General features: G+C 38.4%; 38 protein-coding genes across 63 annotated transcripts; 20 read left to right on the top strand and 18 right to left on the bottom strand.

The window, feature by feature from the left end:
• Nucleotides 1–238: 238 nt before the first annotated feature.
• On the bottom strand, nucleotides 239–5951 carry LOC123316526 (trifunctional purine biosynthetic protein adenosine-3). Its single transcript, XM_044902641.1, has 14 exons — nucleotides 5597–5951; nucleotides 4343–4590; nucleotides 3848–4028; nucleotides 3527–3740; nucleotides 3191–3445; nucleotides 2748–2967; nucleotides 2350–2572; nucleotides 2094–2292; nucleotides 1790–2041; nucleotides 1533–1736; nucleotides 1251–1400; nucleotides 911–1176; nucleotides 553–810; nucleotides 239–494 (listed from the first exon to the last, which is right to left on the bottom strand). The coding sequence occupies exons 1-14, from the start codon at nucleotides 5762–5764 to the stop codon at nucleotides 309–311; spliced, it is 3024 nt and encodes a 1007-aa protein (XP_044758576.1). The 5' UTR covers nucleotides 5765–5951; the 3' UTR covers nucleotides 239–308.
• A 628-nt stretch (nucleotides 5952–6579) lies between these two features.
• On the top strand, nucleotides 6580–9876 carry LOC123316527 (ovarian-specific serine/threonine-protein kinase Lok). The gene is made up of 8 exons (XM_044902642.1): nucleotides 6580–7071; nucleotides 7215–7478; nucleotides 7533–7663; nucleotides 7730–7855; nucleotides 7923–8126; nucleotides 8336–8568; nucleotides 8649–8826; nucleotides 8935–9876. Exons 1-8 carry the CDS (start codon nucleotides 6936–6938, stop codon nucleotides 9064–9066), a joined length of 1404 nt encoding a protein of 467 aa, XP_044758577.1. The 5' UTR covers nucleotides 6580–6935; the 3' UTR covers nucleotides 9067–9876.
• Nucleotides 9877–10072: 196 nt separating this feature from the next.
• LOC123316505 (protein spinster) lies at nucleotides 10073–52758 on the bottom strand. Of its 3 annotated transcripts, none has more exons than XM_044902608.1 (10): nucleotides 52161–52758; nucleotides 20003–20199; nucleotides 19800–19951; nucleotides 19350–19553; nucleotides 19009–19140; nucleotides 17554–17815; nucleotides 12723–12821; nucleotides 12404–12620; nucleotides 11937–12003; nucleotides 10073–11421 (listed from the first exon to the last, which is right to left on the bottom strand). In XM_044902608.1, coding segments are annotated over exons 1-10 (1584 nt in total). In that variant the 5' UTR covers nucleotides 52414–52758; the 3' UTR covers nucleotides 10073–11420. The 3 variants fall into 3 exon arrangements, with proteins under 3 accessions (XP_044758543.1, XP_044758544.1, XP_044758545.1); XM_044902609.1 differs by lacking the exon at nucleotides 17554–17815 and adding an exon at nucleotides 14402–14663; XM_044902610.1 differs by lacking the exon at nucleotides 11937–12003.
• Nucleotides 52759–53357: 599 nt separating this feature from the next.
• On the bottom strand, nucleotides 53358–59142 carry LOC123317153 (gamma-tubulin complex component 6). The gene is made up of 12 exons (XM_044903542.1): nucleotides 58748–59142; nucleotides 58450–58673; nucleotides 58107–58371; nucleotides 57677–57916; nucleotides 57354–57562; nucleotides 56987–57276; nucleotides 56704–56926; nucleotides 56242–56476; nucleotides 56002–56194; nucleotides 54291–55944; nucleotides 53795–54039; nucleotides 53358–53705 (listed from the first exon to the last, which is right to left on the bottom strand). Exons 1-12 carry the CDS (start codon nucleotides 58887–58889, stop codon nucleotides 53405–53407), a joined length of 4221 nt encoding a protein of 1406 aa, XP_044759477.1. The 5' UTR covers nucleotides 58890–59142; the 3' UTR covers nucleotides 53358–53404.
• A 454-nt stretch (nucleotides 59143–59596) lies between these two features.
• On the top strand, nucleotides 59597–60328 carry LOC123317172. Its single transcript, XM_044903562.1, has 2 exons — nucleotides 59597–59733; nucleotides 60049–60328. Exons 1-2 carry the CDS (start codon nucleotides 59597–59599, stop codon nucleotides 60326–60328), a joined length of 417 nt encoding a protein of 138 aa, XP_044759497.1.
• On the top strand, nucleotides 60198–63133 carry LOC123317173. Its single transcript, XM_044903563.1, has 3 exons — nucleotides 60198–60338; nucleotides 62388–62604; nucleotides 62711–63133. The coding sequence occupies exons 2-3, from the start codon at nucleotides 62388–62390 to the stop codon at nucleotides 62869–62871; spliced, it is 378 nt and encodes a 125-aa protein (XP_044759498.1). The 5' UTR covers nucleotides 60198–60338; the 3' UTR covers nucleotides 62872–63133.
• On the top strand, nucleotides 60356–61736 carry LOC123317171 (sepiapterin reductase). The gene has a single exon (XM_044903561.1). It carries the CDS (start codon nucleotides 60356–60358, stop codon nucleotides 61148–61150), a length of 795 nt encoding a protein of 264 aa, XP_044759496.1. The 3' UTR covers nucleotides 61151–61736.
• Nucleotides 63134–63309: 176 nt separating the features above from the next.
• Nucleotides 63310–74883, bottom strand: LOC123316383 (tubulin polyglutamylase TTLL4-like). Of its 6 annotated transcripts, XM_044902432.1 has the most exons (15): nucleotides 74566–74882; nucleotides 73573–74375; nucleotides 73132–73506; nucleotides 72919–73046; nucleotides 72622–72837; nucleotides 72238–72406; nucleotides 72077–72182; nucleotides 71721–71928; nucleotides 71163–71289; nucleotides 70890–71106; nucleotides 70577–70835; nucleotides 66699–66872; nucleotides 66516–66589; nucleotides 64857–65000; nucleotides 63310–63579 (listed from the first exon to the last, which is right to left on the bottom strand). In XM_044902432.1, the coding sequence occupies exons 2-14, from the start codon at nucleotides 74373–74375 to the stop codon at nucleotides 64857–64859; spliced, it is 3000 nt and encodes a 999-aa protein (XP_044758367.1). In that variant the 5' UTR covers nucleotides 74566–74882; the 3' UTR covers nucleotides 63310–63579. The 6 variants fall into 6 exon arrangements, with proteins under 6 accessions (XP_044758367.1, XP_044758365.1, XP_044758366.1 ...); XM_044902430.1 differs by having other exon boundaries at nucleotides 73132–74375; XM_044902431.1 differs by having other exon boundaries at nucleotides 72637–72837; nucleotides 73132–74375; nucleotides 74566–74880.
• On the top strand, nucleotides 67333–70137 carry LOC123316386 (L-xylulose reductase-like). Its single transcript, XM_044902437.1, has 3 exons — nucleotides 67333–67581; nucleotides 67917–68255; nucleotides 69644–70137. Exons 1-3 carry the CDS (start codon nucleotides 67470–67472, stop codon nucleotides 70048–70050), a joined length of 858 nt encoding a protein of 285 aa, XP_044758372.1. The 5' UTR covers nucleotides 67333–67469; the 3' UTR covers nucleotides 70051–70137.
• On the top strand, nucleotides 74204–78381 carry LOC123316384 (activating signal cointegrator 1 complex subunit 2). Its single transcript, XM_044902436.1, has 12 exons — nucleotides 74204–74304; nucleotides 75135–75284; nucleotides 75340–75420; nucleotides 75497–75565; nucleotides 75726–76055; nucleotides 76124–76330; nucleotides 76422–76636; nucleotides 76799–76984; nucleotides 77060–77206; nucleotides 77278–77522; nucleotides 77576–77825; nucleotides 77884–78381. The coding sequence occupies exons 2-12, from the start codon at nucleotides 75195–75197 to the stop codon at nucleotides 78308–78310; spliced, it is 2247 nt and encodes a 748-aa protein (XP_044758371.1). The 5' UTR covers nucleotides 74204–74304; nucleotides 75135–75194; the 3' UTR covers nucleotides 78311–78381.
• A 515-nt stretch (nucleotides 78382–78896) lies between these two features.
• On the top strand, nucleotides 78897–84676 carry LOC123317072 (macoilin-2). 2 transcript variants are annotated; one of them, XM_044903434.1, is made up of 9 exons: nucleotides 78897–79114; nucleotides 80073–80347; nucleotides 80456–80646; nucleotides 80725–80941; nucleotides 81065–81201; nucleotides 81274–81507; nucleotides 81620–81859; nucleotides 82737–83040; nucleotides 83163–84676. In XM_044903434.1, exons 1-9 carry the CDS (start codon nucleotides 79035–79037, stop codon nucleotides 83375–83377), a joined length of 1893 nt encoding a protein of 630 aa, XP_044759369.1. In that variant the 5' UTR covers nucleotides 78897–79034; the 3' UTR covers nucleotides 83378–84676. The 2 variants fall into 2 exon arrangements, with proteins under 2 accessions (XP_044759369.1, XP_044759368.1); XM_044903433.1 differs by lacking the exon at nucleotides 78897–79114 and adding an exon at nucleotides 79215–79342.
• Nucleotides 84677–85452: 776 nt separating this feature from the next.
• Nucleotides 85453–97820, bottom strand: LOC123317434 (ubiquitin carboxyl-terminal hydrolase 16). Of its 2 annotated transcripts, XM_044903967.1 has the most exons (11): nucleotides 97687–97820; nucleotides 96981–97475; nucleotides 96631–96892; nucleotides 95994–96071; nucleotides 95368–95604; nucleotides 95122–95305; nucleotides 94825–95059; nucleotides 93197–93501; nucleotides 92946–93147; nucleotides 86209–86484; nucleotides 85453–86136 (listed from the first exon to the last, which is right to left on the bottom strand). In XM_044903967.1, the coding sequence occupies exons 2-11, from the start codon at nucleotides 97461–97463 to the stop codon at nucleotides 85729–85731; spliced, it is 2670 nt and encodes an 889-aa protein (XP_044759902.1). In that variant the 5' UTR covers nucleotides 97464–97475; nucleotides 97687–97820; the 3' UTR covers nucleotides 85453–85728. The 2 variants fall into 2 exon arrangements, with proteins under 2 accessions (XP_044759902.1, XP_044759903.1); XM_044903968.1 differs by lacking the exons at nucleotides 95994–96071; nucleotides 97687–97820 and having other exon boundaries at nucleotides 96981–97680.
• A 108-nt stretch (nucleotides 97821–97928) lies between these two features.
• LOC123317437 (DNA repair protein RAD51 homolog 3-like) lies at nucleotides 97929–99564 on the top strand. Of its 3 annotated transcripts, none has more exons than XM_044903971.1 (5): nucleotides 97929–98417; nucleotides 98492–98574; nucleotides 98634–98788; nucleotides 98877–99002; nucleotides 99115–99564. In XM_044903971.1, exons 1-5 carry the CDS (start codon nucleotides 98113–98115, stop codon nucleotides 99316–99318), a joined length of 873 nt encoding a protein of 290 aa, XP_044759906.1. In that variant the 5' UTR covers nucleotides 97929–98112; the 3' UTR covers nucleotides 99319–99564. The 3 variants fall into 3 exon arrangements, with proteins under 3 accessions (XP_044759906.1, XP_044759905.1, XP_044759907.1); XM_044903970.1 differs by having other exon boundaries at nucleotides 98474–98574; XM_044903972.1 differs by lacking the exon at nucleotides 98877–99002 and having other exon boundaries at nucleotides 98474–98574.
• Nucleotides 99565–99771: 207 nt separating this feature from the next.
• On the bottom strand, nucleotides 99772–102146 carry LOC123317435 (zinc finger protein 58-like). Its single transcript, XM_044903969.1, has 3 exons — nucleotides 101459–102146; nucleotides 101155–101381; nucleotides 99772–101021 (listed from the first exon to the last, which is right to left on the bottom strand). Exons 1-3 carry the CDS (start codon nucleotides 101844–101846, stop codon nucleotides 99930–99932), a joined length of 1707 nt encoding a protein of 568 aa, XP_044759904.1. The 5' UTR covers nucleotides 101847–102146; the 3' UTR covers nucleotides 99772–99929.
• Nucleotides 102147–102358: 212 nt separating this feature from the next.
• LOC123317433 (coiled-coil domain-containing protein 137) lies at nucleotides 102359–105059 on the top strand. The gene is made up of 5 exons (XM_044903966.1): nucleotides 102359–102570; nucleotides 102665–103004; nucleotides 103113–103403; nucleotides 103518–103767; nucleotides 104782–105059. Exons 1-4 carry the CDS (start codon nucleotides 102500–102502, stop codon nucleotides 103755–103757), a joined length of 942 nt encoding a protein of 313 aa, XP_044759901.1. The 5' UTR covers nucleotides 102359–102499; the 3' UTR covers nucleotides 103758–103767; nucleotides 104782–105059.
• Nucleotides 103827–106515, bottom strand: LOC123317432 (innexin inx2-like). The gene is made up of 4 exons (XM_044903965.1): nucleotides 105495–106515; nucleotides 105204–105440; nucleotides 104533–104669; nucleotides 103827–104443 (listed from the first exon to the last, which is right to left on the bottom strand). The coding sequence occupies exons 1-4, from the start codon at nucleotides 105739–105741 to the stop codon at nucleotides 103931–103933; spliced, it is 1134 nt and encodes a 377-aa protein (XP_044759900.1). The 5' UTR covers nucleotides 105742–106515; the 3' UTR covers nucleotides 103827–103930.
• A 154-nt stretch (nucleotides 106516–106669) lies between these two features.
• On the top strand, nucleotides 106670–108507 carry LOC123317431 (innexin inx2-like). The gene is made up of 4 exons (XM_044903964.1): nucleotides 106670–106969; nucleotides 107044–107277; nucleotides 107343–107479; nucleotides 107545–108507. The coding sequence occupies exons 1-4, from the start codon at nucleotides 106717–106719 to the stop codon at nucleotides 108061–108063; spliced, it is 1143 nt and encodes a 380-aa protein (XP_044759899.1). The 5' UTR covers nucleotides 106670–106716; the 3' UTR covers nucleotides 108064–108507.
• Nucleotides 108503–110999, bottom strand: LOC123317430 (protein penguin). Its single transcript, XM_044903963.1, has 6 exons — nucleotides 110304–110999; nucleotides 109702–110241; nucleotides 109463–109639; nucleotides 109154–109385; nucleotides 108884–109101; nucleotides 108503–108767 (listed from the first exon to the last, which is right to left on the bottom strand). The coding sequence occupies exons 1-6, from the start codon at nucleotides 110913–110915 to the stop codon at nucleotides 108597–108599; spliced, it is 1950 nt and encodes a 649-aa protein (XP_044759898.1). The 5' UTR covers nucleotides 110916–110999; the 3' UTR covers nucleotides 108503–108596.
• Nucleotides 111000–111190: 191 nt separating this feature from the next.
• LOC123317509 (putative inorganic phosphate cotransporter) lies at nucleotides 111191–113793 on the bottom strand. Its single transcript, XM_044904079.1, has 9 exons — nucleotides 113502–113793; nucleotides 113047–113252; nucleotides 112756–112992; nucleotides 112600–112687; nucleotides 112285–112499; nucleotides 112062–112223; nucleotides 111878–112010; nucleotides 111575–111816; nucleotides 111191–111513 (listed from the first exon to the last, which is right to left on the bottom strand). The coding sequence occupies exons 1-9, from the start codon at nucleotides 113602–113604 to the stop codon at nucleotides 111376–111378; spliced, it is 1524 nt and encodes a 507-aa protein (XP_044760014.1). The 5' UTR covers nucleotides 113605–113793; the 3' UTR covers nucleotides 111191–111375.
• Nucleotides 113794–114033: 240 nt separating this feature from the next.
• On the top strand, nucleotides 114034–130239 carry LOC123316634 (uncharacterized protein CG7065-like). 2 transcript variants are annotated; one of them, XM_044902812.1, is made up of 14 exons: nucleotides 114034–114207; nucleotides 114539–114657; nucleotides 115847–116173; nucleotides 116264–116434; nucleotides 116491–116767; nucleotides 116823–117036; nucleotides 117095–117364; nucleotides 117574–117826; nucleotides 119638–120164; nucleotides 122352–122719; nucleotides 122774–123033; nucleotides 124825–125647; nucleotides 127709–128056; nucleotides 129338–130239. In XM_044902812.1, exons 2-14 carry the CDS (start codon nucleotides 114589–114591, stop codon nucleotides 130000–130002), a joined length of 4572 nt encoding a protein of 1523 aa, XP_044758747.1. In that variant the 5' UTR covers nucleotides 114034–114207; nucleotides 114539–114588; the 3' UTR covers nucleotides 130003–130239. The 2 variants fall into 2 exon arrangements, with proteins under 2 accessions (XP_044758747.1, XP_044758748.1); XM_044902813.1 differs by lacking the exon at nucleotides 114539–114657.
• A 427-nt stretch (nucleotides 130240–130666) lies between these two features.
• On the top strand, nucleotides 130667–131160 carry LOC123316521. The gene is made up of 2 exons (XM_044902635.1): nucleotides 130667–130785; nucleotides 130842–131160. Exon 2 carries the CDS (start codon nucleotides 130868–130870, stop codon nucleotides 131078–131080), a length of 213 nt encoding a protein of 70 aa, XP_044758570.1. The 5' UTR covers nucleotides 130667–130785; nucleotides 130842–130867; the 3' UTR covers nucleotides 131081–131160.
• Nucleotides 131161–131375: 215 nt separating this feature from the next.
• Nucleotides 131376–134556, bottom strand: LOC123316512 (DNA ligase 3). The gene has a single exon (XM_044902621.1). The coding sequence runs from the start codon at nucleotides 134461–134463 to the stop codon at nucleotides 131701–131703; it is 2763 nt and encodes a 920-aa protein (XP_044758556.1). The 5' UTR covers nucleotides 134464–134556; the 3' UTR covers nucleotides 131376–131700.
• A 95-nt stretch (nucleotides 134557–134651) lies between these two features.
• LOC123316520 (nucleoside diphosphate kinase 6) lies at nucleotides 134652–135413 on the top strand. Of its 2 annotated transcripts, none has more exons than XM_044902634.1 (3): nucleotides 134652–134927; nucleotides 134980–135140; nucleotides 135189–135413. In XM_044902634.1, the coding sequence occupies exons 1-3, from the start codon at nucleotides 134713–134715 to the stop codon at nucleotides 135245–135247; spliced, it is 435 nt and encodes a 144-aa protein (XP_044758569.1). In that variant the 5' UTR covers nucleotides 134652–134712; the 3' UTR covers nucleotides 135248–135413. The 2 variants fall into 2 exon arrangements, with proteins under 2 accessions (XP_044758569.1, XP_044758568.1); XM_044902633.1 differs by having other exon boundaries at nucleotides 134653–134927; nucleotides 135202–135413.
• Nucleotides 135405–136835, bottom strand: LOC123316518. Of its 2 annotated transcripts, none has more exons than XM_044902630.1 (4): nucleotides 136673–136835; nucleotides 136159–136613; nucleotides 135770–136021; nucleotides 135405–135711 (listed from the first exon to the last, which is right to left on the bottom strand). In XM_044902630.1, the coding sequence occupies exons 1-4, from the start codon at nucleotides 136723–136725 to the stop codon at nucleotides 135551–135553; spliced, it is 921 nt and encodes a 306-aa protein (XP_044758565.1). In that variant the 5' UTR covers nucleotides 136726–136835; the 3' UTR covers nucleotides 135405–135550. The 2 variants fall into 2 exon arrangements, with proteins under 2 accessions (XP_044758565.1, XP_044758564.1); XM_044902629.1 differs by having other exon boundaries at nucleotides 136159–136626; nucleotides 136673–136834.
• Nucleotides 136836–136936: 101 nt separating this feature from the next.
• Nucleotides 136937–140140, top strand: LOC123316514 (general transcription factor 3C polypeptide 3). Its single transcript, XM_044902624.1, has 5 exons — nucleotides 136937–137153; nucleotides 137298–137467; nucleotides 137560–137827; nucleotides 138201–139331; nucleotides 139408–140140. The coding sequence occupies exons 1-5, from the start codon at nucleotides 137066–137068 to the stop codon at nucleotides 140073–140075; spliced, it is 2325 nt and encodes a 774-aa protein (XP_044758559.1). The 5' UTR covers nucleotides 136937–137065; the 3' UTR covers nucleotides 140076–140140.
• A 453-nt stretch (nucleotides 140141–140593) lies between these two features.
• Nucleotides 140594–143937, top strand: LOC123316519 (nuclear distribution protein nudE-like 1). Of its 2 annotated transcripts, XR_006538089.1 has the most exons (9): nucleotides 140594–140732; nucleotides 140975–141078; nucleotides 141133–141286; nucleotides 141343–141616; nucleotides 141675–141806; nucleotides 142394–142485; nucleotides 142619–142707; nucleotides 143095–143147; nucleotides 143203–143334. XR_006538089.1 is itself a non-coding variant. In XM_044902632.1 (8 exons), the coding sequence occupies exons 2-8, from the start codon at nucleotides 140993–140995 to the stop codon at nucleotides 143264–143266; spliced, it is 855 nt and encodes a 284-aa protein (XP_044758567.1). In that variant the 5' UTR covers nucleotides 140594–140732; nucleotides 140975–140992; the 3' UTR covers nucleotides 143267–143937. The 2 variants fall into 2 exon arrangements, 1 of the variants encoding a protein (XP_044758567.1); XM_044902632.1 differs by lacking the exon at nucleotides 142619–142707 and having other exon boundaries at nucleotides 143203–143937.
• A 416-nt stretch (nucleotides 143938–144353) lies between these two features.
• Nucleotides 144354–146336, bottom strand: LOC123316516 (phosphatidylinositol N-acetylglucosaminyltransferase subunit Q). Its single transcript, XM_044902627.1, has 6 exons — nucleotides 145821–146336; nucleotides 145539–145769; nucleotides 145201–145481; nucleotides 144957–145149; nucleotides 144792–144906; nucleotides 144354–144740 (listed from the first exon to the last, which is right to left on the bottom strand). The coding sequence occupies exons 1-6, from the start codon at nucleotides 146289–146291 to the stop codon at nucleotides 144559–144561; spliced, it is 1473 nt and encodes a 490-aa protein (XP_044758562.1). The 5' UTR covers nucleotides 146292–146336; the 3' UTR covers nucleotides 144354–144558.
• Nucleotides 146337–146438: 102 nt separating this feature from the next.
• LOC123316513 (H(+)/Cl(-) exchange transporter 7) lies at nucleotides 146439–151197 on the top strand. The gene is made up of 14 exons (XM_044902622.1): nucleotides 146439–146662; nucleotides 146716–146868; nucleotides 146918–147116; nucleotides 147195–147448; nucleotides 147579–147756; nucleotides 147827–148118; nucleotides 148389–148527; nucleotides 148640–148903; nucleotides 149150–149329; nucleotides 149383–149592; nucleotides 150451–150609; nucleotides 150691–150774; nucleotides 150885–150965; nucleotides 151014–151197. The coding sequence occupies exons 1-14, from the start codon at nucleotides 146591–146593 to the stop codon at nucleotides 151113–151115; spliced, it is 2367 nt and encodes a 788-aa protein (XP_044758557.1). The 5' UTR covers nucleotides 146439–146590; the 3' UTR covers nucleotides 151116–151197.
• A 40-nt stretch (nucleotides 151198–151237) lies between these two features.
• Nucleotides 151238–165638, bottom strand: LOC123316515 (GATA-binding factor 6-B). 2 transcript variants are annotated; one of them, XM_044902625.1, is made up of 7 exons: nucleotides 165112–165638; nucleotides 160678–160830; nucleotides 155180–155584; nucleotides 154333–154779; nucleotides 154041–154272; nucleotides 153510–153649; nucleotides 151238–152983 (listed from the first exon to the last, which is right to left on the bottom strand). In XM_044902625.1, the coding sequence occupies exons 1-7, from the start codon at nucleotides 165247–165249 to the stop codon at nucleotides 152840–152842; spliced, it is 1659 nt and encodes a 552-aa protein (XP_044758560.1). In that variant the 5' UTR covers nucleotides 165250–165638; the 3' UTR covers nucleotides 151238–152839. The 2 variants fall into 2 exon arrangements, with proteins under 2 accessions (XP_044758560.1, XP_044758561.1); XM_044902626.1 differs by having other exon boundaries at nucleotides 165300–165637.
• On the top strand, nucleotides 156984–160643 carry LOC123316517 (leucine-rich repeat-containing protein 70-like). The gene is made up of 7 exons (XM_044902628.1): nucleotides 156984–157230; nucleotides 157812–158178; nucleotides 158807–159030; nucleotides 159078–159273; nucleotides 159418–159593; nucleotides 159785–160018; nucleotides 160244–160643. The coding sequence occupies exons 1-7, from the start codon at nucleotides 157201–157203 to the stop codon at nucleotides 160460–160462; spliced, it is 1446 nt and encodes a 481-aa protein (XP_044758563.1). The 5' UTR covers nucleotides 156984–157200; the 3' UTR covers nucleotides 160463–160643.
• A 997-nt stretch (nucleotides 165639–166635) lies between the features above and the next one.
• On the top strand, nucleotides 166636–168031 carry LOC123316336 (transcription factor AP-1). Of its 2 annotated transcripts, none has more exons than XM_044902366.1 (2): nucleotides 166636–166820; nucleotides 167109–168031. In XM_044902366.1, the coding sequence occupies exon 2, from the start codon at nucleotides 167230–167232 to the stop codon at nucleotides 167881–167883; it is 654 nt and encodes a 217-aa protein (XP_044758301.1). In that variant the 5' UTR covers nucleotides 166636–166820; nucleotides 167109–167229; the 3' UTR covers nucleotides 167884–168031. The 2 variants fall into 2 exon arrangements, with proteins under 2 accessions (XP_044758301.1, XP_044758302.1); XM_044902367.1 differs by lacking the exon at nucleotides 166636–166820 and adding an exon at nucleotides 166866–167010.
• A 150-nt stretch (nucleotides 168032–168181) lies between these two features.
• LOC123316335 (GATOR complex protein NPRL2) lies at nucleotides 168182–169775 on the bottom strand. 2 transcript variants are annotated; one of them, XM_044902363.1, is made up of 5 exons: nucleotides 169575–169775; nucleotides 169428–169519; nucleotides 169123–169373; nucleotides 168730–169073; nucleotides 168182–168678 (listed from the first exon to the last, which is right to left on the bottom strand). In XM_044902363.1, exons 1-5 carry the CDS (start codon nucleotides 169689–169691, stop codon nucleotides 168325–168327), a joined length of 1158 nt encoding a protein of 385 aa, XP_044758298.1. In that variant the 5' UTR covers nucleotides 169692–169775; the 3' UTR covers nucleotides 168182–168324. The 2 variants fall into 2 exon arrangements, with proteins under 2 accessions (XP_044758298.1, XP_044758299.1); XM_044902364.1 differs by lacking the exon at nucleotides 169428–169519 and having other exon boundaries at nucleotides 169575–169740.
• Nucleotides 169776–170412: 637 nt separating this feature from the next.
• On the top strand, nucleotides 170413–171085 carry LOC123316337 (putative ATP synthase subunit f, mitochondrial). Its single transcript, XM_044902368.1, has 4 exons — nucleotides 170413–170589; nucleotides 170654–170752; nucleotides 170805–170921; nucleotides 170980–171085. Exons 1-4 carry the CDS (start codon nucleotides 170511–170513, stop codon nucleotides 171006–171008), a joined length of 324 nt encoding a protein of 107 aa, XP_044758303.1. The 5' UTR covers nucleotides 170413–170510; the 3' UTR covers nucleotides 171009–171085.
• Nucleotides 171086–171184: 99 nt separating this feature from the next.
• Nucleotides 171185–172931, bottom strand: LOC123316334 (apyrase). The gene is made up of 5 exons (XM_044902362.1): nucleotides 172477–172931; nucleotides 172114–172417; nucleotides 171818–171965; nucleotides 171517–171750; nucleotides 171185–171459 (listed from the first exon to the last, which is right to left on the bottom strand). The coding sequence occupies exons 1-5, from the start codon at nucleotides 172766–172768 to the stop codon at nucleotides 171256–171258; spliced, it is 1182 nt and encodes a 393-aa protein (XP_044758297.1). The 5' UTR covers nucleotides 172769–172931; the 3' UTR covers nucleotides 171185–171255.
• Nucleotides 172932–173832: 901 nt separating this feature from the next.
• LOC123316331 (tetratricopeptide repeat protein 39C-like) lies at nucleotides 173833–178773 on the top strand. The gene is made up of 8 exons (XM_044902355.1): nucleotides 173833–174258; nucleotides 174476–174815; nucleotides 174968–175064; nucleotides 175764–175979; nucleotides 176029–176197; nucleotides 177835–178282; nucleotides 178379–178602; nucleotides 178658–178773. Exons 1-8 carry the CDS (start codon nucleotides 174094–174096, stop codon nucleotides 178760–178762), a joined length of 1764 nt encoding a protein of 587 aa, XP_044758290.1. The 5' UTR covers nucleotides 173833–174093; the 3' UTR covers nucleotides 178763–178773.
• A 410-nt stretch (nucleotides 178774–179183) lies between these two features.
• Nucleotides 179184–183344, bottom strand: LOC123316332 (SUN domain-containing protein 3-like). Of its 6 annotated transcripts, XM_044902357.1 has the most exons (10): nucleotides 183247–183344; nucleotides 183153–183191; nucleotides 182846–183097; nucleotides 182624–182788; nucleotides 182274–182368; nucleotides 180429–180471; nucleotides 180151–180368; nucleotides 179733–179900; nucleotides 179339–179511; nucleotides 179184–179280 (listed from the first exon to the last, which is right to left on the bottom strand). In XM_044902357.1, exons 1-10 carry the CDS (start codon nucleotides 183284–183286, stop codon nucleotides 179247–179249), a joined length of 1227 nt encoding a protein of 408 aa, XP_044758292.1. In that variant the 5' UTR covers nucleotides 183287–183344; the 3' UTR covers nucleotides 179184–179246. The 6 variants fall into 6 exon arrangements, with proteins under 6 accessions (XP_044758292.1, XP_044758291.1, XP_044758294.1 ...); XM_044902356.1 differs by having other exon boundaries at nucleotides 182624–183097; nucleotides 183247–183343; XM_044902359.1 differs by having other exon boundaries at nucleotides 182624–183097; nucleotides 183153–183206; nucleotides 183247–183309.
• A 2731-nt stretch (nucleotides 183345–186075) lies between these two features.
• Nucleotides 186076–197619, bottom strand: LOC123317885 (cyclin-dependent kinase 5 activator 1). Its single transcript, XM_044904495.1, has 2 exons — nucleotides 196799–197619; nucleotides 186076–186865 (listed from the first exon to the last, which is right to left on the bottom strand). The coding sequence occupies exons 1-2, from the start codon at nucleotides 197552–197554 to the stop codon at nucleotides 186467–186469; spliced, it is 1155 nt and encodes a 384-aa protein (XP_044760430.1). The 5' UTR covers nucleotides 197555–197619; the 3' UTR covers nucleotides 186076–186466.
• Nucleotides 197620–202372: 4753 nt separating this feature from the next.
• Nucleotides 202373–399217, bottom strand: LOC123316356 (protein gustavus). Of its 3 annotated transcripts, XM_044902396.1 has the most exons (7): nucleotides 398982–399217; nucleotides 384681–384712; nucleotides 354276–354324; nucleotides 208450–208729; nucleotides 205490–205835; nucleotides 205055–205315; nucleotides 202373–204801 (listed from the first exon to the last, which is right to left on the bottom strand). In XM_044902396.1, exons 4-7 carry the CDS (start codon nucleotides 208543–208545, stop codon nucleotides 204662–204664), a joined length of 843 nt encoding a protein of 280 aa, XP_044758331.1. In that variant the 5' UTR covers nucleotides 208546–208729; nucleotides 354276–354324; nucleotides 384681–384712; nucleotides 398982–399217; the 3' UTR covers nucleotides 202373–204661. The 3 variants fall into 3 exon arrangements, with proteins under 3 accessions (XP_044758331.1, XP_044758329.1, XP_044758330.1); XM_044902394.1 differs by lacking the exons at nucleotides 354276–354324; nucleotides 384681–384712; nucleotides 398982–399217 and adding an exon at nucleotides 324186–324473; XM_044902395.1 differs by lacking the exons at nucleotides 354276–354324; nucleotides 384681–384712; nucleotides 398982–399217 and adding an exon at nucleotides 224536–224905.
• Nucleotides 399218–435781: the final 36564 nt, after the last annotated feature.

The raw sequence follows: 435781 nt of genomic DNA, 5'->3' as shown, positions 1-435781 counted from the left end.
CGACCGTCAGTAAAACTCCCTCTACACTTTACGACCATCAATTAGGCCATCTTTACACTTTACGACCGTCAGTAAAGCTCCCTCTACACTTTACGACTATCAATTAAGCCATCTTTACACTCTACGACCTTCAATCAAGCTCCCTCCACACTTTACGACCGTCGTTCAAGATCCCTCTACACTTTACGACCCTCAATCAACCTCCCTTTACACTTTACTGCAGAAAATAAGATTACTGTTTATGTAATTTCCAATTTAATCAAAGATTCATACAAAAATAAGTTGAATATGTATTACTCATATATTTATCAAACTAACCAAACGACTTTATTATCATCACCAAGCCTAACTTTACCGGTTGCGACCAATTGAAGGGCACGAGGAAACACCTTATGTTCAGCAACTTTAATTTTCTCGGTGAGGCTTTCTTCGGTATCGTCAACTTCAACAGGCACAGCCTCTTGGGCTATTATGGCGCCGGTATCCACATCAGCCTAAAAATATCATTCATTAATGTCCTGAAAGTATGACTTTCAGTATGTATTAACTTACATCGACGAAGTGAGCAGTACACCCACTTATTTTGACTTTAGCCTCGATGGCTTGCCTTTGAGCGTGGGTGCCTCTGAAGGACGGAAGAAGGGCGGGGTGTATGTTGATCAGCCTCCCTCGCCATTTGTTGGTGAATTCAGCACTTAAAATTCTCATAAATCCCGCTAAACAGACCAATTCAACACCGGCCAGTTTGAGTTCTTCATCCAATTTCCTGTCGTAGTCTTCTCTGGATGCATGGTTTTTATGACTTATGACCTGAAAGTAAACTAATATGCAGTCTTTTTTCATCAAAAACCGCGTATATCAAACAACAACAACAACAGACAACGGATTAAAAAATGGCAACAATTCTTACTTTTGTTTGTATGCCTGCTCTACTAGCTCTTTTCAGACCTTCCACGTTGTCCTTGTTGGATATCACCAACACTATCTCGGCGCCGATGTTTTGTGAAGTGTCTGAAGTCGCATCTATGAGCGCTTGAAGATTGGTGCCGCTGCCCGATATCAAAACGCCAACCCTTTTTTTGTTGACGATCTGTCGCTGAATCAAATCCGGTACGAATAGCCTCATATCCTTCTCCATTACTTCCGCAAAATTTTCGACGATAACCTGTTTCTCTGCTACAAAAAAGGAATAAGGAATTATAAAGGGTGTCAAAATAGTTCAAGAAAATTAAAAAAGCAACCTGACTAACCATCTTTACACGCTATAACTTCTCCGATTATCATGCCACCATCAGGTTTGAGTGAACTAAGAACTGTTTCAACATCTTCCTGTTTCACGACCAAAACGCCACCAATTCCACAATTCAACGTTCTCAAAAGTTCGAATTCATTGACACCCCCTGAAATAAAAAAGCGTGCTAATCCTATACGTAATGTGTAAGTGTGTGTATATTTTTTTATAAAAATCATTTGCAATCTGTCGTTGTAAGAATACAAGTATTTGTTAATGTTTTGACGTCGTTAATACTTACCCATGGCAGCCAGCCATGCGAACACCTTAGGTACAGTCCATTTCTTAGCGTTCAATTTTACTGCAAGATGTGCTGGTAGAATTCTTGGTATATTCTCGAGTAGACCTCCTCCAGTGATGTGTGCGAAGGCCTTGATTTTTTCAGTTTTTATCAGTGGAACAACAGATTTGACGTATATCTTGGTTGGGGTTAACAGTTCTTCACCTATAAGAAAACCTTCGGTAAAAGCCATTCAAAATTGACGTGCGATGTCCTACCGAATGTCTTATTCGATTCGCTGAACGTGCATAAGCTGTGATACGTTACACCTGCAAGTTTCATGACTCTCCTAACCAAACTGAACCCATTGCTGTGTACTCCGGAGGAAGGAAGGCCTATTAAAACATCCCCTACTTCGATATCTTGCACTCGGGGTAGTAAATGGGTTCTTTCGACTGCCCCAACTGCGAACCCAGCCACATCGTATTCTCCATCTGGATAAATATCTGGCATTTCCGCTGTCTCACCACCTGAAGACTTGTTGATTAAAACAAATTTTGAGGTAACACTAGTTTATCTCACCAATAAGGGAACATCCAGCTTGAAGACAACCTTCGGCCACACCAGAAACAACATCCTTAGCCACATCGACCTCCAAATGGCCACAAGCGAAGTAATCCAAGAAGAAGAGAGGCTCAGCTCCATGCGCCAACACATCGTTCACGCACATAGCCACAAGGTCTATGCCGATAGTATCGTGAATTCCTACCTCTTGGGCGATCTGAAAGAATGACTTGGTGATAATTTTTGTCCTCCTTCAGAAAAGGTGTTGGTTCACCTTCAACTTTGTGCCAACGCCATCGGTTCCGGAAACTAGTAAAGGGTCCTTGTAACCAGCGGCTTTGGCATCGAATAAGCCTCCAAAACCGCCGATGCTACCCATGACACCTGGTCGGTTTGTTGCTTTGGCCTTGGGTTTGATGTGGGAGACCAAATCATTACCTGCTGTTATGTCAACACCGCACTGTTTGTACGAAAGTTTTCCTGAAGTTAAAATGGATCTACAAAATTAATGGGACTTGTATTTCAGAGTTGGAGCATCCTAAACTGGAGCTAAATCAGTAAGCATAAAAAGCCCATTTGTATATCTTGTCTATAGACGTTTGTTTCCTCGTGTCATCTTGTTTTGATAGTGAAATCTTCCGTTTTAGAAAGATTCAAAAGACTCTTACTCACCTAGCTATTCCTTTGACAGCAATATCTTTTCTAAATTGGCATCCATCAAACTTTATAATCTTACAAGCTTGTGTAGCTTCCGCAGCAGCTTTGGCTAGTTGTTCTGCCAGAGAAACCACTATCAATACTCTACCTCCATTCGTTACCAAATGACCATCCTTGAAACTTGTACCACAATGAAAAACAACGTAGTTTGATTTCTTTTCTATTTCCTCGATTCCTACAAATATACCTTTTGCAACATTTTGAACGCTCTTGCTTGAAACGAATTGAATATGCTGATTTAAGTGTTCTGACTTATTTGTCTGCAATTTCTACCACTCATCGTTTCGTTTCATTCTCTGTATTTGTAGTTTTCCAGTAAAAAAATTCCTTCTATTTCTATTCCAACAGTGTTGTTTGAAGTAACGATTTCTGGTAACAAAATTCAATCATTTACTTACCTGTTATTTCTTGGCCCTTTTTAGGGGTGCCCGGATACCCACAGGAAGCCATCACCACGCCGACTGCTGTCAAGCCCTCTTTCCATCTTATTTCAGATTTGTCCAGTGTTCCATCACAACAACTCGAAATTATGGAGTACAAGTCTGATTCCAGAAGCGGAAGAATGACTTCTGTTTCTGGATCCCCGAATCTGCAATTGTACTCAAGAATTTTGATGCCGTCACTTGTGATCATAAGTCCGGCATATAGAACCCCTGCAAGTTATAAACTCAAATTTTCTTCATTTTCTCTGATGTATACAATCAAGTGTACAAAAAATTGTAATAAATCCATACCGACATATGGAATCCTGTCCTTTTTGAAGCCTTCAACAGTCCTTTCAAGAATGTTCTTTTGAACAAACTTGATTTGATCGTCGTTCAACAAATGGCATGGGCAGTATGCACCCATACCTCCTGTGTTTGGACCTTGATCGTTGTCGTATATCCGTTTATGATCCTGCGCTGGTAACATCGCCTTCACTGTTTTTCCATCAGTAAACGCTAAAACCTGTACGAAACGAAATTTAAAAAAAAAAATTCAGCTCAGGCCAACACCTGCTTAGCCTGCTCAAAGATAGTTTAAATTTATTTATATTTTTTGTGCGTGAAACTCACCGAAACTTCTTCTCCATCTAATAACTCCTCAACAACTACAGTTTCTCCAGCTGATCCAAATTTTTTGTCTCCTAAAATTGCATCGACAGCACCACACGCTTCTTGTCTGGTAGAAGATACAATAACCCCCTTGCCTGCTGCCAATCCACTAGCCTTGACCACTAGGGCAGGAAACGGGGCCCTAAAGTTAAAAAAAATTCCTCTATTTGGAAAAACAACTCAATCAATCCTCTTTGACAATTTTTTGGCTTAACTTGGTATTCAATACAGCTTTGGTAAAAATACAAGAGAACTTCTTTAATTATCAAATAACATTTCATGAGAAAACATAAAAACATAAATAACTAACAGTTTATATCATATTCTTAGGCCCTAAGTACGGCCCTGTTGCTTCTTGCAAATCCCAGACCTCACGAAAACCATCGAAAAGCCAAAAACGTGCCCTTTTTCTCCCGTTTTCGATTGGAATATTCAGTAAACACCCTTTATACCCACCCCATTATGAATCTTTTCGCTTCTTCTGCATTATCGAAAGATTTCCACCTGGCGGTAGGTATATCGTGTCTGTCAAAAAACGCTTTGGCCCAACTTTTGTCAGATTCCAATAAAGCCGCATCTTTGCTAGGTCCGAATACTTTTATATTCGACTTCCCTAGAAAATCAGCTATGCCCTTGGCCAGGGGATCCTCCGGACCAACAACCACTACATCAACACTGTTTTCTTCGCAGAATTTTTTTATATCCTGAAAATAAATAATGATCAAAATGATCCCAATTAGTCAAATCATTCAAATAACGCAGACTATTTAGACCTCTAACATTGAGTTTCATTTCAAAAAGGCAATTTTTTCCTGAAATAAACGAAAGGCGTAGAAGGGTCACATACACTTTGGTGCCAGAATTTGATTCAATAGTTTAGTCAATTTCAAAAACTAGGTATTTTTTTGTAATTGCGTAAATATGAATTTTGAGCTTCACGTTTTACCCACTTCTGAAGCTTTTATTCAATTTTTTTTCAAGAGTTTTGGGACGGCACACAGACTATAGGTAGCAAAATTTTACTATTCATTAGGTTTCTAAAGGAGTGGGACATCTTTCTTAAGTTCTCGAGCAAGTTTATGTATAAAGAAGGCAGGTATGCATCATCAAAATAAAACCAATATTGAATGAACAATAGTTGTAGTTTGCAATTATAGAAAAACTGCTTATGCATTGTTCGATTTTTTTGAATACCCTCCATAGTTTAAATTCTGTTGTACTAGTATCCTTAGGTAGGTACCTGGTACCTTTTAGAAAGTGTCTATTCATTACCTACTACCTACAAGGCTAGGGTGTAATTTCAACAATTTCATGAAGCAATAAGCAATGCAACATGAAATTTTTTGTGGTTCATATCGCTTTCGTCTTTGAAATCTTTGTAAAAATAATAAAATTTTCATAAATTTCATTTCTAGTTTTGAGGATTTCAAAAAGCAAATGAAAAACTATCAGTTTATTCAGGATAAATTTAGGACATTTGGGACTAGTGCCATCTGGTCATAGGCGTAACCACGGGAAGGGCAGAGTGCATATACTGCACGCACCGAAAGGCATATCTTCAAAACTAATGCACAGCCTGTATAAATTGATCCACGGTATAAGCGATCATAGAATGTGATGCGGGATTGCTTTTTATTCCTTTTGTAAGTTATTTTTCATCTAATTCGATGGTTCAAGGTCAAGGTCGAGAAAGATGTCAACAATACTAACCTCAAATTTATTAACATCGATGGCTACATTTTCTGCTTTTTCTACTTTTGCGATCGCATAACTTCCTGGTATTACGAAAATTTGCTTAACTAGATCACTCTGTGAAATTTTCCAAACGATTGCATGTTCCCTTCCTCCACTACCGATTACTACCACTTTGGCGGACATATTCACAAAAAAAGACAATTATTCACTCAAAATCAAGATGTACCAATAAAAGTTTAATTTTTACTGAGCTTAGGACTTTATTCTATGGAAACAATATGATTTGAAATTGATGAAAACCACTTGTTGATATGCAACACGTTATTTTCCACCAATCACAACGAAGCTGTGGACAGTGTGAACGTCAATGAGAAGACCCTACACCAATTAAATTTGAATTTGATAACCCCCAACAGAGAGTTTCAAAAAACAAGATATAAAATAGCAGTCAAAGTTCATTGATAAGTCTCTGGTATCGCGGACAAATAAGTATTGCAGAAGGGAAGAAAATAATATTCTTTTGATTACCCAACTTGAATCTGGGGTTATCCGCTGATATAAAAGCAGAATTTCGCCATTTTCTGTGGCAATGATAGTTCACGTTTCGTGTTAATAGGACGGACCTTGCAACTGCATTTTGCACTTGCATAATTGTAAGGGACAAAAACTTTTTTGTGCCTCTTTACCTGCTCGACCTCCTACTCCTGAACCAGATACTTTAAACACCTGTCTGTAAGGACAGGTCCGTATTAAGGAAATCATGCATGGTGTGCCAAATTACCAATTTCAATTTGAGGGCATTCAAACATTTCATCAAAAAAACTCTTTCAATATGTATTTGTTAGTTTCTACATTGAGTGAGGTGCAAAATATGATGTATATATCGATTTCAAAAACAATAAATTATTCATGATTTTAAGCCTCGGTTGATTAATTAACTATATACTAATCGTAACATCTACACTTCATTCAAAATGATCCACACAAAGAATGTGTCCACATCAGAGTCGACCCGAATCGGTTCAAAAGTTTGAAACATGTTTTCCAAATTCATAAAGGGCTAGTGAGGTCCTGTCAAATCCTTCAACGAATAGCATCTTTCCCTTACTTATCCCTTCCAAAAATCTCAACACAACAAAGCTTAAGCTAGTAAATATGAAATCAGAACTCCCTATTTTCCTTCTTCATAAAATCTTCGGGACTTCCTCTAATAGTTTTACAGGCTATGAAAAAGAAAGATCATCTAGTACGATTGACAATATTTTCCCGCTATTTTAAGTTGTGTGTACATTCGCCCACAAGTTTCATCATAAATTAAGATCTGATATTTTGAACACTATCGACTCTATTTCAAATGAAAACAATGGGAAATCGAACCAGTGAGAAGTTGCCGGATACGTTGACACCCTTGAGTGTTCCTCAAGAACAAAATAATATAAAATTGCCATGGGGGCGACTTTACTCTTGTATGGAAAAGTTCAAATCAGTTGGTAAGTGTGTATTTATTGTTTATTTGATTTGAATGAATTGAAATGAAAACAATCCATAATTTCCTATAGCCAAAGTAAAAGAGATACGATCAAAACTTTACCCTGATATGTTCAAAATTCCTATCAAACAGTATTGTTTACAGATCTCACTTTGGACACAATAACTTTAGGACGAGCTGAGCAATGCACAATAGTTGTAAATAAAAATAATTTTCCCGAATCCACTATGTTGAATATTAGCAAAATTCATTTTACTATAATACGAGATGAGTACACCGATTTAATATACCTAAAAGATGAGAGTAAAAATGGAACTTTCATAAATGGTGCACTTGTTGGAAGAGGCAATAGAAACATTTTACAGCATGACGATGTTTTATCTGTTGGATTTAGAGGTTCTCAAAAATGTAAATATAGGGATAATTTCAAAGGTGCAACTTGATAACTATTGTTCTTTCCAGTGTTTGTGTTCAAACTCTTGGAAATGGATGAATCAAGCAAATTACTTCCACCTGAATTAAGGAAGAAGTATAAACTGTCAAGATTCCTAGGGAAAGGTGCATGTGGTGAAGTTCATCTTGTTTTTGAAAAAGTATGTTTTACGTTTATTGCTTGGATCCAATGTTGTGAGTTCAAAATTTCAATGATTGATTTTTAGACCACTACCAAAGCATATGCCATGAAGAAAATAAAGAAGGGTGTTTATTCCAGTGGAAATATCTACCACCTTGATCACCCTAATAAAATTATGAATGAAGTGAAAATTCTTAAGTCGCTTTCACATGTAAGTTTTGTCTATTACTTCTATCAGGTGGTTGTACCTCTCCAACTGTATTTTTGGTTTTCCTCAGCCTTGCGTTATAAAAATGAAGGAAATAGTGGAAACCGATAGTGATGTGTGTATGATCTTGGAATATATGGACGGAGGGGACCTTACATCGAGGATTTTATCTATAAGGCCAATGACGGAACAGAATGTGAAATGTTTATTTTACCAAATAACTTTAGCAGTGCAATATCTTCACAGTGAAGGAATAACCCACAGAGATCTTAAGGTAGGATTGAAATATCACATAAAATTGTGAGACAAGTGACATTTGGGATGGAAGGTGTTAACTTGATTGTCAAACGAACAAAAATGACACTGATATTGGGTTGACGGACACAAAATATCCAGCCTACTTGTTGACAACATTTTTTAAACTCTTGCCTTTTAACTTATTCACAGCATTATAATGTAATTCATCTGATACATTTGTTCCAGCCTGACAATATACTTTTAGCCAACGACGAGACTGAAACAGTAGTTAAACTGACGGATTTTGGCTTGAGCAAATTTTTACATGAGTACACTGTGATGAAAACCATTTGTGGTACACCTCAATATGTAGCCCCCGAAATTATAGATGGATCTTACACTGAATATTCCTATCAAGTAGACGTTTGGAGCTTGGGAGTCATATTATTTTATATGTTGTCGAAACAGTTGCCATTTAGGTGAGTGCCTTTTTGAGATTATTCATTTGTGTGAAAAGTGAAAGTTTATCTTATTTTGATTCGATTAATAATATTCAAAGGTCAACGGAACGAGCAGTATTGAATAAATTGATACTAACGGGACAATACACCTTCAATCCCATTGTTTGGTCGGGTGTTTCCTCTGACGCCAAAGATTTAATCAAGAATATGTTGATAGTCGATCCAAACGAAAGGATCTCAATCAATGAAGTATTGGCACATAGATGGATAGCAGATGTGAGTAGTTTTGCCTAAATGAATGATGATAATGCTAAAAAATTTATTTAAGCCTGATTTTAATCATTGAAATATCCTTTGTACTATTATATTTCATCTATTTCTTAGGATGTGAGCATGCAGCATCGTGTGGCCCAGATCGTGCAGAATGAAGGATCGAACAGTGAGTATTACTTTGACGATAGTGAAAATCTACAACCTCCTCCGAAAAAATTCAAATTGATGGAAACCACAGTATGAATTCAGGATTTCTATATTAATTGCATCAATTAAATAGTAAATCCTTCTGTGTGAATTTGATCTTGATTCGGGTCGATTTTTTATGTCAGTAAAAAAGATCTGAAATGTTTTCATTTGAAATGAAAGTGGCTAGTACAATCTCGAGTGAAAAGAAAGAAATTTGAAGTTGTTCAAAATAATTTGTGATTTATTTACTTAACGGTCGATTTTTTCTCAATTCATCTATTAGACGTAAGGATTATTGTTTTGATACAGGGAGATGTTCAGTCTGTGTCCAAATATTCACTGAATACTATTTTGTTGCAAATAATTTTGCATACCAAAAATCATTCAGTTATTTAGTTAACGGTTGAATATTTCTTTCGAGTCTCATTTTGGAAATTAATTAATATTCTAATGAACATAGTTGTTCAATTTGAGGATAATTATTCACTTCCTTTTCATTATATTGCCATATGATTGTGATATGTTTGTTATATACGAAGGCTCTCTACTTTTATTTTTATATACTATTGTAAATGTTCTTGATGTACGAGAGTGGTATATATTTTGTATAAAGTTGTTAAATTTGATTAACTGTAATATTTTTTGTTTCCAGTAGAACTTATTTCTGCAAGTGTTTGTTGTTTGAGATAGATCGTATTTCAAACAAATTTATTGTTTACAGTAAACTGTTGACTTTGTATTTTGTTCTATATTTTTTATGAATATATTATATCACAAGCCATTAGCGACCTAGTAGTAATTACAGTTCCAAAGTATTATTCCATTTTTACAAATGTGTCTTCATAATAAATTGATTAATTCACATATGGACTATCACTTTCTTTTTTTGCAGGGCTACTTAGATGATGAATTTGTATAATTTTTTTTTAATTTGCAAAATTGAATTCAGTGAAATTGATTGAATTAAAATTCATCGTATTCCTTTCATCAATCTAATTTTTTCTAAACCTCGAAGATTTTCTGTTGAAAATTTTGATATGCCTGAAAATAATGAAACGAATATATCGAAGCTATTTATTTCCACAATTACAAAACAATAATAAATACAATAATATACATTATATTACACATATCTCAATAATCGAAGGAATTACATACTCTCAGGAAAATCAGTCTTGGGGGAAAAATTCAAAATATGCCTCAACATTGAAATCATACCTTTCACTTTGGCGAATGAAATGAAGATTTCGAATGTTACGAACGCTGAAACATATTCCAATAAAACTGATGTATAGGATAAATGGACATATCGGTGAATCAACCCGTACACAAGGTCCGAGGCAATCAATGTCTCGACAGCTTTATTTTATCACAGTTCTTAGTGTTTGTAGCTGAAGGTAGTGAGCTTCTCGAGCGTTTAACAAGTGGATGAACCTCGAAAAAACGATGGGAGAAAATTAAAGTTACCTCTACTCAATTTCAAGTAAAGAATATTTATACCGGCAGAAAATTTAAAAAAATTTAAGCCTTTTCAACCTGATAGCAGAGTTGTTACTTTTCGCTTAACGACTAGGATGAAAACAAATGTCATGAATCTAATAGAAAATAGATTAATAAGAGTCTAGACTCTACTCTTTCTTAATGTCAAGAGGAATTTGCAATCATAGTCTGGGATATTACGAATATTTGTAATCGAAATAAGACTGAAACTGTTTCATTACCATGAATATTTCAGTAGTTAACTTCAAAGATATATTATTCAATTGAATAATTATTATTAATAATAATTATTTCGAACATGAAATATCTTAGCCAACTCTCAGAAGAACATAATTCAGCGAACCTCGAGGTATCTTCAATTTTCGTTTTTGTAATGATACATAACATGTGTTACATAAATTATGTAAAATATTGGTCATAACAAAATATCCGTGAATAAAATCCTGATTCATCTCAATATTCTGTACATTGCAATATGAATAAAACACGATAAAAAACCTAACTAGTGCACTCAGACGTTTTTCACCATGCACCATACTCTTTGTTAAGTACACAATCATTCAAAATTCGCTAGAAAATACCAATCAACGTGAAATTAATCTGGATATTCCAAACACTTTATACACACGCATAATAAATAGTTCCAGGATCTACCTTTTTCGAAAGTCTACCTTAAATTACGAATTCACTACTTCTTCAATAAACGTAATATCACTTTATACACCGTAAAACTAGTTAAACCACTCGCCTATAAATATTTTGTATAAAAATGAAACAGTACATACATAAAACTCTCTCGGAAAAATCTTCAGCTACGTTACAAGTGTTTTTTTATTGTCCGTAATTCGTTTTACTAGTAAATTAAGTTAGGCTCTTCTGTGGGGTTAACCAGTAGCCTTTCTGAGGTACCTGCAATTGGGAGAAATGATTTTAGTAATTGTAGCGGTTCAAAATTCTTCAAACAACAAATTGTATGTGAGAAGCTGTGCTTTTTAGCCATTTTGAAGACCCCTTTCCTACTTAATAATGCTTACTGAGGTTTTGAAAGGATTTTATGAATATGTGATTGAAAAAAGTGAAAAAACACTAAAATGAGGGACATAGGAAGGTGTTTCGCGTAGGAAATGCAGACGATGTGAAAGGAGAGCATTAATGTGTTGCCATTGATTTAATCTTTAGTTAAATTTTTGGGAGAATCCAAAAATGTGATAAAATATATTGAAACAACAAATCTAGTGGAAACTTTGAGTGAAACACCCCGTATATTAGTACAAAGTAGTATCGGAGATGTTTTGTTAGTTAAAAACAATTACTGGAATATGAGATGGACTTTCAAATGTGGACAAACGAAAACAACAAGAACATAAATGCAGATAGACCTTCACCACCATCACCACATGTATTTTTGAAAAAATCAAACATACTAATCTATCTGATTCGTTGTCGTTTCTATGTAATCCATAACCTCGTTTTGGTGGGTGTGCTGATCGGCTGTACCATTTAAAAGAAAAATTATGAAATATTTTGTTAAACCAAAAAATGGGCGTGCATGATGTTTGATTTAAAGGTTGATAATTTTTTTCCCACAAATAACTGACTGACTGATTGTAGAATCAAACATCATGCACTCATTGAAAAAAATTAATAGAAAAGAATATTATAACATATGAATACAACTTTTTTCTATTGAGGTCCGTAATTAGCAATGAGAATTTATTTTCAATGAAATTAACCCATTCAATAATTTCCCCCAAACTTATTGCAGTGATGTATCGACTTAAAAATAACTTTAAAGGCAAATTAATTGGTTAAAGTTAAACTGAAGCTTGTTGCAATCAATTTCGTTTAAAAATTAAAGAATATACCGAATGTATTTTATATGTTTGCTCACCGTGTATTGCTTTTTCGACTTTCCTCTTGTCCTCGACAATGTAGAACGCCGTGATGAGGAAGAAGAACCCGCCGAGAACCTCGACGAAGCAAGTCGAGAATAGAGCGTATTGTAACGATTTAAAATCGTTATAATTACTGCTACTCCTTAAAATCGTTGTGTTCGACGATGATAGGGTTGAAGAACCGGACATGGAAATATTGAAGGCGTCCGCCAACTAAAACAAAACGATCTTCTAGAAGAAATTGTAAAAAAAAGTACTCGAGTACTTAACGCTCATTAAAAGAACCTTTCATTTACAATTACCAGGCACACTTACCACTCCTATTAAATAGGGACTTCCAGCGTCCCCTAAAGCATGAGAAAAGAGCAATTGGAAGCCTTCAGCCGCTGAACGTCTCGTCGGTATAACCACATACTGAAAAATTCGTCATAATTTTTATTTTATCTTTGCTTACATCCTTTTCCAGTTGTGATGTAAGAAGAATACTGGCTTTCTAGAGATTTAAAACATCAGCACAAGCATTTCAGACACACTTTCAGATAAATGAGCCACATAAACACTTCAAGCAATTAGATCAGAGATTTTGATTATTAATAAAGAAAAGTTATATCATTATAGAAAGAGAATAAGTTCAATAACTTCTGCAACTTTGGATATTTATTTGAGAACGTTAACAATCTTCTTCAAATTGAGTTAGAATAACATTATTCTTATTGTTGTTTTATTTTTCAATGCTGTGGTTCCAAAGCAAGCAGAGATATGTATGAAAATGCGACCAAAGGTCGAAATGTTAGTTTTGTAGTGCAAAAAATTTCGAAGCAAGTGGCAATTTACAAAAGGAATAATTTAACCAGATTCATCACCCATTCAAACTATATACACTCATTGAAAAAATGCGGCATAACCACACTTAAAAAAAACTGCCTATTGCTACAGTATCTCGTCACAAGTCTTGCATTTTCCAAAGATTGGGCAATAGAAGTGATACTCTGGTTGGAGAAAGTGCAAATTTTTCTAGATATTCGTTAGTTTCATTCATAATATGATGATGAACATTATTCTGATAAGGGTGTTTATACATAAATTGATTAGAATTGTCTTAGCCTTAATAATATACAATAGACTTAGTGAAGGTTGTGATTTGTGTTTCAAATTTGTCAGACGAAGCAGTAATAAAGTGAAAGTTATTTGCTGGAATGCAATTTCTCAGCTTATCTTCCATGGCTTAACATTTAAGCGAAAAAAGCAGAAAAAATATCCGATACTGTTGAAGTTCCTTCATTGAAAATCAAAACTACACACTGTACATCAATGTTCAAAAACATATTCAATTTATGTGTCCGATACTTGATGAAAATCCATAATTGAACTGAAGAAACTGAATTGTGTACATGATTCTCACTAAGAAGAGTTTTTGCCACTGTCACAATAGCTTCTTCAGGTTCAGGACAAAGGTAAGTATTACCATTGAGTATTAAATACTTATCCATTATTTACTCAATGGTATCAACTTAAAATTTTCAATTGATAGGGGTAGGGTGTAGGTGTTTCGAAAACTTAAAATTAATTAATGAATGACAGTGACATTGACAATGACATTGACAATGACAGTGACATTGACAAAGACAATGACGTTGACAATGAGGGCACCTTAATAGATACCATTTATGTGAAAGATGAAAACTCACCCTGTATTTTGTGAATTCCACTGTAATATAATTTGTTTTTTACCCTTCAATTCTTGACCTGTCTTGCAGATTTTTATGTGTGAAGGGGTGAACAAATTATCATTATTATGTCCGGCATGGAATGAAAATGGATGAACCGAATCGGGCGAGAAGCGGACAGAAAAACGTGGCAACAATGCGAAACTTCAACAGATATCGTAACCACCAAAAGAACGTGTAACAACGCCACCAGCCGGTGCTCGAACTAAGCGCCGTATAATACACAAGTAACAGGAAAATTTGCGACATTTTCTTTGTCTTCCTTACCAGCAGTATGTCACCGACTATTGCCCAATTGAGGTTGAGGGTGACCTGGCCCAAGAACAACAGCACGTAACACAGGGCCGTGTTACTGGTGGCCGCGTAAGTGCAGCCCAAGAGCAGGGGCGCTGATACCACAAGACCGACCCCGCATATCAGGGGATCGGCCTTCTGGTACACCACCCGCAGGTTTTGGCTCAGGTAACCGCCCATCGTCAGACCGACCACGCCGGCTGCGATCGTTATACCGCCGAATATGAACGAGTTACTGAAACAACGAGGAAGAAAGATTGAGCTGATTGACACATTTCATGTTGAGCAAAGTTTTCATGCGTAGAGTCGCGATTAGGTGATGTCGCTATCTATTCTTTATCAAGTTAATCGCCTTGCGGAGTTGGCTATGAAGAAAGGTCTTAGAGGGGATGATAGGGTGATAGTGGACTGTTTAGGAAACATCCCTTATCTATGAAGGGGACCACACGGGTACCAACTTTTGCTTTGACGAACCCTACAGGGTAACTGTTCCTGATAGAGGCCTATGGTCTACACCAAACAGGCTTCTGGTGCCTGAAGGTCCTACTAGGCTTACTGATGGCTATGTGCTGCTTACAGAGAGCACTGTTTCGTAGTAAGGCTGTTCTTGTATGCACACTGGAGAACACCCGAAGAAGATACTCCAGAAAACACATCTATATATGATGTGACAGATAGGGAAGACTGAAATCCTTTTCAGAGGAGAAGGTTAATTCATACTTCATCATTGAGAGAGAGAGAGAGAGAGGGGGGGGGAGGGAGAATGGGTAGATCTGCATTGAAGAACCTTCGCCGAGTTCCATTCAGCAGCTGACAAAGATCTAATGGCACCTTTACCATCTTTCGGGAATGTTTGAAGCATAGGACACTGACGAAAACCTCCAGCGACTTCAAAACCGTGCCAAACTACTGGTGGTATAAGGCCCACTAGCCCTACAACCGACCATTTCTCAACCAACTCTGGAATAAAACAATGTGACGTGTTAGCGCCTTTACTGTTCAAAGATCTAATGGCACCTATACCATCTGTTGTTTGAAGCATACATAGGACAGTGAAGAAAACCTACAGCGACTTCAAAATCGTACCAAAAAAATTACAGACCACAAATTCCTATTCCTCCAAAGACTGGTGGTTTGAGGCCCACTAGCCCTACAACCGACCATTTCTTAACCAACTCTGGAATAAAACAAGGCTGCGTGTTAGCGCCTTTACTGTTCAATATTTTCGCCATAGCTGTCTCGATAGTTGCTGACATGAGTACGCCAGTAAGAGGTGTTGGATTAAGATTAATATTTGATGGAGGCCTGTTTGACCTAAAGCGCCTCAGAGCAAAAACCCGTACAAAGTTTATCACGGAACTTCAATATGCAGACGACTGCGCACTTATCGCTAGCAGCTCATAGGATCTACAGATAATGTTGGACGCCTATAGACCATATTAGTGAGGTTAGAATCACTCAATTGGCGGGAGATCCATATTCAAATTTTTTTACACTGGAATCGACTTTAAGATGGAATATCGCTAGCTAGAAGTAAATGTTAATATAAAGACATGCAAAATTGGGTGCCGCCATTATTAGAGGTTGTTTCCAAGTACATTTTACATCACAAAATACTTTTATATGTCCTAAAATCAAAATTGAAAACATTATTATACGGAATATATCCGTATGTCGTAGATCATTTCTGCTATACGTCAATGATGAACCGTAACAAGGAAAATGACATGCTACGCTTGCGCGTTAGAATGATATCAGCTTCAGAGGTTAGAAACGAAATGAAGCTACGACAAACTTCCATGGATCTTGCTGACCAATTTTATATTAACCCATTATTAAAAAAATATACCATTTTATTACGAAATTTTGTTTTCAACCTGTTAAGAAAGAATCATAGAACACATTCCAACAGAAATAAATCTTAAGAAATTCGCTAAAATATCCGAAAACAGGCGAGAAGTACGCGGCATTTTTAGTCCCATAAGAAATGCATAGGGAATTCAGGGACCAGATCCACGGATGGATCGCGATTCAAAATTCCCGCCTAACCTCACTAATATGGTCTATAAACATGTATACGAAGCTTTAGGCCTTAGATTCAATATTGACAAAACCAAAATCCTGGTAAGTCCGCCAGAAAGCCTTCGAACAGATATCAGCCTGCAGTATGAAACTCTGGAACAGGTCGAGCAGTTCAAATACTCGAGAAGCTTCATAAATACTAGGGTTAAACTAGACACGGAAATACACAACCGTATCAATTCGGCATCACGGGCATTCTGGAAGCGCTGAAGGACAGAGTATTTCAAAATCACGATCTCAATCTGAAGACCAAGACAGCTGTTTACAAAGCAGTGGTCCTCCCAACGCCTCTTTACTCAAGAGAAAGCTGGACGCCGTACAGTAGACATATTGAACAGCTTGAACAAACGCAACAACGTCATCTAAGAGAAATAATGCACATCAGATGGTTCCACAAAGTTTCAAATGCAGAAGTCTTGCAACGCGGGAGTTGTATAACAATCGAGACTCAAGTAACGAGGGCCCGACTCAGATGGAGCGGCCACTTTCTGTGGCCAGTATAAGCGGTTTAAGGATACACTGTATCAAATCCTAAAATCAGTTAATGCCAATCAAAACTGGTAACAACTAGCGTTAGACAGAACACAGTGGAGGTCTCTGGTCCACAGCTATAATGGAGACTCGAGAAGAATACAGCATCGGCTAGATCTGGTTGGTGACTATCCATGCCTGGAGTGTGGAAGAATCTGTAGGTCACGGTTGGGTCTCTTCAGTCACAAGAGGGCACACACTCGCAATTAGCCCTTAGAAATTATAAGTTTGCTCGCACCGATAGTTTTGTTTTTGATTCTTTTTGTAGATTTATTCTCGGTAACGGGATACAGCAAGGAATGAGCCCTATGTTTTTGCAGTTAAAATATATTCCTTCGTAAATATGCGTGTACAATCCAGTCATTCAGATACTACTTCAGTTAAATCGTCTCGTGGTTACTTTAGACGTCAAAGAAAACCGACTCTTCATCGCCGAATGAAACTTCAACATGTTGGACACAGTCAATCAGCCCAACCTCGCATCGATTATTAATGGTCCACTCCTATCTTACCAGCAGTATATCAGCGACGATAGACCACGTCAAATTGAGGAAAAACTCGGCGAAAAACACGAAAGTGTAGCAGAGCGTCGAACTGTAAGAGGCGGTTAGCAACACCGCGAACACCAGTGGGCTAGAGATAAGAAGGGCCACGCCGCAAATGTGGGCGTCGATCCGACTGTAGTGAGGCCTCAGCCTCTGGGCTAGGTAACTGCCGGCCGGCACTCCGAGCAGGCCGGAGACCATCGCAACAACTCCGAACGTCAAGGCAACGCTAAAAAATCAATTAAAGGTATGAGACGGTTCACCTGAAACGGAAGGTTATGACGAGATTCCTAAAGTTTGCTGCCATACGCTTGACGCATCTAAAAAAAATCACTCTCACTGAGCTACTCAGCAATAGATAACCTATAGATGCGCAACTCTCTGTCCTAAATTGTTTCCTTGAAAGCGACATCTATTGGCTTTCGCCTGCATGTTTTTGGCAGCATTACTACCAGAATTACAGATGCCTACCGAACTGTCAACGCATTTGGTTTAAATTTGAACACTTCAAGATTGAAAACCCCAACCATACATAACCTAACCCCAACATGCAAATTTGCAGCACAAATTTATGATTAATTCCTTATAAACGTTTAGTAGGCCACCCAACATGCAAATTTGCAGCACAAATTTATGATTAATCCCTTATAAACGTCTAGTAGGCCACACAACGTGGGACGCCCAGTGTATAAAAAGATCTACTTTATCATTAAAAATTGTCCAAAAAAAAAGGACAACACGTATTGGAAAAAATTCATTTATAGGGAAAGGTTATTATGTCATTGACACTTCTGGGAGTTTATGATGGACATGAAATTCCTCTTGCAATTCCGAATCGAAATTGTACGATACAAAATGGGACTTACAACAATTATTTCGTTAATCGCGACGATAATGAATGACGAAATCGTCTGATACGAAAGTCCTTTCCTACTCATTCATAAACATTTCACAATTAGCGATAATTATCGTTCGTTACAATAACACCTTGTGATGTTGAATTAATCCAACGAGATATTTTTACATATTTGGCAATGATAGCCCCCATCAATTTATCAACAAACGGCTACTATCTTATGTACACAATAAAATAAATGAAAATTCATCGAATACTTGGATTTGAGAGCTTTTCGTATCGGTGTAGTGAGAGGAAAAAAATCAGGGAAACCCTGATAGGGAATTTTCCGTGACATTCTCGATAGAATAGGATTTAATTGAAAATAAACCGACTGAAATACTTTTTCATTTCAGGAAAGAATTGTTTCTCCTATTATTCCAGAAGACTAAGTGAACTTTGTTCTGTTACTGGCGAAAAATCTTCATAAATAACCGTGCGATCAGCGTATGGCGAGCAAAGAGGAGTAAAATAACGATTAGAAATTATTGGTATATCAAATTAATGCAAAAAGAGCGAATCATTACCTATCCTTATCAACAGGACCTCCCTGTTGCAACTCAAGACCCATTTGGATGAACTTGGGTCCCCACCAAGCTAGTGCGCCAGCTACAAAGGCCACGCATGTAAATCCGGCAGTTGAAAACATAAAACTACGACTGTAAAACAAAAAGAAAATTGATTAAATCATCCAAGTGCACTTGCTACAACTAGGGTGAGTCAGGGACTCACCCTGTATAGCTCTTGAACGGAAACTAATTAATTTCATGAGATTAACAATACGGAAATAATTTATTAATTGTTTTCATCCGTTCTACAGCTGGAATAAAAGAAAAACATATTGCAAATTGCGCTTTGGAATACTCACTTTCTAACAATATCTTTGATGTCTTCTTTGAAGGTCGTGGCTTCCAAATGGCCACTTCCTTCGCTCTCTCCCCTAACAGGATCCTTCAACACGAAGTAAACAAGAAGAACGGCAACTATTCCTAGGACAGGTGTGACTCTCAGTGCCCATGCCCATGAGTTCATCAATTTGGCAGTTTCTGATCCTACTATATAACCCAAACCGCTGAAAAGCCAAACGAATGAATTCTACGAAAATCCAACTTATGACTGCTCGAAAGTATGCAGTAGTGTGACAACCAGAAGGAATGATAAATTCTTGATCACTTGTCATTCTTACAAGAAGAATCTAACTGCAGGGCGTTTTCGAAGGAGAGTTCAAGATGGCGGAGTAAACATCCCCTCAAGTCCAATGCGAAAAAATTATTCCTTCTGGATCGTCACTCAACATCTTGTGAGTTCTCCAACTTACCTTCCTACTGGTATCGCAAAATAAAAGAGCGCCAGCATCTTGGACCTCATGTCTCCAGAAAACAGATCACTGATTATCGTTGGAGCTATGGTGGAGTAGCTAGCCTCTCCGATGCCAACGAGGCCTCTGAACAGGAGGAACCACCAATAATTCTGGAAAGAAAAGTTCTCAACGAACATCCTAACCTATTTTCGTAGACTTACCGTCATAAATGAACCTGCAAGGGTGGTTAAACTCCATAGGAACACCCCTGCTGTCATTATCAATTTCCGACTGTACCTGTCGCCCAAGTATCCGAAAATTGGCGCGAAAATCATGTAGGTGATGACGAAGACGGTCTGCAAGAGGCCTCCCTTATCATTTTGTATATTGAAGTACGTCTGTATCTGGTCTAGGATCCCTGCAAAAAAATGGAACTAATGAAGAGAGACATCATCGACATTTTATTTCAGATACAAGATACAAGACCCAATCGGCAACCGAAATACATTTATGTTTACAATATTTGAATAGTTATCATTTCGACAAGAACAAAATACGAGGAAACCTTGACTTTTATGGACTTTAGGGTACCATTGATAAGTAATAATCTTGTTTGTCATTGTTACTGTCAAATCCCGAATCATATGTAAGCTCATTAGCAAAAGAAAATATGGAATACTTCAGATCAACATAAATAATACAATATATTTTCACTGCTCAATTTTCCACCCTCAAAATGAGAAGATGGGAACGAAAAGCTTTATATTGTATTTATATTTCTACCTAACTAGAGACCTAACCTAACCTAACCTAACTTAACCTAACCAAAGAAGAAAGATAAGGAACGCCCTCATAGGGTACTCTAACGATTTGTCAAAATCAGCTGACCCTTCATTGGCGTGGGGTACACAAAGCTTTTTATTATCAGTATGAAGAGGCATTTCTTAGAAAGTTATAGTCTAATCACTCTAATCTAACGTAGGGAAGAACATTTTTTCCACAAAACACAATACTCGACCAAAACAGCATGGATGGAAAAGCTTGTGTGCCCCACGACAGTGAATGCTTCCCTATATCCCTAGTACTAAAAACCGACTACATTTTGGTCTGTTTCACACATTTGACAATGAGATGGCGCTGAATACGTACAGTTTTTATGACGATGCATTAACGTCCAGTTTCATAATAAAACCTATTCACTTTAAGCTTCCTTCACAGTCATTTTTAGTAGGGTTAAAGGAAGCTTTGAAATTAAAGGGACTTCAGGTTTGATTATAAAACCGGCCGTAAATTTTCCCCTTTTCTGAAATTATACAGGGTGAACCAATAGATGAAGGAACTGGACTGGGATGAACTCCAGTCAAAACTGAGTTGAGGCGCTCTGTAATGAGTTGCAAAAGTTGGGCGGATAAAAAAATTCACACGTAGCATAAGGGTTAACCACTTATTGTTTAGCGGCTTGCGTGGTGAGATATCTGACATACAGATCTGCGTGGGTAGGGTTTTCCATTTGTCTGAGAGATATCGCATTATCATCATGTTCCACATCATCAACATAATTTAATAATGCATAAAGTTTAACGACGGAAGGGTTCAAGACTAATTGGCGGAAAGATTGACCTTTTCGAGACGTTTCTTGGAAACGGAACACCTCTTAGATAGAAGTTTTCTTCGATATATATGTGGAAAGAGAGTCGTAGATCTGCGATAATTTTCCTGGGAGAAAAAACTACTCTCAAGTTGACTTTCCAAAAATTCCCAGAAATATGGGGTATGGGGTCAGTTGAAACTTCCTTAGTTCCTATTTTAGGATATAGAGTAGATGGAATTTGTTTTGAAGATCCTATAAAACCTAACAGTTGATGATTCAATAGAGAATTGCACTCCAGAGAGCTCTTCGAAGTCAACTCGAAAGTGAAAAGTGGACAAACAAACAAAAATTTTCTCCTAAACAGGGCCAGATATTTGAAATTTTGGTATGAAAATATAGGTTTTCAAACATGATGAATCCATTGCTAGTAATTTCGAAAGCCTATCTCCGTTCGTTTAGATTTTCATCCTGGAAATGGCATTTTTCAAAAATTGCAATCTTCAATCTGTGATATCTTCTGTTATATTCGTCTGATCCAATTGGGATTTCCGGTTAATTAATCAGCGTTGCCTAGGCTTCCATCCTAGCACAAAAACTCGATTTCGAAAATCTCAATTTTTCGAGACAAAAATGAGCAAGGGGTTAGACTCCCCTAAAATGACCTATTTGCTACTCTGCTGGAAAATCAGGATGTTCTATTACTATCTTAGGGTATGGAGTGCATAGAGTTTGTTTTGAAGATTCTAGAAAACCAAACAGTTGATGATTCGATAGAGAATTGCACTCCAGAGAGCTCTTCGAAGTCAACTCGAGAATGAAAAGTGGAAGAACAAAAAAAATTATTTTCCCCTAAACAGGACCAGATATTTGAAATTTTGGTATGAAAATATAGGTTTTCGAACACGCCGAATCTATTGCGAGCAATTTCGAAAGCCTATTTCCCTTCGTTTAGAATTTCATCTCGGATATGGCATTTTTCAAAAATTGCAATTTTCAATCTGCGATATCTCCTGTTATATTTGTCTGATCGAATTGGGATTTCCGATTATATAATCAGCGTTGCCTAGGCTTCCACCATAGCACAAAAACTCGATTTCGAAAATCTCGATTTTTTGGGTCAAATATGAGCAAGGGGTTAGACCCCCCTAAAATGACATATTTGCTCATCTGTCTGAATATCAGGTTGTCCTGCTACTGTCTTAGGATATGGAGTGCATAGAATATGTTTTGAAGATTCTAAAAAACCAAACAGTTGAAGATTCAATAGAGAATTGTACTCCAGAGAGCTCTTCGAAGTCAACTCGAAAATGAAAAGTGGAAAAACAAAAAAAATTATTTTTTCCTAAACAGGGCTAGATATTTAAAATTTTGGTATGAAAATATAGGTTTTCAAACACGCTGAATCGATTGCGAGCAATTTCGAAAGCCTATCTCCCTTCGTTTAGATTTTCATCTCGGAAATGGCATTTTTCAAAAAGTGCAAATTTCACTTGAGAATTCGTCAAGACCTAACGGTTCTGTCGAAATGGATGAAATTCTCAGATTTTTTACTAGAAGAGTTGCTCTTTCAGAATATGTATCACATTTAGATCTACGATAATTTTCCTGGAAGAAAAACGACTCGAAACTTGACCTTCGAAAAATTCCCAAAAAGATGAAAACTGTCATCACCCTGCTAACTTCAAGGTGTTTTCATTATTCCATTCTCATTCCAGGATGAATCGCTCCCCAGCAAAACCACCGCGAGGCAATTATTTCCGGAGTGTCTTGCACCCCACAAATTTTCCGGATGGATGGTGTCCCAGAAGTACATTCATCATTCCTTATTATCAAGCGTCAAGCTTTAAAGTGATTTATGCCTCCGGCAGAGAGAAGACGTCAACCTGATAAAAATACTGCACCCACTCCTACACAAAGCGTCGGTTGTGTAATGAAAAATTCCAAGTGCGCATCTTATTTTATCTTGATATTGGGGCTTCTCGACTGGAGTGGATGATTAGGTGGATACCATACAATTTATATGTTTTTCAAGCAAAGATTCCTCGGAAAACGATTTTGCAATTCATCTCAGATATACCAGAATGTGAAAATTTATCCTGTAGGTTAATTCAGCCCTATCATGAATGTATGTATACTGCATTCACATTTATTTTAGCAGTCGGTTGGCCATGAAATAATTTTCTCAAGTTTTTGTAACTAGAACGAAGTTAGGTTGGCACTCATAAAATGTCGTTAATGTCATAACGCCGTTGCCACAACTAATATCAATTTTTATTGCGAAAATGCCGAAATTGATTGAGAAAAGAGACAGGGTTTCAGGAAGTGCTATTTAGAATTCAGGTCCGCTCATTCAAATAGTTATACCCTGATATTCTAAAATTCACAATACGTCAGACGGTAGCGAACATATTCAATGTAAGAGAATTTATATAATGTTTCATCTGAATCAAAACGACTTATATTTCAGCTGAATATCTCCACAATTAGAAAGATTGTGAATGAAGAGGATGACAAAGAATTTCCTTCTCTTGGAAGACCCAAAAATGTGGTGGCATTTGAGAATTTTATGTTTGGGTGAATTAAAGCGAAAAGTTTACTACAGGATTTTCGATGAATGTCATCGTAGAATAAGTTCCCGAAAATTGATTTTTCTATTTTTCATTTGACTTGTCCTATACATTGTAAATGTCTTAAGGTACCAATAAATACCTAATTATTATTATTATATCAATGCATTAAGATGAACAGCCACAAATACGCGCCAGTTGTCCTGGTAATTGTTTATTCATGTGAAATTTTTGTTCAAAGATGAAGTTCATCTTGATTGAAATTCCTTTAATTCCTTTTATTTATATTGATGCAAGATGATTTTTGTTGAAGAATTTAACATCCTTGTAATTATTTGTTAATTCCTTCGGGAGATACTCATTCCCAACCACGCTTTATATGCATTTCATCTTCGGGTTTATAATTTTGAAATCTACAACTGATGTAACGTATTCAAACTTTAGCCAAAGAAAATAATGAACATTAACTCTCCTCAAGCCAGTGCATATTATGATGTTATACTGATCTCTTGTATTTCCCATGCAAATAACTGGATTTGGTATGCCTTCAATCAGTTTGTATAAACTTCAATTATGTTCGTCACATATTTTCCGAAGAGATTCGACATTGTGATAAAATACGTAAAAACAGAAACTTTCACGTAGAACGGGCAACATAGCGTTGATTTAAAACCCAAAAATGTTTTGACAAGCGTCATAACCCCACATTTTCGTACTATACAGAGTGAAATGTGTCAAATTTCCATGGCTAACCGACTGCTAAAATAAAAGTGAATGGAGTATACAGTATGTGACTCATTCAATAATTCCTTCATCAATTACAGCCCCACATCGACGAAAACGGTCCAGATGAAGGCGACAATTGAATCAATTTAATGCCACCATACTCAAAATTCGAGAACACGTCGTGCATCCATTAAGTATTTACACACGTGCCTCTTTATCAATCATTCCATTGGGGTACTGTGTTGAAAGGGGAGCTGTTATTGCGGCATCTGTTCTAACATCTTCGAGACAAACATCCGAGCTCTTGAGTGCTCCTTCAGATATTTTGACACCGCTTCTTTTCGAGGGCCCCTAAAACAGGATGGTTCGCATCAAACGGAGTGTGAATGACGTGTGGGGCCCTCAAGACTTCCTGCTCGTTTCATGTGAGATCACGATCCTGAAGCTGGCCGATTGATCTCGTGTTTTGATCTTGGGAATTCACACGTTTTAAATTTCATAAAACGTGAATTTCTTAAATAGAGAAAGAATGACTGAATATCGGTGGCTTCTGCGCGATCACTGTAACGGTGAACATATAATTGAATTCTCTCCAACTGTACCTTCCATGGCAAAGTCTGACAGTCCATGGAAATGAACTCATTATGCACCAGGTTAATAATGGATATGTCATAATGCTTGTGGAACACGTGCATCATGAATATTTTATAGGAAAGCCGTGGACAAAATTAATTCTAGACGAACCTGCATGAAGAAGCAAGTCTGTTATTTATTCCTCGACTTAATCGTTCGAAGTTTTCTGAGGATGATTGAGCTTACAAAGCAAGGAGGGATGGGTGGATTTTTCAAATGGAAAAAACTCTCATAAAAAACTGTTTTTACAAATGATCGAGCGAGTGATGGATCACATAAATGGATAGTCACCAACCAGATCTGGCCGCCGCTGTATCCTTCTCGAGTCTCCATTATAACAGTGTACCAAAGACCTCCACTGTGACCTGTCTAACGCTAGTTGTTCCCAGTAATGATTGGCATTAACTGATTTTAAGTATTGACGCAGTAAATCCTTAAGTAGCCTTGTGTCTTGCATCCTTAGAATGTGGCCGCTCCATCTGAGTCGGGCTCTCGATACTACAGTCTCAATTGTTGTACAACTCGCGCGCTGCAAAACTTCCGCATTTGAAACTTTGTGGAACCATCTGATGTGCATTATTTGTCTTAGATGACGTTGCGTTTGTTCAAGCTGTTTAATATGTCGTCTGTAGGGCGTCCAGCTTTCGCTTCCATAAAGAAGCGTTGGGAGGACCACAGCTTTGTAAACAGCTGTCTTGGTCTTCAGATTGAGGTCGTGATTTTGGAACACTCTGTCCTTTAGCTTCCAGAATGCCCGTGATGCCGAATTGTACGGTTGTGTATTTCCGTGTCCAGGTAAGCCCTAGTATTTATGAAGCTTCCCAAGTATTTGAACTGCTCGACCTGTTCTAGAGTTTCATTCTCCAGGCTGATATCTGTTTGAAGGCTTTCTGGCGGACTTAACAGGATTTTGGTTTTGTCGATATTGAGTCTAAGGCCCAAAGCTTCGTTTATATGTTTATAGGTGTCCAACATTATCTGTAGATCCTCTGAGCTGCTAGCGATAAGCGCGCAGTCGTCTGCATATTGAACTTCCTTTATAAACTTTGTACGGGTTTTGATCTGAGTCGTTTCAGGTTAAATAGGCCTCCATCAAATCTGAATCTTAATCCAACACCTCTTACAGGCATACTCATGTCAGCAATTATCGAGACAGCTATGGCGAAAATATTGAACAGTAAAGGCGCTAACACACAGCCTTATTTCATTCCTGAGTTGGTTAAGAAATGGTCGGTTGTAGAGCCATTATGCTGTATTCTAGCTATGTTGTTGGTATGGAGGCTCTTGCACACTGCTAAGAAGAAATACATATGTACAAATCAAGGGGAGTATATTCAATATTCATCCCCAATGAAATTGCGGTAACTCATTTATTGTGTTACAAATGCCACTTCCAGCAGTGAGTTTATCTTTGTTTTTCTAATATTCAATAGCTTATTTTGAAATAGTATATTTAATAATAAGGATAAATTCAGATGCATACCACCAGCTGATATGAATATCAACAAGTGTTACGATCTGAATTGAACTAGCCAATTTGCCATCGTCAAGACCATGGTTTTAGTCTCATTTGACCTCATCAGAGCAACATAGCATTTTTCTCCGATGGAGAACGTTTGGAATTGATGGAACTCCATTCATTATTGGCACGTGCTACTGGGTACTATACATTTACCCAAAGCGCCACCCAATATGAAACGGTGCCCGATTCAATCCCCATCTGAATTTATCCTTATTATTGTATTCATTGCCTCCCTGTTTGGGCGTGATCATTCTATTATTAGTACATATATTTAATGTTCGGAAAAACAGTGTTAGGTTCACAGGGGTGGCATAGCTCATTGTAAAATGGCAATAAATGAATTAAAATCCATATTTCTTCAACCATTCACCAAAACGAAACGCTGAAACCCGTCGATTTGTTTTTAATCACCCTCATTAACTTGAAATAAAATTGAGTGTTTTTCTTCAACCCCTTAGCGGCAACCCCATTCGAATTCCGTTTTTCAAATGGCAACATATGTGTGAGCTCGTTGGAAAGCTCATGGAAAATAGAATTCCAACAAAATCTTTGTTGTTTTTTTGACTCTATAGTTATCAGAAGAAACACAAGTCTCTCGAAAAAATTTTGGTAGAATTCTATTTGCATGGTACTATACAGCCATTGCTGACGAAGCGAGTGGCAAATTGGCGGGTTTTCATTCGATAAACTGGGCAAGTTTGAAAACGATGATGTAATCCTCCTTCCTATCCGGATTCATTATCGAAAATAATGAACCAGATGGAAATGAACGAAGGTTTAATTGCCATCGGCAAATCCGTCCGCAACAGGTCCATTAATTCCACCGTCAGCGTCCCGGCACTTCCTTATCAGTCCGGTGCAGATATTCAAATTTCCAAACTCGCAAACAACCCCAGATTATAACCCCTCGCCGAGGTATTATTATTCGACGACTTATAAAACGAAACCTCGCTGACGGCGATACGATTGACTGCCCAATTCGCTAATCTGCAAGAGACATCTGCACTACACGACGTATTACATCGGCTGATGATTGAGGGGGGTGGGACAACTTTCCCCTACGGAGTGAGCAGCGTTGCCGGAGCTCACTGGCTTGAAAAGGGATGATGAACGAAATTTCTCGCCTGTTATATAAGGGAAATATGAGGCTTTTTTGACAGAAGGAGAAGTCATCAAAATATCAAAAATTGTCTTAATAAAATATTCAAGATGAGCTACAACCCCTAAAATTTCGACGAAGTTTCATTAAATTTCAAGTAAGGGACTGTGTCTGTACAATTAATCGTTCAGTACATCCGATTTTTGGTGTCCAGTTTTACCTGCTGTTGAAAAAGAGCTTCACCTTTAAATACACCCTATATACTGCTTCACAAGAGTTGAGGAAGTTCAGCAACCTTGAGACTGCTTAGAAAGATCCAATTTTTTCCACCAATTTTTCATGTTTACTCACTAATCTCATCATTTTGCCTATTTAATCCTTAGTTTGTCAGTTTCAGGCAATTTTAAGTATCTGACCTGCAAAACCATTTCACTCAAAAAATGTCTGAACCTCCTCAACTTTTGTGGAGCAGTATATAACGAATCATCCAATCAGAGCTGGTCATTTTGGCAGCTGTCATTTTTGACAGATAAACGGCGGAACACACCAGGCCACCTATCGAGAATTATGCGACAATTCCAGCTGCTGGGATGAGTCAAGACTCGTAAAGACTCGTTCTGTCACTCGTGCAAGGACACTACCAAATAAGCGTGCTAGTCATGAAGGAGCGTAGGAAATCCAAGAGAAGTTGAAACATCTCAACGCAACTGTAGACCATTTTCGGGATCATTGTCCTTCATTAGTACAGTGTAGCGTTAAATATTCCAACCGGAGGATGGGATCTCCAGCCCATTTTTGATATTGCCACATTGGGCTCAAAGGGTGAAGATTTTTGGTACTTTGGAGCGGGTCACTTTATTTTGTGACCTATTCACTGAACGAAATTGAAAGGTGAACCATTAATATCGTAGTATTCTTCACTTGGTTTCCAAATATGTTACCGGAAAACTATTGAACGTAAGCTCAACAATTTCTGGTGATTAAAAGATGAAAATTCGGGCAGAAAAGTACCTAAATTCATGGTTTTCACTTATAGAATGGTTTTGTTGTGTAATTTGGCGACCATATTACCATGACTCCCCCTTAGCCCACTTTCTGGGTTGGTCTTTCGCCTGATATTCCACAGGGAACCAAATTTCCTTCATTTCCCGAAAACGTGAAGCCCTCTTGAAACGTCGCGTCCCCATCCGCCGCTATCACCGCCCACGCACGTTTCGCAGCCGAATTCGCTCGTGCCACCCTCAGGGGAGCGCGTGCCTAGCGTCCGACCCCTTGTTTCCGTCGCAACCACTTGCGAGGGCAAAAACTGGCAATTATATTCCGAGATTGCCTCTCCTTTATATCACTATTGGGAAATTCTGCTCTTCTGTCGTGGCAATATCTGACTAAATTGGAAAATTCTGAAGGCAAAATTGCCGACAGGGGGTGCGAAATTCAGTTAGTTATCGCAAAAGCTAGGAGGTGCAGGTGGTAGGTTTCAGATGGCGTCAAAATATCAATTGTGTGGGGATCTTTTTAGATTTTTTTATTTCTGTGTCAACGTCTCTTGATATGTTGTTGAACGCACTGGAGCTTCGTTACTTTTTCGTACCTCCTTAAGGCTGCGATTGAGTTCATCATTTTCATGGTCTTACCTGCAACAGAAAAAATAATATTATATATTTATCAAGATAGGTCTCAGCAAGTAACTATTTTTTTCTTGTTTCAAAATTTTTCATTGTTTAATCTTAGGTTGAAATGTTTATCACTACACTCTACTGATGAGGGACAGCCTCTGTTATCTCTGCTAGCATTAATGGAACGACAATTCTTTGATATGTCATTTTTTTAACAATGCTACTCGAATTTTCAGGTCAATTACTTGACTTCTGTATGCTTTGAGGACAAACTAGTAGTTTTAGATTCCGATGAAAAGAGCTAGGGGCTTGTAATATAAAATTTTTAAAGTTTTCATTCTGTTTCTTGGAATGGGAAACAAGATTCGTATCTGTTCAGGTTTTTATTAGTTTCCCTTGTCCAATGGTTGAATAGATCAGATCGTATCTCGCTATTCCTCCTGGTTATCAATTCAATCGCTTTATCTTCGTCCGGTGTACGTTTATGAAATACAAACAATCGTCCAGGACGACAGCGATACCAAGAAAATATTCCGGCACTCTTCGAACCTACTCGCATCTGAATAAATGAAAGACCACACGGTCAACGTACTTCGTTAACCTGCGCCAAGACATGCAAAATTGTCCGAATGATACGGTCCGAATTGAAGGTCAAAATGTAATCTTCATAATTTAGCTCATCCATGGTAGTATACTCGATGAATATATGGACGATTGATCGCTTAAGTCGATCGAAACGTGAAACGCTGAAATTTTCACAAAAAAAATCATTATTTTCCTTTAAAAACAGTCGACTATTATTGCAGCAAGTATTTTTCGTCCGCATACACTTTTCGTCCGCTGGCGTCACTATTATAATACAAAAATCTTACAGGTTTTATTCGGCGTCATCGTTGATTGAGTTATGCGATACTCCTAACCCAGTTTTCGCATTTCCCTTGTTCTATATTATTCTACACTCCCCCCATACACCTCCACACGGAACAATTTAGTTTCACCCTTCAACCCCCTCAATTAGATTCTCGATAGCGGCCTACCCCAAAACATCCGCGATTCGCGAAATTCGGGGTAGCAGATTCAGCGTTTGTTTTATTGCCGTGCCAGGACCCGCGCTCATTTTCCGCCCTATAAACGGGGGCGGTTTCGCGGGCGCTCCTAATCCAATTTCGGAGAGATCGTGTTCCTTCACGTCTCTGGGGACGAATTAGCGGGGGGTAGAGGGTGGAAATGGACCAGAACGCTGCTCTGGCGAAAATGAGGTTGCAAATGGAGATGCCTTCGAACCTTATCTGGCGATGGGAGAGTTTGCAGCATTGGGAGAATGTTGGAACTGTTGGAATCCTCAGGGATGTTTACTAAACCATCATCTGTCGTTCATCGTTCGTTGGGACGCCCATATAGTACAATCGGATGGGTTCCAACGAGACCTATATAGGCGAGTGTGCCACCTGTTGTCTGATGGCGGAAACTACGTTGGCCTTTGGTAGATCCCTGTTATTTTGATAAAAGTACCACGTATGGAGTATCGCAACGTAGAGAGACACATGCGTCAGAGCTATGTACACCACTGTCACAATAAATCGCAAAATACCCTTTGGATCATGCAGTTCTTTCTGGAGTGATCCAACCTTGGAAGATTCCGCCCAAGTTTTTCTGTCTGCTGCTTCCCCTACACCTATTTCATATGGGTGCATCTTTCTAATCATCAACCCTTGCAGGTAGTGACTTAGAATTGAGGTATTTTCACAAACTATGGAATTAAAAAAAATTGATTCTGAAAAAATATAAGGACATACGTTTTAATTCTCCACGATCTTTCTGATCCTGAGAAAGTGAAAATGGTTGCGTCAGTGGCTTTTTTTATGAGAGTTTCTCAAACAACTTAATCATGGTTACGAACCATACTACTGGGAAGTTATATAACGATGGAAACTATAATAGGGGAGAAACCAGAAGATTAACACACAATTTGGGTGATGTAAATCATGAGCTACCATAATTGTATGTTATTTCTAAATGATGATAAAGTACCCATACATTTTTAAGTATGAGAAGATAGATTTCGAGGTGCTTTCTGTATTCTCTTCCTGTTGACCTGAACCTGTTTTATTTTTTCAATCGACAACAATGCTCGTGCATAGATAGACCCCATAGAACTGCATGGAATGAGAAATTCTATAAAATTTTATGACCTTCCACGTTCGTCGCAGACTTCATAGACAACAATCTTTGTCTATCTCATCAAGATAGTGTATTTGTTGTCCTTTATTATCAACGCATATTTCAGTCGATGTTGCCAACTTGTGCAATAGAAACGAAACGCTTTGAATTGTAAATAACCATTTTCATTTTTCATCTTCAACTAAATCTGTGAGAAAACCCAAATGTATAGCTAGCTGTTTCTTCTGATTCTGAAAGGACAAACGAACGAACGCGGAAATATTTCCTGACAGATGATCCATGATGACAAAAGACACGGGGTGAATCCCCCCCTCTTCGATAGACAAATATTTGTTGCATATGTCGATCCTCACCGTGACAGACGTTAGATGAGTCAAAGCCAGACATGCTATTTTGGTCGGAGTTCCCCCCTCTTAAAACTACAATCTATCAAAGGGGCATACTTCACTCAGAGGACGGTAAATAGTCAATCAACCTATTCCAGACCGCGTAAATGGATTTTTTCGCCGTTAAGGACTTAACTTGAGACGGCAATACGGTTACTTTCATCTCAAATCCAGAAATCTCATGAGAAAGTATCGTTTTACCTCCTCGAGGTATCAGTTTCTATTTCGGAAGTTAAACTACGAAACTTGAGCGGACTGTTAAATAGTTCCGCTCAAGGAGAAGGTCAATGAACGCGAAGAGTTTACTGAAGATAAGCATTTATCTATTTAAAGAGATGTAGTAATGCTCAATAACCCGATATCTATCTCACTTTAGTGGCTTCGTCATAGAACGTCTCAACTACTAATGTATTACCTCTATGCGACTGCGCCAAGAGGTGATAAAACTTCGACACTATCACAGAACACATTAGTAGTGGAGGGGGTCTGTGACGAAACCATAAATATAATACACGAAAAAACGCCAGAGAAATGCCAAAACGTCCATTGATCCATTAGGCCACAGAAATATGGAAAAGTCAGTAGTGTGCGATGACAGATGACACATGAATTACATAACATGCGTTCAAAAAAATTCGTCGTCAAGTAGGCTATGGAATTTTGAACGTCGATATTTCGTGTCTAAACGTAATTCTTAGCTCGTGCTTTACTATTTCCCAGGTGAACTGTCATTTTAGCATTTTGGGTTGTTGTTGAATTAAAATTATCGGCAAATTATAAAGATGGTTTTTACGGACGTGTGAAAGACTTTTACTATTGAATTCTACTTCAAAATTGGAAAGAAAATTGAAGGAAAATGGAAATATTCTGTTCCGGCGACTTCATTGAAGCCTATGTTGCTGTTGATTATTAAGAATGAATTTTTCCATTGTACTGTTTTGCGATGTGTTGATGAAACAGGTATGTTCAAACAAAAAAGGAGTGGTATACCAAATAAGAAAACTCTAGAGTTCAGTTATAATGAAAACATGGTGACAGAAGCTCGACAAACCTCTCTTCATATTTTATCTCAAGTGGATGGAGTATCCGTTGGCTTTTCCCCCCCTTTTAAAAAAAAAGATATCCATTTGTTTCCATAAAGATTGACATGTTATCAGAAAACTGAAAAGGTTGTGATTACCTAACCTTGTAGCATCCGAGAAAAATTGGAGTTCAGTATCATACTGAACTGATGCATACTGACAGTATGCTTCAGTCAAAGACAAAATGTGGACCTACTTTCTTTTATGGAACTTCAATAGCAGAACGTTATGAAGGAGAAAGCATCATGCCTTTTTATAGCTGAATTGAATTTTAATAAATTGTCCAATAGCTATTTTCATGTAATTCAGTTCTTTTAGTTTAGTCATGGATTTTCAGTAATGACTGAATCAATTCGATATTTATAGAGAATTAATAAACATATTATTGAGAATCTTACTGTGATTTATTCATATGACTGAAGTAACTAGAACCTTCTTACAAAAAAACATACTACCACGATCAATTCAAGATTCATGTCTCTTACGTATGAAAATAGTGGACGGTTAAAATTTTTACGAAGAACTTTTCTAACCGCCTCAGATTGTTTGGATTCTTGTCATCTTACTCAATGAAAGAAATGCTTTTCGAACGTTGGGTGAAATTTACAGGTAACCTTTTCTGAAAAGTGCCTTTCCATACAAAATTACGATATATAGGTTAATGTCATCATTGTTTACATTTTGGGAAGATGAAGTAATTCAAGGAAAGACATACGTTCAGCCACCGAACATCAGCCTTCAAAATTTCATAGCCTACTTGACGACGATTTTTTTTGAACGCACGTTAGATAACCTATGAATTATCAGTATGCACCTTCGACATACATGGAATGTCAATAAAAGCATTATTCAACGCTAGTGAATCAGACCAACAGGGCGAGAGGGCTGGTTGTTGGGGGTTAAAACAAATAAACGCGGACCGTAGAGTGGCCGATAAGGCAGAACGCTGTAAATCACATCATCCGTTGACGGGCGGAAATTACACGTAATTTAAATTTTATTCGGTCTCGAACTACAATTCCGATGAGTTACTGCCGCACCCCGAGGGGGTGATTTGTGGTTATTGGTAACGCCGGTATACGAGGATGAACTGTGACCGTACGGTTTATCTACAGGGAATGTTTGACAAATTGCCCTTTCTAGAATTCTAACTGGAGGCGCAGCATGGTTAAAATGCATTAAGATAATAATGTGATACACGGAGAACTGATCGTTATTCTTCACCCTGCGGTCATATACCTCTGATTCGCAGTATTTTTCTTCCAACCCTCCAACAATCTCACCATAAATGGCGTAAAAAAGGTAGCAATTAGCAATCGTAGCACTCTGTCAACATAAGCACCTTCTATAAAGTGTCTCAATTTTGTACACTGTTCTCTTCACTTCAAAATTCGTCTAAAACGCAAGATTGGCTTCGGGATCATTGTCCCTCATCAGTATAGTGCAGCGTTAAATATTCCAACCGGAGGTTGGGGTTCTATACGAAATCGGAGGAGCGTTTTGAGGAATTCTCATCACGCAGCGCCACCTGTCCCACAAATACTGAAACTAAACCTCACTTTCTCTGCAGACTACTACACCAATTCATAATGAATGAATGAAGCACTAAGTAGATGTTACTCACTCAATTTTTTTAGATCTTATGACTTTATTATTAGGGGTTGAAAATAAAAACATGCATTTTAGCGGGAGGTATTCATTCTATGGAAAACTTATGCGATGAACAGTGATCAGAACTGCTTGTAAGTTTTTATTTATTCCGAGAAAAGTATCGACTGTATCGAAATTTTGCAAGAGACTTTTTTTCTCCAGAATTGAATGGGAAACCATAGGAGAATTTTATTTTTCGTAAATCCATCCCACGAAAACAATTTTTGAAGGAAAATCATGAGAGGTTTGTTATTTTCAACCCCTAATAATAAAGTTAGGAGATCTTAAAAAATTGTGTGAGTAACATCTACTTCTTAATGCTTCATATAATGTATAGTTTTAGGACTCAGTGTCTCAGAACCCGTAAAAAAATAAAAAACTGGAGCTCGTCATCGCCTTCCAAAGGCTGTATCTTGAAAACACGAAAAAAATTCATAGGAACTACCCCTGCTTATTTTCATCGGGGAATCATCACATTAAGTCCTTCGTATTTGTTTACAGACAACCTGTATAGGCAATTTTTGGTGAAATGACTTATTTTGACGACTTCTACCTTCTGTCAAAAAAAAAGCCAGACCATTAGAAATACCCTCTATTTACAGTGTGTTCCCCGTGATAGATTCTCAAATTTAATCGAATAATAAACCAATAACGTTCAATACAGTGTTTTTTTGACGGGTGACGACCTAGACCCCACGCTGGATATGCGATAAGATCTCAGCAGCCGTTGAATTGGCCTCATGAAAGAACGATTTATATCGTCGTTCGCCACCCTATGAGAGGTCGTTACTGTCTATTCATCGCGCTAGACAATACGCGCAATATGATAGTAAATCTGGGGGGTGCGGTTTTGGAGTGTCGCACCACTCTCATCTTCCCCGTTTATTTGTTTTCAAACAGATGCCAACCGGAGATGAGACACGCGACTATTTTGTTTTTTCCTCGCTTTATCGTTTGAAGTCATCCCCTAAAGGGGGATCAGATCACGCTGTTGAATCGAAGAAAAAAATTTAAACTCCCCTCGAAAATCCCACAATACCTTTATTTGCAGTAAACCGTTCTTTGAACTATTCTCTCCCTTCTTACACCAATTTCTGTCAAGCTCGTCGATATCGAGAGACTGGAAATTTGATCGAAAGACTTAGAAGTGGACGCCCAAGATCTACCAATCTTGCACAAGATCGGTTTATGATTGCGTCGAGTGGTACAGGGTATCCCAAACGTCTGTTGTTTTGGTTTTGATCGAAACGACGTTAATCTACATTCTGGAAGACGTAGAAGGATTTCACCGACCCAAAATCATATATGCGGTTTCGACGAACCGCCAGATGATTCAGATCCCCAGAAATACCCAGTTTTCATTCAAACCATGCCCGAATACGATTCGTAGACCCAACAATTTACATAATTTCCATGCAAAGGTCGACGAACTCCCATATTAGACGTTTCCCTCTAGAACAATAAATATTTAGCGTGGATAAATTGTAGGTGCGCACCGTGTATACAATTAATATTCGGCCGTCCTCTCGGGCATATTTGCGTAGAGTTTACTCGCTTCGGATGAACGAAAACTTAGGACAACACGGATTGTTTGATGAAACCAAACAATAGGTCAGGTCATCTGCATACAGGGTACTGTTTGCCAATGTTATCACAGGATTTATTACTGCAGGGTGTTCCAAGGCGGAATAAATAAGGTGAAGCGTACCCATAATTAATTGGAAAGTGAAGAATTTCACTAAACAACTTTAGAACGTCGAGAATTTACTCGAAGGAGACAGGGGCATATTAGGTCGCTCGCTTGGTGTCGCTATCAGCAAAAATTCTTTTTTTGGCTGAATATACTGCCGAATGGAAGAACCTTTCAATGCCAAAATATTTTATTACTCAACATATTCTCTTCCTAATTGGATACGTTTATTACAGCGAACCTGCAATGTCTCTAGACCTTTCAAAAAAAAATGTTTCTTCTTTCTCTGCAAACCAGACCTCCACAGCTTTTATTAACTCCTCGTTGGAAGAAAATTTACGTCCTTTTAACCTTTTTTCAGTTGAGGAAAGAGATGATAGTCGGATGGAGCTAAATCTGGTGAATAAGGGGGGTGTTCTAGTAATGCAAACCCTAAATCACGAATTATTTGCATGGCAACATGAGATCTGTGTGCAGGGGCGTTGTCCTGCAAAAACAAAACACCTTTGGATAGCTTTCCGCGTCTTTTCTCTTTGATTTTTTTTCCGTTGAGTGGTCAGTAATGTCGAATAGTAATCTCCGGTTATTGTTCTACCCTTATCCAAAAAATCAATCATGATTACTCCATGGCAATCCCAAAAAACTGAAGCAAGAACTTTTCCAGCAGATTTTTGGATACGAAACTTCTTAGGTCTTGGAGAACCAGAGTGTCGCCATTCCATCGATTGTTGCTTTGTTTCTGGATCGTAGAAATGTACCCGAGACTAATGCAACAATTCGGTTTATAAATTCTACATCTTTTAAATGGTGAACTTTTCATTATAAACATATGTTCTCGAAATTCCAGCCTCAAACTCTCATTTCTAATGAGTTATTGTTCGTTACTATGGTAACGTAATATTTTTTTTATGCATGGAACTGATCTAGACTAACTAGATATCAAAAGTTTCATCCATAGTGACAATTCGGTTTAAGAAGTCTACATGGTTTTCAAATCGAGCACAGATCGAACTCGATGCTTCTACCCTTGCACGCTTTTGGTCAACATTCAAACATTTGGGGATCCATTTTGCAGCAATTATTCTCATGTCCAAATCGACGTGAACTATATGATGAACGCGTTCGTATGAAATATTCAGTGCTTCAGATATCCGTTTTAACCCAATTCGACGGTCTGATGAAATCATGTCATGAACTGCATCGATATTTTCGGGGACTGACACATAAACTGGCCTTCCCGATCGGTCATCATCTTCAATGGAGAATTTACCTCTTTTTAAGCTTGCAGTCCAATTTTTCACGGTCGCATAAGAAGGACATTGATAACTAAGGGTATTGAGCATATCTTCGTAAATCTGCTTACCTCTTAACCATTTTAAATACATATGTTCTCGAGATTCCAGCCTCAAACTCTCACTTCTAATGAGTTATTGTTTGTTGCTATGGTAACGCAATATTTTTTTATACATGGAACTGGTCTAGGCTAACTAGATATCAACAAATCCTCGTATATCGTTTATATCCCTAGGTGGTACACTTTTTAAGTCTCTGAGTATATGGCATTAGAATTCTGGTAGGACAAAATGATGAAATGGGCGTTCATACTGAGGCAACCTTAATTGCCATTAGGATAGACTCATTAAAGACTGTTAAAAGGACTCCATTGAATACTGATCACCAGGTATCGTGTGAAACCTCCAGATAAAAAGTCACAAGGAACGCCTATTCAGAATCAATCGGTGAAAAAACGTGCGTAATTGAGTGCCCCATAGCACACTTGACTTGATATCCAGTTCGTCGTTTCATTGAACCTTCTTAAGTGGTTCCTACACACACACACATACCTCACGTATACCTACGTATGGTGAACGTATTTCAATATCTACTAATTATCAGAATCGTTTGGGTAGTTGACTGAATTAACGGAGGAATAATGCAAGTTTACATGTTGATGACCTTTCTAGTGGCTATTTGAGACGGGGCTCTATCATGCGAAAAGCAGGGTGAGAAAGAGCGAAAATAGAGCTTACACCGTCTGAAGCGCATCTTGAATAGATTATGTATATCGTTCGGAGTTTTGTGGGCGTGAAAGAGGTTGTTGGTGCAGTACGGATTTTGTATCGCTGGCCTGGCAGTCCTGTTACCGATACGCTTTTAATAGTTCATGAATCACATTATTCGGTTGGAACAGCATGGCAATCGTTACTTTCGGTCGCACATACTTCCTTTTCAAACTTAACAGAAGATTTTCAATTTTGAAATGACATTTTTCGAAAATTGCAAATTTCAATCTGCGATATCTCCTGTTATATTCCCCTGATCCAATTGACATTTCCGGTTCTGTAATCAGCATTGCCAAGGCTTCAATCCTAGCACAAAAACTAGATTTCGAAAATCTCGATTTTTTGGGTCAAAAATGAGCAAGGGGTTAGACCCCCCTAAAATCACCTATTTGCTACTCTGTCTGAAAATCAGGATGTTCTATTACTGTCTTAGGATATAGAGTGCATAGAATTTGTTTTGAAGATTCTAGAAAACCAAACAGTTGATGATTCAATAGAGAATTGCACTCCAGAGAGCTCTTCGAAGTCAACTCGAAAATGAAAAGTGGAAAAACAAAAAAAATTATTTTCTCCTAAACAGTGTCAGATATTGGGAAGTTTGGTATGAATATATAGGTTTTCGAACACGCTGAATCTATTGCGAGCAATTTCGAAAGCCTATCTCCGTTCGTTTAAATTTTCATCTTGGAAATGACATTTTTCAAAAATTGCAATTTTCAATCTGCGATATCTCCTGTTATATTCGTCTGATCCAATTGGGATTTCCGGTAATATAATCAGCGTTGCCTAGGCTTCCACCCTAGCACAAAAACTCGATTTCGAAAATCTCGATTTTTTGGGTCAAAAATGAGCAAGGGGTTAGACCCCCCTAAAATCACCTATTTGCTACTCTGTCTGAAAATCAGGATGTTCTATTACTGTCTTAGGATATAGAGTGCATAGAATTTGTTTTGAAGATTCTAGAAAACCAAACAGTTGATGATTCAATAGAGAATTGCACTCCAGAGAGCTCTTCGAAGTCAACTCGAAAATGAAAAGTGGAAAAACAAAAAAAATTATTTTCTACTAAACAGTGTCAGATAATCAGAATTTTGGTATGGAAGTATAGGTTTTCGAACACGCTGAATCTATTGCAAGCAATTTCGAAAGCCTTTCTCCTTTCGTTTAGATTTTCATCTCAGAAATGGCATTTTTCAAAAATTGCAATTTTCAATCTGCGATATCTCCTGTTATATTCGTCTGATCCAATTGGGATTTCCGGTAATATAATCAGTGTGCCTAGGCTTCCACCCTAGCACAAAAACTCGATTTCGAAAATCTCGATTTTTTGGGTCAAAAATGAGCAAGGGGTTAGACCCCCCTAAAATCACCTATTTGCTACTCTGTCTGAAAATCAGGATGTTCTATTACTGTCTTAGGATATAGAGTGCATAGAATTTGTTTTGAAGATTCTAGAAAACCAAACAGTTGATGATTCAATAGAGAATTGCACTCCAGAGAGCTCTTCGAAGTCAACTCGAAAATGAAAAGTGGAAAAACAAAAAAAATTATTTTCTCCTAAACAGTGTCAGATATTGGGAAGTTTGGTATGAATATATAGGTTTTCGAACACGCTGAATCTATTGCGAGCAATTTCGAAAGCCTATCTCCGTTCGTTTAAATTTTCATCTTGGAAATGGCATTTTTCAAAAATTGCAATTTTCAATCTGCGATATCTCCTGTTATATTCGTCTGATCCAATTGGGATTTCCGGTAATATAATCAGCGTTGCCTAGGCTTCCACCCTAGCACAAAAACTCGATTTCGAAAATCTCGATTTTTTGGGTCAAAAATGAGCAAGGGGTTAGACCCCCCTAAAATCACCTATTTGCTACTCTGTCTGAAAATCAGGATGTTCTATTACTGTCTTAGGATATAGAGTGCATAGAATTTGTTTTGAAGATTCCAGAAAACCAAACAGTTGATGATTCAATAGAGAATTGCACTCCAGAGAGCTCTTCGAAGTCAACTCGAAAATGAAAAGTGGAAAAACAAAAAAAATTATTTTCTCCTAAACAGTGTCAGATATTGAGAAGTTTGGTATGAATATATAGGTTTTCGAACACGCTGAATCTATTGCGAGCAATTTCGAAAGCCTATCTCCGTTCGTTTAAATTTTCATCTTGGAAATGGCATTTTTCAAAAATTGCAATTTTCAATCTGCGATATCTCCTGTTATATTCGTCTGATCCAATTGGGATTTCCGGTAATATAATCAGCGTTGCCTAGGCTTCCACCCTAGCACAAAAACTCGATTTCGAAAATCTCGATTTTTTGGGTCAAAAATGAGCAAGGGGTTAGACCCCCCTAAAATCACCTATTTGCTACTCTGTCTAAAAATCAAGATGTTCTATTACTGTCCTCGGTTATGGAGTGTATAGAATTAGTTGTGAAGATCCTAGAAAACCAAACAGTTGATGATTCGATAGAGAATTGCACTCCAGAGAGCTCTTCGAAGTCAACTCGAAAATGAAAAGTGGAAAAACAAAAAAAATTATTTTCTCCTAAACAGGGCCAGATATTTGAAATTTTGGTATGGAAATATAGGTTTTCGAACACGTTGAATCTATTGCGAGCAATTTCGAAAGCCTATCTGCCTTCGTTCAGATTTTCATCTTGGAAATGGCATTTTTCAAAAATTGCAAATTTCAATCTGCGATATCTCCTGATATATTCCTCCGATCCAATTGAGATTTCCGGTTCTGTAATCAACGTTGCCAAGGCTTCAATGCTAGCTTAAAAACTCGATTTCGAAAATTTCGATTTTTTGGGTCAAAAATGAGCAAGGGGTAAGACCCCCCTAAAATGACCTATTTGCTGCTCTGTCTGAAAATCAGGATGTTCTATTACTGTCTTAGGATATGGATTGCATAGAATTAGTTGTGAAGATCCTAGAAAACCAAACAGTTGATGATTCGATAGAGAGTTGCACTCCAGAGAGTTCTTCGAAGTCAACTCGAAAATGAAAAGTGGAAAAACAAAAAAAATTATTTTCTCCTAAACAGGGCCAGATATTTGAAATTTTGGTATGAAAATATAGGTTATCGAACAAGCTTAATCTATTGCGAGCGATTTCGAAAGCTTATCTCCCTTCGTTTAGATTTTCATCTTGGAAATGGCATTTTTCCAAAAGTGCAAATTTCACTTGAGAATTCGTCAAGACCTAACGGTTGTGTCGAAATGGATGAAATTCTCAGATTTATTACTACAAGAGTTGCTCCTTCAGATTATGTATAATATTTAGCCCTACTATTATTTTCCTGGAAGAAAAACTACTCGAAAGTTGACCATCGAAAAATTCCCAAAAAGATGGGTTCAGTTGAAACGCCCTCAAGACCGAACGGTTGTGCCGAAATGGATGAAATTCTCAGATTTATCACTAGGAGAGTTGCTCCTTCAGAATATGTATCACATTTAGATCTGCTATACTTTTCCTGGAAGAAAAATCACTCGAAAGTTGGCTTTCGAAAAATTCCCAAAAAGTTGGGTTCAGTTGAAACTCCCTCAAGATCGAACGGTTGCACTGGGGTGGATGAAATGACGAGATTCATCCCTAAAATGTTGCTCTTTTAGAGTATGTTGAAGTTGAAGCAGTTCCCGTTTTCGTGCACCTCTTTTGTATATCCCGGAAAAAAACGGTCCCTCAGCCATGTAGCATATTTCAAGTGACTGGAGCGAGGTTGTGTATGAAAATAGGAAGCTATAGGGAAAGAGCCCAGGGGACGACGTTCAAATTATGGCCCGGCTTTACGAGGACAGCATCCGTCAAAGTCACTCACTAATGGCGCGTTTTAATTGAAACTTTTGTCGGTCTGACTTTTATATTATTTCGGCCAGGTATGATGCTGAGGAAGAATGGTCAGTTTAGTTTCGTAGGCAACATCCGGGTTGTCCAACGAGTCGTTTATAGTTATAGAATCTGACAAGAATTTAATGCCTTCTTAGATGGAAGTGTATGAAAAACACTTATTTTTCAAATAATTTCAATTTATACCAAAACCTTTGAAGCCGTTGCTGATAGGAAACTTTTTATCAGATATAGAACAATTACACACACAAACAAATCAATCAAAAATGAATTATGCGTTTTGTTGCATCCGATCAATCAAATTTTTCGAATTTTCGAAATTTCCTCATGAATATAACAATGACTGAATTTCCATCGAGACAATGAGTTGCAACGGTAGCTCGAGGTTGAATATCGTTGTAAAAATCGTTGCAATCAGAGTAAAAGTCTGGTTGCAATTTCTCCCATAGCTTCCTTTCCACGAATAAGATACATTCACAAGGCATCTTCTTGAATCGAGTTCACGTCTCTAAATATAGAAAGTTGGAGAGTTCGTCCGTTTAATTTTAGGAGTAGTACCTTTTACCGAACATTGAATAACAGGAATGAAGGCCAAACTCTCATTGTGAGAGCCGTTTGGCCAGCAGCAATTTTGCAGAGGATTCAAACTCGACTGAAAACTGGAAAAAACTGCTTGGCGCAGTTGACCAACTTACTCGTCTTCGACTTGTACTAATACACTGCGCAAAAAATTTAACGCACATTCTGAAAATCTCAATTTTAATGAAAGTTAACTCTATATTGACTTTATAACTTATTTTTTATGTTCTCTCGGGAAGGTTTTGAACGAAACAAGACACATTAAATGGAAGAAAAATTCAGGATTTCACCGAATCTTATGTGAGAGAAGAGGAATGAACAATTTTCAAAATACTGAAATGCTGATAAGTGATTTAATACTTGGTATTTCCACCCCTTGCGTTAATTAAAGCTCGGCAACGACGGTTCATACTCAAAATGAGTGATCTTAAAATGTTCTGATCTAATCCTTCCCAGATTTCTCCGAGTTGGATTCCTAAGTCATTAAGAGTAGCTGGATGATTTTCTGAACTTCTCAGCCTTCTATTGAGGTTGTCCCAAATCTGCTCAATCGGATTGAGATCTGGACTTCTTGCTGGCCATTCCATTCGAGAGACTTCAACCTCTTCAAGGTACTCCTGAACGATGCGCGCACGATGGGGTCTGGCATTATCGTCCATAAAAATGAAATTTTCACCAATGTATGGGGCAAATGGCACTACATGCTCTTCAAGAATGTTCCTTATATACTTATCAGCATTCATAGCTCCATTATCAACAACCATTAGGTCTGTGCGAGCAGTCAAAGATATTCCACCCCATACCATAATCGATCCTCCCCCGAAACCAGTAGTATTCAGGAAATTGCACTGAGCATATCTTTCATGTGGACGTCTGTATACAAGGGAACGTCGATCACAATGGTAGAGGCAGAATCTAGACTCATCTGTGAAGAGAACTCTTTCCCAATCGGCCTCTTCCCAATGGATATGCTCTCTCGCAAAATCCAAACGCGCCCTTCGATTCTTGAGGTCAAAAGAAACACATTTTTCCTTCACTATTTTTTTCGAATCGGCTCGGTTTAAAAGATACAGGCTCTTGAAAAACCATAAAAAAATGTTATTTTTAGTTCTATCTCACCAACGGTTTTATCGATTGAAATGAATTTCGGAATATAGTTTTTAATTTATTTGATGAATCTTTTTCAAACACAAGATATCACCCACGTCTTCCAGTTTTCTCATTATGACCATTACGTACCATAAAAATACCGAAAATTCATAGAACCCAAGTCTTGAAATTAATTTGGACGCTATCTAATGAATATTTGAACGTTTTGTAAAATAAAAGTATTCTTCATATTTCCTCGTATAATGCAACATTTTCGAGTAATTTGATATTCAAAAATCAAAAAGTATCTGTTAAATTTGAAAAATTGGGTACTTTGGCTGAATACAACTCTGTTTAAATGATCCACAGATGTGTAGTGTCACAAATTTATCTAGTTATTCTGAAGGTAATTTTGTTTTTCCAGGGGTGGCACAGCTCATTATGAAAACCTAAAATAGCCATATCTCTTTATCAGGACCAAACGGAAAAAATGGTAAAGAAAAAAGGTGTTTCTTTTAACCACAAGAATCTGCTGTTAAAATATTTGTACGAGTCAAAGGCTCCATCCTGTATTTCAGAATATGAAATAACTAGGTACAAACCAAAAAAAAAATCGAAAATCAGTGAGTGAATAACAAAGAGTCAAGAGTACTAAGCTAAAATAGTACTTTATAATGAAGATCTCTGTAATCCTAAATTATTGAGTATTAATATTCATTGCCTCGACTGAAAACAATGCTCAAAGTTGAATTGGTATTCGAAAGAAATGGAAAAAAATTTGTGAATGATTTAGACGAATTTTATTGGTAATTTTTGAAGTCATATATCAGTGCATCTAAATTCACAGGAGGTCGTTCAACTTTACCGTTTTTACGGTAAAACGTCAAGCCACCAAGAAACTGAAGATAAGAAGTACCGAAGTTAGTAATTTTCACAATCAAGGCAGTAAAAGCCATCGGACTTCTTCAATTCTTGCAATTTCGCTCGCTTCAGATCTGAACACGTGACAGTAACAGGTTTAAATCTAAAATAAGGTATCGAAGAGATGGCAACACACTCTACTGTTAATTAGTGGTGGATAAATTAAACAAACGTTCGTTTTTAAGCTGCGCGAGCAGCTCGTACGATAGTTACACCTTGACCTAACTGGCGTTGATCTTTACCAACCCAACCGAACGCATGCCAAAGTATTTGGGTCTTTAACCAGCTAACTATGTAAGTAAGGTGGAAAAATGGCAGTGAAAAAATTCTAAATCGACGTGGTCAGTATAAATTTGGAACGATTTATTGTCTATAACTTAAGCAGCGTCGGTCTATTTCAGTACATGGATGGGAGACCGCCCTGACTACGAGTTCGAACATTCTTGTTTCGTCATTCTTTTTTTTTTCTGATTACGAGCGCAATGTGATTATGATGTATAAAGGTGACCTTCCTGGATTTGTAATGATGACTAGATAAATTATCCTTGACGATATCATTCGAGAAGGATAATTCCTGACGATATTTATGCATCTCTGAATGGGTAGGAATGGTAATTAGAAAGTTTTTATGGATTTCTAAGTTTTTGCTACCCATGTAATGTGTGTAATTTGTTTACGACAGGATATTAAGCAATGAATCTGTCCATTAAGTCCAATATTTCTGGTACCATTTTCCAGTTTCAAATTGCAATTTTCAATTTGCGATATCTCCTGTTGAATTCATCCGATCCAATTGAGATTTCCGGTTCTGTAATTTCTGTAATCAGCGTTGCCGAGGCTTCCACCCTAGCACAAAAACTCGATTTCGAAAATCTCGATTTTGTGGGTCAAAAATGAGCAAGGGGTTAGACCCCCCTAAAATGACCTATTTGCACCTCTGTCTGAAAAGCAGGGGGTTCTATTCGTATCCCAGGATATGGAGTGCATAGAATTTGTTGTGAAGATTCTAGAAAACCAAACAGTTGATGATCCAATAGAGAATTGCACTCCAGAGAGCTCTTCGAAGTCAACTCGAAAATGAAAAGTGGAAAAACAAAAAAAATTATTTTCTCCTAAACAGTGTCAGATATTGGGAATTTTGGTATGGAAATATAGGTTTTCGAACGCTCTGGATCTATTGCGAGTATTTTCGAAAGCCTATCTCCCTTCGTTTAAATTTTCATCTTGGAAATGGCATTTTTCAAAAATTGCAAATTTCAATCTGCGATATCTCCTGTTATATTCGTCTGATCCAATTGGGATTTCCGGTTCTGTAATAAGCGTTGCCAAGGCTTCAACCTTAGCACAAAAACTCCATTTCGAAAATCTCGATTTTTTTGGGCCAAAAATGAGCAAGGGGTTAGACCCCCCTAAAATGACCTATTTGCACCTCTGTTTGAAAAGCATGGGGTTCTATTCGTATCCCAGGATAATGAGGGAAAAGAAGTTGTTTTGTAGATTGTATAAAATCAAACAGTTGATGATTCGATAGAAAATTGCACTCCAGAGAACCCTTCAAAGTCAACTGGAAAATGAAAAATGGAAAAACAATAATTCAGATTTTTTCCTAAACCGTGTCGAATATCTGAAAGTTTGGTATGAAAATATAGATTTTCGAATACGCTGAATGTATTGCAAGCATTTGCAAAGGCTTATGTCCCTTCGTTTAGATTTTCATCTTCGAAATGGCATTTTTCAAAAAATTTCAAATTTCAATCTGCGATATCTCCTGTTATATTCGTCTGATCCAATTAGGATTTCCGGTTCTGTAATGAGCGTTGCCAAGGCTTCAACCCTAGCACAAAAACTCGATTTCGAAAATCTCGATTTTTTGGGCCAAAAATGAGCAAGGGGTTAGACCCCCCTAAAATGGCATATTTGCTGCTCTGTCTGAAAATCAGGATGTTCTAGTACTTTCTTAGGATATGGAGTGTATAGAATTAGTTGTGAAGATCCTAGAAAACCAAACATTTGATGATTCGATAGAGAGTTGCACTCCAGAGAGCTCTTCGAAGTCAACTCGAAAATGAAAAGTGGAAAAACAAAAAAAATTATTCTCTCCTAAACAGGGACAGATATTTGAAATTTTGATATGAAAATATAGGTTTTCGAACACGCTGAATCTATTGCGAGCAATTTCGAAAGCCTATCTCCCTTCGTTTAGATTTTCATCTCGGAAATGGCATTTTTCAAAAAGTACAAATTTCACTTGAGAATTCGTCCAGACCGAACGGTTGTGTCGAAATGGATGAATTTCTCAGATTTATTACTACAAGAGTTGCTCTTTCAGATTATGTATAATATTTAGATCTACGATAATTTTCCTGGAAGAAAAACTACTCGCAAGTTGACCATCGCAAAATTTCCAAAAATATGGTGTCAGTTGAAACTTCCTCAAGACCGAACGGTTTGGCCGAAATGCATGAAATTCTCAGATTTACCACTACCAGAGTTGGTCTTTTAGAATATGCATCATATTTAGATCTGCGATAATTTTCCTAAGACCTATCTCCCTTCGTTTAGATTTTCATCGTTGAAATGGCATTTTTCAAGACACCAAATTTCAATCTGCGATATTAGCATCTGTGCAAACCCGACATGAACCAGCTTTCGGTCAGATTCACAACACCTAGCCGACAACCTACATCTCATCCTTGCCAAAACGACAACTCCAACAGCAGAAAATCTACCGAATCGACACGAGTACGAAAACAAAATCTGAACGCAACAAACCACAAACATCGAATTCCCGAAATACCTGAACGCATCAAGCCCAGCAAGCCGGCCTAGGTCGGAAATGCAGCGTAGTCCGTCCACGCAAGGTCGACCCAAGCCGAATTGTGGGCCAACGTGGCGGCGTGTACCGCCGATCTCCAATCCGGATCGAGGGACCAGAAATCCGGAGGACTTTGGCCCGACAAACAAAACGCGACTTACGTTCGTGTGTGTTTTTCATCTGCCTCTCCATTGGCCGCCGTCGATCAGGAGACTTTCGAACGGTTCCACGGCTGGAGTGCGCGTGGGGAAAAGTAGACAAGATAAAGCGGACGCTTATCTAATCCACCTTAGCGTCACCGTTCGCGGAGCTGCCTAAATTATAGGGTACGGGAACGATTATTATGAATGGAGCGTGGAATAAACTTATGCCGACGAGGAACCTGCTCGGTTGATTCCCAACGAAATATAAATCGAGTTGCCTTCCAGAACTTTGACCACTTTGCCACTTTGATCCTTTATTCTAATACCCTACTCAGTCACTTATCAAAAGATCGATTTTGACAAATCTGATGATATCCTAAGAAGCCTTAACTGTCAAATTGTGAGGATTTAGAACAGACTCGACAAGATCTGTGCTTAGACTTGCCAGTCCTAGTCACTTTCAGCTTCTCCATTCTCCAGCCTACAAAAGTCATTTGCTGACAGGCTAATGCATTGGATATGATGGTTACAAGGTTATATACCGATAATATCCCGCTTGTAGTGTCACATGATGACCTAATGAGAACCCAAGGCAGCTACAGGAGCTTATTGGTGTCTTCTTCTTTGTCTTATTATCTCAGAGGTTTTTCCTATTGCGCTTATCTCTCCTGTGGAGTGTTCTTAGTCATTTGCTCTGTTTTCCCAACCAAACTCCACAGCTTCTTCATTCACTGCAATATTGAAAGTCCCTCACACCCATAGGAGAATCACGATTTGAACTGCTAAGTTCTTAGATGGACCTATATAAATTGTGGTCCTTTGTGAGCCCTAAGGTTTGTACTCGCTGCTCTCGTAGTTCTGTCTGTTCTATTTGCATTCTTGGAGTTCATCTAAGCCATCTCACAGTTGGCACTGAACTACTACTGGCTTTTTTTTCCTTTTTCTACATTCTGTCCAGCGTCTTATTCGTAGGTTTCTTGTTCTTTTACTTAAGGCGTTCATCACGATCCGTCAAAACCAAATCACCGTGTGAACAGACCATCTAGGGCCAGTGTGGGAAACGCCCCATCCTACAGCCTCAATTCAGCATCAATTCGTGGTAATAATAGCTAATTGAGCATCATGCGATGGGCCCGCAGGTGACATGAATAGCAGCAATTAAAAACATTGTAAGGATCGTGAATAAATCGTTATCTTGTTACGTAATGGAGATCATACGATACAGCGGAGTGGTGGGATTAATTATTGTGATATTGATAAAGTGCCAGGCTTAAAACGTTTGTCGCCAAGCCCGACGTACGAAACCGCTTCCCCTTATCTGTATTTTTATCTTTCTAGGTTACCTATTATCCGATTTATACATGTTTTTCAACACTTCAGAATTCGTACATACTTATTAATGATTCGACTAAAAAAATATAACTTCATGATGATTTCAGCCAGTTAGGAGTGCATTTATGGGATTTTTTCAAGTTGGGTTCTGTTAGATTATATAGAAAACGACAGAGTTCTTCATATATGACTTGCTGCCTGTATAATTTCGCTAGCAGAACACCTAACTTGAAAATCGTATTTCCCCTGTTTGGTTCTAAAGGGAAACAATGCTGTCGTTTCAAACAGAAGCCTAAAATTCTGTTGTAATCGAGGTGAGGATTGATCACGTTGGTTCGCAGCCTCAACTGGAGAACAGAAGACGAATTAAGACAGTATAAAGGCCTAAGCGGGAACCTTAATAAGGCCGTATTATGCCCGTTGTGAATGAAACCATTTCCGTATAGATCAGAGAGACATAAGCCGTCTTAAATGGATGAAATATGAGTCTGTTTCCATTCATGACTTTGATTGCTGGCATCGTGTTCCTCTATTCTATGCGGTATTCATTTTTGAATGTTTCAACTGTTTCCGGTTCGAAAGGAAGATTTATGTCCCGTTGAATGCGCCTACACAAGTTCTCCGTTATTACTTATTCAGCTTTTTTTATTAGTCCATCAATTTGGACCTCCCCGTCATGCATAAATATCAATTTGAATTTTGACGTCTTCGCGGAAGTAGGGTTAGATCGCAAGAGCACAGAAGCGGATTAAATCAACCGGGAATTCCAGGGGTGTCCAACCGATCGATCGATCGATGTTTTCTGTGACGGGTCACAGAAATTAATAAATAATCATAGACATAGAAACATGTCTATGTAAATAATATTATTAAGTCTATGGTGGATGGCGACAGTGATTGTAATACGAAATATAGCCAGATGAATTAGATTACTGATATTACAACTATCACTGTAGCTTCTTCAGGTTATTATAAAAACAATATTCCTTAGACATCAACCTTCAAATATATAGACAGATAGGACGGTACAAAAGGATAAAATACTGAATTGGGGTAGGACCATAGAAATTATAACTTACAGTTGGGTTAGTTATATCTATGGGTAAGACGCTGGAATTTCCAAAATAACATGAAGATATTCAAGATAGGAAAGCTATCTATGTGATTTGTTCGTCCAAAAAGATTTGCCTAGAATTGAATCTGTTGATCTAATTGTCCGTTTCCCGTTTCCCTCTGCCTATTCTTAATTCATAATAGATAATACTGAATCAATAATTGTATTCCGTATTCGAAATTTCAAGGCTTTTTATACTTGAATATACCGTTTCTATTCCCTTCTAGACAATTGTTGGGAGTTTAGACGATATACTCTTACACACTGAATAATTCCACGTCTTCTTAAACGTTTTACCTTATAAGCAGTTCTTATTACTATTTATTATCGTAAAGAGCACTCAGATAAAGAATAGTGAACATTTGGCATCAATTTACAGACACTGTATCAGATAAATAACTGAATTAAACAGCTCCCCCTGAACGAAACACTGTCTGTCGTAAATGTACAATGGAATAGTTCCCACGGAACCTGCATGTGTATACAATGGATCACGAAATCCATTTACACTCGATTTACACCCTGCGGTGAAATGATAATATCCTTCACCATATACAAGCCATGAAATTTAATTTAAGTGTTTCTATGCCATCAATCCTTGCAGCTTCTACAAGCGTCTATTTTTGTTCGTTTCATTAGAAGGTAATAGCTTCAAAGCGATAAAATACGCTGGAAATTAAAAAAAATTCATTGTTTCCAGAAGTCTTTGAAGTTTGCGCTTGCTGTAAAATAACATTTTGTATATTGAAAGAGTTGGGCGCCATATGGGAGACAGTTTGCTGAATTTAGTTTGTTATTTCCGATAAAATGAGTCAAAAAATTGCAAACTTTCGATTTTCTACAACGAAAATGCCGAATCCACTGGGCCAACTTGATGAGTGCATAAAACAAGGCGAGATATAAATTTGTACAACGTAATACGAAGATAAATCTTGAAAAGAAATCGCCTTGTAATACAAATCTTGAACTCGCAACCTAGATTCCGATAACGAAGCAAATCCACCTAATTCCGATAACAAGCGCACACGCTGTATTATTGTATAATTTCAATGTTTTTGGAGGAAATTCCTGTTAATTATCGAATCACACTAATGCAAAGATATGCGTATTTTTGCAACAGCTATGGAAATATTTGTTTTATCGAATAACATCACCTAAATAATGTTTATAGTTATGTCTCCTTGAGATTATCTTTTATTCGAAAATAATGTGCATTTACGCGTATTCCCTAGTTAGTGAATTAAATGAAATTGCATGAAATATAACAAGACTTGTTCAAAATGAAGAGATCGTATTTTTGCCCTTGTTTGATTTCAAAGGTTCATGACCTGTAAGATGTTTAATCCTTTCTCAAAAAAATTTCCCACCTCAGTATAGATAATAATCTTAGGGCATACTGATCCAGGTGAAAACTGTAGTCTTTTAGGATATCTGCTAGTTTATTGACAATTGAATATTAAGAAAATATTTCCAGAGCAGAACCTGTCTGGTGCAACCACAAAAGTTTGAATTTATGAAACATGATGTTCTGTATATCCCACACATGCAAAACTATTTTAAATACTTTCTTTGCTCCATAAACCAACATGGTTAATAAATCACAAACTTTTCATAACGGTATTTATTCATATATAAGTCATTTCAAGAATTAATTTCCATTTGTTTACATTTTTTGGAACCAGTTTCTTGAATGAATTATCTACTAAAAGGCCCATTCTTAATGAGACACTAACCTGCAATGGTGAATCTATCCATATAATTGATCAAGTTCACGAAACACAAAATGAAAATAGCGATCCATTCACGTGTAGTAACATCTCTGAAAGTTTTTACTTCAACTTCGACTGATTCGCCGGTATTTCGCGTATTATCACCACCGGAATGCAGTAATTCCGCTTGGGAATGGTTCTGAGGAATGTCCACATCCATGGTTTTGAACTGTTTTAGCATAAGATTCGAACTTCTTTCTATTTTCTCAGAAGGCATGATTCCAAACCCAATAACCTAACCACCCGGTAAACATAAACTGAGTGAGTACATGACACACAAACTTCAATTTTCATCTTGGCGGGTTATGAGACGCGCAGACGTAAACGAAGATCACCTGATGATGAGAATTAATGTAGGTTATGTTCCTGTCCAATCTTATTATTTGTTTGTAAACACCCGTCAGACTGATAGATTCTGTTGATTCATACGTGTAGTCACTAGTTTTTTGGGGAGTCACTACGCACAAGAAACCTGAGATAAGGACGCTCCACAATTAGCAAAAAAATTGCACTGCAGCAACAGATGCTTTGTCTACAAAACTGAAGACGTCGTTCACGTATGTCAAAATGTCAAAAGTTTGAGTCATTTGACGCTTGCGTTTTGCAGAGAGGAAATAGGGATGGGAAATTTCAGGATTTGGTCGACATCGATAAACGTATAAATGTTCATTGAAGCCTCTATGCTCTAAGGTAGTTCTTAGTTTGTTCGTTAGGGAAAGCTTTTCACTGTATGCTTTCGGGCATCACTGCCGTAAAGAAAAATTTGCGTTCCAGTCGCTGCAAGGTCTCGTTAGAACGTACTATCCTATCCTGGAAGTGGTTATATTAGTGTTCTGTGGTGGTAAACAAAACCAATCGTCGTAACGATGTTTTTCGTATATCGATGTATCGGTGCCATCCCTATTTCATTCCTTGCATTTGATCGGGAAATGTAAATCTTCCATGAAACTATGAATTTCGATTGAATTAAACTATTTAGCTTTTTGGAAACATTCCAAAACATTAATATCATTGAATAGATTCATTGCGAGCATGCGCTCTTTAAGTGCGTTCAGGGGATTCCCCAAAAAATCAGCGAATAACGTAACTTCGCGAATCCACCAAATTTTTATACAAGAAAAAGAATTGACACTGACGTAGACGATTAAACAAAAGAAAAAATTAAATTTGTTAATGTTTATTAATGCTTAAAAAAAAAATCAAATAAATTATACACTATCACATGAGATTTTAGAATAAATCCCATTTGTATCCAACGAATCCAAAAAGTGTTTGAACTGTGGTTGATATCCATTTTTAACAACTTTCTTTCCAACTTTGAATAAATAGAGAACCAGTTCGTTGAAATTCTCATACATGGTCTCCAACTTCTTGAAACTGGGATGCATGAAAGTACCTTCTGTGCACTCCCATTTTTTCGAACGCAAGATGTCGTAAAACTTAAGAATAACTGTGAAAATTTTATCTAGAACTCTCTTCAGTGGGGCAGAACGTTGGGTTAGTAAACACCTGAAAAAAATCAATCCTCCATCAAGCTTTGTGAAATATGAGTATGGACCAAATAACTGTAATTTATTCTTGAAGAAACGCATACTTACATGAACAAGATATTTTTTAAATAATTAGTGTGAGCATCATAGAGTTCATCTAAATTCGTTACACCCTCTAAATTCTCCTCTAAGATAGCCCATTGCGTTTGAAATATTTCACCTGTGATATAATTCTCCAGAGACTGCACAAAGTGCATCATAACATAACGGAACAGATGAATCCTTCTATAATGTATTGAAATCATGAGAAATTGTTCTTTTGTTCCCGTTTCTTTGGCCAACATTCTGAGATTCTGAAACAAATTTCAACATAATATTGAGAATCGACTCGGAATCATTCAACAGAATTGAAAGATTTAAATTGATAGTTGACATGAAACAAGGGAAATTAATTTAATCATAACGATTTTTTTATATATTGAGTTGTATGAGAGTATAACCTCAAAATTTGACAGGAATAAAATTTATTTTGTGGTTATTTTTGACAGTCTGGTAAAGATGTTGGTAACACTGTAGTACACTCACCACTGAGGTTTCAACTCACCTTAAACATTTTTTTCAGAATCCAGTTCATCCTTTTTATCTTCAATAAAAATTTGAACACATCATTATATTTAGCAACGGCGTCTTTCGGTAATAAGATGTTTAATGGCCATTCAACCTTGTACGTAAGAGACAAACAGTTCAAAACGTCAACATCGCAAAGGTTGAAACAATCCGGTAGACTATTAATCTTGAAGGACAAATTGTCGATTCCCTCAGTTTTGTTAGAATCATCCAGGGATCCATGTATGATATAGCTCAGAACCCTGCAGTTGATCAGCTCTATCGGAAACTTTACACTGTATAACTTTTGAAAAAGGATATCGGTGATTGTTTTCCCAAACTCGCCGTCTTGGAGGAAGAAATAATTCCTTAAATTCCTCAAATGTTGCAAATACCTCAAATCTTCAACGAAATAATTCAGAAGTTCGCTGCTGACCAGTTTCGATTGAACGACCAAAGAATACGATAGGCTCTGGCCGAGGAACATTTTCAGGCACATCGGTTTGATGTTTTCGACGTCTTCAACTGAGACAACCTTAGAAAAATGCGCCTTATCCAGGTGGATGTTAGGGGAATCGGGGATATTGTAATTTTTGGTGAAATTGAAAGCGCCATCGTCCGTCATTTCTGTCCCTGCAGTAGTGGGGAAACTACCGGTTGTTCTATCTTCCGGAAATATTCTACTTGTCGCTGATATCGTTGAAACACTCGCTATATCACTGAACGGTGTTGAATCAACCGACATGGGGAGGCATTTATCCATTTCCGAATTGCCTCCTCTTTTAAAATTCAAATCTAAACTGAGGGATGTAGATTTTTTTATTTTAGTCTCTGCCTCGTTTTTCTCGTTGATCTGTTTATTTTGTTCCATTTGGTTGCTTATCTGAGTATCTTTCGTGACTATTTCTTTATCTTTAGTATTGTTCCTATTTATAGTATTTTCGTTATCAACTTTTTTTTCCGTGTAATTCTCATAGCTAAACACCGTACTAGTCATCATTTTGAACTTGTTAATATCGGTTATGGTTAATTCTTTCTCGATTCTCTCCCTCGGCTTGATTTCTATATCGAACTCTGAAGACATAACTCTCATCCTATTCTTTTGGGCATCCGTTAAATTATCCGATTTCCATTCGACTTTAGATTTCGGTTGATCGGTATTCGAATCTCCCAATCGTAATCCCAACTCTTCATTCATAACTTTCCTCTTGTTCCTTTTGGCGGTCTCGAAGTTTTCCAAAGTCTGTTTGAAGTTGTCGTTTTTCGGTTCCTCCAGCAAATCGTTATTATTTACCTTCTCACTTTGCGGTTGTTCGATTTCAACGATTTCTTCTTCTTCTTCTTCTAGATTAGCGTTCAGTTCATCCAGAGATTTCGCAGAGTGAATCTGAGGTGTTTCGTTATTTTGTATGGTGTCGCCTATGTTGATTTCCGGTATCAGGGAATTAGGGTTTTCTTCAGTTTGTAGGTCTTTCTGTTGTTCTTCCCCATTGTGGGTTTTTTCCTCGTCTTTTCTGTTATCTTGTTGCTGGTTTGTTTTGTAAGTGGGATCAAGTTGGTATTTTTTTAAGGCTTCGATATGCTTTTCGATTCTTTCCCTTTTTGCGTCGGATATTTGAAACAAGTGTTCGTAATATTCGATCAAATCTTTACTGAAAAATAGACAGAATTGATTCAGATTGGAACAAATTTTTATGGCATTTACTCACGCTTCTTGCTGAATCATATATTCCCTCTTTTTGGCTATTTGAATACTAGTTTCGATTGATTTAATCTCCCTCTCTATATCCTGCAATATATTGAATTGTTTCTGGTGCAGGGCAATGTCATATTGTTCCTTCAACGTTGCCCTCTCTTCCAGTTTCTTGTCATATTCCTCTTGGGCGAATTTTTGTCGTTCCACTGAAAAAAATTTATCACCGAAATCCTACATTCCTCGTGTTACTCACATTCGATTCTCTTCAATGTGGCCGCCCTTTTCTGAGAGATGAACTCAAGTAGATCCTCGTTGATTTCCTTCTCTTTTCGGATCAAAAAAGCGATAGAATGTTTGCGACCGCAAAATTCCAACGCTTCCAAGTAATAGGTCTGAGCGCTCTGTTCCAGAAGAATCAGTTGATCTCTGGTGATGCAACAAGATATCAGGTGAGGTTTCTTCCCCATCAGAAACAGGCAGAGCTTGTTCTGAAAATGAAGAGTATTTAGCGAGCTGATTATCCTTAAAACATTCATTAATCACTTGTGATTTATGGGCCATCAGTCACAATCACAGACAGAGGCCCTGAACACAGAAATATTCAAATATCAAAAGTTATTGTGTGATAGTTTAGGAATGGTATTTTTCACTTGGATAAAGTATAAAACTCACATATTATGGCCAATATTCACTCGATTTTTCGAAGAATACTCACAAAAGGATTGCAAAACTTCAAAAGGTTCATCATTTTCCCACAAAGCAGTATCGTTTCCTTCAAATCGTTGAGGAATTCCGGAATTATGTCAGGACGAATTACGAAACTTCTGGTCCAATAGGTACGCCCCCTTGTTGTTAGATACTTATAGTTTGTCTTGATGAAGAACTCGTCGTACGGATCATTCACTGATCCGTACAGTATCCACTGGAGAATAAAACGACTGAAATATTCACGTTTAAAATAAAAAAAAAACTAGATTCCGGAAACTTTCCCTACTCACCCAAAATAAATCTGACAGCATGGAAAAAGTATCGAGTATAAGACGAGTATTATATTCTTATCTATAATTTCGATAACTTTCTGATATAAATAATTCAAGAGAGCAACGCCATGCGGTATTTCCTCGCTTTCTTTATAAGGGCCAACTTTACATATCGATGCTACCGTATTAATTTGTATTCTCAAAGGACTAGTTTTCTCGCTAAACTCCAAGAGATTCATGCTATTCGGTATACTCATAATGGCCGTCCTATAAAACTGTAGGTATTTACTAATACTCTCACACAATTCCTGAAAGAATAGATGATAAAAAAATTCGAATTTTGCAGTGAAAATCAAATAGGGAGAGGGAAACTTAGATTACTTACAGCATATATATAACCGTTACATTTGTATTTACTGGTTTGTGGATCAGGTAAGCTCATTTCATACAAAGCTTTATAGCAAGTACCACTCAAAGTGAAATTTTTACTGTATTCTTCCAACGTCTCTTCCGTTAATCCTTCCAAAGTTATATCAGGTATCATTATTAATTCTCCGAAATCATTATAAGTAAAAGACTCGGAGGCCATACCAACTGGAAAATACAATAATGGAATACCAGTTCAGTACCTCAAATTAGAATATAAACGACAATCAGGTATAAGAAAAATTCACATTGAACTATTTTTTGTCTCAAGTGTTTACTTACCGAGCAGATATTTCAAATCTCCGATGAATTTCTTTTTCGATTTGATTTCCGACCTGAATACAACGCCGTCCCTGAAGTATTTATTGAATCGTGTGGAATGTAAATTGTCGACCCACAGTGAAGATAAATCGCCCAATTCTGAGAGAAATATGGGCTCCTTATCGGGCTCTGGTTGACCGTAGGTCTCCCAGGTTTTCCTCTTGCAAAATGGCTCCCTAGCAGCAATTTCCCAGACACTTTCTGGTCAAAAAAGTTGAAATGAAGATGTTTTAAAGTCAACCAACACATCAACCACTTATCTGACCACTCAATAATCGGAATATTAATTCATTGAAATTATCAAGTATCAAGGTCTATTGTTGATCTACTAGGGTAATTGAGGTGGTTAAATAGCTTCAAATTGCATCGAAATAAAAGAAAAAGGTTTTACCTTCATTGTCTTCTTCATGAAATACTTCATCATCTTCATTGTGTGCTGTCCCTGATACTGTTTTGTAGCTTGACTTACAAGACACCTCTGAACAGGTACAGGAATCTACTCTCTGAAGTTCATTGCAGTTTGATTGTTTCTTTTTAAAATCCAAGTAAAAAGTACTATTCGAATATTGAGGCACTTGAGATAGAATTGAAACAGGTAATTTGAAAAGGCTGTTGAAATCAGGATTTGGCCCAAATTCGGGAAGAATTGATAAATCCTAGAAGAGAGATTGATAGAAATATTTGATGATAGATTCAGAAAACTGTGCAAATTGATTTTAGTGAGAAAGACTCACCATTTGATCATGTTGTATAGAGGGAATATTCCTCAAACTAAGTAGAAATGTTAAAATATTATTGTAAGTATCTAACTGTCCCTCGACTTTGTAAGTGTCTGAAAGTAACTTGTGAAGGTCTGCAATTTGTTCTGCACATCTTCTTGAGTTGTATTGATGGGACAAAACATACTGCCACGCTATGAGATTACAGAAAGGGTCTTTTGTACTAAGATCTCGAAATTCTGTAAAAAATTATTGACAGTTTTTGGATAAAGTGTAAGTGCATTAATTATATTGAAACAAAATGAGAGCTCACTTTTTTCAATCCTTATTGTCCTCTTTCCCAATAGTACTTCATAGCATTTAGAACGAACATTTTTTATTTTAGAAGGATTTTTTTCGAATTTTTCACAAAGTTCTGTAATTAAATCAAATATTCCTGAATTATTGTTATTCATTGTTGACAGCAAAGATTAGAGATATTATATATCTAAAACACTGGTGTGTTATTTTTTGTCATAGTTTTCTACTATGTTATCCATGTTTTTCGCAAGCATCAACATTGGACCTCTACCCTCCATAGTTCAGATATTACTCGCTCAATACCTGTAAAGATTCCTCTTTGATACTCTTTGAATAAAGAATTATTCAAAAATTATAGTATATCTAGTCTATAATCTTTTAAATTATTTAACTTTGACATCTGTTTACATTTTTATAACCTATTAAAAATTGAATCCTCAGTTTCTATGCTGAAAACATAAAATGTTTTTCTTTTTCTTATTTCAAAATGTACTTGATTGCCAACAGTTCGCATTTTTCTATGGTCGAACCAGAGATTCGCTAGAATCAGAGACCTTTCTCTATGGCTAGAATTCTATTCTGTGTTCTGCGCTAGAAACCTACTTTATCATTATAATTTGCGGGAAATTTGAACTTCAGCTCAATTCGCAAAAATTTACGAAATGCCTGTTCCAAAATCTGGATGGATTTTCAACACGAGCGTAATTAGTTTTTGAATTCGGACTAGAACTATCTCTATCATCAACGAGATTTGAGATCAAACTGGTTGTGGCAACTCTAAATTCCAGAAAATAGAGGTCAGCACTTCTCTTTATATCACATGTCAACCGCGAACTAGTTTTCGATCATCGATTAATTGAATATGAAAAATATGGATCCCTGGAGTACTTGTCAACAAGAAGACGTCATAAATTTTGAATCATTATCTTTAAAATTCGAAGACGATTTTTCACTATCGATTAATCAATCTTTACCAGATTCCGATCAGTATTTGGCAACGCTAGGTAAGCGAAATATGTTCCATTCACCAAGTCCTTTTTGATACGTGTTACTTTTATCAAAATGGAAATTATTTTCTAGAAATATTTTAAATTTTACCTATTCAACTTATTTTTGTGTCGTTATTGTTTCTATATGTTGCCGGAATTCACATATTCATCATGTTATTCATCTTTGAAATTATGAGATTAATGGTTCAGCCAACCTACAAAATGTTGAATAATAATTATCATATTTTATCAAATTAGTAAATCTCCTGTTTGATTTCAATCGGTCCAGATTCTCTTATACAAGGGGAATAATACTATGTTTGGTTTTAGAATCAAAATTGAAGCAACTGAAAAAAGACTCCAACATCGTTGAACAACTTATAGCGAAACGTGAAGCTTGCATGCAACAGCTTCTGGAAGGAGATAACCTAGTCGAGGAAGAGCCAGAATTGAACGAACCAGTGAATAATTTGAAAAATTTACTATCTTCCAGGCAAGCTCTCAATCAAGGAGAAATTGTAGATTTTATAAAGCACGACCAGTTAGAAAACACCGAAGACATTCCAGAAACGAGAAGAGATTCTCAAGAAATCCGTTCGCCTTAAACACATAATTGTAGGTAAAATTTTGAAATGTCTTCTGTAGATTTCTCTGAAAAAAATCTCGTGTTTATAACGGGATCATCCAGAGGTATTGGAAGAGCAATAGCAATAGAATTAGCTAAAGTTGTCCATCCCCAATCTGCTCTTGTTTTGATTGCCTCATCAGCATCTGGTTTAGAAGAAACCAAATCCCTTGTTTTGAAAGTGCAGAATACATTGAATGTTGTTACTTACCCTATGAATTTGTCTGAACCAGCACAAGACACTTATGAAAAATTGTTCGACTCTGTTATTTCAAAAGTGGATGTCTCGAACCTCAAATACTCTATTTTTATTCATAATGCTGGAACTATAGGTTCTTTACTGAAGACCTTAGATTTGAATGATGTGGAATTGTGGAGAAAACATTTTGATTTGAATCTTTTATCAGCGATTTCCCTAAACTCCAAATTCGTGACCAAGACTAAAACTCTGGCGGAAAAATTGGTAGTGGTTAACATAACCTCTCTGTGTGGTCGGGTGCCCTTCGTCAATATGTCCATGTATGGCTCTTGCAAGGCAGCCAGAGAACTGTTCTTCAGAGTTTTCGCTTTAGAAGAGCAGGATATACTCGTTTTGAACTACTCTCCTGGGCCTGTCGCAACTGATATGTTCGATACCATAATTGAAACGGCCCAAGATGACAACGTGAAAAAGACGTTCAAGGAAACTAAAGAGACATGTATATTGACACCCCAGAAAACTGTTGAGATGTTATTAGACATCCTCAAGAAGGGAGATTACACGAGTGGAGAAACGATTGATTATTTCGATAGGGCCGCTTAATAAGGATATCTGTTTTCATAACAGAAGTTTAATTATTATTAAAATGGGGGGTTTTGGAGTAGAAATGTATTTTCATAGATATTAAGTGGTTATCGGTTGAAATATAATTGGTTGAGGCAGCTCTCCTTTTAAAAGTAAAATATTATAATACATGGATTAATGTGAGGTTAAGTCCTATCTTTTTTGGCTTTATTTCAAAGTGATTTGAAGTTATCTGGATTATGAAAAAGTTAAACAGTCCCTCTTTACTAAAATGAAATGGTATGCAGGATGTTTCATATCCACTAGAACCGAATGATATTTTTTCATGAAAATTGCTGATGATGACAAATGGCCTAGATTTATTCAACAAAAAACAGAGTCATTTTGGTGATACTTTGTCATTTTAATTGGGACACCTACATTTTGGACCAAATTTTAACTACGGTTCAGAGAAATTATTTTATAATAATATAGGTATAAAATGTAAAATTAATATTTCAAATATGCATTTATATAGTATATAAAATTTTTGCATGAATATTGTTTACCTTTTGTTGAGCATGATAAGTTATCTAATCTTAAATAAATTAACCTATGTTAGAAATTGTTTTTTTTTTCCTATCGTATAATGAAGTTAACTTGAAAGAAAGGGATTTTCATCCACCTCTCATAAATAATTCATGAATTATTGCCCTAGTAGCTAGGCAAAATAGAAATAGGTCGAAAATAGTTAAAATTATTGAAAAATTTTACTGAATTATTCGATGTTGTTGAAATTTGCCAGAGTTTTGCCTGAACTCTCATAAATTGCAGACACAGAAATAGAATGTAATTTTTGCATGTTCTTCAAGTGAAATGTAGTCAGATAAAATAGTAATGTCCGCAAAAAGATGAATTCCTTTGATTTTTAGATCAAATTTCCTAAAATTCAAGGCTTTTTAGATTCAGCATTTCGACTTAATTCATTTCTGTGTAAAATCAACTCACTTTTGTATTCTTGTTTTTCAATTAATCCTAGAATGGCTGTTACTGTTCTATAATTATTCATTTGGTCTTTTTTAAATCTGTGTGGCATGTACAAAACAGTTAATACAACTACTAGAGTGGTTTGATTATTTTTATATACTCCCTCTTGTTTAAACAAGGTTCCACATCTTTCAAGAATAACTCGTCCACTAGAATGTCCCTCTTTTTCGTTATAAGTATAAGTTTCAGAAAAATCGAAGGATTTTCATAAAAAAAGTGTCTTTTTCAGATGGAGGAAGCTTTAACGACGTCTCCCCTGATGTTCCTCCTCAAACTGGCCTGGGATTGCAGATACCGCATACCTCTGATCATCACCATCGGTTTCATGGCATTGGACATCAGAATGCAGTTCGAGTTGAATGTACAAACGAGAAGGATCAGGAGGGTGAGTTTACCCTCTAGCGGATCTTCCAATCAGGACGATACGTCAGAGAATCAAGAAGGCGGTGAGTATTAAAATTGTTCTTACAATTCAAATTAAAGCAGCTTTAACTGACGGAGATATACCCTGCTTGCCTAAAAAAGTTCATTTGCGTAAATCTTCCTTTACAGAACTAGATTATACGTGGACAAGTGCGGACGATGCACTCTCTAATTCCACCGAATCAGAAAGAGCTGTTACGCCGGATTTTGCTGCTAGTGGGCCCCCAGACGCAGGAACATCGGGAAACCAATACATCTCCGCCACGATCGAGAGCTTTCCAAATATTTAGATCTGATCAGAACCGTTTATTTATTGAATAAATTCGACTATAACAACTTATACGATATTTATTTTAAAAAATCATGTATTCCGATATGAATGATGCCATTTTCTTAGGTTACGATAACTTCGAGGGATTTAGAACTCTCTAAGTTCAAAATGAATTATACAAAAGACCGTTTAATATTGTTTTTGTTGATTATCTTAGGATTGTCTATTTAAATTGTACTTTGGAATTAAGAATCTGTGAATATATAGAGATGGTTAAGTAACGATTAAATTTTTAATTTGACCAACCCTATCAATCGAAGGTAGCTATGAAAACAGCTCTCATGGGGGGTTTACGCAACTCTCCACTTTCCCTCTCACTGAAGATCAAAATTTTGGAAATTCCGAATGTATTAACGAATTAAAGGCAGACTCTGATCGCGTCTTAACAAAAAACACATTTCTTAATAGTTTATATTAAAAATACTTCAAAAACATCTTGATAATCGAAAAAAAAAACGTTACAATAAATAAATGCAGAAGTGTACATGTTATTTCATCAAATAAAATATCCTGCTATTTCAAAACGATAAGCTACAAAGAATAAATGTAAAAGTATATGGTTAATTTTCAACATCGGATAAGGTTTATCCTCTGACAGAGTGAAATTACATCTAGGCTATACTAATGGCAGTACACTTGTAGTATTCACCCGATCGCCCTCAGGGTTCTGAAAATGATCGACAAAATGAATCAAATCCAACAATTCCACGAGGAAAATCTACAAGTAACAGTTTAGTTACGGTCGTCAAAGATCAGCAAGAATAGGTGAAAAAGATGCCCAACCTCGGTTAAATGTGAACGTTTTACGAATGTAAATAGCTACTAAACGACCTTTGCGAAACCTATACAGGGCGAGTATTTGACTCATACAAATATTTTAACAGTGGATTCTTGAGGTCAAAAGAAACACTTTTTCCCATACCATTTTTTTCCGATTCGGCCCTGATAAACAGATATAGCCATTTAAAATTTTCATAATGATCTGTGCCACCTTTTGATCTCAAGAATCTACTGTTGAAAAATTTGTATGAGTCAAAGACTCAACCTGTATATAAAATTTCCTAAAACTTTTTAGGGTTTTCACTCCCAATCTCTGGAACAAAATCAATTAAAAAAGTGCACTCATTTGTCAGGAGGACAATTTTTTCTAGTTGATTTGCTCCTGACAAATTAGTGCAAGAATTTACGCAGGAGCAAATCGTTTATTTCGCTTTTTTAATTGATTTTGTTCCAGAGATTGAAAGTGGAAATCCTAAAAAGTTTCAGGAGATGCATAATCCTCCCAGAATAAATTTCAATCGATATCTGTATATAAAGCCATATCAAAGGTCAAGAACAATATGATATCGATACTGCAACTGCGATAATCTCAAAATCGATAATAAACTGCTCGTCAAAAGTTAAATATCATCATTATATCGAATTAATTTGTATTTTTTATTAAGAAAACCCAATTTTCTAGACAATCCATATTACTCATCCAATTGATGCATGAGAAGCTAGATAACACTAAATTTATAAATATTTCCACATATAATGTGAAGCACCATATGAATAAATTACTTTTTTACTCCCTTCAACATTTTGAATGAGATAGGAACAAGCTGAGACAACGTCACTACCTCACAGCCAATTCCGGGATGAAATACACGAATAACTAAGAGCGTCAATTGACCATGGCACCAAATTGCGAAGTTCTGATTTTAAATGCCACCGGAACTGTATTTTTGGAGATTTTTCGATTTTTTCAGGAAGCCGAGCAGCTTTCACCGAGTTCAGTACCTGGATGGGCGACCAAATTGTATTCAAACAACCGCTCGAAAGCTAAGCTCAGTGCTTTTCTAATTTTAGAGAAAAAGTTGCGCAACATCAAACCAAAATACAATCGAGTAAGTGCAGGGCGTTATTATTTCTGTATGTACAGGCTGATACAAGAATAACTACCTATTGAGTCGATGGTACCAAAGGGAGTTCTTGATGTATGCCCGTCGCGTCGGAGAACATTTTATTTATTGAAAAAGTATCCCTCGGAGGAGATGGCTCCTTCGTTGCAGGCGTTTTCACTCCATGGTTCGTAGTTTGACCATTCTGCGAAACAACATTCAGTTTACTCAATTATCCGATCAATTCCTCGAGTAATCGAATGTTAAATCATTGTGTTAATTATTTCAACGTTAAAATTTTTTTATATCGTTGATTTAAAGGTATGATGGTACAGTCATACCTGACTTACGGACACTTTTCTGTTGGAATTCTCCCAAAACAGCTTTTTGAGTGAATCACAAAGATTATTCTTCATTTCCATGTATGTATATTATGGCGTAAACTGTTTAGTTTGAATTACACTGTTATAAGAATACATGGAATACGAAGAAAACATAGAAAACATACATGTTTTCATATTTTTTCAGTAAAAATCAAATCTATGACATGCCTCTCTCCTTCCTCTATTGATCAAAAGTTGGACCGAAAGCTCTAAACAAAATTAGGCAAAAACTAGAGCAAACATTAAATTTTAATCTAAACTAGACCGTGTTTTTTTGGATATTCTATATCCCTAATATTGTGATGAAACATCTCTACTCAACTAACATATAGGGTGTCTCACGAGAAGAGTCCACTAAAAGTATCTGGAGAACCCAATGAGATTTGTGGATCATAATGAATCTTGAATTTTAACTATAGTTAGGTGAAGGTCGATGAAATTTCGAGATTTATCACAAGAATAGTTGCTCTTTTAGACTATGTATCACTTCTTGCCCTACGATGATTTTTCTGGCAGATACGCGGGGTCAAAGGTTGACCTACGAAAATCCACTTCTAGTGGACACCCTGTATATGTCCCTATATTTTCATCGATAACAACAGCAATAAAATTATGCTCTTACGTTATGCTAAATTCAAAAACATGCAAGCTAGTGAGCAAGATTAATACCGAAACAATTAGAATGTCTTCACAAGGACAATTTTATGCTGGATCTACTAGATTGACGAATTCAATGGCTAATTCGAGATTCATATTTACCTAAACTATATCTTCCCCTATGGACTATATTTAAACATCGACTTTCATCTTGAATAATTTTTATTAGTCTGGTCACGACACACAAAAAATGCTTTTGCATCTTCAACTTACTGCGGATTTGAGAGCAAAGGCTTTGAAATAGGTCCAGTATGAAAGATCTTGCCTTTGTGAACATGAATATTACCATGATGAGGAACAATGAAAAGAAAACGACTGTACAGATGGATTAACACGAAAAAAATTATAATGTTGGATGGTACTGTCGCTATAAACGCTTGAAGCATACATAAAATTGGACACAGTTCTCAGATTATGAAAAATAATTTTTTTTTTAATCTCCATAAATTTTCCTATAAGAATACGAAGTATGTATGTCCAATCTTATGGGTGTTATTAGAGATAACGTTCAAATTCTCGAAAAAGTTGATAATTAGTCATTTGACGAAATATATACAACAGAAATAATGAATTCAAGAGATCAGGGGAAAAATCTACGATACTGAGAAAAAAATTCAATTCAAATTTACATGTAAAAAGTATGGAAAAAATATAGAAATAATCATAAGGATTTACTCTACCTTTTGCATGTTCGAAATAGTGGCTCCTTTCATGTGAACCCTCTGCGCGCATAAGACCTGAAGCCTCTGTATACCTGAAAAAATAATGATAATTTTTCACCTGGGGTACTGAAATTCAACCCAACTAGGACAAATTCAGAAATATTCTCGCCAAATTGTGAAGATCAAATAACCTGCACTTACCCTTTTCTCGGTTGTTATGATACTTCGTCTCCCACGCATCGAACAGACGGTTGTAATATCTAGGAGGCATGAAATCCAATAACTTGTGCGACGAGGAAGTGGGGAAAATCCTAACGAATTTTTCCTTCACTGTCAATTCGTCTTCCGCTTGAATCAGATGTCTAACGTCATCGCCTATTGAAGAATTTAACGAAATGAGAACATGCTGACATATCTCCTCAGTATATATTGAAATTTTTAGGTTAATTGATCTATATATCTATTGAGGATGTTTTATACAATTAATATGAATGATTTTCAAGAAAATTTAGGAATACTGGTTGGTTTAGAAAGGCTAGGTAGTACGTAAATCATTATAGACAAAAATGTAGCCCTGTTTTGAGTTGTCATAGCATCACGTAAAAACTGCTGAACCGATTTCAATCAAATTTTGTTCGAAACCTTCCTCGTACTTCGAAGAAGGTTATAACGAAAGAAAAATTAGGAAAAGTTGCCTAGGAAACTTGGAAAATCCAGAAAACTAAACGAAATGTCAGCGCGAGTGTATGTTTTGTAGTCTACCCTCCACAGTCAAGTGATTGAAACTTTCTGGCAGCTGACAGAATTGATTTAACGTTTTGAAAGATCAGCATTTTGGTTATCAATTGATTAATAATTGTCTGTTTCATTGCTCCGAAGAGAAGATATCGATTTCGCTCTATGTCCTAACGAACATGTCAAATTTGAAGTAGTGCCTCATTTTTTTCGCATTTCAAAATTTAATCAGTAGATATGGAGTCCGACGATGACAACTGTGGTTGCTTGACAAAAAGGAGAAAATCAAGCGAAAAAAATTTGAGATCAAGCACTGTGAATTTCACATTAGCTATGACTTTACCATTAGGTGCGTATACTTTTCAACCAATTTCTTCATTCCCCTACTGATTCGAACATAAATATCGTACGGGGTGTCTTTGTGTACTCGGTCTTGATAGACACTCTGACCCTTAACAATATCATTGACTTTACTTAAAAGTACAAGGAGAAGAACCACATAGAACGTGACGTCCTTGAGCGAGGGAATCGTCGACCAGTTTGGGTTGTGCTGCTCTGAAGAGCCCAAAAAAGGTCGAAACCGGTAAAACGCTACTCTCCTCGGATACCAGCCCGTTATTAGTGGTCCACTCTTAACCTAGACCCTTGCCAGATCTTCCGGTTGACACTAGATACATTTTTTAGGTCCAGTTGCGCACCCAGAGTATTTCCTCGGGAAACGGGTGCTGGTAACTGGCGCGACGCGAGGAATAGGCAAGAACCTTGTGAAAAACCTGCATTATCTCGGCGCCCAAGTGATAGCCTGCGGTAGAACAGACGCCGACTTGGATACTTTATGCGCGGAAGTTTCCGGAATACAGCCGCTGATCTTTGACGTTACCAAGTGGTCGACCATAGAGAGGAAACTTCATTCCATAGGAGACGTGGATTTTCTGGTGAACTGCGCCGGGATATCGTACTTGGGTTCGATCCTGAACGCTACCGAGGAACAGTTCGACGAAATTTTCAACACCAACATCAAAGGTTCGATCTAGTGTAACGGAGATGATAAGAAATCGACTCTTGAATGTTGAAATAGAGGACTTAGATCCGGTGAAAATGATAGCGCGTCTGAAGGTTTTCAAAGATGTAAAAAAAAAGCGTCAAGTGTACAGGGTGGGCCAAATTCGTTGTCCACTGAGGGGATCTCGAGAACTATAGGAGCTAGAAGAAAACGGACGACACATTTCCTAGCTCTTTTTCAGAGAAACCAAAGATGGTGGAAACCGTAGCCTACTACGATTCTTCGTTTTTTAATTATTGGCAGAAAATTAGATTTTTGACAATTTCGAAAAGTTCCCATAACTTTTTTGTCTTTGAAGTTACAGATCTGAAACTTGAACCCTCTATAGGCACTTTTAACGTAGAATCCACTGACGATCCCAAAAAAAAAATTTAATTTCGAATCATTATGCGAATTTTGAATGAATCCGCCATTTCTGAATTAAAAAAAATCTTTTTTCAGTAGATTCTATGTATAAAAGTGCCTAAGAAGGTTCAAGTTTCAGATCTGTACCTTCGAAGAAAAAAAAATAAAGAGAACTTTTCGAAATCGTCTTAATCTCCATTTTTGCTGATAACACAAAAACGAAGGATCGATTTTCACCATACTTTGTTTCTCTGAAGAAGAGGTCGGTCACGTGTCATCGGTTTTGCTCTAGCTCTCAGAATACGAATAGAAGTTGACTTGTTCCGGCATTCTCTCTGAAATCATCCTTGTCGTGACATAATTGGCCTAGCAAGTTTTTAAATCGTCACCCTGTATAAAATATTCAAGATGGCTGAGCTACAACCCCTAGAAAACGGTCAAGAGTATGTAAAATTGCTTCAGACAAAAGTTGTATACAATTTTATTACCTACAACTTTCATAATGAATACAAAAACGATTATAGGTGGAGGAAAGGAGATATTTAAAAAAAAATCATTGTTATCGTTTCCAAACTGTCAAATAGAAAGAAAAACCCTGATTAGTGTCAGATCAATGGGTCAACACGTATGCAACACCGAGATTAAACGTCTGTATGAAAATCTGATACGCTGGAGTATGTACAAGATGTCCAGTGAGGGAATCTCGAAAACTATAAGAGCTAGAGCAAAATCGATGAGAGGTGACCGAGCTCTTTTTCAGAGAAACAAGGTCACCCTGTATAGAAAATGACTTATTTCGATTACTTCTGCCAGAAAAGCCCCACCTTCAAAAACACCGCGTATAATAGGCCTGTTCGTAGTGTGGTTCACAACGGTTGTGAACCGTACAGAGCAAGCGCAAATGGATTTTCGCTACCCTAAAATGGAATTGCGCCTGCTCTGTACAGTTCACAACCGTTGCGAACCACACTACGAACAAACCTTATAATTATCATTTTCGCAGGCCTGTTCGTCATAACAAAGGTGTTCGCCGAACAGCTCATAAAGCGCAAGGCCAAAGGATCCATCGTTTCCGTCAGTTCCCAATCCAGCACGTCGGGAATCAGACGCCACGGCCTGTTCGGCGCCTCCAAGGCCGCCGTGGAAGCCTTCACCAGGTGCGCAGCAGTGGAATTCGCACCACACGACATTAGGATAAACTGCGTCAGCCCTTCGGTCATACTGTCCAAGACCGCGCGACACATATGGAACAAGGCAAAGGACTCCAAGGGTTTCGTGTCCAAGATACCGATGAAGAGATTCGGCGAGGTTCACGAGGCGGTCCAAGGGATACTGTTCTTGCTGAGCGACAAATCGTCTATGATCACCGGCTGTACGATGCCCGTGGATGGCGGGTTTTCCGCGTGCTGACATCCATCTTTGTCCCAATCATGAATTAATACACGTGGTGAGAGTCGATGTATTTGTTGCGATGAAAATTAAACGCCCAATAACTGACAAACCGTTGAGTTTTTATCCTAGGTATGGCGCACTGTTGAAATTGTCATCAAATCAGGTGTCTTAACTTGGTGTGTCGTTTTAAATAGGAAAATAGTGGCTGTCCCGTTACAACTGGAAGTTGCAGTGATTTGAAAATATTCCAGGGAGAAATTTCATTGTCGAAAACCCCAAAGTGCAAATTTTCAGCGCAAAATAGTTATTAGTTTTCCATAAACGTCTTAAATGGGCTATCGCGGTGAATCACCCTGTATATGGCGTTGAAGTAAAGAATTTTCAAGAAAAAATGCAACGTCTGCCTACACTAGTCAAAATCTGAATCAAAATAATGTTATTTGTCCGTTTCATAAAACACCCTGTAATCGTAGGAGTAGCAGCTATTGAAGTGGGTAGTTAGTATTGAAAATGAGTTATTCGAATAGTAAAACTCAAAAAGTACCTGTGAGGTTCTCAAGGATGGCTTCCAAATACTCCTCCCTCTTCAACATATTCGTGAACTTGCTATGCTTGTTGGTCTCCCTTTGAGTTAAATTCGCCGTATACATCTTAGACTCGAAACACTTCAGATGGGGTTTAACAAAGGGGGCCAGTTTCGAAGGGAAGTGAAACTGTACCATGTTGAATAGGGCTTGTACTAAAGGTCCCTTGACGTGTTCATCCAAGGGCGACGAGCTATGAAGACTTGGCGATATATTAACCTGTAAATAGTTATTAGTCGATAGATAGGACCAAAATGATAAAACAGTGCATACCTCTAACAACCAGGGTTTCAATTTATCGTCCAAAAGAACATCGATACCGAACAGCTCGTAACAGTTGTACCTGGTGTTCATATTTTCTGAGCACAACTCAGATATCGGTTGCTCGCAGGCTATCATTGTTTTCACGACCAGCATTTCTAAATTTTTCCATAGGAGATTCGTATCCACCCCTTCGTGACTCAGATATTCCAACAACTTGGTTATCGTCCTGAAAAAAAAGCCTCTGTTCCAACCGCTCAACACAAGAAAGTGATGAATACTTACCACTTGTGGCCTTGCGTGGAGTGAGCATCATCGTTGGCAGTGTAATTACTGGATAATTTATTTATACTATAATTGGTGAGGTGCATATATTTCTCTTTTATATCCTTTGGATTATTACTATATTTTACTGAAAATAAATCGGAAATATCACAAGCGATCCATCGAATCGAAAAACATTCGATTTAACTCGGGATTCGTTTTCTACGTAATCTGAAGCCAATGTTGCCAAATTGTGGAATAAAATTTGAATCTCCCCAATCATTTTTCCAGTATTTTAAATAAGTTTTTCACAGAAAACGTTGGAATGATGTGCTTAAAATGCGAAATTTCGAAGATTTTTCATATAAAATACTTCATTTTCATCCGGGGGAGAATTCCCCAGTCGAGAGATTCAAAAGTTAAAAATCAAGACATCAAAGATGACCAAGTAAGGTCTTTGATACCCAGAAGAAGGAAAAATTCAGTTCTAAGCCTCCCTTCCATAGCGCTCAACAGGGGACATTTGAACTACTAGCATATCCACAATTTCCAAATACGGCAAAATTTTCACGAACTTACCACTGGCAAATCTAACGAGACCTTCGGAATATAAATACACTCGTAGAGGATTGAAGCTAGTAACAAGAACGTACAATCTCAAGTCGAATTTACTCCCATTTATCAAGTACGGATTAGCTATGTATTTTTGTACCACCAAACTGGTCTTTTTAGGTAGCTGAGCCCACTTATTGATAACTTTTATTCCAACACCTCTCGCAGAAGCCGGCTGAAACAAGAAATTAAATCAGTAAACCAAAGGTTGCTTTATACAGGGTGTTTTCAAAGGTGAGGCTTTTTTTGAGAGATCATTAAACCGAAAACTGGCCACAACTTTAAATACACCCTGTATTTGTTATTCATGCACCGAAACTTACAGGTTTGATTATGAACCATTCGCCTCCCGTATTTTTGTTCTCCCAATTGTACTTTAGCAACTTCAACTCCTGAGGAAGGACGTACGTGTAGGGAAGAAAACCAAATCTGAAAAAATTCCGTAGTGAAAGTCGAAGAAGCGAATCCGACCGAAAAATCTCACTCCTTAAGACCGTAGTTGTTTATCATTCGCTGGAAATTTCGCCACAACCTATCCTTTCGCCCCAACTGGAAGGTGCCGGGAAAATGGTTGAGTTTCTGATGAATTTTCAGGGTTTTGAACATCGGCGACTTTATGTGCTTGCCCCACGTACCTAGCCACTGGTTCGATTCTAAAAACGGATCACGGAATTAGGAATTTCATGCTGAAAAAAATTTACGTGGGTAAGATCGAGAAAGGTCAAGGGAGGATTGTTTTTCAAGAATGAGGACCCTCCTTGTGTGCCTTTAAGACCTGCAGGAGCTGACAATTTTGATTCTTGAATAATTTAGAGGACTATTAGTGGGTTTAAGGAAGGAATTAACCAAGGAAAGGGATGGGACAAACCTCTTGTGAACTCACTTCGGACCAACGCGAAACCCGAGTTTGATAAAACTTTCCTCACTACGATTGGTGTTATAGTACTAAGTTTCCATTTGAAAAACTTCCTTCCTATGGGCATTCTCCTTGGTACCTCGGCATTGAAAGAATTGAAACTAATATAAGGCGGAACGTTCGGAAATAGACTTTCCCTGAGTGGCCAGACCGCGGAATCTCCTGAACCTAAAATGAAAATTTACATGCAGTTTTTAACTATTATACCACTTCCAATGCAAAATGCTTTATTTTTTCTCAACAACTCACCTATATTTTCCACCACATTGACGGATTCTCTAGCTGTTCCATTTTTTGTGCTCTCAGTAGGTACATTATCAGACACTTGAGAATCTTCATCCATTTCTTTCAAACTCTCATCAGAACCACTATAATCGCTGAAATGAAAAAGGGATAACAACACTACAGAATAAACTGCAAAAAATATCGAGATATATCCATACAGTTTTTCACTTGGTTTACCTATGAGAGTCCTCCAGTTCGATAGAAGAGGTCCTGGAAGACAGAGTACTCTTAGTATTTGTTCTCCGAACTTTAATAGTATTAGCAACTCTGCCCCTTGTTTTAACTCGGATCAATCTTGTTTTCGTCCGTCTTATAACTTTAGGGGACTCTTTGTTCATTATTCTACAAGCTTTTTCTTCACTTTCTTTATCTTTAGCCACAAGGGACTCTGCCACCATCTCGGCAGATGTGCTATTTTTATATGCGGAATTTCTTAATTCTTTCAATTTCTCCTTCAAATTTTCCATTTCTTGAGCATAAATAGATGAAATATTTGGTTTCCTGCTATCTTGACTATTCTTATCGAAGTATGTTTGAGTTTCATAGTGTATACTACAATTATAAAAATGATTAGATCCACTATCATCTGTACAGAAACAGGGTTCAGTTTGGCAATACTTGTCTTTATCATTTACATTTCTGAAGTCACTGAATTGATTGTCAGATATATTGCGAGGATTTGACTTCACTTCCAAAGAATAAGAATGTCCAATATTATTCTTTGTTTGTTTAAGTTCATCTGAACGCTCACTTGAAATGATGGGATTAAAATGTGAATGTATCCCTGCTAACTTCTCACATGTTTTTTGCAATCTACCATCATACGCATCCCTAATTTTTTCATGATCTACTTGCAAAACAGATGCATTCTCCGAGTATTCAACATATTTAATTGCTTTTTCATAAGATTTGACCCTGTTTTCAAGACACTCAACATATTCCTTACCATCATCTGACATTTTTGAACATGACAAAGCTTGATTTGGTTGACAATTATTTGTATTCCTAATGTAAGAAGTAGGCAATTCACATAAGTTTGGTCTGAATCTACAACAATCATAGTACTGCTGCTCATCTGCTCCATTCAAGGATGAAAATCTACAACACTCATAGGGCTTGCTGAATTGCTTTTTTGTATCATACCATCCTTCTTTTAATTGATAGTCAAGTTCCATGTTTTCAAATTGTTCATTATCTAGATATTTTTTCACACATGTTTTTGTTTCTTTAGATTTTTTCTTGCAAGGTTCAACACATTCATTTGGAACCTGTTTGTAAGAAGATTTCCCACAAGTGTTACACCAACTTTGAAACTGTTGATACTTTGTGATATTCTCTTCTCTTGAAAGGGTATGATATTCCAATGGATATTCTTCAAGTTTCAAAAAATTTCTACTGGAAGGCAAACCATGACCAGGCATCTGAAATTTAACAAAAAAACTTTGAAAAAATCTTGTATAACTTCAGTTAGGTTTCCAGAATCAGATAATTTGTAGAATTCACTCATTCTATTATCAAATTTACACCTCTTTCATTTTCTGTCTAGTGCATACCAAAAAAAGACTAAAAAGGTGAAAGAGATAGAGAACTCATATTGATGAAACAATTTACCTTGATATTTATAAAACGAATTCATAAAGCACTTCTTAAAATTTCAAGAGAATGAATTAAACGATCGGTGATCCAATAAAATAAATCAATTCATTCTCTATTTTTACCGCGTGTTTTCACAGAGCGGGAAATTTAGGAAAATTCTGCAGGTAAAAAATAATAATTTGGACAGATAAATGTTCAAAAATTATGAAATAATTATTACTCCCTATAATATTTTCAGATAGAACTGAATATGAATAAAAAACCCAATTACAAATATTAATTTTTGGGAAATCAAAAAATGGACCCCCAAAATTATCAAGGTCGAATAGTGTACAAATTAACTACAACCTGTCAGTCGACAAATTTGATCGAACTCTGCAGTTTTGAGAGAAGAAAATTTAATACTGATAATTAATTATTTGTAGTTCCTTATTTGTTCACAGTCGATCGAGAATTTTTTTTTATCAAATTTTTTATTATTTGAAAATTCAAATACTAAACTACCATAGAACGTTTTGACATCTTATCATAGACATCCCAATGTTTATGTTTCGAATTTCTATGATATCCTGTACTTTTCGCAGGTTAAAAAATATTGTTCAATATTTTTTAATTTTTCGAGAACTACCAAGAACCGGAAAAGAATGAACAAACTAGCAGATATTTTTGGAGAATTTTCTTTGAACACAGTGGAAAATGATTCAATCAATTATAGTTATTTTGATTTCTTCAAGGTAAACATTGGAAGTGAACTCATTTCCAAACCAATTACAATAATTTTCTTCACAGAATCCACATAAACTTCCAATAAACGAAGTATATATTGAAAGGAAACGATATGAACTAGATAAGAGCTCATTGAATAAGCAGGTAAGTATTTCTGAGAATAGTCCTCATTTATACAGCTGCTAAGTTACATTTGGTCACTTGATTTTTAAAATTTTAGGAAGAGGCTAAAAGTGATAAAAACAAAAAAAAATGTGTGACTATGAAGAAAGAAGTGATACCTGCTCTGGTAAGCTATAGCTCATTAGAGTAACAGTTTATTCACTGTATACCCATATGCCATATATGTTTTACATACTTCAACTGCTCCAGACCATGATATTATTTGTGTCATAATTAATTTGAATATAAACATTTTTTGAATCTCAAAAGTCCTTTTATGTTTTCAGCACGAGTCATGGCTACCAAGGTTCATACCAGCCTTTGAATTCCAAGAGTATAATTTCAGTATTCCCGAAGAAGATAATATCTTTTTCAATGAAAATAACAAGAATTACTTATTCTTTCTAGAATATTTAATAAGAAGTTCCTATCATCAGTTTTGGTGTAGTGTATTATTTAAAGAAAATGTACAGGACAATTTAAGAGAATTTATGCTGCATCCTATTCCTGTTTATCTATACAATGACCTAGGAAAAGAATGTCAGAAAGTTTATAAAGAAGTGTTCAATAAATTTTATCTGGTGGTTCGAAGACTCATTGTGTTCAGGGAATCAGAGGTATTGTCTCTACTTTATATTAATAAATATTCAGCTTGAATTTATAACAACACAGGGCTTCCTTTCAGACAGAGTACATGCCTGCAAATGTTGGAGCTAAATATTTAGTGGAAAAAAAATTACTAAATTTATCCATAGCTTTAACAATCACTCTGTTGTACGTGGATTTTGATAATGAATTAATTAATGAATTGAGTGATATTTATTTTTCCCTCCAAGGACAACAAAAATTCATAGAAAAAGAAGTAGAGCACTATTTGAAAGAGTTCATTTTGGTAAGCATTTATCTCCGTTTCCAGTTTTGGGCATGTTTATTTATGCTACTTTGCAAAAGAATTCAAAATTCGAACACTCCTTCATTTTCAGATCTCTGATACAATCAGGGGGCGCATAACAGGGAAATTCGATCCAGGTATAGTTCCAGTTCCAATATCTTTGGAAGATAGGCCAAAGATATTCAGTCTACCATGGGTGAATTCTGTAGTGAATTATTGTTTGAATATGATAAGTACGCTCAGTTCCCTTTTCCGCCTCAGGAGTTCAACAGTTGAAGTTGCTTATCAACTAAACGTTCCAGAAAAGTAAGATCTTCGTGTAGTATCATTGTGTGTGAATTTTTCTTACATATGTTCAATGGAGGTTGCAACTATCTTATGATGGTTATGGAAACAGGCTTTCCTGGTCTTAAATTCATTATTATAGGTGCCTTTAGTTATTTTTTAAACAATTCATTGGTTTTTCAGTTTAGCAAAAAATTATGATGGCATTTTCAATGATATCTATGAAATGCTTGAAAGCAGAAGAGAGTCGATACAAGATGATGGCTTATATAAGAGAATAATGGAAAAAATTGGTTATGCACGAATTAAATTTGTGGATAATTTTCATAATTTTATATCTTTCATATTGGAAAAGACCATCTCCTTACAGTAAGTATTTTTCAGATATTTATGAATGTTTTCTTACAGCTTATTACAAAATATGTAAGATTGTTTTCATTTCAGGGGGAAAAGCAAAGAGCAAGAAGAATACCTAGAAATGTTCATAGACACAATGTCTGCCGCATTAGAATATGAAATTTTCATCTGTGATTATAATCATAAATACCCAGTGTCACAAACCGTAGAAATGTTTGAAGACTTTTCCCAAATGTATCCTTTTTTGTGTTTCCCATTCTGTCTTACAAGAAATGTTCGTTTTAAATTCCTCAACAAATATATAGAGATAAAACACGGACTGATTATATAATAACATCTCTGAATAGTTTAGAAAGGAATGATTTCATTAAGGACAAATTCAGTATTGAATCGGCGTTTGTTAATCTTTTACCAAAGTCAGCAGCTGTCAAAGAACCACAACCAAGTTGTTCTTCCACTTATGAACCCGTACCTGGAACAAGTAAGGAATGGAACGATGTTGACGAAAAAATTCAGTCGATTACATCGATATTCCCTCATCTGGGTGAAGGTAAGTCTTGTCTAGCATTGCATATTTTTATTATGATGGCCATTTTTTTACAGGCTTTGTGGAGATGTGTCTGAAGCACTTTGATTTCAACACAAATCAGGTGGTACAGGCAATTTTGGAGGAAAATATTCCACCCCATTTGCTCGAAGTGGCTTTCGACACTCCAAGAATACCTCCAGAACCGGAACCACCAAAGCCTACCTTAGCTTATCGGGGCAAGAAACCAGGATTTGACGATGCTCTTTCAATGTTAAACGACAAGAAGGAGAAGGAAAAAATGAAGACTTTAGTTATGGATGGAATGTGAGTCATCATAATCATTCCTCGATGTTTTTTCTTTATCACTGTGATTTTTTTTCAGAAAGTACAATAATCGTTATGACAATACGGATGATGAATACGATGATCGAGATAGTCTCCTAGAACCAGATTTCGTCGTTGAGCATGAAGTTGAGAAATACGAGAAACGGAATGAGGAGGAACTTGTGAGTGATACTAGCTATAGCGATAACGAATTTGATGAAGAGGGTAAACCTGTGGATAAAGGGGATAAAACAGGATTCAAAGCGTTCTGTGAAGACCCAGCTGTTGTTAGAGCTAGATACGAGGCAAAAATGAGAATCCGTAGGGGAAAAACAGACGTTGTCGGAAAGCCCAAGGGACAGGGTCAGGAGAAGAAAGTAGTGAATGCCAGACAGAAGAAAAACGTCCAAAAGTCTACTCGCGCCAATCATAACAGGAAAGGCGGGGCATCTTTCAAAAGGAATAAAGGAATGATTCCTTCCTGAAAAATTAATTGGAATATTCAAGGAATTCGTTTTTATTTTGTTTGTTTATAGAATAAATTTTTAATTTGTTATCAAGAGTTTTTTCTATACTAGTCCTATTTTGTCAGCACATATTTGATAAATCGAAATTCTGGGAGAAACTATAATAATTGCCTGTTTAAAATGGTATAATTGTCATTTCAAACTAGCAATTTCTTTCTGCCTATGAGTTATGTATTTCCTCTCGAAGTAGTGGGTTCGAAACTCGCTCAGGTCATACGTTTTTTTATAAAGCTGGTGAGTATTGGAAAGTGAAAAATAATCATATCAGAAGAAGACTTCGGAAATTATAAAGCTGCTGCTGAATGAAAAAATTGTCGCTTCTTTCTATAGATTTTATCTATCCCTCGATCGTGATCCAAATCTGGCTGATCAAATATGCACATTTATCTTCATAATTGTGAATTAAAATTACAGTGCTATTCCCTGATAAACGTAAAAATATTATAGCGTAAATTATTTCAAATCAGGAATCGCGTACGAATTTTTTGGCGGAATTTTTGACGTCTGTGTTATGCGAGCTGCGCCATCTGGATGCGCGGAGGGTAGTTTCAGTTGACAACAAAAGACGTTTACCGCATAAGCGAGATTTTTAGAACGAAAATCCATGAGGTATCGTTGAAGTGTATATTATTGACTTGGCGTGAATTAAACAGTTAATTAGTGTAGAGGTCCTATGTGAATTATGAAGAGACGAAATGTTGAGATCGGTAAGATGAGACGACCCATAAAAAGGAACAAAATTACTGAAGGGATTTACGGAAGGTACGTTTGTGCATTCATAATGTAATCTCTCATCTGTTATTTGTCAAATGTATCTTCACAGTCTAAACAATTTCAACCCATATGTGTTTCAAAATGGCTGGTTTATCCAAATAAAATGAAAAATTTCGCACGAAAAAAGTTCAGTATTCAAACGGCTAATAACTATTTTTCCTTTGTATTTGTTCGAAGGGAACAAGTATCTGTTGGATATCTTCAGGTGTATTCTAGGTTAGATGACGACCAGCTGTCAAGTCAGATACATTTTTAATTTTTTTTAGTTATTTTGAATGTTGATCAGATTGATTTATATATCTGATACAGTTATCTAATGTTTATGGTTTACGAAGAGCAAACAGTATTGTTGAAAGGGATCACAAGACATCAGAGGGGTCATTTCAGTTGCATTCCAACTGGGTCCTTGATCTTGTTTTGATTTTTGTCAATAAGAGAATTGAATTTATTTCAATAATATTCATTTTTAATTGATTCAATTGTTCGTTTATATAATACTTTTCCGTTGAATTTATTTCAATCTCGACTAACTTTATCATTAATTTTTTTTCTAAGATATAATAAAAATATCAAATTTGATTTGATTGTTTTGATGAATCTGAGTATATCTACTATCAGTAAACAACTTATTGATTTGATGTTTTGGAAAGCTAGCTAGAACTGAAAGTCTTGAAATGAAGAATGAAGGAACCAAGTAAAAAATTCATTCATTGTATGAATGTCTTTCAAATGCTAAAATTGTAATGCGTACCTAGTATGTTCTGACTTTCACACTACATACCTACCTCTTTTGTGGAAGAAATCAAAAAGCTTTGATTATTTACACTTTGGTAATATAGCGCATCCACCATATTTATATATTTCTTAAGATGAGGTTTGTGAATGAAGAAGCAGAACGTAGTTTTTAATGCAGGGAGATAAAACTCGATTTTCTTTCGAATTGCAGCACTCTCCTATACCTGAAGTTTTTGTCCCTTTGGGCTTTGGTAATACTGGCCGATTTCATCTTGGAGTTTCGTTTCGAGTTCCTATGGCCCTTCTACCTGTTGCTGCGTAGCGTTTACGACAGCTTCAAATACCAGGGGCTGGCATTTTCAATTTTCTTCGTCTGCATAGCCCTGACGTCGGACATGTTGTGTTTTTTCTTCATACCTGTACATTGGTTGTTTTTCGCAGCTAGCACCTACGTCTGGGTACAATATGTCTGGCATACTGATAAGGGTGAGTGCGCACGATCCACAGCGTTAGTCTTGTGAACAAGTTCAATTTGATGAACTTAAAATGTAGAATATGGTGAATTTCCTTAGATTTATTGCGTTTTACTTTTAGGTATCTGTGCCCCCACCATAGTACTGTGGATGCTTTTCGTTTATTTGGAAACCGCAGTGCGTCTGCGCGATATAAAACATATGCCGGGCCATCTGGATCTGTGTAGACCTTTCGCAGCACATTGCATAGGTTACCCAGTTGTAACTCTTGGCTTCGGCTTCAAATCGTATATTGGCTTCCGTATGAGGCAGGTTTTTTTGTAGTACTTCCTGATAAACCCATAGTTTGCTTTTAAGGAACACTGTGATACGATTTTTTTTTTCAGGCAGCGAAAACAGCGTGATGTCGCTAAAGAGAATGAATTTTACATGCAGCTCATACAGCAAGCGCTGCCACATGACACAATGACTCAGAATGTCGAGTCTGTTGAAAATGCAATTGTACCTGTTGCCCCTCCTGTACAAAATATTACTAAGAATAGTCATAATAATCGTCTGTCGCACCACGACAAAAACAGCCATATTCCTAATGGACATATAGCCAATGGTGAGTATTACTCCAAAATTCATCAACTTGGTAGAGGCCTCTGCATGAATTTATTCGTTGTATTTGATGTTATATTACTTTATTGGTAAATCTTGGTTTCCATTTGTATCATTTCATTTACAGGTATTCATAATAACAGCCATGGGAAGTCACACAGAAAATCCTTGGATAAGAGCAAAAACGATCAGAACGATCATGAACAAAGTAACAAACTTAGCGATAAGCATGACAAACATATAGATAGACAGCAGAAGCAACATGTGAGTCTTCCACCCTCTGATCTAAGTTCCTATAACGATTTCCGTTTTGTATAACGTAAATTCTGATGGTAGGTCAATCATTCGCACACTAATGGTTCGGCTGTTGGAGCAGGAGCCGACGATAACTCCCACCATCATAATAACGTGGAAACGGAGTCCAAACCTGCGCCGAGGAAGAGGGATAAGCGCGAGGCTGAGAAGGATCGCGAAGCAGCTGAATATCTGCAGAGGATCGAGACAGAGTCAAGGAGGTTGAGGAGCGATTTGCAAAATAGCAGAGCCAGCGAGCAAGAACTCAGGTTACAGGTGAATAAGTGATAGAATTTTTTCCATTGGCTCTATACACTACTGTTTCCTTGAAATTTTTCATCGAACAGTTTGAATTTTAGGTGAACGAATTAAAGTGGACTCGTTTCAGGTCGCTGCTCTGACTACGAGCGAGAAAGTATTGAAGGGCGAAATATCCGCCCTGCAAAGGGAGGTGGAGGAGCTACAGCAGAGGTTGCAGAATGTACAGAGTAGTAGAACGACGGAGAAACAGAATTTGGCCAGCATGGAGAGGCGGCTGGCCGAAGAAAGGAGGCTGAGGTCGAATCTCGAGTCACAGCTTAATCAGGAGAGGAAGAGTCGAAAGCAGGAAGAAGCCAGGGCGGCGCAGGTAAAAAATTCGATCGGGATCATTTTTCAGTCGGGGTATTGTCCTTTAACATTGCTTATTACTCTTACCACTGGATATTATCCTGGATTTCAGCGTTAACGAATGAAATTCGAAATTGAAGTGAATTTAGAGATGAATATGGGTTTTTATTCGAAGGTAAAACAATTTGAAATATTCCAGTTTTTCCTGAAAGAACACATCAATAACAGGTGCTTCAGATAACTTACGGAATGCCAAACGAAAGACGAATAACCGTAGCGCGTCTAGGAAATTCTCTCTACCATGGAGCCAGATCGGTAAAGCCAAAAAAAGCCTGGAAAAATAGTGATTTTTGTACGTTTTTCAAACGAAAACCTAAACAAATATGTAAATTTGACAATGCTGACAGAAGTGAGGTTGTCTATGGTGAGGTTAGCACCGATCGTTACAGGGGTTGGTAGTACCGATTCAACCCATCGATAGGGAAGAGTGACGTTTGTGGCCTCGGAATTTATGAAATTCATTTTATTAGGGTTGGTCGAGAGATCCGCCATCCCTGACGGATTTTCCTGAAAAAATCTTAATGAAATGAATTTCACAAATACTAAGGCGAAAAATACTACTCTTGGCTTTCGATGAGTTGAATCGGTACTACCCATCCTTGACGTATTGTGATCCGTCTGTGACAGCCATAGAGAGCCTCTATGTCTATGGTCTGTATGTCTGTGGAGTAGGAGTGGGTAGTACCGATTCAACTTATCGATAGCGAAGCCCACTTATTTTTCCGTATCCCTCAGAGATCACAGAAATGAGTATAACTAAAATTCTTTGGTGCAATCGGGCCTCGAGGTTGTTTTCTGTTGGGCAAACGGTACGAACAAACGGTTTTTATTTTCAGGTGGCCGCTCAGACTTCCAGAGAATGCACGGAGCAGTGTAAATCGAGACGGCGCGAGCTGGAAAACGAACTGACCGACTGTCGTTCGGCGCTCCACTGGGCCGAGGACAAGTACAAACAGATCGACAGGGAGAACGTGATCCTGGTCGAGCAGCTTCGCGACACCGACATACTGATGTCGGCTCTGTCCGCGATGCAGGAGAAAAACACGCATCTGGAAAATTCCCTTTCCGCCGAGACCAGGATAAAGCTGGATCTGTTCAGCGCGCTCGGCGAGGCGAAACGACAGGTGGAAATCAGGGACAGTAAGTACAAATGACAGTTTATCGAGTCTTCTATTTTTTCATTAGTGTGCCTGGCTGTATCGCGAAATGTATGGTGAAATGTCGTGCAGTATATGTGTTCTGGATCGGAATTTTCTTTGCAGGCGCCAATCGAGCGCAAGAGAAAGAGATCGAAGAGCTTAAGAGCAAGATCGCCCAGGTTTTGGCCGTGATGCCAAACGACACGTTCGGCGGTCCAGCCTCGACCACAAACCACTCGAGGGTGCGTCTGGCCGAGAGCCCCCCGGGTTCAACGCTGGACCCGAACGCCACGGCCTACACACCGAAGGGGTCGTTGGTGACCTCGACGGAAGCATGAAAACGCCCCCTGTACGTCGTCCCTCGTTGCTATTTGACACACACACAATCACTTGTACTGATACGATGATGATTCGGATTATTGTCATTGACACGAGTTGTTTGATAGGCAGTCAGTGTTTCTCATTTATCTTGTTAGCTGTTACTTTGTTCCTGACTTCTTTGTTTACAGTATTATTATAGAGCCTCGCTTCTTTTAAATTTTATCTAAAACATTAGGTTTTTCAATATAGATTCTATGCAGTTCACCGTTTTTTATTGTTGACCTGAGTGAATGAACTGAAAATATTTGTCATTCTATTCGAACAAGGAAAAAATCAACGTTTTCAGCGTTAAATCTAAAAAATTTTGGTTTAAAACAGATTCAAAATCAAAATGATAAAGTAGTGAATGTAAAAATAAATAAATTCGCATTGAAAGCAATTATTCGTTGACGTTTTGATCCAAGAATATTTTACTCTATGACCTTTTTCGAGAATTGTCTGAATTTCCGAGAACACAGAAACACTGGCTGTCGGATGTTTGATTTTGTATTAGCTTCTTTTATGATAGCTTATTTAATGTGATATAATTTATGACCTTTTTGGTACCTTATCTGTGAGAATTATCCCTCTAATTGGATTTTGTTCTTATATATATTAAGCACAAAGGTACTGAGTTTTCTTTTTAACATAATGGCTCACTATATTTGCTGAACAATGATCTCTTGAAATTTTTTGTTTGTTACATCTCGATATGCCTTGTAGGTATTAGGTTTGTGCTCGTGGACCTTGCTTACGTAGGGGTCTTACGGGTATCCAACATCCGAGTGTTGATTTCTTGTTATATTTAACAAAAGGTATGATGGATGCTAGTCCACCTAAAATTTCTCTGATTAACAAAGTCTTCTCTAGATTTGGGACAGTAATTTTGGAAGAGTCTCTGAAAATTTTATTATTATACAAATTTGAGAAATTGTAGGTGGCCTATTGGGGATTGACATTGTGGAAATTATTTTTTTTTATCAAATCAAGAAAAAAATATTTGTTTTTGAGACAGATCTGGGATTGTTTATTTATCGACATAATAACGATATTATTATGAACTAACTATGTTGATGTACGAATTCACCAAAATTGCGACATTGATAATGGCAAAGATTGGGGTAATCTCGATGAATGTTAAAATTTAGAACATGATTTTGTTCGAAAATTGTTGAAAAATTCTTCATTTTAATTTCTTGAAAAGGAATATATTTTTTTTATGTACTTAATATGTATTGGATGCTTCGAGTTATTCGAATAGATTTCCTTGGTCGAAATTTTTTTATTTTTCCTCGAATTTTCTGTTACACAGGGCCGTTCCTAGGGTATAGGCCGCTCTTGTTAGCTTGAAAGTTTGCCTACACATATATATAACTGCATACTGATTTATTTCCCAAAATACTGCTCCTTATTTTTGTTTTTTTTTTGCAAATAGAAAAAACCAATTTTCATTCATCTACTGCGAACAGTTTAGATTTTATGATTTTTTCCGCGAAGGTCCAAAATTTCGAATTTTCCATCGACCATAATTTAAAAACTAATCCTTTCAGCAAAATTCTGTTTGCATATTCGTGATCTACGCCCTTTTTCGTTCTTGGTCACGTGACTCTCTTGAAAATTCCTGTATTTAGAATAACTCGCTGTAGGACTTTGAGTAATATTCAAATTTTGTGGCGCCACCTACAAGAAATTTACTCAACTAATTAGTGAGATTACCCAAAACTGAACAGAAATCCGCGCTATGGATATAGAATTTCAACTATGAAAACCTAGATGGCGCATATGTCGACATTTCGTTACAGCCACCCACGAATCCAAATTGTTGAAGTCTCTGTACATTTCACCTTTACACTAGAATTTTGATTTGGAAGAGCTACTATAGAGTAGCTTTCCAAATTGGATGAAATATGGCAAAATAAGACATTTCAAGTTTCCTTGAAGCCTTCATTTTTTGTGTGTGAATTACACCCACAAGTTAAATGACAATTGTTGACTGAATACTTACCGAGTACTGAATCGGTGAAAGACTGCAGAACTATAATGAATTAAACGCTGGCATTATAGAATTTATTGTTAAAAATACCAGAATCGGAGCAATTTATTACATGCACAAATAAAAATTGTAAAATTCAAAAAGAGCAATTTCGAATAATCCATTACGGAGATTATTCCACGATATACTTAATTATATGAAAATAATCTGGGACCCCCTTTGACATTTTCACAATATCAAACTTCGAGGTTAAATTCATGATTTAAAAGTGTAATTAAAATATTCTAGAGAAGTATAAATAAATTATGTAAATCGAAAACGAATCAGGTATGAGATCTATAATATACGTTCATAGAATAGGAGGTATGCTTGCGAAGCTAGGACTTTTTCTTCGGTCACTTCCGTGACAAACGAATCACTTATGTAGTACCACTTTCCACTTGGAACTTCGGGGTCGCTCGGCGGTGGTATTTTATCGACTTTAGCTGCCTGATTCCTCGGCAAAAAATTCCATCTGTAGCTGTTCTTGTCCAGTTGGGGCCTCACTTTAACATACGCCACATAATGACCGCCGTTGATGGAGCCTGAATGTTCTACAACTCCATAGAGAGAATAGAGAATTTTGGTTTGGTCCTCTTGGAAGGTTGGCAAACTTCTGGACCGCTTGCTAACGAATGGGGCTATGTCTAGGACAGCGGGGAAATTCACATTTTTGCATACTTTCACCGATCGAAACCTGAAAACCTGAAAGAGGCCCCCAAAAAAATTATCATCTTCTCCAGAGACTTAGCCGATTAAATGCCAAAAAATGCATACCTGGAACCGTTTCAGATGTAATATCAAGACAGCCGGTGGATTGTAGATGAGCAACTGTTTAGTGGCGTTGTTGTATTGAACTTTCTTTTCTGGCCCCCCTAGTCGTTCAGTGCAAGCATCACAAGTAACCTTATTGCACCCGTTGAGATACTCCCAGGTGGTGAATTGGTTCAAGCAAGATTGAATAGAACACTCCAACTCTTTGCACTGATACCTTGGAGAAAACGTGGTGGTCCACATGTTGGGATCCTCCTGAGGTTCATCGTCCTCTTCCATCTGAAAAAAAAATCAATTTGCTGAGTACACCACTTCCCGTTTTGGAAGCATTAGCTCCAATGAAAATTATATCGGTTCAATATCACGTTGAATATAGGAAATGGCCTTGGTGCTAGCTACTTTTTGAGCCACAATCCAAGATATCGTGTTTTTCTCCGTTAATTTGGACACCACTGAAAATATTAACGTTAAGACAGCAAATCCTGAAGCGTTAATGAATTTTTTAAAGAAATATGGCCTTGGTGCTATGTTAATAGCTAATTTTTGCGCCACACTCCAAGATATCGTGTTTTTCTCCGTTAATTTGGACACCACTGAAAATATTAACGTTATGACAGCAAATCCTGAAGCGTTAATGAATTTTATAAAGAAATATGGCCTTGGTGCTATGTTAATAGCTAATTTTTGCGCCACACTCCATTATATCGTGTTTTTCTCCGTTAATTTGGACACCACTGAAAATATTAACGTTATGACAGCAAATCCTGAAGCGTAAATGAATTTTATAAAGAAATATGGCCTTGGTGCTATGTTAATAGCTAATTTTTGCGCCACAATCCAAGATATCGTGTTTTTCTCCGTTAATTTGGACACCAATGAAAATATTAACGTTATGACAGCAAATCCTGAAACGTTAATGAATTTTATAAAGAAATATGGCCTTGGTGCTATGTTAATAGCTAATTTTTGCGCCACACTCCAAGATATCGTGTTTTTCTCCGTTAATTTGGACACCAATGAAAATATTAACGTTATGACAGCAAATCCTGAAACGTTAATGAATTTTATAAAGAAATATGGCCTTGGTGCTATGTTAATAGCTAATTTTTGCGCCACACTCCAAGATATCGTGTTTTTCTCCGTTAATTTGGACACCACTGAAAATATTAACGTTATGACAGCAAATCCTGAAGCGTTAATGAATTTTAAAAAGAAATATACCACAGGCCTTTCCGATAAACTCGAAAAATAATGAAAATCTATGTACACAAGCTTTATTAGAATTTTATCACCTAGATTGCTGATAAATATAATAAAAAAACACAAATAGTATATAAGTATAATTAAACAGACCCCAAAGTGCTTCATGTTACACCCAAGGTAAAAACCATCATACACAGTATAAAACCTAAAATATTTTGAGGCTTCAATATCTAAAATAGTCCATCTTCTGACGAATCGTCAGACACTCGACCTCGTCCACTTGAATCGACACAGTTTTAACATTGATCTGTTCCTCCAAGCTCAGCTGAGACCTCAGCAACTGCCTCAAAGACGCCTTAGACTCCACCAAGAGCTGTTGCATCCTGGCCAGGGATAGACGCAACTGCAGCACCTCGTCGGCCAGTTGAGTTTCCGACCTGTCTCTCACCAGTTCAACGTTCCTGCGATGGGCCCTGTTGCCCAGACGCGTGTGGGAAAGAGCCATGAAGGGTTCCTGGTCCAGTATAGCCTGTTGAATCTTTCGTATGTTCTCCATCATCTCCTGGCACTTTCTGGCGATGTCGGAGTGTCTTTCCTCGAGGAAAGTCTTCATTTCTTTGACCTCCGATAGTTTTTGATAGAGAGCTTCGTTGACTAGGGTCCTTTGGGCAACTAGGTCTTCCGTGGCTTGTCTCATGAGTTGCTCCATCAGCACCCTCAACTGCCTCGAAGAAGCCAGTTTATTCAAGCTGCTTTCGATGATGTCCCTTGTGTGATCTGTCCACTCTTCTACCGTTATATTCGCTCGCGTAAGTGAACCCGTCCCATGATAAGTGAATAAATTGATGCTTTTAGTGTCGAGTGAGGCGTTCCTTTCCTCGATTCTCAAAGCGTGTATCTTATCCTCGAGGTTACGGTCCAATGAGTACAGGAGCGCCCTCAAATATCTCAACTGTTCCCTCATCTGCCCGTCCAGATGTTTGAACATCTCTTGGACACCGCGTATAACTTGCAGTTCTTGCAGTAAGGTTTTTTGGGGATCGTCGTGGACCAAATCTATGCCGGTTCTTCTGTCGCGAAGCACCAGACACTTCTTGCAGATGTCCAGGGCATCTTCGATCGACGACCTGGCGTCCGCTAGTCTATCCATGTACGTCACCAAACATTCCATCTCGGTAATCAATTCTTTCCTGATTTTTTCGATTTCTCCCCTGTGAAAATCCAAATCTTCCACTCTGACTTTCAACTGGTGGTCGCTTTCCGCTTTCAGCAGTTTCGTCTTCTCCGAGACCGTACTGGCAAGTAGGTCAGACTCCCGGAGGATCAGATCAGAGTTCGTTTGCGTGGCGAAGCAAGTCTTGATCAACAGGTCGTGCGTGAGACGCCACTCGTTAGGGGTGAATTTTTTTAGAGGTGGGCTTACGCCGAATACCGTTTCTCGGCTCATGTTTCCTCGTGTGCAATACATTTTATCGGTAGTGGTTTTATTGATTGACTGACGTTTACGATTTACCGATTTATCATTTGATCACAGTAAGCCAGAGGCGTATCTTCTGTGACTTTACTATCGAAAAATTCCCAAATAGATGGGATCAGGATGTTCTATTGCTGTCCTCGGATATGGAGTGCATAGACTTTGTTTTGAAGATTCTAGAAAACCAAAAAGTTGATGATTCAATAGAGAATTGCACTCCAGAGAGCTCTTCGAAGTCAACTCGAAAATGAAAAGTGGAAACACAAAAAAAATTATTTTCTCCTAAACAAGGCCAGATATTTGAAATTTTGGTATGAAAATATAGGTTTTCGAACACGATGAATCTATTGCGAGTATTTTCGAAAGCTTATCTCCCTTCGTTTAGATTTTCATCTTGGAAATGGCATTTTTTCAAAAATTGCAATTTTCAATCTGCGATATCTCCTGTTATATTCGTCTGATCCAATTGCAAGGGGTTGGACCCCCCTAAAATGACCTATTTGCTACTCTCACTAAAAATCAGGATGTTCTATTACTGCCTTAGGATATGGAGTGCATAGAATTTGTTTTGGAGATTCTAGAAAACCAAACAGTTGATGATTCAATAGAGAATTGCACTCCAGAGAGCTCTTCGAAGTCAACTCGAAAATGAAAAGTGGAAAAACAAAAAAAATTATTTTCTCCTAAACAGGGCCAGATATTCGAAATTTTGGTATGAAAATATAGGTTTTCGAACACGCTGAATCTATTGCGAGTATTTTCGAAAGCCTATCTCCATTCCTTTAAATTTTCATCTTGGAAATGGCATTTTTTCAAAAATTGCAATTTTCAATCTGCGATATCTCCTGTTATATTCGTCTGATCCAATTGGGATTTCCGGTTATATAATCAGCGTTGCCTAGGCTTCCACCCTAGCACAAAAACTCGATTTCGAAAATCTCGATTTTTTGGGTCAAAAATGAGCAAGGGGTTGGACCCCCCTAAAATGACCTATTTGCTACTCTCACTAAAAATCAGGATGTTCTATTACTGCCTTAGGATATGGAGTGCATAGAATTTGTTTTGGAGATTCTAGAAAACCAAACAGTTGATGATTCAATAGAGAATTGCACTCCAGAGAGCTCTTCAAAGTCAACTCGAAAATGAAAAGTGGAAAAACAAAAAAAATTATTTTCTCCTAAACAGTGTCAGATATTTGAAATTTTGGTATGAAAATATAGGTTTTCAAACACGCTGAATCTATTGCGAGTATTTTCGAAAGCCTATCTCCCTTCGTTTAGATTTTCATCTTGGAAATGGCATTTTTTCGAAAATTGCAATTTTCAATCTGCGATATCTCCTGTTATATTCGTCTGATCCAATTGGGATTTCCGGTTATATAATCAGCCTTGCCAAGGCTTCCACCCTAGCACAAAAACTCGATTTCGAAAATCTCGATTTTTTGGGTCAAAAATGAGCAAGGGGTTAGACCCCCCTAAAATGACCTATTTGCTACTCTCACTAAAAATCAGGATGTTCTATTACTGCCTTAGGATATGGAGTGCATAGAATTTGTTTTGAAGATTCTAGAAAACCAAACAGTTGATGATTCAATAGAGAATTGCACTCCAGAGAGCTCTTCAAAGTCAACTCGAAAATGAAAAGTGGAAAAACAAAAAAAAATATTTTCTCCTAAACAGTGTCAGATATTTGAAATTTTGGTATGAAAATATAGGTTTTCAAACACGCTGAATCTATTGCGAGTATTTTCGAAAGCCTATCTCCCTTCGTTTAGATTTTCATCTTGGAAATGGCATTTTTTCGAAAATTGCAATTTTCAATCTGCGATATCTCCTGTTATATTCGTCTGATCCAATTGGGATTTCCGGTTATATAATCAGCGTTGCCTAGGCTTCCACCCTAGCACAAAAACTCGATTTCGAAAATCTCGATTTTTTGGGTCAAAAATGAGCAAGGGGTTGGACCCCCCTAAAATGACCTATTTGCTACTCTCACTAAAAATCAGGATGTTCTATTACTGCCTTAGGATATGGAGTGCATAGAATTTGTTTTGAAGATTCTAGAAAACCAAACAGTTGATGATTCAATAGAGAATTGCACTCCAGAGAGCTCTTCGAAGTCAACTCGAAAATGAAAAGTGGAAAAACAAAAAAAATTATTTTCTCCTAAACAGGGCCAGATATTCGAAATTTTGGTATGAAAATATAGGTTTTCGAACACGCTGAATCTATTGCGAGTATTTTCGAAAGCCTATCTCCATTCCTTTAAATTTTCATCTTGGAAATGGCATTTTTTCAAAAATTGCAATTTTCAATCTGCGATATCTCCTGTTATATTCGTCTGATCCAATTGGGATTTCCGGTTATATAATCAGCGTTGCCTAGGCTTCCACCCTAGCACAAAAACTCGATTTCGAAAATCTCGATTTTTTGGGTCAAAAATGAGCAAGGGGTTAGACCCCCCTAAAATGACCTATTTGCTACTCTCACTAAAAATCAGGATGTTCTATTACTGCCTTAGGATATGGAGTGCATAGAATTTGTTTTGAAGATTCTAGAAAACCAAACAGTTGATGATTCAATAGAGAATTGCACTCCAGAGAGCTCTTCAAAGTCAACTCGGAAATGAAAAGTGGAAAAACAAAAAAAATTATTTTCTCCTAAACAGTGTCAGATATTTGAAATTTTGGTATGAAAATATAGGTTTTCAAACACGCTGAATCTATTGCGAGTATTTTCGAAAGCCTATCTCCCTTCGTTTAGATTTTCATCTTGGAAATGGCATTTTTTCGAAAATTGCAATTTTCAATCTGCGATATCTCCTGTTATATTCGTCTGATCCAATTGGGATTTCCGGTTATATAATCAGCGTTGCCTAGGCTTCCACCCTAGCACAAAAACTCGATTTCGAAAATCTCGATTTTTTGGGTCAAAAATGAGCAAGGGGTTGGACCCCCCTAAAATGACCTATTTGCTACTCTCACTAAAAATCAGGATGTTCTATTACTGCCTTAGGATATGGAGTGCATAGAATTTGTTTTGAAGATTCTAGAAAACCAAACAGTTGATGATTCAATAGAGAATTGCACTCCAGAGAGCTCTTCGAAGTCAACTCGCAAATGAAAAGTGGAAAAACAAAAAAAATTATTTTCTCCTAAACAGGGCCAGATATTCGAAATTTTGGTATGAAAATATAGGTTTTCGAACACGCTGAATCTATTGCGAGTATTTTCGAAAGCCTATCTCCATTCCTTTAAATTTTCATCTTGGAAATGGCATTTTTTCAAAAATTGCAATTTTCAATCTGCGATATCTCCTGTTATATTCGTCTGATCCAATTGGGATTTCCGGTTATATAATCAGCGTTGCCTAGGCTTCCACCCTAGCACAAAAACTCGATTTCGAAAATCTCGATTTTTTGGGTCAAAAATGAGCAAGGGGTTAGACCCCCCTAAAATGACCTATTTGCTACTCTCACTAAAAATCAGGATGTTCTATTACTGCCTTAGGATATGGAGTGCATAGAATTTGTTTTGAAGATTCTAGAAAACCAAACAGTTGATGATTCAATAGAGAATTGCACTCCAGAGAGCTCTTCAAAGTCAACTCGAAAATGAAAAGTGGAAAAACAAAAAAAAATATTTTCTCCTAAACAGTGTCAGATATTTGAAATTTTGGTATGAAAATATAAGTTTTCAAACACGCTGAATCTATTGCGAGCAATCTCGAAAGCCTATCTCCCTTCGTTTAGATTTTCATCTTGGAAATGGCATTTTTTCAAAAATTGCAAATGTCACTTGAGAATTCGTCAAGACCGAACGGTTTCATGGAGCTTGATAAAATTTTCAGATTTTCAACTAGAAGAGTTGCTCTTTCAGAATATGCATCACATTTCCATATACGGTTACTTTTATGGAGAGAAAAACGACTCTAACGGCGACTATCGAAAAATTCCCAAAAAGATGGAATCACTTAAATAATCGTCAAGATCGAACGGCTGCATCGAGATCCATAAAATTTTCAGATTTATCACTAGAAGAAAGAAAAGGAAGAAACCAACTCACCTTTTCATCCTCGTTACTCAGACTCCTCTCGTAGTTCGACGTCGTCGCGTTATTATCATTGCACAAGAAATTAACTTTGGCGGAATCTCCATCGTTGAGGATCAGTTTTTCCAGGCCAACTTTCAAATCGCTACTCCTATTGTTGTTATTGTTGTTGTTGAACGACAGCCTAGACTCCGGCCTCTCCATATCCTCCGGTTTGCTGTCGAAAACGACGTTAAAAACGGACAAAGCCCAAAGATTCAACTTACTCTTCCTCGATGGGACTGTTGTGTCCGCAGATCGGACTCCCCATATCGGCGTAATTGGTTCCGATGGAAGACGGGCTGGAGGGTAGGCTGTTGGAGAACATCTTGGTCACGCCGGATGGGGATAGGTTCATGACGCCGGTGGAAGTGGGGCTGGGGATGCCGCTATCGTCCACGTGCGTGACGGGAGACATGCCCCTATCGTTGGAATCGGGGCTGCTGTTGTTGTACACCTTGTCGGAATTATAACCGGACTCTGTGCCTTTGATCGGCGCGTCGTCTGCTTGATTACCCATGGACGTCGAATCCTGGATCAAAAATCAACGGTTAAAGCTCGAAGAACCGGGAAAACCTCATCCTTCGACAAAAATAGGTACTGGCAATTTTAATAACCTCGCTTATATCCTGAATGCGTTAGTATTTTAGCACTCGGTTGGCCATGAAATGATTTTCTCAAGTTTTTGTAACTAGAACGGAGTAAGGTTGGCACTCATGAAATGTCGTTAATGTCATAACGCCGTTGCCACAACTAATATCAATTTTTATTACGAAAATGCCGAAAGTGATTGAAAGAAGAGACAGGGTTTCAGGAAGTGCTATTTGGAATTCTGGTCCGCTCATTCAAATAGTTATACCCTGATATTCTAAAATCCACAATACGTCAGATGGTAGCGAACATATTCAATGTAAGAGAATTTATAGAATGTTTCATCTGAATCTAAACGACTTATATTTCAGCTGAATATTTCCACGATCAGAAAGATTGTGAATGAAGAGGATGACAAAGAATTTCCTTCTATTGGGAGACCCAAAAAAGTGGTGGCATTTGAGGATTTTATGTTTGGGTGAATTAATGCAAAAAGTTACTACAGGATTTTCGATGAATGCCATCGTACAATAAGTTCCCGAAAATTGATTTTTCTATTTTTCATTTGACTTGTCCTATACATTGTAAATATCTTAAGGTACCAATAAACACCTAATTTATTTTATTATATCAAAGTATTAAGATGAACAGCCACAAATACGCGCCAGTTGTCCTGCTAATTGTTTATTCATGTTAAATTTTTGTTCAAAGGTGAAGTTCATCCCGATTTGAAACTTCCTTTAATTCCTTTCACTTATATTGATGCAAGATGATTTTTGTTGAAGAATTTAACATTCTTGTAATTATCTGTTAATTTTTTCGGGAGATACCCATTCCCAACCACTGCATCATATGCATTTCATCTTCGGGTTAATATTTTTTAAATTTATAACGGATGTAACGTATTCAAACTTTAGCCAGAGAAGATAACGAACATTAACTCTCCTCAAGCTAGTGCATATTATTATATTATACTGATCTCTTGTATTTTCCATGCAAATAACTGGATTTGGTATGCCTTCAATCAGTTTGTATAAACTTCAATTATGTTCATCACCTATTTTCCGAAGAGATTCGACATTGTGATAAAATACGTAAAAACAGAAACTTTCACGTAGAACGGGCAACATAGCATTGATTCAAAACCCAAAAATGTTTTGACAAGCGTCATAACCCCACATTTTCGTACTATACTGAGTGAAATGTGTCAAATTTCCATGGCCAACCGAGTGCTAAAATAAAAATGAATGGGTATAGTTTTTACCTCAGCGTTATCCTCGACATCGGCATCAGATTCGCTGTCAGACTTTTCGATTTTACCATTGTTCTGCAACGAGTTGGTACCGTCGGATCCGTTGAACTGGAATTTTTGGTATTTTTGCTGCTTGTTCTTCTTCCTTTCGGCTCGCTTCTCCTTTTTGATCTGGTGCTTCGAAGGCTTCTCCTCTATTTCCTCCGCCTTCCTCCTCGGCGGCAATTGTTTCTCTACGACGGGTAAACTGAAAAAAAAATTTATCATATGAAAAAAAAAAAAATTTAAAAACCTCGTATCGACATTCACCTTAAATCCAAGAAGTTCTCGTCCCTGTGCGACGTATGTCTGCACTCCTGACACTGAAGGGTGCTCACCAGCACCCCTCTGAAGATTTGATCGATGGGCAACAACGCTTCGGCTTGGTGAGCGTAAAACTTGACCATTTTTTTATCTTCGTCGCTTACGGTGGCCGGATTCACATCTTTAAAGCCTAAAAAACAAACTCAATGTGACCCCTAGTCGAGACTAAAGGATAACCCGATAAAATCTCACCTTTATTCTCCAAAATGAGCGCTTGATACCTCTTGATGTCCTCCTCCCTTGTCGCGTCCAGAAGGTGCCGCAGTAGCTCGTGGGAATCGTGCTGATCCCCCCCTGCGAACTGGGGTAAACGATTGGTGACCCTCGAATGCAACAATCTCGGAGTGTACACTTCTGCCCTTCCGCTTCTCAACTCCCTAAGAGTATCGGCTAACACATTCGTCAGAGGTTTCCATTTCCCCAGTTCTCCTGCATCACAAATCGAAAAAAAATGTACCAAATGACCCAACATGATAATTAGTTCAGCCTTCAAAAACCCCCACTACAAATGAAACTTTTAAAACGATAAATCCGATTTTTTTCGTGTAATCGACAGGGCTTGACAATGTTGGAACTAATATTAAAGCGCATATTTTCATAATTCCTACATGTTGAGGCGTCTGTCAAAATTTTACCGCCCTAGTCTTCAATCAATCTAATCAGGAATAACCTGGGGTGGGGATTACCATTTTGTTTGTTCTTCATTTTCAATAATTCATTATTGGATCGAAATTAATTGAACTATTATTGGCTTTTTGATTATATGATTTTTTCAGATGAACTTTTCCAAGTTTAGTCTGCCTCTAATAGGTACTTACGTGGGAATTTCTTGAAGCGAACTGCGGTTCCTGGGGCTCGGTTTTCGTTTGAAATATTTTCGAACATTTTGAAAAGTTCTATAAAACATCAATTTTCTGTGAGAAATATTTATTATCAGGAATTAGTTACTAAAAATCAATTCTATCCAAGTATTTTGTGCTATGAAATATATTAGTGTCTCTACAGAAAAATTTAGGAAGTTCTGACAAAATTATTTATAAATTCTACTGTTCAACAAATGTTAATCTACAATAATTTAAATCAATCAAGGGTAACCTCAGAAATTTGGCAGCTCTTAATGCCTAATATGTTGTTTTAGAATGAATACACTGGTAGGAAAAGAATTTAGTACGTTTTATAGAATTCAAAATGATCAATAAATTTATTATTAACACGATAAATCCGCCTAAAACGTTCATCAAACTAGGAAATTTCCATAGCTTGTCTCAAAATTGTCTACACCCCAGTAATAACATTATAATACAACAATTTGAATAATATGATTACGATAAGTATCAAGAGATTCTACCCTACCTATCAACATAACCTAATCTGCAACTGTCATTATTGTTCTGAAACCCTCGTGACGAAAATACGATTTTAAGAAAATACTTCACTACAGCTACGTATTCTCACCGGCTATTGGCTGCAACTCGGGGGAATCCTTGTTGGAAGGATCCAACTTGCCTCCAGGTAAAACTATATGTTGCCCCGGGTTTTCCGCTTCGCACAGAAGTTCCAGCAGATAGGGAGTTTGGCCCAGGCATTGTATCACAGAGTTGAAAAAGCATGTGTTACCTAGGTTCGTTAATCCGCGTGCACGCGGTAAATATGTAGATTTCGCAGTGGCGTTGTTTAGCAGATTTTGGGGTTCTGGAAGCGGTATGATTTCTAGACCCTGAAAATTGCGTTTAAGACAGGTACAGCCTTGGTATAAAAGGGAAAATCGGAATTGTTCAAGTTCTGTTTCTTAAAATATCACTTACATTTTGGGGAATTGGATTATTAACTGGCAGCTTATGAAAAGATTCACTATGTTTTCTTAAGTACTCAACAGCCTCAAGCAACTTCCTTTTACAAGAGATGTTCACCTCATCGTCACATTTATAACACCATACGTTCCAGATTGTCGTATTAACACAGAGACAATGTTCATCCGAATGAGGAGTTTCAAAATGTTTGATGGCATGCTGATTCTTTCCCCTACCACAAGCTTGATTCCCACACCTCAAACACATCCAAAGGCTTAAATCATACTCTAATTCCATCTCGTCATCTTGAGTAACTTGGGGTACTTTCTTGCATTCTTCACAATCTTTTAGGAAACCTGATTTCACTAATGACTTTTTGATTTTTTGAAGATCTACGGACTTGTTGATGTGGGGACACTCAACCACACTGTTCTGATTTTCATCACAACTATCGGTTGAGTGCTCATTAGGGTCTCCTTGGTGCTTCTTTTTCATCATTTTTCCTGATCTCTGAACAAATAATTGATTTCTCAAAAGGTTTCGAATAACCTTTTCATGAAAATATAATTATTGAGATTGTAAGGACCAACACCGAATTTTTCCTCAATTAATGATAATGGATTTAAAAATATACTGAATTCATGCAAGTATGGAGATAGGGTGATTTAATTAATGAAATTGAATTATTGGATAAATTCGGGATGACAGGTTGAATACCTACTTGACAAATAACCCTGAAACTTTTTGCACAGAAAATCAAATGCACAGAAGAAATAAAAAAATTTCAACAAAAGAAAAGAATTATGACATGAATCACAAAACAGATAAAAGTGTTTTTTGCCTTTTAGACTTTTGCTTTTTTAGATACTGACTTTCAAAAAAAGTTGAGAATTTTCTTCAAGATAGAGGTGTAACTTGATGCTTGTTGGTATTATCACAGTACCATACAGTGACACTATCAATAATGTCCAAAAAATTAGAAATAACTCAAAGCTAAAAATTTTGACAACTTGCAAAGTCACAGATTTGCCATAACATCCATCTGTGGCATGTAAAATGTAGACAAATTCAAAAACAGTGTGATGTTTTCTGATATTATTATTATTAATTATTATTATTAATTGACTCTGGAGTTAAAGCCAGAGAGATGCCGTTACCACGAGAAATATCCTCCCTACCTTTAACAAATTCACAACAAAAATCCTTAACTGAAAAAGGTATCCAGATAGTAAGTGAAATTAGCAACAGCTCTCCTGATGTAGAATTTAACATTGAAGAACTTACTAAAGCCCCAGAAACAAAAATTGCCTCTCAACTCTTAATGGAAGAAAAAAGCATGAGAGACATTAACAGCTTTCTAGATAATTTAGATGTTCTTTTAAAAGGCGTTCTCAGGCCTGGTTTAGTTACTGAATTTGTTGGACTTCCTGGGTCTGGAAGAACTCAACTCTGGTAAGTGTAAAATAAATATAAATCAATGATTCAGGAACTAATATATTTTATCTCAGTTTACATTTATCTGTTAGTGCTCAGATAATAGATGATTCCCTATATGGAGTGACGATTTATATTTGTTCCAACTTGGATTTTTCTATTACAAGACTTAGAGGTAAATTGTAGGCCGATTTCGTTACTTAGAAACTTGAAGAATGAATATTTCATTTGCAGAAATAATTGGTAATTATAAGAAAAGCGTAAAGTGCTTTAAGGATTATGATGAAACGGTTATTCTGAAGAATATACAGTTTATCGATATAATGTCATCTGATCAGTTGTTAGAATGTTTGGAATTCCTAAATGAATTTGGAAAGGAGCATAAAAATGTGAGTGGAGCTAATGTTTATTAATTGTTTTTGTTTAGAAATAGTATCTTCAACATCAGATGTGTACTTATAACTTTCATGTTTGTAGATAACATTGGTGATTATAGATAGTATTACTTATCCCCTTCGTTTGTGTGAAAGTAACGAGAAAACTTCCTTGATATGCTTCATAATAACTGAACTACGGAATCTTGCTAAAAAATATAATTTCAGTGTAAGTAGGTACTTCACCTTGCTTGAATTGATCAAAATGTAGTTCAAATCAACTTTACCTAATCCGAAAATTTCATAATAGTTTGTCTTTATTGGAATTGTGATTTTTTCAGGTTGTTATGACTAATGATATGACAACAATTGTTGGATCATCGGGAAACGAAGTTGTTCCTTCTTTGAGGGATACTTTTTACCATATGATAAACAATAGAATCCTACTTTCTCAAAAAGATAATATATTTGAAGCGGAGATACTGAAAGCTTCAACAAAATTCCCGGTTAAATGCAATTACAAGTTCTTAGATGATGTTACTTGAATTCGATTTGTGGATACTTGGAGATGGAGAAAGTCGGTGTGGAGGAAATGTGGAGTCTAATATGTTTTAACGTGTCTATGTAGAGGATTTCAACTCACCTCGTATTTTCAATCTCAGAATTTTGGATTGAGAAGAGAAAAAGCAAAATGTATGTAAGAATCCACATATATTTCTTTCAATAATAAATTTATAGTGTTCCTTATGTATAAGGTCATTATAAATTGAATAAAACTTTCATGAAAATTATCATAGTCAGACTTTAATTTTCCCACAAAATATTATGAATTTGACCTCTTTACCCAGTTACAATGGAAATAACGCATAGGACAACAAATTTGATGAAGTGGATGGTTGCAAATAGCTCCGTTGCAGACACCTCAAGGTTGTAGAGCACTCTAACACCTTTATAACCATCAACTTTTATTATGAATCGAATTTAATGAAAAAATTTCATTACTCTAATGATATATTATTCATTCCTTACAATGTAACTCGAATTTTGGCAATTAATCTCAACAATACATATCCAGAACTCATATAAAAAAATCTACACCATTTTCGTCATACCTTGTGTGCTGGCTATTCCACAAAAAAACCTTTACTAAAACACTTCAATCTACATTTTTGGGTTCTACTTTAACTTCAAGTTTCACTTCCTCAAAACCCATCTGATTCGATTCCGTGCTAGATGTCCAATCATTTGTTGTTTCGTCCTGTCCGTTTTCCGAGCAATCCATCATCGAGGAATTTTTCTCCGAATCGTCAGAATCCCCCTCTCTGACCCAAGTCCTGACCGCGTTTTTGTGTCTTTGAAGGAGGCAGTGCTTCTCGAATGATCTCTTATGTTTAAACTTCCTCTGACATGGTTTGCACTCGAACGGTTTCTCTTTAGAATGTTTTTTCATGTGGAAATTCAAATATTGTTTGATTGTGAACTTTGCGTGACATATCTCACATTCATGTTTCTTTTCAGCTTCGTGCAACGATTTATGAGCATACAGCCTATGGTTGCTCTTGAATTTCTTGTTGCAAATATCACACGTGAAGTTTTTCACCTCTAAGTGGGTGAACTTATGGTTTTTCAGGGCGGTCTTGGTTCCGTAATAGTTACCGCATTCATCGCATTGAAATTTTCTCTCTTTAGTGTGAACCACCAGATGAATCTGCAAATTGTACCTCGAACCGAATATCTTATCACAATATTCACATTTGAAACTCTTAACATGAATTTTCACATGGTTCCTCAACAAGGAAGCATTAATGAATTCCTTTTCACATATTTTACACTTATTAACTTTCCCATTAGCCCTATGCTGAAGTCTGATGTGTTCAGTCAAGTTCTTCGGTTTATCGAAGTTTTTATTGCAATACTGACAATGTGTTGGCTCCTCTGTTTTATGGAATTCTTTGTTGTGCTTGGTAAACTCAGATCGGTCATAAAATACTTGTTTACACTCGCAAACATTGGGAATGTGTGCTCGTCCGACGTGTTTCTTCAACCTATACAATGTTGGATAGATTCTTTGACAAAACTCGCAAGGAAATTTCAATTCTGTATGGACCTTTAAATGACAAGATAGTAACTGTTCACTTTTGAAAGTCTTTTGACATAGTTGGCAGTTAATTGATTTCTTTTCTTTTGGATGTACCGTTCTCATGTGTTCCTTGAGATCTTCTTGAGTTTCACAATATCTTGAACACACCTAGAAAATGACTGGATTAAAATCCATTATAGGAATAGAAAAGCTCAAGAAGTAATAGTGGTAAGATATGTTACCTTTGAATCTTTACAAAATGAATCAACTTGAGTGGATTTTTCAATGCTTAGCAACTTACTTTACAAGTGGTCAATAAAATTTTTGTGTGAGTCATTCTTATGTGACTCCTCAATGTACCATTATATCGGAATGCTTCATCACATTGATTACATTTATATCTCTTCTCATCAGTATGAATCCTTTTATGAATTTTCAGCTGTGTTGAAGAACTGTAAGACTTTCCACATTGATCACAAACACACGGTTTGATCCCAAAATGTGCATTTTGGTGCACCTCTAATTTACCTAAAAATCATATTCCATTTGAAGGATCTAATATATTTGACAGTTCTTCAATCAGGGCCTTTCAAAGAAGTTCTTACCTATACTCTGGCATACCATTCCACACATAGCACAAGTTCTCTTTTCAATATTATGCAACTTCTTATGTTCCCTCATTTCATAAAAAGTATCGCTGATAAACTCGCATATGCCACATCGATATTGTGTTGTATTTCCTTCTAACTTAATGATCTTTGAGTCATTTGCTTGGGGTCCTTCACTAGAAAGTGTACTTTCAAGTTCTGGCCATTCTTTTTCAATTTTAACTTTTGTGTTGGTGTTTTCATATTCACTTGAACTTTCTGTGCCTAGCTTTGATTCATCATCTTCAGTATCAGGAGGTTCTGTTTTAAAACAAGTAGTCATTTCCTTGGCGCTTGTTAATAAATCTCCTGTGTTGAAAACATTCATACTACTTGAATCATTCATTCTAGACAAAATCAATACTGTTTTCCTTTAGAGGCTCAAATACATATATGTCATACATTGAACCAATCTGTTACCATTTGATGAAAAACAATGTGCATTGTTGATGTATTCTGGAATTTCTTTTTTCCTTAATCAATTTGAATCGCAATCAATGAAAATTAATTAAAAAGGCAAATTTTCCATGTAATTTGTGTTGTTGCCACTGAGAAATGGTCACAGAAGAACAGAAAAGGGGCTGTGTTCTATTATATTCTCATTTTTTGTATATACGCGTATATATTTGTTTTTTCACTTTATATTATATAAAATTATAATTAGTGTGCGATAATCGACGATCTGCGAAATAGTCTTTCCCGATTTACTGACTCCCAAATCTTTGCTGACTCCTTCCTGCCAGACTTTACGCGATATTAGTGTTCTGTGCTTCACAACTGACACGTGGTATCGTATATTCTATGCATGCTATATAACCTCCTGACAAAAATATTAGGAAAATATCAGAGACAAGGAAAATATTTAGATTCTCATCCTTGATTTTCTGCTACAAGTTATTTAATTTGTTTTATGTGGAGCATACGGTATATCCTGTTGGAAACAAGAGAATTTTAATCTTTTATTTCAAATATCTGTATATCTCTATACTACATATTAATATGGGAAGAAAAATACCTGGACGAAAACATCATGGTGTGAGAGATCCTGAAAAACAGAGAGCACTCCGTTTGTAAGTAAACTTGTGTTGAAGATCTCCTTATGCAAAAATAATGAATTATCGATATCAACTTTGGCACTCTTTCACTATATGCTCATAATTTTAGGGAGCTTCAGAAAGTCAACGCACCTCCATCTAATATAGACGATCAGCCAATTCCTAAAAGTGTGCAGAGGATTGCGGAATTGATAAATAAAACCAAAAATCCTCCAAAAATTCAGAGGGACGCCAAAAAAAAGAAAAAAACGAAGGGAAAGAAACTCATTGTTGTACAAACAAAAGTGGGAATTAATGAAAAAAGCGTCCCCAAATTCGAGCAGAAAAAGGGGGAATCTGATAAGGCATTCTTGTATAGGTGCCAGAAGATGTGCGAAAATGTGATACATGAAGTCGATTTTGAGAAAAAGTTTGGTGTGGCAGTTGAAAGAAATGCAGAAACTGGAAAGGTGAGAAGTTACCGGTTGTTCCAAAAACTGTTTCCAACACCAGTTTTTATCAAATTTGTTCCATATAAACCATTGCTGTTCAACCTCATATTTTTTTTAATTTTGCAGATTGAGAATACTTTAAAACAGAAAGAGGAAGACCCGATAAAAAAGATGATGAAAGAGGCGAGAAAAGAAGCGAAAAAAAAACCAAAGAAAAAGAAAAAAGATGGTGATGTGATAAAACTGAGTAAATCAGAAAAGAGGAAACTGAAGCTGAAAATGAAGAAAGAAAAGAAAAAGGAGAAATTATTGGATGAATTCCAACCTGCAGAGAGAGTGAAATTTGGGGAGGTTTATCATGAGCCACCAGTATTGACTCCACCGAAACTTGTTGAAAAGAGAAGTGAAAAAACTGCGGTACGTACATATTTCTTATCGTCTGATCATTATAGGTTTACTTATTTTGTTATCAGAATATTTTTTTAATTATTTTAATTTAACAATAACCATTTTTTCACCTATTTGTATCAGCCTGGGCAAAGAAATTTACTGCTCAAAGCAATAATCAATGGCGAAACACCCAAGAAACAAGTCAAAGAGCCATTTTCGAAAAGTCTGGGTGTTCTGAATAAAATTAAAAAAACAGGAATTGATAAAAAAGGAAAACGCAAGGACCTTCCCATTACAGTAAGGAAACAACTGGAGCGACATCAAAAGGAAATAATCGAGGGATACAAGGCGATGAAAGCGAAAAACAGGAAGAAAATATGAATGAAATAAGGTATGAAATTATTAGTGACCACTTCAAAGGTGAATCTAGGTTGTAATGATTATAAAATAATTATCAAAAAAACTTTATTACTCAACATAAATGGGAATATTCTACAAATACTAATCTCTATTCTTTATGAATATCTGAAGAAACGATTCATAAAAAGTTATAACTAAATGATATCTTCCACCAGGTTTTTACACTTTTCCTTAGCTTGTAGGTTATGGTGGATATCATTAATGATATCGCAGAATATAACAGGGTTCAAATTCTTTCCCAAATGATCCAAAACGAAGAAATCGCCATAGTTAATTTTCATTATCATCAATTTAACTTTGAAGCACCAAACATGTCGACTGTGACTAATCAGAATGTACGAACGCAAACTGGGAATACATATAACTAAACATCTGTACACCATGAACATGGCCGTTATGAAGGCCAGAACGTGAAACCATATCCAAATGATCAGAAATAATTTCTCGTTGAGAATGTTCAAGGGCAAAACGCAGAGGGCGTCCCTATTCTCGATAGTACTCGAAGGTCCAAATCTGTAATACATGCATTTGGCTAATTTCGGGAACACCCTATCCATCGGACTCAGGTTATTAACGCTGGCGAACGTTAAGCCGTACAAGGAGAATTGACCTGCCAAAAACCAGTCCATCAGTTTTATTTGCAGTACCTGAAATTCACGATTCAAATTCATTTTATTCGTAATTAAGTGCTGAAAGAAAAGGTATTTTTACTCATTGTTTTTTCAATGGTACCCACCACATTAACGAGGTTCAGCCCTTCACAAAAACTGTAATGAAGGGCATATAGTGTATGGCCATTGTTGTTGTTCATCAAGTAATCCAACAGTTTTTCCCTCGTTGCTTGGTTCCATTCTGGAGGCACTAAAGGGCCACCTAAAATAGGGAGAAACTATCCGTTGTGACTAAACAACACATTACATTGCCTTTATGCCCCCTTTGGATACTTTTTTATATGCATTTGAAATTTGAACGAATTGTTTTTTAGGTTTTGGAGAAAACAGGAATTTATTGATTTGGTTTGTCTATTTTCAAACTGAAACCATTAATGCAACAAAAATAAGGATATTACAAGTGGAGTCAATGCCCAAAATAAACCATTATCAAGAATTATATAAAACCTGTTATGATAATCAAGAATCAAAGATCTATACATCCATAGTTATATCAAAAAAAGAAATGTTCTGAAGAATATTATAATTTTATCATTTTCAAAAGCATTCATGTTGAAATGTATGCAAGCTGAAATAAATTTTATTTTCGAAATTTTATTTTTTTTATGAATTAGAATCAGGGACTCCGCTATTTGACTTTTTTGAACTTTAACGGAGGAAATTCATTTAATGACAGAAAGCCTATAATGAGAACAGAAGTTAAGGTTCTCCTTCTTCAACAATACAATAGACTTACATAAATCTTGCACCAACAATTCCATCCTACCACCTTCCCAGTGCTTCCAAATATATCTCGGTAAATAAAATAGTAAAGCTTGAAGTCCAAATATGATGCACACCCACTGATAATACTTCTGCCATATTATTTGGTCATTTTTCTCTAGAGTCAGTTCGCCCATAATCTTTTTCGTATGATTTTTTAAATCGTTGAAGGTTGAGTCATATATGTTGAATATTCCTGGGAGAATATCACCTACAAGTTTCAGTTAGATCAACTACGATAAAGATCACATTTGTCTTCACTAACTTTTCCGTCCTTTATTGATGATATATGTTCCATGTATCCAGCAAAACATATCAATCAACTGCTTTCTATCTTGATCATCTGTATCGCAACTTATAGGCTCGCCAAAGTATTCCTTGCTTGTTAGTAATGCAGAAAATATGACGAGTAACACAACAGTGAATCTATAGTGTAATTTGAATACATTATTGTCGATATTGACCTGTTCATATTTGATTAAAGACTTGAAAGAGTTTAAAAGATCTATCATTTTGAGAATAATGTTTCAAAATGTGAAATTGGGAATACGATTCGCTAGTTGCACTTGTTAACTACTGGTTAAATTTTAATTTGAGCGTGGTTTCATTTGTTCGTTTCAACAATTTTTCAAAATAAACATAGAAATTTTCAGATTTCACTCTATGATATGAATGTTTGTTGTAAATAAACTACTACAATTTTCTTTTTGATATCAGTGGCGTCCCCGAATTTACCTGTTGCTTCTTCATACATAATCGCAAAGAGACAAAAAATATCTGACCATCCATATCACATAATACTGTCCCCCATTATCAAATCAAAAAAATTGTTTACATAATATTGAATTTAAGATTTCAGAAATACCTATAGGTATATTAGAGATAACGTTAATTCTCAAGACAGCTTCGGATCAACAAGCAATAACTATTGATAAATCTCTCTCAGCAAACAATTATTAGTACAATTATCTTGAAAAGCAATTCAATTTCTAAGATTTCATATAGGCTTTTGTGATACTTGTAGCTTGTAGAATAAATTCTTGTATATATGAGTCAGTATAAGTTATCAAGAAACTAAGAAAAAAGCGTATATTACTCGACATCTTTTTAATAGTCATGTTCTTTCAGTCGAATTTTATATAGGAAAAAATCTTGTAGTATCATTCTTCTCTTTCAATGAATCATATTAATATATTTATCATTATTCGTCCATTTTCCTTGTCTACATTCACTTATTTCAATATAGTTATCGTGATCAACGCACGCCTATGGAAAATTTGTATGTTCCGAAACTTTGATTTTTGATCTACTTCCCTTGATCGACATGCGTATATCATAACGTTCGAACAAGAAAGTGCAGTCGTTAACATTTTTAACTTTTTTTATCTTCCATTCATTTTTTGTTTCTTGCTTTGTTTAGCACTTCCAGTCGTCGTTAGTGCCTAGTGCGTTCGGAACTTTTGTGTTTTTTCGGAAGCTCAATCAACATGATTGATTTCATATATTCAGTGAAATCTTTGATAAAGATAGATCAAATTCACACCGACAATAATGTGTTTAAATTACACTATAAATTCACTGTTATAATGTTGATAATATTCTCGATACTTCTTACCAGTAAGCAATATTTTGGTGAACCTATAAGCTGTAATGTGGGATCCAGTGAATCGGGAATGAAAGAAATTATAGAACTATTTTGTTGGATACATGGAACTTATATTGTGAGCACCAGTTTAAATGGTTAGTTTCTTTATCTTCATATCTTTCTTGATTAATGGAAGTGAGTGTCATTATAATGAAACCTATTTCTCTAGATACTCTTATGCCAGGGCTCTCAAATGAATACGACTACACACATTGGGATAGGCACATAACTCATTATGTTAAGAATAGTCTTCATATAAATAGTTCCTCCCACATTATTTGGCAAAAATACTACCAATGGGTTTGTATAATCTTTTGTTTTCAAGCCCTTTTGTTCTACATCCCACGGTACATTTGGAAAACTTGGGAAGGTGGTAGAATCAAATTGCTGGTAGATGACTTACGTAAGTTACCCTTTTTATAAGGCAAATATTCGAATATTAGTGTATAATCGAATGTTTTTACTTAGGAGGCCCTCTGGTTACTCCTACATGGAATGTTGAGGCCAAGAACAAACTAGTGAGATACCTGTTGAATGGAAGAAACTCGCACACTTTATATGCATGTCGTTTTACCGTTTGTGAAATAATCAATCTAGCAAATGTGGTAAGACTGCTTTTATATTCTATTATGCTGGGTAGAGGGAAAATTTATTGATTTTCTTTCTCTAGATATTTCAAATTTATTTTATGGATTGGTTCCTGAACGGTAGGTTTTCCATTTACGGCATAGCGATGAGCAGTTTTCACAACTTCAGTCCAATGGACCAAGTTTTTCCAAAGATCACGAAATGCAAATATTTCAACTACGGTCCTAGCGGAACCACTCAAAACATCGACTCTTTATGCATCCTACCCCTGAACGTGCTCAATGAAAAACTCTTCCTCATCCTGTGGTTCTGGCTGTACATTCTAACAGCCCTCACCGTTATTGGTTTGATATACAGGATGTGCATTATTTGCTCTCCCGGCATACGGGCTTTTCTGTTGGTCGGACACAGCCGTTATGTTGGACGAAAACAAGCAATGATCATCATCAGGGAATTGTCCTATGGCGATTTTTTTGTTCTGCATAATATCGGAAGCAACGTTAACCCCATTATATTTCAGGAATTGATCGAAGGTATTTTCGAGTACATGAAAAATAACAAACGGATTTATAAAGCTCATGGCGGTTTAATAGATATGTAAAAGATCACTTTCAATTAGAGTTTCTCATTTTCATTTTTTCTTGAGAGTTGATGACTGTTTTTCGTTTATTTGCTTCCTCTTACAAATCAAATATATATGTTTATTTTTAGAATTATTTATTGATAAGTATTGTTGTTAAAAAGTGGATGTTTTTTTTCAGTTAGTTCTTCTCCATGTGTTGATTTGTTATTCTTTCAGTAACTTTTACTGATAGTTGAATCTCTTTTATGTTTTCCAATTTTTATCACTATTTGTAGTGATCAAATTTACTCATTTCTTCCATAAATGTAAGACTGTTGATCATCAAGCACTGTGATGTTAGAATATAAGAATAATTTCTATTTTTGTAAGTTATATAAGAATTTTGTACCTTTATATACTTCCAATTTTTCTTATGTTTATTTACACTGATAATATAGTGTTAAAAAAAACTAACTGCTGAAATTTCTGGATTTTATTAAACAATTTTCGAGCTCACAATATATACAGCCATGTGATTAAAATTATTCTTTTCGTTACATTGAAATGGCCGATCATTTCAATTTCTTCAACAAAATTTTCGCCCCTGTGCTATTTAATTTACTGAGTTTTTCCTTGAAGGACAATAATTTATTTTTGAGGATTTCCTGCGTATCTTCTGAATTGTTCTCGAAAACTGACACCAAGAGGAAACATCCTCTGTTGAGCTGAATCCAGGATTCGATCTGGAAAATGAAAAATATTGAATATCTCTCTGCTCGCAGTTGAATAAACTTATAAATCTTTATGAGGATCTGTTACTGCCTAAAAATTTGAAGAGGAAGAATTCTATCATACTTACAACTTCATCGGTGAGAGATTTTGAAAGTGAAGCTCCAAAAGTAGGTAAGTCCTTCTCGATATTATTTTTATCGTGTTGGGCAATTTTTTTCAACACCAAATGCAAACCCGGATGTTCAATTCCTCTAATTTCTTTATCATTTTCTTTGATTTTCCAATCGATATCCGTGATTACTTTTACCAAGTTTTCGAAGGTATGCTCAACCTCCTTTCCACAAGCTAAATGAAAAAAATTAGGTTCACGAATAAACTTGCTTGAAATTATTCTTACCGGTCTTGATGATGCCTAACATTTCATAGGCAAGTTTGGAATCGGATAACCAGACTTCGGGCTCCGTTGTGATCAAGTTCAGCAAGGTTGAACTAGAATGCGTCAACACTTCTTTCCTTCTTATATCTACGGGTTTTTTGCTGGTTGAACTTTCCCTTCCAGCTGTTAATTCTTTGATGAACTGTGGATGGAAATATGAGGGATCCTCTGGAACTACAAGCCATAACAATACCTAAAATTGAAGAAAATAAACATTTTGAACTGATCACGTATTAAGCTATGTCTGAACTTTCAGGTCATTTCACTCACCTTCCTACCCCATTCGTTCACGGATAGATCTTTAGCATTTTTGAGAATCTCACTAATGATAATTTTATTCAAGAGAACAGTGTCATCAGCAGCATCTAAAATTGTTATTATAGTGCAATGTCCATATTCGTGCTTGCATAATTCGACCAAATGCTCTTTGAGTGTCTTCATAATAACCTATCAAATAACAAACAGAAAAATTAAATCAAATAGATTAATTACTATAAAAATTACTCTACCTTTCTATCCTTGTTGGTACCATGCCATATACACTGCATAGCAGCCCTAGATCCATCTTTACTATTGCTTATTACCACAATATGTTGTGATAACTGCGATATCATCTCAGATCTATCCTCTTCACTACACTCAATGAGAAATTGATAGAGAACAGTCTGAACCAAGCCTGAATCTAACAGACTTTTATTCAAAATTCTTGATAAGTTTGATTTTGTGGCGCTTAACGCTGCATTTTTGATAGAAGGACTTGATTCAAAAACATCTTTCAAACACTTAATTTTATCATCCTTTGAGTTTTTGTACATGTCACCGTAGAATTCTTGAGCTAGGTGATATTTTTGTTGGGGAGTAGCCCATGTCGTGTAGGCATATTCTAAATATGAAGCACTAATAGCATGACTGGCCAATTTTACTGCATGTCCATAAAAAGAATTTATTATTTGGGCTCTAATTTCAGATGTTCCATATTTTAACAACCTTTTTACACAAAAAACACCGTATTTCGATTGCATCATTGCGGGAATTGATCCAACTAATTCCTGTAATATCAAATCATGACCAATTTCAGAATAGATTTAATATTAAAACCAAAATTACTCACCTTGGCGATTTCTTGTCTTATCAATACAGAAGAATATTTTAAGAGCCACTGCACAATTCTGGCTGTATCATGGGCCAGTACAAATTTGGGATAATTGCCGTCTTTTTTGAGTAAACCGTGTAGTTCATTGACCAATTTATTCCTCTCAAATTCTCCATCTTTAAGCGTTTTCCTCCTTAGAATTTCACCCAGTTTTTTAGCTTGTGTTACAACATCGAAATTAGTCTTGGCTTGTTTCCTCTTCAATTTCAATTCCTTTTTCTGCTTCTTGAATAAACCCCAATCTTCTGGTTTCTCGTCAATTTTTGCTTTCTTATTATTATCGCCTTTAGAACCATTCACTTTTTTCTCTTTGGTACTATCTGGTTGTTTGGTATTTCCCTTGGCAGTTTTCAAGGGGATTTTGTTCTCAGTTTTTTCAGTAGCTTCAGTTCCTTTCTTCTTTATATTTGCCTTTCCGGTCTTTTTAGCGACCACTTTTGTCGTAACGTGTTTCTTTAGCTTTTTCTCCACATGTTCTTTCTTCTGTTCAGTGGATTTTGTTTTCGAAACGACTTTCTGCTTTTTAGGTTTCGAATCTTCCGAATCATCGAAGGATCGTTTTACACCCATTTTTTTTTAGTAATCTTCAGTATTTATTATAAAATTCTCAACATACTATTTTCACTCCACCACACTTCAAAACAGTTTCATAACCTATGATTTTATAACCTATATCAGACCATAGAAAACTCACAGAATACATTTTCCCAAGTTTTTCTTTTCTCGATAGACCTAATGTGAGACACAGAATGCAAAGAATCTGTGGTGTGAGATCAAGATCACATTGAAAATGATTGGTTCCTTTTGATAAAAAGGTGATTCGAAAACAATAAATTGTATTTCAATTTTGTTTGAGAAAATTATCATATATTTCATACAAAAAATACTGGAGAATCATTTCTCTCCCATACATATAATATAGTTGAGATATCACATAAAACTTAATCCAACAAATAATATCTACAATAGTATAAAGATCTTCCGTTAAATTGATTTAAAAATCAACAAGCACAGCTGAATAGAGTGCATGTCAGTTAACATTACTTAATCTTCGTGATCTTGACCATGGTTGTTCTCTGGCACTGGCAAAGGCAATATAAAATAAGTTCGCACCAATATTGATGCCAGCGGCTAAATAAAAGACAATCTGCCATTGTCCCAAAGTATCCTGAAAAAATACAATTTGGATGTCATGAAAAAATCCACGATTTGAAACTCTTGTTTCTTACCCGATCCTCTATTATCAACCCTATAACGTAAGGAGCCAAAAATCCACACATATTCGCTGCCGCATTGGTAATCCCATACATGGTTCCTGCGTACTTCGGACTGAGTGCGATGTGATTCATTTGATTTCCTGCATAATTAGCGCCAGCGAAGGCTCCCGGAATAGCTAACAGGAGCTGTGTATACAGTCTGTCACAGCCAACATATGCTACTCCTAATAGTCCTAGTGAGGGAATTATACTGCCTGAAAAACCCCACAATGATATTAGGTTTGCTTCAGACCTAACCAAAAATGAAAAACTCACCTATCGAATTAAATATTTTGTAGGACATCGACAGTGATAAGTATCCTTTCCTCAATAACCAGTCAGCGAATATACTGGCCAGAATACCAAACCACCAACTTGTTAGGTATGGTATTGCTGACAAGATGGAATTCTAGAATGTATCGATTATCAGAATATTTCACGAGATCACAGCAAGACTCACCTGTTGTATGTTGAAATGTAAAATTTGGCTCATGTACTTGGGGAGCTCTGTGAGTTGGGTGTAAAAGGCCCAAGAGTTTCCGCACATCGTAACCAAAATTGCCCATAAGGGGAGAGAGGTCATCATACTGCACCATGGTATGGGCGAATTGTCATCTTCATCCTATACAAAAACATTAGTTGCTTACAATCTGGCATGGTTTACTATGGAGATAATTAGTCACCTGAGGTCCTAAACTAGCTAAAATAAATGTTTTTTCTTTACTATCTATCCTAGGGTGTGTGCTTGGTGTGTCATAAATGAAATACATCCAGAAAATGAACCAGAACATCCCCAATATACCGAAGAGGTAAAAGGATAGGGGCCATCCACCCATATAATCTAACGAACATAACCATCCTGACAGAGGGAGCGATATTATAGTACCAAAGTTTGAACCTAAAAAAAAACAAGACATTTCGAAAAAATTTATAAGTCATAGAGTATAAAGACCACAAAAATGGTCTTGATAGACCATTTTAACCCAAGTAAATTATACCTGCATACACATAGGCAGCGAATCTACTTCTTTCCAAAGGTGGTATCCACCGAGCCAACATTGCATGCATTGAAGGGAACGTCACTCCCTAAAAAGATAGAACAATCCCAATAACAACTGTCTACAATATCTGTGAATTCTCTCATAAATTCTCACCTCCCCCATTCCCTCAAGAATCCTTACAAGTATGAAAAGTGTAAAATTTGTTCGCGCAGCAATTGGACTTAAAATTGTGAACAGTGAAGTGACCAACACTCCAACACCATAGACTAATTTTCCACCAAATACTTCTGCTAATCTTCCCCCAGGTATTTGTGTGCAAACGTATCCATAAAAAAAGGAACCTAATACTAATCCTTGGGTTTGCTCATTCCACACGAATTCTCCAGGTTTCTAGAAACCATATTGGAAGTAACAATATGTTGACAGGTGATTCATTTTACTCACATCTGGTATGGTAGAATTTGTGGTATTAGGTAACGGGCAATGTTCAAAAGTATTATTACTAATTGGTTCAGGAAAGGCTGTTTGATTAACCATAGCGACAATAGCTACAGATAAATTAACTCTCATAGCATAAACATTTGCAAAACCTAAAAATCCCAGTATGCCTAGGACATATCTTGCTTTGAAGACTTCATTTGTATCCTCAACTGAAATATTTAAGCAAACAAAATAAATATATGGAGAATAGTGGAGAAGTGACTCAGATAAATAACAGACTATGTTACCTTTTATCAAATTATGTTTTCGAATGAATAACTAATATCAATAAAAGATTTTACCAAAAGAACATTCTTTATCTGAGCCTCTTAGTTAAAAAAAAGTTGTTCGCAATAGCTGTCTGTCCACAGTAGTTTCATTTTCAATAGATACGAAATTTCCTTTGTATTATCATATACCTTGGGGTGGTATTATTTTAGTAAGCTCATCCTCATCCTCTTCTTCAGAGGTGTTATCACTATCACAGTCATAGTCGATTAAATCATCTACTGTAGTAGACATTTTAAGGAATTGTAGTTAACTAATTAAGAAGTTGGTTTAATGTCTGTGAATAATTATTAATCATCTAGTGGTGTAGGTTTTTCAAAAACAGAGCCAAGACTGTTAAGAGCCAATTTAAATGGAAAACAGTATTGTTTTTTTTATCTTTGATTGTTGATTGTTGTCATTCGTCATCCCACCATTTCCTCCTCCAATTACAATGAAGATCATAGACTTTTCATAATTTTACTCATAGACAAAGGAATTCTCTAGGATTTTACGTTTTTATTAATTTTTACTCGTTGCTTAACAATCGAAATTTATCCCAGCAAAAGATTGTGTTTAATTCAATGAAAACAACCAAAAAAAGTTCAAAGTCGTGCAAATTAACGCAATCGTCACCTCACTCATGCCTGTGGTTTTCTCTTTAACCTGAAAAGTTCTGTGGATTAGATCTGTCAGGTAGAAATAGAAAAGTGCCATTTCTGCTACTACTCGGAAAAATTATTGAACTAGTTTTCTCAATTGATTTTCCAGTTTTTCCACTGTTGATGTTGATGCGGAATACATATATTTATCGTTCTACTGAATAATGGTTTGCTACTCCTCAAATTTTTCTATGAGGTAAGTTGAAATTGTAGCCACCCTCTGATGTTGAGGACTGTTCTTCGGTCTATATAAGTCCTTTGAGTAAATACGCTATTTGTTTTCTAAATTCGTTTTTCTTTCTCAATGAAAAAACAAACCTCTTATATTGTGAGGAAGAATAAAGGAATAACTTTTCGTAGTATTAAGTTTGTATTATTCGGCGAAGTGTGATTATGGCGTTAAAAGCGAATTATTGAAACGAATCTAAAGGTAAGTTTGGTCACCGTAAGTTTCTGGTATCTAAGCAGAATCTTTGCAAGGGTCGTTTTCGATACATTTATCTAATTGTCTAATTGTGATTTCACAGGAATTAAAGATACCTACGATTTGTGTAAAGTGATAGTGATACAGTGAAAGATGGAACCTGCAGCACCAGGAACAGAGGACGATCCAGTTTGTAGTCAAGAATTCAGGCCGATTAAAAAGGTAAACGACATGTTTCATTTTACTGTTGTTGCTTTCATGATTTTACTTCATGTGAGTTTAAAAAGGTAAGTAATACTTGAGGAAGAACATTCGTTTTAAGTTTGCTACATTCAAATTTGACTGATTCTCTTGTATGGTATTCATTTCGATGTGTTTGATTCAAGAACTTACTTTATTTAGTGCTAGTTTATAGGGTAGGTAAGTTCAACGTCAAAGGTTCATGTATGTACCATTACTACCAACATTAAAACAAGATTTGATTGAAGATCTTCGATGAGCCAGCCTTTGGCAGCCAATAATGGTTCAAATATCTTGGCTGCCCATTGAGTGGTTAGCCTTATGCTTCCCTTTAGTTTTATTATATTGGTATCAAGATAATTTGATGGTACAGAGATGATTACGAATAAAAAATTCATTAAATTCGAATCTCTGAAGCCTAGTATGCGACAGCCATAACATAACATTTTCACGTTTACGTCTTGATAAATTTCGGACAGTGAATCTTCTAATTTTGAAGTTTCTATTCTGTATGTGGTTACAAACATTGATTATGAATAGTTTCCTCCAATTTGTCATCAGGAGTAGTGTTGGTGAAAAGTATTGTGAAAACAGGAAGGCTATTGACATAGGAATTTGCACAATATCATAATTTTGATATTGTCATACATTTTAAAGTTCCATGTACATGTTGGAATCAGATTATTACACGATTTGAGCCAAATTTGGTTCAACTCGATATTGAGAAACTTTTTTGGTGGTACAGTTATTCTTTTTGAGAAAAATGCAAAAGAAGGGTTGAAGGAAAACGTATTTTCACTCAGAAAAAACGGTCGTATAAGAGGATTCGTTGAATTCCTGAGGTAATAATGTATGTAGTTGTCTAGTGATACAACTTTAAATCCCGTTGAACTACTTACAATAGAGTAACTGAAAGAAGAGACAGTGTGTTTATTGCATCATTGTCATAATCTTAGATTATTTCTGTTGGTTATGTCAACTCCTTGATTTACGACTCGCAATCTGTTTTTGGACAGTTCAATTTATTTTTGTGTTATTTTCGTTTCTTTTCTGCAGCCGGACAGAAACATAAGCCTGGATTTGAGCCAAATTGATACTTTATTACGTAATAATTACAACTGCCTCATTTCATAATCATAATTATTTTCACTGATGGTTTTTGTTGACGCAGGACACTCCAGAGGAACAAGCTCTGTCGAAAAAAGCCATTTTACCTAACGGACAATATGGTAACATTTTCCTACTGGAATATATACAGGGAGCGCAACATTGGTACTGTAAGGTCTGCGACCGACCAGTCTTGGGTAGGGTTTTCAATCATGAAATCGGCAAGAGACATTTGGCTAGACTGAAGCTGGGCAACAACGATATTCATGACGACGACGATGACGAGGACAGGAACGACTCAGGCTCGGCCATTGGGATGGTTGTGGCTCCCGGTGAACCTTTACCTCCGGGTTTCGAAGGGGAAGTGGAAGAAACCAAGACTCTCATTCAGGTAGGGGAGCTGAGGACCAATATTTAAGAAGATTGGCTGTACTCAATAAACAAGGAAAGTTCGTTGCTAGTCTAGTTTGTATATTTGCAGGATCGTTTGGATAAGTTCAACGTGGGCCCTTTGGTAGGTCTCGAATACCTCTTGGAGCTTCTGGATTACGATCCCTCGAAAGAACCCACCTACATGTGTATTTTATGCCATAAGAAGGGAGATCCCCGGACGATTCTGACACATTTGGCCAGTTACAATCATCAAGTGGCGGTAAAAATAGGAATTTTCGTAAATCTTGGGCTCGTTTTTATTTCTTCGGATTTCAGTACTTGCAGAAGCACTTTCCGACCGCCTATCGTCACATAGCGCCCTACATGATCAAGGTTTACAAGAGAAACTGGCAGGCGGGACTGCAGAAGATTGCCGACGCCATAGAATCCACCTTTGGACGTTTGAAACCCATCCAAGTGGAGGCAGGGAAGTTTAACAAAGATTCGATGTACTACGTGGAGTTGGTGGCCAAGGGGAAACATTTCAGCGAGTTGTCAGGGCAGACCTTTGAGAACGTAGTCACCAAGGAAGAATTGACCAAAGTATACGAAGGTGAGTGTATATATCGACTATTTTTCATTATTTGAATTGGTGTTCTTTTCGTCAGAGCCAAAAAAACCTGCACAACAGGCCCTAAACAAACCGGCTAAGCGAAAAAGCCCCTCACCGCCTGTTGTGGCCAAACCGATGAAGCGACCGAAGGCCCAAGTTGAGAACGTACCGAAGAGGAGGTCTCTTTCTCCCGTTTCCGACGTTTCCAGCAGTGATTTGGAGGATTTTGATGTAAAGAGCCCAGTTAAACCCTCCAGAACCAACGAGAGGTGAGGATAGATTGTGCCATTTTCTCCCACTTGAAATATATCGTGAAATGTTTTTTAGTTTTAGGAAAGGTAGACCGGGAGTCAACAGCAACAGTTCCTTCTCGAGAAAAGAGGGTGCGATGCCCTGGCAGAAGTCGAGTTATAGGAGGGATAGGCCGATATCGGTTAGTGAGAGGAGCAGGGATGAAAAAGCGGAGAAAATGGAAGAGTTCAAGAGGTTGGCTAAAGCTATCGACAATCAGATGGAGCTGGTTCTGAAGAAGCACAAGGAGAATCCGGAGAAACATCCTAAATACAATGATGAATGGAAAAAATTCTGGAATGCAAGGTAGGGTAGATCTCAGAACTCTGGAAATGCTTAAAAAGACAGGCTTTCATCTGGCACTTGGTCAAATAAGAGCGAAATCTGTTTATCGTGACACTTTCTCTAGGTTATTCACTCTGACTGTTGATTTTTGCCAGTATGAGTCCTTTTATTTTATTGTCATATCTAACTTTTACCATATTATCAAATGTTATGATCTCTGCATCGCTAAGGTACAAGGAATTGCAAGCGGAAGGTAAGAACGCAGCCACCCACGATTTCAAGCCGGAGTGGATAGAATACTGGAACAAGCGCATATTGGAGTTGCATCAGGAGGAGGTGATATCCAGCAAGGCTGCGCTGAGGAAGAGGTTGGGCTTGGAGGAACCCGCCCCCATCTCCTTCAAGATCGGTGAAAGGAGAAAACCGGTTAGTTCTGGTAGCAAACCGGTTCCCACCGCTGCTCAACCCGACAATGATCCAGAGGTGAGTCTGATTTCTCGTTTTTTTTAAATAAGAGACTGCGAAGGATGAATTCATCGAAATAGGTTATTTCACCAACAATTATTGTCTATACAGGGTGAATTATGTCGCGACAGGGATGTTTTCAGAGAAAATGCCGGAACAGGTCAATTTTCATTCGGAGGGGGGCATGTTTTGAGCAGAATTGTAAGCCGAAATCTCCTCAACCTTAGGTGTAGGGGCTATCACCCCTAAATTCTTAATGGGGAATAGGGGGTGAGATTTACCTCAATTGAAAGATCACTTGTCCCTCTACACGAATACTATGGTTTGCAAATTTTTATTGATTCCTTGAAGTAGTTACAGGAGGTGACAATTTGAAAACTTGCCAGGCCTGTTATGTCTCGACAGGGATATTTTTAGAGAGAAAGCCGGAACAGGTCAATTTTTGAAGGGTGGGAACAAATTTTGAGCAAAATTGTAAGCCGAAATCTCCTCAACCCTAGGTATAGGGGCTATCACCCCTAAATTCTTAATAGGGAATAATTGTTGAGCTAAACCTCAATTGGAAGACAATATGTCCCTCAACATAATACTATTGTCTTCCAATTGAGGTATAGCTCACCCTCTATTCCCTATTGAGAATTTAGGGGTGACAACTCCTACACCTAAGATTGAGGAGATTTTGGCTAACAATTCTGCTAGAAACCTGTCCCCCTCCAAATAAAAATTGACCTGTTCCGGCATTTTCCCTGAAAACATCCTTGTTGAGACATAATTGGCCTTGCAAGTTTTCAAATGTCAGCCCCTGTAAGTATTTCAAGGACTCAATAAAAATTTGCAAACCATAGTATTCATGTGGAGGGACAAGTGATCTTCCAATTGAGGTATAGGCTCACCCCCTATTCCCTATTGAGAATTTAGGGGTGATAGCTCCTACATGTAGGGTTGAGGTGATTTCAGCTCAAAATTATGCTCAAAATATGTCCCCCTAAATTGATCTGTTGGCATTTTCCCTGAAGTCATCCTTGTCGTGACATAATTGGACTGGCAAGTGTATGAAATATTCAAGATGGCTGAGCTTCAACCCCTAGAATTTCGACAAAATTTCGTTAAATTTAAGTACGGGACTGTGGAAGGTGGCTTAGGCATCGAAAAATCAAAATATAACTTAAGTATATGGCTTGACCATGAACGGTTTAGGACAACCGAGTCTATTAGATTAGTTGCATCAGGTCACTTGAAAAAATTGTTGCGTCGTGCGATTTGGGGCAAAAACATTTTAGAGAATTGAGACGGTTCATTGAAAGTGCTTATGTTGGCAAAGTGCTCTTATTGTATTTCATGTATCGGATTGCATCTAGCAGTGTGGTCAAAGTTATCAATATTAACAACTGGTTTTATAAGTTTTCCTTCATAAAACGGCCCCTTATTATCACGTTCACCCTCAGATTAGTTCAATAACGAAGCTATCATGAATTTCGAGCCTGATTCGATAAAATTTGGGCTTCTTTTCTTAAGAAACGGAACGAAACATTTCAATATGAAAATTTGATAGTTCTGAAAAGAACTGATCATAAAAAACCAATGAAATAAGTATATAATATATAAAAAGAGTATAACCGACGAGAATCTATCGAAAACAGCCAAAACCAAAGTTCATCGAGTTAACCTAACTCTTCGACCGAAACAAAAGGATTTAAATAAATCGCTAGCGCGCCGGCAACGTGGCACAGTGTTGCTAACATAAACCGTCAGAAATCGCTCGTTTTTTGACGAATTCCAAGGCGATCACTGTCGGCATGACTGATCCGCTTTTTCCGATGCCTTTTCAGGTGATAGTCATCGACGATAACGATGACGACAACGTCGGCAGGGGTAGAAAACGCCCCGGATCCCCGTTCAGAAGGAAAGACAGGTCCCCGCAGTTCCGCAGACGCTCCCCGCCCAACATCAAGGACTCCCCGCCCTCCCGCCGCAGGGGCTCCCCCTCCCCCATCCCCTCCTACCGTCGCAAGGACTCCCCGCCCCCGCGACGCAGGGAATCTCCCCCGCCCCGTCGCAAGGAGTCACCGCTGTCGCGTCGTAGGGACTCCCCGATCTCCCGCAGACCCTCGCCCCCATCCCTGAGGATCAGGGACTCGCCCAAGAGGCAGATGTCGCCGCTGTCGCGCAGGAAGAGCTCCCCCTCCTTCCACAGGGCGCCGTCGCCGCCCCTGAAGATCAAGGAGGACAAGATACCGCCGTCCCCGATGAGGGACAGGTCGCCGAGACGTGACAAGTTCGAGAGGTTGAGGGATAGGTCGGAGGAGAGGTCCAGGTCGAGGGGCAAGTCGCGCGAGATCAGCTGGGAGAGAGAGAGGTAAGTGAGGATCGTGAAATCCACGAGATTATCTTCAAACGCACCCAATACTTGCAAAGATTATAGAGTAGAAAGATAGGAAACGCCCTCATATCGCTAGTACTAAAAACCGACTACATTTTGGCCAGTGAAAACACATTTGACAATGAGATGGCGCTGAAAACGTATTATCAATACAGAAAAACTGTTTCATAACAGTTTTCTGTTTTATAATTGAGGGTCGCGAAATTCGAATTCTATTCCTTGTATTGAATTTCAATATTGACCTTGTTGAGACCAGAAAACAAACGTCCTGAGCGACAAAACAAAAGGATGGTTTTGTTTTGCGACCAGGATGTCTGAACATTGTTTGGAATCGATTGGTTTCAATGAAATATGCTGTGTTGGATGTGATGAATTTTTATTTGCAATCTATAAAAAATTTACAAAAATTTTAAATTATGGACAACGAATAGAGCTTTGACTAGGATAGAAGAGTACATGGTTATCTGCTATAGGTACGTCAAAGGTGTTTTTTCTGTCGAAACGTTTTGAATTAATAAACTGAGTTGAATTTGTACAATTTATATCAGAAATTGATATGAACCAATATTCAATTTACCGTCAAAGGATATACATTTCCGTTACTTACATATTATTTACAAAATTTTCAGAACCACAATTGAAAAAACCTTACAGAGGTATATAAGACCTGTATTCAAGGCCGTCAGTATAATTTCTTCATGCTTTTTTATGATTTCTTCATGGTATGGTCTCTATGACACAATATACGAATTGATTGATGAATGAACAAAACACTCACAGAAGATTTCACATAAAACTTTGACTTTCCAAACGACAATTTGACAGTCACCCGATTCTCAAATCGAAATCCATGAAACTTTCGCATTTCTGAATATATTGAAGGGAATTGAGAATCTTTGAATGGTCGTATAAAAGTCATAATTTCCTCTAAATGAGCCCTTCATGTAAGGGATGCTTCCTGCATACAACAATTTACGTGGATGAACAGTTTTCAATCGACTTGCAGTAAAATGTTCATTGCACATGGTGTAGTCAGTAGTGTTTGCAGGCCTTTACGCCCTGAAAATTTTATCCACTTCGTAGCACTGAAAATGAAAATCAATGAATGACCGAGTCACATGTTACCAGTTTTAATTTAATACTCACATTCCCATTTTTCTTAGTAAAATTCGTTTTATTTTATCCACAGTTCTTCACCATACAATAATTTTCGAACGATATTCTGAGGTTTTCGCCAAGAAATTAGACAAAAATTTCAATAATCAGCAACTAGAACGGGCCTGAAAAACAAAAGGCGATACGAGGTTGTCCATGGATACGAGAACCAAAACATTCAAAACCCGTTTGATAAAAATGGCCATATGACTCTGACATCTCGCAAAATTTCATATGTCCCTCGAATTAAAATTTTAACCAGTCTTAGACCCGTTTGCACCAAACGCACTTAGTGTTAAGTGTCCCTTAAAATGAACCCTTAACTTAAATTACGTTGCACCAACTGTTAAGTGACATTTAAATGGCTAAAGCTAGCCTTAAATTTAAGCGCTCCTGTAATGACCACTTAGGTATTTAAGGGCGGGATTCTAACCTAAAATAATTTGTTGAACTCATAAACTGGCTGCAGAACTGCTGTGGTTTTTCTAATAACGTCAAGTACCTTTTATTCGACAATCCATTTCATTATCCATAATAATGCTAATTCAGCAACAAAAAGTTGTCACTCTTTGATAATAATATAATAGTTTACTTGACACTGACTGACAGGACAATAAAGTTAGGTTAATGAAATGACAAGGATCATCGGCAACCGGCCAACCAATGAAAAGGCTTTGTTAGACTAGAATGAAGTTGCACCGAAATAAAAAACTGAAATATCACTACATATAAAAACTTAAGGGCCCCTTACTTAAGATTCTGTTAAGCCACAGTCGTGCAACTGACAATAAAATTAAACGTCCATTAACTTTAAACTACGCTTAGTTAAGTACTCATTTTAGGGGGGATTGATGCAAACGGGCCTTAGGGCCTTAAAAACACATTTGAAACACAGATGGCGCTCACATCACTTCAGTCGCTTCGTTTCCTATCTTTCTACTCTATAATCTTTGCTACGTTGTCCACGAGCCAGTGTCTCCTTGTCGAAGAAAACCGTCTGATTTTCAGGGAAAGACGAAGGGACTACGACGAGAAACATTGGGACAGGGCGTACAGGCCCAGAGACCCTTGGGAGCTGGAGCATCACTATCCCATCGATCCGTACGCCCCTCCCAAGGTACTCAGGGACGTGACTAGGAAGCCCGTCACCGTTCCCCACATGGACGAGCCCGAAGACGACGGCGAAGTGAACATAGTCGCCGTATTGAGACTGCTGACCGCCCTCGAGGAGAAGTTGGGTTCTTTGGGGCCCAAGGTGATCGACCTGTTGGGCCAGGCCCTGGCGATGGAGAAGAAGGTGGCCAACAGCTCGGAGGAGCTCCTGGATAGCGAGATGAACTGCGTGCTGTTCGAGACCGTCAAGGAAAAACTCAAAGGTGATAGAAATCTGTTACAAGAGGTATTCTTTGTAACTCGTTGAGTTTTTACAGGTCAACTTCAGGCTGGTTTGGTGGATTGGATCCAGGAGAAGGCCTTTAAGAACGCCATCAAGAAAACCGCCAGTCTTATCCACATAGCCAGCGAACGGAAGAAGCAAAAGGAACAAGAACTACCGAAAAAACCGGTGGTGGTACCGGGGATCGGAAAAGTGGACAAGGGTAAAATCGCCAGGCAGATCGCAAACGCCCTTATAGCTCAGGGTAAAACGGACGTCACTCAGGATGAGCTGGAAGAACTCATAAACGCGGTGGTGAGTTGAACGGATTAAAAACAATTAATATCCACTCGAATCAACGGGATTTTAACAGTTGGCCATGGAAATTTGACACATTTCACTCTGTATAGTACGAAAATGTGAGGTTATGACGCTTGTCAAAACATTTTTGGGTTTTAAATCAACGCGATGTTGCCCGTTCTACGTAAAAGTTTCTGTAATTACGTATTTTATCACAATGTCGAATCTCTTCGGAAAATATGTGACGAACATAATTGAAGTGTATACAAACTGATTGAAGGCATACCAAATCCAGTTATTTGTATGGAAAATACAAGAGATCGGTATAATATCATAATATGCACTAGCTTGAGAAGAGTTAATGTTCGTTATCTTCTTTGGCTAAAGTTTGAATACGTTACATCAGTTGTAGATTTCAAAAATATTAACCTGAAGATGAAATGCATATGATGGAGGGGTTGGGAATGGGTATCTCCCAAAGAAATTAACAGATAATTACAAGAATGTTAAATTCTTCAACAAAAATCATCTTGCATCAATGTAAGTAAAAGGAATTAAAGGAAGTTTCAAATTGGGATGAACTTTACCTTTGAACAAAAATTTCACATGAATAAACAATTAACAGGACAACTGGCGCGTATTTGTGGCTGTTCATCTTAATACATTGATATAATAATAATAATTAGGTATTTATTGGTACCTTAAGGCATTTACAATGTACAGGACAAGTCAAATGAAAAATAGAAAAATCTATTTTTGGGAACTTATTCTACGATGACATTCATCGAAAATCCTGTAGTAAACTTTTCGCATTAATTCACTCGAACATAAAATTCTCAAATGCCACCACTTTTTTGGGTCTCTCAATAGGAGGAAATTCTTTGTCATCCTCTTCATTCACAATCTTTCTGCTTGTGGAAATATTCAGCTGAAATATAAGTCGTTTAGATTCAGATTAAACATTATATAAATTATCTTACATTGAATATGTTCGCTACACTCTGACGTATTTGGATTTTAGAATATCAGGGTATAACTATTTGAATGAGCGGACCAGAATTCCAAATAGCACTCTTTTTTTCAATCACTTTCGGTATTTTCGTAATAAAAATTGATATTAGTTGTGGCAACGGCGCTATGACATTAACGACATTTCATGAGTGCCTACCTTATTCCGTTCTAGTTACAAAAACTTGAGAAAGCTGCTAATTGTTTATTTATGTGGAATTTTGGTTTTAAGGTGAAGTTCTTCTTGACTTGAAACTTCCTTTAATTCCTTTTACTCTATTGATGCAAGATAATTTTTGTTGAAGAATTTAACATTCTTGTAATTATCTGTTAATTCCTTTGGGAGATACCCATTCCCAACCACTGCATCATATGCATTTCATCTTCGGGTTAATATTTTTTAAATTTACAACTGATGTAACGTATCCAAACTTTAGCCAGAGAAGATAACGAACATTAACTCTCCTCAAGCTAGTGCATATTATGATATCATACTGATCTCTTGTATTTTCCATGCAAATAACTGGATTTGGTATGCCTTCAATCAGTTTGTATAAAATTCAATTATGTTCGTCACATATTTTCCGAAGAGATTCGACATTGTGATAAAATACGTAATAACAGAAACTTTTACGTAGAACGGGCAACATAGCGTTGATTCAAAACCCAAAAATGTTTTGACAAGCGTCATAACCCCACATTTTCGTACTATACAGAGTGAAATGTGTAAAATTTCCATGGCCAACCGACTGCTAAAATAAAAGTGAATGGAGTATATAGAATGATGTTAAATTTCAGGTTGGTATCGCCGAAGCTCAGAAAAACAGCACCGAAACTTTAACAACCGCGAGTTTCCTAGAGAAGCTGGCCAATTCTCATTCGACGACCGTGGAAAAGACAGAGCCTAAAGTCGAAACCAAACCGGTTGAAAGAGAAGAGAACGAACAGCCCGTCGAAAAGTTGGACGAGGACCACGAGGCCTCCAGCAGTTCCCAGGATAAAACCGTGATAAACATGGAGGGGCTGTCGGATTCGGACCTGGAAACGTTGCTGCAGAACTTCAAGGACCTCTCCAACGACGAACAATTGGGGTTGATAAATTACCTGAAGAAGCTGGAGGCGAAAGAGCCTGAGAGGGTGGAGAAACTGAGGAAATTCGTGAACCTGACCGAGAATCTCGAGGAAAAAACCGATAACGAAAGGTACAGTCCGTTCCTGGCCAAGATCGAAGAATCCTCTGGGAAAACCGAGGAACCGGAAAGTATCGTTGAGAAGAGCAAGGAGGAAGATAATTCGGGTTTCGTCGATATAGACTCGGAGGACGAATATTCGTTCGAGGACGTTGCCAAAGCTGTGTCGCAGAAGGTGAAGGAGAGCGAAAAAGAGCAGAAGAGGAAAGAGGATAAGAATCTGGACGATGCTAAGGCGTTCATTACTTCGTTGATGAGTTCGTTGAACAAGAACATTACGAATTCTACGGCTAGTACTACCAGTTCGCCCAGCATTACGACACCCAACAAGAACATGTCGGATAAGATTAACGTTATTTCCAATCTGCCTGTCAGTTCGGCAGATATTGCCAAATCTCTCAGTGGGATCACGATGAGCGTGTCGAGTCTAGGTGAGTAAAAGTTCCTGTAATTGCGGTTGACAAAGAACTATTTATTACATACGTACATTTTGACCTTAAGAATCTACCGTTGAAATGTCTGTACGAGTCAAGAACTCACCCTGTATACACTTTTCACTATATCACGTCTTTCGTAAACTGAAAGATAGGCAACTCTGTATCCTTGTGGTTTCAACACACTCTCTACTGACACCGCCTTGACCTGGGAATCATCAAACCTCAACCTGGTATCATAACCAAAGTGGGACATTTTTTTTATGGTTTTTCAACAGCCTGTATCTTTTGAACCTTGCCGATTCGAAAAAAATGGTAAAGAAAAGTGTTTCTTTTGCCCTCAAGAATCTACTGTTAAAATACACTGGGCAAAAAAATTAACGCACATTATGGAAATCTCAAATTTATTCTACAACCAAAGGTGTTCTCAATGATAATTATTTTTATCAGAATTATGCATGCATATGTTATCCACTTTCGACGGTTGTCTTCAATACAGATGTTTTTTCCCAGCAGGAATAAAAAAAGATGATATTATCAGATTTTGAATGTATTGGCTCCATTCTAAAATCAGTTGTTCTCGATCAATTCTAGTGATCAATAGTTTTTCTTTCGTTTGATTTTCAACACTCGATCGCTATGCGAAACACGCAATTTGACCCAAGAGGAATGTGCCCAAGCGGTAGTTTTGCGAGAGGAAGGGTGGACATACAAAAGAATTGCAGAAAGGTTTGGAGTTTCCCATACAAGTGTGTCCAGAATGTTGCAGCGATTCAGGGAGACAGGTATGAATGTCCGAAGACCAGGACAGGGTAGACCACGGGTAACAACTGCCATTCAAGAACGTTACCTGAGAGTTTCTTCGTTGAGACAACGGTTTGCAACCGTTCGCCTCCTTCAAATTCAGCTTGAGCAAACTCATGAGGTGCAAATTAGCACTCAGACAATAAGAAATCGCCTCAGAGAATATGATTTAAGGCCTCGTGTCGCTACAAGAGGCCCAGCTCTTACCCCAGCCCATCGAAGGGCGCGTTTGGATTTTGCGAGAGAGCATATCCATTGGGAAGAGGCCGATTGGGAAAGAGTTCTCTTCACAGATGAGTCTAGATTCTGCCTCTACCATTGTGATCGACGTTCCCTTGTATACAGACATCCACATGAAAGATATGCTCAGTGCAATTTCCTGAATACTACTGGTTTCGGGGGAGGATCGATTATGGTATGGGGTGGAATATCTTTGACTGCTCGCACAGACCTAGTGATCGTTTATAATGCTGATAAGTATATAAGGAACATGCTTGAAGAGCATGTAGTTCCATTTGCCCCATACATTGGTGAAAATTTCATTTTTATGGACGATAATGCCAGACCCCATCGTGTGCGCATCGTTCAGGAGTACCTTGAAGTGATTGAAGTCTCTCGAATGGAATGGCCAGCAAGAAGTCCAGATCTCAATCCGATTGAGCAAGTTCGGGACATCCTCAATAGAAGGCTGAGAAGTTCAGAAAATCATCCAGCTACTCTTTATGACTTAGGAATCCAACTCGGAGAAATCTGGGAAGGATTAGATCAGAACATTCTAAGATCACTCATTTTGAGTATGAACCGTCGTTGCCGAGCTGTAATTAACGCAAGGGGTGGAAATACCAAATATTAAATCACTTATCAGCATTTCAGTATTTTGAAAATTGTTCATTTCTCTTCTTTCACATAAGATTCGGTGAAATCCTGAATTTTTCTTCCATTTATTGTGTCTTGTTTCGTTCAAAACCTTCCCGAGAGAACCTAAAAAAGTTATAAAGTCAATGTAGAGTTAACTTTCATTAAAATGGAGATTTTCAGAATGTGCGTTAATTTTTTTGCGCAGTGTATTTGTGGAACATTTTATTATGGTTTTTCAACAGCCTGTATTTTTTGAACCTTGCCGATTCGAAAAAAATGGTACAGAAAAAAGTGTTTCTTTTGTGACTTCAAGAATCTACTGTTAAAATATTTGTACGAGTCAAAAACTCACCCTGTATAGAGCTGTTTTCGCAGTATACACTCCGATTGTTTCAGGAAACATCCTCGGCAATGTCCAAAGCATGGCGAACAGCAAGATCCAGGCGGAACGGCTGATCCAGGAGCCGAAGCCCATCAATCAGATCCCAGCGTCCGTACCCCCAACCAATGTACCATCGGTACCGCCAAGTTTCGCGAGGAACTCCTACAACGAGTTCGACATCGCGAGTCAGAGGGACGTCAGGAATCCCGCGGAGTACAATCCTCAGGGATTCGCGAAAGGTCGTCCCAACAAGAACTACGACGAGTTCAACATCGGTCCGATACCGCGTGACGTGAAAGACGACGTCAGAGAGTCTAGGATGCAGGGAGCGTTGAGCGGTAGAGGGCCAGAGAAACCGCCAGGTAAGCTCCTTTGATTGGCCATCAGGCCATCAGTGAAATTCCGCGAAAATTACATCAGATAGTATTAGCCAGATGATACTAAAAGAGCCTAAGAAGCTTTAAAACCTTTTTAACATCAAGTTTTCATGTTTGGGGGAAAAAAAACCTGTAGTACATTCACTTTTTTAAAAGCAGTCGGTTGGCTTTGGAATTTTGACATATGTAGGATGAAAATGTGAGGTTATGAAGTTTGTTGAAACGTTTTTATCTCAACCAGTCCATCTTCCTAGGAAAGGACTGCTCCATGGTGCGTCCTTTTTAACAGAAGGTAAAACTGGTTAAAATAAGGCGTTTCACCAAAAATAACCTATAGTCCTTTCAAGAATTATTGACATCCCAATAGGCCTTGAAAGTCCAGACGCAGCTTAATATGTGGTTACAAAATTTATTCAATAATTTCTATAGTTTCAATCACAGAACTGGAATATATAGATATAACCTAGAATAATATTTGAAAAGAAGAAATATTGAAATTCTGAACATATTAATCAGCATTCAAAATTGATAGAATTATTTTTTCAATTTGTAAGATTGCATTAACAACATAAAAAGCAGTACAAAATTCAAATAATCGTCGGTCAGTGCATAGATTCACATATATAGTCCATTCAAGAATGATTGACATCTCGAGTGGCTATGGAAAATCAAATTTAAGTTGGTAATGGTCTCAGAGTTAAGATTTTGTGTTGCGGAATTCAGGTTGGTATTGTGATTAAACATTGATCTATTGACCTATTATATGTGAATCTATGCACTGACCAACAATAATTTGAATTTTGTATTGCTGTTTGTTTTCTCAATTTAATCGCACAGATTGAAAACATATTTGTTTCAATTTTGAAAGCGGATTTAAATGCTCTGAATTTGATTATTTCTTCTTTTCAAATATTTTTCTAGGTTATATTTATATATTCCGTTTCTGTGATTGAAACTACAGAAAGTATTGAAGATCTTTTGTGATCAGATATTAAGCTGCGTCTGGACTTTCAATACCTACTAGGATGTCAATCATTTTTGAATGGATTATAGATTACTGTCTATTCAAAATACCAACCTAAATTCCGCAACACAAAATCTCAAATACAGGGTTATTACCAACTTAAATTCAATTTTCCATAGCCACCCGAGATGTCAATCATTCTTGAATGTACTATGTATATGCAAAACTTTCAAAATGACAAAATACATCACTCAGTACAAATCCATCAACAAATGCTTCAATTATAAATCATTCTATTCAAGGTTTCAAAGACATGCCGCCATCTTCAAATTCACCCTACTTAGACAGACCTCACCAATCAGACGTAAATTCGCCGTACTCTCACATGCAAGGCGCACCCCTGAGAGGCAATACAATTAGGGACAGGCCTCTGGACAGGCCCTCCATGCAGCCTGTGGACAGGCCGGCCTTGCAGCCTCTGGACAGACCCATGGAGAGGCCTTCCATGCAGCCTCTCTCCGGCAAGTATCCCCAGAGGGGTGGCCCCTTCCCCGGCAAGTTGAGGCCCGCGGGTAACAATTTCGAGCCCAGCGCAGGACGAGGTGATTTCGGACCAAGGGACGACTACAGGGGAGGAATGTCGGACTTTAGGGGTGGTATGGGTAATTTCAGGGGTATGACGACTGATTACAGGGCGGGACCGGACGAATATGGACCGGACGATTACAGAGAGGAACAAACGACTTACAGAGGAAAAGATTACAGAGATATGAGGGGGCCACAAGGTAATATTCCGGGACCGGTTGACGAAATGAGGCCGAAGGGAAACAACTTCGCCTATTCCGGTGGGGGCCAGGCTTTCAAGGGCGGCAATTTCAGTAATGCCAATCGCCCGAACAACTTTGCACCTGCGCCACCTAGGTATCCCGGAAGCAGCAATTACAACAGTCCTTTCAGCAGATGGTGATTCCGTAATCGTCAAGATCGATTTGACGAGTTTTTATTCATTTGATGTTACAGTGCACAGCGTTACTTCAGATGTGATAAGTTGTATTTTGAAATGAGAAAATGTTAATTTTCCGAAGGACACTTTTTGTTTGAAGTATATCAATTGTTTTGAAAACGAGTGAGCCAGATATTATCATCCTTGTTCGATTATTTTAATGAACTGTAAATGGGTGTGATAAAGTTCAGTTGACATTTGCTTTTGTCGTCTTAATTTCCTACTCTTGCATTCATATTCCATCAATCAGTTGTGAAATGTGAAGTTCAAAACTGCATGTTAATTACTGTACAAACCTTGTTTCCATTCTCATCAGAATAATATTTTTTAGGATAAAGAATGATGTATAATAAACGCAAAAAAGAATATATTTGCCAAATTTATTTACAAAATGGATCTTGATTGGTTTTTGAATGATCTAACCATAGAGTCTGTGAATCTAACTAATCTAGTTTGTCTATGATCTAACCAAAGAGTAACAACTTGTTACTCTTTGATCTAACCACAGATAATAAATTTCTTTGTTTAGTTCAATGGTCTTTACTGAATAAGTTTAGAAAACATATATCTATGATCAGATTACAGGCCACAGAATGCAAAGATGTATTCTGTGACAATAGCAGAAAACACCGTGACAATTATTTATTCTATGAATCGAAGGTTAGGTAACTTGACTCTTGACTCGGATCAGAAGTTTCAAAAAAACCTTTTTTAATTAACACAGGAGGAAAAGTTATCCTCAAGAAGGTGATGATGTTTATAATAATATCGATCCAAAGAAAAATCAATATATTTTTTTTCAGGTCAGTTCTTGAAATAGCTTTACATAATGTGGTTCGAAATACTGCCCAGTATGGGCATAGTGTTTGCCTGTATGAGCTTGCCTCATGCGAGTCTTTATGTACTGAATCAATTATTCCATGGGAATCATTTTCGAAGGTCTCTGGATACCACTGAACTCGCCAAGCAGTATCTTAGAGATGAGCGATTAACAGGAGATGCATATAAATTAAGCGGATTAGAAGCTATTCCTGATGCTTGAATAGTTTATCAGACAACGTAGTTGAGCAAAATTGTCCTACATAATTTGAGAATGATTGTGAAATAGAGAAGTCAAGTGAGCTTTTTTATTTGTGTTATTTAGATGCTCCATTTCCAGAATCAGTTCTATCATGCTCATAGGAGGATTACTACAAATAATTTATTTTTCTCTTCATGGGTTTTTTGTTTGATAAGCCAATTCAAATTTTAGCGACTGATGGCCACTAAAATGTCATGGGTACATTATATAGGGCGCTAATCAAATCACTTAAAACTGGAGTTGATAATCAACTGAAAAAGTTAGAATATGCTATATTGAAACTCAACAAATTTTATAACAATAATGAAAACAAATATATAAGATGTTGCGAAATAACCTTTGATGGTTTTTAATCTAGAATTCTGGACTTTGTTACACTCTGCTTATAACTTGAGTAACGATATATTGCCAATAATTGAATTCAATACTTGGCTTATAGAAGAGCTCTTGATAATTCATGTGAGAATTGAATGTCTTTATTTCAGTTTCATGTCGTCTTACGTAGGACTGGAATCGGAAATATAAGTAGTTTAATCCTTTTCCATGTTGTTTAACACACACAACAAACTACTCAACTTTTATCAAAGATCGGGTCTCCATTTAACAGAATATAATCGATAATCTTGTAAGCAATTTTCTCTGACGGTATCATCAATCCAACTGAATAAAACATGTTTTGCCTCTGTAGGATAACTCCTATTGATGTCTTTGACAAATCTGTTCATGTGTAAAACATGGGTTGCCTTATGGCTCTCGTTCGACTTCAATAACACTCCACCATACCATGAAAAATTTTTATCCCAATTTTTGAATAGATTCTCAACTTCTTCCTCCAAGTATAGCCTTACTCCTTGGAAATATGGTGAACAGTTATTTTCTTCTTTATCTTTTCTGATGTTTCGATCAGTTTTTTGTTTCTTTTTTATTTCGGGACTTTCCTCATGTTTTCTTTTTTTAGGGGACTCTTTAAAAACTGTGTTATTTGTGGAATTTAAATTTCCCTCTTCAGTTTTTCGTTTCTTTTTTGCTTCTGATCTATCTTTGTGTTTTTTTTTATTATTTAATTCTTTGCTACTACTGTTACTCCTTGAACTTCGATCACTCTCCGTTGTGTTGTTCAAGTCATCAGTTGATTTTTCTAATGGTTCAAAACCATGGATACTGCTACTTTCATCACCTTTCAGTAGGAGTGTTACATCAGTGTGTTCCTTGGATTTCTCATATAATTTCTTTAGCTCTTGCAGAGACGTGGCAGTTTTCCAATCCTTATCGTCTCTCATTTTTGTGATTCTCGGGAATCGGATAGATATACCGTCTGCTGTATGTACTTCGTGCTGAGTAAATTCAGCACCTGTTATCTCCCATACTGGTTGTTTCATGGGATCTTTAGCAACGAAATCTGGTACCATTGGTCGATTGCATACAAGCCAATCGGGAACCTTAGAAGGATTTGAACTGATTTTAATCATATCTAATTTATTTTGCAAATCATCCAGAGTTTTATCATCGAGCCCTGTATGTACTTTGGTGACTGTGTAAAATTTTCCTCTTTTTTCATCGTAACAGCCCATCAAAAAAACTGACATTTTGCCACCTTTTTTTCCTGTCCCATACCAAGCCCCAAGTACAATTAAATCTGCAGTATCTGCCATTGCTCCATCGAAGAGGTAGTCTTTCTTCACTTTTAACCAATGTCTCTTACCAGGTTCATAAATACTTTTCAAATCCTTCAAAACTAAACCTTCCAAACCCAATTTGAAAACTTTTATCATCATTTCCTTCAATTCCGATGGTTTCTTCACAATTTTACTCTCAGAAAACACAATATGATTCTTAACTTCGGTCATATTCTCACGAAGTATTTTTTTCCTATAATCAATAGGTCTTTTTGTTAAATCTTCACCATTATAATAGAGGCAATCGAAAATATATAAGCAAACACTAGCATTTTCATATTCATCCCGTTTGTGTTTACCTAAACTACCAAATGGCAATGGTGCTTGCGTTTCTATGTCAATCATTAATATTTCACTGTCTAATATTAAATCATTACCCGAAACAAACGCTTTAGGAATGTAATCTTTGAAGTGTGCTATTTTATGTTGCATTACAGGTTTCAAACTTCTTGAGAAATATTTGAATTCTGAGCCTTTCTTGTGAACTTGAACCCTTTCCCCGTCATATTTTATCTCAGAATACATTCCATTGGGACACTTGTCCATTGCCATTTCAACAGATTTACAAGCTTCGGCTAACATAGGTAAAACAGGGGTCATGACATTAATATTGGCCGAAACTCCTTTCGTGGCATTCAAGGGTTTTCCTTCATTTGATAAACATTTTTCCAAGACAGCTCCTAAATCTCTTGATGACTGATAAGCTGTGTACGCATCAGGATGTACCCCTTCTAGAATATGTTTGGCACCAGCATTCATTCTCAAATCATGCTTTATTAGCCGTATTATTATTTTTAAATCATTTGAAGTGCAACTTTTTAAAATGCTGAGAAAATGTGCTATCTGTTCTTCTTCTTTAGTTAGTTTGCTGAGCTCTTCTAAGAATACATCAACCTCTTCCACTGTTAGATTACTCTTCTTTGCAGGTCTAATAGCGGAACTTGCCTCATAGAATTGCTGAATAGTTTCACCAATATCTCCTTGTTCCAAATGCTCAAGCATACTGGTTTGATTTGTTTTGAAAAGTCGACTAAATATTTTCACTAACTGTTTACTCTGTAGGTTATAAATACGTTTCAGTACTCCGGGTAAAAGAAGTCTACACCATAAATGAATATCCCCATGAAAGCCATTTCCATCGGTTCCTTTTTTAAATAGATTACTTACTATTTCAGTCTTCTCTAAATAGCCATTTACATTAGTAATTTGTGCAACTAGTCTTCTAAAATCCTTGAACGGATAAGGCCTTGTTTGTGGAACTGCAATCAAAGATACATTTGATACTTCTGAATTTTTCTTTTCTACTGGTTTTGGCTTTTTTGGAATATCCACTTTGGCACCATATTTTTCCCTAATATCTCTGTTAGAGGTTTCTATTCTCTTTAATAAGATGTCTTGTGCATCTGATGGCAACGTATCAAAACCATCAATATCATCACTCGATTCAATTCTTTTAGTTGTAGGTCTCTGCTTAAGAAAAACCTCGAATAAACATTCTACATGATGCCAATTTTTCATTTTTCCCTCACCAAAGGGATTATGCACCAATTTTGCTATTCGAACTTCATCTTTCTGGCATTTTTGTTTACATTTCTTGCAAGTTGCTCGACCCTGTTTTGCTATCTCCACGCAGAACTCTTTCTCTGTAGAATCTTCTGATTGGGACATTTGGATATATTTTGAATAATTTATAATAATAATAAATACATAAATAAATCAGTGTTATTTGAATCTCATCCACAGAATATCAATCTTTTCTAGGTTAATCTGGTCATAGAAAATATGGAAAAACATCGATATCAAAGCAAAGAGTATCTATATCGTTATCAAAGATATAGTCGATATGTAGAATGTAGCATTACCCATCCCTAACCAAGGAACAGCTGATTATTGAAAAAACATGCCGATCTCCTGAGCATGATGAAAAATTTAGAATTAACATTAGCAATTATAAAGCCTCATCTCGTAAAAAATCCAGTTGCTCTCAATGCCGTGCGGAAGAAAATTTTGGATGCCAACTTCAAGGTTGTGAAATCAAAACGTCGTAAACTTACCTTAGATAATGCTGAAATTTTCTATCAGGAACACGCTAATAAGTTTTTCTATAACAGGCTTGTAACTTCAATGACGAGGTTTGTTCAAAGAGTGTGTCGTGAATGAAATTTACTTGTACACTAATTTTAGTGGACCGTCTGAAACTTATGTTTTAGCTAGAGAAAATGCTATTCAGCATTGGAGACAGTTAATGGGGCCTACTAAGGTGTATAAAGCTCAGTTTGATCAGCCATATAGCATAAGAGGGCAATTTGGCTTATCAGATACCAGAAATGCAGCCCACGGTGCTGGTAGGTTGATGAATAGAAATTTAGTTTTTCTATTTCTTCATATTTAAGCTTGTCATTACAGATTCCCCAAAATCGGTGGAAAGAGAAATTGGCATACTCTTTCCTGAATTCAATATTGATATGTGGTTCAATAATGACAGGAAATATTATGAGAATGATGATCTAGTCTTTGATGACGAAAATTTTGTTCACCGAGTAATTCACTAATTGGTAATTTTTCTACCAGGTATACTGACCTTAAACTGTCAGATAATAAAAATTCAATTTCTGCAATTTTTGTTTAATTTGCACTTCCAATTGGAGCGGCCAATTGACAAAATGACTAGAATTTTTATACAACAATGACATGTAAAATGATTCTGATTTTATAAAATAAGTTATTACTAAAAAACAATGATCACAGATGATAATTATGCGTTGATTTTAACAAAAACCTTAGGCCTTTGAAAAACTTTAATGCCCTCATCAATTTTCTTTAATTCTTCTTCAATTTCCATTTTCCTCTTTTTCATTTTTAATGTATCACTTCTAACTGGAAGGGAGTTCAGTTCTTGTACTCTATCTGCATAACCTACAAATCACAATTGATGTACTTGAAAAAACATCTTAGAATAAGAAAATGAGCTTACTTTGCCTTAATACACGCAAAGTTTCTTTGCGTTCTTCTTCAGGCAATAAAATATGTCCAGGAGGACAGTCTGGCTCTGCTTCCACAGTCTTCTCAAGTTCTTTTCTTTCCTTTAAATATTTCGGAACAACTCCTTTCTGATAATTTGGCGGGGGTTGATAAGAATTTCTTACTGAATCGTTCTTAACAATCTTTGGTTTGATATTAGTCATATTTGCTTTTACAAAATTATGTTCAGTTTTATCACACAAACCTAAAACACCATAAATAAACACTCATAACACCTCTGGCAATTCTTTAAAACAAAACCCCCAAAAGTTTAGTTTTGAAGTAAAATAGGTAGCATTATTCGAGAAAAAAAATATCAAAATACAATTCTCATTTCCTAACCTAAATTATCTGCTGCTTCATACAATTCATCCACAGAGGTAATATTATCTCCTTGCTCTCCATTAATTTTTTTCAGTTCTTTTCTAGGGGACCTTCTGATACCAGCACTAGGATATTTGATAACGCCAGTTTCGTATAATTTAGTAACATCATCCAGTCTTTCTGTCTGTATACCTCGACTTAGGAACCTCTGTTTTTCCACCTGAATTTTACTTATTGTATCCTTATTTCTTTGATCTAATTTATAATTTGTTGTTGGACGCTGTGGGTCTGTCCCAGTTTTTGAATTAATTCTTGTTTTACCTTGGGGAACAGCATTAGAGGTTCCACTTCCTTTCGATGGAACGTTTTTAAATTTATCATCTTTTCTTTTTCTCTGAAGATCGGGATCGGATAGAGGAACCAGACCTTGCATTTGTTTAATACGACTGACGTTTTCTTTGATGAAATTTCGCCTGTAAGTTGGTTCTATGGAAATTATAAGATGTTTGTTCATTACCATTGGAATACTTACTGGGTTCTGGAAACACGCCCTTCAAAGTAGATGTGATCATTTTTCTTTCGCATCCAATTTCAATAGAACAACCAAAATTTTAAATTGAATTATCTACTGTCCTTTTTACTTAAACATGAAATGTCATCGATACGGCACGAAATTTGAAAATGTTTACATTAGTGATTAGGTAATGCCAACTTGAAACTGGGGAATTCTGATTAGAAATGTAAAGTTCTGTGCTGCAGATTTGTCATTGTGACTTTGATATGTGTTCTATGCTTTTTAACCTCCTGAACAATAATAAATATTTAAAAACAGAGTTGGAGATAAATATGATCCAAGTAAATACATAAAATAAGCAAAAGCATAACAATTGGATTTTTCTTGTTGAAATATTGTACGGAGCAAAAGATGGAGGAATCATTAACGGAATCATCCGATAAAATAAATTCAGAAAATTATGATAGTGACGAATTTTTCGAAGACGATTATGAAATAGGCAAGTATTTCATCTTTTGCTGAAAGGGAGGTTTAATTAACTCAAGATTTAATGTCAGAACTGAATGAAATCTTTTAAAAATGCATTGTTAGATGTTTATTCTACATTTGTACTATCTAATCGATAGGTTCTGTCTTTTTGCAGATGATGATTATGAACAATCTACCAGTTCCCAGGATAAGAAAGAAGAGAAGAAAGAATGTGTTGGACGCAATTCTTCCAAATTAACCCCTCAATTGAAAGGTTTAATGGGGGAAGCCAATTTGAGGTTTGCTAAAGGTGAAATCGAAACTGCAGAACAAATGTGCCTTGAGGTGAATAGAAACAAATATTTTTACATGAATTATGTGTTCTCGTTTGGTCCAGTTACCTTCTTGCAATGCTAAAATTTCCTATTTTAATTTAGGTCATTCGACAACAACCCAAAGCTTGGGAGCCATATTTAACTCTTTCACAAATTTATGAAAGCAAAGATTCTTCCAAATGTAAGGGGTACTTGACAATCGCAACTTACTTGAATCCAAGCAACACTTCGACATGGTGCAGACTAGCAGAAATGGCTTTAGAAGAGGGGAATAAAAGGGAAGCTATAGGTTTTTACAGCAAGAGTTTGGTTTATGATAAGAAGAATTTGGAGGTGCATTATAAAAGACTTGAACTGGCAAAAGAACTGGGTGAGTTTGGTAACATTTTCATTGAACTATCAATTATTTGATTTTTCTCAATATATTCCAGAAAATTGATGGTGTATTATTGAGGCGTTAGAATTTTAGTATCATTTTTTCGAAATAATTTGTCATCAAGTAAGCAATGAAATTTGAAAGGATGATATTCTGTGCTCTAAATTTTTCTGGCTCTATGGTAACCAGAGACAACCAATAATTTGGTTCATTCTGCGAATTGTTTTGTGGTACAAGCTAACCGCCACTTATAAATACAGAATATCGGTCATCAAAATTTCAAATTCTACTTAACGATGAATTTTTCTCTCTATTTTCTATTAATTTCAAAATAAAGGAGGAAATTTTGCATGTTGTCAATTTTCAGGGTCACAGAGGTTAATAATTAGGTTTCAAGAATTCTTATTAGCCCATATTCCTGAAGATAGACATGAAGAGATAATAGAAAGAGCGTCCAATATAACGAAAATTTATCACAATCAAAAGAAATACCTGAAAGCGTTAAATGTTCTTCGAATACCTTTCAAAAGGGTACCGCAATATGTTACATTACATCATTTGAACATGATGTTGGAGCTGCTGCTTCTCACAGATAAATATGCTGAATGTTTAGATATTTTTGTTGATTTCTGTAATTTCAACTTTGAAATCGTTGTAGAACAAGATGAATCGATCACTATAAATGATTATACGATGCCGAATGATATATCAATTGATTTGAAAACGAAATTTGTAGTTTGTGCTATAAAATTGAATTGTTTTGACGTTGCAAATAAAATTATCGATAAAATTGTGGAGGAAGAAGATGTTGAAATAGTTGGAGATTTGTATTTGGACATTTGCGAAGCTCTCATAGCTAAAAATAAGTATGACGTGGCCCTCAAACTTTTCATTCCTTTGAAAAAAAGCAAAAACTATTCTTTAGCTGCAGTGTGGTTGAAATATTCCGAGTGTTTAGCGGCTTGCGGAATGAAAGAGCAAGCCATAGAAGGATATTACAATGTTATAACACTTGCTCCTCAGCACATCGAAGTACTCCATCCATTGGCCGAATTGCTTCTTGAAATGAAAAAGGAGGAAGAAGCGCTCCAGGTTATGTCTTATCAGGCCACAGATAGACTGAATGTTGGAGTATTGATATCCCGTATGAAACTCTTGAAGCAAATCGGACATTTGGAGGAATTCTGGAATTGTCTGGAGTTACTTCTGTCCCGACATTGCATTGTATTCAGACATATATCAGAGATTAAGCATGTTTTGACGCCAGGAAAAACTATAGATAAGGTTCAAAGGGTGCAAAAGATAAGGGAATTCATAAGTGATACAGCTAAAGTGATACCGAATGCGGATACCAATTGTGTGATGGAGCCTGAAGTAGAAGAGGAGATTTCTTTATTGAAGGAATCCATTCAATTCGCAATGGACAATAGGGATTACGCAAATATGGAAAAATTTGTCATGATGGCACTATCTTCCAAGAAATTTGAGAAATATTATGGTGAGATTAATGGAATGAAAAATTTGAATATTTTCAATTCAACAAATAGTGTTTAAATTTTTTTTTTATTTTTCAGAGGATCTTGCCCATATGGGTATACTAGCTTGTCTTTACAATGGGGATCATTATCATGGCTATTATTTAGCCCGGGACTTTGTGATCAAGTACCCCAATAACAACTATTTCTGGAACCTGTTCAATTTATTCACAGCTCAAAGTGATTCAAGAATGCACAAATTCATTTACCGATTTCAACAAAAACCACTGGCAAATGAGGCTTGCGATATATTAGAAGCAAATGCCGATTTTTTCTTTGGGAATTACCATTCGGCCTTGAAGTATTTTATGAGGGAGTTCCGATTGACCAAATCACCCTATATTAGCTTCATTTTGGGAATTATATTACTGCATTTAGGGACTATCAAGAAGAACACTCCGCAAGAAGTTAAAATGCAACTGACAGAGACAACAACATACCTTTTTTTATTTTATAAAGCCTATCGGAGTAAAATGGCGGAGCAAGAGATATTCTTCAATTTGGGAAGAATGTACAGTCAATTGGGGATCACATATTTGGCTGTGGAATATTTCAAGAAAGTATTAGAAGTTGAAAATGAATTGTTGGAACAAAATCCTGATATTTTATGTTTGAGATACGAAGCGGCCTATAATCTTCATTTAATTTACCAGAAAACCAACAAAAATCAAGCAAGAAATATTTTGATCAAGTACTTGACTATCTGAAATTGAATATTGTTCATAATGTAAATATGTATATTATTTTTCTACGATTAAAATTTTTAACCTGAGATCTCCTTTATTTCGTCTGTTTGAATTTTTCATTTTGAACATAGATAAACACTTTTTTTTTTTTGAATCCATGAAGTAAATAAATAATCATTTCAAAAAGCGTCACGAACGGTCGATCAGTCGTGCCAACTGTATCCACCTTTGTTGGAATTCGCACAAAACCAGTTTGTGTTGTCAACACTTATGTTTTTATCAGCAAGAACTAGGATTTTTTGACGTTGGTAACAATGCTGACCACAGAAAACCAATATACTGCTGTTCTGTGCTGCTGACATCATGCCATCACAGAACAAATATACATGCCATATTCAAAATTGCCACACCAAATGTATTACATTTTATGATTTATAAGCACTTTGATATCAATATTCAGATATGAGGAGCCTACCCTTAATTTTATTCAAGCTGATTTCTCTGTAACTTGAATCTCAATAAAGCAGTCGTTTCTGGGAAAAAGAATAAAACTATTGTCATCTGTGTTCTGTAGTTTCATTACAAAGAAATGAAAAAATGTCTACCAGCGTAATGTTTCCGTGACAGATTTGAGTTTACATATTTTGTGTAGTGTCTATTTTGAAAATATTACCATAGGTTCGTGTGTTTTATTTTCCATACTTAATATCGTATTGATTTCCTCCGTTTTCCGTACCTGGTACCCTTTTGTGTCTTGTTCATTCAGATTGTACCTTTTAAATGCCTTTTATTCTTTTGTCGTATGACTAATGTATGGTTTATTATGACTTATGACAGTTTTTTCATAATTCCGTCGTTTGATAACATCTAAACTTCCACATTCAGCAAATACTGGAAATGTAATAATCGCTCTATTTCAGAATTAATCCGTATCAAAAATGGATCTGGACGACAATATTACATTTGAAAACAAGGATGATGAAATAAAATATTGGAAGGAAAAAGCTTATTCCCTCAATGAAGAGTAAGTTCTCATAATGTGTGATGATACTTTTTCATTATATTTATTTCTTTAAAGGTTGCAGAATGTAAAACAAGAAGCAGAAGAATTCGAAACTGAATCTAAACAGCTAGAGAAGGAATATGATATTGCTTTGAATCAAAATGAGAGAATGATAAAGGAATTAAATTTAGCGAATAGCAAAGCTCAATTAGAAATAGAGTCATTAAGAGTAATGCCTTATTATTTATTCATATTTAACTTAATAATTCTTGAAAATTCTTTCAGGCAAAACTTGATTCTAGTTATAAGGAAAACAATCGATTGGAAACACAAGTTGAAGATTTAACAAAGGTGAAAATGGAACTCAATACTTATATCAGATCGTTAGAACAAAAAAATGATGACTTGGAGAGGGCTAGAAGGATTGTCGAAGAAAGTATACATGGTATTGAGTCTGCTTTAAACACAGCTATCGAAAGAAATGCTATACTAGAGTCTGAAATTGATGAGAAAGAAAATCTCAAAGAGAAATTACAGAGGCTTGTTGATGAAACAAGAGGTAATTTTATTGATATTTGAACGATTTGGTATCATACTGATTCATAATGTGATTTCAGATTTAAAACAAGAGCTGTTGGTGAAGGATCGAGAAAAATTACCAGACAATGACAGAAACTTGAAGGGTTTCAAGTCAGCTGTTGATACAAATAAGTTAAAGGAGACTGAAACACAAACGACACCTATTAAACGTAAGCTAACCAAGGCAATTCGATGTTTAGCAAGTTATTGTTCTCCGAGTAAATAAGTAATCCGTCCTATCAAGATATTCGAATCATTCATAGTTAAAGACTCACGATGAATAGATAATATATATTGAACTTAAGTGCACTTAATAGGTTAATAATTAAGATGACGTTCTTTGAGGTATAGAATTGAAAATATTCATCGAATGATATTTATTTATTTATTTATTTATTGAAGGATATTCAATTATTACTTGATTATTGAAGGAAGACTGAAATGTAATTAATTTCTGATTTTATTCAGACTGATCCTCTTAGCCCCTATCTGAATTTGTTATTTTCTAAGTGTCAGTATTATGAAAGTAGTTCCTATTTTTATATCAACAAGACTCATTGTCAGTTAGTTAATGCATATGAATTTTCCAAATGATTCATGTCGATATAGTTATGTCATTTTATGTTAATAAATATAATTTCTCAAAATTGTGTTTCAATTTCATTTTATTTTGTCGTTTTTTGTTTGTGAGAGTCTTGTTCGAACTACGAAGTTATTCAATGTTGTTGAAGTTTCTAAAGGCAGTTAATTTTTATAGGGGATCCCAATCAAAAGTTAATTTCACCGCTGACCCCTGGATCTCGAGTAATGGCCATAAACTTGGTGGGGGATCTTATTAGAAAAATAGGAGTGAGTAATCTTGACGATTTTCAATTTTAGATTGTAAGGAAAAGTAGCCTTTGATGTTAGATTAGTATTGGCTTCGTTGTTAGTTTACTGTAGTTTTACTTTATTGCATGTTTGTGTTGATTGATGTTTGCAGCTATCGCGATATCTATGTGTCCAGTGTGGAAGATATAAATGTACAGAATGTTTGATACAGGCCGACTCTTGTGGACCAAGAACATAGAGGTTGGTCCGATAACATGACACATTCAGCTTGATTAACCAGCATCCGAAGAATTTCATTTTCATACTTTTGTTTTTACAAAAAAATAACACCATTATCAAAGTTTTTCCAGATCAAGTTTTGACTCAAATGAATTTAAAAAGGTTTCAAAAGTATTACTATACCACACAAGTTTTTTGCAAAACTTAAGAATGGTTCATGTTTGTACTTGGCCTTTACATACCAACGTCTGCCTGATCTTTATTTTCCTACTCCGTTCATCGTTTTAGAATTAAAACTTCCATTAAAAAAACGCTAAAGTATAATTGTTGATAAATTCATCTGACTCATAGATCATTGCATGAGATTTTTATAGTTTTTTCAACAATTATCTAGTATTGAATTTTCAGAGTTTGGAGCGGAATTTAGAAATCACCCGAAGTGAATACATAGAAATGAATAAGTAAGTGAAAATTATTTTCGAAATATCGAGCAATGCTTAATTTTTAATTCTTCAGGAAGAAGGCAGCATCTTCAGCGAAAAACAGTCCGACGCCAAGCCTACAACGTTTATCTAAATGAAATAAACCGATGATAGGAAATACTTTAATTGCTTGTTCCTAAGAGACAACTTGATGATGAGATTTTATTTTAGTTTGAAAATTGCCGTATCAAAATAAATTCTATTATAAATAAACAGTGAGTAAACTACAAATTCTGGTCATTTTGTATATAATTATATATTGATCTTTTGCGCTCCGTTAATATTGTTTAATTAAGTTAATTGGAACGATTCAAAATTGTCACTTAACTTGATTATGTCATTGGATGACATAAAAGTAAGTTTGTGCATTGAGAGAATTACGCCTGCGTGGTTAAACTTTCGGAAAGAACTACAATAAAATGGCATCACGATGTATATGTTTATTCAGATAATTTCTCATAGTATATTTGAAAAATGGATGAAGTATCTTCCTCAATTTGCAGATGTATATAAAAACAATTATCAAATCCTTGAATTTTTATAAATATGAATTTCAAATAGATATATTTTTTGTACATATATTTTCTGTATTGCGTATGTTTTTCACAAACAGATTCATCAATTATAGTTTAGTAATTTATTTAGTTCCATAGAAAATAATTGTTATTTTTATGAATAGTTGGTATAAAAAGATAAAACAAATTTTTTTTATGGAAAAATTGTTGCTTTGTACTAATAATTTATTCAGAAATAAAATAAATAACTATTGTATTTTTTGTCATTTCCGAAATGGTAAGACTACAACGAAAATCTAAAATAGATAGCAATTATGGTGATTCTGATGGTAATATTCCAGAAAAATATATTGACAGAACTTTTATGCATATCAGAGTTCAATATACAGCTATAAAATTCCCATCGATTTTTCGTTATAGCCCTGGATCAAATACATACAACGCTTTATGATCCTAGGTAAAAACCTCAAAAAATATTTAATTATTTGGTTACCGAATACTGAAAACCAAATCTAGCTTTTGATTTGTTCAACAAATATAAAGTGGTTCAATTATTTCGAAGAGAAATTTTTTGGTATATTTCAATAAATTTTCTTTTTAAGTACAAAAATCTCAACACGAGTTCAAAAGGTACTAAATCAACAACATTTGGAATAAAATAAATTGTAGGGCAGGTTTTCATTTTTCCCACATCAGCGTATCGGATTACCCAAGAGAAAAACCTATTCAAATATTAGTTAAATATTTAAAAGAATGGCACCTCACAAACTGACCTTTTGAATAAAACTATTTTTTTTACAATTATATACAATAAGAGGTAGATTGAAGGATTATTGAAAAAAAAAACTTTGGAAAAACATCTTCGAATGGAATTATCAAATAAGTATTCCAGTAAACAATTTGTGCACGACTGCTCCCCATTTCAACCCATCGATTGGCTCAATAACATCAGGTTTGAAGATGCCAAGACTTGTACGAAAGGGAAGCGACTTCATTTTAACATTAACGCTCAAATTGTCGTCATTCTCGAACTGCCTAAATTCTAACTCTAAATTTCCTGAAATAACAATTCTTTGATGACCCGATCCATTGAATTTTTGTAACTCACCGGCTAACGTTGAAGAATTTAAAATCCATAGAAGAGTTACATATATTGGAAGGCACCTCAGTAAATATCTCAGTCTGTATAATATTCCATTTACTATCATAAAAACTAAACGTAGCTGGAAAAATATCAGCTAATAGATTAAAAAATTCAGGAAACGCCACTTACCGTTGTGAAAACTACATAATATAAAGTAGTAGTAGGCAGTAAAAAAAGAAGAATCGTGAATCCCAAAGTACCAATGAAAAGCTGATGTTGTGTGTAATGACAAGAATCTACTCTTTCCCTCAGTGGATTGTATTTTCTCCCAATAAACAAACGCCATAAAGAAATAATACTTTTAACTTGAAGTTGAAATAACCTGAAAACATCACCAATCAAGTATGCTTTAAAAAATTTCTTCAGATCTTACTTAGCTGCATACACATAAATACAATACACATGAAATGTTGTCAATGATAATATATCTGAAATTAATGCTAACTGAAATGAAAACCCAAACACGCCAGACTTAATCAAATACTGTAAGTAATTCAGGAGCATTGGATATAATCCCTGAATGAAAAGTTTCCAAAGATTGATGTTATAAAAAAAAAATAATCCAAGTGCATGATTAAATGCATGGTTAAGTTTGAGTCCAATCGGAGAACCCATAAGATAATTCAGCAACTGTTTCAGTGTTACGATAGCAACCTGTAAATTGATATACTGAAATTCTCAACAATTTGCAGTGAAATTTCATGATCTCACCTCTCCGATATCTTCAATAAAAAACAGAACATCTTTTTCGTAATCAATAAAATATTTGATAATATACAAGCCCAGCATTAAATCAAATGCTATGGATACTAATAAATTTATTATCTTAGGTCCATTTTCTCTTCTTATCAGACTTAATAGCAACCATTTTCCAAGCATGCAGCTTTCCCCAAAATAATTTATAGTAGAAGAATATTTTATTATTTTTTTATAGTTAATAATCTGAAAAATAATATGAATATATGGGAATTTACATGGTTATACTTTCATTACATTCAATACCACATCAAGAAATTTAATTATGAACAAAGCTATTAGTTCTTTAAGGCTTTTTGTTCCATTTGTATGTGAAATTACTCGTTTATTTCTGAAGTATGAAATGAGTTCTTGAAAATAAACCCCCAAATCCATCGTATTGGGTTGTATCCTGTGAATCCTACCGAAAACATCTAATTCATAATATACTTTCAATATCTTATCATGGTGTGCATTCGGTAAAGTAACAGAACAGTTTAGAGGATTTATGTGAACCCACTGACCCCCATTAAGGGATTTCAAATCTTTGGCATCTTTCTTACTTATATAACCTATACATCTGGAAGTATCTTTGGTAACTTTATTATTGGTAATGAAAAAAGCTTCGCAGTCTTGAAATTCTTTGGAAAAACCTTCTAATAACCCAGATTTCCGTTTTTCTAAGGAATTGGGGATAAAGATAATTTTTTTCTTTTCAAATTTAGTCATTTCTTCAACATAACCTCAAAAATTCCTACACAGATTTTCAATGTAAACAGAAAAATCTCACAGAAAGAGAAAACTTGTCAATGTTCTTCTTTAATCTATGTACTTAGTTTTAATTTTCAAATTTTTCAAAAAGGTTACTAAACTCAAAACTAGGTTAAAAATATTTATTTCTTAATAACTGATAACAATGGTGAATCATTATATATCCTGATTTCATTATCAAGAATTTCTTGAACTTCCCAACCCAGTGTATAAATAAATATGTGTAGTTATAATATGTAATTTATCATTTAATTGTAATGGATAACATTGATAATAATTTAAATGAAGAATCTTTACAACAAAGAAATACAAACCCTTCAAGATTTACGGTAAGGAGAAGTAAACCCAAAAAACTTGAAGTCTAATGTAATTAACTCCCCAGAACTTGCCATCAATTAATTCTGATGAAAATGCAGAAAACCCGCTCATTCCTCCCGAAGAACAAGTAATAACTTCTTCCGTTAGGAGAAGGGTGCAGGTTACAAAAGAAAAGATTGAAACAGGCTGTCTCAATATTTTATCAGCAAAATATGAGGTATGATCTATCAGTTTTTAGTGAATTATGTTAACTCTTCAGTTTTCAGAGTTTGGACTACGACACATGTGAAAATTACTTGTTTTTAGATGAAGAACGAAAAAAGGGTTTTAAATTTGTTACACGAAAAAGCATATCGAGATGGTTTATATTTTTATTAATCGGAATTATAACTGCTCTTATAGCGTGTGTGATTGATATATCTATAGAAGAATTATCTACTAGGAAATATGCCACACTCAGTGATAGTATCCTTTTTGAAGTTGGTGTAGTTAAGTAATCTAGTTTGATAATAAGTTTGAAATTTTGCCTTATATAATATCTAGGTGTGGACAAGTATGTTATAGAAGGGAAATTATACATTCCTTTCCTGTTATGGGTTGCTCTCAATATTATACCTGTCTTCATTGGTTCCACTTTAGTGTCTTATGTGGAACCAGTTGCAGGAGGCAGTGGAATTCCGCAAGTAAAATGTTATTTAAATGGTGTTAAAATTCCAAGGGTTGTTAGGATAAAAACGTTAATCGTGAAAACTGTTGGAGTTATTCTTTCAGTAGTTGGAGGTTTAGCTGGAGGGAAGGTTAGTCAATCTGAACTAACAAAAACAACCATCTTGAACTACAGAATATCGATAAACAGATTTTTTTGACGGATTTTCATATTTCATCTATTTACCCGCTGGACCATTTTTTTTTTAAATAAATTTTTAGGAAGGACCAATGATACATGCTGGTGCAGTTGTGGCTGCTGGTATATCTCAAGGTAAAAGTAGTACATTCAGGAAAGATTTGGGAATATTCAAGTATTTCAGGGATGACCATGAAAAAAGAGATTTTGTATCTGGCGGAGCAGCTGCAGGAGTCTCAGCTGCTTTTGGCGCACCCGTAGGTAGGCGTTGTCCCATTTCCGTTTCATCCCTTATTCAATTCGAAGTGAAATTCATACGAACATCTTGTAGGCGGTGTGTTATTCAGCCTAGAGGAAGGTACGAGTTTCTGGAACCAAGGACTGACATGGAGAACATTCCTGTCCTCGGTCGTGAGTACTTTCACGCTGAATGTTGTCCTTTCGACTTACCATGGTGTCCCGGGTAACCTAAATTATCCCGGTCTACTCAACCTGGGAAAATTCGAAACTTTCAAATATCAACTTTACGAGTTGCCCATTTTCGTACTGATGGGTGTCCTGGGAGGGTTTTTGGGCGCTTCTTGGAACCATATGAATTACAAACTGGCCGTGTTCAGAATGAGGTAAGGTGCAAACAATAATTTTGTTTCAGTTTTCAAGATTCAATATGAATGTTTCATGAAAAATGGTCCAAGTTATATTCTCATTAAATAACTGAACAGGGCAATATTTTACCTTTGAAAAAAACATGTGCCTTTAAAAATATACTGTATTTTACTCTAATTTATTACTAAAATTGTTATGCTGCAAGTTCGTCAAAGATTAGTTTCAATAAAACCCATTTGTTTTGAATTTTATCGGTTAGCACTGAATATTTTCTATTTTTTGGGTAGATACATCAAAAAGGGTCACTCAAAAGTTATTGAAGCTTGTTTGGTGGCTGCTGTTAGCGCTACTATCGGATTTCTGATGATGTTTTTAATAAATGACTGTAAACCTCTGGGACAAGATCCAACAAAGTATCCTACACAGGCAAGTACATTAAAAGAAATTGAATAACTTTTTATTATTATTATTTATTTTGGTTCAATGATAAAGAGCTACTTCGAGAACCTTTTATATTTATATTAAACGTCATTTGCAGCTCTACTGTGAGGACGGTGAGTACAACGTTCTGGCCAGTATATGGTTTCAAACCCCAGAAGCCTCTGTCAGGTCCCTCTTTCACGATCCACCAAATACCCATAATGCACTATCTCTGGCGAGTTTTGTGTTGGTTTACTACTTCCTCGCTTGCTGGACTTACGGTCTCTCAACATCTATTGGTCTTTTCATCCCGACGCTTCTCACTGGAGCCGCTTGGGGTCGTTTAGTATCGATGGGTTTGACCAACATTTTTCCGGACAGTGTTAGTATGAAATATCTCCATAAAAATTCGTCATGCATGCACACTGTCGTCGAAATGGCAACACTGCCTTGCGTTACTTGGTAGCCTCACCTAAAGTAGACCATAGCCAACTAGAATTTCTACTATCCTACTAATTCTAGTAGGCTATGAGTAGACTTGACTATGTCCACTGCAGAATTTCAAGAACCTGCTCTAAATTTCATTGCTTCCGCTTCTTTCAACTCTTGACTTTTTTTTTCTTGGTAGGCTATCGCTCAACCTGGAAAGTACGCCTTGATTGGGGCGGCCGCCCAACTGGGCGGAGTCGTACGAATGACAATCAGTTTGACTGTGATAATAATGGAAACGACTGGTGATATATCTTTTGCCCTTCCTCTAATCATAACTCTAATCGCTGCCAAATGGACGGGGGACTTCTTCAACGAAGTAAGAAATGTGTCTCGATAACCTCAATATTTCACGTCTTTGTATTTCACCAGGGTATATACGATACGTACATTCAATTGTCGGGGGTTCCGCTGCTACCTTGGGAACCGCCACCGTTGACACACAATATCTATGCGAGTGAGGTTATGTCGCATCCGGTGGTTACCCTGAAATGCGTGGAGAATGTTGGACATATCGTGGAACTGTTACGTTTAACCTCTTATAACGGTTTTCCGGTGGTGGATTCGCCAGTTTCTGATCAGGTGAGTAGCGTGCGTTCAAAAAAATTCGTCGTCAAGCAGGCTATGGAAGCAGGTATGAAATATGAGCGAATCGATCAGCAAACATACATTCTGGAAATTCGATCCGATCACGAGCACTTTATAATGTTTATACCGGGTACAGTGAAAAATCAAAGGTTGTTCAATAAAATGCGCCAACCAGAACTGACGAAATGGACACTAAGCACGACCTCGTGAAGTGAAATGACTTGCTATACGGTATCGGGATGTAATTAATTGTATTTCTCCAGAACTGAAAGAAACACAACCAGGGCGGATCTACTCGAGACTCTTATTCGCTACCCCAAGGGCTACGCCCCATGACTGATGCGAAGAAAAGGTCTATTTTGAGCGCAACTACGGGATTTCAAACGACGAGCGGTATCTCTTATTCTGTACCCCAAGGGCTTACGCACCATGAATGCTAGACAAGAAGAGACTTATATTTCAACACTTATGACGCGGGAACGCGAACAGGGGTATTGACAGGACTTCCTCTTCACTACCCCAAGGGCTTACGCACCATGACTGATAGCGAAGGGAAAAGTCAGACTCGCGAAACAGGGTAAAGTACGGCAAAAGATAACGGAAAGTGATACAGTACAGAAGTGTCAAAGAAGTAACCGGTGTAGGTCTAATAAAGAAACTGAACGGAAAAGACGGAAAGAGATTTACTCTCTGGGTAAATGTCATCATTGTTGACTTTAGGAAGACGAAGTGTGATTCAGTTCAGTCACAGAACCTTCAGAATTCCATAGCCTACTTGAACGATTTTTTTTTTAACTCACTTTATATTAAAATATTGAAAATGCATCGAATTACGACGTGAATTATTTCTAGATGGAAGTTACTACTTATGGTAGAATCAGAGGGCTTATACTCAGAGATCAGTTAATAATTATACTTCTGCACAAGATTTTCAATGAGACTGCAGACTCCTGGGATGAAACGAACTTAGATATTTTCAGGGATCATTACCCAAGATATCCAACTGCGAATGTGAGTGCAAGTATTATATTTTTTCTTCATAGAATGTACTTAATAATTTCAAATCTTGATAGATATAATGTTAAATTATAGGCTCATCTGGTTACTGATCAAGAGAAGACATATAGCGTTGATCTTAGACCATTTATGAACCCCTCTCCGTATACAGTGCTCCATGTAAGTAACAAATCAGTTTATCATAGTTGATTTTTTTGTCATAACTTCACTGTTCATGACTTCATATGAATGAAGTATGCAGAATCACTTTTAGTTTGCTCTTTTCACAGTCTGCGTCCTTGCCGAGAATGTTCAGGTTATTCAGAGCATTGGGTCTGAGGCACTTGCCAATCGTCAATGATACGAATGAAGTAAGTCCAATAAGAAATGTTTTCTTGTTCTGAATCGGATCTTTTCAGGTCATAGGCATGGTCACGAGAAAAGATCTTGCAAGATACAGGGTCTGGCGGCACCAAGGCAGAGTCGGTGTAGAAGAATTGTTGATTTCCAAAGAGATTTAAAGATGATAATATTTATTGAAAGTTATTTTATTTTTTGATTCGAATTATAGTAATATTACTCAATATATATATTTTACTTAAATTGAGTTTCTCTAAAGATGGGTCGAATATTAAAACAACTATTTAGCAGCTATTTTTATTTGTAAAAAAATATCATAACTTCTAAATTAGTCATCCGTTTTCAAAATGGTTAATGCAACTATTAACAAAATTTCTTCAAACGCTTTCTATAAAGTCAAAATGAGTGTATAGGTACACACGTTGGTAATATTAAAAATACCATCTACATATCACAACTGCTCCAAAATGTGTTGATGATTGGTATAAATACACAGAAAAATACTAAAGTGTCCATTCGATTAGAAAACAGGGGAAATAAGCAACAGTTTCAAAGAATCCAACCAAAAAGAGCAACAGTAACACACAATAAAAATTTAGCAAACAAAAAAGCTGCCAAAACATGTCATTCAACTGATTGAGTTAAAAAAAATTACAATACTGATTTTGATATAATAAGTTATAAGTTAAATAATGTTAAAAAGAAATATCACTCGAGACATTAATACTTAAAATTAGCTTCAAAATTTTTTAATTTCGAAGAATATTGCCGTTGAAATAACAGAAATTTCATACAAGCTGCACCATAAAAAATTAAAGAAATGCTTTCTCTAAACAGAAGATGTAAATATATATAAATTAGGGTTTTCAAGAGAATCGAAATAAAAGAATATATACAGATTAAATCACATTGGTTCTGTTACGAAATCATTATAAGAGAGCAAACAGACTTGAATTTTTGAAATAAATATGGGTAGAGTATTAAAATTACGCAACTAAGCTTTTCACACGTTACCAATTAAATGTAAAATTTCATAACCATAAATAAAGAGAAATAAAAACTTTGACCGTATGTGAAATTCTCGAATCTTACAAGAGTTAAATTATAGTTAACCTTATTTATACTGAGTATTAGAAAAAAATAACATTCAGAAAATGTTAAGGTACTACTGGCTTTCTAACAAACTTTTGGTTACAATTATTATTCTGTAATCGGTAAAAATAATGCATGGAAAATATCACATCTGTTACAAATATATAAGTAAAGCTTTTTTTCAATATAAAAAATAAGTTCTTCGTTCACTTTTAAATTGTCATCGCTCGAGTTGTAAAATACTAAAAACTGAATATTCTGGCCTATAAACGCACGAATCTATGCAAATTCGAAAATGATCAAGATTTTGTTTATTTTCGAATTTGTATAAACCACCGGCATACCTGAAATACGTCTCATCAGTTGTATTACCGAAAAAAAAAAATAAGTACTGGTTGAAGTAATACTTTGAGGTTTCTGCTCAAAAAATGATCTAATACTATTACTCACTGGTTCTGGGTGCATTTTCTTTTACATTAACTGGTTTAATCTCATCAATACAAATAACAACCTGAAAACTTAACAAACTGGCAAATAGTCACTATGTTGGCTACACAAATAAATCATTCACTCACTGTAAATCTCGCGTAATCCTGAAATTCAATTTTTTTGATAAGCTACAAATATGTGCATACAATTCTGTATTGATTTTCGAGTTAGAAGGAAAAAAAATTGAACTTCACGACCTAGAGCAACTCAACTTGTTATATATATAATACTTTCTCAAATACCAACGCGATTTAAGTATTTAATATCACGGGGAGCATGGGGTTTTTATTATTGCGACACTGTTTCAGCGAGTTTCCGTTTCCGTTATTTGGGTCGATACCAAATTTAGTGGTAGTTCATCGGCCATAGTTTCATCTTCGGAGTCCATTTCGGCGGTTGAACCCCCAGGCGATTCACCTTTAGGCAAGAAATTGGAGAACTGTGGATCCTGAAATATTAACGTGCAATTCCAGAACCTTTATCCGATCAAGTTTTGGTCAGTTATACAGGTTGTTTTCAAGGGTGAGGCTCCTTCTTGACAGAAGATAGAAGTCGTCAAAATAAGTCATTTTACCACAAATTGTCTATATAAAATATTGATGATGGCGGAGTTACAACCCCTAAAAATTCGACAAAATATCTCCAGCATCGAAAAAACGAAACAAAACATCATCCGAGTCTATCTGATTAGTTGCATCAGGTCACTTGAAAAAATGGTTGTATCGTCCGGTTTGGCGTGAAAACACTGTAGAAACCGACACAGTTATTCAAAGTGATTGTGTTGACAAAGTGCTATTATTATTACCCCATTTTTCGAGGGATCGAAGAAGAAGAAGAAGATTGTGATGACCATCTTGAAAATTTTTGTGAATTTGAATGATTTTAGGTAAAACGCATCATTTTGACCAGTTCAACTTTCTGTTGAAAAAAGCCTCATCTTTAAATGCACCCTGTAGACGTTTCCTTTCGTTTACCTGAATGAGGGGAAAACTGGATGCTTTGTGACCTTGAAGGGCCATCATAAGATGAGGCTGTAACTGTTTTCTGAGCGCAGATAACATCTCTTCAGTCTCCTTAGTTTCCATAGTATTTATATTTTTTTTCGAGTTTATTGCTGCAAAGGGAAATAGTTCAAAAGATACATTTTAAAGGTTTGAATAGTAATACAGGTAAAAACGCTTTGAAATGGATCGGTAGATTAAAAACATACACTGGCTTTGACCCAGGGGATTTACAAGCGCCAGAACTAAGTGCTTCAGGAGTTCATAAACACTTTCAAACACTGAAATTCTTCTCTTTTTCTCGTATGGACAAAAAGTACTAAGTCTAGTTACAAAAATGGACATTAGGTGGTGCAACTTAGAGATTTCTAGGCTCAAATGAAGAAATTTAAACCTAAACTCCGGAATTGCGACATGTTTTTGCACAATCTGGCAACAAAAAGTACGAATGACATCTGTTCTCGCATGCGCAATTTGACTCTAACTTGTTTACCCCATCATTACCTTTCTGTTTATCCTTCTGGTGCTCTTCACTGGCCTTGGGTCTTCTGCGTCTCGTATGTATCGTGTCCCTTCTCATCGTATGAGGTCTGTCCACTCCGTGTAGTTTATAGTATAACCCGCAAGCATTGCAAACCATTTCTCCTTTGAGGTTACGCCGCCATATTGTTGTCGTTTGTGTGCCGCAGTTCGTACAGGCAAGATCAACCCTCCTAGTCATGTTATTAGGACCAGTCTGCCGACATGAAATTGCGTGTGGATTAAAGATAGATTAAGTGTTTTAATCAGAACCAACCTTTCCTCCCTTGACAATAGACAGACTACACCAAGAATTCGCACTCGAGAAATCCATAAACTCTTCGGTATCTTCACTGGGCGAACTGGTCACAAACTTATTCTCCTCAACGTTGGCTTTGGTGGGATAACTCTGTTTCCTTCTACCGGAGGTCTTCATGCTCTGTTCCGATTGCGAACCGTCCTTCATGACTGTCATGTTTCCCCTTCCGTCTATTGTTGCGCTAACATAGTGACTCGGACTCGGCGTGATGCTCATGCCCAACTTCCTACAGGTGATGAGTTTCTTGAGAAGTTGGCTGGCCTCTCCCGTTAAGGGTAAAGATGGGTTGTAGCCGTTTTGAGATAATGCGCACCAAAGGTTCCTGTTGTCCTCTTGTTTATGGGTGTCTGAGGGATGTGGCGACGGGGCACTATGCGTCGTGGAGTTTGAGGTGTCCTCTGGCGCCTGAAAATATCACCAATTACCCTCAAAATTAATTCATCCCCCATCGATGCATGAAGTGAGCATTTTGACGTTCATAAATCTCATTTGTCAAACGTCAATCACTTGTCCGTGGAGGGCAGACTACCCAACATACACTTGCGCGCGAAATTTAAATTTCGTTTAGTTATCTTGATTTTCCCAGTTTCTCAGGAAATTTTTCCCAACTTTTTTTTTGTTAAAACCTTCTACGAAGTACTCGGAATGTTTTAAAGAATAAATGAATGAAATCGGTTCAGCCGTTTTTACGCGATCCGATGACAACGCAAGACAACTGTTTTGATTTCTTTTCTCTGTCCAGAATCTCTAAATTATACATAGTTTTTCGAAATTTTCAGTCAGTTTATCTCATTTATTTCGTTACCTGTGACATGTCAACTTCTAATCTCTCCGGGTCCGAACTGTTACTGTATTCCGAAGCATTATCGTCTTCTTTTATGTAACCTATCTCGGGAACGCACGTAACATTTTCGGCCTTCTTAGAGAGATCAGCCGGTTGATCATTCTCTTGGACCATGCTGCCAACGCCGCAATTCCTGTAATCCAGCGCCTCATTCGGGGATCCTACGTTGCCGTATTTTATCGAGTTTTCGGCTTTGATCTTCAATAAGGATTCCTGTAAATTGTTCGGTTCCACGTCTTTCGGTCTGTTCTGGTCGGGTTCCGTCCTCGAGTTGGGATCGCAGGGTTCTATTATTAAACGACCGTTCGCTATCCTGAAGGTGTTCACCATATTTTCTAAGATGTTGCTTGATTGTCGTACTTTCTCCTGAAAAAAAATGCCAGAATTATTCAATTTGCTCTCTTATGTGGCGAAAGTTGGAGAATCAATCGAAAATCACCTCTAAATTACTTTCAAGACTACCAAGTTAGCATCCCTGCTTCGTTGCCAAAGTTTTTTTTTAGAAATTAAATGAAACTATGTCAAGATTGATAACTCCGCCTTAAAACATAAGAAGTTTTCTTGGGGCATTCAACTCAATTCGAATTTTCCACCGAAATATACAGGGTGTCTGTAAATAAATGCTAAGGACTTCACGACATGATTCCTGGATGAAAATTAGCAGGTGTGGTTTCATTTATCCTGTCAATCCCTGTTAGTTAATTGTTAATGACGAGTTAAACCTTCTGATAAAAAAATCACTTATTGAACCAAAGTGTAAAGACATTTTTATAACAAAAAAGTCAACAAATACGATGTACACGAACACTCTGCAAAAAATGGAACAGGTCTCCAGAGCCGTTTGCATAAAAAAATGTGATCCAAGGTTTAAGAGATAACAGGTCAACAAATGAACTCGGTTCACAACGTTTACACATAGTGAACTCAATGTAATTGATGCAAAATTCGATCGACTGATTTTCAAGATTGCAAGTTGAGGAACTTGAGAAAATACAAAGGTGGAACAATTAAAAACCCGGATCAAGCATTCACCTATCGTACCTTCCAAGACCCATTATCCTCCTTATAAGCGAACCTGAAGTCGACCGTGAGAAAATAAACGAAACCTGCTGATCGCACGCAGCGTATGCGTAACGCCGGCATCGCTCACCTATTTCCCAAAACAAAAATAAAAAATAATAAGTCAGGTAGCTGGGACAATGGAAGATTAGTCATCCGGACTGATTCAGAAATTGTACGTGTGGAATTGCCACAAACATACCCGTGTGTGCAAGTCGCAGATTTAATGGCTGAAACAATCGATTTGTTTTCCGTCGAGGTTTCAGTTCAGATCTGTTGGTGCGACAAGTTCCAAGCGGGAAAATCCATGAGATGTGAGTATTCGAATCAGAAGATGAGCTTTCTACTTGATACATGAGTTAACAATATGCACTTTAATTTAGACATTTCAGTCCAGGGCTCTGAACCGCATATATAAGGTGAAAAAATCTACTTCAATATATTTAAATTTCGAGTTTAATCTTCGAGCGAGTCCCAGAAGTATTCAAGCAATCCCTCAATAACTTCAAAGATTATTTCTACTCCTAACTACCAACAATCAATACCTGAAAAAATACCATTGAAACCAAAGCGATTACCCTATCTCATCCACAAGTCAATAGTCTATATAAGTGTACTTTCCAAACATTAAAATCTTCTGGATTCAATCGAATACACATACACAATCCATATTTGACTGTTTACACGTCGTTCAAGCTCACTTACACCTTTTATTTCACGTTTTTCAGTCGGATCATCGGAAAAAATAGAGCTTGGAAATGAGTGAAATTAACGTAATCATTAAGACAACAAGATAATGCTATCGGGGAGGCATTAATCAGAACAATTCATACGATACACACAGATCGTGATGGGACTGTAGTCATTGGAATAGACTGCATGAGGATCTTTGGGAGGTTTTCTTTTACTTATTTGTGGCCAAAATGTGTAAGCAGCTCAGAAAATTAAGTGTGGTAAGTGGTCGTTCATCTTCATCAATTTCCCTCATGACATTAGTTTTAAGTGAGTAATCTATAAAAGTTCCAATACTTCCAATATTCGAATTTTTACCACTAGGGCATAGATTCAAGGAAACGTGTCATTGTATTGGACTCATTCAATGGGGAATTCTCGTCAATTTGGGTTATCACTGCATATGCAAGTTTCATTCATGTTTTTTTCAAATGCACCGCGGAAACTATTCAAAATCATTCTTCAAATATGGGGTTTTAAAATTTAAATCGCTTGGTTTCAAGTTTACGATTTGGCAACAGCGCCAACTAGAAAATAAAAAGAACAATGTCCGATCAGCATGTTTATAAAATAACAGCGGTTGATTTTAAAATCCTATACAATTTTACGACCTTCCTCGTTCGTCGCAGACTTCATAGACAGCCATCTTTGTCTATCTCATCAAGATAATGTATTTGTTGTCCTTTATTATCGAGGCATATTGCAGTCGATGTTGCCAACTTGTGCAATTGAAATGAAACGCTTTAAATTTAAAATACCCATTTTTATTTTTCATTTTATTACTAAATATTCTCCTTTACAGATACTATGTTTATTGCTCATCGTTTCAACGAGAGCAGACGACAATCCTGACGAAAATTTCTCAAATTTCGAGACGTCCGTCGACGTTTGCAACAAATGTGAGTGCAACACCTACTCCGACCTGTTTTTCCTCAACTGTAAGAGCCGAGACATGCACCATACCCTCAGCAACTGGCCGAGCCACGAGAACAAGACATTGAGAGCGACATTCAGCTACAACATCATAACCAGCCTGGAGAAATTCCCTTCTAGTAACTGTTCGGCCATGTTAACTCTGTCCCATTGCAGCATAAAATACTTGGCGCCGGGTCTTTTCGAAAATATGAAGAACGTCAGCTATGTGGACTTCAGTTACAACCTCCTGACCGGTGAGTTTAAATGATGCCAATTTTTTAACGATAACGATCAATCAATTTCATTCCTTCATGCAACAGTTCTTATCCTTGAAATTTGAAAAAGCTAGAGAGGTATTGTAAGATATACTTTTCTGAACTTAACCTAAATACTAGCTAAAATGATTCTGAACCTAACCTAACCTAACCTAAATACTAGCTAAAATGATTCTGAAACCTAACCTAACATAACCTAAATACTAGCTTAAATGATTCTGAAACCTAACCTAACCTAAATACTAGCTAAAATGATTCTGAAACCTAACCTAACCTAAATACTAGCTAAAATGATTCTGAAACCTAACCTAACCTAAATACTAGCTAAAATGATTCTGAAACCTAACCTAACCTAACCTAAATACTAGCTAAAATGATTTTGAAACCTTACCTAACCTAACCTAAATACTAGCTAAAATGATTCTGAAACCTAACCTAACCTAACCTAAATACTAGCTAAAATGATTCTGAAACCTAACCTAACCTAAATACTAGCTAAAATGATTCTGCAACCTAACCTAACCTAAATACTAGCTAAAATGATTCTGAAACCTAACCTAACCTAAATACTGGCTAAAATGATTCTGAAACTCCAATTTTTCTCAAGGTGACCAGGTCTCTAAAGAAAAATTCAAAGGTCCCTATAACAACAAGGAAAACGAACCAATAGAGATCAGACATTTGAACTTGGCCTATAACCGGATTCACTCGCTGAAAAAATCCCTCTTCGAGCATATGCCTAGACTGAAGCACCTCAGTTTGGAGGGAAACCGTTTTAAAATTCTCGACCTGCAAACGCAGGCGGCTCTGACTTCCGTGCCTAATCTAGAGGTGAGCCACAACCTACCCAGACGACCAAACATAACCTTATATTTCAGTATCTGAATTTAGGAAACAACGGCCTGAGAGAACTGCCCAGGGAATTGTTCAAGGAACTGAGGAAATTGTTGGAGATCAACCTGTTCAAAAACCAGTTTGAGCAGGTCCCCGATGTTCTGGCTAACGTTGACGCCTTGGAAGTGCTCATTTTGGATTCTAACCTCATTTACGAACTGACAGATGGAACATTCGCAGGTAAGCAAATGGTAAGATGGGGGAATGTTAAAAACAAGGACTTTAAAAAACTTATCGGGAAGTTTGAAACCTGATGGTATTTATCTCCGAGTTTATTATGCATAATATGGACTGAGATATGGCGATGACTCAACTTTATTTCAGGTTTTGACAATTTGATTGAGTTATCGCTCAACAACTTGACAAACGTGGTCGAAGTACATGCTAATACGTTCACTCCTTTGAAAAAATTGAGGAAATTATTCATGTCCGATAATAAGTATTTGGAGGTAATAGAAAATGACGCTTTTGGTAGAGGAAATGGTATGTCGATAAGGGAGGTGAGTAAAAAATATCAAGCCACCAAAAATGACTTTTTTCAAAGTAGTAGTAGCAACTAGTTTCGGAATTTTTATCCCATCATCAGAGCACCATTGCTGGAAGTGTATGGCTCATCTCATATATGCCATTTTGCGTTTTTAACTGATTGAGGTACTTTTTATACGTCAAGTGCACACTTCATATGTTTCAGCTCTATTTGAACAACAACAATCTGATGGACATTCCTTCGGTACTTCTGGACTGGCCCAGCCTGCACGTTTTCGAATTTAACGGTAATCCGCTTCTGTGCAGCTGCAACCTGTACAACATCTCCAAGAGCCTGGATAAAAGGATAACAAGATTGAAGGCAGGACCATACTGCATTGGAGACGAAGAAATGAGCTTTCAAGTATTCTCTATAGACGATAAAGTATGCAGGGAAGGCGTAAGTAAATCGATATGGTTACTTCTTAGTTGACAGCTTGTCAAGCAAACTTCAAATGTCACTGTCATCTTAGAATAGGTTAGATGTCACTTCATACGTATAGCTGTTAGGAAATTGTTTGCTTTAAAATCACGTTTCTTCCAGTAAATCATTTTTTGTTGTTGAACATCTAGATACTTTGTGTGTATTGTTAGTTTTTTCGCCTGAGAATTGTTGTTTTTTCAGTACCTCGCAAGTTTATCCTTCAGGAACGACTTCAGACGAAAGTTCTCGGCTATCAGAGTGGTTCTGATCACAGTAAGCCTAGTCGCCTTGACGGCCACCTTTGTCGCGATCGTTGTCTGTTTCGCGAAACAGAGGAAGTACGGCATCCTGGGCCAGAACCAGTTCTCGAGAAGTACAACCATACTATACAACCCATTGAGCAGGCAGCCGACATTGTGATGTGCGCTGATCAATCCGAAATTTTTTTTTTTTCGGTACAGCGCGTTTTTTTTTTCTTTCCACGCATTTTCACAGGAAAAATACATATTTGTTCTTGATTCCTATTTTTGATGTACAAAGGAGTGGATATTTTCTATATATTAGTTTTTAATGAACAGAAATAAAGAAATTCAAAGAAAAATTGAGGACTATCTCATTGGACTCATTATGCTTACCTCAGAAGTTCCTGTCAACTGTCTGGTATATAAAAGAAACTGATTAAGGATATCTTCTGCCCGTCGTGCATTCTCTCTAAACTGGAAAAGTGCCTCCACTTGCTTGATGCACTGCGGGCAAATGACATGAGGTAGTGAATCCCTGTCCGATATCTGAAACAAACAAAACAATTAATAAAAAACCTGACTAACGGTGGGTGATTACAATTCTCTTTTTAAAACCTGAAAACTTTGTACAAAAACACAACGAAACACTGCGAGTACAAAAGCATGTAAAACGCACGAAATAAGGGAATTAAAAAATGGGGACGTGCCTTTAATTTGAAAAATACGCATGACAGCATAAACCATAGAAATACCAAACGTCACTGGTCCGAATGGAAATATTCTGTCAAATTTAAAAAATCAAATTTCCTTTTAGAATTATTCGGACAATTGTTGTATTACGGAATAGAATCAGATCTAAATCATCAACATAAAGATCGGCATTCTCTTTCATACGACTCAAGGAGAAAATGATCCGTCAGTGGCATCATACATAATAACTACTTGAGGTAAAAACAGTGGCGCACTCAATATATCTGCTTCCAACTGGACACTTGTCGATTAAACATCTTCTGTAGCCAGATATTAAGCTGCGTCTGGACTTTCTAGGCCTACTGGGATGTCAATCCTTCTTGAATGTATACTATATTTCCTTCCCAATAGTCAGTCACGCCCTTATTCATTGCCCTTCGGTTCCGCCACTGGGTAATAATTTGATCGAGAATAAAGAGGATCAGATTGATTTGAAAGTGCATTCGATCTAGGCCTGTAACGCGATACTTGAATTAATATCCAAGAGGTAATTATGTAAATGCAGAAGAGAAGAAACTATCCGTTTTTATGTAACTTTCAATTCGCCATCATCAGCTCTTCGATTGTGTATACATTTAATGGATTGCTTGATGGGAAAACTGAACTTGACGGGAATCATTACGAACACTCTCGATTTCTCTACAAAGATGAGATGAAATCAATATTAGTTTTGTATCATATTTCAGTAGGGGCACTCTGTATATTTCAAAATCCAGAGTATCATAAATATTCCGATGAGGTTCGTGGAATTAATTAGCAAATATAGAAGATTTACACGGCTTTCCTGTTCATTCCAGAGGTTTAACCATAGACAAACACTGGTTCAACCATAGACGATTGAGCACATGTGTTTAATAGGTCTATGGGTTCAACAATCAGAATAACCTCAAATAACCTTCAAATTCAAATCGAAAAGAGACCAATTAAAGAAGAGGAAAAATGAAACACGTTAGAGGTATTACTTTACAGACATAAAGTCGATATCTTCCCGTTATTGCGGCGTTTGTTTATCGCTCACGTAACCTGAAACGAACTAAACCTCGTGATGAATTTATTAAATACAGATCGGTCAGAGAGAGACTGGGATATTGCCAAAGCGTTCGCCGGACTCTATGACAAATGCAATTTACAGGAAATACTTTCTAAGTTCGACATCTCTGATGTATGTTATTCTCTCGCTTTAGATAGAATTTAAAGTTTCCTCTGTAGCTAATTCGTGGCAGTATAATAAGTTCTATATTTCATTATGTTGCATTACCTACCTGCGCTCCACTATCGGACGCTATTACATGATCCCCTTTTATTGGCAATATCTGCCAGCGAGTTTCATTTCGAACTGTGGGAATATTTCGTTTTTATTGCGAACGCTTTCGCGTCTGAACAGAAATCAGTTTCATGTATAGAGCGTTCATTAAAATTCGTCGTCAAATAAGCAGTGGAATCTTGGAACATAGATATCTATGTTCCTGGAGTGGAATTCCATGTTCTATGTTCTTCAAACGAAGATGATTCAGTGATTTCAAGTGATACCAACTGTTGAATCATTCAAGCTTTTTTCTAGTAGATGGCACCATTGACCAATGTTCTTATGAAAACAAAGAATATTAAATTTTTGATACCAGACCAATTTCGAGTTCAACTTTTTTTCGCTAAAGATTCAATTAATAGCTTTATAGCATGAATTCTAATTCCAAAAGCATTCTACCTAATCAGCATGAAGCATTGAAAACCTTATAGGGCAATCACACACATCAGAACCGTGGGCAGCAGGCGCTCATTGAATATTCCAGAAATGACAAAAAACGGGGATAATAGGCAAAATACCGTCCAATTAAACAATTATACGAGATGTGTCCAACCCAATAACGTAATCTCCACTTAAGGATAGGCTCGCCTTCTAGATATATCTAATATCACTAGAAGCGCTATGAGTCACTTGAGCTATGAGCTGTATTGTATTTTAACAGTTGTACGAGGAGACGATCGCATGAATTCATCATGGATTCATAGGATCAGCTAATTTGCATCTTTTGATAGTGAATGTTGAAATGTTTACATGTTCCGATGAACGTTAACGTTAGAAATCGTCTTATCCTGTTTGATAATGTGGGTACGGAAAGGTGACACCTACGTTTTTGAACGATTACGAATTGTTCCTAGGATCTTGTGAAACCTTATAAGGAACAAACCTTTTACTTTTGGTATACCCCAATGCTGCGATGTTACGCAAATAATCGATTAACACTAATTCGACCTGTGGTCAGACAAAATGTCATCGCTAGGATCGTGGAAAAAAAACATGAATCATTTTCTATGCTTTCGCAATGATGATTTTTTCCCATGGACATAGAGACATTCTGTAATTAATGAGTATTTCTATGGTTTTATTATATGCTTATAAGGGAAATTTTTCTAATTTTTATAAGATTTGGCAAAAAAATTCTTTTCATAAGTAATGGTATGAACAAAACTGGCACCTATCCGAATTCAATATTATAAGCAAATGGTAACTGGATGGTTTTCTGCAAATTCGTGCACCTTGAGAAGATGGATGAGTAAATAGCTCATCTTCTTGGATGAGTTTGTGTTTATTTTCACTTCGGTTACAACCGGAAACTTGTGGTGGCAACAGATACGTGTGATTTAGATCAAGAATTTCCGTAGATTCTGTACACGACTCGCATATGTAAAAGCGAGATTGAATTTCCGAACTGAGTTCACATGTATTACAAGGGACGAGAGGTGGGTTTCTAAATTTAAATCGTGTCTATATCCTCCAGAGCCTCTGATAAGGCAGCTGCTGGAGTGCTAGAGTCAAAGCGGAACTCGAGAAGCAATAGCAATATCATCTTCAGCCCGCAACTGTTAGCACAGATTGTGAAATATTTTTACCTATTGAGGAAAAGAGCAGATGTTCTTGAATATAATATGAAAGTTAGCTCAATAAAATAGTGAGAAATTCAAAATAAACGGATTACGATTGATATTAACCTTTCATCGATATTCAATAGAACTTTTTTTTTGATATCATGGACAGTAAACAGAGCAGTTACTGTTTATCATTATCAGTTGTAACGTGATCAAATGTCAATGTGAATTATACCATTTAAAAAATACATAATATAATTTATCACTCACCTTGAAATGTAAGAAATGTTATCAATGGAATGATAAAAAACCAATCTTTGAACAGTTTCATAAAAAACCAGTAAGCATCAATAATGAATCCTAAATATAAAACCAAAATACATGGTGGGACTTCATAAAAATAATTGACAGAATTAGATAATATAGGGCTAGACAGAGGTTGATTTTTTCATGTAAATTACTACGAGTAAAATCCCAAACCAACGGAAACAATTCTGAACAGTGGACATTCGCAATTTTTCAATGATTATTCAAAATTTAGGCGTAAGCTGGGAAAATTCCAGGGTTATTTTAGTATTGTTTGTCTTCCAAACACTATTTCCGCCCAAAGAAAAAGATCAAGAAAATATCAAAAAGATCAATGATTAAGAACATAGACATGTGTGAATAGGTATTTATTTCTTCTTAAATAACTAAATTCGGTAGCAATCGACAATGAATTCTTGATGGAAAGAACTGGTCTACTGTGCATCCATTAAAACTCGTAATGTTTTTTATTCAAAAGGATTATTTGAATGGACGAAACCTGTCGGTTCCAACGCTTCAAAGCACAAAGAAACTCTTATCACAGCCTACTCATCTCTTATCTCCCTCATCTTGCCAAACTTTCTCTAGCAAAACACAATCGTCCAGGTAAACCCAGGTAGAAACTAAAAGAATTGTATTATTAACGCAACTGGACTGCTGCGATGGAACACAATGCATCTACAGTCCCACGCAGATAAAAAAAAATTTTCGTAACAGAACTGGTGCAGAGATATGGTCTTAAAATAGACTTAAAATGCAGCTGTAAGTCGTTATCAAAGAAGTCTGGAAGTTTTGACAACCTAGAACAAAGATAAACGCAAGAACCAATGACACATTCCTTTAGGTTAATTCGCAGTTTCGTTTACCTCTATTTGTTTTGGAATAATAAATCGAACGACTTACCATTATTGAAAGACACGTCATGATTTTTCTGGGTACATTTCTGTCTGAGGCAGTGTTGTCGAACAACGACAGGGCCTCAGCATCTTCTGATAAACAAAGACGACACAGTTGATAGAACTTTGGCGGTACATTACACATATTCGACACTATCTAAACACATAAACGAAGACACATTTCAAACCACTTACTTCAACATAAATTTACGTTTTTCACAGCCGGATTGTTATTGTTTCAGGATTGAAAATCGCCGATTTGAACGCGAAAGTAAATTCATTTCTGAGAACGTACAATTTAAGGCACTGCCATGGCCAGTATTAAAAAGGTGCTTTGATTAGAGAGCACGGTGCCTCTCTTATCATGCTGCTTATTGTATCCGCCCACAGGGGACGCCACAGGATGATATGCTCTGCTGATTTATCTTCCGAATGATCTGAATTTTTCGTTAAATGCCACTGGCAGTTTTCAAGATATCAAGGTTGTTAAGGTTTCCTTCTAGGAATCGAACCCAGCGTTATGCTGATACTGCAAGGTTTCGCTCAATTCGATTTTAATTCCGATAATATAAATAGATAAGAGATAGTTTCTCATGCGCAGATGCGAGACCCGTTCATTCACTTGCTACAGAAATAAATCTTGTTCTTTTCTCTCTTATCACTAGATAGTTCACAGGAGAGCGCTCTACGTAAAACCAAAATGCCACAATCTACTTTTCGCTTGAAACTTACGAAAACGACAATACATTCGAAGAAAATGTTATCTCACACTTTTCTGTTAACTAATGTGCAATAAAAAACAACCTTTCCGAGTACAAATGTTGCCTTTGAATGTTTTCAAGCAACAGAAGTTTTACGTAAATCTTCCCTTCATCATCGCAATTATTCGTAGAGAGAGAAGGGTACATCCTCCTATTTCAGTTTTTTATGACCGCACCAATAGGAACGTACAAGGACCATTTTTCAATCCAAAATACAAATTCGAAGGACCATTTTTCATTCCAAAATACCTACCATTCCGGAGTATGCAACAAACATTACTTTCCTACTCCGAACGTTATCTACACTACAGGGGTTAATTCGATGAAATTATTGGATACATGGAATTTATTATTTTATTTTGGTTCATCGAATAAAGGCTTAGAATAAGAAAAAAATACAAATCAAGTACCTATATTATCACTGAAGTGGCAATCACCCAAAGGCAAGGATTTTTGTTAGTAACTACAAGCAACGAATAGCAATATCGAATGAAATTGCAAAATATTCCGCAATTCAGAATCAGCAATCTAAGTTTAGTAATAATGAAATGTATTTTTTAGTGAGAGAGTATAATATATTATTGAGACGGAAGAGTTTAGTATTCCTGTATTTATTTACTGAACCAATTAACCAAAAAAGAAGTTCAGACATTACAAATGTAAAAATTACCGGTCAAGGAAGTAGATATCATTCGAAACTCCCGCGTAAAAGCGAAATATTGAAGAAGCCAATCAAAGATTAGAAGGTGCTTGGCCAATAGCCAACGGGATTGCAGTATTTATTCTCAGAATGGGAAATTGAGCTGTGAGTCATCCATAAATAGAATTATTACGTTTATTTGTTGTTACCTCGTAATAGTAAAATATCCCGAAGGACCTGAAGTTGTTTATTCATAGAGTACAATTTTGGAAATTAAGAAATAAAAGAAAAACTTTTCATTTTTGGATCGACAAAGTAAGTATTTCAGTTCACAATATAAGAAACTGATAAAGACACACCTTCATGTTATTGTTTCCATTATTTTTGATAAACTTATCATTTCTTTGATATCAAAAGAATGCAATAAGTTATTGTTGGATTTATGACAAAGAAATAGTGTCAGATTTGTTAATGATCTGTTAATATTCAATTGTTAAATAACTAGGTAACTAAATAAAAAAGATTTTTAAAATTTGTAAGTGGCTCAGGGTCATCCCTTTTCACTAGTTTATTGCACGTTTCAAACCATTTTCTTTTTTTCAGGTTATATGGAATTGAGTGATACCATATATTACATTCTTCTTGGCCTAGTTGTACTTCTAGTGCATTTGTTTTTTTCATTGGGGTCTTGGCTGGGTTGGGAGCTTTACGTTAACAATTAAAGATGAGTGGAAACTTCAATGACAAAGACAATATCAACAATATGAAGAGAAGCTTAACGCTCGACTTTAATAAAGTAAAGAATTTAAATATTCCAGCCGCTAATTCTGGATTATTACTTTCCCCCGATTTGAATTTGTTGAAAGTTGATACTCCAGAATTAGAAAACATGATTCTTGGAAATCCATCAGTGAATACTCCAACACCATCTTTCTTTCCAAAATCAGTAACGATGGAACAAGCATCTTTTGCTGGCGGATTTGAAGAGGCACTCAACAAATTACACAATTCCAATGGATCAGATAGTAACACAAGTACTATCTATAATGAGGCACAATTTTTACCAATAGTTAAGGAAGAGCCACAAACCGTTCCGAATATCACAAATTCCCCACCAATGTCTCCTGTAGACATGGAATATCAGGAGCGCATGAAACTTGAACGTAAAAGACAAAGGAATAGGTTGGCAGCATCGAAATGCAGATCGAGAAAATTGGAAAGAATATCGAAGCTCGAGGAGAAGGTGAAACAGCTCAAGAGTGAAAACGGTGAATTGGCTACACATTTAGCACAGCTTAAGGAAACCGTTGGATTGCTTAAATTAGAAGTTATGGACCATGCTAATGCAGGATGCCCTATTATCGTTAGTCAATTCTAGGACTGGAAGAAAAGTACTTTAAATTTGTTATTTGATGAAAAACCAGAATTTATTATATTTAAAGAGAACCTTTTGTATCTAATGCCATATGGAGTATTTTGTATATATATTTGATAGTTGACAAAGAAATATAATCTTTTTTTCTAAAGATCGTTGAAACACTTTATTTAACCTCAAAACCTCCCAGTTTTTGTTTCCGTGGGTTTCAAATGGGTTGAAATGCGAATTTCTTGTTAAAAGCTAAACGAAATTTGACCGCAGGTTCCACAAAACTCTAAAGGTTTAATTTTGAAATGGTAATACAGTGTAAAAATAGATATATTTCAAAATCAATGGCAATTAAAAATAAATAAAATCACAATATGATTAAATCTCGTAAAATTGCTTATATTTTCACATCTACTAACATGCTTGCACTACCGAACATTTCCACTGAGAGTCTCATTTCCACAAGAGTAGAACATTATGATCACGCTCCAACTGATCCTCCAACCTTTGTGTATTTATATTCGTTGAACAACAAATTTCATCCAAGCTACAAGCGCCTGACAAAGACCTCTGTAAATCCGGGTGATCTCCCAGATGGACAGGATATTTATGCACCCTTCTAATAAGCCCCTCCAATATTCCAAATTGAACCAATTTTCTCTCATTTATCTTCAAGTTGGGAGGATTGAATCTCAAGCATAAGTCTTTCACTGTTGTTCCTCTAGTCATGGCTGCATATATTCTGAAAATATCCCTTAAATTTGGAAGCGAACGTTGGCTGCACGCAACGTACTTAAGGCATCTCTCCTGAAATTTTTTCATTCTTAAATTGAAACTCAAGATGAATAACTTTCATACCTGTAGATCGAATTTTTGTGCCAATAGCTTCAACTTAGGCGTTGTACAATAAACATTTCCATATTGAAATAGTGGGACAAGAGCAACGACACCGTAATATATCAAATTTTGAACACAAGCTTTAACCAGACTGGTATCAACGTTTGATAATGTTGCAATTCTTGATATATGATTGAATCCATCGATATATGTTGTTACTTGTTGAGTGGTTAAATCCCACTGTTGTTCAGGTAATTCTTTGATCAATATAGGAACCTGATGATCAGCAACTGGTAGGGGATCATTACGTATACGGACAACTTTTAAATGAGTAGCAATGGGGCCTTGACTGAGGGCACATTCACCTGTGAGTGATTCATATAGATTTGTAATTTCGCTAATTCGTTTTCTCACCTTTAGTGTTTAGTTCCTCCAATACTTGCTTCAATATAGGTTTCAATTTAGAGGCGCCTGTTGATAAAAAGCTACTCTCTATCTCCATAGCAGTTAGATACTCTGCTAACTTTGTGACTACAGGTTCATAGTGTACAGTTCTGGAACTGCTATCACATATAAAACACAAATTGAAAAGGAATGCATTTCTCGGATACTTTTTATCAATTATTCCAACTGGAAAACCAAGAACTTTGTGCTCTGCCAGTGTTCTAGAAATTAAATAAAAATTAAGGGGAAACATTAGAGGCAATTAGTGTACCCACACAGTGATTGTACTTCTTTGCAATTCTGCTTTCGTTATAATGTACACGCTTATACTGTCGAATAATTCCTTCGATATATAGTTATCTGGTTCCTAAGAGAACACCGTGAGAATAATAAAATTAAAAGGATACCTTGAATATACTTACTGCACAAGAAATGATTGGACCTGCAGTATCATGAAATTCACAAAAAAATATACATCTTATAGGCCCTTCCTCTCCATATCCTTCGAATTTGGATTTGATTAACTCCGAAAAATCCATTTTATGAATTCAATAAATCGCTACCATTTCCAAATTTCAAAAGAGGATATTCACAGAGAAAGAGAAATATATTTCACAGAATTTTAAAAACAAAAATCAAAAAAATTGTCCACAGAACACTAACAATCTCTGACACTAACACAGATTACAGAGAATCTATGTCTATGTTCTACTCCGTATTCTGTGTATGTCTATGTTCAACTCTGTAATTTGTGGTCTATGTCTATGTTCTACTCCGTAATCTGTGGTCTATGTCTATGTTCTACTCTGTAATCTGTGGTCTAAGTCTATGTTCTACTCCGTAATCTGTGATCTATGTCTATGTTCTACTCTGTAATTTGTGGTCTATGTCTATGTTCTACTCTATAATCTGTGGTCTATGTCTATGTTCTACTCTATAATCTGTGGTCTATATCTATGTTCTACTCCGTAATCTGTGGTCTATGTCTATGTTCTACTCTGTAATCTGTGGTCTAAGTCTATGTTCCACTCCGTAATCTGTGATCTATGTCTATGTTCTACTCTGTAATTTGTGGTCTATGTCTATGTTCTACTCTGCAATCTGTGGTCTATGTCTATGTTCCACTCTGTAATCTGTGGTCTATGTCCTACTGTGTAATCTGTGTTATGTCTATGGTCTATGGTGTTCTGTGTTAAGAACATTTTCTCTTCTTCTTCTCCCATCCGCCCATGCCAAATGTCATCTCTACTCTGTAGTTGACCTGTCTAAAGTCAACTAAAGTGTCAAATTGATTTGACTTGATAACTCCTCACGATCGAAAGCCTTCGCCTTCTGTTTTTCGAAATTGTGTAATAAAAATGGCTTTTGGTGATTATCCAATAGAATATGACCCCAAAAAGCATGGTCCTTATGATCCCGCCCGATATTACGGAAAGCGTGAGTTCAATCTATAATTCACCCTTCCCTGCATGTTACATAATGCACAATTTCATCTTTTCAGAGGATATTCCTTTTGGACAACTCAAGTTAAGCGAAGTGGGTGCATGGTTCGCCAGACGTAACAAGTCACCAACTGCTCTTGGTGGACTTATCGGCAGGGGTACGTAAAATGAAAATAAAATAATGTGTATGCTATAACTTTCGGTTCATAGCTTACTGGAGGTGGCAACACAAATATGTCCAGCCTAGAAGGGGTGGAATTGCTCCATTTTTCCAAGTAGCTGTAGGTTGCTCCCTCTTTTTCTACTTTTTGAACTATCAAAAAATTAGTGAGTATTGAAATTTGAATTTTTGATTTGTCATTTCCTCATTTCTATTTTTTTACAGCTTCTCACAGAAACTACAAGTATCACTAACCTTCTACAGTCCAGTGATGTAGTACATACATATTGTATTCTTTAGAATTTCTGAATAATAAACTTATATCAAAATATCTTGCCTTATTCATAAATCTTATATTTCAAATCATACCACTTGAATTTATTATCGGAGCCATATAAATTTTGTAGGTTCAACAAAAAAAAAAATCAAATTCTATAAAAAAATACTTCTATTTAAAAAATATTTTTTCACTTAAAATTGGTAACATATACATGTTTGGTACTATATAAATTCGAGTCCCTCATATTTAGTATCAGCAATGAATAAGTCGTCGACTAGTACTTGGCCACGTATAGTAAAGCTAGTGAAGAAAGTTCTTGTTTTGCCTTCCAGTTCCTCTGTTCTTAAAGCAACAATAACTTCGTCATTTGTATTTGGTAGGAATTTGAAGCTGGAGAAGCCTCTAGTGATGTATTCATTGGGAATCTGAAAAATCAACAATTATTTCAAGATCAGTTAAGCGTAATTAAATGATGAATATACCTTGACAATTCTGACTGTTGAGACAGAATCATCAGCACTAATTAAAACTGAACAGCCTCTTCTTTCATCTGCTACTTCATCATACGGTTCTTTACTGCATCTTCTGGGGAGGAAAAACCATTTTTGATGAATTTCTGACCATAAACCACTCTCATGTATCATATATCCAGGCCATTCTATTCCGAGGACTTTACGTAGATTTTTGTATTGATCAACCCAATTTACATGTTTGACCTGAAAATTTCATAGCTGAAGTAAAGAATATTCAATAATTTAAAGTGTGCAGAAGCAGAGAACTCACAGCCCCATTTTTGTGGACTACTTTAATCCACATGGGATTGTAATTCTGGAATTCACCAGTAGCAGTGGTCCATTCTTTGCCCATGGAACCCAGGTATAATTTTTCATTCTTCACAGCTGCCCATTCAGTTTTGAAGCCCTTTGCATTTCTGAAAAATAATACCCATTTAGTTTTGCTATTCAAAATCCATCCCTATTACCATCTTCAATTTATTTTAATCAAAATATTGAGGAAAAAAAGCTTGATACTTTTTGTGAACTATAAGAGTCCCCTTGTTGATTCTTCACTACACTTACTTCCCATTTCCATCCATCAACAACACCCAGGGGATAATATTATCCCCAACAATTTCATAAACAATTCCAGTTCTATCATCGAATGTCAATAATCTTCCATCGTAAACTACAAGTTCTGAAAGTTCCATTCCTCTACCTTTGAGTGCATAGCTGTTTTTCAAGGTTATTGGACCTGTTGAATCCCAGGACACAACAATATTTTGGGTTTTTGCATCATAACTTAAGAAACCTTTTTTGAATAGAGAATACCATGTATTCTTTTCCTTTTCATGCTTGGAATCTGTATCGAGATCCGCTATTATACCTTGAATTAAAAATAAAAATAAAAAGCTTCTCAGAAATAGGAATTGAAGGTTGACTTACCTATTCTGTAAGTGTACACGTCATTTGCTTTTACTGGGGCAGTTATAGGGTACGTATTGTTGAAATTGCTAGAGCCTGAAAGACCTGTCCAGCTTGGAATGTAATAAACCACAAGTAAACACACCAAGGAAGCTATTCCGATATACGACATCATCTTGTAGAAATACTGTTTGTTTCTGAAACCAAACGTTCGATTTATAATCCTATACGCCGGAGGTTTTTTTAAAGCCTTCCTCCAATCTCTTGGGGAACTCATTTCCTCCAAATCATGTATTAATATCCTATTCTCCATATAGATAATGCTAATAATGTTATCAGATTACGAAACATTATGGTTAAGTGGACCTTGAAAAGGGGCAAGATATTCTAAAAATCATCTAGTATGAAAGTCATTCGGCTGAATTGGATAAATAATCATCCTTGTTGATTTAAATCATAACCATTTTTAACCTAAACAAATTGACACGTAGTAGATACGTTGCTCATTGTTTTTGCTCTATGATACTTTGAACTATGATCTTTTTCTTCAGTTCAATACATACAACTTTTTTGTTATTCTGAGGAACTTTCACATAGGATCAAATGAGGATGAGGATCTTAACTTCACTGAGATTAGTTACAACTCCACTCAAAAGGAATTCAATAATTGATTGCAATTGATTCACCTGATGCTTCCTCCACAATTCACCAAGTCACACTAGTTGTTTGTTTTTCAAATCTACTAGCAATGACTGGTAAAATTTGGAGGTCATCCATCTATCTGATCGCTACCTTCATGAGATCATAATAATCAAATAATCTTCTATAATTGATCCTTCACCGATATTAGAAACATTTAGAACATCTTTTACAATCTTTAGGGAATATATTTCAAAGCAACATTAGCTTACCAATAGATGGTTAATGAAGATTTCATTTCTTAAAACCAACACGTTTATCTCCGAAAATTTAATAATCTATTCCAAGGTATCAGAATAGAAATGGCATATCTTATCTTCGAAAGATATGAGACATGCGGTTATACTCAGGATTTTTAGCAATGTCATTCAGAATTATTTGAGTTAAATATTTAATGATATGGTCAAAAAATAATTTAGACCCATTGAGCCAAAAATTTGTTGATTCAAAATCTTGGTAACGAAGCCAGTTTTTGATCTGCAGGAGGTTTTAACAAATCCTTCTTTCTTTTCGAGAGGTCATGTGGAAAACTGCAATATTTTGAAGTCTAAATGCCAGATTTTTTCCATTTTTGAATCGAGGAAAAATAGGTGTAAGATTTGAGATATATAACCACCCTGTGTCTATTCCTAGCGTTAAAGGAGTTCAAAATCAATAACTCTGTTTTGAAGGTTCACCCCTTGTTGTACGTCAGTTCTGACAATTTGCCAAAACAAGAAATTCATGGTCCGAAATTAGAAAACCTATTCGTTGATCACTTCAAGTTAGAAGTTCCCAATGAAAATTCCAGTTTGATATCCCATAATCTGCAAAAATTACATGAACTTCAACACATTTTCACGCTGATTCAATCTTCTACAGTCTTATCTTACGAAAAATTGAAAATTTGAACGTTCGAAGATGATACAGTGATTTTACCACGAAATCAGTGAACAAGTCATGGCCTCAGCTAGTAGAGAAAACGGTGGCGAGAGCGAATGGATTCTGGCCAAGGAGGGGTTGAAGCTGCTCATCAATAATAGGGGTAAAGAGGCGGAAGAACTGTTCATGAAGTACCCCGAGAGCCTGGTTATGTTTTCTGGGTACTCATTCGCTGTTTTCATGGTGAGTTTATGAACACCATCAGAATACCGAGTCTTCTGAGCCTTTCCCTCTCAAAATTACTGGCTGAACAGTCTAAAAAAGATTGAAGTTTGATGTACGCACAGTCTTGCCCTTAAAAAATGAGATGCAAACACACAATTCACACTCTGTGTTTTAGAGGAACACATTTTCAGGGTAGGTACCCATGATTTCATTATTTCAACCCTTTTCATTCAAGGATGCCCTCATGTCCTTCGAAGAGGAGAAGCTAACAAAAGCAATCTCCACCCTGAAGGAAGTCGAACAGAGATGTAGCACCAGAGGTTGGTTCAAAATGGTCAAGAACAAGATGTTCGGTACCACGGAAGAAGAGCCGACTCTAACTGAAACTTTGGAAACTCAGATAATCCTCGCCGATTCTCAAGTTTGCCTCGCCGTTTTGGTGTTCTTGCAGCAGGACATCTCGGGGTACTTGAAGGCTGGCTGGGTGCTCAGGAAGGCGTGGAAGCTCTACCACAGCACCTACACCGACATATTGAATTTGTACAATAGCGAAATTGGAATACTGAATTTACCAGGTTTGTGTAGATTTGTATGGATTGTATGTTCTTGCCTTCACATAGTATGCAGCTTTCCATTTCTAGAGTTGTAATGAACTCAAGTAAAATCGATGGCTCCAAAGCAAATTTCTTATACTTATATTGTTTAATCGATGTGTTTTTTTTATCAGATCCGAACTTGGCTTCCCGCAGCTCGGACAACGTGGTGAAGAACGAAAGGACCATCCTGTCATCCGACGAGGAGGCGTTCAAGACCACCTCCAACGGGTATATCCTTTCCAACCCCTTCCCCCACTCTCAGTCCTTAGAAATCAACCGCATCTCACTTGGTGACTCCGGAGAGCCATCTCCGGAGCTGACCCCATCGACCCACTGCCCAAACAGCCTCACCACGGGTTACCCGAACCCCAGGTCCAGTTCGAACCCCATGAAAAAATCCCATTCGGTCAATCAGGCCTTGTCCAAATCTGGCCATGGCTGGACTTCGAGGTTCGGGCCGATGAGTGGCTCGATGAGCATCAACTATTTCACTTCCGCCTTTGGGTTCTACGCGTCGGAAAAATTGTGAGTAGATGCATTGGTCATCTGTTGAGATGAGGAAATTCACGAGGGGTTCGTATTGTGGTTATTTTTCACCCTGATGGAGATATTTCTAGTGGATTAGAGGTTATATAAGGCCATCTTTTTCGAGATTTTTGAAGGTCAACTTTCTACACTCGTATCTCCGAGAAAACTCATCGTAGAACTCAAAATGATACATATACTGGAAGAGGGATAGAATGCAATATTCCTCTTTGGAAGCACACCTTGTTTGGGAAAAGAATTATGTGATAATAATTCAGAAATATCTAGGAGTCACTAGGGTACTTTTTAATCACAATATGAACTCTTCGGAGTTGCGTGGATTGAGGAGAATGTTGGTGAGTTTACTGTTGAATTTCCTGTTTTCACTGTTCCTTTCCTCAGGAAGACGAGCGATACCCCGTTGAACAAAAAAGTGATAATACGTCTGATGAACGCCGTCACCTTCGGCTACGGCATTCTTCAGTTGGGAGTCTCTCTTCTACCTCCAGCACTGCTGAGGCTGACGAGTTTCCTTGGACTGGGTGGTAGCAGAGCACATGGATTGTCCTGTTTGATGTACTCTAGGCTGGGAGTGGACATGAGGGCACCTTTAGCAACGTGAGTGGACGCTAAGGGAATTTGTAGTCAGTTAATTCGATAATTTCAGTCTGTCACTGTTGTGGTACCACTGCATAGTGAGACCCTACTACGCCCTCGATGGTACGAATGTTCGAGCAGGAGCTAGAGTATCTGAAGTGTTGATTCATGAAACACGAGAAGAGTTCGGGGACTCGGCCCTCTTTCTATTCTTCAGGGGACGATTGTGTCGACTCAATGTGAGTAGGAGTTGAAATACACTGCGCAAAAAAATTATGGAAATCTCAAATTCATTCTACAACTGAAGGTGTTCTCAAAGATAATTATTTTTATCAGAATTATGCGTACATTTATTATCCACTTTCAATGGTTTTCTTCAATACAGATGTTTTTTCCCAGCAGGAATAAAAAAAGATGATATGTATTATCAGATTTTGAATGTATTGGCTCCGTTCTAAAATCAGTCGTTCTCGATCAATTCTAGTGATCAATAGTTTTTCTTTCGTTTGATTTTCTACACTCGATCGCTATGCAACGCGAAACACGCAATTTGACCCAAGAGGAATGTGCCCAAGCGGTAGTTTTGCGAGAAGAAGGGTGGACATACACAAGAATTGCAGAAAGGTTTGGAGTTTCCCATACAAGTGTGTCCAGAATGTTGCAGCGATTCAGGGAGACAGGTATGAATGTCCGAAGACCAGGACAGGGTATACCACGGGCAACAACTGCCATTCAAGAACGTTACTTGAGGGTTCTTCGTTGAGACAACGGTTTGCAACCGCTCGCCTCCTTCAAATTCAGCTTGAGCAAACTCATGAGGTGCAAATTAGCACTCAGACAATAAGAAATCGCCTCAGAGTATATGATTTAAGGCCTCGTGTCTCGGCAAGAGGCCCAGCTCTTACCCCAGCCCATCGAAGGCCGCGTTTGGATTTTGCGAGAGAGCATATCCATTGGGAAGAGGCCGATTGGGAAAGAGTTCTCTTCACAGATGAGTCTAGATTCTGCCTCTACCATTGTGATCGACGTTCCCTTGTATACAGACGTCCACATGAAAGTGCAATTTCCTGAATACTACTGGTTTCGGTGGAGGATCGATTATGGTATGGGGTGGAATATCTTTGACTGCTCGCACAGACCTAGTGGTCGTTGATAATGGAGCTATGAATGCTGATAAGTATATAAGGAACATCCTTGAAGAGCATGTAGTGCCATTTGCTCCATACATTGGTGAAAATTTCATTTTTATGGACGATAATGCCAGACCCCATCGTGCGCGCATCGTTCAGGAGTACCTTGAAGAGGTTGAAGTCTCTCGAATGGAATGGCCAGCAAGAAGTCCAGATCTCAATCCGATTGAGCAGGTTTGGGACAACCTCAATCGAAAGCTGAGAAGTTCAGAAAATCATCCAGCTACTCTCAATGACTTAGGAATCCAACTCGGAGAAATCTGGGAAGGATTAGATCAGAACATTTTAAGATCACTCATTTTGAGTATGAACCGTCGTTGCCGAGCTGTAATTAACGCAAGGGGTGGAAATACCAAGTATTAAATCACTTATCAGCATTTCAGTATTTTGAAAATTGTTCATTTCTCTTCTTTCACATAAGATTCGGTGAAATCCTGAATTTTTCTTCCATTTAATGTGTCTTGTTTCGTTCAAAACCTTTCCGAGAGAACATAAAAAATAAGTTATAAGGTCAATATAGAGTTAACTTTCATTAAAATTGAGATTTTCAGAATGTGCGTTAATTTTTTTGCGCAGTGTAATTGGATGAGTTTTGCTCATATGGAATCTTACTTATCCTTCTGATCTGATATGGGGTATCTCACTGGCTCAACTGATTTTTCTGTATTCAATTTGCTCTTTTTCAGTCAGATATCCCGTCAGCTTTGTCAGCCTTCCAAGCCTCCGTCAAAAATGCGAATCAAAGGGAAATCAAGCTGCTGTCCCTCCACGAGGTAGGCTGGTGCTACCTGATCCAGCTGGACTTCGAAAACTCCGAGTCGAAATTCTCGTTCCTTGCCACCTGGAGCAGATGGTCCAGGCCCTTCTACACTTACATAGCCTGCATATGCAAAGGATCCAGGAACGCTTTCACCGACTACCCCTCGCTGGAAGAGATGGTGGTCAGCATCAGGACGTCTTCGAAGGCTAACCAACTGGACGAGTTCCTGACCAAGAGGGCTTCATGTTTTCCGGGCAGAGATGATTTCGCCACTTGCTCGACCAGATTCTGGAAACTGTTCGTTTACGAGATGCTGTATCTGTGGAACTCGCTGGCGAGCTGCACGAAGGAGGACTTGTTGCAGATAATTTCAGGTGGGTTTTAGCCACAGACAACGATTGATAGGGACCACGTATGCTGGAAAATTTCAAGTATTCTTCCTCCATCGAGCATTTTGTTTTATCTTCCAGATTGTAATTTGGAATCGCCGGCTGAAGAACCGATGAAAGGTGTGTCCAAACTGATCCAAGGAGCTTGTTATCTGATCTTGGGGAGAAGTTCGGAAGCGGATACGATGTTGAGGGAGTGCATCCAGAGCAGGACCGAACTGAATCAAAAGGGCCACCCTAAAGACGTCCATATTCTTGCGTTTGCCCAGTACGAACTAGCGTCCATTTTGGTTGAAGCACCTGAGGTAAGATCTGTTCATTTAGATCCTACTTAGTGACTGTGAAATTTTTTTTTGGCAGACGAAGGAAGAGGGAAGAAAACTACTGTTACAAACTGTCCAAATTAAGGATTACGATTTCGAAGAGAGGTTGACTGTAAGGGTGAGCTCGTTGCTGAGACATTAGCGAAACCTCTGGAAAATCGACACGAAATGACAATATTCATCGACGAATCGGTTCTGGAAGAAGTTTTTGTTCATAAGGATGCTCGATCGTCGAAGATCTAAATATTGCCGTAGACATTATTAAAATCTGATTACATCTTGTCCATAAAAAGGATGAAACTCGAATGAGTATGTGCAGAGACTTATTTTGTATTTTTAATAAAATTTACTGCTCAATTTTGACCATGAATTTGGAGTGTTTTTCTTGTGGGTTTGTGAGGATAGCTCTTGGTCATCCAGGAACATGGCAGCGATGTCCGTTTGTGTAGAATACGACTCTGATTTCAAGGGTTGAAAATGGAAGAACAAAATCATCCACTCCACTCAACGCTTGATACATTGATGACTCCGTCCATGTATTCGACGAAAAAATTTGATTGACGAATTGTATGAGAAATTTATTGAAAAATAAAAGTTTTATATGTTATATTAGTTTTGTCACAACCTTACAATGACTCTAGGGTACCATGAACACGCAACCTGCAACAAAATGAAGGTCTTAGCATTTCTCCATGAAAGCCACCCCAAGATTCCTCACCTATAAATACACGTATACTCTGTTGAACCATGATTCGAATCTACGTGAAACTCCACGAATTCAAACGGTACTTGACAAGACATTTTGATGGGAAAAGTTTGAATGGGATGAGAGTCCAATTTGTATTGGAATCTGCCGAGTAGCACTTTGGTTTTCTTCAGGTCTTCCAGTCCCTGAAAGCAGACAACAGTTTTGAGATTTACATATTGTTCAAATATAAAGATCTAAATGAAACTATAGCCACACAGTTGAGGGTATCAACAGAAGGACATTCAATCGAAACTTTTTCCATAGATGTGAGAGTTGTGTTGCTCTGATGAGGCCAAACAAGACCAAAACCATGTTCAGTATCCACCGTTATTCTATGGAAGCGTATGACTGTCTTAAGACTTACATATATTGCAAAATCTTTTGGTGCAGTATCAAGTTTGCCAGTCGGTGATATTTTACTCGAAATGTGCTCCAAGCTTACAGCGTTAATCCTAACTTTTCCAAGGAGCTTTATCAAGACAGTTCCTTTGGATCCTTTGAAGGCCCAACATTCTCCTGGAGCGCTACTGGACTGAAATAATATAAATCTTATAATTCACATTCACAAAATGAAACGCGAATTGGCGTGACACGTCAACTTTAAGAATCGTGGTGGGCAAATGGTAATTGTGGGTTCGACCACACCAGCTGGTGTTTATACGATGGTTCAACCCTACATAGGTTTCATCTAGAGTATGCACTATGCAGCAGCCAGGTCCATTGTTCTTTAAGCTCCCTTTTTGTGATTTGGCGTCAAAATTTGAGGATGTGTACTCAATTACCTGAATCATTGCTCGTGGACCATTGTTTCCTTCGCAAAGTGTCAATCCGAACAGTCCCACAGTGGAACCATAATTCTCCGTATCTATAACTTTCACAATTCTACCACCTGCCGTTTCCAGAGCGAAGTCCGTCTTTCCAGTTTTGTCAGAATCGAAATTTTCCAGTTCGTCCTTCACCAAACCCTTGATGGCTGAACTATACTCTCTGGGCAGTTGTGCTGAATCGAAATTATCGTTGATAAATATTGGGAAGGAGCGGAAAGAAGGATTATATTCACCTGATTTATCAGAATCCTCCGTGGTGTCGATCCCGACGTGTTTCTGAAATTGTAAATGGAATTCCCTATGACTTGGACTCAACTCGAATCCACTGAGCTCAGATTTGGAATCAGAGATCTCGAATTATGATAATAATATCATGAAAAATTTTCGACCAAAATGCTTTTTTTTTCGTATCGTTTTGAAATTCAGAATATATATTAATTGAGCTTTTCTCTATCAGAAACTACAATCCGTTCTTCTTAAAGTGAATTATTTTTCCTTTTACGCCGTCTTGAAGGTATGAAAAATTGTTAGGCCATAACACCCCCCCCACACACACACACACACACACACACACACACACACACACACACATACACACACACACACACAGACGCACACCACACACACACACACACCACACACACACACCACACACACACCACACACTCGACACCCGACACTCGAAACGCACACCCTGCACCCCCACACACACACACACACACACACACACACGCGCACACACACCCGCAATCCCTCACACACACACACACGCACGCACATGCACGCGCACGCACACACACCCGCAAATCCCCCACACACACACACACACACGCACGCACACACGCACACGCACGCGCACTCGAACGCACACACACACACACACACACAGACACACACACCCTGCACCCCCACATACGCTCACACACACCCCCCACACACACACACACACACCACACTGGACACTCGACATTCGTCACTCGACACCCGACACTCGACACTCGACACTCGATACTCGACACGCGACACTCGACACCCGACACTCGACACTCGACACTCGACACTCGACACTCGACACTCGACACCTGACACTCGACACCTGACACTCGACACCTGACACTCGACACTCGACACCCGACACTCGACACCTGACACTCGACACTCGACACTCGACACCTGACACTCGACACTCGACACTCGACACCCGACACTCGACACCTGACACTCGACACTCGACACTCGACACCTGACACTCGACACTCGACACCTGACACTCGACACTCGACACCCGACACTCGACACCTGACACTCGACACCTGACACTCGACACTCGACACCTGACACTCGACACTCGACACTCGACACTCGACACCTGACACTCGACACCTGACACTCGACACTCGACACTCGACACCTGACACTCGACACCTGACACTCGACACTCGACACTCGACACCTGACACTCGACACTCGACACCTGACACTCGACACTCGACACTCGACACCTGACACTCGACACCTGACACTCGACACTCGACACTCGACACTCGACACTCGACACTCGACACCTGACACTCGACACTCGACACCTGACACTCGACACCTGACACTCGACACCTGACACTCGACACTCGACACCTGACACTCGACACTCGACACTCGACACCTGACACTCGACACTCGACACCCGACACTCGACACCTGACACTCGACACTCGACACTCGACACTCGACACTCGACACCTGACACTCGACACTCGACACCCGACACTCGACACCTGACACTCGACACTCGACACTCGACACTCGACACTCGACACCTGACACTCGACACTCGACACCCGACACTCGACACCTGACACTCGACACTCGACACTCGACACTCGACACTCGACACTCGACACTCGACACCCGACACTCGACACTCGACATACGACACACACACCCGCAATCCCTCACACACACACACACGCACGCACACGCACGCGCACGCACACACACACACACAGACACACACACCCTGCACCATTCCAAAATTGGAACTGTATAACCTATGGTTCTAATTAAAAGGATTTTATTACCTTTATATCGGTCATTTCATGATGTATAGTACAAAGATCCGATCTGAGACCTCCTAAAATTTTGGCTAATGGAATGAAAATGATGATGATGGCACCTGAAAAAATTATGTGTTAATGTGTGGCAATAGGAGCTCATATGTGTCGATGTCTCGTTAATCAGAGCCAACTGCTTTTAGTCAATGAATTTCGTCATTGCTACATCAGTATTTGCTACAGTGATATTCTGATTGTTGGAAGTTATTCATCGATATCGAAATATTCTGATGCCAAATCATCGCAACTATCCCTCTTCCTCATGCAACTGCATTATGGCGTTGTAAAAAATAAAGTTTCAAGGTTGTGGTGCTCACCTAGAGCCAAAAGGCATGGCAAAAAACCGCATATTTTCGTTTGCTTATTGGAAGTTTCTGCGTAGCAAGGGTCCATCCTCGAGTAGCTCTCACAGTTCATCAACTGACAAGCTCCCCCACCCTCACAACCGTCATGGTCCAACAACAAGCTAGACCTTCTTTGCACTGCAAGAATTTGACTAGAGCCTCTCACAACCCTCTCCTTCCTATCTGAAAAATCACCAGAGTTGGCTTCCTCCCTCTCAGCGACTGAAGACACCGACGACAGTCTCCTAAAAATCGAAAATTTCGTCCTTGAATTCTTTTTGGATGAAGAAGGCGCTTCCCCTTCCACTTCACCAACGGAAGACGCAGAGTTTCTTCTGTAGATCGATAAAAGCGATTCCTTGTTTTCTGTCGCGGGTTTTGGACGGATGTTTTCACTTGAATTTGACGCCGCTTCTCTCCCACTGAAGGCTGACATAGATCTTCTCACTGAAATTCCGCTATATCACTCATATAAATTTGTTTAGGTTTGGTGGCCACTTACCGGATAGTCTAGTGTTGTAATTGTGAGAGAAGGGTTCGCCTGAAAAGTATCAAGCTGCTCAGTGGGAGTAAAAGTCCTTCTACGGTTAACTCACCAACTTTCGACTTTTCATTAGATAAAGAATGAGAACTCATTCCTTTCAAATATTTCAATTTCGATTTCGGGTTGACAGCATGTATGACACTCTCTGACAATTTTTAAAGGGTGTAGTGGATTCTACATTTAAATGGGGTTACTTCACACTGTGACCTCAAGATCTATAAGAGCTATTGAGCCCCCCTATGGAAGTTTACTTACAGCTCACCTTCCACAGTTTTTATGGAGTATTTAGTTCTTGGACGGTAAGATCTTTCCTTTCTACAGGAAACATGTTTCAATGGTGGTCAGAAATAGGTCTAGCCAGACCATACACGAAGCGTGAAAAGCTACAATAGTTAACAAGCTTATTAACTGCCCTAGAGGACCTATGGTCTATGAGGAAATAAGACCTAGTCCTCTCGTAAAAATTATAACACGTTAGCGAACAAACCCAGTGGTTAGATCAAAAAAGTCAGCATTGAGAAGAACCCACGAAACGATTTTATGTAAAATGAGCAATAGTAAAGGAAATACACTATAAAAAAACACAAAGCAAATACCATAAATTAAAGGCACACCTTAAGTGAATTTTAACCCACGTTTTAAACAAATTCATGTTGTTTGGTGGGGTTTCTGTGAAAAAGTTAAAGAAATTCTTGTTTTCTACATTTATTTATTCAACCATAACTTTCGAATACTTACAATATCATCCACAACATACCAAAAATATACATTAAAAACAAATAGACATCAAAATATCACTGTTTTCATTATCTAATGACATAAATGACTAGAAAAATTGTTAATAAATAAGAAAAAATTAAACAATATTCATCATTTGTAACAAGAATTTCTTGATGAACAAAACATTCACATTGAAGAAACAAGAAGACAGCAGAAATAGTATTCTCTTTAATATCAGTCACATTTTGACAGGTTTTAAGATATTCCGAGTATTTGATATCTTTTAGATATCTGGAACAAAGCACAAGAACTGGTATCTCATAAATGTTTTGTCGACATAATAAAAAAATATTTTAGAACATCATTAATACTGGTAAAAACTTTAAACTAATTATGAACAAATATAACAATACGAGTATTTTCTTCTTCTAGTATGATTTAATCTGTTCAGATTTTCAACAGAAGAACATTGGCAATGTACAATCTGGAATGATACTATTTGCGTAAAGCAGACAATATAATGCAAATACATGTTCATAGATGTTGCAAACTAACATATATTTTTCAGTATAAATTTCACATAAAAAATTCCACGATAGTCTGTCGAATATTTCGCGTAGTATTCAAAATTTCTCGAATTGGTTATAATAATAAGGGTTTCATTAATTCACTAGTTCTTATTACCTAAAACGCAAATTCATGTTGATGAATTCGCACTGAAATCAAGTTCAATTTATTGCACAATCCCGACCATATTTCAGTAATTTATCTACATTTTCAACTATCCTGAAGATTGAGAAGTCTAAAAATACACAGGCACGGCCGCCTTGAAAGAAAAAGGAATTCATTTTAACATTGACAATAGATTCTGCGAAAATTTAAGGTGTCTCTCAACATCTCAGATGGTATCAAAATATTATCAGATGTTTAAAATGGTCCATTCCATAATGCGATAGAGCACATACCTGTTTCAACATAAACTTATCTCTTATCAGTTTTCTTTTCGATCCTTTTTAATAATTCACCTTATACTTATTTCCATTTACATCGTGCTTTGTCTGCTATTTTAATTTTGTTTTGGGTTTTATTATGTTTTTTATTTCATCTAGCTGGTTGAATTGTAACTGTTCTAAAGATACTAATTTGTTAACAAATCTAATCGAAGTACCACCAAAAATCAGTCAGTTTTTGACGGTGAAATGAGATTTTTTACAATAGAAACAATTACCAATAATACCTATGTATATAGTAAATAATAAATATCAACAACAAAAAGAACGAGTAGATAATAAATTACTGCACAGTTATTCAAGTGGCAAAACATTTTTCATCATAAACCATGGTCCATTAGTTTCACTTTGGTGAATCCCATGTGAAAAAATCATGAACGAAATTTAATTTTACATAATAAGCGGTTACTTACAAAGATACTCCTTTCATCCAAATATGAACATGAACACATTTCCTTTTTATAATTTGTCTCATCATTCTTCTTATGTCGAAGGGTATGAAAGTTATCAATAAATTTATATAATAAACGGACTTATTTCGTACTCACAGCTAATGTTTGATCCCGTGGAAATCTATAAGTTCATCTGAATGTTAATAATTTTTCTCATTCACTAATATTGGAAATTATGTTTCTTGTATGATCTTCCAGGAAAAACTTTCACTGATTACTAAATGAAAATGGATATGAAAATTATAGTTTTACTAAATTATATCTTTCATCTGGATTGACACAATATTCCTTTCTTTTTTCCATTTTACAAAACCAGGTTTACTATCAGAGTAATCCATTACGTTCAGCGTAATCTGAACATTTTTTTAGTAAGCTTGATCATAGAGTGAAAACTGTTTGAAGCCAAAAAACTTTTTTTATTTGAAATCGGTATCACAACAAATGATCAGCTTTTATTCAGTGATTTTTCTGAAAGCTAATTTAACATCTATAATTTTTTTTTTGGTGCATATGTAATATCGGATATCTTGTATAGACTGGAGAAATAAGTTTTTCAATCATAAGTATAGTAGTATTTAGTGTTTGCATTTGACTTCCTCTGAGCACTGTCTTTGAATAAATAATCTACGAAAATTTCCACTTACAGGGTGGCTACGAAGTCCACATATGCAACGCTTTCTGCATGACGCAGAATATAGCGAAAAATTTATGTTATGTTATGAAGGAAAGACCAACTTCACTCACTTCTTTTAGATAACTTGTTTTCTTGATGTAAAAGAATTAACAAGTACCACAAAAAACGATACTTTATCATTCGTGGAGTAACGACAAATTTCAACTCTAATTTCATATACAGTGTGGCAGATCTCTAATCATCTCGATAGCAAAGAACATGTCAATTCTCATGTCACAAGATTCGATATTTCTATGCACCCATCCCCACATTACATTCATCCTGAACCCAAAGATCTCCACTACCAGATTCAAACTCACCCTCCATTTTTTTCCCTAAAAATTCACCCTATACTTCGCACGGAATGGTCGGCATTTCTGCCAGCGTCAACTTAACCACAGTACCGACGTCTTTATGTCAAGCCGCGGTGGTACCGCCCGCGTGGCACGGTACCACTGGTACCGTTTGGCAACCCATGGTTGCCATGCTGTTCGACACCGAGTTGGCAACGCCGCACGCCTTGAGCTCGGTGAATATTTCCGTGAAGTAGCCCGGCTCAGCGTTTATCCTGAGCATGTTGGTGGACAGCCTGTTGACTATGTCCAGGCAACGGTCCCAGAATTTCTCCCTGGAGCCTTCCACGAGGAAGGGTTTGAGAGGGTATGAGATCTCGTTGCCCATGTAGGAGTAGGAGAGGTAGAGGCAGGTCAGGACGACTGCTTGGAGGTCTCGCTCGCAGTCTATGTCTTCTTCCACTAGCTCCCTCACTAGCATATACACGAACACGACGTTTGCTGGGTTGATGAAAGCCACATCCTGGAAAAACAAAGATTGCGTTATTCCTTCAGCCCTTCATCTGATACATACGTCCATAAAGTTGAACATTTTACTATGGATATAAAATGTTTTAAGAAATAAACTGGTTTTTGCACTAAAAAAAAAAACTGGTCTGGGACCAAGCTGAGACTGTTCGGGATCGAATCAGTCATAAAGTATTATGCACTTATTATTTTACCTAACATCACTAAGAAGAAGTGAAAAATCCCTTGCGAGTCCAGAACTCCGATCGTTTATCACAGAGTTCAAGCGACATTGACCTAAAGTTTGTAATGAATCCCAGTCCCCGTCTTTACCGTTCAGTTTCTTAATTAGACCTACACCGGTTACTTCTTTGACACTGCTGTACTGCATCGCTTTCTGTTATTTTTTATCGTACGTTACCCTGTTTCGCGATTCTGACTTTTCCCTTCGTTATCAGTCATGGCGCGTAAGCCAATGGGGTACTGAAAGGAAAGTCCCGTCAACCCCCCTGTCCGCGTTCCGCGTCATAAGTGTTGAATCCGAAATCTCTTCTTTTCTATCAGTCATGGCGCGTAAGCCCTTGGGGTAGCGAATAAAAGTCTCGAATAGATCCGCCCTGGTTGTGTTTCATTGGGGAAATACAATTAATTACATCCCGATACCGTATAGCAAGTCATCTCACTTGGCTAGGTCATCCTTAGTATCCATTTCGTCAGTTCTGGTTGGCGCATTTTATTGAACAACCTTTGATTTTTCACTGTAACCGGTATAAACTTTATAAAGTGCTCGCGACCGGATAGAATTTCCCGAATGTATGTTTGCTGATAGATTCGCTCATATTTCATACCTACACATATCTCCGTTGTACATATAATCAGTTTCCGAAGGTGTGAATAAATTAGTACATAATTTGATTTTGACTACTTCGTTATCGCTACCACCCTAGATAACAGCGAACTCTGTCTCCGACTAGCAGCTACTCTGGTAGGTTTGCTATTCTTCCTAGTGAAAAGAATAGCTGGCGCTCGAGATAAGTTTTCTCCGAGGTAACCACGTTACAAGTTCTTCTTTCTTCTGATTATTGCATTTCGAAATATTTATCAGAGAAAAACAAAATGGTGCTGAATTCAAGATGGCAGACGACATTCGTGACAGATTTGATTCTTTTCGAATGAGTTACAGCGACTCATTTCTGATTTAGGAAACGGGTGAGACCTGGTTTCTCAACGCTTTGATATTGTTGTTTTCAGCTTTGCAATATCGTGATTCGCGTGACTGAAACAATCAAGATAATCGACTTTTTCAGAACAGTTCTGATTGATGAATATGGAACGATTTTTGTGTGTATAACGTGTATATGCAAATTGGGATATAATTTTTGGTCTGAAGGTGATTAGGAGAATGTTTTGATTCATATTTCCAGTTCTTTGAGGGTGATATTTGGGTCACCTAATATACATTCAGCATTGTCGCTTTTCAATAGCAGTTTCCAGTTAATCCAGTTGTCACCTGTCAAAAAATGACAGCTCTCATTATGACAGCAGTCAAAACAGCTGGATGAATCCTCTGATTATTACAATCATGCAGTATATCTTGTTTGGGAAACGATCAATGAATCTCGTTAGCTAAAAGACTGAGTCTCAATCTCTTGGAGACTGATTCATGATGAATTATTGGCATCCGCCCCTAGTGTATTCTCCAGATCATTTGGAGAAGCCAAACACCACTTCATCACAAGCAGAGGCGTTTGCGAAATATCATATTTCAACCTTGCGTCCCTCATAACTTGAAAGGTTTGTGCCATAACTCACGCTGGAAGATTTTCAATAAGTCTTTGGGCATGAGTAACGGGCGCTTCAAGGAATAGTGTCACAAACTCCCGACTTTATTTGCATACTCTTAGCGGAGAACTCAAGGCGGTTTATCAAACAGACTCGTAATTTTGATCGAGGAATTTGCATTGAATAATGGAGTATCCTATTTCCTGTTTAATATTGAGCAGACTGAAGATGAAATAGGGTTTTGTGCGTTACTTTTCGCTGTATATTATTACAATCACTGCTCATTTTGAAGTTGATTTTGATCGATAGAAAGGAACGAAACAAACTACTATTAAATGAATTTCAGCCTTGTCATTAATTGATCATCATATGAGAGAGAAGGACCAATATGATTTTCAAGAGAAAGACTTCCATGAATAAATCTTATCATCTTAAGAGGATGGTTACGAAAAGTTTAATTTTATAAGGCGACTGTCACAGCATATCAGGGAAGTTGTAAAGAAACTTGAGCAGGTAATCGATATAGAATATCCGTTCTATGGACTTACACGAATAGTCATCAAAACCCAATATCACGCACCCCTTGTGTTGAATCGATAACGAGAATAAACTCTGAATTATCACAAATTCACTTTGGTTGATACGAAATTTGAAACGTCTTAATACACTGCACAAAAAAATTAACGCATATTCTGAAAATCTCAATTTTAATGAAAGTAAACCCTACATTGACTTTATAACTTATTTTTTATGTTCTCTCGGGAAGGTTTTGAACGAAACAAGACACATTAAATGGAAGAAAAATTCAGGATTTCACCGAATCTTATGTGAAAGAAGAGAAATGAACAATTTTCAAAATACTGAAATGCTGGTAAGTGATTTAATACTTGGTATTTACACCCCTTGCGTTAATTACAGCTCGGCAACGACGGTTCATACTCAAAATGAGTGATCTTAAAATGTTCTGATCTAATCCTTCCCAGATTTCTTCGAGTTGGATTCCTAAGTCATTAAGAGTAGCTGGATGATTTTCTGAACTTCTCAGCCTTCTATTGCGGTTGTCCCAAACCTGCCCAATCGGATTGAGATCTGGACTTCTTGCTGGCCATTCCATTCGAGAGACTTCAACCTCTTCAAGGTACTCCTGAACGATGCGCGCACGATGGGGTCTGGCATTATCGTCCATAAAAATGAAATTTTCACCAATGTTTGGGGCAAATGGCACTACATGCTCTTCAAGCATGTTCATTATATACTTATCAGCATTATCAACGATCACTAGGTCTGTGCGAGCAGTCAAAGATATTCCACCCTATACCATAATCGATCCTTCCCCGAAACCAGTAGTATTCAGGAAATTGCACTGAACATTTCTTTCATGTGGACGTCTGTATACAAGGGAAAGTCGATCACAATGGTAGAGGCAGAATCTAGACTCATCTGTGAAGAGAACTCTTTCCCAATCGGCCTCTTCCCAATGGATATGCTCTATCGCAAAATCCAAACGCGCCCTTCGATGGGCTGGGGTAAGAGCTGGGTCTCTTACCGCGAGGCCTTAAATCATATTCTCTGAGGCGATTTCTTATTGTCTGAGTGCTAATTTGCACCTCATGAGTTTGCTCAAGCCGAATTTGAAGGAGGCCAGCGGTTGCAAACCGTTGTCTCAACGAAGAAACTCTCAAGTAACGTTCTTGAATGGCAGTTTTTACCCGTAGTCTACCCTGTCCTGGTCTTCGGACATTCATACCTGTCTCCCTGAATCGCTGCAACATTCTGGACACACTTGTAAGGGAAACTCCAAACCTTTCTGCAATTCTTGTGTATGTCCACCCTTCTTCTCGCAAAACTACCGCTTGGGCACATTCCTCTTGGGTCAAATTGCGTGTTTCGCGTTGCATAGCGATCGAGTGTAGAAAATCAAACGAAAGAAAAACTATAGATCACTAGAATTGATCGAGAACAACTGATTTTAGAATGGAGCCAACACATTCAAAATCTGATAATATCATCTTTTTTTATTCCTGCTGGGAAAAAACATCTGTAGTGAAGAAAACCGTTGAAAGTGGATAACATATTCATGCATAATTCTGATAAAAATAATCATCATTGAGAACACCTTCAGTTGTAGAATAAATTTGAGATTTCCATAATGTGCGTTAAGTTTTTTGGGCAGTGTATTAGCAGCAGATTTTCGATGAATTTCCTGGAAGCCTTGTCGGTTTTGCTGTTAAGTCTCTGCTTGCTGCTGACTTGTCTCTTGATGTTCGGTAATAGAGATCGGTTTATCGAACGAAATCCTACTGAAAACCACTCGAAAACCGTCAAGAAAAATCTCCACAACCCCTCGAAAAAGCCAGCCAAATATGGAACAGCCCAATATGATCGAACGCGGCTTTTTCTCCGACCCCTCCACCTGAAGCCGGAAAATTCTAGCCGACATCGAAAAACGTTCCGGTCGGAAAACGGGACAGCTGACTCCTCGATATTTCCCGAGCTCCGTTATCGCTGAAAACTTGATAGGGCCACTTCAGGCGTCGTCGCCTTCGGTTGGTCCGGTACGGGGATCGATAGCCACGAATGCACGCGCTCGAAGGCTCGTTCCACGGCATCAGGATCTTCCGCATTTTCAGGGATAATCAGGATCACGCTCCACGGAGTGGGAAGAACGATGCACACGTTGTATGCTCCAAAACGGTTCTGTAATCTGTGTCATCCGCAGGAGAACCTGTAATGGTCGTGCTCGTTTAGACGCGCTTTTAAATTCGAAGACTCAGCTTTGTTATACAGGGCGAGTCATTGACTCTCGTACAAATACTTCAACAGTAGATTCTTGACGTGAAAAGAAACACTTTTTTCCTTTAACATTTTTTACGAATCAGCTCGGTTCGAAAGATACAGAAAAACCATGAAAAAATGCTCCACTCCGGTTAAAATACCTGGTTGAGGTTTGATGATTCCCAGGTCAAGGCGGTGTCATCAGGAAGTGTATTGAAACCACAAGGATACGAGCCTTACGTACCATAAAAATAACGAAAATTCAAAGAACCCAACTCTTGAAACTAAGTTCGATGTTATCTAATGAATATTTGAACGTTTTGTAAAATAAAACTATTCCTTTATTTCGAATAACTTGATGTCCAAAAGTATCTGTGAAATTCGAAAAATTGGGTACTATGACCGAACGCAACTCTGTTTAAAAGATCCACAGTTACGGTACAGGCCGCCCCTATGTCTACACATATAATTAAGGAAAGGACACAGAAAAGTGAAAACTGCATACTGATTTATTTCCTAAAATATTGATCCTAGAAAAAATATAGTTGCATTTTCGTGAGATACGACTTCGAATTAGTCAAAAAAAAGACCCTGGTCGATATAGCTTAAATTCTTTTAATTTCGGTGGTCGAGCTAGGCTGAACACAAGTAACAGACGAAATTATTCAAAAAATTTTTATTTTTCGAACCATATCTTTAAAGAGTTGTAGTAGCCAGAAAAGAGGTACTGGACATATGCTGATTTTTTGGTGATAGATTGATTTTTCGCAAATGAAAAAATCCAATTTTCATTCACCTACAGCGAATAGTTTAGATTTTATGATTTTTTCCGCGAAGGTCCAAAATTTCTAAATTTCCATTGACCATAACTTGAAAACTAATCCTTTCACCGAAATTCTGTTTGCATATTCGTGATCTACGCCCTTGATTTAGTGAATAAACAAGTTTTGGTGGAAATTGGGAAGATCGAAAATTTTTCAAATTTTCCATACATATGTATAGAAAAATTGCGATTTTTCTGAAAAATATTTTTGGTCTCCGATCGAAACCAAATTTATACTGTTGACTAATTCGAGGGCGAAGATAACGAATATGCAAACAGATATTTTTTTAAAAATTTATTTTTCAAGTTATAGTCGATGGAAAATTGGAAAATTTGGACCTTCGCGGAAAAAATCGTGAAATCTTAACTATTCGCTGTAGATGAATAAAAATTAAAATTTTCTATTTGCAGAAGATCCATCTTTCATAAAAAAAATCAGCATATGTCTAATTTTCTTTTTCTGGCTGCTACAGCTACTCAAATTTGACCAATTTTTTAGAAATTTTCCACTAAAAGTGATTTATTTCCTAAAATATTGATCCTACAAAAAATCTAATTACATATTCGTAATCTACGATCTACGGGACGATATATTTAGTACTATTTGACGAAACAGGACAGCGCTGCTTGGGTGCAATATTTGTACGAGTCAAAGACTCACCCTGTATAGGGAAAGGTGGTTTATGCAATTATCAAAGCGATGATAGATCTTGTGGTTATCAGAGATGAAAAAAGTTATACTATCATAAACTTTCTTCTTCGAAAGGACCTTACTCTTCGAATTTTTGACACTATAATTGTGCATGCAATTGAATGTACAACGTTTCCAACTACCAGCGATGAACTAGTAGCTATTGGTGTAAATCTAACCCACGTAGGGATACTGATACCGAAACTTCAAGAAGATGAATACTTCAATCGAAAAAATAAGCCTACTCTGAGTGTTCAAGTCATTTGTTATTCGAGAAAAGTATTCCCTAATTGAGATGTTAGTTGGCATAGTTATATGAGACTTTGAGGAATCTTGTGCTCTCAATCAGTGCTGTGGCATCCACAGCTCCTCATTCCTCAATAAGGCGTAACATCTTGGACCTTGCAGTTTCAAAATCACGAAGGAACTTTTTGGCATGTGTATCATTTCGAAATAAAACATTAACCAGATCCCGCGTCATCAGGGGACCTGATCGATTCACGTGTCATTTATATGACATCGAGAGGCGTTTTCTGAAACACGTGGAAGTCAATAGTCCCGTGCAGCACGTGATCATTAATGGCAGTAGCAGGCAACGGAAATAATGCTACCCAGGAAACAAAGGACGCAATTTAAATTCGAGATTAGTCCTGCTCTTCCGAAACGAAAGCGAAAGACTTCAATTATTTCAGACAATGTCCTATCGACTGCGGCAACTGACATTTTATACCGTCTGCGGGGAGAACTACCCCCGGTTTCACTTGGAACGAGGGTAACTTGACAACCCTCGTCCTAGAAGGGGTTGCTATTCACGAGGCTATGCAAATGGGGCAAGTCGAGACGGTTTGAGAATAAACCACGATTTCTTCACTGGGGGTTTCGTTGGGGAGCTTGGAAGGTAGGTAATTTTGGGGCTTTCTCATGCATTTCATGTGAAAAGGAAATGAACGTGTTGAGCACGAACCAAATATGACATGCAACAGGCAATGAATTCGTATTTTCTCTGGTCATTATTATGGTAAGAGAAGCATAATGGGACCCAAACACTTTCAATATCGATCAATTCACTGATTAACTGACTTGGACATAAATTCGAATGAAGTGTTGGAAGCTTACTCACTGTCAATTTGTTGATTAGTGTTTGCAGAGTCAATAAAAATGGTGGAAATGAAACGAGTCTTCAGTATATTACTGTATTAACGATGTTGAAACTTATATAGTTTACTCAAGGAACCATGTGCCCTAAATTCACAAAGAAATATGACATGCCATCAAATTCTCTCCTCTATGGTTCATTATAAGTTGATCAACATTGTTGAACTGCCCTTATGACCGCTTGCACCGTTTCACTAATTCTTAAACCACGCTTAAATTCCATGTTTAAAGGTGTTTTAAGAATCCAATCATTGTTTACTGAACAGTTCAGTTAACAATAGGCAAAATTGAACATTATACTGAACTTTTAATTAGCCATATTAGGCCAGGTACTTTCACGTTCGAATAAATTTTATTCAATGTCAATGAGTATCTGTCAAATAATTTCCTATCTGAAGGATACCTTATTTCGGTGCTTTCAGATGAAATTATTTGACGAATAACAATTCTATGAAAACACGGTATACTACTTTTCACTGATTAATGTAAAATAAGACACCGCATTGTAGAAATTGTCATAATTCCAACTAGAAAGCAAATATTTCGTGAAAATCGCACAAAGAATAACCATACATCCAGAATGTAAAAAATTCAACCAATAATGACGTACTGACATTCGATCTATTACAAATAAAATCCTATTAACGAGTTTCAATGACAGATTTATTCGATGAATAACACTATCTGAAAGTGAAAAGTATGCGTGTTTACTCATCCTAAGAATAAGACTTATCTTTAGAATAAATTTAGTTATTCGCACGTGTACCGGGCCAGAGGAATTTCATTGCATGTCATATTTCTTGATAACTAAATCCATGTTAGTTGAAAAACATCGAATTGTTATATTTTACGAACATGTAAATGCTGATACTTTAGAAAAGAATCAAGTTAACTGTACCTACATACGAAAAATGTATGTGATTCCATCTGATGACTTCTGTGCACCTTGACCTACCATTCAGAAGTGCATTCGCCAGTTTGCATCCCTTCCACCAATTTGCAACTTTTAAAAATGATGAATGAAAGAGTCAGTGGCATTTTGAATCATGAACCTTTCGTGCGAAACTTTTTTCCACACAGTGGCACAAAGTTATGGAGGGTCATACTCTGTCATCCTGTACACTGAACTCCGCTTATTCCCAATCAAACAAGATACATTTTCAAACAGTTCTTACTCTAAAGACGAACTGCCGAAGATTTGCCTTACCCCAGCTCAATATTTACCTACTTTTCAAGTTCAAACTTAGACAAATCGCGATTTCGTTTGCTTCACATTTGCAGATATGAGTTTTCAGCCCTTGAACTCAAATATTTTCCGTTGTAAGTGAAGGAAAACTTCAGAGAGGAAAAGATACCAACTCTTGTATGTCTAATCGATTTTTAGGAACTTTACATGTCTGTGATTCTGATCATCAAATAAATATGAGTTGTGCTCGATGGTGTCTTTTCGCATAGAGCCTGCTTTCCTTGAAGGATATAACGGTGACTTGAAAAATGAAAGGAATTGACTCCAGTAATTTAAGAATTCGTGAAATTACCCGGAAAACGATAAAAGTGAAGTAACCTTTCAAATAAAAAGTACCTCTTTTACGATGTCAGAGTTGTACAACCCTATTTCTAGAAAATCGATACCCCACTCGGATGTGCAATTTTATGACCCACAGAACATTTCATGGAGATCTCATTTTATGGGGGGTTTCTCCATTTCTTGTTTTTTATGGCAGCTTTATCGAATTTTCAATTAGGTGTGGAGAATAACATACAACCCACGTAAAGAAGTTTTCATTCTGTAGGTATTTTTAAATATTCTGTTTGACGTTTGTTCAGATAAAGAAAATCTCATCGGAATTGAAATAATACCAATATATAATATTGAAATTGTTTGAAAAACATTCAGGTTCAGCCTAGGACAGTCCTTGCTCGAAGTGGTCGAGTTTCTGCAACAATCTAAGGTATTGCGAGGTTGAAATTGTTTATTATTTGCCCCTAAGCAATAACTGAATCCTTATTCTTATTCTTATTATGTCTTTGTCAATATTTTGGAGCAGTTTTGATTTCATCAATACCAACAAGAAGAACAAACGTATTCATAATCGAATTTTTCCTTAGGTCCAATATGTTCTCGAGATTTTGCAGAGAAAATGTTGAAAGAAGACACCATTACTCTTTAGAAATAGACGGTAGACAACTTGAACATTTTTTGTGGCAAGAAACTTGACCACTTCACTTTCTCCATCAGTTTCAACAAGTTTTCTACTTCGAAACAAACGCCAAATTATAATTGGTATCATTCAAACTGACCACTATTGCCATTTAATAAACTGGAGAGGATAGACACATCTCAAGAATTATCAATCAAAAGATATCCGTCTCAAAACAAACATGGATCGGTGTTCTCAACGATAAATCGCTTCTGTTTCGAAAATATTCCATTATCCCATTGAAAATGACAGTAACTTGAAAGAAGAAACCTTGAAAAAACCTTGAAAGTGATGTATACAAATTTTCAGAATAGGGAAACAGGTTTTATATGGCTACAAATCTAATAATTCTCTGGCTATATCCCAGTTACCTCCAAAATTCATGAGCGCACCTAAACAGACTGCGCAGTATCCCGAATTTGTCAACAAACAGGGCTGTAAACACTATTTTGTTATGTTTACGATCTCGAAATGCATCACGTCTCTGTGACCCCTCCATGCCCTTATAAAAAATTAACGAACCTGCCATCCCTGAAGCAGGAGACTCCTGTCAACCGTCCTCAGCCACATTACAGCATCCCCAGCTTGGAAGTCCCTCAATTTAAAACATTTGGCGTGGAGGAATAGTCCCAGGCATTTCAACAATTCTGAGGTGGACGCCTGGATGACTGTTTTCTTAGGGGCTGCTACTGGCACAACTTGGTTCTGGTTGTTTAGAGGGTGTTGGCTGAGTAAACTCTGCTTATTCGACAGCTTATCACAGTTCGCATGGTGATTGGTATTGTTGTTCTGGTTGTTGACTCTGACGATATCCAGGGCGATGGTCGACGATGACTTGGAGGTGGAATAATACGAACTCTGTTTCTGCTGCTGGATGTTCTTGTTCTTGTCGATCACTGGATGTATGTTGTCTACTATTGGTTGCTTGTACACGGTCACATTCTTGTTTTTGTTGTCTAGTTTCTTCTTGTTGTTGTACTCGGTTGAGAACCTTTTCCAGGACAGCATGTTTATGAACAGACTGTGCTTCTTGAGGTTCTTTTCCAGCGCGTTCTTTTCCGAAATGATCCTGGCGTTGTCATTGCTGCAATTGTTTATGTTGTTGCAGTTCAAGTTGTGATTGTTCGAGTTGGACAGGTTCACGTTCTGCTTGTTCTCGCGATTCTTCACATTGTTCAGCTGCTCGTACGAGAAGTTGTTCAGCGTGAAATCCGCGTTCGAACTGGTCGTGTATACAGGGCGTCTCTCGCGAGGCGAAAAGCTGAGAACGGTGCCCATGGCTGCGAGTTAAAAACGGCACATCTCCGGTCAAACACGGACTTTTCTCAGGGTGTCTTCGCCGCTGCAATGCATGCCCGGGGTTCGATCGCGATGGGGGTTGGGGCGCCGGCGCCAGGAGGTCTCCTAGCAACCCCATGATGTCATAAGAAATCAATATTACTACAGCCTCTCCGGCGAAGATGGTGCTACAGGGGCGGAATCTAGCGGGGGGGCTGAGAGCGACTTGTTTTGGGGGGTGGATGCTGTTGTTTGATGTTTTAATTTGTGTGAAATCGGAGATGCCGACGTAGGGGCGTTTCGGCAACGCTGTTAATCTGGATTTGGGATGGGGATGGGGCAATTTGCTTCCTGATGAAGTCACTGAACCGATACATTTATCTCCCTTCAGTTTTTCGTTGAGTGTTGCTGATAACAATTCCTTCAGTCCAAAATTGATATCTCTTTTCGAAATCTTAGGGTATTTTGTGATTTTGATACTTGGTAATATTGATGAATGAATTGGGAAAGCACAAGAACCTTAACCCTTAACCTACCCTGAATATTCCTATGTTTATCTATGTCTTTCGAAAGTTGAACAGTTTACTCTCGTTCAACCAGATGGACAGAGTTGATTTTGACAGCAAATTGTTCATCAATGGTCCAATATAATCGTTTAAATCATTTGGGCAAAACAATGAGTTGCATAAATGAGTTAACAATTAGATTTCTCATGCTTGAAAAATTAGTCAGATATTTCTATCTGATATAGTTTGAAAGATGGTAGTATACAGCCCATTTACTATGGCATTTGCAATTACACTTGTACCTAATTCTGACAAACTCATCAAGAGTGGAAATAATGATGTTTATATGAAATTCATTTAGTTGATGTAGGTACATGATCCTTCCAAATTCCCTACATAATAATGATGAGACAAATTGGTATCCTATGACAAAATGTATATATTCCTATTTACAAGTGTTAATAAATTTCTACAAACAATTTTTTTCTGAACGCCTTATTTGAAATATGTATTTGTATTTTAAATTTCAGAGTGTATTTAAAGGTAGAACTGGTCAAAATAGAGCGTTTCACCAAAAATAAAGTACATACTAGTTAGTTCAGAATCTTACCAATAAAATTCAACTAAATTATTCACAATTTTTTAACAGTAGTCATCACAATCTTCTTCTTGTTCGAAACCTCCAAGAATCGTTGTGAAAATGGGGTAAAATAGGGAAACAATAATAGCACTTTGTCAACATGAGCACTTTCAATTTTCTACACCGTTTCCACCCCACATCGCAGGATACAAACATTTTTTCAAGTGACCTGATGCAACTAATCAGATAGACTTAAGCGGCCTATAGACGAGCAACCTAGTTGACAACTTTGTTGTCAACACGATGTGTTGACAACCAAGTAGAATGTCTTTGGGCCGGTTGGTGGTTGATATTTCTTCAACCTCATATGGTTTACAAGCTCGCGTTGACAACTCGTCTGTGATATACTGAAACATTCGTTGTACATCAGCCATATGTTTATGTTTTGTTTCGTTTTTCCTATGCTGGAGTCACCTTCCACTGTCCCCTACTTGAAATTTAATGAAATTTTGTCGAAATTCTAGGGGTTTTAACTCAGCCATCTTGAATATTTTATGAAGGAAATTCTTGATGAAATGACTTGTTTTGATGACTTCCACTTTTGTCAAAAGAGAGCCTGTTCTTCCATCGATGATTCACCTATCAAAGGTCAACATTTATATCCAAATGGAAAATAATCAATAAAATCATCTTTATGCTAAGTGCATATTTATTTGTACAGTATCAGTACATCACATAGCTTCGAAGTGAAAGACTATGGGGGTTGGGTCATTGAACTCCTCAACACCCTCAACCATTCATCGGAATAATCAAAACAACCCCTCTCTTCAGAAGAAACGGCACGAGCCCTATTATTCATCAGAATAATACAGGATCGGATTAAGTTATGTTGTGATTGTAGCTTCTGGTCATTGGCAATTATTGTAATTTTCTCTTCTTAAATCTCAAACTATAACTATAGTTCCCTAACTTCCAATGACATCATTCTTTTCACATTAATTGAGTTAATTTAGGGTGTCAGTTACAGAATGACTTGAAAAATTATTCTCATCTCTATGGATTGTTAACTCGAAGGAAATATCTAAAATATACCACGGATTTTATCAGATTGAAGAAGTTTTTAATTTGAAGTAAAAGTTGGACAGTTTTCCTAAAGGGGTAACCAGCCTTAATAAGGTGAAAAAAATTAATTCATTATTACAGGAAAGTTATGAGCTTCGTAAAGGTTTATTCCCATGTCTATGAATGTTTTGTACTTACCTTTCATTATTTCCACTTCTACAATCTACGTATTTACATTACTGATTGATAAGTTTGAAATGAAATAATTGTGTATGAACATGATAAAGTCAATTGTCTTCAATCAAAATGTTAAAAAGAACCTATGTTCATTTGAACCTGACAAGAATTTCGAAATAATGTGTCATTCTTTCTGAAATTCCTATAAAAAAAACTTGACGAGATAGTTTCGACTTACATAATACCAAATATTGGTAATTACATTCCAACAAGTAAGGACCGAATCCACAAAACATCGCAAAAATTAGAAAATCTCCTATCAATCGTTGTCCCTTCAAATTTGGTCGACGCAAATGAAAATATAAACCTCAATCCGGTCCTGTTCCGGATCACCACCCTACAAATTGCACAATGAGTGAGGGCATTTCCCATTTGCAATTTTGACTGCACCGCTAGGTCCCTAGCGACCGTAGGCATGCAGACGTCCATCCACCCTCTATGACCTTAAATAATTATGCTTTGGGATAGACAGGTGGGGTTGGTGCGGAAGGGTTGAACGTACACACGAGGGGTCTGTCGAACAGGTAGATCTCCGATTTTTAGGGGAGATGGGGGATGCTGTATGGTTATCGACCTAAAAATATAAATTTCAGGGTGGTTTCGAGACAATTCATTCGGTGACCGATTCATTTTTGAGATGGGTTACAAATTTCAAAATGATTTAATATGAGTTATTAAATTAAATAGCTCTCTCTCTGCTTTTTCTTTGTTTTTAGATTTTATTCTTACTTCGTCGACCACCACGGTAGAAGAAAAGTTTGGATTGATGAAGATATGCTTCAAAATGATTATTTCAGCTTATTCTTCACACAAATTTATTATCATTACAATTATACCATAAGTCACAGAGTTTTTTCTGAGGTTCTTATCTGTGTTTTCATATATCTAATGAAGACATGTATGGTAGGTACACCGTTGACATTTTTCATCTGCTTACACTGAGATCTAAAACGAGAAACAGGTTCTAGGATATGTTTTCATTGCTCTCTTTCTAAAAAAAGTTACATTCAATGCCTATATGGAATATGGAAATTTGGTACAACTTTTTTTGAACAGCTATAGAGGCGGAACATTTTTCATTTGCTCCTGTATATAATTCCGCAGGACCCACCATCTAGGTTTGACTAATGCAACTCATCCCTATAGAGTGCAGATTTCTGTTTGCTTCTGATGGTTATTGAATTTAGTTCTGCAAGCTTCTGGTAAGTGGCGCTTCCGTATTTGTATAGTACTCACAGTCTGACGACGAAATTCCTTAAATACTGGAGTTTCTGTATTTAATGAAATGCAATGTCCCGTTTTGAGTAATATGTATTTAACAAAACGGGCTGCGTCATCTACAAGAAGTTAACTGAATTAAAGGTTTAACCAAAGAAGAATCTGTGCTCCATGAGCTTTCATTACTTAAATCTACATTGTACATGGTCTGATGAGAAATTTTCCTCGAGATTGTTACATCATCACATCTTTGCGGTGTGCAAACAGAAAAAATTGCGCGCATATCGACATTTATGTATATTTCCAATACCTCAACACGAATATCATAAAAGTCACTGAATGTTCTTCATTTTTTTGGATTATTGAATATTTCAAAAATGAAATATTTTAAAATATCGGTCTGTTATACTGACCATGAACTTTGATGGATCAGTGAATAATGGCTCATAAAATCACAAGTGATTAATAAATTTTTGATAGACAATTAATGTTCATTCAACACAAGTGAATTGATGCTCAAGGAAACAGATACCTTTATGCATTAAAGTGTTTATTGGACAAGTGTATGAGACGAACTTCTTGTATTGGGAATACTCCTTCTGACGAAAATGATGTATTTTGGTTATGAAATAACCATTTCAACCGTTTCCAAAAAAATATTTTAAGTACATAAAAATTACAATGGGTATTTAAAATCTAAAGCGTTTCGTTTCTATTGCACAAGTTGGCAACATCGACTGAAATATGCGTTGATAATAAAGGACAACAAATACACTATGTTGATGAGATAGACAAAGATGGCTGTCTATGAAGTCTGCGACGAACGAGGAAGGTCGTAAAATTGTATGGGATTTTTATGGCCGGTTTATGGCTGTTTAGTCTCGCCAGTAAGTCCGCGCCTTATGATGGCTGTAAATCAACAGCTGTTATTTTATAAACAAGACATTGTTCTTTTTATTTTCTAGTAGGCGCTGTTGCCAAATCGTAAACTAGAAACGAAGCGATTTTTTAAAACTTTTTACATATTTGAAGAATGATTTTGAATAGTTTCCGCGGTGCATTTGAAAAATTCGTGAATGAAACTCAGTTTAAACTTGCATATGCTGTGATGACCCAAATAGGAGAATTCCCAGTTCCTAGAGACATTCTGCCATCGGCGTTTAAATTCCATCCACTTCAGTCCAGTTCCTTCAAAGGTTAAAAAAATACAAAACGAATGTTTAAAGAGTTTACTTACATTATAATAATCATACATCGATTAACTTATTCGCCTGGACATTCACAGCGAAACTTAAAAACACAATAAAACTACTATAATCGTAGTCCAGGTCACTCTACTCATTGCAGTTTTTTTTTCTTCATAATTTACATATGTCAACAAATCAAACCGGGAAATGTCATATAGAGCGAACAGAATGTGAAGAAATGCTTCAGTGTTGCAAAATCAATTTGGCAATCTTTTGAACGAATGAAGAATTTCGGGCTCAACAAAGTAGAGACAAATCAGTTCAACGACACCCTGAAATTGTTCTGAATTCTCTTTCAACGTTTCGGCATATATATCAATTACAACTACGGGTTCTGCGATGTAGTATAAAAATATTCGTTGTTTACTTGAATTTCCTAACAGAATTTGCGGGGAAAAATTCCCCCGTCAAATTTGAGAATTCAAAACCTATTGCAATCGAATAATGATGAAAACAAGGGGATGTTCTAGAAAATTGTATTTATTTTGAACAGAAAATAGTTAGAGAATTTATCCAAAAAATAAAAACAACAACAGAAATAATTTAAACAGGTGTAGTATCATTGACAATTTGTCTGAACTGAACATTGAAACACCACGCTCATGTGAAAGATTAATGTCTAAAAACAGGATAAAAACAGAAATTATAACAATTGAAAAAGAGTTACCTAATGAACACTTCGTAGTATGCGAAAGATAAAATCCTCATAAGAAACAATGCTAAAACTAAGACGTCACCACATTTACTTACACTCTTTGACATTCTATAAATCGACTGAATCATTAGAAAAGATTCGAGAAATTCTATAATAAGATACAATAAACAGAAAATTTACTACAAAAAGATCTAAAATTATTCGAATAAATCTCTCCGAACGGTGCACTCAAATTGTCTGCGTTCAAGGAAATAAATTACAGAGTAACTGGCACTTAAAACGTAATATTTACAAAAATAAGTCTAATTTTCTTACATTCAATTTGTTGGTGTGATGCCTGTAACTTTCGTCTTCAATTATACACAATCCACCTTACAATATTTCACTTAACTTTATAACAGTGTTCAATTTACATGATCAAAAGTTATTAAAAAATAGGGGAACAACTACTTGCCAAAAATTCCCTCATGAACAAACGTGAAAATCTAATACACTTCTTGATCTTCTGGAAATATATTGTTGTAGTTTTCAGTTGCTATCAATTTTTTTTTTGGAAGATTCAAGCTTCTAGAGTTTTAGTGGAAGACGTTAATTGAAATGTTTTTCGTTTTTCCATGAGTGAAACGACGCGCATTTCTCCCCTATCGAGTAAATAGAGTAGATCTTTAAATTTCGACGCAATCCAAAAAAATACTATTATAAAGCTATATTCATCAGGAAGCTGTGCCAATTATTACAATTATATATAAATATGAAGACTGAGAAAGGGTTTACAATTATTTACAACTTATGGCATTGTTTCTTCTCGATTTCTCACTTTAAAATAAATTCATTGAGATCGGAAAAGTGATATAAGAGACGCTCCAAATACACAAACCGGAGGTAAACGGAATTTGAAGCGACCGCATTCGATTTTAAAACGTCCAGAATGCGTCTACGTTTCTTTCACAACAACCATATTCAAATGGTGACAACTTTAAAGTCAAGGATGATGACTTTCAAATATATTGAGACGTTGCAAAAGTGAACTGCTCCAATGGAAAGCGAGAGCTGAATGTTTCGAATCTCAAACCAATTAACCTTTGGAAAAATTAATTCGTATTCATCATAGAAGATTGATATTCGAAAACGAAATTCAGTCTCTCTTTCGTCGGAGGTTCGGAAACGTGTTCAGAAGATCCACCATTAATTTCTGAAAACTCATCAAGATCATCACACAGTCACAAAGAAAAAAAAAAACATTTTCGGCCTAACGTCCATCCATCATCCAACTTCGGCTAAGTTAACAATTTGACGGTCAACGGAGAAAATAATAAAGTTCGTGGAGGTTCTATTTAAAAACTGATCACAGATTGTTGAAAGAAATCACTTTGTGTTGGAAAATTCGAAAAGAAAGTCCAGGGTCCTCATATAACATGAAAGGTTTCTGCCTAAATGTCCATGCATCCGCAGATGTACTTACTTAAACGTTACTTTTCGATCTATAACCTTTTTTTTTTCTACATCGAATATTTTTTGGTAATTTCAACCTGACACCCAGTAAAGCGCCAGTCTCCCATTAGTTCTTTCACGGCCACACAACACTGAATTATCTTTATGATATTATCTTCTGTCTCTGTACAATAGGTAAGTCTGTAAGGCTTGAGGAAGCTGCAGGGTCATCACTTTATCCTCTAGATGCTGCTTGCCGAGACGCTGTCTTATCACCCGTCTGCACAAGTCCATCAGTGGAAGCGGCTCAGCTGCAAGGAAAAATCAGAAATTCTCAATTTTAATCCACAGACAAAAGTCAAAATGTCAGTTTTGACAGATGACTTTGACAGATATGACAGAAGAGTTTGACAGATATGACAAATGACTTTGACATATATGACAGATGACATTGACAGCTATGACAGATGACTTTGACAGATATGGCAGATGAATGAATGTATCAGTTATGAAACTTCTAGACTGAAAAAACTGGGTCGTATAAATGATAGAATGTATACTCACGATCTAATCCACCAATGTATTTCATGGTTATCTCGCAGTGTCCCCAGACCGCGCTGACTATGGGATATAACTTCCTGCCTTTCAGCCCCCTGAAAGCCACCCCCAGATACTGGCCATCAACAACGAAACTGAGCGTTCCTTCGTCCATATCTAATACTACTAAAAATTTATCGGGCACTATAAAGGTTTCATCTGGTTTCAAGAGTGCTGGATACGTCAGCCCGGGTGCGTTTTTCGAGTCGTGATACAATTTGTTACGTCCTGAAACAAAAAAAAAAAGATCTTTAAAAAACGATATTCGTATAAAGTATATCAGAATATATTGTACAGTGTATCCGAAGCCAGACAGACGACGGATGAGGGGACCCCTATAAGAATCCACTTCCTCTCTCGTTGCTGGCGTGAAAACACGGAGGGGAGCGAAACCGTTCTTACCTAAATCCCAGCCCCAAGACGTGTCCGTGCTTCCCACGAGGCTCTGATATCCGACGGAATGCAGCGGCGCCTCTTTCGTCGCCACACCCACGACTGCGTGTGTCCCCCTCTCGCGGGTTGACCAGCTAACCTCCCAACAGTGCATGCCCTTCGTGAAGCCGACCTTGCCCCTGATGCAGTCGGTGCTCTGCGCCACCGGGTGTCTGTGGAACGTTAATTTGTCGTCCTCCTTCACGAATATGTTCAGCGACCGATCGTCCTGGTTCCAGCTATGCTTCAACTGTGTGTCTCTGTGTGCTGGCGGCATGTCGAGCAACATGTCCAGTCTGGGTGGTCGGGCAAAGTCCTGAAACCAAGAATAAAAAAATTATTGCATTCGCTCGACCGATCCCAGTCCAACAGATCGAAATTGCTGCAGGTTTTACACGAAAATGCGAGAGGAAAATGATCACAGAGTTACAGCAATTTCGTTGGCGATAAACGGCCTGTATCTTTTAAACCGAGCCGATTCGGGGAAAATGGTAAAGGAAAAAAGTGTTTCTTTTGACCTCAAGAATCTACTGTTGAAATATTTGTACAAGTCAAAGACTCACTCTGTATTGTGCGGTTTAAATTCACAATTCCATTGTTCGACGTGTTTTATCAATTTTCAAAGCTTAATCAGCGTAATGTTTGCATCTCTTCCATTAGGAAATTTGGCTCAATCAATTTAATTCTGCTCGTGGAAACTTTGGCTGAGTTTCATATAGAAAACGCTTAGAAAACCGACAGGAGATTTATCACTCCATAGATATGATCAATTTGTCACCAAGAGGGTTAAAATAACAAAAATTTCCCCACGTTTCAATAAGGTTATGGAAGGATCTGTCATTCAGGTTCTATTAGACGAGATATTCAATCGCAATTGTGGAATAATTAAACGTTGGACTGTACCAAAAAGGGGTATTCATTGTTCGAATTCCGCTTACCTTTGTTTTAGACTTTCTCATTCTCCATTTGACGATAAAGTTATGTTTCTTCCTGTATCGTCGTTTAGCCATATTGTAACACGAAAGACAGTCAATCAGGGAGTAGCACCCGGCCGTTTTTGCAAATTTCAACTGACTTTCACAACGAACACAAAGGATAAAAACATGGGCACGCTTATTTATATTCCAAATTTCACGAAGAGACACACGAACCACATGTTGTTCTTCTTCCACCGGATCGAATAAATTGCCGACCAGATGAACACTGGCGTGAAACGTGAGACTGACTGAGGATTTCCTGGAGATTTCTTCTTTTCGCCTATATAATCGGTCCCGATATTTTATAATAAGTCCAGTTCCAGAATGTATTGTTTCAGTACTGACGACAGACACTTCAAACTTTTCGATATGATTCAGGTTCGTTCTTTGATTGTCTTCGGATCGTGATAATTTTATCACAGAATGAGACATGCGATTCCTTATTAATTCGTATCGTTGAAGCGCTGAAAAATCGTCATTCAAACGTCACGTTTTTTTGACGCTATATGTTTTATTAAACGTCATTTCGGCATTTGCCATAAAACGAAAGAACTTGTGGATTTTTCTAATAGTTAAGCCTGTCTCTCTCTCTATATAGCACCTTTATCAAAAATTAGACCTGTGGTGAATCTTTGACTTGTACAAATATTTCAACAGTAGAATCTTGAGGTCAAAAGAAAAAGTTTTCATAATGAGCTATGCCACCTCTGGGGAAACAAAATTCCCTTCAGAATAAAATAACTAGCTTAATCTGTGACCCTACACATCTGTGGATCTTTAAACAGAGTTGTATTCAGCCAAACTACCCAATTTTTCGAATTTCCCAGATACTTTTTGATTTTTGATCGCCAAATTCATCATTTTATTCACTAATTCGAGATCTTAGATTACGAATATGCAATTAGATTTTTTGTAGGATCAGTATTTTAAGAAATAATGCACTTTTAGTGGAAAATTTCGAAAAAATTGGTCAACTTTGAGGAGCTGTAGCAGCCAGAAAAAGAGAATTAGACATATGCTGATTCTTTTGATGATAGATGAATCTTTTGCGAATAGAAAATTCCAATTTTCATTCATCCACCGCGAACAGTTTAGATTTCATGAATTTTTTCGCGCAGGTCCAAATTTTCCAATTTTTCATCGACCATAACTTGAAAAATAAATTTTTTTAAAAATATCTGTTTGCATATTCGTTATCTTCGCCCCCTAATTAATCGACAGTATTAATTTGGTTCCGATCGGAGACCAAAAAAATTTTTCGAAAAAATCGCGATTTTTCCACACATATGTATGGAAAATTTGGAAAAATTTTCGACCTTCCCAATTTCCACCAAAACTTGTGTATTTACTAAATCGAGGGCGTAGATCACGAATATGCAAACAGAATTCTGCTGAAAGGATTAGTTTTCAAGTTATGGTAGATGGAAAATTCGAAAGTTTGGACCTTCGCGGAAAAAATCATAAAATCTAAGCTTTTCGCTGTAGGTGAATGAAAGTTGGATTTTTCCAATCGCAAAGTATCAATCTATCACCAAAAAAATCAGCATAGGTCTAGTGACACTTATCTGGCTGCTACAGCTCCTCAAAGTTTCGAACAATTTTTTTCGACATTTTTCACTAAAAGTGATTTATTTCCTAAAATACCGATCCTAGGAAAAATCTAGTTGCATATTTGTAATCTACGACCTCTAATTAGTCTATTACAAACTATATTCCGGAATTCATTTCATTCTATAAGACCGTTTGTGAGAATTGAAAATAAATTTTTTTTATGGTTTTTCAACACCCTGTATCTTCTAAACCGAGCCGATTCGGAAAAAATGGCAAAGGAAAAAAGTGTTCCTTTTGACCTCAAGAATCTATTGTTGATATATTCGTACGCGTACCCTGTATAATCTTCGATTCGTAACTATTAACAATAAAAATAATCAAAAAAAGTGTCTGAGTCCATACCTGTGCCAACTCCCTTGGTATGACTGGCTTGTACGGCGTTGCGGCATCCCGATTGACGGCCTTAACTCCTCCTGAGACCTTCTGGCCCATGCTCATGCCCCGGGCCCTTCGGCGGGCCGTCTTGCACGGCACCCCGGCCGATTTGTACGCCCGCCTCACTTCGCACAACCTGGAGCCGCCCGGGCTTCCTCCTCCGCCGCCGCCGCCGCCTCCGGCGTTGCTGATGTTCGACGAATTGTTCCCGGATCTTACGAGGTTTCGGAGGGCTCTGTACCTGGGGCTGCAAGAAAAAAACGGGGAAAAATTAAAAAAATTGTGTCATGTATCCTAAAATCGAGAGTTTTTATAAGATCCGACGTATTGTTGGAGATGCTCATGTACAGGGTGTCGCAAATTCGATAAGAGCATCTCGAGAACTATACGACTTAGAGAAGAAATCCTCGAGAAACTCCTATCTCTTATTATACACTGCGCAAAAAAATTAACGCACATTGGAGCTATGGATGCTGACAAGTATATAAGGAACATTCTTGAAGAGCATGTAGTGCCATTTGCCCCATGCATTGGTGAAAATTTCATTTTTATGGACGATAATGCCAGACCCCATCGTGCGCGCATCGTTCAGGAGTACCTTGAAGAAGTTGAAGTCTCTCGAATGGAATGGCCAGCAAGAAGTCCAGATCTCAATCCGACTGAGCAGGTTTGGGACAACCTCAATAGAAGGCTGAGAAGTTCAGAAAATCATCCAGCTACTCTTAATGACTTAGGAATCCAACTCGGAGAAATCTGGGAAGGATTAGATCAGAACATTTTAAGATCACTCATTTTGAGCATGAACCGTCGTTGCCGAGCTGTAATTAACGCAAGGGGTGGAAATACCAAGTATTAAATCACTTATCAGCATTTCAGTATTTTGAAAATTGTTCATTTCTCTTCTTCCACATAAGATCCGGTGAAATCCTGACTTTTTCTTCCATTTAATGTGTCTTGTTTCGTTCAAATCCTTTACGAGAGAACATAAAAAAAAGTTATAAAGTCAATGTAGAGTTAACTTTCATTAAAATTGAGATTTTCAGAATGTGCGTAAATTTTTTTGCGCAGTGTATATTCGACTTACTCCAGTGCTCCTTCGAGCTCGTCAGCTTATGCTGCGTTTTCATCGAAGTTTCGATTCAATTTATGTGTATTTTGAACTAAATTAAAACTTTTAGATATATTTATTCTTCTTCTATGATACTATCCTTACAAGGATGTATTGATATCTAGTTAGCCTAGACCAGTTCGATGCATAAAAAAAATGTTGCGTTACTATAACTCATTAGAAGTGTCAGTGTGAGGTCGAAAAAGTAAACCAGAGTTACGCAATACATTCAAAGAAAGAAGATGTCCAACGAAATTGTGAAAATCGAAAAATTGGAATATCGAGCCATCATCAAGTACCTGTATTCAAAAGGGTTAAGAGGTGAGCAGATTTACGAAGATATGCTTAACACCCTTGGTGATCAATGTCCTTCGTATGGGACCGTGAAAAATTGGACTGCAAGCTTCAAAAGACGTAAATTTTCCACTGAAGATGATGACCGATCGGGAAGGCCAGTTTCTATGTCAGTCCCCGAAAATATCGATGCAGTTCATGACAGGATTTTATCAGACCTTCGAATTGGGCTAAAGCGGATATTTGAAGCACTGAATACTTCATACGAACTCGTCCATCATATAGTTCACGTCAATTTGGACATGAGCAAAATTGCTGCAAAATGGATCCCCAAATGTTTGAATGTTGACCAAAAGCGTGCAAGGGTAGAAGCATCGCGTTAGATCTGTGCTCGATTTGAAAACGATGTAGACTTCTTAAACCGAATTGTTACTATGGATGGGACTTTGGTACATTTCTACGATCCAGAAACAAATAAACAATCGATGGAATGGCGACACTCTGGTTCTCCACGACCTAAGAAGTTTCGTGTCCAAAAATCTGCTGGAAAAGTTCTTGCTTCAGTTTTTTGGGATTGCCATGGAGTAATCATGATTGATTTTTTGGATAAGGGAAGAACAATAACCAGAGATTACTATTCGACATTACTGACCACTCTACGGGAAAAAATTAAAGAGAAAAGACTCGGAAAGCTATCCAAAGGTGTTTTGTTTTTGCAGGACAACACCCCTGCACACAAATCTCATGTTGCCATGAAAAAATTCGTGATTTAGGGTTTGAATTCCTAGAACACCCTCCTTATTCGCCAGATTTGGCTCCATCCGACTATCGAAGGTAATAAAAACTGTGGAAGTCTGGTTTGCAGGAAAAATTTTTTTTTGGAAGATCTAGAGACGTTGCAGGTTCGCTGTAATAAATGTATCCAATTAAGAGGAGAATATGTCGAGTAATGAAATATTTTGACATTGAAATTTTGTTTGATTTTACAGTAGGCTAAGAATTTTTCAATATATCCTCGTATAGAAACGAATGAAAAATATATACATATAAGGTGTTCCATATGAAGAATGAAGTCGAAAAACTAAATATCAGCGAAACGGATGACATTCTTGAAAAACCGAAAACTCAACGACGAATCTGCGACTAAAAAACTGCGTCCCGTTTAAAAATACCCACTCCTTTATTTCTATTACGGCCAGTTCCACGATCCAACTCAAAGTCCCTTTGATTTTAAAACCTCCCTTAACCCTACTAAAAATAACACTTGAGTAAGCTTTGAGCTCAAAGGGGCTTTCAGAATGATTACGGTCGTTAGAAGTTTATGTAAAGGTTTCTTCAATTATAAGAATCAAAAATATCCATTTTCAAAAACGACCCCAGAGTCGGACTGCAGTGTTTCTTAGAAACGATGAATAATCTTGGGGACATACCACGTGACACTTATTTGCTTACTTCTGTTACCTGACTTTTGCCGTAGCTTATGCATCTATTTAGTCACAGGGAAACAACCACACTGAAGGGTTATCCTTCCCGAAGAACGAGGAATTGAATAAATCTCGTAATTTTGCTGTGAATTGTGTGCTTTTAAATAGAGAACATCAAACAAGGTATTTATTATGGTAATTACTATTTCAAATACTAATAATTTAATTTTATGCGATTTCTATTCCAAATACTCAATCGTTTTACACCGACAAAATTGTTGTTTATATTCGATATCTTTAATTTTCTTCCAAGGCAATAATAAATGTTATCAATTACTCATTAATTAATCAAATTATATCTGCATAACCTTAATTCGCTAGAAAACGATGTAGTATACTTATTAGCTCGTTTATTATTTGAATACTTTCCAAGTTTCACCCTTGAATATAAAAATGTATATGAGGAAACTTTTGTTGCGAAAAATGAATTTCATCTCTTATTCAGAACTCCAAGTCTGGACGCCTCCAGAACAAAGCAAAACTTTTACTGAGAATCATAAACTGACTCACGAGTTATTTCGAGATTTCTCTTATATTGTTGGAATAAGAAGTTTGGGACTGTTCGGAATTGAGATTCCAATCATTATACAAACAAGGTTTGTTTGAGACAAGATCTTCGTCTATTTGAAAGAAAAATAATAACAGTTTCTGTAGTTTGCTTCGAGAAAAGCTAAGTTTAGTGATGAAATGTAGAAATGAACTTCTACCAAAGATATTTCTGTTGTACATATTTGAAAATTTCATCATATGTAAAAATGCCATTGAAAAATCGAGAATTTAAACAAGTGATATAACAAATACGTCTCGCACATAGGTGTATAAAGCTCATTTTACTATTATTATTGAATTTATTAATATTTAATGATTTGAAACAAAAAATAAGGTAACAAAGACTAACAAGAAACAGATCAAACATGTAAATACTGAATAAATTGTGAATGCATGGTTGCTACGTTGTATGATTGGAAAAAGTACAAACACGAAAGTGCTTGTAACTGAAAAAATTAAATACTCACGATTCTCTCGCTTGAACTATCCTTCTATTCCGTCTTCTGCAAGTTGAACAACACCGTCTACGAGGTTCAAATATGTCGGACATTGTGACAAATATATCAGAAACAAGGAAAGAAAAATACTGTACTGTATACAATGAAGAACCGAACGAAACAACTTTACACAGCCACTACAAGAAACGAGCGAGTAACTAAATAATCAAATAAAGTTGGGGTCACTTTATATATTACTTCCTTCTCTGTGATCGTTGAGGTTTCTAATTTCTTCTTCTTCCCTTCGTTTAAATTTACAAAGATATTATAATAACCATTGGAACCTTAATTATAAAGTGATTGAGAACTCAAACTTGAGATTGAAGAGATATTAACCGATGCATTTGTTAAACTTTGGTACATTGAGTATTGTCGATTTGATTTTGACAGAAATACACAATTTTTGGTATTTTTGTCAGAGTTTCACTATAACGAGAGCACTTTTCAAGATAGAATCAAGCTCATAAAATGGAGAAACTGAAACTTTGATGGTTTAAGTCAGAAGAAACAATAGTTTTGACAATTCGAAACAGGAAAATGCTGATTAAACGGAATAAACGTACCTCTGTACTTAACTTTTTCCAGAGAAACGATCAATTTTTGTCCTCGATAATCAAAATGCCCATCTTCAGTTCTTGCAGTTGGAAAAAATTGAAACACGGCTCCATTCAATACAAATATCTCTTCAAGACTAGAAATCTCGATTATGTCGAACTTAATAGGGACTATTCATGACGGAGGATCGTAATTGAAACTTCGATGTTATCACTATTTGATAGCTTTCGAAAAACGTTATTTTCATTTGGATTACTGTCATTTGGTCACGCACTTTTAAGAGAGTTTCTATGGCATTTTTAGTGCTTCTCTAAACTTATTTCAACTGATACGTTTCCGTAGAAATAGTTTTATCATAATTTGATGTATACCATAGATATACAGCGTAAATTCGATATATGTGTTGACAGATAGTAGTCATTTGAATTTTTTTTTATTTTGTTGAAACATTTTACTATCCTTGAATTATAATTGGAAGTATTTTTCAATTTTTTATAGATTCGCAAATAATGTACCAAATCAGAATCGCTTTGTTGCCACGTCTCTTGGCACGAGTGGCTATCTATACTATACTATCGAATATCAACAATGAAATTATTGTAATTGAAGCATTATCTACGGGAAACACTCGTGTAAGAATGAACGGTGAGGTTGCATCGCCTGCAGCTTGATGGATACGTTCGTAAACAATGAAATGAACGCACACAATGATGATAGTAATGAGCAAGTGTTACGACTGTAGAGATCTTGACCTTGATAGATGATCTAATCCTTCCTAGAACGCCAAGAATCCTAATCTACTGCTGACTTAAACTTATTACCAAATCGACCAATAGATCTCCGAGCTACGTTGTCGCATCTTCGTGAAAACACTCTATGATTCGAATTGATACTACCCACCCCTGTCCGTGCTAACCTAACTTTTGTCGAACTGACGTAAAGAAACGTCAAAAATATCCCATAGATCATCGTTTATAATTTATCGTTGTCCGCCTTTCCAAAGGAACGAATTCGATGCGGAATAAGAGAAAAAAACAAGAGAGATCGTCCGACCACGATCCCTGGTGAAATTTGAAAGTGAACCATAGAACCTCCGTAACAATCAGGAAGCGATTTGTAGTGCTCGGAGAACGAGAGGAACGTTTTTTAATTGTTGGCACATTTTTAGACTTTCATCGACGTTTTATTGTCGATTTAGCCTCTCACCTCGGCCAACACCTACGTCCACTTGTCGATCGCTACGCATAACGCATTTTAACACAGTCTCGCGCACTTTCGAATCGAAGAACAATGCAATGGCGAAAATTGCCATCTCTATGACGCAAGGACAGAGTCGGTGTTCTATGCGAACTTTCAGTGTTCAGCGGTGACAGTAAGGGATGCGAACTATCCATCGATGTTTTAGAATCATCGATGTTCACTATTGCGAACCATCGATTTTTGACATCGAAGTTTATCCAGACCAAAGATTATAGAGTAGAAAGATAGGAAACGAAGCGACTAAAGTGATGTGAGCGCCATCTGTGCTTCAAATGTGTTTCAAGGCCCTAAGACTGGTTAAAATTTTAATTCGAGGGACATATGAAATTTTGCGAGATGTCAGAGTCAGATGGCCACTTTGATCAAACAGTTTTTGAATGTTTTGATTCTCGTATCCATAGACAACCTCGTATCGCCTTTTGTTTTTCAAGCCTGCTTTAGTTGCTGATTATTGAAATATTTGTCTAATTTCTTGGCGAAAACCTCAGAATATCGTTCGAAAATTATTGTATGGTGAAGAAATGTGGACAATAAAACGAATTTCACTAAGGAAAATGGGAATGTAAGTATTTAAACTGGTAACATGTGGCTCGGTCATTCATTGATTTTTATTTTCAGTGCTACGAAGTGGATGAAATTTTCAGGGCGTAAAGGCCTGCAAACACTACTGACTACACCATGTTTAATGACATTCTACTGCAAGTCGATTGAGAACTGTTCATCCACGTAAATTGTTGTATCCAGGAAGCATCCCTTGCATGAAGGGCCCATTTAGGGGAAATTATGACTTTTATACTCCATTCAAAGATTATCACTAGCTTTCAATATATTCAGAAATGCGAAAGTTTTATGGATTTCGATTTGGGAATCGGGTAACTGTCAAATTGTTGTTTGGAAAGTCAAAGTTTTATGAAACCTTCCGTGAGTGTCTTGTTCATTCATCAATCAATTCGTATATTGTGTCATAAAGAGACTATACCATGAAGAAATCATAAAAAAGTATGAAGAAATTATACTGACGGGCTTGAATACAGGTCTTGTATACCTCTGTAAGGTTTTTTCAATTGTGGTTCTGAAAATTTTGTAAATAATATGAAAGTAACGGAAATGTGTATCCTATGACGGTAAATTGAATATTGGTTCATATCAAATTCTGATATAAATTGTACAAATTCAACTCAGTTTATTCATTCAAAACGTTTTCACAGAAAAAACACCTTTGACGTACCTATAGCAGATAACCATGTACTCTTGTATCCTAGTCAAAGCTCTGTTCGTTGTCCATAATTTCAAATTTTCGTAAATTTTTTATAGATTGCAAATGAAAATTTATCACATCCAACACAGCCTATTTCATTGATACCAATCGATTCCAAACAATGTTCAGACATCCTGGTCGCAAAACAAAACCATCCTTTTGTTTTGTAGCTCGGGATGTTTGTTTTCTGGTCTCAACAAGGTCAATATTGAAATTCAATACAAGAAATAGAATTCGAATTTCGCGTCCCTCAATTATAAAACAGAAAACTGTTATTAAACAGTTTTCTGTATTGATAATACGTTTTCAGCGCCATCTCATTGTCAAATGTGATTTCACTGGCCAAAATGTAGTCGGTTTTTAGTACTAGAGATATGAGGGCGTTTCCTATCTTTCTACTCTATAATCTTTGATCCAGACATTTCTGAGCCAATTTCTACACTGCTTGTGTACTGTACGTGGAATTATTCGATCAAGAAGTTAATTCTCCCAGATTTATTGGAAACTACGAAGGAAAACCACTTGGCCGTCGAGAGATCTGTCGAAACGGGGAAACAATCGTTCGAAAATGCCACTTCTAAATAATAGAACAAACAGCATAAACGTCAGAACCAATATTTCGTCGGAATCGGTTGGAAACCGAGCCTTTGTTCGTTCTCTTATGTTGTCATTCTTATGTTTACGGAGGAACAACGATCCCGAGCATTCCAATTTATCTCCCGTCGTTCTATTTATAGAAAATGAGTAATTTATCTCGGGAGTGGGTCGGCGTAACTATCAGTTGGTCCATAAGGCAACGTCCGAAACTAGACGAGGGGTATTGCCCTTATTTATCAGAATTCGGGATCTCGCCTAACGGCTGGGGAGAGAAGTGCTCCGAAAAAAATCACCAGGAACGTTTGATACGAACTCTGGACGGACGGGGGAAGAGAAAGGTCGTGGAAATTTTTGCGAGAACCCTCGAAAAACACTCCAGAGGGTGAAATTAATAGTTGGGGCTCCCTCAGCGTCCGGAAAAATTGATTCGCTTGGGTAAATCGGCGACCGGCGCCGAGGGCTTGTTTGAAGTTTCGGATGGGAAAAAGAAGAGAGGAATTGTGATTTATCTACGAAAAAATGGATCTGTTGTAAAGGGGGAAAAAGACGGGGCGCTAAATTGGATTTGGGATTTGAATTAGCAGTGCCTCTGAACGAATTACATGAAAAAAAGTTAGGTGAAGTCAGAGGAGCTTTTGCCCGAGTTCATAGCCTTCATAACTGACGAAGGCGTTAGGAGGCTTGTAGAAAAAGATCTGAAGGTGTCAAGTCTGGGGAACTTGGTGGCCATTCAACGCGTATTCCAATTTTCAGTCCTTCTACATCTATACAAACGACTTTGAAAGTCCACAGAGGAAAAGATCTAAAGCTGTTGGAATTTGACTGAAAACCATTGCTTCACAGCCCATTTCCAAGATGGATTGGTGGTAGACGATCGATTGAATGTCCACCACGCTCCCCAGACTTGATACCGAGCTTGATACCTTCAGATTTTTCAGTTAGGGACAGAGGAGGTTGAAGAATTTCTATCTGGTATACTTTGGAAGATGCCTTTATCGATTTCGACATCGTCAACACCCTGTATACAGGGTGAGTGTTCGACTCGTACAAATATTTCAACACTTGATTCTTGAGGGCAAAAGAAACACTTTTTTCCTGTACTATTTTTTCCTATTCTGCCATTTCAAGTTTTCATAATGAGCTGTGCCACCCTTGGAAAAACCAAAGTATCTTTAAATTAACAAGCTGAATCTGTGACACTAGACATCTGTGGATCTTTTAAACAGAGTTGCATTCAGCCAAAGTACCCAATTTTCAGTATTTTATATAAATTTAATAAATCAATATTTGTGGAAAATTTCGAAAAAATTGGTCAAGTTTGAGGAGCTGTAGTAACCAGAAAAAGATAACTAGACATACGCTGATTTTTTTGATGATAAATGGATCTTTTGGGAATAGAAAATTCTAATTTTCATTCATCTACCGCGAACAGTTCAGATTTCATGATTTTTTTCGCGCAGGTCCAAATTTTCCCATTTTTCCTCGACCATAACTCGAGAAATAAATTTTTTCAAAAATATCTGTTTGCATATTCGTCATCTACGTCCTCGAATTAGTCGACAGTATAAATTTGGTTTCGATCGGAGACCAAAAATATTTTTCGAAAAAATCGCAATTTTTCCATACATATTTGGAAAAAATTTTGATCTTCCCAATTTCCACCAAAACTTGTGTATTCACTAAATCGAGGTCGTAGAACACGAATATGCAAATAGAATTTCGCTGAAAGGATTAGTTTTCAAGTTATGGTAGATGAAAAATCGGAAATTTTAGACCTTCGCGGAAAAAATCATAAAAACTAAACTGTCTGCTGTAGGTGAATGAAACTTAGATTTTTCTATACGCAAAGGATCGATCTATCACCAAAAAAATCAGCAATGTCCAGTGTCCCTTTTTTTGGCTGCTGCAGCTCCTCAAAGTTTTGAGGAAAAATAACATGTTTTTCAACAGCCTGTATCTTTTAAACAGAGCCGATTCGGAAAAATTGGCAAAGGAAAAAAGTGTTTCTTTCGACCTCAAGAATCCACTGTTAAAATATTTGTACGAGTTCAAGACGCACCCTGTATATTGAAACAGCCGCATTTCGAAAAACGCGAATCTTGTGCGAAATTTTCGTCGCTTTTTCGTGGTCGTTCACGCGTTCCTCGATTGTCACACTCGCCCATTGTTTCTGCCTCTGTATATACGAAATTACCGAGCGGTTTTGAAAGAAACGCGAACGTAGGAAGATCTTTCTCAACAAAACAACAAGCTTGTTTCCCAACGTTTTGTCTTAATGACGAAACGTTGCGGCGTAAGCTTCGCTCACTTTCCCATATGTGGAAATAAACGTGGTCCACTGTGTAGACAAAAGGAGAGCGTTTCACGTGGAAAATCGGTCGAAAATATGGTAATGCGCTCTTATCGAGCTATATGGGGGTGCCAGGAGAAGGTCGACGGTAATTACCCCCTAAAAACATCGGCTCGATCCACCACGCGCGTCCGTTTGATATATTCAGGAAGGTTTCTTCGCTTCGTTCAGCGGTTCAATGTCATTTTGAAATTTATATTTACTTGTACGATTTTAGTTTCTGTTACAAGGTCGATATTGGACAATATTTAGGATTGTATCCAAGTTTCGCGTTACGAAAGAGTTAATGGTGTCAAAAACCAACAGACATGACATCGATTTTCGCTATAGGTATGTTGTAAAATTCCGAAATCTGCTGTGTTACAATGCGTTTCGGTGAAGGAGAAATTCCTATTAATAGTTTAGCTAATTTAGAATGATATAGGATATAATTAAGTCAGCGAAAATCATATTATTCAGTTTTTGGTTCAATTAAGCGGGATTCCCTGTAGATGCCAATTCAAAACGGCTGAAATCTGTGCTGGAACTCCTGTTTTTAGGTTAAAAACGTCTTCTGACGTTTGACAGATCTGACATTTCGAATTGACGTCACTTGAGGGTCGAACAAACCATCTACGACATTTATGATCACAAAACCAGTCGATATTTTCGATTATAGTCATACCACACTTTCAAAAGTGTATGAAAAGTTGTCCCTGAACAAGAATTTTCCAATTAATTGATAAGAATTTTTAAAAATCACTCGAAATCACAAAAACATCAACAACTTCTATGTCTTATTATATTGTCAAAGTCAGCTGATTCGAAATGCCTTATTATATTCGTTTATCTGATTCATGAAGTTGAAGTTTCCTCGGTTTCATCCTGTCTATGTCCAGAGACGTTTCTGACGAGAAATAATGAGATTTAATGGAAATTTCGGGCATGATCTTCCCAAATATTACTAATGGATTATTCAGGATAACTTAACATGATTAATCTCCCATATCCTTAGTCGTATAAAATCCTCAGAATGTTTGGGTTGGCAACACAGAACGTAACAATCTGTGGCCCTGCCCTCCGACAGTTCATGTCACTATAAATAGGTTACCAACGCGAACTAGAAGAAATTTCCCTCTTGGTGTTCTGCATCTCTACCTCCGAAAGTCATCAAAAGAACATCAAAAACGCGTAAGAAAATAAGCGATTTTGACGTCTCCGAAATACCGAGTGACATTTCACCGAGCATTTCACAGAATTAAGTTGATTTTTCTATCGATGATCAGAGAAAATTAGGAGAACTTTGACAATCAACGTCAGTTCGTGATTTAGAGTTAGCGTCGGTTTTGACGGAACTATGGTTACCAAGGCGATCTAGAAATTTTCCTCTTGGATTTTGACGTCTACGAAAAACCGAGCGACATTTCACAGAATCAAGTTGTTTTTTCTATCGATGATCACAGAAAATTTGGTGAACTTTGACAATCAATGTCAGTTCGTGATTTATAGGTTAGCGTCAGTTTTGACGGCAGTATGGTTGACAGCGATCATAGAACGGGATGCTTCAAATCGATCGGCCTAGTAGGTTATAATAAAGGGCGAATAGAGAGGGCCGTAGGCCCGAGCAACGGACGAACGGCCAATTGCGAGGGCCGCAACCCCGAGCAACGGTTAAAAGACGAGGGCTTACATTTCGGATCAGCTGACTTTGACAGGACCACCATTTGTGACTAATTAACGATTTGTCAATATCGAATATAACATATTATCATTCTAATCGCTCGGAAACCGATGTTGAAAGCGTACCCATTCATACGTCTATGAATAATGCCTTTTTACTGTCGTGCAACTCGTATCAAGAGATAACCTTAGCTCCAAACGTCAAAAGAACGAGAAAAAGCATCCAGCGATCGTCCCATTTTATTATCAACGACTATCTGTAGACGTTGTGACACAGAAACCTTATCGACGTTACGCCGAACAAACACAGCCGTCAAATTTTACTCTTCTACATTCTATCGTTCCGGTTGAAGTCTATAAGCACCCCCGTGGCACATGTAGCCTCGGAGGGGGGCGCACGGAATCAAATCGTATCCGATAGTTCCCTTTGTGACGCAACTGCACTTAGAAATTGCCTTCTTTTCAACCGGGACGAGACGGCCGGGCAGATAGCATTGAAGAGGCACAAATGGAAAGAAACGCTCACAATGGTGGCGCTATCGATATCGCATAATATGGCGTCGGTTCGGCTGGGCCAAACGGTGCAGGGCGTCCTTCGTTTATGGCGTTTTACTACGTTTTCCGGATCGCTACGGACGAACTAGTTTTTCTTGCTTCGGCAGCGATAACAACTGGGCCCTTGATTCGGAAATGCAGAAAGTCAGGCTAGATTCACTATTGGAAACTATCGACCAAAGTTTGTTAGTCAATAATCTCGAACTTTCATCAAGCTCTGTGCAATCGTTCGGTCAAGTTTTACTTGAATCCAACTTTTTGGGAATTTTTCGAAGGTCAACTTTGCTCACGTTTATCTCTCCATAAAAGTAACTGCAATTGAAAATGCGATACATATTCTGAAAGAGCAACTCTTCTAGTAATTAATCTGAGAATTTCATCAAGCTCGGCGCAACCGTTCGGTCTTGACGCATTTTTAACTGAAACCATCTTTTTCAGGATTTTTCGAAGGTCAGCTTTCGAGTCCTTTATCTCTCGAAAAAAGTAACCGTAGATGGAAATGTGATACATATTCTGAACGAGCAACTCTTCTAGTAATGAATCTGAGAATTTCATCCATCTAGGTGCAACCGTTCGATCTTGACGAATTTTTAACTGAACCCATTGTGTTGAGGATTTTTCGAAGGTCAGCTTTCGAGTCGTTTATCTCTCAATAAGAGGAACCGTAGATGGAAATGTGATACATATTCTGAAAGAGCAACTCTTCGAGTAATAAATCTGAGAATTTCATCAAGCTCGGCAGAACCGTTCGGTCTTGACGAATTTTTAAGTGAAACCATCTTTTTCAGGATTTTCCAAAGGTCAGCTTTCGAGTCGTTTATCTCTGGAAAAAAGTAACCGTTGATGGAAAAGTGATACATATTCTGAAAAAGCAACTCTTCTTCTAATAAATGTGAGAATTTCATCCATCTCGGCGCAACCGTTCGGTCTTGACGAATTTTTATCTGACCCCATCTGTTCCATCGCCTACAACGATTTTTTTCAAATGACGAATTGCAATAACTCGACTTTTTCAAAGGCAACACACCCCGTATTTTATTTCACCAATGTATGACATTTTTCGAGAGCTTTTCGTTGACATACGATTTGTGTGGTCTACTTTACGGAGTTTGCGCAGTATTCTGCAAAATAATACAAGTGGATAGTTCTCGAGGAATCTGGTAATTCCATGGGATAATTGTCGTCGAATTTTTTAAGCGTTCGTCATGTATCGGACGCTACGAGTTCTGAATTCCGCGGAATTTTCAGGATCCTCGTCGGCGTTTCTCGGTAAACGAATGATTCACCCAACTGCGAGAAGTATGAATTGAACCAATCTGGTTTTTAATCATCGCTCGATCGAAGATTTCGTCGGAATCTCGAAGTTCTAGCTCGAAACTTGAGTTTTTCCAGATCTAGAAAGGTGGAAAAGGTTGCGCAACGCAAGCTTGTGCGGTACAGCAGAATATCCACCGATGAGTCACGTTTGCCGAGCTAGTCCGTTGCTTCTCAGAACTTCCATTTCCTGCGATCGTTTCCTTTCCGGTGACGTCCCACAAATATCCTTGGTATTTCGTCGATCTACCTTCGGGTTATGATGATGTTCGGTACCCAGTCAATCTGGTATCCTCACCTTTCGTTTGTTGTTCGCAGTAATGGCGTCTCGACGGCTTCTAAGGCTTCCGCAGCTAGTCGCGGTTCTCTACGGCTAGAATATTAATTTGTTCCAACTGGACGATTGAACTTCCGTCCATGTAAGAGCTCGTGGCGCCTTTGGAAAGGTTTATTTCAAGTATAAACACATACTGACGAACTGGTATCGTGAATTCATCATTCACAAGCTAGAGGCATCGATTTTTCATAATAAAATCCTTTACATCATCAAGTACCTGTATTTAAAAGGCTTAAGAGGTAAGCAGATTTACGAAGATATGCTTAATACCCTTGGTGATTAGTGTCCTTCGTATGCGACCGTGAAAAATTGGACTGCAAGCTTCAAAAGAGGTTCACGTCGATTTGGACATGAGAAAAATTGCTGCAAAACGGATACCCATATGTTTGAATGTTGACCAAAAGCGTGCAAGGGTAGAAGCATCGCGTTCGATCTGTGCTCGATTTGAAAACGATGTAGACTTCTCAAACCGAATTGTTACTATGGATGAGACTTGGGTACATTTCTACGATCCGGAAACGAAGCAACAATCGATGGAATGACGATACTCTGGTTCTCCACGACCTAAGAAGTTTCGTGTCCAAAAATCTGCTGGAAAAGTTCTTGCTTCAGTTTTTTGGGATTGCCAAGGATTAATCGTGATTGATATTTTGGATAAGGGTAAAACAATAACCGGAGATTACTATTCGATATTACTGACCACTCTACAGGAAAAAATTCAAGAGAAAAGACGCGGAAAGCTATCCAAAGATGTTTTGTTTTTGCATGACAACGCCTCTGCACACAAATCACATGTTGCCATGCAAAAAATTCGTGATTTAGGGTTTGAATTACTAGAACACCCCCCTTATTCACCAGATTTGGCTCCATCCCACTATCATCTCTTTCCTCAACTGAAAAAAAAGTCGTAAATTTTCTTCCAACGAGGAGGTAATAAAAGCTGTCGAGGTGTGGTTTTAGGGCAAGAAGAAACATTCTTTTTGAAAGGTCTAGAGACGTTGCAGGTTCGCTGTGATAAATGTATCCAATTAAGAGGAGAATATGTTGAGTAATAAAATATTTTGACATTGAAATTTTGTTTGGTTCTCTAGTGGGCTAAGAATTTTTCAATAGATCCTCGTAATTCTGAATAATTACCGAGGAAACTTCTGCTGCAACAATTCCTATCACTCAAGTTCGATATTAACATAATACCCAGGGAACCATTATTCACACAATCTATTGGCTATGATGCCAAATGGGAATGGTAATCAGAACTACAATAGTTTATCTATATTCGAATGAACGTCGATGGGCGAAACAAAAACCATCGGTATCTCGATTTCAGAAAGTTGTTTCATTACCAATTTCGAAATTTGACTGTAACATAATCGTCCATTACTATCGGCAATGGCTAAATAATAAGCGTTTCATCACGAAACCGAAAGTAGTTCACTCGATAAATTTCATTGTTGATTCTTCTACGTCCGATGAATCACCGACAAGTTGTAGTAATCGTAATTTTCCAAGGCCTAATCGCTGTACAAGGGTTAGCTGCGGCAGGATTTTTTTCTCGAACTACCCCTCGACATAGGGGTACATACAAGCCCGGGGCCCTAACATAATGTGTAAAATACAATCCTTTGTCTAAGGACTCAGAAGCTAGGAGGCTCCGAATAGACAGCAAGCGTTGCTATAACAACTGAGTTCCGTTTCAAACCCTCAGGGTTCGGAACCCTCCAAGAAGGGGATGATGTTCGGGTGTTTCAGCCATTGTCATCGATTCGTTCCCAACGTCGAAAACGAGGAGTAGATGGAGGATACTCACTGCGAAACTCTCGCTCTGCTGACTCTTTTCGCCATCACCAAAACGGCGGATTGCCTCAAACGTAGCACAATTTCGGAATCCACGCTTCGGAACAGCGTAGACCGCGTAAGTACGTAGGCTTCGACGCCGACAAGGCTGGTTTCGCAAACGCGTAACATTGAAGATCCGGGGAATTGCTTAAAATTCAGAACAATTTGGCAGTTTCACATGCGAACAAGGACAAAGCTCGGTATTTCGCACACGACTAACGTAATTAGAAAGTATAATTCGCGATAGGTTCCGCAATCGGAGTAGAAGCGACGAAATATACCCCTATGGTATATGGCCGACTGACGCTGCTGTACGCGGCGACACCTGTCAAAACAAAAGAAAGGCCAAAGGCGGGGTCATTAACTGGCGCGAAAAAGCTCTATGTTCGGCGGCACTCACCTTCGCAACACCACAGCCTTCATAGTTTGGTAATCCAAAATGGTGATAAATATCCAAGATAGATTGGTGGATTTTGAACTGTTCACAAAATACGGACGGGGCGTACGACAGCTGTGCACAATAATCCCAACATGGTAACACGTGCGTGAGGGGAAAGGGGGCAAGTGGCCACTACGCGACACATGTGAACCGCTCACGGCTGTTTGCCGCGCACACACACACAACCACAGAGCAACAAATCCACTCGTCGACTGACTGGAAGCGAGGTTCGCGTTTTGCTTCGGCTTCGCGCTTTCCGTGGTAGAGACGCGAGCAAAATGGAGGAACCAGCCAACTTGTCCGTTCAGTTTCTCACGGACGGACGTCGAGCTTTGTGCGCGTTTCGAGTCGGACTGATTTTACGCGTTTCACTTTCTACTCGGACCGCCGAGTCGCGATTGGGAAATTTCATTGTGAACTTTTTACTTTTGGAACGAACGTCAATGCTACACACGTTTCGGGTGACGTAAGGGTGTGAACGTCGTGGCGGCGAGGTTTGACCGGTCGTGTCGCCCAATACGCGCGTTTTTAACGTGAATTCCGCGCCTAAATGCCGGATTTTTTTAGGTTAAGAAAATATGTCACTTGTGCCTTAATTTTGACAGAAGATTCCCTAGGTCAAAAGAAACACTTTTTTCCTTTACCATTTTTTCCAATTCGGCTCGGTTGAAAAGATACAGGCTGTTGAAAAACCATAAAAAAATGTTATTTTTAGTTGTTTCTCAAAAACGGTTCTATCGAATGAAATGAATTTCGGAATATAGTTTTTCCTTCATTTGACGAATCTTTTTCGAACACAAGATATCACCCACGTCTTCCAGTTTTCCCATTATGTCCATTACGTACCATAAAAATACCAAAAATTCAAAGAACCCAACTCTTGAAACTAAGTTGGATGATATCTTATGAATATTTGAACGTTTTGTAAAATAAAAGTATTCCTCATATTTTCTCGTATAATGCGCCGTTTTCGAGTAATTCGATGTTAAAAAAATTGATTGAATCGATTGAGTTTGTTTTGACCACAAGAATCTAGTGTTAAAATATTCGTACGAGTTTAAGACTCACCCTGTATAACCGAACGTCAATCATTAATAATATTTTTTTAAACTATGAATAGTAAATATTGTGATAGGAAATTGGACATTGAAACATGTTGGTGTGAAAGTTCGGAAAACGAGGAATTCATGGTGGCAATTTTGTCCCCACAACGATTATGAATTGCGTCATATAAATTTGGTCATTTAATGTGAACCATAAATAAACTGCTATAGTTGACCCCGATATAGTTTATAAATATACGTATGTATATCGCTGAATGAATCATTATCGGGATACTGGGAACCCATGTTTAACAATTTTTTTCGAATATAGAATAAATCTCTGACAGCTGAATTTTTGTGATATCGACCCGGCCTTAAACACTCTCTACGCCTCGCCGAAGGAAAAGAGCTAGGAGTTATGTGTTTCAATTGGCAGAATCCATCTAATTTTTCGAATATCACAGATATTTTTTATTTTTGAACATCAAATTACTCGGAAACGGCGCATTATACGAGAAATTATGAAGAATACTTTTATTTTACAAAACGTTCAAATATTCATTGGATATCGTCCAACTTAATTTCAAGAGTTGGGTTCCTTGAATTTTTGGTATTTTTATGGTACGTAATGGTCATAATGAGAAAACTGGAAGACGTGGGTGATATCTTGTGTTCGAAAAAGATTCATCAAATAAACGAAAAACTATATTCCGAAATTCACTTCATTGGATAAAACCGTTTGTGAGATAGAACTAAAAACAAATTTTTTTTATGGTTTTTCAACAGCCTGTATCTTTTAAACCGAGCCGAATCGGAAGAAATGGTATAGGAAAAAAGTGTTTCTTTTGACCTCAAGAATCTACTGTTGAAATATTCGTACTAATATTTCACCAAAATATTTTAACAGCCATAATCAAACAATTTGGGACACCCTGTACAATGTACGATATATGCAACTTCCTCGTATTCCGCCCCACGCGAAACCGAAAAAAAAACCCCCGAGGCACTGAGAGGCGGAATAAAACGAGAACTAAACGATTTTAAACTTCGCTACCGATTTTTTCCTCGCCTCTCTCATTGTTCCACTTTCGCGTATCGCGCCGAATTCGATTAAGTCCGACGTTGGTGAATTCGCCCATTCGAAAATTTTCCCCCGCCCTAACGAAGAGTAATCACCGTCGAAACGCCGGTGGAAAAGCGAGCGTCGTCGTCTTTTTCCCCGGTCAACTTATTAATTTAGCGGGCGTAAACAGCGCCCAGACTGCGCTTCCTAAATTGCATTCGCGCCTCTTCCTCGGCGACGAGACGGGGAAAAAAACCCCGAGTTTTTCGAGCGAAGGGAGGGGGAAAAGCGCCGCGGCCATGCCGGTTGATACCGGCGGAAGCCGCGTCATTTCCTCCGCCGAGTTTCCGGTTCGGTGCAGCGACCTACATGACCGACCGGGCGCGTTATTTTTAAGGTTAGTTTCGGATATGCTGCGGCCTGCAGGGAATTTTCGAATTATGGTGTCAATCGCTACTGGAATTTGAGTCTTCTATACGTCGAAAATAATCCATCATAAATTTCAATACGGGGAATGTCGGATAAAAGTGAGGATCTGGCAACAGCGGGAGTATTTTTCGCGCGTTTTCGAGACCAAGCGATTCGCGGGAATACAATTGGCAATCCTGATTTCGTCGTTTTGATTTGGCGGGTTTTTTTCCCGCGCTTTTCGTTTCAAATATGGCGACTTTTCAACAGAAGTACATGTACAGGGTGAGTTTTTGACTCGTACAAATATTTTAACAGTAGATTCTTGAGGTCAAAAGGAACACTTTTTTCCTTTACCATTTTTTTCGAATCGGCTCGGTTTACAAGATACAGGCTGTTGAAAAAACATGAAAAAATATTTTTAGTTTTTTTTTCACAAACGGTTCTATCGAATGAAATGAATTTAGTAATCTAGTTTTTTATGTTTTAGATGAATCTTTTTCGAACACATCTCGTCTTTAGGATTAGTATTTTAGGAAATAAATCACTTTTAGTGGAAAATTTCGAAAAAAATTGGTCAAAACTTTGAGGAGCTGTGTAGCAGTCAGAAAAGTGGCACTGGACATACGCTGATTTTTTTGGTGACAGATTGGTACTTTGCGAATGGAAAAATCAATTTTTCATTCACCTATCGCGAAAAGTTTGGATTTTATGATTTTTCCGCGAAGGTCCAAAATTTCCAATTTTCCATCGAGCATAACTTGAAAACTAATCCTTTCAGCAAAATTCTGCTTGCATATTCGTGATCTACGTCCTCGATTGAGTAAATACACAAGTTTTGGTGGAAATTGGGAAGATCGAAAATTTTTCCAATTTTTCCATACATATATGTATGGAAAAATTGCGATTTTCTTGAAAAATATTTTTGGTCTCCGATCGAAACCAAATTCATACTGTCGACTAATTCGAAGGCAAAGATAACGAATATGCAGACAGATACTTTTTAAAAAATTTATTTTTCAAGTTATGGTCGAAGAAAAATTGAAAAATTTGGACCTGCGCGAAAAAATCATGAAATCTAAACTTTACGCGGTAGATGAATGAAAATTGGAATTCTCTATTCGCAGAAGATCCATCTATCATAAAAAAAATCAGCATATGTCTAATTCTCTTTTTCTGTCTGCTACAGCTCCACAAAGTTGACCAATCTTTTCGAAATTTTCCACTGAGAGTGTTCTGATGCTACACAAAATCTAATTGCATATTCGTGATCTACGACCTCGAATTAGTCAATGAAATGGATAATTTGTCCGAATGCAACTCTGTTTAAAAGATCCACAGTTGTGTAGTGCCGAATAAAAAAAAAGATTTAGGAAAAAAGAGTTTCTTTCGATCCCATGAATCTACTGTTGAAATATTTGTACGAGTCAAAGACTAACCCTGTATAGTAACTAGTTTTATATAATCTGTTTCGTATCAGATCCGTAAGACAAGTTGGACGATTCCAATTTCCAATAGAGGATATCTCAGCCTCAACCGTTCATTCATTGTTCAAGACCTTGAGTAGTTCAATAACTCCGTCTAATTGAGATTTGTCGTTTGTGCTTGCGACCAGTCTGAATCATCAATGATACCAACACTAACGACCGAAACCAATCGTAAAAATTCTCGTTTGCTCCTAACTTAAAAAAAAAAAAAATTCACACCAGTAAAAAATATTCACAATTCTTCAATACGAACCTATACCGCAGTAGGTCATTTGTCAACTCACCTGGAAAAGAAAATGAGAATTAATATCCAGAAAAATATTCCTAAAAAATAGTGTAGTAAGACTTATGACACTTTTTCTTTTCGTAAATCCAAGTGGATATAATGATTTTTTGATCTGACTTATTGCAGACTTAAATAATCTTTCTGTGGGGTGTTTTCTGCCACCCTCTATTCATACCAGGAGATTTTCTCCAAGTTCTCAAATATAAAGAATAATAATTCATAATTCAGTGTCAATATCAAGTACCAATGATGATGATGATTTAATGATAAAAACTAATTCAGATTTGATTTACAGGCTGGGCTTTTCAAAACCTTAATTGTTGAATAAAGTAATTACCAATAATAATTATTTCGTTGTCTAATGTTGACAATTAACGGTTACCATCGAAACCACAGAATGAATTATTCAAATAATTGATGATTTCACATAGCATGGTTAGCGGAATGACTGGTACTGTACGAAATTCAAAATTAAATATCTCGAAAACGAAAGCAATAAATGAGAAAAAAAATCAATACGCTGAATTCAGGATAAAAAGGCCTTTTAAATAAGGTATCACTCACCCTATCTTTCCTATTCAAAATTTAGGGGTTGTTGTTCTAACACTAAGGGTTGAAGCGATATAGTTGTGAATTTGACCTCAAAAGTTGTCCCCCTCGAAACAAAAATCGACGTGTCCGAGCATTTTTTCGAAATAAATTTATTCCGCCCGTTATCTCGTCTGTTTCGTTTCAAAAAGCCCACCCTGTATAATCATCTACGTCTCTCAACGGAGCTTGCGGTCAAAAATCAAGTTAACTGACATATCCGAAAGGGGACAGATAATACGTTAGAAGATTATGAAGAAAAACTGACATAAAAGAGATATCAAGGGATATATTCAACAAAAAACTTTAAAGAAGAAACAACAGACGCATATTTCATAAAATAGAAAATACAATAATCAAAAGAAGAAATGATAATAGAAGATAACTTTTATGGACTGTTTTGTAGAAGGTAAAAATTCAATCCATAAGAAGATTAATCATCTGGTAATATAAAAAGCCGATTCCACAGTGAGTTCACCGTATTTTTCCGCGTTTTTTTTATGGAGAAGATATCCGATCAAGACCAACAATCCTAAAATAACCGTCCGGCTCAGAAGCAACCCCCCAAGGACTGACCCGAGCCATCTGACACATCAGCCGACCGGCATTCATATTCATTCCAAGAAAGCGAGAATTATACACACCCCCAGCGGGTCCCAGACCAACTCGGAGACCGCCAGATACAATCTCGAGACGTCCGCCGAAACACCAAGCCAGCCCAGACACATGAATCATAGCCGTGCGAGGGGTGCAACGCCGGGGGCGCTTCCCACCCCCTCCCGCAACCACCGATTCATCAACGGGACTGCAAAGAACGCCCTGTACCCTCGAGGGTGGGTGGAATATTGACCCCCATTATGCGCGCTCACTGCGCCCCGTAACAGGGTCGACTCGTCGCGAGGGGTTGAAAAACGATTAAAATTTATAACCGAAGGTTTGGATGAAACGTTTCGATAGAATAATGAAAGAAATAGAAGGGAAATGCTGTATTTTGGAAACTGAGAGCTTTACGACTAAATTAGAATCTTTTGACGTCGAAAAACCTAGGCAAACAACCACAAAAATCTGTCAAACTCGAACTTTCTTTTCGTGCCCATAATTTATAGTCCTTTTGTTGCTGAGGACGGTGGGGGTAATGATTGGGCTTTTTTATGAACCCTTTTTTATGGAATGAAATGGTTAAATTCACTTGATATACGAATTTTTACATTTTGAGGTCTATGATAAACACTTAGGGGTTGTGGTAGGGTAAGTAGTAATTGGTGAAAGAGATGATCATTCACATGTTCCTCTTTTTTAGTAATTGTGATCTGCATCTCGCCAATTACTACCCTAAGAAAGAGGCATTATTGTACTATTGCCATCAAAATACTTAAAAACAGCAAAAATTCGAATTCAGTTTCAACATTTGGTCTCCATTATAAAAAAGGACGATGAAAACACTCCATAAATGGTAAAATCATTCTCAGAACCTCAGCCACATATTTATGCCACAAAAAGGCAAAGGGTTGCCATTTAAAAAACCCAACTATACCCCCTTTTAGGGGGTAACTGGCAAACTCCCCAATCACACATAAAAAGCAGCCCAATTTGAGATAAAGATAGACCTGTTTCAACACTTTTCTACAAAGTAGTCAATATCGAATTTAAAATGAATTTTGTGAGTTAATTTTTACTAACTCAGACGTTTGAAGCACTTATTGATTATTTGTACTTCAAATTGATCGCTGTTGTAGTTCTAGATTATCTATTCGTATCGTATCTATTGTTAGGGACGAAATAATTGCTTCAAATTCCTTCATAACTTCACTATATCTATTTTATTAATATAAAATTTCACCACCATGTATCATACCTACCATAAAATACCAAAATAAAACTATTTTACAAGACTGTCATCAGTTTATTTCAAATTTACATACATATAACAGAACAAACGTACCTCTACACCCAACTGACCTTGTATAAAAATTAAATCTTGACATCGGTTCTTAACGAAAACCCCCACATCGGGGTAAATGCGACCCTGTACTCCGAACCACCTACTACCAAACGGGAACCCCTATCTGAACAGCTGACTCTGACGGTGTAACCATCAACGTATACAGGGGACAATGACCTGCCAGAGTGGCAGGCTTGGGTTGTTCAAAAAGAAGATCCCCACATTCTATTTATAACGAAGAAGGGATGTTTTGGTCGCCGAAAGGAATGCTTTCAGAGAGAAAGCTCAGTGGTCGTTGGTAGGTGGGCGTGGTTCGGGGTAAATGGTGGTAAGTTAGAAAGGAGCCTTAAATGGATGGGACGAATGAAGATGAAGGGAGTTCGAAGATGAACTTTGAGAAGCAAGGAATATGTTGAAGAATGCAATAAAGGTTATGTTACTTGATGGGTTTTTTAGTGCCCCCTGTAAATTCTTTACTCAAATTAGAGGGTTATTGATAGTGCAGTTTCGAAGAACAAGAACCTCTGTCAGTAAGTTTTGAAACAGATTAATACAGTGTACTGGAAATGATCGAGACAATATTTTACAAAGATGTGCTCTAATATTCTATTTAGAATTTTATTATGTTTTAAGTTGTGTATCATCTTTTGTTTTCTGTTTAAGTTTCAACATATTATATTAGTTCATTTGAGATATTTTACATTTTCTTAAGCATTGAATAATGAAATAGAACTTTCAGCTGCGATGTCCCTTTATTCGACTTCATTAATCAGGGTGTTTCTGAATTTATTGCGTAGCCAAAACCAAGGGTGGTTTTTCTATAACTTTTTGTTAAAAACCGCTTTCGCTCAAAGTAACAGGCTTTGATATTGCCTTATCGACTTTATTTCACATGTTGTTTGTTTATTATTATTTCTTACTGAGTTTTTTACTATTATTGTTCAATTTCTTATTGTGATATTTAGAAAACTGGAAGAATAAAACTAAATTAGGTAGCCTGCTTGACTTTTCTTTATACCTAAGCTAACAATCTGTGGAGAGACTCGAAATATATGTTTTTTGTAATCAAATCAACAATTTCACGAAGAAAAGTCCAGACAGGATTTGACAGATCAAATTCCTATTTTTAAATGAAAATGCAGGCACATTAAAAACTTCTGATGCAAAGTAGTATAGGGGTTGCTTTTTTCACTCTCTTTTGATGATATTTTTTTGTTAAAAAAAACCATAGAAAACATTTGTAAGACTTCAGTTTTCTAAGTATTTCTTTGCCCTAACTTAAAGAGCTGTAACTTGAAGAGGATGGGATTTTGAACAAAACGTTAGTTAATTTTTCGAAGATGTAATCGGTTTTTAATGATGACCACTCATTTTTGGTCTTGGACTTACTTACACACTTACAATACCTTTCTAAACTTCCCGAGAAAGTTAAGTTTAACAGTATGGACACCTCATTGGTTCAAGAAAGTAGCAAAAAATTACAAATTGGACAATTTACACTATCTACGAACAAGGGTCAGACTATATGAAAAGCTTGTCGAAGGATTTATTGGGCTATAAGCATCAGTATGGCTCCGCTTTTTTCCCCAACGTTTCGGCAAGCATTCGTCAGCCATCTTCAGGGATTATCTCGTGTCAAACGAAAACGACTGGCGAATGCTTGCCAAAATGATGAAATTCAACTGTATTTTCAGACTTATGTTGTCTAGTCTACCACATTTCTAATATATCACCATTTCCATCAGGATTTTAAAACCATTTTGCTCGAATCTAGTGGTAGTCAGTACGTTTTGATGTTTGAAATAGGAAACCACTCAGGTACCAAATTCCCCTAGATGGGAATGCCAAGAAGATTTATCTTCATCGGGTTCTCAAAATTACCTTTTTGTTGATAGAATTTTGGAATTACGGTCGCAGGAAATACCCAGGTAAGCAACTTTAACGATCAAATAACTCGTAGTTGAGGACTTTTGTCCCTGGACAAAAGTTTTCTACCCCTAGTCTAAAACGTTTTGTCGTCTTCCCATTGAAAAAGACGTATTTTCAGTATTCACAACCGAGCAACGTAAAAACGATACAAAATAGAAAAATAGAGATGATAGGATACTAGATATTTACGTATATCTTTGATTCGAAGAGAAATTTTATTGGTACACTCTATAAGTAGCAAATTCACGTGACCAAAGGTATTTTCGAAAAGCGTCGAGTCCCTTTCTAATATTCCCAATAAATATTAAAACTGCGTGAAAATTTTTATGAGCCCTAGCCAGTGGCGGCCCCTGTTTATATCTTTCGGGGATGACAACCATAGAATTTATGGGGCCTTTAAGTATACAAGGGTTTAATGTATCTTCTTCATTATATCCACGGAGTACAAGGCTGAAAACACCAGAACTTGAAGCAATTTATAGTTTCAGGTAAGACTAAACCTATTATTCTCTGTGTTCAACCCCCATAATATCCGATATGATTTTTTTTCGATTTTTCAAATTGGACCAAATCAAGTGTTTAATTTCCATCCATCGTTGAGCTTTTAATCTACTTATTTCGATACTATGGAAATCCATTCGGATGGACTTCATTGCCCGGAGAACGATTTAAAATAACCCAGTGGGTTGTTTGAAATTCGCAATTCGTCGTTGTTGCTTTTTGGGGCGGAACGCATCCCCTGACAAATGAACATCGCATATTCGGCATTCCGTTTGATCTGTGCCGTTTCATCCATTCGACAACGTGAATCGAGAGCGCGTTGGAAATTTCAGCGAATTAAAGCCAAATATGACAATTCCCGAGCGAATTTCTATACAGGGTGTGCAGAGTTCGAGGGCCTATGTGACGTTTCTGGAGAACATGAACTTTTTGAAGCCTGAGCACTTTCAGTGATACAGGGAATGAAAATAAATATAAATTTTTTTTTTTCGTTTCTGATATGATGGAGTATTCGATTATGGATATATTTACGTTCAAATCGTTGCATTCGTCCGAATGATTTTCGAAATATTGAGAAAAAACTGAAAAAAAAGGAGATATGCCTGTTCTGTATTATGTCCGATATTTCTATTCTGAATATCTTAAGCAAAAACCGTTTTTACATTTTTGGAATCGAAGAATGTACATTTACTGAATTAAAAAAAATGTTCTGTCAAAAATTGGGATCAAGATTCGCCTATAACTTTCGGTTTTCAAATCAAAACAATGATTTTCTATGATTGCGTTGTCTTATGCCAAGAAAAATAATGATAGTATTCTAATATATCAATGCTCTTAAAAAGATCTGTTTCTTATCAATAATCCACGGTGGTAGAAGATATATTTTCCCAATAATCCACAAGTGACAGTGTTTATTCCCAATAATCCACTAATAACTAGGTTACGTTCGCCATATATTTGAAATAATTCAAAAATTTCATAATGAATATCTGATTATTAGATCTGTCACTTGTGGATTATTGGGATAATTTATCTTCTATGACTATAGATTATTGATTTGCAGATTTCATCGATTTGACTCTACGTACTCAGAAAATCTTGAATACCTCAAGAATCAATCATTTTAAGAACACTAGCATTATTTTTTACAGCAGAATCCAACGCAGTTATAAAAAATAAGGGTTGTCATCTTAACAGGTTCAGCGCCATGGCGGACACCGGTGTCCGATTTGCTTCTAGCCTCTACGGCCATGGCGGACACCGGTGTCCGCTCTATAATCCTGAATATGTTTGTCTCGCCTGGCCAAGCGGACAAGATATTACGATATTTAACATATCAATGTGTCCGCTATGGCGTTCCTCTAACGGGATGTCTAGCCAGGTTGTTTGAAACGGGACTTGTTTGAGATATATGGATGGTATTTTGTTTCTAGCAACTTCGGATTTTAGACAATATATAAAGAAAAAATGAAACATATTTTATTTCCACACAATTTATAAATCATTTACTATGATGAATATTGAAACATTCGAGACAATACCTCGGTTTTCCCTCACATTGCATACAATATGTGGTTACTTTCTTCACCTTATTTTTTTCGATTTTACCCTCAACCTTTTTTTGGTAACACCCTCTACAATATCTGCGATTTTGGCGAGCCTTGCAGTCCATTTTACTGAATTGATGTGTTCTGAGACTCTTCGTTTGATTGACGGGTCCATAATCAGGGTTTTCTTCGTATTTCAGTAAATCTTCGACCACCGATATACGGAAATCGTTTATCGGAATGCGGTTTTGTTCAACAGTTTCATAAATTATGTGGGCATTCACCATTGACGTCCCTGGAAATATTACGTTTCAATAACAAATCACAAGGCAAAAAATGCACTCACCTAATAGTAGTTCCACAGCCAATTTTTTGTACCATCTGATGGATTTCCTCAAGGAAGAACTATAACTCGACATCTGGTCCGAGAGGTCAATGGAGCTCTTGCCAGAATTGTATTGAACAATAGCAGCTGGTTTGTGAACCATGGCTCCTCTTCTTTGAATTTCCGTCATCTGATCTCCATGGCATGTTGACAAAAGTAAGACGTCCCTTTTGTCTCGCCATTTTAGAATACAAATTCCTCTTTCGTTTTCTTGTGCGAAAATCTCTCCTTTTTTTAGTTTTTTTTTTATAACTTCAGTCGGATTTCCTTTTCGGTTGGAACGCAATGTTCCTAGACAATGGGTTTTTCTATCTAACAGTATGTGTGCGAGTTGGAGACTGGTGTACCAATTATCGATAACACATATTCTACCACTTTGCAGAAGATCTTTCGCTAACTTCAAAACAATTTGTGTAGAGACGGCTAATGAGCTATCCGAGGTTCTCTCTTTTCCTGCATAAATGCTTAGATTCCAGGTATACCCCTTATCACAACAAAGTTTGAATAACTTTATTCCATACTTATGCGTCTTCTGTGGATTGTATTGTTTGAAAACTAATCTTCCTTGAAAGGGCACCATGGTTTCATCGATACAAAATGTTTTTCCGGGAGTATATATAGATTTATAATTCTTCGTGAGCATGTCAACAAGTGGTTGTATCTTATATAAACGGTCACCTTCAGGGCATTGTTCATTATCCGAGAAATGAAGCATCTTTAGCAGCAGTTCGAATCTGTTACGACTCATAACACTGCGAGCAACTTCTGATCTGAGTATCCATTTTTGAGACCAATAATCTCGAAGGGTGTTCATACGAACTATACCCATGTAACCCAGCAGTCCTATAAAATGAATTATTTCTGCCCTAGTGGTCGGTTCCCATTTTTTCACACGAGATTGATTCGAAATTCGATCATCATTCAGCAAAAATTGTGTAGCGTATAGGTTTGTTTGATTTACGATTTCATCTATTATTTTGAAATCCACAAATCCAAAATAATAGTCAATCGGCCGACTTCCTAACAGTGTGGCTTCCAGTTCCTCTTTCAGGCCTCCATCAAAATTTTCATCGAATTGCAAATGATTGCCTTTAGGGGGTCCCCAAACTGCTGAATTGAGATCATGTAATGTTTCATTGATCTGTTCGTTTGTAGGTTCTGTCATATTTCCAATTCGCTGTTCTGTTTCTTCGCTGCAGTCGCTTCTCATTTCAATCTCCTCTCCTTGCAAATTTTCATTTGTTGATGAAAAAATCGTAGATTTATTGATTCCCACTTCATCTTCACTACTTTCGGTTGAATAATTGGAACTTGAACTTCCAGCTGGTGGAACAAAAACTGGATCGTCGTCCGAATCTCCAGAGTATGGATCACTAAGCGAATCTTCATCTGTAGAAGTTACTGGTATAATAGGGAAAAATCAAATTTCATGAAAACTTACCATCTGAGATATTTCGCTGTAAAGCTAATTGAATAATCCTTTTGCTGCGGCTGTTCATCTTTCGCACAACAGTAAAATAGGGCACGTTACGCAATGAACGCGAACCAACTGAATGATGGTTTTCTTGTTGATACTTGCTGAATCGGAAAGCGGGCACATTGGATAGGGGCGTGTCCGATCAACAATCATGGCGATCAGCGGACACCGGTGTCCGCTGATACTTTTTGTGGGCCACAGCGGACACCGGTGTCCGCTTCCAATTTTTTATATTTCGAAAGCTCATTTTCAATTTTAGATAAGCACAAATGTTATCAAATGAACTTATATATAAGAAATTGTAAAAAAAAAATGATGGTCCAGGAAGAAATTTTCGTTGAAATACTTCGGCGCTGAACCTGTTAAAAACGAAAGTAATGGGCAAATCCACCAATTTTTGACATAACTGTCACAAATTGACATAACTGTCAGATATTTAGAAAAGGAATAACAAGCATAATACTGAACACGCAATATCTACCTTTTTTCAGTTTTTTCTCGATATTATGAAAACCATTTGGACGAATGCAACGATTTGAACAGAAATATATACAAAATTGAGAACTATATAACATCAGAAACGAACATTTCTCCAGAAACGTCTAATACTAACAAAATTTTCCTCCGACCTGTTTAACCTTGTTTACATGAGGATTTTACCACTTATCCAGTTCAATATTCCTCAAATATCCAGAGCAACATACTCAAATACGAATACCTACACCAATAATTGAAATGTGGGTAGGATTATTTCAATTTTCAGCCTCATTTTTGTCGTGCTTCTTTTTTCAGTTCATTATATACCTCAATGGACCTTCGAAACCGAATAAACTGCCTGAATTTTCGTAATTTCTCTTACCAGACGAGAAACCAAAATTATGACGTGTGAAATGAATAGCTCACGGTGCATTCGAGGAAAAATCATCGGCTACGCAACCGAAAGTCCTTTCAAAACCATTCCAGATAACGCGCAAGCTGCACCAGAACGGGTTTAACATCCTTTTCATCTGCCGTTATATGGGTTTCAAAATAGAAATAGAAAAAAAAACTCCTAACGACTGCGGGAGAAAGCTCTCTTGCCGCTTGATCTCTCTAGTCCCACTGGTTCAAGGGCGTCTATGCTTGTGAGTCAGTGCCTTTTCATTAAAACAAAGTCCCCCCCGAGTGAGAGTTTGATGATATATGACGCAGATGTTGAGCAGGGCCGCACCATATCCGAAACTGGATGAATGCAAGAAACGGAGAAAAAAACGCATATTCCCACACATTTGGAAACTGACTGAAACCAATTTGGTCCTTCTGTACCTTTACGTTGGTGAAACACCTTTTGAGACAAAGATGCCTTGCAATGGTATCATTCAACTTATAATGACAGCTTATACTATGAGAATCGATCTTCGTAAATTCTTCGATTGAGTATAAGTCAGTATAGGCAAGTATAGACCATTCAGGGACATCCCAGTAGGCCTTGATGGTCAAGATAAAAGATTACTTACAATTTCTATAGTTCCAGTGATACATTGATTATAAAAAGATAATAAAAGAAGAATAAACAATTTAAAATATCTTAGTCTATGATATAATCAAAATTGAACAAATTTTTTATACAGTTACGTTTTGTTGCACCAATTGACTGATTCCCAATTATAGCTTGCTATTTTTCGGGTTTGGTTTTGAGTTTTCTAGTAATGAAAATAAATCAGAATAATTCGAAACATCATTTCTAGATCTATGAAAAAAACCTGATGAAAAACATTATTTGAAACTTCGTATGCTCCTGCGTTTGGGCAACGAAAATTGGCTATTATATTTGCAATGCTCTGATGGTATTATTCAGCATCAACTACAGAGCCAGAACATTGTGGACTTCAATGAATAATTAGAACATTTATGGGATGAGAGTCATAATTCATTTTCATGCTCGATTCATGTGGTCATTCTTGCAAACGCAAAATGGGATAGCTGGAAAAGGTTGATTCGATTGCAAGAATAAACTCAATTAGGCCAACGTTTCCACTAATTTATTCAGCATCATCAGGATACTGGGAAATATCCCAGTACCCATTCACCGGATTATACAGAGCGACTTGAATGTAACGCACAAAATGAATACCTCGTCTATTCACTATTTTGTAGAAAAATGCTGCGAACTTTTCAAGTATTATTGAGGGGTTTGTGAAGCATTGGGAGCAAGCATTATCTCTTTTGAGTTCTGGTACAAAAAACTGGAGTTGGTCATTTAAAACTCCCCCACGTAGAGTGTGCATGACAAACTGGTCAGTTTCACATGAAGAATTGGGTAATTTCCAATGAAAATTGAAATTCCAAGCATTTTTCTACAATACAGTGAATACAGAAGATTTGAATTTCGTGCGATAGTTTCTACTCACTCTGTATAAGATCCTGTTCACGTCTTTGAACTGATAGAGAACGAAGTTGAGATCGAATTGAAAATTTTCTAATACACTGCTAAAAATCTCATCTCTCACTTACTTTTCCTCAACTTGAGTATCGATTTCCATCATCTTGCTTGATCCTCCCCAGACGATCGAGTTCTTCTGAAGATAACCACTTAAACACAACAGCTGATAGTGCCAATTCATCCATGTGCTGAAAGGCGTATCCATAACTTTCCAAAATCCATAACACAAAAAACCGATGAGAACTCGCGACCTGAGGGAACAACCGTGCAAGAATTTTAATGTAGCGTACTTAGGTCTGGTCGTCGTTTCTTCGAAGAGTGCACCGTTTCGGATTCGAAAACCGACTGAGTTTCCTCTTGCTACAAGGTTTCGTGTGTCGTATTTTAGACGAGGCAGCCGGCAGGCAAGCAGGCAAAGAAACCTTTTTTGTACGTTTCTGTTCGGGCGAATATGTGTGTGCACGGTTCCCAACCAAACCGTGTAGGTAAAAGTAGGTAGAGAAGTAGGTAGTCGCAGCTGCGAGAGGTTGCCACATTGAACTGCTTAGTTTTTGATTGTTACCCAGGAAAAAATCGACTTTTCGAGATAATTTCAATGACAATATACAGGGTATGCCAACTCGAGAACCATAAGACTCAGAGAAACATCTTCGAGGATCCCCGATCGCTTTTTACGATATAATAAGATATCAGTAAGCAGATCACTGATATCTTGATTTGTTTAAGAGTTACAGGGAGTTTCAGAGAAATTACCGGCTTAAATATTTCGATATATCGAAGATATTCATATTTTCGACATCATTCTTGAAATTGGACACCTATATATAGATATTCTTCATTTATACGATTTGTAATTCGTTATTATTCTTCATTTATTTATAGATTTAATTCGTTTTGTGTCTGTTTTACAATTGTAATCAACTTATCTTCTTCAATATCATATACTAAGGATGAATTATCTGAAAGCTTCAATTTCATGAAGAATAACCATGAATCCAATCGAAACTTTGACAAAAATGCAACATAGGACGAACTGCGAACTCAAAAAGTTCGAAAATCAACATATACGAGATTGTAAGATTGTAAATTCACTCAAGATAAGATGAGTTGTTTGCATCTAGTTTTTCATTATTCTCTTGCACCTTCAGATACTTTTGATGCATATTCTGACCTTTCTCTATGAGCTTGCATGAGAACCTTGTGTTGTTTATCTTTTTTCAGCAATCTTCAATTCAAAATTAGGGATTACAGGGTAATCAAATCCTTGATGAAACTTTCATTTTATTCCAGATTAATCGAGCGAAAAAAAGTGTGATAGTTGGAGAGAAAGAGGCAAAGAAAGAAAAAAGGAGTGTGAAGAGAGATGGTTAAGAGGAGAAAGCACAGAGAGGAGAGAGAAGACAGAGAGATTGATGGAGGGAAGAGAAAGATCAAATGGAGGAAGAAAAAGAGAGAAAGAGAGTGTGGGAGAAGAGGAAGAGGTGATGGAGAGTGAGAAAGTTGAGTATCAGAGGGAGAGATACAGAGAAAGGCAGAGGGGGATGAAAGAGAGAATGAGAGAGCTACACGATCAACAAAAAACAATTTGTTCTCTGGTAGCAACGGATATTTTTGGATATTGCGTGAATTCTTTTGGATGTAGAGATTCTTTGTAGTTTTGCACTCTATTTCGTACCAAATTTAAACAATTAAGCCCTAATTGTTGACATCAAATGAAATTACGATTAATTTTAGCCCAGTCAATCACACTTTGGTAGTAAATTGATGCGAACTGAAAGTGATACATGAAAAACTTTCTCGAGGAGACGTAGAATAATCTAGCTTTGACAGTTGAAGGAATTCCTGTAGAGTTCTGATAGATAATAGTGCATCGTGAGATGCTATCTTCATCTTCAATAGGTTCCAACGTCGAGATATTTTTTCAAAAAATAAAACGCGAGTTCAAAGCTCTAAAATGAATTCAAATAATGAAAAATTAATGTTCTTCCATTCAAAACGTCCTTCCATCTTGAAAATAACGTTATAGACTAAATAATTCCCTCATATTTCAGGCTATTCACAACTCCAACATACACGGTGAAGTTTTTCAACTTGGGGACCTAGCAACGAGATCAGCCAGGTCATTTTGGTAAAAGTATTTATACATGGCGAGAAAGAAGTAGGTAGAGAAGAGGCAGAGAAGACCCATATACCCTCGTCGGTCCTTGGGAATATCTAAACTGACTTCCGAAAGGGGAGCTAGACAAGAGAATGGAGCTGGCAGAGTATCCTGCAAGAAAACGCAGTCGATGAGGTCGAATTTTGTCCTATCTGCCAAGGATCGAGACCAATTCTTGTGCGATTAGGTATGAAAGGCTGGTTAATAGGAGAGAGGGGCAGAAGATATCGAGTTCGAGAAGGATAGAGTCCTTCACCAGGTACTCAACTTGGTAACACCACACAGACACAGGACAGGATGTCTTTCGAAATATTCCAAATTGTGTTGCACTGAAAGCATCGACATAGGTGGTCTAAAAATGCGGAATTTCAAAACGATAGATATTTTGTTGCTAAAGAAGGAAACGTATATTCGTGAATATGAAAATGAAATAATCTGAACACAGATTACAGGGTGAGTCTTTGACTGGTACAAATATTTCAACGGTAGATTCTTGAAATCAAAGGAAATAACTTTTTCCCATGCCATTTTTTCCGATTCGATCCTGATAAAAAGTTATAGCCATTTAAAGTTCTCATAATGAGCTGTGCCATTCCTGGAAAAACAAAATTACCTACCTCTAGAATAACTAGCTAAATCTGTGGCACAACACATCTATGGATCTTTCAAACAGTGTTGTATTCAACCAAAGCACCCAATTTTTATTCATTATTTTATTGTTCAAATATTCGTACGAATTAAAGACTCACCCCGTATATGTGAGTAGAGAGTAGTTGATATATCACATAATCGCATAAAATACCTCAGGATTTGATGATTAATTCTGTCAGATTCACTAAAAATGAAATGGAAAGCCCAATCAGATCAAACTAACATTTGCTCATAGTTTACTGCACAAAGGCTTTCATTGAGAGTTTCCCATGACCTATAAATATGCTTAAATTCTTCACCCTTGTACCTGATGTACAGGTGTCTACTACCAGTTGGTGAATCAAGAAATACTTTTCTGGCGTGTAGAAACGTTATTAAGGATCATGAATAGAATCATACGTTCCAGGTAGTCGAATCTTATAATAAAAATAACCATCATTCGAATTTGTGCAGCTGAATCACATATTCCGAGGAAAAACAACAACATCACGGGACTCGATCTGGATATTTTCGTTTTCGACATCAAAATATTTCTTTTTGAACTGCGTGTAACTCGTCCTGTTTCGAAAACGAGTTCTGAAAACCGAGAAATTCGAATAAAATTAGTCGGTAGTAAACAATTCGGACTATTGGATGAATGGAGAGTAATATTAGGATATTTTAACATCAGAAAAATAAATATAGCACATCTATATGACGTAGTTATCGGTTGCAATGCTGAAAGTTTCCTCGTTTCTTGCGTTTTGGAAACCGTCCAAAGCACTCTATCTAGATACTGTAATATAACGGTATTTTCTGAATCAACCGGTGATAGGTCGTAAAATTGGGAAATATACTCGTGTTTTTCTCATGTAGGTTGCCAGTGATTCACCTTTGATATTAAATGGGATGTTGTGACGTTTGAAATGTTTTGAATGATAACGATAATTCAATTCGAAAATCTCAATTTTTTGGGTGAAGAATGATCAAGGGGTTAGACCCCCAAAAATGACATATTTGCTCGTCTGTCTAAAAATCAGACAGTCCTAGGATATGGAGTGCATAGAAAATACTCTGTGGAATACAAAAAAACAACACAGTTGATGATTCGATAGCGAATTGCGCTCCAGGGAGCCCTTCAAAGTGAATTGGAAAATGAAAAATGGAAAAACAATAAAATCGTTTTTTTTCCTGAACCGTGTCGAATATCTGAAAGTTTGGTATGAAAATATAGGTTTTCGAGTACACTGAATCTACTGCAAGCATTTCCTCAGTTCTATCTCCCTTCGTTTAGATTTTCATCTTGGAAATGGCAATTTTTCAAAAATCGCAATTTTCAATCTACGATATTTCCTGTTATATTCGTCTGAGTCAATTGGGATTTTCGGTTTCGTAATCAGCGTTGCCAAGGCTTCCACCCTAGCATAATAACTCGATTTCGAAAATCTCGATTTTTTGGGTCAAAAATGAGCAAGGGGTTAGACCCTCCTAAAATGACCTATTTGCTTCTCTGCCTGAAAATCAGCGTGTCCTACTACTGTCTTAGGATATGGAGTGCATAGAATTTATTTTGAAGATTCTAGAAAACCAAACAGTTGATGATTCAATAGAGAATTGCACTCCAGAGAGCTCTTCGAAGTCAACTCGAAAATGAAAAGTGGAAAAACAAAAAAAATTATTTTCTCCTAAACAGTGTCAGATATTTGAAATTTTGGTATGAAAATATAGGTTTTCGAACACGCTGAATCTATTGCGAGTAATTTCCAAAGCCTATCTCCCTTCGTTTAGATTTTCATCTTGGAAATGGCAATTTTTCAAAAATCGCAATTTTCAATCTGCGATATCTCCTGTTATGTTCGTCCGATCCAATTGGGATTTTCGGTTTCGTAATCAGCGTTGCCAAGGCTTCCACCCTAGCATAAGAACTCGATTTCGAAAATCTCAATTTTTTGGGTCAAAAACGAGCAAGGGGTTAGACCCCCCTAAAATGACATATTTGCTCCTCTGCCTGAAAATCAGGGTGTCCTACAACTGTCTTAGGATACGGAGTGCATAGAATTCTTTCTGAAAATTCTAGAAAACCAAACAGTTGATGATTCAATAGAGAAATGCACTCCAGAGAGCTCTTCGAAGTCAACTCGAAAATGAAAAGTGGAAAAACAAAAAAAATTATTTTCTCCTAAACAGTGTCAGATATTTGAAATTTTGGTATGAAAATATAGGTTTTTGAACACGCTGAATCTATTGCGAGTAATTTCCAAAGCCTATCTCCCTTCGTTTAGATTTTCATCTTGGAAATGGCAATTTTTCAAAAATCGCAATTTTCAATCTGCGATATCTCCTGTTATATTCGTCTGATCCAATTGGGATTTTCGGTTTCGTAATCAGCGTTGCCAAGGCTTCCACCCTAGCATAAAAACTCGATTTCGAAAATCTCGATTTTTTGGGTCAAAAATGAGCAAGGGGTTAGACCCCCCTAAAATGACCTATTTGCTCCTCTGCCTGAAAATCAGGGTGTCCTACAACTGTCTTAGGATATGGAGTGCATAGAATTCTTTCTGAAGATTCTCGAAAACCAAACAGTTGATGATTCAATAGAGAATTGCACTCCAGAGAGCTCTTCGAAGTCAACTCGAAAATGAAAAGTGGAAAAACAAAAAAAATTATTTTCTCCTAAACAGTGTCAGTTATTTGAAATTTTGGTATGAAAATATAGGTTTTCGAACACGCTGAATCTATTGCGAGCAATTTCGAAAGCCTATCTCCCCTCGTTTACATTTTCATCTTGGAAATGGCAATTTTTCGAAAATCGCAATTTTCAATCTGCGATATCTCCTGTTATATTGGTCTGATCCAATTGGGATTTTCGGTTTCGTAATCAGCGTTGCCAAGGCTTCCACCCTAGCATAAGAACTCGATTTCGAAAATCTCGATTTTTTGGGTCAAAAATGAGCAGGGGGTTAGACCCCCCTAAAATGACCTATTTGCTCCTCTGCCTGAAAATCAGGGTGTCCTACAACTGTCTTAGGATATGGAGTGCATAGAATTATTTTTGAAGATTCTAGAAAACCAAACAGTTGATGATTCAATAGAGAATTGCACTCCAGAGAGCTCTTCGAAGTCAACTCGAAAATGAAAAGTGGAAAAACAAAAAAAATTATTTTCTCCTAAACAGTGTCAGATATTTGAAATTTTGGTATGAAAATATAGGTTTCTGAACACGCTGAATCTATTGCGAGTAATTTCCAAAGCCTATCTCCTTTCGTTTAGATTTTCATCTTGGAAATGGCAATTTTTCAAAAATCGCAATTTTCAATCTGCGATATCTCCTGTTATATTCGTCTGATCGAATTGGGATTTTCGGTTTCGTAGTCAGCGTTGCCAAGGCTTCCACGCTAGCATGAAAACTCGATTTCGAAAATCTCGATTTTTTGGGTCAAAAATGAGCAAGGGGTTAGACCCCCCTAAAATGACATATTTGCTCCTCTGCCTGAAAATCAGGGTGTCCTACAACTGTCTTAGGATATGGAGTGCATAGAATTCTTTCTGAAGATTCTAGAAAACCAAACAGTTGATGATTCAATAGAGAATTGCACTCCAGAGAGCTCTTCGAAGTCAACTCGAAAATGAAAAGTGGAAAAACAAAAAAAATTATTTTCTCCTAAACAGTGTCAGATATTTGAAATTTTGGTATGAAAATATAGGTTTTCGAACACGCTGAATCTATTGCGAGCAATTTCGAAAGCCTATCTCCCCTCGTTTAGATTTTCATCTCGGAAATGGCAATTTTTCGAAAATCGCAATTTTCAATCTGCGATATCTCCTGTTATATTCGTCTGATCCAATTGGCATTTTCGGTTTCGTAATCAGCGTTGGCAAGGCTTTCACCCTAGCATAAAAACTCGATTTCGAAAATCTCGATTTTTTGGGTCAAAAATGAGCAAGGGGTTAGACCCCCCTAAAATGACATATTTGCTCCTCTGCCTGAAAATCAGGGTGTCCTACAACTGTCTTAGGATATGGAGTGCATAGAATTCTTTCTGAAGATTCTAGAAAACCAAACAGTTGATGATTCAATAGAGAATTGCACTCCAGAGAGCTCTTCGAAGTCAACTCGAAAATGAAAAGTGGAAAAACAAAAAAAATTATTTTCTCCTGAACAGTGTCAGATATTTGAAATTTTGGTATGGAAATATAGGTTTTCGAACACGCTGAATCTATTGCGACCAATTTGGAATGCCTATCCCCCTTCCTTCAGATTTTCATCTTGTAAATGGCATTTTTCAAAAAGTGCAAATTTCACTTGAGAATTCATCAAGACCGAACAGTTGTGCCGAAATGGATAAAATTCTCAGATTTATTACTAGACTAGCTGATCTTTCAGAATATGTATCACATTTGGATCTACGATAGTTTTTCTGGAAGAAAAACTACTCGCAAGTTGACCATCGAAAAATTGCCAAAAATATGGGGTCAGTTAAAACTTCCTCAAGACCGAACGGTTGTACCGAAATGGATGAAATTCTCAAATTTATTACTAGAAGAGTTGCTCTTCCAGAATATGTTGCACATCCAGATCTACGATAGTTTTTCTGGAAGAAAATCTCTATTTTTGGGACGAAATTATAGAGATTCTAACGTAGGTACTCCTGCTAGCTCTACTAGGTCCGGAATTCCACAAAAAACGCCACGTTTATCATTTATACGCGGACTCCTCGGAAACGACCAACATAAACGTCTTCCGACGAAACCACCGCACGGCAAAAATCGCATTACGCCGAAGGCGTCGCCAGATAACGATCGTGCTCATCGCGATATTGCGACAATTCTCCATTATGGGCCAAGGCGACGGCCCGAGGTCGACCGTCGTTTCATAATTCCCGACAATTGTGCAAAACGCCTCGTCGATTTACGACGTCGAACTTCGCGGACCGAGAGAAAACCGAAAGAGCGAACTACGGGAAAAAAGAGCACCTGACCCCGTTGTCGCCTAAGATTGCGATCGCAAGGCGTGTGGGCCTGTCGATGTCGGTTCCTGCAGTTGGCGAACGCGATTTTTTCGGGGTTTGTGGGTGAAGTTCAGCGTTGATTTGCGGTTCCCGGCTACTGAGGACGTCTGTCGATGTTCTATGACGACAGTACGTTGCGTGGACAATGGACGGGACAGTGTGCGTAGGGAGTAAAACGGAGATGTAGATTGCTCTACATCTTCCCTTTCAGTATTCCTCAGTTTGCATGCATGAAGATGCCGTTCCAGTTCTTTTAGAGTTAAATGTCAGTAAATTATTGTCGCCTCCTAAGATAAGGTGATAGTACTACCTGGGACCAAGGTTGCCAGTATGCCGATAGACCTTGACTGTTCTCGGAAGCTCAGTTGACAGAGCACTGGGGCGGAAATCATGAGGTCGAGGGTTCAAGTCCCACGCTGGAAAGTAGTAGTTACTTTTTTAATTTAATAATCTGTCTGGACGCTGTTGTTTCTTCTACTTCTTCCGGTTCAATCCTCTACATTTGGCCCTCTTCCTGTGCTACTGAGCTGCAAGTATCGAACAACCTTTTCGTCTACAGGGAGAGCAGATCATAGAACTCTTCTGGAAATTTGGATACTGCGTTTCCTTCCTCCAAGATGGTTTTTCTTTAATAGAACAAACAAACCTATATCGAGAATATTTTCCAAATGATGTGGTGTTCGACCCACATTCCCTATTCAAACTCCACCGAACGGAAACTATTCAAAATCATCCTTCAAATATGGGGTTTTAAAATTTAAATCGCTTTGTGCGGAGTTTACGATTTGGCAACAGCGCTTACAAGACAATGAAAAGAACAATGTCCGATCAGCTTGTTTATAAAATAACAGCTGTTGATTTACAGGCGCGTATTTACTGGCGAGCCTCAACTGCAACCGGCCATAAAAATCCCATAAAATTTTACGACCTTCCTCGTTCGTCGCAGACTTCATAGACAGCCATCTTTGTCTATCTCATCAAGATAATGCATTTGTTGTCCTTTATTATCAAGGCATATTTCAGTCGATGTTGCCAGCTTGAGCAACTCACACAAAACGCTTTAAACTTTAAATACCCATTTTTATTTTTCATTTCTAAGTGCTTAAAATATTTTTTTGGGAAACGGTTGAAATGGTTATTTCAAAATGTGACGTTTCAAAGATATTTCATATCATTCAACCGTTTCCCAAAAAAAATTATTAGAAGCACTTGGGGTATTTAAAGTTTAAAGCGTTTCATCTCGATTGCTTAAGTTGGCAACATCGACTGAAATATGCCTTGATAATAAAGGACAACAAATGCATTATCTTGATGAGATAAACAAAGATGGCTGTGTATGAAGTCTGCGACGAACGAGGAAGGTCGTAAAATTTTATGGGATTTTTATGGCCAGTTGCAGTTGAAGCTTGCCAGTAAGTACGCGCCTGTAGATCAACAGCTGTTATTTTATAAACAAGCTGATGGGACATTGTTCTTTTCATTGTCTTGTAGACGCTGTTGCCAAATCGTAAACTCCACACAAAGCGATTTAAATTTTAAAAACCCATATTTGAAGGATGATTTCGAATAGTTTCCGCGGTGCATTTGAAAAAATCATTAATGAAACTCATAATTATTCAGTTTATACTTGCATATGCAGTTGACTATCTTTTATTTTACGAAAGCGGTGATATTAGTAGTAGTAAATCCTAGTTGTCCGCGGATGCATATTCTATAATTGTGTTCCTGTGCGCCAAAAAGAAAACGCATATTCACTAGCATCGTGTCGACTCATACAAATTCGATTTTTTTTTTTGTCGCGAACGACTAATTGGCTCACTCGGGACGTCTGCGCATCTTCGCCAATTCCGGCATCCATTTTTTTTTCTGTCGGCTAACTAATTGGAATAAACGCCCCGCGCCCTCGTCTAGATACGAAAAAAAAAAAGAATAGAGAAAATCTACGCCGATGATGAAAGTCAAGCGTCCAATTAGAGTAGGATTATGCGCCAGCGGAAGCAGCTGTATACTGACAACGAACAAAGCGAATTGCGTATTTTTTCAACGTTTATCCCACGTCGAAAGTGAAATTTGGTTCCGCCTTCTTCGTTTTCACGAGTACGGTAACGCTGAAAATCCGCGGAATGACGATTGTCGTGAATTTTATGTATTATTCCGATGGATTCCGATGGATGTTTTCCTCCAGCACTTTTTTTGGTGGGTAACCATTGATTTTAAAAATTGTAGATAGAAGCTTTTTTGTTTTACTGAACTTTATGGTCTCTTGTAGTTTTGTCGAAATTCTTTCGAATTTCACACATCAAATTACTCGAAAACGGCGCACTATACGAGAAAATATGAGGAATGAGGAAGCAAGCATCGTAAGCCTTAAAATTTTCGTGTAACCCGGTATTTTTTGAATGGAGCACCCTATATTTTATTTTCCTAATCGGTGGAGCTCTTTCCTCAGCGGATTTCGTCGATCTAATCGCAATTTCTGGTAACTTTCAATGGCGTGAAGCAATAGCTCGTGTTGGAAAATATCCGATGACGTTGGTAACGGTGGAATCGTACTTGAAACGATTCGCTCAAGGTAGTTACAACATCCTCGTTTATTTTCCGAACAAACAACAATTAATTGCCGGTTAAACACCGTCCAGCGTCAGTTTTCCGTTTTCGGTCGGAAAAAATGACCGTCTCGTCGTGTACCAAGAACGATATCGTGTCAGGAGAAATGTCGAAAGAGGCGATAAAATTTTTAGGCCTGTTTTTTCGCAACGCCACCAGACTATAAAGTCTGGGATGTCGTAAAGATAGGCGATTTCGGGCTTTTGATCTTTCCAGTTCGATATCTCGTGCTGTTATTGGATGAAATTTGAATTGTATCCCGTTAGAGCCATGACACTACAGGATTTCAACTTTTAGTTTTAGTTCAGATAGATAAAATCGTCAAGACCGAACGGTTGCGCTTAGCTCAGTTAAAACTTCGTCAAGACGGAAAGGTTGGGACTAGGTGGATGACATTTCGAGATTTAATACTAGAAGAATTGCTCTTTCAGAATATGTATCACGTTTAGATCTAGGATAATTTTCCTGGAAGATAAATTACTCTAAAGATGACCTTCGAGAAATTCCAAAAAGTTGGGTTCAGTTAAAACTTCCTCAAGACCGAACAGTTTTGCCGAAATGCATGAAATTCTCAGATTTAATACAAGAAGAGATACTCTTTCAGAATGTGTATCATTTTCAGATCTACGATAATTTTCCTATAAGATAAATCACTCTAAAGATGACCTTCGAAAAATTCCCAAAAAGTTGGGTTAAGTTAAAACTTCCTCAAGACCGAACAGTTTTGCCGAAATGAATGAAATTCTCAGATTTAATACTAGAAGTGCTCTTTCAGAATATGTATCACGTTTAGATCTAGGATAATTTTCCTGGAAGATAAATTACTCTAAAGATGACCTTCGAAAAATTCCCAAAAAGTTGGGTTCAGTTAAAACTTCTTCAAGACTGAATGGTTATGCCGAAACTCTAGTGGAATTGATTATCACGGTTACTTTTTGTATCATAGTCATAGTTAAAAAAGTAACTATGACTCTTCTACTACCTTAACTACCTTAAAGAGTCATAGTTACTTTTTGTAACTACCTTTGAGAGTCATAGTTATAAAAAGTAACTATGACTCTTCTACTAACTTAACTACCTCAAAGATTCAGGGTTACTTTTTGTGACTATGACTCTTGAAGGTAGTTAAGGTATTTACAAAAAGTAACTATGACTCTTTAAGGTAGTTAAGATAGTAGAAGAGTGATAGTTCCTTTTTTTGACTATGACTATGATACAAAAAATAAAAACATGGGATAGTGTTCCAGAAAAAATATCACCCTGTAGATCTGCCGTCGAAATTGGAATAACACACGGTGTGAACTATCAATTATAATATTTATGCCAAATTTCAGTTGAATATCTTGTGAAGCGTAGACAATATAAGAGAATCAGAGGAATCTCCTCTTTTACTTTGTATCTCCAAGTCAGGAACACCCTGTATTATACTACCTTTGTTTTGAAAGCTGTTTTTTCAAGAAAACATCCCAAACTCCCAATTTTCGGCTCTGTATATAACATTTCCCTGGAAAATTTGCGAATACCTAACCCAAGAAGAAAATTACAGAAACAAGCAGTAACAAATTCAGATTAAACATAGTTTTCCTCCGGAATGGACCTCGTGGAATCGCCTCCGGGTCCACGCCTCTGTTCTACCCCGGAAACGCCGTATCCTCGAACTCGATCGCCCCTAGTTTTCCGGGGAACAGAAGAAAATATATTAATTTTTCCAGCTTATCTCAAGTTTTAACGAAGAAGCCGGCTAGTAATTAGACGCCTTGGGGCGACTCGAGTTCCTCCGTTTTTTTGCATAACTAACCGGAGAGATAAACGCCGGGAAGAAACTTCAATATCTCCGGAATTCGCGGTGGGACTTTGAAAGTACCCCCGCATTTTCAGCAGACGCCGGTCGCTCGCGGAAATACGAAGTTTGGTAATTTTTTCTGTCTTCGTGACTTATTGGATTTCGCCTCGTTGTATACTTTAAGTGGCGTTTCCCAGGCTGGAGATAGGGAGGGATTCGACTCCTTCATTAAAAATTAGTGGAAACTCTGATTTTTTAAATGATATGATAACAAACTGATGAAAAATTTAAGTGGAAATTCAAGACGAAACTTATTTCTATTTCACTTCAAACAAATTGTCAGTATTGATCTTAATCCATGTGCAGAGGCTTATCTTTGTGTATTAAACACAGACAAAATATGGTCCTAATGACTTACATCCAGTTTCATAATCAAATTTAAAGTCTGTTTAATTTTAAAGCTTCCTTTGACCCTACTAAAAATGACTCTAAAGTCCAGTTTAATAATCAAATTTAAAGTAGCTTAAAGCTTTCTTTAGTGACATTTTTAGTAGGGTTAAAGGAAGCTTTAAAATTAAAGGGACTTTAGGTTTGATTATGAAACCGGCCGTAAAGGAAGCTTTAAGCTCAAAGTGACTTGGACGTTAATTGAAACTCTTGCAGGTGTACGATATATTTTGTATGGTCTGTATGTGAGATAATGGGCTATTGACGCTATTGTAGATTGATTATAGCGAGTTCAACATGTGTTCTGAAACCTTTCATATCACAATTTTGATATTTGATTAAGGGATTTTAAAAGAGCGAAAACTACTTGAAGACACAGTGGTATTCTTGAGTGCAAATCGTACCATAAGACGTGTCTTCTTGAACGCTCAATATATCATGAATTTATGGATTATATGAAACTTTCTTTTGTACATTCTGAGACCGTTAATGGCGCAGAGTTTTCTGTATTATTTTTTCTCTAGACTCAAAATGAATATTTTATCGAATCCTGATTGTTCACGACTGCCCGAAGAAAGTTCATCGGTATGAAAACACAAAGACAGGATATTACCAGTCAAGAGTAAAAAACCGGTTTTTCCTTCACGAATAATTTCTCCTGAGGGCTTACCGTAATCCAGTGGTATTAGAAAGAGATCGTGAGTAGGTACCTGAAAAAGAAAGAGAAGAATTAGAGAATTTCATCGAGGCAAAAGACTGTTCAGGAAATTGAGTTTTTAATAGAATGGAATACGAGCACAGAGTGAGCACTTGGTTGGAGGAAGTCATTTGAAAATTGATTCCAACCAGGAGTAATATACAAGGTAGCAAACTGCTCGACAGGAATTAGAAAAAAAAATATTTTTTATTGGGGTCAAAAGAAGTTGTGAAGACGCATCCAGCATTAGAAATACCGAGTTCAATTTGATGTGTCGATATACTAACAATGACTATATTCACCACACACCACTAACTGAATTTTCGAATTTTCATTCTAAAAATCGGTAGCAGATACAAAAAAACTACAGGAGATCACAAAGTAAAGTTTAATAACAAGTCTCCTTCCAACATTTTTTTCAAATTAACAGTGGCTCCCCAAAAAAACAACTTTTGGAGGAAAACTGGGGACAGTTTTCCAGAATTGAATTAAAATTATCATGTCACATGGTATAAACTATCCAGGGCCGTTCCTACGCCTACACATATAATTAAAGAAAAGACACAGAACAGTAAAAACTTCATACTGATTTATTTCCTGAAATACTGATCCTAGAAAAAATCTAATTGCATATTCCAGATCCTCAACCTCGAATTAGTCAGTAAAATGACCCGGGTTGATATAGCTGAATGAATAACTTTTGTTTGGAATAATTTCAGTGGTGGAGCGTGGGTAAACAAAACTAGCAGACGAAATTATTAGAATTTTTTTTATTTTTCGAACTAAATCGACCTAGGTCATTCTTTTGAATAATTCGAGGTCGAAGTTCACGAATATTCAATTAGATTTATCCTTGGATTGGTATTTTAGGAAATAAATGACTCTAAGTGAAAAATTTCGACAAAATTGGTCAACTTTGAGGAGCTGTAGCAGCCAGAAAAGAGGCACTGGACATATGCTGATTTTTTTGGAATAAGAATGATCCTTTGCGAATAGAAACATCTAATTTTTATTCACCTACCGCGAGCAGTTTGGATTTTATGATTTTTTCCGCTAAGGTCCAAAATTTCGAATTTTCCATCAAGCATAACTTGAAAAATAATCCTTTCAGCAAAATTCTGTTTGCATATTCGTGATCTACGCCCTCGATTTAGTAAATACACAAGTTTTGGTGGAAATTGGGGAGATCGAAAATTTTTCCAATTTTTCCATACGCATTTTTCCATATGCATGGAAAAATTGCGATTTTTTCGAAAAATATTTTTGGTCTCCGATCGAAACCAAATTTATACTGTCGACTAATTCGAGGTCGTAGATAACGAATATGCAAACCGATATTTTTAAAAAAATTTATTTTTCAAGTTATGGTCGATGAAAAATTGGAAAATTTGGACCTACGCGGAAAAAATCATGAAATCGAAACTTTACGCGGTAGATGAATGAAAATTAGAATTTTCTATTTGCAAAAGATCCACCTATCATCAAAAAAATCACCATTTGTCTAGTCGTCTTTTTCTGGCTGCTACAGCTCCTCAAAGTTTACCGATTTTTTCGAAATTTTCCACTAAAAGTGATTTATTTCCTAAAATACTGACGTTACAAAAAATCTAATTACATATTCGTAATCTACGATCTCGAATTAGACAACGAAATGATCTGGGGGTATAGGAACACCATGTATAATATAGGTAACATAATATTATCGGAATGAGCACCCTTTCCAATTTATTTTATCGAAATTTTTGTTGCTTGAAATTTCTTCGACCATATATATCAACTGTTATCTATTTTCTATGAATTTCATACATCCATTTCGAAGGTATACAAAGCTCAGAATTTTTTTTCACACGGACTAGACAAAGGAGTGTCATAACAGCACATGTTGATATCAAAGTCCATTGTACATTCGTAGTTTCTAAGAAAAACAGCTGCGCTATCCACACAGGTAGACAGACATTCCTTTATTACCTGTTCGATGAAGAACTCAACAAATATTTCGTCAGGTAAACGAACATTCCCTCGAATTCATTCGATCGATGTAAGTTGAAAAATAATTCACGCTAGAGGTACCTACTACAACTAGATATGTGAGAAACTCGGTTAGTTTTTGCGGATTATCGACTTTTTGCTTCGGGTTTCATTGAAGGATTAAAAAACTGTTTCCTTGATTGAAACAAAACGAAAGCGCTCCATTCAGTAATAATGTAAATTGTTGTTATTCTCTTTTTATTCATCCTACATAATGCGTTGCGATATAAATTCATAACCCTGCCCTGGTTATGTACTCTACCATATCCAACGTATTTATTTTGTGACATTGACCGTAGGTGGAGGCTATGGATCAGAACGAGATATTGTTCAATTGTGCAACGACAAAAGGAGAAGGAAAAACAACATTTATGTTGACACTTGAAAACGATCAATAATAACTCAACCATATCTTTTTTTTTGGTGTAGCAGGGGGAAAATCTGCAAGACAGACGAACCACCCTCATCTCCTGAGGGGGAACAGTGTGGGGTTTCTCACTCTCCTGAGCTCGAGACCCACTAAAAACCCTCAACTGCTTCTTGAATTTTGGTTCCGGGCATTTGCCTAAAAACCGTTCATCTCTTGATGTTTTCTTCTCGCACACCATCGTGCTGGGATTTATGTGTTTATCCTCTATTGGATTAACACTTTATTGAATTTTTCAATAAGTTTCTGTTGTTATTTTAATCTCTTTTTAATTGATCTCTTGGTCTCCTTCGGTAAATTCGCATTCTCCTTTTGTCTTCCTCTGGGTCGTAGTCCACTAGTCTCCTGAGTTCTTGATTCGGATGGTTTTTCGCTGTTTCGAATAATTTCTCTGCTTTTCTGTTCATGAATTCCGTTATGGTTTCCCATTTCAGGTCCTTATAAATCTGTCTATTCCTGACAAACCAAGGTGCATCTATTCCACATCGTAGCAGCTTGTTTTCAGTGGCCTGAATTCTTTTGATTTGGCTCTTTGCCGCGAAACCCCAGGCAACTGATCCATAAGTCAGTTGAGGCCTAGCAACGGCTTTGATTATCTTCAATTTTGTCTCTTTCGACATGTGGCTTCTTCTTCCTATCAGAGGATAGAGTCTATTCATCGCTGCTTTCGTTTTGTCGATTGCTTGTTTGATATGATTTTTCCAGGTAAGTCCTTTGTCAAGCGTTATTCCTAAATATTTGGCCTCATTTTTCCAGTCAACATCCAGTTTCGTTGTGGGTCGCAGTCTTCTCTTCTGTAGTAATATTGCTTGGCTCTTTTGTCCATTGAGCTTGATTTTCCACTTTATGCACCAGTCATTTGTTTTGTCAATCGTCTCTTGTAGAACTCGTTCTATTACTTCTGGGTTGCAGTGTCGAGTTGCTATGCCTGTGTCGTCAGCATATAACGTTAGCATTCAACCATATCTACATAGTGGTTTTTGCGTTATGGACTGTTTTCCCCAAAACAACAACTATACGCTGTGAAAAAATGCTTTAATTTGTTTATTTACCTAGATTGGGTAGACGAGACAATTTTCAACAGACTGGGGAGTCAGAAATTGGTATCTTATTTCCAATTCTTGGTGTAAAATCTTGGTCAGAGCATCATACTCTATTTCTGGTGATGTGCTGGATGGTTTTAAGTATCGCACAGCCATAGCGACATCTATCGTCCGCCACTGAGGCATCCTTGGCGATATATTTCGAGTAGAATTATCATCATCGCCAACTACTCGATGCAGTTCTGATGAAGCGGCCATTTTCAGAGAAGTCCATCAATTTCCTGAGACGTACGGTAGGACAATTCGACCCGTGAGTCTTTGACTCCTACAAATATTATCACAGTAGATTCTTGAGGTCAAAAGAAACAATTTTTTCTTCACCATTTTTCCGATACGGCCCTGATAAAAAGATAGAGCCATTTTAAGTTTTCATAATGAGCTGTGCTACCCCTAAACAAAGTTACCTTCAGAATAACTAGCTACACTACACTACACATCTGTGGATCTTCTAAACAGAGTTGTATTCAGTCAAAGTTTTTCAAATTTCACAGATACTTTTTAATTTTTGAACATCGAATTACTCGAAAACGGTGCATTTAACGAGAAAATATGAAGAATACTTTTATTTTGCTAAGCGTTCAAATATTCATTAGATAGCGACCAACTTAGTTTCAAGTGTCGGGTTCTTTGAATTTTTGGTATTTTGTGGTACGTAATGGTCATAATGAGGACACTGGAAGACGTGGGTGATATCTTGTGTTCGAAAAAGATTCATCAAATAAACGAAACACTAAATTCCGAAATTCATTTCATTCGATAAAACCGTTTGTGAGATAGAACTAAAAATAACTTTTTTTTTGGTTTTTCAACAGCCTGTATCTTTTAAACCGAGCCGATTCGGTGAAAATGGAAAAGGGAAAAGGTGTTTCTTTCGACCTCAAGAATCCACTGTTAAAATATTTCTACGAGACAAAGAGTCACCCGAACGTCCCTATTTTTGGCAGTTATCATTCCGAATGACCCATTAGCCCATCTGAATTTCCCTCCCGAGGCCATATCTCTCTTAATATTCGCCGGAGAGAGAATTTCCGCCGCAACAATAAAAAAGATAAGCAGTGCAATATAATAACGCTCTCGTAATTTTTTTCTCGCGCGGACCTCAAGCTCTCCCCTCTCGGTCCGTTGCCGACGAGAAATCGATGGGCATAATGGCCCCATTTTTGCCGTAGGAACATCCCGCGTAGGGCGTGGGACCGAGGGGGGGCGGCGTACAGCTGTACGAGGGGGCCTCAGAGCAGGCACGCTCTGGAAGTTCACAACGAAGTTTTTCAATCAATACCGGGTAGCGACGGGGGAATTTCGGCGCTGGAGGATGAGGAAAGATACGAATCCTCGCCGAAGCCAAGATCGTAAGCCTATATTTCCGAATCCGACTGGAGGGAATCACTGCAGTGGCTTTCCCTTTTTATTGGGGTGGCCGGATGTGCTCCCTGCCCTTTTCAATATTCGTCAATCCGTTGTGTATTCGGGAATCCTACCAACGACATCTTAAGGTAAGCGCACATACATCGGCATCGGACGGACGGCATGGAAGGGACGGCACGGCAGCGGCGGAATTTTTATGAAGGTATCGCACATATAACATCGGAATCGTCGGACTCCGGAGGAATAGATTAGTTGCGAATATGTCTTCGAGCGGTGAGGAACTAGCGTTTGTTCTTGAGGAAGAAGAGTTTAAAAAGCGAAGGAATCGTAGACGAATGTGGATACATGACATATGTAAAAAAGGAAGGATTTTGGAGAATATGTTCATTTGGTAAAAGTTTAGTGCCCACCTCCGATTTTGACGTCGATTTTTTCTTAGATAAAGTCTTGTATGAAAAATCGATTGGTACATGTCTCAACCTTAGAAGACTTGTAGTTTGGGAGATATGATTTTTCAAAGTTCTTATGAAAATTGCGAAAATTCGGTATAAATCAGTCGAATTGTAATATTTTCCCTGTTCAGCCCTTCAATAACTAAATCCAATCGTTAATTCGTTTAATTAATATCTTAAAATGGCATTTTCATATACAAATATGATTTTTCACTGTCCTAACTTAAACTAACCTAACCTAAACCATTATTTATATTTCATCGAAAATTGAAAAATTCCCCACATTTTTCAGAATAAACTAACTGAAATCATTAACTCATCGAGTTCTCTTAATGCCAACATTCGAATTCATTGAAATTGATGAAAAAATCGAAGACAAACATCCAAGGTGGGCGCTAAAGTAAACAGGAGCCGTTCATTCATTTCCGCACTTGATGAAGGACGAAAAAAAAATGGTTGCTAATTTCTGTCACTTAAATTGTACAATTCATTATAATTTTGTACGCGCAGTATTAAGTTCTCCTGAAAACTCATGTTTCTGCCGTGAATTCGTATTTCGTATGACTACCCGTACAAGCCGCTGCATGTAGAGACTTGTGAAATGACGCAGATGCCGCGGCAATCTCCGATTGGTATCGCACAGCACGCATCGGTCGGAATTTAATTCTGGTTCCTCAATTCCGTCGGATGCGATGCGATGCGATGCCTGCCGTCCGCACATATGTGCGTTGCTCCATTCAGTTCCATTGAAAGTAATTTATTCCGATCCATACCGTCCGTCCGATGCCGTTGTATGTGCGCTTACCTTTATAGTCTCTTTATTTTATGGTAGTGTTGCGTTATTTCCATCATTTTGGCTTATTCTTGCCAACGTTGAGTCTAGCCTCCGCTGACTAGGGTTTGTCTTTCTCTAGGTTTCAACAGGAGAAAGTTTTCTTTTCAGTGACACTCTTTTCGGAAAAACTCTCTCAGATTTTACGGTTCTATTTATCAAATTACCAATTGGTAATTCCAAACAAGCGATATGGCACTTGGTGTCAATTTTTGTTAATAAAAAGTTGAAAGACTTTTTTTTGTTCATGCTGAGGAACGGAGAATGATTTGGCGTCTCAATAAGGGTTTTCATAAAAAATATATCTTAATCTGGTGAAAATATCTTCATCTATTTTGTGATAATGAGGAAGCTTAGTGAAGCTGTGAATTTTCACTATTCTCCATGATGAAATGAACGTTTAGTTAATCTTTAAGGACATATACGAGGATATATTCAAAAATTCTTAGCCTACTATAGAACCAAACAAAATTTCAATGTCAAAATATTTCATTACTCATCATATTCTCCACTTATATGGATACATTTATTACAGCGAACCTGCAACGTCTCTAGACCTTTCAAAAAAATGTTTCTTCTTGCTGTCCAAACCAGATCTCCACAGCTTTTATTACCTTCTCGTTGGAAGAAAATTTACGACCCTGTAAACATTTTTTCAGTTGTGGAAAGAGTCGGATGGAGCCAAATCTGGTGAATAAGGGGGGGTGTTCTGGTAATTCAAACCCTAAATCACGAATTTCTTCATGCGATTTGTGTGCAGGGGCGTTGTCCTGCAAAAAAAACACCTTTGGATAGCTTTCCGCGTCTTTTCTCTTTCATTTTCTCCCGTAGAATGGTCAGTAATGTCGAATGGTAATCTTCGGTTATTATTCTATCCTTATCCAAAAAATCAATCATGATTACTTCACGGCAATCCCAAAAAACTGAACCAAGAACTTTTCCAGCAGATTTTTGGACACGAAACTTCTTAGGTCTTGGAGAACCAGAGTGTCGCCATTCCATCGATTGTTGCTGGATCGTAGAAATGTACCCAAGTCTCATCCATAGTAACAATTCGGTTTAAGAAGTCTACATCGTTTTCAAATCGAGCACAGATCGAACGCGATGCTTCTACCCTTGCACGCTTTTGATCAACATCCAAACATTTGGGATGCATTTTGCAGCAATTTTTCTCATGTCCAAATTGACGTGAACTGTATGATGAACGGGTTCGTATGAAATATTCAGTGTTTCAGATATCCGTTTTAGCCCAATTCGACGGTCTGATAAAATTATGTCATGAACTGCATCGATATTTTCGGGGACTGACACAGAAACTGGCCTTCCCGATCGGTCATCATCTTCAATGGAAAATTTACCTCTTTTGAAGCTTGCAGTCCAATTTTTCACGATCGCATACGAGGGACATTGATCACCAAGGGTATTTAAGCATATCTTCCTAAATCTGCTCACCTCTTAACCCTTTTAAATACAAGGAAAACCTGAACTTGAAAAAGTTTTCTTGTCATTTCAGTTTCAGTAAATCGCAGGTAGAATTAATAATCAAGAATACGTATAGGGGCACTAACGAACTAAACAATTGCGAAGCTGGTAGAAATGTTGAGGTAAACAGCTCGTCAGTTGATTAAATACGAACAGCGTTGCATTTTTTTCGCGTAATACGCGATTCGGAGATGAAAAGATGAGACGAACTTTGACATTCAGCAAGAAGGGTAGTGCGAATTCAACTATTAGCGCACACGAGGCAATATAGAAACGGAAAAGTTCAAGGTTGGAAAAAGGAATCGATATTAGCTCAACCTAATGCTCTCGGATATCCGAGTCCTGCTATCGCATTCCCCTGGAAGAAATGTGAAGATGGCTGAATTTTTTCATCTAGGCAGTGTTTCTGACCTCAGGGATCTTCTGTTAAAATATGAAGATTCACTGTGTATACTGTACTATACCTTTGAATTTATAGTACTCTTCTGGGTCACCTTGAATTTCCAAAACATAAATTTATGCGAAAAGTTTTATCGTTTCCCATCTGGTTCTAGGCCATTCATCCTGGTTATCTCAGATTTCACGTCCTGAAGTTCATCCCCTAACCTCCAGTCTACTAATTTAACGTCGGAAGGGTTCATCGGGGAAAACCCGAATCCTTCCGCGCCCAAGTTTCGTACTTTTTAAACGCTCTTTAAGGTTGCCCCCTAATGAGGGTCTGTAGGGGGTACCGTCGCTGGTAATGAGCCTTTCCGAAGGCATTTCCGTGGAAATTATTCTTCGTTGCCCATTCCCAGGCGGCTTTCTACCTACCATCAACCGGTTCTTTTCTTTTTTCGGCGTTTCTGGCTAGGTAAACGCCGGTAATGGGTAATGGCGAAGCCAAGTCGATGGTCCGCCGGTTGACTTGTTCTGTGTACCTATGTCTGTGGGACTGGAGGGTTTGTGGAATGCTCGAAGGATGTGTTTGCGTTGCAGGTAGATGTTTTTGAATTGATAGCTTTCTTAATGCGACTAGTCTCTGATAAAAAAAAGTCTGAGGTCGTTTGCCAGACGTCTGTCGGGATAACATCTGATTGGAAACTTCGCTGAGATACCACGATTCGTATACAGGGTGTTTCCGCAGGAGACCGTCAGATTTTGACAGTTTCTCGAAACAATGTTCGGTTTATGGCTTGGAGCCTCTATTGAGATTCGACGATGTAATGGTTTGTCTTATTGAATTTAAATTTTTCCTTTCTCTATGTATTTTGAGGTCAGCGAGTGATACATGTTTTTGAAAACCGAAAATCCTCCCTCAAATTTCAAATATTTAACTTCATTCACACCCGGCTTGTCACTCATACAACTTCACAGTTTTAAAGATTGAATCGACATGGCGATATGAACCATAACGAATACATCATAATTTATTCAACGTTCAGATCTTAATGACCTCAAACATCTATGTATGAATCATTTATTAACTAGTTCAGTACATCTCCATCTGTCCTGGTAGAAAAAAAAAACGAGCAGCTGCACCGAATACTTACAAGTGTTGCAAGTAGGGAAGCCTCATCAGTAATCAAAACCCAAATTCTTTCCTAATAGGTCACATATTACTTATTCATTTAATGAGAGAACTCATTAGCTCGCACTATCGTATTACAAACCTAGTTACGTCCCTCAGTAGAAACTTATTTATATTTTATTGGATATATCAGATATTCCTCAAGAAAATATAAAGAAATCGAAACATCAGGAAAAGTTCACATAGTATTCTTTTGGGACGTAACTTCAACAGCAGGAATATATTTTAACCGAAATTTTCTTCCATAAACTGCTCGATATTTATTTGAAATCTGCCTCGTTATGTTGTCAAAAACACCCGTTCCGTTTAATTCCCTTCGAGGGAGAGGAGACGAGGGTTTATTTCTACAGGTGAAAACAACATTTCTCGTATACTTGGATAAACAGAAATTCCTCAGTTAAACCAGCTCGATTTTTTTTAAACCAAAGTTCCACCGGCCGTCTCCTGCATGGTGGGAGTCAAAGATCTCCTGGAAGGACTTGGGAACGTCTGAAAACTCGTCGGACATCAATTTCCGCCAACCATCATTTTCTCGACATTAAGGATGATCGATGTAGATTGCTGCGAAACCCGAGTCCTTTCGGTTGACATAACACAGGATCATTATTCATGACGGTTTTTTGACGAATTAGCTCGAAGCAACTGCTGCAAGGTTCATTACTTGCTAGACGTGGAGGGTTATCGATCGCAAACCAGTCATTTCGCCTGTGACATATACAGGGTGGGTCTTTTACTCGTTAAAAAATTTTAACAGTAGATTCTTGAGGTCAAAAGAAACAGTTTTTCTTCTATACCGTTTTTTCTGATTCGGCCCTGATAAAAACATATAGCCATTTTAAGTTTTCATTCTACTTCTACTATCAAGTCTTGTACAGGAGTCTCGGATTCGGTATTAGAAATATACAGGATGTTCCCAGAAGATGGACTGAATTCAGGAGGTACTTGATTGCCCAAAAACATTAATATTCCTTGAGGAAACATATAACTTTGTTTCCGTTTTTCGTAGAAAGATTGATAACATTTTGATTGTCCGATTAACGATTTGACAGTCAGTCGATTCCTAAAACGAAATCTCTGAAACCTTTTCATTTCTGTATATACTGAAGAACAAGCCATTGGGAATCATCAAATGGGCGTATGAACATCATAATTTGATGCGAGAATGATATTTTGAATGATCACGACTGAATCATCGATCGAAAACCAATTGACGTCTCTTCGTCAATCAAGCGTTGATTCCCCGATCAAGCTTTATGAAACCCAGAGTGGAATTTACTTCAACTAATTCGACAGCTGGATTTCAATCAATTCCTCTTGCATTTCTGGTCTAATTTTGGGCGTTTCTTCCTACTCAGTCTGCATATGCACAGGTCGAAAACCCACCCTGTATAAAATAGCCCAGGATCGAATTACCGCCACAAAAATATCTCATTAAATCTCAAGCGGCGTACGAGAGATGAATCTCGCCGATGGAAAAAAAATGCTTAAAAGACTCGTCCAGGGCATTATGACGACAACGTTCCCGAATATAATTCGAGCCTTCATAAATGCACGGAAGGCATGAATATTTATGGCGTAAGGCAGGGCGTCGTGTACCTACGTCGGCATCTGCCGAAATTTACGGGGACGGCGAGCGTCCGACACGCCGCGGCCTCGGAAATTGGTTTTTGGTCCTCCGTGGCGGATTCGAAAATTTTTATTACGGTAAGTAGAATTTTAGGGGCAATAACGCCGATCAGGACGACGACGGGGCGAATGTTGAATATGACTGGCCATTAAGGGTCGTTCTGTCGAATATTCGCGAGAGACGCTATTACAACTACACAGGGTGGTCTCAAACAAGTGTCGCAACGTAAAATTAACGATTCCTTATGATAAGGGAAACATTTTGCCTCTACGGGAGTTTGTTTCAGAGATAAAGAGCGTTTTAATGATGCCATCTTATAAGGGGTGTAACATTTGAAGAAAACAAGAAAATGATACATTTCCGAATTGTGGCAAAACTGCTTTGGAGTTATCAGGAATGATCTGTTTATGAAAAGACTTCAAAGTTAGATATTCCTAATTTTTTGGAACAAACTGCAATTCGATGGCTAGAAAGATAACCTAATTGCAGTATTTCGGATATTGGACCAGTTTTGCTGAATATTATCAATAAATTCGAAACGGGCATTTCCAGACCCATAAAACTATGTCTTCTTAAGCTCCTTTCCGATGTAGAATGAAATATAGCTCGAATTTAGGGTGTAATATTTAAAAAAAGTTATTTTTGTATTACCACTCTGTATACAAATGAGTTAGTGGTATTGTACTAACGAATTATTGAAGACTGATTTATCCAGAACAAATTTTACTCGAAATGTTTTTGGGTAGATTCTATATTTTCACATTAAAGGTTTAGGGCCCATTTTTGACGGACACCCTATACACAGATTTCCACTGTTGATAGCTACTTTCGCGCACGCTATTCGAATTCCTTGAAAGGATCTGTGGTGGAGATTCAAAGATACCTTGAGGGTTTCCTGCACGCTACTAAACGATACATTATAGTCTGACATGTATCGAACATAATTTTTCTCCTTGATATTAAACTCACCTCAAACGTTCAAACCACGCATTCCTGAACACCCCTAGTACATACCTGAAAAGAAAAAACTTTTAGATCGTTTTCGAGAATTCAATTCAGAGTTTGAATCTAGTAGATACCAAATACGTAAATGTGAGTAATTATTGTAGGGTAATTAATTTCTTTCCTATTCACGTCATTGCCACTGCAACCCTTGAACGTAAGGGTGACCGACCTCTATAATTCGGAAAGGGGATGAGGGTCTAACCGATCTTCGATGAAAGCCCTCCGAACTTTGTGAACAGTGGTGTGCACTTTCTAACTTGGACCAATCGGTTTCACATGACGATCATGGTGCTTGCAGATTTCAGTTCTTGTATTTCTCCCTAGACAACTTATTAATTCTTTACCTTCAATCAAATTGGATGGGGCTTTTTTTGGGCTCACCACGACAAAGTTTGAACATGGTTTTTGACGTATTAGTTGTAAATTTTGTTCCTAGCATTTGTTCTTTTTCTTCATTGACTTGTCCTATACGTGTTTGTATGTCTTGAAGGGTTAATAGTGAGTTAACATTTATATTTGTCATTTTTTTTCAAATTTGTTTTTGAACTTCTTTAAATTTTGTTTGGTAGAACTATAATTTCAGAAGTTTTCTGCTCACAACTACTCCATTATTTTATTCACGATGAATCCTCTGATAACTAATTGTCTGGAGTCAAAGTTGCGATCAGAAAACCATCGAAGATTGCTTGATGAACGAAATTTTCACCTTTTTTTTTCTCAAAGGCATATATACGAAGATGAGACAGACGGATGAAATCGCCAGCGCCAGTCTTTACCTCCAGGACACGCGTACGCTGAATAATTCAACTTTCCAGTCTGTCGCATCGTCGGATAAGTCAACGTACGAAACATCTGTCGCCCCTTTTTTCGACGATTAAAATCTCCCCCCTGGGCCCCCCTCGTAATTTTCGCGAGGCGATACGCGCGCGCTCCACGGATTTTTCACGGACATGTGCCCCTGTTTACGGATCGACGAATAGGGCCCTTATCTCCGCCGTGATCTGCCCGTTTTTGTTTCATCCGTGTCCGTCCATACGCGGGGCCTTTATGAGCAGGGGGGGGCCTCTGCCGGAATCCATTATCGCTTATTATTGCCGCGTTCGGTGCGCCGTCACGCGTCCCTCAGACGCAGATATCTGCCGGGAGACAAACATGATGTTAATTGGTTCGGATGAATGTGTTATGGGGTTTCTTTGTGTCTGTTTTATGCGGAGAAGCCACAGGGCTGGAGCGCAAAGTCTTGAGTTGCAAACCCACTCATGTGTCTCCAAGGTGTTTTCACACCAACCGCCAGTGAAACTACTCCTGGTGTCCTGATGATTCGGTGAATTCGCTGTTGATGTTCTTACCCTTTTTAAGTGAGTCGATGATAAAAGTTTCCTGGACATCTCAAAATACGGCAGCCATAACCTTACTAGTCGACTGTTGCGCTTTAAGACGCTTCGGATTTGACCTTGGAATGTAGAGATAGATCACTGCTTCATCCATTTCAACATTTAAACGGAGAAAACGCTTTTATTCCTACGAAATAGCTGCAGAAGTCTCTCGGAATCATCTACTGTGAGTAAATGCTGCACCCACTTTGAAAACAACTTCCCCTTGGGCAAATGTTCATGCAACATAAATCCCACAGGTACCTTTGAGGCAATAGAGCGTCAGCTTTATCCTGCATTTTCACTTCACCGATTGCCAATTAGATTTTGTGTACTTCTCAGATGTTTTCCGGTATAACCACCTTTTCTGACCTTCCAGAGCGTGGTGCATCTTCGGTGGTAGTACGACCACGTTTAAACCCCTGCATACGAGTAGAACATGGTTGATTTTCCTGGGGGCAGGGTCAGAATTATGCTTTGGCTTCGGCAAAGTATTTTTTCCTATCAGAAAACAATGTTTAGCCGACAATATCTTTGTTTCCCCATTGTTTTGAGAATCTCAAAAGCAGCGTCACTTCAAGAGCTCTAACTGGTCAACAAACGATTGAAATCACATGAAACTTTGATCGTTTGAAGGTTGTCTTCACTTCAAGGGTGAATCTCGAGGGACGAGCAGAAACGGGCGAAAGTTGAATCAGCACGTAAAGTTGAATCTACCTACGATGTGGATCTTCTTTCCATGCTAGTACTTTCTAAAAATCATAAGGATTTCTTATCCAAGACACCACCTGTAGTCCCTTCGCTTGCCGCTCGTTTCAATTCAAGTTCCGATGTAAATTACATCTGGTTCGTACAGCAACAGTATGATGGTCTCCCAACAACGGTCCCATTTCGACTATTTAACCCAGTTACAACTCTCAGTTTTCAACAATCTAGTCCCTTCGACCGCCATATGCCGTTCTCTCGACGCAAACATCGGTATTACCTCGAAACACATGTCCCGGACCCCGTTGTCAATTTTGCGCCCGAGCAAAAAGTACCGTTGCCGCTCTCCGAGGTCGGAATCGAATGGGGCAGCGAGGAGATGTTCCCCGGGAGGCTGCGAGGACCAGTCCTCGCGCTACATCTACATATTTATGAGCATTCCGCCCCTTCGGTCATTGATGTCTACTTCGAAGGCCCGTTTTCGTATTTTCTCTCGCCCATCGGGAATCGCGGGGCAGTCCGTCAGTCGTTAACCGGTCGTACGGCTGTTTACCGTAAACAAAACGCGTTCTCGACGGCCGTACAGAGGAGTTATTGATAGGGATGGAGTTTCGGTTTTTCGCTGGGCCCATAACCTGTTCGGATGCGTTCGGAAAGATCGACGTGTCTTTTAGATATGGTCGGTTTCGTGACAGATCAATTCAATACGCCACTGGACCGTATCAGGACTAATATACGAGGATATATTGAAAAATTCTTAGCCTACTATAGAACCAAACAAAATTTCAATGTCAAAATATTTTATTACTCAACATATTCTACTCTTAATTGGATACATTTATTACAGCGAACCTGCAACGTCTCTAGACCTTTCAAAAGAAATGTTCCTTCTTGCCATGCAAACCAGACCTCCTCAGCTTATATAACCTCCTCGTTGGAAGAAAATTTACGACTTTTTAAACCTTTTTTCAGTTGATGAAAGAGATGATAGTCGGATGGAGCCAAATCTGGCAAATAAGGGGGGTGTTCTAGTGATTCAAAGCCTAAATCACGAATTTTTTGCATGGCTACATGAGATTTGTGTGAAGGGGCGTTGTCCTGCAAGAACAAAACACCTTTAGATAGCTTTCCGCGTCGTTTCTCTTAAATTTTTTTCCGTAGAGTGGTCAGTAATGTCGAATAGTAATCTCCGGTTATTGTTCTACCCTTATCCAAAAAATTAATCATGATTACTCCATGGCAATCCCAAAAAACTGAGGCAAGAACTCTACCAGCAGATTTTTGGACACGAAACTTCTTAGGTCTTGGAGAACCAGAGTGTCGCCATTCCATCGATTGTTGCTTTGTGTCTGGATCGTAGAAATGTACCCAAGTCTCATCCACAGTAACAATTCGGTCTACATCGTTTTCAAATCGAGCACAGATCGAACGCGATGCTTCTACCCTTGCACGTTTTTGGTCAACATTCAAACATTTGGGGATCAATTTTGCAGCAATTTTTCTCATGTCCAAATTCACGTGAACTATATGATTAACGCGTTCGTATGAAATATTCAGTGCTTAAGATATCCGTTTTAGCCCAATTCTACGGTACGATCAAATCATGTCCTGAACTGCATCGATATTTTCGGGGACTGACACAGAAACTGGCCTTCCCGATCGGTCATCCTCTTCAATGGAAAATGTACCTCTTTTGAAGCTTGCAGTCCAATTTTACACGGTCGCATACGAAGGGCATTGATCACCAAGGGTATTAAGCATATCTTCGTAAATCTGCTTACCTCTTAACCCTTTTAAATAGAGGTACTTGATGATGACTCGATACTCCAATTTTTCTATTTTCACAATTTCGGTGGATATCTTCTCTCTTTTAATTTATTGCGTAACTCTGGTTTACTTTTTTGACCTCAAACTTCACACTGACACTTCTGATGAGTTATTGTTCGTTGCTATGGTAACTCAATATTTTTTTTATGTATGGAACTGGTCTAGGCTAATTAGATATCAATACATCCTCGTATAATACACGTGTATGTATGTGTTCATTGGGAATTCCAGCTGAATATCAAAAAATAACGAAATTCAAAGCAAAACCTACCCATTTTCTTCCACATCCCATCGAAAATAATTAAAAAAGAACAGTTTCTATCACAGTCCTTGAAAATGGAGCTTAATAACCAGCTCCCAATAATGCCATCAATATTTAACTCGACGCAACCTAGTACACACTCGTATTCCAGAATCCAGGTGTTGGAAAACTCCAAGACCTCCGCATAAGTAACGAAATGGAATTGCCGTCCCAGAAATTCCTTTCGGTCTCAATCCGTTCGCCGCATAAAGTAGCTCCTTCGCTCCTCGAGTAAAACGGGCAATTAATTCAGGTGTAACCACAAGGCAGCACGCTAAGGCCCGGGGCACACATGCAACTTTCCATCCCTGACCGTGGAAAATTTATTAATGCCGAGGCGGAGATTACCTTGCATATTCATGGCGGAAAATGAATGAGGAAACTCGGCGACGAGGCGTGAATTGAAATTCCTTGGATTTTCCGGAACGCCAAGAATTAATGGCGACGAAGGGGATAAAGACGTCGTAAACCTTTTTTTTTCACGATTTTTAATCACGGACGGATGAAAGGGACGAGGAAGAAGTGGATCTGGGGATATCGCAGGGGTGGGAAATTATCGAATCGATATCCAACAGGGACTTTGAATGACGGTGTTCCACAAGGATCAGTTTTAGCACCTCTTCTTTTCAATATTTCCCTCGCATTCCTTCATTCTGATTTCAGATGTATCAGTCTGGAGAATGAAACCCTAGAACAGGTCGAGCAGTTCAAATACTTGGGAAGCTTCACGAATACTAGGGCTAACCTAGACACGGAAATACAAAACCGTTTCAATTCGGCGTCACGGGCATTCTGGAAGCTAAAAGACAGAGTATTTCAAAATCACGACCTCAATCTGAAGACCAAGACAGCTATTTACAAAGCAGTCGTCCTCCCAACGCTTCTTTACGGAAGCGAAAGCTGGACGCCCTACAGGCGACATATTAAACAGCTTGAACAAACGCAACAACGTCATCTAATACAGATAATGCACATCAGATGGTTCCTCAAAGTTTCGTATGCAGAAGTCTTGCAACGCGCGAGTTGTACAACAATTGAGACTCAAGTAACGAGGGACCGACTCAGATGGAGCGGCCTCATTCTGAGGATGCAAGACACAAGACTCCCCAAAATAGCTCTGTATGGCGAATTGGCAGAGGGAGCTTGGAAACCAGGAGGCCAGTATAAGCGGTTTAAGGATACACTGCATCAATCCCTAAAATCAGTTAATGCCAATCATAACTGGGAACAACTAGCGTTAGACAGGTCACAGTGGAGATCTATGGTGCACAGTTATGATGGAGACTCGAGAAGAATTCAGCGGCGGCCAAATCTGGTTGGTGACAATCCATGCCCGGAGTGTGGAAGGATCTGTAGGTCACGGTTGGGTCCCTTCAGTCACAGGAGGGCACATAGTCGCAATTAGCCCCAAGAAATTATAAGTCTGTTCTTTTTTATGTCTTTTTGTAGATAAATTCCCGGTAACGGGATACAGCAATGAATGAATGAAGATGTATAGAGAATAACCTACCTATAGATTTAGGAATTTTGAGGAATTACTTTTTCGAGTGGCGTTTGCCTCCTAACCCAAAAAAAACCGAGTTTCGTGTCTCCATTTGAATAATCATCAAAAATATAGAAAATTGAGCTTATTTTTCGATAATTCTCTTTTGGAACATAACTTCAATCCAAAATATCTAGGAGTTGAGCTGGATTCCTCGCTGAATTTCGAAGCCCATTTGGAAAATTTGCGTCTGAAGTTGAAAACTAGAAATACTCTCCTACATAAACTAGCTTTTAGTTTTCTTCGGCTGCTGAATATTGTTGCTCCGTTTGGGTTAATGGTGCTTATGTGCAAAAACTGATGCACAGCTAAATCTTTCCATGAGAATTATTACTGGAACTATCAGATCTTCACCTATTCAATGGTTACCAGGTCTTTCAAACATTGTTCCGCCCCATAGTCGAAGACAGTTCACAGATATACATTCTTGGAATAAATTCTTCTCCTTTCCCAACTCATTTCCAATTCTGTCATATATTCCACAAAATAAGAAGAAGATGTCTCGTAAACCCTTATGGTCCAACTCTTTCCTTGATTTGAATGTAAAGGACAAGGACATTTGGCAGTCTGAATGGAATACGCGCACTATTTTCAACCAAGAAGTTAGTGATCCCTCGAATAGAGCTCCTGGTTTTGATCTTTCCAGGAAAATATGGTGTATTCTGAATCGGAAGGAATTCAGTTGAGAGCCCTTGTTGTGAATGCTGGGAACCAGAAGAAACCATAAATCATCTGGTTAATCTTGTCCCATTTATGAATCTCAGGATGGTTTTAGGACTACTCATGCAGCTGATAATTCCATGTACATATCATCAAACAGAAGGCAAAATCCAACCCAACCATGAACGTTGATCAGCGCAATTTTTCCTCGTGAAGACGAAACGTTGAAAAAGTGTGAAGGTGAAGAGTTGCAACATCTCCCATAGGAAAATCGGTTAAAATACTTATCTCTCATTAGGTGCGATGATATAAACCATGAGCAATCTCATAACAGCTTCGACCTATCCTCGGTAAACTTAACACCTTGGCCGGTTACCGTTTTGCAAGCCGACCTTCCATTAGAAGTACAAGCACACAGTAATCGACGCCTATTAAACACTAATAACTCACCTTTGGCTATTGCACCGTTGACGATATGCCGTCAAATGTCATTTTGTACGATTTGCACACCACAGACGAGCACAGACTGTCCACGGTTGTTGGTATTCAACGGATGTAACGCCGCATTCAAATGCGTATGAATATTGTTCAATGGAAGAAGACAATCGACGGTAGTTTTGGATAGTACCCGGAAAAACCTTGCGGACGAGCAAGGCGATCTTATTTATCGATAGGGAAATTGAGAAGGTCGTAAGTTGGCGACGTTTCCATTGTCCGAAAAACAGTAGTTGTGGGTCAGAGAGATCCATGCACTTACAAATTTTAATTTTCTGGTGCCAGACCTGGAGAAACAAACATTTGTTCGCAGATATTACTGTCGACGAGTGTTTTCAAATAGTGTGAACAAAATTTGAATGTAAGGATTCATTAATTAAACCTTGAAAATTCAATATCAATCGTGTTTACATTATTGACGCCTGACGCCGGTCCATAACTCTTCCATAACATCGAATATACAGGTTGAGTCCTTGACTCGCAGAAAGATAACAACAACAGTAGATTCTTGAGGTCAGAAGAAACAGTTTTTCCTTTTCCATTTTGTCTGAATCGGCTCGGTTTGAAAGATACAGGCTGTTGAAAAACCAAAAAAAAAAATTATTTCCAGCTCTATCTCACAAACGGTTTTATAGAATCAAATGAATTTCGAAATATAGTTTTTATAGACTAATCGAGGTCGTAGATTATGAATATACAATTAGATTATTCGCAGGATTAGTATTTTAGGAATTCAATCACTTTCAGTGAAAATTGTCAAAAAAAAATGGTCGAAAATTTGAGGAGCTGTAGCAGCCATAAAAGGGGCACTGGATATATGCTGATTTTTTTGGTGATAGATTGATCTTTTGCGAATAGAAAAATCCAACTTTCATTCACCTACCGCGAACAGTTTAGATTTTACGATTTTTTCCGAGAAGGTCCAATATTTCAAATTTTCCATCGACCATAACTTGAAAACTGATTCTTTCAGCGAAATTCTATTTGCATATTCGTGATTCACGCCCTCGATTTAATAAATACTCCGGTTTTGGTGGAAATGTATGGAAAAATCGCGATTTTTTTGAAAAATATTTTTGGTCTCCGATCGGAACCAAATTTATACTGTCGACTAATACGAGGGAGAAGATGACGAATATGCAAACAGATATTTTCTGAAAAATTTATTTTTCAAGTTATGGTCGATGAAAAATTGGAAAATTTGGACCTGCGCGAAAAAAATCATGAAATCTAAAGTGCTCGTGGTAGATGGATGAAAATTAGAATTTTCTAATCCTATCTAAAGGATATGTTTGATTCTCTCTTTCTGGTTGCTACAGCTCCTCAAAGTTGACCAATTTTTTCGAAATTTTCCACTAAAAATGATTTATTTCCTAAAATACTGACGCTACAAAAAATCTCACAGACAGTTTTATCAAATGAAATGACTTTCAGAGTACAATTTTTCATTTATTGGATGAATTTTTTCCGGACACAAGATATCACCCACGTCTTCCAGTTTTCTCATTATGACCATTAGGTACGTACCAAAAAATACCAAAAAACCCAACTATTGAAGCTAAGTTGGACGCTATCTAATGAATATTTGAACGTTTTGTGAAATAAAAGTATTTCTCATATTTTCTCGTATAATGCGCCGTTTTCGAGTAATTTGATGTTGAAAATTTAAAAAGTATCTGCTTTACTACCTTGCCCGAATACAACTCTGTTTAAAAGATCCACAGACGTGTAGTGTCACAGATTTAGCTAGTTATTCTGAGGGTAATTTTGTTTTTCCAGGGGTAGCACAAAGTATAATGAATATTTAAAACGGCTATATCTTCTTATCAGGGCGGAATCGGATAATATGGTATAGGAAACGAGTGTTTTTTTTTTCACCTCAAGAATCTACTGTTTAAATATCCACACGCAACTGTAGACCGGTTTCGGGATCATTGTCCCTCGTCAGTACAGTGCAGCGTTGAATATTCCAAACGGAGGATGGAACCTAGGTATACTTCATTCAAATTTATTTCAGCAGTCGGTTGGCCATGAAATGATTTTCTCAAGTTTCTGTAACTGGAACGAAGTTAGGTTGGCACTCATGAAATGTCGTTAATGTCATGACGCCGTTGTCACAACTAATATCAATTTTTATTACGAAAATGCCGAAAGTCATTGAAAAAAGAGACAGGGTTTCAGGAAGTACTATTTAGAATTCAGGTCCGCTCATTCAAATAGTTATACCCTGATATTCTAAAATCCACAATACGTCAGACGGTAGCGAACATATTCAATGTAAGAAATTTATATAATGTTTCATCTGAATCTAAACGACTTACATTTCAGCTGGATACTTCCACAATCAGAAAGTTTGTGAATGAAGAGGATGACAAAGAATTTCCTTCTATTGGGAAACCCAAAAAATGTGGTGGCATTTGAGAATTTTGTTTTTGGGTGAATTAATGCGAAAAGTTTACTACAGGATTTTCGATGAATGTCATCTTAGAATAAGTTCCCGAAAATTGATTTTTCTATTTTTCATTTCACTTGTCCTATACATTGTAAATGTCTTAAGGTACCAATAAATACATAATTATTATTATTATATCAATGCATTAAGATCCACAGCCACAAATACGCGCCAGTTGTCCTGTTAATTGTTTATTCATATGAAATTTTTGTTCAAAGGTGAAGTTCATCTTGACTTGAAACTTCCTTTATTTCCTTTTACTTATATTCGTGCAAGATGATTTTTGTTGAAGAATTTAACATTCTTGTAATTATCTGTTAATTCCTTCGGGAAATACCCATTCCCAACCACTGCATCATATGCATTTCATCTTCGGGTTAATATTTTTGAAATCTACAACTGATGTAACGTATTCAAACTTTAGCCAAAGAAGATAACGAACATTAATTCTCCTCAAGCTAGTGCATATTATGATATTATACTGATCTCTTGTATTTTCCATGCAAATAACTGGATTTGGTATGCCTTCAATCAGTTCGTATTAACTTCAATTATGTTCGTCAAATATTTTCCGAAGAGATTCGACATTGTGATAAAATACGTAAAAAACAGAAACTTCCACGTAGAACGGGCAACATAGCGTTGATTTAAAACCCAAAAATGTTTCGACAAGCGTCATAACCCCACATTTTCGTACTATACAGAGTGAAATGTGTCGAATTTCCATGGCCAACCGACTGCTAAAATAAAAGTGAATGAAGTATACGAACGCTGATGAGATGTATTACTTATAGTTTAACTAGATATTCTAGGGATTTCCCCATGGGCTACCATATCCATCACTAGACGTAGGGGAGTTAAACAATGTAGGATTAACGCGAAATCACTCCACCACCACCGCATTTGCCTAATTTGGACAATTCCCAGTAGCGCGCCCCGCTCTCCAAACAGAAACTGTCGAACCGACCGTCCATAAATAACCCAATGAAAAATTAACGCATCCGACTGTCGAATCGACCGATTTACGACCGCGCGTAGGTACGCGTTCCGCCCGGTCGGACGGTTTTTCGCCCTACACCGCCCACCCCCGCCCGCCGATCGGTAATTGGAATTAATTATGTTTGTTTAGCGATGGCGGTCGGCTAGTTCGACCGGCGGAATTTCAATACAGCGCCGTCGGGCGTCGGGACGCCCGGGGACCCGCCGCCGCCGCCGTCTCCCCGGCCGATGAATGCCGCTTAATGACGGAATCCGTTCTTTTCGACAAACAATGCGGCCCGTGATTGATTTCTTTGTTCCGCCGCTGGCGCGTTAATTGGATCCGGTGAGGGCAGGAAAAAATCAAACGTTCATCGAGTCAATATCCCCGAACTGACCACTTGTTCGATTCGGCCCCGTCTAGGCCCAAGGGTTGAAATTATTCATTTTCGTACCGTCAATAACCGCCCGGGTCTATTTTATCCACGATACAGACGAAATGTTCGAATATTCGGGGTGGGTTCGGATGTTTATGCCGGTCCCGGTTCTCAGCGTCGGTTTCTCGATTACGTCCGAACTGTTTCGATTGTTTTTTGATGCGGTCGACGATTGGATTTTAACGAGGTCGATGTTTGATTGGTGCGAAATAAAAGCTTTTTCGATTTCGTGTTATTCGCCGAAAATGAGCGTTTTCCATTTATAGTTGCCAATTGATTTCGAATCCCATCAAATATTCACGGTTCAATCTATTATCTGCCAAATACCTGGTGAGTCTTTGACTCGAACAAATATTTCAACAGTAGATTCTGTAGGTCAAAAGAAACACTTTTTTCCTTTGTCATTTTTTCTGATTCGGCTCTGCTTAAAAGATACAGGCTGTTGAAAAACCATCTAAAAATTTCATTTTCAGTTGTTTCTCACAAACGGTTTTATCGAATGAAACGAATTTCGGAATATATTTGTCCAATATTTTTCGAACACAAGATATCACCCACGTCTTTCAGTGTTCTCAATATGACCATTACGTACAATAAATATACTCCCCCGAAACCAGTAGTATTCAGGAAATTGCACTGAGCCTATCTTTCATGTGGACGTCTGTATACAAGGGAACGTCGATCACAATGGTAGAGGCAGAATCTAGACTCATCTGTGAAGAGAACTCTTTCCCAATCGGCCTCTTCCCAATGGATATGCTCTATCGCAAAATCCAAACGCGCCCTTCGATGGGCTGGGGTAAGTGCTGGGCCTCTTGCCGCGACACGAGGCCTTAAATCATATTCTCTGAGGCGATTTCTTATTGTCTGAGTGCTAATTTGCACCTCATGAGTTTGCTCAAGCTGAATTTGAAGGAGGCGAGCGGTTGCAAACCGTTGTCTCAACGAAGAAACTCTCAAGTAACGTTCTTGAATGGCAGTTGTTACCCGTGGTCTACCCTGTCGTGGTCTTCGGACATTCATACCTGTCTCCCTGAATCGCTGCAACATTCTGGACACACTTGTATGGGAAACTCCAAACCTTTCTGCAATTCTTGTGTATGTCCACCCTTCTTCTAGCAAAACTACCGCTTGGGCACATTCCTCTTGGGTCAAATTGCGTGTTTCGAGTTGCATAGCGATCGAGTGTAGAAAATCAAACGAAAGAAAAACTAATGAATACTAGAATTGATCGAGAACGACTGATTTTAGAATGGAGCCCATACATTCAAAATCTGATAATATCATCTTTTTTTATTCCTGCTGGGAAAAAAACATCTGTATTGAAGAAAACCGTTGAAAGTGGATAACATATGCATGCATAATTCTGATAAAAATAATTATCATTGAGAACACCTTCAGTTGTTGAATAAATTTGAGATTTCCATAATGTGCGTTAATTTTTTTGCGCAGTGTATTAAGGTAATATTGGATGCACCTCCTTCTCTCTCTCTACTGCTCTGATAATAAGAGGGACTAGAAATAAATCAATCAAATCGAACAAAAGCTCAATTAACCGATAGAATCGGGTGCGATAGTCATAATCAACGCGGGACCAAACAGCTCGTGCATCTCAATCATCCCCCGCAGGGTAGTTACCTGTAATGAGAGCCCCTCGTCACAATTCCAACGAAACAATCGAATCGCGCGACAGTCATAAGCAAGAGGGCGCCGCATAATTTCGCAAATAACCCCGAGCTATGCGCGTAACCCTTTGACAAAGCCCACGGGCGCGGGAAACACGCCGACGAATATTTTCGGGACGGCGACAATCGATGTGTGTTTCATTTCCATCCGGGCGATCTGAGCAATTTTCAATTAGAGCTTGCTCCGGCCAATGAAACCGAGGGATATGCGGAGCCAGACTGTCAATAGAGACATATAATATTATATCCGAGGCGGTATAGTAACTGAAATACTTCACCCTTTCCATTCAGTATCCATTTTGGATATCTGTCACTATTTTTCTTGGATAAGATTGAATAATCACTCTGTAGAGGCAATGCAAGTTGATTTACAGTTATGGTTGTGACCAACCATTGCTATGTGTATGGAGCTCAGCGCTCAAACGTTCATTTCAACTTTTGAATACCAGAAGAGCAGTACGATTGGTTGACAATCAATCAGTAAACATTGAACTCTAAAAGAACTGGAAGGGCTTCTAAGGTACCAAAATACGAGGAAAAGTGTGTCCAACTGAGACGGAAGATGTAGAGCAACCCATCTCTTTCTAATGGTTTGGCAACCAATCGAACAACCGCATCAGACGTCGGACGCAGCAGTCGTCTCACTTCAACGCCCCTGGTTGTTTTTGTTTACATCGTTATAAGCCAATTGACAGATCGCAGGAAGAGATAGATTGCTCTACATCTTCCCTTTCAGTCTTCCTCAGTTTGCCTGCATGGAGAAGCCATTCCTGTTCTTTTAGAGTTCAATGTCAGTAAATTATAGTCGCCTCCTTTGATAAGGTGATCGTACTACCTGGGACCAGGGTTGCCAGTATGCCGATAGAGCTTGACTGTTCTCGGAAGCTCAGTTGAAAGAGCACTGGGGCGGAAATCATGAGGTCAAGGGTTCAAGTCCCACGCTGGAAAGTAGTAGTTATTTTTTTAATTTAATAATCTGTCTGGACGTTGTTGTTTTTTCCACTTCCTTCGGTTCAATCCTCTACATTTGGCCCTCTTCCTCTGCTACTGAGCTGCAAGTATCGAACAACCTTTTTGTCTACAGGGAGAGCAGATAATAGAACTCTTTTGAAAATTTTGATACTGGGTTTCCTTTCTCCAAGATGGTTTTTCTCGAAAAGAACAAGCAAACTCATATCGAGAATACTTTCCAAATGATGTGGGGTTCCACCCACATTCCCTATTCGAACTCCACCGAATGGAAGCCCCTGCAACCCCCATTGAGGGGTTATAATGGGGAATTCCCCTCAATCTGGGTTATCACTTCATTTGCAAGTTTAAACTGAATAATTATGAGTTTCATTCATGATTTTTTCAAATGCACCGCGGAAACTATTCAAAATCATCCTTCAAATATGGGGTTTTAAAATTTAAATCGCTTGGTTTCGAGTTTACGATTTGGCAACGGCGCCTACTAGACAATGAAAAGAACAATGTCCGATCAGCTTGTTTATAAAATAACAGGCGCGTATTTACTGGCGAGCTTCAACTGCAACCGGTCATAAAAATCCCATAAAATTTTACGACCTTCCTCGTTCGTCGCAGACTTCATAGACAGCCATCTTTGTCTATCTCATCAAGATGATGTATTTGTTGTCCTTTATTATCAAGGCATATTTCAGTCGATGTTGCAAACTTGTGCAATCGAAACGAAACGCTTTAAATTTTAAATACCCATTTTTATTTTTCATTTTTAAGTGCTTAAAATGATTTTTTTTGGGAAACGTTTGAAATGGTTATTTCAAAATGTGACGTTTCAAAGATATTTCATAAAAAATACATCATTCTCTACAGTATTCCCTATTGGATGAACAATATCAACAGTTGAGAATTTGAAAAAACGATTTTTTTGCTCAGTTCACTGAACGAAAAAACCGAAACATCCCTGTTGCGGAAAAACATGTTTGTCCCCATAAAAAAATCGCACGCAGCATCCTATCGTACCAACATTACGGATTCAGATCGCAGTTTCGACAAACGTGCGACCGCAACAAATTTGTCACTTTTATCGGCGTTATCCCCATCGCGCCGGCATTGATAAAGGTGAAAAATTAACCCATAAATAATGGCGGTCGGGGGAGGGGGTTCGTTCCGAGTACAGACCGTACCGGTTTCCGAACACGACCACGCGGGGTTGGGAGGAAAGACAACGTTCGATTGCTATCTGCCCATCGCGCATATCCACAATTTGCGGTTGGTGCGACTGGCGACGCGTGGCTGAAAAACGGGTTGTCGCATGTTATCGACGAAGATAAATTTCGTCCCGTCCCAGGGGTGGAACATACTGATGGTATGGATGGGGGAGAGAGGCCTCCAATTGTCGCCGAACGATCTTCACGTGGGTGATCGATGAAGTAGCTTTGGCAGATGATTCATTGAGCAAGATAAGCTTTGCTAAAGAAGAAGCTAATATTATCCACCCTTTATTATCACAATAACTGTTATTGGAGTCGTTTTGGAAGAGTTAAACCTTTCAGAACTGCAGCCAAGTTGATCTATCGATTTTGAAGGTACTCTACTCAATCAATCTCTATAAGTAGATCATCAATCACCATCATTAAGCTGGCAATCTCTCTAGGGGCTTCTGATGTTACCTTGTGAGCATCACCAACCTTCTCACCCTATTGTATTTTCCTGGGCAAGGAACTCCAGGCATTTGCACACTGTCAGAAGCCTTGAGGAGCCTGCACAGGGGTAGACAGTCCTACAATACCGAAGCTAGATTAGCTTTTAGTGTATTAAGGCGAATCTTATGCCAGAACTGGAGATTTCCTCCAAATGAGTTTCCTGTTTTGCAACTCCCACTGCTGGATGCCAGTCTTAAAGTGGTGGAGTTCAGGACCAACAGATTCAACCTTTGATGAACATTTAGCCAGTTCTTCAGACTCTTCCATACCGCAGAGGTCTGCCACCTATTCGGGAGTCAGCATTGAAGGCATTTCTAGGTGAGCAGGAAGTTCTGGTGGTTGGTTGGCTGTCTGTCGCCACGTTGATACGAACCCCTTTGAGGATCTTTTCCAACACTTTTGGGTGCACACATGGAAAGCCTGTGAGACAGTGAGTTCATGTCCTACAGGTAGGCAGAGCCTTAATTTCGGACCAAATATAGTCCTATAACTGTGTCTTCTAAAGGTTTTGATCCATCAGTATATCATTTCTGTAGAGGTGTCGACAGTCCTACAATACCGAAGCTAGATTAGCTGTTAGTGTAGTAAAGCGAAAAATCCTAGAATCTTATGCCAGAACTGGAGTTTTCCTCCAAATGAGTTTCATGTTTTGCAACTCCCACTGCTAGATACCAGCCCTGAAGTGGTGGAGTTCAGGCCCAACAGATTCAACCTTTGATGCACTAGCCAGTTCTTCCATACCGCGGTACACTGTCACATTTGGGAGTAACCATTATAGGCATTTCTAGGTGAGCAGGAAGTTCTGGTGGTTGCTTGACTGTCTCTCGCCATGTTGACACTTTTGGCGAGCACATGGAAAGCCTGTGAGGCAGAGGGTTCGTGTCTTAATGGTGGGAAAAGCCTTAATTTCGGACCTTTGTCTTCTGAAGATCATTTGGACGACTTTTGTCCAGTTGATTGACATAGTTCACACCACCCGTTAGGAGTGCTGCACCACCAACTTCCCTTCGTACTGCTTGGATCGGGTGTATCCAGAAGATGGCTATTCTTCTGGTTGGTGACGCTGTGGACGATCTTTCACTCTTCTATCATGGATCTACTCGTGTCCTCATCACTGTGCTCCAATAGTTTTCCTCTGAAGGTTCGTTATCTCGAAGAAAACATCGAAAGAACCTAATACCCCATTATCCCATAGCCCGTATCGGTTTCTACCAGACCCGCACGTATGTTCGCGGTCTACCGTTCAAAGTTTATTCATCTCTTATTATTTTTCACGTCGTCGTCTTTGCGGTGGCGATATCCGTCTGTCGCTCATTGAATACAGCTCGTGACTCGCACTTTGTGATCCGCTGAATTGAGGAACAATGCCCGACGGCGAGATGCTGGAAGAGAGACGACAAAGGTGCAATGACGTTGCCCTTGACGGGTTCTCAAGAACGGCGGAACAGATGGTCGAAAAAGGAGCGTTTAGAAGCTATTACGCGTAGACGGGTTTCTGCTGTAGTTATCCTGCAGGCTCGGTTGGCCTTGTGGTCATGGAATACTGTCGGGGAGACGCGTCCTGATGCCTTTTTTCAAGTACGATCGCTAAATTCAGGGGATACCTGAGCCGAAACTATTAAGGGACACTTAAAACCTAAGGAGCCCCTAAGTTATAGGTCCCTGAAAGTTTATCCCTTACAATCTTATCAAATGGTAATTTTTCGGTAACGTGAGTGCGGTAGAAGGTTTTTTGGGGTTCTGAATACGAATTCGAGGTTTGTTGACTCGTTGCAGAACCGGCTTAGCCTGAAAATCGAGTAAAACCTCGACATTTTTCGGTTTTCTGGTCATATCTCGCAAACGGCTAATCGCAGGGAAAAGGTCAAGGAATTGAAAGTTGAAGAGTATAAAATTCTGCATCGAATTAAGTGAAAAGATTGAAGGTTTTTTCGGAATTTGTAAAGAATTCCGTTCCATAAAATCATAGATCTAGGTATGTAGGTATGTCAAATTCGTGTAGCAGTTTTTCGAAAGATGGGGATTCTTTACTGCACGTCCTTGATGACGGTGAAACGGGCATTCAGACGGCGTTTCGGACTTTCGAGTACGTTCACCATGAACCGTTGAATTGCCGGATGTAGTGGTGCTACGTTCTCGGACGCTTTTCGAGTGTGTTGTCAGGCAGAGATCCGACAGTTTCTACCACGTTCTCGAGTGAGAGTCGAGCCTCTCTTGACACGTTACACATGACGTCCTTTAGTATGCCTCACCTCAAATGGATGAATGTTTAATTTACGAATTCGAGAAAAATAGTCGAATACGATGGAAATATGCTGATATCATATTCAAATTTCAATCCTACCTTGAAATCTACGGATATGGGTCATCAGTTGGATGGTTATTGGACATACCTGAAAAAGAAATGAAAATTGAAATGGAGAAAAAAAAATTCATGTATTTTCATTCTTATACTTAATCAATCTGTCCAAAATCCTGAAAAACTCTTTTTTGTCTGAAAGGGTGAATGAATTATTGTTATTCTATCGTCATGGTGCTGGGAAATTCTCTGGAATACGAGGATGTATTGATATCTAGTTAGCCTAGACCAGTTTCATGCATAACAAAAAATTTGCGTTACCATAGCAACGAACAATAACTCATTAGAAATGTCAGTGTGAAGTTTGAGGTCAAAAAAGACAGAGAGAGACCAGAGTTACGCAATAAATTAAAAGAAAGAAGATGTCCACCGAAATTGTGAAAATCGAAAAATTGGAGTATAGAGCCATTATCAAGTACCTGTATTTAAAAGGGTTAAGAGGTAAGTTGATTTACGAAAATATGCTTAATACCCTTAGTGTTCAATGTTCTTCGTATACGAACGTGAAAAATTGGACTGCAAGCTTCAAAAGTGGTAAATTTTCCATTGAAGATGATGACCGATCGGGAAGGCCAGTTTCTGTGTCAGTCGCCGAAAATATCGATGCAGTTCATGACATGATTTTATCAGACCGTCGAATTGGGCTAAAACGGATTTCTGAAGCACTGAATATTTCATACGAACGCGTTCATCATATAGTTCACGTCAAATTAGACATGAGAAAAATTGCTGCAAAATGGATCCCTAAATGTTTGAATGTTGACCAAAAGCGTGCAAGGGTAGAGCATCGCGTTCGATCTGTGCTCGATTTGAAAACGATGTAGACTTCTTAAACCGAATTGTTACTATGGATGAGACTTGGGTACATTTTTACGATCCAGAAACAAAGCAACAATCGATGGTATGGCGACACTCTGGTTCTCCAAAACCTAAGGAGTTTCGTGTCCAAAAATCTGCTGGAAAAGTTCTTGCTTCTGTTCTTGGGGATTGCCATTGAGTTATCATGATTGATTGTTTGGATAAAGGTAGAAAAATAACCGGAGATTACTATTCGACATTACTGACCACTCTACGGGAAAAAATTAAAGAGAAAAGACGCGGAAAGCTATCCAAAGATGTTTTGTTTTTGCAGGACAACGCCCCTGCCCACAAATCTCATGTTGCCTTGCAAAAAATTCGTGATTAAGGGTTTGAATTACTAAAACACCCCCCTTATTCGCCAGATTTGGCTCCGTTCGACTATCATCTCTTTCCTCAACTGAAAAAAAGTTTAAAAGGTCGTAAATTTACTTCCAACGAGGAGGTAATAAGAACTGTGGAGGTCTGGTTTGCAGAGCAAGAAGAAAAATTTTTTGTGAAAGATCTAGAGACGTTGCAGGTTCGCTGTAATAGATGTATCCAATTAAGAGGAGAATATATTGAGTAATAAAATATTTTGACATTGAAATTTTGTTTGGTTCTATAGTATGCAAAGAATTTTTCAATATATCCTCGTATACACAAGATGGGTTGAATGGTGATCAGGGTGGCTTGAAAAAATGCACTGTCAAAATCATTGGATTGAAATGAAACAGTGACTTGCTTCACTTAAGACTTCATAGAGTGAAATAGTCTCTCAATATCGCCTTACCACATCTCATAGAGAAAATTTCCAAACTGAATCGGGAATCACACAGCCAGGGTTCTCTGCTGACATGGTAAATCTGTAATACCATCAAGCAACCTTTGTACAGGAGCCAGAGCATTGTGGTATTGCATGAAATTAAAAAGCCAATGTATTTGCTAAAAGGCCATCATGGTTAACACCTTCTGGACTCGAACTATGACGTAAGATTGGGAAAGACAAATATAAGGCATCGACCACCAATGCAGAAACCCTGGAGGCTGCACTCTTCAGCCAGCAAGATCCTGACTTCCCTGGGTGCAACAGCAGACAGTCCAACATTGGTAAGGGAACTTTCACCTGATTTCACGCTGCTCAGCCATCTATCTCTCCAATAAGTTGATGGTTAAAAACTACGAGACAGCCGAGAGAAACAAGCATGTGTTATCCCTATGCATCTTCGACCTGAGAGATACCTCCTGATGTATGGGACGCGGGAATTTTCGCATTTCCGCCGAGAACGATGAAAATACCGGAAACGTGTCGATGTAATTCTCACTTCCAGCTATTTCCCGAAGGGATAAACTTTCCGTCTGCCTTCGGGGGCGTCACAGATCGACGTGACCTATATAATCCGAACAATAAATCGAGTAAAACTTGAGGCGGAGGATCATTGTGTCGCTAGCTGGCTCTAGAGCTGACTGAGGCGGCTGGGAAGTAGTACATTGTCTTGTTAAATTACATCTCTTGTCTCGGTGTTCAGGCGGAGAATTACTCGACTTCTCGTACAAAAGCTGTACGGATACTAGTTTCAACGGAGAGGAACTAACTACCAGGACACTTCTCTGTATCATCTACATCTGCAAGTTCGCTGTTTGAACAATTCATGGGGAGATGTCAACGTCAAACTCTGTGAATACGTAATATATCACTCGGGATTCTCAGGATGGTCAAAAAACCAAGTTTTCTACTCCAGACGTTTATCCTTCATATCCTGGATTATGCCCACTGATAGTCCTTCTGGGACAGAAGCGAAAATAAAATTGTGCAGTGACTTAAACACCAGCAAATCACCCTGCCAAAACCGGAAGCATACTACAATTTATTACTCCATCTACTCGTACTCCCACATACATATTCATTATTCAACTCCTTTTGAGCAATTATTTGTATCTGTAACCAAACAACGTGAAATAAGAACTCACCACAATAAATCGGAAAAGATTCTTGGAATTATTTACGAAACGAATACAAAGGTGGCTCTATGCTCTGTGCGCAAGCCAGTTTGCTGACAAGGATCAGTCCATTGTTGTTTTTGAATGGAGTAAAGTCACTAGAGAAGACGAATTGTTATGTGCAACTCCAGAAATAAGACCATCAGCCAATGTTACCATACAGAATTTACTGCACGAAGAATCCCAAAACAAATAATATAAAGGAATTGGTAAGCAGTAAGAACTATAAAAGTAGAAATTTACAGAGAATGTTCATCCGGTATATTTTAGAGATCCCAACACTAAATATATAAGATATAGCTATATCTTCTCCATATAAAGTATCGTTTCTAAGGACTTTTTACCCCATGTTATAACCAAACAACGTGAAATATGAACTCACCACAATAAATCGGAAAAGATTCTTGGAATTATTTACGAAACGAATACGAAGCTGACTCTATGCTCTGTGCGCAAGCCAGTTAGCTGACAAGGATCAGTCCATTGTTGTTTTTGAAGGGAGTAAAGTCACTAGAGAAGACGAATTGTTATGTGCAACTCCAGAAATAAGACCATCAGCCAATGTTACCATACAGAATTTACTGCACGAAGAATCCCAAAACAAATAATATAAAGGAATTGGTAAGAAGTAAGAACTATAAAAGTCAAAATTTACAGATAATGTTCATTCGGTATATTTTAGAGATCCCAACACTAAATACATAAGATAAAGCTATATCTTCTTCATATAAAGTATCGTTTCTAAGGACTTTCTACCCCATGTTATAACCAAACAACGTGAAATAAGAACTCACCTTAATAAATCGGAAAAGATTCTTGGAATTATTATTTACGAAACGAATACGAAGGTGGCTCTATGCTCTGTGCGCAAGCCAGTTGGTTGCCAAGGAACAGTCCATTGTTGGAATAAAGTCACTTGAATGATTTTGACGTTTTCAAATTGAATTAATTGTTGTGAATTTTTGCTGGACGATATGAATTCAGATAGAGAAGACGAATTGTAATGTGCAACTCCAGAAATAAGACCATCAGCCAATGTTACCATAAAGAATTTACTGCCCGAAGAATCCCAAAACAAATAATATGAAGGTGTATACAAAAACTGGTAAGCAGTAAGATCTATAAAAGTTAAAATTTACAGAGAATGTTCATTCGGTATATTTTAGAGTTCCCAACACTAAATACATAAGCTATAGCTATATCTTTTCATATAAAGTATCGTTTCTAAGGACTTTCTACCCCATGTTATAACCGAACAACGTGAAATAAGAACTCACCTTAATAAATCGGAAAAGATTCTTGGAATGATTATTTACGAAACGAATACGAAGGTGGCTCTATGCTCTGTGCGCAAGCCAGTTGGCTGACAGTGAACATTTCATTGTTGGAGTAAAGTCACTTGAATGATTTTGACGTTTTCAAATTGAATTAATTGTTGTGAATTTTTGCTGGACGATTTGAATTCAGATAGAGAAGATGAATTGTTATGTGCAACTCCAGAAATAAGACCATCAGCCAATGTTACCGTACAGAATTTACTACAAGAAGAATCCCAAAACAAATAATATGAAGGTTTATACAACAATTGGTAAGCAGTAAGAACTATAAAGGTTGAAATTTACAGAGAATGTTCATTCGGTATATTTTAGAGATCCCAACACTAAATATATAATATATAGCTATATCTTCTTCATATAAAGTATCGTTTCTAAGGACTTTCTACCCCATGTTATAACCAAACAACATGAAATAAGAACTCACCACAATAAATCGGAAAAGATTCTTGGAATTATTAACGAAACCAATACGAAAGTGGCTCTATGCTCTGTGCACAAGCCAGTTGGCTGACAGTGAACATTTCATTGTTGGAGTAAAGTCACTTGAATGATTCTGACGTTTTCAAATCGAATTAATTGTTGTGAATTTCTGCTGGACGATATGAATTCAGATAGAGAAGATGAATTGTTATGTGCAACTCCAGAAACAAGACCATCAGCCAATATTACCATACAGAATTTACTGCACGAAGAATCCCAAAACAGATAATATGAAGGTCTATACAAAAATTGGTAAGCAGAAAGATCTATTAAAGTCATAATTTATAGAGAATGTTCATTTGGCATATTTCAGAGAACCCAACACTAAATATATAAGATATAGCTATATCTTCTTGATGTAAAGTATCGTCTCTAAGGACTTTCTACTCAATGTAATAAGAAGCACAGAAGCACAATCAACATAAGGCGACTATAATTAATTGAACTGAGTCTCTATGCCTATGTTTGTCAATGAGTTCTTTCTATGTACTTGAACAGAGAGTCATCGAGAAGTATTTGAACATTGTTATTTCGATTTCTCAGTGTGAAACGAAGATGAATGAAAACGATGAACATTGTTGGTGAATAATTCATTGGAAACGTAGTATTGGCAATCTTTTTCGTAGCGGTGGTTCTTGGTAAGTACCTCCGGTTGTGCAATCCGAATATACTTTCCATTTTCGCACCTTTTCAGGTATCTAGCCCGGCAAAAAATCGACCTTTGAGCGGACCCATAATGGCGAGAAAAAAAACGGTCAAAAGCGACCGGCTCAACCTGTCACTATCCCACAAGGTATGATCATCACCTGTTTTATGATCTAATCTTTCGGAGCGTTAGTGATTTAACCGCGTATACGGTTCAAGGATTTTCCCGAGCAGATCTCGGTCCAACAATGCATAGTTTATGCGAACCTTGATATTTGCTTCCTCGATGTCGAAATTGACAGGTTGGAGAGACGGAGATAATTATCCTAAACTAATTCGCCAATTTGGTGTGCGTCTATAATGAGCGATATACGAGTGGCAATATGGGTTGGTTTTCCTTTAACATTCTAATTCTGGCATTTCTGAAACGATCGTCGAATTAATTCGAGATTTGAATACGTTGACATTATGCTCTGTAGCGGACGCAACAGGAACACAGAACGGGAAAATGTTAAATGTCAGTGGGAAATGCAAAAAATCGTTGAAAACTCGTCTCATGGTCGAGATCCTTCAGTAGATCGATTCAGCAGGATATTCCCAGAATCGTTTATAAGAAGGGAAATCTTTGGTCATTGTCCCAAACGCGATGCTCATAGAAGGTATCTCGAGAACTATCCAATTTCCTTCTTAGTCCAGTTTGCACCAATCCCCAGCAAAATGAGTACTTAACTAAGCGTAGTTTAAAGTTAATGGACGCTTAATTTTATTGTCAGTTGCACGACTGCGGCTTAACAGAATCTTAAGTAAGGGGCCCGTAAGTTTTCATATCTAGTGATATTTCAGTTTTTTATTTTGGTGCAACTCCATTCTAGTCTAATGAAGCCTTTTCATTGGTTGTCCGGTTGCCGATGATCGTTGTCATTTCATTAACCTAACTTTATTGTCCTGTCAGTCAGTGTCAAGTAAACTATTATATTATTATCAAAGAGTGACAACTTTTTGTTGCTGAATTAGCATTATTATTGATAATGAAATGGATTGTCCAATAAAAGGTACTTGACGTTATTAGAAAAACCACAGCAGTTCTGCAGCCAGTTTATGAGTTCAACAAATTATTTTAGGTTAAAATCCCGCCCTTCAATACCTAAGTGGTCATAACAGGAGCGCTCAAATTTAAGGCTAGCTTTAGCCATTTAAATGTCACTTTACAGTTGGTGCAACGTGATTTAAGTTAAGGGTTCATTTTAAGGGACACTCAACACTAAGTGCGTTTGGTGCAAACGGGTCTTAGGCTCCCCAACCACAGAGGAAACTGTGGTAGACGTACGGAGCAATCAAGGCATCATGGTAAACCACTGGGTATTCATTAAAACGTCCGTGTGCCGGCATCCAACCTTGAGATTTTCCATTGTGCGCTTGTGGGTGAAGAGGATAATTTTTTCTCGATTACAATCTCTTTTTCCTTCCAAGATTTCAATGATCATTGTTAAAGCTAATGCATCGTTATGTAACGACTCAAAAATGGTGTGAATATTTAAAACCGTCCATTATGATTCATAATGAATCGCTCCGGAATGATGTTTTTTTGTTTCTTTATTTGTATGCGAGGTGTATCTTTTGAATCATTAAATGGAGGAACAATGTTATTATGGTACGTACAATGTCATTCGTGTGCCTTTCACTACGGCTTGGAGGAAAATCGGATAATTACATAAATATATTCATTATTTGAGATGATGAAAGAAAACTCAATACGATTATGTAAATGAATGAAGATTAAAGAAAATGGTAACACATTTTCCACGAGTTGAGAAATATTCAAACTGAAATCACTGCAAATCGGAATTCATGGTCAAAGTGTTCAGTTACTGAACTGGATTTTCTCTTCTTGCTTTCCAAAATAAGCAATATGCAAGCTTAAAAAAAGGTTTCTTGTGTTCCCTAGTTACAAACGCCTTGAAATTGAGCTTTAATATCCCCGTACTCATTGTGTCCATAAGATTATCAATGAGAGTTTGAGAAATGTTTTGGCGAATATCCATCAAAGCCGTGGCGAGCTGTTGTACTGTCTGCGGCGGGTCAGATAGGCGGTGTTATTGTACATACGAATGGTCGGTTTTGAATTCCAAGTAATTCTCGATAGATTCCCCTCATGAAGCAAAACCATTTTTGTTTCAATATGTACCTGGAAGAATAACCTTCTACGTCATCTCCGATTTCGGATCGTCTGACCGTCTTCGCGGCTCTATTTTCGTAGGAATTACCTGAAACGTAAGTCGGCTCTGTCTCGTCGTCAGAGTAAGACGTCCGAACCTTGAAGGTCTCTACGCAGCACGAATAAAGAATGCGATATCGTGAGGCGATTGTTACAAACAAGCGAGAACCGGTCGGGCCTAAATGGCCCCCTTTGTTGGTCGCGCGACAATCATCGACGGACTGTCTGGAACGGAGATCATAATCTGGAATTTTTTGATTCCCCGGTATGGTAACGATGTTGAGGCTGCGTTGCCGTGCAGGGAGTTGTTGTTCTTCGAATTCCTATGCGAAATGAGATGAAGATATGTGTCCAGTGTCAACAACGAAAGTAGGGAGGGAAACATGATCTCTTTCGAAGTTCTTAACTATTCTTCAAGCCCTGAGTATCATCTGCTATTGATTCGGAAAGTATACTTTGATTGAGCGATCAACGATTTGACTGTCACCCGATTTCTAAAATGAAATCACTGAAACCTTTTTATCTCTGAATATATTGAAGAAGTAGCAATTGAGAATCGTTGAATGAACGTGTGAACATCATAACTTGATGCGAGAATCATATTCTGAAAGCTCATGACTGAATTATCGATTGAAAACAAATTGACGTCTATTCGTCAATCAAGCGTTGATCCTCCGATCAAGCTTTATGAAACCTGGGGTTAATGAATTACTTGTTTCACGAGAAATTATCGAAATAAGCTGCTCGTCAAAGAACAAGGATATTGATCGGTTTGAAAAGGTGAATCTCCTTCACAAACTACCCGAGACTATACCGAATGAGTAGCTCAGTGCTGAACAAGACTGGGTATTGGTTGTTTAGATGAGATTCTTGATGTTTTCATTATCTCTCTCAATCTTCGAGTCAAGTACTCAGTCAATTCTCTCTTCCTGTGTCTCTGATTGATCTGTTAACCCTGTTTGACCCCTAGATACTTGTCACTACCAATTTGTTTCCTTGACTACTTCGATTTTTACCCTTTTTTGAGCCTAAATGTACCGTCTTCTATTTTACCTCTCGTTATTTTGGTGAGGTTTTTTTCGACAGAAGGTGGAAGTCATCAAAATAAGTTATTTTACCATAAATTGTCCATATGAAATATTCAATATGGCTGAGTTACAACCCCTAAAATTCCGATAACATTTCATTAAATTTCGAGTACGGGACTGTGGAAGGTGACTTCGGCATAGAAAAAACGAAACAAAACGAACATATGGCTGGACAATAAGGTTCAGTACTGAGTCCATCTGATTAGTTGCACCGGGTCACTTATCGTGCGATTTAGGGCGACAAAGATGTAGAAAATTTAGACAGTTTATTGAAAGTGCTCATGTCGACAAAATGCTATTATTATTACCCTATTTCATCCCATTTTTACGACGATTGTTGGGGGTTCGAACAAGAAGAAGATTGTAACTTTAGTCGAATTTCATTATTGGTGAGATTTTGAACTGATATTCTATTTTTTCGGCAAGCCAAAGTTTCCATCTCAATTTCCACGTGGAAATCGAACCGGCCAATATCCGATTGGTTGAGTCAGTCATCAAGAGATGAGTTTTTTCGGTTGCTTTACGATAATTCAGATAACAAATGATCTAGGGCTGTATTGGGATCTATTTCAGTAATTGTTTTCAATATTTTTTTCAATTTTATCATTTTGAAAGTTTTTTATAGGTGATTTTGGGTGAAACGCTTCATTTTGACCAGTTCTACCTTCTGTATAAAACAGCCTCACCTTCAAATACAACCTCTACATTCATTGTTATTATTATTTCGTCATTTTCGTTCCTTCCTCCGTCCTTATCATTGTTTCCCCGCCTAAAGATGAGAATGTGGCGATACGAAAATCATCCCCGCTCATCGCCACCCCATTCAACCGCGGCACAGCGAACGCATCCTAGCTACATACACTATTAAATTCTGCATACCAACTCGTTTCGCTGCGAAACTCCCTGCAAAGCCCATTATCTATCTGTTATCCGATGTTCATTAGGCGCTTTCAGCGTAGAGAGACCAACTTCAGAACTTCTTAGATGGGGGGGTTCGTAATTCGAGCCCTGAAAAATGGCGCTAATCAGCGACAGCGTTGCCGTACTTTATGGAGTGGGCGAAATGGGGTTTGTAGCAGAGGGGGGCAGAGGGGAGAGAGGGAGCTTTTCAATTATGCCGTCTTGTGATGGTGGAAGCGACCTAGGTCGTTAGTTCTAGTTGCCGTTTTCCGTATTTTCCTATCGGGCTTCGTCGGTCCTCATCTGGATGTCCTTATACAAGGATGGAGTATTTGAATCGTTTCCGAAAGACCTTCCAAGATTACGCTGATGACCGTTCACTATTTGGAAGGATCTAACCAGTAGAAACTAGACCTGCTCAAGCCAAGGCTAGCATTGAGAACCTGATCAACTAGCCGAGCAGAGAATGCGCTAGTCTGACACCCTTTAACTGCTAGATCCAAGAACGCTGGCGTTCCACAGACGTTCTACAATTTCTTGTGGTTCCAATTCCTTTGACGAAGAGTGAAAGCAGCCCGCAGTGCATTGTCTGACTGCGTGAGTATATATTCAATAGGCACAGCCCCCAAAGAGAGCCACTTCAAGGATGTTCTTTCTTGTGACGCCTATGGAATATCCACACCAGATCCAGCAGCTCCAGTAGCTAGTCCAGCTTTGGAGTAAACCAGCAGGATCCCTCCAGTTATAGATTCTCATTACTGGTCCCATCTATCTGTGATAGGGAGTGAGGAAGGGAGCTCAAACGCCATGAATTGGTTCAAAACCTTTCAGTGGTATTGTAAAATGCAGCCATAAGAAAGAGTTTCTAGAAGCCCTCTCAGATACTGGTGTTCATTGGAATTCTGGAGATGGAAGACGAGCTCCAGATGGCTCAGTTGTGAGATCAACTCTGATCAAGCAGCTGTGAGAGGTAGGAGTAGGTTTGCGGATACAACAAATCTCCAGAACGTCTTGATCTGTTCTGTATGTTGGAAATTATCTTTCAGTGAAACATTTTACCTGTAAGCTCCTCACCTCACCTCCACGCCAGCTGGACTCTTTTATGAACATGACCAACTAGATAAGCAAAGAATGCTCTAATTTGACGCTCCTCAACTGTTAGATCCTACAGAACGCTGGCGTTTCAAAGACCACCAGAACCAGCAGCTCCAGTAGCTTGTCCAGTTTCCTCCAGTTATAGATTCTCATTACTGGTCCATCTATCTGAGATAGGGAGTCAGGGAGGGAGCTCAAACGCCATTACCTATTCCAGAAGCTTTCAGTGGTATTGGAAAATACAGCTATAAGAAAGAATTTCTGGAAAAGGAAGAAACCAAAGGAGAAACACTCTGGAGGAATCTTCCAGGAATGGACCATTCTGAGAGTTCGTTTGGGATTTTGAAACTGCAAGATCCAAGAAGTATTTGGTTGTGAGTAGGAATATGTCACGCCTTTCCAATGCCTTCCTCACAGGACATTGCCAGCATAGAAAGTATTTGATGAGGAGGAATCTCATGTTCACTTGCCTTGCTGGAATGTCTTGGACGAGAACCCTCTCAGATACTGGAGTTCATTGGAACTCTGGAGATGGAAGACGAGCTGCAGATGACTCAGTTGTGAGATCAACTCTGATGAAGGATCTGTGATAGGTAGGAGTAGGTATGTTGATACAGCAAAACTCAAGAACGTCTTGATCTGTTCTGTATGTTGGAAATTATCTTCCAGTGAAACATTTTACCTGTAAGCTCCTCACCTCACTTCACCACTTGGCATTAATGTCAAGGAGCAGTAGACATATGTAAAATGGAAGCTGGTAAGATTGCTGTTCAATCTTTTATCTTCTTTGAACTTTCTACAACCAATATCCAAAGCTCAAAGGCAATATGTTGCTCTTCTCGTGGCAGAATGAACGAAAGTTATGATTCTGAAGCAGTAACTCATTCCTCTGGCCCGGAAAAATTAAGACTCAGATTGCGAACTCTCATTCATCCCTCTCCTCATTTCCATCTACCCCAAAGACCGTTCCTGCATCATCAATCCTGCTCCGGTGCGGATCTTCATTAGAACGGATCTCGTGTGATCCATTGAATGCAGATTTATACCGGCGATATTGGGAGAGGAAATACCAGACCGTGAAAAGGAAATCGAGGATTTACCCGTCCGGAAAATACGGCCTCGGGAAGACGCCCGATATGGTACAATGTCTAACTGTAACGCGGAAATGCATACGTACGGTCGGATGAATAAGGGAGGTTCTGGAGCGTCGTTGATTGAAGCTATTTCGGATGGAACGGTGGATGCTGAATGGTTCAGTTGGATGGGTACGGCCGTAAACCTGGGGCTGATTGCATGGAATGTCACCATAGGGTCCTTTTCTTACTGTTGGTTGCCAGAAAATCGGGGTTGATTTGTTTACTCACGAAGGATTCTGGTGAAAAGATGATTCAGTTCGGGAAAAACTGAAATGGAGGTCTGTTTAGGAGAGTATTCAACTGCTGCATCCAGTTTTATCCAGTCGGAACGAGTCTGACAAATTGGCGTGTATTGAGACAGTCGAGCTTCTAATGGCATAGTGCAGAAGAAAGAAGGAATAGAAGTTGGCTCGTGGAAAGATGTGCAACAGTGACAGTGTGTCAGGGCAAACTGGGAGACGGAAGCCAGGAGGCCCATAGGATAATTGGAAGCACTCTAAACACAGATCCAAGACGATTTGAGAATGCCCTGAGTAGATCTCCTTCCTAGCAAGAATTCAACAGAGTAACAGAATAATTCTTGTGTGGGTGACAGGTCTGCAAGCACACAGAGGTATTTTAGGAAACGAAAGAGCAGATTACTCGGCTAAACAAGGCAAACAGACCTTGTTTACTGGTCCAAAACCGGTAGTTTTATATAACGAGAACCACGACCAGGAGTAGAGTAGTAAAATGGACTAGAGAACAACGTCAACGTCCAGGTTTCAGACACTGTAAGGCGCCACTGTGGAAGAATGGAGACTCTGATCTAAAAACTGGTCACTGGAACCTTGAAAAACACATGGACACGTTTGGTGTCCTTGAGGGTGAACCACCAGGCAGAATGAGCCATAAGGAGTTAGAGACCGACCTCCATATCATCTCCAAGTGCGATGCCCTATCCTGGTGGAGGCAGATCATCACTCTTCTAATCAGAATGGACATCTAGCTTACATAAAGGATCTCCTCACATCATGCGAGGTCATAAGCATAAAACAATAGGACTTTCAGGCTACAATGTTTGGGTTTCCTTTGTTCCTGACAATCTACAACCTCGACTGTACTAGGAGAAGCTGATAGCTCTAACCTAACCTAACTTAACCTAACAAGTAGGTATTCAACAGAGTAATAGAGTAATTTTTGCCAGGTCTGCCAGGACACAGGTGCATTCTAGGAAACGAAAGAGCAGATTACTATGCTAAACAAAACAAACAGACCTTGTTTACCGGTTCAGAACCGGTAGTTTGGTATAACGAGAACCACGACCAGGAGTACAGTAGTAGAATGGACTAGAGAACAACGTGAACCTCCAGGTTTCAGACACTGTAAGGCGCTACTGTGGAAGAATGAAGACTCCGGTCTGATAACTCGTCACTGGAACCTTAAAAAACACATGGACACGTTGGTTGTCCTTGAGGGTGAACCACCATGCAGAATGTGCCATAAGGAGTTAGAGACCGACCTCCATATCATCTCTAAGTGCGATGCCCTATCCTGATGGAGGCAGACCAACACTCTCTCAATCAGAAGGAACTTCTAGCTTAGATCAAGGATCAATTTACATCATGTGAGGTCATAGGCGTAAAACAATAGGCTTTTGACGCTACAATGGTTAGCCTGTTCCTGACAATCTACAACCTCCCCCTTACTAGCACGAAATTTCGATCGATCCTTGAGATTCATCCGTAGATTCGACTTTTATTCTTCTCGGTGGCAAGTTATGAGCTTCCTGCGCGATAAATGATTTAATTACATGCCATCTGACGATGTTCCCAACACACATCAGCCTTCTATGGACCACGAAACGTTCCCAGCTATAAAACGAGCGATAACTAATGGAATTTGCCCACGTTCGGTCCACAACGATCACCTAGACGTATTATACCCCGTAACTTTGTACTTTTACGATGTAAACAACGTGGACCTATGGTGGAGATGTTTCGACCTTCGGTCATTAAGCACAATCCACCGTTTTACGAGACACGAATCCCGTGTCTAACCTGGGCGTATTTTAAACGTTTTTATGCCCCTGTCGGGGAGGAGATGTTGGCTGCCGGTTCATCAACAGTGGCGTAGGCTTTCTGATGGAATGTATTCCAAATTCCAAGTTTCCAAGCTCATTTAACTGTACATTGATACAATGACGAGCGTGAGATGAGCCATCAGATGGAGGTGGATGTGGTACACCTCTCAAGATGCTCATGATGTACCTATACATGATTTTGATGTGCGATTCTTTCGATAGATAACAACAAGTAAGAATGAACGGTTCAAACGCCAGAACTAAGTGAGAGATGTTCAGTTAATTTTCAAGATACTCGGTATTCGCATTTCGATCATACTGCTGTTTGCGACGCTGACATAATAATTGATTTAATGCCAGATAACGCAGTATATACTCCCTTCGACGATGATTGCTTAACTCGAGCTGCTGGAATAGAGCTAATTACCATTTATATATCCAATTATGTATTAGTATCCCATCAATGAACGCCCAACAGAGATGGGGAGTGAATATTCATGGGTAAATTTGATTCTAGTCAGTTTGGCGCGGAGGTGTTAGCACAGTTCAGAGGAGGTGACTTGAATTTCTATATGCTGAGAGATGGATGGCATCGGTTTACACAGATTTCGGTTTATCTTGAAGGAAGAACAACGTGGTGATAAAAATAAAATAAACTGGAATGAAACAGGAATGTTTAGGAGAAAAAATACAAAGAAAAGTTGTACCACACCAGTGAGTTCATAGCGCAGGTTTTTGGAATGACCAATTCTTGGTACCTACTTTCGTGGTAGTGAGTATTTTAAGCACGCCAATGGTTTTGTCCGAGCACATATTTCGTTTTTCCGTCGAGTCAGGCCGTTTTGGACGCCTCGTGTTCTCCTTCGGGCCCGGACCTGAAGAAGTGTTGCCAACATTGCGCGCTACCCGCCAGAAGTAGACGACGATTCTTCTGGTCCAGCAGATTCCTCGTTTCCTTTGTCTGCGTCTGCCAGCCAGACATCGGAAACTGCCCGTGTTGAGATCTTCGTCATGCCAACTTTATGTTGCTTTCATGATCGTCAGTTGGGAGCACATGGAACCGTCACCAAAGAAAGAAAGTTACATAACATAGATCTGGGATAGATTTTTGGTCTGAGCATAATACTTTGTTCACATCTGCAGGAGTCACTAATAGTGATGGTACTCCCTGTATATTGGGTATTACGATCTTATAGCTCTAGCTAACTCCATAAACTATACACACTGCGCAAAAAAATTAACGCACATTCTGAAAATCTCAATTTTAATGAAAGTTAACTCTACATTGACTTTATAACATATTTTTTATGTTCGCTCGGGAAGGTTTTGAACGAAACAAGACACGTTGAATGGAAGAAAAATTCAGGATTTCACCGAATCTTATGTGAAAGAAGAGAAATGAACAATTTTCAAAATACTGAAATGCTGATAAGTGATTTAATACTTGGTATTTCCACCCCTTGCGTTAATTACAGCTCGGCAACGACGGTTCATACTCAAAATGAGTGATCTTAAAATGTTCTGATCTAATCCTTCCCAGATTTCTCCGAGTTGGATTCCTAAGTCATTAAGAGTAGCTGGATGATTTTCTGAACTTCTCAGCCTTCTATTGAGGTTGTCCCAAACCTGCTCAATCGGATTGAGATCTGGACTTCTTGCTGGCCATTCCATTCGAGAGACTTCAACCTCTTCAAGGTACTCCTGAACGATGCGCGCACGATGGGGTCTGGCATTATCGTCCATAAAAATGAAATTTTCACCAATGTATGGGGCAAATGGCACTACATGCTCTTCAAGAATGTTCCTTATATACTTATCAGCATTCCTAGCTCCATTATCAATGACCACTAGGTCTGTGCGAGCAGTCAAAGATATTCCACCCCATACCATAATCGATCCTCCCCCGAAACCAGTAGTATTCAGGAAATTGCACTGAGCATATCTTTCATGTGGACGTCTGTATTCAAGAGAAAGTCGATCACAATGGTAGAGGCAGAATCTAGACTCATCTGTGAAGAGAACTCTTTCCCAATCGGCCTCTTCCCAATGGATATGCTCTCTCGCAAAATCCAAACGCGCCCTTCGATGGCCTGGGGTAAGAGCTGGGCCTCTTGCCGCGACACGAGGCCTTAAATCATATTCTCTGAGGCGATTTCTTATTGTCTGAGTGCTAATTTGCACCTCATGAGTTTGCTCAAGCTGAATTTAAAGGAGGCGAGCGGTTGCAAACCGTTGTCTCAACGAAGAAACTCTCAAGTAACGTTCTTGAATGGCAGTTGTTATCCGTGGTCTACCCTGTCCTGGTCTTCGGACATTCATACCTGTCTCCCTGAATCGCTGCAACATTCTGGACACCCTTGTATGGGAAACTCCAAACCTTTCTGCAATTCTTGTGAATGTCCACCCTTCTTCTGGCAAAACTACCGCTTGGCCACATTCCTCTTGGGTCAAATTGCGTGTTTCGCGTTGCATAGCGATCGAGTGTAGAAAATCAAGCGAAAGAAAAACTATTGATCATTAGAATTGATCGAGAAGAACTGATTTTAGAATGGAGCCAATACATTCAAAATCTGATAATATCATCTTTTTTTATTCCTGCTGGGAAAAAAAATCTGAAGAAAACCGTTGAAAGTGGATAACATATGCATGCATAATTCTGATAAAAATAATTATCATTGAGAACACCTTCAGTTGTAGAATAAATTTGAGATTTCCATAATGTGCGTTAATTTTTTTGCGCAGTGTGGGTTGTATTTGAAGAAGGTAGAACTGGTCAAAACGAAGCGTTCCACCAAAAATCGCCGATACGAAACAAAGTTGAAAAAAACTTAAAATCGATTTAAAACAATATCCGAAACTTCGGTTGGAAAAAGATAATTAACGAAAGGAGAAATTCTTATCACTCACAGCATCCCTTTCTAGACAGCAACAAAAGGATCCTCACCTGCAACGAAAAGTCGAGAATTAGCAATAATCACATCCCCATCATAGAACTCATTCAATACCAAACTGACAAAACCAATAAAAGAAACGTTCCGACGTGGAAATAACCGGATACGTCCTTCATTGGAAAACTCCGTCTCGGACCGTATCCAATCAGCGAAGGTTTTCCTTCGTCGAATTTCCCGAGGACACGTGTTTCCTCGGACGGCGGACGTCAGGACAGTCGAGAGATGAAAGAAAATTATCTACTTGTAAACGTGGTGAAAAACGTGAGACTGGATCTATTGTTGTTGGGCGTGAGAAATGAGAGTTCCGCAAGAAAAATGGTTTTTTTTCTCGTTACGACTCGGTGGGAGTTGAAAACTTTTCTCCGGAGAAGAGTTGCTTATTTCTATGGGTTAGAGTTAGTCGAGGAAGTCGTTCCTCGTAACGGAACATGTTTGGTTCTTTATTTCCAATGATACACCTTCAGTATCGAACTGAAAAATTGATTTTTTTATGGTTTTTCAATAGCCTGTATCTTTTAAACCGAGCCGGTTCGGAAAAAATGGTATAGGAAAAAAGTGTTTCTTTTGACCTCGAGAATCTACTGTTGAAATATTTGTACAAGTCAAAGACCCAGCCTGTATATATTTCAAACAGAAAAGAGGATGACTCTTTCTAAGTCAAAACGAAACTTTATGTAATAATTCAGCAAGGGTTCGAAGAACTACACTGGATTGCTATCAAAAAGTGTCTGGATACTGTTTTTATTTCAACCTAAAAGCAAAAACAGAAACGGAGATAATAACCAATGTTGAAATCGCCCAAATTTCTATTTTGATCGGAAAACTAATAAAAAAAAAAACTAGAAGCATAATGCTTGAGTGAAAGTCACCCTTTAAGGGCGCACCCCACTGGAGCGATGTCATAATAAGCACAAAACCATCCCGTCACTCGGATCCTGTCAGCAGGACCAAAACTAGACGGTGCAAATTGTAATTAGTTGTGTCCATACCTGGCTGTAAAACGAATCATACGGACGCGATCCGGAATATGAATTGATAATAAGCCGTCTAAACCCGATGCCTGCCTGTCTGTCAGACAAGAAAATGATGTTAAATCAATTTGCAGGCGGCGTCACGGCGCTCTGTGTATCCACGGATTTGGCGATGTTCTGAGCGTTGTTTATACTGCTAATATTCCAATATTTATCTCAATTTCTCTCTCTGCACGTATGCAGGGACGGAGGGATCAGCTTCACCTACATACAGTCTACATCCCTTTCGACGATCGTTATATTTGCAGAAATTTGTTTGGTTGTAGCTGGGAAATTGTTGTTTCGGAATCTTTCGTTTGCGCTCTTGTGTATCATTGTTTGAATAATTTTTGGCCGTATTTACTCCCTGTTTCCTGAACTTTGAGAAATATCAACATTATGTTCCGTGCTTCCTTTTGGTATCCATTTGTATTCATATGCCTACAAAGAATACATTGCTGAGCATTTGAACAGTCGGCAATTCGATACTTCATGTAAATTTCAATCCGCGATATCTCCTGTTATATTTCTCCGATCCAATCGAGATTTCCGGTTCTGTAATCAGCGTTGCCAAGGCTTCCACCCTAGCACAAAAACTCGATTTCGAAAATCTCGATTTTTTGGGTCAAAAATGAGCAAGGGGTTAGACCCCCCTAAAATGACCTATTTGCTACTCTGCCTGAAAATCAGGATGTTCTATTACTGTCTTAGGATATGGAGTGCATAAAATTTGTTTTGAGGATTCTAGAAAACCAAACAGTTGATGCTTCAATAGAGAATTGCACTCCAGAGAGCTCTTCGAAGTCAACTCGAAAATGAAAATGGAAAAACAAAAAAAATTATTTTCTCCTAAACAGGGCCAGATATTTGAAATTTGTGTATGAAAATATAGGTTTTCGGACACGCTGAATCTATTGCAAGCAATTTTGAAAGCCTATCTCCGTTCGTTTAGATTTTCACCTTGGAAATGGCATTTTTTCAAAAATTGCAAATTTCAATCTGCGATATCTCCTAATATACTCGTCTGATCCAATTGGGAGTTCCGGTTCTATAATCAGCGTTGCTAAGGCTTTCACTCTAGCACAAAAACTCGATTTCGAAAATCTCGATTTTTTGGGTCAAAAATGAGCAAGGGGTTAGACCCCCCTAAAATGACATATTTGCTACTCTGCCTGAAAATCAGGATGTTCTATTAATGTCTTAGGATATGGAGTGCATAATATTTGTTTTGAGGATTCGAGAAAACCAAACAGTTGATGATTCAATAGAGAATTGCACCCTAGAGAGCTCTTCGAAGTCAACTCGAAAATGAAAAGTGGAAAAACAAAAAAAATAATTTTCTCCTAAACAGTGTCAGATATTGAAAAGTTTGGTATGAAAATATAGGTTTTCGAACACGCTGAATCTATTGCGAGCAATTTCGAAAGACTATCTCCCTTCGTTTAGATTTTCACCTTGGAAATGGCATTTTTTCAAAAATTGCAAATTTCAATCTGCGATATCTCCTAATATACTCGTCTGATCCAATTGGGAGTTCCGGTTCTATAATCAGCGTTGCCAAGGCTTTCACCCTAGCACAAAAACTCGATTTCGAAAATCTCGATTTTTTGGGTCAAAAATGAGCAAGGGGTTAGACCCCCCTAAAATGACCTATTTGCTACTCTGCCTGAAAATCAGGATGTTCTATTACTGTCTTAGGATATGGAGTGCATAGAATTTGTTTTGAGGATTCGAGAAAACCAAACAGTTGATGATTCAATAGAGAATTGCACTCCAGAGAGCTCTTCGAAGTCAACTCGAAAATGAAAAGTGGAAAAACAAAAAAAATTATTTTCTCCTAAACAGGGCCAGATATTGGAAATTTTGGTATGAAAATATAGGTTTTCGGACACGCTGAATCTATTGCAAGCAATTTTGAAAGCCTATCTCCGTTCGTTTAGATTTTCACCTTGGAAATGGCATTTTTTCAAAAATTGCAAATTTCAATCTGCGATATCTCCTAATATACTCGTCTGATCCAATTGGGAGTTCCGGTTCTATAATCAGCGTTGCCAAGGCTTTCACTCTAGCACAAAAACTTGATTTCGAAAATCTCGATTTTTTGGGTCAAAAATGAGCAAGGGGTTAGACCCCCCTAAAATGACATATTTGCTACTCTGCCTGAAAATCAGGATGTTCTATTAATGTCTTAGGATATGGAGTGCATAATATTTGTTTTGAGGATTCGAGAAAACCAAACAGTTGATGATTCAATAGATAATTGCACCCTAGAGAGCTCTTCGAAGTCAACTCGAAAATGAAAAGTGGAAAAACAAAAAAAATAATTTTCTCCTAAACAGTGTCAGATATTGGAAAGTTTGGTATGAAAATATAGGTTTTCGAACACGCTGAATCTATTGCGAGCAATTTTGAAAGCCTATCTCTGTTCGTTTAGATTTTCACCTTGGAAATGGCATTTTTTCAAAAATTGCAAATTTCAATCTGCGATATCTCCTAATATACTCGTCTGATCCGATTGGGAGTTCCGGTTCTATAATCAGCGTTGCTAAGGCTTTCATTCTAGCACAAAAACTTGATTTCGAAAATCTCGATTTTTTGGGTCAAAAATGAGCAAGGGGTTAGACCCCCCTAAAATGACATATTTGCTACTCTGCCTGAAAATCAGGATGTTCTATTAATGTCTTAGGATATGGAGTGCATAATATTTCTTTTGAGGATTCGAGAAAACCAAACAGTTGATGATTCAATAGAGAATTGCACCCTAGAGAGCTCTTCGAAGTCATATCGAAAATGAAAAGTGGAAAAACAAAAAAAATAATTTTCTCCTAAACAGTGTCAGATATTGGAAAGTTTGGTATGAAAATATAGGTTTTCGAACACGCTGAATCTATTGCGAGCAATTTCGAAAGACTATCTCCCTTCGTTTAGATTTTCACCTTGGAAATGGCATTTTTTCAAAAATTGCAAATTTCAATCTGCGATATCTCCTAATATACTCGTCTGATCCAATTGGGAGTTCCGGTTCTATAATCAGCGTTGCCAAGGCTTTCACCCTAGCACAAAAACTCGATTTCGAAAATCTCGATTTTTTGGGTCAAAAATTAGCAAGGGGTTAGACCCCCCTAAAATGACCTATTTGCTACTCTGCCTGAAAATCAGGATGTTCTATTACTGTCTTAGGATATGGAGTGCATAGAATTTGTTTTGAGGATTCGAGAAAAACAAACAGTTGATGATTCAATAGAGAATTGCACTCCAGAGAGCTCTTCGAAGTCAACTCGAAAATGAAAAGTGGAAAAAAAAAAAAAATTATTTTCTCCTAAACAGGGCCAGATATTGGAAAGTTTGGTATGAAAATATAGGTTTTCGAACACGCTGAATCTATTGCGAGCAATTTCGAAAGACTATCTCCCTTCGTTTAGATTTTCATCTTGGAAATGGCATTTTTTCAAAAATTGCAAATTTCAATCTGCGATATCTCCTAATATACTCGTCTGATCCAATTGGGAGTTCCGGTTCTATAATCAGCGTTGCCAAGGCTTTCACCCTAGCACAAAAACTCGATTTCGAAAATCTCGATTTTTTGGGTCAAAAATGAGCAAGGGGTTAGACCCCCCTAAAATGACATATTTGCTACTCTGCCTGAAAATCAGGATGTTCTATTAATGTCTTAGGATATGGAGTGCATAATATTTGTTTTGAGGATTCGAGAAAACCAAACAGTTGATGATTCAATAGAGAATTGCACCCTAGAGAGCTCTTCGAAGTCAACTCGAAAATGAAAAGTGGAAAAACAAAAAAAATAATTTTCTCCTAAACAGTGTCAGATATTGGAAAGTTTGGTATGAAAATATAGGTTTTCGAACACGCTGAATCTATTGCGAGCAATTTTGAAAGCCTATCTCTGTTCGTTTAGATTTTCACCTTGGAAATGGCATTTTTTCAAAAATTGCAAATTTCAATCTGCGATATCTCCTAATATACTCGTCTGATCCAATTGGGAGTTCCGGTTCTATAATCAGCGTTGCTAAGGCTTTCATTCTAGCACAAAAACTCGATTTCGAAAATCTCGATTTTTTGGGTCAAAAATGAGCAAGGGGTTAGACCCCCCTAAAATGACATATTTGCTACTCTGCCTGAAAATCAGGATGTTCTATTAATGTCTTAGGATATGGAGTGCATAATATTTCTTTTGAGGATTCGAGAAAACCAAACAGTTGATGATTCAATAGAGAATTGCACCCTAGAGAGCTCTTCGAAGTCAACTCGAAAATGAAAAGTGGAAAAACAAAAAAAATAATTTTCTCCTAAACAGTGTCAGATATTGGAAAGTTTGGTATGAAAATATAGGTTTTCGAACACGCTGAATCTATTGCGAGCAATTTCGAAAGACTATCTCCCTTCGTTTAGATTTTCACCTTGGAAATGGCATTTTTTCAAAAATTGCAAATTTCAATCTGCGATATCTCCTAATATACTCGTCTGATCCAATTGGGAGTTCCGGTTCTATAATCAGCGTTGCCAAGGCTTTCACCCTAGCACAAAAACTCGATTTCGAAAATCTCGATTTTTTGGGTCAAAAATTAGCAAGGGGTTAGACCCCCCTAAAATGACCTATTTGCTACTCTGCCTGAAAATCAGGATGTTCTATTACTGTCTTAGGATATGGAGTGCATAGAATTTGTTTTGAGGATTCGAGAAAACCAAACAGTTGATGATTCAATAGAGAATTGCACTCCAGAGAGCTCTTCGAAGTCAACTCGAAAATGAAAAGTGGAAAAACAAAAAAATTATTTTCTCCTAAACAGGGCCAGATATTGGAAAGTTTGGTATGAAAATATAGGTTCTCGAACACGCTGAATCTATTGCAAGCAATTTTGAAAGCCTATCTCCGTTCGTTTAGATTTTCACCTTGGAAATGGCATTTTTTCAAAAATTGCAAATTTCAATCTGCGATATCTCCTAATATACTCGTCTGATCCAATTGGGAGTTCCGGTTCTATAATCAGCGTTGCCAAGGCTTTCACTCTAGCACAAAAACTCGATTTCGAAAATCTCGATTTTTTGGGTCAAAAATGAGCAAGGGGTTAGACCCCCCTAAAATGACATATTTGCTACTCTGCCTGAAAATCAGGATGTTCTATTAATGTCTTAGGATATGGAGTGCATAGAATTTGTTTTGAGGATTCGAGAAAACCAAACAGTTGATGATTCAATAGAGAATTGCACTCCAGAGAGCTCTTCGAAATCAACTCGAAAATGAAAAGTGGAAAAACAAAAAAAATTATTTTCTCCTAAACAGGGCCAGATATTTGAAATTTTGGTATGAAAATATAGGTTTTCGGACACGCTGAATCTATTGCAAGCAATTTTGAAGGCCCATCTCCGTTCGTTTAGATTTTCACCTTGGAAATGGCATTTTTTCAAAAATTGCAAATTTCAATCTGCGATATCTCCTAATATACTCGTCTGATCCAATTGGGAGTTCCGGTTCTATAATCAGCGTTGCCAAGGCTTTCACTCTAGCACAAAAACTCGATTTCGAAAATCTCGATTTTTTGGGTCAAAAATGAGCAAGGGGTTAGACCCCCCTAAAATGACATATTTGCTACTCTGCCTGAAAATCAGGATGTTCTATTAATGTCTTAGGATATGGAGTGCATAATATTTGTTTTGAGGATTCGAGAAAACCAAACAGTTGATGATTCAATAGAGAATTGCACCCTAGAGAGCTCTTCGAAGTCAACTCGAAAATGAAAAGTGGAAAAACAAAAAAAATAATTTTCTCCTAAACAGTGTCAGATATTGGAAAGTTTGGTATGAAAATATAGGTTCTCGAACACGCTGAATCTATTGCAAGCAATTTTGAAAGCCTATCTCCGTTCGTTTAGATTTTCACCTTGGAAATGGCATTTTTTCAAAAATTGCAAATTTCAATCTGCGATATCTCCTAATATACTCGTCTGATCCAATTGGGAGTTCCGGTTCTATAATCAGCGTTGCCAAGGCTTTCACTCTAGCACAAAAACTCGATTTCGAAAATCTCGATTTTTTGGGTCAAAAATGAGCAAGGGGTTAGACCCCCCTAAAATGACATATTTGCTACTCTGCCTGAAAATCAGGATGTTCTATTAATGTCTTAGGATATGGAGTGCATAATATTTGTTTTGAGGATTCGAGAAAACCAAACAGTTGATGATTCAATAGAGAATTGCACTCCAGAGAGCTCTTCGAAGTCAACTCGAAAATGAAAAGTGGAAAAACAAAAAAAATAATTTTCTCCTAAACAGTGTCAGATATTGGAAAGTTTGGTATGAAAATATAGGTTCTCGAACACGCTGAATCTATTGCAAGCAATTTTGAAAGCCTATCTCCGTTCGTTTAGATTTTCACCTTGGAAATGGCATTTTTTCAAAAATTGCAAATTTCAATCTGCGATATCTCCTAATATACTCGTCTGATCCAATTGGGAGTTCCGGTTCTATAATCAGCGTTGCCAAGGCTTTCACTCTAGCACAAAAACTCGATTTCGAAAATCTCGATTTTTTGGGTCAAAAATGAGCAAGGGGTTAGACCCCCCTAAAATGACATATTTGCTACTCTGCCTGAAAATCAGGATGTTCTATTAATGTCTTAGGATATGGAGTGCATAATATTTGTTTTGAGGATTCGAGAAAACCAAACAGTTGATGATTCAATAGAGAATTGCACCCTAGAGAGCTCTTCGAAGTCAACTCGAAAATGAAAAGTGGAAAAACAAAAAAAATAATTTTCTCCTAAACAGTGTCAGATATTGGAAAGTTTGGTATGAAAATATAGGTTTTCGAACACGCTGAATCTATTGCGAGCAATTTCGAAAGACTATCTCCGTTCGTTTAGATTTTCATCTTGGAAATGGCATTTTTTCAAAAATTGCAAATTTCAATCTGCGATATCTCCTAATATACTCGTCTGATCCAATTGGGAGTTCCGGTTCTATAATCAGCGTTGCCGAGGCTTTCACCCTAGCACAAAAACTCGATTTCGAAAATCTCGATTTTTTGGGTCAAAAATGAGCAAGGGGTTAGACCCCCCTAAAATGACCTATTTGCTACTCTGCCTGAAAATCAGGATGTTCTATTACTGTCTTAGGATATGGAGTGCATAGAATTTGTTTTGAGGATTCGAGAAAACCAAACAGTTGATGATTCAATAGAGAATTGCACTCCAGAGAGCTCTTCGAAATCAACTCGAAAATGAAAAGTGGAAAAACAAAAAAAATTATTTTCTCCTAAACAGGGCCAGATATTTGAAATTTTGGTATGAAAATATAGGTTTTCGGACACGCTGAATCTATTGCAAGCAATTTTGAAGGCCTATCTCCGTTCGTTTAGATTTTCACCTTGGAAATGGCATTTTTTCAAAAATTGCAAATTTCAATCTGCGATATCTCCTAATATACTCGTCTGATCCAATTGGGAGTTCCGGTTCTATAATCAGCGTTGCCAAGGCTTTCACTCTAGCACAAAAACTCGATTTCGAAAATCTCGATTTTTTGGGTCAAAAATGAGCAAGGGGTTAGACCCCCCTAAAATGACATATTTGCTACTCTGCCTGAAAATCAGGATGTTCTATTAATGTCTTAGGATATGGAGTGCATAAAATTTGTTTTGAGGATTCGAGAAAACCAAACAGTTGATGATTCAATAGAGAATTGCACCCTAGAGAGCTCTTCGAAGTCAACTCGAAAATGAAAAGTGGAAAAACAAAAAAAATAATTTTCTCCTAAACAGTGTCAGATATTGGAAAGTTTGGTATGAAAATATAGGTTTTCGAACACGCTGAATCTATTGCGAGCAATTTCGAAAGACTATCTCCCTTCGTTTAGATTTTCATCTTGGAAATGGCATTTTTTCAAAAATTGCAAATTTCAATCTGCGATATCTCCTAATATACTCGTCTGATCCAATTGGGAGTTCCGGTTCTATAATCAGCTTTGCCGAGGCTTTCACCCTAGCACAAAAACTCGATTTCGAAAATCTCGATTTTTTGGGTCAAAAATGAGCAAGGGGTTAGACCCCCCTAAAATGACCTATTTGCTACTCTGCCTGAAAATCAGGATGTTCTATTACTGTCTTAGGATATGGAGTGCATAGAATTTGTTTTGAGGATTCGAGAAAACCAAACAGTTGATGATTCAATAGAGAATTGCACTCCAGAGAGCTCTTCGAAATCAACTCGAAAATGAAAAGTGGAAAAACAAAAAAAATTATTTTCTCCTAAACAGGGCCAGATATTTGAAATTTTGGTATGAAAATATAGGTTTTCGGACACGCTGAATCTATTGCAAGCAATTTTGAAGGCCTATCTCCGTTCGTTTAGATTTTCACCTTGGAAATGGCATTTTTTCAAAAATTGCAAATTTCAATCTGCGATATCTCCTAATATACTCGTCTGATCCAATTGGGAGTTCCGGTTCTATAATCAGCGTTGCCAAGGCTTTCACTCTAGCACAAAAACTCGATTTCGAAAATCTCGATTTTTTGGGTCAAAAATGAGCAAGGGGTTAGACCCCCCTAAAATGACATATTTGCTACTCTGCCTGAAAATCAGGATGTTCTATTAATGTCTTAGGATATGGAGTGCATAATATTTGTTTTGAGGATTCGAGAAAACCAAACAGTTGATGATTCAATAGAGAATTGCACCCTAGAGAGCTCTTCGAAGTCAACTCGAAAATGAAAAGTGGAAAAACAAAAAAAATAATTTTCTCCTGAACAGTGTCAGATATTGGAAAGTTTGGTATGAAAATATAGGTTTTCGAACACGCTGAATCTATTGCGAGCAATTTTGAAAGCCTATCTCCGTTCGTTTAGATTTTCACCTTGGAAATGGCATTTTTTCAAAAATTGCAAATTTCAATCTGCGATATCTCCTAATATACTCGTCTGATCCAATTGGGAGTTCCGGTTCTATAATCAGCGTTGCTAAGGCTTTTACTCTAGCACAAAAACTCGATTTCGAAAATCTCGATTTTTTGGGTCAAAAATGAGCAAGGGGTTAGACCCCCCTAAAATGACATATTTGCTACTCTGCCTGAAAATCAGGATGTTCTATTAATGTCTTAGGATATGGAGTGCATAATATTTGTTTTGAGGATTCGAGAAAACCAAACAGTTGATGATTCAATAGAGAATTGCACCCTAGAGAGCTCTTCGAAGTCAACTCGAAAATGAAAAGTGGAAAAACAAAAAAAATAATTTTCTCCTAAACAGTGTCAGATATTGGAAAGTTTGGTATGAAAATATAGGTTTTCGAACACGCTGAATCTATTGCGAGCAATTTTGAAAGCCTATCTCCGTTCGTTTAGATTTTCACCTTGGAAATGGCATTTTTTCAAAAATTGCAAATTTCAATCTGCGATATCTCCTAATATACTCGTCTGATCCAATTGGGAGTTCCGGTTCTATAATCAGCGTTGCTAAGGCTTTCACTCTAGCACAAAAACTCGATTTCGAAAATCTCGATTTTTTGGGTCAAAAATGAGCAAGGGGTTAGACCCCCCTAAAATGACATATTTGCTACTCTGCCTGAAAATCAGGATGTTCTATTAATGTCTTAGGATATGGAGTGCATAATATTTGTTTTGAGGATTCGAGAAAACCAAACAGTTGATGATTCAATAGAGAATTGCACCCTAGAGAGCTCTTCGAAGTCAACTCGAAAATGAAAAGTGGAAAAACAAAAAAAATAATTTTCTCCTAAACAGTGTCAGATATTGGAAAGTTTGGTATGAAAATATAGGTTTTCGAACACGCTGAATCTATTGCGAGCAATTTCGAAAGACTATCTCCCTTCGTTTAGATTTTCACCTTGGAAATGGCATTTTTTCAAAAATTGCAAATTTCAATCTGCGATATCTCCTAATATACTCGTCTGATCCAATTGGGAGTTCCGGTTCTATAATCAGCGTTGCCAAGGCTTTCACTCTAGCACAAAAACTCGATTTCGAAAATCTCGATTTTTTGGGTCAAAAATGAGCAAGGGGTTAGACCCCCCTAAAATGACATATTTGCTACTCTGCCTGAAAATCAGGATGTTCTACTAATGTCTTAGGATATGGAGTGCATAATATTTGTTTTGAGGATTCGAGAAAACCAAACAGTTGATGATTCAATAGAGAATTGCACCCTAGAGAGCTCTTCGAAGTCAACTCGAAAATGAAAAGTGGAAAAACAAAAAAAATAATTTTCTCCTAAACAGTGTCAGATATTGGAAAGTTTGGTATGAAAATATAGGTTTTCGAACACGCTGAATCTATTGCGAGCAATTTCGAAAGACTATCTCCCTTCGTTTAGATTTTCACCTTGGAAATGGCATTTTTTCAAAAATTGCAAATTTCAATCTGCGATATCTCCTAATATACTCGTCTGATCCAATTGGGAGTTCCGGTTCTATAATCAGCGTTGCCAAGGCTTTCGCCCTAGCACAAAAACTCGATTTCGAAAATCTCGATTTTTTGGGTCAAAAATGAGCAAGGGGTTAGACCCCCCTAAAATACTACTCATACTACATTTTTTCAAAAATTGCAAATTTCAATCTGCGATATCTCCTAATATACTCGTCTGATCCAATTGGGAGTTCCGGTTCTATAATCAGCGTTGCCAAGGCTTTCACTCTAGCACAAAAACTCGATTTCGAAAATCTCGATTTTTTGGGTCAAAAATGAGCAAGGGGTTAGACCCCCCTAAAATGACATATTTGCTACTCTGCCTGAAAATCAGGATGTTCTATTACTGTCTTAGGATATGGAGTGCATAGAATTTGTTTTTAGGATTCTAGAAAACCAAACAGTTGATGATTCAATAGAGAATTGCACCCTAGAGAGCTCTTCGAAGTCAACTCGAAAATGAAAAGTGGAAAAACAAAAAAAATAATTTTCTCCTAAACAGTGTCAGATATTGGAAAGTTTGGTATGAAAATATAGGTTTTCGAACACGCTGAATCTATTGCGGGCAATTTCGGAAGACTATCTCTTCGTTTAGATTTTCATCTTGGAAATGGCATTTTTCAAAAAGTGCAAATTTCACTTGAGAATTCGTTAAGACCGAACGGTTGTGCCGAAATGGATGAAATTCTCAGATTTTCAACTAGAGGAGTTGCTCTTTCAGAATATGTATCACATTTAGATCTGCGATAATTATCCTGGAAGAAAAACTACTCGAAAGCTGACCTTCGAAAAATTCCCAAAATATTGGGTTCAATTAAAACTTCCTCAAGACCGAACGGTTGCGTCGAGATGGGTGAACTTCTCAGATTTATCATTAGAAAAATTTCTTTATCAGAATATGTATAACATCTCGCATTCGAAATCTTCAATCTGCGATATCTCCTGTTATATTCCTCCGATCCAGTCGAGACTTCCGGTTCTGTAATCAGCGTTACCAAGGCTTCAACCCCAGCACAAAAATCAATTTCGACCACAATATAATTGTATGTATTCAACGGTTCAGTACGAGACGACGTCTCGGCATCAATTTCAATGCAATAAACATCCCCATCGCACCACCCCTTTCATATATCACCGCCGTGAGCCAACCAACGGCGACGTCAGCCCGTATCTGGGCATTATTGCGCTAGATGTCGTAATTCCGGATTAAGACTTAATAGTGACGAACGACGCCACCCCACGATACCATACGGGCGCGTAGACGTCGGATGCAGCGCCATCTGTAGAGGGCGCGGCTTCCTGTGCGCTCCATATATCCATATAATAATATAATGGACGGTAGATGTACAGAGACGCGTTATGAATATTGGATGTAGCCTGGCGTGGTGCGATAGAATTCAATACCTTCGGACGATAATTGGTCCTCTTGTCCATTATTATCGATTCGGAAGTGATGAAGCGATGACGAGTTTAATTCCTCCGTTAAATGGTCGGAAATTACCGGCCTGTTCCTATAGTTGGGGAGCCCAAGAGGAAAATTCGGGATTTAGTCGAGCGTGTCAGATTAATGTAACTGGAGATACTTTGGACCCTGTAGAGTACCTCTACCAAAAATCAGTCCTGTATATAGAGAGGGGGAATTGTCTAGGAGAGCCTGTAAGAATAGTAAAAAAAAACTATCATTGTAAATACTCGAGCTTGCCAGATTAAGATATATGTGGTTAATTACATGTTGAAAAGTAGATATTGTCTTAATCTGACAATTTAAGAGTTACGAAAATATGTGGGAGGGCGCAAAAGTTGCGGAGAAAAAGTCACTTGTAGATTCTCGTGCGCGGTGGCTTTTTCCCTCATTTTGAAGCTAATGATTCAAGAATAACGGAAAAAATATAATCTGACACTTTCAGCAAGCCGGAACAAAAAAAATTGGCTTTAAAGGTCACGAAAATCATTTTTTTTTAATTATCTCCTCTCCTGGGCTTCAAATTGTTTTCGCATTCATCATAAAAGTTGTAGATCATAACATTTCCTACAAATTTTGTCCGAAACAATTTTTTCTACGATCAGACGTTTTCGAGATATATGGCGATGAATGTACATTAGACTGGGTTTCCAGATTGACCTTGGCTTTCCGCATGTGTGGCTAAGCTCCCCGCCTTCATCGCCCTCTAACTCGAAAACGGTTAAGAGTATGTAAAATTGCTTCAGACAAAAGTTGTATAGAATTTTATTATAAACAACTTTCATAATGAATACAGAAACGATTAGAGGTACAGGAAGGGAGATATTTAAAAAAAATGCCTTGTTATCATCTCAAACTGTCAGATTAAGAAAACCTATCTGATTAGTGTCAGATTAATGGGTGTCAACACATCTGAAACACCGAGATTAACCATCTGTATGAAAATCTGACACGTTCGAGTAAGTACAAGTAACGATTTTTGCATTTTCAACCGCTGTGACCTTGCGTCACATCCGAATTGTCAGTCTTTTAAAAAGTAGCTTCCTTTGGGTCCAATCAGCATATCCTCTAAAATCTGACACGCTCGAAGACAGTTTTTTTTCAACCATTTTCAACTATTCCGTACGGCCAGTCCCACCACGCAAACTGTCAGATTAACATGGATTTATTATCAGAGACACGTAGGGCATAAACAGTATCTTAATCTGACACGCTGGAGTATGTACACCTGACGATTTTTTTTACATCTTAGAGAACCTGCAGACGCTTTCCCCACCGCTGAAAGTGCATACATCATAAAACCTTCTATTCTTTCTACAATCTAATCTTCGAAATTCACTAGGTTTCCACGACGCCCGAGTAAATCCCGGAGCTTCTTGTATCAAAAAAGTAGCAAATATGACGAATTTAAAAAGTGTTTCTACATCCGAATATTCCCGGCGATCGGAAAGAGCCGCTTTGAACTTTTCTCCTTGAGAATTGCACCCCGGAGGAATGCGGTCTGAAATTTCAGATCTTTTCGAGGAAACGGGTTCTACGGTCCAGTTCGAGCTCGTGAGAGCTCGAGAGACAAAGGAGTATGGTACATTGTTTTCGTTAAGGATGGTGTCTGCCTTCGCCGGCGATTTTACTTTCTTCGCGACGCCCGAGGAGCTGAGAAGGGCGTGCCACGGTAGGCGGTCACGGCTGCTGGGGGTCGTGGAAATTGCACGATCTGCAGGCCGAGCTATACAGGGTAACGATTCGAAAACTGCCAGGCCAATTATGTCGCGACAAGGATTATTTCAGAGAAGATGCAGGAACAGGTCGATTTTTATTCGGAGGGGGACATATTTTGAGCAGAATTGTAAGTAGAAATCTCCACGACCCTAGGTGTAGGGGCTATCACCCCTAAATTCTTCATAGGGAAGACGATATGTCCCTCTACATAATACTATTGTCTTCCAATTGAGGTTTAGCTCACCCTCTATTCCCTATTAAGAATTTAGGGTTGATAATCCCTACACCTAAGATTGAGGATATTTGGGTACCAATGTATGCGGCAAATGGCACTACATGCTCTTCAAGAATAATCCTTATATACCTATCAGCACTCGTAGCTCCATTATCAACTACCACTAGGTCTGTGCGAGCAGTCAAAGATATTCCACCCCATACCATAATCGATCCTCCCCCGAAACCAGTAGTATTCAGGAAATTGTACTGAGCATATCTTTCATGTGGACGTCTGTATACAAGGGAACGTCGATCACAATGGTAGAGGCAGAATCTAGACTCATCTGTGAAGAGAACTCTTTCCCAATCGGCCTCTTCCCAATGGATATGCTCTCTCGCAAAATCCAAATGCGCCCTTCGATGGGCTGGGGTAAGAGCTGGGCCTCTTGCCGCGACACGAGGCCTTAAATCATATTCTCTGAGGCGATTCCTTATTGTCTGAGTGCTAATTTGCACCTCATGAGTTTGCTCAAGCTGAATTTGAAGGGGGCGAGCGGCTGCAAACCGTTGTCTCAACGAAAAAACTCTCAAGTAACGTTCTTGAATGGCAGTTGTTACCCGTGGTCTACCCTGTCCTGGTCTTCGGACATTCATACCTGTCTCTCTGAATCGCTGCAGCATTCTGGACACACTTGTATGGGAAACTCCAAACCTTTCTGCAATTCTTGTGTATGTCCACCCTTCTTCTCGCAAAACTACCGCTTGGGCACATTCCTCTTGGGTCAAATTGCGTGTTTCGCGTTGCATAGCGATCGAGTGTAGAAAATCAAGCGAAAGAAAAACTTTTGATCACAAGAATTGATCGAGAACAACTGATTTTAGAATGGAGTCACTTTTCAATTAATTGGTGACTTCTAAGCCATTCATCTCAAAACTAGGATGCATGGACTTGGTTCACTTCAGCTCTGAACCCCTCAACTAATTCTTTCTCAGATCAAAATACTTCTTAGATATCGCAATGTTGAAATCGATTGAAATTTATTCTGGGAGGATTCTGCATTTCTTAATAAACTTTTTAGGGTTTTCATTCTCAATCTCTGAAACAAAATCAATTAAAAATGGAATCGACGAAAGTTTATAAAGAATCGCAATGTTGAAGTTTCCAAGTAAGTTTACAGTTTCCAACCAGAAAATGCAGAAACATTTATGGTTTGCGTTCTTCTATAAAAAATGTCTTCGATCATCGTCGACCTTCGAAATCTAAAAACGTTTCACGTATGATCATCAAATAATCCCAGCTTGAAAGAGCATTTTCGTCGAAGAACGTTTTTCCCCGACTGCATAGCCCACCCCTTACCCGCTAATAACACACACGATCCACGTCTACAAAAAGGTACAAGACCAACGAGCACTAGACGTCCTCGAGCTGGCAGACAAAGAGCGTGGTTAGGGAACTCATGCATGAAGTAAAATCAAGTCGGAAGGTAGAAAAAAACGAGGTCGACAGACTCCATCATCATCGCACACGCACTCACAGCACAGAAACGTACTACGCACACAAAGCGTAGACGCTGGAGCGTACTGAACACGTGTAGGCATTATAAATACCTCATTGCCGGCTGAGAGACCAATGCACCAGAAATCTCCCAAGAATGTCGTTTCGAAATTAACTCCGTAAATTGTCTAGCGTAGGCATCCAAGGATCGCGGACTATTTTCGTACATGATCGTACCGCATTGGAACAGCTGGTGCGGTCTCTGAGGATGTTATCGAAAGAGACAATTTTATCTGCTATGTGACGTCGAAGACGGAACACCCAGTGTTAAGGTATTTATTACAGCAAATTTTTGTATTCTTATATGTCTTAGGTTTAGGTAGATTGTCTGTTGTCCATCCCATCACAACTGCGCCATCTACAGCTCGCTTTCCAGGTCCACAGTTCCAATGGACTCCAGGGCTACTTGAAGCCCTCATTCCTCCTACAAGTTTCTCGTCTAAGACATGCCTTGTATAGGCTTACAATGGCAAGGCATTCTGTAACCAGGTGAACAGTAGTTTTCTCATTTTCCCCAATCCTCCTACACTTATCAAATGCTTCCTAAAGCGACAATGTCCTGTGAGGAAGCCAGTGAGGAGGCGTACCTCATCCTTACTCTCAGATCCAAATACTTCTTGGATCTTGCAGGTTCAGAATCCCGAAGGGAATTTTTAGATCGATTCATTCATGGTAGATTCCTCCAGAGTGTTCTCTTTTGGCTTCTTCCATCTCCAGAGGCTCTTTCTCATAGGTGCATTTTTCTATACCACAGAAAGGCCCTGGGCCTGTAAGTTACGGTTGTGCTCTTTTCTTGCGTGATTCCAGACCAAATAGATCTTGTTGTTCTTGCCTATTTCCTTGAGTTTCCACTGGTACTGCCATAACAGCTTTGAGTCGATGCCATAGGGAGTTCAGTGCTTTCGTAATGCTAAATTTTTTAAGAACTAGGTTGATGTACTTGTTTGGAGAGAACCTATGCTCTATATCTACCTGTACCTTCACTAGATATTCTGTGGACGACCTTATGGGTTACACTATCTATCATCAGATATACAGAAATCAGATCTGTGATGACTCCAACTGCTTCTTCCTGACCTCTGCATTCAAACGGTCATGTGAGCAATCGATAAGAGTTTGAGAAAAATCCAACAGTTGGAACGAAGGGTAACATTGATAATGTGTTGGATCCCCATGTCGTATTTTGTACTCAGAAACACGTCGGGGCATACTACTACTAAGATGGTCGATTGTCTCTTGCCAGACCATAAAACTTGTACCTCTTGTCGAGGGGTACCTCTAGTGAAGGCTGGGGTAAACGAAGTTATCTTCTTAAAATGTCCCAGACCTATTTTGAGGGTGAAAAATCAGGAATTCTAGAGGGTCAATGCAACAAATCTACTTGATTGTCTTTGAAATGAGCCAGGAAAAGTGGATTGAGCAGCAGTTGAAATGGTTTCCATATCATGAACATGTTTTTCGCTATCACAATAGCATCTTCAGGTGAGTGAAGTTGAACTGATTTTCCTCCAGCTGAAAAACAGGGAAATTCCCTGACGGTTGGCGAATGCATGCCGAAACTTTGGGGAAAACAATCCGAAATGATCTCAATATATCATACTACAAACTAACCGTCTTGTGACTCGACAATGAGGGTGTGCTATCCCATTACCATTTTCCATATTAACGTACAAAGTAAGCAGAGTTCCTTGACCTCCTTTGTCCGTCCACTATATCTACCGCATACCGAAGTGTTAGTTCCCATCATCGGGGAAACCCAACAAACGCCAGAGGAAGTTTAATGTGTCGTCCCTTTAGACTTTAGAGGAAGCATCGTGTTTCTGTGTGTGCTGGCTGACTACCCACCACCACAACAAGTAACGGAAAACGAAATAGGATGAGACGAGGGGTTTCAAGCTGAAACAACGTACCTAACATTCCAGAAACAAACATGCAACATCTAAACCCATGTGATTTTCGAGATATGAGGAATTATTCCAATTTAGATGCATCGCGTTCGATCTGTGGTCGATTTGAAAACGATGTAGACTTCTTGAACGGAATTGTTACTATGGATGAGACTTGGGTACATTTCTACGATCCGGAAACAAAGCAACAATCGATGGAATGGCGACACTCTGGTTCTACAAGACCCAAGAAGTTTCGTGTCCAAAGATGTGCTGGACAAGTTCTTGCTTCAGTTTTTTGGGATTGCCATGGAGTAATCATGATTGATTTTTTGGATAAGGGTAGAACAATAACCGGAGATTTCTATTCGGACATTACTGACTACTCTACGGGAAAAAATTAAAGGGAAAAGACGCGGAAAGCTATCCAAAGGTGTTTTGTTTTTGCAGGACAACTCCCCTGCACACAAATCTCATGTTGCCATGCAAAAATTAGTGATTTGGGGTTTGAAATTCTAGAACACCCCCCTTGTTCACCAGATATGGCTCCATCCGACTATCATCTCTCTCCTCAACTGAAAAAATGTTTACAAGGTCGTGAATTTTCTTCCAACGAGGAGGTAATAAAAGCTGTGGAGGTGTGGTTTGCAGAGCAAGAAGAAACATTTTTTTTGGAAGGTTTAGAGACGTTGAAGGTTCGCTGTAATAAATGTTTCCAATCAAGAAGAGAATATGTTGAGTAATAAAATATTTTGACATTGAAATTTTGTTTGGTTCTAAGTAGGCTAAGAATTTTTCAATATATCCTGGTATAGAGCTTACACTGGTTGGGAACATAAAAATTTCGCTGCCAATCAGATCAAACTTGTGTTTCAGATGGGTCAACGAAAACGCCGGACCTTCTTTTGATTCCCTCAACGAATTTAGAGGCTGAAAATCGTTTTACGATTCCATATGGACGTCAGTTTCGGTTTTTAGTGGGGAAAGAGGTGCTCAGTCAAAGCCATCTTCTGATTTCTTCTGAAGAGTGGTTCGAAAATTCCTTCTTACCTGGATGATCCTCACATTTTGTTATACAGGGTGTAAATGGATTAATTCGAAAAGATTCAAAGGGAAATTCCTGTGTCAAAAAATAGTGCAGGTATTTCATATAATTTCTAAGGGACGCGTTGCGTGAAACGCTGTGTAAATGATGTCTAGCTGTAGGAATTGCGAGCATAAATCTCTCGATCTGTCTCTTGTCGCACGTTACGTCTATCGAAAATGACATCATTACGGCGCGTAGCGCCAGCGGCGTCGGTAATTACTTTTCGAGGAAATGAGAATTTGCCCGATTGTCTTTAGCGGCGGCGGTTGTCGAGAATACGATGCGTCACACCGTTAAATTATCCGGTAGGGAACTCACGTGGGCGAAGACGAGAACCAGGTCGTCGGATATCGTGACCTGGAGGTGAGGCGTCGCGACCGCCCTAGACGCCCCGACCGACGATGAAATATTCAACGGGAATTGAACCCGACCTGAGAAGTTTACGACTTGATGATTAAGCGGGAAAATTGCCTGAATTAATCGTGAACCGGTGAAAAACGGACCGTAGAAGTGCGAAGCTGTTGAGGATTTAGATCTCGAGAGTTGTTTTTTGTATTTATGCATATACATAGATTAAATTTGGAGATGTCGACGGTTAACGAAGTCCCTCCAAGAAGTGCAACTTCTTGACATCGTTGACATTTTCTCGTTAATAGGAAATATTCCAATACTGAAGTCGGGTAAACCCTTATGGTCCAACTCTTTCCACAATTCGACTCTAAGGGACAAGGACACTTGGCAGTATAAATCATCTGGTTAATCATTGTTCCATTTATGAATTTCAGGATGGTTTTAGAACTATTCATGCAGTTTTCGAAACTTATCTCACGTTTTCATTTCAGATAAAATTTTCTGGTAACTTGGAGACTCCCTGGATTCATCCTTTTCCTTCTAGCTCCTATAGTTCTTGAAATACCCCCAGTAGACAACGAATATTGCCCAGCCTGTACATTCAACATGTTGTTTCACATTCTCGACGCTAATTTGACGCTTGAATGAAAAATTTGGACTTGGTTCCGCTACGTAACAAAACACCATCTTTTCAATTCAACTTTGGCGACAAGATCGGGGAAATTTCGAGATCGAGAATATTAATGAACATTTTCTGGGCGTTTCAAACCAACAGGCATAATTTCTTCATTCGTATCGTACGCAGATAAACCGTATTGTGTTGCCGGGAACTAAATAGGACGAAACAAATTCCAATTCCACGAATAAGAAAGATACCGCATCAGTCATCTCTGTCTCCTATCAACCGGGCCGACTACGATAAACGGGATGTGGTTAGCCGCCAAGATAAACAGAGAACACCACTGGAAAATTGTTCAATTCCTCGAACCTCTTACGATTCGATTCAACTCGTAATATTGTTCTCTATCGTCGTCGAATTTGTATCCTCTCTTACGAGGAGAGGGATACCGTGCGAGCGAAGAAACAATGCGGGAGGCATAAATAGTCTTCTTTGTTGTCTATCGCGAACAAAGACCTTTCTCCTTCATTGTTAAATCCCTAATTTCCTAATAATTACTTTTCGGTATCTTCGCCCGAGACAACAAGAGAACACTTGTCTCGTGGGTGTGGAAACGATACACTACTGAAACGGTGATTAATCTATGTAAAAAATAAAAAGTTTTTTTGAAGACGCAGTGGAGCAATCCTTAGCAGTTCTCGTATATGCGAGGATGTATTGATAACTAGTTAGCCTAGACCATAGACATAGAGACATGGACTGAGCAATGTCAGCATGAAATTGTCTTTTTTATAGAAAGAGAGAAATGATCGTCGGGCATTTACCTGTCTCTTTTTTGTTCACATAAAAGTGAGTGTGGACCAATCAAAATTCTAGAAAAAGAAAACTGCATGCCCGACGTGTGTTTCTCTCTGTCACTTTTTTGACCGTATTTCATGCATAGATATAAAGGGAAGGCACAGTCCATGTCTCTATGTCTATGGCCTGGACCAGTTCCATGCATAAAAAAAATATTGCGTTACAATAGCATCGAACAATAACTCATTAGAAGTGTCATTGTGAAGGTCAAAAAAGTAGACCAGAGTTAAGCAATAAATTAAAAGAAAGAACAGGAAAGAAGAAAAATTGGAGTATCGAGCCATCATCAAGTACCTGTATTTAAAAGGGTTAAGAGGTAAGCAGATTTACGAAGATTGCTCAATACCCTTGGTGATCAATGTCCTGCGTATGCGACCGTAAAAATTGGACTGCAAGCTTCAAAAGAGGTAAATTTTCCATTGAAGATGATGACCGATCGGGAAGGCCTGTTTCTGTGTCAGTCCCCGAAAATATCGATGCAGTTCATGGCACGATTTTATCAGACCGTCGAATTGGGCTGAAACGGATATCTGAAGCACTGAATATTTCATACGAACGCGTTCATCTTACAGTTTACGTCAATTTGGACATGAGACAAATTGCTGCAAAATTGATCCCCAAATGTTTAATGTTGACCAAAAACGTGCAAGGGTAGAAGCATCGCGTTCGATCTCTGCTCGATTTGAAAACGATGTAGACTTCTTAAACCGAATTGTTACTATGGATGAGAGACTTGGGTACATTTCTATGATCCAGAAACAAAGCAGCAATCGATGGAATGACGACACTCTGGTTCTCCAAGACCTAAGAAGTTTCGTGTCCAACAATCTGCTGGAAAAGTTCTTGCTTCAGTTTTTTGGGATTGCCGTGGAGCAATCATGATTGATTTTTTGGATAAGGGTAGAATAATAACCGGAGATTACCATTCGACATCACTGACCACTCTACGGGAAAAAAATTAAGGGAAAAGACTCGGAAAGCTATCCAAAGGTGTTTCGTTTTTGCAGGACAACGCCCCTGCCCACAAATCTCATGTTGCGCCATGTGAAGGAATGATATTCAAGTAATCTAGGAGCTAGTCTTCAGAATTTTTTATGTTCTGGGAATCAATATATGTTGCTGTGTTCCCTGGTGGGATATGTTCTCCATTTTTTCTCACTCGACTACCAACTGACCAACCTTTCAATCGAAAGAGTATCATTGGTGACGAGAAATACCCTCTCAATTTATCCATCAAACAGACGTTATCCTAGCCAGAAGTCACTATATTCCCAATTTGCATACTGGACGTCGTGATGAATGAAAAGACCACCGAACAATTCATTCCACTCCGAACCGTTCGTCATGCGGGTATATCCGAAGATCCCATTATTCCTGTGGGAATTTTCGTATACGATGGGGTACGTCAGAGGGGAGCCGAGAAATCCGTTGTAGTGTACGTCACGTATACGAATGGCATCGACAGATCTTTCATCATCAATCGACCCTGTAATATACCCTGACATTTTCTTCTTTCTATGGAAATTTCGCGAAACCCCGAAGTCACACATTGTCGAATACGTCAAAAATATGGCACCAGAAGGATGGGACAAAGCAACATCGAGCAACTGATGTTGGAACCCAACTTGAACGAGTATTTCCGAACAGATCACTGACGTGATTTGATCTAATGGCCTCCAAGATTCTCAGATCTCAATCCAATGGATATTGGTATGTGGGACATCCAGACGTCCAGCTTCAAGAAGAACGTCAACTCGAGTATTCAATTCATTGTTTATTCCAGTGGAACTCATCGAGATAATGGATGATAATCACGTATTTATGCGGATAGGAAATTTTTCTCCCGTTTTCCGGGAAATAAACGACGCTACAAAAGCGTATAGCTGAGTCATCGGTCTGGCGTTCGTTCAAAATGCAACTCCTTCATTTGGCATCCATCTACAGCAATTTATTACAGCGATACTGTAATTTTTGCGGCCTCCATTTGGCGGCAAGTTACTTTTGCATCAAGTGGATTGGGTTCCATTTGAACTCGACGGTCAGGATGTGCTCCAGACTAATTGATAGAGGACTATGTTGAGAACTGCCAAAAATTTCTCGAGAATCTCATTCTCGTACTGACCGAATTCGTTGGTTGAAAACAAGGTAAATATCACCAATTCGTCAGTGTTTTCTTTGGTGCAATTTTAGAAGAGAATGTAAATACGAAGTTTTGCTGCAATACTCTTTCTTGTGTTGCCTTCAGTTATCAAGGTGTTTTGTATAGGCAAGGAAGACGTTATTTTTACAAGACGAAAGGAGGTCCTAGATGAAATGCAAGATGTCGAAAATACAGGGTCTACTTTTTGCCAAAACATCAACTATTTGAGGCCAGTTGATGAAATTTTTGTGCAATCTTCATAACTTTATATTAACGTTTACCATAGCAACGTAGTTACGAATGGTGAACTGGTGTTGACACCAAAAACTGTTCCTAAAAATGTAAACCACATCCTACACATATAGGAGCCATGTTTGCCAGTCTTATTCTGACTCTGTTGTACACGTATAGCTTGTGCAATGAAGAATCGCTCCACACAAATTGAACAACTGGTCTTTCGAGTTTCCTTTCAAGAGAGGCCTTTGTGTTTGATTTTTATTAATCATGAACATGAGGAAAGAGGTTGCCACTACTGATTTTCTCATGATGCTTTATGAAAACTTGTACGTCTGGGTGGTTTCATTTTCTTGGTACCAATCTGATCGGTGTGGTCACATAATTTCACATAATTTTAAGGGTTCGGATTTGATTTTTATGCAATTTTGAAGGATCTACACGAAGAAGCAGACGATAAATTATGCCAATTTCTTCAGTGTGGGTATTGCTTCTTCAGATTTTGGATTATATTGAAAGGTGATGAGTTTTTGTGTGGTTTGGACAAGGTTCTTGGTCAAAGGTAAATTTAGCCAATTTTTAAGACGATTCTCTAGTGATGGTATTGCTTCTTCAGATTTTGGATTATATCGAAAAGTGATAGGTTTCTGTGTGGTTTGGGCAAGGTTCTTTGTCAACGGTAAATTGCCCCAATTTTTAAGACGATTCTCTACAGCCATGTTATTGCTTCTTCACATTTTGGAATATATCGAAAGGTGAAGAGTTTTTGTGTGATTTGGGGAAGGTTCTTGGTCAACGGTGAATTAAGCCAATTTTTAAGACGATTCTCTACAGTGATGGTATTGCTTCTTCAGATTTTGGATTATATCGAAAGGTGATAAGTTTTTGTGTGGTTTGGGCAAGGTTCTTGGTCAACGGTAAATTGCGCCAATTTTTAAGACGATTCTCTACAGTGATGGTATTGCTTCTTCAGATTTTGGATTATATTGAAAGGTGATAAGTTTTTGTGTGGTTTGGACAAGGTTCTTGGTCAACGGTAAATTTAGCCAATTTTTAAGACGATTCTCTACAGTGATGGTATTGCTTCTTCAGATTTTGGATTATATCGAAAGGTGATAAGTTTTTGTGTGGTTTGGGCAAGGTTCTTGGTCAACGGTAAATTGCGCCAATTTTTAAGACGATTCTCTACAGTGATGGTATTGGTTCTTCAGATTTTGGATTATATCGAAAGGTGATGAGTTTTTCTGTGGTTTGGGCAAGGTTCTTGGTCAACGGTAAATTGCGCCAATTTTTAAGACGATTTTCTATAGTGATGGTATTGCTTCTTCAAATTTTAGATTTTATCGCAAGGTAATGACTTTTTCTGCTATTTTGGGCAAGGCTCTTGGTCGAAGCTAAACTCTCGTGTCAACGCGACCAAAACATCGGGAATTCTTCCATCTCAACCCTCTTCCCTCCACCATCAGCTACCGGAGGCGGGAACGCGTATCAAAGGCATACACAACAACTCAAAATACCTTGTTTCCATAGTAAAGGGTTGCGTGGTAGGCTGAAAGATAGCGAAACTATTCCAAAATCCGACATACGGAGCGGTGTACGATTGCGTTTGTCCTATCGTCAAAAAACACTGTTGATTCCACACCAGTCTGCCGAAATACTTGGCGGAGGTCGCGTTCACGCCGTGATACCGCTGCTGGTGGTGATTGCTCACGCCCACGTCGCCGCCGTGCTGAACACCGAGAACACTGTTATTAGGCAACCAACAGAGTCCGTAACGGGACGACGCTATCATGTCCGCTGCTCGACAGCACTGACTGTGCACGTACTCGGGCGCCACAACGGACGATCGGCCGCTATCGCCGCCCTTCGCTATGGCGCGAGTCGCGCCGCTATCGTCTGCGGCGTTGCCGGATGAACCCAGTTTTCCGCAGAAATAGGGGGCGTTTTTCGGGGGGTGTTCTTTACAGATACAAATTTTTAACAGTTTGAAACGTCAATTTCGGAATGGAAACTGGAGGCCAGGCAAGAAGTTGGGGTATTATGTTATTCGTTATGTACAATTCTTTACAGGCATAACAAAGGAAGGATTCTTTCAGTTTTTTTTTTATTGTATGGAATTTAAGAATAGGGCTGACCGACTTGGCAACCCAGCTCGTCGACCAATGGGGTGACAGCGCGAATTTCGAACGTCGCGTTTGGAAAACGGTCGACGCAGGGTTGCCTTCTTCGCTAACGCCAGCGGATGTTTATAAACACTCCGAGTTATTTATAGAAATCATATGTGGAAACACGTTTGTGGATTACACGAACAGAGTGCAACGGTATGATCGTTTTCATTGCGGAAATCAAGGCGACACCGTGCCGCCTTGCAGAATTTTTTCCGTTTCCGTGGCTTCTCTGAGGAAATCGCAGTTTTAAGGCTCACCGTGTAGATGGGGCCGAGAGAGAAGGTGAAGAAATGGATGTTTGAATCAATTTTTCTCATAGCAAGCATTATTTTCCTCGCTACTCTTTATCCCTATTCGTCGAATCAATGTTTTTATTGGAACCTTGTCGAAAAAACATAATGAAGTCTTTTATCACGGTGGCGTTAGTTGTAAAAACGAGCGGACCGTTGGGAAACTCTAACGCTTCTGATGTTCGTGACTGATAAGGGGATTTTTAAGTGGGTCTTGCAAAAATATGGGGTCAGATTTCAGCTTGAGCTGGGGATAGGTGGGGGTGAAACAACTTTTTTCACTGATTGCTCATCAAACAAGCTCATGCTTAGGCATTTTACCCATACAGTTTCGGTAGATTGTCAATGGGAAAATATTCATCCGATACTAACCAATTCTGCAGTCGGTTATTGTGAACTCACCTGGAAAAAAAAGAAGAATTAATATCGAGATTAATATTCAGACCCAGGTCATTTCATTGACTAATTCGAGATCGTTGATTTCGAATATGCAATTAGATTTTTTGTAGGATCAGTATTTCAGGATATAAATCACTTTTTGTGGGAAATTTCGCAAAAATTGGTCAACTTTGAGGAGCTGTAGCAGTCAGAAAAAGAAAATTCGACATACGCTGATTTTTTTGATGATATATGGATCTTCTGCAAGTTGAAAATTTCAATTTTCATTCATCTACTGCGAATAGTTCGGATTTTATGATTTTTTCCGTGAAGGTCCAAATTTTCCAATTTTTCATCGACCATAACTTGAAAAATAAATTTTTTAAAAAATATCCGTTCGCATATTCGTCATCTTCGCCCCCGACTTAGTCGACAGTATGAATTTGGTTTCGATCGGAGACCAAAAAATTTTTTCAAAAAAATCGCAATTTTTCCATACATATGTATGGAAAAATTGGAAAAATTTTCGATCTTCCGAATTTCCGCCAAAACTTGAGTATTTACTAAATCGAGGGCGTAGATCACGAATATGCAAACAGAATTTTGCTGAAAGGATTAGTTTTCAAGTTATGGTCGATGGAAAATTCGAAATTTTGGACCTTCGCGAAAAAAATCATAAAATCTCAACTGTTCGCCCAAAGTGAATGAAAGTTAGATTTTTCTGTTTGAAAAGGATCAATCTATCAGCAAAAAAATCAGCATATGTCCAGTGCCACTTTTCTGGCTGCTACAGGTCCTCAAAATTGACCAATTTTTTCGAAATTTTTCACAAAAATTGTTTTATAACCAAAAATATTGATCCTAGGAAGAATCTTATTGCATATTCGTAATCAACGACCTCGAATTAGTCAAGAAAATGACCCAGGTCGATATAATCCGAAGAATAAAAAATTTTCGTAGAATTTCGTCTGCTCCTTGTGTTTACCAGCGAATAAAAAATTATTCATTTAGCTATATTGACAAGGGTCATTTTACTGACTAACTCGAGGTCGTAGATCGGGAATATGCAATTTGATTCTTTCTAGTATCAGTGTTTTGGGAAATAAATCACAGTTTTAACTTCTCCATGTCTTCAATTATAATATGTGTAGGCAAAATCTCGAGCTGACGCAGGCGGCCTATACCCTAGGAACGGCCCTGGATTCTTGAGGTCAAAAGAAATACTTTTTTCCCCTACAATTTTTTTCGATTCGTCCCTGATAAAAAGATATAGCCATTTTGATTTTTCACAATGAATTGTGCCACCACTGCTTTTTCAACAGTCTGTATCTTTTAAACCGAGCCGACTCGAAAAAAATTGTAAAGGTAAAATGTGTTTATTAAGACCTCAAGAATCTACTGTCAAAATATCTGTATGAGTCAAAGACTCATCCTGTATATATGGATTCGGAAATGAATTCGGGAATGAATTTATTCCAAGACTTCGAGACTACCACCTGTCGGAGAATATGAGGAAATACTACGTTTGAAAGAAATGGTGAATGATACAAGACTTCCTTCTTCCTTTCAACAGACCCTCTCCACAGGAAAAGATAACGCCCTAGCCAGAGCCCGGAACATCCGTTCCACGAGATCGCTTCCACGACGACGTCTCATCGATTGCTCTGGTGGAAATGCCCGCAAGACGAAAGGCCGAACTTCGACCAGAGCCAAGTTTCCATTTTACGACGAATTCGGAATTCGGAGGTCCCGCAGGAAGGCCGGATCAAAGCCGGCGGCCGAGCATGCACGTACAAAAATGTAATTTCGTCCGCGGTACCCGGATTCGGACAAAGGAAAATGGAAGAGACGGACGCGCGACCGGTGTAAATGGCGCCTATTAGCGACGACGCCCCGTTTTTAATTTGCTAACTATGCCTTTGTCTTTTCGACCGAGTGGATTCTTTTCTAATTCGAAGCGTTGAAACTGCCTGTTTCAATGCTGTCCGGGATTTCGTAATGAAGACGCGTTCCGGGAAGGCTGATGCAATTGTCAAGCGGGAAAAATCCGGTGAATTTCACGCGGGGGTTCATCGTTTTCACCCCAAGGGGACGGTCTTTTTGAACGGTGTAACTCGTCCTGAGAGCTTGTCCCAGACGCCATGACCGTTCATGACGTTGTTTACGTAGAAAGTGATTATTTCTCGCCTGAAACATTTGAATAGATTCGAGCAACTTTGTGAAATGTAAAATTGACGAATAGGAGGACTTTAATGGAAGCTAAAGGATAGAGTGTTTCAAAATCACGACCTCAATCTGAAGACTAAGACAGCTGTTTACAAAGCAGTGGTCCTCCCAACGCTCCTCTACGGAAGCGAAAGCTGGACGCCCTACAGGCGACATATTAAACAGCTCGAACAGACGCAACAACGTCATCTAAGACAGATGATGCACATCAGATGGTTCCACAAAGTTTCGAATGCAGAAGTCTTGCAACGCGCGAGTTGTACAACAATTTAGACTCAAGTAACGAGGGCCCGACTCAGATGGAGCGGCCACATTCTGAGGATGCAAGACACAAGACTCCCCGAAATAGCTCTATATGGCGAATTCACAGAGGGAGATCGGAAACCAGGAGGCCAGTATAAGCGTTTTAAGGATATACTGCATCAATCCCTAAAATCAGTTAATGCCAATCATAACTGGGAACAATGAGCGTTAGGCAGGTCACAGTGGAGGTCTATGGTGTACAGTTATAATGGAGACTCGAGAAGAATACAGCGGCGGCCAGATCTGGTTGGTGACTATCCATGCCCGGAGTGTGGAAGGATCTGTAGGTCACGGTTGGGTCTCTTCAGTCACAGGAGGGCACACACTCGCAAGTAGCCCTAATATTATAAGTCTGTTCTTTTTTTATGTCTTTTTGTAGATTTATTCCCGGTTACGGGATACAGCAATGAATGAATGAATCATGACTGAACCGTACGGTAAATACCTGATAGTCTGAAAGCTACCGGGCGAAGTCCCTATTCAATCGACGTATTTCTGGAGACGTGTAAGAGGGCTCTTAGGTTGATTTATATTTCTTCTCTATTACTTTCCGCAGCTGGACCTGCGAATAATCGCCTTATTCTAAGCACGCAACTCCCTATATCTAGTTACTCCATAACCTCCATCGTTCCCCGTCCGGACACACCGGATAAAAAAGCGGCCGAACACAAAAGGCGCGCTTGTATCACGTTCGAGGCTATACTCTAATATCCGAGCCGATTATACGCGGTCTATCCGAACTCTTTCTTTCCGACACGCGAGAAAATCAATACCCGAAGGCGATTGTTATTGATAGCTTTAGGGTTGCAGTTCTGTATTCTCAGCCACCTTCACTTCTCCATTCTGTGCGCTCCGTTTCTCAAGGCGAAAGGAGTAAATAAAAAAAAAATCGCCGAGTCGGCGAAATTTACGGGTCGCGTAAAGGGCTTTTAGTCACGCAATAGATTGGGCCAGATATCGCGAGTGAGAGGGAGTGAGAGAAACGGGAAAAATCCGTCGGGTTCGTGAAGAATTAGTCTACTTCCTTCCGGTTCACACGGCCGACTAGATTATTCTCGAAGGCGTAGTTTGACACCCGCTTCGACGGGTAGGCAAATTCGAATAAGGTCAAGAAAAGATTTGTCCCGAAGATGTATGGGACGCACGCTGCTCGAATATAAGTTCTTTCGCTGGGTTTCCGATCGATAACAGCTTTCTATATAGGACCAGTGTCTCGAAAATGGAAAATTAGATATAAGAAGTTGGTTGTATGAGACAAAATTAGCCTATTTTAGTCACTAGCTCAGTTAATCCATCTATTCAATATATACCCTTATAAAATGAATGTATGGGGTGTTGATGACGAGAACAGCAGAAACATCGGTGGCCAGTCAACCATCTCTGTCAAAACCATTCGAGGAACACCACAATTAAGAGTAATATCTCCCCTTTTATGGAGGTTGGTAGTGGATGAACTATAGCACAAGCTAAGGAACTTGGCTTCGAATGTGTAGTGTAGTGTAGTCTTGAAAGTCACAGGTGTTTCTCTGTGATTTACTACAGAAGAGCCTCAGAATTATTGAGCAGAGGTGCTTATCTGTAAGACTGATCATAAACCCACTCAAAACCAAGTAATTTCCTTTACTCGTTGGGTGGTGTCATCGTAGTCCAAAGTCAAATATCTGGGAATAACCCTAGTCAGCAAGGTACTGCTAGTAGTGCGATAAGAGCTCAAATAGCGTTCAGAAATCTATCCGGTTTGCTGAAGCAAAGCAGACGAACATAAGAAAAATATTCGAGAAGGTACAAAGGGTTGTATGTGCGTGCTATGAGGACGTGACCAACTAGAGCACTCGAGGTCATCACAAATCTGACTCCTCTACGTCTAGTGATAGATAGATACTTTAGCCCACGAGGCCATCTTCAGAATATCTAGTGAAGTACATGTCATGGGAGAACTAGAAGTCATAGACTCTAGGCCTCTTTGAACGAGTACATCTCATCAGCTAACCCACCTAGTGATGTTAGGATTAAAAATGTAAGCATCTAGAAGAACACTATGCGACGTAAAAAAGAAAGAATGAAGAATTTCGAAGATTATACCATCAAATGATCACAGATGGTACAAAAACCACGATATGAGATGGCATTAGATGGCAAGCACCAAGTATACATAATAGGCTCCTGCTCGAGTGTTTTTCAGGCAGAAATACTTGCAATTGTAGACTTGAACCTGGAAAGGATTTGACATAATCATGCATTCTGATAGTAAAGCTGCTATCAAAGCGCTGAACTACGTCATTGACCCAAAGCTGATATGGGAGTGCTGAAGCAAAATCAATGCAACAGGCAAGAACGACAATATCTCTTTAGTCTGGGTCAATGTTTCCTGATTGGTTTCAAAGGCAACGAGGAGGACAACACCCTCATCAAAAAGGGAGCATAAACGCTATCCAGGACTCAGCGTCTAAGTATAGGAAAATGAAGAAACCAAAAGAGAAACAATCTTTAGGAATCTGGATCGGATATTCCATAAAGTTGCTTCAGGATCTTGAATCTGCAAGATCAAAGAAGTATTTGGATCTCATTAAGAATAAGTTACGCCTTAGGAACAAAGCCTCTTGAACGAGCAAATTAACGAAGGAACGAGGACTCAGATACTGGAGTTCATTGGCACTGTGGACCTAGAGGGCCAGCTGTAAATTGAGTAGTTGTCAGAAGAACTCCAATAGGGGAGGCATTAGACCTTAAATCGTCAATGCAATGCTCAAAACTTTCCAAAACTACCTAGAAATCAGCCCTGACCTCACCCCACCCTAATCCATCCTCAATTTATCTAGGTCCGAAGTAAAGAGAAAAATGTTTGCATATGAAATTCCCAGCCCTCGATGGTAATTCATCCACAAGGTCGACCCAGGGAGCGGGAGCAGGCCGAAACGCCTATCCCGCATCAAGTAGGCCTTTCAGAGGAAATAAGACATCCCCCCACGGCCGGGATTAGATCATGGCGTATCGTAGGCGAATAATGTAATTGTCGAATTTGCATGTTTTCCCTGCGAACCGCTCCTATATAATTTCAGCAGCCGCCGAATAACTCGGCCGTCGTCATTCTATATACCCAGCCGTGACATTTACATCTTTACGGTCGAATTTCGGGTTGTTTCGCGATAAAAGATGCAGGGAGGAAGGTTCCTCACCAGGACCATATCTCATTTCGGTCGTTTCTTCTTCCACCGCGTCCTCGTGGACGGAGAGAGAGTGGGATCGTCGGGGCCTCATCAAATATGTAGGCGGTTTGGAGTTTGTCGTACATGTATGAAATGGTGGAGAAATGGCCTGATGGTTTGGGCGCCCGTAAAGGACGCTCGTTTGATTTTGCCAAGGGCGAGCGTGGTGGAGTGGGTTGAGAGTGGAATTTTCAATAGTCCAAACTATAAGAAGTTTCGATAAAAGTGTTTCGCTAGTTCATCTTCTAGCGTAGAAGCGTTTATTCTATGGATAAACCGCAGAAATAGCCAAAGAATCATCGAGAAGGAAGAAATCAAAGGTGAATCTCTCTAGGAGAAAGGGCAACAGGATTGAGCAAGGGTGTTGGATCGTTGTCCAGTAACTCTAATTATGATTTTGCAAGCGTCCCTTACCTTTGACTAGGGTCTTCATCGAGTAATGCCTCCAATTCTTCATCTTAGGGTAAGCATGGGCAAACTACGGCCCGCGGGCCAGGTCCGGCCCACGTGAAAGTCTAATCCGGCCCGCGTCAAGATTTTGAAACAATCACCAGTATTTTTGTTTTCTAAGTTTGACCGCCTGATAAGGAAAAGCATATGCTTACATTCACTTTACACAAATCTAAAGAAGTCACTTTTGAATTAATTGGTGATAAACAACTTCTATGTCATGTATCTCAAAACTAGGCTGCATGGACTTGGTTCACTTCAGCCCTGAATCCCTCAAATAAAAGTCCACCAATTTGTTATTCAAATTGCATAAAGTTGTGCTCGAGGCTCAGCCTTAGTACTGCGTGTGCATCTGGCAGCGGCTGGCATTATTTCTTGTAATCCCCAGAAAAAGCAGTTTCCTTCTAAATGAAAATTTTTGAGGTTTAAGAACGGTATTAATTATTATTAATTAATATTTAATTTAATATTATTAATTTTAGTTAAACAAAGTTTGCGCGCAACTTAGCATAGGTGTAGTGTTCTAGTTCTCTCAATTCTAAACTAAATTATTTTGGATTTGCTTGGGAGTCTTGGGACCTCGAGTTATAGCAGTCAACAGCACGGTTACTGAGACGATGATATTATGCTCGTGGTTAGTAATGAATCAAGCATTAAAATTTTCGTTTGGTTCGTTGTCAACGTCTGTGTAATTCGAAGTATTTTTGACCTTTTGATTTTCATTGATGAGAGCAACAAAAATATCACATATTTTTCAAAAATTTCAAGAAACAAACAATCACGTCCTTCAAAGTACGTTTGACTAATATTCACAACATTACTACTGGAGGGAGGAGCACCAAATATGACGGGCGGAATCTGGTATCGTGGGCATATTTAATGAATAATCACAATATCTCGTGAACAACTGCATATTGTTATGTGAACAGGTGTTTCCAACTATGAAACTTTGAATAGCAGCGTAAGCAACCGACTATAAATGTGCCTACAGATTACTCTAACGTGACGTGGGCCCATGTCATAATGCGCATGATTCAAAAATCTAACATCGGATTTTGCGCGGAAGCGTTCAATGTGGGAACGTGGGAATACACGTGTCAACGTCACGTCTGACTAATTTAACGCTTCCGCAAAAAATCCTATATTAGATTTTCGAATAATGCGCATTATGACTTGGGCCCACGTCACGTCAGAGTAATCTGTTGGCACCTTTAGTGACCAGCTTTTAGCATCATCACGGCCAATTTCTACCAGAGTATGGACAATTCTTAGAAGCTCAATCACAGTTTCATTTTTCACATACTCTTTCGTATCCTACCGAACAATAACTAATTTTTGTCATTTTTTTTTAACTTTTCTAGGATGTTAGTCATGTTTGATGTAAAAATCGAAAAAAAGTTAATCACTTGTAAAAATGTGTATTTTTTTTGGCCCGCCTAGGTAATTTTTCATTTTATCTGGCCCTCCCCTCAAAAAGTTTGCCCATGCCTGTCTTAGGGGAAGCGCCCACCAAAGTAGCGTAGCACAGACCTGGCGCAAACATGACAAAGGCGATGCATAATTTTCAGATATCGCACATCTGAGTGAAGTGTCAGTTGCGTGAAAAATGTCGTTCTCAGTTCAAATCTTAAAATTATGCATCGCCTTTGTCATGTTTGCGCCAGGTCTGTGCTACGCTATTTGGTGAGCGTTCCCACTTAGAATTTTTTGACTGCCCATAGAGAGGCTTGTCTCACAGATAGAATCTTCTACATGGGCATACGTATTATGGTCCTGATTATTTCGGCATTTTAAGCCTTGTAAACAAGAGTATTGAAGCTTAGAGATAGTAAAATGGCTTTCGATTCTGAATCGAATTATCACAGACGAAAGACTGACTATTATTGTCGAGCCTGTAGATTGAAAGGCAAGGCGTACCGAGCAAGCAGGGAAGACAATATAGACAGTTTTTTGCCGACATTTTTTCGTCGACCTCACATATCTTTATGAAAGTGTGATGGCCTCATCTGTGTCCCCGTATTTGCAAATCTCTCAGCTCTGGAGTAGTGTTACTGATATATTTATCGCTATCAGTATCCATTTTTGATTTTATTAACAAAACATTCAATCCTAATTTACCCGTAAAATCTAGAAGATTTCGTGAAGGATTAACTTGGCAACAGCAAATGACAGTTATTGTCACGAGCACTTATGTTTTCATCAAATTCTGTATTCCCGAAATTGATTCTATAGCCCCTCTCTCTATCTAGTATTGATACCTCAGTGACGAACGCCCAGGCTAAAGAGGTTTGCGGACGAAAAGTGTATGCGGACGAGAAGTACTTGCCATTCCTATATACCTGTATTGTAATATGGAGAAACGTTGGACCATACGATATTTCTGATTCGTTTTCCCGAATTCAAACATCCGCAAAACCGACGAACGGTGAAAATTTTGGGCGAGGGCGTTTTTTTCGGGAATAAAACAATCTCCAACAACTGAGACCCGGAAGCGGATCGTGAAAAATACATCAGGGCAACAGACACCCCGAATAATACGTTCAACCCCAGTCGGCCAAACGGAATTTATCCTCCGGGCTGAAGGAAGGCCCGTTATAAATCACATTTTACGAAATTATTCAGACGAGAAGTGGTCCATTCTCGGAAACTGATGCGGTTATCTTGTTTCGGGAGCGCCCGAACCTGCGGTCTGGAATTGGCGAAATAAGTCGACCTACGAGTAGTCTCAACAACCGTTCAGATGTATCTCGACGGATCCGACACATCCGAATCAATTCCAGAGCGTAGGGCCGGATTTACAACGTATTATTTTCACGAGAGGACTTGAGGATTGCTACGGAACGCGAGCGTAACATTGGAACGGGCGTTCAGCATTGGGAATGACCAGGGGCGTGCCGTTTTTTGGTCTTTGACGGATTTTTGCGATTGGGATTAGTAGATGATCATGGATGTTTCTGAGGGGGTATTTTGAGGGATCCTGGTGAAGTTTCTCGGTTTGTACAGTTGTGGAGTTTTCCTGGCTCACTCCGTAGGTGTCAGGAATGGAATTTAACGGCGAAATCTTCGGAATACCATCTCAGACCGTGGAACCGATCCAGGAAACGCTTTATATTTGCAGAAGGATAGTAGGATCGTCGGAAGTCTCCGAGGACGACGCTTGGGGGATGGAGAGAGAAGGCGACGCCCGCGAAAAGCGCCCTATCGCCGGGCCGAACGAAGGGCGAGGTTGGCGCGCGGCGTCCCGACGCTCTCCGTCGCGCGATCAATACGGAGAGCAAACAGAGGAGGGCTGGACATTTTTAAGGGGCCGTTTCGAGAACATCATCCGAGAGGGTAGACTGATTTTTATGGTTTTCGCGAGATGGGACCTACGGAGGACAAGAGGACGCTTGACCGACGGAAAATTCGACGTCTCGTTATGGATATTGCCGAAGTTCATCCGGTTTCGCTCGGTATAATTCGAAATCTATACGGAGCTGAACGTTAATCGTTTTCTCTTTATCCTGCCGTACTCGATTGGAGGATTTTTTTTTCTGCGATTCCGATATTTCCGTAGGGTCTTTCGAACTGAACGCGCCCTTTATTGGGAATAAATGGAGCGGCTTTTGGGAAACCTCATGGGGGATGTTTGCGAATGTTGGCTAGTTATTATTGGGCGAAATCTGATATCTCCGAAGGTAGAGGTGAAGATATGTGGCAGAACAAAGAAATTAAAACGTTCCTTGGGTATAGGCCGCCCGAGTCAGCTTAAGATTATGCCTACACAAATTAGGAAAAGACACAGAAAAGTAAAAACTGCATACTGATTTATTTCCCAAAATACTGGTCCTAGAAAAAATCTAATTGCATATTCGTAATCTACGACCTCGAATTAGTCAGAAAAAAGACCCAAGTCGATATAGCCAAATGAATAAATTTTTGTTCGGACTAATTCCGGTGGTGAAGCGCGGAGTAGCAGTAGCAGTAGCAAGTAGCAGACGAAATTATTCGAAATTTTTAATTTTTCGAACTATATCGACCCGGGTCATTTTCTTGATTAATTCGAGGTCGTAGATTACGAATATGCAATTAGATTTTTCTTAGGATCAGTTTTTTAGAAAATAAATCACTTTTAATCGAAATTTTCGAAAAAATGGGTCAACTTTGAAGAGCTATAGCAGCTAGAAAAGAGGCACTGGACATATGCTGATTTTTTTTGTGATAGATTGATCATTTGCAAATGGAAAAATGTAACTTTCATTCGCCTAGAGCAAACAGTTTAGATTTTATGTTTTTTTCCGCGAAGGTCCAAAATTTCGAATTTTTCATCAACCATAACTCGAAAACTAATCCCTTCAGCAAAATTCTGTTTGCATATTCGTGATCTACGTCCTCGATTTCGTAAGTACACGAGTTTTGGTGGAAATTGGGAAGATCGAAAATTTTTCAGGTAAACACAAGTAGCAGAAATTTTTTTTCAAAATCCAAAATTTTTTTATTTTTCGAACTATATCGACCTGAGTCATTTTTTTGATTCACTTGAGGTCGTAGATTACGAATATGCAATTAGATTCTTCTTAGGATAAGTATTTTAGGAAATAAATCTCATTTAGTGAAAAATTTCGAAAAAATTGGTAAAGTTTGAGGAGCTGTAGTAGCCAGAAGAGGGGCACTGAACATATGCTGATTTTTTTAGCGATAGATTGATCTTTTGCGAATAGAACAATCAAATTTTCCTTCACCTACAGCAGACAGTTTAGATTTTATGATTTTTTCCGCGAAGGTCTAAAATTTCAAATTTTCCATCAACCATAACTCGAAAACTAATCCCTTCAGCAGAATTCTGTTTGCATATTCGTGATCTACGCCCTCGATTTAGTGAATACACGAGTTTTGGTGGAAATTGGGAAGATCGAAAATTTTTCGAATTTTCCATACATATGTATGGAAAAATTGCGATTTTTTGAAAAAAATTTTTGGTCTCCGATCGAAACCAAATTTATACTGTCGACTAATTCGAGGTCGTAGATAACGAATATGCAAACCGATATTTCAAAAAAAAATTATTTTTCAAGTTATGGTAGATGAAAAACTGTTTTTGGTAATTCCAAACGAGAAAGAGAAAAACGTTGAGAGGAGTCCTGGGCTCAGTTTTCGTGGAAAGTCCATCCATCGTTTCACGATATCTTCATTTGTCTTGAAAATATAACCAAAGTTTAAACTTTGTATTTTATCGATTTCGAAAGCTTTTTTTTATTTTCGAAAACATCTGAAAACGATAAGAAGATTCTACAGGCTTTTTCACTAGGAATACGACTGGGATCACTAGATTAAACTTGTTCTTATCTCCTGTACTTATCTTTGAAACCAATGAAGATATCGTGAAACGGTTTTCACTGATGGACTTTTCAAGAAAATCGAGCCAGAGACCCTTCAACCTATCCAGCCTGAAAGTACTAGAAACTGCCAAAATCAAGCAAATTGCTCTCTGTACCTCTAGTACACGCCCCCCACCTCTCCAATCGACCGTTTCCATCATTGTTACAGCAAGAATTTCCCCATCTCCGTCTAACCAAACGAACCTACCTATTTTTCTATTATCTCCTCTCAGATCTATCCTCTAAAATCGCAATTATTAGCCGACGCCGGTACGGAGGTTGAGGTTACCCGAATAATTGGCGTCGAGTGCTAAAAACAAACCGATCAATTGTCAAGATAACGGATTAGCGTGCAAATTCACCGGTTCGTCCGCGCGGTTCGGCGTTCCTAACAAGCGCCATCCGATGTTCCCGGTTTCGCTTTAATATCGGCTCTAGACCTTCGGAGAACACCTTACGCCTTACGCGAATCGGGAGATAATGAGAAAACCCACGCTAATAACAGTTCACTTCAGATTACGATGATTAATTTTGAAGGCTTGTTCATCAATCATCCTTCCGTCTTGCATTATCTGGCCTGTTTCGCCAAACTGGTTTGCGCTTGTATTACCCCCCGCTTGTAGTCTTGCGTTTATTGCCTCGACGCTCGTGGATTTAGGGAGTATTCGAATATTCACCCCGATTCTTGGATTCTTTCGATGAATAATAAGTATTCTATCTATGGGAGATGATTTCCTGCTGAAGCAAACCTGTTAATTATACTTTTAGTGTTCAGAAAAAGCAAAAAACGTTGTGTACAAAGAGACACTGCGATGAAAGAGCGGATGTCCTCTTGATCCATACAAATATTTTAACAGTAGATTCTAGAGTCCAATAGAAACTACACCATTTTTTCGATTCGGCCCTGATTTAAAAAAAATGTACATTATGTGGCTGACACGTTTCACTCCGGTAATAATACCTAGTTGGGGTTTGATTATTCCTACGTCAGGGCGGTGTCAGTAGGGAGTGTGTTGAAACCACAAGGATTCATTCATTCATTCATTCATTGCTGTATCCCGTTACCGGGAATTTATTTACAAAAAGACATAAAAAAGAACAGATTTATAATTTCTTGGGGCTAATTGCGACTGTATGCCCTCCTGTGACTGAAGAGACCCAACCGTGACCTACAGATCTTTCCACACTCCGGGCATGGATAGTTACCAACCAGATCTGGCCGCCGCTGTATTCTTCTCGAGTCTCCATGATAACTGTGAACCAAAGACCTCCACTGTGATCTGTCTAACGCTAGTTGTTCCCAGTTATGATTGGCATTAACTGATTATAGGGATTGATGTAGTGTATCCTTAAACCGCTTGTACTGGCCTCCTGGTTTCCGAGCTCCCTCTGTGAATTCGCCATACAGAGCTATTTTGGGGAGTCTTGTGTCTTGCATCCTCAGAATGTGGCCGCTCCATCTGAGTCGGGCCCTCGTTACTTGAGTCTCAATTGTTGTACAACTCGCGCGTTGCAAGACTTCTGCATTCGAAACTTTGTGGAACCATTTGATGTGCATTATCTGTCTTAGATGACGTTGTTGCGTTTGTTCAAGCTGTTTAATATGTCGCCTGTAGGGCGTCCAGCTTTCGCTTCCGTAAAGAAGCGTTGAGAGGACAACTGCTTTGTAAACAGCTGTCTTGGTCTTCAGATGTAGGTCGTGATTTCGAAATACTCTGTCTTTTAGCTTCCAGAATGCCCGTGATGCCGAATTGATACGGTTGTGTATTTCCGTGTCTAGGTTAGCCCTAGTATTTATGAAGCTTCCCAAGTATTCGAACTGCTCGACCTGTTCTAGGGTTTCATTCTCCAGGCTGATATGTGTTTGAAGGCTTTCTGGGGGACTTACCAGGATTTCAGTTTTGTCGATATTGAGTCTAAGGCCTAAAGCTTCGTATATATGTTTATCTCTTAGTGTGCTTTGAATTACTAAATATTCCCTCATTCTAGCACTCTGTCTGTCGGGCCTGCTAGTATAAAGGCCGGTCCGCTCTACTGGTCTTGGGCTTGTCTACTAGGTTAGTGTGGCCCGTCTCTTTCATCACCGTGTTCCTTCTCTCATAATCCACATTATGTCAGTTGCTTGTCAAGCTTTAACACGAGCGGCTCGACGAGTATAGCGACCCTTTCCTTTGATGTACCGACAAAGATCAAAGCCACTCAAGCCGTAGGCTCGTCAGGCTAGCGCGCTCGTCTTTCGGTTCGAGCTACAGTCCATATTACTCGCAAGCCACCTGAGTTACGCGAGCACGAGTAGTGTGCACCGAACTTTAAATACGAAAGAAACCGTTCGGGTTTTTTTCTTTGAGTAACTTGGGCTATATAAAAGATGAGGTAAGTAGATGTGGAAATTTAATGAACACCGGTCCATTGCAACGGAACACAATCGATACGGACGCTCTACAAAAGGGGAAAACGAAGATGAGATGGCCGCGTTAATCTAAAGCGCATTAACCTTCACCGAGAACTGGGTTCTAATCAATTTTTGCCCGAAACCATCGGCAAAAACCTCCCTATACCCGAATCCTTCCCGTCTACGAAACGCGTTAATTGAAAGAAAATTACTGTTTTTACCGACGACTCATTAGACTCTCCCGAAATTTGCGGCGTTCGGGGTTTAATCAAACGAAAAACAGGGAACAGAGTCGGAAACAACAATGCGAACGGAACTGCCTAGGGACCGCGATAATTTGAACGCGAAAGTACGCGCCATTACCGTATTTTTCCTACGACTATTCGAGCTCGATGCGAAAAGCGACCTAATTGCATCCAGGAATCGAATGGGCGACGAAACGCCTTACCGCCTGTTTTTAAACGCTTCCGCCGGTTATTTCACGATGGAAATATACGGCGATTGTCATTAGATCCAAAAAAAGGAACCTCAGTTTCAACCCACGCCGACCTGGCCCTTATTTCACTGTTGTAATCAGTACTAGCTGGCGTGAAAGCACGTTACGCACCGAAGGCAGGGAAGGAGGGACACCCCGCTCCTGCAGTGAGTACGATTTTTGGCTGGAGGATCGTCTCCCACTGCTGTGCTTGCTTTTCGACCTGCAAACCATGAGTTGTGTAATAGTGACCATTGTGTTCCTCATTTCGTAACAACGAGTGAATTTGTTTACTCGGATTTTGACTTTCAATAGTTAACACCCTAGATAGAAGAAACCTTTTCTCCGACTCAAAGCATGAAAATACTAGAAAAAAAGGAACTGTGACATTGAAAAGTCTGATTTAACTACAACGTCTTCTTATTGGCATTCTCGGTAACTTCTATAGTTTCTCAAAAGATCTTCTTCTGGCGGACACCCTGTACCCTGGTGCCGAACCGAACAATGCTCGAATAGAAACCACCGAAACGATAAACATTGAAAGCTCGAAACGCGGATCAGAATAGAAAACTTCCAGAATGAATCTGAGCGAAAATTTTCATTAAGTTCGTTATACCCACACTTCAAAACCTGCAAAAAGCATTGTGCACAGCGGAATTCAGCGTTAAAATCGACTTTTTTCGCATAGGAATCTCTGCCAAATGCTGATGAAGGACGCCAGAGAATATTATAATTCCCTCTAATGTTCACTGAAGCGTGTATTTTCGTAGTTTGCTGTGCAGTTTATTCTAACAAAGCGTGAAGAAAGCACTCGGCGAAACGATATAAATAGTATGAAGTGTAGATAATACGCCTTGTAGCTCCCAACATGATAATAAGAAAGAAAATACGTAATTTGATCCTCCGCATTACGAATTTTCATTTGAGATTTTCATCCCAAAATGAGAAAATACATATTGAAAAGTGGGTAGAATAGAACTGGCATTGAAAACTCCCCCAATTTGTATTCGGTGAACCTTGATAGGAGATAGAATTGATTGGAGGATCGTTGTTGGATGGAAATCTATCCTTGTACCAAGTTTCATGGAAAAATTTCCGAGAAAAAACCGTCGGATGGACTAAAATTTTTCATTCGTTTTTCGAAATCTGCATAACGGTAAATCTGCCAACTTTCTCTCGTGAATTACCGCTATATTAGGGCGTGTATATGCAGATATGGCCTTTCGCGTTTTCCACGTCAACGGTACCGGGTCGGGAAAACTAATTTCGCGTTTTTCCTTGGAGAATAATCAGGCGGAATTACTCTATTTTTGCGCCCGAACGTTGATTACCTTCGAAATGAAAAAGCACAAACAACTTCATCCGAAGCAGAGTCGGTAAACTCATTAACATAAGGAAAGGAAATTAGGAGGAAACGTGAGGTTTTCTTTCCGTTCCATTAACGCACTCTCGCGTTACTTCGAATGGGATTACGCGGATAATGACGTTTCATTTTGGTAAGGGTGAAACTGGAAGAAATACTTCAGTCCGCGGAGGTCCATTTACTGGTACTTCAGGCCACCTTCAGATATCTACGATTTAAAGCGAAAATAATTGTTTGGGGGGTACATTAGCACATTTTAGCCCCCTCCCCTACTTATGCACCTTCTGCCAAGAGTGAAAATATAGGATAGGACAATTCAAAGAATTGTCGTTCCATTAATGCAAGCTGGTCAGGAATCAAAGCAGGAATTTCCATAGAGGCTGAAACATATAAATGCAAACTGTAGTCCGGTTTCGGGATTATTGTCCCTCATTAGTACAGTGCAGTGTTACACATCTCAACCCGAGGACGGTATCTCTAAGCGCGGTGCAAAGACATTGTGTCCCAGTATTATTGTTATTATTTGACCCGGGGTCGTTGTGGCTCTATTAGCGATTAGATCGGGAACTACGACCATGTAGATCTTTTGTTCTCCACCCTACTCATTCATAGGAACCCAAGGAGGTCGTCAATGGTGTTGATGAAACCGACAACATCTTTTCGGAGCCTTGTGAGTATCCAGGGCTGGTTTCCCCATATGAATTGTTCTTAGGCCAGCTAGCTCTGGACACTTGCATACCATGTGTTCAACTGTTTTCGCTTCTGATAGACAGAGCCTACAAATATCATCTGCTGACTCTCCCAAACGGCACAAATGATATTTGTACTGACAGTGCCCTGTCAGCAGTCCCACCATTACCCGAAGCTCAGCTCGTGACAGTTTCAGCAGTTTTCTGGCATAGGTCGGTGAAATCATCACGAATTTATCTAACTGGTTAACACCTGTAGGTCCTGAGTCTTTCTGCGGGCTTGCAAAATACCAACATAAGGCAGCGGCCCAACAATGGAAGCTGAACAACAGAATAACTCTCTGGAGGAACACTCCAGGACTTACTCAGTCAAAGAAATTCGTGATGTTTTCACAGACCTACACCAGAAAACTGCTAAAGCTGTCACGAGCTGAGCTTCGGGTTATGGTGGGACTGCTGACAGGGCACTGTCGGTACAAATATCATTTATACCGTATGTGAGAGTCAGCAGATGATATTTGTAGGCTCTGTGTTGAACACATGTTATGCAAGTGTCCATGCAGAGCTAGCTGGCCTAAGAACGATTCATATGGGGAAACCAGTCCTGGATACTCACGAGGTGACAGCCAAGGCCCCTAAAGATGTTGTCGGTTTCATCAACACCATTGACGACCTCCTTCGGTTCCTATGAACGAGAAGGGTAGAGAACAAAAGGTCTACATGGTCGCAGTTTCCGAAAGGCTTTTACAGCTACAACTGGAAACGACGAGAACTGTATGCAAGTGCATAGGGAATGCAGAGGAACACCGAGTGGATCAGGAGTTCAACCGACAGCAAGAAGCCGAGGAGCGGCCCGAACCCTACCACCACCACGAGCCCGAAAACCTGGAAAGGGCTCCAACAGAGCTTAAACCTTTTGATCTGAGATATCTGGGATAAATGAATGTTCCTCAGCAGAGGAGAGTGAAAGCCCCAAGGCTAAAGTCATGATAATAATCCAGACTGGATCGGTGAAAACGTTCAGAGGAGTCCAGGGCTCGATTTTCATGAAAAGTCCATTGGTGGAAACCCTTGTCAAGATAACTCCGTTTGTCTTGAAGATAAAACCAAATTCTGATGGTTTGTCGATGTAGAATATGTGCCATAACTTTTTTATTTTCGAGAATATCTAAAAACGATTAATCTATCTGGAAGTAGGTACCAAAACAGCCGAAATCAATCATTTTGGGATACCCTGTACATAATTCTGTAATTACCCAACCCTGAATAACCACATTCACTTATTTTTTCGAACGACCATCACTCACCCCACCTTGGCAGAGTAAAATATCGCCATCGACCCCCAACTCGGAAGTAAAAACGTTATCGATTCTCGCCAGAATCCATCTTCCGGCAGTTCGCCAAGAATGATACGGTCCATTATTCGATCCGCGAGAAAACGAACGGTTTTTCCGGATACCCAACTACGTGGCGTCTCGAAAAAACCGCCCCTCTACGCCGCCGTCACACATTCTCCGTTTTCCGCGCCTCGCGTATCGCACACACGTCCTCGCGTGTGCCGAACCCGGAAGGCGGCGCGGCGTGGTTAAACGGAGCCTTTGTATGCGAAACAAGGGGCGAAACGCCGACCCCGTAACTCCTAGTCCCTCGATATTGCGGCCCAGCATGCCTACCCGCCGCTCCCCCCGTTCGAATTAAGTTAATTTGTATAATTTCCAGACCTCGCCGTCGGAACCGTGGATTATCCGGGCAGGCACGTGGCCTGTCGTCCACGGGCTGAAAGGGTGGACCTGGAGGGTGTAGGGAACGGTTACCGGCCACGTGAGGGTCGTATGAGGGTTTCGGAAAAAATTTTGGTTGTTCGCCTTTTTGATTTTACCCAATGGATAAGTTAGGAGTCTACATGTCTTGAAAAGTTTGTTTTGCAATCTCTAAAAGGGTGCAATCCTCACTCTATGAACAAGTCATTCGAATATTTATGGGAAATATTCGAGAAACATCACTTCAGACATCTTTTACTGGGTCACATGAGGATATCGACTCAAATCTCTTGGCGAAACCATCAGGAGTGATGCCAAACATCTTCGACTTCGAAACACCCTTTGAAACAGTCGTAGCTGACCGTCCTAGTGCAATGAGTTTCGTAAATCGTTTGGACAAAAAGTCATCCACGTGGTTTACTGATGGATCAAAATCAGAAAGGGGCACCTTCATTAGAGTATATGGACCTAATCTGAGGATCTATAAAGCCCTGGGAAGTGAATCCTCTATTTTACAGACCGAGATACTGGCTGTTCACGTATGCGCTCAGGAGTGTCTTAAAATGGACCTCAAAGAGGCGTATATCTGCCACCACGGACAGCTAGGCCACGCTGAGGTGCCTGGAATCACACTGCCAAAAGTCTCTGCTCACATGGGAGTTCCGTAATACCATAAATCAACTGGCCAGAGGCAACAAAGTGACTCTAGTATGGGAACCAGTGCGTTGTGGTGTTGAAGGAAATGAAAAAGCCGATGAACTTGCAAAAAGAACGTCCTGGTTAACCCTTGATGGACCTGAGCCTTTCTGTGGGCTTGTAAAATACCAACAATGGGAGTTGAACAACAGATAACTCTCTGGAGAAACACTCCTGGACTCATTCAGTCAAAGAAATTTGTGATGATTTCACCGACCTACACCAAAAAACTGCTAAAGCTGCCACGAGCTGAACTTCGGGTGATGGTGAGACTGCTAAGGTCCAGCAGGTGTTAACCTTGATGCTCTTGTTGCTAGTTCATCGGCTTTTTCATTTCCTTCAACACTACAATGCATTGGTTCCCATACTAGAGTCACTCTATTGTCTCTGACCAGTTGCTTTATGGTATTACGACACTCCCATGTCAGCAGAGATCTTTGGCAGTGTGATTCCAGAGACCTCAGCGTGGCCTGGCTGTCCGTGGTGGCAGATATGCGCCTCTTTGAGGTTCATTTTAAGACACTCCTGAGCGCATACGTAAACAGCCAGTGTCTCGGTCTGTGAAAAAGAAGGTTCACTTCCCAGGGCTTTAGAGACAGCTTTCTGGTATAGGAGAAGTGTTTCTCCAGTGGGTTATTCTGTTGTTCAACTCCTATTGTTGGACCATTGCCTGATATTGGTCTTTTCAAAGCCCACAGAAAAGCTCAGGTCCAGCAGGTGTTAACCTTGATGTTATTTTTGCAAGTTCATTGGTTTTCTCATTTCCTTCAACACCACAATGTCCTGGTACCCATAGAAGTAGAGTCACTTTGTCTCTGGCCAGTTGCTCTATGGTATTATGGCACTCCCATGTAAGCAGAGTGATTCCAGGAAACTCAGCGTGGTCTGGCGTGAGATATGCGCCCCTTTGAGATTCATTTTAAGACACTCCTGAGTGCAAAGCCAGTGTCTAGGTTTGTGAAATAGAGGGGTTACTTCCCAGGGCTTTAGAGATCCTCAATTTGGGTCCATATACGACAATGCCGGTGCCCCTTTCTGATTTTGATCCATCAGTAAACCACGTGGACTTCATTTTGTCCAAACGATTCACGAAACTCATTGCACTAGGACGGTCAGCCTCGATTGCCATGACATCCGAAGTCTGGAGGTATCAGAGACACCAGAAAGCGAGCAATTTTTGAGACCCTGTACATTTAGTGGCCTTCATACCGGCTTTATACATCTATCGATCCGACCGACGCTCAGCGCCGCCCGGTCATCAATCGGGCGCCGTCAAAATTTCGATTTTCATCGAATTAAGCACACCTCCATTACGCCTAATTGAGAGGCGGAAATCTGCAGCGGGCTTGACGTACCGTCCCTTCGGGGGACACCCCTTTGTCCCTCGCGGCCCTACGGCCCGTCCAGAGGGGTTGCCTACCCCATAAGCACCAATATATATATATGTGGGTTAGTATTTGAATTCGCCACGAGCAGAGTTCAACGACCGCCGTCGCTATAGAGTTGTAAAAATACGTCGTCATACCTACTCCCCCTAACGAGGCTGCTTTTTCCGATCCCCTTTTCGAATTAGGGATTAGGCGAATTGGTGGTTTTCGAGTGGGATCGATTTTTCATGTCATGTATGCGCAGAACGGGTTGTGATGCTCGTAGTGTATGGTGTAGTGAATCTACACAGAAAATCAAAAACCATTCCGATATCAAAGGAAATTTGACGCTGTCTCAAGTTTTCCAACTCTGGGACCTTGTGCTTACTTGGGGTTGGACGTAAAACCACGAAATTTTCCCCATAACTGCAGCAACGTTATGAAATCAATTTTGTTTGTGGCGTTCTAGAGAAATTCTTCTTGGGTGATGGTGCTGACTGTAGTTTTCTGTAACTTTCTACTGCTACTACTGCCTCTGTAGCTTATCCCTCTAGGAGAATCATCAAAACCGATAGCATTGCTTCCAGGGTCTTTTTTTGAGTGGTCCACGTAGACTGCATGGAATATAGCTACGCTTGACTCCATACGAGTCGCCATATGCAGCAAGGAACCTCCATCAATGCGTTTTTTGTCGCCGAGGTCTTCTTCATTGGCACTCAAGCCTTTGATTTAGTGATTTCACGCATTCCTGCTTCTGTGAAGAAGGACATGGGTAATGGGGCTCAGATGCAGAGCCCCCATCAGAGCTATTTTAGAAACTGCGCCATCTACAGCTCGACCTTCAACTGTAGAGTTGCAATGAACTGCAGTATCTGAGAGGTTTTCAAGGATTTCTCGTCCAAGATATTCTTTGCGTAGGCTTGCAATGGCGAGGTGAACAGGAGTTTCATCATCTTCCCCACAGCATCCACACTTGTCAGTTTTTGATAAGGACTTTCTCATCATATGCTTCCTAAGGCAACCATGCCCTGTGAGGAAGCCAGTGAGGAGGCGTACCTTATATCCTTACTCAGAACCAAATACTTCTTGGATCTTGCAATTTCAGAATCCCTAAGGAACTTTTTGGATTGATCCATTCATGGTAGATAACTCCAGAGTGTTCCTCGTTTCTCCCATCTCCAGGATCTCTGGGACAGTTACTAGCGCTTGTGCTTCCTTTCTTTCGAGTGTGTTGGCTTCCTCTATTCCTTTGATTCCAGAGTGACCTGAAACGTAGACTGAAGAGACCTTGTCTATTTCATTGAGTATCCTACGGCACTCCCATGTCAGTTTTCAGTAGATGACATAGGAGTTCAGTGCTTTGATAGCTGCTTGACTATCAAAGTGGATCACTACTTGATAGTAACTTCCCAGCATCTCTCAATTGCTAGTTTTTCTACTTGAAAAACACTCGAGCAGAGGGTTTTTGAACCATCTGTTCATCATTTAATGGTTTCAACTCTGAAATTTTGGGAAGTGTATTCCTTTTCGTATTTCCAAAGTTAGCAGAGGTTCCAACAGGTTGAAAACTCCTTAGCAACCTGTAGAAGTTTCCTCGACAGCAGTTCCTTGGTTTCTGACTGACATAACACTAGTTAGCCGAAGAATTGTTCATAGTTCGTGTTACGAAGGCTTACCAGTCACACTTCAGCTTGAATCCGAGATTAGCTGAAGTTACGAAAAGGCTTTCTCCTCTAATCCTTCATGGTGCAAAAACCCACTGATGGAACTGACAGAACCAGAAGACCATCACACTCCTGATTCCTTTCTTCTGAGAAACTCTTATAAAATTTGCGAAAGTAAACAAATGTGCAATTATGCAAAGTGAAACATCAAGATAGGTCGCTAATGAAAGACCTTCAATTCACCGTCGACCACCCATCAATTCAACCGTCATCATTGAAACAATACAATCTGAATATCTCCGTAATAACATCGGACAATTGATAAATAATTGTATTATATTCCCTTCGATCGCGCAAAGTACTCTCCGCGCCAGATGAAATTAAGCGAATTCCACAACGATCAATCCTGACATTTACGCGAATTCCGCGAATTACCTCACTTCTTGTTAATCAACCGCTATTTTGTTGTCCGTAGTAATTTTCGGTTTGTTCCCCGACGAATAAATGCATATTTTAACCGTTGGAAAAACGGACGCCGCTGACGCGCGGGGTTTGTTTGGCGCTAATAACAAATGTAATTTTTTTCGGCGCTCCCACGACCAACGCTTGAATTTTGATGAAGCCGCGTAAATGAGTTGGGGCACGGCATTTCGGAGGCTCGGTGATGAATCCGGGGAGGAAGCTGGTCCTGAACTGAGGAATTATCGCCATTTGGCAATCATTTTGATCGGTATGATACGAAACGCTGAAGTGCCACACAAAAAAAACTTCCAAATATACAATTTCGACTTGCAAGTCGGAATTCTGAGATACAAGTCGGAATTCTGAGATACAAGTCGAAATTCTGAGATACAAGTCGAAATTCTGAGATACAAGTCGGAATTCTGAGATACAAGTCGGAATTCTGAGATACAAGTCGGAATTCTGAGATACAAGTCGGAATTCTGAGATACAAGTCGGAATTCTGAGATACAAGTCGGAATTCTGAGATACAAGTCGGAATTCTGAGATACAAGTCAGAATTCCGACTTGAAAGTCGGAATTTTGAGATGCAAGTCGGAATTCTGATATACAAGTCGGAATTCTGAGTTACAAGTCGGAATTCTGAGATACAAGTCGGAATTCTGAGTTACAAGTCGGAATTCTGAGATACAAGTCAGAATTCCGACTTGTAAGTCGGAATTTTGAGATGCAAGTCGGACTTCTGATATACAAGTCGGAATTCTGAGTTACAAGTCGGAATTCTGAGATGCAAGTCGGAATACTGAGATACAAGTCAGAATTCTGAGATACAAGTCAGAATTCCGACTTGTAAGTCGGAATTTTGAGATGCAAGGCAGAAGGAGGGCTAAAATAGGTCTAATGACTTTTGTTTTTCTGCATTTGATCCGTAAATGTGTTTTTGGCTTCTTGGAGGAATTTTGCATGAACGAAATGATATTCTATTTTTCTCTTCGGTTGCACCATAGCTGAGCTGTCCAAAGCTTCGTGCTCAGTGCTTGTGAAAGCACTTGGAGTATTTTTGTACTCCCGAGAGTTATGCTCCTGGGAACTTTTCAAAACCTTTTCTTAGTGATTGGTGATTCGAGCACTTTATCGATTTTCCTACATCCAGTTTCATAATCAAGTTCAAAGTCACTTTAAGTTTCGTTTAGTGTCAGTTTCGGTAGGGTTGAAGAAAAGCTTTGAAATTGAAGGGGCTTTAAGTTTGATTATTAAATTGGCCTTTAGTCCGTAGTTATCCCTATAAAGTGCTCGCGAGAGGCGTTCGGAAATCATGTCAAAACACGAAGAAGCGATGGACTTATTGTCACTCTACGAGCATATATGGATACTACAGATATATTATATATTATCATATTATCCTGATTCCCCGTAGGTAACGACGAACCTCTCAGAAGCTCTGTGAACTTGTCAGAATCAATAACGTCCGTTGAAACTTTTGAAAGAAAAGAGATAGGGTAGGCGTAGGTTAAGGGTCCAAATGTGCCTATACATGGCTTAAATGAAACAAATCTGCTTTACAGAGGGCATTTTGCTCACGTGATTCGGCAACAATCTAATGCAACAAAGCAAATGTCATTCGACCAATTCTGGCTCCACTACTGTCTTGCATCTCAGAATTCTGACTTGTATCTCAGAATTCCGACTTGTATCTCAGAATTCCGACTTGTAACTCAGAATTCCGACTTGTATCTCAGAATTCCGACTTGTAACTCAGAATTCTGACTTAGCAAGTCGGAATTATACATTTGGATTATTTTTTTTGTGTGGCTCTTCAGCGCTTTCGTAATATGAAGATGAGAAGGTTTCAAATTCACGTAAAGCATAATCAGTTCAGTGAAAATTTTCATTTGGCTTCTAAGTTTGAGTTCAGTTCTTGTTGCAAAAGTTTCACAGTTCTGCGTGATGGGTTGGGGAACAAGAAAACCATTTCTTTAGGTTGATGACTGCAGTGAGCCAGAACTCGCTTCGCTAAACTACTGATGGTCCGGCTCTGAACGCGCATAGATATCGTCTCCATTCCTCCACTATCCATAATATTTATCGGAGGCTATATTCGGCGGTTGGCCGTTTTCGCCAAGTTTCGATAAACAAAATCCGACCCTTCGCAGTGTTGTGATTTCCACGTCGAAGTTCGTCTCGAGTTATCCTTTCAGCCGCAGGGACTGCCGACTGATCCCGCTGGCCGACAATCCAATATTCCCGGAATTATGCATTATATCTCGTGAACAATAATCGAGAAGGCCGATCTCGCAGGATCGTTCGGACCCTCGTCAATTTGCGAAGTCGAATTCGGGTGGACGTAGGTTTCTCTGGACGCCGCGAAGCCGAGGTCCAAGGTCGCGGTCGGTGCAGTCCCACCTTTAAGGTTCGAAGGGGATCAGGCGAATTTCGACGGCGGTTTACGCCCGGGGGTATACGTTATTGATGGCCTGGATGGTTGGCCAATTTATACGGGACGTTTTCTGAGGGAAATCGAAGTTGCAGGACGCGTTGACCGCAGAATATGGTACGGCTAAACCGTTTTTGCCCCGATACAAGTATACTGTTGTTGTGGGGGTTTGTTGGTTGAAGGTCAGCCTTTCAGACCTACATCCGTCGCCATACGAGGATGTATTGATATCTAGTTAGCCTAGACCAGTTCCATGCATAACAATCTTGCCTTACAATAGCAACGAACAATAACTCATTACAAGTGTCAGTGTGAAGTTTGAGGTCTAAGAAGTAAACAAGAGTTACGCAATAAATTGAAAGAAAGAAGATGTCCACCGAAATTGAAAATCGAAAAATTGGAGTATCGAGCCATCATCAAGTACTTGTATTTAGAAGGGTTGAGAGGTAAGCAGATTTACGAAGATATGCTTAATACCCTTGGTGATCAATGTCCTTCGTATGCGTCCGTGAAAAATTGGACTACAAGCTTCAAAAGAGTTAAATTTTCCATTGAAGATTATGACCGATCGGGAAGGCCAGTTTCTGTGTCAGTCCCCGAATAACGATGCAGTTCATGACAGATTTTATCTGACCGTCGAATTGGGCTAAGACGGATATCTGAAGCACTGAATATTTCATACGAACGCGTTCATCATATAGTTCAGGTCAATTTGGACATGAGAAAAATTGCTGCTAAATGGACCCCCAAATGTTTGAATGTTGACCAAAAGCGTGCAAGGGTAGAAGCATCGCGTTCGATCTGTGCTCGATTTGAAAACGATGTAGACTTCTTAAACCGAATTGTTACTATGGATGAGACTTGGGTACATTTCTACGATCCAGAAACAAAGCAACAATCGATGGAATGGTGACACTCTGGTTCCCCAAGACCTAAGAAGTTTCGTGTCCAAAAATCTGCTGGAAAAGTTCTTGCTTCAGTTTTTCGGGATTTCCATGGAGTAATCATGATTGATTTCTTCGATGAGGGTAGAACAATAACCGGAGATTACTGTTCGACATTACTGACCACTCTAGGGGAACAAATTAAAGAGAAAAGACGCGGAAAGCTATCCAAAGGTGTTTTGTTTTGTAGGACAACGCCCTTGCACACAAATCTCATGTTGCCATGCAAAAAATTCGTGATTTTGGGTTTGAATCACTAGAACACCTTCCTGGTTGACCAGATTTAGCTCCATCCGACTATCATTTCTTTCCTCAACTGAGAAAAAGTGTAAAAGGTCGTAAATTTTCTTCCAACGAGGAGGTGATGAAAGCTGTGGAGGTCTGGTTTGCAGAGCAAGAAGAAACATTTAATTTAGAAAGGTCTAGAGACGTTGCAGGTCCGCTGTAATGAATGTATCAAATCAAGAGGAGAATATGTTGAGTAATAAAATATTTTGAAATTCAAATTTTGTTTGGCTCTATAGTAGCCGGATTGCCTAAAAATAGACAAGATAATACCATTTTTCAGGGGGGGGGATTAGTCTGCTCCCGATAATTATAGAGTATTTTGAGAGAAATCAACTTTTTTTATCTTCGCAGTTCGGCTTCAGGAAGAAAAAGTCGACAACCGATGCTATATTGAGTATATACCAGTTTGTTTTAGATTGTTTTGAATCAGGAGAGGGTACCTTGTCGCTGTTTTTAGATTTAACTAAGGCGTTCGACTGTGTACCTCATGCAGCATTATTGGCTAAGCTACGGAGATATGGTTTGTGTGAGAGTAGTTGTAGGTTGGTTCAATCATTTTTGTCTGATCGATTACAAAGAGTATTCGTTTATAATAAGTGGTCACAAAAAACCAAAAATACTATTGGAGTACCACAAGGTTCGATATTGGGACCTAAGAATTTTTCAATATACCCTCGTATATATAGCAAAGACGTTTTGTAGTTGATACGAAAACGATTCGAAGCCCAATTTTTCCCAGCTGTTACGGTTACACGTCCGCCATTCAATTCCGCGTTGTTCGCATTGCACCCCTTCTGAACTTTCGAATTTCGGACGAGGCGCCGCGACGCCCGTCCGCTTTTTGCGGCCCCTCCCAAAAATTCGATAAACCGGACCCCCGTCGTCGTGCGGTTGCGATCCTGGTGTGGCGACAGGGCCCACGCAAACCGGCCTCCGCGGGCCCGGCCGCGCGGGGGCGTGAAACCGTATCATAACGCCGCCGCCGCGTTTGTTTGCATAATTGAATTGTCCGCGTTTTTACGAATCCTCGGATCAGATGAAATCTCGTTTCTATCAATACTGGAGACGTCGTTTTCGACGTTGAAAGGGACGATAGGGAAGAAAAATAGCTGTAAATGTGTCACGAGGTTTGCTGATTGTTTCTACCCCTAAATAATCGACATTCGGAAAAATTCCAAGTCGCACTACTTGAAGGGATGCCTTTTCGATCCAGAAACAAAGCAACAACCGATGGAATGGCGACACTCTGGTTCTCCAAGACCTAAGAAGTTTCGTGTTCAAAAGTCTGCTGGAAAAGTTCTTGCTTCAGTTTTTTTGGATTGACGTGGAGTAATCATGCTTGATTTTTTGGATAAGGGTAGAACAATAACCGGAGGTTACTATTCGACATTACTGACCACTCTACGGGTAAAAATTAAAGAGAAAAGACGCGGAAAGCTATTCAAAGGTGTTTTGTTTATGCGGGACAACGCCCTTGCACACAAATCCCATGTTGCTATGCAAAAAATTCGTGATTTATTGTTTGAATTACTTAAAGGGATGCCTTTTCGATCCAGAAACAAAGCAACAATCGATGGAATGGCGACATTCTGGTTCTCCAAGACCTAAGAAGTTTCGTGTCCAAAAATCTGGTGAAAAAGTTCTTGCTTCAGTTTTTTGGATTGCCATGGAGTAATCATGATTGATTTTTTGGATACGGGTAGAACAGTAACCGGAGATTACTATTCGACGTTACTGACCACTCTACGGGAAAAATTAAAGAGAAAAGACGCAGAAAGCTATCCAAAGGTGTTTTGTTTCTGCAGGACAACGCCCCTGCACACAAATCTCATGTTGCCATGCAAAAAATTCTTTATTACTTAAAGGGATGCCTTTTCGTGGTCAACTCTTGGATCACTGAGTTTATTCCTGCCGTATACTGCAACGTTGTATGTTTGTATACCGATTTCAAAGATAATGTTGAAAATATGGGATTCACGATGTATAAGAGAGAAACAGCTAGTTGTAAAATCGACTAGAAGTGTTAAACTTGGATGGATGAAGCTCTGAACAAGAGTGATTGGTCAAACTTCCATCGGTCTAGTTGAAGATTTGATGATCTGTAGCGTATATCTTGGACCGGTTGACTGGCTTATCAGAGCTGTCTTTCTTATGCATTAACACTATGTTTACGGTTCAACTATTTTCAGCCAGCTTCAACTAGGTGGGGCATCTTGACACCTTGACCATTTTGAGTTCTTCGGAGAAACAAATCTGATGAGGACTATACTTAAAATAGCATTGCAACGCAATTTAAAACCACAATCTACGAGATGATTAAAAAAAAAACGAGCTACTGGACAAACACGCAAAAAAAATATATCCAAGAAAAATGGAGATCTCGAAGAAAAAATCTAGAAACAATGTAAATTGTGGATATCAAAACCTGAAGTTTTAAAATAAAAAGAAATGAGGGTATAAACAAATGAAAATTCATGACATGGCAGTGCCACATATGACACTAAAGATATACCATCAAAATATTGATATTAAAATAAAATAAGATTAAAAAATGTTACAGAAAATTTTGTAATGATATTCGAGATAAATGCAAACCACTCAAAGAAACGTCCATTTCTGTTTCAAACTAGAAACTCTCAAGGAACTATTCTAACTTTGCTGTTATCAAAACTGACCAATTCATTATTTGACTCACCTTATTTGCTATGAACCGATGATGTCAGGAGAAGCGCCGTTTTCATAATCTGAAAAAAAAGGAAAAACATTAGTAAAGGAATATTCGTTGAGCTGGGTGCAGAATAGATCATGAAAGTGGTGAATTTCATCCGAAATCATTCTACCTTACATGCAAGAAATTCAGAATTTTCAAAGGCCCTTTACGTGAGCTGTCTATAAAGGTACTCATGCCTCTTCTACTTGTATGAAAATTCAAGTTGGTCCATTTTGCAGTTTCACTCATATAATGAACAGTTCAACAGATCTAGCCACACACAATCGTGCGTGGTATGTGCAGGGTATCCCAAAGTGCTGGTTTCTGGTACTTCTAGACTAGATGGGAAAAACGTTGAAAGGAGTTAACTCCTTCATTTGTCTGGAAGATATAACCAAATCTCTGTATTTTGTCGATTTGGAAAATGTGCCATAGCTTCTTTATTGTCGATAATACCTAAAAACGATAAAAACATTCAACAGGCACTTTTTCACTGGGCACATTTGTTGACAGTTGAATCGAAGTGTTATGCATCTGAATCAATTTCTTATATCACATTTATGCTTCCATATTGATGCATTCTCCGTTTTACCATTTATCCAATAATCTATGTATCAACATAGACCCTTCACTTCTGGAAAACGTCGTAAACAATCTGAATAAATAGAGATAACTACCTTCCTCTTAGACGGTAAAAATATGGGCAATTCAGGTCATTAAACATATTTATCCTTCCATACAAGTCCTGGCAGCCTGCAAGCCGACCATTCGCCAAAGAAACCTCCAATGACGAAATTGATCGAAATGCATGGGTAGGTATTGTTCAGCGACAGTAATCGCGTTATATCTAAGTAATCAGAACTGACCCGTGGGCCAGTTATTAGAGCGCTTTCTTTCACCTTGTCATCGGGCATGTCCTTCGCCCACATTCCTTTTTTTTTTCGTCGAGCCACAACGTTCGTAGTTTCTCCGGTAAAGCGCCAGCGAGCTCCGATTTATGAGTTTATGGGTTCGGACAGGGCGCGACTGAAAATGGCGTAATGAGGCGTATTTCAAAATCGATCCCAGGCTCATTTTGAGACCCAGGACTGCTCTGGTGTCGAGAAAAAAAATTCGTTCTCGTTTTATCGATATATGGGGAACTCTCTTCAACTAAATTGACAATTATCTATACTTCCCAAGTGAAATTGAAGGTAGAACACCCAGTTTCAATGGATTTAATGCCCGGTTTCACCAACGATCCCTAAACAAGCCCCTAGCTAACTATTCCTTAGCTTTAGGGGGTGCCTAACTTAACAGCTCAATATAAACTCGTTTTCACCGTACGAGGGTACATATTGTTAATGAATACTTATCTAGGGATGGCTAGGAACGCGTAGCTACAAAATCTGGCTACGAGGTTCATCGAGTCTCATGATTCTTTATGTTTTGAGAACAAATTTCCGTTTATATTCTCCTGAAATGTTTCAATGTCTTATGCTCCAAATTCATTGTTTCTCTGCCCATTTTTTTGTTCAATCTAACTTCCCAAACAATCGCGTCTTCAAATAAACACATGAATTCCAAACCATCCCCTCGAATTTGATGATTGGGATCTCGAAGTAGCGATACTTTCCACAAATTCATCACTAAAAATACTATAGGTCCTTTCGTTTGCATAAAAAGTGTAGCACTTTTCTACACTCGATTTTAGTACTCGTTTGCTGATTGAATTTACTCCAAACGATACCTAAATTTCAAGGGATACCTAAGCTCATTTAAGTGACACTTAGCTCCGATTTCATTTTCACGAACGTTTTGGGGAACTCTTAAATGCTAGGGGACACCCTAAATTATAAAGACCCCTAAGTCGATCCCCTATCAAATCCCTAATAAAGTGACAGCAGATTTGACATATCTACGATACGCAAAAAGAATTTTTTTTGAGAAATAAGGTCCTTTCGTTTGCATACACTTTTTATGCAAACGAAAGAACCTTATTTCCCGAAAAAAATTCTTTTTGCGTATCGTAGATATGTCAAATCCGCTGTCACTTTATTGGGGATTTGATAGGGTATCGACTTCATAATTTAAGGTGTCCCCTAGCATTTAGGAGTTCCCTAAACGTTCGTGAAAATGAAATCGGACCTAAGTGTCACTTAAATAGGCTTAGGTATCCCTTCAAATTTAGGTATCGTTGGTGAGAACTCGCTCAGGACACATGCAAGTGATCGATCAAAGTTGAGGAGAAGTGAGGAAAAAAAAGGAACAAATAAGGGCATTCAGAAAAACGTCCAGGCATACATTTAGGTAATAATATTCAATTAAGCTAGTAATGAATCAGTGCAGAGAGACTGAAACATATAAACACAAACTGTAGATCGGTTTCGGATCATTGTACCTCATCAGTACATTGCAATGTTACACATCTCAACCGGAGCATACACTTATTGGTTATCCCATCCCTGATATAGCACTGAACTCCCATGTCATCGACTCTGGAGGAATTTTACAGGAATGGATCATTCCAAAAAGTTTAAACTGCAAGTATTTGGATCTGAGTAAGAATTAGTTAGTTAGTTCACCGGCTTGTGCACAGTCCCCATGGGAAGCATATGATGAGAATGGGCTTCCCAGAAACTGATGAGTGTGGAATCTGTGGAGAAGAGGAAGGAACTCCTGTGCACTTGGTTACAGAGAACCTTGCCATTGTGAGACTGCGTCAGGAAGGTCTTGGACTAGAAAAATATAGGACTTGAAGTCCCCTCGTACACTGGAGTCCATTGGAGCTGGAGGGTGAGATGTAGATGTAAGGTCCACAGGTGGAAAACAACCCCCTCACCAATACAAGACGAAAAAACAATGGCGCACCCAATGAAATAGCCGTGTTATCGCAAAACAACATCTGATCTAGTGTCCCATGCATGTTACCTCATCGCGAACGTTTACAACAAAACGTAGCCGTTTTCGCAACACGTATCCACAATAAATTATTCCGAAAAATCGAACAAAAGGGTATTGTTCACGTCGATTCGGCTTTTGTTCAGTTTTCCGCATGAATTCTCCGTTCTTAACGTTTGGAAAGGTTCTTTTAAATTCTAGCAGTTTCGTAACGCGACTGCGGCAGCTTTCCCATTATATATCTTTCGAACTTCAAGATCGCAGTCGGCCGTTGTTTAACGTTCGATTAAGTGTTTAAATACCAATTATTAATGGCTTTTATTATGGTCTCGAATTAAATGTCAGACGGGTGAAAAATTCGAACGAAGCAATGAAATAACAAACTGGGCGAATAATATAATATAATGTGTTATATTACCTAATATGGACGCCGCCGGTCGATCGAATAAGGGGCAAGGCCGTACTTACGACAGACCGTTAATCACCACCTTTTTTTTTTCGCTAATTGTACTGGTATTTCGATATTATTTTTACGCACTTTTCGGCGAACGGTCCCAAATTGACGGACGGCGGTACGGTGAATGAGAGTTGATGTAATTCCGGAGTGAATTGCCCGTATTTTTTTCCGCAACAACAGTCTGTCACCTGCGGGGATACGATGTCGACATTTTCGAATGGGAAATGTTCGAGAATGCTGTTTTTGTCGAATTGTTTTCGCGGATGTATTTACGATCGTATCAAGGTCGGTCGAACTTTGTTCTGATCCATTTATTTCAAAATTAACAAGTTATGCTTATTTGACTATGGTCTGCGTTCACTTTCAGCTGAATCCTGACATAGACACAGTTTAAAAAACTAACAGAGGGTTTCATAAAACTTTGATTGTCGGATTTGACAGTCACTCAAACCTGTCACAATCACTGAAACCTTTTCGTTTCTGAATATATTGTAGAAGTAGCAATTGAGAATACTTGAATGGACGTATGATCGTCATAATTTGATGATATGAGAAGGATATTCCGAATGATCATGACTGAATTGATTGAAAACAAATTGACGTCTATGCGTCAATCAAGCGTTGATTCCCCGATCAAGCTTTATGAAACCCGGGGTAACTCTACAGGATATCCCAAATTGCTTGATGTATTTACCAGAAACAGCCATAATCAAACAATTTGGGATACTCTGTACAAGTATGTCTCTGAAGCACGCGTAACTGAGCTAGCCAGTGCTTTCTATAGGTACTTATCAAAGCTATCTTCTTCTTTTTCCAGTGCTACACCCTCTAAGAATATTGGTTACCACATTCTTCCATCCAGTCCTTTCCACATCTGTTCTGATGTGGTGGTTAGTGTGGTTCATGGCCTAAGATTGTGAAGTAGCAATTATTCAGAATCATGGAATGGAGGTATACAGGGTGAGTCTTCGATGTATTTACGATCGTGTCAAGGTCGGTTGAACTTTGTTCTGATCCATTTATTTCAAAATTAACAAGTTATGCTTATTTGACAATGGTCTGCGTTCACTTTCAGCTGAATCTTGACATAGACACAGTTTAAAAAACTATCAGAGGGTTTCATAAAACTTTGATTGTCGGATTTGACAGTCACTCAAACCTGTCGCAGTCACTGAAACCTTTTCGTTTCTGAATATATTGAAGAAGTAGCAATTGAGAATAATTGAATGGACGTATGAACATCATAATTTGATGATATGAGAAGGATATTCCGAATGATCATGACTGAATTGATTGAAAACAAATTGACGTCTATGCGTCAATCAAGCGTTGATTCCCCGATCAAGCTTTATGAAACCCGGGGTAACTGTACAGCATATCCCAAATTCCTTGATGTATTTACCAGAAACAGCCATAATCAAACAATTTGGGATACTCTGTACAAGTATGTCTCTGAAGCACGCGTAACTGAGCTAGCCAGTGCTTTCTATAGGTACTTATCAAAGCTATCTTCTTCTTTTTCCAGTGCTACACCTTCTAAGAATATTGGTTACCACATTCTTCCATCCAGTCCTTCCACATCTGTTCTGATGTGGTGGTTAGTGTGGTTCATGGCCTAAGATTGTGAAGTAGCAATTATTCAGAATCATGGAATGGAGGTATACAGGGTGAGTCTTCGATATATTTACGATCGTATCAAGATCGGTTGAATTCTGTTCTGATCCATTTATTTACCCATTAACATGTTATGCTTATTTGACTATGGACTGCGTTCACTTTCAGCTGAATCTTGACATAGACACAGTTTAAAAAACTAACAGAGGGTTTCATAAAACTTCGATTGTCAGATTTGACAGTCACTCAAACCTGTCACAGTCACCGAAACCTTTTCGTTTCTGAATATATTGAAGAAGTATCAATTGAGAATAATTGAATGGACGTATGAACATCATAATTTGATGATATGAGAAGGATATTCCGAATGATCATGACTGAATTATCGATTGAAAACAAATTGACGTCTACGCGTCAATCAAGCGTTGATTCCCCGATCAAGCTTTATGAAACCAGTGGTAACTGTACAGGATATCCCAAATTCCTCGATGTATTTACCAGAAACAGCCATAATCAAGTAATTTGGGATACTCTGTACAAGTATGTCTCTGAAGCACGCGTAACTGAGCTAGCCAATGCTTTATATAGGTACTTATCAAAGCTATCTTCTTCTTTTTCCAGTGCTACACCCTCTAAGATTATTGGTTACCACATTCTTCCATCCAGTCCTTCCACATCTGTTCTGATGTGGTGGTTAGTGTGGTTCATGGCCTAAGATTGTGAAGTAGCAATTATTCAGAATCATGGAATGGAGGTATACAGGGTGAGTCTTCGCAATGTCGTTCCTAGAGTATAGGCCGTCCGCGTCAGCCTAAGATTTAGTCGCTCCTTTTCCTACACATATAATTGAAGAAAAGACACAGAAAAGTAAAAACAGCATACTGATTTATTTCCCAAAATAGTGATCCTAGGAAAAATCTAATTGCATATTCCTGTTCTACGACCTCGAATTAGTCGGTAAAATGACACGGGTCGATATAGCTAAATGTATAATTTTTTGTTCGCGGGTAAACACAAGTAGCAAACGAAATTATTCGAAATTTTTTATTTTTCGAACTATATCAATTGGGGTCATTTTTTCGAATAACTTGAGGTCGTAGATTACGAATATGCAATTAGATTTTTCCTAGAGTTAGTATTTCAGGATATAAATCTCATTTATTGAAAAATTTCGAAAAAATTGGTGAATTTCGAGGAGCTGTAGCAGCCAGAAAAGAGGCAATGGACATAAGCTGATTTTTTGGTGATAGATTTATCCTTTGCAAAAAGAAAAACCTAACTTTTATTCACCTATCGCGAACAGTTCAGATTTTATGATTTTTTCCGCGAAGGTCCAAAATTTCCAATTTTCCATCTACCATAACTTGAAAACTAATCATTTCAGCGAAATTCTGTTTGCATATTCGTGATCTACGCCCTCGATTTAGTAAATGAACAAGTTTTGGTGAAAATTGGGAAGATCGAAAATTTTTCCAAATTTTCCATACATATGCATGGAAAAATTGCGATTTTTAAAAAAAAATTCTTGGTCTCCGATCGAAACCAAAATTATACTGTCGACTAATTTGATGACGTAGATAACGAAAATGCAAACAGATATTTTTAAAAAAATTTATTTTTCAAGTTATGGGCGATGAAAAATTTGAAAATTTGGACCTGCGCGAAAAAAATCATAAAATCGAAACTATGCGCGGTAGATGGATGAAAATTCAAATGTTTCCATACAGAAAGGATAAATCTATCATCGAAAAAATCAGCATATGTCTTAGTCTCTTTTTTTGGCTGCTACAGCTCCTCAAAGTTGACCAATTTTTTCGAAATTTTCTACTAAAAGATTGATTTCCTGAAATACTGATCCTACAAAAAATCAAATTGCATATTCGTAATCTACGACCTCGAATTAGTCAGTAAAATGATCCTGGTCGATATATTTCGTACTATTTAACTTTTTGAAAAAATATCTGTGATATTCGGAAAATTGGGTACTTTGGCTGAATGCAACTCTTTTTGAAAGATCCACAGACGTGTAGTGTCATAAATTTAGCTTGCATAGCTCATCATGCAAATTTAAAATGGCCATATCTTTTCAACAGGTCCGAATCGGAAAAAATTGTATGAGAAAAAAGTGTTTCTTTTGACTTCAAGAATCTACTGTTGAAATATCTGTACGAGTCGAAGATTCATTCTGTATAGATCATCATTTGATGCAAGAATGATATCTTGAATGCTAATGACTGAATTATCGATTGAAAACCGGGGGTAAAACACATGCACACAAGAAAAATTAGTACTGGGTGTACTCCAAGACGAGTATTCTCTACGCTCGATATCAGCCCATGCAAAAATTGCAGTGTTCCTTTTTTCGCACGACAAATTCCATTCCCACCGGATGGAGAAGGAATAAACGGGCGAAATAGCTGGATAACATTCCATATTGACCCCGGAATATGCAACGTACGAGTGCGGAGATGAAAAGCCGCATTTGGGGCTCGTATCCTGACGCGTCGAATGCATCACTCCACTTATCGGTAGAGACGGCTGGCTGTAGACGCGGAGGAATTTCGCGAAATCGGATATATATACGCGAGAGCCAAATTAGATAGAATCCTGAGGGGACTCGTCCCTATAAATCCCATTGTCGTGAACCGCCCGCACCGCCCGTAAAACCGCCGGTTATGAAATATTCATACGAGGAATGCCATAAATTCGGCAGACGATGCATACGCGGTACCCCCGTAACGAGGAAAATAGTCGCGCTTTTTCACGTTCAACTTTGGATACAACATAGAGTATAACTGTGGTAACATAGGAATATCTGGAGTGAGGGTTGAATTCGATGAAAAATCGAATTTATATGAGATTTCGCATTCGCTGACATTCGATAGAATGTATATGATCACCTTGCAAGGCTTCCACCCTAGCAAAAAAACTCGATTTCGAAAATCACGAATTTTTGCACCTCTGTCTGAAAAGCAGGGAGTTTTATTCGTGTCCTAGGATATTGAGGGCGAAGGAGGTGTTCAGTAGATCCTAGAAAACCAAACAGTTGATGGTTCGATAGAGAATTGCACTCCACAGAGGTCTTCGATGTCAACTCGAAAATGGAAAGTGGAAAAACAAGAAAAATTATTTTCTCCTAAACAGGGCCAGATATTTGAGATTTTGGTATGAAAATATGGGTTTTCGGACACGCTGAATCTATTGCGAGCAATTTAGAAAGCCTATCTCCTTTTGTTTAGATTTTCATCTTGGAAAAGGCATTTTTCAAAAATTGCAATTTTCAATCTGCGATATCTCCTGTTATATTCGTCTGATCGAATTGGGATTTCCGGTTATATAATCAGCGTTGCCTAGGCTTCCACCCTAGCACAAAAACTCGATTTCGAAAATCTCGATTTTTTGGGTCAAAAATGAGCAAGGGGTTAGACCCCCCTAAAATGACCTATTTGCTACTCTGTCTGAAAATCAGGATGTTCTATCACTGTCTTAGGATATGGAGTGCATAGTATTTGTTTTGAGGATTCTAGAAAACCAAACAATTGATGATTCAATAGAGAATTGCACTTCAGAGAGCTCTTCGAAGTCAACTCGAAAATGAAAAGTGGAAAAACAAAAAAAATTATTTTCTCCTAAAAAGTGTCAGATATTGGGAATTTTGGTATGAAAATATAGGTTTTCGGACACGCTGAATCTATGGCGAGTAATTTCGAAAGCCTATCTCCGTTCGTTTAGATTTTCATCTTGGAAATGGCAATTTTTCAAAAATCGCAATTTTCAATCTGCGATATCTCCTGTTATATTCGTCTGATCCATATGGGCTTTCGGGTTATATAATCAGCGTTGCCTAGGCTTGCATCCTAGCACAAAAACTCGATTTCGAAAATTTCGATTTTTTGGGTCAAAAATGAGCAAGGGGTTAGACCCCCTAAAATGACATATTTGCTACTCTGTCTGAAAATCAGGATGTTTTATAACTGTCCTCGGATATGGAGTGCATAGAATTTGTTTTGAGGATTCTAGAAAACCAAACAGTTGATGATTCAATGGAGAATTGCACTCCATAGAGCTCCTCGAAGTCAACTCGAAAATAAAAAGTGGAAAACCAAAAAAAAATTTTTCTACTAAACAGTGCTAGATATTCGGAATTTTGGTATTGAAGTATAGGTTTTTGAACACGCTGAATCCATTACAAGCAATTTGGAAAGCCTATCTCCCTTCGTTCAGATTTTCATTTTGGAAATGGTATTTTTCAAAAATTGCAAATTTCACTTGAGAATTCGTCAACACCGAACGGCTGCATCTTGCTCGATAAAATCTTCAGATTTTCAACTAGAAGAGTTGCTTTTTCAATATATGTATCACATTTTAATCTACGGTTATTTTTATTGAGAGAAAAACTACTCTAACAGTGACTATCGAATAATTTCCAAAAAGACGGAATCACTTAAATAACCGTCAAGATTTCTAAACAAGAAGAGTTGCTCTTTCAGAATATGTAGCACATTTGGATCTACGATAATTTTCCTAGAAGAAAAACTACTCGAAAGTTGACCATCGAAAAATTCTCAAAGAAATGGGGTCAGTTCAAACTTCCTAAGACCGACGGGTTGTGCCATCCTGAGAAAGATGGGTTCATGGGATGCTCTCAATTCTGCAGTGAGAAGTGAAATTTGGCATTGGCAATGAGCGGTTCAATCATTTCATTTCTCCGAAATACGTGAAAAAAAAACATTTACTTTCGACGGCTGACGTCCGTGGAATGGTACGAACCGCGGCTACGTCGCGTTGTTTGTAGTTACTTTGTTCGAAAACGGACCACCTGTCCAATTTTCCATACTTAATATACCGAACGAATTCCGCACAAAGCAACGCCGACGGGGTGGAAAGAGGGGAAAAAAACGACAAAACAAAACTTGGGCTCGATATCGCTCAGATGATACGGCGAACGACGAGCAGGGACTGAAAAAAAAACAGGACGATGAACGGGACACGAATTTCGACAATTTCGCATTCGCTTTAGGTCGCATTCGGTTGCGATTGAATGGTTCCTGTTAATGTATCGCGTATTGCATGTGCATGCATTTTTCGAGAAAAATTATCTGCCTATTACGAATGGTGCAGTGAGGAAAAAACGCAATCTGAAAAAATGTACTCGATATAATAGGAATCTACCTTAAAAGTGGATCTACGTACAAAGTGGATCTCCTAGCTCTCTAGTTCATACTATAAGGGATGTAAGTAACATTTACTAGTCTAGAAATAATGTTGTAATGAGTCAAGATATCAATTTGACTTCGGTCTTATGACTTCTCCGAACCTTGCCAGTTTCATTTGAGCATAATTCTCTTCAGGGATGATCAAAAAGATGAGAGAAAGACTGATAATACCACATGGAAGAGTAGAGGAATCGTTAAGAGACGGTCCTGCAACATCTGGTCCCTCTATCCCATAAAGAATTGTATATTACACAACATTGTCGCAGGCAGTCAATGAAAAGATCCTACCAAGCCACCTGAATCTCCAGGTAGATAGGAGGATGCTCCATTCTTTCCTCTTTCCTGCGTCGCGGGCGAAGAAGGGCCCAGACTTCCTGATATATGGCTGTCCCCAGACGACCACCTTTACCCATTAACGCGTTTTTTCTTAGGAACTGAGGCCATTTGGCAAGGCACGTACGTTTTTTTTTCGCTCGCTGGGTGCGGCCCTACAGGAACGCAAAGTCCGACTAGGAAAATTCTGAAACGTAAATTACCGGCGGAGGCTTTGTGGGTATCGTTTATGTCCGCGGGACATCTGGCGATTCGGGGAGGGTTTTCCTAGTCTGGAGTCTTTGGTCGACAGAAGGACAGCTGATTGCTGGGTGGGTAGGTTTTGCTATAAATATGCAGGGAGAGAAGTTTTACGTTTGTTCAGAATATAAGGGACATAAAAATTGGGGGATATAGAAATAATTACGAATTCGCGAGTGTTTCAAAAATGAACAAGGGCTAACCCCTCGTTCATTTTTGAAACACTTAAAAAAAAGTTATTTTCTCCTAAACAGGGCCAGATATTTGAAATTTTGGTATGGAATTATAGGTTTTCGAACACGCTGAATCTATTGCGAGCAATTTCGAATGCCTATCTCCCTTCGTTTAGATTTTCATCTTGGAAATGGCAATTTTTGAAAAATCGCAATTTTCAATCTGCGATATCTCCTGTTATATTCGTCTGATCCAATTGGGATTTCCAGTTTTATAATCAGCATTGCCAAGGCTTCCACCCTAGCATCAAAACTCGATTTCGAAAATCTCGATTTTTTGGGTCAAAAATGAGCAAGGGGTTAGACCCCCCTAAAATGACATATTTGCTACTCTGACTGAAAATCAGGATGTTCTATCACTGTCCTCGGATATGGAGTGCATAGAATTTGTTTTGAAGATTCTAGAAAACCAAACAGTTGATGATTCGATAGAGAATTGTACTCTAGAGAGCTCTTCGAAGTCAACTCGAAAATGAAAAGTGGAAAAACAAAAAAAGTTATTTTCTCCTAAACAGGGCCAGATATTTGAAATTTTGGTATGGAAATATAGGTTTTCGAACACGCTGAATCTATTGCGAGCAATTTCGAAAGCCTATCTCCCTTCGTTTAGATTTTCATCTTGGAAATGGCAATTTTTCAAAAATCGCAATTTTCAATCTGCGATATCTCCTGTTATATTCGTCTGATCTAATTGGGATTTCCAGTTTTATAATCAGCATTGCCAAGGCTTCCACCCTAGCATCAAAACTCGATTTCGAAAATCTCGATTTTTTGGGTCAAAAATGAGCAAGGGGTTGGACCCCCCTAAAATGACATATTTGCTAGTCTGACTGAAAATCAGGATGTTCTATCACTGTCTTAGGATATGGAGTGCATAGAATTTGTTTTGAGGATTCTAGAAAACCAAACAGTTGATGATTCGATAGAGAATTGTACTCTAGAGAGCTCTTCGAAGTCAACTCGAAAATGAAAAGTGGAAAAACAAAAAAAGTTATTTTCTCCTAAACAGGGCCAGATATTTGAAATTTTGGTATGGAAATGTAGGTTTTCGAACACGCTGAATCTATTGCGAGCAATTTCGAAAGCCTATCTCCCTTCGTTTAGATTTTCATCTTGGAAATCGCAATTTTTCAAAAATCGCAATTTTCAATCTGCGATATCTCCTGTTATATTCGTCTGATCCAATTGGGATTTCCAGTTTTATAATCAGCATTGCCAAGGCTTCCACCCTAGCATCAAAACTCGATTTCGAAAATCTCGATTTTTTGGGTCAAAAATGAGCAAGGGGTTAGACCCCCCTAAAATGACATATTTGCTACTCTGACTGAAAATCAGGATGTTCTATCACTGTCTTAGGATATGGAGTGCATAGAATTTGTTTTGAGGATTCTAAAAAACCAAACAGTTGATGATTCGATAGAGAATTGTACTCTAGAGAGCTCTTCGATGTCAACTCGAAAATGAAAAGTGGAAAAACAAAAAAAGTTATTTTCTCCTAAACAGGGCCAGATATTTGGAATTTTGGTATTGAAATATAGGTTTTTGAACACGCTGAATCCATTACGAACAATTTGGAAAGCCTATCTTTCTTCGTTTAGATTGTCATCTTTGAAACGGCATTTTTCAAAAATTGCAATTTTCAATCTGCGATCGAATGCGATCGAATGGTTGTGCCGAAGTAGATGAAATTTTCAGATTTTCAACTAGAAGAGTTGCTCTTTCAGAATAAATATCACATTCAGATTTGCGATAATTTGCCTGGAAGAAAAACTACTCTGGATTTGATTTTAGAAAAATTGCCAAAAAGATGGGGTCAGTTGAAACTTCCTCAAGACCGAACGGTTGTGGCAAAATGGATGAATCTCCCAAATTTTGTACTAGAAGAGTTGCTCTTTCAGAATATGTATCACACTTAGATCTGCGATAATTCTCTTGGAAGAAAAACTACTCCAAAGATGACCTTCGAAAAATTCCCAAAAAGTTGGGTTCAGTTGAAACTTCCTCAAGACCGAACGGTTGCGCTGGGGTGGATGAAATGTCGAGATTTATGATTTATCACAATAAAGGTTGCTCTGTTAGTGTATGTATCACGTTTAAATCAACTATGATTTTTCTGCTAGATATTACCTAACTCGAAAGTTGAAAAATGGACGAGTTAAAAATTTGATTTTCTGGTAAACAGTGTTATATATCCGAAAGTTTGTTGAGCAAATATAAGTCGCAGGGAAATGTAGCTTATGAAATTCAGTTTGCGGATCGTCTACAATATATATCACTTTTATAAAAAGCAGTTGGCCTTGGAAATTTGACACTTTATAGTATGTAAATTGAAGGTTGTGACGGTTTTCGAAACACTTTCGTGTTTTAACTCAGCGCTACGTTGTCTTTTCTACGAAAAAATCCAAGATAGATTCGTAGCTCTGGTCAGCTCCTCGAGATTCATTACAATATGTAAAACGCCGACTTCGACAGATCGTCTCGGGAGGTTGGTAGCATTGACCTTTTTTCCACGTACTACAACTTCCGGACCTTCTGCTGCTCCTTAGCCGTGGCAATTTCAGCGGCATCTGCCCCGTCCGCGAACGCCTTCCGGATGTTAACCTTGCGGGTAACATCGTCCATAATACGGGTCATTACGGCGATTTTTATGGGTTGCGTAAAGCGGCTTTATCGAAAGTGAGGCCGTCATTATTGGACCGCGCGTTTAGCGGGGAAAATCGATAGTCCCATTATCGCGATTCTCGACGTAGAAAATTGCCGAAGATGGCCTTCGCAGGAGTCGTTATCTGGTACTTCCGCTGATGAGACGAAAGGTGGAGTAAGACATGGTTTTTTTGATGTTTCGAATGGTCCTTCTGTTCGAATTGCAACCCAGGGAACACAATGTCACATTTTCCGATAGTTATGATGCTTCAACCACAGGATTTGATGGTTAGGGACCACTTGAAGGATGTGGAGAAAGGATCAAAGATATAACGAAGAGTCCTAAAAGGTCTTTTGTTTCATCGTTCGAAGAATGATATATCTTTGTCACCTGGTTACTGCCCTAAAGAGAAAGTACAGCATTTCCTCTTATTCCGAACTGCTGGAGACCAGTGGTGGCTCGTCAGGGAGAAATAAATAGCAACCGAAGTGACCCAATCATCCTCACACCTGGTAGAGGAATGCAGAGAAGCTGTGCGGGACGAACCACACAAGTGCCACGTATGTGACGAACCACACAAGTGCCACGTATGTTACTAACCACACAAGTGCCAAGTATGTGACGAACCACACAAGTGCCACGTATGTTACTAACCACACAAGTGCCAAGTATGTGACGAACCACACACGTGCCAGGTATGTGACGAACGTGGCACGCTTGCTGAATAAAACAAGATGAACACCTCCCATAAAATCATCAGACGACTTCGATATTCAGCCAAGAACCGAATAAGAAAAGGGTTCACAATCCACTCTTTCTTTTTTCTCAAATTCATTCAACAACTGTCGTGACCATTAGGAATACGAAACTTGAGAACTACAAGTTCTAGGTATGTGACCAACCACAGAAGTGCCAGGTATGTGACCAACCACAGAAGTGCCAGGTATGTGACGAACCACAAGTGTCAAGTATGTGACGAACCACAAGTGTCACGTATGTGACGAACCACACAAGTGCCAAGTATGTGACGAACCACACAAGTGCCAGGTATGTGACGAACGTGGCACGTTTGCCGAATAAAACGGCACGAATACCTCCCATAAAACCATCGGGCGACTTCGATATTTCGCCAAGACCCGATTAAAAAAATAAATTACGCGGTTTACGATCCACACAACCGTTTTTTGCCATTCATTCAGCGTGAATCTTGCTTTTCGACGACCGAAAAGTGAAACACCGGCAACGTGATATCCTACCGACCGAAGGACCTTGGGAACGGTCATCGCACGCCGCGGCCGTCGAAAGCTACCTGAAGAAACCGGGCATATCGAAGCGGCGGAGTCACGGTAGGGCATGATGATGAAGGTGTATATATATATAGATAGATATACACGGTATTGACGGCCAGACGGGCACGCTGCCTCCTTGGCCAGCAGGACGTAGGCCTGGGGGCCGAACAATGGACGGAAACATTGTCAGATCGCGTAGTATACGGCGAGAAACGCTCTTGAAACATAGGGACACAATTCTGGGGTCCTCATATCACTGTGATGTTAGTAAGAGTGTCGAAAGAGTTTGTTCAACTTAAAAAAACATAATGAAATGGATTTAACAAACATCTAGACCAAGAACACTATCTACTCTTCGATATCGATGGGTTTAATCAGTAATACCCACCCCTGTCCATGATCTATGACTGACAACTGACGTAGATTTGGTAAACGTCAGAATCTCGAAGCTTTTTCCTAACCTAATCTAACCTAACCTAACCAAAGAGTATCAAGAGTTGATTCTCTTTGGTCTAATCTTACATTGTCAGTTATGCCAGACTGACAACTGACGTAGATTTGGTAAACGTCAGAATCTCGAAGCTTTTTCCTAACCTAACCCAACCTAACCTAACCAAAGAGTATCAAGAGTTGATACTCTTTGGTCTAACCTTACATTGTCAGTTATGCCAGACTGACAAATGACGTAGATTTGGTAAAGGTCAGAATCTAGAAGCTTTTTCCTAACCTAACCTAACCTAACCTAACCTAACCAAAGAGTAGCAAGAGTTGATACTCTTTGGTCTAACCTTACATTGTCAGTTATGCCAGACTGACAACTGACGTAGATTTGATAAACGTCAGAATCTCGAAGCTTTTTCGTAACGTAACCTAACCAAAGAGTAGCAAGAGTTGATACTCTTTGGTCTAACCTTACATTGTCAGTTATGCCAGACTGACAACTGACGTAGATTTGGTAAACGTCAGAATCTCGAAGCTTTTTCCTCATTTCCTTTTAGCTGGGCACGCTACGATCATTCGTCATTCGTTGGCGGAACATTTAGCGGCTTGCTTCCCCTATCTATCATATCTATATAGATAATACACCTATATACGCGAAATGATTCAACCAGCTGCTCCTGCAGGAACAGAATTGCCTCGTTAAGATTATAAATGATTCTCATCCATCCCCTCAGTCCGCAGAAACAGACAGTTTTACGAGGAATAAAAAAAATACGCGTCCTATTCATCGCTGTCAAAATGACGATACTGTCGCTCTTACCAGACGTTAATTCACCCGCATAAAACTTCGATCAAAACCGCCGCATCCAGCTAGCATCGACGAGAGGGCAACCAGCCAGGTAGACGTCTTCGCATTCTGCGTAGCCAGCATCAAAAGGATGCCTCGGAGCCCACGGCAGAGACCAAAAGAGGCTCCCTCTCCGAAACAAAGCGCGGACGGGGATGGATGAGCCGAGGACCAGGACGATCAACGTTTTCGGAAAGTTCTGTAATTTCATTATCCGCGCTCGTACATGCGAGCGCTCCTGCTGACTGTCAGGGGTGTACAAATGGAGATATACGTCGATAGGACGCGGTATCGATCCTAATTATACGTCGACACGGATTCTCTCCGGGGCCGTTATTCACGTTGGATGGCTAAAATCGAAAGCCCGCAGGTTTTGCGATGATGGCAGTTGTAGAATGAAGTCCTTTCTTGTCTTATCGAATATGATCAGGGTTGATATTCATAGAATACGTCGGCAAGGACTATTCATCCATTTTATTATCAGCCACATAATATTACTTTATGGTGTCGTCACCAGTGAATCAGGAGGGTTAGGATATGTTCACATTATGTGAATTTCCCCAATTACGAGAATTTTGATGATGGACATTAAGCGGAAATGAGATAGAGAGGTTTTGGCATTATTCAGACGCGTTGGCAAATGAAAGTACAATGGCAAAATTTTCCTTCATTGTTTATCAGGGACATAAAATTTGTGTATCTACCTAACTCAAATTTATTCTTGTTAAGAGGAGTTTATACCACGAAACTTTCTAGCCATCCGTATAAGGGGTGAAGGGGAAAGGCTAACAGAATGTGGGGTGTTGCCAGAACACTTGAACAACAAGTAGAAGTTACGAATATTACCATAAAGCCACTTTCGTCGAAAAGATGGCAGCACTTAACGAACGTCTCTTTTAAATTTCACCAGGATAAGAATTGTAGCCAATGGCGTGACTTTTCGAGAAATTTTTTCATGCGGAAATTCATAAAAGAGACAATAGCACCTCGGAAAGTTAATAACATGAATGAATATCTGTTCTTCAATGAAAAATTGAACTGATTGAATTGATATATAATGAAAACTGAAAACCCCATATTATAAATCGGTGGTTTCTGACGTAAGATATTCATTTTCCCTTTTTGAACTGACCACTGAAACGGTGTAGACCCCTCTTAAGTGTCTCAACTTACACCAGATAAATCAACCTTCCACGAAACGCCTTTTCCGAAAAAGGTCGATTTTTCGTCCTCAAAACCTCCAGGGGCCAAACGTTTGGAAAGAAGAGATTTCCCAATTTAATTTTTCTATTCGGCGTAGAAGGAAAACTATCGTGACCATAGAAATACGAAAACGTCCAACCACAAGTGTCAAGTATGTGACGAACCACAAGTGTCAGGTATGTGACGAACCACAAGTGCCAGTTATGTGATGAACCACAAGTGCCATGTATGTGACGAAACACAAGTGAAAAGAACTGAACGAACCGTTTTTCAGAAGTGAGGATGGAAAAAATCAATTTTGATCATATACATCATATATGCTCCTGATATGTACCCATCTTTTCCTTTAACTTAGGTTAAACGACGACAACGACACATCGTGGCATTTCGTTTGGCCACTCCTCGGTCGCTGGCAAAGAACCTATATCATTTGTCTTCTCGTCCACGCTCCTCTTAACACACTTTCGTTATATTGAGAGAGGTAAAGACGGAGAGAGTGAGAGGGGAGACCGAAAGGCACGATAAGAAATTAAACTTGGGGTCTGTCGGGTTGAAGGACGAGCGAGAATATTGTTCCAGCCTCGTGCTCGAGAATTTTCGCTGTATTGCTCGATTTGGAGCACCCGAACAGGTTGATGTGCAGAAACGAGAGGAAAGAAGAGTGAGTAAAGGTTATTTTTCCGTTGGCCTCTGTGGGAGGGTATCAGATCTAAAAATAGCCGCGTCCGCAAGATTTTTTTCGACGAGGATCACAGCGCGAAACAAAAATATGTAAATAATACTATTTTCTAAGAGTCGAACAAACCACTCGGTAACACAATAGCGTTTTTTCGAATTGTTTTCAAAACTTCTCGAAGTGAGAGCCGAGAGAGGCTCAAGCTCTAGACGGAATGTTTTCCTTTTTTCCGGTTGTAAAAAAACCAACATCCACTCTCGCATTTCCTTATGAGATCTACGGGCGGGCAAATTTCTAACGACGTTCCGAGAATAATTATTCCCTTCTCGCCCACTTTTCCTCTTAAGCTGGAAAAACCCGATGATAATGAAAGTTTCCACACTTTCCTCGGTCCCACCTCCGTCTCGGAAACGGAGAAAGATCTCATAAAAAGGCGCCTACCACTTTATCCTGCTGTGGTTTGAACTCTCCTCATCATCGTGCCGCTTTGAAGGGTCGTTCTCAGAACTGACGTATATTGCTCCGATAAAAGCTTCGAATCCAGTCGATTTGAGGCTTGACTTTCTCTCGTTCGTGTTATTGGATTTTTCCCCTGATGAGGATGAAGAAAATTGTGTTCTGAAAGCGTTTGTTGTTTGGGGATGTTCTCTCATTTTATGCCAGATTTATCACTGAGGTACTAAAATTCAGTGAAATATTTTTGACCGTTTCCAGTTATGATTCATGTATCTGTACCTCTGTATCTGTGGCTCTGCACCTATATATGTAGCGCTGTACCTGTATCTGTTTATATGTGGCTCTGTATCTCTATCTCTGTATATGTGCCTCCGTATTTCTGTATCTATATCTATACCTCTGTATCTGTACCTATGTACATGTGGCTCTGTATCTATATCTCTGTATATGTGGCTCTGTATCTCTATCTCTGTATATGTGGCTTCGTTTTTTCTGTATCTATATATGTAACTCTGTATCCGTGGCCCTGTACCTATATCTCTGTATGTGTGGCTCTGTACTTGTATCTGTTTATATGTGGCTCCGTATCTCTATCTCTGTGTATGTGGCTCCGTATTTCTGTATCTATATCTGTACCTCCATATCTGTGGCTATGTACCTGTATCTCTGTATATATCGCTCTGTATCTGTGGCTCTGTATCTCTATCTCTGTATATGTGGCTCTGGTTCTCTATCTCTGTATATGTGGCTCTGTATTTCTGTATCTACATCTGAACCTCTGAATCTGTGGCTTTGTACCTGTATCCCTGTATACCTGGCTGTGTACTTGTATCTGTTTATATGTGGCTCTGTATCTGCGTCTCTGTATATGTGGCTCTGCATCTCTACCTCTGTAAATGTGACTTCGTATTTTGGATCCTTATCTCTACTTCTCTATCTGTGGCTCTTTACCTGTGTCCCTGTATATGTGGCTCTTTACTTGTATCTGTTTATATGTGGCTCTGTATATGTGTCTCTGTATATCTTTCTCTGTATATGTGGCTCCGTATTTCTGTATCTATATCTGTACCTCCGTATCTGTGGCTCTGTACCTGTATCTCTGTATATGTCGCTCTTTATCTGTGGCTCTTTATCTGTGGCTCTATATCAGTGGCTCTGTATATGTGGCTCTGTATCTATACCTCTGTATATGTGCCTCCGTATCTCTATCTCTGTATATGTGGCTCCGTATTTCTGTATCTATATCTGTACCTCCGTATCTGTGACTCTGTACCTGTATCTCTGTATATATCGCTCTTTATTGGTGGCTCCATATCAGTACATGTGGCTCTGTATCTCTATCTCTGTATATGTGGATTTGTATTTCTATCTCTGTATATGTGGCTTTGTATCTTTATCTCTGTATATGTGGCTCTGTATTTCTGTATCTATATCTGAACCTCTGAATGTGTGGCTCTGTACCTGTATCCCTGTATATGTGGCTCTGTACTTGTATCTGTTTATATGTGGCTCTGTATCTGTGCCTCTGCATTTCTTCCTCTGTAAATGTGGCTTCGTATTTTGGATCCATATCTCTACTTCTCTATCTGTGGCTCTTTACCTGTTTCTCTGTATATATGACTCTGCACCTGTATCTGTTTATATGTGGCTCTGTATCTGTATCTCTGTATATGTGGCTCTGTATCTCTTTCTCTGTATATGTGGCTCCCTATCTGTATTTCTGTATCTATATCTGTATCTGTAGCTCTAAATATGTGGCACTGTATCTGTAACTCTGTATCTATATATTTATATCTGCATTTCTGCTACTTTGAGTCATTAGCTAGTTCGATGCAGATTTTCTCACCAATGAATTATCGACATGAGAAACATCGCTTGAAAAAATGTTACGAATCGTCGACGTCTCTGAAATATCGATATATGGTTCGCATCTCTGAGCAGGACAGCAAAGTCTGCAGGTAACTACCCAACTACCAAGAAACCCAGGTACCTGTTCAGCTCTGCGTCCGCGATAACGAACTTCCGACAACGCCGGGCCAGATATCAACCATCAGATTCCGCGAATATTTCGGTAAATTGGCCTCTTGCCGTAGGTGGTCCGAAACACGTCGTAATCACATCGCGACGGCAATGCCAAATCCATTCATAATAACCTCGACGACGACGATGTGCCTTTGTCGACTATGGATATTCGGCAAGACCCCTTGAATGGAATACCTACATTACACCGGTCGTCCGGCTTTGGCAGCAGCCTCGGTTTTTTCGATTCGAGCAGGGCGCACACACACACAATGGGAATCCTTTCACCAGTCCGAGCACCAGACGAGAAAGGTCGGACCATTCGGTGGTAACGACCATTTCAGGGTTAAGTGCACGGTGCCGTAGACCGCCCGTAGAGACCTTGTAATCGACAGTTCGTTAGCGCTGAAGGACGGTGCCCACGTTCGGTTTTTACCGTACGAGTTGATCGACGCGTCGATAGAAACGTGAGTGATAAGAACTGGACCTGGGGGATCCTAGAACTTTGGTCCTCATGGTCCTCATGAACCACGTATGTTGCAAAACGATTTCGCAACACAAAAACTTTAAATATCAACGCGAAACACATACAATCCAGCAGTATTACTACCTTGAGTAGATCGTGGGTCAAAAGGAAGGTGTAGAAGATGACTACGCACCACTTTTGGCTAGGAAAGAAGAGAAACTCATCAGGATACGTTCCTATGTTCGGAAAAAATGTTCAATTTCCAGAAATAACCCAACCATCGCTGTATTCTTCTCGATTCTCCATTATAACTGCGGACCAAAGACCTCCACAGTGTTCTGTCTAACGCTAGTTGTTCCCAGTTATGATTGGTATCAACTGATTTTAGGGATTGATGCAGCGTATCCTTAAACAGCTTATACTGGCCTCCTGGTTTCCGAGCTCCCTCTGTGAATTCGCCATACAGAGCTCTTTTTGGGAGTCTTGTGTCTTGCATCTTCAGAATGTGGCCGCTCCATCTGAGTCGGGCCCTCGTTACTTGAGTCTCGATTGTTGTACAACTCGCGCGTTGCAAGACTCCTGCATTTGAAACTTTGTGGAACCATCTGATGTGCATTATTTGTCTTAGATGACGTTGTTGCGTTTGTTCAAGCTGTTTAATATGTCGCCTGTAGGGCGTCCAGCTTTCGCTTCCGTAAAGAAGCGTTGGGAGGACCACTGCTTTGTAAAAAGCTGTCTCGGACTTCAGATTGAGGTCGTGATTTTGAAACACTCTGTCCTTTAGCTTCCAGAATGCCCGCGATGCCGAATTGATACGGTTGTGTATTTCCGTGTCCAGGTTAGCACTAGTATTCATGAACCTTCCCAAGTATTTGAACTGCTCGACCTGTTCTAGAGTTTCATCCTCCAGGCTGATATCTGTTTGAGGGTTTTCTGGCGGACGAAGATTTTGGTTTTGTCAATATCGAGTCTAAGGCCTAAAGCTTCGTATATATGTTTATAGGTGTCCAACATTATCTGTGGATCCTCTGGGCTGCTAGCGATAAGTTCGCAGTCATCTGCATATTGAAGTTCCGTGATGAACTTTGTACGGGTTTTTGCTCTGAGGCCCTTCAGGTTAAACAGGCCTCCATCAAATCTGAATCTTATTCCAACACCTCTTACAGGCATACTCATGTCAGCAATGATCGAGACAGCTATGGCGAAAATATTGGACACTGAAAGCGCCAACATGCAGCCTTGTTTTATTCCAGAGTTGGTTAAGAAATGGTCGGATGTAGAGCCGTTATGCTATATTCTAGCGGTGTTGTTGGTATGGAGGCTTTTACACACTGTTAAGAATTTTTCGGGTACTCCAAGGCGTCCTATGATTTCTCATAGCGCTCTTCCGATTCACAGAGTCGAAGGATATGTGATACATATCCCAAAGGAGAAAATCTTCTAGTAATAAATCTCGAAATTTCATCGACCCAGAGAAAGATATCCAAGAATGTACCGATAAGTTAGAGCAACTTCCAGAAGACCACATTCTAAGAATCTCAGATGATGGTAACTGTTTCCTCCTTACCCCTAACTTCAGTTCCAGATCAGTGTTAGACTCACAGACTCCTACAAGCGTCCTTCCTCCAGAGGAACTACGAATTTTGCTGGGGTACGAGAAAAAAAAACGTTTTTTCATCGAGCTGTCAATAGGTAGTCGAGTGGCTTAATCGCTAGCTCTGCGGACTCTAAACCAGCTGAAGAGACGTATCAAAGTGGAAATTCCGGATGTTCGAACAGGGTTCTCGTCTGCCCGCGGCTTAAGCCTCGCATTTAGGACTGCTAATAACACGTCGTACGTCACGTTTGAACTTCGAATGTCGAACGTTCGGAAAACCGCAGAGGACCTCCGCCGTGGATTAGGCGTTGGCGTTCTCCGAACTCTCGAAAATAACGCCCGACATCCACGTTGGCTACGGGAATCCGTAATGACAGCTTTGACATTTGAGCCGAACCGGATTAGAAGTGGTCGGTTGACGTATGGAAACGCCTAATGGGACTCTGTACATCGAGTTCTCGTTTACCAGGACGTCGATGAGGTCCATCAAAAGATCTTCGATATACAGAGTGCGGAATTTTCACGTACAAAAACGAGACACGACAAATCCCTCTTCGAGTTTCTTTTTCGCGTTCGCATCTCGATGAACAATAAACATGCCCCTCTGCGCGACTGGATACGCACGAGCACAATGCTACGAGCTTCCATGTTACCGCCAGCATTTTTTTTTGTTCCGTTGGGGATGTAAGACTGCCAGACTCGTTCCGATGCACTATGCGAGCACAGCCAACGGTGATGTAATTGCATTTCCAACGACTAAACCGGGATCCAGAGCACATCGAACGAAAAAGCTTTAAATTGTATGTACACACAGAGTAGGGTATTCTGGTGGTAAGGGAGGGTAGAGCGAAATCATTCCGGTTATAACACAACTGAAAAGCAGCTGAATACGAGAGACGAAGGATTTCGACGATGTATTGATATCTAGCTCGCCTAGACCAGTTCCATGCATAAAAAAAAATATTGCGTTAACATAGCAACGAACAATAACTCATTTGAAGTGTCAATGTATCGAGCCATCATCAAGTACCCATATATAAAAGGGTGAAGAAGTAAGCAGATTTACGAAGATGTGCTTAATACCCTTGGTGATCAATGTCCTTCGTATGCGACCGTGAAAAATTGGACTGCAAGCTTCAACAGAGGTAAATTTTCCATTGAAGATGATGACCTATCGGGAAGGCCAGTTTCTGTGTCAGTCTTTGAAAATATCGATGCAGTTCATGACATGATATAATCAGACCGTCGAATTGGGCTAAAACAGATATCTGAAGCACTGAATATTTCATACGAACGCGTTCATCACATAGTTCACGTCGATTTGGACATGAGAAGAATTGCTGCAAAATGGATCCTCAAATGTTTGAATGTTGACCAAAAGCGTGCAAGGGTAGAGAAGCATCGCGTTCGATCTGTGCTCGATTTGAAAACGATGTAGACTTCTTAAACCGAATTGTTACTATGGATGAGATTTGGGTACATTTCTATGATCCAGAAACGAAGCAACAATCGCTGGAATGGCGACACTCTGGTTCTCCAAGATCTAAGAAGTTTCGTGTCCAAAAATCTGCTGGAAAAGTTCTTGCTTCAGTTTTTTGGGATTGCCATGGAGTAATCATGATTGATTTTTTGGATGAGGGTAGAAAAATAACCGGAGATTACTATTCGATATTACTGACCACTCTACAGAAAAAATCAAAGAGAAAAGACGCGGAAAGCTATCCAAAGGTGTTTTGTTTTTGCGAGACAACGCCCCTGCACACAAATTTCATGTTGCCATTCAGAAAATTCGTGATTTAGGGTTTGAATTACTAGAACGCCCTCCTTATTCACCAGATTTAGCTCCATCCGACTATCATCTCTTTCCTCTGACTGAAAAAAAGTTTAAAAGGTAATAAATTTTCTTCCAACGAGGAGGTAATAAAAGCTGTGGAGAACAAGAAGAAACATTTTTTTAAAGGTATAGAGACGTTGCAGGTTCGCTGTAATAAATGTATCCAATTAAGAGGAGAAAATAAACATACGATATACAATCACATAAAGTACCTATTCCAAATTGATCCTCCCAATATGAATTAACCTCATACCTGAATTTCCTCTAAGCAAAACTCATAGCTTGAAATTCTTTTACTACAGCAGAATATTTGATGTTTTCTAATCGATTTTATGCATCCCGAATGGGTATGAAACATTAAAACAGTTCGGAATGCGTTGTTTTTCTACTCATATAGTAAATAAATAATTCGGTCCACATTATCAATGATATTTTGCATTTGAAATACGAACGCAGTCGATGATTATCATTATTCGAGAGGATCTGTTTAATCGGATTTAGAATTCGAATCGGGATTATTCTATTTTTACCGTTCTCTTGTGCCTCTGCCCGATACTGCCCAAAGTGGGTTCAATTTCGATTATGAATAGCGCAATTTTCCATCTATAATTGAATGTCATGCATCCTCTACTAAGGTTTGAGGGTGGTTGAGTTTTTCCAATAGCAACCCTGATTTTTGCCCCAGAATTGAATGTTACTTTCTTTGCTGAGAATCATTTGATCATTGATAGGTTTTTCAACCCCTATTTGTTATAGGAAACGAACAATATTCCATCCATTCGCTACATTTTTTTTTACAACATTCGCACGTGAAACCAAATATTTCAAGCTTATTCTGGGGCCAATTCAGAAGCGACCTCCCTTACACCGAGTGCATCAGGGGTGCTTCTCCCATTGGGGTCGGCAACGGAACGAGGGGTTGCCACTGGCATCATTTAACTCAGATCCTGCCGAATCGATAGAAAAGTCCTTGTGCATGCGATGCTACGGGGATAAAGCTCCAGCGACAGGAACGGAGCGAAAATTCAGCCGGAATTCCATTGGCGTACTGGATTTCTATGGAAAATGTCAGCTCTAGCTTACGGATATACCCTGACCAAAATTCGAAGACGTCATTGAACATTTGTTCGAAAAAGACTCCTCCAAACCCTTCCACCACATTCAAATCACCTTCGAATGAAAAAAATAGAAATAAAAACGACAAACGACAACGACAAATTCATTTTCAATTGAAACAGAAGGTACACAAACGCAAAAACCAAGAATAACTTGAATATGAAGAGCCTGTGCACTCACTATAAGATCGGGAGGTTCAAATTGACTTTTCTCTTCAAAAAACTAATAAACCATGACACTTGAAACAACCTGTATAATTACGTTCACAAGTATTTGTCGTAGGCTACAGAATTCCAACAAATGAAGTGTTTCAAAGTCGTGTTCAACTCTCAAGTCCATATCATAAGTCTAGCACAAAGAGAAGTATCGGCAAATAAGAGACACCATGCTCAAGCACTTGTAATTTATTGAAAAATCGAAATTTCGATCTGGAATAAACTTCCTGGTTCACTGAGTCACTTGGAAAACGAACAAATCTTTTCGAATTCACACTAAGTGAACAAAAAGTTCACTTAGTGAAGAGATCGAATCCCAATCTTCTTTGCCTATTTAAAAAAAAAAGTTTTTTAGGGGCATACATAGATGGAAAAACGGTTAAAGTGGAGTGTAACGAGAACCCACGACATTTTATCTTGCCCGATCTCGCTAAATTAGCCTCGAGCGAAGTCGACCTCAAGAAAATGATTAGTTTTAACGTTCCCGAAAGACTTTGTATGCAAAACGACGGTCGGATTTGAATAAAGAGCTTCTGGCGTGCGTGTAAACGAACAAATTAGAATAATCTCTATCCGTTCTATGAAATATTCGGCCACCTGAAATGGTAATTTGGTAATTCATGAAACAATCCGGTGGATGTGGACTAATTTTCATCGCAAATTCAAACTCCGCGTCGAGTATAATCAGAAGTTCCTACCAAAATTAAATCGATATTTCGGCAACGAACGTTCCGTGGCATCTAGCGGGTTTTCCCGATACTACTGGATAGAATTCTGTAATGTTGAACGAGATATTGAGGACGGAATCTGTATTATCGTTGTTGAGGCCTCTGCAAGTAGATGTCACTACTTGTAGCTCTATCATTACTTCCACCCTTCGACATTAGATGGCAGGCTGTCTGGCTTCCTGTTTAAAAGTTCTCATTCGATTATGTATTAAGAGTGACAAGGACGCCTACAACAAGACCACACACGATCGAAATAGCCAAAAATAGCCTTCAATCCATCTGTTTACTCAGTGTGGGGAGAACTGTTGTAAAACAACAGGTGCGGTTGGATCCCTCTGGAGGGTTGTAGATTGTAGTAGTGGTTCAAATGTAGACAGTCTACATGTTTTGCATCCAGTCGGCGAAAGAAATGCATATTCTGATAACGAAGGAGTGGATAAAACGTTGCATCGATTATTTATCAATTTTTCCCATCAGAACATTACTCTAGATTAAGAAATGTTAATCACAAGTCTACCAGACATGGGAAATGTGTTTGTTCGACTCCAAAGCTCACTATTCCGATTAATCATATAGTATACATTCAATTCAAATCGCGTAAGGTTCCTTTGTTCCCTCCACATCTACCAGTTAATGGTCGCATAAGCATATATATACGCGATTAAAATAAACGCAAGTTTTCCTTTAGAGCTAAAACAAACATTTTTCCGAATCAGCCTTGTATTTCAACACTGTTCCGACTTCTTGGAATAGATTACCACGTACATGGACGCTTTAATCGCACTGTGTTACCAGATATAGAACGAATTATGCGATGTTTGATTCGAAATGAAGGAATTGTTCTCTGGAACTGTGACATGCCTAATGAGATGTGTAACGTCTGTTGGAGAAGTGAATACGCTGGGTATGTAGGCTAAGAAAGTGAAATATGCTCGGTCGTGGCCTCCACAAAATTGCATTTTGATGAGACACCGAATTATTGATGATACTTGTTCATTATTATGAAGAAATTAAGAATCGGTATCAGCTGCTTACGTTATGCAAGTGGTTGCCAAATTTGACGCTACTGGTTCAGTAGAATACAAAAAGAGGGTGCGTGGAGGAGACGAAGCGAGGGACGTGGCTGTCTTAGGTCATGTAGCAAACTTTTTTGCAGTTATTGTTGCATATTCAACAGTTCCCAGATGAATGACGACTGAGAACATCGATACTATTAAGTCCGGTCGAAAAACTTCTCACATAACAGACTTATGTCGATACCGTTATGGAGAAAAAAATTTAGCAACAATAGAAGAATTACGACACTCGTGAACGCAATGAGACCGATTGGGGAATTACACCTAGCGGTAAATTATGATGGGAGACGAGGAACAAGACGAAGATGTAAGTTATGACGATAGACTAGTCAATTTTGCTGCCGAGACACCACAATTTGCCAATCTAGAAGGTCAATAGTTGGTTCATTATCGTATCAACATCAATACGCTCGGCGAATATTCATATCGGCTTATACGCCCTGTTACCAGAGCCAATTTATCAACTCCGTGCTCTTACACTTCGTTTTATTATTTTTGTGATGGAGGTAAAGGGCAAGATCCAATGAATTTGTGACAAATCAATGACGGATTTTGCAACTAGATTCAGGAGGGCATGGGCTCCGGGTTAGATGATATTGGCTAGTTGGTATCCATTTCCTGAGTCCGAAATGTAAAAGTAAAGAAGACACTACCCCAGCTGTAGTCATAGATATTGAAGGATGCTTGAAGGAGGCGAACGTTGAGCTACTAATACGAGGATGTATTGATTTCTAGTTAGCCTAGCCAAGTTACATGCATAAAAAAATATTGCGTTACCATAGCACCGAACAATAACTCATTACAAGTGTCAGTGTGAAGTTCGAAGTCAAAAAAGTAAACCAGAGTTACGCAATAAATTAAAAGAAGGAAGATGTTCTCCGAAATTGTGAAAATCGAAAAATTGGAGTATCGAACCATCATCAAGTAGATGTATTTAAAAGAGTTAAGAGGTGAGCAGATTTACGAAGATATGCTTAATACCCTTGGTGATCAATGTCCTTCGTATGCGACCGTGAAAGAATGGACTGCAAGCAGCTCAAAAGAGGTAAATTTTCCATTGAAGATGATGACCGATCGAGAAGGCCAGTTTCTGTGTCAGTCCCCGAAAATATCGATGCAGTTCATGACATGATTTTATCAGACCGTAGAATTGGGCTAAAACGGATATCTGAAGCACTGAATATTTCACACGAACGCGTTCATCATATAGTTCACGTCAATTTGAACATGAGAAAAATTGCTGCAAAATGGATCCCCAAATGTTTGAATGTTGACCAAAAGCGTGCAAGGGTAGAAGCATCGCGTTCGATCTGTACTCGATTTAAAAACGATGTAGACTTCTCGAACCCAATCGTCATTATGGATGAGACTTGGGTACATTTCTACGATCCAGAAACGAAGCAAAAATCGATGGAATGGCAGCACTCTGGTTCTCCTAGAACTAAGAAGTTCCGTGTCCAAAAATCTGCTGGAAAAGTTCTTGCTTCAACTTTTCGGGATTGCCATGGAGTAATCATGATTGAATTTTTGGATAAGGGTAGAAAAATAACCGGAGATTACTATTCGACATTACTGACCACTCTACGGGAAAAAATCAAAGAGAAAAGACGCGGAAAGCTATCCAAAGGTGTTTTGTTTTTGCAGGACAACGACCCTGCACACAAATCTCATGATGCCATGCACAAATTCGTGATTTAGGGTTTAAATTACTAGAACACCCTTCTTATTCACCAGATTTGGCTCCATCCGACTATCATCTCTTTCCTCAACTGAAAAAAAGTTTAAAAGGTCGTAAATTTTTTTTCAACGAGGATGTAATAAAAGCTATGGAGGTCTAGTTTGCAGGCCAAGAAGAAACAGTTTTTTTCAAAGGTCTAGAGATGTTGCAGGTTCGCTGTAATAAATGTATCCAATTAAGAGGAGAATATGTGAGTAATGAAATATTTCGACATTGAAATTTTGTTTGGTTCTATAGTAAGCTAAGAATTTTTCAATATATCCTCGTATTTGTAGATTTCTCCTTCAATTTCCGACCCATAAAATTCTCCATCGTCATTCAACATGAAATGTGAAAATTCCTGCGGTCTGTGAAGCTTTTCCTTGACGTCGGTAGACCAAATAGGTTTTCCAGGAATCGGAAAATATCAACCATAAAAAAAATTGATTTTCATTAGTCATCGTGAAGGAAGTCTATCTAATATCGTCGCGAAGGTCCATGAACAATCGAAATCAACACATTTCCTGAGAGAATACGCCCAATTATACTCGTTCGCATCGCTGAACGAAAAAATTGAATACATAAGTCGGTGAGCGCCAGATCTAAAATAAGAAAAACGTGAGGCAACACTTTCGATGTTTGTGTATGTATTTCCACACGCCGCCGTGTTTATACACATTCTCGAAGATCATTTGTATTCTGCTTTTCGCTGAGATCGAAATATGAATGGCATATTGTATACGATTCATTGATTGAGCCAGGTTTATAGCTTATTTTATTTCTTTTTATGGCTGGATATGAAGCACTTCAATCTTTTCAACTGTTACACATCGATTGTTCCAAAACTCCCAAGGACCCCTTTATGTTTTTATTATTGATCGCAATTTTATTTCGAAGGTCTTCTTGACGAATATCCATGATTGAACTATAGAAACTGCCACGACTTTCACTAGAATCATTGAGTATTAAACTAGTACTCAATGCTAGAATGAAGTTTTAACCATCGGTACACGTGTTTCTCTGTAGCAGTAGCTTGATGAGACTAGTAAGTAGTTCGACAGAAAGTTGGGATTTTGATGATATGTCAACTTACCAGATTGGAGTGCTTAGTGGTTCTTCAAGAATCTGTAAAAAAATAATGAAATCAACATTTTTATACACACAAAATTCTGGAGAACCGAGATTGAATGTGCATAGGTGATGAATGTCATTGGATTATTGGAAAATGTGAACTTTTTCACTCGAAAATGAAAATCATACGTCAGAAGAACTGAAAAAAAAATGAAGAAGAAGAAATTCGAATATGGAAGACGCACACTATCTTATTTTGGCAACTATTCATTTGCACTGTAAACTACTAACACTAGTAATCACACTAGAAATAACTTTACGTAGCCTAACCAAAATTAAAAAAAAAATAAACCTATAAAAGTAAATCAGAATCCAATAATCATCGGAAAACAGTACTCACAGTTCATCGAGCAGAAATAAAAGGACATAAAATCAGACATAAACTTTTCACAACACTAATTCTGAATCACCGACACCACTTATACTCTAGCAATCATCGACAAGAAAAGATAGTTTCGGTTTGAATCGAAAGCTCAAACGTCATTAAAGATCCATTTCCCTCTCACAATCACCATCGGAAAATGATTACAATTTAGCTTGATCAACAGGCGGAACTGGACGAACGCAAAAAAGTCTCATTGGCTACTAACGAACTATGGAAGCCATACCGTTTTTTGTGGCCTATTTTTCAGCGAAATGCAAATAGCCGATGATACGTTTTTATTTACCGTCGATTCAGCCATTGACTGGAGACCTTAGAATCTGACCGTCGATTCAACACTGTTGTGCTTCCGTTAAACGGGCATAATTTCAAGTGCGAATGTTAATTTCCACAGTATAATGAACGGAATATCGAAATGAATATATTTATTTCCTAAGGAATGACTCTCGGATTCGATATGATCGAGTGGAAGAACGGTGTTGAATTTGACCTTTGGCTAATGCGAATTGAAACAGTGATTTTTTGGTTAAAGGTAGAAAATAACCGGAGAGCACTATTCGACATCACTGACCACTCTACGGGAAAAAATTTAAGAGAAAAGACGCGGAATGCCATCCAACGAATGTTATCCACTTTCAACGGTTTTCTTCAATACAGATGTTTTTTCCCAGCAGGAATAAAAAAAGATGATATTATCAGATTTTGAATGTATTGGCTCCATTCTAAAATCAGTTGTTCTCGATCAATTCTGGTGATCAATAGTTTTTCTTTCGTTTGATTTTCTACACTCGATCGCTATGCAACGCGAAACACGCAATTTGACCCAAGAGGAATGTGCCCAAGCGGTAGTTTTGCGAGAAGAAGGGTGGACATACACAAGAATTGCAGAAAGGTTTGGAGTTTCCCATACAAGTTTGTCCAGAATGTTGCAGCGATTCAGGGAGACAGGTATGAATGTCCGAAGACCAGGACAGGATAGACCACGGGTAACAACTGCCATTCAAGAACGTTACTTGAGAGTTTCTTCGTTGAGACAACGGTTTGCAACCGCTCGCCTCCTTCAAATTCAGCTTGAGCAAACTCATGAGGTGCAAATTAGCACCCAGACATTAAGAAATCGCCTCAGAGAATATGATTTAAGGCCTCGTGTCGCGGCAAGAGGCCCAGCTCTTACCCCAGCCCATCGAAGGGCGCGTTTGGATTCTGCGAGAGAGCATATCCATTGGAAAGAGGCCGATTGGGAAAGAGTTCTGTTCACAGATGAGTCTAGATTCTGCCTCTAATATTGTGATCGACGTTCCCTTGTATACAGACGTCCACATGAAAGATATGCTCATTGCAACTTCCTGAATACTACTGGTTTCGGGGGAGGATCGATTATGGTATGTGGTGGAATATCTTTGACTGCTCGCACAGACCTAGTGGTCGTTGATAATGGAGCTATGAATGCTGATAAGTATATAAGGAACATTCTTGAAGAGCATGTAGTGCCATTTGCCCCATACATTGGTGAAAATTTCATTTTTATGGACGATAATGCCAGACCCCATCGTGCGCGCATCGTTCAGGAGTACCTTGAAGAGGTTGAAGTCTCTCGAATGGAAAGGCCAGCAAGAAGTCCAGATCTAAATCCGATTGAGCAGGTTTGGGACAACCTCAATAGAAGGATGAGAAGTTCAGAAAATCATCCAGCTACTCTTAATGACTTAGGAATCCAACTCGGAGAAATCTGGAAAGGATTAGATCAGAACATTTTAAGATCACTCATTTTGAGTATGAACCGTCGTTGCCGAGCTGTAATTAACGCAAGGGGTGGAAATACCAAGTATTAAATCACTTATCAGCATTTCAGTATTTTGAAAATTGTTCATTTCTCTTCTTTCACATAAGATTCGGTGAAATCCTGAATTTTTCTTCCATTTAATGTGTCTTGTTTCGTTCAAAACCTTCCTGAGAGAACATAAAAAATAAGTTATAAAGTCAATGTAGAGTTAACTTTCATTAAAATTGAGATTTTCAAAATGTGCGTTAATTTTTTTACGCAGTGTATAGAATTCACGAGTTCATTACGCACACATTACATCCTTGTTGGGGAATAACCAGGCCCCGTGAAAGAAAATACAGACCTGGACTTTGCCGGAAATTTTCCATAAGGTTCTCGCTCATCCTTCTACTTCCATAATTAGTCGTTTACTAATTCACGCCGCTTTGTCGATCAGCAAGTTGAATACCTTGAGTGAAACTCTTAAATTTTGTAACCACATCGTTCGTGATTATAATTTATTGAGGTAATAACTGATAGCTCGCAAGTCAGACGAAGAAAGGAAGGTAGCCATGAAGTTCATTGGAGAAATGTTGATATCTCGATCCAAATAAGTGCGGAGAAAATACAGAATCCAAGGGAACGAATGAACGAAATGTATTAACTGGGTTCTCATTTCGAGAAATCTCATTCTCTTTGTTTTGTGCTAGCTTCCGATAGATTAAATTATTTATTGGAAACAATGAACCAACATCACGATTTTCCGTCAATTACGAAAACGATCGATGTAGTTTTCATGCAGTCCAGACAATCCGGACAAACGTCCAAGTGAAGGTCACGAGTCTATTGTCCATCGGTGGCAGTTATTAATAATAGAGACATCGACTGCAATCCAATCAAAGCGAGCGCACCAATCGATATCGATTTCATCTGATGCGAGAGTCGCCAAAGTTCCACCATTGCGATGAGCCTAGACAAAGTTGCTTCTGCTACCGCAACGTTGAAGTTGAGAAATTGGATCTGGAAGATCCAACAGGGCGATAATTATTTGCCAACAGGAGTGTGTACATCCAAATAAAGGTTTTTAATGGTACTGTTGAAGGAAAGTGTTAGACAATTGTCCGCCAGATGTCACATCTAGTAACAGAGAACTGAAAGGTGCCTTCCGGTGTGGATCTCCGAAAGTATTCACCCTCCCCAAGAAGAAAACAGAAACTGTCTTGAAAAATAACAGTTTCAGCAAGAACCAACTGACGAATGAATACAAAGTATCGAATTCCAAATTGATCTGCCTATTTTAACAATAACGAAACGATATCTATTTCAGCAACATCATTATCTACTCATTAAACAGTGTACTAACCTTCGTTGACCTTCCGCACAAATTGAGAAACAAACATAAACGAAAAAAAAACATTGAATTCACTTGTCGAAATAACCGTTTTCCATGTTTGTCTTACTATCGAAAGAGGACGGTTACTCAGTTTCGTTGAACTCCAGTGTTTGGTGTCTTTAATTCAACTCAAATCTTGGGTCGATCAATACCAGTGTCTGAATAATTTATCATATGAGTTTTCTCCTTCTCGATGATGTGTTAGACGAGAAGGTTTCAGGATTATACATCTATTTAGGGATCACCTAAAAAAAGTTCTTGAAAATTTCAAGACAAGATCAAGAAATATCTATTTCTATTCATTGCACACATTTTTTGCTAGAATTGAAGATCTTGTTGCCAATTGGAATCTAGATTTGCAATTTTTAATTTCAGGCATACACTTTCTTATGTTTATGAAAACACGGTATAATTTTGGCCGTTGGTACTTGTGTCTACCTGAATTTCGAAAGAATAACAGAATTTTTTCTGTCAGTATTGCCACTAGTACCTACCACTATCTTGCATATCTTGCTACGGTTTCAGATTCGGATTTATCATTTTCACTCGCATTAGTCGAAGTTTCTCTAGTTTCACTGATCATTTAATATTTTTACTAAAACTTACGTTTCTCTCTATTGCTTGTTAGTGAATATTCAGAATCGGAGCCAAATGACTCAGCAGACGTTACTGAAAAGTCAATGTCACTTATGGTAAAATAATATTACCACTTTGTGATAATCAAGAGTAGGTATAGAAATTGCAATACTGTTCAAAGCCGATCGGAAGAGTGATGAAGTAGAAGGTGGCAAGGTCAAGCTCAGTTGACAGAACTGGGTCCGTTAGCAGTGGCATATGGATAGACAATAGTAATAGCCAAAAAAGCTGCAGCCTGTAGTCGAAGCTAAAATGTGTGAGGCCCTTAACAGTCATCACATTCTGATAAAATCGACAATGATTAACATTGATTCATCAAGGAAAATAGGGGTCATACGGCAATGAAAACCAAACAATGACATAAACCTTCTACCTCAGACGCAGAAAGGCAGCATAATGAATAACAATTCTTCTCTACACAGCTCTCGGTAAGAACATTAATCATCCTACGCCTAATCTGAATATACGTAGTCACCGTTCTATCACACTCACAACACGTACGTCTATTAATACCGGGAGGTCATTAACATGCTGTCCGCATTGTGATTATTATGTGCATTCATGAAAATTGAATGACATATTTCAGGAGGACGGTCACGAAACTCATGGATTAGAGAGTAGAAAGATGGGGAACGAAGCGGATAAAGTGAAATGTGCGCCATCTGTGTTTCGAATGTGTTACTAAGGTCCTAAGACTAGTTGAAATTTTCACAACTTTTTGGCTCATTTTTCGGATAGCAGCGGTTTGTTTGGGCCTGAGAGAAATATGCAGAGTATGCTCGTGTTATTCTGGTTCTCGTCGAATAGATTGTTGCCCAGGTCGGGTAGTGTTCGTAGGATGAACATAAAACTTGTAATTGGTTCTCTCAATCTGTCCAACATCATCCAGAACACGACCTAGCTTGTTGAAGCGTCTATATGGATCCAACAATATGATGATGACCTCTCAGCATTATCCACCCACGTCCGTCTCATCCGAATGAGAAATTACCACTCAACCTCCTGACCCAAACCGGAGAAATTCGAAAGGACCGTTTCCGGCCTCAAAACTTTACGATCTCGGGCGTTATGTACGTCCATTCGGCTCAAATTCATCGAACGGTAACATTTATCTCCCGTCCGCACATCAATTTCAATAATTTCAATTGGATCATTGTTCCTGTCGACAATAAGTGTACGACACTGATGAACGCCAAAGTCATGCCGTTCAACGTTACATAATGAGCCCCTGCGTCTGCATATCTGAAGGGGGAAAGATGCGTTTATGTTTTCGTACTGAAATATACGAGGATGTATTGAAAAATTTTTAGCCTACTGTAGAACCAAACAAAAGTTTGGTTCTACATTGGTATTTCCATAATGTGCGTTAATTTTTTTGCGCAGTGTATTTCATACTGGGAAAACCGTGTTGATATGGTACGCCACTGTCTCTGTTCCTCATTATATTCTTTTAATAATTATTTTTTTCATTTTCGTTTCTCCACTAAAAAATTAAAGAAAATACAGTTGAAAAACTATTCATAAAAAATGTTGCAGAAGCATATACCACTTTTCGTTTCAACGTACAGGGTATCCCAAATTGCTTGATTCTGGCTGTTTCTGGTACTGAAAAACGTTGGGAGGAGCTCTGAAAAAAGTTAATTAACCACAATTATTCTCATTGGTGGTGATGACAAACAGCAAGGATATTTTTTCTCTTTCAAGTGCGATAAATCCTGACGTGTGTAGGCCGTTTTAGCAAAGTTCCAATTGATGTCGACTTCGAATGAGCATGGCTTACACGTTTATGCGATTAAGTACAGGGTAACCTTTCGATTAGTCAAGAAGGTCAATTATGGTCCTGAATTACCGTATTGTTGTGAGCAACCAGCTGTATACGCAACAGATAACGCCAAAAGTCACCCACGCTTCGGGCCTTCGGCCTGATTACCATGCGTATTCTACGGAGGCACGAGTTTTTACGGGCACTGTTCATAAATAATTCAGTGTTTAAGTAATAATCACTGGAATCACAAGTTTCCGGATAATTTCGACCCTGAAACGAAATGCTTGGTTGCTTTTTTCGAAAATGAATCTTTGAAATTGAGCAAGGAAGAAAAATTTCAATGAATGATTAGCAAATATCGTTGTGGACTAATATCCGGCCACAAGCTCAACAAACCTTCCCTCGGACGACCACCGTACTTCCCCGATATGGCCCCTGTCGACTTTTTTGCCCTTCCAGAATGAATTCATCGATTTATTCCCCTCGAATCGTCCTCTACTCTAATCGCTAAGTTGAACTCGGGCATCAGGTTCTCCTGGAAGATAAGAAGATTGAACAATTATCTACGATAGCCTGATTTCCCTGCTCTGCTATCTCTGCCGTCTCCACTTCCGTGTTATGAACTTCAAATGGAAGGCGGTGTGGAAGATTATATTATCGCTCAGCCTCCCTTGAAGAAACGTCGAATGTTCCGATAACGCGTGAGTCTTGATCTCTGGGACTTCAGCAAGAGTGAAGGTTTCGCATTTCGAGGGTATCATATACAGGGTGTTTTCAAAGGTGAGGCTTTTTTGATAGACAGTGGGAATTATCAAAATTTTACCAAACACTGTCTATACAGGGTGTATTTAAAGGTGAGGCTTTCTTCAACACGTGTGCTATCGACTATACTTCATTCAAATTTATTTTAGCAGTCGGTTGGCCATGAAATAATTTTCTCAAGTTTTTGTAACTAGAACGAAGTTAGGTTGGCACTCATGAAATGTCGTTAATGTCATAACGCTGTTGCCACAACTAATATCAATTTTTATTACGAAAATGCCGAAAGTGATTGAAAAAAGAGACAGGGTTTCAGGAAGTGCTATTTAGAATTCAGGTCCGCTCATTCAAATAGTTATACCCTGATATTCTAAAATCCACAATACGTCAGACGGTAGCGAACATATTCAATGTAAGAGAATTTATATGTTTCATCTGAATCTAAACGACTTATATTTCAGCTGGATATTTCCACAATCAGAAAGATTGTGAATGAAGAGGATGACAAAGAATTTCCTTCTATTGGGAGACCCAAAAAAGTGGTGGCATTTGAGAATTTTATGTTTGAGTGAATTAATGCGAAAAGTTGACTACAGGATTTTCGATAAATGTCATCGGAGAATAAGTTCCCTAAAATGGATTTTTCTATTTTTCATTTGACTTCTCCTATACAATGTAAATGTCTTAAGGTACTAATAAATACCTAATTATCATTATTACATCAATGTATCAAGATGAATAGCCACAAATACGCGCAAGTTGCCCTGTTACTTATTTATTCATGTGAAATTTTTGTTCAAAGGTGAAGTTCATCTTGACTTGAAACTTCCTTTAATTCCTTTTACTTATATTGATGCAAGATGAGATTTTTGTTGAAGAATTTGACATACTTGTAACTATCTGTTAATTCCTTCGAGAGATACCCATTCCCAACCACTGCATCATATGCATTTCATCTTCGGATTAATATTTTTGAAATCTACAACTGATGTAACGTATTCCAACTTTAGCCAAAGAAGATAACGAACATTAACTCTCCTCAAGCTAGTGCATACTATGATATTATACTGATCTCTTGTATTTCCCATGCAAATAACTGGATTTGGTATGCCTTCAATCAGTTCGTATAAACTTCGATTATGTTCGTCACATATTTTCCGAAGAGATTCGACATTGTGATAAAATACGTAATAACAGAAACTTTTACGTAGAACGGGCAACATAGCGTTGATTTAAAATCCAAAAATGTTTTGACAAGCTTCATAACTCCACATTTTCGTACTATACAGAGTGAAATGTGTCAAATTTCCATGGCCAACCGACTGCTAAAATAAAAGTGAATGAAGTATATAATTGACAAATTGTCAATAAAGTGTCAGAAGTTTTTTGAATTTCTTCCCCGTTTTTTCAATTTTCTACCGAATAACCACTGGTATATCTATGGGAGATGATTCCCCAATATAAGGGTCCTTTAGAGTTCCTCGAACAACAGAAGAATGGAAGAATCATCACTTGGAAGACTGGACCTGGTCGAAAGACCCTCCCAGTCAAAAGCAAGATTTGCCTATTATTAATTTGAGTACTGAAGGCATTTCTAACGACGAGGGTGATCCTCCACCTAGATCAGCGTAAGATTTTCGATGCAGAGATGATATTCCTCCCAATGCAAAATGCTAAATTTTTGTTTGAATTGGAATGTCGATGATTTTGGAAATGATGATCCTTTGTATTGTAGCATTGTTCAAAATTATAATATTCGATCTTATGTTCATAGTGAGTGATGAATGTAGTTCATTGTGGATATTTCATTTTGTGTATTCGGAATTAGTAATGCAGATTGATTTTTATAGGGATATTTTCGAGGTTGATTCTACAGGAAAAGACATCATTGAAATCAATTTTCAAGGTTACAGAGCTATAATTAATCCAAAAATTCGATTGAATTCTAATTGAGCTATTGCAGACTGCATTATGTGCTGAATCTCGAAAGTGCTATTGAAATTTCTTGAATCTCAGTTTTTTATTAGCGTCTTCAGGATTGTGAAGTAGATAATACATATTCAACGCAGTAAAAAACAAGGTTCTGTGTGAAATTCGAAGCGATATGAGCTGAATATCGAAGACTGATGTCTTGACTTTCTGAAACGACCAAAATCTCCTGTCACCATGAGATGTTAATAACAGTCAATACCATTTCTTCAAAGCTATTAAATTCCCCTAATTCGCCCAAAAATCCTTCTTGAGACGAGGACTCAGCGTTCGATTAGATTAACCAAAATAAAGATAAATTTCACGCATATATTTAACGTCCGATTCTTGAGCCCAGTCAACTTGAACCCTACAGCGGGGTCTGAGGTCATCGACGGCGCGTCCACCTAGGAAACCGAGGCAGGATCTCGCCCATTTCCTCCGAGGAGGATTGATTGGAAGATTGGCGAATTTTTTCGGTCCCCAAGGCTCCGAAATTCACGGTCATCGATCATTACATCGCCAAAGATCAGTTCAAGTGGCGATCGCGATTCGACTGATTGGTAATTGCCCGAAGTTTGGGGGTTAGACCGTTTTTTTCTCTCGGTTTGATTGGATAGAAACGTTGGCTGGTATAGATCGAGTCAATTTCCGGTTTCCGGATTCGGTCCGGGCAAACGAAGTCAGTTTTTCACCTAGACCAAATAGTCGGAGACGATGGGAGCGTAAATCAACTCAGTCTGTACGAGGATGTATTGATATCTAGTTAGCCTAGACCAGTATCATGCATAAAAAAAATATTGCGAAGAAAGAGAAAGAAGATGTTCACCGAAATTGTGAAAATCGAATAATTGGAGTATCGAGCCATCATCAAGTACCTGTATTTAAAAGGGTTGAGAGGTTAGCAGATTTACGAAGATGCTGAATACCCTTGGTGATCAATGTCCTTCGTATGCGACCGTGAAAAATTGGACTGCAAGCTTCAAAAGAGGTAAATTTTCCATTAAAGATGATGACCGATCCGAAAGGCCAGTTTCTGTGTCAGTCCCTGAAATTATCGATGCAGTTCATGACATGATTTTATCAGACCGTCGAATTGGGCTAAGATGGATATCTGAAGCACTGAATATTTCATACGAACGCGTTCACCATATAGTTCACGTCGATTTTGACATGAAAAAAATTGCTGCAAAATGGATCCCCAAATGTTTGAATGTTGATCAAAAGCGTGCAAGGGTAGAAGCATGGCGTTCGATCTGTGCTCGATTTGAAAACGATGTAGACTTCTTAAACCGAATTGTTACTATGGATGAGACTTGGGTACATTTCTACGATCCAGAAACAAAGCAACAATCGATGGAATGGCAACACTCTGATTCTCCAAGACCTAAGAAGTTTCGTGTCCAAAAATGTGCTGGAAAAGTTCTTGCTTCAGTTTTTTGGGATCGCCATGGAGTAATCATGATTGATTTTTTGGATGAGGGTAGAACAATAACCGGAGATTACTATTCGACTTTACTGACCACTTAACGGGAAAAAATTAAAGAGAAAAGACGCAGAAAGCTATCCAAAGGTGTTTTGTTTTTGCAGGACAACGCCCTGCACGCAAATCTCATGTTGCCATGCACAAATTCGTGATTTAGGGTTTGAATTACTAGAACACCCCCCAAAATCAGCAGATTTGGCTCCATCCGACTATCATCACTTTCCTCAACTGAAAAAAAGTTTAAAAGGTCGTAAATTTTCTTCCAACGAGGTGGTGATAAAAGCTGTCGAAGTCTGGTTTGCAGAGCAAGAAGAAACATTTTTTTTTAAAGGTCTGGAGACGTTGCAGGTTCGCTGTAATAAATGTATCCAATTGAGGAGAATATGTTGAGTAATAAAATATTTTGACATAGAAATTTTGTTTGGTTCTATAGTAGGCTAAGAATTTTTCAATATATCCTTGTATTTATATCTAAGGAAATCAGGCTGCTCTCCCATCAGATTATTATTTCTAACTTCGGGTTGCTTTCTTGAGATGTTAAATAAAACTGGATTTATACGGAATCGATATTTCGAGTAACGATTCGGTTAAGGTTAAGAAATCTGTGTGATTTTTGGAGGAATTTCAGGGATGAGTCCACTCGTACTCCACAAACCGTTCAAGTTCGTATAAATGAATAATTCATCGTAATTTATCGAAAACGACATTCCGGAAAGGTCTTGGCAATGACGATTATACACACGTTAGCGGACATAATTTCAAAGTTCGAGTTTTCGGAGGAAAGTAACTCACGGTGTGTGCCTAGTTCGTTATGCTCTATGCGCCGAAATAATAGATTCAAAGCGGAAAATGTGACCAACGCTAAATTTGCCAATTAAAGTAAGTTCGAATTCACGGTCAGAAGGAAAATTCCAGGAAACCCTGGCGAATTCTAGGACGTCTCTAGAAACAATTCCCATAGAATTACCGTGCTCAAAATGCACCATTCACGCACTCAACAACTTCTTCAAAAATCATAGGTAATACAGTAAAATATCATGTGATAATTCGTACAATTGCTAACATAAAAATGGTTTTCATGAATTCTCAAGTTAGCAGAAACCAGAAATTCATAGACAATATGAGAAGTTTCTGATATGATTTAGAGTGGGCTGACTCAAATTGTGAATGAAGAGTGATGCAAAGAAATATTTTATACTTTGGTGTCTCTATCCAAATAGAGCGAAAGATGTAGAGAATAGAAAATGGAAAAACTTCAAAATCCTACCAAAAATTAGTTGTGGCTTCATTGAGGATACTAGAGACAAAAATGAACATTCCATAGCTCATTCTCCTCATTGCTGAAGTCTTTAGAAAAGGAACAGAGAAGATTCAAAGATTGTGGCCTATGAGAAGTTCTCGTAGGTTGATCTCTGCTGTTCACGACTTATTTTCGATTTTCTTAAAGCGTGTACAAGACGAAAAACCGATGAATTGTCATTCTGCCTCTGGCGGGAAATCCTTGAAGGCTTGTTTATCTGCGAACTGTGGTTCACATTCTCCTCCACATAGGACCTTATCACCAAGATAATTAATAAGAGATCGAGTTATTGACCGTCTGACTCTAGTAATTTCCATGTATTCAGAATAAATAAGTGACGTGTACTCCAGATAGGACGTTCAAAACAAGGAGTTCTTATCCGCGCACACACAAAGAATATCGAACAGGCTCTAAAAATATGAAATTCGATATTCGTTCTGATGTTTCGTAATTAGAGGTTACAAATGAAAAATTGTTGAGATAGACCTCAAATCGCGATAAATATTTGCTATTGAAGATGGAAAAATTCGTATGGAAACATTGGAACAAGGAAGAGTCTACAGAGAAACGAAATTTCGAATTGAGAAGGAAGATCAAAAGGAATTCGACTATATGATTCTAATTCTTTTAGATCTGCATAGAAATCGAGAAGAATAGAGTAAAATTTAAGGCCTAAAAACAGGCTTCTTGGACTGTTATTCATTCAGATCGAATTCATCGGAAATGGTTTTGGACAATATGTGTTTTAAATTTCATCCCCTGCTTTTATAATGATGAATTTTGATGGCCAATTTCATTATTTCGCAAAAAGACATCATGAAATTGAAAAAATCCTCACTCGACTCGAATTAAATAGACATTCCGTGATGTTTTTATAATTTCTTCCAAGCCTACATGCAAAATATACAGAAGATTATAGTACAGATGGAAAAAATTTGCATTTCAATGAAATTCAAACATTGTGAACGTAGGAGAGCATATCAGGAATTGAATAATAAGTCAATTCAGTCATGTGTGAGAAAACTAGTCAGGATATACCGAGGGATATGCATATAGTGAAATATCTCGAGTGTGAAAAGAGAATCAGCGGTCATCTTATTGTGGTTATCAGACATTAAGAGGCTAAAACGAGTTTGAAATACGTTTTTCTCTCGGTTTTTCTAACAAGACATAAATAAAAAAATTAGAAAATAGGAAGATTCAAAGAAGAAAAAGTATGGGAACACAAAAATAAATTCTGCAAAATATTTTTTGTTTCATTCGTCCAAATTACACTTATCAATCATCTTTTTATTACACTATATGTGCAGAAATCGTTCTTCGATAATTTCGGTGTCCTTTCAGTGTAAACTGGACAAACTAGTCCACGACAACTCGTCAATAAAAACTGCACATACCCGAATATTTGTTATTTATAATGATTCGTCTTCACCTACTGACCTAATTCACCAATATACCTACACCTGTCGTCACACTATTCAATAATAATAATGTAATAATAGATGATTTTCGAAATTGAGTTCGAAACAAGTCGATGAATACTTCAGAATCCTAAGCTGGTACAATTTGTTCGTCTGGCATTCCGATGAATATTAATTTGAAACGAGAGACAGTGCTACAATAGAATCTACCTACGTAATCGATATTTTTATACTACTAGTACTAAAACGTCTGAATGCATAGCAGTATAATTAATAATTCACGTAGTAAATACAGATTCCGATATTTTTACAGGGCAACTGAACGAATGAATAGTAAACAAGTTATCCAAAGCACAAGAACAAAAACAGAAGTACCTGTTCATGTTTAGTTTCAATAACATTCTTGTTTTCGATGCTGTTGCCAACATGGACATTTGGGGGATGAAAATATTTCGGCATTTATTTCATAGGCAGAAGAAACAATATATGATCTAGTTAATAATTGTAACATTTATAAATTTCAGGATAGTACACATGCAGTTTCCGAATCATTGATCAAGAACTGACGGAGCTAATATAATGTGGTAAGAAGTTTATATTTTTCGAAGAAGGAAAACTTGTATTATTCATCGAACACCCTCGTATAGCCAACACTGAATGTTTAAAATATTTCAACCTTCAATAAGTTCTGATATCAAGGAGAATTGTGATCTACAATAAGTAATATTCAATCAAGAAAACTGGTCGAACAACAATCATAATAGGAAGACCCTGAAATTTTTAGAAACAACGCTTTTCCGAAAATCATATCGTATTCAAAAATTCATGCTCAATTAGAAAAAAAACATGATGGGTAAAACAATGTAATCGGATGTGATCATTCGAACAAAATCAATAGGTTTGCTCCCGCCAAAATATAATCTGCGTTAGGATTTGAATCCTCGAATGAAAAAAACAAATCCGAGGATCATTGTCTCGCTATTGAAAAAAATAAAACCTGGGAGAACCCTTAAGTTAAAAGGTTGCTTATACATTGATCAGTCATTGCTTAGGGGAGGAAAATATTCAATTCATCAAATAATGAGAACAACGGTGGAGAATTTTCATCTGACACTCACTTAATCAAAAACAAGAAATATAGTTTTCCCCTATGAAGTTTTTCTTGGAATGTATTGTTTGTTCGTAGTGTTCGTATTGAAAGTCAGGCAGAAAATTTTCCCGAAAATGGCCGAAACATTTTTGCGGGGGTGGGGGTGGTGGTTCACGAGTAAATCCATGATCACCGACCTACCCCAGAGACGTCAAATGTTGAATGTATCATCCCCTGAATACAACGTCTAATTTTCCATCTACATTTCGAGGAAAATTATCACGCTTCCAGCTCTACTCACCTTAAAGAGCGCGATTCGTCAAGAATGGAACCCCCCAATATAGAAGTCACTAGAACAACCACTAAACAAAACACCACACTGAAAACGAATGGCCCTATGTTGGCACCGCGGAATCGTTTTTATCACTGACGATTCGAGTCGATTGAACACCGTTTAATCATACTGTTGTTACTGGTTGTTTAATGTAAACATTCGTTAGGATGCTCGATAAAGTTCAGTCTTACTAGTCTAATGTCAAGATTTATGTTGTCAATGGAAAGGTGTTATTTGAAGGAAATGTCACATTGTCGATTTTACTGCTCGCCATCTATACGAAACACATCGAAGTTTTGAGTCGTTAGCGCTGCTCCGAGGAAGTTTTCTGTTTAACACGAAAGAAATCTGTTATTTTGGGGAAGAAATCTGTACTTACAGGTTTCTTCTCAGAATTACAGATTTCTGCTGATTTCTTACAGATTTCTGCTATGTTTTTATAGATTTCTGCCTCGAGTGGTGTGGCTTCAGACTATTTCCAATAGATGGCGGCTGAAAATTCGAAACAGAAATCTGTAATTTGGCAGAAGAAACCTGTAATTACAAAATCACAGATTTCTGTTATTTTCAGCTTGATTCAATACTTGATCCTTCATGTTTCATCCCCATCCGAACGAAATTTTTTCCCAAGGACAGAGTAATAATGAATCATACTCGCACATTAATTTGCATGAACGTTGCGTGCCCTTTTTCCTATTGCGATACATGTTCTATCTTACCAGATTAAACTCGACCTTCGCTCGGTTTTATTTCGATGAGGAATATTTATGACTTAATACGGTGGTTGAAAATGTTTTATTGCATGATTTCAGCTAATGAGTCCAATATCTGGCTGCGGGGATTTCGAGGAATTGTTCTTGTTGTTGGTTCTGTTTGATTAATTGTCTTTCTGTCCTGAGTTCAGCATATTCAGTTTTCTTTATTTAATTCATTCGTTTTTCAGATAATCAGATTTGAATTTTGTATGGAATTGGTCATTTAGTTGAACGTTTTTTTGTTAACCAAAATATGGGGAAGAATAGTTTATTGATTGACGCAAAGAATATAAAAGTCTTTGACTCGTAAAGTAAAATTAAGTGTTCCTCTTGACCTCAAAAATCTACTGTCAAAATATTTGTACGTGTCAAAGACTCTGATTGATGCCTCAGGTAGGACTATTTATCCTCTTTTTCAAGGCAATATAGGGATAAATATTTGTCGAATCTTTGGCAATTTTTTCGTAACCGATAGTGAGTAAAATTGTCCAAATTCCTGACGATCTCACTATTTGTAAGTTATGATTTTGAGGGAAGAATTTGTTGCCACGGTTGCCGAATATTCCCGCAAAATCCTGAAATTGACAGCCCGAGGCGCCCCTCTCCGACCCACTTCCGTTTTCTCGAACATCATCCCTCAGCCATTTCCGACCGAAACGGGTTTGTCCAAGTGAAAAATTCCCTAATGCGATATTCACCGCGAAACGAGATCAAGCCCGTGGAAATCCGCATCACGCACATTGAAGTGAGGACGGAAGGAAAAACTAGGGTGCTAGAGTCGAACCGATGGCGGCGGAGAATACCCCGTGAGTGGATAAGTGGTTTAAATGCGCTAAGCGGTCCGCTGAGCAGGACTCATGTCTACAAAGAAAATCCAGCGGACCATCTCGAACGGCTTCCAGGGCTCTCCCGGCGTTTTCCTACGGTTTTCGCGTTTCCATCGCGACAACGTCGCATCCGAGGGCGACGTTGCCATAACGTCGACACTTTTCCTGGATTCTAGGAATAATATCTGAAAGTGAAAAGTAACACTGAATTTTATTTTTCGTGATGTTGCGTTATAACAAATCTAGAGAATCAAGAATAACATTTTCTTGCAAGTCAAGTCTGGAGGGGTGTATTTGAAGATGAGGTTTTTTTCAACAGAAGATAGAACTGGTCAAAATGAAGCGTTTCACCAAAAATGACCTATACAAAACTTTCAAAATGACAAAGTTGAAAAAAAATTGATAATGATTACTGAAATTGATCCCAATACGACTCTAGACCGTTTGTTAGCTGAATAATCGCAAAGCAGTTGGAAAAAAATTACCTCCTGATTCGACCATGTATTTTCGTTTAGGATATTGGCTCGTTCGATATTTATATGGCAATGAAAATGGAAACTTAGGATTGCCGAATTGTTCTCATTATTTTTTAGTAACTTACACGATTTTATGAAGAATACTCCAAAATATCACCAATAAAAGTCGTCTAAATTATTCACGAATTTTTCCACAATGGGCATCACAATCTTCTTGTTCGAACATCCCAACAATCGTCGTAAAAATGGGATGAAATGGGGAAACATCATAGCACTTTTTCAACATAACTAACATAAGAACTTTCAGGAAACTGCGTCGATTTTCAACATTTTTTTTCACCCTAAATTGCACGATACAACAATTATGATTCTCTCCAAAGTGACCTGATGCATCTAATCTGATGAACTTGGTACTGAACCATTCATTGTCCAGCCATATGTTCATGTTTCGTTTCGTTTTTGCAATGCCGGAGTCAGCTTTCACAGTCCCGTACTTGAAATTCAGTGAAATTTTGTCGAATTTCTAGGGGTTGTATCTCAGCCATCTTGGGTATTTTATATAGACCATTTTTAGGGAAACGATGAGTTTTATCTTCCCTGTATATTCATTACATCATCATCAATTGAATCTCAGAGAAATCTCAACTGTCTGGAGTAGTTTTTTTTTTAGCACAACGTAGAAATGGTCCTTTAAAAACGATTTAGTTGGAAATCACCCATAAAATACCTTACATCGTATTGGCATCGGAATTGGATGATTTTTTAGGGAATATTGGAATAAATCTAGAACCATTAGGTCTTGAGGAATTTTTAGCTGACCTCATCCTTTCATCACCAAAAAAAAATGAGAAAATCAAACCATCCGGATTCTTCCTCTGTGAAATTCTTCCAGTAATCCGGCAACACCGTCTCTTCCATCACCGGAGTTCCACCATCCATTCCGTCTTCTCCAGTATTCCACTGGTCGACCATCCTGCGAGGGACTGAAATATTAGAGCGTATTTTTAATGTCATGTTTTATGATGGCAGAGTTATGATGTCAAAAGGTTTCGTTTTATTACTAAATCGTCTGTGTGGCTCTCGTATTTCTCCCCGGACTGGAATCAGAGATTGAATTCTGAGTAGCGATCTGCCATCTCGGTTTCTCGCTCAGCGCGACTTTACATATTTATCCCGCCATAAAACGTGAATTATTAGTTTCGTCTAATTAGAAAATTGATTTTATTGCCGCCATTTCGGGAAATATATGCGGTGTGCATGCCTCCGACACTTTCGAGGACTAGACGAAGGAGCATTTTGGTGTTTAGTCAATAAAAATAATCTTGCGATCTATATTCGTTTACAAAATTAGTTTCAGCCATGTTTTCCGGAGATCTTTTTACGTTTGTTATACAGGAAACAGCTCTGTTTTCCAATTCTTAGCCTTTTCGATGTGAAAAGATCCTATCTTGCCATCTGTGTGAAAATAAGGGACATGAAAAACAATTTAAACTTCCTACACTTTTGTGGGGTTATAAAAGAATTGATTGAGAAAGAATCTCTAACCAATACGAATTGTTTTATGAAAGGTATGAATAATAATAGGAATGTACAGTTTATAATTGATATTTTCGGATTTATCCTCACTAAACTTAAGCAGCCGCTTGGTCATTCTTTTCATAGAATATACCTATATGTGTCAAAACTTCACTGCCGACGTTTTCCCTAAATAACAATGATAAATACCCTGTAATGGCATTTATCATGCTCGTCATCGATTTCCGTTTAAAAAGGGCACGAGGCTTTAGCGTTATTATTGCGTTACACCTTGTTTTCTGAACAAACATCATAATCAGTTTTACCGTTTTGGGGCAGGATCGTTATATGTTATATATGTATGCCCTAACGATGATGATCCCCTCACAGGGTCTTCGATAATAGTTTGCATAATTTATTGATGGGTTTTTAATTGGAAACAACGTGTAGGAAGCTCGCCTAGGTGTCTTGCCTGTTTGCGGATCGTGTAAATAGTTTCAATTACGATCTGTTTGTTCTGTTCACTATGTAACTGTCCGTGTTGATATTTTTCTGTGCTGGAGGGTAAAATTGTATTCTGCCAACATGATACTTTTGAGGAAAACTACTGTTTTGTATATCGTTGATAAGCAGTTTCGTATTTAACGTTTTTGTAACGTTAAGGAAACGTTTCTTATTAGTGCTTACAATAAAGACTTGTTAAATGGTTCTTTATTCAACTTTGATGTAATGTTTGTTACTTCTCATTGAATAAACGTTGGAGAAATACGAAAAGAAGACATTTCAAAATGGTTTCTAAAGTAACTGTTTTTAAATAGTTAAATAGTTTCGTATTCAACGTTTTTGCAATGTTTCTTACTTCATATTGTATATACGTTGGGTGAGAACGATAGGGAACTGTTTCTAGTGGGCGCTTACAATGAAGAGTTGTAAAATGGTTTCTTATTCAACGTTGTTGTGGTTGCTTACAATGAAGAGTTGTTAAATAGTTTCTTATTCAACGTTGGTTAATGTTTGTTTCTCCCTATTGAATAAACGTTGAAGAGAAACGAAAAAGACACATTTCATAAAGGTTTAAAAAGTAACTGTTGTTAAATACTTTCGTATTCAACGTTCATGCAATGTTTCTCACTTAATATTGTATATACGTTGGGTGAGAACGATAAGGAAACGTTTCTTATGGGTGCTCACTATAAAGCGTTGTTCAATGGTTTCTTATTCAACGTTGGTGTAATGTTTGTTGATCTTATTTGAATAACCGTTGAAGAGACACGAGAAGAACATTTTTCATAATGGTTTCTGAAGTAACTGTTGTTGAATAGTTTTGTTTTCAACGTTTTTGCAATGTTTCTCACTTCATATTGTATATACGTTGGGTGAGAACGATAAGGAAGCATTTCTTATGGGTGCTCACTATGAAGCGTTGTTCAATGGTTTCTTATTCAACGTTGGTGTAATGTTTGTTGATCTTATTTGAATAACCGTTGAAGAGACACGAGAAGAACATTTTTCATAATGGTTTCTGAAGTAACTGTTGTTGAATAGTTTTGTTTTCAACGTTTTTGCAATGTTTCTCACTTCATATTGTATATACGTTGGGTGAGAACGATAAGGAAGCATTTCTTATGGGTGCTCACTATGAAGCGTTGTTCAATGGTTTCTTATTCAACGTTGGTGTAATGTTTGTTGATCTTATTTGAAGAGACACGAGAAGAACATTTTTCATAATGGTTTCTGATGTAACTGTTGTTGAATAGTTTTGTTTTCAACGTTTTTGCAATGTTTCTCACTTCATATTGTATATACGTTGGGTGAGAACGATAAGGAAGCATTTCTTATGGGTGCTCACTATGAAGCGTTGTTCAATGGTTTCTTATTCAACGTTGGTGTAATGTTTGTTGATCTTATTTGAATAACCGTTGAAGAGACACGAGAAGAACATTTTTCATAATGGTTTCTGAAGTAACTGTTGTTGAATAGTTTTGTATTCAACGTTTTTGCAATATTTCTCAGTTCATATTGTATAAACGTTGGGTGAGAACGATAAGGAAACGTTCCTTATGGGTCCTCATCACATGTATGAGGTAGAGAAGGAATGGAAACTTTGAGCAACTTTCAAAAACACCTCGTTAGGTATTTTGAAAGCTGAAAGTGTTATCGCCATATTCTTTCTTCCCAGGTGGAGACTTTGCCTTAGAACCTTCTCGGAACCTGTACATCACCCAGCAATGCCCATATGGAAAACTAAAACACACGATCAATGATAATTTGTAACAGATATATTCGAACAAAGTATGCAAAGTCACACACACATGCACCGGTGTTGACCTGGCCGTGGATGTCATTCGATTCGGCACATCCAGCTGCGTGGCTAAACGCCACTGCGGGCGTGACAAACGACGTAGTCCTTGGAATCGGGCTAGCTCAATATCGATAACTTTCGCCGGATGGTTGAGGAAACGGTAAAGGGGCAAAAATTGGGAAATTTTTTTCTAGGTCCCCGGATGCGACCAGAAAGAAGGGGGGGATGTGAAAGGCGACAGAAGACGAGCTACATCCATCTGTTGTACGGGGTGTCCCAAATTCGAGTCTAACTGAGAGCGTCTCGAGAACTATAAGACTTACAGAAAAAATGTTTAAGAACTAACGATGTCATTTTTCGAAATGATCGGATATCAAAGAACAGATCGTAGATATCTTGATTCGTCCTCGAGTTACAGCGCGTTTCTGAAAAATGACGTTTTAGACTCAGAAACGATGAAATCGCCTTAATTTTCATAAAGATTAAGCATCGATTTCGGCTTACGACTCAGGCTATCTCGTGGACCCAACTTTTTCCATGACTTATTGAATCCTAGCATGCGAAGCCGAGTTCCACTCTCCAAGCCCAACGCCAAATTTCCATAATCATAGCAACTTCCCCGGCAATTCATACCGGCCATAGTTGTCACAATTCCTCGCCATCGGCCATTACGAGCGAGAATGCCTATTCCTTGCCGATGTATCATTAGATCTAGCGCTTTTATTTTTAATAAAAGAAAATCATAAGTAGGTGAGTTATTCGATAAAATTGCAAAGCAGTTGCGTGCCTCCGAAGCTATTTGATGTTAGCCTGCTTAGTCCGCGTCCTGATTGATCTTGGTCACTATCACGAACGAATATTAATGCCGCCATTTTATATTCCCCGCTCGCAACATGTCATTTCGCTTGAGTAATAAGGTCATGCGGCAGGCTTCGCTCATTATGCGGACGCGATGATATTAAGGAAAAATTGGTAAGAAAACGCCTGGGCGATATGGGACGATTTACATATTGATTGCTGATGGAGTTTCTTGAGGGCTACTTGACCATCTACAGCCTAACATACGTTGATTTCACCTAATATGAACTGTTCTGTCATTAATACCATCCAAATTTTGAAACTCAGATTGAACGTTTTGTAAAATGAAAGTGATCTTCATATTTTCTCGTATAATGAAAATTGGGTACTTTGGCTGAATACAACTCTGTTTGAAAGATCCACCGATGTGTAGTGTCACTGATTCCGCTAGTTATTCTCAAGGTAATTTTGTGTTTCCAGGTTTGGCACAGCTCATTATGAAAACCTAAAATGGCCATATCTTTTTATCAGGGCTGAACCGGAAAAAATGTTTCTTTTGACCTCAAAAATCTACTGTTAACATATTTGTACGAGTCGAAAACTCTGATTGCCGCCTCAGACAGGACTATTTATCCTCTTTTTCAAGGCAACATAGGGATAAATAGTCCTTGAAACTGTGGCAATTTTTTCGCAACTGACAGTGAATAAAATTTTTTAAAATCCTGACGATAGTTTAAAAATTTGTAAGTTATTAAAGGAAGAATTTGTTGCCACGGTAGCCGAGTATTCCCAGAAAATCCTGAAATTGACAGCCCGAGACGCCCCTCCAACCTACTTCCGTTTTATCGAACATCATCCCTCAGCCATTTCCGACCGAATATGGTATAATAATAATAATAATAATTCCTGAAAGCGTAAATTGGGTTTTGATAACGTGCAAATAAACCAAAAAACTCGAAAAATTCTCAGATTGTCGAAAATGACAAACATACTACACTCAAATTTCATTCATAAGTGTAGAATACAAGAGCAACGATGAAGAAAAAAATTGAAAATAAGGTCCTTCATCTCATCTCGCACGAACTCCTTCCGGTCGATTGCAACTTCCTCGTTCAACTCCTGAAGGATGCCCGGAATAGGGACCGGACTCCCACTGGATCCGGTGATAGCCCAGACAATTCTTCTGCCTCCGGTTACCATAACAACCAGCTCGTCGGATTCTGCCACCGTGACGTCACGGCACATCGATTTCAGTTTTTCCTCGTGGAAACTCTCTCTCTCCGTGGAACGGGGTGGCTTTCTACGTTCGGTCTCCGAACCGGGGGAGGAAAAGGGGTGGTTGTAGGATTGATGCTCAGATCCCGCCGAGTCTGTTGAAGAAAGACAGAGGAGAGACATGGAGGTTCGACTGCTGAACATCGGATTTGTTGGAGATGGTTCCAGAGTTGGTTTGAAGAAACTATTTAGGGGAAAACACTGGATTTTTCTTACACCTGTATGGTGTGCACAGCACTGATCTTATCTGAAATCATTGGGAAGTTCTTTGTACTTTGACACACAATTCAAATTGAGCACCTTACTTTTTTCAATTTTTCCAAGACAATTGAACAGAATTATCCATCGCAAATACGAGGATGTATTGATATCTAGTTAGCCTAGGCCACATCCGCGCATGAAAAAAATATTGCGTTACCATAGTAACGAAAAATAACTCATTAGAAGTGTCAGTGTGAAGTTTGTGGTCAAAATAGTAAAGCGGAGTTACGCAATAAATTTAGAAAAAGAAGATGTTCACCGAAATTGTGAAAATCGAAAAATTGGAGTATCGATCCATCATCAAGTACCTGTATTTAAAAGGGTTAAGAGGTAAGCAGATTTACGAAGATATGCTTAATACCATTGGTGATCAATGTCCTTCGTATGCGACCGTGCCAGTTTCTGTGTCAGTTCCCGAAAATATCGATGCAGTTCATGCCATGATTCTATCAGACCGTCGAATTGAGCTAAAACGGATATCTGAAGCACTGAATATTTCATACGAACGCTTTCATCATATAGTTCACGTCAATTTGGACATGAGAAAAATTGCTGCAAAATGGATTCCCAAATGTTTTAATGTTGACCAAAAGCGTGCAAGGGTAGAAGCATCGCGTTCGATCTGTGCTCGATTTGAAAACGATGTAGACTTCTCAAACCGAATTGTTACTATGGGTAAGACTTGAGTACATTTCTACGATCCAGAAACAAAGCAACAATCAATGGAATGGCGACACTCTAGTTCTCCAAGACCTAAGAATTTCGTGTCGAAAAATCTGCTGGAAAAGTTCTTGCTTCAGTTTTTTGGGATTGCTATGGAGTAATCATGGTTGATTTTTTGGATAAGGGTAGAACAGTAACCGGAGGTTACTATTACTATTAACTGCCCAACTGTAAGAGTCAGTCTATAGTGGATGCTTTGCTCAGCTAAGCACTCTCACGCAGCACTAGAACTACCTATTTTGCACATCCTTGTGATGATCAACTCCAAGAGTGAAAAAGCTGGCAGTTTCCATTCAGGGTTATACGTAGAAAGATTTCCGTTTCCTCGCAGTGACAAAAGACAAGCAGAGTCTAGAGGAAGTACCATTTCTTATTAGGTAATGACTTCTTTACCATTGCGATTTTCTATCCAATAACAAAGAGTTGAAAAAGACCATTTTCTCTGCAGAAAAAGACGTTTGGTCAACTTTTTCAAGGGAAAATATAGTCCTCTACATAATAGCGAAATAACTGGTTTAGAATCCTCCAAAAACCGTCTCTTTTCATGTACCAATGGAGGGTTCGTTGCCCCCTCATTACACCCAACTTCGAATTCAGCTCCCATCTGAACTCTAGATCGCAGTTACTCGAGATTTTTCCCGGCAAAAAGCACGTTCGTCCAGTTCGAACCCATAATCATCGTCGTTGCATTTGACGATGCAGCTTAAGTCGAGAGGGACCAGGAGTGGTGGTCAAGAGACGAGACGGGACTACGCTGTGTACGTTCCGCAATGTGGCTCAACGATCTCCAATAAGGCACGTAGCCAATTTATGTGGCGAGTTTTAATTCTCTGCCATCGTGAAACGAGAACGACACATCGATAACCGAGATAGAGGCCGAGGAATACGACGATCGTCGGCTCTGAGTCACGTGTGGAGATGTGCATCAGGAAAATCTGGGTAGGTACTTATGCCTCGAGATTGTAAAAGATGCGGATCGGACCAAAGGTAGTCATCAACTTATCCTACATGAAAATCGAAAGATGGGTAGATATAAACTAGCCGAGCCATGGCTGAGGCGAGGCAAGAGGGCCGCGGGCCCGAGTCGCGGCTGAGGAGAAACACGAGGGCCGCAGGCCCGAGCAACAGCCAAGGCTTCAGCCCGAGAAGGCGAATTTACGGGCTTACTAGTAATATCCAATAGAATAGGCGACCGGGTGTTGAAGTTGAAGCATTATTCTTTTCTGGATGGGATCCAGAGGTTGCTCAGCAGTAAACACGAGAAAAGAATTCAAATCCCGATCAGAGCTGGGCCTTGTAAAATAGAATAATCCTCTCTGGCGATGTGTATCACCTAATGCTGAACAGATATTGCAACGAACTCTGCAATGTTTGTAACATCCCCAACATAACGAAGCATCGTCCGTCACTCCAAGGAGATGCTTGGACTCCACTGTCTGAGGCACCTTATCCAGAAAACAGATAAGAATTCAGTACTGAAGCACTGAATTTTCACTGATTTCTTAGTATCCAATCATAAATCGTCGTGTAAAGAATCGATTTGGGGACATCTATGTGCAGGTGGTGTCAAAGCTGAACGAAACCGACGATATCATTGGAATGATGCAAATAAGTAAGCCTCAATGACGTCTGCCTTGAATCAGTCGGTGAAAACAGTCATTTCCTTTCATCGATCACAAAAACCTAATACTCGGATACTTTTTACATAAAAGATTCAAAATTGACAGTGACATTTGATCTGTCAACTCAATCTGTCAAAAAAATTCCGAATTGTCATTTGAATAGGGTTCACCTGACATCATAGATCCCTATTCATGTAATAACGATGTTTCAGACCCTTTCACATTCATGTAAGGATAGAACTAGCCCGCACCGACCTACGGCCGGACTGCAAATCCTCGCCGAGGCCATTTTAGCCGTTGAAAAAGGCGGGATCTTCGCACCGCTATCTGTGCTCATCGCACGTTGTCTCCGCGCCAGCGAATGGCGTCTTGCCGCGCTCAGATAACGCACGCGCTGCTCATCCCTTGCACATCGCAGCTCATCCTACTGTCATCGCGTCGTCGGCTGTTTGTCGTGATGCGCAACCGTTTTATCAGGCAGACAGAGATGATTCCGTTGGCGATGAGCGTCGGAGATACACCCACGTTCGGCGTTTTGATTCGTCGTGGTCGGCAATGAGAAGGATGCTGCGTGCTGGGAAGAGTGTTTATCTATTGGGAGAGCTGGGTGGCTTTTGGAAGGAGATCGTTTGGCATATCGGGCAATCGGGGTTTGTTTTAGCATCAGTATGATCGTCGCGTATATAGAATTTCAGTGTAGGGAGCTATCTGTTGATTGGTCAATGTCAAGGGAAGCTATCGCAAAAGATACTCATTGTCGAAGAGTGAAAAACTAATGGTGGCATACTGTCAAGTTCGAGGTTAACCGATAGGGCCGAAGGCCCGAGCCAAGTTCGAGGCGAACCACGAGGGCCGAAGGCATGAGTCAAGTTCGGGTTTAACCGCGAAGGCCGATGGCCCGAGCCACGTTTTAGGTTAATCGCGAGGGCCGAAGTCCCGAGCCAAGTTCGAGGTAAACCATGAAGGACGAAGTCCCGAGCCACGTTTCAGGTAAACGCGGGGGCCGAAGTCCCGAGCCATTTTTAAGAATGATCGCGAGTGCCGAAGTCTCGAGTCAAGTAAACCATGAGGGCCGAAGTCCCGAGCCGAGTTCGAGGTGAACCGCGAGGGCCGAAGTCCCGAGTCAAGTTCGAGATTAACCCCGAGGGCCGAAGGCCCGAGCTACGTTTTAGATTAATCGCGAGGGCTGTCCCGAGACAAGTTCGAGGTAAAACGCCTAAGCCGAAGCCCGGAGCCACGTTTCAGGTTAATCACGAGGGCCAAAGTCCCGAGCCAAGTTCGAGGTTAACCGCGAGGGCCGAAGGCACGAGTTATGTTTTAGATTATTCGCGAGGGCTGAAGTCCCGAGACAAGTTCGAGGTAAAACGCCTGGGCCGAAGCCCGGAGCCACGTTTCAGGTTAATCGGGAGGGCCAAAGTCCCGAGCCGAGTTCGAGGTTAACCGCGAGGGCCGAAGGCCCGAGTTATGTTTTAGGTTATTCGCGAGGGCTGAAGTCCCGAGACAAGTTCGAGGTAAAACGCCTGGGCCGAAGCCCGGAGCCACGTTTCAGGTTAATCGGGAGGGCCAAAGTCCCGAGCCGAGTTCGAGGTTAACCGCGAGGGCCGAAGGCCCGAGTTATGTTTTAGGTTATTCGCGAGGGCTGAAGTCCCGAGACAAGTTCGAGGTAAAACGCCTGGGCCGAAGCCTGGAGCCACGTTTCAGGTTAATCGCGAGGGCCAAAGTCCCGAGCCAAGTTCGAGGTTAACCGCCAGGGCCGAAGGCACGAGTTATGTTTTAGATTATTCGCGAGGGCTGAAGTCCCGAGACAAGTTCGAGGTAAAACGCCTGGGCCGAAGCCCGGAGCCACGTTTCAGGTTAATCGGGAGGGCCAAAGTCCCGAGCCGAGTTCGAGGTTAACCGCGAGGGCCGAAGGCCCGAGTTATGTTTTAGGTTATTCGCGAGGGCTGAAGTCCCGAGACAAGTTCGAGGTAAAACGCCTGGGCCGAAGCCCGGAGCCACGTTTCAGGTTAATCGCGAGGGCCAAAGTCCCGAGCCAAGTTCGAGGTTAACCGCCAGGGCCGAAGGCACGAGTTATGTTTTAGATTATTCGCGAGGGCTGAAGTCCCGAGACAAGTTCGAGGTAAAACGCCTGGGCCGAAGCCCGGAGCCACGTTTCAGGTTAATCGGGAGGGCCAAAGTCCCGAGCCGAGTTCGAGGTAAAACGCCTGGGCCGAAGCCCGGAGCCACGTTTCAGGTTAATCGCGAGGGCCAAAGTCCCGAGCCAAGTTCGAGGTTAACCGCGAGGGCCGGAGGCCCGAGTCAAGTTCGAGGTTAACCGCGAGGGCTGAAGGCCCGAGCTAAGTTCGAGGTTAACCGCCTGGGCCGGAGCCACGTTTCAGGTTAATCGCGGGGGCCAAAGGCCCGAGCCAAGTTCCAGGTGAACCGTTATGTCCTCAGGCCCGAGCCACAGCCGAAGCGTATCACCACGAAATGTAAAATCCTTCTAGATATTATGACGAGAAAACAATCATCACGTAATTGTTACTCACGTCCTTCAAAAAAAGTGTCAAAATGTGGTGTTTAGGTAAAGTTTAGGCCGAAGAAAAAGTATATTCAATCGTTTGTTCTTCCTGAACCAAAGACAAGAATAGCAACCAAATATTCGAGCGGAAAGATATCAAATTCGAGGATTGACTTGCCGGCTAAAAGACGGACGCACCGGCAGGGAAAAAATGACCCACATAACCGGGGCTACGCGGAATGCGTGTCGTTAAAAATTCTTCGGACCTAATCGAATTACGTTCCGGAGGAAACGCAAGAACCAATAAATCAGTGACATTTTCATGCAGGCCTCTGGCGCGACCTCGCTCGGAGTCCGGCTCGGGGTTCGTGCCGTTTTCCAGATAAGGGCCCGCCGCTTAACGCGAACCGACAGAAGCTTTAGGGAAACGGGGCCGTTATCTCACGGAAGCCCGGAATCGATGGTAATTCCTCTCTATCGCCGCTTCCGCCCTCTGCCTGCGCTTTTCGACGGCCGGAACGTTTTTCTAACGGCCCAGAGGGAGAATGGGAAGATGAGGTGGAAAAACAAAAAAAGATTATTTTCTCTTGAACAGGGTCAGATATTTGACATTTCGGTATGATTATATACTATTTCGAATACGCTGAATCTATTGCAAGCATTCTCGAAAGCCTATCTCCCTCTGTTCAGATTTTCATCTCGGAAATAGCATTTTTCAAAAATTGCAATTTTCAATCTGCGATATCTCCTGTTATATTCGTATGATCCAATTGGGATTTCCGGTTATATAATCAGCGTTGCCTAGGCTTCCACCCTAGTACAAAAACTCGATTTCGAAAATCTCGATTTTTTGGGTCAAAAATGAGCAAGGGGTTAGACCCCCCTAAAATGACCTATTTGCTACTCTGTCTGATAATCAGGATGTTCTATTACTGTCTTAGGATATGGAGTGCATAGTATTTGTTTTGAAGATTCTAGAAAACCAAACAGTTGATGATTCAATAGAGAATTATACTCTAGAGAGCTCTTCGAAGTCAACTCGAAAATGAAAAGTGGAAAAATAAAAAAAGTTATTTTCTCCTAAATAGGGCCAGATATTTGAAATTTTGGTATGGAAATATAGGTTTTCGAATACGCTGAATCTATTGCGAGCAATTTCGAAAGCCTATCTCCGTTCGTTTAGATTTTCATCTTGGAAATGGCAATTTTTCAAAAATCGCAATTTTCAATCTGCGATATCTCCTGTTATATTCGTCTGATCAAATTGGGATTTCCGGTTATATGATCAGCGTCGCCTAGGCTTCCACCATAGCACAAAAACTCGATTTCGAAATTCTCGATTTTTTGGGTCAAAAATGAGCAAGGGGTTAGACCCCCCTAAAATGACCTATTTGCTACTCTGTCTGAAAATCAGGATGTTCTATCACTTTTTTAGGATATGGAGTGCATAGAATTTGTTTTGAAGATTCTAGAAAACCAAACAGTTGATGATTCAATAGAGAATTATACTCTAGAGAGCTCTTCGAAGTCAACTCGAAAATGAAAAGTGGAAAAATAAAAAAAGTAATTTTCTCCTAAATAGGGCTCGATATTTGAAATTTTGGTATGGAAATATAGGTTTTCGAATACGCTGAATCTATTGCGAGCAATTTCGAAAGCCTATCTCCATTCGTTCAGATTTTCATCTTGGAAATGACAATTTTTCAAAAATCGCAATTTTCAATCTGCGATATCTCCTGTTATATTCGTCTGATCAAATTGGGATTTCCGGTTATATAATCAGCGTTGCCTAGGCTTCCACCCTAGCACAAAAACTCGATTTCGAAAATCTCGATTTTTTGGGTAAAAAATGAGCAAGGGGTTAGACCCCCCTAAAATGACCTATTTGCTACTCTGTCTGAAAATCAGGATGTTCTATCACTGTCTTAGGATATGGAGTGCATAGTATTTGTTTTGAAGATTCTAGAAAACCAAACAGTTGATGATTCAATAGAGAATTGCACTCCAGAGAGCTCTTCGAAGTCAACTCGAAAATGAAAAGTGGAAAAATAAAAAAAGTAATTTTCTCCTAAATAGGGCTCGATATTTGAAATTTTGGTATGGAAATATAGGTTTTCGAATACGCTGAATCTATTGCGAGCAATTTCGAAAGCCTATCTCCATTTGTTCAGATTTTCATCTTGGAAATGACAATTTTTCAAAAATCGCAATTTTCAATCTGCGATATCTCCTGTTATATTCGTCTGATCAAATTGGTATTCACGGTTATATAATCAGCGTTGCCTAGGCTTCCACCCTAGCACAGAAACTCGTTTTCGAAATTCTCGATTTTTTGGGTCAAAAATGAGCAAGGGGTTAGACCCCCCTAAAATGACCTATTTGCTACTCTGTCTGAAAATCAGGATGTTCTATCACTGTCTTAGGATATGGAGTGCATAGTATTTGTTTTGAAGCTTCTAGAAAACCAAACAGTTGATGATTCAATAGAGAATTATACTCTAGAGAGCTCTTCGAAGTCAACTCGAAAATGAAAAGTGGAAAAATAAAAAAAGTAATTTTCTCCTAAATAGGGCTCGATATTTGAAATTTTGGTATGGAAATATAGGTTTTCGAATACGCTGAATCTATTGCGAGCAATTTCGAAAGCCTATCTCCATTTGTTCAGATTTTCATCTTGGAAATGACAATTTTTCAAAAATCGCAATTTTCAATCTGCGATATCTCCTGTTATATTCGTCTGATCAAATTGGGATTTCCGGTTATATGATCAGCGTTGCCTAGGCTTCCACCCTAGCACAAAAACTCGATTTCGAAAATCTCGATTTTTTGGGTCAAAAATGAGCAAGGGGTTAGACCCCCCTAAAATGACCTATTTGCTACTCTGTCTGAAAATCAGGATGTTCTATCACTGTCTTAGGATATGGAGTGCATGGTATTTGTTTTGAAGATTCTAGAAAACCAAACAGTTGATGATTCAATAGAGAATTATACTCTAGAGAGCTCTTCGAAGTCAACTCGAAAATGAAAAGTGGAAAAATAAAAAAAGTAATTTTCTCCTAAATAGGGCTCGATATTTGAAATTTTGGTATGGAAATATAGGTTTTCGAATACGCTGAATCTATTGCGAGCAATTTCGAAAGCCTATCTCCATTCGTTCAGATTTTCATCTTGGAAATGACAATTTTTCAAAAATCGCAATTTTCAATCTGCGATATCTCCTGTTATATTCGTCTGATCAAATTGGGATTTCCGGTTATATAATCAGCGTTGCCTAGGCTTCCACCCTAGCACAAAAACTCGATTTCGAAAATCTCGATTTTTTGGGTCAAAAATGAGCAAGGGGTTAGACCCCCCTAAAATGACCTATTTGCTACTCTGTCTGAAAATCAGGATGTTCTATCACTGTCTTAGGATATGGAGTGCATAGTATTTGTTTTGAAGATTCTAGAAAACCAAACAGTTGATGATTCAATAGAGAATTGCACTCTAGAGAGCTCTTCGAAGTCAACTCGAAAATGAAAAGTGGAAAAATAAAAAAAGTAATTTTCTCCTAAATAGGGCTCGATATTTGAAATTTTGGTATGGAAATATAGGTTTTCGAATACGCTGAATCTATTGCGAGCAATTTCGAAAGCCTATCTCCATTTGTTCAGATTTTCATCTTGGAAATGACAATTTTTCAAAAATCGCAATTTTCAATCTGCGATATCTCCTGTTATATTCGTCTGATCAAATTGGGATTTCCGGTTATATGATCAGCGTTGCCTAGGCTTCCACCCTAGCACAAAAACTCGATTTCGAAAATCTCGATTTTTTGGGTCAAAAATGAGCAAGGGGTTAGACCCCCCTAAAATGACCTATTTGCTACTCTGTCTGAAAATCAGGATGTTCTATCACTGTCTTAGGATATGGAGTGCATAGTATTTGTTTTGAAGATTCTAGAAAACCAAACAGTTGATGATTCAATAGAGAATTGCACTCTAGAGAGCTCTTCGAAGTCAACTCGAAAATGAAAAGTGGAAAAATAAAAAAAGTAATTTTCTCCTAAATAGGGCTCGATATTTGAAATTTTGGTATGGAAATATAGGTTTTCGAATACGCTGAATCTATTGCGAGCAATTTCGAAAGCCTATCTCCATTTGTTCAGATTTTCATCTTGGAAATGACAATTTTTCAAAAATCGCAATTTTCAATCTGCGATATCTCCTGTTATATTCGTCTGATCAAATTGGGATTTCCGGTTTTATGATCAGCGTTGCCTAGGCTTCCACCCTAGCACAAAAACTCGATTTCGAAAATCTCGATTTTTTGGGTCAAAAATGAGCAAGGGGTTAGACCCCCCTAAAATGACCTATTTGCTACTCTGTCTGAAAATCAGGATGTTCTATCACTGTCTTAGGATATGGAGTGCATGGTATTTGTTTTGAAGATTCTAGAAAACCAAACAGTTGATGATTCAATAGAGAATTATACTCTAGAGAGCTCTTCGAAGTCAACTCGAAAATGAAAAGTGGAAAAATAAAAAAAGTAATTTTCTCCTAAATAGGGCTCGATATTTGAAATTTTGGTATGGAAATATAGGTTTTCGAATACGCTGAATCTATTGCGAGCAATTTCGAAAGCCTATCTCCATTCGTTCAGATTTTCATCTTGGAAATGACAATTTTTCAAAAATCGCAATTTTCAATCTGCGATATCTCCTGTTATATTCGTCTGATCAAATTGGGATTTCCGGTTATATAATCAGCGTTGCCTAGGCTTCCACCCTAGCACAAAAACTCGATTTCGAAAATCTCGATTTTTTGGGTCAAAAATGAGCAAGGGGTTAGACCCCCCTAAAATGACCTATTTGCTACTCTGTCTGAAAATCAGGATGTTCTATCACTGTCTAAGGATATGGAGTGCATAGTATTTGTTTTGAAGATTCTAGAAAACCAAACAGTTGATGATTCAATAGAGAATTGCACTCTAGAGAGCTCTTCGAAGTCAACTCGAAAATGAAAAGTGGAAAAATAAAAAAAGTAATTTTCTCCTAAATAGGGCTCGATATTTGAAATTTTGGTATGGAAATATAGGTTTTCGAATACGCTGAATCTATTGCGAGCAATTTCGAAAGCCTATCTCCATTCGTTCAGATTTTCATCTTGGAAATGACAATTTTTCAAAAATCGCAATTTTCAATCTGCGATATCTCCTGTTATATTCGTCTGATCAAATTGGGATTTCCGGTTATATAATCAGCGTTGCCTAGGCTCCCACCCTAGCACAAAAACTCGATTTCGAAATTCTCGATTTTTCGGGTCAAAAATGAGCAAGGGGTTAGACCCCCCTAAAATGACCTATTTGCTACTCTGTCTGAAAATCAGGATGTTCTATCACTGTCTTAGGATATGGAGTACATAGTATTTGTTATGAAGCTTCTAGAAAACCAAACAGTTGATGATTCAATAGAGAATTATACTCTAGAGAGCTCTTCGAAGTCAACTCGAAAATGAAAAGTGGAAAAATAAAAAAAGTAATTTTCTCCTAAATAGGGCTCGATATTTGAAATTTTGGTATGGAAATATAGGTTTTCGAATACGCAGAATCTATTGCGAGCAATTTCGAAAGCCTATCTCCATTTGTTCAGATTTTCATCTTGGAAATGACAATTTTTCAAAAATCGCAATTTTCAATCTGCGATATCTCCTGTTATATTCGTCTGATCAAATTGGGATTTCCGGTTATATAATCAGCGTTGCCTAGGCTTCCACCCTAGCACAAAAACTCGATTTCGAAAATCTCGATTTTTTGGGTCAAAAATGAGCAAGGGGTTAGACCCCCCTAAAATGACCTATTTGCTACTCTGTCTGAAAATCAGGATGTTCTATCACTGTCTTAGGATATGGAGTGCATAGTATTTGTTTTGAAGATTCTAGAAAACCAAACAGTTGATGATTCAATATAGAATTATACTCTAGAGAGCTCTTCGAAATCAACTCGAAAATGAGAAGTGGAAAAATAAAAAAAGTAATTTTCTCCTAAATAGGGCTCGATATTTGAAATTTTGGTATGGAAATATAGGTTTTCGAATACGCTGAATCTATTGCGAGCAATTTCGAAAGCCTATCTCCATTCGTTCAGATTTTCATCTTGGAAATGACAATTTTTCAAAAATCGCAATTTTCAATCTGCGATATCTCCTGTTATATTCGTCTGATCAAATTGGGATTTCCGGTTATATAATCAGCGTTGCCTAGGCTTCCACCCTAGCACAAAAACTCGATTTCGAAAATCTCGATTTTTTGGGTCAAAAATGAGCAAGGGGTTAGACCCCCCTAAAATGACCTTTTTGCTACTCTGTCTGAAAATCAGGATGTTCTATCACTGTCTTAGGATATGGAGTGCATAGTATTTGTTTTGAAGATTCTAGAAAACCAAACAGTTGATGATTCAATAGAGAATTGCACTCCAGAGAGCTCTTCGAAGTCAACTCGAAAATGAAAAGTGGAAAAATAAAAAAAGTAATTTTCTCCTAAATAGGGCTCGATATTTGAAATTTTGGTATGGAAATATAGGTTTTCGAATACGCTGAATCTATTGCGAGCAATTTCGAAAGCCTATCTCCATTTGTTCAGATTTTCATCTTGGAAATGACAATTTTTCAAAAATCGCAATTTTCAATCTGCGATATCTCCTGTTATATTCGTCTGATCAAATTGGTATTTCCGGTTATATAATCAGCGTTGCCTAGGCTTCCACCCTAGCACAGAAACTCGATTTCGAAATTCTCGATTTTTTGGGTCAAAAATGAGCAAGGGGTTAGACCCCCCTAAAATGACCTATTTGCTACTCTGTCTGAAAATCAGGATGTTCTATCACTGTCTTAGGATATGGAGTACATAGTATTTGTTTTGAAGCTTCTAGAAAACCAAACAGTTGATGATTCAATAGAGAATTATACTCTAGAGAGCTCTTCGAAGTCAACTCGAAAATGAAAAGTGGAAAAATAAAAAAAGTTATTTTCTCCTAAATAGGGCTCGATATTTGAAATTTTGGTATGGAAATATAGGTTTTCGAATACGCTGAATCTATTGCGAGCAATTTCGAAAGCCTATCTCCATTTGTTCAGATTTTCATCTTGGAAATGACAATTTTTCAAAAATCGCAATTTTCAATCTGCGATATCTCCTGTTATATTCGTCTGATCAAATTGGGATTTCCGGTTATATAATCAGCGTTGCCTAGGCTTCCACCCTAGCACAAAAACTCGATTTCGAAAATCTCGATTTTTTGGGTCTAAAATGAGCAAGGGGTTAGACCCCCCTAAAATGACCTATTTGCTACTCTGTCTGAAAATCAGGATGTTCTATCACTGTCTTAGGATATGGAGTGCATAGTATTTGTTTTGAAGATTCTAGAAAACCAAACAGTTGATGATTCAATAGAGAATTATACTCTAGAGAGCTCTTCGAAGTCAACTCGAAAATGAAAAGTGGAAAAATAAAAAAAGTAATTTTCTCCTAAATAGGGCTCGATATTTGAAATTTTGGTATGGAAATATAGGTTTTCGAATACGCTGAATCTATTGCGAGCAATTTCGAAAGCCTATCTCCATTCGTTCAGATTTTCATCTTGGAAATGTCAATTTTTCAAAAATCGCAATTTTCAATCTGCGATATCTCCTGTTATATTCGTCTGATCAAATTGGGATTTCCGGTTATATAATCAGCGTTGCCTAGGCTTCCACCCTAGCACAAAAACTCGATTTCGAAAATCTCGATTTTTTGGGTCAAAAATGAGCTAGGGGTTAGACCCCCCTAAAATGACCTATTTGCTACTCTGTCTGAAAATCAGGATGTTCTATCACTGTCTTAGGATATGGAGTGCATAGTATTTGTTTTGATAATTCTAGAAAACCAAACAGTTGATGATTCAATAGAGAATTGCACTCCAGAGAGCTCTTCGAAGTCAACTCGAAAATGAAAAGTGGAAAAATAAAAAAAGTAATTTTCTCCTAAATAGGGCTCGATATTCGAAATTTTGGTATGGAAATATAGGTTTTCGAATACGCTGAATCTATTGCGAGCAATTTCGAAAGCCTATCTCCTTTCGTTAAGATTTTCATCTTAGGAATGGCAATTTTTCAAAAATCGCAATTTTCAATCTGCGATATCTCCTGTTATATTCGTATGATCAAATTGGGATTTCCGGTTATATAATCAGCGTTGCCTAGGCTTCCACTCTAGCACAAAAAGGCGATTTCGAAAATCTCGATTTTTTGGGTAAAAAATGAGCAAGGGGTTAGACCCCCCTAAAATGACCTATTTGCTACTCTGTCTGAAAATCAGGATGTTCTATCACTGTCTTAGGATATGGAGTGCATAGTATTTGTTTTGAAGATTCTAGAAAACCAAACAGTTGATGATTCAATAGAGAATTGCACTCTAGAGAGCTCTTCGAAGTCAACTCGAAAATGAAAAGTGGAAAAATAAAAAAAGTAATCTTCTCCTAAATATGGCCAGATATTTGAAATTTTGGTATGGAAATATAGGTTTTCGAATACGCTGAATCTATTGCGAGCAATTTGGAAAGCCTATCTCCTTTCGTTAAGATTTTCATCTTAGGAATGGCAATTTTTCAAAAATCGCAATTTTCAATCTGCGATATCTCCTGTTATATTCGTCTGATCAAATTGGGATTTCCGGTTATATAATCAGCGTTGCCTAGGCTTCCATCCTAGCACAAAAACTCGATTTCGAAAATCTCGATTTTTTGGGTCAAAAATGAGCAAGGGGTTAGACCCCCCTAAAATGACCTATTTGCTACTCTGTCTGAAAATCAGGGTGTTCTATCACTGTCTTAGGATATGGAGTGCATAGTATTTGTTTTGAAGATTCTAGAAAACTAAACAGTTGATGATTCAATAGAGAATTGCACTCCAGAGAGCTCTTCGAAGTCAACTCGAAAATGAAAAGTGGAAAAATAAAAAAAGTAATTTTCTCCTAAATATGGCCAGATATTTGAAATTTTGGTATGGAAATATAGGTTTTCGAATACGCTGAATCTATTGCGAGTAATTTCGAAAGCCTATCTCCTTTCGTTAAGATTTTCATCTTGGAAATGACAATTTTTCAAAAATCGCAATTTTCATTCTGCGATATCTCCTGTTATATTCGTCTGATCAAATTGGGATTTCCGGTTATATAATCAGCGTTGCCTAGGCTTCCACTCTAGCACAAAAACTCGATTTCGAAAATCTCGATTTTTTGGGTAAAAAATGAGCAAGGGGTTAGACCCCCTAAAATGACCTATTTGCTACTCTGTCTGAAAATCAGGATGTTCTATCACTGTCTTAGGATATGGAGTGCATAGTATTTGTTTTGAAGATTCTAGAAAACCAAACAGTTGATGATTCAATAGAGAATTGCACTCCAGAGAGCTCTTCGAAGTCAACTCGAAAATGAAAAGTGGAAAAATAAAAAAAGTAATTTTCTCCTAAATAGGGCTCGATATTTGAAATTTTGGTATGGAAATATAGGTTTTCGAATACGCTGAATCTATTGCGAGCAATTTCGAAAGCCTATCTCCTTTCGTTAAGATTTTCATCTTAGGAATGGCAATTTTTCAAAAATCGCAATTTTCAATCTGCGATATCTCCTGTTATATTCGTCTGATCAAATTGGGATTTCCGGTTATATAATCAGCGTTGCCTAGGCTTCCACTCTAGCACAAAAAGTCGATTTCGAAAATCTCGATTTTTTGGGTAAAAAATGAGCAAGGGGTTAGACCCCCTAAAATGACCTATTTGCTACTCTGTCTGAAAATCAGGATGTTCTATCACTGTCTTAGGATATGGAGTGCATAGTATTTGTTTTGAAGATTCTAGAAAACCCAACAGTTGATGATTCAATAGAGAATTGCATTCCAGAGAGCTCTTCGAAGTCAACTCGAAAATGAAAAGTGGAAAAACAAAAAAAATTTTTTTCTTCTAAACAGTGTCAGATATTGGGAAGTTTGGTATGAAATTATGGGTTTTCGAACACGCTGAATCTATTGCGAGTAATTTCGAAAGCCCATTTCTGTTCGTTTAGATTTTCATCTTGGAAATGGCAATTTTTCAAAAATCGCAATTTTCAATCTGCGATATCTCCTGTTATATTCGTCTGATCAAATTGGGATTACCGGTTATATAATCAGCGTTGCCTAGGCTTCCATCCTAGCACAAAAACTCGATTTCGAAAATCTCGATTTTTTGGGTCAAAAATGAGCAAGGGGTTAGACCCCCCTAAAATGACCTATTTGCTACTCTGTCTGAAAATCAGGATGTTCTATCACTGTCTTAGGATATGGAGTGCATATTATTTGTTTTGAAGATTCTAGAAAACCAAACAGTTGGTGATTCAATAGAGAATTGCATTCCAGAGAGCTCTTCGAAGTCAACTCGAAAATGAAAAGTGGAAAAACAAAAAAAATTATTTTCTCCTAAACACTGTCAGATATTGGGAATTTTGGTACGAAAATATAGGTTTTCGAACACGCTGAATCTATTGCGAGCAATTTCGAAAGCCTATCTCTTTTCGTTAAGATTTTCATCTTACAAATAGCAACTTTTCAAAAATCGCAATTTTCAATCTGCGATATCTCCTGCTATATTCGTCTGATCCAATTGGGATTTCGGGTTATATAATCAGCGTTGCCTAGGCTTCCATCCTAGCACAAAAACTCGATTTCGAAAATTTTGATTTTTTGGGTCAAAAATGATCAAGGGGTTAAACCCCCCTAAAATGACCTATTTGCTACTCTGTCTAAAAATCAGGATGTTCTATCACTGTCTTAGGATATGGAGTGCATAGTATTTGTTTTGATAATTCTAGAAAACCAAACAGTTGATGATTCAATAGAGAATTATACTCTAGAGAGCTCTTCGAAGTCAACTCGAAAATGAAAAGTGGAAAAACAAAAAAAATTATTTTCTCCTAAACAGTGTCAGATATTGGGAAGTTTGTTATGAAAATATAGGTTCTCGAAAACGCTGAACCTATTGCAAGCATTCCCGAAAGTCTATCTCCCTCCGTTTAGATTCTCATCCTGAAGAAAATACTTGATTTGACCAACAAAAGATTATTTAAGCAGCCCTTCATTTGTCCAGGAAATTTTACGCTTGATTCCTTAAGCTTCTGGTATTGATTTCATCATTTCATAACGCATCAGCTCAATTTTATAGCTTTTCCCAGAAACCAACCCAAACACGACCGAAAAATCTTTCACACCCACCAAAACAGGAGTTGACCATATGTCATATGTCCTTCGTCTTGAAGACTTAATCTCGATCGGGGCGACAAAGAGGCCGCAAAAATCCACTGGAATCAAAGTATTAGATATTAGACACTGCGGATTAAACAGAGATTTCTGCTAGTGTGAAAAGTCCGCTTCTAACACAACCGCTAGCACTTAAGCCCGAAGGGTCAAAACCGCACATCTGCTTGGCCATGCTTTGTCGGCATCATGCCTCATTTAATTCGGTTTTGGATTCTATATTGGCCGGAAAATTAAGGTCTATCCCACATTCGATAGAGGACCGCTGCTTGGGACTGTTCTGTTGAAATATTTCGTTGAAGTTTGCACGAAGAATTATACTGAAAGCAGAGTTTTAGATGTACACTGCGCAAAAAAATTAACGCACATTCTGAAAATCTCAATTTGAATGAAAGTTAACTCTACATTGACTTTATAACTTATTTTTTATGTTCTTTCGGGAAGGTTTTGAACGAAACAAGACACATTAAATGGAAGAAAAATTCAGGATTTCACCGAATCTTATGTGAAAGAAGGGAAATGAACAATTTTCAAAATACTGAAATGCTGATAAGTGATTTAATACTTGGTATTTCCACCCCTTGCGTTAATTACAGCTCGACAACGACGGTTCATACTCAAAATGAGTGATCTTAAAATGTTCTGATCTAATCCTTCTCAGATTTCTCCGAGTTGGAGTCCTAAGTCATTAAGAGTAGCTGGATGATTTTCTGAACTTCTCAGCCTTCTACTGAGGTTGTCCCAAACCTGCTCAATCGGATTGAGACCTGGACTTCTTGCTGGCCATTCCATTCGAGAGACTTCAACCTCTTCAAGGTACTCCTGAACGATGCGCGCACGATGGGGTCTGGCATTATTGTCCATAAAAATGAAATTTTCACCAATGTATGGGGCAAATGGCACTACATGCTCTTCAAGAATGTTCCTGATATACTTGTCAGCATTCATAGCTCCATTATCAACGACCACTATGTCTGTGCGAGCAGTCAAAGATATTCCACCCCATACCATAATCGATCCTCTCCCGAAACCAGCAGTATTCAGGAAATTGCACTGAGCATATCTTTCATGTGGACGTCTGTATACAAGGGAACGTCGATCACAATGGTAGAGGCAGAATCTAGACTCATCTGTGAAGAGAACTCTTTCCCAATCGGTCTCTTCCCAATGGATATGCTCTCTCGCAAAATCCAAACGCGCCCTTCGATGGGCTGGGGTAAGAGCTGGGCCTCTTGTCGCGACACGAGCCCTTAAATCATATTCTCTGAGGCGATTTCCATAATAAGCGTTAATTTTTTTGCGCAGTGTAGTTTGATCATTGTTCTTCTGTCAAGAGGTTGAATGTGTCTTGAATGTGTTCTACGATGGGATCTACCTTCTGACTCAACTCTAAAAACATCGCTGATAAAGTATCGATTTCTTATATCGATACAAGGATGTTTCATTCACCATTTCGACGTAATACCTACCCCATTTCATCCCGTATAAGGCAGCGGGCGATGCCCGGACAGAAACTGGGGTATTTTCGATTCTACCCCAGCGTTTCCGGCGACAATAAGGGAATGAGAGACCGCCATATTAAATTCCTGTGTGATGTCTTCGAGACTGTTTTATGGCCGGGGTTGCAGATGGCGTTCATTCTATTGCGGTCGTAAATTTCCCAACTTTCCACCGGGATCGGAATAACTGTTGTCCCGGATGAAATACGGGAACACATATACCCTCTCCCGTATGACATCGGTCGCCGGTATGGCCAATAAAAAATATCAAAGTTTGCAGTAATATCATATGTGCGACTGATATTTCGTGACTCGGGAGAGGGTTTAAAGGATTTGATTTATGGGGGTGGCGTTGAAATTGGAAAAGGAGATGGAGATTGAGATTTCAATGTGCCTGTTTGGAGAATTGTCGTCAGAAATACACAAGATCTCCTCATGTAGATGTTGATTGTTGGTTTAGTTCAGAGTTCGGTGAGGGGGTTATATTCTGTGGCCACCTCAAGGTTTATTGAGCCCCCATTAGAGCTGTTCTCAGAACAACGCCATCTACAGCTCGCCTTCAAGCATCAGAATACCTTCAAGGGTTTCAAGGAGGTCCTCATTCCTTCTATAACTTTTTCGTCAAAGATATTCCTTGTGAAGGCTTGCAATGGAGAGGCATTCTGTAAGCAGGTGAACAGGAGTTTCTCCTCTTGCCCATAGAATTAGTTTATGATGAGTCCATTCTCATAATGGCTTCTGAGGCGACAATATCCTGTGAGGAAACCAGTGAAGAGAGGAAACTTAGGTGAATACTTCTTGGATCTTGCAGTTTCAAAATTACGTTGGAACTTTTTGGAATGATCCATTCCTGGAAGTTTCCTCCAGAGTGGTTTTCTTTTGGTTTCTTCCTTCTCCAGAGACTTCTTCTTATTGGTGCATTTTCCTATACCATAGAATAGCTCCGGGGCAGTAAGTAGCGTTTGTGCTCCATTTTTGGCGAGTTTGTTAGCCTTCTTGTTTCCTTTGATTCTAGAGAGATCATGAACCAAGAGACCTTTCATGAAGTTTCCTTCCAGATTTGAGTCAATGACTTTTGAGTAATTCTTTGGTAGTTTCTTTTCAGGTTTAGGTATATCTACGCATCTTTCAATTGCAAGTATATTTCCCTATTATTATTATTATTATCATTTGAACCGGGATCATTCATACGAACCAAAGGAGGTCGTCAATGGTGTTGATAAAACCGACAACATCCTTAGGGGCCTTGGCCGATACCTCGTGAGTATCCAGGATCGAGTTCCCCATATGAATGGTCCTTAAGCCATTCAGCTCTGGACTCTTGCATACCATAGTTCAGCTGTTTCTGTTTCTGATCCACAGAGCCTACAAATCTCATCTGCTGACTTTCCCATACGGTAAAAATGATATTTGTACCGACAGTGCCTTGTCAGCAGTCCCACCATCAACCGAAGCTCAGCTTGTGACAGCTTCAGCAGTTTTCTGGTGTAGGTCGGTGAAATCATCACGAGTTTCTTTGACTGAGTAAGTCCAGGAGTGTTTCTCCAGAGGGTTAGTCTGTTGTTCAACTCCCATTGTTGGACCGCTGCCTAGTATTGGTACTTCCCAAGCCCAAGAAAGGCTCAGGTCCAGCAAGTATCAACCTTAATGCTTCTTTTGTTCCCACTGTTTGACAACCATCGCTTGGTGAATGGCTGGAGAACAGCAACCAATGAATGTTGTCCTCCTTTTTTCCAGAAGAGCTGACATTTCATTACAATGCACTCCAGAACGAGCAGGTACTAAGAGAAGCTCGACCAGGTTGTTAACTCCCAGTGTGTTTAGTGACATTCTGATTTGCTAAATCTGTAGATAAACCTTTGGAGGCTGATTCGCTTTTCGTCTGGGCTCTGGCCTACGTCCCTGGTGGTTTTTTGACAATGTCTTTCTCTAAGACTAAGGTTGGGGGACAACCAGACGAAACAAACACGTCAGGGTTTCACTAGGTTCATGAGGGGTATGAACCTCGGTCTCTAGACAAAATCCTCAACCTTTATTAACAAGAATTTGCAACGCTACAGTCGTTAAGTTTATATCTTCCAGGAGATATGCACTTTATATCACCAGATACGCGAGCCAAGGGTTAATGGATTGGAGCGAGTCGATATCCCATTGTTCCAGGAGCATAACGAACGCACACCGGTTACTGATACTTCTGTCTATTCAATTATTACTTCTTGATATACCGAGATATTACACTGAACGCAACATTCATTGTTGAGAAGCTGTGTGACTGACCGACCTCTGATATCGACACAAAAGTATCGTTAAAATAGTTATTGTGGCCATAACCAGGGTCTGTCTTTTGGAACGTTACAATGAATCGACGGTATGAATGAGTTTTACTTTCCGGATATCTATTTTCGATACCAGTCGACTTCCTGGAATGAGATACGCGGATTTGTAATACCAGATGAATGCTTCGCAGATGATATGTTTCATTTGGTTTTCTGTTGAACGAAATGTAATATTGAGATTGTCAATAGTCACATGAACAAGTTCACTGACTCTTCCAGGACACTCCTTGCGCAGGCTTACAATGGTGGGGCATTCTGTAACTAGTTGACACTTGTCAGTTTCTGATAAGCCCATTCCTATCATATGCTTCTTAAAGGGACAATGTCCTATGTGGAAGTCTTGATCTTGCCACCTTCTACGTCATCGTCATGGCTTGACCGTCTGTCCTTAGCTCAGAAATGAGTTGATCACTAGGTTTAGCTTTTCTGGTTTAGATGTTCAACTCTTGTTTGGAATCTAGTCTGATTTAGCAGACTAGAGGTTGAATTTGATCCATCATTGTCGAAATTACTCAAACCAATTAATCTACCACACCACCACCCCAACAGATCCGAACTAATTACAGCAACACCTAAAATCTCCAAAGATTAATGCTCGGAAGATTGGTGAAAAGCGAGAGAATTATTAACGCTTACATTAACATACATAAGCGATCGAGCCACCGCGGCCGTTACCACTCCAAGACGTGGCAAACGACTTCCCGTGCCCTAGCAGGCCGTGAAACAAAGGAAACCCAAGACAAATGGAAGCGGATAACAAAAACAAGTCAACGTCAAATCTATTATGGCCTACCAGACGCCCTAGACACACCGTCGTTCGTTAATGACGAGATGTTTTCTCGATCCTATCGTGCGAATATTGTTCTTCAATTGATTTTACTGGTCTTTTGTGCGATAGCATGGGAATTCGGTCCGATCTGAGGGGATGGTGGAGGGTTGGAGGGGGTGGATTTGAGATCGGTAATGGTCTGGGAGAATCGCGACCGCGATTATTGGGATCGGGAAGGACGTCATTATATGGACGTGTTTATCGCTGTGTTGAGCGAAGAAGTTGATTCGTTTTTTTTTTCGTTCTCCCAACTTTTATTGATTCGACAATGTTGAAGAGGATTTGCCATCATCGAAATGTTTGTTGACAAACATTTTTCAAAATGTCACAATCTTCTTCTTGTTGGAACCAACAAGAACAACAACAATGGTCGTAAAAAAAAAGTGGAAAAGAATAACAATAATATCACTCTGCCAACATAAGCTCTTTGTATAAACACTGTCAATTTTCTATACTGTTTTCACACCAAATCGCCCTATACGAGGATGTATTGATATCTAGTTAGCCTAGACCAGTTCCATGCATAAAAAAATATTGCGTTACCGTAGCAAGGAACAATAACTCATCAGAAGTGTCAGTGTGAAGTTTGAGGTCAAAAAAGTAAATCAGAGTTACGCAATAAATTAAAAGAAAGAAGATGTCCACCGAAATTGTGAAAATCGAAAAATTAGGGTATCGAGCCATCATCAAGTACCCGTATTTAGAAGGGTTAAGAGGTGAGCAGATTTACGAAGATATGCTTAATACCCTTGGTGATCAATGTCCTTCGTATGCGACCGTGAAACATTGAACTGCAAGCTTCAAAAGAGGTAAATTTTCCATTGAAGATGATGACCGATAGGTAAGGCCAGTTTTTGTGTCAGTCCTCGAAAATATCGATGTAGTTCATGACATGATTTTATCAGACCGTCGTTGGACATGAGAAAAAGTGCTGCAAAATGGATCCCCAAATGTTTGAATGTTGAGCAAAAGCGTGCAAGGGTAGAAGCATCGCGTTCGATCTGTGCTCGATTTGAAAACGATGTAGACTTCTTAAACAGAATTGTTACTATGAATGAGACTTGGGTACATTTCTACGATCCAGAAACAAAGCAACAATTGATGGAATGGCGACACTCTGGTTCTCCAAGACCTGAGAAATTTTGTGTCAAAAAATCTGCTGGAAAAGTTCTTGCTTCAGTTTTTTGGGATTGCCATGGAGTAATCATGATTGATTTTTGGGATAAGGGTAGAACAATAAGCGTATATTACTATTCGACATTACTGACCACTCTACCGGAAAAAAATTAGGAGAAAAGACGCGGAAAGCTATCCAAAGGTGTTTTGTTTTTGCAGGACAACGCCCATGCACACAAATCTCATGTTGCCATGCAAAAAATTCGTGATTTAGGGTTTGAATTACTCGAACACCCCCCTTATTCACCAGATTTCGCTCCATTCGACTATCATTTTTTTCCTCGACCGAAAACAAGTTCAAAAGATCGTAAATTTTCTTCCAACGAGGAGGTAATGAAAGCTGTGGAGCTCTGGTTTGCAGAGCAAGAAGAAACATTTTTTTTGAAAGGTCTAGAAACGTTGCAGGTTCGTTGTCATAAATGTATCCAATTAGGAGGAGAATATGTTGAGTAATAAAATATTTTGACATTGAAAGTTTGTTTGGTTCTATAGTAGGCTGAGAATTTTTCAATATATCTCCGTACAACAATTTTTTCGTGTGACTAGATGCAACAAATCAGATCGACTCGGATATACCTACTGAACCATCAGTGTCCAGCCATATGTTTATGTTTTGTTTCGTTTTTCCTTTACTGGAGTCACCTTCCACATGCCCATACTTGAAAATTCAATGAAATCCTGTCGAAATTCTAGTAGACGTAGCTCAGCCATCTTGAATAGACCATCTTTTGGTAAAATGACTTTATTTTTTCGAAAAAAAACCTCACCTCAGTATACAACCTATAGATGTCATTATAAGCGAAGTTGACATTAAAGGCGAATCTGTTTATTGGTTAGGTGAATCTAAGGGCTCACCTACAGACAATTTAAGTGAGGTTAAGCGCTTTTCCAGATACTAGCATCTATCATGAAGCAACAAAGTTGCCCGATTGCAGAACACGACCATAAAACGAAACTGGTCAAATGGCAAAAGTCCTTAGAATGCCATAAAACCCAAAGTCGCTTTTTCATCCGGTCGTTATCGCCCTATCTCGACCGTTCCATCGGCTGGATTGTCCTGCTGTGTCCGCCTCACCCCAACCCCCCAACCCCCCCGACGGGGGTGGGAAGATGTATGACGATAAGCACGCGTAGCAGGTATCGTGCATCATATTTCTGTCCTGATTTTTAATTGACTCCATTTACATAACAGATTATACGTGCCACGTGAAGAATTGTCGTTGTGGTGCGACGTTGCCGGATCTTCGCGAGATATTGATAACATGACATCTTGATCCGGGGGTGAAATATGGCATGTTCCGATTTAACACGCGAGAAGGCGACGGCAAACTACTTGGTCGCGATTTGCATGGAGTGAGGATGATTATGGAAAGTGCACATTTCGTTATTCCACATAGCTGCCATCGTGCCGTATTGCGGAGCAAGATGGCCATCGTCATGTCATTGCAATTTGACATGCCAGTAGTCAGAAGGTGATTAATGGATGAGAGAGCGTTGGTAAATGGGTTATATTTCACTGCGAACTGAAGGTCCATTTCAAATACTTGGGAAGCTTCATAAATACTAGGGCTAACCTATCAATTTGGCATCACGGGTATTCTGGAAGCTGAAGGACAGAGTATTTCAAAATCACGACCTCAATCTGAAGACCAAAACAGCTGTTTACAAAGCAGTGGTCCTCCCAACGCTTCTTTACGGAAGCGAAAGCTGGACGCCTTACAGGCAACACATTGAACAGCATGAACAAAGCAACAACGTCATCTAAGACAAATAATATACATCAGATGGTTCCACAAAGTTTCAAATGCGGAAGTCTTGCAGCGCGCGAGTTGTATAACAATTGAGACTCAAGTATCGAGGGCCCGACTCAGATGGAGCGGCCACATTCTGAGGATGCAAGACATAAGACTTCCCAAAATTGCTCTGTATGGCGAATTCACAGAGGGAGCTCGGAAACTAGGGGGCCAGTATAAGCAGTTCAAGGATATACAGCATCAATCCCTAAAATCAGTTAATGACAATCATAACTGGGAACAACTAGCGTTAGACAGATCAAAGTGGAGGTCTCAAGTCCACAGTTACAATGGAGACTCGAGAAGAAAACAGCAGCGACCAGATCTGGTTGCTGACTATCCATGCCCAGAGTGTGGAAGGTTCTGTAGATCACGGTTGGGTCTCTTCAGTCACAAGAGGGCACACAGTCGCAAGTAGCCCTAAGAAAATATGAGTTTGATCGCTCCAATAGTTTTGTTTTTGAGTCTTCTCGTAAATATATTGTCGGCAACAGGATACAGCAATGAATGATCATCAGAGGTCACGACTATATTCGGTTTGAGTCAATGACATAAAAGTTTAGTGCTTTGATAGCGACTTGGCAACCATAATGAATCACTCTGTCACATCCTTGATAGGTTTATCTCTGAGAATCTTTCTATTGCAAGTGTTTCTGCCTGGAAACACTCGATCAGAAGCCTAACTTTAGTGTACACTTGGTGCTTGCCTCATATATTCCAACGCCATCTTTTATTGTGGGTTTTGAACCATCTGTGTACCATTTAATGGTACCAACTATGATATTTTGTGCAGTGCATTCATTTTCCTATTCTCCCCTTCCACATAGCATCGTGTTAAAGTTCTTCTCAATGTCCACTCTTCTAATCATAACATCACTAGGTAGGTACGTTGAAATGATGAACTGGTGCACATCAGTTGTCACAGATTCACTCACTCCCTGCTTTTATAACCTATACAAGTTTTTTCATTCCAGTCGAAAAAGAGAAAGCTTCGTAAACATTCGAGTCCGTATTCAGCTTGACCCGAGCGGTGGGAGTTGTGTTGCTCTGATGAAGTCAAATAATGCCGAAACCATACTGTTCCTCGATGGAATGAGATTTACCACTTTTATTTTCTAAGGATCATTCTTGATTTATTGATAGAATTAAATACTGCTGATCAGTAATAGGCCAAGTCTTCGGATGTTTTACTCTCTCTGGTTACCCTCGAAACGATAGGCAACATCGCCGACTATCTCCAACCCTCCACTCAATTGGGTCAACAGTCAATGGTGTGTACACCGTTGTTGACGTGGATAGCGTGAATTATTGTCGCAGGGGAGGGAGCGCACCCCAAAACAATTACGTCAGCCTAATGAAGGAAGATCATAAAGATCCTCTTATCTTTACACAATTACGGTTTATTCCTTTTAATGACCGTGGTCGAGTGTTAGTGCTCAGGGCACTGTTACGTGGGAAATATTGGTGTGCACGATGACGTGTTTGACGATTTTCCCTTCACATCAGATTGACATCGAAGATTTTGGGGGTTAATCGATAGATAGGAAGCTGTCATTCATTCATTGCTGTATCCCGTTACCGAGAAAAAACCTACAAAAAATTCTAGGTGCTATCAAACCCTAATTTCCTAGGGCTATTTGCGAGTGTGTGCCCTCCTGTGACTGAAGAGACCCAACCGTGACTTACAGATCTTTCCACACTCCGGGCATGGATAGTCACCAACCAGATCTGGCCACCGCTGTATTCTTCTCGAGTCTCCATTATAACTGTGGACCAAAGACCTCCATCTAACGCTAGTTGTTCCCAGTTATGATTGGCATTAACTGATTGATTTAGTGTATCCCTAAACCGCTTATACTTGCCTCCTGGTTTCCGGACTCCCTCTGTGAATTCGTCATAAAGATATTTTGGGGAGTCTTGTGTCTTGCATCCTCAGAATGTGGCCGCTCCATCTGAGTCGGGCCCTCGTTACTTGAGTATCAATTGTTGTACAACTCTCGCGCTGCAAGACTTCTGCATTTGAAACTTTGTGGAACCATCTGATGTGCATTATTTGTCTTAGATGACGTTGTTGCGTTTGTTCAAGCTGTTTAATATGTCTCCTGTAGGGTGTCCAGCATTAGCTTCCGTAAAGAAGCGTTGGGAGGACCACTGCTTTGTTAACAGCTGTCTTGGTCTTCAGATTGAAGTCGCGATTTTGGAATACTTTGTCCTTTAGCTTCCAGAATGACCGTGATGCCGAATTGATACGGTTGTGTCTTTCCGTGTCCAGGTTAGCCCTAGTATTTATGAAACTTCGCAAGTATTTGACCTGCTCGACCTGTTGAGTTTCATCCTCCAGGCTGATATCTGTTTGAGGGCTTTCTGGCGGACTTCCAAGATTTTGGTTTTGTCGATATTGAGTCTAAAGCCCAAAGCTTCGTATATATGTTTATAGGAAACTGTAAACTCTTAATCGCTTCTTGTTTTGTCTGTAGCGTTATTTCCTCCTCTACTATTCTTCAATAAACTTTTTCTGTATATGGTTTAGAAAAATCGTGACAAAGCGACACCTACTCTCCTTCTTATGATAAAGTGTCGAATTTTTTTTGACCGTCATAACATGACTACATGAAATCAGTGTGGCCTAATCACCGAAATTTCCCCGATGGTTATATAATAATAATTTCGCCGCCGCCGAAATCGCAGGGGTGGGTAACGAGGGTGAGGGGTCGTCGATGGATACCAACGATGTCGTGAGATTGTCACGGCAGAGGGCGTGGAAGGCGGTCATCAGTCATCTAGGTAGCGTTGCCGGAGTCGTTGTTATATCTGGGTTGGCTTCGCGTGTCTCTCTATCTCAGCAAATTATACACATTGTTTACGGGTCAACTGTTATTTGTCATATGTCCGTGATTTCATAACGCATTACCCCCACCCCCCGACGGCCGGCTCCCTTAATGACTACCACACTGGTCTTCCATCAAATATACATATTTATAAATGCGGGAATTATTTTTTTATGTTGTCGCTATCAGCGGTAGAGATCGCAGCAGTCGGAGGTTAGAAGGCTGCGAAAAATAAATTAGTGGGAGGGGGGGAAATTTGTCATAAAAACGCATGAATTAAGTATGGGAAGTAACAATTGAAACAACCTTAGCCTGTCCTTATCTTGGGAAGGTTTAGGAAACACACAGCTGAAAAATTTTTTGCAAGTTTTCACTATTGATATATCCCAAATTGCTTGATTTTGGCTGTTTCTGATGCTTTCAGACTAGATAAGGAGAATCGTTGAATAGAGGTCTGGCAGTAAGACGGCTCAGAAGAAAAAATAAAAGACCCACACTTTTTTTGACAAGAAATTTCCTTTTGCTTGCATCTATTTATTTACACCCTGTATAGTACTGTCTAAGCTGTGTAGTCTCGGAATATTCTCTGTGATATTATCAATCAGTAGAAATTTTCTATATACCAACAGTTTTCCATAATTTTCTCCTAGTTCACAGAGTGATTGCAATTTCCGAAACTATAAACGAATATTTATGCATTGCCAACAATAATTGTGGTAGTTTTCTTAATATTTATGAAGTCAACTAATCACAGATCACATAGCGATTTGGATAACATACGAACGTCATAAATATATCATATTCAAGCTATAGAAACGTCAAAAATGACGCTGACATATGGCTGTAGCGTCATTTATCCCGGGTAAAGCTTGATCGAAGAATCAACGCTTGATTGGCGAATAGACGTCAATTTGTTTTCAATCGATAATTCAGTCATGATCATTCAGAATATCATTTTCGCATCAAATTATGATGATCATACGTCCATTCAATTATTCTCAATTGCTGCTTCCTCAATATATTCCAAAATGAAAAGGTTTCAGTGATTTCGTTTTGTAAATCGAGTGACTCACAAATCGTTGATCGGGCAATCAAAGTTTTATTGTATGACCTAAAAAGTACGTCAACCTATAAGATGTACGCTTGTTGTCTAGGTGAATTTTCATCGCTGAAACAACCCTTTCGGTTTTAAATTCGAAATTTGGGCTAAATCATCCCTCGTTCCCGAGAACAATAGCTGAAAAAATACACATAAATCCTCATCTCGCGAATATACGAACAGTAATATGCCGCAACTCCCAAAAAAAAAACCAGCGCAACCGAGAGCACAAGGATGGATGGGTCCATCCCCTCTCGCTGCACTAGAAACCGTCAGCTCTTCGTGGCCCGTTGGCTATTTACCCTGGAACGGAGGTCGACGAATTAATGCATACGAAATTTTGTTTGCCAGTACGTCTGTGCGCGCCCGCTTCCCATTCTGTGAACCGCCGCTCTAGCAGATGCCTGCGGTTTGCTTTATTTGATTTATTAATTTGCTCTGTTCATCGTAAGGGTTGAGGAAGATGGAGGAATATAGGTGGTGTCTCCAACCGCAAGATCAGAGTGGGGTTGTTCCGAAAGGGGTAGGCTGATAACATCTTTCTAGGGTGATTCATTTTTATTATTAATAAGTATCCACGAGTTCCATAATATACAGGATGAGTATTCGGCTCGTACAAATATTTCACCAGTGGATTCTTGAGGTCAAAAGAAACACTCTTGAATGTAAACTGAAAACATAGGATACGATTTTTTTCTACTAACATGAGTTAGTAGATGAGATTCAATATTTCGATCACCCCCAATTTAACCAATCAATCAAACACAAACCTAACTCAATCTAAATGGAATAAATGATGTAGGATTCTGCAGAGAGGGCGGTTGTGGTTCAGCCTTTGCGACACAGATGACGCAT

Source organism: Coccinella septempunctata, chromosome 7 (assembly GCF_907165205.1).
Source record: "Coccinella septempunctata chromosome 7, icCocSept1.1, whole genome shotgun sequence".
Lineage (NCBI taxonomy): Eukaryota > Metazoa > Arthropoda > Insecta > Coleoptera > Coccinellidae > Coccinella > Coccinella septempunctata.
This window is presented reverse-complemented; position numbering and strand designations above follow the sequence as displayed.

Coding starts and splice junctions, on each gene's coding strand:
- LOC123316526 (XM_044902641.1), bottom strand. CDS start 5,764: ATGTCCGCCAAAGTGGTAGTAATCGGTAGTGGAGGAAGGGAACATGCA. Junction 4,591..5,596: donor TCGATGTTAATAAATTTGAG/GTTAGTATTGTT, acceptor ATTTATTTTCAG/GATATAAAAAAATTCTGCGA. Junction 1,401..1,532: donor CGCATGGCTGGCTGCCATGG/GTAAGTATTAAC, acceptor TTTTTATTTCAG/GGGGTGTCAATGAATTCGAA.
- LOC123316527 (XM_044902642.1), top strand. CDS start 6,936: ATGAAAACAATGGGAAATCGAACCAGTGAGAAGTTGCCGGATACGTTG. Junction 7,856..7,922: donor TTCTTAAGTCGCTTTCACAT/GTAAGTTTTGTC, acceptor GGTTTTCCTCAG/CCTTGCGTTATAAAAATGAA. Junction 8,827..8,934: donor CACATAGATGGATAGCAGAT/GTGAGTAGTTTT, acceptor TCTATTTCTTAG/GATGTGAGCATGCAGCATCG.
- LOC123316505 (XM_044902608.1), bottom strand. CDS start 52,413: ATGCCTTCTGAGAAAATAGAAAGAAGTTCGAATCTTATGCTAAAACAG. Junction 20,200..52,160: donor GGATAGATTCACCATTGCAG/GTTAGTGTCTCA, acceptor ATTTTTTTGCAG/GGATCCTAGACCAGATACAG. Junction 19,554..19,799: donor TTTGCGATACCAGTAGGAAG/GTAAGTTGGAGA, acceptor TTGGCTTTTCAG/CGGTTTGGGTTATATAGTAG.
- LOC123317153 (XM_044903542.1), bottom strand. CDS start 58,889: ATGAATAACAATAATTCAGGAATATTTGATTTAATTACAGAACTTTGT. Junction 58,674..58,747: donor GACAATAAGGATTGAAAAAA/GTGAGCTCTCAT, acceptor AATTTTTTACAG/AATTTCGAGATCTTAGTACA. Junction 56,477..56,703: donor TGAAGTTTTGCAATCCTTTT/GTGAGTATTCTT, acceptor CTTCATTTTCAG/AACAAGCTCTGCCTGTTTCT.
- LOC123317172 (XM_044903562.1), top strand. CDS start 59,597: ATGAAAAATATGGATCCCTGGAGTACTTGTCAACAAGAAGACGTCATA. Junction 59,734..60,048: donor TCCGATCAGTATTTGGCAAC/GCTAGGTAAGCG, acceptor ACTATGTTTGGT/TTTAGAATCAAAATTGAAGC.
- LOC123317171 (XM_044903561.1), top strand. CDS start 60,356: ATGTCTTCTGTAGATTTCTCTGAAAAAAATCTCGTGTTTATAACGGGA.
- LOC123317173 (XM_044903563.1), top strand. CDS start 62,388: ATGGAGGAAGCTTTAACGACGTCTCCCCTGATGTTCCTCCTCAAACTG. Junction 62,605..62,710: donor GTCAGAGAATCAAGAAGGCG/GTGAGTATTAAA, acceptor CTTCCTTTACAG/AACTAGATTATACGTGGACA.
- LOC123316386 (XM_044902437.1), top strand. CDS start 67,470: ATGGAGTCCGACGATGACAACTGTGGTTGCTTGACAAAAAGGAGAAAA. Junction 67,582..67,916: donor AGCTATGACTTTACCATTAG/GTGCGTATACTT, acceptor TACATTTTTTAG/GTCCAGTTGCGCACCCAGAG. Junction 68,256..69,643: donor TTTCAACACCAACATCAAAG/GTTCGATCTAGT, acceptor TCATTTTCGCAG/GCCTGTTCGTCATAACAAAG.
- LOC123316383 (XM_044902430.1), bottom strand. CDS start 74,375: ATGCCTGGTCATGGTTTGCCTTCCAGTAGAAATTTTTTGAAACTTGAA. Junction 72,407..72,621: donor CCGAAGTGAGTTCACAAGAG/GTTTGTCCCATC, acceptor ATCCGTTTTTAG/AATCGAACCAGTGGCTAGGT. Junction 66,590..66,698: donor TCATAACAACCGAGAAAAGG/GTAAGTGCAGGT, acceptor TTATTTTTTCAG/GTATACAGAGGCTTCAGGTC.
- LOC123316384 (XM_044902436.1), top strand. CDS start 75,195: ATGAACAAACTAGCAGATATTTTTGGAGAATTTTCTTTGAACACAGTG. Junction 75,566..75,725: donor AAGAAGTGATACCTGCTCTG/GTAAGCTATAGC, acceptor TTATGTTTTCAG/CACGAGTCATGGCTACCAAG. Junction 77,826..77,883: donor ACTTTAGTTATGGATGGAAT/GTGAGTCATCAT, acceptor ATTTTTTTTCAG/AAAGTACAATAATCGTTATG.
- LOC123317072 (XM_044903433.1), top strand. CDS start 79,230: ATGAAAAATTTCGCACGAAAAAAGTTCAGTATTCAAACGGCTAATAAC. Junction 80,348..80,455: donor TGTCTGGCATACTGATAAGG/GTGAGTGCGCAC, acceptor TTTTACTTTTAG/GTATCTGTGCCCCCACCATA. Junction 80,647..80,724: donor TTGGCTTCCGTATGAGGCAG/GTTTTTTTGTAG, acceptor TTTTTCAGGCAG/CGAAAACAGCGTGATGTCGC.
- LOC123317434 (XM_044903967.1), bottom strand. CDS start 97,463: ATGATGAAAAAGAAGCACCAAGGAGACCCTAATGAGCACTCAACCGAT. Junction 96,893..96,980: donor ATAATCCAATTCCCCAAAAT/GTAAGTGATATT, acceptor CGCAATTTTCAG/GGTCTAGAAATCATACCGCT. Junction 86,485..92,945: donor TGAGTAACGAGGATGAAAAG/GTGAGTTGGTTT, acceptor TTTTTTTTTCAG/ATGGAAGAGGACGATGAACC.
- LOC123317437 (XM_044903970.1), top strand. CDS start 98,113: ATGCCGTTACCACGAGAAATATCCTCCCTACCTTTAACAAATTCACAA. Junction 98,789..98,876: donor TTGGAAAGGAGCATAAAAAT/GTGAGTGGAGCT, acceptor TCATGTTTGTAG/ATAACATTGGTGATTATAGA. Junction 99,003..99,114: donor CTAAAAAATATAATTTCAGT/GTAAGTAGGTAC, acceptor TGATTTTTTCAG/GTTGTTATGACTAATGATAT.
- LOC123317435 (XM_044903969.1), bottom strand. CDS start 101,846: ATGAATGATTCAAGTAGTATGAATGTTTTCAACACAGGAGATTTATTA. Junction 101,382..101,458: donor AATGGTATGCCAGAGTATAG/GTAAGAACTTCT, acceptor TATGATTTTTAG/GTAAATTAGAGGTGCACCAA. Junction 101,022..101,154: donor TTTTATTGACCACTTGTAAA/GTAAGTTGCTAA, acceptor GTCATTTTCTAG/GTGTGTTCAAGATATTGTGA.
- LOC123317433 (XM_044903966.1), top strand. CDS start 102,500: ATGGGAAGAAAAATACCTGGACGAAAACATCATGGTGTGAGAGATCCT. Junction 102,571..102,664: donor AAACAGAGAGCACTCCGTTT/GTAAGTAAACTT, acceptor TCATAATTTTAG/GGAGCTTCAGAAAGTCAACG. Junction 103,404..103,517: donor AGAGAAGTGAAAAAACTGCG/GTACGTACATAT, acceptor TATTTGTATCAG/CCTGGGCAAAGAAATTTACT.
- LOC123317432 (XM_044903965.1), bottom strand. CDS start 105,741: ATGATAGATCTTTTAAACTCTTTCAAGTCTTTAATCAAATATGAACAG. Junction 105,441..105,494: donor CATCAATAAAGGACGGAAAA/GTTAGTGAAGAC, acceptor TGAAACTTGTAG/GTGATATTCTCCCAGGAATA. Junction 104,670..105,203: donor ATTGTTGGTGCAAGATTTAT/GTAAGTCTATTG, acceptor TCCCTATTTTAG/GTGGCCCTTTAGTGCCTCCA.
- LOC123317431 (XM_044903964.1), top strand. CDS start 106,717: ATGATTGATTTCATATATTCAGTGAAATCTTTGATAAAGATAGATCAA. Junction 107,278..107,342: donor ATTGCTGGTAGATGACTTAC/GTAAGTTACCCT, acceptor GTTTTTACTTAG/GAGGCCCTCTGGTTACTCCT. Junction 107,480..107,544: donor TAATCAATCTAGCAAATGTG/GTAAGACTGCTT, acceptor TTCTTTCTCTAG/ATATTTCAAATTTATTTTAT.
- LOC123317430 (XM_044903963.1), bottom strand. CDS start 110,915: ATGGGTGTAAAACGATCCTTCGATGATTCGGAAGATTCGAAACCTAAA. Junction 110,242..110,303: donor TAAGACAAGAAATCGCCAAG/GTGAGTAATTTT, acceptor TTGATATTACAG/GAATTAGTTGGATCAATTCC. Junction 108,768..108,883: donor AATCTCTCACCGATGAAGTT/GTAAGTATGATA, acceptor TTCATTTTCCAG/ATCGAATCCTGGATTCAGCT.
- LOC123317509 (XM_044904079.1), bottom strand. CDS start 113,604: ATGTCTACTACAGTAGATGATTTAATCGACTATGACTGTGATAGTGAT. Junction 112,688..112,755: donor TTCTTGAGGGAATGGGGGAG/GTGAGAATTTAT, acceptor CTATCTTTTTAG/GGAGTGACGTTCCCTTCAAT. Junction 111,817..111,877: donor CAAAATATTTAATTCGATAG/GTGAGTTTTTCA, acceptor GGGGTTTTTCAG/GCAGTATAATTCCCTCACTA.
- LOC123316634 (XM_044902812.1), top strand. CDS start 114,589: ATGGAACCTGCAGCACCAGGAACAGAGGACGATCCAGTTTGTAGTCAA. Junction 117,037..117,094: donor CCCTCCAGAACCAACGAGAG/GTGAGGATAGAT, acceptor AATGTTTTTTAG/TTTTAGGAAAGGTAGACCGG. Junction 123,034..124,824: donor AAGAACTCATAAACGCGGTG/GTGAGTTGAACG, acceptor GTTAAATTTCAG/GTTGGTATCGCCGAAGCTCA.
- LOC123316521 (XM_044902635.1), top strand. CDS start 130,868: ATGTGGTTCGAAATACTGCCCAGTATGGGCATAGTGTTTGCCTGTATG.
- LOC123316512 (XM_044902621.1), bottom strand. CDS start 134,463: ATGTCCCAATCAGAAGATTCTACAGAGAAAGAGTTCTGCGTGGAGATA.
- LOC123316520 (XM_044902633.1), top strand. CDS start 134,713: ATGATGAAAAATTTAGAATTAACATTAGCAATTATAAAGCCTCATCTC. Junction 134,928..134,979: donor CTTGTAACTTCAATGACGAG/GTTTGTTCAAAG, acceptor CACTAATTTTAG/TGGACCGTCTGAAACTTATG. Junction 135,141..135,201: donor AAATGCAGCCCACGGTGCTG/GTAGGTTGATGA, acceptor TTGTCATTACAG/ATTCCCCAAAATCGGTGGAA.
- LOC123316518 (XM_044902630.1), bottom strand. CDS start 136,725: ATGCGAAAGAAAAATGATCACATCTACTTTGAAGGGCGTGTTTCCAGA. Junction 136,614..136,672: donor GGGCGTGTTTCCAGAACCCA/GTAAGTATTCCA, acceptor ACCAACTTACAG/GCGAAATTTCATCAAAGAAA. Junction 136,022..136,158: donor TGAAGCAGCAGATAATTTAG/GTTAGGAAATGA, acceptor ATGGTGTTTTAG/GTTTGTGTGATAAAACTGAA.
- LOC123316514 (XM_044902624.1), top strand. CDS start 137,066: ATGGAGGAATCATTAACGGAATCATCCGATAAAATAAATTCAGAAAAT. Junction 137,468..137,559: donor CAGAACAAATGTGCCTTGAG/GTGAATAGAAAC, acceptor ATTTTAATTTAG/GTCATTCGACAACAACCCAA. Junction 137,828..138,200: donor TGAACTGGCAAAAGAACTGG/GTGAGTTTGGTA, acceptor GTCAATTTTCAG/GGTCACAGAGGTTAATAATT.
- LOC123316519 (XM_044902632.1), top strand. CDS start 140,993: ATGGATCTGGACGACAATATTACATTTGAAAACAAGGATGATGAAATA. Junction 141,079..141,132: donor GCTTATTCCCTCAATGAAGA/GTAAGTTCTCAT, acceptor ATTTCTTTAAAG/GTTGCAGAATGTAAAACAAG. Junction 141,807..142,393: donor ACAAACGACACCTATTAAAC/GTAAGCTAACCA, acceptor TAATTTTTATAG/GGGATCCCAATCAAAAGTTA.
- LOC123316516 (XM_044902627.1), bottom strand. CDS start 146,291: ATGACTAAATTTGAAAAGAAAAAAATTATCTTTATCCCCAATTCCTTA. Junction 145,482..145,538: donor TTATTGAAGATATCGGAGAG/GTGAGATCATGA, acceptor ATCAATTTACAG/GTTGCTATCGTAACACTGAA. Junction 145,150..145,200: donor ATTTATGTGTATGCAGCTAA/GTAAGATCTGAA, acceptor TGATGTTTTCAG/GTTATTTCAACTTCAAGTTA.
- LOC123316513 (XM_044902622.1), top strand. CDS start 146,591: ATGGATAACATTGATAATAATTTAAATGAAGAATCTTTACAACAAAGA. Junction 147,449..147,578: donor GAGGTTTAGCTGGAGGGAAG/GTTAGTCAATCT, acceptor ATAAATTTTTAG/GAAGGACCAATGATACATGC. Junction 149,330..149,382: donor CGGGGGACTTCTTCAACGAA/GTAAGAAATGTG, acceptor GTATTTCACCAG/GGTATATACGATACGTACAT.
- LOC123316517 (XM_044902628.1), top strand. CDS start 157,201: ATGTGTAAGCAGCTCAGAAAATTAAGTGTG. Junction 158,179..158,806: donor CAGTTACAACCTCCTGACCG/GTGAGTTTAAAT, acceptor ATTTTTCTCAAG/GTGACCAGGTCTCTAAAGAA. Junction 159,594..159,784: donor ATGGTATGTCGATAAGGGAG/GTGAGTAAAAAA, acceptor CATATGTTTCAG/CTCTATTTGAACAACAACAA.
- LOC123316515 (XM_044902625.1), bottom strand. CDS start 165,249: ATGTGTAATGTACCGCCAAAGTTCTATCAACTGTGTCGTCTTTGTTTA. Junction 155,585..160,677: donor AGTTGACAGGAACTTCTGAG/GTAAGCATAATG, acceptor ATTTTTTTTCAG/GAGAAAGTACGACAATCAAG. Junction 154,780..155,179: donor TAGAAGTTGACATGTCACAG/GTAACGAAATAA, acceptor TGATATTTTCAG/GCGCCAGAGGACACCTCAAA.
- LOC123316336 (XM_044902366.1), top strand. CDS start 167,230: ATGAGTGGAAACTTCAATGACAAAGACAATATCAACAATATGAAGAGA.
- LOC123316335 (XM_044902363.1), bottom strand. CDS start 169,691: ATGGATTTTTCGGAGTTAATCAAATCCAAATTCGAAGGATATGGAGAG. Junction 169,520..169,574: donor GTCCAATCATTTCTTGTGCA/GTAAGTATATTC, acceptor GTGTTCTCTTAG/GAACCAGATAACTATATATC. Junction 168,679..168,729: donor CACAAAAATTCGATCTACAG/GTATGAAAGTTA, acceptor AAAAAATTTCAG/GAGAGATGCCTTAAGTACGT.
- LOC123316337 (XM_044902368.1), top strand. CDS start 170,511: ATGGCTTTTGGTGATTATCCAATAGAATATGACCCCAAAAAGCATGGT. Junction 170,753..170,804: donor TGGTGGACTTATCGGCAGGG/GTACGTAAAATG, acceptor TTCGGTTCATAG/CTTACTGGAGGTGGCAACAC. Junction 170,922..170,979: donor TTTGAACTATCAAAAAATTA/GTGAGTATTGAA, acceptor ATTTTTTTACAG/CTTCTCACAGAAACTACAAG.
- LOC123316334 (XM_044902362.1), bottom strand. CDS start 172,768: ATGGAGAATAGGATATTAATACATGATTTGGAGGAAATGAGTTCCCCA. Junction 172,418..172,476: donor CGTGTACACTTACAGAATAG/GTAAGTCAACCT, acceptor TTTTAATTCAAG/GTATAATAGCGGATCTCGAT. Junction 171,751..171,817: donor TAGTCCACAAAAATGGGGCT/GTGAGTTCTCTG, acceptor TGAAATTTTCAG/GTCAAACATGTAAATTGGGT.
- LOC123316331 (XM_044902355.1), top strand. CDS start 174,094: ATGGCCTCAGCTAGTAGAGAAAACGGTGGCGAGAGCGAATGGATTCTG. Junction 174,259..174,475: donor ACTCATTCGCTGTTTTCATG/GTGAGTTTATGA, acceptor TTTTCATTCAAG/GATGCCCTCATGTCCTTCGA. Junction 178,603..178,657: donor TTTTGGTTGAAGCACCTGAG/GTAAGATCTGTT, acceptor TTTTTTTGGCAG/ACGAAGGAAGAGGGAAGAAA.
- LOC123316332 (XM_044902356.1), bottom strand. CDS start 183,286: ATGAGTTCTCATTCTTTATCTAATGAAAAGTCGAAAGTTG. Junction 183,192..183,246: donor TAATGAAAAGTCGAAAGTTG/GTGAGTTAACCG, acceptor GATACTTTTCAG/GCGAACCCTTCTCTCACAAT. Junction 179,281..179,338: donor GAGTATACGTGTATTTATAG/GTGAGGAATCTT, acceptor ATTTTGTTGCAG/GTTGCGTGTTCATGGTACCC.
- LOC123317885 (XM_044904495.1), bottom strand. CDS start 197,554: ATGGGCACCGTTCTCAGCTTTTCGCCTCGCGAGAGACGCCCTGTATAC. Junction 186,866..196,798: donor TCCTGCTTCAGGGATGGCAG/GTTCGTTAATTT, acceptor TTGTTTTTCCAG/GATGTGGCTTTCATCAACCC.
- LOC123316356 (XM_044902394.1), bottom strand. CDS start 324,460: ATGATAGCGTCGTCCCGTTACGGACTCTGTTGGTTGCCTAATAACAGT. Junction 208,730..324,185: donor CCCTTTACTATGGAAACAAG/GTATTTTGAGTT, acceptor TTTTTCTTGCAG/CCCCAGGTACAGAGCCCTCC. Junction 204,802..205,054: donor ATACATTGGTGGATTAGATC/GTGAGTATACAT, acceptor TTTTCCTTGCAG/CTGAGCCGCTTCCACTGATG.